The sequence below is a fragment of the Tachypleus tridentatus genome, chromosome 10 (genome assembly GCF_004210375.1).
Source record: "Tachypleus tridentatus isolate NWPU-2018 chromosome 10, ASM421037v1, whole genome shotgun sequence".
Taxonomy (NCBI): domain Eukaryota; kingdom Metazoa; phylum Arthropoda; class Merostomata; order Xiphosura; family Limulidae; genus Tachypleus; species Tachypleus tridentatus.
The window spans coordinates 147,467,979-147,903,279 of NC_134834.1; the positions used below are offsets into that span (position 1 = coordinate 147,467,979).

The window sequence follows — 435,301 nt, forward strand, 5'->3', positions numbered from 1 at the left end:
ACTTGTTACCTCAACAAGATAAGATCCAACCTAGAATATCACAAGTTGGTCACTTGTTACCTCAACAAGATAAGATCCAACCTAGAATATCACAAGTTAGTCACTTGTTACCTCAACAAGATAAGATCCAACCTAGAATATCACAAGTTAGTCACTTGTTACCTCAACAAGATAAGATCCAACCTAGAATATCACAAGTTAGTCACTTGTTACCTCAACAAGATAAGATCCAACCTAGAATATCACAAGTTAGTCACTTGTTACCTCAACAAGATAAGATCCAACCTAGAATATCACAAGTTAGTCACTTGTTACCTCAACAAGATAAGATCCAACCTAGAATATCACAAGTTAGTCACTTGTTACCTCAACAAGATAAGATCCAACCTAGAATATCACAAGTTAGTCACTTGTTACCTCAACAAGATAAGATCCAACCTAGAATATCACAAGTTAGTCACTTGTTACCTCAACAAGATAAGATCCAACCTAGAATATCACAAGTTAGTCACTTGTTACCTCAACAAGATAAGATCCAACCTAGAATATCACAAGTTAGTCACTTGTTACCTCAACAAGATAAGATCCAACCTAGAATATCACAAGTTAGTCACTTGTTACCTCAACAAGATAAGATCCAACCTAGAATATCACAAGTTAGTACAAGTTAGTCACTTGTTACCTCAACAAGATAAGATCCAACCTAGAATATCACAAGTTAGTCACTTGTTACCTCAACAAGATAAGATCCAACCTAGAATATCACAAGTTAGTCACTTGTTACCTCAACAAGATAAGATCCAACCTAGAATATCACAAGTTAGTCACTTGTTACCTCAACAAGATAAGATCCAACCTAGAATATCACAAGTTAGTCACTTGTTACCTCAACAAGATAAGATCCAACCTAGAATATCACAAGTTAGTCACTTGTTACCTCAACAAGATAAGATCCAACCTAGAATATCACAAGTTAGTCACTTGTTACCTCAACAAGATAAGATCCAACCTAGAATATCACAAGTTAGTCACTTGTTACCTCAACAAGATAAGATCCAACCTAGAATATCACAAGTTAGTCACTTGTTACCTCAACAAGATAAGATCCAACCTAGAATATCACAAGTTAGTCACTTGTTACCTCAACAAGATAAGATCCAACCTAGAATATCACAAGTTAGTCACTTGTTACCTCAACAAGATAAGATCCAACCTAGAATATCACAAGTTAGTCACTTGTTACCTCAACAAGATAAGATCCAACCTAGAATATCACAAGTTAGTCACTTGTTACCTCAACAAGATAAGATCCAACCTAGAATATCACAAGTTAGTCACTTGTTACCTCAACAAGATAAGATCCAACCTAGAATATCACAAGTTAGTCACTTGTTACCTCAACAAGATAAGATCCAACCTAGAATATCACAAGTTAGTCACTTGTTACCTCAACAAGATAAGATCCAACCTAGAATATCACAAGTTAGTCACTTGTTACCTCAACAAGATAAGATCCAACCTAGAATATCACAAGTTAGTCACTTGTTACCTCAACAAGATAAGATCCAACCTAGAATATCACAAGTTAGTCACTTGTTACCTCAACAAGATAAGATCCAACCTAGAATATCACAAGTTAGTCACTTGTTACCTCAACAAGATAAGATCCAACCTAGAATATCACAAGTTAGTCACTTGTTACCTCAACAAGATAAGATCCAACCTAGAATATCACAAGTTAGTCACTTGTTACCTCAACAAGATAAGATCCAACCTAGAATATCACAAGTTAGTCACTTGTTACCTCAACAAGATAAGATCCAACCTAGAATATCACAAGTTAGTCACTTGTTACCTCAACAAGATAAGATCCAACCTAGAATATCACAAGTTAGTCACTTGTTACCTCAACAAGATAAGATCCAACCTAGAATATCACAAGTTAGTCACTTGTTACCTCAACAAGATAAGATCCAACCTAGAATATCACAAGTTAGTCACTTGTTACCTCAACAAGATAAGATCCAACCTAGAATATCACAAGTTAGTCACTTGTTACCTCAACAAGATAAGATCCAACCTAGAATATCACAAGTTAGTCACTTGTTACCTCAACAAGATAAGATCCAACCTAGAATATCACAAGTTAGTCACTTGTTACCTCAACAAGATAAGATCCAACCTAGAATATCACAAGTTAGTCACTTGTTACCTCAACAAGATAAGATCCAACCTAGAATATCACAAGTTAGTCACTTGTTACCTCAACAAGATAAGATCCAACCTAGAATATCACAAGTTAGTCACTTGTTACCTCAACAAGATAAGATCCAACCTAGAATATCACAAGTTAGTCACTTGTTACCTCAACAAGATAAGATCCAACCTAGAATATCACAAGTTAGTCACTTGTTACCTCAACAAGATAAGATCCAACCTAGAATATCACAAGTTAGTCACTTGTTACCTCAACAAGATAAGATCCAACCTAGAATATCACAAGTTAGTCACTTGTTACCTCAACAAGATAAGATCCAACCTAGAATATCACAAGTTAGTCACTTGTTACCTCAACAAGATAAGATCCAACCTAGAATATCACAAGTTAGTCACTTGTTACCTCAACAAGATAAGATCCAACCTAGAATAACATAAGATCCAACCTAGAATATCACAAGTTAGTCACTTGTTACCTCAACAAGATAAGATCCAACCTAGAATATCACAAGTTAGTCACTTGTTACCTCAACAAGATAAGATCCAACCTAGAATATCACAAGTTAGTCACTTGTTACCTCAACAAGATAAGATCCAACCTAGAATATCACAAGTTAGTCACTTGTTACCTCAACAAGATAAGATCCAACCTAGAATATCACAAGTTAGTCACTTGTTACCTCAACAAGATAAGATCCAACCTAGAATATCACAAGTTAGTCACTTGTTACCTCAACAAGATAAGATCCAACCTAGAATATCACAAGTTAGTCACTTGTTACCTCAACAAGATAAGATCCAACCTAGAATATCACAAGTTAGTCACTTGTTACCACAACAAGATAAGATCCAACCTAGAATATCACAAGTTAGTCACTTGTTACCTCAACAAGATAAGATCCAACCTAGAATATCACAAGTTAGTCACTTGTTACCTCAACAAGATAAGATCCAACCTAGAATATCACAAGTTAGTCACTTGTTACCTCAACAAGATAAGATCCAACCTAGAATATCACAAGTTAGTCACTTGTTACCTCAACAAGATAAGATCCAACCTAGAATATCACAAGTTAGTCACTTGTTACCTCAACAAGATAAGATCCAACCTAGAATATCACAAGTTAGTCACTTGTTACCTCAACAAGATAAGATCCAACCTAGAATATCACAAGTTAGTCACTTGTTACCTCAACAAGATAAGATCCAACCTAGAATATCACAAGTTAGTCACTTGTTACCTCAACAAGATAAGATCCAACCTAGAATATCACAAGTTAGTCACTTGTTACCTCAACAAGATAAGATCCAACCTAGAATATCACAAGTTAGTCACTTGTTACCTCAACAAGATAAGATCCAACCTAGAATATCACAAGTTAGTCACTTGTTACCTCAACAAGATAAGATCCAACCTAGAATATCACAAGTTAGTCACTTGTTACCTCAACAAGATAAGATCCAACCTAGAATATCACAAGTTAGTCACTTGTTACCTCAACAAGATAAGATCCAACCTAGAATATCACAAGTTAGTCACTTGTTACCTCAACAAGATAAGATCCAACCTAGAATATCACAAGTTAGTCACTTGTTACCTCAACAAGATAAGATCCAACCTAGAATATCACAAGTTAGTCACTTGTTACCTCAACAAGATAAGATCCAACCTAGAATATCACAAGTTAGTCACTTGTTACCTCAACAAGATAAGATCCAACCTAGAATATCACAAGTTAGTCACTTGTTACCTCAACAAGATAAGATCCAACCTAGAATATCACAAGTTAGTCACTTGTTACCTCAACAAGATAAGATCCAACCTAGAATATCACAAGTTAGTCACTTGTTACCTCAACAAGATAAGATCCAACCTAGAATATCACAAGTTAGTCACTTGTTACCTCAACAAGATAAGATCCAACCTAGAATATCACAAGTTAGTCACTTGTTACCTCAACAAGATAAGATCCAACCTAGAATATCACAAGTTAGTCACTTGTTACCTCAACAAGATAAGATCCAACCTAGAATATCACAAGTTAGTCACTTGTTACCTCAACAAGATAAGATCCAACCTAGAATATCACAAGTTAGTCACTTGTTACCTCAACAAGATAAGATCCAACCTAGAATATCACAAGTTAGTCACTTGTTACCTCAACAAGATAAGATCCAACCTAGAATATCACAAGTTAGTCACTTGTTACCTCAACAAGATAAGATCCAACCTAGAATATCACAAGTTAGTCACTTGTTACCTCAACAAGATAAGATCCAACCTAGAATATCACAAGTTAGTCACTTGTTACCTCAACAAGATAAGATCCAACCTAGAATATCACAAGTTAGTCACTTGTTACCTCAACAAGATAAGATCCAACCTAGAATATCACAAGTTAGTCACTTGTTACCTCAACAAGATAAGATCCAACCTAGAATATCACAAGTTAGTCACTTGTTACCTCAACAAGATAAGATCCAACCTAGAATATCACAAGTTAGTCACTTGTTACCTCAACAAGATAAGATCCAACCTAGAATATCACAAGTTAGTCACTTGTTACCTCAACAAGATAAGATCCAACCTAGAATATCACAAGTTAGTCACTTGTTACCTCAACAAGATAAGATCCAACCTAGAATATCACAAGTTAGTCACTTGTTACCTCAACAAGATAAGATCCAACCTAGAATATCACAAGTTAGTCACTTGTTACCTCAACAAGATAAGATCCAACCTAGAATATCACAAGTTAGTCACTTGTTACCTCAACAAGATAAGATCCAACCTAGAATATCACAAGTTAGTCACTTGTTACCACAACAAGATAAGATCCAACCTAGAATATCACAAGTTAGTCACTTGTTACCACAACAAGATAAGATCCAACCTAGAATATCACAAGTTAGTCACTTGTTACCTCAACAAGATAAGATCCAACCTAGAATATCACAAGTTAGTCACTTGTTACCTCAACAAGATAAGATCCAACCTAGAATATCACAAGTTAGTCACTTGTTACCTCAACAAGATAAGATCCAACCTAGAATATCACAAGTTAGTCACTTGTTACCTCAACAAGATAAGATCCAACCTAGAATATCACAAGTTAGTCACTTGTTACCTCAACAAGATAAGATCCAACCTAGAATATCACAAGTTAGTCACTTGTTACCTCAACAAGATAAGATCCAACCTAGAATATCACAAGTTAGTCACTTGTTACCTCAACAAGATAAGATCCAACCTAGAATATCACAAGTTAGTCACTTGTTACCTCAACAAGATAAGATCCAACCTAGAATATCACAAGTTAGTCACTTGTTACCTCAACAAGATAAGATCCAACCTAGAATATCACAAGTTAGTCACTTGTTACCTCAACAAGATAAGATCCAACCTAGAATATCACAAGTTAGTCACTTGTTACCTCAACAAGATAAGATCCAACCTAGAATATCACAAGTTAGTCACTTGTTACCTCAACAAGATAAGATCCAACCTAGAATATCACAAGTTAGTCACTTGTTACCTCAACAAGATAAGATCCAACCTAGAATATCACAAGTTAGTCACTTGTTACCTCAACAAGATAAGATCCAACCTAGAATATCACAAGTTAGTCACTTGTTACCTCAACAAGATAAGATCCAACCTAGAATATCACAAGTTAGTCACTTGTTACCTCAACAAGATAAGATCCAACCTAGAATATCACAAGTTAGTCACTTGTTACCTCAACAAGATAAGATCCAACCTAGAATATCACAAGTTAGTCACTTGTTACCTCAACAAGATAAGATCCAACCTAGAATATCACAAGTTAGTCACTTGTTACCTCAACAAGATAAGATCCAACCTAGAATATCACAAGTTAGTCACTTGTTACCTCAACAAGATAAGATCCAACCTAGAATATCACAAGTTAGTCACTTGTTACCTCAACAAGATAAGATCCAACCTACAATATCACAAGTTAGTCACTTGTTACCTCAACAAGATAAGATCCAACCTAAAATATCACAAGTTAGTCACTTGTTACCTCAACAAGATAAGATCCAACCTAGAATATCACAAGTTAGTCACTTGTTACCTCAACAAGATAAGATCCAACCTAGAATATCACAAGTTAGTCACTTGTTACCACAACAAGATAAGATCCAACCTAGAATATCACAAGTTAGTCACTTGTTACCTCAACAAGATAAGATCCAACCTAGAATATCACAAGTTAGTCACTTGTTACCTCAACAAGATAAGATCCAACCTAGAATATCACAAGTTAGTCACTTGTTACCTCAACAAGATAAGATCCAACCTAGAATATCACAAGTTAGTCACTTGTTACCTCAACAAGATAAGATCATACCTAGAATATCACAAGTTAGTCACTTGTTACCTCAACAAGATAAGATCCAACCTAGAATATCACAAGTTAGTCACTTGTTACCTCAAAACATAAGATCCAACCTAGAATATCACAAGTTAGTCACTTGTTACCTCAACAAGATAAGATCCAACCTAGAATATCACAAGTTAGTCACTTGTTACCTCAACAAGATAAGATCCAACCTAGAATATCACAAGTTAGTCACTTGTTACCTCAACAAGATAAGATCCAACCTAGAATATCACAAGTTAGTCACTTGTTACCTCAACAAGATAAGATCCAACCTAGAATATCACAAGTTAGTCACTTGTTACCTCAACAAGATAAGATCCAACCTAGAATATCACAAGTTAGTCACTTGTTACCACAACAAGATAAGATCCAACCTAGAATATCACAAGTTAGTCACTTGTTACCTCAACAAGATAAGATCCAACCTAGAATATCACAAGTTAGTCACTTGTTACCTGAAGAAGATAAGATCCAACCTAGAATATCACAAGTTAGTCACTTGTTACCACAACAAGATAAGATCCAACCTAGAATATCACAAGTTAGTCACTTGTTACCTCAACAAGATAAGATCCAACCTAGAATATCACAAGTTAGTCACTTGTTACCTCAACAAGATAAGATCCAACCTAGAATATCACAAGTTAGTCACTTGTTACCACAACAAGATAAGATCCAACCTAGAATATCACAAGTTAGTCACTTGTTACCTCAACAAGATAAGATCCAACCTAGAATATCACAAGTTAGTCACTTGTTACCACAACAAGATAAGATCCAACCTAGAATATCACAAGTTAGTCACTTGTTACCTCAACAAGATAAGATCCAACCTAGAATATCACAAGTTAGTCACTTGTTACCTCAACAAGATAAGATCCAACCTAGAATATCACAAGTTAGTCACTTGTTACCACAACAAGATAAGATCCAACCTAGAATATCACAAGTTAGTCACTTGTTACCTCAACAAGATAAGATCCAACCTAGAATATCACAAGTTAGTCACTTGTTACCACAACAAGATAAGATCCAACCTAGAATATCACAAGTTAGTCACTTGTTACCTCAACAAGATAAGATCCAACCTAGAATATCACAAGTTAGTCACTTGTTACCACAACAAGATAAGATCCAACCTAGAATATCACAAGTTAGTCACTTGTTACCTCAACAAGATAAGATCCAACCTAGAATATCACAAGTTAGTCACTTGTTACCACAACAAGATAAGATCCAACCTAGAATATCACAAGTTAGTCACTTGTTACCTCAACAAGATAAGATCCAACCTAGAATATCACAAGTTAGTCACTTGTTACCACAACAAGATAAGATCCAACCTAGAATATCACAAGTTAGTCACTTGTTACCTCAACAAGATAAGATCCAACCTAGAATATCACAAGTTAGTCACTTGTTACCTCAACAAGATAAGATCAAACCTAGAATATCACAAGTTAGTCACTTGTTACCACAACAAGATAAGATCCAGCCTACAATATCACAAGTTAGTCACTTGTTACCTCAACAAGATAAGATCCTAGAATATCACAAGTTAGTCACTTGTTACCTCAACAAGATAAGATCCAACCTAGAATATCACAAGTTAGTCACTTGTTACCTCAACAAGATAAGATCCAACCTTATCAACCTTAAAACCAAATGATATATACGTTTAGATGCACAAACTTTTGCATAGAATAAAGAATTCTAGATTTTCTAATGCAACCTGAAGCTCGCTTACATTTTAATATCATTTCTTTGCTGACTACAAAAGTATTTTGATGTGACCATCAACATTTTCTAATTTCGTAATAAACAAATCCATCACAGACTGTGTTTTAATTATTTGTATGAAGGTGTGTGGTAGTAATCAGGTCAGAAACCCAAAGGATTCAGATATAATGTCCGATTTTCAATGACGGGACAAAGGAAAGACGCCCAACAAGCAAGGCCAGGTGGCTAAGACATTCGACTCATAATCCGAGGGTCGCGGGTTCGAATCCCCGTCACGCCAAACATGCTCGCCCTTTTCAGCCGTGGGGCATTATAATGTGAGAGTCAATCCCACTATTCGTTGGTAAAAAGAGTAGTCCAAGAGTTGGCGGTGGGTGGTGATGACTAGCTACCTTTCCCCTAGTCTTACACTGCAAAAGTAAAAGTGACGACTAGCACAAATAGCCCTCGTGTAGCTTTGCGCGAAATTAAAAAAGAAACAAACAAACAACTCTGAACCATTGTCCCACAAGTTCAGGGTAGGCTTATAACACTAAAAAAAATCAGATTTCGATACTCAAATAGCCCGTTGTGTAGCTTTGCATTTAAAACAATAAACATAAAAATTAAACCTTTGAGTTTATTAATATAATTCTATTCTATTGTTTCCCTATAAATAATTTACTTATCTTTTTGTATTTTAATTGTTTTTAGAATGATGAGTTAACATCATTAATTCCAGTTCGAGTATTGTCCACTCGTAATCCGAGTGTCGCGGGTTCGGATCCCCGTCATTTCAAACATGCTCGCCCTCTCAACCGTGGGAGCGTTATAATGTGACGGTACATCTCACTATTCGTTGGTAAAAGAGTGGCCCAAGAGTTGGTGGTGAGTGGTGGTAACTAGCTGCCTTCCCTCTAGTCTTACACTGTAAAATTAGTGAGAGCTAGCGCAGATAGTTCTCGTGTAGCTTTGCGCGAAATTCAAAACAAACAAACAAACAATCGAATGTTGTCACGTATTTCTCTTTGAACTTGTTCAGTCCTAACTAGTGAAAATATATATTAGACTGTATCAAGTTGGAACACAATAGGGGTGTTCGTTTCTTTTAGTGATGTGTTCTTGTACCTTTTCGTAATTCGCTTTATATGCTCTTTATCAATAGATACTGTTTTAAATACACAGCTTCGACATTAATAGCAAGAAATTAATACCTTGCAAATCATTTGTTTTAACAACAACAACGAAACAAACACCTGTCTACCTTTGAAAGTTAGCCCAACTAAATAGTTCGTGAGTAACTTTTGATTATTATGCTTGATATTACTGGTCTACTTCCGTTCTCAGCCACTCACGTAGTCAGTCGACAGATAACAGATGAAAATCATAATTTTTGTCTGTTTATGCCAGTCAGAATCATATTAAGCTTGGAGTTAGATTATGCTTAAGTGTAAATAGCGGGTTTAAAAACCTCTGGATAACCAGATATCACAATCTGATAGTTTTGTACTAAGAGTCATATCATGGGTAAACAGATTAAATGTAATCTTTCATTCTTTTTAAGTTTACAACAAAGGGAACTATGAGAGCTAAGCCTAACAAGTATTGATATAATTGGATAATAACACCAGTGGCACGGTTTTTCTACATCTGTCATTGTTTGAGACGTTAATTATCAGTACCATTAACTTCAGACACAACGACGGCAAAGAAATGCCAGCAAAGATGTTCTGACCTAGTGCATATCTGTACAATAGAACTAGATATTGCGTGTAACAGCTAATAAATCATTGAGTAGACAGGTATTCATCATAATTTAAATAACCGCACAGGTGAATGAATTATTCATGATTTCGCAATCTTTAGAAGAAACAAAAAAGTCTAGACGAAACAGTAGTGTGAAAGGAACACAAATGTGTGGTTTCTTTGTTTTAAAATGTTTTCTATTTTGACAAATTTATCTGGAAAAAAAAAGCAATACTGATTTCTAACACTACTGCAGAGATGCCAACCATTACGATTTGAGCGTAATCATTACGATTTTGGTGTATACATTACGACTATACGCTCATACAGACAAATATTACGACTTGTTGCAACTCCCAAATTATTATATATTATATAGGCCTATACAATAAAGTGATAAATTGTTCCCCCAGGGCTTGAAAGGGGTGAAAAGAAAATTTTTAGTTAGATACAAATAAATTTTGATAATAAATAAAAGTAGTCCAAATGGCTACTTGCGATAATCATGTTGGTGCTTGAAATAATAAAAAAATATTTGTATCTCCGACGTCTACCAATAGTTTGGGTGCGGTGCTTCTCCATACTGGGGGAATCCATAGTTACGTCATCAGTGCTTTTCAGCCAATCAGCGCTCGCGTAGATGGGTATTACTCGTTTTCTTAGCGGCATAGAAACACCAATGCAATCGTTCACAAGTGGAAAAAAAAAAAAAGAGGCCTCGTTCACCAGATTGTCTTGTTTCTGACAAATCTAAAAGGACTAAAACTGTGAATCAAAAATTTAGGAAAGAGTATAATGCAAAATATCCGGTCATTGCATCAAAAGTCAGTGAGAGTCGTGCGTTTTGTACAGTTTGTCACATCGATTTTTCTGTGGCGCTTGGCGGGATAAACGATTGTTCCAGACATACAAAATTAGCATCTCACCAACAAAAGGCTGAGGCGAAGACAAAAACGATGCAGATTACGACATTTATGAGTAAGAATTCAGAATATGAAACCATAAATGCAGAAGTGATGTTCACGCAATTCGTCATTGCCAATAATTTACCCCTAGCTGTAGCCGATCATGCAGGACATCTATTCAGAAAAAATGTTCACAGACTCTGATATAGCAAAAAAATATGGCTGTGCTAGAACCAAAACTACAGCCATTGTACAAATGTTTGATTGTGAAGATGACAAAATGATTTCAAGCATACTTACTAACAGTGTTTACAGTTTAGCCACAGATGGATCCACAGACATGGATGACTCAAAATTGTATTCAGTGGCTGTACGGGCTCTGTCTACAATCATTACGTTTAGTCATTTGAAATAGTTAGCATCTCTGCTATTGATTCTAGAACTCAAAAGTATAGAAATAAAGATAACTGACATACTGTTTCTAAATAACATCACGACCTCTGTGAATAACTTGTTTGTTTTGTTGAGTTTCGCGCAATGCTACATGAGACGAGTAAATAAAAATAACTGATGCTGTGTTTATAAATTAGTCACGACCTCGATGAATCGATAAAGATAACTGATGCTGTGTTTATAAATAAATCATGACCTTGATGAGTGAGTAAAAATAACATCCTGTGTTTATAAAAATATCACGATCTCAATTAATCAATAATGATAACTGATGTTCTGTTTATAAATAAATCACGACCTTGAGGAATGAATAAAGATAACTAATACTCTATTTATAAGTAAACCATGATCTCGATAAGTGAATAGAAGTAATTGATGTTCTGTTTATAAATAAATCATGACCTTGATGAACGAATAGAGAAAACTGATGCTCTGTTTATAAATAAATCATGTTCTCGATTAATCAATAGATAACTCAGGCTTTGTTTATAAATGAATCATGATTTCGATGAATCAATAAAGATAATTGATGGTCTGTTTATAAATAAACCATGGCCTTGATTAGTGAATAGAGATAACTAAATCATGATCTCGATGAATCAATAAAGGTAACTGATGCTCTGTTTATAAATAAATCATGACCTCGATGAGTCAATAAAAATAACTGATGGTCTGTTTATAAATAAACCATTACTTCGATTAGTGAATAGAGATAACTTATGTTGTTTATAAATAAATCATGACCTCGATTAGTGAATAAAGATGACTGATGCTGCGTTTATAAATAAATCGTGAATTCGGTGAATCAATAAAGGTAACTGATGCTCTGTTTATAAATAAACCATGGCTTTGATGAGTGAATAGAAATAACTGATATTCTGTTTATAAACATATCATGGCTTTGATGAGTGAATAGAAGTAACTGATATTCTGTTTATAAATAAATCATGTTCTCGATTAATCAATAGATAACTCAGGCTTTGTTTATAAATGAATCATGATTTCGATGAATCAATAAAGATAATTGATGGTCTGTTTATAAATAAACCATGGCCTTGATTAGTGAATAGAGATAACTAAATCATGATCTCGATGAATCAATAAAGGTAACTGATGCTCTGTTTATAAATAAATCATGACCTCGATGAATCAATAAAAATAACTGATGGTCTGTTTATAAATAAACCATTACTTCGATTAGTGAATAGAGATAACTTATGTTGTTTATAAATAAATCATGACCTCGATTAGTGAATAAAGATGACTGATGCTGCGTTTATAAATAAATCGTGAATTCGGTGAATCAATAAAGGTAACTGATGCTCTGTTTATAAATAAACCATGGCTTTGATGAGTGAATAGAAATAACTGATATTCTGTTTATAAACATATCATGGCTTTGATGAGTGAATAGAAGTAACTGATATTCTGTTTATAAATAAATCATGTTCTCGATTAATCAATAGATAACTCAGGCTTTGTTTATAAATGAATCATGATTTCGATGAATCAATAAAGATAATTGATGGTCTGTTTATAAATAAACCATGGCCTTGATTAGTGAATAGAGATAACTAAATCATGATCTCGATGAATCAATAAAGGTAACTGATGCTCTGTTTATAAATAAATCATGACCTCGATGAATCAATAAAAATAACTGATGGTCTGTTTATAAATAAACCATTACTTCGATTAGTGAATAGAGATAACTTATGTTGTTTATAAATAAATCATGACCTCGATTAGTGAATAAAGATGACTGATGCTGCGTTTATAAATAAATCGTGAATTCGGTGAATCAATAAAGGTAACTGATGCTCTGTTTATAAATAAACCATGGCTTTGATGAGTGAATAGAAATAACTGATATTCTGTTTATAAACATATCATGGCTTTGATGAGTGAATAGAAGTAACTGATATTCTGTTTATAAATAAATCATGACCTTCATAAGTGAATAAGGATAACTAATGCTGTGTTTATAAAAAATTATGACATTGATTAGGGAATGAATATAATTGAGGTTCTGTTTAGAAGTAAATAGAACATCACCACTTTGTGTGAAACAAAGGAGTAACTGGAACTGTGAGTAACTGGAAGTGGGAAAATAATTGCCTACTGTTAAAGTAATTTGAATAATTCATACAGCTCCCTCTGTATAAAGTTTCACAAGTATTCTACGCATCAAAACTTTTATTTTGATAAGAATATCCCAAATGATAAAAATTTACTTACTGTTTTAAGTTATTTTGGTATAGATTTTCTGTTTATAATATAGCAAAAGTCGTTGGCGATCAATAAAGTCAACGAGTTTTAGTAAGCGCTGCTTTATTAATAATTTATCTTTTGCCTGAGTTTTACTATTACTTTCTAAATTGTGGGTTTGAGGATACGATGTTATACTTAGTGAACAAAATCTGGTTTCAAAGCCTAAATACAATTTCCTTTGCTGTTTGTTTTTACTGGTTGGGAATGTCCAATGTTTGCGGGCTTACAGTGCTAAAAACCGAACTTCAATAGCCGTGAAGGGCAGAGCACAGATTGCCCAATGTGTAGCGTTGTGCTTAAATTCAAACAAGTAATGCTCTAAATATTTTTCAGAGTATATAAGCACTGCGCAGTCTTCACGCAGTTCGCAAGTATTATTATAAAACAACCCCCCTCATGATGCACAGAGACTCCAGTGACCAATTAAGCTGTGGTGGTTCGTGCGCATTCTGATTCCAATAGTTTGTGAGTAGAGTGGGGGTATAAATACAGTTTCCAAAATGATACCTCCCGGTGTCCTAGGGAGGGGTTGGTGTGCAGTAACACAAAATCCGATACCAGGTTCGGGTTTAGTGACTCTACAAACCTACTGTTTGATTCCCATCATATGTAGGTGGCCTTTTAGACTAGTTTTAGCCTCCTCTCTGGTACCCCCCATATATAAGGGTAGGAGTTTCTAATGAAACCACATACCTATGAAAGGAGTTCACGGGCAATCAAAGTAACATACGTGAATTAATACCGGATTTATCTTGTTAGCAAATGTCTTTCTGTCCATATCTAATTGATAGCTTTCGTCATACTTCAACCTTCTTTGATGGCACATGTCAGTAATTCTTAATTATAGAACTGCTAGCATCCGCCATTATAAACATGTACAACGATACGGATGTGAATAACAACCCCTACTTAAACTTCGTATCTGTTTCCACCGTCTGTTAATCACTAATCATAAGCTGACAAATGGTGTGTGTGTTTGTGTGTTTTTCTTATAGCAAAACTACAACGGGCTATCTGCTGAGTCAACCGAGGGGAATCGAACTCCTGATTTTTGCGTTGTAAATTCAAAGACTTACTGCTGTACCAGTGGGGAACAATGTCATCATCACCCGGTATTCCCAGGTGGTCACCCTCCTAAGTACTAATCACTGACAAATGGAACTTAATTTCTCTTTCAGGCCAGGAAAATTCTCTTAGAATTTCAATATTTCATCTGTTTTATTTATCTATTCTATTATTTATTGAATCTTGACAATGAAACGACCTTAATGGGCTATGAGGAATTTGTTCTCTTTTAATATCGGCAGCAGAACATAACATTCAAACATGTAGCACACGAATGACGTCACATCAAGAGGTAATCAAGCAGAGATGGAGTAGGAAGCAAATTAAAAGTGGAGGGGGCGAAGTTCATTTGACCCAGCGAAGCAAGTGAATGAGCCCCACAGGTATACCAATTAAAACCAAAACCAGAGCCGTACTAAGTTGTGTTCCCAAGCCGCTGATGACAGTACAGGAACAGAGGTTCCATTCGATATGCTTATATTTGTACTTTAATATCTATATTAAACTAACGTAACTGCCTTAACCCGTTACAACTGAAGTCCTGATATGTCAAAAAGACCTCTGATGGATCGAAGTTTTAATTTCGTAATTTGTCTGGCTTGATAGTTAAGGGCACTCGACTCGCAATCTATGTGTCACGGGTTCGAATCCCATCATCCATGGGGCGTAATAACGTGACGGTCAATTCTTCTATTCGTTGACAAAGGAAAAGTATGAGTTGGCCGTCGGCGTTCTTCATTAGATGCTTTTTAATCACTTCAAGATCATGGACGGCTAGCACAGATAACACTACAGTAGTTTTGTGTGAACTTTCTTTAAAAAACATTACAAAAATGATCCCACCACCCACTGGTAGGTCTGTATAACACTGATGAACACTGCATAAATAGCCCCTTGTGTGTCTTTCTGCTTCACAATAAACAAAATATTTGTTGCGAAAGCTTTCATCAGTTGTCTCTCATTAAGTAAAATATTCGAAGATAAACCCAACTACGTTTTAATGTAAATTACTACAACCAAAGTAATTAATATAAACTCAATCTTTCCAGTAGTCGTGTTCTAGGTTTGTTTGGTTTGCTTTTCGCGGATAATTGCATTTATATAAACCTCCCTTAATGCTACAGATAGTCTTAATAAGGTTATTTTCGTCTATAGATAAAGAAACTCTACCATTATGCTGACTCGCCGAAAAACGTCTGTGACCTTGATCTTTGATCCCAGAACTAGCCTGTTTATCCAACCAAACGCCAAGTTTTAAAAAGGCTAACTTATTCTTTATTTTAAAATACATAAAAAATAAAAACAACTATTTAATTTTTGTTTTTCACTGAAGAGCTAATCTAAGTATTGTAAAGGTCATTATTTGCGCCAGAGCCGGTGGCTCTAAAGGTCAAAATGTAACGTTCGTTGTTTTCATGTGTACTAGCAGTTAGCGTTTAATATATATATATTATACTTAAGCCATGTGCTCATAATTTACGTTTGGACAGCGAACAAAGATAGTGTTTTACACAAAGGACGAGTTCAGCAGCAACTAAGTAACTCATAACAGTCATACGATACGGTTTTCATTCTTTGTCTCTATTTTATTCTTTTTTCTTTTTTGTCTAATCTGCAAAATGTAAAAAAACAACGTTGATATCAACAGTGATTTTTGTCATGCTTTATTGCTAATTCTCAAATAAATGCAAAGTCATCATCTAACCAAACATCATCATTTCATAAAATGATAAACAGTCTCTTCTTATATCTATTCTTGGTAAATAAGCAGTACATATCCGGACTCCCAATGCTAAATTCCAGGGTTCGATTCCCCGCGGTGAATATAATGCATATTGCCAATGAAACAGAAATTTAGCAACTTTCTTATCAGACATATATGAATTCTTATTGTAAACTAATTATGAAAAGAAATAGTTTCAGTGGCTCAATTAAACATAACTTTATTAAATTAACGTTTATCGCAGTGCACTCTACTGGATCAATATATTCTAAATAGTGGTTAGCAGCATTTAATTAATCCAATATTTATTACCACATCTCGGATCGACTGAGCTAATACAATCACACGATTTCAGTTAAACCGAAACACCATTGTCACCAGATCTCAGTTTGTTCATATTTTCTACGAACTTTAATTCGGAATCATCATCAAATTCTTCTGACAAGATCTGTGAACAAGTAGTCAACCATACACTTTGAAGACTAAGACAAACTATATCATTTGATGAAAGAATTCAACCATACTCTTTGACAACTCAGATAAACAAAATCATTTGATGAAAGAATTAAATTATACTCTGTAACAGCTGACATAAACTATATCATTTAATGAAAGGATTAAACCATATCCTTGATGAAAGGATTAAACTATACTCTCTGACAGCTGAGAAAAACTATATCATTTGATGAAAGGATTAAACTATACTCTTTGAAAACTGAGACAAACAATATCATTTGATGAAAGAATAAAACCATACTCCGTAACAACTGAGACAAACTATATCATTTGAGAACAGAATTAAACCATACTCTTTGACAGCTGAGATAAACTATATCACTTGATGAAAGGATTAAACTGTACTCTCTGATAGCTAAGATAAACTATATTATTTGATGAAAGGATCAAACTATACTCTCTGACAGCTAAGATAAACTATATTATTTGATGAAAGGAACAAACTATACTCTCTGACAGCTGAGATAAACTATATCATTTGATGAAAGCATGAAACCATACTCCGTAACAACTGAGATAAACTATATCATTTAAGGACAGAACTAAACCATACTCTTTGACAACTGAGATTAACTATATCATTTGATGAAAGAATTTAACAATACTCTTTGACAACTGAGACAAACTATATCATTTGATGAAAGAACTAAACCATACTCTTTGACAACTGAGATTAACTATATCATTTGATGAAATAATTTAACCACACCCTCTGATGACAGAATTAAACCATACTCTTTGACAACTGAGATAAACTATATCAATTGATAAAATGATTAAACCATATCCTTTGAGGAAAGGATTAAACTATACTCTTTGACAGCTGAGATAAACTATAACACTTGATGAAAGGATTAAACCACACCCTTTGACAGCAGAGATATACTGTATCATTTGATGAAAGGATTAAAACATACTCAATGACAGCTGAGATAAACTATATCATTTGATGAAAGAATTAAACCACACCCTCTGATGACAGAATTAAACCGTACTCTTTGATAGCTGAGATAAACTATATCATTGGATGAAAAGATTAAACCATACTCTCTAACAGCTGAGATAAACTATATCATTTGATGAAAGAATTAAACCATACTCCTTGACAACTGAAATAAACTATATCATTTGATGAAAGGATTAAACTATACTCTTTGACAACTGAGACAAACTATATCATTTGATGAAAGGATTAAATCATACTCTCTGACAGTGGAGATAAGCTATATCATTTGATGAAAGGATTAAACCATACACTCTGACAGCTGAAATAAAGAAACTATATCATTTGATGAAAGAATTAAACCATACTCTTTGACAGCTGAGATAAACTATATCACCTGACGAAAGGATTAAACCATAGCTCTGACAACTGAGACAAACTATAACATTTGATGAAAGGATTAACCTATACTCTTTGACAACTGAGACAAACTAGATCACTTGACGACAGAATTAAACAATACTCCTTGACAACTGAGATAATCTATATCATGAGATGAAAGGAGTAAACCATACTCTCTAACAGTTGAGATAAACAATATCATTTGGTGAAAGGATTAAACCATACTCTCTGACAACTGAGATAAACTATATCAATTGATAAAATGATTAAACCATATCCTTTAATGAAAGGATTAAACTATACTCTTTGACAGCTGAGATAAACTATATCACTTGATGAAAGGATTAAACCATACTCTCTGACAGCTGAGATAAACTATATCATTTCATGAAAGGATTAAACCATACCCTTTGACAGCAAAGATAAACTGTATCATTTGATGAAAGGATTAAACCACACCCTTTGACAGCAGAGATATAGTGTATCATTTGATGAAAGGATTAAACCACACCCTCTGATGACAGAATTAAACCGTACTCTTTGATAGCTGAGATAAACTATATCATTCGATGAAAGGATTAAACCACACTCTCTAACAGCTGAGATAAACTATATCATTTGATGAAAGAATTAAACCATACTCCTTGACAACTGAAATAAACTATATCATTTGATGAAAGGATTAAACTATACTCTCTGACACCTGAGACAAACTATATCATTTTTAGAAAGAATTAAACCATACTCTTTGACAACTGAGATAAACTATATCATTTAATGAAAGGATTAAACCATACTCTTTGACAACTGAGACAAACTATATCATTTGATGAAGGAATTAAACTATACTCTCTTACAGCTGAGATAAACTATATCATTTGATAAAAGGATTAAACCATACTCTTTGACAGCTGAGATAAACTATATCACTTGACGAAAGGATTAAACCATAGCTCTGACAACTGAGACAAACTAGATCACTTGACGACAGAATTAAACAATACTCCTTGACAACTGAGATAATCTATATCATGAGATGAAAGGAGTAAACCATACTCTCTAACAGCTGAGATAAACAATATCATTTGGTGAAAGGATTAAACCATACTCTCTGACAACTGAGATAAACTATATCAATTGATAAAATGATTAAACCATATCCTTTGATGAAAGGATTAAACTATACTCTTGACAGCTGAGATAAACTATATCACTTGATTAAAGGATTAAACCATACTCTCTGACAGCTGAGATAAACTATATCATTTCATGAAAGGATTAAACCATACCCTTTGACAGCAAAGATAAACTGTATCATTTGATGAAAGGATTAAACCCACTTTTTGACAGCAGAGATATACTGTATCATTTGATGAAAGGATTAAAACATACTCAATGACAGCTGAGATAAACTATATCATTTGATGAAAGAATTAAACCACACCCCCTGATGACAGAATTAAACCGTACTCTTTGATAGCTGAGATAAACTATATCATTGGATGAAAGGATTAAACCATACTCTCTAACAGCTGAAATAAACTATATCATTTGATGAAAGGAGTAAACGATACTCCTTGACAACTGAAATAAACTATATCATTTGATGAAAGGATTAAACCATACTCTTTGACAACTGAGACAAACTATATCATTTGATGAAAGGATTAAACTATACTCTCTGACAGCTGAGACAAACTATATCATTTGATGAAGGAATTAAACTATACTCTCTTACAGCTGAGATAAACTATATCATTTGATAAAAGGATTAAACCATATCCTTTGATGAAAGGATTAAATCATACTCTCTGACAGCGGAGATAAGCTATATCATTTGATGAAAGAATTAAACCATACTCTTTGACAGCTGAGATAAACTATATCACTTGACGAAAGGATTAAACCATAGCTCTGACAACTGAGACAAACTATATCATTTGATGAAAGAATTAAACCACACTCTTTGACAGCAAAGATAAACTATATCATTTGATGAAAGAATTAAACCATACTCTTTGACAGCTGAGACAAACTATATCACTTGACGAAAGGATTAAACCATAGCTCTGACAACTGAGACAAACTAGATCACTTGACGACAGAATTAAACAATACTCCTTGACAACTGAGATAATCTATATCATGAGATGAAAGGAGTAAACCATACTCTCTAACAGCTGAGATAAACAATATCATTTGGTGAAAGGATTAAACCATACTCTCTGACAACTGAGATAAAATATATCAATTGATAAAATGATTAAACCATATCCTTTGATGAAAGGATTAAACTATACTCTTTAACAGCTGAGATAAACTATATCACTTGATGAAAGGATTAAACCATGCCCTTTGACAGCAAAGATAAACTGTATCATTTGATGAAAGGATTAAACCACACCCTTTGACAGCAGAGATATACTGTATCATTTGATGAAAGGATTAAAACATACTCAATGACAGCTGAGATAAACTATATCATTTGATGAAAGATTTAAACTACACCCTCTGATGACAGAATTAAACCGTACTCTATGATAGCTGAGATAAACTATATCATTGGATGAAAGGATTAAACGATACTCTCTAACAGCTGAGATAAACTATATCATTTGATGAAAGAATTAAACCATACTCCTTGACAACTGAGATAAACTATATCATTTGATGAAATGATTAAATCATACTCTCTGACAGCGGAGATAAGCTATATCATTTGATGAAAGGATTAAATCATACTCTTTGACAGCTGAGATAAACTATATCACTTGATGAAAGGATTAAACCATAGCTCTGACAACTGAGCCAAACTATAACATTTTATGAAAGGATTAACCTATACTCTTTGACAACTGAGACAAACTATATCACTTGACGACAGAATTAAACAATACTCCTTGACAACTGAGATAATCTATATCATGAGATGAAAGGAGTAAACCATACTCTCTAACAGCGGAGATAAACAATATCATTTGGTAAAAGGATTAAACCATACTCTCTGACAGCTGAGATAAACTATATCATTTAATGAAAGGATTAAACTATTCTCTTTGACAACTGAGACAAACTATATCATTTGATGACAGAATTAAACCATATTCTTTGATAGCTGAGATAAACTATATCATTAGATGAAAGGATTACACCATACTCTCTAACAGCTGAGATAAACAATATCATTTGGTGAAAGGATTAAACAATACTCCTTGACAACTGAGATAATCTATATCGTGAGATGAAAGGATTAAACTATACTCTCTGACACCTGAGACAAACTATATCATTTTTAGAAAGAATTAAACCATACTCTTTGACAACTGAGATAAACTATATCATTTAATGAAAGGATTAAACCATACTCTTTGACAACTGAGACAAACTATATCATTTGATGAAGGAATTAAACTATACTCTCTTACAGCTGAGATAAACTATATCATTTGATAAAAGGATTAAACCATATCCTTTGATGAAAGGATTAAACTATACACTTTGACGACTGAGATAAACTATATCATTTGATGAAAGAATTAAACCATACTCTTTGACAACTGAGATAAACTATATCATTTGATGAAAGGATTAAATCATACTCTCTGACAGCGAAGATAAGCTATATCACTTGATGAAGGATTAAACCATAGCTCTGACAACTGAGACAAACTATATCATTTGATGAAAGAATTAAACCATACTCTTTGACAACTGAGATAAACTATATCATTTGATGAAAGAATTAAACCATACTCTTTGACAGCTGAGATAAACTATATCACTTGACGAAAGGATTAAACCATAGCTCTGACAACTGAGACAAACTAGATCACTTGACGACAGAATTAAACAATACTCCTTGACAACTGAGATAATCTATATCATGAGATGAAAGGAGTAAACCATACTCTCTAACAGCTGAGATAAACAATATCATTTGGTGAAAGGATTAAACCATACTCTCTGACAACTGAGATAAACTATATCAATTGATAAAATGATTAAACCATATCCTTTGATGAAAGGATTAAACTATACTCTTGACAGCTGAGATAAACTATATCACTTGATTAAAGGATTAAACCATACTCTCTGACAGCTGAGATAAACTATATCATTTCATGAAAGGATTAAACCATACCCTTTGACAGCAAAGATAAACTGTATCATTTGATGAAAGGATTAAACCCACTTTTTGACAGCAGAGATATACTGTATCATTTGATGAAAGGATTAAAACATACTCAATGACAGCTGAGATAAACTATATCATTTGATGAAAGAATTAAACCACACCCCCTGATGACAGAATTAAACCGTACTCTTTGATAGCTGAGATAAACTATATCATTGGATGAAAGGATTAAACCATACTCTCTAACAGCTGAGATAAACTATATCATTTGATGAAAGGAGTAAACGATACTCCTTGACAACTGAAATAAACTATATCATTTGATGAAAGGATTAAACCATACTCTTTGACAACTGAGACAAACTATATCATTTGATGAAAGGATTAAACTATACTCTCTGACAGCTGAGACAAACTATATCATTTGATGAAGGAATTAAACTATACTCTCTTACAGCTGAGATAAACCATATCATTTGATAAAAGGATTAAACCATATCCTTTGATGAAAGGATTAAATCATACTCTCTGACAGCGGAGATAAGCTATATCATTTGATGAAAGAATTAAACCATACTCTTTGACAGCTGAGATAAACTATATCACTTGACGAAAGGATTAAACCATAGCTCTGACAACTGAGACAAACTATATCATTTGATGAAAGAATTAAACCACACTCTTTGACAGCAAAGATAAACTATATCATTTGATGAAAGAATTAAACCATACTCTTTGACAGCTGAGACAAACTATATCACTTGACGAAAGGATTAAACCATAGCTCTGACAACTGAGACAAACTAGATCACTTGACGACAGAATTAAACAATACTCCTTGACAACTGAGATAATCTATATCATGAGATGAAAGGAGTAAACCATACTCTCTAACAGCTGAGATAAACAATATCATTTGGTGAAAGGATTAAACCATACTCTCTGACAACTGAGATAAACTATATCAATTGATAAAATGATTAAACCATATCCTTTGATGAAAGGATTAAACTATACTCTTTGACAGCTGAGATAAACTATATCACTTGATGAAAGGATTAAACCATGCCCTTTGACAGCAAAGATAAACTGTATCATTTGATGAAAGGATTAAACCACACCCTTTGACAGCAGAGATATACTGTATCATTTGATGAAAGGATTAAAACATACTCAATGACAGCTGAGATAAACTATATCATTTGATGAAAGAATTAAACTACACCCTCTGATGACAGAATTAAACCGTACTCTTTGATAGCTGAGATAAACTATATCATTGGATGAAAGGATTAAACGATACTCTCTAACAGCTGAGATAAACTATATCATTTGATGAAAGAATTAAACCATACTCCTTGACAACTGAGATAAACTATATCATTTGATGAAATGATTAAATCATACTCTCTGACAGCGGAGATAAGCTATATCATTTGATGAAAGGATTAAATCATACTCTTTGACAGCTGAGATAAACTATATCACTTGATGAAAGGATTAAACCATAGCTCTGACAACTGAGCCAAACTATAACATTTTATGAAAGGATTAACCTATACTCTTTGACAACTGAGACAAACTATATCACTTGACGACAGAATTAAACAATACTCCTTGACAACTGAGATAATCTATATCATGAGATGAAAGGAGTAAACCATACTCTCTAACAGCGGAGATAAACAATATCATTTGGTAAAAGGATTAAACCATACTCTCTGACAGCTGAGATAAACTATATCATTTAATGAAAGGATTAAACTATTCTCTTTGACAACTGAGACAAACTATATCATTTGATGACAGAATTAAACCATATTCTTTGATAGCTGAGATAAACTATATCATTAGATGAAAGGATTACACCATACTCTCTAACAGCTGAGATAAACAATATCATTTGGTGAAAGGATTAAACAATACTCCTTGACAACTGAGATAATCTATATCGTGAGATGAAAGGAGTAAACCATACTCTCTAACAACTGAGATAAACAATATCATTTGGTGAAAGGATTAAACCATACTCTCTGACAGCTGAGATAAACTATATTATTTAATGAAAGGATTAAACTATTCTCTTTGACAACTGAGACAAACTATATCATTTGATGACAGAATTAAACCATATTCTCTGATAGCTGAGGTAAACTATATCATTTGATAAAAGAATTACACCATACTCCTTGACAACTAAAATAAACTATATCATTTCATGAAAGGATTAAACCATACTCTTTGACAACTGAGACAAACTATATCATTTGATGAAAGAATTAAACCATATCCTTTGATGAAAGGATTAAACTATACTCTTTGACAACTGAGACAAACTATATCATTTGATGAAAGAATTAAACCATACTCCTTGACAATTGAAATAAACTATATCATTTGATGAAAGAATTAAATCATACTCTTTGACAACTGAGACAAACTATATCATTTGATGAAAGAATTAAATCATACTCTTTGACAGCTGAAATAAACTATATCACTTGATGAAAGGATTAAAGCATAGCTCTGACAACTGAGACAAACTATAACATTTGATGAAAGGATTAACCTATACTCTTTGACAACTGAGACAAACTATATCACTAGACGACAGAATTAAACAATACTCCTTGACAACTGAGATAATCTATATCATGAGATGAAAGGATTAAACCATACTCTCTAACAGCTGAGATAAACTATATCATTTGGTGAAAGGATTAAGCCATACTCTCTGACAGCTGAGATAAACTACATCATTTAATGAAATGATTAAACTATTCTCTTTGACAACTGAGACAAACTGTATCATTTGATGACAGAATTAAACCATACTCTTTGATAGCTGAGATAAACTATATCATTTGATAAAAGAATTACACCATACTCCTTGACCACTAAAATAAACTATATCATTTGATGAAAGGATTAAACTATACTCTTTGACAGCTGAGATAAACTATATCGTTTGATGAAAGGATTAAACCATACCTTGTGACAGATGAGATAAACTATTTACTTTGATGAAAGGATTAAACCATACCTTGTGACAGATGAGATAAACTATTTACTTTGATGAAAGGATTAAACCATACCTTGTGACAGATGAGATAAACTATATCGTTTGATGAAAGGATTAAACCATACCTTGTGACAGATGAGATAAACTATTTACTTTGATGAAAGGATTAAACCATACCTTGTGACAGATGAGATAAACTATATCGTTTGATGAAAGGATTAAACCATACCTTGTGACAGATGAGATAAACTATATCGTTTGATGAAAGGATTAAACCATACCTTGTGACAGATGAGATAAACTATATCGTTTGATGAAAGGATTAAACCATACCTTGTGACAGATGAGATAAATTATTTACTTTGATGAAAGGGGTAAATTATACCCCCTTGGGCGAATAAGCTAAATCGAACCATTTAATGAAAGGGTTAATCAATAACCTTCCATAAGACCAACAAAGATTTATAAGCATGAAGGGATACCATGGCAACGTGACGTAGGCTCGACTGAATTTTCAGCACTAAATATTTGTATTTTGTGTTGATGGAAAAATCTGCCAAATCTAACTTCTGAAGTCTATAATTTTTAGCTAGTGACCGAAGAAAAGACAATTATTAGTGAACAGAATATATTCAATGGACTGTCATTCTTATAATGCACCCACAGTTTAAAGTGCAGGAAATATTTTATTGCAACGCATGGATTTAAACCTGATTCGTCATATCCGAAATTGACAGCTCCACAATAGAGCCAACCTGCACTCTAAAACAAATATTTTAATACAATTTCACAGCTTAAGAAGAGTAATAATAATTCAATAAAAATATTCCCTGTTTAATCTTCAGTTACTTTGCTCTCAACAGTTGTCTGGTAACTGTAAGATAAGAGTGTAACAAGAACACATGTATTAATTATGTACAAGTACACTCAGAGACTAGCGCCGTGGCTTCTAGTGTATTTTCACGTATTGTAGTGTATCTCAGTTAATTTTCTCAGCGAATGTGCTTTGACAACTTTTTTATGCAGTAAAGTGGACTGGTTGTGATCTAGCATCTAGTGTGCTGGAATGTGGATCGAAGTCCAGGGTTAGAGCCACAGTATGCCTTTCAGCTTGCTTCGAGCTTTCAGCTGTGAGAGCATTATAAATGTGATATGCGTTGAGTGTAATTACACTGTTTCCCTATCCCTGATCAAAAGTTCTAAATTGGGAATGACTGAGCTTCAAACTCATGTTCTCTCATAAGGTTCCATTCAGATTCAACCCATCACGTATGTAGTAAAATAAAAATAAAACTTAAAGTAGGAAGATACTTGTACTTGTTTGTTGCTTAAAGTGACCAATAATGGTCAACTGGAAGAAAACGGGCACGAAAATATGGTGGAAAGACCTACTAGTGTCAAATTCCTCAAACATAAAGTAGTATTAAAATTAATATTCAGATCACTTTTTTTTTTTGCGTTTGGTACCTGGTGTTAAATAAATACAAATTACATTAGCGAAACAAAGGCGACCCAGTAATGAATAATAATGGAAAAGTGGTTACTACGGGCTTGTTGGGGACGGCGAAACACTCGCTACTTGAGAAACGTGGTACGTCGGGACTCCAAAATTATAAGGGCTGGGATGTACGTGTTGACAGATGTACTAAACTTCTTTAGTATGTAAATAAACAAATCAAACAGGCAGTTACTCTTATGACATCTTTTACTAATTCCTAATTTAAATACATTAGTCAATATATATATTACTGCTCGGTAGGTCAGCACTACATCTGAAGGTTTATAACACTAAAATTCGGAGTTTTATATCCTGCATAGTGCACATAACGCAATGGGTAACCTTGCGACTGATTACAATAGCCCGAAAACCCATACGTTTCACATCAACTTTTTAACGTTTTGTTTCACATTTAAAGTTTTCAACCTAAATATTTCAAGGAAGCTAAACGATGGTAGTCTTCATTCTTGAGTATTTTTAAATAATTGCTTTTAAACTGTGACCACCTCATAAGCAGGTTTTGACAGATATCGCACACAACGTCCAATTTTACGTTCCTCTCAAAACATGTGCACTCAATTAATTATGCAGCCAACACATGGGAAAGATGACAGATATTAACAGGTGGCGAAATGAGAAAAATCCAACAAACATAAGTTATTACAATATATTGACTCCCTCCTCCCGCTCAGTGATACAACAGTATGTCTGGATACCTTTTTAAAAATTAATAAAGCGTTCGTGCTACACTGCTAAAATCTTGTTATTCTAAACACTGCAGGGAGAGAGCTGGAAATTTCCCACTCGCAGTACTTTGGAAGTTTCAGAAAGGGGTTGATTGTTGTAACGAACGAACAAAATCAGCAGCAAAACTCGATGACAAAGAAGAAAACAACGCAAATAACAATAATTCGAACAATTAAACTGAGGAGAATACGATCAAAATATGAATAGAACAAATATTTATTAATGCCTAAATATTTATAATCAAGTTCCTAATTAACAGAAGAAATACCATGAGTTAACCCCAACCTAACCAAAAGTACCTTGTCGTTCAGGTAAATGATATTTGTTCCTGCATTGGAATATTCCCATCTTAATTTTCCTCTTACTTTCAGATTGTTGCATTGACAGCAAGACACACGTGTAGTAAAATTTATAAAGTTAGTTAAATATTTATGTAATCCAATATGTTTTACTGTAGAATCTCGTAGGTGAAGTTTGCTCAACTAATCCTACCTAAATTTACCCACACGTTATTTGAGCATGGATGTCTTCTGTGATGGTTATGTGCATAAATCCCTGTTCTACCTGTGACAGCAGCAAGTTTAGAGATCTAATAGGCTAAAGTCTGGGGTTCGATTCCCCACGGTTGACACAGCAGATTGAACCAGGTAGCGTTACTCTAAAAGAAAAAAAAATAAATGTTATATTTTTCAGCAAATGTTACATTTGTGTATTTATCAAGCCCAATGGTTCTACTATTAAGTCTGAAGACATATAACGCTAAACATTGGGTTTCGATACCCTTAGTAAACACAGCAAAGATAGCCCACTGTTTAGCTATGCGCTTAACAACAAACAACCCTCGCATTAGAAACAAAAGTAAAATGCGAATACTTGATATGGTACCCTCTATAGAAGTATGGGAAAATTTCATCTTGAAGCTAAATGGACGTATTCCTCCATATGGTAAGAAGTTTTGTAATCAACGTTCATTTGTACTTTCATTGACGACACGATTTGAGAAATTTATTAGTAAACGGCTCTTTTAAAATACTTTATGCTTCTCCTGCCATCTAGTGTGCAATATTCTAACTATACGAATGTAACAATAAATCACATTTTAACTATTTTAATATGTGAACTATCTGTTTGTTACCTTAGCATATTGAATCTCGATTTTTAGAGATATAAACCTTTGAACTGAGACACTTGGAGGCTTGCATTTAGTCACCCTTGAATTTTTTTAAATGAAAGATGGTTGTACACATTGTTTGTTTGGTGAAACTTAAATGAGTAAAACAATATACTCGTATGTCAACAAAATAATTTTAATTTAGCAAATCAAGGTACTTCATTGACGTAAAGCTAACCTACTGTGGCAGTTTATGAAATGCTGTTTAGTTGGGTAATATCTATACGATTATTTTTTTCATAATTAGGTTTGAATAACAAAATTAGTTTATCTACATAAATTAATTGTGGCTTAATAATTGAAATTAATTCTTTATAATAAAAACTGAATTAGAAAATTAGATTCTATGTATAATAAAAATCAGTTAGTAAATCAGTTTTTATTTATAATAAAATTAAGTTGCGAATCTGAACATTTTTACTATAAAATGAGTTAGTAAGTTAGAAGTTTTCTTTATAATAAAATATACTGTTTTAAAATTAGGATTTAATTTTAGAATAAAACTTATGTTGTTCGTTCAGTGCAAAGTTACACAAGTTCTTCTCTCTTTTCACCACAGGGGAATCAAACCTTGGATGCTAATGCTTTAAATTAGAGCATTAATATGTAAGAATATTTTTATAACTTTACGTTAAGAAAGGAAACAAACAACTTAATTTCAAACTTAGTTAAAGAGAAAAGATGTTTCTTTACATAAAAACCGAGAAACTAATGTTAGTGAGAAACCTACTAAACTGAATGTAACTTTTACTTCAGAATGACCAGACACTATGAATTGGAACATTACAATCCTTCAAATCAGATCTTACCTCTTATAAAAGTTACTGTTTTATATATCTGTATTAAATTAAGTTTGTAAATCAAAATTTTTATTCACAATATAACTGGGTTAATAAATGTGGATTGAATAAACCAGATTTAGTATTTTCCTCCTTAGGTTAAAATTAAATATAACCTTATCATTAATGAGTTAATAAATATATAATAAATAAACCAGATTTAGTTAGTATTTTTTTCCTTAGGTTAAATTTATATATTACCTTACCACTAATGAGTTAATAAATATATAATAAATAAACCAGATTTAGTTAGTATTTTTTTCCTTAGTATATTATCTTACCATTAATGAGTTAATAAATATATAATAAATAAACCAGATTTAGTTAGTATTTTTTTCCTTAGGATATTACCTTACCATTAATGAGTTAATAAATATATAATAAATAAATCAGATTTAGTTAGTATTTTGTTTCTTAGGATATCACCTTACCATTAATGAGTTAATAAATATATAATAAATAAACCAGATTTAGTTAGTATTTTTCTCTCACGTTACAATTAAATATTAACTTATAAATGATGATAATGATTAATGACAATGAGTTAAAGAGTTAACAAATGCATATTAAATAAACCAGTTAATATTTTGTCAAGATAAAATTAAATATTTCTTTAGATTTAATAAATTAGTAAATTATTAACGAGTTCATAAATGTGGAATGAATAAGCTAGAATTCATTAATATTTTATCTTCGGTTAAAATTAAATATTTCTTTAAAATTTGCTGTAGTAAAAACACACACATTATCGTTTTAATGATTTAAAGTCAGACAGAAAGAAAAACATACAAATATCTATAAAGTAAGAAAAGATAAGTTTATTGAAAGTATACGAAAATTATGATATGAAAGAAACAAACAAAATAGTTAAGCTACCAAAAACATTTTAAGAGAACATTACTGATAAATTACTAACTTCTAAACTTAGAATAATAAAAAAGGAGCCTGAAACCATTGTTTGTTTAAGAAACAGATGTAAGTTAGCAACAGTATTAACAAGTTGTAAGAATTAATACAGTTTGAGTCAGATTTCAGAAACTGGCACAGTAAAATACTACTTTATTATTATTATTATTAGTCGTTTATTGATTCGTATCAGCAGAAATCTTAACTTGAAAGTAGCTATAGTTTCTCATCAGTCTTGTTTCCTTCTCGCCAGATCATGAAGGCTTTCTTTTTTTCCCCTTTCCTCACCAGTGTGCTTATCTAACTGCTTCAGTTTACTTTACAGTATCCACTGTACCTGAAGACGGTACTCAGAAACCTCTGTACAAGGATTGCTTAAATATTAATTACAATTAGTAGTCAGACACACCATATATACCAAGATTGTAAGGGTTACCTTAATATTAGTTACAATTAACCGTGAGATACACAGTAGCTATTAATTCACTGTGTTTTATATCTGTAGTCAGTACCCAGATTGTAAGGGTTACCTTAATATTAGTTACAATTAATGGTCAAAATATAATAGTTACCTATATCGTATTATTCTCTTTATCTTCAATTGTCCATTGTCCAAACTACATAGGTTACATTTAAAGCTACAGAGGTTGGGTATTATGGGATATAGGGGATCGTTGAGCAAATTCTTAATTATTTAATTACTTCTGTACTCTTGCATCAATGGCTTTAAAAACACACTTAGAACTAAAGATTAGATACAACGTTTTTTCCCTAGAAGTTTTATTTCTTCTTTTTCTCTATTTGGGATGAAATGATTGTTGTAAAAATAAACAAAGCAGAATACAACAATGCTGGAAGACGAACTACGCGTGACCTCTACTTATTGTTCATTACATATAAAGCTGTTATAAAATTAAAAGTTCATTGCAAGGTATAACCTAAAATAGACAGAAAAAGAAACACATCTTTTGGTCTATATTGTACATTTGTTGTTCTTCACTAAGCCTAAAAACCGTATACAAGACGATCTGAAGTATATTTTTGTTGTTCTCCTATAAGCCTAAACACCGTGTACAAAACGGTCTGCATTGTACTTTCGTTGTTCTTCATTGTGCCGTGTACAAGGCAGCTCGAACAGTTTGTATTTTTTAAAGACTTCTGTAGCTCGAAAAAGTGAAACTAGAAAAACCTATCAAAATGCAAAAATGTTAAAAATGAGAAAGGAATCAAGGATTATGGCTTGACTAATTTTCGTGATAGAAAGGCACAGATGCTTTACTTTGTTTACTTTTCCATGTAACACTCATAAATAAAACACATGCTATCTTAGTTTAATGGAACGTCAATATGTTTTTAATGTAAATCTATATTCGTCTTCAATACCATACAGTAAAACACTTGACGTGCCACTTCAATCTAAATGTTTACAAAACATTGTTAATAGATGGAGCCTCTATCCACTGTGGTTAAATTTCGGTCTCTCTTCACAGAAGCACTGAACTTCACGGCCAATTTCTTAAACGTTTATTCCCGCAGGTTACTTTTACTTTAAATGTAATAAAACTTTAACTAACACTAAAACAAACGAGAAAAATGGACTGTAAGGATTAAACAATCTTCAGAGTAAAAGATAATTTGTTTTTGATAAACAGTGAAATTTGATGAGGAAATTTGGCCTTTAGGTAAAGATAATATAAAACATTAAGGATTGACAGTGGAAGTAAGGAAAATGTCGGGATTTTCCACAGTTAAGATCATGATTTTCTTTGTAAAACATACTTGCTAGTCCTATCTTGGACCCAACCTTGTATCATAAAAACACGCGCAAAAGTTGAAGATCACGTGTACTGCTTTAAATTAATTCTCACGTCGCTGACACCACGATATCATGCACTGGGTCTAGAGGTCCATTTATCTTTTCCTAATCAGTTACACTGTCTGCGTTAATTACATACTTTACGTCGTCCACCGTGAAGAGGCTCTTCTCATATTTAACTGTGTTTTCTACTTTAATTAGTAATTGTTGAACCAGTCTTTGTCACGTGGTCCTAGACCGCCAACTTGTCATTATCCAATTTAAGGCTTAAAACTTGAGGCGACAGCATTATAATTATGTAAATTGCCAAATCAGGAGAATTATTACAGTATTAATTTTCTAAAAACTTAGTTTCGGTACAATTTTGTTGTCCACTAACTGGTCTGAAATATTTGATGAAAAAAATTGAAATATTCAGTGTGGGAAGGAATGAGAAAAATGCAGTGTCGCTCTTACTGATAAAGCGATTACAGAGTACTACAAAACAGAGCGGAATTTTGTGGCAATGAAACGAAAATTATGAACTGTCTGATTCACAAGACAAAAAAAAACATCTGTTAAAGATGATCACCCATAAAAAAACTAAAAAAAATTATCTCCAATGCTTCCCGGGTTTTCTTTAAGCTTATAAGACGCTCGTTTCTTTAAAACTTTAAAAACGTAACCAACACACAAAATATTTTGATCATCAAACCCTCCATCTCGTCTTCCTCGGTTTGCGATAACACAAATAATTCTCCTGTTTACTGCTGCCATCTATTAGCAAAGTCTATCATTACATAGTAATTGAAATTTAGGATTTTACACACTAACATTTGGAACCAGACTGAGTAGCACTTCAATTTTCTTCTGACGGTTGTAATAGTTACAAAAATTACAATACATGCCGGAAGAGGCCGATTATTTATAGTATTTGCTACTTTTTATAGAGCAGAATCGTTTCAATTCATTCATTAAATTATTATTATTAGACGACCCCTTTAATATACTGTGTACAGAGTATCCAAAGAGTCTGGAACCATAGGCACTTCAATTAATTTCAGAGCACGTGTTCCATGTGCTGTCCTTGTAATTGGAAACCAGTTTTGACAAAAAGTAGAATTAACTCGACCTTCTCATGTTTTCACAGCACCATAATCAGTCACTTATATGAAATTATGAAACAATGCAAATAACCTATTGTCCCAGACTTTTCGGACACCCTGTACATAAACGCACAAATAGTGTTAAACACTATCCGCTGAATTGAACAATCGGAAGATCGTAATTTTAAAAAATTCCTACACTGACGTATAGCTCTGAACTTACAGCTTCATCAAGTATAAAAACTACAAGGCTATATATATATAATAAAGGTTTTAGTATAGACAGGACACGATAGAGGATTGAATAAAGTTGACTGGTGAGAGGTGTGAGTTGTCGCACCTTTCCAGCGTGTTTATTTGTTTCTTCTTGTGTTTAAAACAAAACTACACTATCAGCTCTGCAACCACTACGGATACGGAACCTCAACTTTTAGAGTTATAAGCCCTCCAACCTACCAATGAACCATCTGGGAGAGAGACTTTGTGGCGAAAAAAACTGCTTTTCAGCCAAAGTGTAAAATGAAAGGAAATGAAGTTTAATTCCAGTACAAAAAGAGTAAAATACAAACTACAAAAAAATATTTTTATCCATTTAAAACTGTTCATGGATGATGAAGTGTTAATCTAACAACGTTAGTTTAAATTGTAAAATAGCAAAAGAGGAAAAAACGGGTCACGGCAAGTATGTTTTGGTATAAACACAACCTAGAATCTTTAGAACTCTTGACATAATTTAAACTGTTGACAATATATTAGCTTTAATTTCTAACAAGTGACCTTTACTGGTTTATTCTGAATCGAAGATCATTAGTTTGAGTAACGTAAGTTTATGAATACACAGGACATTGATGTAATACTTGGAAATAATCTTAGAAATAATAAATTACCCAGATCATAACTGATTCATACAATAGACGAAACTATAAAGTTGACATAAATTCTTAGACTGCCTGCAAAGCCACTCCAGATTAGTGTTGTCTGCAATTATACTGTGTTTGATAAAGTAAACTTTATATATTTACAATTGTACTGTGTTTGATAAAGTAAGCTTTATATATTTACAATTATATTGTGTTTCATAAAGTAAACTTTATATATACTCTTAAAAAAAGAAACGCAAAAGGCAAAATTTGAGACAAATTGTTAACAAGTTTATTCCGGGTAGTTCTGTATGACATGTGTGAAATTTTGCACATTCATGCTGAACATCCAAAGTCTGCAAAGGAAGCGATGAGATGACGAATCACATCCTGTGGAATGGCTCTCCACTCAGCCTGCAAAGCTGCTGCAAGCTGAGGTAGAGTCTGCGGTTGAGGTTGTCGCCGTCGCAGACGTCGGTCCAACTCGTCCCAAAGATGTTCAATGGGGTTTAAATCTGGTGATCTGGAGGGCCTGGGAAAAACGTTGATGTTGTGGTGTCTCAAGAAGCCAGTGGTGAGTCGGGCTGTGTGAGGACGGGCGTTCTCATGTTGAAAAACGTCGTTGATGTTCACCATGATGGGTTGCACATGGGGCCTAAGAATCTCGTCGACGTATCGTTGAGCCGTATGATTCCCTCGAATGTGCAAAAGTCTGTTCTGGCATTGTAGGCGGTGGCAGCCCACATCATGACGCTGCCACCACCAAATCTGTCAACTTCCTGCACACAGTTTGCTGCAAAACGTTCACCTCGGCGACGGTAAACACGGGTCCTTCCATCCTGCCTACGAAGCATAAAACGTGATTCATCGCTGAACCAAACATGCTTCCATTGTCGATGAGGCCATACCCGATGTGCCCGAGTCCACTGCAGCCGTGCTTGACGATGTTGCTGGGTCAGGATGACGCCTCTGACTGGACGTCGAGGTCGGATTCCTGCATCTCGTAGACGGTTGCGTACGGTCTGATCGGAAATCCTACGCAGCCCTGGTATGGTTGAGGCAGTAGACGTCGCAGTGATAGTCCTATCCCGAAGGTGACGTAACCGGATGTAGCAATCTTGTGCGGGCGTGGTCACACGAGGTCTGCCAGATCGTGAACGGTCACGAGTTGATCCATGTTGTTGTTGACGATTCCATAGCCTTGTGATGGTGCCTGGGTGAACATTCACAGCTCTGGCAACATCTGATCGAGATTCGCCTGCTTCCAAGCGACCAATGTCGTTGTTGCGTTGTGCTTCAGTCAGTCTTGGCGTAACTGTATTGCTTGTCGGTGGCTTAACACTGAGCTATGGAAACCGAGAACCGGTCACTTTTATAGGTATTTTGCACATGTTGCACTTGCAGAACATGCAGATCTCTCAAACAAATTTATTGGACACGCATGCGTTTTGGCGAAAAATCCGATGTTTTCCTCCGTTTTCAAAGTGCACAACTTTTATTGTCATTTTGGTCTGACAATCAGTGCCGTAACACGTGTAACATCACATACTCTGAGCTTGTAACGTTATTACATATATTTCTCTTTAAAATAACAAAAATATCCCTTTTGCGTTTCTTGTTTTGAAGAGTATATTTACAATTGTACTGTGTTTGATAGAGTAACCTTTATATATTTACAATTATATTGTGTTTCATAAAGTAAGCTTTACATATTTACAATTATACTGTGTTTGATAAATAAACTTTATATATTTACAATTAGACTGATGTTTGATGAAGTAAGCTTGATATACTTGCAGTTAGGCTGGTGTTTGATAAAGTAAACTTTATATACGTACAATTAAACTGGTGTTTGATAAAGTAAACTTTATATACCTACAATTAAACTGGTGTTTGATAAAGTAAACTTTATATACCTACAATTAAATTGGTGTTTTATAAAGTTCATGTACTTACAATTAGACTGATCTTTGTAACAGTAAATTTAATATACTTAAAATGACTATGGTGTTTCAAAAAGTAAACTTTAAATACTTACTATTACTCTGGATTTTGAAAGTGTAAAACTTTATATACTTACAATTTTACTGGTGTCTAATAAAGAGAACTTTAAATACTTAAAATCAGATTAGTGTCTTACAAACTAAACTTTATATTATACAATAAGACAGGTGTTTCATAAAGTAAAATATAAATATTTACAATTAGACTGGTCTCTCGAGAAGTAAACTTCATATACTTGCAATTAGACTGATGTTTCATATTATAAAAGTTATATACTTACAATTACACTGATTTTTGATACAGTAAACTTTATATACTTGGAATTAGACTCGTGTCTGATAAACAGAACTTTATATACTTACAGTTACACCAGTGTCTTATAAAGTGAACTTTATATACTTACAATAAGACTGGAATCTGATAAAGTAAATTTATATACTTACAATTAGACAGGTGTTTCATAAATAGAAGTTTATATACTTTGAATTAGACTGGAGTTCAATAAAGTGAACTTTACATACTTACAATTAGACTGGTGTTTCATAAAGTAAACATTGGATAGTTACTGTTACACTGATACCTGATAAACTAAATTTTATATACTGACAATAAGACTAGTGTTTCTTAAAGTAAACTATATACTTACAGTTGTACTGGTGTTTGATAAAGTAAAAGGTATATACTTATAGGTAGACTGGTGTCTGATAAAGTAAAGTTAATATACTTACACATAGGTTGGTGTTTGATAAAGTAAACATTCTATACTTACAGTTAGGCTGAGGTATCATAAAATAAAAATTAGAAACTTACAGTTACACCAATATTTGATAAACTAAAATTTGTATACTTACAATGAGATTGGTGTTCCATAAAGTGAATTTTGTACACTTACAATTACTCTGGTGTTTGATAAAGTGAACTTTGTATACTTTCAATTAGACTGGAGTTTCATAAAGTATTCTTTATATAGTTACAATAAAACTTATATTTGATAAAGTAAACTTTATATACTTACAATTAGACTGATGTTTGATTTAGTAAACTTTATATACTTAGAATTGGACTAGTGTTTGATAAAGTAAACATTACATACTTGCAATTAGGTGTTTCATGAAGTAAACTTTATATACTTGCAGTTAGGCTAGTGTTTCATGAAGTAAACTATATGTACCTACAACTAGACTGGTGTCTGATAAACTTGATATACTTACAATTATACGAGTGTTTGATAAACTAAACTTTATATAGTTACAATACAACTGGTGTTTGATAAAGTAAACTTTATATACTTGCAATTAGACTAGTGATGATAAAGTGAAAATATACTTACAATTACATGAATCTTTGATAAAGTAAACTTTATATATACCTTCAATTAGACTAATGTTTGATAAAGTGAACTTTTTATACTCAGAGTTAGACTGGTGTTTGTTAAAGTGAACTTTAGATACTTACAATTAGACTAATTTTGATAAAGTAAACTCTGTATACTTACAGATAGTTTGATGTTTCATAAAGTAAACATTAGAAACTTACATTTACACTAATATTTGATAAACTAAACTTTACATACTTACAGTAAGAGTGGTGTTACATAAAGTAAACTATAAATACTTTCAGTTATACTGGTGTTTGGTAACATAAACTTTGTGTATACTTACAATTAGACTAATGTTTGATAAAGTAAACTTTATATATTTACAATTACAATGGGGTTTTATAATGTAAACATTAGAAAGTTAAAGTTGCACTGATAATTGATAAATTAAACTTTATAAACTTTCAGTAAAACTGGTGTTATATAAAGTAAACTTTATATACTTACAGTTTTACTGGTGTTTGATATAGTGAACTTTATATACTTACAATTAGACTAATTTTGATAAAGTAAATTCTGTATACTTACAGTTAGTTTGATGTTTCATAAAGTAAGCATTAGAAACTTACAGTTACACTAATATTTGATAAACTAAACTTTACATACTTACAGAAAGAGTGGTGTTACATAAAGTAATCTTTAGACACTTACAGTCAGACTAGTGTTTGATAAAATGAACTTTATGTACTTACAGGAAAACTGCTTTTTGATAAAGTGAACTCTTATATACTAACAGGTAGACTGGTGTTTGATAAAGTAAAATTTCTATACTTACAATGAGATTGGTTTCTCGTAAAATGAACTTTATAAGTTACAATTAGACTGGTGTTTTATAAAGTAAACATTAGATACTTACAATTACACTGATATTTGATAAACTAAACTTTATATAGTTACAATAAAACTTGTGATTAATAAAGTAAACTTTATATACTTAAAATTAGACTAATGTTTGATAAAGTAAACTTTATATACTTGCAATTAGACTGGTGTTTGATAAAGGGAACTTTATATACTTACAAGTAGACTAATTTTGATAATGTAAACTCTATATACTTACAGTTAGGTCGGTGTTTCATAAAGTGAACATTAGAAACTTACAGTTACAGCTATATTTGATAATCTAAACCTTACATACTACAGTAAGAGTGGTGTTACATAAAGTAAACTATAAATACTTTCATTTATACTGGTGTTTGATAAAGTAAACTTTAGATAGTTACAATAAGACTGGTACGTGATAAAGTAAACTTTATATTCTTACACTTAGACTGGTGACTGATAAAGTGAAGGTAAACTTACAATTACATTGATCTTTGATAAAGTAAACTTTATATATAGTTTTAATTAGAGTAATGTTTGATAAGGTAAATTTTATATACTTATAGTTATACTGGTGTTTGATAAACTAAATTTTAAATACTTATAATTAGACTAGTGTTTGATAAAGTAAACTTTCTATACTTACGTTCAGACTGGTGTTTGATAAAGTAAACTTTATATACATATAGGTAGATTGACTTACGATATCATAAACTTGATATATTTACAATTAGGCTGATGTTTGATGAAGTAAAGTATATATTCTTGCAACTAGACTGGTGTTTAATAAATTTCATTCACTTACAGTTATGCAGGGGTTTGATAAAATAAACTTTATATACTTACAATTAGACTAATGTTTGATAAAGTAAACACTAGATAATTACTGTTACACTGATATTTGATAAACTAAACTTTATATCCTTGCAATTCAACTGATATTTGCTAAAGTATACTTTATATACTAATAGGTAGACTAGCATTTTATAAAGTAAAGTTTATATACTTTCACATAGGCTGGTATTTGATGAATTTCATATACTTACAGTTATACGGATGTTTAATAAAGTAAACTTTATATAATTATAGTTAGGCTGGTGGTAGATGAATTAAGCTTTATATAACTACAATTATACTGGTGTTCGATAAAGTGAACTTTATATAGTTACAATTAAACTGGTGTTTAATAATGTGAACTTTATATACTTAGAATTAGACTGGTGTCTGATACACAGAAATTTAAATACTTTCAATCAGATTGGTGTCTTATACAATTTACTTTCTTTTTTTTCAATTAGACTGATGTTTGAATAAGCAAACTTTATATACTTACAATTTCACTGATGTTTCAAAAGGTAAAGTTTATAATAAATCGTATTTTACATATTTTAAATAAAATGTCCGGAAAAATGTAGTTACTGTATCACAGCTGTCCAAACTACTGACTACAATTAGTGCATTATAGTAGTCTAGAGAAAAACATGTTCATGATTAGTGTGTTACAGTAACTCGAAAGAAACTTATCTTAGGTACTGTATTAAAGGATATGGGCATTATTTGTGTGATGTGACGTATTATGTAATATAATTAATGTTGACTCTATGTTGATTTGTTAAAGAAAACCTTTTATAAATGGTGTAAACAGCTAACAACAATGAATATTCTAGCTAGGACTTATATAAGGCTGCCTTTTCTCCAGATATTAATTGTGAGTTAAGATTGTTTATCTTGAATGATAATTTATATTTTGTTATCAATTAATTATGTTGATTCTCATTAGGAGACCCAGTATGTAAATTTCGATAATACAAACAATTTCCAAGGACATAAGTGTAGCCGGTCCCTATGAGGAGGGTCAAAATCCTATATACTAAGTTATTTGATTAAAATCATGACCTTTTATTTGTTTGGAATATTCGTAAAGCTAGACACGAAGTCTCATTACTAGCTGTTCCTAATTTTTAACTTACACACTAGGACAAAGGGAGTCTAGTCATCAGCACCCACCGCCAACATTTGGACTATTTTCACCAAAAAGCTAGAGGAATTTGACTGTCATTCGTATAACGCATTGAAAGCATTAAATGGGATGCAAGCTATGGGACTTCGGATGTTCAATCCGTCACGCTAACAAACAGACAAAGTTCAGCTTCATTTGAATATAAGCTCAAAACCAAACAATAATTTTAGAAATAGAGGTTCACTGAAAATAACGTAGTGCTTGTTTGTTTGATTTTTGAATTTCGCGCAAAGTTACTAGAGGGCTATCTGCGCTAGCAGTACCTAATTTAGCTGTGTAAGACTAGAGGGAAGGCAGCTAATCATCACCACCCACCGCCAACTCTTGTACTACTCTTTTACCAACAAATAGTGGGATTTGATCGTAACTTTATAACGTCCTCACGGCTGATAGGGCGAGCATGTTTTGTGGGACGGGAATTCGAACCCACGACCCTCGGATTATGATTCGAACGCCTTAATCCACCTGGCTGTGCCGGGCCTAACATAATGCAGACAGCTCATCATCATGTGCAAATTTTAATGTCATGGTGAAAAGTTTAGTGTCGTGTGAAAAATTTGTGTCATGCATAAAATTTGGTATCGTGGCAAAAAGTTTAGTGCCACGACGGAATATTTAGTGTCATTAAGGACCATAAATGAGGGATTCGAGACTAGGTGAGTCCAAAAACTCACCTCAGTCACAGTCATTTCACCAAACTTGTCAACCAATAACAAAATTTCTCGTTGTTACGTACTAACTAGGCATTACTTTACATGTTAAACACGTACACTTTATATCCAGACAGTTTTTACATACATTCCTTCAAAGTGTCTGTTAGCTTTTATCTTATTTAATATTAAATAACAAAAAGACAAGAAAATATTATTGTATAAGTGTTCCAAAAGAAAGGTCATAGTTGATGAATATCCCTTCTTTAATATAATAAGTCCGAGTGACGAAGAAAAATATAGTTTAACAGTCTTAACATTCGATTTGATTTGAAAAATTGATAAGTAAAGATATATAGATCTTAACAGTTTCAAGTGAAAGCTAAACCTCTGATTGATGAATTTGTATCTTTGACCCTTAAATCCTAACATGACAATCTGCGGCTGATAAAATCCGGTCCCAACAAGTCTGGGCAAGTGAAAGATCATTATTTATATTGTAAATCCACTTGTTTGGTTACCAACACAATACGTTCATTTCTTTGTAAACGCCGAAAAAAAGAAACCTTTTAAATATATTACCTAAAATGTACCTGCACAAAAAAATCCGGTTTATTTAAGATAATTATTTAAAACAACATGGAAACTACAAATGATACTCTTATCTCAACTTGTTTCTTGACAGAATGAATTTGAAAGTTAGAGTGAGTATCTAATTTCTAACTCTGACTCTTTAAACACTAACAAAAACTAAACAGAAAGAAACACTTACAAGTTTTAAAATTCCCCTACAAGACTACTCAAGGGCTGACTGCCCATATCTGTCGCTAATTTTTAAGCGATAAACTAGAGGTTAAGTAGTTAGTTAGCAGTACCCACCGTCAACGTGTCAGCTACCATTGACCGAATAGTGGAAAATGACCGTAACATTTACAACGCACTGACGGCATCAAAGCGCGGAGAGCGGTAACGGGTCACGAACCATAAATGTTCAGATTCAAAATTCGAACAGAAGAACATGTTTGCTCATCAACAATTGTATTTTATTTGATCTTGTTTTAAAACGTAGCATTCTTTACAACAAAATATAACGTTGTTTTTTGTTTAGATCGGAACTGATTTCTAAACAAAGTAAAACATAAACAAAGGTACAAAAAATTGACTAGTTTTACCTGCGGTGTCATAAAAACATGACACTAAGTTAACACAAATTTATATAAATCCAGAGAAAGCTGCGAACAAGTAAACAGAAACTCGAGTAAGACAGGGTAAACTGGTTGTTTAGTAATTGAAAGGTTTGGTAAGTTAGTGTTTCAGAAAAACAAAATAACAGAAATTGTTAAAAGCAAGACTATCCAACTAAAAATTCAAAGCAATATAATTAGTTTGATAACAGTTATAGTACTTAACTGATACATTAATACAATGTCATGGTAACGTTTGTTTATTAAAATTTCTAAAGAGGGAAAATGTTCGGTTTTCATTTCTTTCTTTTTTTCCAACATTTAACGTGTATCAAACTCTTAAAAAAAAGTTGAAAGATAGAGTTTTATATGTAATATATTAATCAAGCCAGACGTTAGTTTCTGAACTTCAAGCTTTCTATGTTTCCGAGTTTTACAAAGAAACCATTAAAGTTCCGTATTATACAAGAATCACAGTTTGTGCCCAGAGAAATGTTGGTTTAGGTTATGCACTGGTTACAAATGACCTTAAAATAAACGTAATTGTTTTAAATGGATGTAAAACATACTCTCGTTCAGGAAGGAACATTCCCCACTCTAATAAAACGGTTATGTCATTACTGTAATAAAACAGTAATATCATCACTCTAATAAAACGGTTATGTCATTACTGTAATAAAACAGTAATATCATCACTCTATTAAAACGGTTATGTCATTACTGTAATAAAACAGTAATATCATCACTCTAATAAAACGGTTATGTCGCCACTCTAATAAAAGGGTTATATCACCACCATAATGAAACGGTTCTGTCACCATTCTAATAAAACAGTTATTTCATCACTCTAATAAAACGGTTATATCAACACCCTAATAAAACGGTTAGTTCAAAGTCCCAATAAAACGGTTATATCACCACCCTCAGTAAAAATAAAGTGAAGAAAAGAACACAGTAGATTAGAAGATGTCATAATGACATTAGTTTACAATACATCTCTTCCTGTATGCTTTTTACTGAATGACATCACTCTGCCTCTTTCACTTCACGCTACGTATGTTGTTTACTGATAATATCTAACAACTATAGTACATAATTAATACACTGGTTAATACGAGGGTGGGAACTAAGTCGAGTTATTATTACAGCATCTACTCTTCTCTCACTATCTAAACATAAAAGAAGCACAAACCATCAGTACTGCTACCTATTGGTACAGTTCATGAAGTACCACTGTTTTAAAACTCCTTTTTTGTTGTATAACTACATATATAAGGTGAGAAGGGTGTTTTGTGGTTATAACTTTTATTATCTCTGGAGTTTTTATCTTCCAGGTGTTTGTGCTGCATGCCCATGTAAGAATCTTTCAAGGTGTACTACAAAGACTCTGGTTAACAGACTAAATAGGATGTAGGGTTTTAGTGAACTGTTTTAAAATTGAATTGGAAGAAAGCGGTGATATGATAAGGTTTATAAAATTTACTTAACACAAAGAAGACATAAGTAGAGTCTTCTAACAGGTGGTGCCTGTCAAGTTTAGTGTGCAGATCACACATTCCATGAAAGCAGGAATTTTAGGAACTGGAAAAAGAAAGAGAGGAGGTGTATTAGACTCACCGGTCAGTATCAGACACTGGAGTTGTAGCAGACAACCTAACTGCTTTATCTCATTGGCCATTGTAATTTGGTTGTTCCTGTAGAGAAAGAAGACATTGTTAGTCAGACTTCCACTTAGTACTAGTATTTATGGGAAACTTTTAATGCGATGAATTAATTTTGAACTACTGACTATTACGACAGCAGCCAGTGAGCAGCAACCCCACCATCAACCATCCACGCTAAAGGATCGACTATCACTCTTATAATGCAGCCACAGTTTAAAGTGCGGGGAAAATTTCGTGGGTATCACAATGATTCAAACCCCGATTCATCAAGTCCGAAATCCAAACCTCTGTTACGGAACCAAATCTACAAAAAAGGGCAAATTAGCGCTCCTTGTGTTCAGACAACTTATCACTCATAGTCAGTTACTTTGGATGACAAACTCCACCATGTTAAACATCCCCTACCCCCACGGATTCCATCAGTTTTCTTCCTCCCACATATTCCACTGTTATAAGATCAATGTCTTTTCCCACGGATTCTACAGTTATAAGGTCAATGTTCTTCTCCACGGATTTCACCATTACCAGCTTGTGGAAATATTTTTTAGATGAATATAATATTAACCATAGAAATCTATGGGCGAGAAAGTTTTTGTTTTTTGTTTCTAAAATAAAAGTATTATAAAGCTAAGACGCAGAGCAGGAGATCCTTAGTCATCACTAAGTTTGTAAGATAAAGATGTTAGAGTCATTTACCAACAGAAAATGTATCATAGTAATATTGAGACTAATAATGATAATATATCTGTCTGTCTGTCCGTCCATTTGTTTATGTGTTTGGCATTGCTGGTAACACGCCCTAATTTTAACTTCTTTCCCATCTCCCCGTTTGGAGAGTTAAACCTTCTGGTCACGTTTTTTGGGGTTTTCTTCACGTGTTTAGCCTCGCAGTCCCACCTGACAGGAAAGCCCCATTTCTTTGGTTATTATAAATCAGACAAGTTGAAATCAAAGAACGTTAATTTGTTGTGACAATCGTAATAGTATCAGAAGAGGGTATGAATATTTTCGTTAGGGTGGAACAGCCAGCGAAAATGATATATATGAACTTTGTTGATGTAGTTTGAACATGTTTTTCTCCTTGGCGATTTTTCCAATTCCCTCTGAATAATATTAATTAACGCCCAGATGAGACGGGGGGGGGATCTCGTTGTGCCTTCTGCCCTTCACCTCCTCCAATAATATTAATCACATTACCAAATACGAAAGATGCCTTGTTAATTCTTTATTACAAAGTTTCATACAGATAGACAGGGTAAACTATTAATATTAACGAAGTCGCTTACGTCAATCGAAATAAATCAAAATTCTCAATTAAGAAAAAAGAAACTGGGGGGATGGGGAGAAGAAATAAATGACGCTTATGTTCTGGTGAAGCAATATATCTTACTTATTTTTTGAAAAGTTTAGAGATATAATTATCATTTATCTTCGGATCAGTTCTGTAGAGTTCTTCACTACTCTATCATTACGTAAGACTAATAACAGATCTTCAATTAACCGACTTCCATGACGCTCCCCTGCGGCTTACAATACTGAAAACCGGGTTTCGATACCCGTAATAGGTAGACCACAGATAGTCCATTATGAAGATTTCTATCTTAACAGCAACAAGCCAAAAAATTTGGACGACGATCAACGTTTAGACCGAAATCAAAAACAGCGAGCAACCAATGTTGTATTAAAAACGGTCATACTTGACTGTGCGAAATATGCGCAGAACAAGAGTAACATCGATATTACATTAACACAATCAGACCCCAATATACCAAACATATGTAAAACTATTACTACTTTAACACCGATATTACATTAACACAATCAGACCCCAATATACCAAACATATGTAAAACTATTACTACTTTAACACCGATATTACATTAACACAATCAGACCCCAATATACCAAACATATGTAAAACTATTACTACTTTAACACCGATATTACATTAACACAATCAGACCCCAATATACCAAACATATGTAAAACTATTACTACTTTAACACCGATATTACATCAACCTATCAGATTGCAGTATTCTAAATTTAGGTAAAACAAAATCTACTTCAACATAATGACTATATTAATGCAATGATGAAATCAAGCCCAGTGTTTCAGACGTCAGACATATATTAACCCACAACATTCTTAACACAGGTAATGAATGTGAAGGGTAAATTGGATCTTGTATTCTAGGCTTTTATAACTCATCAACACACACAAAATATAATCAGTAAACTTACTTACGGTTTATATCTTGAACAATATTAAAAAGAAATTCTCAATATAAATAGTTATTCAAATCGTTAAAATAAACCTCATATTACAGACTTGTGTAAGAGGTAAACACAGATGATAATTCAAGGAAATTAACAAAATAATTTTATGAGATATGATATGACAAACTAGTGTATTATGTAAATAGAAAACTACACCTGTGACAACGTTAGAAAGTATTAACTATATAAAAATTAAAACAGTGAAAATCTGTAGCATAAACCGTCAACTTAGGTATAGAAAATCTAATTAAAAGTTAAATTAAAGAGTATTTTGGCAATAAATAATCCAATCAACTCCCCCCTAAAAAAAAACAAAAGAAAGAAAGAAACTGAGCCATAAACCATCCAATCTGCTAAACGAAACCAAATAAATAAATAATAATAATAAATGAACTGTACTATAAACCATGAAATGGCCTGGTGGCATTTTACCTGTGAAGGCATTATAATGTAACGACCCATCTCACTCTTCGTTGATAAGAATACCTTAAGAGTTGGGGGTGATTGGTGTTCATCAGGTGCCTATCACTGCTAAATTAGAGACAGCTAGTGCAGACAGGTTTCATGTAGCTTTGTGCGCAATTCCAAAAATGGATAATAAACTATCAAACCGTCTAGACAAATTAAGGGTGAACTACACAGTATGAGTACATTACATTGATACGATTTTGAAGCCTTGCCACACAGTTACAATCCATCTTGTTACGTCCACTCATGTTCCATATAATGATTGTACATTTTAACAGTTGTCCTACAGTTGAGTTTTCATTGCAAAATGTTCAGTAGGAAAGTTGTCGCGTTCAAATCATACTACCTCTCAATGCATGCTTTTCATACTCCATTAGTATACGCGGAAGGCAGTTTCCCATCGCTTGTTGCAACGGACTGATCGCACAGAAATCCATAGGTATTGCATTTGGTGCATTTAATATACTAGCAAAAATTAGCATGAATATGACTACTATTCTATAACAGTTTGAGGTATACGACGGTTGAACGGAAGGCATGACTAGAAGTATCATCTGAGTGAATCCTTACTCTGTTAGTTTCGTTTCCAAACATAGACATTCATTACATTGCGAATGTTGGCTGGGGTACGAAGAAGACTTTGATCACTGACCTTTCTGCTCTTGGATTCTAATCTGTTGCAAACGCTGCAATTTGCTTTCCACGGTTTAATTACGACTTGTTGCAGGTATTTTTCTGAATGGTCCTGGTGTCCCAAGTTCATCTGTATTCCTTTGTTTTCTGAGTCATTAAATTCAAATGTGAACACTTCTTTACGATCTGAATATCTCATAAAGGTTAGAGAAACTTTCTATGAGGAATTAGTTTTAGGTGCAACACAGCATACAAAACGTCAAAAAATATTAGGTTGAGGAATAATTCGTGAGCGTTTTTAAATAATTTCATTCAAGCATTACATGCAAGATTATACAACACTTCAATGCATGAACACATTACACCCAAAACATTTATTATGATACTTTATTTCATGTAATACCTAGGTATATAGTATGCATTGTTGTAAACGAAATTGCAAGAAATTAAATGCGAAAAGCAGATGGTGTCGAAAATGCTCGATTTTGTCCACTTGACATTCCATTTAATGAGCTGAAAATGAAAGCAAAAATTAAAGACATATGAAAATCAAACACACCATCTATTAGAGCAAAAAATTATCTACCAAATGACATGAAATATTTTGCGAAAGCGTTTCATTTATGAATATATTTTTTTAACTTGAAAAAACGCTCACGAATTATTCCTCAACCCAATATTAAAATGTAGTTCTGTTGGATTCAGATCCACAAAGACTTTATATCGGGCTGTGGTCGTGACGAACTCAGCCTCACATAGACACGATATCAACAAATCACCTTATTTAAGTTAAATTGTAACTTAATTTATCATGTTGGTACGATCAAGAAAAAGGAGTACTTGTAACGTCGTCTTTCTTTCTTTGTTAAAAAGCAAGTTTAAATAGAACGAACATCATTTGTGATATCGGTGTTCTTCCAAAGCACACGAAAAGCCAGAAGAAGGAAGATTTCAAAACAATATGTCATCTCTTTGAGTGAGATTGATGGAGACGTACTGTTGATTTTCTTTAGAGCAATGACAGGTTTCAAACTAGAATTCGTAAGAAAATAATTATTTGTCACAGTTCGTTTGTTTTGTTTATTGAATTTTCGCACAAAGGTACACGAGGGCTATCTGCGCGAGCTGTCCCTAATTTAGCAGTGTAAGACTATAGGGAAGGCAGCTATTCATCACCACCCACCACCAACTTTTGGGCTACTCTTTTACCAACGAATAGTGGGATTGACCGTCACATTATAAGGTCCCCATGGCTGAAAGGGTGAGCGTGTTTAGTGCGATAGGGATTCGAACCAGCGGCCATCAGATTACGAGTCGAACCCCTTAACCTACCTGGTCATGCCGAGCCTATCTGTCTCAGAGAATAAGACATTTTCTTGAAACTGAAATTAGTGTCAAGAAAACAAAACGCTTTATCTCCTTAGTGAGACAGCGTTACGTTCATGGATTTAAGACACGAAAATTCGGTTCCTCGTGGTGAACCAGAACGTAATTAGCTCATCACGTAGTTTTGTGCTAAGAAACAGCAACAAATTTGAAAAGTTCATAACCGCATTTTTTAAACTATCCTGGGCTGACCTTGTTGCACAGGTAATATTTGTAACAAGTTGAGTGAACGAAGAATTTTATGTCAGAAGAAAGGTTATTTCTGATAAATCATACCACACACCTGTACGAAGAGACAGCGTGTGGCCGCTTAAGGACAAGAAAACGAGACGTTTCCTTCGAGTACATAAAATTTATGTGTTTATGAATATCTCCAATAGGTTTTAAATACCTATCATAAATCGAAGAAAGTAACATAAATAAACTTAATCTTGGCAAGGTGCCAAATTCCTTTTTTTTTCTTTTCTCCTAATATTCCAGCTATGGTTAAAAGTCACTGCTACTTATTAGTATGCATAGAAGTATATTTTATATTAAGCTATATATAGATATATGCGAATAGTCAAATTCATTTATAACTTGGTCGTATAGGTGATCCTTTGCGTGATTCTTGGTTTAGTGTAATGGAAAGAAGCAAGAAGCGTAACCTGTACTTAAGGTTTCATGCTTTTAGGCTTAACTGTTTTGTCCAACACCTTGCACCGATTCTGAAGATTAATCTTAGATAACGAGTTTTTTTGTTTTTAAAAAGGTTAGGCTCTTACATTTTTTTTATAATGTGACGGTCAATCCCACTATTCGTTGGTAAAAGAGTAGCCCAAAAGTTGGCGGTGGGTGGAGATGACTAGCTGCCTTCCCTCTAGTCTTACACTGCTAAATTAGGGACGGATAGAACAAATAGCCCTGGAATAGATTCGTGCGAAATTCAAAAACAAACAAACAAACAAACAATTATCTGGAAAATGAAGTAAAACGAGTCACTTTACAACTTCCATGTTACTTTAGAAACTAAACACTTTACAGTATCCTGTTCTTATTCGGAAACTAAGTAAAAACATGTTACATTACTTATCACTAACTCCATTGAAAACTTAATGTGAACTAGTAACTTTATTTTTTCCACGTTTTATTAGAAACTGGACTAGCACGTAGAATTTTTATCAAGTCTTGACCTTGGTTTTAGTTTAATACCGAGACTAGCATGCTGTACTCTGATGTACTGTTTTCCACTAGATGTAAAGAGCTGAGTATATCTTATTAATTTTATCAGAACTACATCACTTAGGACGTAAAGATGTATTCGGATTGGAGAATTTCCAAGATTAAGATATTTCTTGTACTTGATGGTACTGGGACACAAAAAAACGTGGATCAAAACAGACACGCAAAGAACCGTCCATAAAGAGACCTGTAACAAGTCGTATCCCAGTTGTATCTTTTGACATGTGAAAATCCAACAACACAAAAATAATAGGCAAAATCAGACCACGTGCACCAGATAGCAATATGCAACGTAATAAAAAAGGACCTCATTCTGGAAGCGAGATCTAAAGGACATTGTTTTACTAAGATAAGTCTTTTAGGTATCTCTCTCATTCAATAGTCACATAGTTTAAGAATTTGGAAAACGAAATTAGTATTCATTCTATATCATTCGAAGACATAATGATCAAGCCGTCTATGGATTTGTGTGCGAGTGGACTGTTGAAATGAGCGCTTGGAAACAGTAATTTCTTACAATAGATTGACATGGAATGCCTGCAGGGAGAAACTGTGAGCCTTGGACATGTCAATCTTATGACAGAGCCCTTTGCAATGAAAACTACAATACAGAAATACTGTTAAGTTGACAGATATAGCATGCCAAAAAGGCCATATTCTGTCTTCACTGTGAAGAGTTGAACCCTGAATTTTAGTGTTGTAAGTCTGTAAACTTACCAAAGAGATACAAACAAAATGATATAAAACTTCTACCTTTATGGTGATAAAGTATTGATACAGAAATCCAGTAAGCCTAAATAAATTATAAAAATTAGGGAGGAACCGTGAGCTTTGGGCATGTCATGCTTATGACAGAACCTTGGCTATTTGGACTGTAACGACGTAGTGCAGTTCCAAAATTGTTTTCTGTATGTTTTATTCGATACAAGGTTAGATAATAATTTTAATTATTATCGTATTCAGAAGATATCTTGAAAATGCCATCAAGGACTCGTTTTTACCAAAAACCAACCAACCCAACATTATAGATAACGTAAAGCACATCTTACCTTAGGTTCAAATATAACAAAGACGTCATGGTAAAGACCAGACCATTTAGCTTGGCGATCTTGTTGTCTCGAAGATGAAGAACAATGAAAGATGTCAATAATTCAAGTCCTCTAAAGAAACAGTAGAAAGTTATAAGCTTTCATCTGATATGATTCTTAGCCAGTAGAGAAGCCTAAGAAGACTCTAAGCCATCAAGTGATTTGGTTCATATTTGTAAAGTATCAAGTTGTATTTATAAGTACCTATTTTTCCTTGCAGTCAGTTGGATTAAACCTTACTGGCTAAAAGATTATACGATATTTTTCAAATTAAGTCATAATAATTATACATAGAATTTCCATCGCTGACTCAGAATATTGATTTAAATTATCGTTATGCCTAAGACTACTAGCTAATCCTTATATGTTTAAGTCTTCCAGTGTATCTTGATTTATGACACTTGGTGTTTGTAATCGATGTATTGCAACGGATTATCTTCATTAATATATGTGTACTTCCCACAAAGTAATAACTAGGCCGAATCAATGGCAAATCCGAATTGTGGACAGATGGCGCTGAAGGCATGCGGCCAGTCTTAGATCTTCTGAAGTAGTCGAGTGGTGGAGCTCTATTCCTGGTACAGGGGTGTTGCAACTGAGAGATCTGCGCTTTTCTGTCATCTGAAATAGAAAAACTGGGTTAAAAAATACTCGAAAATCTTTTCGCATAGTTTTAATGGTAAACTTTCAAGACTGGGGCTCGAAAATATTATTCACATTGCATGCAATACAAACTAACAAATCACCTTGCTGTGGGATAAAATCATCATGACTTTTTTTTACAATTATTTGAGGTGTGTGGTGTGGAAGGTCATAGTCCTCCTTGGATTCACCAGTGGACTTAAAAGGGACAAAATTTTGTAAATACAATCACTTAAATTGTAAATACTTTTCTATCCTTCTCTGTCCATTCCATCTAACGGGTTTTGGTATTAAAGAGAGGCCCCTTGGGCACTGACCTTAGAAATAAAGGTTTAACGTTTACTTTTTTCCAGGAATCAAATCCCTTATTTGAGCGTTTTAGACCATCAAGTTTATCGCCGAGTAACGAGAGAAGAGTAAATTTTGTCCACTTCCCCTGGTGTCTAAGTGCTAAGAATGTCTTAAGGTGCCAACAGGTAGAGTGCCGATTTCCAAACTGTTCATGGGTTCAAGTGAATGAAACCCTTATCATCTATGGAAGGTTTTTTGTTGTTTATCTTTCCCATTAGTACAATCAGTTGTTTCTTTTTTGTTGTTGTTGTTTTGTTAGTAAAGCTTGGAGTACGTAATACACAACAATATGCAGAGTTTGATACGGATAAAAATTTTATTTATTTATTTATCATTATAAGACCTTGAGTTGGTGGGCCGAGTTTACGATGTCTCTACCAAGATTTCATATTTTAGATTACCAGGGTTATTATTACTGTGTATATACATCTAAGCTCTAAAGTGGTAATTTTAGGCATAACAGTGTTAAATGTGGTTGTTATTTGTTATTAAGTACAAAGCTACACAAAGACTATCGAAACCCAATTTCTAGCAGTGTTTTAGTCTGCTGCAGACATATCGCTGTGCCACTGGGAGTGGGGGCAAAGTGTAATCAGTGTAATTGTACAGGTTTGGTTTGTTTTGAATTTCGCGCACAGCTGCACGAGGGCTATCTGCACTAGCTGTCCCTAATTTTGCACTGTAAGACAAGAGGGAAGGCAGCTAGTCATCACCACCTACTACCAACTCTTGGGCTACTCTTTTACCAACGAATAGTGGGATTGACCGTCACATAAATACGCCCCCACGGCTGAAAGGGCAAGCATGTTTGGTGTGACGGGGATTCGAAGCGGTGACCCTCGGATTACGACCCGAGTGCCTTAACCACCTGGCTATGCTGGGCCTAAATGTACGATTGAAGATGATAACGGGTTAGGCTCATACCCCAAGTCTCATTGGAATCTGATTGGTCAATTAAACATTCGCTTTTTCACTTACAGTTTGTCCAGTTTTATACGTTCTAATTTTACCCATTCTTCAACTTACCATCAAAGTAACATCACTAATACACATCATGAGAGAGGTAAACAATGAATATAAGAATAATATAACGGTAAATGTTATTATTACTGTAATGAAACATTAGTTTTTAAGCCTAATGTACATTTTAACACTACATTATTTATCTTTACTTTCTCTTTTATTAACCTCCCTCCTAGGGATTGGAGAAGAATATTGAATAACAACATTTCAAACATATCATTTCAATCAGTACTGACGACGCGTTACCCTCAGTACATGTCCCCCGGTAGGACAGTAGCAAGTATTTTGACTGGTAGCGCTACAATCAGAGGTGGACATAATGGATAGTAACGCTCAATATAAAACTCTTGAGGCCGGCTGGGACGCAACAAACACAAGTGGTCATTACACTATTCTTCTGTTGTTTGCTAAATAATGAAGTGTTGCAACATAATTTTGTTTTCGAAATTTCAGACAACTATATTTTTAATCAGTATTATACTATTACTTGTAACTGTTATAATTTCTACTACCATTACAGATGTCTGCACTCCAAGTAAGCTAAATCGTCAAAAAAGTGTCAAACTTGATATAAACAGAACAATGAAACCAAAAAAGTTTTCACTGAGCATCTGTCTCATTGTAATGATAGTTTTTGTAACGCACGTCCAATTTCTGATTTATTTTGTAACTTTATTTATTGACAATACTGTCACATTTTATTCTGAAATTAGGTGTTAAACCCAGTGAGATTACATTGCTCTCGCATTTTCCACGAAATAATCTTAAAACAAACTTCCGAGAACTAAACAATGTGTCCCCCGGTGTGACAGCGGAGAACTAAACAGTGTGTCCCCTGGTGTGACAGCGGAGAACTAAACAGTGTGTCCCCCGGTGTGACAGCGGCAAGTTTTGGGATTTGCAACACTAAAATCAAGGTTTCGATTTCCCTCGGTGGACGGCAAATAATCCGAAGTGGCTTAGCTATAAGAAAGACAGACGAACCATAAACAATATCGTTAAATTTCCTGATTTTGATAATAAGCGACGCCTTTATAAACAATGCCGTTTCGATGACCATCGTGAGAAACTCTCTTCAGTCATTTGTAATTAACAGAAAAAAACTGGCTAACAATTAAACGTTTATTGTTGTTTGTGCGGAACGTGTTTTAATATTACCTCAATAGGTAATAATGTACGTTTAGCTAAGACAGAGAACGTTGGTCTCAGTTTCTTGAAAACTGTTAAAGCAATCACGCTTTCTGTGCCAATAAATTTACTCTAAAAAATTTAGAACGACCTAGTTAGGCTCAAAGCTGACATGTCCTTGATGACGAGAAACCGACTTGAAATAATAATGTATCTCAGAATTACACTTTTACTATTAACCTGAAAATGACCTAGGAAGGTTGAAACGTTATTCTCTGCTCTAATAGTTAAAACTGGAATGTTTTGAATGGAATTTTTTTTAGCGGAAGTTTTTTCTTCCTCACCTGATTTGTGTCAGGGTGTTGACAAGAGTAAAACATGTAGTGTCGTCAATCCCACACACAACTGGTGAGAAACTTTTAACTGGGCATGCATCAACCTATTTTTGTTTGTTTGTTTGTAGTTAAGCACAAAGCTATACATAGGGCTATCTATGCTATGCTAATCACGGGTATCGAAACCAGGTTTCTAGCATTGTAAGTCTGCAAACGTACCGCCGTACCACTGGAAGCCACAAAAACATGCTAGTCCAGTGATTGGTTTGTTTAGAATTTTGCAAAACGCCACACGAAGACTATCTGCGCCAGCCGCACCTAATTTAGCAGTGAAAGATTAGAGAAGGCAGCTATCCAACACTACCCACCGCCAACTCTTTTACGAACGTTTAAGCCATAATTCTCATTACATTAAGCTTACGTTCATTTACCTTAGCAACTAGCACAATAAATATATGAATTTATACATATATATATGTTTTGTACCTATGGGAAACTATATACTGAAAGTGCATAATTCTTGTGATTTATGAAATATTTTGGCAGCGCCCTCTGACGGAAAGCATATCCACTATATCTACATAATACAATGTTTTTATTTTTGTGGAACCCGCCATACTTTTTTCTACCTGAACATATGGTTTGATTCCTGCAGTGATCTCAATTACCTAATTGTGCAGCTTAGTGCTTAAACCAGATGAAGAGGCTTTTCGCCATGGTGACGAACTCTTAATTTTCCAAGAGGGTACTTAGCTGGTAACACATGGTCTTCTCAAACATATCAGTGATTGAATGACATCTTGTGATCTGCGTTATTGTCTGTCTGTTTTGTTTGTTTTGAATTTTGCGAAAAAAAAACTAGACGTCCCTAGTTTAGGAGGGAAACATACCTGTGGAATATCAGGTAATTAGGCTCAGTTTTGGCCACATGGTGTAAATGTCATATTCAGGCAATCGGGATCCGTTTGTATGTAAGTACTGTTTATTTGTTTACTTATCATCGAGTCTTCTTCCGTCAAAAAACCAGTAAAACAAAACTAATCTCAGTGTATATCACTTTTCAATATTCATTTTGACGGAATATATTCAATTTTTTTATTTCAATTGAACCACTCAAAAACCACAAAAACTTCATTTAGATAGCTTGTTTGTTTTTGAATTTCGCACAAAGCTACTCGAGGTCTATCTGTGCTAGCCGTCCCTAATTTAGCAGTGTAAGACTAGAGGGAAGGCAGCTAGTCATCACCACCCACCGCCAACTGTTAGGCTACTCTTTTACCAACTAATAGTGGGATTGACCGTCACATTATAACGCCCCCACGGCTGAAAGGGCGAGCATGTTTGGTGCGACCGGGATTCGAACCCGCGACCCTCAGATTACGAGTTGAACGCCTTAACCCATCTGGCCATGCCGGGCCTTATTTAGATAGCAAAAATGTTTTAATGTTTTGCTGAAGTAAAGCTTCAGAGGCAAAAAGAGTCAGGCGTGACCTAACGATTAGCTTGCCTGGACTGTGAATCAAGGGATCAGGGATTCGTTCTCTCTTAGCGAAATATACGCTCCGCACGTTGGTGCCACAGGCGCGATATAAGAGTAACAGTCAGATATCATTATTCGATCGGTAAAAGAATGGGTGCTGGATACTAGTTGTTTTCGTTACAGTGAATATAGCCCTGGTGTAGCTTTGCGTGGTTTTCCGGAACAAACAAACCACCAGCTACCTAGCACGGTGTATAACACATATGGTGGCAAATCCAGTAGGTTATGTGCCATATATCACAATGAGATTAAAAATAAGTCCTAACTATATTTTCTTTGCTATCCTTATACTGTTATCCAGTGCTAGATATATTTCCACAGATATATAAATATAGATATATAAATACAACCAAAAATTAAGAATAACATATATTTCTTGCATAATTCTTTTCGTGATCTACAGCAAGACCACTTTTGGCTGATGTCACTATAGTAAAAAATTGCAAAACCAAGTGTCCCTTAAGTGACGTCAATCTATCCTCTACTAACTGACTGACAGTTAACACACTAGTGTGTTGTGGTGCGAATGGTTAAAACAGGTAACCCCTCCAGGAGGTATTCGAGCCCTTTCCGTTAAAGTGGTAGCATTTAGACTACCTTTGGTGAGCGATATGCCGCTGTCGTAGCGATCTTTCGCCAAAATCAGAGCTGAACAGATCGGCTGCACAAGTAACATATACAAAGCTGGTCAGAACGTTATTTATATCAGCCGTATCGTATCAGTTGATACAAAAAGAAAAAAAAATAGCTATTTTTGTGCTAGGGCCCGGCATGGCCTGGTGGGTAAGGCACTTGACTCCTAATCCGGGGGTCGCGGGTTTCAATCCGTCACACCAAACATATCCTTTCAGCCGTGGGGTGTTTTTATGTTACGGTCAATCCCACTATTCGTTGGTAAAAGAACAGCCCAAGACTTAGCGGTGATGACTAACTGCCTTCCCTCTAGTCTTACATTGCTAAATTAAAGACAGCTAGCGCAAATAGCTCTCGTGTAGCTTTGCGCGAAATTCAAAATAAATAAATAAATTTTTTGCTACAAGCACTTTTCATCTGTACGTAAACTGTTTTTCATGCATTATTTATCTATACGAAAACTATTGTCATATGTTTCTTGAATGAAAAAAATATATTGTACCAGAAATATTGTTTATATAGATGTGAACTGTTCACATTGCTTATGTGTAAAAATGAAATAAACATTATTTATTATTTGAAAGCAAACGCAACAACATTCTTGATAAATTAAAATATAAGAAAAACCAAATACAACTTATATCTTTCACAGCATTGTACTCAGTAAACACAGTCAGTTCTTAATCGCATTTTAAGCTTTTCACTCATGTAACAATGGTTTATATAGGGAACCAATCTCACTGGTTTAATGAGAGCTCTTCTTAGATGTTTATCATGACGTTAACGTGGCTCTAATTCCTTCTTGATATCCGAAGTTCAAAACCCGACCTATTGAGCTATATCTAGATAATTAAAATTAATTAAGAACACAAAACACGTTAGTATACGATGTATTAATAATCCGACTATACGTTTTCACAATGTTTAGAAGCTATGAAAACCTTATATAGATTTACATCTGATAACTGTAGCAAAGATGGGAAAATTCTTCCACAGGATACAACCTTTCGGAAACTCATTTTCCGGAAAGCATACAATAAAACACAGTTTAATTTCTATGGGAATCGCAATTTTGAACATGTAAAAATTTTTCAGTGGAGAAAGTTGGCATTTTACTACAGGTGAAAAATTTGTTGTCGTACTTTTAAAATTCACTGAGTTCTGCGCTTTGTACTGCAGTTCATCACCTAGCAGTGGTTTTGTCAAGGTGAAAAGCTAAACGATCATCTAACAGTGACTTTGTCAAGGTAAAAATTCAAACTTTCATATAACAGTGCCTTTGTCAAGGTAAAAAGCTAAACGATCATCTTACAGTGACTTTATCAAAGTGAAAAACCAAACTTTCATGTAACAGTGACAAGGTGAAAAGCCAAACGATCATCTACATAACAGTGACTTTCTCATGGTGAACGTTTATCACCATGACTGGTGTTTGTCAAGGTGAAAAGTCAAACTTTTATCTAACAGTGGCTTTATCAAGGTAAAAAGCTCAACGATCATATAAAGATGACTTTGTCAAGATGAAAAGCAAAATGATCACCTAACAGTGACTTCGTCAAGGTGAAAAGTCAAACTTTCATCTAACAGTGACTGGTGCTTTGTCAAGGTGAAAAGTCAAACGATCATCTAACAGTGACTTCGTCAAGGTGAAAAGCCAAACTCTCAAACTCATCATTTCAACGATAAGGTGTTCAGTAACCAACATTTGGCTTCATATGTTTTTGACAAATAATTTTACACTGACTTAAAGGAAATATACCAGAATGAAAGCATTTTCAGTGAATGCGAATAAATAGGAAAACACTGTGAACGAATAAACTAAATACGTTTAAAATAAGACGCAACTCAATACATCACGCATATAATAAAATAACAGCCTTTTTAATTTACGTCGGTGCAGCAAGCTAGGTAAATCACGGTAAAAATTAATGAACTGTATGAAAAATACATACAGACTTGTAGCATGCTACGTGAAGTAAATAAAAAAAACTGATGAGTATTAATGAAACTATTGATTATTGTTAAGCGCAGAACTGTATATCGCTCAGATCGGACCCCCAATTGCAGCGTTATAAGCTCTCACGCTTACAGTTGAGTCTACTAGAGCGTTAACAAAAGGTTCAGTTTGAATTTATGGCAGAGCTACACGAAGGTTAACTGTGCTATCCGTCCGTAATTTAATATCAATAGACTAGAAAGAAAGCAGCTAGTCAACACCGTCCACCGCCAACTCTTGGTCTACACTTTTACCAACGAACAGTGGGATTGTCCGTAACATTATAAAGCTCCATCTGCTGAAAAGGCGAGCATGTTTGGTGAAGGGGAATAAAATTTGTAACCTGCAGATTACGAGTCGATCGAGTTATTCACCAGGATATTACAGGCACCGAACAAAAATAAATAGAATGGGGTCTTAATAAGTCCACGTTACCTTCACAGAGCCAAACCTGGTAACGATACAAGATTAGTAAATTTTATTACTGTCCGTTTACTACCATTATTCTGATGGATCAGCGGAAAGTTTCCGAACTTAAAACAATAAAATCAGGAGCCTAGTTTCTCGAGAACTACGGGGTGCAGATAGTTAATTACGTAAATTTACATGAAGAAATCAACAACCTATATTAAATATTTGTTGTTTTTTCGTTATGTTGACCAACTCGAAGGTAGAACTTTAGCTCCAGCAGTAAAACTTAAGTGTACCTATTGTGCAGCCAACTTACTACGTGTGTTTGAAAAAAAAATAAAAGTTTAATTCAACTTATACTAATGAATAGGACACAGTATACAAGATACAGTATCATTGTAAGTTTTACTAGTGAATAGAACACGGTATACAAGACAGAGTATCGCTGTAAGTTTTACTAGTAAATAGGACAACGAAGAGAAGATACAGTATCATCGTAATTCTTGATGACGAGAAACCCACTTGAAATAAATATATATCTCAGAACGGCTGACATAGATATTAACACTTTTACTGATAAGGAGAGAACAACGTTTCAACCTTCCTAGGTCATCTTCAGGTTAACAAAGAGAGAGTTTGCAAATGACCGTTGCCGGACACATCTTAGGGAATAGAATATAAACGGGTACGGGATTGTAGAGTGCGTTGCAGTTGGATGTTGGGTTATAAATTAGTATAGGTATAAAGGTGTCCTTAATATTGGTTTTTGTTGTTGTAAAAGTAGGACTTCTTTGATTTTGCGTTTGTTTATATTTGTTTCCCTACTTCGCCTCATAACTGTTCTCACAATTTCGTACTATAAATAACGTGTGAACCAATTCTGTTTTCGGCGTATTCAATCCGGACTGATAGTACTGTCGTGTCGATACCGATGATAGCAGATATAGGGTGGTTAATATAATATTATTACAATTTAAGTTTTTACAATTACTTGTTAAATTCGTTCAGGGATCACGGAATATAACATATGTATTATTCAGGCGACTACTGAACTGAGTTTATTTTACAAAAAAAAAAAACAACAAGAAACGTTATAATGGAAACCAAGTAAGCAAGCACTGGTAGGTTTAATCAACAGATTTGTTTACACAAGTAACGCGCCAGTTTCCTCTATTATTCTTCTGATTTGGTGAGTCAACAATTAGTTTACCAAGTTACAATAATACAATTCAGGGATCATTTACTACAACGGAAAGAGTGTACATTGTGTAACTTTGCGCTAAGAAAATACATTTTTGGTGTTATGCATTTTATGTATATATATATATATTTGTAAAGGAAATTTTCTCTAGAATGGGGCTTTAGAATGTCACGTTTCGTTTTCAATGACCTCCACCTTTATTTTTAGAGTTAAACCCAAGTATCCACGAACGAGACAGGTCGTTGCTTACCAAATAAAGTTCCCTCAGAGATGAGATAGTCAGTCCGGTTGTAGTTATGAGGCGATTCCCTCTCAGTTCGAGAGTATGTAGTTGACGTAGCTTCCCACAGTTCAAGTCCACCTTCTGTATATTATTATCTATACAAGAGACTTACCAATTAAATCACAGATCAGTGGCCCTGTTATACGTGAAATGTAAAGATAAAGAAAAAATACAAAATCGAGATAATTCAATGACTACACATAAGGCTTAGCAAATGTGCAGTGAATATACTGTAACACATGTCATATATTTGTATTAATAGATTTGGTTTGGTTTGTTTTGAATTTCGCTCAAAGCTACACGAGGGCTATCTGCGTTAGCTGTCCCTAATTTAGCAGTGTAAGGCTAGAAAGAAGGCAACTAGTCATCACCACCCACCGCCAACTCTTGGGCTATTCTTTTACCAACGAATGGTGGGATTCACAGTTACATTATAACGTCCCCCACGGCTGAAAGGGATAACGTATTTGGTGTGACGGGAATTTGAACCCGCGACCCTCAGATAACGACTCGAGTGCCTTAACTACCTGGCCATGCCGGGCTTGTATTAACAGAAAGTCGGTACTTAGAATGTACTACTTGTAATTTTATTTGTATTATAAGACATACGCAATAGTGACACGTAGTGAGACATTTATTCTGGATAATGTTTGTTTTAACCACTACACATCACTGCTGAGATAAACCGTTGCATATACGTTTAAGCTGCTACTTTTCGACCATTCCAGAAGTCCTGATAATTTAATGTTAACATCTTGAATTTCAAATACGTTGATCTTTTTTTATAGACGACGACGTAAAAATCTGGTCCAGTACAAGTGAATGTCATTTGTTTTGTTGTTTGTGAATTTCGCGCAAAGCTACACGAGGGCTATCTGCGCGAGCCGTCCATAATTTAGCAGGGTAAGACTAGAGGGAAGGCAGTGATCACCCACCATCAACTCTTGGGCTAATCTTTTTACCAACGAATAGTGGGATTGACCGTCACATAATAACTCCCCCACGGCTGAAAGGGCAAGCATGTTTGGTGTGATGGGAATTCGAACCTGCGACCCTCAGATTACGAATCGAACGCCTTAACCCACCTGGCCATGCCGAGCCTAAATACGAGAAAACAGTTGAATAACGTAAAGCAATACATTACGTTATGAACTTCAAGTATAAAGAATCTCATCACATTCATACCCATCCTACTCTTTTGGTAAAATATTTATGTTCTCAGTTTCAGCTACGACATTTTTTAATATTGAGAGGCCGAGCATGTGTGGTAGGACGGGGATTCGAACCCGCGACCTGCAGATTGGGAGTCTAGCACCCTAACTACCGAGCCATTGTACTTAGGGTGCTAGACTCTCAATAACAAAGCCAATCTGAGCTATCTAATGTGTCCACTAAGGGGAGTCGAACCTTATATTTTAGCGATGTAAACCTGAAGAGTTATCGTTGTCCTACCGGGGGACGTGGTATAAAAATAAACAAGGTTTTGGAATTTGAACTCGCACAAAATATTCGACGTAATATCATCAAACACGGAAGAGATATACACGAGGTACACTAACAAATACCTTGATCACTGCGTACAAGCGAGAGTTTTTGCTGGTTCCAATATAAACTGATACAGACTAACAATGTGGACCCGGCATGGCCACGTGGTTAAAGCACTCGACTCATAGCTGAGGTTGCGCGAAATTCACAAAAAACATATGTGAAAACTATTCGTTGGTAAAAGTTTAGCTAAGAGTTGGCTGTAAGTGGTGATGACTTCCTCTATTTTATCAAAATTAGTAGCTAGAGCAGATAGCCTTTGCGTAGCATAAATTATAAACAATGTAATTTCTAAACTGTATCATTTTATCACGTGCATCAGGCATATATTATAACTTAATTTCAGCTTCTTTCCATCGTGTAAAAATCACAGTCAGGTGGAACAAAATTTGTTAAGAATCTGTCCATATTAAATAATTTATATTTTCTGTCTTCGCGAGTTCAGTGACCCCTAGGGTGCATTACTATGATTTCCCATAAACATAGTTCCAAAGAAAATTGTTTCTGCCTTTTATTTAGGATTTTCTTCTTCGCGATTGCGACGACCCCTGGAGTGCCTCAACATGACTTCATAAATTTAATTGTAAAACAAAGTTGTTTCTGGCTTCCATTTATGTTTTTTTTTTTTATGTTTTCGCGGTTGTAGTGACCCTTGGAGCACACTGCTACGAGTTCATCTAAATATACTTTCAGCGACACCCACACAAATGATAATTAAGTTTACCGATTTTATCAGCGCTGGTAAAGTCCAGGTGTAATTACGATTAGCTCCCCGTCTCTCCCACTTCTTGTTCTTGATGATTAATGGAAACTGCTTTTTTTCTCGGCATTAATTTATTATGATTTCTAACTACGCACACCGCCCACATTCTCAGTTATTCCTTAAAACAGAAAACTAAAACAGTGAAGATATTCCATGGAATGACTGAAATGAAAACCCCGGGAACTCAAGTTACAAGGAAAAACTTGTTGAACTCACAACATTAGAGGAATAATAGTACATCTAATAATTTTTTCTTTGTTATACATCTCAGTTATAACTCTCATTTTTCTCGTTCACACGTATTTGACTTGAGAAGCATTAATATTTTGGTGTGCAGTGTGTAATTTAGAAACACGTCAATATAAGAGAAGTATTCTATTCACCATCATCCACACTCTGGTATCAACATTTCAACTTAAAAACTTTGAAACTCCACGAACACTTCAGTTGTTGAAGTTTCACGAGTCTTGTTTCAGTGTGAAAGAAGTTGGTTGTACAGAACCCCCTACCAGATAAATCACTCTGTTCCTATTTATTCAACCATTATTGGAATGAGATTCAACTGATATAAATGGCTACACGTAATGCTCGTTAACCACGTGTTCTGTGTGGGGTGACACAAAACTTCCTTCCAGAAAATGACTGATGGTGTTCTTTTATCTTCTTCTTTGTAAGTGAAGTGAAAGCAAGAAAAAAAAAAAAAAAAAGAGCGCATGCATGTAAAATCATAACTTTATACTTTAATCCTAGTTAAGAGGATGTATGTTGTTGTTTTTTAATAGGAAAAGTACTGATCAATTGTTTTACGAAAGTCAAATATCTCTGAGAACCGTACTTCGTTATTTGTAATGATTCAAAACAGGACTGAGAACTGAAATACATTGTCCTTTTCCAGGTAAAGTGTTACGAGCAGAAACAGACGTGAAAGTGTGCCTGATTTCACCAAGACCTTGTAACTTTCTCATAAACCACTAGGGTTTATAGGATTAAAACATGGTTTCTAAATTTAGCCTAATATTCTAGCCACGAGTCTGCAAGAATCCACTCTGTTGTGGATTATTGAGTTAGCCTTGGATTTAAAGCATAAGGAAACAGCAGAACCCTTCTTTCTTCTTTGTATTTTACAATAGACTTGCTGGAGGATGTCGAAGTAAAATGGATTTGGAAATATAATACACCATCTTAGCCTGAGATTTGGAGGGCTGCAACTCGTAGTTATGATGGGACCTTCTAAGGTGTATTAGGGTGAACAAAAAATATGTAAGTAACGGCACTAGGTTTGAAGGACTGCGTCTCGTAGTTGTGAGAAGATTTTCTATAGAATTATGAGATGAAGAAATGTGCAAGTTACGGCATTACGTTGGAAGATTGCATCTTCTCCACTGTACTAGTCTCAAATATTGTTATTTATTAAAAATGAAGAAAAATGCCAAGGGTCTTATTCCAAACCACTAGAGAACTCTCTATTTGATATTCTGTGGTGATGAACTTAAAAGATCCCCTTTCGATATTATAGAAATAAATCTAAAAGAAGAAAGGGGTTCTAACTGACATGTATTTTCGCTCATTACGGATGAGTGTTTTAAAACTGACACTTATGAATAGGAAGGAAGTTTGCTGAAGGGGGATCTAAGCCTATATAACAAAATTTAAAAAAGTACAAAAATGTGGGGGAAACATGGAAAAATAAAATACAAAACTGACCAAGGTTGTGTATCGAACGAGGTAGTTTTCGAGTGTCTAAACATTTTGTATAGAAATATAGGGTACACATTTTACAGAAAGTTACATTTATACATATATATATATATATATCTTTATATAAATGTAACATTGAAAAATTAAATACAGACACAGGGTTACTTGCAGAAGTTATCCCTCCAATGGCTTAGCGGTTAATGCTAAGATCGGATTTCCATATCTCGATGGGTAGAGCACTGATAGAACATTAGGGAGCTTCGTTTTTAACAAGAAACAAAATAATTGGAAAATATATCAATGGTCCCTTAATTGTCCAATGAATAGTCCTGCTTACCATCTGTCTTTAGTAGGTTTACAGTTCAAATCCAAAAGGCGCCAGGTGTACCTTTACTGCCGTGGAAAACTACTGTATTCTAATTTTCTGATGGCAGGTTATGACAAATTACCGGCGAAAACAAGTATAAATTCACTGAGTTAATAATTTAAAACGATGACACTGTACATGAGTTAAGAATTATGCACATCGCTTGTTATTATTTTTTATCTAGTTTAGTTCAGAATAAATTAAATTAGATTCATGTGAAAAAGCATCTCATATTTTATACTATAATAAAGTTAGGGTTTCGGCTTTAACGTTTATACTGCATTAATTGTGTGTTGTAAAATCGTGCTTGTTAAATTAATTAAATCCTGATTAATTGGCGCTAATTATTGTTACAAGATTAAATATATGTTGGAAAATACTTATGCGTTTAAGGTTGGATTATTTTTCGAACAACTCTTCTTGTTTATTTATTAATATATTTTACTGAAAATAGAGATATGGAACACAGATGGCTGTTCTTCAATTACGACACAACCATTTAACTGAACCAGCATGGATGGTGCTGCCCTCTTTTTTATAGCAAATCATGCTGCCGTGTGAAACTTTCAACCAAAACTTCAAAGTACTTTTCCTTCTGCCACTAGATGGCAGTTAACGAGAGTTTATTTTATTCCAGCTAATTTAATTTGCCTTTGAAATTATATAACAATTCAGGAATGCAGCGAAGTACAAAAAAACATTCCCTGATAAACGAGTAGTTCATGGTGGTTATCTTGAAACTAACAAAACAGAAAACTTGTACATGCTTAAATTACCTAATCAGTAATGGTTCAGAAGTACTTGGTGTGAACAGCAGCTGCAAAAGAAATATATTTATATAAATAAAGAAATAATAATATGAATGTTGCCTTCTTTGTTGAAATAAGTATTAAGATGGTTGTTGATATCACTGTGAGGTAAGTATTAAGATGGATATTCATTCCTTGTTCATGTATGTATTAACATGAATGTTGATATCATTAGTGCGATAAATATTAAAATGGATATTGATTCCTTGCTGATATAAGTATTAATATGGATAATCATATCATTGTTGATAGAAGCATTAAGATGGTTGCCGATATCATTGTTGATATAAGTATTAAGAAGTGTGTTGACATCATTGTTGATATAAGCATTACGATGGTTGCTGATATCACTGTTGATATAAGTATTAAGATGGATGTTGACATCATTGTTGATATAAGTATTAAGAAGTGTGTTGACATCATTGTTGATATAAGTATTAAGAAGTGTGTTGACATCATTGTTGATATAAGCATTACGATGGTTGCTGATATCACTGATGATATAAGTATTAAGATGGATGTTGACATCATTGTTGATATAAACATTAAGATGGATATTGACATCATTGTTGATATAAATATTAAGATGGTTGCTGATATCATTGTTGAAGTAACATGTCCTTTGTTTAATATATCTCTCAGAACCGCTAGAAATGTTTTAAAAATGGTTTTGTGCACTGTGAATGTATTGATATTCGTTTTTATAGTGCTAGAAAACTAAACGTTTATTAAAAAGCTATGAAAAACTAATTAAAAGGTTCACGATAAATTCGTAAGAACAACACAGGGTGAATTTGATTTGTCTCAGTGTTTTTCGTTCGTATTTGTTTTTAGAAATTGTGTTTAAACACACAAAAATGTTTTCCTAATTCTGAACTTGTAAACTAGAGGAAGAAGTTAAATGGACGCTCTCACCGTTATCTCTTCTGGTTTCGCTTGGGTGACTGAATAGGGGCACCTAACCGTTACTGTATAAAAGCGCACTGACGGCCCCAAAGTGCAGAGCGAGCATTTGCAAAAAGGGAATTCGAACTGGAACCCTCGAAATGTCCCGAGCATGCTAACCACCAGTCGAGTCCGATTTTGATTAAACAGTAAACACCCTAAGCAAGAAGTAAGTGTAAAAGAGCCAAAATGTGTACACGACATAATTTTAGAAAAACCGGGTTAACACAGTTAAAATTAAGTGTTGAAACTAGGCGTTAGAAACGAATCTGCAATGATTTATTAACGTTGTTCCACACGTATTTATCAATGTGCTACTTACATTGCATAATTATAGATAAGTTTATTTATATTCTAGGATAAGTACCAAAAGTATGTGTTATATTCATCCATATCATGCATAAGACTTTCTAGGCTTAGACGAGGGGTGGAACAACTGACATTTGGCTGTGACAAAACTAAGAATATATTACGAAATTTTAGATGAAGAAATGCAGTCATATTCTGGTTAATACATTATAGCTTTATGTTGTTTGAACCGCCTGTCAAGTGTTATCTAATTTTACATTTTCTCTCTTTTATTTAGATAGGGCGCGGTTCAATCGTTATTCCGAGGATTCACAGTTCATTATTCGTTGCTGAAAGAAAAAACAAACGCTCCGCACTTTGGGGGCCGTGGGCGCGTTATAAGGTTGATGGCCAATTTCCAATTTTTTGATCAAACAAGTGTAGTCCAAGAATTGACAGTGGGTTACGTCGAATACCTGTCTTTCCTCTAGTTTATCAGTTTTAACATTAAGAGACCTCCATTATAATACAACCATTAAGTGGCTTTGCGCGAAACGTTGAAACAAACACCTTTCTTTTGCCACAAGTACTTGTTATTTCTATGCCGAAACAAACATTCGGTGATGGGGCCGAAATCGCTTCTAGCGCCACGCATCGTCTTCCTTACGGACAACGGTTATGAGATTCCATAACAGTGTGTCCCTGAAACCGTCAGCAACTTGGGGATTATACATAAAACGGAAGATATACTGAGCTAGGTGCGTTTTTATGACAGAGAATGGAACTTCTTTGGAAGCAGAGGTTAGATTGGCACGTACGTAAGGAAAACTTCCCCTTCGCGAAGAGTCTTCGCCCCTAGAGCCCGTATCGCCTAAAGAACCGTCTATTAAACAGCGGGAGAGCATGTAATTTGGCTTAGGTAAATTTTTTTTTGTCCAAAACTCCGTCGTCTTCTTCTTGTTTTCTGACATTCATTGGTTTAATACTGTAAAATAAAGCTTTCTAGAATATTCTGGTTGCTTGATGCAGAGGTTGGTCATATTTTTGTGTTTCCAGCTTCAGCCTGTAAGGATTCCTGTAATCAGTTTATTCTGTTTCTAGGAAGGTGAGGTGTAATTAGACATTTAATGTGCGTAGTGATTATCAAATACACCAAGATAATGAGGAAGGAAAAGGAATGCGAAAGCGAATAAAACTCAGGAATATGAAATACACGTGTGGTATAGAAACAGATAGTAAATGCACCATGCACAGGGCCTTATGATGCGATTTAATTTTAAACGTGGTAATCTCAAGAAACATTAACACTTCCACCTACACTTTCAGTACACACATAGGTATATTACGACATCCTCAAGCAGCCAGGTGCTTAGAACTCTCGACTCGTAATCTGAAAACCGAGGGTTCGTATTCTCGTCACACCAAACATGCTCGCCCTTTCATATGTGGGGGTGTTACTATGTCATAGTCAATCCCACTTTTCGTTTGTAAAAGTGTAGCCCAAGAGTTGGCGGTGGGTGGTTGTAACTAGCTGTTTTCCCTCTCCTCTTACACTGCTAAATTAGGGACGGCTAGCGCAGATAGCCCTCGTGTAGCTTTTCGCGGAATTCAAACCAATCTTGCGAAGATGTACCAATATTTCCTTCGTCTATTAACTCTATTTATACGTGTACAATGTTCGTGACGTAAATTACATTAAAGTGATTTTGTATACTTAATCCATTTGTTAACGTAATCGGGTTAAACTGTTTCTTGTTGTGTTTTTACAGAGATTTCTCGATATGGTTTAAACTATATAGCTTACATTTCGAATATCTTCTATCGCGCTATTCTGTAAGAATATAATTATGCAAAACAGCTCACGAGAGAATACAACGCACGTTGATACAACCAGTTACGTACGATCTGCCGCTAAATGAAGTAACATAATTTTTAGAGAAAACAAATTAAAAACTCAGAACGGACGAAGCACATTAAAGTAGAAAATACAGTTAATAAATCTGGTTTGTTTTGAATTTCGCGCAGAATTAAACGAGGTTATCTCCACCAGCTGTCCATAATTTAGTAGCAACAGACTAGAGGGAAGGAAACTTGTTTGCACCACCCCAGCCGCCTTACTGGGCCCTTTTTGTTTTCTTTTTTTTACCAACGAATAGTCACATTATAAAGCTCTCATGGCTGTAAAGGCGAGCATGTATGAGGACGGGGATACAAACTTGCGACCCTCAAGTTGCAAATCGAGTGTTTTAACCACCAAGCCATACCAGGTCCCCAGTGTATAAAGAAATATAGTTACCAACTTCCTATAAATGATTTACTTCCAAACATTCCTAACTTTACTAACGATGTATTTGTATTAGAGAAGTAAATCATTGGTACTTAAACCTGAAAGGTACTAATAATAATCAGTGTCTTCACTACTGTGTAAAAATATATTGAATATAATAGGTGTTCGCAACAGTTGGTCAAACAATGCAAATAATCTTTATGGGTTTCATATGCACCCAACCGTAATTCCTACTGTGGATGTAAAGGGAGAAAAAAATGCTTTGTACTTTGTGTATATATTTTCATCAAAGTTTATGCAAGACTGAGATGAATGTTGGGTGGTGGTGCTGGGGGTATCAAACCATGAATTTTAACGTTTCATCCCACTGAAACGGAGATAATGTTTATCAAATTTCAAAAAACATGTTTACATTTTTCACTCAGCATCAGTAATGTTCACCTACACTGTAATCTATTAACGTTGGCTTTACAATTGTCACCGAACATGTTCGTCTTTTCAGCCGTAGTGGCGTTATAATGTTACAGTCAATCCAGGTATTCGTTGGCAAAAGACTGGTTTGGTTTGTTTTCAATTTCGCGCATAGGTACACGAGAGCTATCTGCACTAGCTGTCCCTAATTTTGCAGTGTAAGACAAGAGGGAAAGCAGCTAGTCATCACCACCTACTGCCAACTCTTGAGCTACTCTTTTCACCAGCGAAAAGTGAGATTGACCGTCACATTATAACGCCCCCACGGCTGAAAGGACGAGCATGTTTGGCAAAAGAGTAACCCAAGAGTTGTCATTAATTGGTGTTGACTAGCTGCCTTCCCTCTAATCTATTACTATCAAATTAGAAACGGCTAGCTCAGATAGCCCTCGTTTAGCTCTACACGAAATTCAAACTAAACCAAACCAACTGTATTTTGTCCTTTCAATAAGACCGGCATAGCCAGGTGGTTAAGGCGCTCGACTCGTAATTTAAAAGTCGCACCAAACATGCTCGCCCTTTCAGTCGTGAGGGCGTTATTATGTTACGATCAATCACACTATTCGTTGGTAAAAGAGTAGCCGAAGAGTTGGTGGTGGGTGATGATGACTAGCTGCCTTCCTGCTAGTCTTACACCGTTAAATTAGGAATGACTAGCGCAGATAACCTTCGTGTAGGTTTGCGCGAAATTCAAAAACAAACAAACCTTCCAATAAAATCCCGTTAGGGTTTTAACAGTCCTGTGACCTCAGCTGCCAAGCAACTGTCGGACGTAATTATAAATGATGTGGAGGTGATGAACATATTACGACTAGCTACAGTAACATCTGTCGATCGAAGGTAACGACTAATATAAATAAACTTGACACTTGATTTTTTCTGGAGAAAGAAATCCGTGCGTATAAAAAATTGTAAGAACAACTTAAAAAAAAACAACAACACTTGGCTCCCTTTAAAGGGGGAGCCAAAGCTGCTAAGCTTCAAAATCATATGTATTTATATTTAAGGACCGTTATACAAACACATTAATATATACAAATGTGAATATATCAAGCCTAGCTTATTTCATCGTTAGATGCAAATCCCCCAAATAACGATTCGAAGCCTGCAGCTTTGTGGTAATACAAAGTGGGCTATAACGGGGCTAATCTTATCATGAGATGGTCTATTATTTAGAAAATATGCATTTTCTGACGGATTTATATGCGGAATGGGTGGGGGATGACAGCCATTTATCACTGCCGATAACATTTGTACCAAGGACCAGGTGGTGTACAGTCCAAAGATGGAATATTTTTACACAAAGCTCTGAGGTCTAAAAAACTAGTTGAAAAGAAAAGAGGACTCCGTGACAGCCTGGGAGAAAGTGGAAGAATTTTCCTCAAAATAACCACGATTATCACACCCGCGGCGATATTACTGCAGCTGTTTTTTACCCTATTTTTTAGGAAGATTTCTCCTACCCTCCACTTCTTTATATTCTTTTTGAAAAAAAGGAGCTTTGAATTATCTGTCTTTAAATCCCTGAACTATTCCTATAGAAAACATAAAATACGAAACGACTATTTTACTTGAATATCGTAAAACCAAACATTGAAGGTCTTTCATAAAATATATGATTTTCAGTATTCGTTACTGAAATATAAAACGAAACTTTCCCTTTGTAGTTTGTTCTAAAAGTCTGAACCCCTGGTGAGAAGGCGGTAAGCTCGAGAGCTAATAATACAAAAATTAGGGATTTCATCCTGCGGTGGTTATAGCACAGATAGCTCGTTCCATAGCTTTGTGTTTAACAATAAAAATAACACCCTCTGCCATAGCGGCATATCTGCGGACTTATGCCACTAGAAACCGGGTTTCGATACCCGTGGTGTGGTAGACAGAAGACAGATAACTAGTTGTGTAGGTTTTGTGTTTAATAACAAACACAACTTTTTATAACGAGTTTTTTTATTTGACCAGAATTATTTGTATGAGGACGTTAAAATATGTATGTTATCTGAAGTGTATTCCATGGGTCCACAATGTCTTTATCTATGTCAAAGGTGTTATTCCTTTTCTGAATGCTGGACTTCTAATAAACAATAACACCTTCACGGTCCAACTGTTATCTCGACAGTTTTTAACAGGATATTATTCGTATGAAACTAATACTTCTATTTTTAAATGTCGGAATGTTCTAGTGATAGCGCCACCTCATGGCAAAACAGTTAATCTGATGATTTATGACATTTGAAATCATGTTTCGGTATTCACAGTGGGCAGAGCACAAATAACTCATTGTGCAGCTTTGTGCTTAAAAAGCAAAACAATAAACTATAAACTAGTGGTGATGTCTGCTGAGACATTAAAACATATTTTGCCACCAACAAACCCGTCTATGTTGGACGCTTTGGTATAAAATAAAAAAGACCCTTTTGAATAGCTGACTATTTTACCTAAGGATGAACTTTGATCCATGATAAACGATGGGAATATATGTTCTTTTTTTAAAAAAAAAAAAAGGCTCGAATTTCGAAACTTAAGTCTCAGTGTAAGAGTTTCCTAATAGTATACAACTTTTTCTTTGGACCTCAGATCTTTGTTACAAAAAAAATGATTTTAGTTTTCAAACAATGAGAAACACGTACAAATTCAGTTGTTAACTTCAGTCTAAAATACTTATTAACAATATTATTTACATTTGACAAACTTCTTTCACCAATATCAGATATGGTTTATTTCTAAAATCATTTATTAATTTTGAACATTCACATTGTAAAGACAGAGAAAAAAAAATGAAACGGTGTTGTTCTCTTGCTGTAACTGATGCGCAGTATCAGAAATAAGCATCCATGTGGTTTCCTTACGTTAGACGTGAAAACTCGTTATTATAAGACTTGAGATGTTAAGTATTGTATTATTGTACATTTCACACTGTCTTTCCTGCAAGTTGACTAAAGTAAAACACAGTACTTCCTCATACAAACGTAATGACACGCTACTCTCTATGACATCCACAGACGATCCAAAATTTAGTTCTCCTTTGCTGAACTTCTTTTCTTATGAATATGACGTTTACGACGTTCATTTTTCTGTTTCCCAGTGCTATTGTGAATTACTGTTAATTCACACCAGTTTGACATATAATTTGTCGGTGTCTAACTGTATCATCTAATTAAGATTCATTAATACATGTACATACATGTAAACGAAGAGGTTTTGACGAGCAGTTTCAAAATAAAAGTAATGCCTACAAGAATCGAGCTTTTAATATATACAACCATGACCTTTAACTCAACCTTGAAGCTCACACTCATATTCGACAAATAAAGACTGAGAAATATAAACACACATATCCTATAATAGTAAAAGATCATACTTTTAAGTAACACAGTAAACAGCGACATCTATTAAGAAGTCACGTACACATAGGGTTCATAAATACACAGTTGAGTTCTAATTATACACAGCAGCTTATGAAAGGGTTACTGACCTAAGGACGCATGCGTAATTAACGCGTCAGCTTATTAGCTGTGGATAAATGGACCGAAATTTCTTAGATACTATAGCAACGTGTTTTCATACCGTCATGCAATACAGAGAATCGGAAGGAAGATCGATAAACGAATAAAACTGAACAGAATAATTAAAAACTGGTGTCCTCAAAACTAAAGATACAGTTAAAAGTTGACTGAGCAATTTGCACAAACAGTTTTCTGTAAATGAACCTAACCGCTCTTAATTTGGAAATCAACCACAAAGTATTCGAAAAAAAAAATTTAGAACTAGTTATGGAAGAAGGTTCCCCGCTGGTACAGCGGCAAGTCTACGGATTTACAACGCTAAACTCAGGGGTGCAATTCCCCTCGGTGGACTCAGCAGATAGCCCGCTGTGACATTGCTATAAGAAAAAAAATTAATGGAAAGATGAAATTTAATTAAAAGAAGAATATAATAGCAACTGATTGATTTTTTTTTTTTTGGTGGTGGGGGAAGGTCTTCAAGGAAAAACCCAAACATACAAGTGTAGAAATAGATGGAATAAAATCAATTGAAATGCGAGCGGGGGGAGGTAATAAAACTAGCACATGGACACAAGTCAAAACGAATTGGTTACAAACTGTGCTGTTAATAAATGGTTTATACTTTTCGCAACTCATGCGGTCAATATAAAGATACTATGTTTCTTCTGAATTTCGCGCAAACCTACACAAGGGCTATCTGCGGTAGCAGTCCCTCATGTAACAGTGTAAGACCAGAGGGAAGGCAGCTAGTCATCAACACCCACCACAAACTCTTGGGCAACTCTTTCACCAACGAATAGTGGGATTGACCATCACATTGAAAACGCCCCCACGGCTGAAAGGGCGATCATGTTTGGTGTGGCATGGATTCGAACCCGCGACACTCGGATTACATTTTTCTGGAGGAAACTATGATGACATCCTACAGACTTTTACACCCTAGAGGATTGTACCTGAGTTATATATTACACAAATAAACATTTTAAAACAAAACAACCTTATAAACACGTTGACAACAACAACAAACATAAACATACACTAAATAATTAAAGAAACAGAGTTATTTATTCAGTATATAATAAAGTTTATTTAAACTAACCACCTGGCTATGCCGAACAGTGAAGATGCGAACAGAACGTGAGATTGTGTGTGTGTGTTTTCCTTATAGCAAAGCCACATTGGGCTATCTGCTGAGCCCACCGAAGGGAATCGAACCCCTGATTTCATCGTTGTAAATCCTTAGACTTACCGCTGTACTAGCGACGGGCGTGTGAGACTGTATGAATAAAACAAAAGTTGACATTTCTGAAATATAGAAAATTAACGCTTCCGAATTGAATATTTAGTAACGGGTACCAAACATCCATAACACAAATCTTGAATGGATTGAATATACAACAACTGGAACTTGTAAGAAGTTAAATAAATTCCTGTTTCAGTTTTAAAGCGTTTTTTGTTTGGAGATGACAAGTACCAAGATATTGAGTGGCAGATAGAAAAAAATATATAAAGAAAACTTGTATTCTTAGGTCTTTGATAAATTCCAAGATGGTCGGACTATTCTTATTAGATTGATAATCTTGGTTTTATGTAAATCCACTACGTTTGATTCTTGGACTCAGTATTTCGAGAGATGCAACATGATAACAAACACTGACGAACGCCTGCAATATTCATTCATGAGGCAACAAAAGTTTCAAATCATTTCTCCGCAAGTTCTGTAAGGGACGTTTTGGAGTTTTATAGTCCACAGATCTTACACGAACTGAATGTGTCATTAAGACGGTTTTAGTTTTTAATGTTTTTTTTATTCAACTTTTATTTAATTCTTTCAACACTTTTGTATAACATGAACATTTTTCTCCCAAAGACTAAGTTCAGCTGTCACCGAACATGCCGTCCTTTCATTCGTGGGGGCGTTATAGTATAATGGTCAATCCCACTATGCGGTGGTATAGCAGTTAGCGCTAGATAGTGTTGACTAACTGCCTTCTCTCTGGTCTATCACTGCTATATTAGAGACGGCTTAGGAGTCAAAGTTAAATTGGAATAATCATATAAATGACGAAACAAATAGAGCATGAAAACGCATAAATTATTTCAGTAGACTATCAGGACAAAACAAAAGTACGTCAGCAAAAGTAGAGTACATGTCGGACTAGTACTGGAATACGCATGTCCATTCTGGCAGAATACATCACAAACTGCAAATCATACAAAAGGAAATAGTAACTACGGCGTAAAGTGTATTAATAAAGCACAACAACAAATGTATTCACAATTATGCGAACAAAGAGTACGTATCTGACGGATTTCAACATAGAACTACCAAGTGCTTATATAAAGATCCGTATAAGAACAAATAACAAAGTGAAATATTTAGATATGTCATACCTGACGGAATGGTACCTAAGCATTAAAAAATACATTAAATATAATATATAAGTCACCTATAACTGGTACTTACAACATCCCACTAGAATCAATTGTTATCATGAATGTGTTAAAAGTTATTTATGTGGATACAACCCTGCTAAGTTTTAACTAGTGCGCGAGTGTTATCGAGTTTGTCGGACAATCGCACTAACCTAGCGTCAGTGAAGTGTTAGCAACGTACAAACGTGAACAGTGTATCTATCATACATACATGGACATGACCCTATGAAAGGGGTCAGATGAATAATTTCAAAAGAACGCAAACTCCGGCCCTCGCGTAAAAAATAATATTAACATTTATAGAAGGGAAGTAACGTGAACATAAATAAATAAATAACTATACAGAAGTGGTGAAGAGATAACAAAATGTACTTTACCCCTCCTCCTCCCCAAAGGTCGACACCGAAAACCAATGTGGACCTTCACTTGACCTGGTAGGTTAGGGCGCTACTCGCAATATGCGGGTTACGTGTTCGAATTATGACTTCTAATGTCCTCGTCTTTTCTCAATGGGAGCGATATAATGTGATGGTTAATAATAATTTTAGTTGGTAAAGAGCACATCAAAAACAGGCGGTGGCTGGTGTTGACTAGCTGTCTTCCCTCTAGTCTACCACTACAAAGTTAGAGACAGTAGAGCAGATAGTCCTCGTGTTACTTTGCGCGAAATTCGAATGAAACCAAAACCAAACTTTTTCAAGCAGATTTATTCCGCCCTCTAGTGGCACAGCAGTATGTCTGTGGATTCACACTGCTAGAAACCGGGTTTCGATATCCGTGGTGGGCAGAGCACAGATAGCCCATTGTGTAGCTTTGTGCTTAATTCAAAAACCAAACCAAACCAAACCAGATTTATTTCAGTCTAATGCTATTTTCCTTCTGCCTTTAAATACACAGGTGTTATCCGTCATAATTCAAGTGTTATTCGTCATAATTCTCAATCATTCATTATTCTATTCTTTCGAGAATCTGTTTTCGATATAATATATTTAAATTATTAAAACGAGATGACCTCAACATAGGGAGTGAGGTATGCATTTTTCATTTATTATTTTTTTTAAAATTAAGTTTCAGAAAACGTACCACTTTCCGTAATTCTTTCCACTAATGATGACTACTGTAAAACGTCCACTTACAAGGCAAGGTATCGTGTGATTAAAAACATGTTTCCTAAGCAACAAAACCTGGAAAGAACCGGTGAACGAACAAGCTAACCCGTGAACAAGCACATAGATGTCCAATTTTGCATTCGCATAAAATGCTGACACGAAACCAAAATTTCTTAGTTCATGGTTGCACAAGTCATTACTTGAATTTTAATATAAAATACAGCTACTTCGTGACATTTTTATTTCGTTCGATGGTCTCTTTCACCATCAATAACCATGAATCTGTATTTTACAGGAATGTAGAATGCTTTCCTGTTTAATATTATATATCGATAAATAATTACGCCTTTCCTAGAAACACCTGCACAAGGAGTGTTTCTAAGCCTAAATATTAGCCAGTTTTTCAACAGCTGATACGTTATGAAGTCCATATATACTACTGTAATGACACATTGTTTGTTTTTAATCACAAGCTGAAAATTTACGCTGCTAGGAGGTCATAGTTTATTTGCAAGTTAGTATTACGCTGTATCGAAATGGTAACGTATATTTGAACCACCTCCCTATATGGCTGTTTTATTTCTCTCTACATAAGTACACACAGTCATGCTAAATTATGTACACGAAAGTTAATTGGATACATATGGTGCAAGACAGTCATCACGTGACTTTAATACAAAGGAATTACGAGTTCAGTCTTGGATACAATCATACAATGCTTTAAAAATCTAATAATTCAGAAAGGCCGGCAACTTCACGGTGCATAAAAAATATCACATTAATGTCAAAAAACATTGTTTAATTGTAAAAAAAACGTAAAATAGTTTACTTGAAACAAAATGTTGTACATTTATCGTATGTTTCATATACCGAAAGTAAATAAGTGTCAAACCTGTGTTAAAAAGTTGAGTTTGCATTACTGAATACTTACTAATCGATATCACACTTGTTTATTATAAATAATAAATACTTAAACAACTTTACTTATGGTTTTAAACTGAAACGTCTCTTTCTACCTTATGTTGGTTGGTTTTGTTTGTTTTTGAATTTCGCGACATGGCCAAGCGTGTTAAGGCGTGCGACTCGTAATCTGAGGGTCGCGGTTTCGCATCCCCATCGCGCCAAACATGCTCGCCCTTTCAACCGTGGAGGCGTTATAATGTGACGGTCAAAGAGTAGCCCAAGAGTTGGCGGTGGGTGGTGATGACTAGCTGCCTTCCCTCTAGTCTTACACTGCTAAATTAGGGACGGCTAGCACAGATAGCCCTCGAGTAGCTTTGTGCGAAATTCAGAAACAAACACACTTACGTAACTTGTTAGTAACGCTGACCCAATGTAATTAATTTAACGTACTTGAATTAATGTATTTTAATAAAAGTTAATGCTAGGGAAGAACATAAGTCTAGTTTGTTTTTTCTTACGACATTTAAAATATAAGTTTTCGCCGACAGATTTTGAACTATAACCCACTTCTTATTCATGATAGTTCAAACTTAATCGACTGAATTTAAATATTTGTCAGGAATATGTATGTAATTGAAGAATTGATATATCTGTGACTCCAACTAACAAATATCGTGCACAGAATTCAGATGACCGAAAGTGTAAAATTAATTTAATAACTTCAGGATGTCTAATTAAAAACTGTCACACAAAACGACCTCGTCCTGTTATTTCGCAGATAAGAAACATTTTCAGAAACCGCTTGGAACTGTATTTATGGTAGGTTTTTGTTTGTTTGTTTTTAACCAAACCAGCGAAACTCCTAAGATATCTGGGTCCAAGAGAAAGGCAACACGTTGTAACAGCAAAGTTGGCCAAATGTAAAGACGAACATTCCAGTGTTATTTCAGATACGTTAGCTTAATGCGAGTTGAAGAGCTGGTTTTGTTTTAAAAGAAAAGCAATTACGTCATTATGAAACTGTAGGCCCAGCATGACCAAGTGGTTAAGGCACTGACTCGTAATCTGAGGTTCGCACCAAACATGCTCGCCCTTTGGACACGTTATAAAGTGACGGTAAATCTCACTGTTCGTTGGTAAAAGAGTTGCCCAAGAGTTGGCGGTTGGTGGTGACGACTAACTGCCTTCCCTCTAGTCTTATACTGCTAAATTAGGGACGGTTAGCGCAGATAGCCTTCGCGTAACTTTGCGCGAAATTAAAAAAACAATAAAACTCTGATATTCTGAAGAGAACCTAAGTTTCAATTAATGCCATTGGATGCAGTATTTATATAAAACCTTCAACATGTAAGTCACGCGACCTGGTTAATCTATGTTAAGGACAGTAAATTGACTTTAGTAATCTAATTTCCTTTTTATCGTTACAAAGAAACAGTCAGAAACCCATTCATCTACTGAAAACTGTGGAATAGGATAACAAATAGAACAAGAAAGGGGGTACGTTCCTCACCACCTTCTTTTTTGTTTTCTACCCTTGATTTGAACAAGAATTTTGAGCCCACAGCCGTCCTCCTAATCCAGAAACTTGGTACTATGCGGATGATGTATGTATGCACGTGAGTAATCACTGTACTTGGATCGACTAGGTCGGGTCATTTTGAGCAATTCGTATATATATATATATAAAGAAAGAGAGAGAAAAAATTGTGACTAGTTTTGTTAGCACATACATGTATACATATATACCACCCCCACTCCTACAGGTTATAAAAACTAAACAGCACATACAGAAACCTATTTTGTAAGGTGTGAAAAGAGAAAATTACAAATTCCATCACGCTTGGTTGTACTAACATACACTGATATTACATATTACGTGTCTTTCATGGCATAATGATAGACAATAAAGCCTATATATATGTGTACTGTCCTTTCTGAGTGACCTCTTTTTCTCTTAAATGAATTTTTTTACCAGATGGCTGATTTCTGTTCTTTGGACAGCTATAATGAATCAGTGGGCAGTAAGTACTAAGTAACAAAACAGCAACTGATTTATGATTAGCTGTGGAATAAACAGATAGAAAGGACGTTTTCTAAAGATGACAAGAACCATTTATCTTGTCTTCGTGTATCTTAGAAGAGCAAAGTGAAACGAGGAGTAACACCGTTCAACCAAGATGAAAAAAGAACAAAGCGCGTCAAGGATGTTAGATTAATCCAACTCCTAGAACTACGAGTGAGCTTTCAGTATTGCGTCTTACTCAATTAGGACGAATGTCAGATAAAATGAAATTAGTGTCGGTATGGAATTAGCAGCATGGTCGAGACCTGAATCATCACAAGTTAGTTAAAATAGATGTTTGGCTTTATTTTTGTACGTCAATTCAGAGTTATTTAACTAGAAATTATTGTTTAGTGACAACACTGTTAATAACACTATGTAACAAAAGTTTTACTTTTTCTTGTTCCTGGGCAGAAAGTGTTATTTTCCAATTGCTTATGCCTAAAGTAAATGGAAAAGACCTATTTTTTTCTCTTCAAACTTTGCTTTTGTGACCTGGGAGTGTATAACGAAAACATGATGGGAGACTATATTTGGGGGCTGATACGTGAAAGTGATTTACATTACAGCCGCAAATCTCGAAAAACCACTCACTTCTAAACATTTTTGTATAACTTTAGTACAAATACGTACAAATTTTGATTGATATGTTGTTCTACTCAGACCTCATGTGAATGAAATTGTGCAAATTTGCCCGTTTTTTACATAGAAAATTGGTTAATTTCTAAATTTCATTATCCAGATCATAAAAGAAAAGTTTGAAGGGAATAATGGCCATTTTCTGTACTTTTACAACATAAGAAATAACACATACTATCCAGGAACAAAATTTGTGTTACATAGTATAATGGTATTCTGGTGAGACTATAACACCGCCTCGTGTCTGTTAGTGGAATCAGTGTGTGTGTGTTTGTGTTAAGGCTATTGGTTTACCAATGAACCAGCAAGGCTTAACAGGGAAACTGGGGTAGCTAGAAAAAAAACAACAACATGCATTCACTCATTTCAACAATCTGGGCATGGGATTCCAAGAAATAGTGCGTGTACGTCTACAAATCATATATCCTCAACTGTTTATTTCTTCGATACATTTTTTTTCGTAGTTATAAAGAAGGAATCACACACATATAATCAGTTTCTATGTACAAGTTTATTTTGCATATCTGTGCAGCTGAGTGCTCATTCATTGACTACTGTTTGTATTGCTATCACTTTGTTTCGTTATTTTCTCAACACCAGTTTATCCATTTAATTCACCTTTGAACTCAAACGACTTGAAGTAAGGAGATGCAAGTGTCTTCTCGCTCAATTTTCATGTTGTTAGAATATCAATACACAATTTTAGGTTTAACTTCATTTGCCCTTGTACTGAGTCACATTATATCCCAGTTCCTGGGAGGGTGGGAAAAATCACATCTTACTACGCAGTGGTGATAGTTATAAATCTTGAAACACAAATAAAGATTTTATTGTAGACTTCTCTTTCCCATCCGTCCTCTTATGATAAATGGGAGCTTGAAGAGAAAAAAATAAGGTCACCTATTGGTTTATATTTCAACTAAATCCGTGTCTTTAATCAAACACGAGAACACCACCATACCTCCTCGAGCTATTACATTCTTATATCAAACCCATCTATGGTGTCCTTACAGCTAAGGGTAAAAATTCACAAATAATAAAATCATTGTTATATGTTGCTACGTTCGTAAGTTCAATGTAAGACTGGTGTTCGTTTTCCGTACTACATTTTCAAAGGAATAACAGTACAGACTTGGCGAGGCCCATTTTTACGCTATTTACGCTACTATAAATACAAAATAAGTGAATAAATAAAACTTTATGGTGGAATTTGAGAAGAGAACAAAAGCAAAAATATATCCATACTGTTATACAAAAGCTCATGAAAAACTGATTATTTGTTGACCTCCCCCAAAAAAACGACAACCAAACAACGCCTAACTTAGAGGTAATACCAACTAGGACAGAGATGGACCAAAATACGCCAAATTTCCTGATTTTTGTCATTTTACACAAAAATGTAAAATACGTAGTTCTGCTATATATGCATGGATGTTTGTGTATACATACAAAACTACGCTTTCTGTATTATCCCGATTAAAAACACAATTATCCACAGTCAGTCAGATTTTCGACGTGTTTTTTTTTTTTTTTTTAGGTATCTGTGTAGCGTCAACAATGCATTAAGGTTTACAATGCCACAAAGCACAAAGTAAATTTTGTGATCCTAAAACATCTTACACCCATGACGATTCTCCCACTCCAAGTTGTTCTCTGTGAAATGTTTTTAGTACTAGGTCTCCCTCTCCACCACCCATGATAACGCCTAGCTGTTAAAATTCGTTTTGTCTTGGTGTCGCGAAATAAAGAACAAAGTTTGTGATATTATAAAGTAACTTGATACGGTGTCTCTAGTCGTAACCAAATTTTATAAAATTATTCTATCTTGACAGCAATTTTATTCATCAGAATATATAAAGTTATCCCATCTTGGTGGCAGTAGTTTTATTTATCAGAATATATAAAGTTATCCCACCTTGGTAGCAGTAGTTTTATTTATCAGAATATATAAAATTATCCCATCTTGGTGGCAGCAGTTTTATATATCAGAATATATAAAATTATCCCATCTTGGTAGCAGTAGTTTTATTTATCAGAATATATAAAGTTATCCCACCTTGGTGGCGGTAGTTTTATTTATCAGAATATATAAAGTTATCCCATCTTGGTGGCAGTAGTTTTATTTATCAGAATATATAAAATTATCCCATCTTGGTAGCAGTAGTTTTATTTATCAGAATATAGAAGTAACTTTATTTAAACTTAGTTAATGTCCTATCGAAATGTCAGGAGCCGTGGAGTCACTGAGGTTATCTAATCATCGTAACATCATATGGGAAAATGTCGGTCTGTTTTCTTTTATTGTTAATTGATATTTTCAACCTGGACACCACTTTATGCAAGGCTCATATTCCCTTCTACCTGAGAACAGCCGACCAGAGGGAGGGCAACCAGTCAGTATGGTAAAAATGACTGTCACAGTTATAACGCTCCCACAGCTGAGAATATGGTGCATATTAAGGGACATATCGTTGCTCACATTTTGGAACTTACGATATGCAGCCATGATTTTTATATCTTACGCAGGTGTTTCCAAAAAAAGACCTTGAAAGTACAGAATAACATGACGCATGATTGCATGGAATCACCTGTCTAATGATATAGCTTTCTGTGAGTTAAGAATATTCGAACACATTTTCAGTTACATCCGGGCCACTTATTTTTATAAGTACTGTGTTTACATACAGTTATAAACACAGCGTATCAGAACTTACCAGACAGAATTAAGAAATGATGATAATCACTTCCTTAAAATAAAAATATATATATATTACATCTTCACCTATGTGAAAGCTATCTATTCAGATATGTATACATATTTCAAACTACCCTAGATTAAAGTTTGGTTTGTAAAATAACTCCTAGTAACAATACTCTTATTATTACTAAATATATAACCTCTACCTCATAGTCACTCCAACAACTCATATCAATATTTATGTTACGCACTGATCTAACCTTAAAAAACACACACATATGGCATCATAATTCACTTTTCTCTACGTCCTAAGTATGTGGCACCATCTAGTGGCCAGACGTTAAAGTGACAACTGTTTAATTTGTAGTTTTATTTATCAGAATATATAAAGTTATCCCATCTTGGTGGCAGTAGTTTTATTTATCAGAATATATAAAATTATCCCATCTTGGTAGCAGTAGTTTTATTTATCAGAATATAGAAGTAACTTTATTTAAACTTAGTTAATGTCCTATCGAAATGTCAGGAGCCGTGGAGTCACTGAGGTTATCTAATCATCGTAACATCATATGGGAAAATGTCGGTCTGTTTTCTTTTATTGTTAATTGATATTTTCAACCTGGACACCACTTTATGCAAGGCTCATATTCCCTTCTACCTGAGAACAGCCGACCAGAGGGAGGGCAACCAGTCAGTATGGTAAAAATGACTGTCACAGTTATAACGCTCCCACACTTACACAGTGTCGTAGTTTATATTAAATGTAAAATGTTTGATCCATTACGCCCTGTAACCTTCAGAGTTAAACTACCGACAAACAGTTGCTGTCGTATGTCATATTCATATGTAATCATACCGACATTAATTTACAGGTATTTTATTTCTTGCATGTCGGTGGTTATTCTGACATAACAAATACGAACACGTTAAGTATTGCCATATTAAACATAAAATACACAATTGTCACACTTCATATCTTCCAGTTGACTGAACGGATTTAAAAAAACAATCATGAGATTTCGAAACAAGAACTATGCATCAAAAAGCCTTTTAAACTCAAATACTGGTGTCTTGAAAGAAACCCAATAGTTCGTTGGTTCTTCATAGGAGCCTCAAACCACCTATTGACACAAATTTATAGGACTGGTGTGATTTATGATAAAGTGAAACTGGAAATGTCGATCCAGTCACGAAAAGGATGGGGGGTCTGGCTGACTTTCTGTTTCGCTCATAAACTATTAGTACTAGTCAGATGTATATCACTTCACAGGAAGAACTCTATGAATGGAGCCAGTGATTAAGGCCAGAAAAATCGTAAAATATATAGAAATGCTTGATTTTATTACCACGGGATGTTCAACAAATTCTACGTGGCCAATTACAGACTGGTGCGCTGTAGGTTCATCCTACCGTTTCGATGTCTCGTGCGATTAGGCTGAAAGCCACACTACAGAGGACTGATACAAATCACCACTGTAATAATCTTGAATTAAAACAAAGGATGGTTCGCCATATTTCTGCCATTTCTAACCGCAGACCCATTTTTTTCCCCCTCACTCTAGATACATATAACTTTGGATAATGCTATCCAACAGAAAGGGAAATAGGATCAAGCGATTCAGCCCTCCAGGCTTCGTGAAGACTAAAATAACGACAACCACTGCCTTAGTCTTACATCACAGTCCAACTAATAACAGCTTTCGTGGTTTCCAGAGTACAAAAAGAAAGCCTCTAATGACAGCGACTATGAATTCCAAACTTCGAGCATGACCTTGACTAGGCGCTAGGTTCATACATCTATAAACCTAGTGCCTCCGTTGCAACTCAGGAATTCCATTGCTGGTCACGATTGTGGTGTCACTGAAGAACCACTCGCGTAAATAGACTAGAAGAGTAGTCCACGTGTTAATGGGTGTTTATCAAGTTCTCGTGTGGGGGCACCGTTTTTTTAATCGTTTGATTCGTATATGATGCGTGGTTTAGGATAGGAAAAGAGCCAGAGAAAAAATACACAAAGTAGCAAAATTATTAACATAAAATGTGGTGTTGCTGCAGTCGTGAGTGTTATTGGTAATAATTTTTTGTAAAGAGAATTTTCAAGCGTGCTGTCAGAGAGCATTCAGTAAGTACATCGTGACAGTCACTCCACTGCAATATAATCGAGCCCCTAGCGTGGGTTTAACGGTATTCTGTGCGAAAAATGATTTTGGATGTTAAGAGCAAAATAACGCAATTGGTTATATATAATAGAATCGAACCCCGTTTATCTCTTTTTCTTCTTCCTTTTTTCTGCGTCATATGCCCAAAGAATTAGCGCTGTACCACATGGGTGTGTGTGTGTAAAAAAATGAATAATTTGCTTTCTACGTCTTTATTCTTTATTGTGAGAAACAGATTCCGCCGAAAAGCTCTTAAAGTAATTTTAAGACATACAAAAAAAAAAAAAAACTAGATAATTGTGGCTGACCTAAGTTAACAACGTTACCCACTTTTCCTGTAGTGTTCAATCTAATAGTTTAGTTTTTTGTTCCGAAAACCGATCTTAGTGATGTATCTCTCTCTCCACTGACCTGTCTTGTAAGTGAATTCTATTGTGCATTACTAAGGGTCAGCAACTACCACTGATAGCCAGATGTAATCAGGATGACACGAGGACCTGGCTGAGGACCACTAGATGCAGCACTGGCGGTTTTGGTGAACAAAACATTTCTGTCACCCATTCGCATCCAAGTCCACTTTATGTGATGTACTAAAGACAAAAGAAGGTGGATTAATAGGCTTTAGTTCTGGCCATTCAAAATAAAGTCCCCAGTGGCTAAAAGGTAGGTCTGCAAGCTTACAACGATAAAAATCGGGTTTTGATACTCGAGCAAGGCACAGATAGTGAGTGCATCGTGTAGTTTTGCAACTAAACCAAAACAAACCTGAACTCGGTCGTTTCCTACAGATTATGAGATAGAATGATAAATAAGATTACACATAAGACTTTAATTATACCCCCATTTAGGACTTCATATTATTGACTTATGACTGGGCTACTGTTCTTAAGTCACTAATTACAGTCGTGATTTTTATATATCAGTTCTGTTTGTGTACAGAACTAGATGTGGAAAGTAAAGAAAAGCCACTGTGATAAGTACTAAATCCTGTTGCTCGCTTGTTATTTCCTAACGATTGGAATAGGAATGATAGCCTTCTGGGGGTTGCTTTAGTTATGAATTTCTCAACATATCTTTAAAAGTAATTAGTGCAGTATGACACTGCTGGCTTGTTTTAATTGGTTGAGTCTTAGGTCACTGGAAATAGTTAACGGAAGGAATGACCCATTTCCATTTTATGATATTCTGAATAATTATGCATGAATATAATTTTGGTGTTGAAAAACCATATCTCTTTGAGCATGATAGTAACCCATGCTATAATATATGTCATGTCCAACAATAAGTGTTGAAAGAAATAGTATTTTCAAAATCTGTGATGGCTAGTCCACAGTTCTGAACTTAATCCAAAATTAATTGCTTTAAAATATTTGGACGTTGCTTAAAGAGCAGATTCCAAAACTTCACTATACTTGAACCTATTACACAAAAGAAATTACGGTCTATTCCATTAAGTTTACACCAATGGTCAGTGATAAGATTTAGTAAGATAATTCAATCCAGAGTTGGGCCCCTCTGGACATCAACATATGGTCTTTCATCTCCAAATGTGATGTCCTAATACTTTTGGAACAATGAAGAACTTCTGAAAATCAAATTTATCTCCCGCGACCAAGTTTGAATCTAGTGTCTATCGAGTACATTTCCAGCTAAATTAAAATGCTAACCAACTGGCAACTGTTAATAAAGCACTTTTGGAAAGAGCTAAAACTGCCATATATAGACTCTGTTTACAAATATTTGTATTTATAACATCACTACAAATGAATGAGTAACCCATAAAAGTTTGTTTTTGAATTTCGCGCAAAGCTACACGAGGGATATCTGTGCTAGCCGTCCCTAATTTAGCAGTGTAAGACTAGAGGGAAGGCAGATAGTCATCACTAACCACCGCCAACTTTTTGACCGACAAATAGTGGGATTGACCGTCAAATTATAATGCCTCCACGTCTGAAAGGGCGAGCATGTTTGGGGTGACGGGGTTTAGAACCCGCGACCTTCAGATTACGACTCGAGTGCTCTAACAACTTGGCCATACTGGGGCCAACCCATAAAAGACGGTTATTAAATTATTTAAGAAAATAATGTATGAGGTAGCTATGGGACAAATTGAACGAAAACAGAATTAAATGTTACTCAGTTACATCTGTCCCCCATCCCCCTAGTGGCACAGCGGTATGTCTTTAGACTTAAAACGTTAAAAATCGAGTTTCAATACCAATGGTGGGAAAAGCACAGATGGTCCACTAAGTAGCCTTGTCCTTATAAACATACACCCATTTAAATTAGCAAAATATAACAAAATAAGTTTCTCTCTGCAAAATGTTTCTGTATATAAAACTATAATATATTTCACTTACTTTACAGTATTGAAAACACCAAAGGGAAGTTTCGTTTATTTTTCAGTACTTAGTACGTGATTCATATTTTTATTTAAAAATGCTAAAAGAAAAGATTGTCATTTGATAGAAGAAACAGCTACAGACATTAGATCATTTACACCAACCGTAAGAGCATCAATCACAACAAATCGGTGCACATTACTAAAACGTATGAGACAAAGCTACTGATGTATAATTTAAAATAAACACATTTCTTCTAGACACTTATGAATGTTGGACCTTGTGCAGCATAAAAATTCATTGGGTACAAGTAGTGTTATACCGTCCACTATACCTTTCTATAACGCATCTTAGATTTATCACAAAATTCACGTATTTTTCTGGGTTCAATTTGAAAAAAAGGATTTTATTTGTTTAAAGTTAAGCACGAAGCTACTCAACAAGATGTCTGTTTTCTGCCCACCACAGGAATCGAAACCCGCTTTCTAGCGTAGTTAGTCCGCAGAAAGATACTGAACAGGGGGAGCTTCGAGAAAGGAATTTCCCTATTGGTCATCTACAAACACGACCTGTGATACGTCACCCTCCAGCTGTTGTCAGTGTATACTGTTTTCTCACCCAAGAGTTGTATATCTATTTCGATAATATTTTCAAATAAAGTGTATAGAACTTAAATTTTCGTACATTAATAGGAAGAATTAAAACATTCACAACAAATATCTCTTAAAGAAACAGTGCTCGCTTACAATTAGATAGACGGCAGCACTACCTATGGAGGGACAGCTCTGATTATTCGTCTATATAGTATTTTAAATATCTCTTCAATAGGTCATCAGAACTTTACAATACTGTACAGTGTTTACTGTTATAACAATATCTATGTAATGATTAAGTCACAAGTTCTGATAATGTCTATAAATATTGTAGTAAAATGTTTGAATTTCTGGTTCTTCTGTTTCTTTATTATTACATAATAATTAAAAAAATTAAAACAATGGTGTCAACCAATTTAACTGAGGTGACACAGTTTCAAACATAGTATTCACTTTTAAAATACTATTAATAAATAGTAGTAATTTTAAATCATAATTCTAGTGTAAACGATGTTATCATTACCCCTTAAAGTTAGCTTTCTTACAGAAATTAAGTGTTTCTTCATAAACTTTTAAGTACAAGGTGAAACAAGAATTAGCAGCCAACAACAGATAAACAAAAATATTACAGTTGGAACCTCACTGTACTCAGAACTTGGTTATAAATATAATCTTGCTATGTCTATTGAAACAATATATTAAGATAAATAAACAAAAATAAAGAAAACATTTTCATAAAAAAAGAAAGAAAGCTAGGGATGGCTAATATCAATTTTTCAAAAACATCGCTAACAAGATAGTAGAAATGGCATTTGTTGATGTTGTTTTGAAAGTACCATGATAAATGTAACTGTGGGTCACTTACATATTCCTCATGTGTAACTCCTAAGTTACACAGGAATCCCAAAAGAATGTTTATCTTTTTCTTAAGTAATTTTGTAATTTATATTTAATTTACTGTTTTAGAATGTTATGTAAGGTGTTCTTATGCAAACTTATGCCTACTGGTTTGTTTGTTTTTTTCTTTTCAAAGTGCATAAGAGAGCCTAAACTTTGGAATAAGCTCAAAATCTATATAGTAAAAGCAGTAAGCGAAACTATTGGTTTCTCATCCACTGACAGAAAATTATATTTTTGTGTATACATGTGTATTGATTTCTAAATCTAATTTCTGCGTATAGAATGTTAATAATTATTTCGAGAGATAACAAACTAAAGAGTTAACTGTTGTTATGGACGACTATTCTTCCGATTGTTAAAAAAGGACAGTGAAAAGCCTACTAGAGACATAACAAACTAAAGAGTTAACAGTTGTTATGGGCGACTATTCTTCCGATTGTTAAAAAAGAACAGTGAAGAGCCTACTAGAGATATAAACTAAAGAGTTAACAGTTGTTAATGGACGACTGTATTCTTCCGATTGTTTAAAAATGGCAGTGAAGAGCCCACTACAAACAGTAGAGTTTCATTTCTTCTGAAACCTGTGCAGCTTAATGAATATTACAGTAAGAAATAATTATTTTTATTTCATTATGATATTAATATATGTTACCATTTGAATATTTTGTCTGGATGGTATCACGTTTTGAACCTGAAAATTTAGGTCTGATGTAAAATCTCTGAAGGACACACATCATTTGTGAAACTTTGTCCAAAGGATTCTTTACTTGAGTTTGTTCTAACAATTAAAAAATTGGCTGTCAGACTTGATTCATCACTGTAGAGTAGTGGACTTCAGCTGGTGTAAAGTATAATTTCAAGCGTGTTCATTCATGTTGGATAATGAATCCAATATCAATCAGTCTTATTCTTACGATATATAAAGTTAATTTTAATAGCATTAGCTATCATTGACTTAACCGAAACGATGTGGCGTTCACACTTCTGAAATTTTCATTGTATAAAGTCCGTTAATTTACTAGAAACATTAGTGTTTTAAAACATAATTTACTCCGCTGCAAGGCAATAAAAACCCGAGTGCCGAGTATGCAGCACAAAGAAAACCGACATCAAGTTGTCTGTGTTTTTCGTATAGCAAAGCCACAAAGGGCTATATGCTCAGCCCACCGAGGGAATCGAACCCCTAATTTTAGCGTTGTAAATCCGGAGACATACCGCTGTACTAGCGGGGAGCTCGAGGTGTCTCTAACATTTAAACTCATATTAAGATGTGTTAGATAACATTCTCTCTGATCAACTTAGTTGTCCTGATGAGAGCTGATACAACAAGAAACTCCACTTCCAAACAAGACACAACAATGTTATTCCAACGTTATGGCATTCCAATGTTATGGAATATGAGAAAATATTTTTTACCTTGACAAAACAGGAATTTAGAGCCAAATTGAAACAAAAACCAATAGCTACTTTCCTTCCTGACCCCGTCCCACCAAACATGCCGTGGGAGCATTATAATGTTACGATAAATTCCATTATTCGTTGGTAAAAGAGAAGCCTAACAGTTGGCGATGGGTGGTGATGACAGCCAGTGCAGATAGCCCTCGTGTATCTTTGCGCGAAATTCAAAACAAACAAACATTCTTTCCTGAACTCTGGATTACGTCAATCATGTTTACTCTGCCAATGAAATTAGGATATCATGTCTTTCTAAACCATGGGTTTGTAATGAAAAGTTGTGGTTAATACTAGTTCGACCTCTAGAAATCTATCGTGATGTTATTTTGACTTTATTAATTTGTACAATTAAAGCTATGATCCATTGTTGTAATATAATAGGAATTCTGTTTGTTTGTAGTAAAGCACAAAGCTACGAAAAGGGTTATCTGTGTTCTGCAAACCACGGGTATCGAAACCCAGTTTCTGGCGTTGTAAGTCTGTAGATATACTGCTGTGCCACTGTGGGGGGGCAACAGAAATTCAGTCCATATATTTCAATGTACTTTACCTCCACCTACCCTCAGCGACTCTTTCATACAGTCTGCAGTTGGACCAGGCGCAGTCTAGTGGTTAGCCTGTTGGCCTGTAGATCTGGTTCACGTCTCGTTCCTCAGACAAAAATGCAATACGATCTTTGGAAGCATAGATGTTTCATTGGAGTGAAGGAGAAATCACACTGTTTGGTCACGCATAAGTAATCCAAGAGTTGGCGGTTGGTGCTGATGATTAGCTGCCCTTCCTCTTGTTTATCAATTCAAAATTATGGACAAACAGTGCGAAAATCCGGAAAAAAATAATCTTCCATTTTTATTAACCAGTTATTAAAGGTTACGTAAATTAACATTCTATTTGAAATTTACTCATAAAAACTACTGCTTTTGATGGATACAGGTAACGTGAAAACGCAGTGTCTCAGAACGATTCTCTTTAATAATAATTATATCGATTCAATAATCCAGAGATAAAGTTTGTGCTTAAGTAACATTGAGTAGCAGAATCTGATACTTTCTTTCATTAATCATAAATTGTATTTGACCTTTTAAAAAAGTCCAACATAACATTCAAGTAATTATGCAGCACAACAACAGAAACTGCCCACGGTAATTTTGGTTATCTAAGAAGAGATCCGTAAACCAATGATAAACAAATCAATCGCTATTGTTTCCACTTGACACCATCATTTTTACTTTAACGTTTTTTACGTCGTTCTCTCAACATGTGGGCTGTTCTTGACGGCGTTAAGTTTATCGTGAATATTTACACCCTTTGTGTTAATTGGAGAGAGTCTCAACTGACTGACAAGCCGGCTGTAAATGAAAAAAATTCCATCAATATCCGTTTTCTCTATAATATACCATTGTCTTCCAAAATTAAGCCTCGCCCACAAAACTTGGATAGACAAAAGAAAAAAAGAAATTACTAAAAGATTAATTTAAACTGCTCTAGTGAAAGAAACAGCGTTTTTAGCTGGATGCACGTTCTTTCATAGAAACAACAACTAAGAAACCACTGGCTTCCCACTAGTTTACACTTGGGCACGGCATGGTGAGATGGTTAGGGCACATGACTTGCAATCTAGGGGTCGCGGGTTCGAATCCCTGTCACACTAAATACGTTCGCTCTTTCAGCCCTTCCCACTAGTTTACACATGGGCTCGACATGGTGAAATGGTTAGGGCACATGAGTTGCAACCTAAGGGTCGCGGGCTCGAATCCCTGTCACACTAAATATGTTCGCTCTTTCAGACCTGGGACCATCATAATGCAACGGTCAACCCCACTCACTATTCATTGGTATAGTAGTAGCCCAGAAGTTGACGGTGGCTGGTGACTAGCTGCCTTCTCTCTAGTCTTACACTATTAAATTACAGACGGATAACGCAGATAGTCCTCGTGTAGCTTTGCGCGAAATTCGAAACAAATCAAGTTTACACAGCAATATATATGTGACATTTGACCTTCAAACATATCTTAAGAGTGCAGTTTTTTTTTTGAAAGAGCAAGATAAAACATCGGAGTGAAACTATGTCTAGTCTCCTAAGGCTGGGTGGAATAAAAGAAACTGTATATGTACAGGGTGTGGGTGGTAGAAGTATAACTTTACAGTTTGTGACCCTCTTTTAACGAGTGTTATGTAATTCGAATGTTCTGTATCGATCACGTTGGCAGTGACTATGATATATTACATACACACTTAACTACACGCCCTTCAATTCAGGTGAAAATGGCTCACCCAAGAACAGAGGATTTAAGATGAGATAGAAGTGATGACAGTGTGAAAGCAATGGCGGAATATTGTAAGTTCATAAAGTAAACAAAACTGTGATAAACGAACTGTCTAGATTATCATCTCTTCCTCTAAAAAAATATGCAAATAATTAACCATTTCACTACAGTTAAAGCAGTCTTAAGTTAGTGGGCCCGGCATGACCAGGTGGTTAAGGCACTCGACTCGTAATCTGAGAGTCGCGAGTTCGAATCCCCGTCACACCAAACAGCCGTGGGAGTGTTATAATGTGACGGCCAATCCCACTAGTCGTTAGAAAAATAGTAGTCCAAGAGTTGGCGGTGGGTAGTGTTACACTATTAAATTAGGGACGGCTAACACAGAGAGCCATCGTGTAGCTTTGCACGAAATCCAAAAACAAACAAACTTAAACGGGCATGCAAACTGTTTAAAACTCACATGTATAGAGGAAAAAAATGCTTTTTCTAACTCTCTTTGGAAAACTAACACAAGGGTTTTTACTATCTTAGTTTTTCAGAAACTAAGTGATATTTTAAGTATTGTCATTGTCTTCTGATTTTCTTATAAAAGTCAAATGAATGAAATCACCAATTATACGAAAATACTGTCTACACGATATTTCTTCTTTACGTGAAGGCAGTGGTCTGTTTGAGTGTCAACAGTGAGGTACAGGTCATCAAAAGAAGGGGCCTTCAAAAAACACGATTTCATCTTTCTCTGAATTTGGTTCTATCTTATCAGAACAAGGTGGTAGCTGTTCCAGGAGAATATGAGATTAATCTTAGTCCCTGCCCTAGAGGTCGCTCTGCTGCAGATCTTATAGTGATAACATTTTTTCAGTTTTGATTAAGTGCTTGTGGTAATCTGGTTTATATAAAAAAAAAAAAAGACGGGGTATTTCAGCATAAAAGCAGACGATCTCTATTTTCGTTGTTGCTGTTGTTGTTTCGCAGACTGCATTTTACGAGGTACCCAAAGTGTGTAAAATCGGAATCTTCTCAACTACATCACCCATCATTCCGTCAACAGAACATATCTTGATTTAGAAGCAATAAAACGTCACAAGACCCATGCTACTTATCTTAAGAACCTGGTTTACAATCTGTTGCTATAGGGAAAAATAAAACATTCGAAAGATAATAACGAAAGGAATGACAAAACCTCGTATTGCAAACAGAGACTTGGTCAAATATGTTGTTAATTATTACACATTTTCATATGCTTCTGAGAAGACTGATAGTAACCACACCCTTGAAATGTTGAAAATAGTTCTAGTCATAACCTTCAAAGAGTCGAAATTTTAACATTTTTGTGCCTTATTCAAAAAATCTTTGCTGGTAGGTTGTTAAGCAAAAAGCCACACAATGAGTTATCTGTGTTATCTAAACTTGGTTTTCAGTGTTACAAGCCTACAGACTTACTGCTGTGCCACTGCGGAGCTTCAAAAGATGGAGAGAAAAAGCAAAAACTGTTTCCTTGGGTAATTTTGTTTCCAAAAGGTTATATCTATATCATGATTCATTTATTTCTTTGGTAGTAAAACCATTGTCGATTGGATCTACAAGTATTTTTCAAACGACACTTTTCGTGTTAATTAATGTGTAATTGAGTTAGGGAATAAAACAGTCATTTTTAAGCCTACACAAACTGCGTTTTCATTATTATATTTGGACCCAAATCTTTTAGGAACACTAATTAATACCAACTTCGGATGAAGCTCATTACTTATAATTACCTTACGATTTTATTTATACATATTAGAATATATTGTTTCATAAATTGGATATCCTCGCTGTTAACGATATTTTTGGCCGCAATTCCAATAATGTCTCAGGAGGTTCGGCCAGATTAGGAGATATAGGTTAGACCGAAATACATATACTAGGTTAGCAATGTAAAACTAATTCTTTTAAATACAAGTATCACAATAAACATGGATTAAAATACAATACAATTAGAGATTTTCAACATTCTACTCAATACTGTTAATAAAAGTAACCATAAAGAAATAATAGAATATTAATGTCTAACTTGGGTTACCCAAACTTCAATTAATGTTAAAAATAGTCATTTTTGGGGTCAATTTCAATTGGATTTATGCTTTAAATATCAATTTTCAGAACCACTGAAATTATACTTAGGTTAAAATGGTGATTATCTTTCTGTGTAGTATAGTGAATACGTTTAATATAGCCTTTTTGGCTTGTTTATATTTCAAAGGACTATTACGAAATATAGATATACGAGATATTTAAATGATGATGTTTTTTTTAGTAATATAATGTTTATGTTTCAGTTCATCACTCTCAGTTCCATTGGAAGAGTATATTTTTTATTTTCAGGTCTGCCAAAATTACGCTTAGGTGAATATTTTGTTTGGCAATATTACGATTATGTTTAAGATGGGCATATCAGTTATACTCAAATCATCGTTGATTTTAAAACGACCAAAAGCTCGTACAATAGATCAAGATCAAGGGTGATTTAAAAAAAAGATAAAAAACTTGTACAACAGATCAAGGGTGATTTTAAAAAGATCAAAAGCTTGTACAACAAATCAAGGGTGATTTTAAAAAAAACCAAAAGCTTGTACAACAAATCAAGGGTGATTTTAAAGAGATCAAAAGTTTGTACAATAGATCATGGCTGATTTAAGAAAAGACCAAAATCTTGTACAATGGATCGTGGCTGATTTAAAAAAAAAGATCAAAAGGTTGTACAATAGATCATGGTTTATTTAAAAAAAAACAGAAGCTTGCACAATAGATCACTAACGATTTTAAAAAGACCAAAAGCTTGTAAAATAGATCATCGTTGATTTAAAAAACCCTTTACAAATGTATCATGATTGATTTTTCAAAAAATCAAAAGCTTGTACAATAGATAATTGTTGATTTTAAAAAGACAAAAGGTTTTTACAATAGATCATGGTTTATTTTAAAAAGACCAAAAGCTTGTACAACTGATCAACGGCGATTTGAAAAAAAGATCAAAAGCTTGTACAACAGATCAAGTGTGATTAGAAAAAAAGATCAAAAGCTTGTACAACAGATCAAGTGTGATTTGAAAAAAAGATCAAAAGCTTGTGCAACAGATCAAGTGTGATTTGAAAAAAAGATCAAAAGTTTGTACAATAGATTATGGCTGATTTTTAAAAGAAAATAATGTTTCTCTCCACAAAATCTTAACGTTCTTAAAATTTTGCTACGAGGGATAATAAAAGTACATTGTAGTTTATGAAGTTATACCATATTCACCTAAAGTCTGATAGACTTTAAACCCCCTTGAACAAACAAAATAAAAAAATATACAATTAAAATTAATTAAACGAGGGATAATAAAAGTACATTGTAGTTTATGTAGTTATACCATATTCACCTAAAGTATGATAGACTTTAAACCCCCTTGAACAAACAAAATAAAAAAAATATACAATTAAAATTAATTAAACGAGGGATAATAAAAGTACATTGTAGTTTATGTAGTTATGCCATATTCACCTAAAGTCTGATAGACTTTAAACCCCCTTGAACAAACAAAATAAAAAAATATACAATTAAAATTAATCGTCGTCGGTATATATAAAGATTACCACTAGTACAATAAAAATAATACTTCTCAAAATACTCAAGTACAGAGGTAAGTCTACGGATTTACAACGCTAAAATCAGGAGGTTCTATTCAATTCGGTGGACTCAGCAGATAGCCCGATGTGGCTTTGCTACATGAAAACACACACACACTAAATACTCAAAGAATTACTCAACGTAATACTTAGATGCCGATAAGTGAAAACAGACATGAACTGAAATTACTAATTTTATTAAGCTCTTATTATTTACTATTAGATTTTCTAACATCACGTAGAGTGCAAAAGAAACCTGTCTTTCTCTTGTACTTTTACCCAACTCCTTAAATCTCCGCTTCTCATTTGAAAACAATTATACAATATCAAGGTATATCATTCAAGTATGTGTCTGATACGTCTAACAAGAGGGATAGCATTCAAGAACGTCATGTAATTTAAAAGTTCCTTAGACAGGTGAAGTTGTTAGATACGAGTGTTCATGTGAATAATATACGTTAAGGCTACCACCACACCACCTAGAAGATTCCAGAGCGCCAGGGCAACAAAATGATGAAGAAAGATGAAGAAACGAAACAAATGAAGATGACTGAAACTTATGATTACGGTGCAAAACCGTGCCTGTTTGACCTTTCATATTTTCTCCCTTTTTTTCTTTTTTTTGTCTTCTATTTCCCAATCTTCAGTGCAGTTCTGCTAGGCGAGCCCTCCTGCATTCCACATATCCTTCTTCACTTGTGTAATTACAGAAACACAATATTAATGTTCATGCTCACTCTATAATTTTGTCATTTGGGACCATTTTGAACATGATAATCTGTTATTTTTTATGTATCTGCGGTTATGCGCTGGACGCTCAGGAACAACACTAGACTCTTTTATGAATACGAAAAATGTTACACCGAGTCTTTAAAAAAAAAGGTCTAAAAACCTGACAGCTGTGATTTATAAAATACATCCCCAAAACTGGTCTATAAAGATTATACCCTTATAATGCCAGTAATAATCATAAACTTGGGATCGTGAAACGGCTCTGACGGAAAATGGTAGAGGGAGAGCAGCTGCCGGGAAGACGTAAGAGCTCCAGCCAATAAAGACTGACCATTCCCTAAAAAGGAGAAACGAAAAGGGAACATTAACTGGCCAAAGTGAGTGAAACAAATGCAGTATTTAACCTCCTTTCATTTACCTGCCACGTTTTCTCTACTCAGCGACGGTGACGTCATAATCACAGGTATCCTCAGAACAGAATTATTATTGAGTGTGAATAAAGTACTATACTTTGAAGGTAGAAAACAGAGTAAATCCAAAACCAGCTGTTTACTCGATATTTATTCTTACTTTAATTTTCCAAATGACCACAATTTGCATAAATATTACTTCGATCTTTTTTTCTTTTCGTTTCTTACACAGCTATAACTATAACGAAGTTTGACTGATCCCTATCTTTACACCGATAACTACAAAAATATTAATTCGAGAAAAGAAATATTTTATCACAGTAATAAAAGAATACCTTCGTGACGTCACCTCCTACAAGTTAGTTTGGGTTTTGATTTTGTGGCCTGAGGTGACATCTTCTTAACCGAATTCCTAAGAAAACCTATACGTGATCCGAATCAATGCACAATATTCATATTCCACACTAGCTAAAAAGAGCAAGCTTCATAGTTGTCGATAGGTGGAGCTTCCACACTACTTAGTTGTCATTCCGTGGAGTCTTAATAGTGAAACGACTGCTGTTAATAATAACCATAGCGTTTGAAATGCCTGGTGAATACTTGTAAAACCCTAGTGTAGTCAAAGTGTAATATTCATGAAAATATTAAACCATATTTGAGCAACCTGTGGTACAAAGTGCTGTCTATATTACTATATAAAAGAACGAATTAAAATAAACGACTCTAATGTTTAACTGTTCACGAGTTTTTTCACTACTGAATAAAACAAAACCTGAACCAGTTTATTGTGAAACAAGGGATCTCTTGTCAGAGCTAATATCAGTAATTTGAATTTTGATGTATTAATGTTTAAAAATCAGTTCAGAAGGTGTGACTATACTTTTTGGTCTTGTTTTTTATAAGAGGGTTCGCTAGACACTGACACTCGGGACTCGTGCCCCGAATCTATTTGATAGTACCCCGAATTTCCAGTTAGTGTTTTAGAAAATCACGACAGCCACGCTTCTGTTTTTAATAGTTCAGTTTTAATATTGTAACGTTTGAGCAACACGCTGATGACGTGATATGTTTTTTTGCATTGCTTTTAATAACTTTATTCTGACGTCAAGACGTTACACTTTTATTTTTACAAGATCACATTTAAGGAAAAGTATTTCACGGTCCACTGACGCTAGTTTGGTTTTGGTAACGCCTATTATAATAAAACCAAAATTTTTGTTTTTTTCTGTGGACAACAGCATAACGACTGGACCGTCTGCTACTCTCCCAGTGGCATGGCGATATATCTGCGGTCTTACAACGCTAGAATCCGGGTTTCGATACGCGTGGTGGTCAGAGCACAGAAAACCCACTGTGCAGCTTTGTGCTTAAAAACGAACAAACAAAAGTGGACCTCTGAATATTTTGCATTACGGCTACTAACCTTAATAAACTTAATAATAAACCAGTTTTATGCCTCTAATGCATAGCCTCAGCAACTGGCATACTCTCATGTTCTAGGGAAGGAAATATTCTCAAGAATGTTAACAAGTTTTATTTAAGTTTTTATCCACCAAATTAGCGGCTTTATATCTAGTTAACAAGCGTGATTAATTCGCAATACCGACAACCGTATCCTGTTCAGAATTACACGTATACTAAAGAAATATATACGATAAAGTACCGAAGTTACTTTGTTAAACTGTAGTAATAGGAATATTGACAAGTTTATTCCTGTGTAATTGTGACTATTCTTTTATTGCTGACACATCATTTATAAGCAACGTGAAACTTAAATTATTGCCATAAAGTACACCGCGCTAATCGTACAACATTTAAATTGCCAAAAGCAAATATACCTCAGCACTTCGCGTGGTTTTCTTTCCCAAACATTTACCTAAATCATGGCGACGTCCAATTTTATTCGCGTGGAAACGCGATTTTGTTTCTTCGCGTGCATTTAACGTCGTTTCGTTTTTGCATGTCAGTGAGCCATTATTCAAAAACGTACGCACTATAATGGCTGAAAATTGCAAGTTATTGCATATAGGTTGATTAAAACAAAAACAGGATGGTAACACACACACCAGTCGTCACTGATTCATAAATTTATACCGGAAAAATGTAACTGCGTGCGCGTTTATAAAAGCATTTAACCTTCTGGTAACTGCAATTTTCAAACATTTCGTATATTCTTACAGTAAACAACCGTAAGAAGATAAGTATTTCGTGAATACATAATGACTGTAATTTCTAGCATCAACAGTTTCAGTCTTAATGTCCAACACCCCCATCTCGAGCGAACAACTTTCGTTACTGAATATGTAATGATACGGGTTAAGACAGGAGATAGCAGAATGAGATTAGGATGTACCTGAAAAGCATTTCTGAACTCTTTCTAACCGTATGCCTCAATATTCGTAAAACATTTGAAACCGTGAGTACGAAACGAAACGTTTGCGGTATGAATAATCAAAATTTGAATTTAAAAGAATGTTAGTGAAACAACCAAACCCTAACATGCTAAGTTTGGCGTCATTTAGACTGTGTTCTAACTTCACTTGTGTGCAGAAATATACCTGCTGTTTCAAAGAACTGGTTAACTCGAGGCAATTTTACGTCGAATAGGACGTTGAAAAGACGGCTGAAAGTATTTTGTTTCTCTTGAAACAGTTAACGGATGGCATTAAATAAATATCGATATACTAAAATATGTTCTTTTTATAAACATAACCAACCGTACATTTCTGCTTTATAATATTTAAAAATTATTATTAACTGTTTTATAAGATAATACAGAGAAAAGATAACATAACACTGTGGTAACGAAGTATCACGTTTAGAAACGGGCACTTAATAAAGTCCGTATGTTATCACCTTAGGTACAAATAAAACATTTTGTTACTTTTATAGTTTACTTACCTCTTCCTTATTCTTTTTCGCTCCTCATTGGTTCAGCGGTAAGGGCTCACACCGATAAAAATCGGGTTTCGTTACTAGTGGTGGGCACAGTACACATAGCCCATTACGTCGTTTTGTCCTTGATTTTGTTTGTTTGAAGTTAAACACAAAGCTACACAAAGGGCTATCTGTATTGTGCCCACCACTGCACCACTGAGGGGCTTTTGCCCTCGATAACAACCAGAATTAAAATACATCTCAACATTTTCACTTTACCATTCCCTTTGAAAATAGTCAAAACAGCCAGTAGTTCTGGAAGTCATACAAACTTAAGCTTAAAAGTAAAGAGGAATGCTATAACAAAATGTCAATATAACCAGAACCGCCGAGTCCTTTCTTCCAAAACCAGATCTCATTAGGCCAGCTGGGACACAACAGACGCAGTAATGACTGAAACAGTTTTTGTCACCAACAATTCACGGGTAAAAAAACTTTGAAGGGTAAATGTTATCACGTGAATATAAGTCATAATCTATTAGAGGACAGTTCATTATCACATTATTTATTTCTCATTCTAACTTTAAATGGCGACTAAAGTTTATTACCTCCCGTTAAATCCCGAGTTTAAGTTAAAGATACATGGATTTAGCTGTAAAAACTGCCAACAGTTCGACTATCTCATCGAAAAATATTTTGAACTAGCTGGAATACCTGTCCCCTGGAAGGATGATATGTAAATACAGTATTAATGAAGGTTACCTTAAGACATGAAAAGTAGTCTTCTATATATGTAATTGCTATAAAAACTGCTAAACAGAAAATGAGACACCACACACTTGCATGTATCTCCGCATGAATCCAACAAACCTTCTTGCCAAATGTAGTGAATATCCGACAAGAGAGGGCAAAGAGTGGGTAAAATAAGCAAAAACACCCATAATCACCCTGAGAAATAGTTTAATTACATGGATACAGAACGCACAGTACTATTATACGTATATAGATATAAAAGAGCGATCTAGCCCATAACAAACTGATACTACAGATGATAACAAAATGACACTAGGGATAATAACTGACAGATAATACAGACGATAACTAAGTGACACTACAGATGATAAATAACCAATACTAAGGATGATAACTGACACTGCAGATTATAACTGATACTACAGATGATAACCAACTGATACTAAAGATGATAACTAACAGGCACTAACGTCATGTACGTACATGCAGAAATTGGTCGCATAGCTCTGATGGACCTATAACTTGAGAATCGTACGTGAAGCGTTACTGACATGGCTGTGTCGGACGTGCTACTTTAGATTCATACGTGAGTAACTGCTCGCATGACTTTGATAGACCTATAACTTTAGATTCATTAACCACTAACATAATAATAATCTAACTTATTCAAGAAATAACAGTTGTTATTTGATTGTATTTTTCAACATTGTGTTACACCGGCTACATCCATGTAAGTGTTATCTCGTTGTATATCACAGAATGTAACAACTGTAAACCGTTTAGGTACACAGAAATGCGTAAGCGATCACCAAATCCGAAACGTTTCTACTTTCTTAGGTTATTAAACACATAAATAACTACCGTATGACTGTAACTTACAGTTTAGGTTCAGTTTTCTCAACAATGGGTATTCAACGCCCTCTGTCGACGATATTCTGTTGTTTGCCAAACTCATTATCTAGAAGATAGAATAAATAGTAAAATAAACTCTATAAAACGCAACAAATAATAAAGTTAAATGCATCAATAAACAACAATAACTAATTAAAGAGGATTTCCAATCAAACTCATGTCTTCTGTGTTTTAATTTAAAATTATATATATATTTTGTTCTCTTTAAAAAGTGACACGAACAGATTCTTACGGTGAAATGAAACATGTGTAGTCTATTGGTATTCAAGCGTACTGTTGATGTCTATATTTATTAAATGCTTGCTGTGTAACCACATGTGTACTTCACACGTATGATCGCAGTCCATCATTTGTTCCAGTTCGAATGTTGTCATCATTAATAGTAGACGCTTATCTCAGTCACTGTAAGTGAGAAAAACAGTGCACATACACACATAAAAACGACTGTTATAACCAGTATCGACTATTGAAAATCTATCTTACATTAGTTGCACAAAAGAAAGTTAAATGTCGTGGTAAATCCTCTTTGACACAAAGACATTGATTTGTGTTGTATAAAGGGCGTGTCGCTGATCTGATTTATCACTCCGCCCCAGAACTATAGACAAGTGTTAAGAACAGCTCCTTTGAAAAAGATAGTTTGCAGAGGGCAATATCTACAACACACGTGTGTTTAATATGCAAGGAACGACTCTTTATAATTTCCGTTCAGAGTAATAAAATATATTTTCATTACGTACATTATATGTAATTTAATAACACGTTTGGTGTTGTTTTTCTGATTTTTTTTCTCGTAATTAAATAAGAGCATAATTAAATTTCTTCTGTCTCTATCTATTACGATCGACCAAACAGCGGTTTTGTTTTTTAGAAAAAAACATTCTTTCTTATCATGTTGAAGGATATCATGTTATTAGATTAATGAAGATGGTTATTTTTAAACAGCGCCACCTTAGAATATTAAGTTAAGAAACAATGGGACTTAATTTATTGTTAATTGCATGGTTCAATATTCATGACCCTTTCTAACACCGTAATCTTAAAACATCGAGGGACAAAAAGGGCCATAGGAATTACTGTATTGATGATTGATAACTGCTACCATTTACGCCCAGCATGGCCAGGTGGTTAAGGTGCTCGAATCCTAATCCCAGAGTCAAGTGTTCAAATCCCCGTCACACGAAACATGCTCGCCCTTTCAGCCGTGGGGGCATTATAATGTGAGGGTCAATCATACTATTCGTTGGTAAAAGAGTAGCCCGAGAGTTGGCGGTGGTGATAACTAAATGACTTCCTTCTAGTCTTACACTGCTAAATTAGGGAAGGCTAGCGCAGATAGCCCTCGTGTAGCTTTGCGCGACATTCAAAACAAACCAAACGATAGCGTTCCTCAAAATAAAATATATATTTTTAATAATATTAGAAAAGGGAGAGAAAAAAAAAGGCCACCATCAAAGTAGACTTCCTACTGATAGGGAAAAGTTGTATCGACAAATGTACGAAAATAGTACATGAACATTGCCCTGAAAAGTGTCGGAACAAACTCAGAGTACTCTGAGTCTAAAGTAGTAGCTATACCTACTCATACTGCACGAGCATGAAAGTGAAGGAAGGAGGAAGAGGTCAGAGCGTACCTGACCTTCCAGGGTACATAAAATCACCAAATTCCGAGAGAAAGAGCGTTTCTCAAACTGCGAGTCTTGACCACAGCACTTGTAGAGGGGTCGCAAGGTTATAAAAATAATGCGATATTGCAACAGTATGTTCAGTAGTCTGCTATTACTTTGTGCTGGGGCAGGAGACGTCATTACAACTTAAGATATTTACAAAAGGGGGGCAGCAAATATGTTTAAAAATCTAAAAGCTCTGTCTTAGGATACTGAAGAATAACAAGATATTTTAATTTGAGAACTCTCCAGGTAATGGTTAATGTTTCCAAGCAATGTCACACACTTATTATTTTTGTTTTCTTGCACAGGCTCACCAAGGAACGTATATTCTATCCGAAATATTGTATTTATGTGCAATATCTGAAAACAACAATTTTATCAAATCTAACCAATCACGTAGTACACTTTATTTACAGTTTCTCTGACAGAGTAAAAAACTGTTGAGAGTGAAATATAATATGCAATACGTCTTTGGTGTTAACAGTTGTAAATGGACCAAGGCTATGGATATGAGGATCCAGGGTTCGAATTCTGTTACCACAATTAATTAAAAATTCGCGGTCTGCACTATCAGGCCGTGAGTGCATTATAAGAGTAACAGTCAAATCCTACTATTTTATTAGAGTAGTCCAAGAGCTGGTAGTGGATGGTGGGTGTTGACCAACTATTTCCTCTAGTCTATCATTTCTAACTTACAGATGGCTAGCAAAGTTAGTCTTCAACTGGCTTTGTTCAACATTCAACAAAGAGACAAAACTGTAAGCGCCATCTTTGGTTTTAGCTGTATTCTTTTCATCACGTTTTCTGATGCATATTGGTGTTAGCATGACAACCAGAATACAGAAAACACTTTTAAAATGTTAGCTTTAGCTTTAAAACCATCCATATTGATATGATTATAAATTAGAAATGTATAACGATGAGATAATTAAATTTTGCTTTCAGAACTGTTGGTTTATAATAAAACACTTGTATTAACTTTAAAATTAAATATTGGCCCAAACATGTTATTCAGTAGTTTTTATAAACTATTTACAGTTATGGAGACAAATATTTCAGTTAGTAAGTGTTATGTTTGGCATATAACTTCAAATGATCTCTGAAGAGATAAAACAGAATATGAATATACCAAGGTTCGGGCAACTCTGGATCGACCTGGCATGGCCTGGTGCTTAAGACACTCGATCTGCCATTTGTGACCGGCGGGTTCGAAACCCTTCACCGAAATGTTCGCTCTTTCAAACATAGGAAGATTGTATTAATGGTTGATCACTGCTTCCATTTAGGCCCCCGGCATGGCCAAGTGGTGAGACGCTCGAATCCTAACCTGAGAGTCAAGGGTTCGAATCTCCATACAGAAAACATGTTCACCCTTTCAGCCGCGGAGGCATTATAACGTGACGGTCATATCCCACTATTCGTTGGTAAAAACGTACCCCAAGAGTTGGCAGTGGGCGGTGGTAACTAGCTGCTTTCCATCTAGTCTATCACTTGAAAAGCAGGGACGGTGGATAGCCATAGAATAGTGGTGTAATGAGACAATTATGAACATTATCATATTGTAATTATAACAGTAGATATAAATAAATTCTGATCTTAAATTTACACTGAAAATGTGCCTAAATGGCACCGGATGTTCTTTCCCAAGTGGCTAGCTATCTTAAGCCTAAAAGAGATAACCAGAAGTAGCTCTAATGCTGTGAAACTTTCACAACTTTGATCTGTTGCCAGTAGATTATTTATAGTTTTAAAAAGTGTTTTTTATAATATTGAAAAGCTACAGAGTTCTGTCCATTGTTGAACACAGTATGAAACGTGAAAACAATATAATATGAAGTTCGTAAGGCACCGCCAAAGCTAAAAACAATAAACGTCTAAAAATTGAAAACTAGATGTTTTAAGCAATATTTTCAGTTTATACTTTACAGTTTTTATGTACAAATGTACGTCAGTCCTGATGTTCATATGTAAAGTAAAAATGAAATCACCAAAAGCGGTTCTCCTTCATAGCAACCACACACACACACACACACACACAAAAAGATTCTCTGACAAGAATGAAACAATAAATATTTTTAACAGTGTAAGCCATTAACTGCCTAACAGAATTAACTAACTAAACAACGATTATAAAAGCAATATTTTTAAAAGAGTTATACAGTGATGAGTGGAAATGCTGTCGTTAGTGAACTGGTAATATTGTACGTATTGTAGTAAATATTCTTAATATTGCTAGTGTTAGTGATACACGTGTAAGAAAAACTCATTTAATATTAGTAACCAATTACGAATGACAGCACTGTTCATAGAAAAGTCGTAACTGTTCTTAATAATATTCCTTACAGTAAAAGCTGTAACTTATAATAAAATAGTGTATACATATGAATTTCTACTAATGCTAGTAATAGAATGTAGACAAAATTCAGGCCGAAGGTAAATAACCATTTAACTTAAGATACTCTTAAATAGCTCCACGTTCTGTACGGTTTGTTAGGACTAACATGGCTCTCGGTTTGTAATAAGAAATTACAATCTGTATATCAAATGTAGATGAATTATTCTTGGTTTCGTGAACAATAGCTAGATTTTAAAAAGCCTCAGATATTTACGTCAAAAAGTCTGTTGGTGTATTTATAGCTAGTTCACAATTTGTATTTAGCTATTGTTTCTGTAAGTTATTAACCAAGCTTATAAACACATAAGAAAAGAAGGTTCTAGATATCACGTATTCTATAATATCAACTACAGTTTATGATTCCATAAATTAGATTTTTAGTTTGTCATTTCTATGGTAAAGTTGGTGTTCGAAGAAAAAAATTAGTGGTACTTTTTTTTCTACAAAGGGTAAAAAAAATAACGCCGACGGGCACATGAAAACACCTACATTCAGGACTACGTTCACTTCTATCTGTTCTTTCCCTTTTGGCGATATTCGCTTTATAGTATAAGATGAAGGAAACTGGGGAGGGGATTAAATCTTCAGTTGGTCTGGACTTGAATTGGGCTTTGTGAGTAATGAAAAATGACCCAGCATAAAAGAAAAAATTGTACTCTTTCATATCTTTCACTTCACAAACATAACGTTCTAAAGACGATATATTGATGTTGTTGAAAAGTGGTAGGAAAAGGGAGACATTTTATATGATTAAGAATATATATAACTTATAAAGCAATGAATAACGCCGCTTTCCTTGTTAGAAAAGTGAAATTTTGATAGAACTGAAACATCTCTCCGCCCTTCGTCTTTTATGAAAAACACATTTTTATCCATTAATCGTTTACAAAAGGATGGAGCCAACACAGCTGTCATTTTCCACGTCACGCATTTTAAACGTTAAAATTTCAAACGTATTAAACTTCATAGATAAGTATGTGAACAGTATTTCTGATTAAGTTCGTACTTTCGGGTATGAAATCGTTTAAGACAAACGAAGTATCTGAAAAAATTAGATTTAGTCAATAGCTTTCAGACAAACAAAATAAAATAACTTTATACATTTGGTTTAATCAATAGTTCATAGATAAACGTCAAGCGGCTCGTCATGGTCAGGTGGTTAAGGCGCTCGACTCGTAATCCTATGGTCATGGGTTCGAATCTCCATCGCACCGAACATGCTCGCCCTGTCAGCCGTGAGGACGTTATTATGTGACGGTCAATCCCACTATTCGTTGGTAAAAGAGTAGCCCAAGAGTTGGCAGTGGGTGGTGATGACTAGCTGCCTTCTCTCTAGTCTTACGCTGCAAAAATAGGAACAGCTAGCGCAGACAGCCTCTGTGCGAAATTCAAACCAAACCCTAAGTACGGTATTATGACATAAATGGTTTATGCAGTGTCGTGACTATACGAGTTATTTTTAATAATTTTTAGTGGCCATTCTTTTTTTATAAAGCAAATATCTGTTAGGAGGTTCATAATACTCAATAACAGAAATCCTTAATCCAGATCCACCGCTAGGTAAAATCCAGGTTTCGAGTTCCAGTGATGGGCAGAACGCAACAAAAGAACAACGTTAGCTGAGTTTTTATCTCAAACAGAAACTTCTTAACAACATGCATTAATACAGGGGTGGGCAACTCCATGGCTATTGTCCACATGTGGCCAGTGGATAGCACAATTCCGCCAGCTCGAGTTTTGAAATCAACTTTTTCCATCATTTATTTTTTTAACGCAAATTTGGTAATCAGCAACAGCACTGCCTCACGTCATTGCTAATGTCGCGCGCTTCATCACTGCCACAGACTCCGCCCATTTAGTAACGTCAGTTTAGTTTAGATGTTTGTTATCGAGTGTGCGTTGTTTTGCATGCGCTTGCAAACATATTTTTACTGTGCAACATTCAAGTTTAAATATATTTTGTTTTTCATCCCCTAATATGGATAAGTGGATACTTCGAAAACGAAAGAATCCAGATGATGAGCCCCTCAGTGGCTCAGCGGTAAGTCTGCAGACTTACAACGCTAAAAACCGGGTTTCGATACCTGTGGTGGGCAGAGCATAGATAGCCCATTGTGTAGCTTTGTGCGTAATTCAAAACAACAACAACAACCAAATTATGATGAACACTCAAAAAATAAAGACAATTTAACTGATTCTGGCATAACTGACGAAAAGAATGTCGCGTGACTAGAAAACCGTGAAACGAGTTGGGAGTTGAAATTTGCAGTGATTGAGGCAAATAATAAGCCAGTGTGTCTTTTGTGTAACAAAGTTTTTAGGAATAATAAAGTATACAACCTTAAGCAACACTTTAACAATTTTCAACGAATTTAATGTAGACTTTTCAGTTGATAGCAAATATCGCATGAATGAAATTAGCTGTCTGAAAGCACAACTTCATGAATAAAATGGAGGCCTAAAAAGATTTTTATCATCGATAGAACTAGCTACGTTGGCTAGCTATAAAGTAGCTTGGATTCTAGCTCAAAAAATAAATCATTTTCTGATGCTGAACAAGTAAAAGAAATATTAATTGTAGTTATTGAAACTCTGTTGGAGAATTATGATTCAAAAATAAAAGATGATTTTCTTCAAAAGGTAAATGGTTTTCAATTAAGTCGAAGAACAATTGTCCGCAGAATGCTAGTTAGCGAAAGACATAGAACATCAGTTGCTTGAACAACTAAAAGACTGTATTTTTCTTTTGCACAAGATGAGTCAACAGATGTTAGTGACATTGCACAGTTTTTTTTTTGGTTTCAATATGTAACTTCAGATCTTGAAGTGAGGGAAGAAATGATTGGCCTTTGAGGATTATGAGATCGAACATGTGGAAAAAAAAATCTTTGAAAAATTCTTGAAATGTCAAAAACATTCAATCTGGATTAAAAAAAAAAAACTGGTTTCTGTCACAACAGACAGTACTCCCACCATGACTGGAGCAAAATTAGGATATGTTTCTCTTTTGAAGCAGCATTTAATTGAAAATAATGTGAAGTCCGCGCTGCCATCTTTCCATTACATTTTGCATCAGGAATATTTATGTGCTCAGCTGTTTAAAATTGAAAAATCTGATGGACGTTGTTGTACAAATTGTGAATTATACTAGAAGTGGAAGTGCTCTCATCCATCAACAGTTTGTTGAGTCTTTGAAGAAAAGCAGTGACTGTGTTTTTGATGATCTTACTGATTTTGCAAATGTAAGGTAGTTAAGTAGAGGAAAAATCTTGGAATGATTCATTTCCTTATTTCCTCAAACGTGTTGAAAAAGGTAAAAGTGAAAATTTCTCTGAAATTGAACCTTTGTCATGACAGTGTCATTTGCACTCTCTGTGCGACATGAAGGCTCACTTGAATAATTTGAATACGAAACTTCAGGGAAGAGGTGAAACAATAAGCGAGCAATCACAGTCTATTCCTGAATTTCATTTAAAGCTAAACCTCCTTGCGGAACAATTACAAAAGAATGAGTTGACCTATTTTGCAAAGTTGAATAGATTTCTAGAAAATAACAAGGACTGATTCTCTGATGCTAAAAATGATCTCTATGTGAACTAGATCAAAAATTTGAATCACGTTTAAAAATTTGAAATTGATATTTGAATTTTTGCATAATCCATTTGAATTTGACTTAGGAAATTTCAGTAAGGAAATTACATCTTTTTTGTCTTTGAATAAGTGTGAATTTGAAGACGAGATGCCTACCCTGCAAAGTGTAGAACACATATAATGTAAACAAAAATGTTCTATCAGAGAGATGTGGCTCACTGTTCTGATAAATGAGAGTCTTTCAAATTTAAAGATAGCAATTTTAAAATTATTTTCCATGTTTGAATTCACATGGGTGTGTGCGTCAACATCTTCTGCGATAGATTTTCTCAAGTCTAGATAAAGATCTCGGCTTACTGACAAATTTAGAGGCAGAGTTAAGATGCTCATTAAGCATAGATATTAAGCCAAATTTCACAAAATTTGTTGATGAAAACTCCCATCAATTTTTACATTAAAGGTTGGCTGAAATGCAATTATTTTGATTAAACTAACATATTTCTTTTTTTTTTTTAGTGTGGCCAACTTTGCTTTCATTAGCCACAGTTGTGGCCACAATGAAAAATAAGTCGCTCACCCTTGCACCAACAAGTCATGTGTGTTATATGGATTTGTGTGCGCGTGTGTTTTCTTATAGCAAAGCCACATCTGGCTATCTGCTGAGTCCAACGAGGGGAATCGAACAACTAATTTTAGCATTGTAAATCCGTAAATATTTGGGATTTATTTGTAACCGAGTTAGAATTCCTGATAAGTACGTATTGGAAGCTAGGTAAACTCTGAAGTCAAGATCGAAACTTAAATCAGGTTTGCCTGTCTATTACACAACGATCCGTTCTTTGTTTTTGTTTTGTTTTTTTGTTTCTGAATTTCGCGCAAAGCTACACGACGGCTATCTGCGCTAGCCGTTCCTAATTTAGCAGTGTAAGACTAGAGGAAAGGCAGCTAATCATCACTACCCACCGCCAACTCTTGGGCTACTCTTTTACCAACGTATAGAGGGATTGAACGTCACATTATAACGCTCTCACACCTGAAATGGCAAGCATGTTGGTGCGACGGGAATTCGAATCCGCGATGATCCGTTACACATAATAATAATAATAAGGCATTTGTCGAATAGTACCCAAACGCCTCGGAAATAATTACAAAAGGTGTTTACAGAATAAATCCAGGAGTTCCAGTACCATAGTTTAGATCAAATGGTATAAACGTACTGATACTAAAGACCATGTATTTCAGTTTTTTTGAAAGGTTATGACTCCAGAAATAATCCTTTAGGAGATCATATGGAGTTGAGTAGAAAAACCATGTTTTTTTAATGATATTCGATTTCCACTGTACATGTAGAAATAATGGAACGGTGATTGAATATTTTATTGAGGAAATGGCTAATAACATGCGACAAAACATCTTACTATACTCCTTTCCTGCTCCCAAGTAGCACAGAGATATGTTTGCGGACTTACAACACTAGAAACTGGGTTTCGATAATCGTGGTGAGCAGAGGACAGACAGCCCATTGTGCAGCTTTGTACTTAAATACAAACAAACAATAAATATTCATTTCTGTTAAAGCTGTGATAGGTTTACCTACTAAACGCTCCCCTGCTAGTACAGCGGTAAGTCTACGGATTTACAACACTAAAATCAGGGGTTCAATTCCCCTCGGTGGGCTCGGCAGATAGCCCAATGTGGCTTTGCTAAAAGAAACACACACACACACACATACCTACTAAATTCTCCATTCTTAAAACATATGCCTCCCTTCTGAATGGCTCAGCGGTAAATCTGCATGTTTATGATGCTAAAATTCGGATTTCGATACCCGCACTGAACAGAGCGCAGCTAGTCCATTGTATAGTTTGAGCTCTAAACAATCAAAACAAACTAGAGAAACAAAAATATAGTGTTTTGGAACAACTAACCAGGATGAAAACGAATGATATGCTGGAAAATAGGTATTAATAATATAAACATTCATCACTCCCGTTGTTTATGCTAAAAACGAGACAATGGAATACAAATGGTTTGGATGAAATGCTCATTACACACGACTGTAATGACATAGTTTCAGTTATGACCAGAGAAAATACGTTATTATTATATGGTAAACTCCCTAAACCGACTAAGACGAGTGTAAACCCGCCTCACTGTACTAATGAATCGTTCAACAGTGAAGGCTTGGCATGCCCTCGTACACCCACGTGGTCCAAGGTATTGATGTAATGAAACACACTAACACCAGAGTTTTGTAAGACTGGACTAGGAGTGATATTTTAAGGAACATATTTAGATATCTAATCATGTCTGATAAACATCTCTCTTCACCCGGATATGTGTAATTTATAATGTAGGTGTGTACTGCACCTTTGCGTTTCTCTGCACTGAATTTCTCTATTCTCCCGTAATGCAAAGATAGAGAAAAACATCAACTAAAGTTAAATACTTATGAACATTATGCGAATTTTTCTTACTTCCCAAGCTAGCAACGTGGTTAGAATTATAGACGGTATGGAACCTTTTGTGTGAGGATTACTGTTTTTCCTATTTCACTTCTGTACTTTAAATCTCACTGTTTTATTATCCATTCTTACAATGTTTCAACTTTACAATAAAAAAAAAACGTGCTATTCTATGGTACACATATTGGCCCACTGACTTCTCAAAGACGCGATTTCTTTTGTCTTGTCTTTTGCCATTATGGTTCTCAGTCTAATTCAAGCTTTTGAACACGGCTTCCCTCGTGAGCTCGAGGCACGTGGAGAATACTAACAAATGCCGCCATACTTTGTAAAGATCTCGTGATAGTGGTCTAATTACCTAAGGGCAGTCCTATAAATTCCTCGTGGTCTTTAGTCTTTCGTAAAAGTCAGCATAGAGTTGTTATCCATTGAGTAACAAAGCAACAGAAATTACGGAAGGAGGGAAGAAAAACAACATTTATTTGAGATTATTATGTATTCCACATGAGTCTCGAGCATTTGTATTGGGGAGAAGGGGATATTTCTGATATACAGGTGGCTACTTTAAGAGCAATAACTTTGACGAGAAAGCACAGCGTGCCTTCGAAATATGCCTGTTTTTCTGTTTCAGATGTGGCTTTCACTACAGAAACATATAATCAATTCGCTTACTAGCACAATCTGTTTCTAACTTTAATACAGACGTATACAAAGCGACTGTCTGGATGAAACTTGTCGTAAAACTAAAACTCAGTGTTCTGTTAAACGATTTTCCTAAACCGAGAACTGTTTTGTTGTTGTTTTTTTACTTCTATAACAATTGCTTGTTACTCGTGACACAAGCCAAACAAATCAAATATAATCCTTCTCTAAAACCGGGAATAAAAACAAACAACTGATATTTTAGGTTACTAAACAATTAATCCTAAAGCATATATTGGGCCAAGTTGTAAAAATTATATGTGCATAGCGTTTGAGGTTTTGTCGATAAATCACAATAAAAACAAATCGTTAGTTTATGAATCTAATATAAAGATGAAATTCTAAAAATATCTTCAAACATGAAAAGTTAATTGGTTTTGAATTTTCAGCACTTCGATAAACGTATATGATAAAATATATTTTGTGATAGTTAAAGTTAAGCCTACAAAAACATAAACATGATGTGTTCTGATTTGTTAATTCATGAAAAATTTACATAAACGGTGAACACGGCATAGATGGACGGTTGAACAACTTTATGTTAAAACACACACTATTAAACACCTAAAACAAACACGAAGGGACAAAGTTCTAAGTTTAAACGACATTTGTGCTTGCACAGTTTTATATTACCAGATGCTGGGCCCGGCATGGCCATGTGGTTAAATAACTCGACTTAAGGTCGCGGGTTCGAATCCCTGTCACATCAAACATGCTTGCCCTTTCAGCCGTGGGAGCGTTATAATGTGACGGTCAATCCCATTATTCATTGGTAAAAGAGTAGCTAAGAGCTGGAGATGGGTGGTGATGACTAGCTATCTTCCCTCTAGTCTTACTCTGCTAAATTAGGGACGGCTAGCGCAGATAGCCCTCGTGTAGCTTTGCGCAAATTCAAACCAAATTAGATACTGGACATTAAATGCTAGTATTAACGATAATATATGCGCAGAGTACGTTAATGGGTGCGGATGGGTGAGCCGGGTACTAAACTGTGCGATTACACAATATATTGCCCTCATTTCTATGTGTGGGTGCGTTATAGATGTAAAAGTCAACCGCTTATGGTCGATGATTGGTAGTAAGGTACTGTTGATTGGGTTCCTTCACTTTAGCCAGTAATTTAAAATTGGGGACAGCGGAAAATAGACATTAGTTTTTTCTATAACAGTTTTTACGCATTATTAAAAACAAAGAAAAAAACTGATCATACCAAACTCTCAGACACTTTAATGGACAACAACGACCAAGCTATTTCTATTCTTAACCAATGTAGTATCAAAAAATGATAATTATTTTTTATTATTATTTGAGCTATGCAATTGCTATCTGAACTATCATGTATGTAACTTAATCTTATATCTTAGAGCAGTGGTTCCCAACCTTTTTTATGCCCCGCACCCCTAAAAATTTTTAATATATTCTCGCACCCCTCACAGTAATTATTTATTTAAGAATAAAGATGAAGGTGGCCGAAACAAATGTTATCTCGCACCTCTGGTTGGGAACCACTGTCTTAGAGGAAAGGCAGCTAGCCAACACCACCTATCGCCAGTTTTTGGATTACGCTAATAAACTGGTGATACAATTACTTCGTATCCCAGTCATGTCCAGAAGTAACTTCATCAATGTCAGGACACTAACGATAGCATTATGCTACAATAACTTCACAACTCAGTCAACTAATCAACAACACCTGTCGTATATTCTTGGGATACGCTTAATAAATTAGTGGTATTTGATTGTCGCTACTATAACGCACCCATAGTCCCAAAAAAGGTGGACCGTATTTTGGCATCAAAGAAAAACATAACGCGAGCCAGAATGACAGGAAACGAAGTTGTAAGTTGTATTTCTATAGCTTCTTAACAAATATAAAGTACAATTACAAGTATTATGACGTCACAAAAATGTATAAGGATAGGAACTATAAAGGATTATTTTGGAGAAGTTAAAGTTATTATGAAATATCCATTTATGTGCCATAATGTATCTCAGTGTATTTACGCTAATTTAAAATATATTAATTTTGTAAGATACAAATTTCTAGAATTTCAATTTCCTACGTTAAGAAGCCCACAGCATATAATATCCAGTCAATCCGCAATACGGCGTTTGCGCAAACTTTGAAGCCTTCACGTGAAAGTGTCTTGAAATAAATTATTATACAAATACACCTCATAATTAGAGAAATAGGTAATGAGTGCAGGGTAACATTTTCATGTTTTATTCATATTTAATACTCTCTGATGTGAATTTTTGTCATATTGTTTCTCTCATAAAAAGAAAACTATCATTCTAAGTAATAAATCTTTTTTCAGGATCATACATTCGAAAAAAAGAAGAAATATAAACCGAATAGCTTAGAGGTGAGCCACAAAATTTAAAGGATAATTTCAGAACATAAACCAACCTCCGTCAGAGGTGAACATGACAACCTGACTGGTTCAGAAGATAGACCAACCTCCGTTAGAGGTGAACACGACAACCTGACTGATTCAGACAATAGACCAACCTCCTTCACAGGTGAACACGACCACCTGACTGATTCAGAAGATAGACAAACAGACCAGCCTCCTTCACCGGTGGATATGACAACGTGACTGATTCAGAAGATAGACTAATCATTTTCAAAGGTGAGCTACCTTTTAGAAGATTATTGGGTTTTGTATAGAAACATGAGTATTTTTTTCATGATGTAGAAGTTTTTAAGCATCATAAAAATTCATTAAGAATATTGTTCAATTTACAAAACAAACAAGAATGAAAATATCTGGTTCGAGCAGCTATTTCTAAGTCATCACTCTTCTCTAAACAAGGCGTAGTTTTCAACAAAACACGTTGAAACCAACACTCGCATGTAAATATAATTTATTTTTCAACAAACAAATTTAAGACGATTACTTACATATAAGAAGCGTCTGCCAACAAAGCACTTTGGAACCATTATTCACCTGTAAGTAGGAGCTATTCTTTGATAAAACACTTTGAAATCATCACTTACCTGTAAGCAGTATTTACTTTTCAAAAAGGCACTTTGAATCTTGTTTTCATTAACCTTAAAGTCCAACAGATACTTTAAAGTTTCCAATGGTGTCACATCAACGATCTGGTTATTAGAAATATCGATGTATCGAATACGGAAGTAGTTCCGCAATATTGAGATCTTTGTAAATCCTCTACACCGTTCAAAAAATTGTTTGTTAATATAACTAAATACATATTCATAAATAATGAAGTAAAATATTTATGGAAAAAAATCAAACCAAAGAAAACAGAAATTACAAAAATTACGATTTTTAAAATGAAAGAAATGGAGCCTTCACAATGTTTCAAATCGTGTTTGAGCATGGAAAAATAACCTGTATTTACTCAAATGAACTTACTTATTGAAACCACAGAGAGCGGTGTTAGCTAATATCTCAAATATTTGGTCAGCTGGAAGCGAAAGAGTTAATGTAATTTCTACCACACAGAAATTCATCGAGAATTTTCTGTTCTTTACAGAAAAAAAAACAACACACACTGAGCTAACTCCTGTATCCATCGTGGTGAATCGAACCTCGAATTGTATCATTATTCCATCACGGGACCGGATCTACTGCTAAACGTTTTCATATTAGGACTCGTGGTTGAGGTCAACGTTGATCTAATGTGATATTTTTACTAGTATGCAGGGCTGAGTCGTTATATCAAAGAAAAAAAATTGAATATGCAAATCAAAAGTCATGTGACAACCATAACCGATATAACTTCATGAGCGAAAAAACATATGTCAGAATTATACTTTGGCACTGTTTGGCGCCAACAGAGTATAGGTTTATCAAAGTATGGTTTATAATCACACTCCCTATTCAACTACTGTATACCTCAAGCAGTTGAAGAATAAACAGGTATTCCCTCTATCCTATACAAAAACATTTCAGTGAAGTGGTCGGATGCAGCACCAATGGATTTTTGTGTGATCAGGCTGGCGCTGGGAAACCTCCATTTATGTATGCTAGATGGAATAAGAAAAGCTCAGGAGGAGGATTGGAGCGATTTGGACATGACAAGTCATTACGGTGACGGCTTTCGCAATGGAAACTATGCTTCAGCTGTCATAAGCTAAAACATGACTAATAACGGCGACAAAGGCTGCAAAAATGTAGGGGGACGCCAAAGCTGTCTCTCTATGGGAACAGACAAACCTTAATGAAAGAAATTTTAGGAAAGTGATATAATGGATATTGTATGCTAAGTTATATGCAGCTTTGTACTTTACAAATCAATGATAGTATTTTACCAGTTATACACTATTGCTTTTACACATATATTTGTCCTAAGATAATTTTCACTGAATTTTATTTTAATGAACCATATCAGGAACATAAGGTTCTTTAGACAAGGACACGGGATGGGCCAAAAGATCCTTAATAGTTGGCACTATACAGCTGGTACCAAAAAAAAAAAAACTATTACTAAAATAACTGAGACTAATTAATTTATTGTTTAAGAATAATAGAAATTACCCCTTTATATACCCCTTTATGTATTAATTATTATTAGCACACTTTAGTATTTCTACTTTTATTAAACATACAAAAACACAAGAAGAACAAAAACTATCCAACGAAGTTTATTTTGATTTCTGTTATCTGTGATAAATCTTACGACAACTTGGTCAGAGACAGTTACGAGTTTTTCTCAGTTTGTGTTTTTGATATTTAAGTCGCATATCTTTATGCTTGTTTGTATGATTTTCACTCTAAATCCTTCATTCTATAAATCCCCAGTTGAAAGTCGCTCACCCCTCCAGGGGCTTTCACTAAACCTTGTGTACTTAGTGTCTCCACGAAAAGAATAAATTAAGTAATTCAGTAAATCAAATACCCAGAAAACCGTTTTCAACTACCCCAAACATTAATTTCGTTCGTTTTGTAGCGAGGGTTTCATCACACTATGTTGACCAGTACGTTAAGTTCGCATACGTGTTATTTACCAAACTGAGCTGATCATTGTGATGCTCAGTACAACTTCCAAAGAAAATAAGCGAGCAGTTATTAACGTTTTACGTTCTAGTTTCTATTTTCAACAACAGGCTACAAATACGATCAACTTTCACTTGTTACGAGTTATAACACGAATCTACCACGCATGCGCAATAATTTTGAACCTTGTACAAGATTGGATTACGTATACCATTTGGAATATAAGATCTTTCTAAACAGCGCCCCCCTTCAGTGGCTGCGGTGGTTCCAAAGGCTAATAATGCTAAAAATCGGGTTTCGATAAACGTAGTAGGTATAGCATAGATAGCTCATTGTGAAGCTTCAGGCTTAACACCAACAAAATAAAATTTATGAATAATTAAGTCCCAATAAAAAAAAAACAAAAAACGTTACCATTTCCTTGGCTATATACAGATGTATTCACACCTACTCTGTCTTAAACTTTATTTTCAATCAAGAACACCTCCAAAAGTGACAAAAAGCAAACTTTTATTGCGCTTATAAATGTTTATCATTACTTCAAAAAACAAATGGTACTCCTAGCTGATACAGCTCTAAGGTTGTCGATTAACTTCAAAACTATTTTATGACGAGTGTTGTCTCGATAGATTATCTTTAACTTTACTGCATCCATTCCTTTTCGGAGTAAAGTTGTATAGTTTAGATTTATTTAATACTCTACTAGTTTGATAAGGAACATCGATAATGTACACAGAGCACATAGGACGGTATGAGCCATTTTTTAAATTTTCTTTTATAGTTTCCAGTAAAGAAATTTAATCGATTTCTTGGTACTAACCTTTGATCTATAGAAAACTGGCTGAATAATAATCAGTCACTAAAGTTAAGCAAGTCACGTGGTTTTGTCTTTGAACAGAGCGTACGAAGATCGATTTGTATGCAACATGGGGCTCACGTGTCAAAATATTGAGTTTCTCATCATTCATGTACAGATGATGAACACGATATACAAAATATGAAATTATAAAACGGTTTTTGGGTTCACTTCGTGTACTTTGAGAATTAAAATATTCTAGTCTTAATATAATGAAATTAAGTTGACTTAAAGTTTACTTTGTATGATGTTACAGCGACGAATGATTTTCATTAAACGACTTTCAATCAAATAGAAAAGGAGACTATTTGTTATAGGAATTATTTGATTAAGTCTTAATGCTATTTATTCCTAAAACGTTGTCTGACAAATTGCAGCAAGGTCATTTCGTCTACTGAACGGTCAACACCTAATTAAACTCTTACATTTAACCTCAAACACGTTACATTATAGCAACTAGTACTTTATTTTAAACGATGCTTATTCTATAACTGGAACAATTAAAACATACAGTACCATAAATGAATCTAACTTGTTAGCTTCTTAATGTATTTAATTCATTGTTTATAGATTGTGTTAAATTATAATATTAATGTAAGTTGTAATCATTCAAAGACCTTTCTTTTTACGCTTTTTCTTTGCTTGTAACTGGGCACAGAGCTACACAACAAGCTATTTCTGCTCTGCTCGCCACGGGTATGGGTACTAAAACTCGGTTTCTGGGATTGTGAGTGCGCTGACATACCGTTGTTGCCACTAGGGGAACCTATACAGATTGAGGAGTCTAATCAGCAATCGAAGAAACACACATACACAAATCAAAAACCTGTTTTTGTCATTGTTTGGGACATGCAATAAAGCATCGTTGTACCAAATCCTAAGTATATTGGTTGGCATACACCCGAACAGTTCACAAAAATCGAAGTTGTAATTTTTTTGCTGATAAAATTGAGAAGACAAAAATTCCAAACCTGTGTGTGTGTATATATATATATATATATATATATAGATCTGTTTGTAGCTGCAAACAATATCTTTGTACCAAATTCCATGTAAACTGGTAGAAAAATAGCTAAATAATTGACCAGACCCCCTAAAAGTATGGGTTTATTTAAATATAGACTCCCTAAAGTGACCAAAAATAGAAATATCCTACATTTTTGTACGTATAAGCACGGAACCTGTAAAAAGTATATTTGTACCACATTCCAAATAAATTGGCTGAAATACGACGGAGAAACTGTCAAAACAAATCTTAAGATTTTTTGTGGCATCTTGATTCCCTGTCACTAGTAAAAATGGACAAGTTCATTTTTTATGTCAAAGCGTGGGACCTATAGAAAGGTAGGTATATTTGTACGAATCCCGCGTAAAGTGGCCAAAATATTGCCGACTGAGTAACCCAAACTCCAAAAATTACGCGATTTTGTGAGATCTGGTTCTCCAAAAAACCTCAAAATGGACAAATTCAACAGTTTTCTAAATTAATGGGTTGCATGCATCTCGATTGCTATAAATATTAGCGCACAGAAACTCAAAATATACATTCTTGAGCTATTTGAACTTTCACCCCATAAGATCCTTTAAAAAGGTCTGAAAAATGTTTGGGTGCATTAAACCAAAATAAAACCTTAGCAACTTTCCAGTCAATCTGCAAATAAATGAAAGAATGGCGGTCGATTGAAACGTCTTTGGAAGAATAATAAATAAGTAAAGAAGAAAAAAACAATAAAAAACAGCATGTCTGTCTGTTTACAGAGGTCTGTTCTTGTTGGTTTTTTTTTTAATTTCGCGCAAAGCTACACGAGGGCTATCTGCTATAGTCGACCCTAATTTAGCAGTGTAAGACTAGAGGGAAGGCAGCTAGTCATCACCACCCACAGCCAACTCTTGAGCTACTCTTTTACCAACGAATGGTGGGATTGACCGTCATATTATAATGCTATCATGGCTCAAAGGGCGGGTATGTTTGGTGGGATGGGGATTCGAATCCGCGACCCACAAATTAGGAGTCGAATGCCTTAACCACCTGGCCATTCCAGGCTGTCTACAGAGACATAAAAAATACGACCAGCAAGTAAAGCGAAACGAAACATATTCTTTTGTTTAATTTAAAGTTCAGAAATTCTTGAGTTTTATAGCATGTTATATTTCTCAATGTTATCTCTCTAAACTTTAAATTTTAATAATCTGCCACAAGATTTAAATGTTTAGATTCAATAAAGAAAGTTTAAATGTGAGGTGGATTAACTATAGAAATACAAAACAACGTTTTACAAGGTAGGGAAAACCGTTTGATTATCAAATAACTTAAAACATTAGATATAAAGGAGTTTGAAGTTTCATTAAAGTTCTTTACCTTTTGTTTATTGAAGGAGCTGTGGTTAACTATTGAACCACAGAGCCAGCATGGCCAGGTGGTAAAGGCAGTAGGCTCCTACTCCAAGGGTCTCGGGTTCGAATCTCCGTCCCACCAAATATACTCGCCCTTTCAGCCGTAGGGACATTGTAACGTGACGGTCAATCACGCTATTCGTTGGTAAAAGTGTAGCCCAAGAGTTGGTGGTGGGTGTTGATGACTAGCTGTCTTACACTGCTGAATTAGGGACGGTTAGCTCAGATAGCCCTCGTGTAGCTTTGCGCGAAATTCAAAAACAAACAAAGAAAACATAATTGAGTTTCTAATTTCTTACTAATGAATTCAAACACAAACCTCTCTTGGAAGCTACGCTGCTTACAGTAACATCGAACGTCAAGCTTAAAAACAAAAATTTTGTCATGAGCAGGCATAGTGCAAGTCAAGGTAAAAAGTTGACTTAAGTCAAAGAAATGCACTAACTGGTAAATCCCTATTCATGAACTTGTCAAATTTAACAATTACAGGTTGATAATCTGATGTGAAATCCAGTGTAGCTTTGTTAGGAGGTCAGTGCATGGGTCAGATACTGGCTACTGTACGTTTGGGAATGCAAGAACTCCGTATAGATTTCCTCTTTTTCATTCTTTTTGGGTAAATCTCTTATTATGTTGCCAAAAGCACGTCTTCTTGTTGAAATACTTTGTTTTAACAATCAACATGTCAAGATGTACATAATTATATTGAAACTAAACTTTTGAATCTTCTGTAATCGATAATTTCTTCTGTCTTTACAAGGAAATGATAGCCAGTAGACAGACTATTGATACTTTAGCAGTTCAAACACTGAAGAGAAGTACTCTGAAACTGTGTGATCAATAATAAAGAAAAAAGGGAACAGCTAATCCATCTACTCAAACCTCCTGCTGACTATACTCCACATTATGGCAATGTACAACTCACAAACACCCAACAAAATCTGGGGGAGCCTTAAAATTAAGACATTTGGTATGGTCAATACAGAATGTGGCTTTACTTGGTTTATTCTGATATTAAGAGCACCTTGCAAAACAGGGCATCTGGACATGGTAAGAAGGGTGCCCTTAATGTTAAGGTTCTACTCACTGTTTTTTCTTTTGTTAACATTGTTTTAATACTGCACAAGACAGCAACATTCTTTTGGTTGTATTGTGCTTTTGTTTTCTTTGTTTTGTCGAATATTGTCCAAAACTACAAGAAGACTAGCCATTTCCAATACTGAATTAAAATATGAGAAGGGAGGCAGGTAGTCAACATCATCCACCTCCAAATCTAGAACATCTCAAACCAAAAAGTGAAATTTGACCATTATTGTTGCTAAGCGCCCACAGACTATAACTGTTTGTTGGCGGTAATGGGATATAAATAACAAACCACACAGTATGCTATACTAGCCACTTGGTACCATATTAACAATTTAATCCAAGATCATCGGACAATGACAAAAAAACATACCACAGTCATACAAATTTTTATTTCAATGACAGAGGTCATAAAGTGAGTCAATGCATAATATCGTCAGTAAAGGTTTTAATTAACCTGTTGAAGAACACACTTAGGAGAAGATTTTGGAATAGCTGTGTTAAGTAACGTTTATTCTGAAGTGAAATAAAATAAATAACCAAACAAAAGGAACTTGACTTCGATAGCGCAATATACGAAAAACTTCAAAAAAACTATATATTCTCAGGAAATTTAGATGTAAAAATACTCAAAAATATATTCAAGAATTATCGTTAACATTTCTTTTTAATCTTCAAAATACTTTGTGTAATACTTATACACATCTGACCACGAAAACATCAAATTGTTTTTGTCTGAAACAGCAAACGTTCAAGATGGACATTTTAGGCTTATGCTAATTAAATCTGAAGGTCATTCAGAAAGCCTCGTGCTAAGCTTACTGTTATAGTTAGCTAAACGGTTCACACACCTGTCAACGTTTGTATTTGTTGTCTAGAAAATATCATGTACAACTACATCCCAATAAATGTCACATATTGAGTTGCTAAGTTGCCTTTTAGTATACAAATAATGGATTCCTTAGGTCTAGAACCCTCATGGTCACCCTATGACACTTAGATGACCAATTAGCAAGTGTTCCAGAATAAGCTGTAACAGTGAAAAAAAATCTAACTTAGAATTCGTGTATGTGGCCAGAACAAGCCTAAACGATATAGATTTAGCTGAATAATAAATACAGCAGTTTCAGGTTTAAAAAAAGATTATTAGTAACCTGAGGATGTGGTAAACAATACACCTAGAATGTTCCCAAAAGTTGATTTTTTTATTGTCCTTAATACAGAACCATTTCTGATGCTATTCATCACGTTAAAACTCCTTAACACGAAACCGTTTCTGATGCTATTCATCACTTTAAAACTCCTTAACACGAAACCGTTTCTGATGCTATTCATCACTTTATAACTCCTTAACACGGAACCGATCACACAGCATGTAATAATTATTCATTGTAAAAACAGATGCAAATTAAAAACAAAATCTTTCTTGCATAAGACGTGTGTATAGAGAGCTATAGTTCACATGGTAAGATAGAATTGTGCCCTTTAAAATTAAGATGGATCATCGACTTATTAGATGGCCTGGCATGGCCAGGTGGTTAAGGTACTCGACTCGTAATCTGAGAGTCGCGGGTTCGAATCCCCATCACGTCAAATATGCTCGCCTTTTCAGCCGTGGGGGTGTTATAATGTGACGATCAATCCCACTATTCGCTGGTAAAAGAATAACCCAAGAGTTAGCGGTGGGTGGTGATAACTAGCTACTTTCCCTTTAGTCTTAGCGCAGATAGTCCTCGTGCAGCTTAGCGCGATATTGAAACCACAATTTAACTCCATTTGGTATCACTATCCTTGTACTATATCATTGTCAGAGTCTTGTCTTTAATCAAAACAAGATTAGAGTAAATAAAATAAATAAAATGGTGCACATTCATATACTTCTAAAGCACGTTTCTATTCTATAGCAAGTCGTATATTTTACACGTAACTTTAATTACAATTCCCAACTAAATTTTAGAAGATTGTGAAAAAATTATGTAAAAAAAGGCTACTTTATATGCTAGCAATGTTTCTTAATTTATTTACTAATTCGTGAAATGTAATTCTAAGTCTTCTGATCAACTAACTTTATAAATAAAATGATAAATACTAGGTAGGAATGCAGAAATTAAAATCAATAATTTCTGTTTTGCGCCAATGATAACATGAGAACCATGTTGCTAGCAAGTGTCTAAAGAGCATTATCTTATCATAGAAGGAATATTACTAGATGATACCTAAATAAACTCTGACATTGAACGTTATATACATACATATATTTACATATTTCTAAGGTCCAGTTTAAGAAAGACATAAGATCTTTCGTTTACTGTCTTGCTAAGCATAGAAATTCTTTTTGAAATTAATCCTACCATCAGGTATACCTCTCTTGCAAGGAAAAGAATGGTATGACAGATAATTAATTAGCAATCCATGTTTGTTATTTTAAACATTAATACTTTATAAATATTACAAGTTTAAAGACATAAACCCAAGTCTGCCTGCTTTTAAACAGCATTTAGTTCGCAACGAAGATTAATCTTATTTTATATTCAGATTCAAATTCAATTAATAATGATATTTTGATATCATTGACGAATAAACTTCTAAAACGGTCTCAGTGCAAAGATTATACAAGTTTAGAAGTGATTTTTGATATATGACGTCGCCTATATCCATATAAAGACGCACAAACCATCAATAAGTAATGAAATAAAAATGAAATACTATCGAATGTTTAAGAGAATTAATTAGTTTATTACAGGCATCTAAGTAATTTGTTGAAATTTCTAACCAATATTATAAACTTATTTTTCGATTTTTTGGAATAAATTGGGTTTCAAGCCTATGTTGAGATTGGAACTATCTCATTAAGCAATTTCACGAAAACTGTCCTGCAATGAGACTTGCTTATTAAACATTATATTTATCTGTGTCACTAAGTTATTAAAAGGTTTGTGCTTGCTTTCAAAAAAATGGTCATCGCTTTCTCACATGTCATTGAAATAGATATGAATCATTTTTAAATTAAAATGTATTTTAAATACAAAATGAACTGTTTGACGTAATATATAAATACATTAACTTATTTACATTTCATTTAGGTATTTAGACAATGGGTGAAGAAAAACAGACAAATACTAAGAAAGACTGGACAGCAGATACAATCACACAATTTTTGTATATTGTCGATCACACATGCAAAAAATGCTAAACTTATAAATTTTAATCAAACATATTATTGTACAACAATTGTTATGGTGTGAATACTTTTTTCCACCCTATTGAAGCATGAGTGTAATTGATTATACTTGCCATGAGACATCAGAATTAGGGCTATTTTTGTATGTTGTCAATCACACATGCAAAAAGAAACTGATCTTATAAACTACAATTAACGACATTATTTTACTTTAAATAAGTCTATTAAATTAATGAAATGTAAAGGAAGTATAATTAAACAAAATTTCTATGAAATAAATGTCTAACTTCTTAATGAGCTACTTTTATTAAATCAAATACGGTGCACACAGAAGTGTGTGTGTGTTTTTCATATAGCAAAGCCACAAAGGGCTATCTGCTCAGCCCACCGAGGGGAATCGAACCCCTGATTTTAGCGTTGTAAATCCGGAGACATACCGCTGGCACACAGAAGTGTTGTCAATGTTGAAATACGTGTCTTCATTAAACACTATAGCAGATTTCTGTGTAATATTATATATAATATAAATATTATATATTTATTTATTCATAAAAAACTACACGGCAATTATTCTAAGTTTAACATCTAATGGACAGCAAGTGTAGAAATATGTTTACTTGTCATGACATTCAGTACAGCTTTACATCAGCCTGAAGTGTTGTATAATAAAACTCGTCATATATTTCGTTACACTGTTCATTTGTTATGTGAGCACTTTGTGAGTAGTAGGTGTATATAAACTTCAGGGGATAAATTTTGCTTATCACTTGAATCGTCTGATTCTTGTAACCTGCTTTAATTATGTTTTCCATTGTTCTTTTTATTACGAGTATCTACATTTCAACTGACTGTAGACAATTTTAAATGTGAGACGTTGTGGGGTTGAGTACTCACATCTACTCTCGACTCTGAACGTATTTTCTTTCTTTCTCATGTGTAGTTTGTCAGAAGAGGGTACATCTGAAAAATAAATTATTCTACCATTTTGTTTACTTCCACTTCTGTGAATGCATTTGTTATTGAAGTACATTTTATCTTTCCCACAATGTAATTTATGCTCTAATTTTAACTTTCTTTTGCCAACGAACAGTGGGATTGGCCGCACATTTTAACACCCCCAACGCTGAAAGGGCGAACATGTTTGGTGCCACTCTTGGATTATGAGTCGAGTGCCTTAACTACCTAGCCATACCGGGCCTAGTTCTATACAAAAGTGATTTTATTTTTATTTCATATTTATATCAAAACTCAGGGATTAAGTGAGACTTGAAAAACAGACTAGGCATATTATGGATTAATAACTGAAGAACCTATTTGTTTTATTCGCATTTTCTAAATTTCCTCAAACCCTGAAGCTATTACAGAGATCTTTTCTCATAATTCACATAATAGTTCTAGTTTATAACTGCAGCACAAAAACATGGATATCGTAAAAACATATAATGTTAGTTACAAGTCTTCTTATTACTAGTTAGCCTAATTAAAATTCGCATTTCTATAATAGTAACTATGATATATCATCCATTTTATTTAGGGTAAATTACGTATGGTTAAATTCCAAAAAATTACGGTCAAAAACGCTCTTTTTTTGCGTAAGATTTATCCAAAGAACATTTAACACGTCCAAACTTATTAATTAGCAGTGATTTCCAAGAGACATATATATTTTAATGTGCTTGAGATCAGCAAAGACCAAAATCTTAAAGAACATATAATAGTCATTAGAAAAAATCTTGCGTCTAATACGTGCAGCATAACGCGTTTCGTAAATCTGTAATATATTAACCAGAAGGAAGTATCAAAAAGCCACAGAGAAAATATCTCACGCTCGTAACCTCTACATAATTCTCATCGTATTTTTTCCAGAGATTTGCTGTAATACAAGAACATACAAAGTAATTCAAGTGTGAGAAAGATAACCATTTAATATAAAATAATCGTAACCTAAAACCAAATTAATGATGTCATACACCCACACACAAAGAAGAAATAAAGACAGATCGGAAAGAGACATAAGAGCAAAGAATTAATTCTATAAAAATAAATTACGTGGTAATGAAGTTACAGAACAGAGTCCGATTTCAAATTTGTTAAACATGATATAATTACCATTAAATTTCCATAAACTCTACTCATTCAAACTAAATACTTAAGTGACCTTTATGATACAAGCCGGAATTGTCTAACTATGAAAATATAAAACTGATGTCAAACATATAAACATTTCTTATAAATGAAATATATACACGAGTGGGGAAAAAGTGTTACCCCTGAAAATGTTGTTCATTTGTTATACCTTTCATTAAGTAACAGAAAAGTGTAAAACTATATATTTTTTAGAATGCATTCGACGATATGTTTAAATATGATCTCCAACCCTAAGTTCAATACTAGCTTTACTAAATACCTCAACGTTTTATGAGTTTGGTTACATACTCTCATAAAGTGTTATGCACCTGCTGTAGTTCTTAGATATTATTATTACAATTAACCTACAAAAGTTTCTCTGTAAGTAAAAACGAAACTCAAAATAAGACAAACTTGTTTCACAACTTAATATTTAGCATTCCCTTAGATTTCAGTACTGCTTCACGTCAATGTCACATGCTTTCAAAGAATTTGTGTAGATATTCTTAAGTTATTGACTGCCATCATTCTTTGAGTACTTCAAAAAGTTCACCTTCCATGTCTGGCTTGCGATCTTTAGTTAATCGGTTTAACTCAGCCCATAAATTTTCAGTCGGATTGATATCAGTTTATTGACCTGACCATTCTATAACATCAACTCTCTTATTCCTAAAATATCTTTCTACGACTCCACAATTGGAGAAAAACTTGTTTGATCATTCTGTAGGCTAATTAGAATATCTAAGAATCTAAAACAGATGAAAAATATTTTTAGGGGTAAAATGCAACTAAGTTCATGAAAACTTCAGGTATTTACGAAAGCCAGTGTTAAAATTAAAATCTGAGATCATGTCGAGTGCTTTGTGAAAACATAGTTTTACATATTTTTTGTTATCTGCTACAAGGTATAATAAATTCACATTTATATTGACCAAAATTTTAATATTTCGAATTTATAATTCTATTCAAATATGTCTCCCCACTTTTAATACCTTTTTTAACGCAGTGCTCTGTATGTGTTTTTTTTATAGAAAAACCACATCGCGTTATCTGCTGAGGGTAATCGAACCGCTGATTTCAGTGTTGTAGATCCGAAGACTTACCGCTGTACTACCCAGGGTGCGGTGTTCTCTCTTATAATAAAACCTTTGTTACTCAAATTAGAGTGACGTAAGTCATGATGAAATGGAGGCATGTTAGTTATCATATAGCCAATGAAAGTCTTAAAATGTGAAGTTCCAGTGAACTATATAAAAGCTAATAAAGTCAAATGCTTCTGTTGTATTTTAATTACCATGATCCCATACATATTTCTCACCTCCATGAGTGTGGTGGTTACAAGTGAACATGTATATATATTAAGTTGAAAGATATACGCCTTAAATAAAAGAAACGTATTCAAAATTTCTACCAGACGACTTTTCACGTTACACACATCAAGCCTAAAATTTGTGATAATGATAACGTTAGCTGTAATTTTTCACGTTATTCTTAACTTGACCATTTCGGATTCTAAATTAAAAATGTGTGAAAACGAGGATTTTTAAAATACCTTTTTGTTTCTCACAAGCAATACCCAACCTCAAACTTTAGTCCTATTGGTTTCTAATGCTTCGCCAACTTCATTGCGAAAACCTGTTAGATACGCGAGATTAGTCTTAAACGCAACTGCTACGTTGTTGATATTCAAAATTAGGCCTCACACAAGTATTTAAGAACAAGATTCGTCCACTAGTCATAAAAAATTTCACATTGATTAAAATTTCAAACTTATTTGTGTCTCTTTTCATCAGTTACTAATACGTTTGACTTTTTCAATACTTTTTATAATACAGTACCAGTGCTTTGTTAAGCGGCACTAAAGCATTACAACAGTCTAAAAATAAAAAAACACGCAAAAAAGTTAAAATTCCCAAGTAAAAAAGATAAATAAAACAGAAAAAAATAATATACCCTCTCAACATTTGCACTTTCGTTATAGTGAATTTATTTTAATATTTGTAATTTACATTTATGCGTTACGACGGATCAACATTCTACTTCTAAGCTATATGATGCGTTATTAATACATTTCTGTAGATAATAATCTAGGCCGAATATCGTAATGACAACTCAGTCAGTAGAAAATAGTTGCCACTGGCTTTAATAGGCTTACTGCACAATTCTTAATTAATAAAATGGCCAAAATATATATATATTTTAATTCCAGTTCCCACCTTCTAAGAAAATACAATGATGAGAAGGAGAGAGTACTAACCTAGTGAGACAATGACAATAAACTATGCCAAGAGCCAGACATGAATATTAAGGTTAGGACAAGCCAAAACAACAAAGTTAGGCATAGCTAATCTTAACATCCTTGTTATATAATAGATAGTAGTCATTAAAAACGAAATAGTCTAAGTTTAATTAATAAAACAAAGTTTGCTTCAATAATTGTTTAACCGGAAGGTCAGTAAAATTGATAATGCTGCATTAAGGCCAACTAAAAATATTAGTAAAATCTCACCCTATATGATACCTTATTTGCTTCACTATTCCATGCAGAATTGAAGATCTGTAGCTTCAGTGAAAATAGTCTGTTGCGCGGAAATACCGAACTAAAGAATAGATTACACCCCTACGTCATATTATTTTTATTCACGAAAATCATGTTTAAGAGAAGAAAATAATTCACGAATAAATAACCGCCTCTCTTGCAAAAACGTACTTTCAACTTCATAGTAACTTTATATAACCGAGATCATTATTTCATGTTATTTATTTCTGCTCTCTTACACAATACCCTAAAATTTAATTATTTTTTATTGCTTTAGCCACTGAACATTACTTTTAACATTAGCGAACACATACCCAAATTTAAAATTAACACTTGATTTTTTTGGTTCAAGTGGGTTGATTATTATCGCATCTTGACCCTTACGTTGAAAAATTCCCGATTACTACATATCAATTACAATAGCGTGTAAACGTCCTCTCAGAGCTAGTAATTAGCTAATACACTATATTTAAAAAAAAATTGAAATCTCAACTTTTCTATACGCCATGCTTTAATATTGCAAAATTATAATATAGAAGCAAAAATACTTTAAATGAAAATCTAATGAGTAAGAAGATATAAAATGTTTCATTTGTACTCTTCCCATCAATTTTTTGTGTTATAAACCTCGAGACTTGTTAATAAGCGGTAGGAGATGGAGAATATGCAAAGGCTATTAAAAGTAGATGTTGTCGTTTATAATTAAGCACAAAGCAACACAAGAGGATGTCTGTGCTCAGTCCACCATGGGTGTCGACATCCGATTTTTAGTTGTGCCACTGGGGGTCTTTTCAAGTAGGAAAACGGACATTTCCAATGTTTAAAAGTGACATATTAGAGAAATTGTTAAAAAAAGACTTTTTATCACTATTTTACTGTGTAAAAGATACTACAAATGAAAAACAAATATTTCTAATTTGCTTTAAAATACATTTGTTATAATATTAAAATAAAAAGATAATAATAATCTAATTATACTTGTTGTAAGACGTTATTATTAGGCTCGTTAAACTTTTAAACTGTATAAGCCAAATCTATTGTTTATTTTCGCAGGGACTTTCAACAATCAGAAAATATTTACAATAGTAGCATTTAAACCACATTTTATTTGTCATATCAATTGCCGACGACGCGTTTCGCTCAATCCAGAGGTCTCCAGACCAACTTGCAGGGTCATATTTAGACTTTTTAGGCCCCATGTACTATAGTGATGTTGGAGACTTCTTTATTTTGAGCTTGAACCCCCCTCTCATGCAATTGTAGGGTTGTACACCCTTTAAATCCGGCACTTCCCGCTGGGGTACAAAAGACAGAACGGTGTTTGGAACACTAAGTATGTAAGCTGTTTGATACGAGAACAATTATTATGGTATGTATGCCTTTTACAAGCCGGCTTATATAAGGCGTAAACAAAATAATGTAATATACACCCTTGTACAAAATAATTGAAACAAATGGTCATTTTACAATATTTTCAGCATGGCGGCCGGTGTAGGCTCGCTGGACCCGCTGATTTCCTTTAATAGTCATTTTTTCACACAGACGGCGTTATTAGCTGTGTTTTCAGTACGGTTGATCTATTTTTGGGATATATGACAAAATTTTGAGAAATATTACGTCATTCGAAATTGTGTTAGAAGGGCAAGGAGACCAGTCAAAAAACAACTTCTTACCAACTCAATGAGGAAAAAACGGTATCAATGGGATCTGAAATACAAGAACTGGACGCAAGAACAATGGAGGAAGGTGTTATTCAGTGACAAGACTCATTTCGTCGTACAGGGTCAAAGAAGTCTGCATGTTCGCAGGTCTCCAGGTGAGAAACTTCGAGAATCTCACATCAATCAATTCTTAAAACATCCCTTGAAGAAGATGTTTTGGGGCTTTTTCAGCTACTATGACGTCGGAGGCTTACATATCGTAGAAGGTATGATGCGAGGACCACATTACATCAAAGTTTTGCAGAGAAGAGTCGTTCCAGAATTGAAAAAGAGATTTCCAGATGGATCTGGCATTTTTCAGCAAGATCTGGCTCCGTGCCACACATCGAAACTTCTGAAGAATTTTATGACTACAACGCGAATAAAGGTGCTGGACTGGCCTGGAAACTCTCCGGACTTAAATCTTATTGAAAATCTTTGGGCGATTTGTAAAGAAAGATTTCGGGGAAAAGACTGTACTATGAAAGACAAGCTAATTGAGGCCATAATTGAGGTGTGGTACCGCGATCCAAAAATTAGTAAAGATTGCAGTCAACTCGTGGACTCGATGCCAAAGCGGATTAATGATCTTCTGAAAAATAAAGGCGGTCATATCATGTATTAATTTCTGAGTAATTTTTGGATTCTCAGAAATAAAACGCAAAAAACTGAAAAAAATCGTAATTTTTCCGTCTTGTTTCAATTAATTTGCACAAGGGTGTATATAAAAGTTACTGTCTATCGCTTCATAACGCCACATTCCAACAATGTATTTTTGATATTAGGCTTAGCAACAAAAAGATAACCTGATATTGTTGATAGTTCATATAATGATAGTATAAAATGAAATGTCTAGACAGCTTAGTTTAACTATTATAGATGTTATAGAGTGTTTGTTTGTTGTTGTTTTTTAACTACTATGGGATGTTTTAGATTTTTTTTTAACTATTCTGGAACCGTATAGGTTACATCAGCCTAAAGGGGCGGAAAATACCTTAATTATAATAAGTCACATCAGATTTGTAGATTTGTGAAGTCACTGACCAAACAGCCATTAGAGTAAGACAGCTTCATGAAATAGATAAATCGATACAGTTCAACCCTTTCTGTTGGGACGTCCTTACTCGACATGGTTTAGTTTATGTGATGCCTTGATCTCCTGGTGCCTAGAATTATTTGCTACTATCCTTGATAACTGGTCTAATATATATAAATGTCATCTGTATCTCGGAACGGCTGGTATGGGTATTAATTAACACTTTTACTAATAAAGCAGAGAACAACGATTCAACCTTCCTAGGTCATCTTCAGATTAACCTTCAAGTTAATCATTGTTAACCTGAAGATTACCTAAGAAGGTCGAAACGTTGTTCTCTGCTTTATTAGTAAAAGTGTTAATACCCATACCAGCCGTTCTCAGATACATTTTATTTCAACTGGACTTCTCGTCATCAAGAATAAAAACCATCTGTAAATTTGTATGTGTGTATCTGTACGTAACACTCCTATTATGAGTCATTTTAAATATAATCTTCCACCATTCCATACTTATTTTGTTTTTGAGAGTGCACGAGAAAACTTTTTTATTTTCTCAATGCGTGATTGTTTTTTTTTCATGATGAAGAGAGGTAGGGTTTAGTGAATAGAGCTCTCTAAAGAAAACGATAGGAGGTTCTGTTTTTATTTACTTGGCTTGTTTTGAATTTTGCGCAAAGCTATACGAGAGCTATCTGCACTAGCCGTCCCTAATTTAGCAGTGTAAGACTAGAAAGAAAGCAGCTAGTCATCCTCACCCACAGCCATCTCTTGGGCAACTCTTTTACCAACAAATAGTGAGATTGACCGACATTTTATAACGCCCATCGGCTGAAAGGGCGAGCATGTTTGGAGTTATAGGGATTCAAACCCGCGACCTTCAGATTACGAGTCGAGTGCCTTAACCATCTGACCAGGCTGGGACCTTTTATTTATTTACTTAGAAATCTCCAATCCGTGATTTTTTTAGGGTTCGGAGAAAGCCAGTAATAATACTATTTAAAGTAAAATAAAACTGACACAATAATAACAGCGTGTGTATGTTTTATAAAGTTATAAAAATAACTCTACTTTTAAAACAATACTATTACTGGTACAGCGGTAAGTCTACGACGCTAAAATCATTGTTCGATTCCCCTCGGTAGACCCAATGTGGCTTTGCTATAAGAAAACCGCACACATTTTTAGGAAAAATTAATTTAAGCACTAACCAAATACTTAAACTAATTGTAACCAATTATTTTCAAGAGATAAAAAAACCTTAATATTTATATAAATGTAACAAGTAGAGCTACAAAAGTTTCGTTGCGCCAGTTTGAACAATAAGGATCCATTATTTGATACAAATACTGCTGTCTAACTTCTGACATTTCTAAACCTATGTTGTGGATGGATACACGTAAGCCTCTCAATAATTTATTAAATCGATACTTAAGATTAGATTAATAAAGTAAACAACACGTCGTGATGACGTTATTGGATTTTGCTTTATTTGTTTAAAAATTATGTAAACGCTTTTAATAAATTTATATACAACTCAAATGTGCATCTAGAAAGAAGTAAAAGAGTTTTGCAATGTTCGTTCTTTCATGCGTGGATCTATAGACAAAAAAAGAAAAGTGCCAACAGAAAGATTTGTTTTTGATAAGTCTTTCTTTTAATGAAATATTTTTGTGGTATTTAATTTCTAAATCTCAAACCTTACACAATGTGCAAATAATAAAATCCAAAGACATTTTATGTAAATAATTCGAGTTGGTTCGTTTCAGTCTTCTGCCCGGCATGGCCAGGTGGTTAAGGCTCTCGATTCATATTCTGACGGTTGCGGGTTCGAATCCCCATCATAGCGATCATGCTCGCCCTTTCAGCCGTGGGAGCGTTATAATTGGACGGGAAATCCTAGTATTCGTTGGTAAAAGTGTAGCCAACAAGTTGGCAGTAGGTAGTGATGACTTCTAATCTTACACTACAAAATTAGGCACGGCTAACGCAAATAGCCCTCGCGTAACTTTGCGCGCAATTCAAACGAAACAAACATTTCAGTTTTTTTCGATTATTTTAATTTATGTCTGAAAATTGCCAGATAATTTTAATTATATGTAAACTCCAATAGCTGGTTTCTAGTCCGTGTTTTTCGTATCTCTAATTATAAATGTAATTCTTTACATATATATTAGCGTGTTATCACTAGTCTTAAATCAGATAGGTTTCAAAGATGCAATAGGGTTATAAAATGTAATAATTCCACAGCGACCTGGCGATTCAGCGGTAAGTATAAGAACTTATAATGCTAAAAATAACATGTTTCGATATGTACGGTTGGAAAAGCACAGATAGCCAGTCCATCGTGTAAATACAATAACAATCGAGCAAGCAACAATTATATTTACATAAAGGTCACAAGGGATACATTTTGCTTATGATAAGACAACACTTAACATGCGTTACACTATAAATATTCCAAGGTATATAAACGATGTTTTAATGTAACTTTTGACAATAATATTCCCTTGAAGGTCTGTAGAGATTGAAATCAAATGTTTGTGTAATGAAAACCTTTCAAACTTTATATATATGGATGTTTATGTTTCTTGTATTCTGATAATCATAATAAACCAAACGCAGTACAATAATTAACACAAAATTTAGTTGAAAGTTTTGTGTTTGATAAGACCAGTCTTTCTTTGTGTTATATTTAGCTGAAACAATGTCCATGAAAACAATTAAAGTGAACTATTAACACAAAATAACACTGATAATAAATCTCATCAAGTGTTTAGTTCTGATAAACGTCTTTTATAGTCCCATTGCTAAAGAAATGGAAGCAATTTAAATGTCCAACTAAATCTCATACGCAATTTTTATCTTGTGGCTGTTATCGCAATGGCATAATTTATGCCACCTATTGTCAGCTAATACGTTTTACATACTATGACAAACAGTTGTACTAATATTATAAACACATATACATCGAAGTATACATATACCGTCACACCAAACGTGCTTGCCCTTTCAGCCGTGGGAACGCTATAATGTGACGATCAATCCCACTGTTCGTTGGTAAAAGAGTAGCCCAGTAGTTAACGGTGGGTGGTGATGACGAGCTGCTTTCCCTCTAGTGTTACACTGCTAAATTAGGGACGGCTAACGCAGATAGCCCTTGTGTAGCTTTGCGCAAAATTTAAAACAAAAAAGTATACATATATATTTTATAATACTGCAGACATATGACGCTGGCAAGAGCTTTTACTAACACTATTATTTGTTGTTAAGCATAAAGCTGCATAACTTAACATCTGATCTGTGCATGGATCTAACATTGAATTTTATAACTATAAGCCTTCAGGATTAACGTTGAGCCACCCACCAGACAGAGAGTGCAATAACAATATCTAAATGTAATTTACGAAGTTGCACTTACGAATAAACTATATACACAGCAAGATGTATACATAGGTACGTACATTTACAAATACTGAAATATACATATTTTTTATCTCACACTTCCTCCTTATAATTACATAGACACTGGCTTATTTATCTTAAGCAAATCTATATGTATGGAAACATCTTGAAATAGGCGCCATCTGCTGCCGAAAGTCGAAAGCACTGCTGATCGCAGTTTGTGATTGTGACTGTATAATGATGGGCAACACGAGAAGTGAAGCTGTGTTGAGGACTCTGACCGTCTAGGGTGAGTAATACATGCGCAATTTTTCTAACCCTATTTTCTGTAGTTGATTGTGTAATAAACCACTGAGTTTAGCCTACTTTGAAAAAGCTACCGCAGGTCAATACAACAATAAATTTAATATAATATCGTTTCATTATCTTTCTGTATAATTCTTCTTGCATTAAACTAAACTGTTTTACTCATATATATATATGTGTTTGATCAAGGACGGATTAAAATATCGGAGACTGTGGGAAGGGGAATCTATAAAAGGTTTTTTATGTGCTGTATAATTATGAATGAACAAATAGCATTTGAATGTTGATCATTCTAAATTAGACGAACAAAAACAGCACAGAAACGGCAGAAAGTATTTATTCACACACATCATACATTTCATTAAAATAACTTTATAGTTGATGCATATTTATAGATAATAACTTGAAACTAGTCTATCCGCGAAAAAAGGGTTAAAACGAAAATTATGAATTAGGAACAGCCATCACCGGTTAGAAAATTATTTTGATGGCTCTTTGGGGGCTACTTAGTTTGAGTGGGGGGAGTGTTCATTAATTCGGCTTTGTATTTGGAAGTATCGCTATCATTTTTATGTAACACCTATGTTTTATACCCATATCTTTCATAGAATAAAAAAAACTGAATGTAATTATATTCCTAGTTAACATAATGATATATTTTGCCAATAACAAGAGTGAATATCTTTAGATGACTGTTTTTTAAAGTTATTAGTAAATACAAAGCCTCGCTGGATCAAGTATCCTAGTAAAGCATTGCCCTTTTATCCAATTATATATATGTGAGTGTGAGTGTACATCGGTCATGTTCGTGTTTCGGGCACAGAAAATTACCAAAACCTCTAAATTCACCAGTTATTTCTCGAGCTTGAAATATTTTGAAGCTGTTGGGTTTTATTTATCAAGCCATTCCCAGGTTTCTCTTCTTATAGTTTGAGTTGTCAAATAATGATTTAAATGTAGCCCAACTTGGAAAAAACAAAACAAAAAACAATTACAATGACCAAAACAGCAGACAGAATTTTTCTTTCTTTGTCTGACACATTAAATAGAAGATGGTTTTGTCTCTGTCTTCCCAGCGATACAGATTATTTTATGTGATGACTAATCAACTGGAAGGAGAAAGTTAAAAGACACATATTCATTTAAAACCACATATATTTTATACTGATCTATGTTAAATTCACGAAGGCGTATTTGAAATTGAAAATTTGAAACCTTATATCTTCGATCCTTACTTTGTGAGTTAAATGCATTATCTTTAGAGTATGCTAGTCAGCTCACGAACGCTAAGCCTCATTATCTGTAATAAGTTTGTCTTTATGGTAGCAGTATTGTTAATATATGTATATGTATGTAGATTGGAGGACGTACATGTATATAAAATTCATCATATACTAAGTACCTAACACTTTTTTAGCATCCCGAAAACATAAATTATTTTTTTAGTGTTTACCTAGAAATGAGTCATGAATAACACCAAGTCACATGGGAGTGCTTATGTTTGTGAACGATTTCCATTAATGTTAATGAATAGTTGTATAGAAGCGGGTCAACTGGAAAACTCTAAGTTTACGTACAATTTAATATGCCAGAGAACAGAAAGTTGCTGAAATTTATAAATGCAGTTTTTAATAACCGTTTTGAATGTCGTATTGCATATACCAGCGCATGCGTAATGTATTTAACGCAAAACTGATTATATGGGGCAAGGCGTATTATTATCATGTACGAGTGGAAAATACAAAGTCGGGTAAGACTCTTGTAAATATAAGTTCAGTTGTTTTTGTTCTTGTGGGAAAAGAATAGCTAATAAGCTAAAATAATTCTTTTCCAGATCCGGACTCGAACCTGTTACATCAACCTTAGTAAAGTTTCAGTGATAGTTAAACATATCGAAGTGCATAAAAATATGGTTATATGATTTGTTTTTAGCTTTTGCACCCCATTTTAAAAATGCAACACGTTTTAAACGTAATTCAAGTGATATTTAAAACACAGAATAAAATATCGTGTTTATGTTTCGTTAGAGTACAGTTTAATATGTAAACCATAAATTACGAGAGGTGTGTGCACTTTACTTGGTTGATATATATATATTAGCTTCAGAGTGATTTTTTCCAAGCATTTATTTGTGAATCCCTTATGAGTGTTACCACTACAGCTGTGAGCCTTATGTTCAACCTTCAGGAATATCAAGCAGTTGGTCCAGGCATGGTCAGGTAGCTAAGGCACTGAAGTCGTAATCCGAGGGTCGTGGGTTCGAATCCCCGTTACACCAAACATGCTCGCCCTTTCAGCCGTGGGGGCGTTATAATGTACAGTCAATTCCACTATTCGTTAGTAAAAGAGTAGCCCAAGAATCGGCGATGGGTGGTGATGATTAGCTGCCTTCCTCCTGGTCTTACCCTGCTAAATTAGGGACGGCTAGCGCAGATAACCCTCGTGTCAATATTTCCCCAGTGTTCATTCATCTCAAGTACAAAAAATTATTTGTTTCTTTGAAACCACAGTTGCTTTTGTTTATTTGTTTACAGTTAAACACAAAATTACTCAATGGGCTATCTATGCTCTGCCGATCATGGGTATCGAAATCCTGTATTTAGCAGTGTGACTCTGTAGGCATACCACTGTGCCACTAGAGAGCACTACAAATGATATTTGTAATATATACTTTTTTTCTCAACCGAATATATATTTATCTAATAAACAGTAATGGCATAAACCTGACTTTAAAAGTTTCATGCTCACTAACCAAGGGCTTATCTGTGGGCTAACTAACTAAACTTCCAACATCACTCACCTGTCTTGATCACCACCACGAAAGTTCTGTTTGTTTTTGAATTTTGTGCAAAGCTACACAAGAGCCATCTGCGCTAGCCGTCCCTGATTTAGCAGTATATGATTCCAAGGAAGGCAGCTAGTCATCACCACCCACCGCCAACTCTTGGGCTACTCTTTTACCAACGAATAATGGGACTGACCGAATGAAAGAATGAGCATGTTTGGTGCGATGGAGATTCGAACCCGTAACCCTAAGATTACAAGTCGAGCACCCTAACCACCTGGCCATGCCTCCCAAAGTAGCAACACTCACTAATGTTTATAACGAAGTACAACATTACACAATGGGGCTTTCTGTACTCTTTACACCGCGGGTATCAGAACCTGATTTTTATCGTTATAAGCTCTTAGGCTTACCGCTGAGCCATTCAGTAATGAAAAACGTTTACGAATCAGATTAAACCAACACTCGTTCTCTTTGGGAAGTGAATGTGTGTGTGTGCATATGACTTCTGATTGCTAGGTCAAAATTAACAATTATCATGACGAGAACAAAAATATTTTCAAGTGTCCTTTTTTTTTCGAAAAAAACAAATGAAACCAAACATCACTGCTACCAGAATTGTAAAGAATCCTTGAAACATCAGAAAAGTTTCTGTTAATATACGTCCTCGTGGTAACCCGAAACTGTAAAGAAATGTTATATATTCAAAAAAGAAAAGAGACAAGAATTAGAAAAAGGGGTTACGAGCAGTCGCTCACATAACACCAACAGCTTCATTCAGGGCTTCCGGCCTACCATCTGGGTCAAGCTGCACAGAACTGATAAACAAGAGGACAAAGTGAAAATGCAAGTACTTGAGAGAATTCATAGAAGCCCCTTTGCGTTTATCAGACTGTTCGTATATACACAGCTGCGTGTAAGTTGAGCGTTTTCCAAACGCATTGAGCCTAACAGTGCTTGGTTTAGGTGCACTTGAATATTAAATATGAGGGTTCACATACGCTTAAAATAATAAAATCTCTGCGAATTTTTATAGAAGATGCTGTTCGATTCTTCTTCCCAACAATTAATAGTAAAAAAATTCTAAAGTATATATACATATTATTAATGGATCTCGTTAACGTGGTATTTAAAGTGTGTTTGTTTTTTTTTAATTTCACGCAAAACAACACGAGGGCTATCTGCAATAACCGTCCTTAATTTGGCAGTGTAAAACTAGAGGGAGGGCAACTAGTCATCACCTCCCACCGCCAACCCTTGGGCTACTCTTTTTACCAACGAATAGTGGAATTGACCGTTTTAATTCATGCTCACGCCACAAATGTTTAGTTAAACAACACTGACCAAACTAAGAACAAAACACAATCTAATGTTCTTCAAAAATTAACACATAATTATTTATTTATTATTATTCTGTTAATAAGACGTTTGAATTGATAATCATAATTCAAGCCGCAGAATAGTTGGATTGAAATGTTTCGTTGTATCAACTGTATCAAATGATTCAATTTCAGCATATTAAAAATAGCCTAAATTGTGCATTATATATTTATATCTCCGACCCTACAATATTTCCTACGTTTCTTTCTTTTCTTCCAATAATTATGGTTCCACACCACTTCTTTACCTCTGGTCCGACATACCTTGAGAGAATATGCTCAGACATTTTATCATTTGTTTTTATTTTAGCCTATTTTTCTGGTTTTATTGGGTGAGAGTTCAAACATTAACAAAACACGCAATTGGATCTGCTTGTACTATATATTCCACCAATTCAAATGAAATCTGGCTGGCATATGGGAATTTTGCAAAAACAACTGGCCTGGCATGGCCAGGTGGTTAAGGCGTTTGACTCGTAACCTGAGGATCGCGGGTTCAAATCCTCGTCGCACTGAACATATTCGCCCTGTCAGCCATGGGGGTGATATAAAGTGAAGGTCAAGCCCACTATTCGTTGGTAAATAGTACCCCAATAGTCGGCGGTGGATGGTGATGACTAGTTACCTGCCTTTTAGTCTTACACTGCTAAATTAGGGACGGCTAGCACAGATAGCCCTCGTGTAGCTTTGTGCGAAATTTAAAACAAACAAACTAAAACTACTAAAACTTAAGCAGACATGTGGAATTTTCATTTGATTGTACAAAGAATACAGGTAGAAAAAATATCAAAATTAAGCCTTTTAGACTTGTTGTTCATTCATATTTTGACCAATCTACACGAAATTTGTTCAGCGATATTTTACGACACAACCATAGCCCGAGACGGACTATTTTGAGATTTTACAAGTGTCAAAGAGGAATACATTTTGTAGCATTAGACTGTCATTTCTTTATATTTAGGTCAGCTTTTTTTGATTGAGACTTTGAACAACAATATTATGCGACGTTTCACAGATGGTAACAAATTGATTTTGAATTTCTGCCTCTTTACTGATTTTACAAAGGTCAAAATTTATAATTATTTTAGGCCCGTCATTGGACCGATCCAAATGAGTCTTTGTACAAATATACCTAGTAAAAGTCCTCACAAATCAAAATAGGTAGATTTCATATGGTATAAGGTAAAAAAAAAACAAACAAATTTACGTAATGCTTTTGATTCACATAATGCATAAAACAGCATGTACCTATCTATGTATAAAAGTGGGTCATATTTGCCTCAACAGCCCCAGCATGACCAGGTGGGCTAAGGCGTTCGACTCGTAATCTGAGGGTCGCGGGTTCGAATTCCCATTGCACCAAACATGCTTGCCCTTTCAGTCGTGGGAGCGTTATAATGTGACGGTCAATCCCACTATTCGTTGGTAAAAGAGTAGCCTAAGAGTTAGCGGTGGATGGTGATGACTAGCTGCCTTCCCTCTAGTCTTACACTGCTAAATTAGGGACGGCTACCTCAGATAGTACTCGTGAAGCTTTGCGCAAAATTCAAAACAAACATTTGTCTCAGCCACGCCTCTGGAGTTTTTGTCAATGTGAATAAGCCCATTCACTCACAAGTTGGCTGAGCTGTCATTTATTATTACATACTCACAATCACAGTCAATATATCTTCCTCACGAGGAAATCTCAAATGGACACTATGATGTTAAGGGTCAATGCGTCGGACCTGGAATGGCCAGGTGGTTAAGGCCATCGACTCGTAATCCGAGGGTTGCGTGTTCGAATCCCCGTCCCATCAAACATGCCTGTCCTTACAGCCGTGGGGTCGACGTTCAATCCCACTATTCGTTGGTAAAAGGGTAGTTCAAGAGTTGGTGGTGGGTGGTGATTACTAGATGCTTTCTCTCTAGTCTTTCATTGCCAAATTATGGACGGCTATCGCAGGCAACCCTCATGTAGATGGATCCTGAACTATATATGTTGTAGTTTATGCCCATTCCCCTGCCTTAAATACAATTCTCTCTTAAAATCAGATGGTCTTTTCAAATAAGGGTATCTTTAAATACAATGGATTATATGTACTCTACCCACCGCGAGTACCGAAACCATACTTTTGCTGTTTCAAGCCTTCAGTTTTATCTCTGAGTTTCTGGGCTCCTAAATAACGTTGTTGTTGTTGGCGGTGGTCTTTGTGAGAAAGATGTCATTTCTACTTAACATAGCGAACTATGCTTTTTGATTTGTCTAAGGAATTCTTGCTGTTGAAAAATCTGTAGAATTCACATTTGGCATTTTGGGAAGGGTAAGACTGACGCATCTTCTATAGCATCATTGTATTAAATACATCCAATTAAAACATCGTGGCAAAATGTAGATTAATTACCACACGGAGTCTGTTGCTTTGTCCACTTTTATCCTTGCTTCAAAACATAAAAAATATACAGTGTTTGGTGTGGTGTATTTTGTTTTATGTTTCGTGTGCTAAAATACTCCTAGAACTTAGTAGCAACAAACACAGGTTTATGAAACCGTACATCAAAAGCAGGGGGAATAATTTCTCTTAAATCAGAATATAAAGAATACTCTTACTTTACATGAATAAAAATCGGCTGACACAAACTCTCCTCCTGACACTTATGGGGTCCTGTCGCAGCACGTTTATTAGTGAGCAGTCAGATACCTCAGTGTGTTTTTAATTTCGAACCACCAACCAACCACAAGGAGTCAATCGACTGACAGTCACAACTTTTACTATTTGCTTTATGGTAAAATGAAATTTAATGTACAATATATAATATTTAATGTATAATATAGCACGTAAATTGGAAAATAAAAGAATTCTGGCTTGATTGATTTTCTGTGTCATTTAGAAAGTTGAAAATACAGATGTTACTCAAACCAAATTATAATCAGTGATGTCGAGAAAACCCACTTGTAGAGAAATATATATGTAAAAACGTTTTACATATATATTAAACCAAATTATATTTGTCACTATTACCAGAAGAACCTTAAAGACAGGGCCCGGCATGACCAGGTGGTTAGGGTGCTCGACTCCCAATTTGAGGGGTGCTGGTTCGAATCCCCGTTACACCAAAAATGTTTGCCCGTTCTGCCGTTGCGGTGTTATAATGTTCGGTCAATCCCACTATTCGTTGGTAAAAGAGTAGCTCAAGAGTTGACGGTGGGTGGTGATGACTATCTGCCTTCTCTCTAGACGTACGCTGCTAAATTAGGGACGGCTTGCGCATATAACCCTCGTGTAGCTTTGCGCGAAATTCAAGTCAAACCAAATCTTAAAGACATTATTGTACCAACCAGTGACAAACTCTTTAAGTCTATAATAGTAGTAAAAGTAACAATATTAAAATTATTTTATTTACACTGGGCACTTTAAGAATAAAAACATGAAGAATAAAAAAAATCACTGTTTCAAGTAAATAACAGATAAATTTAGAATAAGTATTAGGATAACTGAACAATTATGTCCATTACTTATTATTCCACTTATTATAAAGTTAATTTGTGAAACTGTAGAACATTTCCGCGTTTATTCAATAAAATACTACAAATTATATAAGATTACTCTTTAGCGTACCATGTACAAATAAAGGCCATTATGTGTGTACCTATTTATTCCACTTCTCATTCGGAAAACTAGCAAATCAACATAACATAACGCAGTGATACAGGATGGCACGAGGAAAGTCCTGAGGGGGTTAAAACCCCCATATAATTTCGTACCTAATTTTAGAAACCTAACTTAGCACATTGATAAAGCATGATCTGAAGAAAGTCGTGAGGGGGTTGTATCCCCACAGCTTTTTATATCGATAGAATTCTTGAAAACATTATGCCTTTCTTTTCAGTACTGGTACCTTTGTGGTTTTTGTTGTTGTTGTTGTTGCACTTTTAATGTTCAATATGATAAGAAAACAAGATCGAAGCACAATTTCTTATCCCTTGTTAAAAAGGAGTTTTTATTTCACCTATACAACTGACAGGTACGCCAGCTAGTACATGATAAATATAACTTTATACCTCAAGTTGTCTTTTGCTCCTACATATTCTGTTTCAGCTTATTTTTACCCATTTCTTTAATATATACTCTTGCAATAATAATAGATTTCTACGCTACAGCTCGTAAATTTGGAAACATATTCTTAAAATTTTAAGTTTTACATAAAATCTTAAGTTAGCCTAAAGGGAAACAGAAGGTATTACGACATATTAAAATGTCACATTTAAAAAAAATATATTTTTCATTAGTTTTGAAAATGAACTTCCTCTAGTTAAGTTATTTCTTGATATTTTACTGTGTTAAACATTATGATTACAAAATTCACATTTCTATACGGATTGAAATTATTTTGTCTTATTATTCAGACGTCCTAGTAGTTCGTAATAAAGTATGTTATATAGTGCAAGATATTTATCGTAAAATGTTATTCATTTTCCACTTATTCAAATGTTAAATACACATTTTGTATTACGTATGATATTGGCTAAAATACTGACATATCAGACCATCACGAGAATACTTGTTCTTTCAGTGTTTTGTTAGTGCAAAGCCACATCGGGCTATCTGCTGAGCCCACCGAGGGGAATCGAACCCCTGATTTTAGCGTTGTAAATCCGAAGACATACCGCTGTAGTAGCGGGGGGCTGTTCTTTCAGCCGTGAGAAGCATTATAACATGTAGTCAATCCTTTTGTTTCCTGGTAAAAGAGTAACCCAAAATTTGGCATGAATGGTGTTGACTGGCTACCTTCCCTGTAGTCTGCTCCAACCCCCCAGTGGCACAGCGGCATGTCTGCGGACTCATACGGCTAAAAACCGGGTTTCGATACTCATGGTGGGCAGAGCACAATTAGCCCACTTTGTGCTTTGTTCTTAATTCCAAACAAACCGTCTAGTCTGTCACTGCTCAATTACGAACGGCTAGCACAAATGGCCCTGGAGTAGCTTTGCGCGAAATTCAAAAACAAACAAACATACCAGATAATTAACCAATTAAGACCATGAAATATGCTAGTCATTCTGACGTCAACTTAGTTCTCCGCCAATTGAATTAAGCTAAATTTATGTGTTAATCATGCATATAAGATGTTGAAAGTTATATCTGTACACGTGTGCATACGTCATAGCCTCAGACTTGCGTTATTCAAATGTTATAATCTAATCTAGTCAAGAAACAATTTGAAAAAAGTCGTCAGTTTCGAAAACTTAATTCCAAATACTTTCGAACATTGCTTATTAAACCTTCCCACTACAACATAAATATTCACGCCACTAGAGGGATACATCATAACATGAAAGTAAAAATAGAGTTTTGAAGAATGAAAGTTAAATTGATGTCTGCCTCGGCTCCATGTGTATATATATATTAAAACAAAAAAACAAAATGCAAAATCAACCTTTTCATAAAGTTTTTCCGCCTGTCGTGGCCTTGCATTTAGAGTATCCGCTGCGGATATAAAGATCTGTTGTTCGCATCATGATGACATTGAAAACATGCTGTATTTACAGCTATAAATAAGTTATAAAAGTGACTGTCAATCCCCCTATTCTCTACAAACATGTATAAGTCCTTCTAACAGTGGGCACTACTGGCTGGCTGCTTTCCCGTTAGCCAGCGGTTCAAATTTATTGAAGTCTATATCTGATTCGTAGGGATCTCTGACTTGGACCTTTTAATCACGTGCGCCAAAGACACTTTTGATCCTAAACACATAGACAATATTTTATGTCTCTAAGAATTACATTACTTAACCAATGAAAAGAATAATGTATTTCTTGAATTTGTAGAAATGTATTTTAATCCCCTTTTATCTGTGAATCTTTACAAATGATTGTTTCAACCAGCAAAATTATCCTTAAATATTACCATACAATTTAAGCTTCACTTGTTTGTTTGTTGTTGTTGTTTAAATTTCGCGCAAAGCTACACGAGGGCAATCTGCGCTAGCTGTCCCTAATTTAGCAGTTTAATACTAGAGGGAAGGCAGTTAGTCATCACCACCACCGCCAATTCTCGGGCTACTCTTTTACCAATGAATAATGGGAGTAACCGTCACATTATAACACCCCTACGGCTGAAAGAATGAGCATGTTTGGTGCAATGGAGATTCAAACCCGCGACCCTCAGATTACTAATCGAAAGCCTTAACCTACCTGGCCAAATTTCACTTGTAAGGTATTTTCCGTTGCTACATTATTTTATTTGTGAAGAAATAACGAGAAAGAAAAGCTATTTTCTTAACTTCATGTATAAATTATTCATATTTATTGATATGTCTTCGATTCTCTAATGCGTATTAAAATGTCACTTTGAACATGTCAATCTTCCGACATAAATAATTGAAAAGATGTCTCTAGAAATATCACAGAATGGTCTTATACAAACAACAAGATGGAATCCTCAATAGCCTCGAGATTTGGACTTTTTAAAGACAAGATTAAGTTAAATTTATCTAACAGAACTTTGTTTCCTCTTTTATCAGCTGTATTTTTGACCAGGGATACCAAGCGTGGAGCGCACGTATACCCCATTCGATTTCATTGCTAATTGCCCCAACATGGCTAGGTGGTTAGAGCGTTCGCCTCGCAATCTGCGGATCGTGGATTCGAATTCCCGTCCCACCAAACATACTCACCCTTTGAGGTGTGAGGAGTTATAATGTCACTATTAAATGAGAAAAGAGTAGCCCAAGAGTTGGCGGTGGGTAGTGATGACTAGCTGCCTTTCCTCTAGTCTTTCGCTGCCAACTTAGGGACGGCTAGCACAGATAACCCTCATGTTGCTTTGCGCGAAATTCAAAAACAAAAACAAATATATTGCTAATCAGGGTAGCTACAAGCCTCAAAATGATAGTATCTTGGGGAGAATTGTAATAAATTAATCTATGAGACCTTGAGCGTGGCCAGATATGTCAGTCGAAAGGGTTTGACCTCCTGAGTGAAAACTCCAATTAGATCTCAAATCGGTCGAGAGATGACGGAACTACGATCTAAAAGGTCATATTTGAGAGAAAAAGAAAAAAGTCAGAGCTCTTCTATGAGCCGTTATGCCGCGGCTAAAAATAATTAATTCAAGACCTCTGATTTCAAGAATCAGAGAATGATATAATATTTCGACATATATCTCAAAATGACTGGTATGGGTAATAACACTTTTATTGATAAGCAGAGAATAACTTTTCGACCTTCCAGGTCATCTTCAGGGTTATATCCTTTGTTAACCTGAAGATGACCAAGGAAGGTCGAAACGTTGTTCTTCTCTTATCAATAAAAGTGTTATTACCCATACCAGTCATTTTGAGATATAATTGTATTTCAAATGGGTTTCTCGTCATGAAGAAGCTTTCGATATAGTTACCTATCTCTTCCAAAGAATGCTACCCTCAAATTATGTACCTTTGTTTGTGTACAAAGGTTCACAATGGACTATCTGTGCTGTGCCCATCACAAGAAACAAATCTTGAAGTTTAGTGTTAAAGCCTTCGTGCTTACCGCTGACCTACTGGGCTGGAACACGTGATCAGTAAAATATTTCATAGAATTACTCGAGAATATTATATATTTTTCGACTGGTTGGTGAAAAAAAATGACACGTGGCTCTATTTACGGGTTGTTTCTGCTGACTCATGTATGTATTTTTCAAGTAAAAATTTTAGATTTTTATTTATATTTATATAATTTACTCCAGCGGTGAGTCTTAAAGTTTATAACGCTAAAAAGAGTTTCCATATCTGCGATGAACAGAGCAAAGATTGCCCATTATGTATCTCTGCGCTAAAAAAAATCGAATCATTTACACCAGTTTTACCTTAATAAATGGCCCCAGTGGCACAACGATATGTCTGCGGACTCACATCCTTTGAATCCAGGTTTCGATACCCGTTGTGGGCAGAGCGCAGATAACCCATTGTACAGCTTTGTGCTTAATTCTAAACAAAAACAGTAATAGATATTGTACACGACATATTTAAACACGAGAAAATTTGTGAGAAACGTATGAAACTTCGCATCATCGTGTTTATTTTTTTCATCGGAAAAAATATTTCTGATTCGAAATGTTAACGATACCGAAAGTCTGAACATTAAAAGGTAAAACAGTGTGTACTGATATTAATACTACATCATTTATTACTATAACGTATTATTACATTACACGTTTCTTTCTGTGTTCGTTTGTGAGCGCAATGCGACGTAATAAAGTAACTGCAATGTGTCAATCACGGCCATTGGGCTCCGAATTTTAGCGTTATAAGCCTTCAAATTTGCCGTTAAATTCTGTTTGTTTTGTTTGTTTTTGAATTTCACGCTAGCCGTTTCTAATCTAGCAGGGTAAGACTAGAGGGAAGGCAGCTAGTCATCACCACCCATTGCCGACTCTGCGTCTACTCTTTTACCAACGAATAGTGGGACTGATTATCACAATATAACGCCCCCGCGGCTGAAAGGGCGAGCATGTTTGGTGTGATGGGGATTCGAATCCGCGACCCTCAGATTACGAGTCGAACGCCTTGACCCACCTGGCCATGCCGGGCCTCCGTTAAAGTTATCGAGAAGATGGACTTTTGCTACAGGGGTGATCTTAATATCTCAGAATTCTGAAAGGTGTCGTTTAAAAATTTAGATAATAAAATAGCAAATACAAGACCACCGTTTGCTAAGTACTTTACAATTTCAAAAGGAGCTGACTGTGCTGTCGAAAGTTAGGATAAAATTTCAAACGTATATGTACCAAAAACCTAAAAGTATAGTCCAATTATTTATATATATATTATATATAATTATCTTCAATATCATTAATTCTAGTAATCGTACTTTGAAACATGATACCAGCAAATTCCAACTTCAGTTTGATTAGCATGAACTTTTAAGACAACTTATACCCTAAAACACCATGGCACGTGGTCAATTTTATTGTATTTGTTTCTTTTAGATAAAGTACCTGTATAGCGAAGATACCGATCCCAGTCATCAATATTTTTTAATAAATTAAATTCAGTGTGACAACAACAGTCCCTAATCAATTTTCTCTTTCATTTATATTTCTTGTTTGCGAACGGTTATCTATGTCTTATAACAAGAAAGTTTATTTTTATAATTCAATCTTTTGATTGGACATGGCAGTGGATAAGAGAGTAAGTGAAACTAAACAACTGTGTATCTTACTTTTTTAGAAAGGCTCAGTATGGCCAGGTGGTTAGGGGGCTAGACGAGTAATCTGAGAGACTCTGGTTCGAAATCCCGTCACACCAATCATGCTTCCCCTTTCAACTGTGGGGCGTTATAATGTGTCAGTCAATCCCACTATTTGTTGGTAAAAGAGTAGCCCAAGAGCTGGCGGTGGGTGGTGATGACTAGCAGCCTTCCCTCCAGTCTAAATTAGGGACGGCTAGCGCAGATAGCCCTCGTGTAGCTTTGCGCGGAATTTGAACCAAACCTAACAAACAATAATATATATATATATATGCTATGCTTCCTATAATGTTGACCCGATGTGATCGTATGACCACCTTTATCTAACTGTTGTCGCAAAATCGCGCTCTACACTTTTGGGTCGTGGGTGCACTATAAAGTGGGCATTCAAATCCCTCCTTTCAATTAAAGAAGAGTATTCGAGAGCTGATGGTGGGTGCTGTTTTTATCTGCAGTTTATCGTTTGAAAATTAGAGTCAGCTATGAGTAGATGGCGCTTGTGTAAATTTGCGCAAAAATTTTGAAACAAATCTTATATAGTGTTCTTTCGTCTGCGTGATTTTTAAGTCTTGTTTATTGTTAATTATTTGAAACATATATACGTAATTCAAACGAACTGTACATACAATCAATAGATGAAGGTTCTAACCAGCTAAAACCTACATAATTTACAATATTACTTTGCCTTGAAACGAAACAAGCATTGTTATAAGAAAACAACATTACAAATAATAACTGATTTTTGTTTTGCGATACAGGTCAATTTCGTTGAGCACAAACCTACTTCTCGCTGAGTGAGCCAGACCAACAAGTAGCTTGTATGCCTGTAGCCAAGGTGTATGGATGGATATATGTTAGGCTCTGGAAAATGGTTTAGATTTGCGACACTGGTAAACACCTGAGGTTTATAATTAATTATCAGTGTTTAAGATGTACGTTTCTTACAAGGACGCTTATTTAACATATTTGTATAACACTATTGTAAACTATGTAGATTCAGTCTAGGATTGGCTGTAGTTTTGTAATTCGTTTGAATTACTTTATTAATATAATTCAGGTAAATAGTTGGATAAACTGAAGAAAGGATATATATATATATATATATTTTAATATATAGTTCTTAACTATCCAGCTAGAACACAAACAAAACCACTGTTAAGATGAATACTGGGTCAATAGGCTCTAGCTGAAATATGGCTGTTATTAACAAGCTCTGTCCAGTCTTCGAAACGAAGAGAGTGTAGTTTTATTTCCTTTTTTTTTCGTTACTCAGGTTGCCCCAAGGCAATTTCTTTCGCTTGAGGACTTTAAATCTGTAACCAGGGTGTGTCACCTCTGTTAGAAATAAGAACTATAAAAATTTAAAATATTGGTGCAGTATAATTAGATACTAGGAATTACAAGTTAATTATATGTAAAGTATAACAACGTGATATATGTAGCGAAAGTTCAAAGTTTCCAAATCTATATAGAAGATATGGAATTCTCACTTAGACGTTTTCATACCTTTAGTGTAAATTAAACTTTACACTAAAAACACGTCGTAATGGTAATGTTAACGATGCAATATTGAAATACGCTAGAAAATAGTGTGATATAACTCATTGAAGCATTGAAGCACATTTGGAGCATATTCTTTAAAATCATAAATGTTATTTCAAGAAAGTGTTATTATTGTTGAATCCCTATACACCACAGAAAGAAAAAAAAGGGAGACTTGATAAAATTATTAACTGCATTACTTCATTCCCCAAAATTATATTTAATGCTTATTTGCGCATTCTTTTTCGTGCACGTGCATAATTTAATTGCCCTCTATTGAAGAGAGAGAGAAAAAAAAAAGTCGTTAGCTCGTTCCCATGGCAATATTACGAATTAAGTGCAAGTTTGTAGAAGTCTTTTAAGCCTAATGATGTTTTTTTTCAGACGTTCTCATGAATGCTGATTGTGTGTTCAAATGTTAAGCCTATTATACTAACATTCATAAACTGTGGAGGTTGACATTCTATAAATCTGTTGTATAAAACTTCCCCTCTGTTTCCAGAGAGGCATGCATTATATATATATATACATAACTTCTATATTAACTCACTTTTCTTACCATATCTAGGGTAGACGTGCAAAGTAATGCAGCAGATAATGAAATAACAACAATAAAACACGAGTAAAAAGTAAGTATATTAATTGCTGAACGTCGTTGAAGTTTTTTAAAAAAAACAACTAATAACGCTGGTGACTTCTTGTTAGCGGAGGTCGTTTTCCCACGGTTGGTTCATGTATAATAGCCGATTTGCCTCGGCTGCATGACACCGTTTTACTACAGATGTTATTAAAGTTATAATACACAGCATCAGATGAAGGCTTCTCATAATGGTCTAGTTTTTATCGCTCATTGAAACGTCTGGTTTCCTGCTATTTGTTGGGTTATTTGTTAGCAGCGAAGGGTCAAACTCTAAAGATCGTTAGCTTTTGAAACTAGCACGAAGCAGACAGATCCTGGTTGTCGGTATTAGTCAGTTCATTTAATTAATTATTCCAAAGTGCCCATTTCCTCTTTTAGATCTCGCCCTAGTGATAAGGAACTGAGTTTCCCAAAGCAAGGAATTAAAGTTAGATGAAAGCTCATTGGACTGTATAATATGGTGACTTTTCCTTCTGTTATTTCCCTCTCTTTCTCCCATCATCTCGTCTTTTCATTAGCTATTGTCTCTCTTCCTTTTATCATTTGCTTTTCTGCCTCTCATCATAACTCTATTTTTATCGATCCATTTTTTTCTTTCTTTAGCAATTTTTCGTATTCTTTCTTCCTTTATCCATAATTTTCTTTCTTTCACTTATCATAATTTAATCTAGTTTTTTCACTATCACCGCTTCTGTTCTCACAGGTATTCTTTTCAGTGGCAAGTCTGCGGACTTATAACGCTAAAATCAAGATTCGATGTCCCTGACGAGCACATCACAGATAACCCATTGCGTAGCTTTGAAACGGTTTATTTTAATCATCCTAATTTCTTTCTCCACCTATCTCGTTTTCCCATTCCGTTGCTGCAAAAATGCACTCTGCACGTTAAGGTCTTAGGTGAACTTTAAGCACTATAAGAACTGAGGTCAAATCCCGCCAATACAATCAAAAGAGAAGTTTAAAAGTTGACTTTCAGAATTCTTCGCCTGCTGTCTTTTCATTATCGCTTCAACATCAAGGACGGTTACGATAACCATTGTATTGCTTTCCACGAAAATTCAAAGAAAACAGATAGACTCTACCTCAGTTTCTATCTTTTTTAAAATCACTTTTTATCCCTTAATAACCATTTCGTTTTCCTATTTTCTCACCTGTCTCTTGTTACCTGGACACGGCTTTCCTTTATCTGCCTTTATATTCCTTTTTTTTTTAACTTATATATATTCAATCTCTGATTTTCTTCTTTTACTTCATTACCTCTTTTGTCTTACGGTGCTGTTTCGTTCTGTAATGTTTTGCTGTTCCTCAGTTTAGGCTTAAATTACTGTCAAGAGTATGATATAAACAGTATGTCTGCAGTAAAAAATCTCTATCCTCGCCGATTGAAATGTATGCAGAATATAAGACACTTTGGTTTAAAAAAAAATTGAATAAACTGGTGAAACAAATTTTACCTTCTCTGAATCATGCATAAATTTAATAGACCATCACATTTGTTTCTATCCTGTGGTACAGGAAGAGTGAGTTTCCCGCAAATCTACACTTGGGCTATCTGCGTTAGCTGGCCCTAATTTTAACAGCGAAAGACTAGAGGGAAAGCAGCTAGTCATCATCACCCACTGCAAACTCTTGAACTACTTTTTTATTCACGAATAGTGGAATTAAACGTAACATTATAATGCCCCCAGGGCTGAAAGGCTGAGCATGTTTGGTGAGAGGGGCACTCGAACCCGCGACCCTCAGATTGGGAGTAGAGCACCCTAACCACCTGGTCATGCCCATATAGGAAAAAGATTCATTAGCTATCAGCCAGAAACTTTGGCTGGGAATGTGTGAAGTATTCTAACAAGAATAATATCGTTTGTGGCGGAATCGCGTTCTTTTCCAGCCAAATCTAAAAATAGTTTAAGAATATAAAATGAAATGTTCTATGTTCTAATCTGAACAATTTTTTTGAGATCGTTCTTGTGCTGTCGTTATGAAGGAGTTTCTATATGAATGTTGTAATATGATCTACCCGATAGTTGTATGTACGTAAAGAGTTGCACAGTTGAAACTTACCATTGTTATAACATCACACGTCTGGTTATGCGTATCGTGTTATATTTAAACCACCTGTTAAAATAGGACATTAAAATGTTAACTCCTAACGTATTTATTTTATTAACTCTCTTGCTTCAACGTATCTCGCTCTCTACACCGTAGATTAAGTATTTACTTCATTACGTAACCACTAGTAACATGTTAAGATTTCAGTTACGTGCACGTTACACGATACATAATGCGCATGCTCATACGATTCACATACTTTGTCATGTAAGGTTGTCTTTGACGTCTGAGCAAAATTAAGTTAATTTCTCATTCAACTTATGTTTCTGGTTTCATTTAAAATGGATATTGTTTACTCGTGCCTTGTTTAGAGAAAACTAATTACTTCACTGAAACCAAGGTTTGTTTTGTTGCTTCAAAAACCAATGGTGTTGAAATTACATCTTACTTATCTACAAATAATAACTGTTGTTTATATACAAGAACATATTCTAGTTGGTTATACGTTGTTTATATACCAGTAAGAACATACTCTACCTGGTTAGAGTTGTTTATATACAAGAACATATTCTAGTTGGTTATATGTTGTTTATATACCAGTAAGAACATACTCTACCTGGTTAGAGTTGTTTATATACCAGTAAGAACATACTCTACCTGGTTAGAGTTGTTTGTATACCAGTAAGAACATACTCCACCTGGTTATATGTTGTTTATATACCAGTAAGAACATACTCTACCTGGTTAGAGTTGTTTATATACCAGTAAGAACATACTCTACCTGGTTAGAGTTGTTTATATACCAGTAAGAACATACTCTACCTGGTTAGAGTTGTTTATATACAAGTAAGAACATGGTTTACCTGGTTATATGTTGTTTATATACAAGTAAGAACATGGTCTACCTAGTTATATGTTGTTTATATACAAGTAAGAACATGATCTATCTGGTTATATGTTGTTTATATACAAGAAAGAACATACTATACTTGATTATATGTTGTTTATATACCAGTAAGAATATCCTGTACCTGGTTAAATGTTGTTTATATACTAGTAAGAACACGTTCTACCTACTTGTATGTTGATTATATACCAGTAAGAAAGTCTTATATTTCGTTATATACCGAGTAAACTAGCCCCTCCAGTGGCACAGCGGTGTGTGTACGGACGTACCTGGCCAGAAACCGGTTTTCGATACCCGTGGTGGTCAGATCACAGATACTTCATTGTGTAGCTTTGTCCTTAATCACAAACAAACAATTATACACAATCATCTAAAAACCTTCTTCCAGAAAAGTGCAAGAATTCTTGCAAAACGATTATTTATAATTTACCTCAATTATGAATGTCAGACAAATAACATCAGTTGGGTATTCTGGCTGTTAGTTGTGCTTTCGGCCCTTAACCCACAAAAACTCGACCAGGCTAGCGAATTACATGAGCACCGAAGCATATTACCAAATGTAAAATTTCAAATAGCATGCCTAAAATATTTGGTCACTGCTGTTATTAGGTAATAGCATGTTTCGACCTGTTCTTATGTTTTCTTAGTTTGATGTTGCTTAGATACCAAGTCCAAGTCATATGTTGCTTAAGTAAAATTAACAAACCATTTTCCTAGTTTCTTGTCTTTAATATAGATTTAACGTTATTCTGAGAAACGTAAGCTATTGCTTTATTTACTTAGTCCGAGTTTTTGTTCCTTTTTTTGTCGGGAGGGTATACTGATTTTGAATAGCCTACCAATCTGTCTTATTCTGCTATTTTTATCGTTATCAGGATTTCGAGTGAGCTTACGCACACAAATATCTATATATCTTATCTTTACAGACGTAAAGTTCAAATGTGCTTAACTTGGATATACATAAAGAATAACGTGTGTTTTTTTCCAACATTACAAGTGGCTCACGCGAGCTTTCTATACCTCATTTATTGTTAAGTACTTTTAAAATTTCATTTTCCTAGCGAAGGTTCGTTATTTTTGTTAGGGCAAAACACCTCTTCTACCATGGCAACCTTCGACATTTGGTATTGTTTACTGAACTTTAATACGTGGTTGCCATAGTAACTGATCGTTTCGAATTGTTATTAGTCTAGTAGCGTATTGTTGTTGCATTTATGCATATCCATATTAGATTAATATAAGTAAACCTCTTGTCTTTATTATATTATTAAGGGCATGGAAACAAATATGTATCATATAAGAAAACAGTTTTAAAATAATATTTCTCTTCCTTCTGATATTCGATAGTTTCGAGAAATGTTTATATCGATCCTTATTTCCTATGATTTTTCACCGTTAATATGATATATTCTGTATTTGTTAGATGAGAGACTACAGTATAAGGGATATCTGGCACACGCGCAACTCAGGTGCATGCTCAGTGGCGTCTTACGTTCGAATTACTTGTTTAGGAGAGTAAAGGCGGTTATTTGTGGCTTAAGAATTGTGTCGTCTTGATCCTAGAGTCCACGAAAATTCATATCCAATTTGAAGTTTACTGGCAACACCAGTGACATCAGATAACTTCAAGTTGACTAGTGAAAGGATAGGGAGAAAGAAATAGTGGACCAACAGTACTTTTATTGGAAGAGTAAAAGCAACAAAGAGAGCGAAAACAAACTATGGTAATATGCAACAATTTTAAAAATTTCTATTTAGGTTAAGAGACAGTTATGCTAGCAGAACGTTGCATATTCTTTCAAAAGAACGTTAATAAACATTGTTTCTAATTTGCATATTGTAATCATTTGTGTATGCAGTTAACTCACCCCTATTATGTAATGAAGCACAGACTCTATTATGAGTTGCATGTTTTGTTATACTAAGGTTACCTTAGATAATTTAGCCTCAAAGTACTATTCTTATATTATCCGAGTAATTTGGAGGTATACTAAAAAAAGCAGTAATTGTAAATGTGTGTGTGTTTTAAGAGGGCTGTAAGATAAAGAAACCACACTAATTTTACCGCATAAAGACTGAAAGTGGTTTATTCAAACTGTTATTTGAAAGGTTCAAATAGAACATATAAAAAACATGTTATTTCAAATCGCAAGGACGAGTGGTTTTACAAAGTTTAGAAAGTTGTTTAGCTGCTTATATTTTTGTTTATTTCAGCCGTCTGTTTCTCTCCTTTTGACTAGCCATAAATCTTGCATGTTTCATCTGCAGCGGGATTCGAACTTCCGACATTGCCTTCGTATTTCTGTTTTCACTTGTGAAAAAATACTTTAACTTTTTCAACTAAATCCTATTTTCAATTATTCTCATTTCTTAACCACGTGAAATGTAAACAGCAACACCGGTAACCACCTACTAATCACTTAGAATAGAAAGAGCACTACAAGTAACCATCTCCTAATCATTTGGAGTAGAAATAGCACTACAGGTAACCATCTACTAACTACTTAGAATATAACTAGCACTACAAGTAACTATCTACTAACTACTTATAATAGAAATAGCACTATAAGTAACCATCTACTAACTACTTAGAATATAACTAGCACCACAAGTAACTATCTACTAACTACTTATAATAGAAATAGCACTATAAGTAACCATCTACTAACTACTATACTAGAAACAACACTACAAGGTACCACCCGTACCATAGTCGCAAGATGACGACCCCTGAGATGGAGATGCAAAACTACATATTAGAAAATCCGTAACTTCTGTGTATATGAATGCTTGAACCAACCGGAATAAACCTTTAGGCTATAGCAATAAACTTAGTGTTCCCTTAGCCTTTACCTTCCCTCTCCCCAACTAAGAATTATCATATATTAACAACGCACAAAATATCTTTTTCTACGCCATTCCAAGACCTACACAACGAAGTTGCCAGAACCTCATGATTCGGTCCTGGGAGATTTAAATTTTAGATGTAACACTGTTAGAGCAGGCGTCCAAACTTTAATGAGGGTATGCTTTGGGTAACCGCCACTTATAAGCAAGTTATTGGCCCATATATCAAGAAAAGTAGAAAGATATTGAAATAACCACATTATCAAACTCGATGCGTCGCCAGGCACCAACCTTCTTCAAGGTTACACTGGCGCATATGTATGTTGGCTCTTCTTGAAAATGCGCATTTGAAATGTGATATTTGTAAAGGGCGAATTTTGTTTGTTTGTTTTTACGAAGTGTCACTTTGTATGTTGTCTCAATATCACCACTGTGTACATTTCATCGGAATCAAATTATTGTAACTTATGGACTGTGAAGATAGTCCGTATAACGAACTGACTAGATGTATTCAGTACACTAGTAAACATAACCCTCTGATGGTTAAGTTGCATTGAATTTTCAATTGTACTCCCTCGCTGCTAACAGTGGCAGTGTTTTCGGCCGTAGTCCCAATAATATACTACGTGATTAGGCGTACTTAGGAAATTTCTAGTCTAATCTTAAATTCATACCCTGACCAACGATACAAAATAATATTCATAATCTACAAGCAAATATACAGATAAAGTACTTGTTAATTTTGTATTCGTATTTATGAGTTTGTGTGCATGTAATTAAGTATTCATTTAAATATGTAATGTATTTAAGTCGATAAAGTTAAAAATTATTTACGTATTCTCTTCAATCCAACGTTCGAGACTAGATTTTAGTACTGTGTAATTTACATTACATTTTAACGGGTCCCATATCCACCAGTTCTTGCCATATTGATATATGTGCCTGTTCTAATTCTCCACAACAGTTCTCACTATTTCTATATATAAAACACCTATGACTGTATTTGTAATGTACGTCAGTTCTTTTGCACATATATGTGCAACAGTTTCTATATATATGACTGTTATGAATTTATTTCAGAGTGCGCGAGCTATGAGTGTATCAATATATAAGCTAATTCCAGTTTCAGATAAATCTATAAACTCTCGGTAGAAAAAACGCATCAGTGCTACATCTAACGTTGTTTGAAGTTCGTAGAGGTAATGTGGTAGCACCTAAAATTTATCGCTTGAAAGAGTGTTTTCTTATATCAAAGCCACATCGGGCTATCTGCTGCGCCCATCGAAGGGAATCGACCCCCTGATTTTATCGTTGTGATTCCGTAGACTTATCGCTGTGCCAACGGAGGGGGGTACGCTTTATACAAGAGTACGGAATAACCTGTTTCGATGCAAAAATATTCGAACAATCATATGATAAGGACGTTTACGTACTTAATGACCAACTCTAGAAACTAGGAAAACGAGAAGGAGGCTAGCCGTAGTACAGTTTGAGAAGCCTTTTTTTTTTTTTTTTGGTACGTTAGGTCAGCGGCGAAAACCGCTCAAGACGACACAGTGGGGACATCCATGTGAAAAAGGCGATTCATACCACGTGCACACAATTCGTTTCCATGACATATCCCTTCAACTGTTATGTTAAATAGCTGAAGAATGAAACGGGTATTCGAGTTATTTCACACGAAGATATACCGTGTTTCTCCGATAATAAGACTTACCCATAAAATAAGACCTAGTGTGATTTTTGGGGATAGTTTTAATATAAGCCCTACCCTTAAAATAAGCCCTAGTTAAGAGTGGCAGGAAGAGGAAAGAAGTAAAAAAAATTAATTTATTAATTAGTTTAATAGTTTAATAATAGTTTATTTTAAATGGTTAGTTTAATAGTTTAATAATAGTTTATTTTAAATGGTTAGGTTAATAGTTTAATAATAGTTTATTTTAAATGGTTAGTTTAATAGTTTAATAATAGTTTATTTTAAATGGTTAGTTTAATAGTTTTACTTTGTAACTTCATTTTTTTAATATATCAAAATAAGACATCCCCCGAAAATAAGCCCTAGTGTCATATTTTGGAGTGAAAATTAATATAAGCCCTGTCTTATTTTCGGAGAAACACGGTACTGGTCAAGTCACTGGATGCAGCGTTTATGGAGTTATTTGCGATTCGGACTGTTGAAACGGGCGTTGGGAAACCGGCCTTCTCGTACAACGGATAGATTATGGAAAGTCTGCAGAGAGGATGGGTGTGCTTTGAACGTGAATTCCTAACGATCAAACCTTTGCAGCAGAAATTATGCTGTAAAAGTATTATAAAAATGCACAATCGTCAGATAATGTATGACACTGCAGTATGTAATGTATCGACATGACAAGGCCCCGAAATCATTTTAACATAACGTATCGAACCTCTGTGTACGGACTAACCATGCTCCATTTTCAAGCAAACCATCGAGAATATAGTTTACTAAAAATAAACTGAAAAACAAATTATAGATTTTCTCCGCATATGATAATTATGGTGATATTATGATATGAACTGTTTGTTTTAAAGCTCAAGGTGGTTCAAACTATAGATCTCTAGAAGATTTCCAAGCTGTCTTAATGTTTTATCGTCAGTTACTTGAGGTACTTCAAGATAATAGTAAAAAGAAAAAGAAAGAATAGCAAAGGCAACATACGAAACTATTACTACATGGGAATTACTCGGTCAAGTAACTTGTTTTACTTCAGACCAGTTTATATACTTATATTTTCCAATAAAGTAACTCCATTATTTCGCGCGTTCAGCATTTTAATGTTCAAGTTTATTACACGATCGCGCAAACCGTAAGGTCTCTGAAACGAAAGGAACCTGGGGTGTTGTCGAGAGATCTTTCTCTTCGAAGAAATGAAAATGTTTAGCTAACAGAATCCACCGCCCCAGTGGCACAGCGGCGTGTATACGGACGTACAAAACTAGAAACGGGGTTTTGATACTTTTGGTGGGCAGAACACAGATAGCCCACTGTTTAGCTTTGTGCTTAACTTCAAGAAAACAGACAAATGCAGAATCAAAGCAGTTCAGAAACACATTGCTCACGGATAAGTCTGGAAGTTCTTGTCTTCTACGCTTAACTTTCTCTTTCATACTTTACGTGTTTTTCCTCTATTTCATAAACATTTTTATTTTATTTAATGGCTATTTTCCCCCTGCATTTCATCATCACAAGGGTTTTGGGATTTCTGTGTTAGTTCTGTAACAGTTAAGTCAAGTCTCTAACATGATGATTTTAAAAAATGTCAGTTTGTATCTAGTAATTAAATTATACTTATCCGTTCTTTCGAGGTAACATAACTCATCTAATTTTATCTCTGTATCAATTCCACGTGCGTGGCGACAACAAACTTATTAATTTATTGGAACTTGGGCTCACGATAACCAAAGAGAATCAATTACATAACTCATGCCCCCCGCTAGTACAGCGGTAAGTCTACGGAGTTACAACGCTAAAATCAAGGGTTTCGATTTCCCTCGGTGGGCTCAGCAGATAGCCCGATGTGGCTTTGCTATAAACACACACACACATACATACCAAGCATTCTCAAGATGACTGGTATGGGTATTAGCACTTTAATTAAAATAAAGTACAGAATAACGTTTCAACCTTCTTAGGTTATCTTCAGACCGAAACGTTGTTCAGTACTTTATTTTAAGTAAAGTTCTAATACCCATACCAGCCGTCTTGAGATACATTTTTACTTCAAGTGGATTTCTCGTCATCACGAATTACGTACCAAGTGTTTATTTAGTAACTATAGCGTATAATGTATTAAAATACTTAGTGGGTAAATGTAATAGAAATACACATATATATATAACTAGAATAATATGTGTACAATACCCGCGTGGTCAGGTAATCTCTATATTACGAAACCATCATGTCTTGCATATAGATGAACTACGTGCTGGATGGTTCCGTCAAGCGTCTACCAATATGATGTGACGAATTATTCAAGCTAAGCTGTAGGCTGTGTGTCAATCAAGGAGGAACTATTCCGCTAGTTACGACCAGAAACTGACACGTGCAATAGACACGAATCGCGCGCTAGTACTGTGTTTATACGTGTGACACCGAGCTCTGAAAGTAGTTCTTATGAGCTACTGTTACAACAACCAAGTGCTAGCGTTTGTTTCTTCCAGTGTCATGAGCGATAATACAAACAGAGGAATGGTTGGGAGAGCCATGAAAAGAATTTTCCAAAGCAGAAAAAACAAACAAACGGCATTTTAAAAAATTAACTCCAGTGTTTTTAACAGCTGCGTGAAACATAAACAGGTGTTTCTAAACGTTTAATCCGGTTCCAACTGACGAAATGTATTAAATATGGATTAATTTAGGTAAACCGTGAAGAAACCGGAGAGGTTAATTAAATTGAAAAGTGACAGAAATAACCATCACCATTAATTACAACAAATAACGATACAATGATTTAAATGTTATCACTATTAGTGGGTTTAATCGCCAAATCACAAACTTAATTTTTTATACTGTTTATTAACGTTATAGTCCACTGGATTACACAGTATCGATTTTTATACACTTCTTGGAGCAACTAATATAAGTACCTGATCAAATAATCACACTTCTATGCAGGTTGGACAGTAGGCTAAACCAGTACTATCTAATACAATTAATACGTTTGAATCTCATACGTTATTGGAGAGCCCTTAACCTAGGTATTATTAGACTCAAACATTTGGCAGGTAAGTACTTTAGATAAATGTGTTGAGGAATTACGTCAGCCCGAGAGTTCGACTCTGTTCAATCTAGTGGCATAATTATGCCCCCGCAACCACCAAAATAGGGGAGAGATGGAGCCAAAAGAAGACCAGAACCAGTCAGAATCGTAACCACAATTATAGGTGTGAGAGTTATCTTCTATACACTTTGGAAAACAAATCTAAGACAAAGTGATGTCAAGAGATTACTTTAGCTAGGCAGGTGGTTAAGGCACTCAACTCGTCATCCGAGGGTCGCGGGTTTGAATCCCTGTTACACCAAACATGCTCGCCCTTTCAGCCGTGGGGTGTTATAATATGACGGTCAATCCCATTATTTGTTGGCAAAAGAGTAGCCCAAGAGTTGGTGGTGGGTGGTGATGACTAACTATCTTCCCTCTAACCTCACACTGCTACTTTAGGGACGGCTAGCGCAGAGAGCCCTCGTGTAGCTTTGCGTGAAATTCAAAACCAAACTAAACTGTCAACAGGAGAACTTGTCCGTAACTTTGTTCGGAATGGCCAGGTGGTTAAGACACTCGACTTGTAATCTGAGGGTCACCGTTCCCCGTCACACCAAATATGCTCGCCCTTTCAACCATGGTGGCGGTATAGTGTGACGGTCAATCCCACGATTCGTTGGTAAAAGAGTAGCCCAAGATATGACGAAGGGTAGTGATGACTAGCTGCCTTCCCTCTAGTCTTACACTGCTAAATGAGGGACGGCTAGCGCATATAATTCTTGTGTATCTTTGCGCGAAATTCAAAAACAAACAAACAAACACTTTAGCTAAGACGTGAATGTTTAATAAAGGCTATAAACTAAAAATCTTTTGAAACTATGCTTCAAATTGTCAACGTAATCTTCCGAAACTTTATGATATTGAGTGGTATTGTGTAAACAGATAGTGCCCTCGATGAACTGAACATGAAGTAACTGTCGACAGAACCCTTGGCAGAGTTAAAAAAGTGTCAAATTACCATTCGACACACTAATTCCGCTATTAATCGTGGTGAGTAAGGAAGTACATTGAACAAACAAAGCTACCTGAAGAATTACGGTGCAACGTCCTGTCAAAACATATGGTACGTTCCATTACCAGTAACATTTCTCGTTATGATTTAAATCATGTACTTAGATGGATGCGTGCGTCTCGATCTCCCATATAAAGATTAACCTGTGATTTTTTTTCTCCAAAGCAACATGTCTTTCTAGCGAGGTTAGACTTTAGAGTTAACGCTGTGCACCAACTATATTTGGGGAAACGCCAGTTAATTAGCACCGAAACAGTCAACTTAATTTCGTTCGTATGAGTCTAATTCTTATTCTGATAAGTTACCATGCAGATAGTCCTCGTGTAGCTTTACGCGAAATTCAAACCAAAACAAACCAAACTGGTAAATTACCAGTCTGTTAATGTGAAAGGATATATATTTTTTGTTATACAGATTAAAGCTGTACCACGCCTTTCATTCATCGACTAGTTTTACAGTGAAACCCATTCTATAAACGTAATCTACGTCCAGAACAAACAGTTGGTTTTTATTATGCAATTTCTTCGGACAGTGTTACGTAGTCAGTACGATCATAGGTGCAGTGATTCAATGTATGAAGTATGGAGTATGTAGCAAGTTAGAGCAGCAAGCTGTCCTTGTGCAGTTTATCTTACTAGCAATTACTTGTGGAATGAGATGAGAGATCGTAGTTTCAGATCCTGGTAAAGTGGGGAGGGGGAGGATACCATACCATTAAAGTTGGTTGTTTTGCGAAGACACCATTCGCAAAATATAACCCGTTGACATGCTTCCAACTCGTATATAATTACAGAGATCAAGTTTCTGATCTAAATACCGTGAGCGTTGAATTGGGTGAACACAATGGTGACCGCTTTATGAAAGGTATGGAGGATACTTCGATATATTTGTTGTAATTGTACCACAGTGAACAAGTGTTATCCCATGTTCTCGGAGCTAGTGTAGGTTTATACAACATGTAAGCTCACTAAGTATAAATGCATCTACGTGTACGATGTAGATTTGTCCGTCTGTCTTTCTCGTATCAAGTTGTTTTGAGGAACGCACTGAACCAAGTTCGCTGAGTGTTTATAGAAGAACCGAGACGGGTCCTCTTCTCACAAACGAACGATAATCGTCTCGACATGGGTCCTCTTGTCACAAACGAATTATAATCGTCTCAACGTTGACAGAAATTTTATCGTCTAAATGTTGCGAATATGGGTTCATCTGGGCGACGAGGTTGGTGACAAAATACGTCGAGCTTACGTCAAACTAAGGCGACGTTTTTAATATCACGCGCAGTTGTCTCGGGCTAACCATTCGTGGGTCAAGATTCAAAACAGTTGAACGGTCAGTCGATGCCTTCGTTTTTAGTGATACATTATAAGCTCGACATCACATGGCAATTGTTTTAGGGTAGTAAAAAAGTACTAACCTTTCAGACCCATGTTAAAAACTCTCCCGGATACTTAAAAGAAAAACTAGATGTAACACTTTTCGTAGCCAGAAAATTAATTGCTATGAACCCACAAATTGATCATTGCACTTAAGTAAAATACTAATAGCTGCAAGACAAGGGTCTACTGATACAATTTCCTTGATCTGATAAAGTTACGAGTATATTTCACAAGCACATACGATGACTTCTCTTTTCCTTACAGAGCAAGTTAAACAGAGCTACAAACAATTTTGGTGTGAATTACAGGACTTTAATTGACTTTTTTGTCACTTTCCCTTTTTCTAACAATCGTGAAATGCGTAGTTATATTGTTGTTATACGTGACTTGCTGTGTTGGATGTATTTTTATTTCTTGACGATAAGTGTTGTGTATAACAGAGGTAGGAATACACCAGAAGACCTCAATGACCTTTAATGCTCACCAAAATCTGTTTCTTAACCACATATATTTAGTTATTTCTTTACATGTATAAAGTATAATAATTTACTTATGATAGGTAATAAAACCGCAGTGAAATGTTTGGAACCTCACTTAGAACTACCGGAAATTCTGAAGTAATGACTAGCGTTTTATACGTTTGTTTTGGATTGTAATCCCTTCACAGAAGATTTCCCATAATTAGTATCAATGTACACATAAAAGCTCACACGTTCTCTATGCTGTATACAGTCTGTGTTTAGTCTGCACAAAGCTATTGTAATATGAGCATGAACCATCTTCCGGTCACAGGACCATTATTACAAATATCATTACATTGTGAGCTAATGCATGTTTATATTTGTTCAAGATGTTTAGTTTGCTTTCTAAGATAAACAATTCCAATGCCTAACAACTATAATAAATGAGGTATGTAGTTCATATTTAATTCCCCCGAATATAAAACTTCATGAATGTGTTCATTTATTCTCTAAAAAATTTCACGTAGAAAAATCCACCACTACATTGAAGGTAAATAGGGTCTATATGTATAATAACTATACAGGAAGTACATTTCATGGTTGCCGATATTAATACGTACTTTAGGTTTCGATTTGCATATTAGTGGACGATGCAGTAATTTCTAGCCTCCTTTGTTGTTAAAAGTTTGAAAAGAAGAAAGCAAAATGACGTCACGGTGAAGTCACAGAAAGTCGATACTCTCTGTGTTATTTTACTCTCTTTTTTTCGGTTGTCTCAGGAAGTGAGATTTAGGTGTTTAAACGTGATATTGGACAGTGTGTTGTGTCCCTCCAGAATTCAATTCACCCATCACCCCCTGACTTTTTCATCTACCCGTCGATTTCACTTGCAACTATATTTTTCTATTTCAGCTAGTCTACCAGCTTTTCTTTATTTTTCATTTTTATGGACAATATTATAAATATTTGTTAATAAATCAGGCAGAGTTGGTAATTGATTTAAGTATAACTGGACAAGCTGACACATCAAAATAATGATTTCATTCATAACACGAAGAATAAAAACCATGAAATTGTTTTTGGACTAAACACCAGATGTCATCTTCGGAATATTTTACGGTTGGCTATCTTTAAAAAAAAAATATAATAATCTCCTTAATCTAAAATGGTCAAATCCCCGTTTTTAAGAGCGACCAACGAAGTACTTGACTATGATGCAGCCACCTGGTGTGCAGACAGAGTTTTGGCTCATTAAATGTATTGGACGCGCTATTTTACAGTCAGCTCTTGCAGTTGGTTGGAGACCTTTAGTGACGTCTTGTGCCCCAGGTGGCGTGTCCTTCATCAGACCGGTTTTCAAATGATGATAACTTGTTTAATCTGTAGCATACTAAACATGAATTTTTATTATTGTACCTGTAGTATATTTTCTCCCCCAAACGTCGAAACATATTCTTGAATCTTCGGAACGAGTGTAAATACTCAATACAAGAATAAATTAAAAAGGAAGGGTATGACAATATGTTTAAGGAAGGTGAGAAAAGAAAAACCCAAAATATAATTGGGTATTCGGATCTTTGAGCTTACTTTCTTCTAGTCATAGAATGTAGGCCCGACATGGCCAGGTGGGTTAGGCGTTCGACTCGTAATCCGACGGTCGCGGGTTCGAATCCTAGTCACACCAAACATGCTCGCCCTTTCAGCCGTGGAGGCGTTATAATGTGACGGTCAATCCCACTATTTGTTGGTAAAAGAGTAGCCCAAGAGTTGTCGGAGGGTGATGATGACTAATTGCCTTCCCTCTAGTCTCACACTGCTAAATTAGGGACGGCTAGCGCAGATAGCCCTCGAGTAGCTTTGTGCGAAATTCCAAAACAAAACAAGCATAGAAAATAACCAGAGAAATCTTTGTTATTAGCACTTTAAGTATGAAAATGAAGTGCTGTTTGTTTGTTTGTCTTTTTCACCTGTAAGTAAACATACACATTATAAGGAAGTGATGTATATAAAATGTGTTACTTTAGATCAACTCAGATCCTGATAACGAAACTGAAAAATTTTAAATTTACAACGAAGGAGTTACTGAAAGTTTCTTAGAGGAGACCTACACAATGGGCTATCTCCACTTTGTCCACTGCGGGGAATCGAACCCTGATTTTACCGTGATAAAACTCCGAGATTAAAGATAAATTTTCTTGCGTTATTTATTTGTCTCTTCCATAGTTTCCACGTACATGAAAACACTTATGTTAGAATATGAGTTTTAAGATATATCGAAATAATGTGAATATAATTAGCTTACAGTTAGAAATGTTCCCCGATCAAATCTCATTAAAGTTCCCTTTTTTTCCTTTTTTTTTTGTTCATAAGGTGTTTTTATAATTATATTTATTAATTAATAACTCACAGTAATGAACTGAGTACCAACATAAAACGTACTTCAGAAGTAACGATACATGCCAGTGCTAACTTGATAGCTTGTACATTAAGTGGAATAAGTATACATACAGTACTAGCTTGTTTCCATGTCAACGTTGACGTATTAAGACACTTACTTTCTTTACATAATAGATATATTAAGACATTTGCCTTCCTTGCATAAAGATATATTAAGACACATGTTTTCTTTACATAGATGTGGTGTTAAGACACTTGTTTCCCTAATATAATAGACGTTTTAAAACACTTGCTTATTTCTCTTATACAGTAGAGATGTTAAGATAATTGCTTCCCTAACATAATAGAGGTGTTACGACGCTTGCTTCCCCTTGTACAGTAGAGGTCTTAAGATACTTGCTTCCCTAGCGTAATAGAGGTATTAAGACATTTGCTTACTTCCCTCATACAGTAGAGATGTTAAGACGCTTGCTCGCCTCCTTGCCATCACACAGATTTTAGAGAACTTCTGTGTCGTTAAGTAGTGTTCATAGAATACTTGTTAATCTGTGGTCGTACTTGCATGCATATTGCTACTATTTATTCTCGAGTGTTCATCTCACTGCAAAAAAAAAAAAGAGGGAGAGATTCGTTACTTGCTCAATTTTATTTATAGATAAAACTTCTGTGGTGTGGACATGTATTAATAATTAATACAACATATCTTAAATGATTTAAAAAACATGATTTCGCATACTGTTGGTATTAAAAGTGACACATCTTTTAAATAAATAAGTAGTGTGATTTACATATACAACCACCAGGTGGAATATGCATGCTTGAAATAAAGAGTAATAATTATTGTGTCATCCTCCTGGATGTAGGATAATTGCTTTTCAGGAATTGACCATCAATGCCACAGAAACCAAGTACTAAGTAAAAAATTTAAAACATTCAAGTTGTTTGTTTTCTTATAGCAAAACCACTTCGAACTATCTGCTGTGTTTATCGAGGAGAAATCGAACCGCTAATTTTAGGGTTGTAAATCCAAAGACTTACCGCTGTCTCAAAGTGGGGGACAATACTGAAGGAATAAATAGACATCCACTTAAGCACCAGTTACTCCAAAAGTAATAGTTAAACTGAAACTACAACTTATTAACCTCCAGGTGGCACTTGTTTATTTGTTTCTGTTCATACAAAGCCTTTCTTTTGACTTAATTTTAGAAAATCATGAACGGTAATACTAATTTGAAGAGGCTCAAATGGAGGTTAAATCATTAATTTTGTCATAAGAAAAAAATTACAGATGAACTTTAACCCAAGAGAGAAGATTTTCAGTATAGATTGTAGAACCAAGTTGTAATATACACGACTTTGTTACATGAAACATGTTTGCTTCAAGTGGGCTACACAGAGGTATAAAATTCCTGTACCAAGCTGTGAAAGTATTATAATATTTCTTAGCTTGAGACCAGGTTAAATTTCTTGCTTAATTCTCTAGGTTTTTGTTTATATTTATGTGACCTCGTGTTAAAGGTTTTGTCATGTTTTTGGATATTTCCGTAAGGCGTATTTATTTGCCAGGATGAAGCGATAACTGAAAGCTGATATCCAACTGAAACCTTTCGCCTCTCAGATAAACAAATGCACTTTAAAATGCCAACTTAAAGTTCAAGTTAAGAACAATTGGTATTCCGTTACAAATGGAATATTCGTTTCTTGTTCGTATGAAAAAAAAGAAAATAAAAATAAAAATTAGAGGACACCAAATTAACTGTCGTTTTCAAAGCAGTCAATTATATAGGTGGCGCTGCAGACACAAACTTCCGTTGTAAAACGTTGTTCTGTATTGAATGAAAATTGTATTGTTTTTCTTTTCGTTTATAACAAAAGCATTTGTTTTATTTAAACTAAAAGCTACACAATGGGTCACTTGCACTATGTCCACTGCAGGGATCGAAACATGGTTTATTGCGTTATAAATCCCCAAGTTTACCGCCACGCCACTACAAGACGTGACGTAAAAATGACAATGAACTGTAGACGTTGTTGTTTATTTTAAAGCAAAGTGTCCCCCAGTGGCATAGCGGTATGACTGCGGACTCACACCGCTAGAAACCAGGTTCCGATACCCGTGGTGCACAGAGAACAGGTAGCCCACTATATATAATTTTGTGCTTAATTCCAAACAATCAATCAACTAAAGCATAGCTACAATGAGCTTCCTGCTGTGTCCACCGCGGAGAATCGAAGCTTGGATTTTAACGTTGTAAGTTCATAAACTACCGTAGCCCCAGGTGGGCCAACGAGAAGACAAGAAATTCTTAAGGGTATTTCAGTTATATCAACCCAACAAAACCTAAATAATTACTATACTAGTAATTATAATGTTTTAATTTATTATGATCAAATGTAAATTACATGAAAATAAGATAACTGACCTTTGCCATGGTAGTGACATTTGTCTTATTTTCATTAAACCTCAACTAATTGGACTATGGTTATCACTAAGCCATTAATTTAATCGAATTTGTCAAAATTTTGAATTTTTTATTCACTTTTGACTGTACAAATTCAAGTTTACTTTTGCTAAAGTAACCAAAATTGTGTGAAATTTTACCTTTAAAAACAAAAACAAAATATAATCAATAAACCGATAAATAAATTAATATAACGAAAAAACAAAGGTAAATGGCTTTTTTTTAAAAAAAGTCTTTGATTTTTAAAAAATTCCGAAAAAACGTATTTATAACTTTTGTGTAAAAATAATGTTATTTGGGATTACGAAGTCCAATGGCTGGTACTAGGGTCCATAGCTGGTATTAATTTTGAAATACTTGAAGAAATTCAGATGCAAACTTGTAAATGCACAAACATTAAATTGCATCATATTTCTCTCTCACTGAACATCAACGTTTCGACCTTTATTCCAATATTATCTGAAGATAAGTAGATTTTTAAAAGTACCTTACATTAGACGAACTGAGAGGTAACTGTCAAAGTGTCCCCGAACAGAGATTAAATCATTAGTTTTTCTGTGTGAGTTAAATCTTTGAGAAAACGCAATTCTTGTGTCGATCATATTAAAATTCGACAGCGAAGATAAGACCAGTCGACCCGTAAAACGTTAGACGTTAGATAAGCACGTTTTCTTACATGTTACTAATTATCATTGCGGATCTTCCTAAATTAGTTGATATTAAATAAGCCTATATTTTCTTTCGCATAAAACAAAAAAAATCTCAATATCCAAACTGCAAGGCTGTGTTACTTTAACCCTTATCTATTGTCTAATTACATTTATACGTATTCAAAGTCTCGCTGGACTCTTGAGACCTAACCGTTTACATTACAAGCAGTTGTCTGAGATAACCAGACACTTACCCGTCACACACCATCTAGCGGCCACACCTCCAACTATTAAGCAGTGGTTTAAGTGGTTTAACAATTTCAATCATGATTTTCATGAGTTCTCTAAATGTTTTTTTTTTTAACTTTTGCATCTATCACTGCGATGACACAGTGATTCATACGCCACTATCCAGTTTCTTTACCTGTTTAACTGTTTTCAATTTCCTTTTCTCTCCCTTTGTTTTCAATTATTCTTTCACGTTTATTTGTTATTATTTTCCTGCGTTATTCACTTTCTCTCCTTACTTCCTTTTTAGCTTCAGTTTATTGATTAATTATTTGGAAGTAAGAACAAAGCTACACAATGGGCTATCTGTGTTCTGCCCACGACGGGTTCTAGCGGTGTGAGTCTGCAGACATTCTGCTGTGACACTGGGGGGGGGGACATTTTCTTTGATTTTTCTGTCTGTGAATGTTATTCTTTTATTTCCCTGTCTCTTCTCACTATCGTTTTTAGTTTTCTGTCTCTTTGACTTCGCGGCTATATGGCATGGCCAGGTGGTTAAGGCACTCGACTCGTAAACAGAAATTCACCGCTTCAAATCCTTGTCACACCAAACATGCTCGCCCTTTCAGCCGTGGGGTCGTTATAATGTGATGGTCAATCCAACTATTCATTGGTAAAAGAGTAGCCCAAGAGTTGGCGATGGGTGGTGGTGACAAGCTGCCTTCCCTCTAATCTTATACTGCTAAATTTAGGTAGAGCTACAGCAGATAGCCCTCGTGTGGCTTTGCGCAAAATTTTAAACAAACCAAACCAGTCTCTGGACGGTGGTTATCTTTCACCTTCTTTACTCTCGTTCACTGTCTTTCCTTCTTTGGTTTTGTTATAATCAGGTTCTAGACATTATATATATATTATTTTTCCCCCTTTCTGCTTCTGTTTTATATTTTTGTTATTCGTTAAGATTTTACTCTATTCTCTTTCTGTGTTTCATTTTTATGTTGTGTTTCTAGTTTCTCTAACTTCCAGTGTGTATATGTTGTTCTTTCCCATCCTTGTCTTTCTCTCTCCCTGTCATTTGTAGATTTCTGTTCCTTTGATTTCCAGTCTCTAAATATGATTTTTTTTCTCTCTCTGCTCTACTTTTGTGAACTTTCTATTTTAAGATTCCTTTTCAACTTTTATGTTCATTATATTTTACTACAGTTTGAGTCTATTCTCCAAACTTCTTTTCAGTAACCCTGTTTTTATTATTTTGTTAGACTCCTATCTCCGACTCCCCTAGTTGCTTGTTTAATTCTTTACTCCTGTCTCATCTTTCCGTTCGTTTGTCTCTCCAGATAAATTTAACGCCGGATTTTTTACCACTTTTTTCTTGTTGTTTTTTAACAGTTAATATTTTTCTCACTTCTTCCTGATTTTTATCTACTATGCAAAGTGAATCGAGCTTTGTAAAAACAACAATAAGAACAAAAGTTTTGTAGCGAGACACATAAACTGAAACTTACTTTGAAAGCAGTTGTATACGTTTTAAAACTAAGCAGAAAAACTCGGTTTTTACCGGCTGGTTTTGTTTTCGTTTCTTTAATCTTCTCTCGGCAGAGCCCCCCAGTGGCTCAGCGGCATGTCTGCGGACTTACATCGCTAAAAACCGGGTTTCGATACTCGTGGTGGGCAGAGCACAGATAGTCCATTGTGTAGGTTTGTACTTAGTTCAAAACAACAACAACTCTCGGCAGGATTTCAGTAATGAATTTGTTTACGCCTTGTTTTAGAAGACTGACACCTAGCTTTTATTTTTGGTACTACTATTTTCTGAAGAATGATTACACGTATACTTACGACGTATACTAGTCCTAAGTTCTAATAGAACTTAGAACTCTAACTACATGTGTATTTTGTGGAGCGACAAAAATGTGCTTTAACGTTTCATATTGTTTGTTACTTTGTATTGGAACGATGAGTACTTAATACATATATTACTGTATTCACGTATGTCCACAATCGTATAAAATGATGTTGTTTTTGTTTTTTTATTGAAGTGTACGGAGAAATAAGCTTAGTAATTTATAGAGGTCAGGGCAAGCAAATTTCAGACGTCAAATCTGATACACTGACACCAAACATTGTGGCAGTACCTAATAAAAATATCCAGTCTTTCTTCAGACATTGAAGTAATGTCGGTTTGTCTGTTAGAATATGCATTTATCTACACCACTTTTACAACTTAATGTTGAAAGACAAAAGTTTAGACTATCAACAAAACTAAAGACTATTACTAAGGTTTGTTTAACACAACATTTAGAGGTAAACGAGGAGACATTTTAATGGTTACATGTTCTGAGAATACGTGAGATAACTGCAATATGGCTCACTGAACTCATTAGCTTATTTTAAGATGTGAACCTACTTTAAAGAAATCTCATTAATTTATTGTGATATTACCCGAGTTACCCGTCCCAGAAGCTATGTAAATTCATGAGTAACGAAAGGTTATCATAACTAAAGTTGTTTCTCTCATATATAGTTGTAAGAAATGCCCATAAAAACTACGAAACACAAGATATGAAACCTCAAATTTGTATATATCTGCACACGAACCCAATGAGCCTTCGTACCAAATTTGGCGAAGATCCATTTACACCATGTAGTTACATGGACATACAACAGACAAAAGTATTGTATTTATATAAATAAGTAGTTACATGAACATACAGCAGACAGTATTATTATATTTATACAGATAATTAGTTACATGGACACACGACAGACAGTACTGTTATATTTATATAGATAAGTAGTTACACGGACATACAACAGACAGTACTGTTATATTTCTATAGATAAGTAAATAGATGGACATACAACAGACAGTAGTGTTATATTTCTATAGATAAGTAAAGAGATGGACATACAACAGACAGTACTGTTATATTTCTATAGATAACTAGTCACATGGACATACAACAGACAGTAGTGTTATATTTCTATAGATAAGTAAATAGATGGACATACAACAGACAGTAGTGTTATATTTCTATAGATAACTAGTCACATGGACACACGACAGACAGTACTGTTATATTTCTATAGATAACTAGTCACATGGACATACAACAGACAGTAGTGTTATATTTCTATAGATAACTAGTCACATGGACACACGACAGACAGTAGTGTTATATGTATACATAGATATTGTCAAAAAGCTCCTTTATCATTGTTGGATATTTTCATACAAAGAAACCTGAGTGAATAAATATAATTGAAGTGTATTTGCATACAATACGACATATTGGTTTCTTATTACAAATATTGCCCTTTTACAGAAATATTGTTCATTTATTGTGAGATACCATAATGAAAATGGAGTTTATTATGAAATATATTTAGAAATGTAGATATAAAGATGGCCTATTTTTCCAAAATGTAACTTTTTATCGCAGTATTTCACTATACAGTTTTATCAGGAGCTAACGGAATGTTACAAGTTTCTTAGTCCAGTTAGATATGGATTAGGGAAAGGAAATATTGCTTTTTTTTCTTCACCGAAACGTGAAATTTAGTTTAAACAAGATGACATAGAATCTCATAGTTTACTTTGTTACTTTCACGTATGTATATCAACATCAAACAATACGGAAATATTTTTAGCACGTCGTAAAATACTGACATATAAGGAAAAGAACCTACTTTATTGTAAAGTGTTGCCATGCTAGTTTCAACTTCTCACATACTACTGCGTCTTGAGCGAATATTTTTTCCCTTTGTAACAGACCACTTGCTAAGTATAACACCTGTTAAAAAGCATTTATTTGGACATAGTGTGAAAACTGTGAGTGCAAAGTTGGAAATTCAACTTTTGAGACAATGCGTAGGTGTGACATTTCTTCAAATGCGTGAGTTCAGCTTTTTTAGTGAGGTCAATGAAACTGTGATGCCTTACTACCCTGGGGGTACACCAGTTGACTGGATAGCTTAAGGTTTCAGCAGTTAACTGTGGTCACTAATCCTTACATTTCAATTTAGGAGCAAGGAAATGGTTACCTTAGATTTATCTGAGCCTCGAACATTGTCATCTGATGCGTATGACCAGACATTGCAAAAGCTAACATACGAAATCTGGGTATAACTGGGTTTTTGTTGTTGTCTTTTCTCCCCTTTTGAGGAGCTACTTTGAATTACGGACGAAAGCGCCTGTCAAAAGGAGTGGCAAGTTTCATTGTGAACGTACAAAGTATTAACTGAATAGCACCCTCGTTTCTCATTGTACGCAGTTGACACTCATTGACTGTAATATTTACACTTCTTATCATGTTGTCCCCCGCTGGGACAGCGGTAAGGTTAAGAACTTACGAATCTAAAATTCGAGACTCGAACCCCCGAGATAAACAGAACAGATAGTCCAATGTGGCTTTTCTCTAAAACAGGTTATATTAAATTATAATTTCAATCTATTCTGAATTGAACGTGTTACTACAAGGTGAACTTAAAATTTATGTTGTTAGAAAACCCTGATTACTTTCTCTTACTTTGTGCATAACAATAATTAATAATAATGTAAATATTTATTAATTAAGAACTTGACAATGTCTTACTGTTACAGTAAGATTTGTACTTATGTCGAGAAAATCAGTTAAGAAGATTTCATGTATTGTGTCACTTGTTGTACGAACTCCGTTTGTTTTGTGTCACAGTTTATCAGTTAGACGATATCAACGTATTTTATTGCTTATTGTACAAACTCAGTTTGTTTTGTGTCATCCTTGGTTATCAGTTAGAAGATCTCGACATATTTTATTGCTTGTTGCACAAATACCGTGTGTTTTGTGTCACAGTGAATCAGTTAGAAGGTTTCAATGTATTTCACTGCTTGTTGTGCACACTTAGTTTTGCTCTTCTTTTACGTGCGTGTGTGTGTGTGCAGGCCAACTGTGGGTTTTTTCCGTATTAAAAAAAAGAGAGATACACTACACGTGCGTTTCAATAAAAAAACTAGATAGTATGTAATCAAGAAATAGTTAAAAAACCTTTATATTATTGTATATATATATATATATATATATTCACTCCAAACAACACTGTTATATATTAAAGTTACTTGAAGTGAATGGTGGTAAGTGCCTATTATCTTTCGAATAAAGTAATTTAGTCGTAATTATTCGAATAGTGATATTATTTTTGAATTTCTGTCTTTTTAACCTGAAAGTTACCTCATACTGCTCGTAAGCTAAAGGATTAACTTAGAGAACCCTAAATTTCCAGCATAGCCATCTCTAATACAGAACTATTGAACAAAGAGAAAGCAGCACATTGTGCAACACCCGCCGCTATTAAAGATACTCTTTACTAAATAGCATTTTTGATATTTGCTGTGAGAAACTGAAATTGCGAGAAGTTTTCAGTAGCATACGGTGACTCGAACCTTGGACCTTTCGACCCGCACCCCGTCACGCTAACCACTAAACCACGCCCAGCCAGGTGTGATATTCAGTCTTTTTATTATTGTTATATGTGGGCTCGCTGTTTGTGTTGTTTGGTCTGAAAGGTGTGTTTTGTCTTCAAAACACATTTCCACTATACGTATTAAAATAGCTAGAACGGAAAAATCAATTATAATCCATAAAATACAGCATTTGGTACCAACGATTTGATGCTGTTTGTATATGAAATGAGGGAAACAACATCACACAAAATTTTTAACTGAACCGACAGGAGATGACGGGGTGACATCTAGTGTATTTGATATTAGTTCTCCTATGTTGGGACTCATCTTGAATATATCCTTATTTCCAGTAATTCAAGAGTGTTTTTACTTGATCGAGTTATATACACATATACATAAATCCTCAGTTGGTTCTTTATTAATGTTTAACCTTTATTTGGTTGACTCTCGCCAAAAAACTTGCATTTCATCCGGTTTGAAGGCGTCATCTGTTTAATAAAACGTTTTTTCACTTTCTCGGGAGATTTGCAGGAGGCAAAGGTCCCTGGGAACCACGGATTATCGGGCGGACAATTTATCATGAATTCTCATTACCATGCTTCTTTGTTGTTCTTCGCGCCATCTGGCTACTAAAATAAACAGCAGGATATTTCCAAATCGTTCATCTTTTCGGGAAGAGAAAAAAAATTGAACTAATAACAGATTGGTGTGTTTTTTTGTTTTGTTTTTTTCTCTCTCTCTGTGTTCTCTAATCCGAAATCTCCCATTCATGCTCTCGGATGAAAAGTTAAATTTCTGTCTGTGTCCGCCAACATATGAAACGAATAAACAAGCGACCACTACATCCACTTCAACATTTAACAATATTTTTTCTTTTCCTCTTTAGAGGAGAAGGAAAAGGGGAGGGAAGAATAGAAAAGGTGCGCAGCTGTTTCGTGTTTAAAGTAATTTAAATAAAGCAAACTGTTGTTGATTTCAACAGAACGTAAAATGTTCACATTTTTATTTGACTTGCACAATTTATAAAAAAAAATATCTCAAATAGTAAACTCGAGTTTGAAGCTTACACATCAAAAAAGACCACATCGTTTGACACACTAAGTTAACTTTAATACAAAGTACTGATTAACCGATGTATTTTACGAAGTCAATCAGTAATACATATATATATATATATATAATAACCGTCTTCGATTGTTTGTTTCTAGGCGAAATACTCACAGGAAGTATCATTTTGATCAAAAGCTTAGAAAAAACGACCTTTACACTTAAGATATATATATATAATATTTTTAACCAACTTTTTACCTTTTGCGGCTTCATCGGGCCTTACGCAACTCTTTGATATTCGAAAAAGTTATAAAACTAACCAATTTTTTATCGAAATGTTTAACCCCCCCAGTGTGCACCCCAAGTTTGGGGAAAATTACAGAAGCATCCTTTCGTTGACCTTTGATTAGTATTTATAATGATTTGTTTGCTATATTGCCAGGTTTATCTACCTATTTACCTGTCGGCCTAAATAGTTTATAACTACTATGTAATTATGAGAGTCTCCGAAATATTACTAAGTCTGAAATTTACAGATGCCCCCTTAGTGGGTGGTTTGACGAATGACGTGTTGTTTTACTCACTTTTAATGTTTATTTAATTTAAACTTTAAATACATTAATTTTCTTTTATAAGAAGGTCAAACACTTTATTTATAAACAATACATCCACTTGTGCATCAAATAAAACAGTTTTCGAATATGGTCTAAATCAGTGTACATATAGGACATTTAAAAAATGAAAACCCATTTCGATTTGTTCACAACTGAAAGACATCTTTTAACGAACCTGATTTATGTCATTCTTTAGAAGAAATAATCTTAACCACTGATGGCTAACTATGTCTTATGGTTTTCGTAACAATTGATTTAACAGTAAGAAGTTTCTAATTGTTAATAACTGAGCAATATTGTTGTAACAACAGATGTCTGAAAATACCAGCGAAACATTTTTAACAGAAATAATTTATGATTATTTATAAGGTTCAACGTTTCAAAATATAAGTAGTTAATTATCTTCATTGGACAAGCACTTAGAGCTAGTAGTACAAGGGTTATCGTTTTTACACGAGGCTATGCCTGAGTCTTATCATTTGATTGTTTGTTTGTTTTTGAATTTCACGCAAAACTACACGAGGGATATCTGCACTAGTCGTTCCTAATTTAGCAGTGTAAGACGAGAGGGAAGGCAGCTAGCCATTACGACCCACCGCCAACTCATGGGCTACTCTTTTACCAATGAATAGCGGAATTGACCGTAACATTGTTACGTCATTTAACTACTTATCTGTATAAATACGCCTGTTGTGTGTTCATGTAACAACTTATGTATATAAATACAATACTACTGTCTGTTGTATGTTCATGTAACTACTTTGCAGGGTGTAAGTAGATCATGAACAAAAGTGGTTTGGAGGTTCATTAGGTCCATGTGAGGCTACAAACAGATTTTCAGTTTTGCGATTTTTATGGGCGTTTCTTGTCACTACTTCGCGCCCTGTAGGTGGAGCGTCAATAACTGGTATGGAATATTTTGGGGTCATGGGGAGATACACACAAATATTTAGTTTTGAATTTTGCGCTTTGCGGTTTTTATGGTTTATTTTTGCATTTTTCACCTTTACTTCCCCCGTCCCACCGTCGATAGACCTTCATTAAATTTGGTATTAAGGTTTGTTGGGTCCATTCGGGAGATACGTTGCAAAGTTACAGTTTCACATTTTGTGTTTAGCAGTTTTTATGGGTGTTTTTATATATATATAATTACATATAAGGAAAGAAACTTTTCACGTCCTAAGATAATCATTCAGTAATTGTTAATTTCCGTAACTTCCGTCCAGGGGCGAGTACTCCAGCTAGCTATATGTATTTTATTATTAAGTGTATTTTCAGTGACTTTTTGAAACTGATTTTCGATGCAAAGTTTAACAAAGTGCGTTACCTACTTCCACACCTTAGGGAAACCGTATAAACTCAGCGCTTCCATCTTGTTGTATCCAACTAAATCCAAGCACCAGATTTTGGTATTCTTAAACTTATGTTTAGAGATGATTTGAAAGTAAAGTGTAAACTGAACTGATCTCTTTTGTTTTAAATGTTCAAATTTACTCTTGTTTTCAGTACTTTATACAGCCAGTAAAAATGAACCGCATTTTTCTTTCGCCATTTCATTGGCTGAGACTAAACAAACGTCATATTTTGAAAAGAAAACTACACTGGCCAGTCCAGATATTTTTCTGATTTTGTGTCCTATGATGGTATATTACATAACATATAATGAGATCTTTCGGTGACACACAACAGCTACTCTCGTTCACGGAGAGCTGCATGTCTTAAAATATTCCACACCAATATTAACTTACATCAAAAAAGTTGTTTTTCGCACATTAATCGTACGGTTCCCACGATCGTTTAAGTGGAAGAGGTCAAAGTGTGTGACATATTGAGGGGGGGAAGGAGTTCTTCTTTTGGTTAAAACTATCACATTTTTTTATTCTCTCACTCAACAGATTGTCTGGTCTTGGTTGTGGTTGATATTTAGTTTGTTTTTAACCTTTCTGTTTCTTTACCAGATCAGCCAAATGTATAAATTCCTATTCTATGTTCATAATGCATGTGTATATAATGGATATGCTTGTTGGCGTTGAAAGAACCACGTTCTGTTTGATTCCAATTTCAAAGAAAGACATACACTCGGTATTGTACCGTTGAATAGAAGAAAATGAAAAAAATATGCACATATAATGGTTTCGTTCATTGAATCTGATAGAGGTTACATTCAATATGCGTATGTATAGGTTACTATTTACGTCAGATCAAAAGTATCAGTTAGACCTATAACGTGATCAAATTTCGTTTTGTTAGGTCCGTTACTAAGATAGCACCATGCAGTACTGTTGCTTTGTCTTTAATTAAGTAGTAAAAAAAAAGAGAAGTTAAAAAGTATAGCTAATTATTAATTTTTATGTGCAAAACGCACGTCACTCTTCCTCCTAGCGGCAGAGTTGGATATATCAGTTTCAACGACAATGTGTTGATGTGCGCAAATCAAAAACGTGTGGTTGGCGGTGGCTAGAGATACAAGATATTAAAGAAATTCATTGTTTGTTTGTCGAATTTCGCACAAAGCTACTCGAGGGCTATCTGTGCTAGCCGCCCCTAATTTAGTAGTGAAAGAGTAGAGGGAAGGCAGCTAGTCATCACCACCCACCGCCAACTCTTGGGCTACTCTTTTACCAAAGAATAGTGGGATTGAGCGTCACATTATAACACCCCCACGGCTGAAAGGGCGAGCATGTTTGGATGCGAACCCGCGACCCTTAGATTAGGAGTCGCACACCTTAACACGCTTGGCCATGCCGGGCCCAAAGAAATTCATATGCATAACATAATTTATTTCAACAAATATACAACTAGAAATAAACGGTGGTGATCAAACATCTTAACGTAATAGCAAAATGTAATTATTTACTTCAGACAAATCATTGCCGAAACATTTGTTACTACGGTATATTTATAAGGTTTTTCTTCCTTACACAATAGCAAGAAAAAGGTAATGACAAATTCATAGTTCGAATTTGTATTAGGAAGGTTAACACTCGTTTGTATGGAAAAGTAGTAAGAGCATGATTCGATTGAAGGATGTGTCCCTGATGTTAAAATTATGACCTAGTGGGTATTTATTACTTGACCGTAACATTCATTATGATTCAGTAGAGAGACGGTGATGTCGCTTGTAAAAGATGAACATTTTTGGTCATTTAGTTACTTGATGAGTTAGCGAAGCCACGTCACTGACGCTTCTTCGTGTTTCTTTTTTTTTGGGGGGGGAGTAAAGTGAAACGAAGAACTTGTATATTTTTGAAGTTAGAAGTAAAAAGAATTATTTTGATAAGGAATTTCAATAGTCCCTTCTCCAGCTACAGACAGATACAGCATGTTTATTAGTATTACGGTTCTTTCTCTAACTGCCCCTCGCTAGTACAGTGGTAAGTCTACGGATTTAAACGCTGAAATCAGGGGTTCTATTCCCCTCGGTGGGCTCAGGAGATAGCCCATTGTGGCTTTGCTGTAAGAAACACACACACGCTTCTTTAACTGTCATGTTTATTAGTATTACGGTTCTATGTCTAACTGTCATGTTTATTAGTATTACAGTGTTCTGTCTAACTGTCATGTTTATTAGTATTACGGTTCTGTGTCTAACCGGCATGTTTATTTGTATTTCAGTGTTCTGTCTAACTGTCATGTTTATTAGTATTACGGTTCTGTGTCTAACCGGCATGTTTATTTGTATTTCAGTGTTCTGTCTAACTGTCATGTTTATTAGTATTACGGTTCTGTGTCTAACCGGCATGTTTATTTGTATTTCAGTGTTCTGTCTAACTGTCATGTTTATTAGTATTACGGTTCTGTGTCTAGTTGTCATGTTTATTATTATTACGGTTCTCTCTATAACTTCTTATGAAATACCTGCTGATTGGTATGATAAAGCGAACTGACATTGACCTGAGTATAAGCTTTAAAGTAATGAATATCGAAAATTGAGATAATCACTTGTCCATTGAGGAATCCAAACCTTCCCCTAACAAACTGAAATCCTTACGGTAGCGTCAACAATATCTCTCGTGACTCTCAAAAATCGAATTTGAAAAAACATATTGCAGTTTTATTGTAATATAAATATTGTTTGCGATTTTCGTTATAAATTATATTGAGACGAACACTTGTTACAATCTTACGGCACAAGTCGTCTTAAAAGGTAGGCAACAATACAGATAATATTGTTGAAACGCTAGGCCTATTTTAAATTATTTCTTAAGATGTTTGTTTTAGAGTAAAACCATATTGGGTTATCTGCTGTGTCTACCGTGGAGTACTCAACCCCAAATTTTAATGGTGTATAGACGTCTGTAGCCTTACTGCTGTCCTATCGGAGGATATTTGGTTGGATACCGTTTCTAACAGCTAATAACAGATTACAATCACTAACTATGAGCTCAGAAGTGGACAGAAGATTTAAAAATAGCTCCTAACATATAAATATTATAATTATTATTATAATATAATAATATATTATTTTTAATACACTATAATTTCTTATAACCCCAAACAAAAAGGATTTTCTATTTATGAAAGACAAAAAAGAAATTCGAGTACCTGTTATATTTTATTAAGATCTAAAGCTATTATTCCATTAACGGGCCTGGCATAACCAGGTGGGTTAAGGCGCTCAATTCGTAATCTCAGGGTCGTGGGTTCGAATCCCCGTCGCACCAAACATGCTCACTCTGTCAGCCGTTGGAGCGTTATTATGTGACGGTCAATCCCACTATTCGTTAGTAAAAGAGTAATCCAAGAGTTGGCGGTGGGTGGCGATGACTAACTGGCTTCCCCTTACCCTTACACTGCTAAATTAGGGACGGCTAGTGCAGATAGCCCTTGTGTAGCTTTGCGCGAAATTCAAAAACAAAACAAGCATAGAAAGTAACCAGAGAAGTCTTTGTTATGAACACTTTAAGTGTTAAAACAAAGTGCTATGTGTTTGTCTTTTTCATCTGTAAGTAAACGTTCAAAAATTCAAACAAACAGCATATTCCATTAACGACGAAGTAATTCATATTTCTATGGCCACAGACAGATAACAAAGAAATAGTATTAACCAAAACTAAGTACATGTAAAAGTTATGTTCTTTTTGTTAGAAGATTAAGGAAAACTCGTATATTATCGCTTTCCTAACGTTGCTAAACCTGACAGTCTTTCCTAACGACTTTTTATTTCTGTTTCAGACTTCTAGTTTAACTCCGTCATTTTGAAATATATGACGACTTATTACACCTCATATATATAGTAACAAATGATGTCAAAAACAATAACAGTCCAGTAAAGTAGATTTATTTATCAACTCTAGAAAGATAGTTTATAACGTTAAATACGTTTTATTAAATATTTCTTCATCGAACTTACACGTGCAAGTGAATTTTCAACTGCATAAATATTTTCACAGGTACATAATCTGTGATCAACTTGCTCTCTAGATAAATCCCTAATCCCTGCTAAATGCAACTGGTTTACTAGCTTGTCATTCAGATCTCGTGAAGGTATAGCTACGCACGTTCATTCTTCAAAATCTTATCAGAACAGTTGCTGATTCATCACCTATAATTTCTCAAAGCCTCGTTTTCTGCAGAAGATCACGTGCTTATTGGTATGAATATAAATGATGCATTTATGATTAGTTGTAAGAAACAAACTAATGCTGACGAACCTTGAAATTTTGCTTAGATACTGAGAAAAATCAAACTCTATTATCTTGTTATGGGGAAAAGCAAGTGTATCTGTGATGAAACCTCGCATGGCCTGCGCAAAAACCACTTGCATGAAAACATACGAGTGATTTGAGAATTAAGTACAATAGTCATTGGATGTCGCAACTAAAGACAGCATAAAACGTAGTGGAAAATGAGAATTTAGTAAAGTGGTTATTGGATGACGCAACTAAAAACAGCATAAAACATTTTGTAAAATGAGAATTTAATATAGTAGCCATTGAATGTGGGAACTAAAAGCAGCATAAAACATAGTGTAAAATGAGAATTTAGTATATTAGCCATTGGATGTGGGAACTAAAGGCAGCATAAAACATAGTGTAAAATGAGAATTTAGTATAGTAGTCATTGGATGTCGGAACTAAAAGCAGCATAAAACGTAGTGGAAAATGAGAATTTAGTATAGTAGTCATTGGATGTCGGAACTAAAGGGAAATTTAGTGTAGTAGTTATTGGATGACGCAACTAAAGGCAGCGTAAAAGGTAGTGGAAAGTCCGTTCGTAGCCGTTTACGTTTCATCCGACGAAAAGGAAACGTTACTTTTGAAACCCTGGAAGATTTACCGCGAACAACGAAAGAAACATAAACAACCATGTATGGTTAGGCAAACGTCATCTGCCTCTAACTATGGTTAACGAGATGTAATCTGGATTCAGTTTGAGTTAAAAGAAGTTACGTGAGCTACAGATATTTGCCGAGAATATTCGTATAACTTCATATAGAGAAAAAAAGTACAACGGTAAATATCGGGTTTTGATGCAGTGAATGGAACACAGACAGCCCATTATGTAGCTTTAGGTTTATTAACAAAGAAACAAAAGGAAAGATTAGGAAACAAAAACACCATTGTCACTCTGATAACATATACAGTGTACTTTGGAGCGCCTAACTTCTGTATTACATTATATTTGCGCAAAATATTGCAGAGTAAGATGTCCTATACTTCATTAATTATTTATTTGATTATATGATCAATTGAGTTGTCTTAAATTAACTTTAGAGTACTCTCTACAAGAATTGTAAGAGAAAATTATATCAGAAAAAAATATCCCCTTTATTTAAAAGATTCAACCCAAATTACGTCACAAACGCTAGTGTTTTTGTGATTTTTTTTTCTGGATTTATTTCTCGGATATTTCCACCCTTCTCAACGAAGCGGTCAGTTCTTGAGAAGTTATAGCCACAGATCAGTGGCTGCATAATAAGAATAACCTTCAAAACTGACTATTCGAACAGAGTAACCCAAGAGTGGTGACTGGTATACTGCTGACTAACAAGTTTTTTCTGACCCATCATTTAATAATTACATACCGCCATTTTCTACCCTCCCCCCCCAGTAGTATGAAAATAATACTCTTCTTATGTATTTACTTTTGTGAAAAAAAGAGTAAAAAACAGGTGAGCTTATATATATGTGTATAAAAGTGAAACAACATTGAACTTACGAGATCCATACAACTGTCATATGTATAAAGGTCTCTTTACTGATTTTATTTCACGGTTTTCAGTGAATAAATACATACTCAGGAAAATGTTTGGGTAGATGAGAGGGGTTTCCTTTCGTATTTCTCCTTACAAGCTAACGAGTATCTTAATATCCAAAACAGCAAAACTCTCTCATTACTCTTTGTTTTAGGTTGAACATTGGTTCAGTGTAAGTGTTTTATATACCTATATCTATTAGAATGTGTAAATGTAGGTATCTGTGAGAAGCCTTTGAAGTAAAGTCTTTTTCAGTATATTGGGAAAAACGAAGAAGCCATGCTATGTCTGAAACACCTCTGCACCGTTCACCTTAGTTTAGTTGCACTTACACTCAGCCATGAACAACAACAACATCTAGATCAGAATATTTACATTCAGACATGAAGAACAACAACAATATCTAGTTCAGAATATTTAAATTCTTTCATGAACAACAACAATAATATCTACTTAAGATTATTTACATTCAGTAATGTACAACAACAACACCTAGTTCAGAATATTTACATTCGGTCGTGAAGAACAACAACAATTTCTAGTTCAGAATATTTAAATTCTTTCATGAACAGCAACAATAATATCTACTTAAGATTATTTACATTCAGTAATGTACAACAACACCTAGTTCAGAATATTTACATTCAGTCGTGAAGAACAACAACAATTTCTAGTTCAGAATATTTAAATTCTTTCATGAACAGCAATAATAATATCTACTTAAGATTATTTACATTCAGTAATGTACAACAACAACACCTAGTTCAGAATATTTACATTCAGTCGTGAAGAACAACAACACTTTCTAGTTCAGAATATTTACATTCATTCATATACAAAAGAAACAATAACTAGTCTAAAATACTTAAATTCATTCATGAACAACAACAAAAATAATGTCTACTTCAGAATGTTTACTTTCAGTAATGAAGAACAACAACAATATCTAGATTAGAATATTTACATTGTTAAATGAAGAACAAGAACAATATCTAGTTTAGAATATTTGAATTCATTCATGAACACAGCAACAATAATGTCACTTAAGAATATTTACATTCGGGCATGAAGAACAACAAAAATATCTAAATCATAATATTTACATTCAGTCATAAAGAACGAGAACAATATATAGTTCATAATATTTACATTCCTTTATAAAGAACAAGAATATCTAGTTCAGAATATTTAAATCCATTCATGAAGAACATCAACATATCTATTTCAGAATATTAACATTCAGTCTTGTACAACAACAACAATACGTAGTTCAGAATATTTACGTTAATCATAAAGAACAACAACAATATCTAGTTAAGATATTTACATTCATTCATATACAACAATAACAACACCTAGTTCAAAATATTTACATTCATTTATGTACAACAACATCGATATCTAGTTCAAAATATTGACATTATTTCATGACAAACAACAAAAATTCATAGTTGAGAATATTTACTCCAATTCATGAAGAACAACAATAATATCTAGATTAGAATATTTACATTCAGTCACATACAAGAAACACAATATTTATTACAGAATACTTACATTCATTCATGAACAAAAACAGTATCAAGTTCTGAACATTTACATTCATTCATAAAGAACAACAATAAGTTCAGAATATCTAAATTCATTCATGTACATCAACAGCAACACCTAGTTGAGAATATTTATATTCATTCATGTACTTCAACAACATTACCTACTTAAAAATATTTACATTAAGTCATAAAGAACAACAACATCTAGTTCAGAATATTTCCATTTAGTCATGAAGAACAACGATAAATAGTTAACAATATTGACATTCATTCATGACAAGCAACAAAAATTCATAGTTGAGAATATTTACACTCATTCATGAAGAACATCAATAATATCTAGTTCAGAATATTTACATTCAATCATAAACAACAACAAAAATGATAACTTAAGAATATTCACATTTAGTCATTAAGAACAACAATATCTAGTTCTGATATTTACATTCAGATATGAAGAACAACAAGAATATCTAGTTCAGAATATTTACATCCATTCATGTACAACAAAAACAATGCCTAGTTCAGAGTATTCACATTCACTGATAAAGAAAAATAACAATATCTAGTTCAGAAAATTTACCTTCCTTTTAAAGAACAACAACAATATCTAGTTCAGAATATGTACATTCAATCATGTACAACAAAAACAATATCTAGTTCAGAATATTTAAATTCATACATAAACAACAACAATAATGTCTACATAAGAATATTTACATTCAATTATGAACAACAACAGTAATGTCTATATAAGAATATTTACATTTAGTCATGAAGAACAACAACAGTAATGTCTAATTAAGAATATTTACATTCAGTCATGAAGAACAACAATATCTAGTACAGAATATTTACATGCAGTCATGTACATCAATAACAACACCTAGTTAAGAATATTTACATTCAGTCATGTACCTCAACGAAAATACCTAGTTGAGAATATTTACATCAATCATTAACAACAGCAACAATGTCTATTTAAGAATATTTACATTCAGTCATGTGCAACAACAACAATATCAAGGTCAGAATATTTACAGTCATGAAGAGCAAGAACTATATCTAGTTCAGAATATTTACATTCAGTCCTGTACATCAACAAAAATACCTAGTTTAGAAAATTTACTTTGTGTTGAAGAACAACAACAATATATATTGTGTAGAGTATTTACATTCAGTCAATAACAACAACAAAGATAATGTCTACTTAAGAATATTTACATCCAGTCATGAAGAACAACAACAGTATCTAGTTTACAATATTTACATTCATTTTTCAAGAACAATAATATCTAGTTCACAGTATTTTAATTCAGTCATGAAGATCAACAACAATATCTATTTCAGAATATTTACATACAATCATGAACAATAACAGTAATATCTAATACAGAATATTTACATTCATTGTTGAAGGACAACCAAATCTAGTTCAGAATATTTACTTTCGTTCATGAAGAACAACAACAGTATCTAATTTAGAATACTTACATTCAGTTTTGAAGAACAACCACATCTACTTCAGAATGTTTACTTTCAGTAATGAAGAACAACAACAACAATATCTAGTTTAGAATATTTACATTCATTTATACACAATAGAAAACAATATCTAGTTCAGGATATTTACATTGTTTCATGTACTACAACAACATCTAGTTGAGAATATTTACATTTATTTATGTGCAACAAAAATAATGTCTAGTTAAGAATATTTAAATTCATTCACGTAAACAAAAACAATATCTAGCTCAGAATATTTACCTTAATTTTTGAAGAACAACAACAATATCTAGTACAGAATATTTACATTCAGTCACATACCTTAAAATACCTAAAATACAAAAATACCTAGTTGAGAAAATTTACTTTCAGTGTTGAAGAACAACAATATATATACTTAAGAATATTTAAATTCAGTCATTAACAACAACAATAAAGTCTACTTAAGAATATTTATATTCAGTCATGAAGAATAACAACAGTATCTAATTCATATTATTTACATTCACTTTTGAAGAACAATATCTAGTTCACAATATTTTTATTCAGTCATGAAGAACAACAACAATATCTACTTCTGAATATTTACGTACAATCATGGACAATAACAGTAATATCTAGTACAGAATATTTACATTCATTGTTGAAGAATAACAACAACTATATCTAGTTCAGAATATTTACTTTCATTCATGAAGAACAACAATAGTATCTAGTTCAGTATATTTACATTCAGTTTTGAAGAAAAACAACAACAATATCTACTTCAGAATATTTACATTCTGTGAAAGGCCTGGCATGGCCTAGCGCGTAAGGTGTGTGTCTCGTAATCCGAGGGCGGCGGGTTCGCGCTCGCGTCGCGCCAAACATGCTCGCCCTCCCAGCCGTGGGGGCGTTATAATGTGACGGTCAATCCCACTATTCGTTGGTAAAAGAGTAGCCCAAGAGTTGGCGGTGGGTGGTGATGACTAGCTGCCTTCCCTCTAGTCTTACACTGCTAAATTAGGGACGGCTAGCACAGATAGCCCTAGAGTAGCTTTGTGCGAAATTCCAAAACTAACTAACTACATTCTGTGGTGTACAACAACAAGAAGATATAGTTCAGAATATTTACATTCATTAATGTACAACAACAATATTTAGTTCAGGATATTTACATTGATTCATGTACTACAACAACATCTAGTTAAGAATATTTACATTTATTCATGTAGAACAAATATAATGTCTAGTTAAAAATATTTACATTCATTCACGTACAACAAAAACAATATCTAGTTGAGAATATTTGCCTTCATTAATGAAGAACAACAACAGTATCTAGTTCAGAATATTTACATTCACTTTTGAAAAACAACAACAACAACAAGATCTAGTTCAGAATATTTACAATTTGTCATTAAAAACAATAAAATATAGTTCAGAATATTTACATTCAGTAATGAAGAACAACAACGTCTACTTCAGAATATTTACACTCATCCATATTCAACAAAAACAATATCTAGTTCAGAATATTTACATTCATTAATGTACAACAACAACAATATTTAGTTCAAAATATTTACATTCATTCATGTCCACCCACAACATCTAGTTCAGAATATTTACACTCATTCATGTACAACAAAAACAATGTCTAGTTCAGAATATTTACATTTATGCATGTCCACCCACAACATCTAGTTAAGAATATTTACATTCATTCATAACGAACAACAACAATATCTAGTTGAGAATATTTACTTTTATGCATGAAGAACAACAACAGTATATAGTTCAGAATATTTAAATTCATTCGTTATGAACAACAACAACGACAATACCCAGTTCAGAATATTTACATTTATTCATGAAGAACAACAACAGTATATAGTTCAGAATATTTAAATTCATTCGTTATGAACAACAACAACGACAATACGTTATCCAGTGTATTTGTTTTAGTTGTAGGATGACCATGACAAATGGTGGTAGGTATTTTAAATCAGATGTATATTGGAAGCGTGGTGCTGTATTACAGGTGCAAGTGATACCAGTTGACCACTTATAAGTATTGTTTTAGTATTATAGATTTTCAAAAAGTTCGTAAGCAAACAAAGACAATACAATTAATTTGTAAGTCCTTAAATAACTCTTTATTGTTATAATTATATTCAACAGAGAGAACTCGTTATAACTAGTACCAGCTAACTCGATTACTTACTTAATAGACATAGCTAACTTTGACCAACCAACTCGACAATCAACTTAGTATAAATAACTAGTTAGATGTGGTTTCAACCAACTCGACAATCAACTTAGTATAAATAGCCAGTTAGATGTGCTTTCTACCAACTCGATAATCAACTTAGCATAAGTAGCTAGCTAAATGTGGTTTCAACCAACTCAACAGTCAACTTGGTATAAATAACTAGTTAGATGTAGTTTCAACCAACTCGACAATCAACTTAGTATATATAGTCAGTTAGACGTGTTTTCAACCAATTCGAGAGTTGTGAACTTAATATAAGTAGCCATTTACAAATGGTATCAACCAACATAACAGTTAACTTATTAGAAATATCCAATCAGAACTAGAGTTAACCCATCCAGAAATTACATTTCTGACAAAAAACACGTGCTATAGTGTAGTATTATCGTTAGCTAGGCAGCCTGTAGCAGTTAGCTTCGCATTGTGTTTGTCTTGTCCTTGAGTAAAAATGTAAGAAAGTGGCTTTAATATCAATGTGTTTTTGTAGAAGATTAAAAGTTTGTTATAGAAGGATTCACTATCAGAAAGTTCTAAAGGTCACCTAAATAACTTTAGAGATCCGTCCTGTTATCACCTAAACCCTGATATTTATTGGCAATTCTGTGAGAACAGTATGCGATGTGAAAAAGCACTTCGCACAACTCTGATCAGAGCGATAAACTTATCAAAATCGCGTTTTTAAAATGTTTGTGTAAGAACGATTAAAGTTCACAAAATCAAGGGTGTTCAGTAGGTCAAGGTTTCAAACGATTAACGATTCTCAAAACGTGGAAATATCAAAACCAACGGAAAGAAAAAAACGTGAACGCTTTTTAAAGCGAAAGAGTTTCGTTTGGAAGTCGTGAAGAAACTATACATAAATGTTTAATGATATTGGCAAGTTATGCGGCACGTTAGTCGTTTTGGGGGCTTATTTCAGCTCAACGTGATACAGCTGGTTAGGTGTGTGTGTTTTCTTGTAGCAAAGCCAAATCAGGCTATCTGCTGACTTCACCGAGGGAAATCGAACCCCTGATTTTAGCGTTGTAAATCCGTAGACTTACCGCTCTATCAGAGGGGTACCCTAAAGCTAAGAATTGAGCCCCGGATCTTGACGTTGTAATTTGGTGAGATAACCTCTGACCCATGCATATTACGGTTAACATATAAGCTCAAGGTTAGTTCTGTAGCTATCTATCTTTATATATATGTGTGTACATGTCTCTGTGTGTGTAACTTCATGTAATTGTGTACGCATTTGTAATAAAATGGGAGAATTTTGTGCATTAGAATAGCATTAAAATTCAACACAAAAGAAAACACTGTTGATTTGTTGAAAAAAGAAAATACGTTTCCCACCATTAATAAAATACTTGTTAATATTAAAATCACTTATACCATTGAGTCTAATGAGTTTGTAACTGGAATAGTTATTTCACTTCACGCACTACTGAAACTGAACGAAACAGTACTTCCTTTTGTGAGTTTATTTTAGCGTAATGTTATAAAATTAGCTATCAACTCTCTGTCCACCATGTGGAAACAAACTACGGGTATTGGCGTTGAAAGACTGTAAACTTACGCTGATTCGTCAGGGGACTATACATGCTTCTGTAGTATAGTTTGTTTGTTTTTTAAGTTGAGCACAATGGCCTATCTGTGCTATGACCACCATGGGTATCGAAAACCCATTTCCAGCGTTGTAAATCCGTAGACATACAGCTATGCCACTAGGGGCGCTGTGGTGTAGTTACCACTCAACTGAAACCAAATTAAGCTCTCTTTCTTGAAATGTTTATACCAAACCATTCAATCGCGTCTTTTGTTAAAATTCTGATGTAAATTCATATATAAATAATATAAACTGCTAAAAAACAACAGAAAAACTGCTTTTTAATAGAAATAACACAAATTAGGCTTAAAATACGTGTAACACAGTAATTAAAGTTTTATGGAGCACGAAACACTGATATTTTCTCTATACTTTTATTATCATGGTTATAAACTACTTATTTAGACAATTTATTAAACTATTAGCTACACATTGAAAGCAAAATGAGAAATTACTTCCATTTTTCTTTGCGAATAGGTGTTTACAGAAAAGGTGTGTCTATTAGGACTTGAAAGAATTTGTACTGTAATCTTTCAAAAATTCGATTTATTAAGTTGTACAAAATTAGTCTTCCGCCAACGCCATCTGTTTGCAAGATGGACAGCTTTAGCCCTGTCATTTGTAAGTCGTTTAATTTCAGTAAATTATGATTGTTTCTGCTGGAAACAGCTTACCAGTCTAACTTATCTGATTGGTCTTTTTAGTAGCTACGCAATCTTTATTGTTTCGCGTTCGCTTTGGCTTTTCCACGTGTCTTTTTTTCTACTGTCATCACTTTGCCTTCACTGTTTTGTTACGTCATTCATTCACCAGACATGTTTGTAATGTTGCCCTCAACAGAACCATGTGCTATTTTAAATTAAAATTTTAAAATAAAATCACTAATATGTTACCAAATTTGGTTTATCAAGTCTCTTCACTCTGAGGGCCCATCTTATAAGTACATCGCGAATCCAATCTTTCGCTTCTTACTAGAACTGGCGCAGATAGCCTCGTTGCTTTGCGCTATAAGAAGTTAAACCCACCCATTCACCCTTACTGGAACATCTTTGCTCTTCGTTACATCCCACTTCCTGTTACTAATAAAAATATACGGTGGTTAATTAATTTCCGGTTGAAAACCGACGTCTCCATGTTCAGACCACTCTTTAAATTTCAATCTCATTCCAAATAAACGAGTTTTGCTTTAGTTTACTCCACGTCATGATCCAGTTACAGACTGTATTCGTCTATTCTAAACTTGTTTTTACCGAACTTATGGACCAATGGTTTTCGAATTTTTTTGTGTGTGTTTTTTTTGCAAGTTGACACCCTTGCTGTATCACACTTGTAAGACAAGCTGAGCTAAATAGTTCATTGTGACTAAGGTACGTTCAAACAGCTGTGAAACAATAGCGTCAATACCTTCACCCCCTCCCTAAATCCCCTTCTTCAGTGGGATCATTTAATTGGAAAGAAAAAAATAATAATCTATCATAAGGGGGTAGTAAGCCCGCAGAATGAATTTCTTGATGAAACTGACAGGTTTGTCACATATTAGAAAGGAGTGTCTGGGACCATTGATTAATTATAACCATTTGAAAAATGGTTTTAATTATTTTTTTCTCTCGATGTATAAGTGGACGTTCTGTAATTCATGATTAATATGAATCAGCTGAAAATCTTACACTAATTTATGCTGTGAAATGTTAAGGTAATGCTGTCTTCTTTTTAACATACACATTATTAAATGTAACTGGAAGATAGACAGACAAATCTTTAGTTAGTCTTAACTTCATCTCAGAAATAAAGTCTTGTATAGCTTATTAGACATCGTATGTCAGCTACTAGTAATAGAGTACTAAAGTAGAGGATTCCAAGGACCTTTATATGTGAGTTAACTTAAAGACGTATTTTGTGTAAGAACTGGTTCCAGGCGTCACATTAACATGCGATACAAGATTAGAATTTGAAATGAATAATAAAAGGCAATTAGGAGTAAAACGGCCAAAAGAGGAATCATGTTGTAATAGAGCAATGAAGAGATGTGTATGTGTGTAGTCAGAGATCTATAGGAAAATACTTGTAATTTAGGTAGGGTTAGTGAAAGGAGATAAGGTGTCAGACGATAACTAGAGATACCAATATGGCAGGATAAACAGTTGAGGTAGGGTTAGTGAAAGAAGATAAGGTGTCAGGTGACAACTAGAGACACTAATATGACAGGATAAACAGTTGAGGTAGGGTTAGTGAAAGAAGATAAGGTGTCAGGTGACAACTAGAGATATTAATATGGCAGGATAAACAGTTGAGGTAGGGTTAGCGAGAGATGGCAAGAGAAAACCCGATAACTAGGAGTACCTATGTTATATAATTAATTGATATAACGTAGTAAGAGTTCAGTTGATAAGATTAACTGATAACTATAGGTAACTATGTGAGATAATAATCGGTTAACACAGATTAGTAAGTAACAGGTGATAAGAGGACAGCTGATAAATAAAAATACATACATAAGAACATAATCAGTTGTAATAGGATAACGAAAAGTGATAAATAATGATTTAAAGAACTCGAAGATAAAGTACCTGAAAAGAGAAGTTTCTCTCACTCGTTAAAGTACCTAAGAGAGCAGTTTTTAACTCTCTTTAAAGTACGTAGTAAGAGAAATTTCTAACACTCGTATTTTTCTGGTTGAATAAAAATCATGTCCCTTTTTAATTTTCCTTAGAATTTAATTTTCCTTCTGGCCCCCCGAAATGAGAACGTTAAGCCTGAATATGGTTATAAAGTGGCAGACAATTATTTTAAAAAACCCTTCTTACAACAAAATAACGCTTTTAAAATGTTAACTCATGTTATCTCTTTGATTTAGTACAATGAATTTTTTAGACAGTTGACACCTTTTGAGTGCGAATTTAACATGGTCTCATCACGAGGAAATAACTACACAGATAAGAGAGAAAAGAACTATTTCCGAAAAGTCTGGGAATAAAGCTGTCTTCAACAGAACGTAACGAGCCGTATAAAGACGAATTACTGTAGTTAGGTTTTGTTTTTTTATAATTCTCTCAACCCTTGAAAGAAACCATCGATATACGTTTACGTGTCTTCAAATCTCTGTTGAAGGTACTATTTTCTTAATTATTTAAGTTTATTAACAAACAGGTTTTCTTAAAGAAACTGCGAAACGACATACCGGAGAATATAGTTCCACGAATCTTGCATGTTTTTTGGTTGTTTTGTTTTTCCGCTTAAATTTGTAATAGAAATGAATCCAAGTATGTTTAAAAGCTAAAACGTATAAGCGAGTTAGAGAAATGTGCGTATATAAAACAGCGTTAAAGCCAGACTTCGAGTCGCTTCTTCTTGTAAAGAGAAGTCACTTGGACTTGTCGCTTTTTGAAGCGAAATTATTTTTGGCTTACTTTTGGCCTTTTAATGTGGGGTCCACGTGCTGTCATTTCCTCATATTTTCTTCATCTTGAAACTGTTCCATTCATTACAGCACGAAGTGTTTCACAGCCTGAACACATTACGCTTGTTTTTTCATAGACTAATGGAATTTTCCTGAAAATTCCTAGTACCATTATATCCATGGAGATCTTCACGTAACCTCCATAATGTGTAAAAATAAACCACAATCTACCACTGAGTTACTTCATGATATTTTATTAGGGAATTTTATAAATGACCCCTCGTTGAAATATCTAGCATTAAGAATATATATGTGAACGAAATGAACTGTTCAATGTGCATTCACAGCGTTAATTGAGTTCCGAGGCAATCCAAAGAGTCCTCTACTGGCACAACGAAACGACCTAAAAAAAAACGTGTTTTGGCACAACAGAAGGGCTACAAGCGTGTTCCTCAAAGAATTCACCTTTTTATAAAACTCCATGATATCAAGAAAGCTGCACCGTTTTGCTGGAATTATCGTTTGGTGTCGGGACCGTCTGAGCGTATTTAGCATTCTCCCAGTCAACATAACTGTCTGGAGATACGAGCGGAGAACTGAAGACAGTATTTATAGAGGAACCAGTATTTTAAGAAGTCTATTCCGTGCGGTTCGTTTTGGCATTTTGCTGCGAAGTTTGGCCACAGTTTCCTCTTTCTCTCGTGTTTCTTGCTCTTATCTTCATTTATTTTTAGAGTAAAATTTTCGATGGCCCAATAACGTCGACGTGCGCAAATGGACAGAGTCAGGGTGAGCGTCATCTCGAGTTTTAGAAGAAACGAGGGTTTAGGTACCGTGCTGTTGACGATGAATTAACAAGGAAAGGAAAAGTAACAACTTACATTTTATGGATTTGATTTTTTACTTAAAGAACAAGTAAGGTTACAATGAAATAGGTTCTAACTTTGGACTACCCAAGTCTTTTCGAGCTGTCTACTCCTTGGTGAATTTGTAAAATTATTACCGACTCCCAACTTAATACTTTTTTTTTAAGGCGCATAAAATAAAACATGTATTTAAATAAAATTTTATTTTTAAAATATGTATTTTTCAGTACTATGTAAGTTTATACACTATGGAAGATTGGGAAAAAACGAACGTCATTCACTCCTTGTTGCTATTACGTCAAGACTAACCCTGTAGATCATTTTTCGACCCCTTATTGCCCTTAGGTCTTTATTCAACCCTTGTACTGTCTCGTCGATAAAGTTGAGAAACCCTGTTCTAAATGAATGTTGAGTTTTCTAATGACACAGCAGGTAGTCGTTTGTATTGAAAGTAGAAAATAGAAGCCTAGCGAACAATTACATAAAGACATTGAATTTGTTATGCTTGTAAAGCCACATTGGACTAGCTGCTGTGTCTACCGCGAGGAATCGAATTCCGGATTTTAACATTGTAGTTCGTAAAACTACCACTCTCTTACAGGAGGATAGTGCGTTGAGAGGAAGCAGAGTTATAGCCAACAAACTGAACTTGATTACAAATGTACGACGTTTCAAAAAATTTGTGCCATGTACCTGATGACGTCGTACATTCGTAATAAAATTTACTTTACTGCCCATTGAAGCTCTTTTCAGAGTTCGTTTTTTCTAAAAAATAGGTTTTTTTGATCGTTTGTGTATATGTGAAGAGACTTGAAGTTTTAATTCGTTTAATCGCTGTCATTTTCAATCAGAAATATACTAGATTTATTTTACGCTCTGTTGACCATGAAGGATCGATACACAGATTTTAGAGTACCTTTACCACTGACTGCTCTGAGTGATGTCATTAGAAGACGGTCAGCGTGTGTGGTTCTTTTGAAAGCATTCAAATCTACCGCTTCTTTCCATGTGTCATGTTCGAACCTCAAATCTAAGTCTTACACACGCTATATTTCTACCGCCGTGTGGTTCTACTTAAACCTTTTATAAGATAGTTTGAGCCCTAGTTTTGTTTGCCTGTGTGACATGTTTTGTTTATGAACTTGTTATCTGAGTTTTACCATCATATCAGCAACGGTTAAGAAATGATTTTGAACTGCCTTTGTCATGTTGAAATAAACGTAACGGCTGTGTAATATGTATATAAATATTCACACACACACACACATACTGAGAGAGAATGTTATAAAGAAACTTAAAGCACTAAAACGAGGCATGTCGATATATTAAAGTCAATTGTTAAATAGTTCAATATCCAAATTATATTTCTGTCTACGGGTTTCTTCAAGATGTATCTAATGACGACAATTTTTAATATCTCACTCCACAAGTGAAATAAGTCCTACTAACATATAATGGTATTTAATCGTTGTTTCCCAAAACTCTTCCATCTCAGAGGATGCTGATGAGTTACGTATTATTTTTTTTTAGATATTAAAATCTACTTCTTACCTCGGCATCATTGTGCGCATGACGTCATTGTGACGTCAATCCATAACCACTGTTATTATTATAGAACGACATGTGTAATGTCAGGAAGAAACAACAAGGCTGGAGTAAAGTATTATATTCCAGTTACAAGAAGAAAAAAAAGGAAGGAAATTGTGTTAATGCTTTCGTATTAATCAAGTTCACAAAATAATTTCCGTTTTTATCCGCCATTTGTAATGCCACTTTTTTCTTTTGGTGAAAAAAAAAAACAATTTTGAGAGGATAAATGATTTACTCTGGATAACTGTTCTTATTTTCGAAAATTCAAATATACTTTATGTTCAGTTTAGTAACCCGTGACACCAGGGCTCCTGTAACTTCACAATGTTGTATTCTTGTGGAACGATAGTTGGGCTATTTGTATGTTGGGACTAACTTCTCTAGCGCAGTAGGCGGAGGAATATTTTGTGTGTTTATAGTGTAAGCACAAAGCTGCAAAGGACTATAAATGCTCTGCTCACCACTGGTATCGAAATCCGGTTTCTAGCGTTGTAAATCCGCAGACATTTCGCTGTTAAAGTGCGGGGGGGTCAGAAAAAAAGAAAAACGGAGGAAGTTATAAATTAATAATTCATTTTCAAAATATACTTAAGGTATAACTTTAATATTAAAAACAGTTTTCCGTGTTTAAAGTTTCAGCTAATTATTAACAGTAGTGTTACGTATAATTACCTTTTATCAATAAATGCAAAACAGCATTTATCATACACTACTAATTTTATATTTTATGTTTGACTATTTTTCTATTGATTCTGAACTCCTGTTCTTACGTACTTAGCCTAATTTCTCATTAAATGTTTCCAATCTTGAATGAAGGCATATCGCCTAGCGTGAGAGAAATGGTCAAATGGAAAATTGTATACGATTATTTCTGACGCAATGAAAACACGACGTTTGAAGTTCAGTATGTGCGTACAATGTTGATAGAATATTGTTGTTTAGATTATATATACTTGATAAGGTGTAGTCAATAGAATGTTGTTGGACAGATTACAAAAATAGCTTGTGTGTGTTAACTGGCCTTTATAATAACAAATTATTTTACTGATGTTCATACTCGTTTGTTTCAATAACACGTTTAAAGTGGTTCCACCGACTTTGTTCTTACAGTATATTGAAATAACCTGGATACTAGAAGACTGAGGGGCGGGACATCGAATGTTATTTTTAATTAAGCACAAAATATAGAATTTACATAGGACAAAATAATCCCTGATTTTGTCACGTGAGAGATAGCGAGGTGGTCTAGATTCATGTGCTCTGTTAAGTCACAGCTGCTACAACAGACCGTATTTAAATACGTAACAAATAGATGGGTTCGGTTGTGTGGTTGACAAAGAACGCAACAATATATGCGAGCGTGTTTTGTGACAACAGAGAAACAAGTAGGAATAACCCAATTGGTTTTCCATAGCGGGGGAGGGGGTTAAAAAGTCGCTTCTCCCCTCCTTTACCGTTCGTTCCAGCGCTTGATTAATAATTTTTCTCCTGGTCCATAGTTAAACCAAATCAAGATACATTAATTACGTTTGAACCAGTGACGTCAGTGCCAGAGATTATTTTCCTTTTTTTTTATTGTTGTTTTATGGGTTGTATGAACGTTTGACAGTGCACGAGCAAGACATGAATCCATTTACTCTACCACCCTTGCCACTGATCCAGTTTCTACGTTTGTGTTTTGTGTACCTGAAAACCCCATTAGCTATGTATACATAGTGTGTATACAGAAGAAAGAAAAGCTACACAGAAAGAAAAGCCGGTTGGCTAATTATAAGATAAATAGTCCATTAACTTTCTAAGGGCATGTTCAATGTTCTCTTAGCACATGACCCTCGACATATTTGAAGGTAAAGCATCCCCCTGGTATGGATAAATTCTGAAGATATCGTTGAATGGTTGGTAGGAAAGAACTTATACAGACAGCCCAAAAAATAAAAGTATATTTATGGGTAATCACTCCTTCCAAACTCTTAGGAACTGAGTTTCGATATCCGTGATGGGCAGAGCACATATAACCAATTGTGTAGCTTTGTGCTTGGTTCCAAATAATCAATAATTAAGTAATCATTTTGTGTATGAGAATTACGTTGTGAAACGATTTAAGAATAAAATTAAGTTTAAACCAAAATTTTTTACGTTTGCGAGAAAGGCACCTGTAATGATGTGTACCAGTTGTTTGTTAAAACTTAAATCTAGAAAGGGGCCACAGTTAATCAACCAATCATACACAAACTCTTCAGCTGATCGACCAATCATACACAGACTCTGTAGTTGACCGACCAATCATACACAGGCTCTCCAGTATATCAACTAATCACACACATGGAAATACAAATATCCGTTCATTGTGACATCAAACACACCCAACAGGCGTATTATTTCATTAAGAAATTTATAAATTTCATTAACGTTTATCAACATGCTTTTTACATTCAGTGAATAAAATATCGATTGAAATTTTGTTGTTTAGCATCATAATGACGATAAACTGACCTGGCTTTAAAAAAAAGTGTCAGGATAGACAGAATAGTGTCTATTGATCTATTCTTATCCACCTCTGTCCTTTATCTGTTCTTTGATGCTGTACAACCTATCATCGATATGCTCTAAGACTATTTTTTCATCTTGTTATTTTATTATCTTGAATTATATGTATTAACAAATATTTCGTCTTGTTCTTAACTTAAACAGGCAGGTGGCGCTAATTCCAAATTACAGTATCTCACGTGTTGGTTCTTTACTTCCTGTAAATAGTCCTGTAGGGTCATTTACGTGGTTACCTTATACTAAATATGATTTAGTGTTAACCGCACCGCTACAACAAAGTCAAATACTGCTCTTTATATGCCCCTAATCTCCATGAAATATTAATAACTCGTGCATTTGATGTGACATTTCTTCTTTGGGTAGTTAAACCAGGACATATCTTCGGTATGTAATGTCGCTTTTCAAGTTGAATGTTAAACGCCACAAAAGCTCACACTTACGACATCACTTTAATGTTGAGGCGGTTGTTCCAAGACATGGCTCGTGTGTGATGTCATATTTCATGTTGAAGCTGTTGTATCAAGACAAGGCTCATGTGTGACGTCACATTTCATGTTGAGGTGGCTGTAGAAAGACATGGCTTCTGGGTGTGTGACGTCACATTTCATGTTGACGTGGCCGTACAAAGACATGGTTCCTGTGTGTGACATCACGTTTCATGTTGAGGTGATTGTACCCATACATGGCTCCTGGGTGTGTGACGTTACATTTCATGTTGAGGTGGCTCTACAAAGGCATGGTTCTTGTGTGTGACGTCACATTTCATAGATCACAAAGTTAGGGATTCTACATTAGTGCTTACTTGATAATTGATCATACTTTGCTAGTTCGGGCTTTCTTCGCCATAATAAACAATTTTTTCTTGTTGATAATTCAATAATACCAAAACGTTTTTACTGACTGTTCAATGGGGATCACACATTCTTTATTTGCCATGGTTGACCCGACGATGAACTTTCAACTTTCATACTTATTGTGTACAACCTTTCCCAAACACCTTAAAGGTTAATATAAACGTATACCACAGTACTTCAGCGCTAGGACTGTTTAACTCTCATGTTTCAGGACTTGTTTAGAAAACCTTCCAAAACAACTGGAAGACTTGTATAAACGTATGGACGACAGGACTGTTTAACTCTTATGTTTCAGGGCTTGTTTAAAAAACCTTCGAAAACAAGTGAAAGACTTATATAAACGTGTGGACGACAGGACTGTTTAACTCTTATGTTTCAGGGCTTGTTTAAAAACCTTCTAAAACAAGTGGAAGACTTATATAAACGTACGGATGACAGAACTGTTTAACTTTAATGTTATAGTGCTTGTTTTGGTACATACTGAAAACTTCGTGTATTACATTTTAGTGTTTAAACAAAGTAAAAAATTAGTCAAAAACAAACAACACAAAATCACACTTAAAACGAGTTCATATTTTAGTTGTTTTTATTCTGCTAAAGATTTAACTGAAAGTTTGTTTCTTGGTTGTAACTTAATCTAAGTCGCTGGATATGCTTGGATTACATCGTAATACAATAGCTTTGAAAAGTATTATTGCCAGTGAATGTGTGTTTTCTATTTCCTATGGGAAAAGTACAAGGTTATATAGAAATGTCCTTGATTGACAGGCCACTACTGTCATACCACATCAACACTAGCTTCAAATGTTTCTATCATTTCCTCGTTACCAGCGATCTTGGTTACGAGGCCAGAAGTCTCAGAAATGACCAGCTTATAAGAGTAGGCTATTGGACTGCAATTGGTGTGGAATTTAGTTTAGTTGGTCAAAAAACTAAACTCCTGAAAATATCTCTAACGGAGAGGATAGCCAAGGGATGAATCAATGCATTCTGATAATTATAAGTACACGACATAATTATCTATGTTAACAAGTAGGTGAATCCCTAGTTCTGATCTGTGTAGGTACCATGTTTTAATCATAAGGGTATGATGAATATATCTGTGATTCTTTTCATTAAAAGATACGTTTTAAATTATACAAGTTCAAAACGCGGTGTTATGAACGTCGTGGTGTGAAAATATCATATTTCATAACCTCTGACACTAGAGGTTTAAGGTTACAAGCATGGTTTTCTCTCTTGTTTGATTGGTTCTGTCAGTCTCATTCTGGTGGCTTTTCGGTCGTATCGTACAATAAATTAAAAACACAGACGTGTGTACAACTTGTAACCTTAATGATAACATAAGTTAGAAGGTAATAAACAGATTGTAATTAACGATAGGGGGCTGACTTTTGACCAAGTTGTAGGTGTTAAGGTCAGATAAAATTGACAAGGTTTGAGTTGTAACGAAAATGTTTTTTCGTAAAGGATAAAATATTTTTTAAGTAGCTAACGTTTTCTTCAGCTGAAGCCTCTCTCAAGTTAGTTATTATGGTTCAGGTTTCCATTTCCATGTTGACGTGGAATTGTTCATGGGTATGTATTATTTAGTAAATCATTATTAATAACATTGGAACTTCAGGAATTTTCCAGGAAAATTAATGTTCTTTGAAAAGAAGATATAAGTGATATGAGTAGTTTTGAATGTAATATTCTTTATTTTTTGTGACAATGAAATTTCAACAATGTCCTTAAGAAAGATTCACGTTCATTCTGCCCTGTTAATTGAGAGTTAACGTTCCTCTTGGAATTATAAATAAATTTTAGATACTTAGAGCGTTAAATAGGTGTAAAGAAAAATAACTGTCAGAAAGTATTCATTGGAACAGTTTTGAAAGGTCGAAGAAATATTGCGGACAACTCCGATAAAATATTCAGGACATTTCTGATAAAATATTCCAGACAACTCTGATAAAAGATTGCCAATTATTCTAATAAAATATTCCAGATAACTCTGATAAAAGATTCCGGACAATTCTGGTAAAATATTGCACACGACTCTGGCAAAAGATTCCGGACATTTCTAATAAAATATTCCATACAAGTCTGATTAAAGATCCTGGATAATTCTGATAAACAATTCTAAACAACTCTGATAAAATATTCCTGACAACTCTGAAAAAAACATCCCAAACAATTTATATTAACATGTTTCTAACATTGAGGAGGTTATTCAAAAGGCGTCTCTATTAAGATTGTTTTATGTTGATCACACACGTATATATGTACTGTTCACAATGATCTGAGAGTTTTATGTTGATCACACATATATATGTAGTTTACAATGATCTGAGTGTTATATGTTGATCACACATATATATGTACTGTTCACAATGATCTGAATGCTTTATGTTGACCACACATGTATAATTGTACTGTTTGCAATGTTCTGAGAGATTTATGTTAATCACATATGTATATGTGTACTGTTTACAATGATCAGAATGTTTTATGTTAATCACACATGTATATATGTATTGTTTACAATGATCTGAGTATTTTAGTTGGTCCCACGTATATATGTACTGTTTACAATGATCTGAGTGTTTTATGTTAATCACATATTTATATATGTACAGTTTACAATAATCTTAATGTTCTTCCCCTTTCACTCTTTTACAAAGATGTGTTTGGTATCCCCCCCCTTCCCTCTTGGTTTAAATGATCTTGTTTGTTCTGGGTTCGTATTGGCAACTTGTGTCATCTGATATACGATCAGAGGCTGATTCGTGTTCTTGGTTGATATCGTGTTTTCTTATTACGATACTAGATTCTAATCGATGTTTCCAGTTTCTCTTATTTGTTGTGATCACGCTGTGTGAAACTCACTGCTTTGTTTAATGGATGGAATAGCTCTCCAGACTTCCTAATTACTTTCCACATCGAAAACGCTTCGGTCCAGACTGAGCATCCTTAGAACCCAAGATGTCGTCCCCTGGTTGGATTTCTGGGGGACGTTGTTAGAAATATTTGCTCAACAGCTCAAGTAAGTAGGAGGGTGCCCATCTCGCAGACAGGAGGAGCGGAACCATCGTCTTTGAGGTTTAATTTTTTTTATATGGTCCTCGGTTATTGTTCATTTTCACCTACACAAATTAATCAACGTGCTTACAGGGGCTCGTGGCACGTGTTCTATCAGATAATTATAGAGTTACCTCTCTAGAGATGCAGGAACAGATGTGTCTTGTTCATCACGAGAAGGCAGGCGGGTCAGCCATCGCACGGAAGAGGTACACTGGTCAAAACTATATCTATCTGGTTCCGAAGCTAAGCGCCCCCCTGCGGTATCTTCTGAAGTGATAATCCTCCTACTCGTTAAGTGATTGTATTCGTGACAACGTTATGAGATCTTCTCGTCTGATGGACCCAAGTGTGAGAAGAGCGCAGAATGAAAGCATCAGATACTTTGCCCTTATAACAATTACTCTTGTTACATTCTAATTTTCACGTTGTCAGTGACGCAAAGCAAATTTTGAACACTGTGGAGAAATATTACTGCTCCCACGCATTTCTTCAGCCTGTTAAAAAGACGATTCATTTAATCCAATGTGAAACATCAAGTGGACAACAAAACAAAACTAACTTCTTCACCAATAAGGGCTCTTAAATAATACTGTTGTTGTTTTTTTCTCACGGTATTTGAACGTGCATATAAATGCTACTTTATTCTCAGATTATAAACAGACTCCATAAGAATATATGAAGCTCCCTCTATCCTAATAAATTTGAACTTGTCGATAAACAGAACGGGAACGTTTATAGATATGGTAAAACTGATTGATATAAGCAACATTTGAATATAGGCTATTATTAGTAGATTTTTTTTCTAATGCTAATAAGGAGTGGTGTGATAAAATACGTTATCAGTCATATTATCATGCCACGTAACAAGCTTTATCCAATATAATGCCTTTTTCTCGGTAGCTTAAGTGTTTTACATTTTTACAATGGAGGAATCTTTCAGGTTCCTGTCAGTAGTGTATTGTTAATGGCATGTTTCTTGTAGCTATGAATTAGGCTTAAGTTATATTAGGAAATGTTAATCTGATATATGCTTACACAAATTCAGTCGCCCGGTTTCTGTAAATGTTTAGGGCAAAAAGCATTTTTTAGTAAGTAGACGAATTTTATATGCTGTTCCTACAAATATTTTATTCACAACTAATAGGTTAAAAGTATGTCGCCACTTTATCTGAAGGACTACCGAGTTCATTGTTTGTTTCACTCAATAGGTTTGTCATCTGTAAAGTCTATTATATGAATTAAGTCTGAATCAAGTGATATTCAGTGGGATATCAAAAGGTTGGATGTGTGATATGATACCGTTTACTATTAGGGTTAACAAACCTCCACCAACACTTTCAGTATTCTGAAAGTCTAACATCATACCACTTATTGTTTGGCCAGGTTTTAATTATTATTTCTTAATACTCTTTAGGATTCGGGAGGAATAATATTATATGATAATTATAGGTGAGAAGATAAAGCTCAAACTATTAATTGTTAGAGTCAACTCTGAAGTAGCTAATGTTAAACAGGGAGTAAATGGGTGGGAAGGAAAAGTTCAAACTAGTAATCGTTAGAGTCATATCTAAGTGTGTGTGTTTTCTTATGGCAAACCCACATCAGGCTATCTGCTGTGTCCACCGAGGGGAATCGAACCTCTAATTTAAGCGTCGAAAATCCAAATACTTATCACTGTCCCATCAGGGCCCCATATCTAAATAAGGAACAAAATTGAGTTTTCAATGAGAATGTTCGATCTCTTCTATTTATATAAAAATTTCGACAAAAGGAAAAAAAATAAAGACAATTTACATAACAAAAGATGTTTCCATCACTGAGTTTCTACACGTTTTATTTGTTAGGAATCTAGATGTGTCTTGTACGGCTTTACTAAAATTATGTTAAACGCTTTTCAGAGATCAGGCTGATAACATTTTTTCCGTCACAAAAACAGTAGTTGTGTTCATTTTTGGCATTTTCTTCTATCGCCCACGCACTTATAAATATGTTACGTACATTTGGGTAGAGGTTTTTATCCAATTAACAACGTATCTCTCCCTTTAACTAGTCAATCTCTTCCTCGTTTCTTTGGAAGAAAATTAATTCAATATCCAATTTAAATGTTGGTGAATTATTTGTTCACTTCTTGGAATCCGCCCCCATGACTCAGCGGTAAATGTTAGGCTTTATAATATTAAAAAAAAGCGGGTTTCGATACCCCTAGTTGGTAAAGTCCAGAAAGTTTCTTATGCATTTTTGAGCTTAGCAGCAAACACATATTGTAATTATTCTAACGTATGTTTAATGAAGTCAGAGTTTTTTTTTATTTTGCAAGTGAATATGCAAGCAACGACATTTTCTCCTTCTGTGTGTTGATAGCATTCACTTATCGAATTTCTCAAGTTGTTGTTGAAATAGAAAAATGGGTGAAACATTTACTGGTCTCTTAACTTTTAATTCTCAGAAAACAGGATGTTAGCAGCAACAACCGGTCACTAAAACGGAAATAGCGGAAGAGCTGAAAAAACCAACATAAAATAGCCTCGTATTGAGATGTAGTTATTGAAACTACACAAGACTTGAGGTGCACTATGACATACCTCTACTTTATGCTATATTACACAAGACTTGAGGTGCACTATGACATACCTCTACGTTATGCTATATTATCCAAGACTTGAGGTGTACTATAACATACCTCTACGCTATGCTATATTATCCAAGATTTAAGGTGCACTGTGATACACCTCCACGTTATGCTATATTACACAAGACTTGAGGTGCACTATGACATACCTCTACGTTATGCTATATTACACAAGACTTGAGGTGTACTGTAACATATCTCTACGTTATGCTATATTACACAAGACTTGAGGTGCACTGTGACATACCTTTACGTTAGGCTGTTTGATACAAGACTCGAGGTACATTGGTAATGGATAAGTAGATGGTCACAGAGAAAGACGAATATAGACAGATACATACACGGGAGTACTGACAGAGTAAGAGATAGATCGATGGGTGCATGTATTTCTTGTGTTTAGATCATTCGCGAAAACGTGCGTGAGGGTTATTTGCAAATACGTGTCTCTAATTTTGAATTTAGAGACTATAGGGAAGGCAGCTATCCAATAGCATCCACCGTCAACTCTGAGCTACTCTCAGACGACCAGATAGTGGCAGCTGACTGGTGCTCTTACAACACATCCAGAGTATCAAATTATGGAGAGTGGGTCTTTATACAACGTCGTGAAGCGAGCCATGAACGCTTGGATTCATAGCTCGGGCACGCTAATCATTCAGTCATGTTCAACTGTAATGAACAGGTGCACAGGTATACAATAGATAAACGAATATGTAACGAAACAGCGAAGAGACACGTTCATGAATGTCATTTGGACTTCGTAGTGTTCTCTCTTTGATATAGGCCCACTATTCGTTAGTAAAAGAGTAGCTCAAGAGTTGGCGGTGGGTGGTGATGATACTTGCCTTCCCTCTAGTCGTACACTGCTAAATTAGGGACGGCTAGTGCAAATAGCCCTCGAGTAGCTTTGCGCGAAGTTCAAAACAAACAAATTCTTTGAGATAAAATGTCATTAAATCTTTCCTTCCGCAAAGATTTTATGCAGAAAAATCGAAAATCATTTTCTGGAATATTTTTATCGTCTATTTAGTTGTAAGTGTCTAATTAGATTAAGATTGCGCAGTACATTTTAAATATTTTAAATGAAAGCGATATATAGCGAATACAAAAAGTTTTATATAATAGTGAAGGGAAACAAGCAGAAGTTGTATATATATATATGCAGTTACTTAAATCAAGATAATAATTCTTGATTTTTGTTTTTATCTAAGAGTTGGGAAGTATTTAACTATGACCCCCGAAATAACAGTTGTTTTTATTGTTATTCAATAATTCTCATTTAACATGTATAAATATTTTCACGTCTTTTTCCTGGCGCCCGGATAAAGTAAGTAAAAGATTGGTTTGTTTTGAATTTCGCGCAAAACTACACTAGGGCTATCTGCGCTATACGTCCCTAATTTAGCAGTGTAAGACTAGAGGGAAGGCAGCTAGTCATCACCACCCACTGGCAACTCTTGGGCTACTCTTTTACCAATGAATAGTGGGATTGACCGTAACATTATAATGCCCCCACGTCTGAAAGGACGAGCTTGTTTGGTGTAACAGGGATTCGAACTCGCGACCTTTGGATTACGAGTTGAGTACCTTAACCACTTGGCCATGCCGGGCTAAGTAAAAGATAAAATAAGTGTACCAAACTCAGCCATTTCACTCAGTTATTACAATAGATTTTGCTCAGATACTCACATGTATTTATTTAGAAGTTTTAATGCATCATAAAAATTATTTAGCGTGATTTGTCATGGTAACGTAATCTAATAGTTGGGGTTTAACAAAACTGGATATATTTGCTTTACTTCATTTACATTAATTAGAGCATTTCTCCTTCCGCGACAAAATATAGTCCAGTAAATTTTTATTCTTTTGCTTGAAGCTACCTTTCTATATTTTAACTTACGGAAAAAAAAAACGTATTGTTCATTTTTTAATATATATTATCATGATAGAGTTAATCAAATCAAAGCTCTAGTATCTAAACGACCACTAACAAAACCGGTTCTTACTGGCATTCCTCGTATGCTTGACAACTTACCTCGAGAAAAACTGTCGCTTTTTTAAAAATATTTACAAGTGATTTTTAATAAATGCTAATTGATATATTTTTTTATTGCTTCTTGGTAAATTCCAAAAAATTTAAGTCAGCTGGTAAACGTTTTCTTGCAGTCATGTCCTGCGTAACCAGCTGCCACGCGTCTTACCAAGAGAACCCATTCCTTCGTGTGACTGTGATTCAGATTTAGGCATTAGAACTGGCGCGGTTGGTGGGGTTATCAAGCGCTACTCTCTTGCGCCTCAGTCTAGCATGCGGAGTCTTAGTCGTAGGCTTATGTGTAGCAGTGGTCCGTTTCCTCGTTGCTAAGAGACAGGGGTGTAGACTTAGGTGCTAAAAAAGATAGACTGGACGTGAAGCTCTTCGAGATCGTGGGCGGAGACTTAAGCAGAACTCGGTAAGTTGTTCTTCGATCTTGCATAAGGCCGTAATAACGAATTAAGTAGGTCTTAGGAACAATCGAACGTAAACGTGTAACGTTTTGTTGAGTACAATACAGGAATAAATACGGAAACACTGGGCTATACTTAAAGTCAAATATGTTTGGCAAGCCTTAGTGAATCCAACAAACATTGAAATAAACTCAAATAAAATATGTCCCATACACTACAAAACAGCCGCATGGACAATCATAAGCTAGGTCCAATTAAAAACGTTTATAAACGTTATTAGGTCGTGCAGACGTTGAAATAAACTCGAGTAAAATATATTTTTCACACCATAAAACAATCATAAAGTAGGTCTAACTAAAAGTCTGTTTTACGAAGTAAATCGTGCAAACATCAAATTAAACACAACCAACGCACCAATACACGAAACCATAGCAACCTGGACAAATAATAAACGAGATATGAATACAAAAATATTTGCAAATGATACTACACTAATGTGTTTAATATTAGAAATGATACTACATATACTGAATAATACGGTTTAATATTAAAAATGATACTACACATATTGAGTAATATAGGTTAATATTAGAAATGATACTACATGTACTGAGTAATATGGTTTAATATTAGAAATGATGCTGTACTGAGTAACATGATTTAATATTAGAAATGATACTACATATATCGAGTAATATAGGTTAATATTAGAAATGATACTGTACTGAGTAATATGGTTTAATATAAGAAATGATACTGTAGTGAGTAATATGGTTTAATATTAGAAATGATACTACATATATTGAGTAATATAGGTTGATATTAGAAATGATACTGTACTGAGTAACATGATTTAATAATAGAAATGATGCTACATTTATTGATTAATATGGGTTAATATTAGAAATAATGTTGTATTGAATAATATGGTTTAATATTAGAAATGACACTACATATATTGAGTAATATGGGTTAATATTAGAAATGACACTACATATATTGAGTAATATGGGTTAATATTAGAAATGATACTGTACTGAGTAATATGGCTTAATATTAGAAATGATACTACATTTACTGAGTAATGTGGTTTAATATGTACTTTTCTGATATTTTCTCCCAATAACAAACGGTCATCTAATTTATGACATGTTACTAACAACTGATATTATAATTAAAAATCTCAGAACTATAATATTATATATACTTGATAGCAATGGCTTCTCACAGTAATAAAGTGTCACTAATCAGTCAGGGTGAATTCAGTCCCATTAAGCTACTGTAGTACCATTTGTAAATAGCATTGGTTCACGCACACCTACAATATCACTGGTATGTACAATACAAGTGTTGATTCATGTTTTTATATCCATCTACAATATTATTATCCAAGTGTTGATTCATGTCCAGCTACAATATTATACAGTACAAGTGTTGATTCATGTCCAACTACAGTGTTATTATACAATACAAGTGTTGTATTGTATGATTCTACATTATCATATGGGGCGATAATTTTTGACCAGATGCATTATTGTAGTATCACAGGTAAACGTTGGTTCATTCCCAACTATAATACTATAATATCACACGTAAGATTTGATTCATATCAGTAACATGTATAAGCCCTGATTCAAGTACCACTACGTTACTATAGTACCATGAAAAATAATTAATTCGTGTCTAACTACGACTTCAAAGTTTTTTGTGTAAATTTTAATTCGTGTTCTACCCTCTGTGATATGAAGTATTATCCTCAAGTATACAACTTTAACGGCAGTAATGCTCCAGTAGTTAACTATAGTAACTAAAAGTTATGTCAGATATTTCAACAATAGTTTGCTTTACTATTTAATATGCCAAAAGGATGCTGAAGAAAAACGTTTTCTGCTAATAATAACTGTACTCTATTAGTGTTATAGGTTACTATCTATTCTTACAGTAGAGCTACGGAATGCCTAAGCGTACGTGTTGTTTTATATAGAAACACAGAATGCGTGTGTGTATAGCCGCACAGTTGTTTCAGTAAATGCTCGTGTTTTTGTGAAACTGCTCTGTCAATTGTTTATTCTGTATGAACCTACCCGAAATTATATAGAACATTACTGTTAAAGATCTGTGTATTGGAATTCTAGAAATAGTAAGCGTTTTTATGAACTATGAATTGAAACAAATGTTCATAATACTGAAACATGCTTTAGTAAATCGCCTATATTAAATTTTATAATATTTGTATGAAGAGGTGGGGTTACAGCGCTTAATCAAAATAACAAATGAAAGATTGCGTTTATTGAAAACAACAACGCTTTTAGAACTCGGATAAAATTCCACAGTCTTAAAGAAAAGACGTATTATAAACACACTGTAAGGTATTACAACAGCAACTAATTAAATATTAAGGTAAGAGAAGGCTTAGGTGATAAGAAGTGACGATAAAATCGTGCTCTAATTTTGTGGTAGAATAGAATGTAAGATAACTTTCCCAGAGATAAACGTTGATGATGAATTACCTAGAACCCAGGAACAATGACGAAAAAAGTAACTTATACTCGTAATGCATGAAATATTTCTAATAGAGTATAAGATATAATTTTCGTGGGCGGTTTACTGACTTAAGTGAAAAAAAATCAAATATTTAATTGGATGGAGGCTTCAAAGATAGACAGTAGAGGTTGACATGATGTTAGCTGAGGTTGAGCACTAAGAAATGGAGGACATAGATTTCATTTAATTTTCCAAGACCGTATTTTAGCGACGGATTGTTAGAGCAAAAGATCGTATAATAAAGATCATATAATTAAGGGACAGGTAAATGATGCTCTGAGGAACCACGTGACCCCAGTAAAAATTTACTTTCGATTTACGGGCTGTTTACTAGCAAAAAAAGAAAAAAAAAGACTCCAAAACTGAGCTACGAGTTAATAAAAATCCTGTAGAATTAAATAATAATGTATTAATAATTTAAAGCAATTAATTCTTCTTAATGAAATATTGTGTTTGTTTTTAAATTATTTTAAACATACGACGTTTTAACTGGCTGAAAATGCAACGAAGAATAGCATACCAGGCAGCTAAATTTAAGACAATAGAAAGTAAAAATATCTCGAGTCAGCAAAGATTTACTGATATCGTTGCTTCGTTTAAGATATTACGAGGCTAAGATCTGAGGTTCGATTCTCCCCGTGTGTATGGACTTAAGCTAAAACAAAGAAAACATATAAGATTGCTCTGGTACTGTTAATTAACAGATCAGTACTAATGTGTTTTACGCAATACCGTTTAATTAACATATCCCTGCTAACGTGTTTTACGCAATACCGTTTAATTGACAGACCCTTGCTGATATATTTTATGCAATACCATGTAATTGACAGATCCGTGCTAATGTATTTTACGCAATACCGTTTAATTCACAGATCCGTGCTAATGTATTTAAAGTGATTTTTAACCCGTTCTCTAAAACCAAATAGCAGTTCGGATTTTGCATCGTCTATTTTGACAAATGCAGTTTATTGTTGAACATATTCGTATCAACAAACAGTGTAAGGTTGCTGTTGCAGCAACGGGACGTGAACCACGAACTCTCTAATTTACAGTCGGCCAGGACAACCAGAGTTCAGTCTGAGATGTATTATACGTTCTTTCAACTCTAAAATCAAACACGGTCGGATTGTGGGTCCGCGTGGATTTGTTTATTTGTATGTCCGTCTGTGATAAAAACATATGTTTATGTTTCGCATTACGTTCAATTCAAGTTTATTTTGGTAAACTATTTTGTGGCAGAAACCCCATATTTCGACTCTCATCCTTTGATATTATCGTTATTAATACCTTTATGCAGTGATCTTCTTCCGATTTCAAGGTGTCATATAGTTCTCTAAGAACGCTGCTAACTCTTCGTCTCCTGTTGTATTTCATCTACACCATATAATGTTTTAGTACTACGATCTAATTTTAAAATATAAGACGAGTACTATGTAAATAACTAATATAATACCACCAGTTCTTTGTTAAGCAGGTTTACACGTGTAGATTGAGTGTGTTGCACACGATGATTGTGGGATACATATTGAGACATTCTTACACACGATACAAATACTATACACGTACAGTAATTAATGTTTGTGTTTCACAAGATGTACATGTCTTGAACATTTTAAAGATTGTGGTTTATAAGATATACATGTCTTGAACATTTTAAAGATTGTGTTTCACAAGATGTATATGTCGTCTAGAACATTCTAAAGATTGTGTTTTACAAGATGTACGTGTCATGAACGTTACGAAAATTGTGTTCAACGGGACATATATTATTATGCGTTCTTAAAATCGTGAAACACAATGGGCTTCAGCACATTTAATAAACTTCCCTGAAAACAATATTTGCAATGAGAATTTTGTATGTGTAAACAAGTATTACAGAACAACACTGTTTGTACTTGAGATCAGTTTGTTATTGTATAAACAAACTGAAGTAAGATGTTTGAGGATGAAAATTACCTACGATCCCTAATAAACCATTAGGTGGTACCTCAACCAGAATGTCTAAAGTATTGTGGGGATATAAGGTAGCTGAAACGTTTGGGGATCCCTGGTGTAACACATAAAGTACACGACGTCTCAACAGTTTTATCGCATGTGGTATTTCGGGGATTCACGCTTTATACTTGAAGCTCTAGTTGAGCGAACAATCCAGCCACAATAACTGGTAGTAATAAAAAAGAATGTTTGTACAAACTGTGTGCGATCCTGAAGCGTGAAGCTAAACACATTACGTCAGTTAACGAGTAAACAAAATAGACCGATTTAAGCACCAAGCGCAAAGCAATGAAAATATCGTGTTCTGAAGAGATTTAGAACTGTCATCAGACACTTTAAAATCAAACGTATAAGTGGAAAGAGGAAAACGACTGGAGACCGTAATTTACTCCGATAAAAGAAAACAAAAAGCTAATAAAATCTGGAGCTTGATATTTCCAGCTACCAACCTAAGGAATCGTAAATATGTAACGTGTATAGAAGTGTTAGAAATATCCACAATTAAACCTGGTGTGCCCGTGAACAATATTTTAACAGTTTCTCTATGATATAAAGAGTACGGTACATTGGTGAGATGAGATTCATTATGGTAAGATGGAAGTAAAGTAAAAGTAAATTTTGTCGGAATATTTACATATATGTGAGTATAATTTATCTCCAATTTTATTTTAATTTATGTGTACAACCATGTGAGTATGGTATTTTACTCACTAACCTCAAAATCTCAGTGAATTCATGCTCATTTGTCGCTGTATTTAGGCTTCGTAAGGTGATTTCTGCATTAGAGATTATATTAAGCCTAATATAATGCATATATTTATTTACTGTTGTAGGTGGATATAGTACAATATTCATTACGTTAAAACACACAAAACATTTAATAAATATATCTCTGAAGAGAAACACTCGGATAGGACAAGATGTTTTCAATAATTGTCTTATTAAATGGTGAATCGTATTATGAATCTTTTGTGACGTAGAATCAAGTTTCTACACAATACAGCCGAGAAATGTTAGTAATTATTTGATTTCACTTATGAACTGATACAGCGTTTCATACTCTCTTTTTTATTTCTAATTACCATTTCCTGAACAATTGTGATAGAAAATCAATTTGTAATGTATTAGCTTTTAAAGCCAACCGAAATTCATTACAAAATATAAGCCTATTTTAGGGTTAAATTTTTTTCTATTTATTAATCGGCCATTTCAGTTTTTATGTTTGTTGATTCTTATGCATTAGTTGTTTATGTTTATTTCTAACATCTTATAAACTCATTTGTTTTTCAACGTTACGAAACTACATTTCTTCTATAATTTCTCGGACAATATATTCAGATTTCTTTTCATTTCTTCGTGTCTATATCTTTACCACCAGTTTTTCTTTTCATTGCCTATTTCATATTTCTCTCTTTTATCATAAATTCTGTTTTCCTGTTTTCTATCTTTGTTGCTTTCTTTAACGCCATCTCTTTGCAATTTTTTAAAGTTTTATTTGTCAATAACTCGACCTATTTTTGTTATATTCTGATCTAATTCTCTCTCAACAATTTTAGTCTGTCTCATTTTGTCATTAACCCCATCTATATATTTGCTACATTTCTGTATTATTTACTTTCAATAACTCCATCAATTTCTTTCCTATATTTTCTGTCACTACGTCCATCTCCTATTTTTCTTCGAACTTTATTTAGGTCAGTATCTCTATCCTTATTTATTTATTTTCATTGTTAGTTTATAGTTTTACTGTTTTATTTTCTCTATTTATTTCCAGCTTTATTTATGTTCTATTTTGTTAGTTTAGGTTCTTTATGCGGTCATCAGTGTAGACATATGTTTGAATCCACATGTACTCGTACTTTCCTTATTTTTTCGTCTTGCTTCTCATTTTATATATGTGGAACCAATTCACGTTTTTTTCGCTATTTTTCAGTCAGTGATTTCTTCACATTGTACTCCTTGTCTATGTATATTTGTCCTTGGTCATGTGGCATATATATAAACATATATGTGTGTGTGTGCATAAAGATACGTCGTGCAAGTTCCATTCATATTAGGGTCACCAAGTCACATTTCTTCATATCATTTATAGTAAGCACGTGATCATAAGGCGTGCCTTCGATGCTCGTGCAAGTAATAGACCTGCATGCAAACAACGAATCATTGTTGAGCATGACCCATACTACATGGCTCGTAAGGTTTTGACACGATTTAGTTCGTCTATCTTTGATTTGCTTGTCACTTCTGTATTGATTTACGGTAGGTAGTGTTATTCCGCTATTATTTTGAATAGCAAACAGACAGATGTACAGATCAGCCCATCGATGGATAGACAGACACACAAACGGATAGGTAGGTGTTAAGTCAGCCGTAGGTGCATTTGACTTCGATTCAGTGTCGTCTTCATTTTCTATTGTAAATAAAGAAGCGAAGTGCAAGAGAAAATTGGTTTCACTACTAGTTATTCAAGGATACGAGATAAGATGGATAACACACTCTAGTCAATATTTTTCTTAACATGTGCCCAACAGGATGCTATATTTATTTTTTTGGGAAAAGGATAAGATCCTCCTCCTCGTTTTGCGTCTCGAGTTTTCTCCGGAATATTCTTGAAATAATTCTGATTACATTGTTCGACAACAGCTCCTAGAGAAATGTCATTAAACTTGTACAAATAGCGTATAACTCGTTCCTTCACCAATTATTTGATGCTCACCTAATCAACTCAGACCGAGCTTGAGAGTTTAGCTGGAAATCTCGAATATCTTATATTGAAAATGTATGCAGGAAATGATTCAGGTGTTTCACTATGATTCAGCACTTTAGTGCTGTGATATGAAAGGTACGGTTTAAAATGGCGATATATTAAAAAATAGTCCTAAAGATTGTTGTAAAAACAATTTAACTGAAGATGTTTTTCTTCCCTAACATTCCTCTAAATTTGTTCATTGTACTTTGAAATCAAAAGTGTGTTAAAACGTATTTCAAATCTATCTTTAGTCTTCCACAAGCCATCGTCCAAAAGGCCTTTCTTCATTTCCAAAACTATTCAGATGACTGAACAATGAGGGGTAAAATATTCCATAAAACGCTATTAATTTATGTATTACAGTAGTTTAAAATGTATGATTTAAGCGCCAGAAGCCAATAAAAAATGGAACACCAATAGGCCAAAACATTTATTCGTGAATTTCACTGAAGAACAGATGACGTAAGGTGTAATATATTATTTGATTCGCTACTTCTGCTGCAGCAGACTAGTTTCGCCGATTTCACAGTCCATCAGGAAAAACGAAGAAAATATATATAAAGTAGACCTCTAGTGGGAAAATATATGCCACGTGTCATCCAAAAACCTAGAATATTTTGGATTATTGCTGAAAAGTAAAGGATAGTACATCAAGATCTAAAGATCTTTATAAAAACAAGTTAACATTAAATGTTATTATTTGTTCACATTCATTTTAACATGAGAGATGTAAAAACTATAATTTCAAATGTTTAAATGGTTTAAAATGATAAATAATATTACAGAGATTTATCAGTACAATAATATTAAAATTTCTTAGCACAACAATGTTGAAACAATCTTGTAGAATAATATTTAAATAGTTTACTACAATGACGTTAAAACTTCACTGACAAACTGGTACTACTTCTCGAGGCCTGGTGCACCCAACTAATATTTATAGATAGGAACGAGAGAACAATGTATTTATTTAGCAAAACTCAGTATTAATTTGATTTCTTGCTTCGCTGTAAATAGGCAATTTGTCTGATTGGTAGACAGTATTAATTTATGAAACGTATTTAATTTCTTGCCAGCATCTATTGTCTGATGTTCATGCTAGGATTATTTGTGAATCATGTTTGACGTAATTAGCCAGCCAGTAATGAAAGGTCAACTGATGCTACCACCAAGCCTTTCTGTCAGCTTACTACTATCATAGGTTTAACGGTAGAGCATTGTGACCCTATACATGGATCTCCCTTTCATCACTTCCCCAGTATTCTACACTATATTATCTCCCCCCTAAACTGTTACGGCCCCCACCTCTCCAACTAGTAATAGAACCGCTTCTCCGACTCCAAACCTTTCACTCCACTGTGTCTTCTTTTACGCTTTAAGGTGCAAATAACCTCGCACATCTGATCTTCATTGTGGCAGCCAGATGGCTCTGCAGTCTTGTTTACTGAGCGGCCATCTTATTGAGTTTGTTCTTTCTAGACAAAATTTGACAAAGCTCGAAGATAATGAAGTTTAATGGGCAGCAAAATGTTGGATAGCAATCGCAGATAAAAAAAAAGAAAGATCTGTCTTTATGTAATACACCACGTGCCTTTAAAAGCATGCCACATAACTATCTTTATGTAATCCAATCCACCTTGTGCCTTTAAAAACATACTACATCGCTATCTTTATGTAATCCACCACGTGCCTTTAAAAATATACTACATGACTATCTTTATGTAATCCACCACGTGCCTTTAAAAATATACTACATCACCATGTTTATGTAATCCACCACGTGCCTTTAAAAACATACTACACCACTATCTTTGTATAATATTCCACGTGTCTTCAATTCTATATCTTTTAATAATTCTGACATCAACAAAAGAATAATAGTTTGTCAATATGGTTTGATGTATTGAGACAATTGTTACAATTTTGTGGTTTACTAAGTAGGATGTTTATCCCTATACTTTAGTGTGGAGGGACAATGGTTACAATTTTATTTACTAAGTAGGATATTTACCCCTATAGTTATTGTAGGGGTAACTATTTGTTACTTGTTGGTGCAGAACGAAGAGTTGGTGTTGCAAAGGGTCTTCTTTTTATTTAGTTGTTCAATTTGGCGGTGTTGTTTTGGCTGTTTCTGCTGCACCATTTTTCTGAGGTAGGAAATCAATTCTGAAAGTTTAAGACAGCCTGCGAAACTGGCAAAGGTTGCGTCGTGTGAAAGCCTTGACTGACTGCCAAATACAGCGTATAGAAACAAGTTAGCTGTTTCTTTGCTCCCCGACGTGTATTAGTATACAATGTCGTCATCTTACACTCTGCGATTTATTACTAGAGTTGACGCTAATTTCGGCGTGTTTTAGCGTGGTGGTACATGATAGTGGTAAATAGAAGTGATAAAGAAAAGTGTGTTTTGTGTATTTTACTAACGACACCCCTTTATTCTTCGGCAGTCCATGTGTCCTTGTTAATTTCAATGAAGAAGGACATCAGTATTCATGTTAAGCCTTGCACGTGAAAGCGTTTTTGTATATGTTTCCAGGGTTTATGATTTACGTTGAAATTAATATATTTTATTATAGACATAAATTACTGATGGGCTGCCAGAAAAAAAGAAAAAAGATACATAGAAAAGCTTACTAAACGAGAGCGTAAATGTAGCTTGCATAACATATATCGGTGATACTCGAAATATTTACCCCTTTTGGTCAAATAACACGAGAAGCAACGCCTATACATTGATTTAAGGGCCTGCGTGTCATGTAAATACAGTTTATGTGCCTGTTGCATGAGGGAGAAGATTAAAAGATTGGCTTTCGGAATCAAAACAGTAAAAACACAAAACATTCAATCGTTAAGTATATTTGGTGTAAATGTAGTAATAGCAAAGGAACTTGATTAGAAAGGTGAAGGAAAGAATAAATATATAAAAAGCACCATTGTTGTTTCTACTATGTATGAAGGTATTGTTGTTTTTCACATTTCTGTATAAATCATTTGTTTGTAATATGAAACACAAAGCTGCACAATGGGCTATCTGTAGTCTGCCCACCACGAGTATTGAAACCAGGTTTCTAGCAGTGTGAGCCCGCAAACATATTGCTGTGCCACTGAAGTGGTCTTTGATTCACAATAAACAACAACGTCTACAGTTTATTGTCATGTCTTTATCACGCCTCGTAAAGGTGGTAATCTTGGGGATTTATAACGCAAAAAGTCGGGGTTCGACGTCTGTGGGCTCACACGATAAAGAAACAAGCAAAAACCAGAGAACTTCTTGTTATTATATTTTTTATGACAGTTTCGTTAACACAGTACAAAATATGGTTAAATCTTACCACCTTTTTTCTATTATTCTTCAAGTCCTGTTCCAGACTTCGTATCCCGATAGACATTATATTTTCTGTCTCAGTTATATTATCTTCTATAAACGTCACTTCCTTTCCTTAGGTAATATTGTCTTCTTCTATAGACGTCACTTCCTTTTCTCAAATAATAATATTCTCTTCTATAGACGTCACTTACTTTTCTTATGTAACGCAATCATCTTCTATAGACGTCACTTACTTTTTTCAGGTAATAATATCCTCTCGTATAGACGTCACTTACTTTTGTTATGTAATACTATCATCTTCTATAGGTGTCACTTACTTTTTTTAAGTAATATTGTTCTTTCTTTCGACGTCACTTCCTTTTACTAAGCGATATGTTTTCTGTCTTATCTTTACCAGGCACCACTTCTCTTATTTAAACAAAATACGTTATTTTATCCGTAATACTCTGCTACATGTTACATTCTATTTTTAGATATTCTTTCTATCCCTCTCACATCCTGTGACACGCCATTTCTCCTTTAGGTTCTGTTTGTTTGTTCGTTATTAAGCGTAAAGTTACACAATGCACTATCTGTACTAAGTCCACTACGGGTGTTGAAACTCAACTTTTAAGGTTATAAACTTTAGTCGTACTGCTGAGCCACTGCTTTAGATATCATTTCTATCATCCATCAAACATGTTCTAGAAATTTTTGTTAGCAAGTCCAGTGTTTCTCACCGTTTTAATGATAGTTTATTATCCCACAGTTTCACTAGCTCTACCAATTATTTTCCCTTCGATAGCCGTCATTCTGTTGTGTTTTGCCGGAGCGACAAGCTATCGCTACTAACAAAATGGTGACGCGTCTTATGTAACGTACAACTGATGTGTAACTTATAATTGTATATTTCTGATTTTAAGAACTCATGAGCGAAAGGAAAGTAATGAATTATAAATATCTCAATCACACTACATGTAGATTGTTTCTTTAGAATTACGCACAAAGCTACACAATGGGCTATCTCTACTGGGAGTTCACAGATATACCGCTGTGCCACTGGTGTAGCCTGTATTTGGAATGTTAAACGAGGGCTTTCGTTTAATATCAGATTATCATTATAAACATCGACTATTATGGTATGAACCAGATTACGCAAGATAATTATAATTGCTGTGAATTTTATCTAATTAATGTACAAACCAGATATTTAGTACAAGAATTAGTAACAGAACACTATTTACCTTAAGAGTTTTAAAAATAATTATCAACTTTCATTTCTGGAAATTTGAGTACCCAAGACACATAAATGGTTATTTAAATATTAAACTATATTTTATTTTTTAAAATACATTATAAACACATCAACGTCAAACCTTTTTTTTTTTCCTTCAATGCCTTGAAAGTTCTCATGAGGCAAGAGGTGTTAGAAATGCTGTGTTCAATTTTTTGGCCAAAACAATATTAAATATTTCACGCAGTAACCAAACTGTACAAAAGACAGTTTTGCAATGACGTCCCCGTCGCACCAAACATGCTCGTCCTTTCAGCCGTGGGGGCCTTATTATGTAACGGTCAATCCCACTATTCGTTGGTATAAGAGTAGCCCAAGAGTTGGCAGTGGGTGGTGATGACTAGCTGCCTTCCCTGTAGTCTTACGCTGTTAAATTAGGGACGGCTAGCGCAGATAGCTCTTGTGTAGCTTTGCGGGAAATTCAAAACCAACCAAACAAAAAAACAATGACGTAAGAGGATGGATTATACGTTTGTGACTTATTATTACGTCATGAGATCGAGTCTGGTCTGATAATTCTGATCAGGTAAACTTCTTTATCACATTCGTTTAAACCTTTACATTTTGGACAGGCGGATTTACAAATACAAAAATGTAGGGTAGGTACAAAACCATAGCTTTATCGTAGACAGATGTCTAGAAGGGTGGGTAAATGGACTGATGCATAAAAACGTAGGCAAGAGAGACAGATGGTAAGATAAACAAAAATATAGAAAAATGATACTTCAGTATTCCACCACCACACTGACTAGACATTTAAAGCTAATAAAATGTGCATTAAAATATCCGTTTTCGTTTCCTTTCTTCTTATTTAAAGAACTGAAACGGTAATAGTGGTTGTGAATTTAATGTTCAGTGTATATGCTATTCAAGCGTAGGGTCGAATTCTAGTTCTCTCTCTTTTTTTGACTAACAAAAGAATATAAAAAAAACGTTTTTTGAAATGGTGGGGAACGGCGGGGATTGTGTGCTTTTAATCACGATTTTAGGCTATGAATAAAAAATATTATGGGTATGTATATATGTATACAGAGAGGGCGTGGGAAGCGGGATTTTGTGGATAAAAATATCAACGAACGACATTTGTGTTTTGAAGAGAGCATTGTTAAAAACAGATCGGAGAGAAGAAGCAGTCCCACGTATTGCTAAGAAATAAATACATTTATAAATAGATGTGAAAGGGGGCTATGTTTTAAATGTTACTGGGGATACTGGGATAAGTCCCTGGAGCCAATAACAAAGATAAGTATGTTCGTTATCTCTGTTAGAATGTAATGGTTCTTCGTATTTCGAATAAAAGAAACAACTAAACATATTAGTATATTAATTTAAACAAACAGCTAATTACATAGGTAGTTTTATGCCATTATGAAGAGGTAGGCCAACTTGGTCTGTGTGAGAGCTTGAAGTAAGAAATATGTATCCATAAGTATATATTATTAATATTTCCCATGATCACCTCGCGTGTTTGCACAGAAAACACGTAATATTAAATACATAAAGAAAAAAAAAAGCGTTTCTAATAAATTGTTTTATTTGTTGCCGTTTCGAACAGCTGCCCTTTACCATAGAATATTCTTACCAACGTTGTATGTATATATTATGAGCAAGAGAAATATATTGTGTTATGAGCGTGTTTGTGTATGTATTTCTTTATTTAGGTCTATTACAGCCACCTGTGAATGTCTTTCGCTAAAAATTGCCAGATGTCAGCAAAAATGTCTTTTTTTTATATACTCTCTCTCAGTTTTACGATCGCGCACGTATGCCAATCTGAGCTTTCTGCGTGGCCACTAGGTTTCGGATCGGCGCGCATTTTGAAGCATAACCCTTTCTGAAATCTCCGGCCAGCTTCTAACTGAACTGATCTTTCAGCGAACACTCTCCAGTGTTGTTATATTTCTAACAAAATTTCTTTTTTTTTATGACCCGATTATATTGGGGCGACTTTGGATGTTACTTAGCATTATAACCAAGACGGTGGAGAGAGGAGAAAAAAAAACGAACAGCTCCGTGAATTTTTTAATCTTCCTTTGAAAGCAGCCAGATGTTCGCTTCAACCCCTCTTTCCTCCCCCTTCTTTAGATCATAGTTCTAAGCCTTCTCACGTTTTGGGTCACAGAAGAAGGCGGGTCCATCGGTTGCTTAGTTTAGGCCTAACTTTCTCATTGAATCCGCAGTGTAAGAGAGACGCCATTAGGCTATTTTTAATTTCACTGTTCCGAGTGTTTATGAGATTTTTATTCAAGTAACTTCTTTCGTATTAACCAAGATTATGAACGGTGAGTTCTATACTGGTGTGTTTGGCCTTGGTTTTTTTTTTGTACCGAGATCAGGAAAATGTATGCGGCATCACTGATTCTACGTTCAAACGGATACATCGCCTCCTGGTGGAGATGCTGTAGGGGTTAACAAGGAGGACTGTGTCTGCGCATACACATAAGAAGGGGTAAGTGAATTAAGGTTAAAGTTGCCCCCCCCCCTCCACTTACAACGAGGTAGTTAAAGGGTTGAAAAGAAACCTTTTCGTCCCTCGGCTTCTTCGTTCAGATTCCATAATTTTATTAGTATCTTATTCTGAGAACTTCAACCTCTCCACTTCAAATATAATATGATCTGTATCTTACACGCTATAATTATCACGTTTATATGCATACATATATATTATAAATATGTGTACGTAACATATTAGAGCAATTGACACTGTAGGAACACTGCACAAAACTATGCTGAATTCACTCCATTTTTAATCTTCTGAAATTGGATATTGGATTACATAATAACAGTAATTTAAGCATAATTATGTAATAATCAAACCACCTAACCTAATAAAAATGGCGAATAACAGCGTTAGTTATTATTAAGACAAGTGATGATATAGAAAAGTACATATTAAACTGAAAATAAACCAGTACGTTAGATTTACACAAATGTATGAGACAGATACAAAGATAAGTTGAAAACATACAAACAAACAGATGTTCGTGTGCTAGGATCTAACCTTTGGCTACATATACACGCAATGTCAGGAAACATTTTTGATATGCAAAAAAAAAAAAAAATCGACTATGGGCCTTGAATCGCCTGTTCTGGTTGAGATGCCTCTCTCTAGTGGCACAGCGGTATGTCTGCAAACTTACAAGGATAAAACCGGATTTCGATACCCGTGATGAGCAGAGCACATAATTTTTTAAAATTGTGTGCAAAGCTAAACACGTTTATCTGCGCTATCGATCGCTAATTTAGCAATTTAAGACTAGAGGGAAGACATCTACTCTTCACCACCCACCGTCAACTCTTGGGCTACTCTTTAACAACGAATAGTTCGACTGACCTTTACGTTATAACACCCCACGACTGAAAGGGCAAGCATGTTTGGTGTGACAGGGATTCAAACTCGCGACCCTCAGATTACGAGTTGAGTGCCCTAACCACCTGGCCATGACGGGCCAGAGCAGAGATAATCCGTTGTGTATCTGTGTGCTTAATACCAAACAAACCAATTTATACAAAGATTGAGATAAACTATTATACAAATTTAATAAATGTCACAGAAGTCGTCGTGGCCTTGTGGTACGAATTGCAGCAGTGTAATTCCTAAATTAAGCTTCACTTGTTAAGCCTAACGGGTTTCATAACCCATGTTGAAGTATCTCGTCTTCGTAGATATGATTCGACACTTTCGAAAGCGAGCTCAGTTACAAAGAATCCTTCTTTACTATATTGAAATTTGCGCATGCGTCAATTTGAAATGCATTTTCATGTCTAAAAACTGGATCAATTATTTCAAGCTCCACTAATAAAAAAACGTTTTATTAATTATCTCGTGGAGTCATCTGTATTAAATAATACCAGATGAACAATGGAAAAACGTGTTTTTTTCTAATTGTACACATGTATGTTTAACCTTACCAGCTAGGCCTACTAGAATATTTTAAATAAAAACTGAGATATTTCAACGGTATGATTTTTGGTTTAACACTTTAAATTTGTTTTACATAAACGAATAAATTTGACACTTTTGTTCGTTGTTTAGCTGCACAGTATATATATAGCTACACATATTGCCGCACTCATTTTTACGGATGAAAGGTATCAATTCTATATGCGTAATTAGTTTGTGAGCCATAAGGGTATTATTGCGTTTGCTTAAAAAAATCATCCAGTGAATACTAGTATGCACACCTGGAAGAACTCCAAACGTCCAATTGTGAGATATAGGAAAAGTTTGCACTTAGTCAAACACTTCCAAAACCAAATGCCGTGATGTTAAAATAATGAAACAACTCTGTCTTTGTTAAGACTTAGGCAATTTTTATATCCTCTACTTTTACCTTTCGCTTCTTTTGATTTTTATTGTATCTTTACAGTCTGCTTTAAAACTTAACGGTGCACTGCTGTTGACTGTTCAATATGGTCCGACAAGACGGCAATAATCATTAATTGTTTTTAAACTAAGATATAATATACTTTGATCAGTCATTTGCGGCTAAATGGACATTAGATGTGTTTAAATACTAGCGCCACCTGTAAGGTAAAAAATAAACTTACTCTTAATTATTTCCATGTTTCGTGTCTTTGATGCAATTTGCAAATGACTTTGGAAATAATTACGTAAAAGGCGAAGAAAGATTATATAAAGAGCAAATACAACGACAATTCCAACTCTTTATTGTATGAAAATTAATGAATTAGAGAACAGTCACGTGCTAATAGTTCACACAATGTTTGGTTGCCATCCAACCAATCTGAAAGAGACACACCAGTATATAGCTTATAAAGGTAACAGTCATACTATACCCAGTGGTAGTAGTATACAATGCAATCCTGACTCACAGAACATAGAGAAACCATTTGAAAAGCACATAGAAATCAAAGTTATGGTTAATAAAAGATAATCTATGCAAATAATAGCGGCAAGACTTCATGTTATTGTACAAGCTTCATTCATGGCTCTGAAAACGAAGTATCAATAAGACAACTTATCCAAAATGTTGTTAAAGGTGTTGTATGTTCTTAAAGACATAGGTTACAGACGGATCTTTCCAAGAACCCTGCTGTAAATACACACGTTAATGTTAACTAGAAAACAGCAAAATACTTATTATCATGAAGTAATCTCAATGAGCGTGTAACAGTTAAAACTGCTGAAAAGAGGAAATCAAGTGTTTGAAACAGGCAAGAGACCAAAAAGAGTGCAAGGAGCAAAGCTGGGGATGTGTATGTACCCTTTAAAGATTAATGATCCAAGTTGGAAATGTTTATCAACAGCTTGTTCGAAAGTGGAGAAGATAACCCTATAATAGTAAATATATAACACCCACCACAATGAAGCATAGTGGAGAATCAGTACAAGTTCGCGGCTGCATCTCAGCAGGCAGTAACGATGATCTACATAAAATTAATAGCACCCTGACTGCCGACAGGTACAGGTAGATTCTGATCCATTAGGCTATGACTAACGAAGTGCTATTCATTCTTCAGGCAAACAATGATTCCAAACATACAGTAATGTGGTGAAACGATATAATGATAGTAAAGAAATATTATTAACTGTGGCTTGGCTGAATATGAACAATCGTATAGTTATACTGTATGGAAACATGAAAAAAGATTTACTACCCTTTTTTAAAAAAAATGGAAGGACTTACGTACAAATCTCATTGTATTGTACAACTTATTCGATATTATTTTGAAAGCTAAGTGATTATTTTATTACTGTTAAAATAATTTCGCAATTTTTTATAATTCTCGTTTTTTGTGACTTCTTTATGTGTGTTTTCACTGTTTGTAAGGTAATTTGAAGATATAGAAAAAGGTTAAATTAATGAATCGACTTACGTCGCCACGATTCTTTGCATTTGCAATTTTTGAGTTGCATGGTAAAGATGTTACAATAGGGCCCGGCATGGCCAAACGTGTTAAGGCGTTTGACTCGTAATCAGAGGGTCACGGGTTCGAATCCCGGTCGCACCAAACATGCTCGCCCTCTTAGCCGTGGTGGCGTTATAATGTGACGGTCAATTCCACTATTTGTTGGTAAAAGAGTAGCCCAAGAGTCGGTGGTGATGAGTAGCTGTCTTCCCTCTAGTCTTACACTGCTAAATTAGGGACTTGTTAGCGCAGATAGCCCTCAAGTAATTTTGAGCGAAATTCACAAAACAAACAAACAAACAAACAAACTCTACAATGCTTGAATAATTTATTTAATGCAATTTAATTATTAAAACAATCGGGCAGATGTTTGTTGTTGCAATTGGTGTTGAACACGTTGGTATGTTTTGTTTGTTTTTACAGTCGAAGCATAAAATCCAACAAAAATCATTTCAACACCTGAAAGGCAAAAGCGAAAGATTGAATGAAACAACAATAGCATATTCAGAGCCGTTCTTCGCTTTTAGTTTGGGTTTTGTAACTTAATTTGACTTATTGTAAAGAGTATTGATAACATTTACAAAAGAACACACCAAAAAACCGCCATTTCAAAGCAGGGTTTCGCAGGGGGTCATTTATTACGTCTTGTCTGTACTTGTGCATGTGGGAAGGAGGGTTTTCTATACAGTAAAAACAGTATATGATACTCTGGGTGATATATAAAACTAATAGTAATTATCAAACTAACGTAAGCCCCCCGTTGGGACAGCGGCAAGATTCCGAGCTTACAGTTCTAAAATTTGGGATTAGATTCCCCACGATGATCACAGCGCGAATGTTCCATTGACTAGCTACACGCTAACGAAACACAAACAAAAACGGTAATGTAATCTCACGCAATTCTGGGAAAAATGAAGTGGTTATTTTGGTCGTTCTTTTGCTGCTATATATTAGGTTGAGGAATAATTCGTGAGCGTTTTTAAATAATTTCATTCAAGCATTACATGCAAGACTATACAATACTTCAATGCATGAACACATTACACCCAAAACATTTATTATGATACTTTATTTCATGTAATACCTAGGTATATAGTATGCATTGTTTTAAACGAAATTGCAAGAAATTAAATGCGAAAAGCAGATGGTGTCGAAAATGCTCGATTTTGTCCACTTGACATTCCATTTAATGAGCTGAAAATGAAAGCAAAAATTAAAGACATATGAAAATCAAACACACCATCTATTAGAGCAAAAAATTATCTACCAAATGACATGAAATATTTTGCGAAAGCGTTTCATTTATGAATATATTTTTTTAACTTGAAAAAACGCTCACGAATTATTCCTCAACCCAATATTATATTTAATATGTAAAAGAAAATATTAAAAAATTACCATAGTTTGACTTTATATGCTAACATCTAGTCCCATACTATTTGTTCACGATGTTGTGTGCAGAAAATGGAAAATGACAGTTATTCATTCTGTTCATATATATATAGAATATTAATACTGAAGAATTATGTAAAATAAACCAAAATCAAAAGAAAGAACTGTTTTAAAACAGTAAATTCAAGCCTCTGACAAACGGTAGTTTCTTATAAACAAAAACAAGCCGAAACAAAAATAAAAAATGGTTAAGACTGATAGACGGTGTATCCCCACCGCAATGTGGGTCCTACCTCCAAGCCATCTCTAAAACATAGGATATTTTCATATCTACTTTCATTTGCTTCTTCTATCTTTCTTACAAAAATAGATGGATTTCAAAATTAAATATTCCCCTCCAGAAAAAAGTCATTTGCTGCTATAACACCAAAATTACTACATCCGATCAATACATTCACCCGCGTATCAATGCTCGTGACCTTTGATCTTTTTCTCTTTTTTGTAATAACGTACTCTCCACTATTTGTTCATGATGTACAGTGCACGAGTGACGTGATAGCTGTTAACGTTAACAATGTCATATTATTCTACGTTCGAGTTTTTAGAAAAAAAATAGAGAATTATATGACCTTCCCACGTCTTTAGTTGACCTGTTGCCTTTCGTAACTCGGTTTTATTTATTTTACTCTTTTTTTTCTCGTCTTCGTCACTGCATCCTTTATTTTCTTAATAATATAAGCTTTGGCATGTAATCTGCAGTGAGTGGAGATCAAAGTTTTCCTTTCAGAACACATATGGCGGCTGTAGTTAAAACTTTTTTTTTGTTTCTGATCCGCCAGATACGTTGCAGGAATTTTTTTTCAAAGTATCTAATTTTTTGATGTTTTAATAAACGTCCCACCCGAGCAGAGCAGGTTTTATATCTCTGTGCATAAGTATAAGATATTTTGTATGAATTCGGATTTTCGTCTAATTAATTTCAATATTATTACAGTATATTAAACCGAGAATCAAGTTTTTCGTTTGTTTTTTATACTGAAGCAAAAAGAGCTCCAAGTAGCATTAATTGAGATAAGTATTCTTTAAAAGCACTACAAGTACATCCACGTGAATGTTTTTCAGCCATTATCCATAACAATAACAGTAAGCGGAACAACATCAGCTCGTCACTAAGGTTAAAAATAATATATTGTTAGGCTAACTTTCAATCCATACCACTGTAAACTACAAAATCCATTGTTGTTCTCCTGGAAATGCGCCAGATGAACCAACAGAACAACCAGCTCCTGGGTTAAATTAAGAACTATGTTTCGAACTTCAACCCTATTCTTTCATTAACCTTTCTTTGCATGTAACATATACACCTAGTTCCATTTTATACCCTACAAGTTCCTAGTAGTCACTAGTTTTAAGGTTTGATTATAAAGCTAAAAGCCGCTACAGTAATAAATACTCAATTAAACCAGAAAATATCGTGAATAATAATTATAGAATTATGTCCCCCGCTGGGACAGTGGTAAGTCTCCAAATTTAGAAATTAGGGATTCGATTCCCCCCTCGGTGAACACAGCAAATAGCCCAATGTGGCTTTGTTATAAGAAAAACACCCACCCTATAGAATTACAACCACAGTACATCGTTAACAATAAAAATTATTTAAATCATATCACGTTAATCGATAGATTCCAATTTCGTTTTCCAAGCTACGAGTTCGATTTGCCACTAGTCTCACAATTTCATTCCCTTCTCCATTTTGACACCTCTCTGTAATGACGTAAATGTATAGATGTATAAATAATTATGATGTGACGTAGGAAGTGCTTGCTTGTAGTCGCCCTTGAACTGATGGCTTATCATAACAGCTTGTATCAACCGTTCTACATGCTACGTCAGTGATTAGTGCATTCTTTGAAGCACCAACTGAACATTCATCCATATTGGGAGGTCTGGTGACCGTGTCTAAAACACCAACATCAATACAGAGGGAATTTCACGGAAAACCAACTTACTGCTAATAACGTTTAGTAGAAAAAATGGAGTCAACACTTCCTGTTAGTTCGGATATACTGTTGAATACTTCATAAAGAATCCACTTGAGATGTAAACACAACCAAAACACTCTCGCTACCTCATTTTTTATTACAAATATATCAATATTTTCTGTCAAGTCCAAAATTAAATAAAATATTAGCTTGAAGATGAACAAAAAGAATTATTATTATGACATACCAGTTTCTCACAAAAATCACCATACATTTTATAAAGAGAGCTACTGTTACATTAACACAATTATTAATAGAAAACTGCTATTCAACTGACACCATTTACCATGTTTACTAAGAATTGATCTACTACTGTATTTACATTTACCATGCTTCATAAGAATGGAACTGCCACTGTATTCACATCATTTACCATGTTTCCTAAGAATGGATCTACCACTGTATTTACATCATTTACCATGTTTCATAAGAATGGAACTACCACTGTATTTACACCATTTACCATGCTTCCTAAGAATGGATCTACCACTGTATTTACATCACTTACCATGTTTCATAAGAATGGAACTACCACTGTATTTACACCATTTACCGTGTTTCCTAAGAATGGATCTACCACTGTATTTACATTTACCATGCTTCCTAAGAATGGAACTACCACTGCATTCACATCATTTACCATGTTTCATAAGAATGGAACACCACTGTATTTACAACACTTACCATGTTTCATAAGAATGGGTCTACCATTATATTTATATTTACCATGCTTCCTAAGAATGGAACTACCACTGTATTCACATCATTTACCATGTTTCCTAAGAATGGAACTACTACTGTATTAACATCATTTATCATGTTTCCTAAGAATGGAACTACCACTGTATTTACACTGTTTACCATGTTTCCTAAATATGGAACTACCACTGTATTTACATCATTTATCATGTTTCCTAAGAATGGAACTACCACTGTTTTCACATCATTTACCATGTTTCCTAAGAATGGATCTACCACTGTATTTACATCATTTACCATGTTTCATAAGAATGGAACTACCACTGTATTTACATCATTTACCATGTTTTCTAAGAATGGAACTACAACTGTATTTACATCATTTACCTTGTTTCCTAAGAATGGAACTACCACTGTATTTACACTGTTTACCATGTTTCCTAAGAATGGAACTACAACAGTATTTACATTTACCGTACTTCCCAAGAATGGAACTACTACTGTATTTATACTGTTTACCATGTCTTCTAAGAATAGAACTGCCAGTGTATTTATAACATTTACCATGTTTCCTAAGAATTGAACTACCACTGTATTTACACTGTTTGTCATGTTTCCTAAGAATGGAACTACCACTGTATTTACACTGTTTACCATGTTTTCTAAGAAGAGAACTACCAGTGTATTTACGCAATTTGCCATGTTTCCTAAGAATGGATCTACCACTGTATTTACATTTACCGTGCTTCCTAAGAATGGAACTACCACTGTATTTACACTGTTTACTATGTTTTCTAAGAATAGAACTACCAATGTATTTGCATCACTTACCACGTTTGATAAGAATGGAACACCACTGTATTTACCTCATTTACCATGGTTCATAAGAATGAAACACCACTGTATTCACATTTACCATGTTTCATAAGAATGGAACTACCACTGTATTTACACCATTTACCGTGTTTCCTAAGAATGGATCTACCACTGTATTTACATTTACCATGCTTCCTAAGAATGGAACTACCACTGCATTCACATCATTTACCATGTTTCATAAGAATGGAACACCACTGTATTTACAACACTTACCATGTTTCATAAGAATGGGTCTACCATTATATTTATATTTACCATGCTTCCTAAGAATGGAACTACCACTGTATTCACATCATTTACCATGTTTCCTAAGAATGGAACTACTACTGTATTAACATCATTTATCATGTTTCCTAAGAATGGAACTACCACTGTATTTACATCATTTATCATGTTTCCTAAGAATGGAACTACCACTGTTTTCACATCATTTACCATGTTTCCTAAGAATGGATCTACCACTGTATTTACATCATTTACCATGTTTCATGAGAATGGAACTACCACTGTATTTACATCATTTACCATGTTTTCTAAGAATGGAACTACAACTGTATTTACATCATTTACCTTGTTTCCTAAGAATGGAACTACCACTGTATTTACACTGTTTACCAAGTTTCCTAAGAATGGAACTACAACAGTATTTACATTTACCGTACTTCCCAAGAATGGAACTACTACTGTATTTATACTGTTTACCATGTCTTCTAAGAATAGAACTGCCAGTGTATTTATAACATTTACCATGTTTCCTAAGAATTGAACTACCACTGTATTTACACTGTTTGTCATGTTTCCTAAGAATGGAACTACCACTGTATTTACACTGTTTACCATGTTTTCTAAGAAGAGAACTACCAGTGTATTTACGCAATTTGCCATGTTTCCTAAGAATGGATCTACCACTGTATTTACATTTACCGTGCTTCCTAAGAATGGAACTACCACTGTATTTACACTGTTTACTATGTTTTCTAAGAATAGAACTGCCAGTATATTTACAACATTTACCATGTTTCATAAAAATGGAACACCACTGTATTTACATCATTTACCATGTTTCCTAAGAACTACCAATGTATTTGCATCACTTACCACGTTTGATAAGAATGGAACACCACTGTATTTACCTCATTTACCATGGTTCATAAGAATGAAACACCACTGTATTCACATTTACCATGTTTCATAAGAATGGAACACCACTGTATTTACATTTATCATGTTTCCTAAGAATGGAACTACCACTGTATTTACATTTACCATGTTTCATAAGAATGGAACACCCACTGTATTTACAACATTTACTATGTTTCATAAGAATTAGCACCCACTGTATTTACAACATTTACCATGTTTCATAAGAATGGAACACCACTGTAAATACACTGTTTGTTTCAATAAATAGAATGTTCTATATACAAATGTTTAACGATAGTCAGACTGTAATTAAAAGAAGAGAAAATTACATTTTTTCAGAACCTGTTTGACTTTCGATAATGGGAAGTTGCAATAATGTCTATCCTGTATTTAACTACTTTCTTTAATGGTTAGATAAACACTTTTTGAGAAAACTTTTGTTTCGTTAATCAAATCGTTCATAGGTGATCATGCAGTTCGATAAAAAATCCATTTTTTGAGATGCAAGTTCTCTGGTGATGAAGCTAATGCAGTAAATGTTGTGTTCTCGCTGGTAAAACGTAAATGTTAGGTGCTATTTTGAGAGAAAATCGTTAAAATATTTACGTATGTGGTATATCAAGGTAAGAATTTTCTAACATTGAATAGAATTTAAATTTAAAATAGTTAAACATTCATCATAAAACACTGAAAACCTTGATTTGGATGTATTCATTCTTCTCTTGGTTGTGTGGTGAGTGCAGCTGCTAATTAAAGTGAAGTAAAGGAAGCTGAGACAGAAAATAAATGTGTGAGAACCTGTTTAATTTGTGTGCGCGCGCGTATATTTTAGTCATCACATTTTTTGGTATTTTTTAGCAAGCACAAATGTAGCTGCAGTAAAAAATATTTCAAGTACGTGGGTAGACGTATCGTTCGTATAAAAAAATAATTTTTTTCTTAATTACGTTTTTTTTAACCTTGACAAAAAATAGAGCGTGACGCTGGCTTCTTAAAGCTAGTAACTCTGATTTGCAAATAGACAAACTGAAAGTTTTGTAATGTACAAATATCGCATATTATCCGCTAAAGTCAAATATTTTCTGATGTTTAAATGTTGCATGTTTTGCATTGAAACCGAATAATTAGTCATTGTTTGATATGTTACATATTTTGTAATTTTTAATGATGTATATTTTGTGTTAAAACCTAATATTCTGTCATGTTTAAATGTTGCATAGTTTATGTTGAAACTTAATACTTTGTAATGTTTAAATGTTGCATGTTTTGTGTTGAAACCTAATATTTTGTAATGTTTATATGTTGCATGTTTTCGGTTAATTGCAAATCCGTACTTTTGAGTTATTAAGATTGTATAGCTTTTGTTTCTTGTAAGTAAAATATTTTGAAGACAAATAAAATCCTCAGTTTCGACCCTCTAAAGGTAAAACTTTATTGGTAAAATGTTAGGTGAAACAGGCACCTGTAACACTCTGACTATAATCAGAGGTAAATTGCTTTAAGTTATTTTGTGTTAAAACCTAATATTCTGTCATGTTTAAATGTTGCATAGTTTATGTTGAAACTTAATACTTTGTAATGTTTAAATGTTGCATGTTTTGTGTTGAAACCTAATATTTTGTAATGTTTATATGTTGCATGTTTTCGGTTAATTGCAAATCCGTACTTTTGAGTTATTAAGATTGTATAGCTTTTTGTTTCTTGTAAGTAAAATATTTTGAAGACAAATAAAATCCTCAGTTTCGACCCTCTAAAAGGTAAAACTTTATTGGTAAAATGTTAGGTGAAACAGGCACCTGTAACACTCTGACTATAATCAGAGGTAAATTGCTTTAAGTTATTTTGTGTTAAAACCTAATATTCTGTCAAGTTTAAATGTTGCATAGTTTATGTTGAAACTTAATACTTTGTAATGTTTAAATGTTGCATGTTTTGTGTTGAAACCTAATATTTTGTAATGTTTATATGTTGCATGTTTTCGGTTAATTGCAAATCCGTACTTTTGAGTTATTAAGATTGTATAGCTTTTTGTTTCTTGTAAGTAAAATATTTTGAAGACAAATAAAATCCTCAGTTTCGACCCTCTAAAAGGTAAAACTTTATTGGTAAAATGTTAGGTGAAACAGACACCTGTAACACTCTGACTATAATCAGAGGTAAATTGCTTTAAGTTATTGCAAGGCTATTACTCGGAGATGTGTACGCTAACTGATTGAGTGTGATATGTTTTACTTTTGGTGATGAAGAGACCATGGAACCCTTTAGTTTTTATATTAAAGTTGCAACCATCATAAGTTAGGTTTTGGATATCATAAGTCGAAATGGCTGATTGACCGGTTTGTCACTTTTGTTTTTCAAACACTATCCATTTCTAAGAGAAACGTCAGACAATAAATTTGTAAATTCATTTTTGAAAATTAATTAGATTCTGTGTTCAGTGATAGCGATACAGTTGAACGAGTTAGGAATATTTTTAAATTTATTTCTTGTGTTGAACGACTGGTCTGAATATTTAATAATAAGACCCTTCGTTTTTCTTTTCGCCGGTTCAACAGTAAGAAAAAGAACTAAATTAAAAAAAAATATAGGTGAAAGGAATCTTTGTATGTAATCCCCCAAGTGTCACATATAACACTTTCTCTTTGTTATAAAAACGTCTTCTCAAATCCCTGAGTGACAGATTACAGCCGCTAGGTGTCACCTCTTCATAAACATTAGTGACATTCGCGACCTTATTTCAGACCTCCAGACGAAGAGCAAATCTCTGTATGGTAACTCACATGCGCTTGGCCGACCATCCTAGCCAAGTCACTAAACTGTTATATTTGTGGGAAAGTAAGTGCTAAATCGACCTATGATTTAACTACATGAAAAAGGTTAATAGTTGGAGGTGTGTGGAGAATGAAAATGGAAGGCAAGCCTAACAATATCTTCTCCCGTAATGGGTCCCAAAACTGTTGACTGAAATGTTTACTTGAGTTCTATTTACCACCTGACGATAGGAAAACGAGTATCCACACTGAACTTAAATAATATTCAGATTCTATTGTTTTATGAAACATTTGGCTACGGAAGTCCTGTAGTGGTACAGCGGTATGTCTGAGAACTCACACTGCTAGAAACCGGGCCTCGATACCGTGGTGGGCAGAGCACAGATAGCCCATTGTGTAACTTTGTATTTAATTCAAAACGATCAGTCAGTCAAGCTACATAAGGTGATATATGCTAGCGGGCTGTGTTGCCGTGGAGGGCAGATCAGAGGTAGCCCATTGTATAACTTTTTGCTTAACGTCAAAAACCAACAACGTACTGTGTTTTTGTGAGTTTCATACACTTATTGAACGTCTTTCTTTTTTTAACATTACTAACGTTTTGACAAAGATATAAAGTACTGATAAAAAAACATGTTATTGTATTTCCTTGTGAACGTTTTTGTTTGCTCATAATCAGTATTTCCACGTATCTTCGAAACCGCTGCGATGTTAAACGTATAACACTGCAGCACAGTAATGACGGCTTATAAAACTAAGGTAATGGGAAGATCGAACTCAGAATTTCAGAGATTTTGTAGGTTTGTTTGATCAAATTTCTAGAGAAGACTGTTTTCTAGAACTATAACAGTGCATGCGCAGCAGTGACGTAACCGTAAAATATTATCTCCCTGTAATTGTAATTACAATTCTGGCTGATGCACCCTTTTAGTTCCCTCCTCCCGCAATCGAGGGGACTGCTGTGGCACATTTCAGCCACTGCCTGTATGTTACAATTACATAGCATAGGATACGTCCGCGGAACCTTGCTCGCATTGTTAAAAGACATTGCGAGACCGAACCGACCATCACAGCTTTCACGATCATTCGCCCGAACTCCACATCTGAACTAATAATGTGGTAAAACACTCCAGTGAGTCTGCCTGCCAATTCCTATAAAAGAAACTAACTATGTGATATCACAAATTAAAACTTAGAATATTCCATGTTATATTAAGTCATATTCCGACCGCATTTTATCACAGCCAATAAACACTCTATTAGATGATGTTTACACCTGGGAAGTTTGTTTATTTGTAGAACTTTCGTGATAAACTACTTAAGGGCAAGCTGACGCCTCCGATTATAAAATGATAATTTAAAAGCAAGGCAGATAGTCAACAGCACCCACTGTCTTTAGATAGCAGGAATTAATAAGGCACCTACGACTTCGAAGTGTGAAGTGCATTTATGTGGCTATGGCCACCAGATCATGCCTAGTCCCAACATCATTTAGTTCACAGAAGTCCAGTAGACAGTGGCTACTTCCTTTTAACAGAATATATGTAAGTATTATACTTCCTATGGCTATAAATGGAATCTATGAGTGTTATAGACATTTGTCTGCTTAAGTTATGGAAACCAAACGTGTGCTCATAAGGGCATTTTAACGTTTCATGTTATATATTGAAACATGGCCGTTTTAACGTTTTATGTAATGTAATGAAAGATGGAAATGTTACTGTTTTATATATTGTATTAAAACATACAAGTGTAGGTTCGTTAGACTAGAACTATATTAGGCGTCTTGCGAGACAATAATAAACTGAAAATATTCAAAGATAGATAATAAATAAATGAAGGGTGAACCTGTAAAAATTCGTCACCTTAAGATATTATACATAGTGAATTTTGGCCACAATATGAAACGTTAGAGCTACAATAAACAAACTACAGGTGTTAGTATAGACTATGTAAAGTTTCAATGTATAGATAGGCCCGGCATGGCCAAGTGGTTAAGGCACTCGACTCGTAATCTGAGGGTCGCGGCTTCGAATCCCCCCTCACCTAAAACAGATTCGCCTTTTCAGCTGTGAGGGTGTTATAATGTGACGGTTAATCCAACTATTCGTTAGTAAAAGAGTAGCCCAAGAGTTGGCGGTGGGTAGTTATGAGTAGCTGCCTTTCCTCTTGTCTTGCACTGCTATATTAGGGATGGCTAGCGCAGATAGGTCTCGTGCAGCTTTGCGCGAAATTCCAATCAAACGTCTTATAATTTTAGCGCATATTCTTATCTGTATGGGAGTTGCATAATGAACCTGATCGTTTCTACTTACGTATGACACGCTCTAGTGCTTTGGATAATTTCTATTCACAAATACAAGATATACATATATAATCATTTGTTTGTTTTTTACAGTAGCGACCCCTATACTCGCTTAAATGTGAACAACGTATTTATAATCATCATTAACTTGGTGTTACCGGTTGCACTGAAAGGATCTAGATGAGAAAGCATTTTCTTCTGAAGGTTCAAGAGGTGATGTGTGTAATTTTTCCAGTATTGTCTTTCAATAATTACGAAAAGCATGTGGGTTGTTTTAAAATTAAGATAAAATGAAAATACGATGTGCAGCGACAAAGAAAACTCACGGTAGCCAGCGACTAATGAATACAAAATTGTACAGTTTAATGAGAAAATGTTATCATTTATCTCCACAATCTAGGTCATCAAAAACTTAGCGTTTCAACCTCGGGTTTCCTAGGTTTGGTAATTATCCAAAGCAGTTAATGTCAGGGGTTTAAAGGTGGGGAATGTAGGGGAAAAGGCAGAATCGTGACCGACGGTGTATTACATTTTTGTCGTGATTTGGTTTAACGAAGTCCTTTCTGAGCACGTAAAGCGTATCGTTAATTTCTGAGATACGGACAATGAGCACCAACCCACTCTAGCGGACATTAGGTGAACCTTAATTTTTGAGTTATGATAATAAAGTGAAGGGTCTCCTTTGTTTGATGCTCTAGATTTCAAGTACGTAGAGACCAAATGAGAAGCATGTGACGTTTACAAATAATAAAAATAAAATAAATTATTCACTTATGGGGTGGTAACAGAATGAGCATGCGCACATCATATTATTTATTTTTTTAGTCTGTTTCTTTTATCTCTGTCTTTCAGTCTGCTCTGCTATTCAGTTTCGTTTATCATCTATCTTTATCTTGTATTCATACGTTTATTTGTTAAGATAATCAACGTTGTATTCTGAAGATATTTGTTGAATGGGTTGATAGGATCTTATGTTGTTTGTTTGTTTCTTAAGGGTTTATGTTATTGTTGCTGTTTTGGTTGTTTGTTTTTTTAATTTCGCGCAAAGTTGCACGAGGGATATCTGCGCTAACCGTTCCTAATATAGCAGTGTAAGACTAGAGGGAAGGCAACTAGTCATCACTACCAACCCTTGGGCTGCTCTTTTTACCAACGTATAGTGGGATTGACCGACACACTATAACGCCTCCACGGCTGAAAAGGCCAGTCTGTTTGGGTGACGAGGATTCGATCCTGCGACCCTCAGGTTGCTAATATAGGCCATGCAGGACCTACACTGTTTTTATTAATATTTTTAAGGGATTCAGTTTTCGAGTTTTCAGAGTTGAAAGCGAACTATAATAGCACTATGGAAATGGTTATCAAACTTTTTTTTACCATTCTCGTGTAGTATGGTTAATGGAGAACTTAACTTTAAGTCGCAGAAAATATGCGTTAATTTCCATTAAAAAATTATAAAATTATTTTTTTCACAGAGGATGAGTAGCCAATATCATTTCAGAAGTGCAACGCAAACTGAAATTTGATTTTTTTTTTATTATTATGTGGCTTATCTTTTTCCCAACAAGGGATGAGAGATTGGCGATAACTTATTCGCTGTATACATTGACCAATCGGAATATTTATATTATCAACTGATATTCATGCAATGTTACTTTAGAACAAGGTCGCAGAATATCCATTCAGGATTATAAAATACCATCTTCCAGTACTGAAAACAAACCGTTACATGACATTGAAAGATACTAAAATATTGGATGCACCAATATACCAAGCAAAAGTTTTTTTTTTTTTCCCCACCAAAGGTTTTTTGGCAGAGTTCATTTGAAGCTCTAATCTTGGCAAATGCTTTTACGCTAAATTATCCATTATATTCAAAAAGGGAACAAATGCATATCTACGAGACGAGACATTGAAATTCTTCTGTTCACAAAGTAAAAAGGAATATTATTGGTTGAGAAGTTTTATGTCCTGATTCTCTCTTTTCTTGTTAGTTGGCATCAAATCTGCAAACGAAAATCTCACACTGAATAGAAACTGAAGCAGCCAAAACACAAAGCAAGGTGCTCTCGCGTGGAGTAATAAATTTCATCTATTTTCAGAACGAACTATTTTCTTCGGTGGTAGCCACATGGGGGGGGGGGGTAAATAATGGGTGTTTGTTTATAAAGAATAAATAACACAATGGTACTTATTGCAGGCTACAGAAGAAAACGCTCACACACGATCTTTGTTACTCGCCACTTGTAAAACACTACATCAAGAGATCAATTTCAGAGGAAATTAATATAATATGTACAAGGTTTTTGAAATCGTGAAAATAACCATTATCACTGACGGCGCGTTATTTTTATGTCCCACGGCCTAACAAACTGTATAAAATCATTTCACTGGAGATCCATTTCCTAAGTTAAAAATATAAGTTGCATCAGGGTCGCTGTATATAGCAAAACAAAAATACCGCAAACAATGTTCCAACGAACGGAGTTTCAGACAAAGACCCATCTGCTTATATTTGTTCTATTTTTAACCGTTTGTTTTCAAAAGTGAATGTGTAAGTTTTGAGTTTTTTGAAAAGCAAAATACTTGTAGTTCAATTAATATCCAAGATTTTTTATCTTCACATTACCTAAACAAGATAAGATATACTTCATTGTTAGCTCTTTCCCTTCACTGTGTACTGTATTATTGGCTGTTTCTTTCTCGTTGTAAAGAGTATTATTAGCTCTTTCTCTTCCACTCTAGACAGTATTGTTAGCTTTTCCTTTCTACTGTAGAAAATATTGTTATCTCTTTCTCTTCAAATCTAGACAGTATTGTTAGTTTTTTCCCTTCAAGTATAGACAGTATTGTTAACTCTTTCTCTTCAAGTGTAGACAGTATTGTTAAATTTTTCTCTTCAAGTGTAGAAGGCATTATTAGTTCTTTCTTTTCAAGTGTAGACAGTATTGTTAGCTCTTTCTTTTCCAGTTTATAAAGTATTGTTAGCTCTTTCTTTTCCAATCTATACAGTATTGTTAGCTCTTTCTCTTCCAATCTATACAGTATTGTTAGCTCTTTTTCTTCAAGTGTAGACAATATTGTTAGCTCTTTCTTTTACAGTCTATAAAGTATTGTTAGCTCTTTCTCTTCAAGTGTAGAAAGTATTGTTAGTTCTTTCTTTTCAAGTGTAGAAGTATTGCTAGCACTTTCTCTTCCACTTTATAAAGTATTGTTAGTTCTTTCTCTTTAAGTGTAGAGAGTATTTTTAGTTCTTTCTCTTCAAGTGTAGACAGTATTGTTAGCTCTTTTTCTTCAAGTGTAGATTGTTAGCTCTCTCTTTTCCAGTCTATAAAGTATTGTTAGCTCTTTCTCTTCAAGTTAGAAAGTATTGTTAGTTCTTTCTTTTCCCGTCTATAAAGTATTGTTAGCTCTTTCTCTTCAAGTGTAGAAAGTTTTGTTAGTTCTTTCTTTTCAAGTGTAGACAGTATTGTCAGTTCTTTCTCTTCAAGTGTAGCACTATTGTTAGCTCCTTCTCTTCAAGTGTAGACAGTATTGTTAGCTCCTTCTCTTCAAGTGTAGACAGTATTGCTAGCTCTTTCTCTTCAAGTGTAGACAGTATTGCTAGCTCTTTCTCTTCAAGTGTAGAAAGTATTGTTAGTTCTTTCTTTTCCCGTCTATAAAGTATTGTTAGTTCTTTCTTTTCCCGTCTATAAAGTATTGTTAGCTCTTTCTCTTCAAGTGTAGAAAGTTTTGTTAGTTCTTTCTCTTCAAGTGTAGAAAGTTTTGTTAGTTCTTTCTTTTCAAGTGTAGACAGTATTGTCAGTTCTTTCTCTTCAAGTGTAGCACTATTGTTAGCTCCTTCTCTTCAAGTGTAGACAGTATTGTTAGCTCCTTCTCTTCAAGTGTAGACAGTATTGTTAGCTCCTTCTCTTCAAATGTAGAGAGTATTGCTAGCTCTTTCTCTTCCACTTTATAAAGCATTGTTAGCTCTTTCTATTCCACTTTATAAAGTATTATTAGCTCTTTTTCTACAAGTGTAGACAGCTATTTCTCTTCCAATATAGAAAGTATTGTGAATTTTTCTCTTCAAGTGTAGACAGTACTATTAGTTCTTTCTCTTCGAGTGTAGACAATATTTTTAGTTCTTTCTGTTCAAGTGTAGACAGTGCTGCTATTTCTTTCTCTTCCAATTTATAAAGTATTGTTAGCTCTCTCTCTTCAAGTGTAGAAAGTATTGTTAGCTCCTCTTTCAGTGTATTTCCTGATCGGTTATCCTATAAAAGAAAATTAATCTTTGTTGTCTTTCCTTTCATGAAACAGTTTTACTTATTAATCATTATTTTAATTCATTAACATCTCTAATAATCTATTCTGAGTTTGTTATTCGATCTCTGGAACCTTATTAGAGGGAATAAAACAATATTTTCGTAAAAGTAAAAACTGTACTCACAGACATTGACTGATAAGTTTTGATTTTGGATATCAAATAGTGGTTATGGTAACTTGTAAGATTCGTTGTCAAGGAAATTGGTAGTGGTTAACGATGATGGCGAGTTATGAACATTGCAACTGTCAAATTTTACTAAAAAAGATTATCTTATGATGAAAGCAGTGGCAATGGGTCAGTTCCTGTCTAAATTAACTATTCCCACAAGTGAATTACTAGTGCTGCTATATTTAATGTTGTCGTCACGGATAATTTATACTTATATTCATTAGTAAATACAGTTTTATCACCGCAAGTAGCACTTTATACTTCAGTATAACTATTAGGTTTTTTTGAGGGGTGGAGGGTTGTTTATTACATTAAATAGGGGTACATGATAACCAGTAAATATTCCTGTCTAAAGTTTGTAGATAAAGTGAGCCCAGTTATCATACGCTTTTTTTTTTGTACCCATTGGATGGACGTTCAGGTGTTAGATATGTCACGTGCTTCGATTGTTTACGTATTAAAGATGTGTACGTATTGGTTGACCGTTCACGTGTTAGTTGTGCCACGTGCTTTAAATGTTAAATATATGAGCTTTGGTTAAATATTTATATGTTAAGCTTGCCATATATTCTATATTCCATACATTGGTAATATGTTAAACGTCACGTACGCCTATTGGTTGAGCACGTATATAATATATGTCATTGACATATTAATCAAATATTTACGTGTTGAACGTCTCATGAGCCTATTGGTTGAATATTTAATATTCCTCGCACTTACTCTTTGAACCAACACGATATTAATGTTATTTAAGTAAAAATTACCAGAAAAAAAACTACTAAGGGCTTGAAGTAATAGAGAGAGAATAGCCCTTGATCTTAGCGTTCCATCTTTTATTTTCTATTTTTTACTTCTTACACATCTCTAAAAATCAATTTACTTATTAATTTTCCCACTAACCCTTTACTTTCTCTTATTTTCGTCATCTCTTTGCTTCTAGAGCAAAGACACAATAGGCTCTCTTCTGCGTCCACCGCGAGGAATCGAACCTTGGATTTTACAGACTGTAAATTTACCGGGAAACTTCTCCTATAAGTTAATTATATCAGAAAGAAAAACGTTAAAAATAGCTGTAATTATGCACTTTTTGTATGCTGTTAAAGAAGAAAGGAAGGTTCGTTTGCTGATTGGTTGGTTTGGCGTTTCATGGCGCAAAGTGACTAGGCTATCTGCGCCAAGAAAAGGAGTGGATAAAAATTTCCCACGAATTACTTGACACCTACATAATTAACATATATTAGAAGCAAGAATAAAGAAATGGCTCTCAATTTCTCTGTGTGCTTCAAAATGACTTTATGGTAAATTTCATCTTTACAGTTCTGTGATTATGAGTTTTATCGTCGGATGGTCAGTATACTCTCGGACAGTCCAGTGTGGCACTAGTCTCAGCTAAATTATATGTATGTCGTTCATAATACGCGAGTTCCTGTTGATAGCTCCCACCCAGTCATTCCTAGAAGTAATACAAGCAAGTTAAACGACAACTGTAATTGTTAGTTACGAATGCCGTCCGCCAGAAATATTTTTTCTATCTCAAAATTTGATTCTCAGAGCCGACTTCTCGTTCTCTTCACATGTAGTAACAACCGTAACAAAACACGCCTGTTTTGTACCAAGACAAAAATGTATATACGTATATAATTAACTTGAATAACTGAAGGCAGTCTTCCCCCTTTTTATAGCCCCCTCAATATTTTTTTTCGGAATAATAAGAATTATGCAGTACCTAGTTATATAGTAGTTAGTTACGTAATTTTATATAAAATTATGAATTGGAGTATTTTGCACAACTGTTATACAAACTTAATTAACTGATCAACTGGTAGTTAGAAGAAATGTTCAGCATATGCGTTAGAATCTTAAATATTCTTTAATATGCCATGATTTGAATACCAAGACGGGAAAAAGATAACTGTAACCTTCGTCTTTTTTAACTCAGATCAAATTCGTGGCGAAGGTCCCGTGTAAAATAACTGTATATCACAAAGAAACGAAACGTTACGGCTCAAAATTATGTTTGTTTTTTTAGCATGCGTATGGAAGATTGATAATTTTGTGAATCTCACTCAAGATTTTGTTTTTATTTGCTTTTTTCGATACAGATATAAAGTACAGAGAATCACCATGGAGATGGAAGCAATGATAAGTATCTGATGTTCCCGTCGATCCAACATCAATAAAACACAGGTAATAAATTATTTTAACACGTAACTGTAAGTACTCTTGTCTGTGTTTGTGGCGACGTATTTTTTACGGACCCATTTGTACTTGTACTCAAACACGAAGTGTATTTTATATACGGGGCGTACAAAATTAGCGCTCCATGCATAATAACATACCGAGTACTAATAAACATCGGGTGGGAGCTTTTTTGTTGCATCATAACTCCCCTTCCCCTCCATCTTTGGTTCTCTACTCCATTATGCATAAACACAACAGATCAGATATCACACGCACAGAAATCTTTGCTAGTCGAAATCTCAGAATCTTAGTTCGAGCCTAAGACACAAAATACAACTGATCTGAGAGCAGTGACAGTTCTGTTTATAACGAGACCTTACCTTTCGTTACCAAGATATTTGGGCCTGGCATGGCCAGGTGGTTAGGGCGCGCGACTCTCCATCTGAGGGTTGTAGGTTTGAATCTTCGTCCCACCAAACATGCTCGCCCTTGCAGCCGTGGGAGCATTATAATGTGACGGTCAATCCCACTTTTCGTTAGTAAAAGAGTAGCCCAAGAGTTGGCGATGTGTGGTGATGACTGTCTAGCTACCTTTTCTCTAGTGTTTCACTCTTAAATTATGGACAGTTAGCGCAGATAGCCCTCGTGTAGCTTTGCACGAAACAACCCCAAATTTTACGATTTATACTATATCTGTTTACACTTATCTTAGCATTAGCGGCAGGATGCAATGAACTAAGTCTGTGTATACTTCGCTGAGACAGTTATCTACTTGTTTTTTATCGTACATAAATATTAGTTCTTGAAGAAACCACATCAGCAGTGAATGAGAGATGAACGTCGACTGAATGATAATAATAATAAAATATGCTCCGTCCGTTCATCCGGTTACTCTCCGCCCCAGAACTCATTTCGCATCGGCTGGCCGTGGACGAGAGTTTAATCCTATGTCTCTGTTGTTTCCGGCTCTTTCTCCTTCGTTATCGTCTTCAAAGGTAACACCCACCACCACATGTAATATACTTGATAGCGTATGTAATATTAGCAATATCCTTATCTGCACGTGACTTTGCTGTATGAGCTATTTCCTATTAATGTTCTAGTTAAATAATAATGGTTGATACAACACACAGATATATACGCGAAATCCAAAAACAACCGCATGAAAACAAAATACCCGAAATTTTGCTTTCGTTCAACCAGTTGGTGATATAAACACAGCAAATATGAAATATGATAAAACGGAATCTATATTTAGCTTAGCTTCTAATTTATCCCTTTTACTTTGTTCAATGTAATAACAGTGTTTTTTTCTCTCAAGGAATTTGGGAAGGATATGTATGTATGTGCGCGAGTATATATATATATATATATTTAGAGAATATTAATACTAATAGTTAAGTAAATTAACACACACCAGAAAATGAAATGGCAAACTTAGTGTTTTATGTGGACAAGCAACGAATAATTCATTATATGAACGAAGAAAAAGGCTATACAGCAAATGTGTGTTTTTCAATGTGTATAAGACGGCCCCAGAAATGGAAAACTTGGTGTCGTATGTTCACTAACAACGAATAATTCATTAAGTTAATGAAGAAAAAGAAGTCTATACAATACATTTCGTTTTTTTTCTTTCAATAGTTGTAAGACGGCCCCAGAAATGGCAGTTGGTCAAGTTTTGTATATTTCAGTTTTATTATGTTGGTGCCCACTGGATACTCTACATATGAATACCTCATCAATGGTAATTAAACATAACAACTTTCTCCGGTTTTTCTGTGGTTCAATATACATACATACGCTAGTCACATGATCTCAACTGACACTAGAAAGAAAGGCTATTTGGCCTCAATGGTCATTTCACTGAACTGCATACCGGCATACCAGGTAGTTGTGTATCGTTACACAATAAATAAAGTCCTGATACATAGAATAATAGTTTACTAGGTGTGTTTGTCTGGTTGATGAAAGCACCCTAAATCTGGACTGATATTTTAAAACTTGGTTTAATCAGTCCAGATTTGACGGTCTTTCTTTAATCGATCTTGATTAAACGTAATCATTAAATATATATATCCACCCTACGTTTCACATTTGTACTGATAAATTGAATTTTGCTATTTATATCAAAGTAATCGAGAGAATTACAAGTACGTTTACTTGATTGAAATCTTAAACGTTGGTTTGACTTTTTTTCTCTCGCCCGCGAGCTCTCCAAAGCGGCCTCTGTTGGGAAGTTGAAGAAACGTCTTTTTGCACAGAGCTCGACAAACATTTCTGGACTCTTTCCACGGATGGTTAGTACAGGAGCCCATTGAAATAAAGTCTTAATATCTCGTACTTCCTGTGTAAATAGCAACGTAAGGCCAGAACTCCATGCCCCAGGCCAAATGGTGGAAGTATGCAAATAAAATGCCTGGAGGGGTCTAGGATAACTCATTGTTCTTTATTAGACTGTTGACTCGATCTTTGATTAAGCCTTGGTATTAACCAACTGCGAGAGGACCCTTCGCCCTGGGACTTACTGAGGTCTCACGCTCTTCAGAAAAGAAAGAAAATAACATAAACAAACCAAGTAACGTTTATGCTCTTTGCAATTTTCATAAACCGTCTTTGAAGAAACCCCGTACGCCACCTGTCAGACGTCAGATTCAACAGCTTTTTAATGCTTTAGAATGAATTCCAAAGTCGTCTCTCCGGACGTTATTAGAAGATAAACCAGTCCATGTGACACGTACAGTCGTTTCTGTAGTGATATGAATACGTGACGGAATGAAATGTTTCTTTTGTTTCACACGTTTATATTCTCTGCGTATGGTGATGTTCGACAAGGTTAATGATATAAAAGATTACAGGTTACTTTGTGTGCGTTTCTTTTTTTTTTTTCGTCTTTACGAAAAAAAAACTATTGTACCTAACTTTATTCTCCACAAGTTCAATTTCTGTATTGACAAAAGGAGTAATATATGATTTGTTTTTAAATTTCGCACAAAGCTACACGAGGGCTATGCTGCGCTAGCCGTCCCTAATTTTGCAGTGTAAGACTAGAGAGAAGGCAGCTAGTCATCACCACCCACCGCAAACTCTTGGGCTACTCTTCTACCAACGAATAGTGGGATTGACCATAACATTATAACGCTCCCACGGCTGAAGTGGCGAATATGTTTGGTGTGACGGGGATTCGAACCCGCGACTCTCGGATTATGAGTTCAGTGCCTTAACCACTTGGCCATAGTGCTATATGAAATCCACTAGACTTATCCCTGTCCCAGCGAGGGACACAGGAAAGAAAGTCACAACACAAACATATGTTTACAAACACTTCTATACAAAATCTTATCCCATTTCCTGCGTCTTTATTTAACAGAAAGGTAAATTGCTGAATTATGTTTTATCTAAGGTTACTATGTTAATCACTTTCAACAGATTGTTTTTGGTTTATTACTGAAATGAAATGTGACATTTTTTTCTCTGTGACTTTGTCCTTTCACCATGAATAGCAGATACCATAAACAAACAATATCTGTAACAACAGATCGTTCCAACAGTAACATTTGGTTAATCTAGTTATAAAACGATATATTTCTGTAGTAACACAGTAAATATTATGATTGAGGCTCAACAAACATTTTAAAACACGCTCAAATTAACGTTGGTTATAACTTTCAACAAATGTCTTGTTTCGAATAAGGGCTGATTCTTTCTCTCTCTCTCTTTCTTCTTCAAAACATAAAACATTCGAGATTCGACACACACTAAAGATTACGAACCCCATTTTGTGGAAAATGTCGCCTGTATTAATTTCGTTTCTACTCACTAGTTTCATTAAGAAAAGTTTTTTTTTTTATCTCGTTTGGAACTTTCATAAGACAACACATTAAATAGTAAGACTTGTTCAGCATAATTTACTTTTGTACTTGTTTGGCTATTTTAATTGCTTTGTAAAATCCAAAACGAAAACATAAAATTCGCATTAAGACTTTTAAGACCGGACGCATCCTTAATGGGTTTCAAGTGCTCAACGTAAGCATAGTAAATTTTAGTTCCTAGTCACTAATTAATATTAGTGGTCTAAAATAAAAATAATAATTGTACTTATTGCTAAAATCCCTTAGTTACACACATACCTGATCATTATCGGTTACTTTTTCTTATTTGCTTGAGAATTGTTCGGTTTGTTTTGAATTTCGCACAAAGCTACTCGAGGGCTATCTGCGCTAGCCGTCCCTAATTTAGCAATGTAAGACTAGATGGAAGGCAGCTATTTATCGCCACCTTTCGCCAACTCTTAGGCTACTCTTTTATCAGTGAATAGTGGGATGGACCCTCACATATAACGCCTCTATGGCTGAAAAGACAAACATATTTGGCGTGACGGAGATTCGAAGTCGTGACCCTAATATTGCGATGCAAGTGCTCTAACCAACAGGCCAGCCCACAGAATTGTATTTTTTGATTGCTTTAAAAACTCTCAATGATTTTTAGTTGATATTTCTTTTATTTGCTTGACAAAAGTAATAGAGAATTATAATTACTATTTGTTATTAATTGCTTGAGAAAGGTCCTTTGCTCTAGGAGCTTCTGTCCAAGATAAGACTGAAATGCCTCTGTTGACGAACTTAACAACTGCGAGAGTAAGGCTAAGGAAACTGGTTGTTCCTACAATATTCTCTAACCACTAGTAATAGTACAGAACATAATATTATGTATATTGTTTTGTTCTTCATTTGTAGAAAATATTTAAACGTAATATGCAAATAAACTTAGACTGGTTTATTTTGAGCATAAGTAGCTTAAGACGATAAAATTCCCTTCAATAGACAATCATTCCGATGAAATAAATCAAAGATATCTCAGGTAGCTCCGGTTATAATAAATAGATAGAGAGAGAGGAGGGAGGGATAAAATATAAACTTATTTTTTGTAGAAATAATCACCATATGTTTTATTCAGAATTACCCCGTGATACATTATATAGTATTTTTCGCTACTATAACTCCATTGTTCCCCTTTTTTTCGCCCAAGACCAAGAGTAGATGACCTTGGCATAATTATGTCTTGAGTTTAACATGTTCTTGGGGTTAAATTGCAATTTATAATCTTACCTGGCATTCGTGAAATAATGTTTGTTTGTTTTTATTCAATTTTACTTGTTTGTTGTATGTTCCATATCCGGCTTATTGTATTTTTCGAGCCGGAATTAAGATGGCATCACCTTGGTATCCGACGTAGTTTTCATTACAAATTATTATGAGTACACGAGCAAAGAAACAAAGAAATAGACATTGTGCGAGGTACACTGAGTCTTGCTTATACTAGAAGTAATAAAAGAACATATATTGACCACCTAATGAACCATGGACATTCACTTGCTCTAGACCCATTTTTGAGAAAATATGGGAGGGGCATATTTTTTATGTTGGGTTTAGATCATCTTATTATTAAGACTTCGTTGTTGTTTTCTAACTGTTGAGTCGTTTTCATTGTAGTGATTTTAAAAGCTTAAAGGGAAATCCGTCTGTAATATAACTCTACTGCATGTGAAATTATTATGTCTTCTTGATTATACGTGTTGGCTAAAGAACTTTATTACGTTATAATAACCATAACATGAAATGGCTTTGTTTTGTTTGTTTGTTTGTTTTGGAATTTCGCACAAAGCTACTCGAGGGCTATCTGTGCTAGCCGTCCCTAATTTAGCAGTGTAAGACTAGAGGTCAGGCAGCTAGTCATCACCACCCACCGCCAACTCTTGGGCTACTCTTTTACCAACGAATAGTGGGATTGACCGTCACATTATAACGCCCCCACGGCTGGGAGGGCGAGCATGTTTGGCGCGACTCGGGCGCGAACCTGCGACCCTCAGATTACGAAGCGCACGCCTTAACGCGCTAGGCCATGCCAGGCCATGAAATGGCAAATGTGGAACTGTTTACTGTCGCACGGTCCATGTTAGACTTCGCTTCAGTTTGTGACGTACTCAGTTCTCCGAGTACGACGGTTAATTGCTGCGAGAAAGCACAGTAACCCAATTACTAAAATTAAAATAAAGCACATTGAAAACTATTTATTTGTACCATTGACCACCAGAATAAAACAAAGATATGCTCATACAGAGACAGGGTAGAAATGTGCCTGTTTATTTGAAGTTAAGCCTAAAGCTACACAATGGGCTATCTGTGCTCTGCCCATAACGGGTATCGAAACCATGTTTCTAGCGTTGTAAGTCTCAAGAACTATTATTGTGCCACTGAAGAACCATCTGTCTTCCCCCCCCCCAAAAAAAAAACCAACAAAAAAACAACAAACAAACAACAATACCTGTGAACATAAGAAACGACAAGGCGACTCGAATAGGTCCCGGTACTGGTATCGCCTTAAAAATAAATTACAGTAATGAGTACCGGAAGAAATTCAACCCTGTATAATAGCGGATCAATTCTATAGGTGTATTTCAAACGATTTTATAAAATATTTATTTTTTGTTGTTTGTTTCTCCTTGTCTTCACTCCTTTACTGAATAATTTTGATGCTGCCCCCTTTTACGAAAGAAAGTGTTGTCAAGGTTTCAGGTCAATAACGTAGTCCGTAAAGACATGTTCAAGCAATAGGGGGACTGCCTCTCATACATACAACACTGTTTTTATCAAAAAAATATATCTCCATGATGTGTCCTGTCCCTAACTCGTGTATCCTTTTATTTACTGTTACCAATTTTCTTGAATTATTCTACAAATCTGTCAGAGGTGTTTGTTTTAATTTCGCGCAAAGCTACACGAGGGCTATCTGCGATAGCCATTCATAATTTAGCAGTGTTAGACCAGAGGTAAGGCAGTTAGTCATTACCACCCACTGCCAACTTTTGGGCTACTCTTTTACCAACGAATAGTGGGATTAATCGTAACATTATAACACCCCCAACGGCTGAAAGGGCGAGCATGTTTGATGTGACGGGGATTCGAACTCGTGACCCTCGGATTACGAGTCGAGTACCTTAACCAACTGGCCATGCCGGGCTGAAAGAGGTGACGAACCCCTTTTTACCGCTGTTGTTGTACAAATTACTATTAACCCGGTTTCTTAGGAGCTATGTGACTGTAAACTAACTGGGTATGACACAATAGAATTCCTCGAAAAATCGCCGAATCTACAAGATCGTACGAAATCGTTTTCAATAAGTTTTAAATGTTTAGTTGAATTAAGAAGCGAATCTTAATTCGCGGTGGGTTCGCAGTGGGTGGTGATGACTAGCTGCCTTCCCTCTAGTCTTACACTGCTAAATTAGGGACGGCTAGCACAGATAGCCCTCGAGTAGCTTTGTGCAAAATTCAAAAACAAACATAGAATGTTTACTGTTATTTATTTTACAGCACTTTTTAAACAAGTGTCTAACGTTCTTTGAAAGTTTAATAAAATAATATCAAACCAAATATTTTTCTTTTTATTGGAATAATTCAAACTATTATTGGACATGGATAAGTCCATGATGGCTTCCGATTTCTCCCAGATGTTAATAATGAAACCACATCTACTTCTTCCTGTAGAACAACAATGATTTCATCAAACCTTCATAGATATAAGTCGGATATATTATATTCATTTAGCGCCACAGTCGGTTCTTTCAGTAACCAACCATTTAGCTGCCTGTTTGTTATCATATCAGCTTTCCAATCCACTACTTACATTCCCACACTCCACTTATCATTTTACGGCTGGTTGAAAACAGGAAAAAGATAGATTCGCCTTGACGACCACGTGAAGAGAAAAAAATAAAAGATAAACAATCATTTTTAACCTTTGTAAACAGAATATTTCATCGAAAGTCTCGAAGAAAGGATAAAAATAAAACTCTCTCTTCCTGCTTTATCTTTATAATATCGTATTTTCATCGAAAATAACAACAAACTGAATAAAAGTCTTTGTCTATTCTTTCGTGGAATACTTAATTTATACATGTGCAAAATATATTTGTTTATATATATATATATATATTCTTCACTAAAAACGAATGACGGAAATAAATAATTAGCTTATTTTATTATTCCACAAAATAGAATAAACTCCGATGGTTGACTGCTTAATTCACTGCTATCACATGAGAAATATAAAACGTTATCATAATAGATGTTGCCTTGCTCTTTCTATACATTCTGTCTTTTATATGGGGCGATTCGAAGGACATCTGAAGATAACAGGTTCATAATGTAAGACACTATGCAAAGTTCACTCATCCGACTGAACCGCTTCGACTGTTGTACTACGCTTCGCTACTTTTCAAAATCTCAAAGGGATGCTGGCAAAGCGGTAGCTTATTAAATTTTTACATGAAGGGAAAACGGTCTAACTTCAACACATGAAAGGATAATGTTCTACACATGTGTTTAGAACCGTCTCTTGATTTTGAAGAATGTTAAAATCAGGCTTAAAAAACAACGACATATCTTTTAAACCAGAGTAATTACAGAATATTACAGTTTTATTGTTCGTTCTACTTTTCCTGTTTTATCTATATATTTTAACGTCTAATTCAATACCATACTGATCTTTCAATAGATCAATTATATGAATTCAACAGCTTTTTATGTTTGCTCTTTGAAAGTTATACTGTTATAAAAAATACACCGTGCATCGGGTCCATATACCACCTGTTCCTTACGGGTTTCTAGTAGAGTGTTTGTTTGTTTGTTTTAGATTTCTTACAAAACTCGTCGAGAGTTATCTGAGCAGGTCTTCTCTGATTTAGCAGTCATAGACTAGAGGGAAGGCAGCTAGTCAACACCACCCACCAGCAAGTCTTGGGCTACTCTTTTAGGAAAGAATAGTGAAATTTACCGTCACGTTATAATGCTTCCATGACTGAAAGGGTGAGCATGTTCGGTGACGGGATTAGAACCCGCGACCTGCAGATTGTGAGTCTAGCGTCCTAATCATAATACGTCATCCATTGTCCTTGATTACACGTTTCAAATACAACTTAATAAATTATCTTCAGTTTCAAAAAGTTCTTCTCTTTTTTATTAAATCTTGATAAACGAAATTAAGTAAGACAACATGTATAAAGTTACCCCCATACGTTTAGAAATAAGAACATTGTTACCTGTGGTTTCGGATAATTTAACTTTTTGGCCCTCTGATATTTTTATTTTTTGCAAACCTTTTCCTCCGGTGGGTCAGTGGTAAATTTACGGACTTACCACTAAATCCAGGGCTCTATTCCCCGCGGTACACAGAGCGCAGAGACCTTATTTTTTTGGTTTGTGCTAAAAGTCTGGTATGGTTAAGGCACTCGACTCACAACTTGCGGGTCGGCGATTCGAATCCCACCCCCGAACATACTCGCTCTTTCTTCCAGGTGAGCGTTATAATGAAACAATAAAATCTACCATTCATTAATAAAGAGTTAACGGTGGATGGTATTGACTAACTGCCTTCCCTCTAATCTATCACCTTCTGAGTTAGTGGTGATGTTCTACAAAGTTCTAAAAACCAAAAAAAAAAACATCATTTCTAATACCAATATGTATTCAGCCGGTTTCATCACATACGGCCTTTAGCAAAGATAATCCAAAATATTGAAGAAAAGGCTTAAACACAACATTCTATACTGACTTAATTAATTACTAATTGTTATTAGCCTGGTTTTATGTAATGTTTTTTTTTCTTACCCAACGTTTCTCTGAAAGCTCAATAGAATTATACACCCCACACACACACACAAATCCGAATTGCTAATTTTTTATCCAAAGCTACAAAATGTGCTGGCTATCTGCACCTTGTCCAATGCGGAGAATGGAACCCCAGAATCTAGCATTGAAAGTGTAAACATAAAGTTAACAAAGGACCCATAAGCAACACAAAAATATTTAGCACAATTTCAAAAACGTATAGTAGAGGTTGTAAGTGTTTGATATGTTTTGAGTTAACGAAAAGCTTAATTAAGTCAAGTATAATGCAACATTGTTGAAATTTTACACACCCCACCTCATCTTTCCATTTTGACGGCAACAAGACCACAAGAGCAAGTGTGGTAATGTTATCTGATATGTAAGTTGTGTTTTTGTTTCGTTTTTTTTTATCATTAAGTCAGGTTAATGTTTGAACAGAATATTGTCGCTACTTTCAGGTCGTAGGTCATATTAGTTAGGGGCGTATTTGTCAGTAGGCAGAAGTCATGTTTTGAGATACATTTAAGAGCGTAACCGGTCCGAAGTTGTTTGTCATAAATCATGTCACCAAACAAGAAGTTTCAGGCACGTGACTTACACCCATACAGTAACTGCTAGTGTACATGTGCATAAGGACAAATATTTGTTGCGTGTTACGTTGGTAAACACTAACTTGTTTAAAAAAAAACAAGCTACATTTAGTTGAAAACTTGGATTTGTACACATACATACATAGGTACATACAAGTGTTAGTTAACTGTTTTTTCCTCCACTGTAAAATAAGTCAACTAGTCGTCTTGCTGTCAGTTCATCCATGCAAGCCAAGAATTATTGATACCCAGTATACTTTGCGTGACCTTAAATTGCATGACCTCGAGTACAGAAAACTGCGAACTCTAATGAAGGACAGAGAGCGAGAGATTTTTTTTTTTCAACATAGCCAATTATTTCAACTAAGCGTGGAGAAACTTTACCGAATATTACTTCTAATATGTATAGGTATATATATATATATATATACACACTTTTGGTTCCTCTTAGGTCATTTCACATAGAATTGTCTGCTGTACCATAAAGAGCGATTTTAATCAGTACACAGCGATGTCAGATCATCGTGACAAAGGCGCTCACCATGCCAGGGATTGGTAATAATATTCTGCCTTAACTTGTAAGAACAAAAGCCAAATAAGCGTGAAATATATACAATTTGGTACACACAGGAAGTTATGCCTTGTGGCGACACCTGAGAAAAGATTTAATCCTTAGACGATTTTCTTTTAAAGAGAGGCGCCAAAATGTGCCTTAGAAACCATTGAAAATATTCAAGCTTTTTAAACGAATTCAATGTGATAAAAATTAACAAAAATTCCTTTAAGTTCACGAGGCTGCCAAGCAACTCACAAACAAAATACAAACCTCTTTATATAGTTTTATTGTAGCCGCTTGTTATGTTCTTTTTCTACGCCCTATTTAGTTGCCTTTTATCCCAAAATTAGGGCGGAGTGTGAGTGTATTATATAATTAATGTCCTGGTTGTTTTCTGCTTGAAGGGGAGGGGGAGGAGGCAGCATCTTTTGCTATTAAAGTAACTGATAGCGGAATTAAAATGAAATTTGTAGAACATAAATAACTTTTCAAAGAAACTGATTGCAAAATTTGTCACAAACAGAGTCGGACATTAACCCTTGAAATATGGCCATTGTGCCTAATTCACGAGAAGTGGGAGTGGTAAGGTGGGGTATAAGAGGAAAATAGACTTGGTGGATGAAGGTTGGTCGCCTTATTGAAAAGTCTTAATAGAAAAGCATTTAAAAGTCGTTAAAGGTGTGATAAATGTAGACTAAAATCACGCCCACACGAATCGGTAGAACAATGGAAATATTATAAAAGTACGTTCAAGAAACATTCCAAAATTGTTCATTTCCTTTTGTTGTGTCACTATAATATAAACTTCTTTGCTCATTAAAAATTGAACACACCAGTTTGAAAAAATACACTACCTAAATTATCTTTTGAGACCTGTTATATTCGTTTATCAGTGCAGAGAAGATTTTGTGCGGGGATGGTGGGGTATATGGAAGAGATGATTTTGTATTAGAACTGAGATTAAGAAATAATAGCAACTTGACCATAAGGTGTTAGTTAAGTCTAAAGAGAGCATATGAATGATTAACTTTCGAATTAACATTCGCTACACAATGATGTGTCATAATAGAAAAAAAATGATATTGGAACACTAGTTTATGCATTTATACTTTATTTTTAATCAGCGAAAATATTCGATTTGTTTTTATTTACTGACATGATAAAACAAAAGGTAGTATAGCTTAGAAACCATGACAACGAATAGGAGGTTCTATCACTATTAGATTCTATACTATAAATTATAGAGAAAATGTTTAATACGTACTCCTTTTAAAAATCTAGGAAACAAATTAACTGTTTCTCTTGCTTAGGCCTAACAAAAATGATTTTTTGTTGGAGATTTTTACTAAAAAAATTAACTGTCTTGTTGATTAAGCCTAACAAATTAACCCAAAAAATGTCTATTTCTTTTTGGAGTTTCTTACTAAACAAATTAACCGTCTTATTGATTAGGCTTAACAAGTTAACCCCAAAAAGGTCTATATCATTTTGTTGAAGGTTCTTACTAAATAAATTAACTGTCTTGTTGATTAGACCTAGAAAGTTAACCTAATAAAGGTCTATATCTTTTTGTAGGAGGCTCTTACCAAACAAACTGTTTTATTGATTAGTCCTAACAAGTTAGTCCAAGAAAGGTCTATATCTTTTTCCTGGAAGCTCTTACCAAATAAATTAACTGTCTTATTGACTTATTGATGGGGACTAACAAGTTACCCCCCAAAAAAAAAATTATATCTTTTGCAGAGAGCATCCTAAGACTTTTTTCAACTGCACAATTATACTTCAACTTAATCAGTTTTAATACATGAAGCCTTATTATTCCTAATATACAAAAAATGAAGAATATTTTAGTAAATACATTTATTTATTAACTCTAAAATGGAATTTAATAATCTTAAATATGTTTATATATGTATATATTTATCCACTTGAACTTACTTATGTAGGTGAATTTTTAGCTGCACAGACATTTTTATAGTTACACAATCTGGGATTCACTGCACACTGAGAAAACCCCCGTCTTTCGGTTTGAGGAGTTTTTTGTTTTTTTTTTAAATTTTATGCAAAGCTACACCAGGGCTATCTGCACTAGCCGTCCCTAATTTAGCAGTGTAAAACTAGAGGGAAGGCGGCTAGACATCACCACCCACCGCCAACTCTTGGGTTACTCTTTTACCAACGAATAATGGGATTGGCCGTCACAATATAACGCCCCCACGGCTAAAAAAGGCGCGCATCTTTGGCGCGACGGTGATGCGAACCCGCGACCCTCGGATTACATATATTAGATATCACGCGTGAATCAGAAGTATCAAAGCAGCTGAAAGCGATTACGAATGGCAGGCCAAATCAGTTTAATTCTTAACTGGGACTACTATTTTAAAAGTAATATCATTCATCAGGGTAAACACATCTGAATATTGCCTGATCACAACTGACTTTATATAGAGGATATTGATCCCTTTTTCGGTGAGTACTGACACTCAACCATACCAGGTTTTATTCTCAGATCTGACTCAGTATACCAAATCACATCTAGCCCTTAAATCGCCAATAACTCATGCAAAACTTTTGAAATCATTATTGATTAACACCCCACCCCCACACCCCACTTTTTATTTTTTTATCTGGGACTTGAGCTTGCTGCTATATGGTTTTTGTCACAAACGCTGACGTCAGCTGAAACTTTCTTTCGAGTCATAATGAAACAACGGAAGTGAGTGACAGAAACATTAAAATTCCTAGCTTGGTCAATTATGGATTTGTTTACTAGACCGCTATGTCGTTAGTATTTCTACTGGCAAAACACCAGTACTCGTTTCTTCTCTCGAATATAAGCATTGACGTCACAAGCTCATTTTTAGGGTCCTGAGCTATGCAATACATCTGAATAACACATATAAAAATTGTCTCAACTTGAGACATATGAAAACCAATGTTATGTCAGTAAATTTTGTCCGATTTTTCCTGCTCTTAGTTATGAACATTGATGGGGGGGAGAACATTTGTTTTTTTGTTTGTTTTTGGAATTTCGCACAAAGCTACTCGAGGGCTATCTGTGCTAGCCGTCCCTAATTTAGCATTGTAACACTAGAGGGAAGGCAGCTAGTCATCACCACCCACCGCCAACTCTTGGGCTACTCTTTTACCAACGAATAGTGGGATTGACCGTAACATTATACGCCCCTACGGCTGGGAGGGCGAGCATGTTTAGCGCGACGCGGGCGCGAACCCGCGACCCTCGGATTACGAGTCGCACGCCTTACGCGCTTGGCCATGCCAGGCCAGGAGGGAGAACAAGAGATTAATACGATACACGAAACTGATTATTCAAGTTTTTGCAGTTAAATTGAGAATAACAGACTTGTGTTGGTTGAGTTAATACAGATTATAGAATATCTGGTTAGATAGAACTAATCGAGCCAAAATTTTCTAATCATTTCTGTTCCATATGAATTTTATAGAATTTGCCTAATCTATAAGATATGTGAAGTTTATTTTTGGACAGCAGATATTCATTAAGCCTTTAACCAATCACAAACTATAGACTAAAAACAGTTCATGAAATCTTAGTGACCAGTAGCAATTCCTAAAACCTGAAACAGTGTGTAAGATAAATAACCAATAACAGTTCATAGCTTATAGAACAAAATTAATGTACTTAATCTATATAAATATAATAGTACTATCTGTTGTATGTCCATGTAACTAATTATCTATTTGAAATATAATACTACTGTCTGTTCTGTGTTCATTTAACTAGTTATCTTTATAAATATAACAGTACTGTCTGTTGTACGTCCATGTAACTACTTCGGAGGATGTGGATGGGTGTATCTTCCACCCAAATTGGAATGGAAGCTCATTCGTTCCATGCGAATTTTCAGACTTGCATTTTGCATTTTGTGGTTTTAAATGGACATGTTTGCGTTTTTTACAATTAAGTATATGGGAAGCACCTTTCCATGTCCTAAAATAACCTTTCATTAAACAGGAATTCATATACCTTCTATCCATAGGGTGCTACCCCATCTAGTTATTAATAATGTTTACAGCTCAACAATGACTGTTACAGTATTTTTATCAGTCAGAAATCAGCCATTGGTCAAAATAGTTTTATACATATATAGTGTAAATTCATACAAAATAAGTTATTGTAATCTCTCACGTATCCACGAAGCATCAGACCCTAACTAACTTATATTCGCTTCACGAAAGTACTACGTTCTAATGACTTGATGTAATTGGTTAGCTGTAATTATATTGTAATTCTGTTGTATTATGATCAAATGTAAAGAACAGTGTACAACAATATGTCAACCGCATTGTACCTCTTCAAATCCAGTGCCGACGAGGCTTTTCTCTCGATACCATGGCTCATTCAGCCTGCTGAGATACAACAAATACAATGCTAACTGAGACGCTTTAAAAGAGATTCGATAACTTTGAATGAAATGACACATCAGTCACATGTAACATGTTTGATTGTTTTATAGCGAAACCACATTGAGCTATCTGCTGTGTCCACTGCGTGGAATTGTGCTCTGGATTTTAGTGTTGCATTTCAGTCTGTATAATGCAAGTTAATCAAGACAGATTGAAAGGCTTCCATCTGTGGAATCCATCTTGGTTTTCTGTTCAGAATAGGCTCGGCATGGCTAGGTGGTTAAGGAGCTCGACTCGCAATCTGACTTTCGCGGGTTCGAATCCCCGTCACACCAAACATGCACGCCCTTTCAGCCGTGGGGACGTTATAAATGTTACGGTCGATCCCACCATTCGTTGGTAAAAGTGTAGCCCAAGAGTTGACGGTGGGTAGTGATAACTAACTGCCTTCCCTCTAGTCTTACATTGCTATATTAGGGACGGCTAGCGCAGATAGCCCTCATGTAGCTTTGAACAAAATTTAAAAAATAAATGAACTGTCCAAAATCATCGAATCTTTAGGGCAAGAAGAACAAAAAAAGTAGAAATGACTTTCCGTGGGAACCGTCCAACCCATTTTATCACACTGGCTGCTTTGGAGGGATGATATTTAACTTATTATCCTAGGATTCAAATTTGTGCATTTTAAAAGTCCATAAATGAGGACGTCCTCGTTAGGGATAAAAAAATATATATATCTATAATTACGTTTTCCAGGACTATTCAGTGTTCTGGCTTCAGAGACCAACCAATTGTCGTAGAGTCAGGTCAGTTTAGAAATGGTATTTTCTCTCACGTGGGAGGGGAATTACGATTTTCTCAGGAGGTGACAGTTACATCCGCTGTTGTCAAATAAGGATATCCTCGTTGACATCTCTATAGGCAATTCCTGACAAAGAGCGATTTAACTGAAGAACTATACCGAAACGTATTAATAAAACACTGAGATTTACTCCAGAGAAATCAAAGTATAAACGGCTTCTGCTACTTTGCAGTATAGGAGGCGCTTAAATTTACTTCTGTTGAAAGTCTAGTTGGTTTGGTTTGTTTTGAAATTCGAGCAAAGCTACACGAGGGCTATGAACGCTATCCGTCCATAAGTTAGCAGTGTAAGACTAGAGGGAAGGCAGTTAGTCATCAACACCCACCGCCAACTCTTGGGCTACTCTTTTATCAACGAATAGTGGAATTGACCGTCACTTTATAACGTCCCACAGATGAAAGGGCGAACATATTTAGAGTGACGGAGATTCGAACCCGCGACCCTTAGATTACGAGTCGAATGCCTTAACCACCTGGCCATTTCGGGCCGTTGAAAGTCTCCTAAAAAACTGTTGTCTACTTGTTAACTGCAGGATCTAAGGTTTTAAGGTTCTTGCAGAAAAACTAAAGGATTTTTTTTTCTCGAACTAACATTCTAATATTCACACACACAAACAGCAAACGATTAATGCAATGCGATAATGAGAAATTGAAAGTAAGAAGTTTAATCGATTTTTTTTCAAATGATGCATATGATTAAAAATAAGTCAAAAATATTGAAATTAAGTTGTCGTTCTCAATTAGTCTTAAACTAGATAGGGGGCTGTCTATTTATACTCAATCCATCACATGGAATTGAATCCTGGATTTTAGTGTTTATCTCCGTAAACCTAATTGCCTGAATCATCAGTTTACATGTTTCGTGTAACTTCGTATTTTTAGACAATAGAGATAAAAATGTTTGAACGTGGCGCCGTTTTATTACGTCGAAAAACCACTCTTGTATTTATATAGTCGACGTGTTTAAAATCTATTATTCTGATAGTTCCACCTTTCCTCCAAGTGTCTCAGCGGTAAGATCGTGGACTTAAACCGTTAGAAATGGTGATTCGATATCCTTGGTATGCAGAGCATTGTGTAGCTTTGTGCTTAACAACAGACAAACAAGTATTCTGAAACATTAATTTTCGTTTCCACATTTGACATCTTTTAATTGATGGATGAAAATAACCGTTTGTTAGTCGAAATAATACAAACAAATAGCTTTCACACGTGCACTATTTTCACCTAACTTTCTGTTCAACATGTCACGTGAGCTGTAAAGATAGTGACCTGTAGCAATATATTGATTTCTTCCAATATAATAACCTGTTGCAGTATAACGATATTTGTATGTAATAACTTATAGTGATATACTGATATTTAATGGTATAATATCATGTCGTAATACAAGGAGTAAGGTGAAGATATTGTAAGTGTGAAATAATTTAACATTGTAACTTAATTAACTTCCTACCAATTAGTTGTCTGAGAAGGTCAGTTTTGTAAGTGCTATATATTTCGGCCTATAAAGCGAATCTGATAAGTGAAACATATATGTATAATGCATTGGCTATAGTACCATTTTGGTAGTGAAAAATGTATTACTCGGGTTATAGGACCGATTTTATAAATAAACTAAAATTTATATGTATAATTGATTCTCGGGTTATAGCATGAGTTTGGGAAGTAAAATATAAATTTTCCGATTATAACACCGCTTTGGTAAATGAAACTTGTATGGAAAATTCCTGGGTTGTAGAACCAAAATGGTAGGTAAAATATGTATACGTACGTACATATCTCGAGTTATAGTACCAAATTGATAAGTAAAATATATATGTATAATTCTCGGGTTATAGTACCAGATTGATAAGTAAAAGATATAGTATCAGCACTATCGTCTACGTTGTTCTCGAGAAGAAACTCAATTAACAGTCTCTACCATGGCTTCCAAAACTCCTCCCATGAGTCCTAAACTTATAATACAAGTTTTAATATATTCGCTGTTTTTTGTCTTTTTTTTTTCTCGCGCTCTCTCTCTTTCCCTCTTCTAACATGAATATTTTTCTCAACTAACTAGTCTGGCCTGACGACCCCTTCGGTGTGGTGGTTCAGATTGGCATCAGCCCGCCTATTTCTCCCAACCAAATCCCCCCCTTTTCTGATACACAGACACTCTCCTGGCTCGTCGCTATAGTAAAACTGGTTTGGCCAATCGAGTTTTACAGGAGAATAGAATCGTCAATAAAGCCTGTCCCGAGGTTCCTTACAATTCGATTATTGCCTGCAGATGGCGCCAATGAATTCAAAAAGGGAGGTCAAAGTGCAACGGACGCCGCCTCACGACAGTGACCTGCTACTCTAACTCAACAAGTTTCGCCCTGTGTTTCTCAATAGATTGGCGTGATAAATGATTCTAACTAGATCATACCAACAATGAAAAATACCTTAGATCTGCACTGTTGTTCACTGACTTTCCATTGTTAATCAGTCACTGGAAAGAGGTTACCAGACAGAACGGTTAATTTTCCTTCACCTTTCGGTATACAATATTTAGTTCCCACCACCCCTCTCCGCAGGGTAATAATTCCTTCCATTCTGTCGGGGAACCCAATTAATGTGTACGAATGACGTTACACAAAATCTTATATTTACCACATCTACGTTGCTACCTCCAAATTATAAATTTACGAGTGGCAAAGAGTTAAGCATGTGATCACACATGCTTTATGAGATAGCAGTGAAATCATTTTTAAATGTTTAACATCATATCATCGTGTAAAAAAAAATGTGATTTTATTAGAATATTCAGAAAACTTACACACGTAAACAAAGTTTAAAACGTTATACGCCTAGGTGTTAAACAAATTCAAAATCCAAAACGTGTCTCACACGTTTGTTTATTGTCAAAACGTGGTTTCTGGAGGATTAATGTAACAAAGGTTTCCCGCTATTAAAACACCTCTGCTTGGGGTATTTGTTGTTAGAACGCTTACAGCATTGGTGGCAATGTAACCTGCTTTAACTGATATACAGTAAATACAGATATGACTTTCTCTAAGGTATATACTTCGTTCGTAGTTGGTATGTAATGATCAATGATCCGAAACAATGCTTAGTTTTTGTTCTTGTTTTTAATTCCATGGAATGTGTTTGTTTGTTTGTTTCTGAATTTCGCACAAAGCTACTCGAGGGCTATCTGTGCTAGCCGTCCCTAATTTAGCAGTGTAAGACTAGAGGGAAGGCAGCTAGTCATCACCACCCACCGCCAACTCTTGGGCTACTCTTTTACCAACAAATAGTGGGATTGACCGTTACATTATAACGCCCCCACGGCTGGGAGGGTGAGCATGTTTGGTGTGACGGGGATTCGAACGCGCGACCCTCAGATTACGAGTCGCACGCCTTAACACGCTTGGCCATGCCGGGCCTCCATGGAACTTACGAGAAGAAAATAAAGAATCCAGATAAATAAACACAACGAGAACCAGCAGGTTCTTGGCATAATCTGCCAGTTAATTCGTTTAAAACAACAACAACAACGACTTTTTTCTGTAACCGACTGCCATTTTCATTTAATCTTACAAGTTTAGCGTGAATGAAGATTTGTTGTTTTACACAGTCTGGTTAGATCTGAACAGAACAGTGTTCTGTTCAAGTGATTTTTGTTGTGGTATAAAAATACCTGTTGATTGACAAGAGAATTGTTTGTTTTTGATTTCGCATAAAGCTACACGAGGGCTATCTGTGCTAGCTGTCCCTAATTTTGTAATGCAAGACTAGAGAAAAGGCAGCTAGTCATCACCATCCTCCGCTAAATCTTGGGTTACTCTTTTACCAACGAATAGTGGGATTGACCGTAACACTCTAATGTCCCCGTGGGTAAAAGAGCAAGCATATTTGGTGCGACGGGAATTCGAACCGGCGACCTTCAGATTGCGAGTCGAACGTCACTTAACCACTCAAAGTTATGCTATCAAAATTTCTTTAATTGCGTCTTAAGCGAGATATTTAACAGTAGCAGAAAACGATCCGCGCTTCATGTGACTTTAGTTGTGTTATTGAAAAGAAAAAAAAACCAACAAACATTTGGTGACTGTCATTATAAATAGTTTCTCGTCTAAAATATTTGTTTTGTGCTTAAAAGCAAACCTGATTAGTTTGAACATAAAATACTGTCCGAGTGACGTTTACAAACAATCTGTTATCCAATTAAATACAGTTGAACCGTAAGAAGGTCAAGACATTGTTTAGGTATCCTGTCCGAGTGACGTTTACAAACAATCTGTTATCCAATTAAATATAGTTGAACTATAAGAAGGTGAAGACATTGTTTAAGTATCCTGTCCGAGTGACGTTTACAAACAATATGCTATCCAATTAAATATAGTTGAACTGTAAGAAGGTCAAGACATTGTTTAAGTATCCTGTCCGAGTGACGTTTACAAACAATCTGCTATACAATTAAATACAGTTGAACTGTAAGAAGGTCAAGACATTGTTTAAGTATCCTGTCCGAGTGACGTTTACAAACAATCTGCTATCCAATTAAATACAGTTGAACTGTAAGAAGGTCAAGACATTGTTTAAGTATCCTGTCCGAGTGACGTTTACAAACAATCTGCTATCCAATTAAATACAGTTGAACTGTAAGAAGGTCAAGACATTGTTTAAGTATCCTGTCCGAGTGACGTTTACAAACAATCTGCTATCCAATTAAATACAGTTGAATTGTAAGAAGGTCAAGACATTGTTTAAGTATCCTGTCCGAGTGACGTTTATAAACAATCTGCTATCCAATTAAATACAGTTGAATTGTAAGAAGGTCAAGACATTGTTTAATGTCCTGTCTGAGTGACGTTTATAAACAATCTGCTATCCAATTAAATACAGTTGAATTGTAAGAAGGTCAAGACATTGTTTAAGTATCCTGTCCGAGTGACGTTTACAAACAATCTGCTATCCAATTAAATACAGTTGAATTGTAAGAAGGTCAAGACATTGTTTAATGTCCTGTCTGAGTAACGTTTGTTGTTTCTTATGACCAGTTTAGTTTCGTATATTATTTTCTGCTGCACTGTAATAAGACTAGTTAGATGCTATTGGTCTCTCGTTATTATTCTTGTATACATATATATAATTTTTCTATGTAAACCAGTTAAGCGTGTGACTTGAACCTTTCGGCAACACCTAACTATCGCATAGTTAACGTTTTAATGTTAAGGTGTTGACATTATAAACAAACTGATGTGGAAACATACAGGTTGCACAATACGATCTAAGCAACGAACCCAATCTGTTTTTAAGATAAACCCTCCCACAATGAACAAGCACATGTTTGGATATTGTATTATAAAAGATTACCCCCTAATAAACAGAACTAGATTGAAAGTGTCTTGGAAGTTTTATCATTCTGAATAATATTTCTTATTAAGTTAAAAAATATAAAACTGTCACAATATCTTACATATAGCAACTTTGCATTTCCTATCACGTTACGTTATTAACAAATAGAGTTTCTATTAACGACAATTCGATTAGTTTGGGAAATAATAATAATCCACGACAGCTAGACATGTCATGTTGTGCTAATAAACAAACTACTGCGCACAGTTTGTGGGAATTTCAGTCAACGTGAGAATCCATAAGTAGATAAACGTTCTGATAATCTCATTTAATGTGAATTATGATAGTTTTCTTTTTCTTTGACTTTATGGTGGAGTTCATTTTGTTATATAGATCCTCATTAAATTGGTTTTAAGGCAGAGTTTATTATTACACTGATATCTTTATAATAATTTTAAGGCAGAGTTTATTCTTGTTACATTCACATTGATAAGATAAGAGGCAGAATCTATCCTCATTACACCCATATTTATGATATAATGTTCTAGTTTTAAGGCAGAGGTTATCCTTACGAGATTCATAATAGAGTGTATTTGCATTCTATCTTAGCCCTCAATCTGTACTGGCTTGCATATTATAAATTGCAAAATTAGAATTAACACAGATAGTTTAATGTGTATGTATGTATATATAGGTGTGTGTGTGTGTATATGTATATATATACAATTGTATGTTTGCACATTTTTCACTTGTTCATTTCTTTTGTCCATATGACATGAATGTCTGATTCTATTTGCTTTTAGGGCTAGTAACTATTGTTGAAGAAAACGGTTAGCGTGATGAATGTGAATTTTTCGTGAAAAATAAAAAGAGAATTTTCACGTAACTGAAGGATCTAGAACTTAACACACTTTTCTAAGCCAACTCCCACAAAAAACATAAAACTTTATTGGGGTGGAAGGGCTGTGTAACAATAGGACAGCATTTCTTTCCATACACTCATATGTACATTTTTTTTGTAAGTTACACTAAAAGCTGCCATTACTAGTAAATATGGTCCATGTTTTTGCCTTACTTTCAGGTTTTAACTCGCTCTTACGTGTAAGTATGGTGCACTTTCTTACCTTACTTTCAGGCTATAACCTGCCGTTACGTGTAAGTATAGTACACGTTCTTGCCTTATCCTGGACACGCGCAAATGAAGAATGAGAAAGACTGATTAGATTTTGTCTCCACCCGCGCTACTTGGAGATAGCTAGACATGCCCTTTATCACGCACAAAGAACAATTATGTAAAGAAGGGAGTGAGGGAAACTTACATGTGCTTGTTATTATATCTTTTACATTCTGCTGCTTGCAACGGGCCAGACTTGTGAACCTGACCCTCCCCTAGTCTTCACCTTGGCCTTTAAGTGCAGTAGCCGTTAGCAACCTAAGACCCCAAGTTGCTCCACAATTATCTGCTTTACTGCACATTAACGTCGCTACAGTTCATCTCCTTCCCGCTAGAGTGGTTTAATGAACCCCGAAACTCGAACTCTTAGATCGTTTTCTTTCTCTTTCTAATAACAATATTATTTCATCTTGAACTTTTTGTACTAACTGTTCTCACGCGTATCATAGTTCCATCTCCATTCGGTTTTAGTTTCAGTGTTTGTTACAACTTAGGCTTATTTGATCTGTCGTGGTTTTTGTGGTCATCTACACATTTTGTTTGCTATTCGGCTCATTATTAAATAATCCTTGCATGTTATGATTACGTTTACTTCACACATTAAGCCGTGAAAATACACAAGTTAAGATCTCGTTTAGACGCATGCGTCTATGTTCTGTGCTGTCTTTGGGATAACCAAGCATTAAGACCGTGTTTCCAACAGCACAATTTATTCTGCTAAAAGATGTCGCTCCTTTACAAAAACTTTTTTTAAAGGATGTTTTGTAGGGTTTTTCTACAATTGAAAATTCACTTTATTATAAAAAATTAAGGCTGTTTTATTTCTATATAGCTGAAAACTCTGGTTATTGAAATATTAAGAAAACAACTGAGAAAACGTAGTGTCAAGAAAAAACACAAAACAACACGTCTATCCATACATACAAATGACTCTAACTGTACAAGGGTCCGGCATGGCCAGGTGGTTAGGGCGCTCGACTCGTAATCTGAGGATTACGGCTTCGAATCCCTATCACGCTAAACATGCTCGCCCTTTCAGACGTGATAGCATTATAATGTGACGGTCAGTCCCTCTATTCGTTGGTAAAAGAGTAGCCCAAGAGTTGGCGGTGGGTGGTGATGACTAGCTGCATTCCCTCTTGTCTTACACTGCTAAATTATGGACGGCAGGTTTCCCTTGTGCAGTTTTGCGCGTAATTCAAGAAAACAAAGGAACAATAAATTGTGCTTGACAAAATTTTAAAATTTCGAGTTTAGATAAAAGATTAAGGACTCCGCGTGGAAAGACTGTAACGTGTATAAGGTATTGTTATCTATTCTTATTTTTGTTATCGGTTCTCAGCCCTCGGGACGCATGAGGGCGTTAATGCCTTGTTGTCGTTAGCTTTAGTCGTGGGAGTTAAAGCAACTCGAAGTGTTTATACTCAGCTTAACTCCAAGATATGGTTTATAAGAAGAGCCACATCACAATGGCAACAGCTTTCCAAACAATGACTTTTCCACCTTGCCGTTGCAGTATATCATAACTTTTGTTAAGACGAAGTGGAATTTTGCGACATCCAAACCGTGATTACGCTCGATATAACAATGGCACGCGCCCTGTCCAGCCTATAGGAATAGCGTAGTTACTACTCGGCACCCTTGCTTCCTGTTTCTTTTTATCGCCTCCTGTTTCTGTTTCATATCTCCATTCTTTGCTCGAGCAGGAGAGGGGGGTGGTCTCTAAGCAGTTCGGCCTAACGCCCCTCGTTCTCACGACCTTACTGCTGTGTTGTGCATTCATTGGGCCTTTTTACGGTGCATCTCATAAAATTTGAAAATTGACATGTACTTGAGAAGCCTTACAGCTAGTTGTTTCTATAGCTCGAACTCTTCAGGGATTGCATTCGCCATTTTCTTGATTCGTCATCCAACCACTAGGGCGACAAACCCTTCCATCTGCTTTGTTTCTTTATTTCTGCGAACTTGCTACATCAAATAGCTAGTAATCCAACTAAAAAAAAAGCCAAAAGGCAAAAAAAAATAAAACATCACTTGAAGGGCACATGCAATAGGTCTCAAACATCCGATTATAAACCACGCGATGTTGCATAATTACATATTTTTCGTAGTTTTACAATTCCCTCCATTTTTAGAGTTCTAAAAAACTATTTTGACTGCTGGTCTTTCCAAATACAATATCTTGCACTAAACAAATTTGTACATATCCCACAATAACTACATTTCGGTTATGTAATGTTATCTTTATTGCAATTGTCAACGTAGTAAAAATACAAGCGAGGCTTACAATAAATTACTTAAAAAATTCAATAGTCGATCATTGTGTATACTTTAATTCTTGACTGCTGCTTGGAAGTCGGGAATCAAACGTTGAAAATAACATCGCCAGATTTATAGTTTACGGTAAAAATAATACCACCAAATTTATAGTTTACGGTAAAAATAATACCGCCATATTTATAGTTTACGGTAAAAATAATACCGCCATATTTATAGTTTACGGTAAAAATAACATCGCCAGATTTATAGTTTACGGTAAAAATAACACCTTCAGATTTATAATTTACGGTGAAAATAGTACTGTCCGATGTACAGTTTACGGTAAAAATAACACCGCCAGATTTATAGTTTACGGTGAAAATAACACCGCCAGAGTTCGAAACGATAAATAACTTAGAATGGACGTGTGTACTGTGTAATAGTGTTATAACTATACAAGACTCTTTAGAAAAAAGAAATGTTCAACTATAGTCAGTGTTATGAATACAGAAAACTTCAGAAAAAAACCCCCAAAAAACATTCAATATGTGAAAGATATTTTTTTTAATTCCAACAATTTGTTTGTTTATAATTTTTGTCCCCAGAATAGAATGTGTGCTTGTAAATAGTTAAAAATAAACTGTCTGAAATATTTACGTTTCGTTGGTTGGTTCTTCTTGTAAATTAATTTTTTATAAACAATACGAGTCCGGCATGGCCAGGTAGGTTAAGACGTTCGACTCATAATCTGAGGGTCGCGGGTTCGAATCCCCGACGCACCAAACATGCTCTCCCTTTTAGCCGTGGGGGCGTGATAATCTCTCGGTGAATCCCACTATTCATTGGTAAAAGAGTAGCCCAAGAATTGGCGGTGGGTGGTGATGACTAGCTGCCGTTCTTCTAGTTTTACACTAGCAAATTAGGGACGGATAGCGAAGATAGCCCTCGAATAGCTTTGCGCGAAATTTAACAAAATAAAATAACAACAATTCGTAATGTAACTTGTCTTACGTGAGTGTACTTGTATTTACAGAGGAGGTCAAATTCTCTCTGCTTGAAGCATTTACTGCAATGATGTGTAGTTGGCAACTGGTCCAGTGTTATTAAAACAAACAATAAAAATATATGTTCGGTAACGCTAATAATAAAGTTTTCCATCTGCGCATGTAGTAATTTTACTTATCAGGTTTCCATGTGAAAGCCCCCTACCAGGGTGTATGACGTCAAAGTAGATATCTTGATAGATCAAATACTTGCCAACCCTTCTACTGTGTATGTTGTATTTAAATTTCTGGAATAATATGGTGCAGGCAGTGCGGGTATTTATAATTAATGCTATTCGATTTATTTTAGCATGGGGTGTGGGGCTGGATTGGTTCATTGTCCTGTCCCTCACATTTCTGGGTGTTACAGTACTGATTTAATTGTTAATATCCACAGAAGATGATAAATATTGAGGTTTTTCAATCAAGTGTATTGAATAATAGAAAAATAGTTTTATCTATGTTAATGTGTATTAATATTATATGTGTATGTATAGCATGTATATATATAGAGAACACGTGATAGCTCTAATACTTCATGTATCATACGGGTAGCAAAATGTATACATATTTTAATTAGAAGCTCAGCTGGTATTGTCATAACTGATGGTAGTACTTTAGGCCTAAAATCCATGACGTATACATTGTAGTTTTGAAGATATGTCAACAGCTGGTTAGTGTACGTTATTACTGTCTTTTCGTGCGGGTTATGCCGAGCCTTCGATATCCTATTGGTGCCGCAGAGCCACTTAGAAACACGTACTTATTCTCATGGACAGAAATAAGTTTACTGCCCTCTACCGATCGATGATATAACTAATGATCGAAAATTCACCAATAATGTTATGCTTTTTCTTTTTCTTTTTTTTAAGTAGTGTGTGTGAACGAGAAAATGCTAAAAGTTCATTCGTTTTCTAACAACTTCCCAGTTGTACATCAGTGCTGCCCTCTTCTTTCATTCCCTTCTCCAAGCTCTCATGCAGAACCAATAACTAAGAGACCAGTTATGAGGAGGTCCTTCTCAATTATACACAATATTACGAAGCGCTGATAGTCCTAGTGTTGTTACGCTGAATTCATACAGTATTAGCTGACTTTGTTAATACCCCCACCCCTCACACACACACACATTGCTACTGATTATTAAGGGGAGGAGGAAATATTGGGTGTAGTGTTTGGCCTCATCGTAATCACTACCTGCTTCACACTTGTCCTTCCAGTACAACTGAAGTTCCGTAACGAAATCTAATATGGGAGAAGAAGTGTCTGTTTTGTTACATTAATGTATTTTATTTTACCGCAACAATGAAAACTACCAGTCCGTTGCACGATCTGTACGGAAAATGAACCTTGTGTCCGTTCCGGTCGATAGCTTCAGATTATTAAGTTTTTAGACGGTTCTTTTACCGTATAATGCTCGACTTATTGAGAAATAACAAAGTCAAAGAATCGAGAAAACGAGAGGCCACCACTAGTCGGTGTCCCGTCTTATCTTCTCATGAGAACATCATTACCGGCCCATCTGACTGTACCAACTTCCAATGATCTATTTAACATTTATTTGTCTTTAGTTAGAATTAGGAATATACGTTCAAGGAAGCAACTCGGAAGTCCAGAAGTAACTTGTAACGAGAACGGGTGAGGATTACTTTTACGTAAAAAATAAATTATATCAACTTAGGGAAAGACTTTAGGTAACGTTTCAGGGCTAGTTATACAATGTAACAACTAAATATTTTTCGTCTTAAGTATTGACAGTTTAGAACTAAAGCTTGAGTAACGTTTTAGTTTTCCTTACTGTGTAACAACTAAATATTTTTAGTTTGGCAATTTAGAATAATAACTTCCTATAATAGCACATTGTGTACTTGGAGCAAAACTAAAAATTCAACTTGTTAATCCGTAAAGCTAACTAGTCATACCTTTATTGATGTTTTACTTTTAAAAAAGGTTAGAGTAAATTGTTTCATCAGATGGGTGAACTTGCTTTTCGGCCGTAATCCCAATAATATCTCACGAGGCTCGGTTAGGCTGGAATATTTTTAGTAACATTTTTGGTGATTGAAAACTTATTATAACATGCATGTTTTTAACCAATTCACCAGCGACATGTCTGCAGACTTACAACGCTTGAAACCAAGTTTCGATACCCGTAGTGAGCAGAGCAGGGATACCCCAAAGTGAAGCTTTATCCACAGTTTCAAACAAACAACCCATAGACAGTCTTTTCACCAAACGTTTCAGGACTGCTCTTATAACTGATTAAACAACTAAATATTTATCCTAAAAATTATTCTGGCATTTTGAAATAGTGTATTATAAACGAAACTGTAGTTATTTTTTCATAAAATTACTAACGTTTCATATTAGTTTATTATTATTATACGAATTCTAACACTACAATAATAATTTAGGACTTATTACATCCGAGTGTTAAGTTTATCAAATTTAAATTGGTCTCCGTCATAGTACAGTAAAGCTTGAAATGTATTTATTCTTTGTTTATTGTTGGTTTTTTTTCACGATAAAAACGTTTATTTCGAGAGAATTTAAATTAGGCTCATAAACCAGTTTTTGTTTTGCTTACTTTTCAGCATGTCAATAAATTATTTTACTCAGCGCTAAGTTTGTGGGCTTATCCGAGGTTCAAATCCGAGGTTCGATTCTCCGCGAGGAACCAACAGATCACCAAATGTAGTTTTATTCTAAAGCATGTTTGTTTGTTTTGAATTTGCGCGACACAAGGGCTGTCTACGCTAGGCGACCCTCATTTAACAGTGCAAGACTAGAAGGAAGGTAGCTATTACCACCAACCGCCGACTGTTCGGCTACTCTTTTACCAATAATAGTGTAATTGACCATCACTTTACAACAACCCCACGACTGAAAGGACGAGCATGTGTGACGGGGATTTGAACCCGTGACCCTCGGATTACGAGTCAAGTGCTTTAACCACCTGGCCATGCCGGGCCCAGTAACTTAAGACTGCTTTAACTGTAGTGAAATGGTTAATTATTTGCATATTTTTTTAGAGCAGGAGATGATAATCTAGACAGTTCGTTTATCACAGTTTTGTGCGAAGTGACTGGTCGTTTTATTGTGGTTCTTGTTATCAATTAAGCACAAAGCTACACAATGGTCTTTATGTGTTCTGTCCACCGCGGATATCGAAACACGGTTTTTAGCGTTGTATGTCCGCAGACATTCCGTTGGGCTACTGGGGTCCAATGATCGTTTCAGCTTGGGAAGAATATATTATCGAATAAAGCCCTTAGTTACCTCAGAAAAAAATACACTGCTCGTCAAATAAAGTTATGTCAATGTGTAAGTTTATCAGAATGTCACGAACTGTAAAAAGTAAGATATCATGAATTGTACTTCCTTAAAATAAACTGTACTCATTGGTATTAGAAAAGAGACTGAGATGTAAAGAAAATTAATAATGAATGTCAAAGCTCGTGCAAGTTTAAATTGACGCTTATTCACGTGAAACATCTGATAAAAATGTAGGCATGATTTAACGACAATAGCCATAAGAATGATAAAACATATCCATCAGGAAACGCCAATTAATGAGTCTGCTATGAACTAATGCGATTGAACTATTAAGACTAAATTGTAAAACGGTAGGTATGAAAAAGGAAAACAATAACAGAGGATCCGCTAGGAGTGGTTTGTTTTGAATTTCGCGCAAAACTATACGAGGGCAATCTGCGCTAGCCATCCCTAATTTAACAGTGTAAGACTAGAGGGAAGGCAACTAGTCATCACTACTCACCACCAACTCTTGGGCTACTCTTTTACCAACGAATAGTGGGATTGACCGTCACATTATAACGCTCCCACGGCTAAAATGGTGAGCATGTTTGGTGTGTTGGGGATTCGAACCCATGACTCTCAAATTACAAATCGAGTGCCTTATTCACCTGGCCACGCCGGGCCACGCCATTCATGTTTCATCCAATTATAATTTAGCTATTATCTCTTGAACGTAAAACTGGTGAAACAGAGATGTCTGGACGAACATTTTGTTTTCCACGCTTTAATAAATCAGGAAAAAACAAACTAATATTGGGCTTTAGGAGTGCCTACTTTTTAATGCTCTGAATTCTGCAAATAGTTGAATATTTTATTTAAGGCAAATTCTGGGACTTAGTAAGGTTTTGTTTTGGTTACTTAGATAAACGCTACTGAACTGAGTTTTTTTACTGTGGTTTGTACTTAAATTGTTAAAAGAGTAGCCCAAGAGTTTGCTGTGAGTGGTGATGACTAACTGCTAAATTAGGGACAACTAGCGCAGATAACTCTCGTGTCTCGTGAAATTAAAAACAACAACAACAAACAGGTATTAAACAGAAACGTTAAGTAAGTCTCACCTACGGAAGACGTTCGCAACAATATTTCTAGTCCGTAACTGCCTAGCCAGCCCCTTTCTTACCCGAAATGACAGCACACATCGGTCTGTTTATCTTCATATTTAAAAGCTACTCTGCAGAAAGGTGAGAAATATCAACATTGATATCCTCTACATGTAAATCGAGGAATTCTTAAAAATATTCCATTTTCCCTCATCATTGTAGCTAATATTAGTCGAATAATAATTACCATATGACTATTATCCAACGAAACAAGGTTTCATTGTTTAGAGAGGTAAGCTTATTTTAATTTGTCAAGTGGAAATTTTAACGACGCTCCACAGGAAGCCGAGTACGAATTTTCTTTCCTACATAAAGGGTGGAATCTTAATTGGTTAAAGTAAATTAAGATACCTGAGCTAATAAGCAAAACAACGAGTAAGTGTATTTTCAATGGATACATTCTTTGGTTTGGTTTGAATTCCGCGCAAAGCTACACGAGGTCTATCTGCGCTATCCGTTTTTAATTTAGGAGTGTAAGAATAGAGAGAAGGCAGCTAGTCATCACCATCCACCGCCAACTCTTGGGCTACTCTTTTACTAACGAATAGTGGGATTCACCATCGCATTATCGCATTATAAGAGGGCGAGCATGTTTGGTGTGACAGTGTGACAGGGATTCGAACTCGCAACCCTCAGATTACGAGTCGAGTGCCTTAACCACCTGGCCATGTCGGTCCGATACATACTTTCTACAATTATCTAAGCATGGGTTTAAAGTGTTTTACATCGGACAACGTTCTGGGTTTAAAGTGTTTTACATCGGACAACGTTCTCGTGTCCCTCCACTAACAAAGAACATCTGTAGAACTCCATACCTTCGACAAAATCATGTTGTAGTAATCTCTGTTTAAATTTTCAAGGTAAAAATTCATTTCATAGACTTTTCCAATGTAAAAATCATATTTAATCTGATTTTCTTTATCAAACTCTTAAACTTAATCATGTCCTCCCCTGGATCAGCGGTAAGATTAAGGGCTTAGAACGTTAAAACTAGGGTTGGGTCTATTTCCTTCGATAGACACAGTGGATTGTTCAACGTAGCTATAACGCTAAAACTAGTGGGTTCTTTTCCCTTTGTAAGACACAATTGGTTGCTTGATGTAGCTTTGCGCTACAAACAAATGTATTTACTTAAAAGAAGAAATACGGATGATACGAGGTATTCATTGTACAGCTTCATGTCTGGTTTCATACAAATCATAATTCTAGTTTTATTCCCAACCGTTTTAATTCAGAAATCCTATTAACAATATTTCTTCAGCTTGATTCTTTCATCAAAGAATGGCGTCCTGTAATAACGAAGTTCTAACATCATCTCACTTCCAAACTTATTTTAACTTCTTCCGTAAATAGACAAATACTGATAACAGCTTTTACTGCAATAACCTAAATAGTTTCAAATCACTTTACTGAGCTACATACGTTAACTTTACAAAGCCGTAAGCCTCAATTATACATTAGTATGTCACTCCGTATAGGCTGTGATGATTGGCAGCCTATGCGGTCACCTACGCCTAATTATTAATAATTAGCACTTTTTATATTGTTATTCTTTACCTGTTATTGTTATATTTTCATTTATGACTAGATACTAACTATTCAGCAGATTTCGTTCTAAGGAAATAAATAAAATAATAATTTGTTTTCTTGATAGACTTGGTGACCGTATGTGCTTATTACCATGACAACAGTTGCCGTGCGATCGCCACAACCTGACTGTAAGTAAGATTCTAACAAACTTTTATATCCAGCATTATAAATATTTCTGTTATACTTGTATAAACCAAATACTTCTATTTTCTTTCTAAAATCATATAGCACAAACGAAAAGAAAAAAAAAATCAGGGTGAAACGAAAATGTTCACGTTTAATTATTACTTGTATTTTGTTACTGTTATTAACATATGAATTAAATAAAAAAAATTCGTTGGTTGAGAAAGATGAAAAGAAAGTTCCAGTATTATTGGTTTCTTGTGATATAAAATGGATATATCACTTTCTAATAACCAAACATACCGTACATGATTTTGAGAAAATACGAGAACTGCTTCAAACTTTGTATTAAACATGACTATAAGCCTACATCTAATGAATATCACTTTGTCCTAATTAAAATAGACTAGCTAGCAGCATTTAGTTCTTAGGCCATATTTAATTCTGTAAGATTGTGTTACCTCACAATGTGAGTGGGACTTTGAATCTGATTCTGACTTTTTCCTGATTCTGTCTCCCCACTGATCCTAACCCCCTTTAAAGTATCCCAAACTAGAACTCAAATACAAAACCATTAATTTCATTTTATAGTCTCATAGACCACAAATCTACAACATTGATTTCGTTTATTTACTCTTATGAACTATGTTTGTTTTAAAGCTAAGCGCAAATCTGCACAGTAAGCTATCTGTGCTCTGCCCACCACGGGTATTCAAACTCGGTTTCTAGCGTTGTATGTCTGCTGACATACCACTGTTGTGAGGATTGTGTAATCTGGGAGTATAAAAAAACGTTTCTTAGCAGCTGTTAAAAACTAAAGATGAAAAATGTGTTGGCCAAATAGCTTGAAATGTTTGTTTGTTTTTTGAATTTCGCGCAAAGCTACACGAGGACTATCTGCGTTAGCCATCCCTAATTTAGTAGTGTAAAACTAGAGGGAAGGCAGCTAGTCACTATCACCCACCGCCAACTCATGGACTACTCTTTTACCAACGAATAGTGGGATTGACCGTTACATTATAATGCCCCCACGGCTGAAAGGGCGAGCATGTTTGGTGCAAAGGGATTCGAACCCGCGACCCTCGGATTACGAGTCGAACGCCTTAACCCACCTAGCCATGCCGGGCGGGTCTACTTGAAAAGTTAAAAAAAATGTTTATAGCAGGTGTATGAAAACAGGTGTAATTGTTCAGTGATTTAAAGTTTGAATAATATTTTCTTGGCATTTGTTAGGAGGTTAACGAAGTGGATGTGATGGCGGGGTCATTCTAAGGGTTAAGTGTATTTTTTTACCTTTTTTTAAGCATTTTATAAGGTATTACTTTTAACCCTAATCAGTATTACTGTGTGATTGATTCCCTTCTCTAATTTAGGCATCAGTTGGAAGTAGAGTAATATGCGCTTCCTGACATCATTTATTCCAAAACTTCGTTTGAAATACTTTTCATGCTTCTGTGTTTATATGTAAAACCCTTATATACACCCCGGTCGCACCAAAACATGCTCGCCCTTTCAGCCGTTGGGGCGTTATAATGTTATTGTCATTCTCACTATTCGTTGGTGAAAGAGTAGCCCAAGAGTTGGCAGTGGGTGGTAATGACTAGCTACCTTTCCTCTTACACTGCTAAGTTAGGGACGGCTAGCGCAGATAGCCCTCGTGTAGCTTTGCGCGAAATAAAAAAACAACAACAATCCTTATGTACACAATAATCATATTATAATTCTATCAGATAACTAGCTATCACGAGGTGAGGAAGCTAAACATCACATGACAACCGCTTTTTAATTAGAGACTCGGCTGCCACCTGGTGTTCAGAACTTTAAGGGTTATTACAATGATTATATCTTTTCATCCACAACTTCTTAGAATTTTTATAAAAAATATTACAATATTTATTTTTACAAACGGTATCATTGATGTGAAATTCTTCCTTGTAGATATAGTGATATTAGAGATAAAATGTAATTAAAATACGATCCCTGTACAATACTCCAAACAAACCAGTCTTCCCCTTTACAACGTTTTCTCCGCCATTTTATGATTTTTTTCTAAGTTGCCTTTGTTTGGAGACAACACGAAGGTGCTCCGGAAAGTTTAAACTTGTCATTAGCAATTATGAAAGATTTTTGCGAGGTTGTTATGAGAGGCTAATCATATACTTCCATACACGCTTCCTCATATGTACCCTAAAATAAAAGGGCTACAGCCAAGTGACCTTCTTCGTTACTATTTAATGAGCTCATGGGACCTAGAAGTTTTATAAACTTAATGGAAATGGTATTTATAAACATGGCTGTGTATAATGCATTAAGGATGAGGAAAGTTTGTTTTTGAATTTCGCGTGAAGTCACACTACGGCTAACCGTCCATAATTTAGCAGTGTAAGTAGGACTAGAGGGAAGGCAGTTAGTCATCACCATCCATCGCCAACTCTTAGGCTACTCTTTTTACCAACAAATAATAGGATTGATCGTACTTTATAACACCCCCCACGGCTGAAAGGGAGAGCATGTTTGGTGTGATGGAGAGTCGAACCTGCGACCCTCAGATTACGAGACGAGAGCCTTAACCATACCTGGCCAAGATGAGGAAACAAAGTACATAATGTTTATAAACATGGCTGAGTGCGGTGCGTTTAGGATTTTTAAAATATCAAATGAATCTTTTAGATGTCGTAATGTCGTGGAAAGTACACTGAGGTCCAACACCAAACGTAGGTTTTAAATGTAATGTAGTGACTATTATACTGAGGTCCAAATCAAACGTAGGTTTTAGACGTAATGTAGTGGCTATTATACTGAGGTCCAACATCAAACGTAGGTTTCAGACGTAACGTAGTGACTATTATACTGAGGTCCAACATCAAACGTAGGTTTTAAACGTAATGTAGTGACTATTATACTGAGGTCCAACATCAAACGCAGGTTTTAGACGTAATGTAGTGGCTATTATACTGAGGTCCAACATCAAACGTAGGTTGTAAATGTAATGTAGTGGATATTATACTGAGGTCCAACATCAAATGTAGGTTTTAGACGAAATGTAGTGGCTGTTATACTGAGGTCCAACATCAAACGTAGGTTTTAGACGTAATGTAGTGGCTATTATACTGAGGTCCAACATCAAACGAAGGTTTTAGACGTAATGTAGTAGCTATTATACTGAGGTCCAACATCAAACATAGGTTTTTAGACGTTTTGATTCCATGGATATTACATTGAAGTTTAGCTGAAAATTTATTAATTATTAATTAATTTTCTATTGTAAAAATATTAAAACAATCTCTTCTTTGGTGCTAGGGTAATCATTTGCTTTTGCAAGAAGTGAACAAAAGTTTTTAAAGTGTGAAATGTGGCAGATTTTCTTAGGTTTACTTCACTGAAATATACGCTTATGTCTAAATCGAGATTTCTTGCTACAGAATTTCAAGAAGCAACTGATGGTATGGTTAACCCTTACACAATGCCATGCGTCGCGTCAAGATGTAGTACAATGGATCATTTCAGCAAGAAGACGTTTGTTCCGGAAAGACAACAAACAGTTTGTTTGTTTGTTTTTGAAATTCTCGCAAAGTTACACGAGGGTTACCTGCGCAAGCCGTCCCTAATTTAGAGAGGCGGCAGCTAGTCATCATCACTCACCGCCAACTCTTGGGCTACTCTTTTGCCAACGAATAGTGTGAATGACCGTAACATTATAACATACCTACGGCTGAAAGGACGAGCATGTTTGGTGTGACAGGGATTCGAACCCGCGACTCTTAGATTATGAGTCAAGCGCACTAACCACCTGGCCATAGTTGGCCCACTACAAACAGAAAACCTAGAAGTTTCCAAATTCCAAAAGATTGAACAACCTGGATGCGCAGAAGAGAACTTTAGTTTCACGAGTCAAAATATGAGGTTTGATGCTGCAAAATTAAGAAAAAGTTATCAACAATCTTTAAGCGTGGAACTGTTTTACCACAATTAGAGATGATTATCTCTGCCATTCTGATGGACCTCTGAATTATTTGCAATATAACCAAATACCAACTTGTCATTCCGTTCCTTTTGGAAGCTTTTGCGCGAAATTCAAAAGAAACCAAACCAAATAAACCAGTCAAATAGTTCAATTTTTCACGAAATGAATGTTTCTTCCCTCTCCTCATTGGCTTAGCTGTCACTCTGAAGAATTATATCATTATAATCCAGGTTTCGATACCCGTGTGTGTACAGTACAGACAAGTCCATTGTGTTGTTTTGTGCTCAAATAGCAAATAAAACGTTTAAAAAATGTGAATATACTAACGGCCTTTTAATTAAGGATGATGCGTCTGTAACTTATCGAATCAGTTATAGGTGTCGCTTTTTAAAAACTTTCTCTCGTTTGTTTGAAGTTATACATAATAGGATATCTGTACTTTCCCCACCACGGATATCGGAACCCGGTTTCGTTTCTAACCTTGAAAGTCTACAGTCATACCGCTATGCTACTGGAGGGCTTTGAAGAAATGTCTTTTTTTTCGTTCTTCAATGTTTCAAATAGGACTAGCAAAATTCCTTTCGATATTAAAATCTGGCACAGCTGCATTTGACGACGAACACAATTGCACCTGATGATAAAAAGATCGACGTCTTTATAGGCAACCTTAGTGTGTTTGATTAAGTAAAATGATTACCCAGTGTTTATCAAAGGGTTCCACGTACATTCACACAATAGAAACGTTATCAGATATTCAACATCCAAGTGGAAACTTTGGAAACCGAATGGGATTTTATTTTTTATTTTAACATGTGTACAAACACCTATGAAACTGCTTACACATTCATTCACAAGTCACATGCTAAGTACTGTTCCATCTCTTGTTTCTGGACACAGTGTCACGTTCATTTGTACACCAGTTTGGTAACAATTAAAAGGGTATATGTTATTCAAAGACACCAGTCCTGCATAAATGCTGTTTCTGTTAGCCAGCAATTCGAAAAGGTATATATCGAAAAAATATATGTGAATGGGGAGAGGGGCTAAAGAGGGGGAGGAGAGTGGATAATAAACTGTAGTGGTGTCTTTGTTTGCAAAGAGTACAGTCATAACCATGACTCTCGTATCTTTCAGTTTTGCATGTTGTGCCCTGCGGGCGAATCAAGATGTGTTTGGCTCATATGTGGAAACTTTGGCCCGGATCTTCCTGGACCCTGTAATTTTACCTTTCTATACCAACACTAATCCTGTTCTGTGGTTTTGGTTTTAAATAAAAAGAAAGAAAGAAACACGTTTTTAAAAATAGCCATAAAAACATTTATTAAAGTTATTTTAAAAAAATGTTTTACACTTGATGAGGTCCGCATCGAATGCGCCCGGAGGGAAGCGAGACCGCGTGCCTCTGAAATGTCCCACTCAGCTGCTATTAGATTGATTCTGTTATACACGCGTTCACTGGTGATTCGAGTCGGCTACATTTCTGTTCTTGTTCTCAGTTGATAGCGATTGAATGCGGACAGACGAGGCCTAACGTTGTGGCGGGTTGCGCATGGGGACTCAGTGGCGGTAGAGTGTATTAGAAGCGTTGCGATCAGATCGCGTGGCCAGTGCCAGGAACTGTGATAATCTTAACAACGACATCACAGGATTTTGTCAGTACCACGTGGCCATGCGTTGGCATGTCTTACAGAAACCTTTTGTGTAAACACAAACTGATTGGTAAGTACGACGAGTTATCGAGATGGTGTTTCACCTTTTCTTAAATTTCGCCGTAAAAGTACAGAAACGGAGGTTAAAGAATGCATGTTTTGAGTGTTTTACCCTCAATAGATACTGGTGTAATCAATAACTAACAGCTTTCAGGAGGTAAACCTGTTCAGAAGACATTGTTAGGGAACAGATGTCCAAGCGTTTAGCCCACTATTTGGATTGGTCAGTAATTTTATTTATTGACCTAAAGATAAGTGTTGATACTTGAAAGAATAAACCAACAGAGGGTATTACTTTTCTCTCGCGCAAGGCTAAAAATATTTTGGGTACTAGTTGTTATGAAAAATGTTAAATGTATATAAATTAAACCAGTTGCTGTGTTTAACAGTATAATAACACCAAGTGCTAATACAGTGTGCATATTATGTGCTGTGTCAACAGCTTCACATTGAGAGGGTTGAAAGCGGGTAATATGAATGTTGCGAGTATTCATACACATACTCGTTTCTACCTAAAACTATCGAAACTGGTATGAAAATAAGTATCTCCCCAATAATCACTTGAATGACGTGAACTGCGTCAAAGTATAATATTTAACAAAATATAGTAACTTTGGAGATTTTAGAAAACACAAAAGTTGCAAGATTGCTTATAAACATGAAACGATAGCGAAACATTTATTTTCAGCAGAAGTTTTCGTTTCAAGAATAAGACTAAAACAAAAGGCACTAAATAAATATTTTGTCAAAATGCCTTTTTTATAGTTTGAATGCAGTTTTCTAGGTGGCGTTTCAGCTTTAACACTGAAAAAATGCAGTATAGAGATATAAACGTGGCCAACAATTCTCGAATTCGGTGAAAGAACATACAAAGAAATCCGCTCTGAACTGTTTTGCATATTTTTAGGCTGAACATATTTTACAAAAAAGGAATTAAGGATATAACATATTTCCAAACTTTCTTTTTTAACATTTAGCAATGTTTTTTTTTTATGTAACTAAGAGTCCAACCGTCGCATTCTGGACCATGAAGTCGAGAATCCACATTTTAAGCCCCATTGCATTAAAAAAATGCTCTCCGCACTTCAGGACTGTAGATACTTTGTATGAATAACAGCCAAATATTACTATTCGATTAGAGTAGTTCAGGAGTTGACAGTGAGAGCTGTGGGCTAGCTGCCTCGTCTCTAGTCTATCACCTTAATGTAAGAGACAGCTATCGCAGTTAAATAAACTTTTGTGTAGCTATGGGCGAATATCCAACAATAACTAAACAAATACTTAACTAAATATCGAGAAACTTCATCCATGAATGATTCTTTCAGTTCGTATACGGATGATTTTAGTTTCTATACGAACTCCAAAATAGTGTTCAACTAGAATGTGTAGTGTATTTAAAAATATTACTGTGAAAGTCGATCCTTTCTGTTTGAGAACGATGAAGAAGCGTTTCCAATACATTTAAATCTGGCTGTTAATATATATCTTGGATGCACGTGTTTGGACCACATTATTAAAAGCTATATTTAAAAACAGTTTGTTGTTCCTTTTTAATTCGCACAAAGCTACTCGAGACCTATCTGCGCTAGCCGTCCCTAATTTAGCACTGTAAGACTTATCCCAGTTATCCCCACCCACCGCCAACTCTTGGGCTCGCCCTTTCAGCCGTGAAGGCGTTATAATGTGACGGTCAATCCCACTATTCGTTGGTAAAAGAGTAGCCCAAGAGTTGGCGGTGGGTGGTGATGACTAGCTGCCTTCACTCTAGTCTTACACTGCTAAATTAGGGACGGCTAGCACAGATAGCCCTCGAGTAGCTTTGTGCGAAATTCAAAAACATACAAAAACAGAGATTCGAACCCGCGCCCCTCAGATTAGAAGTCGAGTGCCTTAACCACCTGACCAAACAGTAAGTTACGTCTTTGGTATTAGTCTTAGTTGTTTACCCTAAAAAAGACCAAATCATATTAGTGATGACCGATAAAAATCGCCAATCTAACTGACCTTTCTAGTTTCTGGAAGCGCTTTTCAAAAGGTCCACTGGCGAGTCAGCAGCAAGTCTATGGATTTAAAGTGCTACGAAAATTCGGGGTTCGAGTTCCGCGATGGACATAGCTTTGCTCTAAAAATAAAAATAAAACTAACTAAAACCTTTTCAAAACATTTTCTTTAATTGCAAAAGAACATATTTCTGGAGTCTACATCTAAAGCTTTGTAAACAATTTCCAGCTATCTATAAACTTAGACAAACTGGTCATTTTTGCATAATCTTTATTATTAAGTCGATGTTTATAGTCATGTCAATTTAACGTACAAAATGTAGGTTTATATAACATTATTGATTGCATGATTTAAATAACATTATTGATTACAAGATTTGACTTTGTTTAAAATTGACGCTACTACGTGGCTGGTTTCGATAACGTCCATGTTTATTTTTCTTCAAAGAACGAAGCGCCGAACTCATTAACTAAACCAATTACTTTTCCTGTTACAAAGCAGTTGCATTACAGATCTTTCATCTAATAGTTTTCCTGTCGACAAGCAGTTTTTGGTGCAGTATGGAACGCATGTAAGTTGCGAAAAGATTCCCTCAAGTTACATACATTTGTTTATTGTTAACTATAAAACTACACAATGCGTTATTTGCGCTCTGCACTTTGCAAGTATGGAAAGAATATTTTGGTGTTATAATCTCTCAGAATTACTACTTAGTCACCTGAGGGGAAAGCGGTTTCATTTCCATAAGGCTTTTGTGAAATGTGGAAAACGAATGCTACTTCTGTCGTGTTCACTTCTTTTCTTCGACACTAGAAAAACATTTTCTAAAAAAATATTAATTAATTATAATGATCACTTCTCTAATTACAAAGTTACTTTGCATTTTTAAACATTTCGTTTCTGCTTGAACTTTACTTTGTAACCCCTAGCAATGCAATTCGTTGTTTCAAGAATGATTAACAGAGAAGTAGGAAGAACGTTGCGGCCCCCCAGTGGAACAGTGGTATGTCTGCGGACTTACACATTAAAAACCGGGTTTCGATACCCGTCGTGGGCAAAGCACAGGTAGCCCACTGTGTAGCTTTGTCCTTAATTCAAAACCAACAAACAAGAACGTTGCGTCAGTTACTATAAAAACATTGTTTGGAAATATATAACATACGTAACTCTCTCATGAAATTGAAGTTAAGTTTAGTCTCCGTTGGAGAGTGAAAGGATTAGCCTTATTAAAATACTTCTATAAAAAAAAAAGGAAATTAGCGTTTTGTTTAATCTAAATTTTCCATAAAATGTTACTTTAAGGTGGTACGTGTCAACGCTAATTAGTTACGTGTTGCCACTTGACAAGTGATGTCATACTTTTGTCCCAGAACGAGATAGTTCAACTGTTTTAATAAGGCTTTTTTTTTGCTTAAAAATAAGTTAAATTGAAAAATCTACAAGTGATATGATCAAAAATGTCTCTTGATTTTTCATAATGTGTTTTTCTTATTCACGTTTCTTACGGTAATCCGTGATTTTCTGGTTTCCTCGTCGTTCTCTCAGTTCTAGGCTTTGTCATAAATTATTATAAATTCTCGTTTCTTCATTAAAACGAAGATCCCTCTAGAGATTTAAACCAATAAACTTGGTGCAGTTTTGTAGAACAATATCGAATGACTATGTGGTCCCTGCAAAAATTCAGAAAACGAATTGTCCGAAACTTTTAAATCAGAATAAGGCTTAAAACGATATTCTGAGAATGGGTTAGAATGGTTTTATATTAAGCAATGCAGAAGTTCAAAGAATGACAAGTCACCATACTAAATTAAAACTGGCATTTAAGGATTTTTGCCTTTAAAATCATAGATATTCATATTCACGAGAACTCCACAATGCTTTGTTTGTTTTGTTTTTGAATTTCGCACAAAGCTGCTCGAGGGCAGCTAGTCATCACCACCCACCGCCAACTCTTGGGCTACTCTTTTACCAACGAATAGTGGGATTGACCGTCACCTTGTAACGCCCCCACGGCTGAACGGGCGAGCATGTTTGGCGCGACGGGGATGCGAACACGCGACCCTCACTCCACAATGCACGTAGGATGTTATACTAGCATTAGCCAACCAGTTCAGTTCGACCACGTTATACAAAAAGGTCAAGCAAGTAACTCAACGTTTAAAACCAAGATGACAACAATCTAACAGTTTACGATTTAGATTCCACATGACCTTTAGTTTATAGTTTGAGCTAAGTCCAAAGCAGGCTTCATGCTAATTTCCATTGACTATGATCCTTGGATGATTTAACTTTGGTCTGTGTTTGTTTGCTGTTGTTGTTTTTTTTCCAAAAACGGAAAAATATTAAATAAATTCCGCTTCCGAAAAAAAGTAATAAATAATAAATATTAATTATTTGAATGTCACAACATTTACTGACCCCAGGAGGTCTGTTTTGAAACTAAAACTGACCTGTGCAAAGAAATCTCTGATCTCGACCATATAGTGACTTTATAAATGTTTTCCATATTTGAATTAGAAACTTAAAAAAAAAAGTTAGAAAATGGGGCACAACAATTTTTCTTCGAGCTGAACTTGTCCGTTCAATATTCTTCGTAGAGGTCGCTATTGGGAAAAGGTATACAGATAAAGGGGTTGAAGTGTAAAGGGGAGGTTAATTTAATGAGAAGAGGGTTGAGAAATGAATGATTGGCAGAGGTGGGTAAAGTTGTCCTTATACAATGTGTAGCCAAAGAAATTTTGATACAATCCAAGATAACATTGGTATTTGACATGACAACATTGGTGGTGGGGGGGGGGTATAGTAACATGAATTGAAAACCATCTAAATCAACATACCTATTGGCTTTAATAGAGGATGCTAAGCATTTTGATTTTGCTTTAACAAGGTGTCATAAACGAAGACCATTTGGAGAATAATTTATACAAAACAGGATAAGCCTAAAACTATACTGACAAGCTGGCTTTGCACGTTAATGTGCTGAGTATTTCCGTACTTCGGGCTTACCAAATGTTGTTGTTTTATAGGTTTTAATTTCCATTTTAATGGGTCATTTTTGTCAGTGTTATGACCACGCCATCTTCTGATAGAACTGAACCACAAAATAAATTTTTAAAAAAAGCACACACACATCAAAACCCTAACAGCTGTCATCTGAGACTGAAATTTTGTTATGATTGATAATAAAGGTGTTGAATTATATTCAAACGAAAAGAAAGAAACGTTTAATTGTCCAGAGAAATATTAAAAACTTGTTGTTGGACATCAGGAGATGTTTGTTTGAAAATCATGAATATGAAATATTAATTCTATGTTATGATACCTCCCTTATGTTTATTTTAATAAGAACGTGGATTGACTCTAACGGAGTGTGGAGCTCTGTGTTTAGAATTTGTGCTATACCACAAAATGTTGCCCTACTTTAAGCTGTGGTTGTATTAGAAGAGTAACAGTCAATCCCTTACTGTGGATGGTATGGTGCTGCTTTATCTCTGGGTAGTGGTGAAAACTGGGGACGGTGACAGATAAATAAATTAGCCTTTTACCAACGAATTATGGAATTGACCATGACATTATAACGCTCTCACGACTGAGAAAGCGGATATGTTCAATGACTGCGATTCCAACCCGCGACCCTCGGATTGTGAGTCGAGCGCCTTAGCCACCAGTCCATAGCGGATCCCAGACGTAATTAGCTAACTCTGAAACTATGGAAGCCAATGTCGCTATATACTGCGGATGGTGTTTTCCACTGACAAATAGACGACTCAAATCGATGTGGTTAGTGTCTGAATGTGCGCGAAAGCGACTTATATGAATACAGTAAGCTGGAAAGCGAACCGTTCTTGTAGAACCTCTCGTGCAGAAATCAGAAAAAAAAAACCGAAATCGTAAATAAATAGATGTTACCTTCATTAAACGTACACGATCTTATCTCTGGAAATCGCAACATTTCTACATAAAGAACTAAAATAAGCCTTATCAGCCGTTCACCCGTTCACTTTTATGGAAATTAATCTGCCAAAAACAGGTTGTTATTTGTATCATTTGACACTGTCTCCCCAACTCCAAGGGTGTAGTAGTTCAGTTCATGCATATTTCTGGTTAGGCCTTGCCTGTTAAGGTAAAGACTGGATATTTAAACGTATGATTTAATTGTATATTCTGCTCTGTGCTTTAAGGCTATTAACCTGTTAATCATTTCATGTTATCTACTTTATGTTTCCTTATGACGCTTCTATCTGTTTGGTATGTTTATATTATAGTTATCTACTTGGCTATCTTTCTCTTAAAAACTAACAGAAACTGCTATAGAACAAACTACGATAGAATCGAATAAGACAGGCTCTAAAATAGCACCGTTGTAACTTTGTGATTGGCAATTTTATGGTAAATATAAATACAGTTTGAAGACACGAGTTAACCCGCATATAAAACATGTTTAATAATGACAAGTAGAAAGCTTACAAAAGGTTTTTCAGCCATTCTCTGATGGTTCGAAATTAATATAAACAAGTGAAAACTAAGAGCGAAAAAAAAAGATTCGAAACACCAGTTCGAATCCTCTTTGGTCTTAGTTTTACGTTATCATGTTAAAAAGTAGATCAAAAACAGATAAAGTAAGCTTGCAAGAAACGAGCAATATATAACTGTTTATAAGTTGTTAAGAGATCTTTGTTTTTATTTAAACACTAGCATACAACCCTTCAAAACGGGGAAAGTAACCCCACTCCACGCTGTATTCTAACCTCACATATCAGAACTAACTGAAATAAATAAATTTTACGAAATCAAGACCAATAAAGAGGCAAAAAAGTGAAGTCTAGCCAGTCAGACGTCGGTAAATTTCTTTGTGATCCAATAAAAATTAAGATAATTCATTAAATTAATTTGTGGCGTATTCGTAGGATAATTAATGGTAAAAATCAGTTAGATTAACAACCTCTTTTATGCAGAAAAGCTAGCGCGTTTCGCTAACACTACGCTCCAAATATGGCTTCTATGTTATGTAACAAGAGTACAAGCTAATATTGTTATACTGGAATTATAAAAGAAAACTGGAAAAAAAAATTATTGATTTCATAACTTAAGAGTTTCCGTTGAAAAAAGAGTGTTGTGTTTTTTATTTAAAACGTTCATGATATACGGAAAGTAATATAATTCAGAAACGATTAAGTTTAAGATAGAATCAATATTTTTACTTTAATGATAAATTTTATGCGTTTGGCTCTAGACTAAGTGATCCTACACTTTACTTCAAGCTTATTATATCAACATTCGCTACACTTATAAGGTTTCACAGAACCATCTCTCACATTTTCCCCATCACTAAAATCATACTGAACAGACAATAATCGAACTACTCTATCTGGATAATTGCATTTTAGCTTTTATGATGCCTTCTGTCTCAAGAAATCAAGCGTGAAACATACGGGCTTTTATAAATATTGGATGTGTCCCTTTACAAAGTCACATAACTTTTGAATGAATAATGATGAGGGTACGTTGCGAAACACATGACATTATGCATACTTTCTTGGTTTTATGGACGCTGTAACTTGAAGCGCGAAGAACAGGTGGCGCTAGTTATATGCTCAACGAAAATGGCTCAGCTCGAAAACAGATTATTTACGCTGTAAACATAGGTTATCGATGCAGGCATTGTATATTATTTAACCCTCTATCCAAGGTACCTTCCATTATAAAATTAATACACAAAAAGCGCCACCTGTCTTTGACGCTGCAACGTGCAATATCAACTCGACTGGAAAGCTTGCACGTCCTCATATAGTTTATCACAGAGCTTTATGTTTTTCGTTCGAATACACGCACATCTGTGAATTACATGGATAACGAACGATGTTGTGACAGCAATGAAGATGGTATTGCATTAACACTTCGTGTTCGTAATCACGTTCAGCTGTGAATTACATATTTCAACTTATTACTTACATGATACATAACTTATCCCATCAAACATCGCAATGTAAGCGTTTAGTATTATATCACTATATTTTGTGATGTATGTGCTACATGTTATGATATGACATATGCGTTACTGCCTGTGTCATGACACAGGCGTCACAACATATACAACGCAGGTGATACATGCACGCTATAATATATGTGTTTCGCACGTAACGTAACGTGCGCATCACATGCTTCGAAGGGATATCTCACATAACATAATGTGTACAAACGTTACTTTAAGGACGTTTTACAATCACCACCCAGGACCATTAATCGTTGTTATACTTTAAAATGTGTATATAGAGAAAAAAATTGTTCCAGTCGTATTGAATGAATAACAAAAACATGTCGATTTCGGTAAAGATGTCATTTCTTTATTTATTTACAAAATATGTTAAATGTCTTTTTATATCTTTTAGACGCTCATTTCTTAACTTTACAATTATGTCTTTACGAAATCACTAACTGACAAAGGATGTGCCTGTTTCATATTTGTTTGGTTTCTATTTAAGTTATGAACGATATTCTTCACACATTTGATTTAAAACCTGAAATTTGTCATAGTGTCATAGCCCCAAAGGGGAGGGAGGAATTAGGGCCTTAATTTGTTTTCTTTTATAAATGCGAAAACACATACATGTATGAATATTTATGTCAGGATTAAAACACTCTATTACTTATGTGTTAGGCCCGGTATGGTAAGGTGGTTAAAGCACTCGACTCATAATCTGAGGGTTGAGGGTTCGAATCCCTGTAACACCAAATATGCTCGCCATTTCAGCAGTCAATCAAACTATTTTTGATAAAAGAGTAGCCCAAGAGTTGGCGGTGGGTGGTGATTACTAACTGCCGTCCCTCTAATCTTACACTGCTAAATTATGGACGGCTAGCGCAGATAGCCTTCGTGCAGTTGTGCGTGAAATAAAAAAAAAACAAACTTATGTATTAAATAATGTTTAAAGGAAAAAAAACGTGGTTGATCTAGATAGCCACGTGGTTGAACTTGAAACAGGACACTTCTCCTCGATAAAACAACAAAATTGTAACAAGTTGTCATTTATGTCATTTGTCCTAGTAGTCTTACATTATGTCTCTGTCGTATACGTAATTGTCGTTGTTTGTTTTCCTTCTTATTGTAGAACACCTTCTGACTTCGGCAGCTAGATGACAGGTCCTAGTAGCCATCTTGGGAGAGATGACTTCAACAGCGAAACCACAGAATAGAAACCGTACCTTCGATTTTACCACAGTGTACGATATACGACAAGGAACAGAGGGATCACGGAAAACAGTAACTGACGACGAAGACGACGACGAAAGAATGGTGATAAGTGAGGATCGTATATCCACTGGGTCCCCCGAGGTCGGGAGTCCCCTAAACTCTGTTCATATGATAGGCCCATTTAATGGAGACGATACGAGAGAATCAGACTCCAAAAGCGTGAACAGTGATATCATGCAAGACCAGAGTGAGGAGGGAAAAGAGAACATTGACTCCAATCATTGTGATGACGATAATTCGGAAGTGCCATCTACCGTAGGGTCCCAAGATGTAGAAACACCCGAAGAGAGCGAGGTGGAAGATTTCGGAACTGGTTCCCGGTTTGAGTCTTCGATGTCATCTTCCCGACGTAACAAGAGAAAGAACTTCCAGCCGCGAAACATCGTGTATCACTACGCTGATAGTGATGTCGATAACGAATTCTTTATTGATTACAGCTTCAACAATAGTGAGGAGATCCCAGAATCTCGTGACGTAATGAATTCATCGGAACACCAAGAGCATTCGGGCGATGACCTACGAAGAAGAAATTCTAGTCCATGTCGGATCCAAACATCAGTAGTGGGCATTCAGGGACCTAGGACAACCATTCCAAAGAAGCTTCTGGAAGGAGACAAAGACCAGCCACTAGACCTCACTAGCGATAGTGTTGCCCCAACTAATAACAAAAGAAATATTGTGAATAAAAGCGACTTCTCTCCAGTTGACCTGACTACACGTAGAGGTCATAACTGGGTTTGTTTCTCCCAAAGCGTGGATGCTGTAGATTTGACAAGAAATACTTGTCTGGAGAGCGAACCCTCGCCTAACCGCGCCACTGTCAAAGGTCACGCATCTGTATCAGTGCTAGAAAATAATGCACCCTTCTCCAGCGATGGCGGTTGTGCACCACGTGCTGGGCCCGCCCTTAGCGGCAGGGAGGCTGTGCCCCCAGCAGTAGATGCCTCGTTGATGCGGGATTATGCAGAATCTACAATGAAAGAACTCCTGGGTATCTACGGTCTGAATGACATGGGGGACTCCATCACCAAGCACGTGCCACTACAAAACTTTTCCTCAGGTAGGGTTGTTATTTGTCATAACTGAAATCTCTGGTACTTCAACATCTGAAGGTTCGTCGTAAAGAAATTTGTCGCGAATGTTACTTTACATTTTGGTTGTTTTCATTACCCATATGGAGAACTTAACGTTTCACCCAACGGCTGCTTGAAAATGTAAGAAATAAAATAAGACAGCACTCTAACAGATAAATAGAACATAATAGCTTAATGCTTTATAGGACAGACACAATAAAACAATGCCAAGCTTTATCAATTTAGGAAATAGCACAGTTACTTATGGGGTTATATAGCAGTTACAACATAACAGCACAATACCATATACAGTAGGAAGAATATAACAGCATAAAGTTTTATATGATAGGCAGAGCGTAAAAAGAGCATAACAACATAATACCTCATAAAACAGGGAGAATACAATAGCACAATGCATTTTAAGACAAGGAGACCACAATAGCGTAATAACTTATATGGTAGGCACACCATAACAGAACAATGTCTTCTAATTCAGACAGAACATAACAGAACAATGTCTTCTAAGTCAGACAGAACATAACAGAACAATGCCTTCTAAGTCAGACAGAAGATAACAGTATAATGTCTTTTAAATCAGACAGAACATAACAGAACAATGTCTTCTAAATCAGACAGAACATAACAGAACAATACCTTCTATGTCAGACAGAACAGGACAGTACAATGTCTTCTAAGTCAGACAGAACATAACAGAACAATGCCTTCTAAGTCAGACAGAAGATAACAGTATAATGTCTTTTAAATCAGACAGAACATAACAGAACAATGTCTACTAAGTCAGACAGAACATAACAGAACAACGTCTTCTAAATCAGACAGAACATAACAGAACAATACCTTCTATGTCAGACAGAACAGGACAGTACAATGTCTTCTAAGTCAGACAGAACATAACAGAACAATGCCTTTCAAGTTAGGCAGAATACACAACCAAACTAGCATGTAAATTGGTCAGAACACAGTACTATTAAGCCTCGTGATTTAGACATAACAGTACAGTAAGGTTAGATTATGGTAGATAGAGTATCGCAACGCTTTATGCTGTATAAAAAACTTAATTGTATAGTTTATTGTAAGGTAGACAAAACAGAATAGCACAATGTCATATAAAGTAGGCAGAACGTAGTAGCACAGAGTCTTTCTTATATGGCTGGCATAACACTTCGGATACTATTAAGTGCCTGCGTTGTCAGGCACTGATTATATAATTTTACACTAGAAGGAAAAATGAATCTTTATTGTTTGTGTTCTAAGTTTAAAGCTCGGAGTGGGTTAAGGAACAGTTTTGAAACCTTCTCTGATTTGTGAATCCTAAACTTTGTGTTGAAAGAAGCGAAAAGTTTAGTGTTATGATCTTCAAAGGATTGGTATTGAAGAGTTTGTATTTTGTAATTTTAGCGATTGTATTAAATTAACATTGTACTGATTGGTCAATAACACTTTAATTTTGATAGACAGATAGACTGATTGATTGACTGAATTACAGATTGATGAAAAGAGATATTAGAATTGAAATTTGAAAGCAAATAATAATAACAAGCTATGTACTCAGACCCTCAAAATGAACATGGCCGTCAGTATACCTAGTTAAACACACCTTTCTTTATACATTACAATGTGTTGTTTCTTCGGTTGAGTAATCTCGTTGTTAACGAAATTATATTTTGATATATTTTTATAAGGCTTTAAAAACACCTGAAGGTCATTATTACCTGCGAAATTTGATGAAAGTTTGGAATCGAATAACTTAGCAGATCTTTTATCTTTTTTCCCGCTGTGGGCTCAGTAAATGCATCTCACAAATTTTCTGTAATGCATACCCCCCCCCCCCAGTCATAACCATAGCTAGTTCTTCTGCCCACTAAAAATAAATAAATACATAAAAAGTGAATGAAACTGACCAATAATTTTCTTTGGGACCTCAAAAGTCATGACCGTTAATTGTATTTTCCCCCTTCAACTATGTTTTCAGTTCCTTACATCTGTTGGTAGTATTACGTCGTGTTTATATGTTTATTAATTATGCTACTATTTCTTTATTTTATGTACGTGGAAAATATCATAAAAGGTTGAAATTATTTATTGAAAAATCTTCAGGGAAGAAATTAATTATTAACAACTAAAATGTGGGAAGAGTTGCTATCACGGAAGAGCTCCCGATGGGGTTATTGTTAGGAACTTACATCGTTGAAATCCGGTGTTCGATTAGACACACCAGAGAGTAAAATTTGACTTCGCTCTAAAATAGCTAAACCAAACTGTCTCGGAAGACAGTTTCGTTAAAAATAGAAACTAATTGTGAAATGAAATTAACATTTGTCTTATCAAAAGAAACGTTTAGCGAACAAAATAACAGCCAGCCTTGTCGAACGTCCAACATTTCGTATTTTTCCCAGATACCTTTAATTACGGAGCCATTAACAACTAACTATTGTACTTCGTGTAAAATCAGAATTTTTTTAAGTAATAAAAATGATTTTTTTGCACTACGAAAATAACTGAGTAATTTATGATTAAATTCACTTTTTCATATTAATTAGTAAACTTAATTTATCTTGCAAAGATGGAATTATGATGCTGACCAATGTCCTAATTTTGATGTTTACACTACCACATCCACCTGTCACCATCAAGGTGGGTTATTTAAATTGCCGAATTGTTTTTTTTTACTGCTTAATTAGACACTCATTTTTTTGCTTTACAGCTTTTTAGTAGAACGCTATTAACGAAGCTTTAAACCGAAACGTCGGGTGTCTAATTAAATAAAAACAACCGTTTAATGTTATATGGTCGTTTATTTCTAGTATTATTATGTCTATTATACACCAGTATGCATTATAGACTTAAATAGATATATGTGTAATAATTAAACTATATATTACACTAATATGAATATGACAGAATTTTCTAGCATGGCCAGGCGGTTATGGCACCCGACTCGTAATCTGAGGGTCGCGGGTTCAAATCCCGATCACACCAAACATGCTCGCTCTTTCAGCCGAATACCTTAGTATTCGATGTTTTAGTAGCCCAAGAGTTGGCGGTGGGTGGTGATGACTAGCTGCCTTTCCTCTGGTCTTACATTGATAAATTAGGAACAGCTAACGCAGATAGCACTCCTATAGCTTTACTCGAAATTCATAAAATAAACGAACAAACAAATGACAGAAGCGTAAAATGTCTTTTACGCACAGTTGGTTTCATTTCATCCTGGTTTCCAAGTCAACCTCTGACACATCTCATAACTGTTGTAATCCCCCACTCTTTTGAAAACTAAGAAACAAATACACTTATTATTCGCTGTCTTTCGTTAAACATTTATAATTTCATCTTAATAATATACGATTCCCCGTCTTGTCACGAAACAAGTCCTTAATAGGAAGTTGTTATTGTTTTTTTGTTTTCCCCCCTAACGCACGTACCAACCCTACGCCGGTGGTAAACAGTAACAATGAGGATAGAGAACACGATCTGTACCTATTTTGAAGGTTTCAAAGATTACGGACATGTTCATTGTATATTTGGTGTAAACCTCCTGGTCTGGAAACGACAAAGCTAACAGAGAGTTCTATTCATTTAACAATAGTCACAGATCAGTTACGTTTTGTTCCGTTGATTATGTTTTGTTTTGTTTTTTGCGATAGTTATTTACTTCGTGGAAATTAGAGGTTAGATTCCGGTTCACATTAGTTTTCTGAAACTTTTCCAGTTTTTTGTTGTTTTTTTTTCGATTACCGACCCGCACCTAGATTAATGGCTTGTGTAAGAATAAGTCGTGGATCGTATATTTTTCAAAATGTCATGGTAATTACAGTTTTACAAATCAATTTGTAAAGAAAGTTTTCTGCTAGATGTGGTTTGGTTTGTTTTGAATTTCGCGCAAAGCTACACGAGGGCTATCTGTGCTAGCCGTTCCCAATTTAGCTGTGTAAGACTAGAATGAAGGCAGCTAGTCATCACCAACCACCGCCAACTTTTGGGCTACTTTTTTACGAAGAGTGGGATTGACCGTAACAATATAACGCCCTCACGGATGAAAGAGCAAGCATGTTTGAAGTGACGGGGATTCGAACCCTCGACCCTCGGATTACGAGTCGAGTGCCTTAACCACCTGGCCATGCCGGGCCCTGCTTGATGTGAATGTCTTACATGATTTGATGTGTGAAGACTCTCTCTAGTAACTAAATAAACTTTTCTCTCTTTCGAATTCCACATAAGCCTACACGAAGGTTACCTGTGCTAGCCGTCCCTAACTTAGCCGTGAAAGACTAAAGAGAACATAGCCAGTCATCACCACCCACCGCCAACTCTTTTAGTGGGATTGACCGTCATATTATAACGCCCAAACGGCTGAAAGGGCGAGCATATTTGGTGGGATGGAGATTCGAACCCGTGACTTTCAGATTACGAACCGAATGCCTTATCCATCCGGCCATGTCGGACCACTGCTGAAATATTATCAAAAATCTTTATTGTTTGTGTATAAATAGTTAGGCCATGAGATCCCGGAGGAATACAGTTTAGGTCAGGGTGTTAAGAAATTTCTCTCACGTACTTTTCACGTATTCTAGATTAGGTTATCATATTTTATTCGTGCATATTGTTTCTTTGTGTATTTGTTTCGAATTTTCGCGCAAATTAAACAAGGGCTACATGCTTTAGCTGTTCCATTTTAGAATAGATACGTAACTAACCAACAGTACCCATCACCAACTCTTGGTCTATATAAAGGAAATAGTGAGGTTTGGTGGTCACTCTTATATCGAACCCAGATTCTCAGGTATGTGGAGCGCCGTATTGTTGTTATTATTATTTTCTCTTGGAACGAGAGCAATCCCACTATTCCTTGGTAAAAGAGGAGCTCAAGTCTTACACTGCTAAAATAGGGACGGCTAGCGTAGATAGCCCTCGTGTAGCGAGCGAGCTTTGCGCGAAATTAGAAAAGATTGAAACAAACAAATAACAGATGCACACACCAACTACGTTAATAAAATCAATGAAATGGCCGGCTTCGTCTTCAGGTAAAAGTACTAACTAACAATGTACAATCATACCCACATGTTTCTGCTGTGGCACATTCACCTGCAGTGTGTGTGTGTGTGCATCAGTAACATACTGTAAATGTCATGAGCATGCGCGGAAGAAATAGTATACGTCACAAACATGTGCAGAATATATAGTTTAAAATAAAACCTAGGGATGTGATTTAAAAAAAACACAACGACCTCCAAACTTGTTCATGCTTGCTTGTTTTGTTTTCTATTTAAATTGCTTCACGAATTTTAACCAATTCACAAAATTTAGGTCCAGTAATAATTTTAGACACCTCATGTGTGACTGAATGTTCAATATTATGATTGCTCGTTTTTCTTCAATTCAGCTGCTTATAAAATCTTCGACGTTCTTTAACCGTGACACCTAAGAATCGTTTAGTTTAGCCTAAATCAGCAACGTTATCACGTAGAATTTTGTAAAACTTTTGTTTTGTCTTTTCATTTGAAATGTCCTGCTCGTGAACGTGTGATGATTGTAACACTTAGATATCAGCATCCATGCAACTGTGCCTTCATAGAACTTTTTACTTAAGCGAAACGAGGATAATTTATTTATTTTAATATATTCGTGCTTTTATCAACGTTGGAATGTTTCTTTTCGTTTTGTTTCTAATTTGAATGTTACGCACGCTCATTTCCAAATCGCGCTAAGGTTTTCTTTAGGTACGCACTCTCAGTTGGCTCTGTGCCTTCTGTGGTACGTATATATAACACCTCGTCTGAGTTTCTGTTCAGTCTCTTAGTAGCTATCCCTAATTTATCAGTGATAGATTAGAGGGAAGGCATTTGGTCAATACAACATACCGTCAATTGAGAGGCTACTCTTTACCAACAAATGATGAAATTGATCGTCACGTAATAATACCCTCTCCACTGAAACAAGTTCGATAACAGGGAGTCGAACCTCTGGCATGCAGATTGCGAGTCGAGCGCTCTCTAGCCACCGGGCCATAACATTTCCACTAGCCCTTAGTACCATACTATACTATTATATATCTTTACTGGTACGTTATTTTCTTGATTTGTTCGAGAAGAACAGATCCTGTGAATAATATGCTATATAATTAAGTAAACTAAATGATATGATAGTTTTAAATCTAAAGACAGAGAATTGTACATCAGTCATCTGGAAGAAAAGCCTTCGCTCCTGAAAACAAAATAAAGACATTTCGAAGATGTTAGGGGTTAAGATTTTTTTTTATGTGTATCTCAGACATGTGAAGAGATAAATGGTTATTAAATTTAACAAAGATGAGATTCATTAATTTTTCTATTGATCGTTACGAGAGGTCAATCATGTTGTCGGTGGTGGCCATGAAATTATGAAAAACTACAATTAGATTAAATAATAATTATTATAAAAGTGTTCACGAAAGTTTTAATGAAGAAGAAAACTGTGGTTACGTGCGGAGCCTCACAGCAGTCTATCTACGCTGTAGGGCTCAAACTCTGAATTTCAGCTTTGTTAAGTCATCGCGGTTATTTCTGAGCTACCAAGAGCCAGTGGCCCAGCATGACCAGGTGGTTAAGGCACTCGACTCGTAATCCGACTCGGATTAAATTAGAGACGGCTAGCGCAGATAGCCCTCGTTTAGCTTTGCACGAAATTCAAACCAAATGTCCCACAATAATAATTTTAATATCTTAAAATGTGTTTGTTCAATTATGCGCAAAGCTACTCTACGACCATCTGCGCTAGCTGTCCTTATCTGAGAAGAGATAGACTAGAGAGGGTCAATCCACCCACCGCCAACCTCTTGGCTACTGTCTACCTACAAAAGAAAATGGATTGACAGTCACGTTATAAAACCCCATGATTGAAAGAGCGAGCATATTCGGTGACGGGATTCGAACCAGCAGATTGCGAGTCATGCGCCCTAGCTAACAGGCCATATCAAGATACCGTTACTTGAAAACTATTTTTTAAAAGAAGTAAATGCTATTCAGTTTTAAACAGGTGAGGGGGGTCTTGTTCAATTTGACTTGTACAATTGTTTAAAGTCACGATGTGTCTGTGACAGAAGACACAAAGTGTCTGTTCTATAGTTGTTTATCATCCAGTATCTGGAAATTTCCTAATTTTATTTTACACGTTCTGGAGAGACGGATACCCGTGGTGACCGTCGATGAATTATATCGCTGTATCCTGATGCGGCGATAAGCTTATTGGACGGGATGGTTCCACGTGCTTGTTTCTGGTCCTCATGTTCCGTAGGGGGCCTTTCTTGATGTGAAAAGGGTCGTGTAACTGAAGGGTCTTTCAGGAACGTATTAAGATGCAAGGCTGCATGATCTCCTTGCGGTTAGGGGTAGTCAAATATATAAATATACAGAAAAAAGGAGTCTTGTGGTTTTATAGCTGTTCCTCTCAGACTTTTTACTGAGCCAAATACCTGATGAATAGTCTAACTTCAAATGGTTAAACCTGTTTGGTTTCATTTAAGCTTTTTGTCCTCAGAATCGTAATCATTAATTTTGGAAACTCAAGGCGTGGTGACCCACTAACAGCAAAAGACGAACAACCCACGTGGGAGGTATTATCGAGAGGAGAGATATTCAAACCGAGTGTAACTGACGAGTTACTATGTGCACACTCTGTCTTTGTTGTCGGATTTATTTGTTGTTGTTGTTTTATTGTTGATTTTTCATGTTCAAAAGTAAATTATGTTTTAGGTTTTGTTTTCTCAAAAAAGTTAATGGAATACAAACGTTATAGATAGATGGATAAATAAGATATTTGATAAGTTTAATAGAGAAAAACTTATTTTATCAGCCTTTTCTTGTATCTTACACAAACGAAAATGAAATCTTTGTCCTGAGATATAATAAATCTTCGTCATTTGAGGGATTATCTCTCAGGATATCTAGGCCTTGCATGAAGAAAAATAATACAGGCAACAGAAAGTTCATCAAAAATCAACCGAACTTTCTCTTGATAATCCCGTAATTGATGTTCACACGCTACCTGGAGGCTTGGATGCAAGCCTGAAAGGTTTTCTTTTAAATGAAAATCGGGTTTCGATACCCGCGTTTGGACAGAGGACAGACGGCCCATCGTGTAACTTTGTACTTAAAAATAAGCAACATTCGTTTGCTCCAGAATTATTTTTCTCTTGTTGGAATTGATGTTGACAAAACGATCAATGTTTTCTTTTGAATTTAAAATCGCTTCTCAGAAATAAAGATATAGTACCTAAAACAACTGGAAAACAGTGTTGCTATGTATCCTAGTTATAAAAAGGTAAACGAGACATTTCTTAACTTAATATTGTCGAAGTTAAGTGATACTGTCTTGTTTGTTTGTTTGTTGAACTTTGCACAGACCTACGTGAAAGCTATCTGCGCTAGCCGTCCCTAATTTAGCAGTGTAAGACTAGAGGGAAGGCAGCTAGTCAACACCACCCACAACCAACACTTGGGCTACTCTTTCACCAACGAACAGTAGGATTGAACGTCACGTTATAACGCCCCCACGGCTGAAAGGGCAAGCATGTTTGGTGTGACGGGAATTTGAACCCGTGACCCTCGGATTGCGAATCGAGTATCTTAACCAGCTGGCCATGCCGGGCCCATAACGGTGTGAAGATTGAGTTAAAAAAAAAAAAAGATCCGTTTTAATCAATATTTGGTTATGTGATTTTTTTCTAAACAATCAACTGTTTCCCCAAAATAGGTCAATAGGGAAACAATCTATATTTGTTTAACTATTTCGGTGAGAATGTAGCATTCGAATTAGGTCATTTTTCCCTCTTTCATTGAGGTAAAATTACGAAACAGTTTTTATTATTTTTTTAAAATAACGCCACCTGCTTTCGGTAAAATTTTAAATAAAATATTTTTATTCAAATCTCACGTGTAGTAGGTGCTTGTGTATGCTATCGCTCTTTTATTTTTTAGGACAAAACATAAAAGTACTAGTACTATGTTCATAACCTATGATTAGAAAACTCGAATATTGACTAACAAAAGAACACGCGCTCACAAAAAAATAGTCTTCCAAGCCGTATATAGTGTGATATTTCTGGAGATCTTGCTGCGTGATCTGTTATAAATATTAGGTCACAAGGTTTTTACAGCTAGTCCTCTGTACTCTTTTAATAAATAACCAGCCCATTTTTCAACCTAGATTAACGACTTATAGAAATTAAACAAGTTGAGGATAACAAAAAGTGATGTTGATCGTCTAGTTTTTAATTTTACGAAGGAATGGTACCCTATTATCCTCTTCAGAAAATTTCTTTTAATTCGTTTAAGTTCATTTCTCTGTGAAAATTTAAAATTTAGCTAGTTTTCATAAAGCCGCTGCTAAATAGCTAGTTAGTTTTGGAAAAAAAAAAGTATTTTTCTTTGTTGTTGTTTCTTATTTAGCATAAAGTTACACACCACGGATATCGAAATACTGTTTCTGTTTTTTTGTTTTTTTAATTTCGCGCGAAGCTACACGAGGGCTATCTGCGCTAGCCGTCCTTAATTTAGCAGTGTAGGACTAGAGGGAAGACAGCTAGTCATCACACCCACCGCCAACTCTTGGGCTACTCTTTTACCAACTAATAGTGGGATCGTAACCCTCGGATTACGAGTCGAACGCTTAACCCACCTGGCCATGTCGGGCCAATACTATTTTTATCAGTACAAATCCGCAGACAGACATACCACTAGGGGGCACTTTTCCTTCTCTATACTTAAAAGTACACCGTTACATCTTAGTAAACAGGAAGCTACTTAAAACTAGTTGAAAACTTAAGTTTCAACTTCTACTCATCAACAGCGTAATTCCTAGGCTACACTTATCTAACAGTGAGATTTGATAATCACTCCTATAACGCACCAACGACCCAAAGTGCGGGACGCGAACTTGAACCTTCCTGTATCGATCAGATTTCATGAGTTTGTTATATATGATAACAGCTAGTATTTGATCTATTTCTACTGGTATATAAAGCATGCGGGGGTTTTATTTGGAAAGGACTAAAACAAATTAAAATATATTTTAAAAAAGTCAAATAGTTATCCATGGGAATTTCCTCTATTTTGATTATAGAAGTTAATGATCAAAATATATAATTTGAAACAAATCCAATAGACTAAGGAACTCTTACTGTGTTCTTGGCTTCTGTAAGTTACAGCCCCGGTAATTACAACAGTGTCGTAAGGAGTGAAGCGTTCATTATATTTGGTTGGTCACTCGTAATGAAGTTACCCTCATAGATTGTACTTAATGTTCTAAGTAAAAACAACAACAAAACAGTATTGGTCTATCTTTCTCTCTATATATATATACACTCTGGTAACCCGGGAAGGCCAGGTGAATAAAGCACTTGACTCGTAATCTGAGAGTTGCGGGTTCGAATCCCCCTCACACTAAACATGCTCGCCCTCTCAGCCGTGGGGGCGTTATAATGTTAAGGTAAATCAATGGTAAAAGAGTAGCCCAAGAGTTGGCAGTGGGTGGTGATGACTAGCTGCCTTCCCTCTTGTCTTACATTGCTAAATTAAGGAGCTTTGTGTATCTTTGTGCGAAATTCAAATCAAACAAAATCCACCTAAGATTCTAATATTTCTCACTTTGGGTGAGATAATTGTACTTACGTACGGATAAAGTCACACGTGTAATAAGTACCATATTTTATGAAGTGTACGATCCACAATGGCAGATAAAAAGTGTGTTCGTGTTCATTGTCCAAGCGGGAAGGAAGCGTAACGTGGCCCTGTTTTTACTCGTATTACACCATACATCTTAGTCGTGAAAGCAGCAATAGTTACCACCACTAAGCTCTCAGATTTTACCCTACGTGTGACCGCTGTAGTTTCTTGAATTATATAAAAGATCCCGTTTATTGTAGGTTTTTATCAATGTTGCTGAAATGCTACATACTGACAGGATTTGATACCAGGACAACTTGTATACTTGTACCATTCTAGCGTAAAATACTACTGCCCGGATGCAGAAATTCATAAAATCGTGACTTCATATGACCTGAAGCCTTGAATGGCACAGAAGCCTACTTGTAATAAGCTATCTTGTGGTACTGAGACCTGCCCTTTGTGAGGACTTTAGAGGTACTGAGAGCTACCATTAATGATGACTTTAGTGGCACTGAGATCTGCCCTGAGACTTCCTAAAATTAAGATGTTAATGTCACTGAAATCTACTTTAATTAAGAGCTCAGTGGCAAAGAAACCTGACTTTTATGAAGACTTATGGCGTTGAGACCTTCTCTTTGTGAGTGGCACTGAAATCTGTTATAATGGTGACGTTTGCGTCATTGAGAATTTCTTTTAAACGATAATTTTAGTGACACAACTACCATGAATTCTCAAGTAATTTTTCTCTTCGTTTTTGACTTCTTAGAATAAAGATAAATTGGTAAAATAGGGTTGCAACTTTTCATCATTCTCAATATTTCACGGCCCAGCATGGCCAGGTGGTTAAGGCATTCGTAATCTGAAGTTCACGGGTTCAAATCCCCGTAACACCAAACATGCTCAGCCGTGAGGGTGTTATAATATGACGGTCAATCCCACTATTCGTTGGTAAAAGAGTAGCCCAAAAGTTGGCGGTGGGTAGTGGAGACAAGCTGCCTTCCTTCTAGTTTTACACTGCTAAATTAGGGACGGGTATCGCAGATAGCCCTCGAGTAGCTTTGTGCGAAAATTCAAAACAAACAAACAATCATTGAAGTTAATCTCTGTGTGTGTAACGGTAACAAGTGGTAAAGAACTACTATATGATTGCATAAAAATATGTTTAACCCATATCAAGTATTGCATTTTAACGTGTGTTATACGTGATATCTGTATTTCAGTATATCTTTATTGTTATCTTTTATTCATAATATAATACAGGCAAATTCGTGATACAAAAAATAAAATAAACATGGCTTTAAAACTAGATTGGTCACAATAAAAATAGGTGTGTAACCCGAGAACTTCTGCCATATGTTTATATCTTCATCATATATCTGAATATGCTTAAATATAAACAGTAGAAAACAATGTGCCTCAGTTTATTAAAGTGTAACATTATTGGTAGATATTAAAATGATTTGTTTGTTTGTTTTTGGATTTCGCACAAAGCTACTCGAGGGTTATCTGTGCTAGCCGTCCCTAATTTAGCAGTGTAAGACATCTTGTTATCACCACCTACCGCCAACTCTTGGGCTACTCTTTTACTAATGAATAGTGGGATTGACCGTCACACGGCTGAAAGGGCGAGCATGTTTGGCGCGACGGAGTATTCGAACCCACGACCCTCGGATTACGAATCGCATGCCTTAACACGCTTGACCATGCCGGGCCATATTAAAATGAGCTATACGCGTTAAGCTAGCTTTAACATTTAACTTACAGTTTGCTTGTATGCAATTTATAATGTAAAAATTCCACGATTCTAGTGGATCATCGTTAGATTTATCAAATAAAGAAAGAAACCAAAGCAAATTTGTATGTAAATGTCGTCGGGATTTTAGAGAAAGTGTTGTTCGCAAATACAACAACATATTTAGGCCTAAGTAAGTAAAGAATCAGTATCAGTCCAGTGAAAAGGGTTATTAATATAAATTCATAATTCATCGTTCTGTAGATTTTCCAACAATAAACTTAATTCTTATCCAAATCCTGTTGACATTGTCATTACGTTTACCAAGAAACGAAATGAAGCCGACAGTGAATCTTCCGAACGCTCTCCGAAGTTTTTTATTTCATGTAACATAAATACACACATTAGGTAATAAATGCTATAATCCATAGAAACGCAGAGTCTTAAGGAAAGTGTTTAGTACTTTTATCACAAGTAAAAGTTTCCCCAGAATAAGTTTTAGGACTAATTTTACTTTCATCTAATGCACATGAAATCACTCAATAATGTCTCTGTTGCCGTATTGGTTTGAATTTTGCGCAAAGCTACACGAGGGCTATCTGCGTTAGCCGTCCCTAATTTAGCAGTGTAAGACTAGAGGGAAGGCAGCTAGTCATCACCACCAATCGCCAACTCTTGGGTTACTTTTTTACCAACGAATAGCGGGATTGACCGTAACATTACAACGCCCCCACGGCTGAAAGGGCGAACATGTTTGGTGTGACGGGGATTCGAACCCGCGACCCTCAGATTACGAGTCGAGTGCCTTAACCACCTGGCCATCACGGGCCTCATGTTGTTTGTAAAGACATAAACTAATTATCTAGACAGTCCTTACAATCATCAGAAGCTGCCCATTCAGTTTTTTTTATATATATATTTTTTGTTATTGTCTATTTATTTTACTTCGTGCATTCTCGAACAATGGCCTTATAAAGCCTGCTCATATTTTAATTGGTTCGTATAATTATAGTTGTAAGTGTTCTGGAGTAATCACATCTTACAATGCCTTATTTACACATTTCTTCCCCTTCCTACCGCCCCTCCAACCAATTTTCCGTAAATAGTTTGTGAAAACTAACAGTAGGTGGCAGTTTTGACAATAGAAGGGAGTCCTCTGATAAAACGTTCTTCTTCTTTTTTCTTTTTTTTTGTCTGCTTTTTGCGTGCGTCGTTCATTATTTTCATAAAGCTATTACAACATAAAACCTCAGTGCTCTGAAGAACCCCACACAGAACACATGTCAAATAATAATCAAAGAGGTATGCTTGTGAACATTAAAAGTCGGTTTTTCCCACACGTCCTGCTAACCTTATATAAATATAGACATATCTGTTCCCTTCAGTGTACGAGGAAGGCACTCACCAAACATGAAGCACTTTTATTACATGTTTGAAATCTAGTCCCGATTGTCTTTCGTGTGACTTAATCACTGCGTGCGCCCTCTGGTGACACTCTTTAAAAGTAACTATTGAAAAGTTCACGAAAGGTATTTAAATACTATATAATTATCCACGCTACTGTTGCAAGTTTCTAATCGTTCCACAAGGGTTAGGCAAGGTATCTTTTATGGAAATAATTACCACCTTTCACAAACTCACATACCTCGGGCTTTATTTTCGTATGTGCCGCTTTCTCTCAGTTCGTCTGTCTCTCCGTGTCACTTAGTTTCTGGAGGCCGTTCAAGCACGACTTATGGGTCTCGATCAAGAAGGGTGTGAAATTGTTTTCACTACAAAGAGGACCTCGACCACGTGGGCTTGCAAGCAGGAAACGTATACGCCACCTAACAAGCGTGACAACAATGTCGTCTCTTCGTAATGATATTGTTATCTTAATTAATCAACGCAAGAGGGCGTTGGGAGTAAATGTGCATAGCTAATATCACTTTTGTAAACAACCATAACAGCAGGACAAGTAGCTACACAGGTGTGCAACACTTTCACAAATACTACTTCGTGAGATTCGTGTTTTAGTATACCAGTTCGTTATTTTGGTTGGGAATAGACAGATATAGTTCTGCACGATCAATAGCATTTTATTCAAAGAACACTTTGGAACCATAAATATATAATTTTTATTTAAATTCGTACATCACTCACAATGTGGACTATCCGTGAGTGGCTTGGTTTTGGTTTTGAATTTCACGCAAAGCCACACGAGGGCTATCTGCACTAGCCGTCCCTCATTTAGCAGTGTAAGACTAGAGGGAAAGCAGCTAGTCATCACCACCCACCGCCAAGTCTTCGGCTACTCTTTTACCAACGAATAGTGGGATTGACCGTAACCTTATAACGCCCCCACGGCTGAAAGGGCGAGCACGTTTGGTGTGACAGGGATTTGAACCCGCGACCCTGTCCGTAAGTGAAAGAAGTTTGGAAGTGTGTTTCCGTGCGAACAAAAAAAAATTAAACCAAAAATTTCACTACGAAAAAAATTTTTGTGGCTGATCTGTTGTGGAGTATATGTAATTGTGTCTAGTTATCAACGTGTTAACTACACGTGTAGAAAATCGCTGTTTGGAGATAAAATGTATCAATCGTGATGCACGAGCATTAGCTTAACGATGGGATTAATCTGGGAAACATGGAGAAGAGGGGGGTATATTTTAGAGGTCTCCCCATTTGACAATTATTTATTGGCCCTGATAAAATCAGCTTATTGAAACAAAGTCTGTATAATATTAGTTATTTCTTGTGGGTTTGTTTTTTTTTAAATGGTCGAGCACGAGCAGCTGCAAACAGTAACATAAAAATCATGATAAATATGATACTGAATAGTCTCTTGTGATTGGTCAATCTGAAGAGATTAAAAGAAACTTTGAAAACCTGGCATCTGGTACCGCTCTTTGGTACGAACATGGATGTCTCAAACAAGGGTCATGCGATTTTTTATAAATTAAAAATCCGACACCAAGTTTAAAAAAGGTTAAATACTAATAGCAACCTTAAAATGTGTCTGTTTGTTTTGAAGTTAAGAACAAAGCTACACATGGGCTACTCACCACCAGTATCGAAACCCGGTTTCTAACACTGTAAATCCGCAGACATAATGCTGTGTTACTGGGGGAAGGGGGATAACCTTAAAGATCGCTCGCGATCACGTTTCACTAACTTCTAGTAAGGCTCAACTAAATACTCTTTTCAATACTCTTGGGGGACACAACACAGCTATCCTCTTGTGTGACTTCGCGTTTAATAACAAACGAACCAAATGAGGTTGAAAATTAATAAAAATAACATAAGTAAAGTAACAGGATGAATATTGTTATAAAAATAAATGTTACTCATTATATATATAATTAAATGGAATAATTAGCACTTTAAACCAATTTATTTTAGGTTTCCGTTTTTCTATCACTAGAGGCCGTCTCAAATGTGAGAATAGAATCTCTAATCCTGTCATTTAAATGTAAACGGGGACAATTATGTTTTATAAAAATGCTTTTTTTTATATGTTGTTTCCAAACAGCTTAACTTCGTGACAAACGTCCCTCGCTAGTACAGCGGTATGTCTACGGATTTACAACGTTAAAATAAGGGTTTCGTTTCCCCTCGGTGGACTCAGCAGATAGCACGATGTGGCTTTGCTATAAGAAACACACACACACACACTAGAGACAAACACCATAAATTCTGCGATATGCTTTAAAATAAGCCTTTTAATGTGGGAAAGTAACTTGATAAAAGAAAAATACGTTGTTGCTTTTTCCTGAAGAGGGCCCTGGCGACACCTATGTCAGAAAACCAGGTCAGAGACGCACTCATATTTCAAACATTGCCATCCTCAATATAAACTCGCTAACTGGCCTGGATGTATTACATTTAATAGTTAACAGTACCTGTGGACTTGTTTGTTTGTTTGTTTGTTTTCAATCTTCGCGCAAAGGTACACGAGGGCTATCTGCACTAGCCGTTTCTAATTTAGCAGCGTAAGACTAGAGGGAAGACAGCTAGTCATCACCACCTACCGCCAACTCTTGGGCTACTTTTTTACCAAGTAATAGTAGGATTGATCATAACATTATAACGCCTCCACGATTGAAAGGGCGAGCATTTTTGGTGTGAAGAGTTTCGAACCCATAACTTTTATAATGCGAGTCGATCGCCCTAACCACCTGGTCACCTGTTGACTTAATGGCAATTCTTAGCGAACTAGTGGGATTAAAAGTCATATTTACAGTCCAGTTATCCAGCGGCATGTTGCGACTCAAATCTTGGACCTTCCATCCACAGTTCGTCATGCTAACTACGAGGCCACACCCGTTCACCTTCAGCTTGAATCAATTTACAATTTTTTTTTAAGTATACAAATACTTCTACCCAGTTTGTTGTGTTTTTTTCTTAGATGGATTGCAAAAGTTATGATATAAAATAAGTTATTGACTATTTGTGAAGCTTCGTCGGAATGTTATGAACATGAGTTTCAAAAACAAAACACGATTTTGAGTTGAAATATTAGTTTATTATTCTGCCTACAGGAGACCCACTAAACCAACAGACATTTATTTTAATTTGTACGAAGTATAAAAGTTGAGGTTTAAAAAAAGAAGAAAGAAGTTTATCCATAATCGAAGAATTAGAAGGGAGGTCAAAGGTCAGTTCTTTCTGAAGATTCAAAAGAATCGACGGGAAAACTCAAGGTCATACAACCGTACATAATATTAGGTTGAAGTGATGGACTGAAGGTTATTTTTCTCTTAATTTTGTACAGTTCTCATGATGTGTATCGTGAAAGGAGGTCTGCCTTCTGGCCATCCAGTGCAAGTTTGTATTGAAACATAGAAAGAAGGTATTTTGGACTGTTTTGAAAACCAACTGGATTGGAATCCGGTTTTTTTTTTGTTTTTTTTTCAAAGTGTTCACCTGCAGGTAGAAATAACCTGTAGATTGTCTATAGAAGTCTATACACCCTAAGCAAAAAATATACATTAAGTTATAACTATAACCTGTTCTCTGGAGCCCACTTGCGTGTTTAATTGATGAGAAATTATAATACGTAATAAAATCATTTTTAATCTCCAAAGATTTGGTGAAAGCTCTGGTAAAAAGAAATTCACAAAATCAAATTATTTTTGTTTGTTTGTTACAAAATGTGCAGAAATCTACATGAGGACTATCTGCGCTATCCGTCCCAAATTTATCAGTGCAAGACCAGAGGGAAGGCAGCTAGTCATCACCATCCATCGTCAACTCTTGGGTTACTCTTTTACCAACGAATGGTGGGATTGACCGTCCCATTATAATGCTCCCACAGCTGAAAAAGCGAGCATTTTTGGTGTGACGGGAATTTAAACCCGCGAACCCCAAATTACGAGTCGAGCACCTTAACCACCTGGCCATGTCGGGCCCCGCTATGATAATCTATGTAGTTATGTTTTCATTCCTGTGTGTTGGACAAAAATATTTCTTGAAGAGAACTTAATGGATTTCGACAAAAGGTAGCTATACCTTAACAGTATGACCCAACTTAGTAGTGCTTAGTGTTTATGAAGGCCAAAGCCAAAGGCCGAGATCACAACAAGGTCACAAATATTAAAAAAAATCCTAAATTTTTTACTTTATAACTCAGTTAAAAATTATTAGATTTTGATGGACCAATGTGGAATATTATTCCTTATTTTAGTGCTCAAAATGATCCGTCTCCGGTGGTAATGACGAACATGCAGACACATTTTCGTATTTTTTAATAGCCGATTTTGATGGTGGGTGTACCCGCTCAGCTGAATTCCCTCTAGTGAACTATTTCGCCCAGCTCCTTTAATGGAATGTTGTAACAGGATTTTTTTTTTTTTAATTTCACACAAAGTTACATGAATCGTTAGTCGTCCCTATTTAGCAGTGGAAGACTAGAGGGAAGGCAGCTATTCATCACCATCCATCGCCAACTCTTGGGTTATTCGTTTACCAGCGAATAGTGAGTGGGATTGACCATCACATTGTCGGCCCAACGACTGAAAGAGCGCGCATATTTGGTGCGACTGGGATTCGAACCCGCGACCCTCACATTACGAATCGAGCGCCATAACCTCCATGGCCAGGTAGGGCCTATTGTAACAGGAGAAAACATGAGAACATGATGCAATACGCTTGATGAATTTCAAGACGACGCAATGTTTGTTTACCGGTTTTGTTGAATTGCGAAAAGTTACGCGTGGGCTATCGACGATAGCAGTTCCTTATTTTGAAATACAGATTGAAAGTGGGATTGCCCTTAACAGTATAATGTCCCCACAGCTGAAAAACCGAGCGTGTCCGGTGACGAAATTCAAACCCACGACCCACAGCTTGAAACTTGAGCGCCCTCACCCGCAGGCCTAGCCAAGCCCGTTTGACACTACATCTGTGACAAACTGCTTTGAAACATCGTTGTTGTTATATTGTTCGATTTTTGTAGTGTTTTATGAACTGTGAAAAGGTCTGCTGATAGTTGATGTCTCATGATATGAAATACATCATTCAGTATTCATTCAAGACAAGCTTGACAAGATATTATAATTATGATAAAGACAGAACTAGCAACCATCATCATTGTAAGCGTGATGTCCAATTATATGACGATTAATGTAAGGTGTTGCTAAATGACATCATAATTAAAGTACGATCTGGTTAACTAACATCATATTAAAGTACGGTCTGGTTAGCCAACATCATAATTAAAGTACGATCTGGTTAACTAACATCATATTAAAGTACGGTCTGGTTAGCCAACATCATAATTAAAGTACGGTCTGGTTAGCCAACATCATAATTAAAGTACGATCTGGTTAACTAACATCATATTAAAGTACGGTCTGGTTAGCCAACATCATAATTAAAGTACGGTCTGGTTAACCAGTACGGTCTGGCTAACTGACATCTTAATTAATGTAAGTTCTGGTTAACCAGTTTCATAATTAAAGTAAGGTCTGGTTAACTAACATCTTAATTAATGTAAGTTCTGGTTAACCAGTTTCATAATTAAAGTAAGGTCTGGTTAACCAACTTCATAATTAAAGTACGGTCTGGTTAACTGACATCTTAATTAATGTAAGTTCTGGTTAACCAGTTTCATAATTAAAGTAAGGTCTGGTTAACTAACATCATAATTAAAGTACGGTCTGGTTAACCAACTTTTTATATTACAGTAAGGTATGGTCAGTCAACTAAGAACTACATGAACAATCACACCAAGTCTCAAATCAAGCAGGAATTAAAGACCAAAGTTTATTAATTAAGTGTACAAAATTGTAGAATCCAATTACAGATCTTTCTTGACATACCTGTACTCTTAAACTAGCAAAACATTAACTGCTATTGAAACATTGGCTGGCTTTGAAAGAACAATAATATTTCTGTTAAAACTAGCCTGTTTTCTCTGTATGCAGGTCACATCTTATATATTTTGCGGTGAACTGTCATCAACTTTAAAACTCATATTTGTTGAAAATTATCTTGATTTCTTCAAAAATATTCCTCCCTGGAGGAATGTACTCTGAGAAAACTAGCTGTGCTACTTTCAATATAATTGGATATATGTTACTACAGTTCTGTGGAAAACCAACGATAAACGCCTTAACTAAACACTAATTTTCCAGCCTAGCACGATTTGCTGCGGGTAATACAAGACCTGAGAATTTATGATAATATAATAACAGTATTGTTGTAAATGCACTGGCTATTTCAGAGTTGGAATTTTTCCTCTTCCCCTTCCCCCCACCAGTCACTAGACCGATGATTTCTATTTATTTATTATTGTTACTTCAATTTATTTTTTACTTTTCCATAAAACGGTTGTTTGATGTGGTTTCCTTCCACTTGACTATATAATGGCGCCCTCTGTCTTCAATGTTCTTCAGTAATTTTCTCCGTAATGACACAAACTAGCCAACGCGCATTTTCCGTAATAGCCTAAGTTTACCTCTCCTTCTGCCCCTTGAACTTCCCGAAATACCCTCGTCCGCAGACGCAAATAAGCGCGAAGAAGTCACGTTTTAAAATGTTCAAAGAGCTGTTTTTAATTTTCAGAGACTTTTAAAATGCCGCAATTTTCTGACGTTCATGAAACATCCGTTCGCGACATCCAAAGACTTACTTTTGTCTGTTTGTCCTCTTTGTACTGAATAAAATATTTCTTCAGCATAAGCACGAACACGTATGTATTTATCTGTGTGTTTCTTTGTTTTTAATTTCGCGCAAAGCTTCCCTCGGGTCTTACACTGCAAAATTAGGGATGGCTAGCGCAGATAACCCTCGTGTAGCTTTGCGCGAAATTAAAAACAAACAAACACACAGATAAGTACAGCCGTGGGCGAGCATGTTTGGTGCGACGGGGATTCGAAACCGTGGCCCTAGGATTATGAGGCGAATGCCTTAACCTCCTGGTTATGCCGAGCCGTGTGCGTTGTGATTTATTATAATAATCTAATTCACTGAACGCATGAAGTTTCTATATAATAACTTACACAGCTCCCAAATGACACAGAGGTATGTCTGTGGACTCGCACCGCTAGTAACCGGGATTCGATACCTATGGTGGCCAGAGCACAGATATCCCGTTGTGTAGCTTTGTGCTTAATTTCAATCAACATATAATATAATTACAGCGGAAAAAGTTAACGGAATAATAATATTTTTGCATCATTTTTAACAAAGACTTTATCATTAATATTTCACAATACCTAAAACTGATCGTAGCCGGTGAATTGATGTTCCTCCAGATACACCCCAAATGTAAAATAAAAGAAACTAGCAAGCTATTTAGGTTTTGAATTAATTCCACTTGATACATAAAATTATATATACAGATATTTCCCCCATCGCTAAGTGGATCCTACCTCGTAGATACATTTCCTACCATGATACCTTCTGTCATCCTTATCGTTTAATCTAGCGATATTTCTCTATTTACTGTTATAAGAAGCTTATTGAATTAGATTATTTGGAAGTAAAGGTGAGTTTTTTTTATACAGTTATTTTTGTTATTACAAAAAGAAACACTTTAAAGAAAAGCAACTGTGAAAAGCGAGTTGTGTACTCGTCAAGCCCTTCGCATTTTGATGGAAAGATGAACACCCAGAATATGGTTACATCTCTCATGAAAGGCTGTATAAAATATTAATTCATTGCGAAACGGCCCGGCATGGCCAGGTGGGTTAAGCCATTCGACTCGTAATCTGAGGGTCGAGGGTTCAAATCTCCGTCGCACCAAACATGCTCGCCCTTTTAGCCGTGGGAGCGTTATAACGTGACGGTCAATCCCACTATTCGTTGATAAAAGAGTAGCCTAAGAGTTGGCGGTGGGTGGTGATGACTAGGTGCCTTCCCTCTAGTCTTACACTGCAAAATTAGTGACGGCTAGCGCAGATAGCCCTTGTGTAGCTTTGCACGAAATTCAAAACAAACCAAACCCACCACGGATATCGAAACACGGTTTCTAACGTAATGAGTCCGCAGAAATACTGCTGTGCCACTGGGGGGCGCACGTTTAATGAAGCTGTAATATTTTTTTTCGTTGCCAGAAAAATTTTTTGTTCAAAGAAAGAAAAAATTCCTGGACTTACAAACCTATGTCCCCTGGTGGAACAGCGGTAAACCTAAGAATTTACAAGACATGAAAGATAGCCTGATATTGCTTTGATATTTATAAAGAAAGAATTGAAAACAGACAAATCTGCATTACTTACTTACTAGAGAACAGGCACATACATAATAGTAAGAAATAACACTACTTGTTTTTCCGGCGGTATTAAACTTATATGAAAGCGACTGACCGCGTGCGAAACTCTGTTCAATACAGAATCATTTGAAAATTTAAATTATTTTTCAAAATGTTTTAACAGCTCGATTAAAATATCTGTTGGAAACTGTTTTACCAGTTAGGTATTTATATCTCTGTCTGGCCAATAAACTGCCAGCTATATCACGCAACGTCATACGAACAGACTCTCACGTTTTACCTTGGGCTAGATTTAAAGTTCGGCTTTCCGTACGAAATCTGGACGATCATGTTATAGACGAATCTGATTGTCACGTAAGCTCCGAATTTATCGTCTTCCTCCATTTCTTGACAGTTTCAAAAGAAGCGGTTGAAAAAACCTTACCGAACGAACTTGGTTCGCAGGTACAAATAGAAAAAAAAATGCATGTGTTTTAGTGTTTTTTTTCTGCTCGCTAATACATTTTTTTCATAACGAACTGTATATAACTGATTATTGTAAACACTACGGATATATAGCTTTTTAAGCATCACAAATGGATATAATATTTCCTCACGACAGCTTTTTTTCCTCATTTTCAAACATTTTTAAATTCTTCGTCTGTTTACTCTTCGTTGCAGTGCCTCAAGTGGCTAGTTGTAAACGTCATAATGCGACAGCTTATCAAAACGTTGGTCTTTGTTTGGCCGAGTGAGCAATTTTAATATGTGTTGTTTAAGGTGTTTAGTGTTTAAGACGTACCACACAACTACGTTTCGGCTGCATGTATTTATTTGAAGTTTAGACAACTGTTTTCTTAAGCTCAGGTTAACCACGAGAGGGTGATAAACTAACCGGATAACGAATGGTTATATGATATACTAGGATGTCGCATCATGTTAAAATGCTTAGTTACTGTGTTGCTGCAGTTTGTAATTAAACACAAATCTACACAAAGGTCTATCTGTGGTCTGCCCATCACAGGTATCGAAACCCAGCTTTTAGCGTTGTAAATCCGTAGACATACTTCTGTGCCACTGGGGGGGGGGCTTATTGTGAGGTATATGACCTTATACTGAAGTTTTTATTAAATAAGAATATCGCTACTATGAACAGTTTGAGACTGTATCTTTCATACATACTTCTGTGCCACTGGGGGGGCTTAATTATTGTAAGGTATATGACCTTATACTGAAGTTTTTATTAAATAAGAATATCGTTGCTATGACCACTTTGAGACTGTATCTTTCACCAACTTTACATATGACCAGTTTGAGACTGTATCTTTCACCAACTTTACATATGACCAGCTTTTTTCTTTGTTTTTTTTCTACCCTCATTTAACATAAAATGGGTTTAATTTTGTTAATATAAAATATTAGTCAATGACAAGTTCTAAATTTAAGTTCCACTCTGTTGACATTACTGGTTTCCAAATCTTAACCTAATATTTAGCTTCGTAAGTCCAGGTTGTTGTTTCTTTTCTCAAAATAACGTTTTCACTACCAGAAGAAGTACAGAAAGATTATGGAGGCAAAATAAAACCTGTTATGAGTCCACCTGCTTTTTAGAGGTTTAATTTGTTTGCTTGAAGTTAAGCACAAAGCTATGCGATGGATCATTTGTATAGAAACCCAGAATCTAGCGTTGTAAGTTCGCAGACAGCATTGTGCCAAATCGTACGGATTTGCAAAATAAAATATGTATTTTAATTTGGAATACTTTGGACACATTTAATTTTTTTTTCCTGTGAAATATAGTCAAATAATATAATTGTCTTGAAAAACCCAGTTGATTATGTGCACATATTATTAAATGTAACAAAACAAATTTGGATTGAGCTGGTTGTTTATAACTCAGGTAGCTAAACTACGAACGTTTTAGACATTTGAGTATTCCTGGAACTGTAATACAAATAGATAAACAGATAAAAAGACAGACAATTTTACAGACTTAAGATTCATGTTCACGTACATACGTTTTTTTTTCGTTCTCCAATGAGCAACAAAAGAAAATTATAAAATATCTTTTCTGAAACTGTATTATATTCAATCTTGTAGGCTGTTATCGTCAAAATTTCCTCTTCTCCCTTCATTTTTCAACGAAATATTTACTTGACCCTTTAATCCAGAGGGCGTGTTACAAGTTTTAAATACCAGGAACTGAGTTACAATAATCGTTAAAGAATCTTTGGAATTTGTCTTTTAAAAACTGGTATAAAACCAAATGGAAAAATAATGCATCTGTTCCACCATCTGTATTTAAGTAGCTAAGGCATCAAACCTATTTTCTGAAATTTACAAACCTGCCCTCTGGTGTTAGGTTTTGGAGTTTCGTGGCGAGATTTAAAAGTGTGTAACTTTAAATAACATAGCTGCACAGATGGGTATACACGAAACTGTGATGGTACTAAGTGTACATAAAAATGATTTTCAGTGAAAGAAACATCAAGGTCCAAGTTTTATGTGGAAAAACAATCAAACAAAAAGCACCAAATATATAAACTATAAACACGATGTTTTCATGTTTTCTTCATTGTACCAAGCTGTATTTAAAGTAATACATTCTTTACGTCACGTTAGGCCGCATATGTTAAACTGAAACTTAAAAGGGGTTAACAAAAAGGATACAACTAATAGAAAACCAACAACAATAAATCAATCAGAAGATACAAAATAAACTAAAAACAATAGCTAACTCTCAATAGCCGTGCCCTTAATTTGATCTTAACTCGATCAAGAGATGAAGCTGTGGATTAAAAATTTGTACTTAAAAAAAATAATTCAGGGCCGTTCTATCAGCCATTATGCCGCAGCTAAAAACACGAAGCTAAGAATAATGCTAATAAAATTAAACTATAATACAATTTTAAATTCATAAAATTTTAGTGCCACGTATGTGAGATAATTAGATAAGATAAATTGACAGAATATCTTTTGATTCTTTTGCAAAAAGATAAATGTATAATAAAAAATTAATAAAAACTTTACGACAGATATTTACAGGTATGAAAACAAAGCTCATTTTGAGCACCCATTCCATTAAAATTATTTGGTGCCTAAAGACACAGAGTTAGAAATATTTGCTAGTGTAAAGAGACAACGTTAGTGACCCTGTTCGGGTTGTGAGTTTCTATGGAAGCTGACCGTATTTTTAGGCCTAAAACCCTGCAGTTTGGTAGCTTTATACTTCAATTTCTACCCCTTCTCGATGACTAAGGACTCGAGTTTATAGATGAAAGGGCTTCTATACATATTTATTATATTGTAATGAGCACACTAAAGAATTTAAAGTGTCACAGAAACTTGGCAGATGTCGACCATCTGGCCATAGTACGGGAATAACATGAATCATCGAGTTTCATCTGTGGTAACTCTCAGAAAACTGCTTGTGTGTGTGGTCCTCAACGTCTACATAGATTACAATAGGTTGATTAAAAATGCATCAATTGTTTAACAAAAGCCACAAAGATAGAACAAAAATAATTTTTGTACTATTTTTACGTGTGCACCTTTTCTCAAGTTGATTATTTGAGTTTGTTTGTTATTTTTATAAATGTGCAAAGAAAAAGAAAGTTATATGGTTAGAAATTTTGTTAGGGAAATAGTTCCCACGAGTATATATATTTATATTAATTCTTTCAATCCTGTTCTTACATTTTAGGTAAAATTTTAGAGCACATGCCTATGTCATCCTTACCGTTCCCTTACCTTTCAATGATACATCATGCACCAAGTGCTGCCATCTTCAGTCAGCATTTACCAATGATCTCAGAGGCGCCTTCTAGTGTTGATCACTCGTTGCGTACAACACCCACGTCTGTAGCGCCACCTAGTGTTAACCATCTCTCTTATATGCCACATCCAAATGACGAAGGTCTTCTGGAATCTTTGCGGTCAAAAGTAGCCGACAGTATGTCGAAAATGGCGTCCGGAGCCCCACACGACATAATGAACAGTAAGGTAAGAAGATTACCAATTTGAAGTATGTCTCATTTTCTTAATTTTTTTCAAAAACAAAGAAATATTTCATTATTACTCACACCATGATTATTCATACTTGTGAAGTACAAGTAATATAATATTGTAACCTCATCAACAGTAGATTGTTTGCTTGTTATTTTTTAATTTCGCGCAAAGCTGCACGAGGGCTATCTGCGTTAGCTATCCCTAATTTAACAGTGTAAAACTACGGGGTTTATTTGTTTTTGAATTTCGTGCAAAGCTGCACGAGGGCTATCCATGCTAGCTAGCCGTTCCTAATTTAACAGTGTAAGACTAGAGGGAAGTCATGAGATAAATGAAAAGGCACCAATATTTTCCATTTAAATGACACCCGTTGGGTGTTGTTCAGCTCTCTGAACCGACTAATAGGATTGGCTTAACCCTTTTTTATGCAAGAGTGTGGAACCTATTGAAAGATATCAACCTTAAACTTTCTTATCCACAGTTCGATATATTAAGCCACGCTTCCCACAGTCTTTCCTCCAAAATACAAAATTTTTTATATACATAAAATTGTATATTATGGTTCATTTAACATTGAGGTTGCAGCATTCTGTAACATTTCACTTTAAATTAACTCACAGCCATTTTTTGCCGCGGCATACCGGCTCACAGAATGTCTCTGAGGTTTATTGTTTTTGTTTTTCAAGTACAAACTCTTAACTCATAACTCCATCTCGTGACCGATTTGAGACCTATTTATTGCCGCAGATATTGAAGATTCCCTCATGTTTTTATACTAATTTCCTTTTAATTCTATATATTACTTCTTACAATTTTGTAAGTACAATACTCCGTTCTGTTATCCACTAACCAGGGGCGTAACTATGCCCCCGCGTTTCCCGAAATTGCGGGAAGTAGGCCGAACGAAAGAAGGGCCCGACTCGTAACTACAATTATATCACTATTGCGTGTTTTGTAGTTATAAGTTTTATAAATACACCCTTTATACTCAGTAAAACCACACAAAATCATTGTCACACACAAAATAAGTATTCGGCGGCTTCGTATATCACATCGCTTATGTCGTATTTATCATGTGCACTTTAAATTTCTCACGACAGGTTCAAGTATTATGTTACTGAACTCTCTTCAGCGCTTAAATCATTCTGCTAAAGAATTGATTCATTTAAATAGTTTGTTTGTTTGTTTGTTTTAATCTCATTTTAGGACATGGCAACTATTCTAACTCTTGCTGCGCTGGGATCCAAAGTTGCAACCGGACAAGCGCCTCCAGAGGGCGTCTTTCCTGCTCAATCTCCAAGTCCTATCGTGTCGCCCGTGACTACAGCGCCCTCTTCTACGCTTGTGGTTCCAGCCAGCACAGACTCAAGTAAGTGAAACAGTATACTCTTTTGAAAAGCTTAGGTCACATTTGTCCATGGATGTGCTAATTATAAGAAATATCATTTTTAGAACGTACACGTTTAGTGTTTCGTTCATATGATAGATGTGGCTCAACAAATTACATGTGTGATTAAAATCCTTTTCTATCTTAGGACTTTGTTATAGTATCCCAAACTTAAATCTTCCATTCTTTGACAACTCACTTTGTGTAAGAATTCTTTTTCTCAGTGATAAAATAAAAACAAAAAAGAAGGAAAATTAAAGCGATTTCTATCATCTGGCAGATGTTGAAAATATAATCAATACATTGACTGTCTTCGATTTTGTTTTCCCCAAGACTAATTTCTTTTTACTCCTATTGTTATCAGCTCGTAAATCTTTTATTTTTGTATTTATTGTGTTTTACTGCTTAAAGGACGACGTTGACGACTTGAGTTGCTTGCTGAAATAGTCTTAAATATGAAAAAAAAAGTAAACATATGAAACTTTAATGGTTAAGATTAAGAAAAAAGTAAAAACCCTCCAATAACATGTTGATTATTCAAGGTAATAAATATTATAGCATTTGTATGATATTTTATTTAAAAGCATTTTATCTGATAGAGCTGTTATCGAGTTACAGATAGCGCTCTTGAATAAATAATCAGATGACTTTCTTTCGAGAGTTTTTAAGCTTCTTCTGTTCAAAAAATGGCCATTATAGACTTTCATCGAATCTTTTATCTCTTTAAATCGGGTTCAGTTTTTAACTCAAACCACTGATAAAAATCTTCAGAAAGAAAGAAAACTTATATGTATAACAAAAAAAAAACCCTCAAGAGTAGCTGGCTAGCACTCGGTTTAAAAGAAAAATAGATGAATAACGTAAGCCTTGCTGCCATTAGGCCCAAGGAAAATTTGACGCTGATTTAAAAATCTTTCATTATAATCTTGTTTTTGACTACATCATTGTTTTTTCTGTTTAATCCCCTAAACAAGCCATCTTGTGGTTGACTTCAAGGTTACTGTTGACATGTTTTTTAATTGCTTATTTTATAAACTAGTTACATTCTATGATTCTTTCTGCTTCTTTAATGTATGATTCAAATGCATATAAATACATACATATATTATATATAATATTATGAGCTAAACTGAGATAGAATCTTTAAGTGTTAAGAAGGCTGTACTGAATTTATTATTTCTTTTTATAAAATATTATAGACATCTCTTACCAAATAATATATATACAGCAATAAAAATATTTTTTTAAGGATTAAAAAATCTTTCACCAAACGACCACTTTCAAATCTTTATATTGAATCACCGAGGGGTAACTGCATTTATAATTCTATACTAAATGTATTGTTAATTCTATATTAAAGGTATTGTTTTCTCGAAACTTAAAAGAGGGATGTTTTACTGAACTTTTTTTTTTTCTGAATACGTTTCTTTGAAGAAACTAAGATGACATCATACAGGCTTTTACACCCTAGGATATACTAAGTTTCATATTTATATTTAATATATTTGAATAATTTAGAAAAATAACATATTGGTAACAATGCTACATATTCTTAAAATTGTATATGAATATAATAGGTTCACCGTGGTAAGTAAAAAACAACGCAAACAGCAACCTATAATTTCCTTTATAAACTACTTACAAATGAGACTGACTATTGGCTTCAGCCATCTTTCATCACGTTTCTTGGATACAGGGGTTATTTGTTGTTCTACTAATATCCATTCGTATATTACTTTCAAGACTTTTCCCGTCACGACTATTGTCGTGTTTTATTTCTCATAAATACTCTGATACTTCGAAACGTGTTTGTAAATTTCAACTGTGTTGCTTTATTTTATTTTTTATTAGTTTTTCCTACTAGTTTTAATTCTATATTTAGTTTATAATTTATAATATTAACAGCAATAAGGTCCTTGGTCACAATACGTAAAACTGAATTAACGTCCAACAGGGGGCCAATCGTGCAGAGAATTTGAAAAATATAAATAAAAACTATGGCCTATGCCGGACCTTTAGCTTATTGAAAAAAATACTGAAACAATATTCATTATGTATAATTTGTTGAACATCTAGATTTAAAAAAAAAAAAGCAGGTATATTTATTATTCAGTAATCCAGGCATAGGTGCTTATTGTGCTGTGTATCTATCCATTTTCTCAACAATAATAATATTATAACATCTTATCACGTCTGCCAAAATAAAATCCATTACGCAACAATACACAAATGTACTTATAGTCGGTGGGCTGTGTGTATATATGTACTTCTTTTTTTTAATTCAGAGTGGAAAATGCACTTTCACTTGGCATTCTTCGCCTCTCTTCATTTCTTTATTTTTTTCATCGTCTAATGAATCATATACGTTCCAATTTCGTTTTCTTCGAGACAACTTCCCATTAGGAATGAAAAGGCCGGTTACTGTGGGCGGGACGTACCACAGAAGTAAATCGTATCTTACACTTAAAAGTTCTGACAGAGATAGATAGCAAATCGAGTTTCTTGCCAAATGAAGACTCGTTTTAAGAGAAGATAAAAATTGTCATTTTACCTGCCCCAACAAAAATCATTCCATACCACTGGCCGCTCTGTAATTCATCATTTCATTTTTTTTTCTTATTATACCAAAACTACTGTCAATGATACACGTATGCTTCTTTTTAGGCATCTCTTTTGCCCCCACCCCATCATTTCATTGGATAACCCCGTCCTCGTTCCTTCACTTGTTCAATTGATCTGTTCCCCCCTCTCCTCCCCCAGAAGATAACATTTAATTGTGTGGGGAAACATAAAAGGAAATTGGGGACCAACGTAGCGTGTAATTGTGGCTTTAACTTTTCTAAAAGGCAAGTTGCAGCTACAAGGCTATACTCTAGTGTCGGAATGATTTTTTCTTAATTATTGTCTTTAAAACATTAACGTTCTTGTTTTACTTTTGTTGTTTTTTAATTCGAAAATAAATCTTTAGAACACTGGCTTTCCACGTTTCATTCCAGTTTCGAAGACAGATCTTGAAAATAACGATCTATAAGTTTTAATCGTGGTTTGAAAACAAACAGAAAAAATAGTTCTTATGTGTTTCTCCATCGTTCATAATTAAACATACAACAAGAAGATGGCATTAGCTTGTTATATATTTGTTAGCCCTTACAATTAACGAGAGAATATGTCGTCTTTACAACAAAGCAATATACAACAGTTTTTTTTTGTTTTTTACTCGTTAGGACTAAATTGGAACTATTGGTGAATGAAATATTAAATTTTATGAAATATACTTTCAAAATAAATCAACGTTTATCTTCATCCAATTAAATTTCATTGTTTTGAAATAAATTCCCTGCTGCGTCGAATGCAGACATTTTAATAGATGTTCCCTTCGAAATAAAATAGTTTCTATCAAACCGGCCAATATTTGACAGTTATAGTCTCCAATGTGTCCAGTCAACAACGGGCACACACAAACAATGAGTAAAAACGGAATTGCGACCTCAAACGTACACGCTTATTCGCAGTACTTTGTGAATATTTAACGTACATTTTCCCAATTGGCTATAAAATAACGCGTTTATTGATTCGTTTATTTTCTTATCTCGATTGTTAACATTAGAAGTCGTAAACATAGTTCTGTAGTCTTCTTTCATTTATAGTTAAAACTTTGAAGGTTTTTTTTTTGTCGTCAGAATATCATGTACAACGTATTAACTTGTTTTATGAAGATTATGACACTGCCTTTGATGTGCATATACGTAACCAGGAGAGACTTTTGTTATCTGTGAATAATTTATATGTTTGTTTGAATTTTGTGCAAAAACATTTGAACTATGTTTGAAATGATAGACTAAAGGGACGGCAGCTAATCAATACCACCTACCGCAAAACCTTGAGCTACTCTGATCGAATAGTGGGATTGATCGTACAGTTATAACTACCTCATTGCTGAAAAAGGGGAGAATGCTCGGTGATGGGTTTCGAGTCATCTACCTGCAAACTGAGAATCGAGCGCCCCTAATCACCACACCATGTCGTCTGTAAAAACAGTAAGAAAATTCTGTTTATTTTTAAAGTGCAACACTATAGTGGCGTATCTGTGCTGTACTCCCCATACACAATGACTTATTTGTGCTGTTCCCACCACGGGTATATAAACTCTGTTTTCAATATTATAAGCCTATAAAACTTGCAACTGAGCCACAAAGAAGGTAATAAGTTTGTTAATTTGTTCTCAAGCGTAAAACTACACAATGAACTATCTGTGCTGTGCCTCCTCCCATGGGTTCTGAAACCCGAAGGTTTTGTTTGTTTTTTTAATTTCGCGTAAAGCTACACGAGGACTATTTGCACTAGCCGTCCCTAAACTAGCAGTGTAAGACTAGAGGGAAGGCAGCTAGTCATCAACACCCACCGCCAATTCTTGGGATACTCTTTTACCAACGAATAGTGGTACTGACCGTAACATTATTGCGCTCCCACGGCTGAAAAAGCGAGCATGTTTGGTGTGAAGGGGATTCGAACTTGCGACCCTCGGATTACGAGTCGAGCGCCTTAACCACATACCCATGCCGGGCTTCCCGAAGGTTATTAAAAATAAATCGCAACGCATTAAAGGTTTTATATATTTCTAACCTTTCCAAAGTTTGTTAGCAGTAAAACATGTTGATTTATAACCTTGTATAAAAGGTTAGGAATAATGATCAACGGTATCAGTCGAGAACGTTTTAAATGTGAGGAGTAGAAGGGGTGGAAAGATAGTAACAGATTAGGAATAATGATCAACGGTATCAGTCGAGAACGTTTTAAATGTGAGGAGTAGAAGGGGTGGAAAGATAGTAACAGATTAGGAATAATGATCAACGGTATCAGTCGAGAACGTTTTAAATGTGAGGAGTAGAAGGGGTGGAAAGATAGTAACAGATTAGGAATAATGATCAACGGTATCAGTCAAAAACGTTTTAAATGTGAGGAGTAGAAGGGGTGGAAAGATAGTAACAGATTGTGCTGGTTTTCTATAACGCTTAATTAAACATCAAAAACCATAATAATTAACTGGCAGTGAGTTCCAAATTGATCTGTTTCATGGGTTTCTACATTATCTACAGCAATGGTCGTGGCTGCAGATGGTTTCACAAGTTTCATACGTCACTGTGGTGCAAGAAATGCCGCTTCAGTTTGTTGCCCAGGAAAGAGCATATTGTTATTTATTAGATGACATTAAAACAACAATGTTTTTTTTTTTCTCTCTTTCTTATATCATCTTAATCATCTACGAAAGAAATTGTTGTAAAGCTTGAATAAATGCACACGCCACGATAGCGCCATCTGGAAGCCGTTCGGAGACTTTTATATAGACTGTTAAGATCAACGGAGTCCAAGTCCAACAATGAAACAATTGATTATTTGTTTGTTTGCTGGGAAGCGCAAAGCTGTACAATTGGGTGCTTGGGATGTGCCTATGACGGGTATCAAAACTCGATATTTTTACATTCTTAGCTCCCGTACTTGCCGTTGAGGGGCTGACTCTGAAAATCTGAAGAAATAATTCACACAGTTTTACTGCAGTTAGCAAACTTAGAATCAAACATGTGTGTGTTTAAAAATAAACTCTTACTGTTTGTTTAGCTTATAATACAGTTAAAATAAAAAGAAAATTCTGGTTTTTTCGTCTTTGAATTTCGCGCAAAGCTACTCGAGGGCTATCTGCGCTAGCCATCCCTAGTTTAGCAGTGTAAGACTAGAGGGAAGGCAGCTAGTCATCACCACCCACCGCCAACTGTTGGGCTACTTTTTTACCAACGAATAGTGGGATTGACAGTCACATTATAACACCCCCACGGCTGGGAGGGCGAGCATGTTTTGGCGCGACTCGGGCGCGAACCCGCGACCCTCAGATTACGAAGCGCACGCCTTAACGCGCTAGGCCATGCCAGGCCCCATAATTATTGAAGGTTCGTCAAGACTGCTTTTTGACATAATTGTTTGCATTTCACTAGCGCCATCTAGACTTAAAACACCTAGAGTTTATAAAACATATGTCTAGTACTTTGTTTCTGTTTTTAGTTGGATCGTTCATTGCTGATACAGCGGTAAGTCTACGGACTTACAACGCTAAAATCAGGTATTCGATTCCCCTCGATGGACTCAACTTCTTTGTTCACCATAATATATTTGTTGTTGCTCTTTCATTAATATTTCATATAAATTTCAATTCCATCTAATTTACAAGTTCAACGTTATTTTAATCTACAACACGTGTTCTAAATCAGACTTATCTACTTAGATAAATACATCTCGCAGCTGTAACCTTATTGTCGATAAAGGTTCAGAATAAATGTTTTTACATTACTTGATGTTTGATTTGTAAATCATTAAACTAGGATGAAAGAGATCTGTCTGTGTTGGTATAACGTTTTCACATAAATATACTGGAATATGTTTATAAAGCACTACAATCATATTTATTAATATATCGTTTTTGCTTAAATTCATTTTTATTTTCTTATTACCTTAGTGCTAGGAAGCAGGAAAAACACAGATCCTGTAAGACTCAATAACGGAAAAACTGGACCCATGGATTACACTCGGTACGTAAAAAGGTGAGTGAACTTATGAAAGGATATTCTCTTTGGGAGAAATTATTCCATTATATATGCTAAACTATGGAACTAAATTAAAGAGCAGATGTTATTAATAAAATTAGATATTGAAAAAATTGAAATTTAGCTTCTTCGTTTCTCTATCGAAAGTATAAACGTTTCTCTTTTCAATTCTATCTTAACAAACCCGATATATGTACATATTATTTTACATTATGCCTAACAGACATGTATTCCACATACTTTTAGCATAATATAACATTTTTTCTAAAAGCCTGTGTTTTTGTTAATTAACTTTTATTGATTATATAAAACGTATCATAAGTTCCAAGATAGAAACTACACCAAAAATATTAACATATGTGTAAGAACCTAGTAATTCCTCTGTGTGTGTGTGTTTTCCTTTCATATATATAAATATATTCTAATATTTTGTTTCGTCACACAGATTTGCAAATGCCTCGGAATGCGGAATTAATTACTGTAAGGACTTACATTATCGAGAACATTTCCATTGTCTGGATTGCAATTCCAGGGTACGTTTTCTGGAGCTGCTTTGCATTTATTATTAGTTTAGTTTATATTCCTTATAAACCATGTCATTTGAATTTCATGTACGATAGCAAAAAAACGGCAACGTTAGAGTTAGATTGCATGACGTCAGCCTTTCATGGACGGTTAAATTATAATATTCGGAGGGGTGGTAGTCAGATGTCTTAACGTGAGTTAACACGTAGATATTTTTATTGTATTATAGTCATTTTATTTTATAATCATAGTAAATCATATATAGCTAAAACAACATTTCAGTTTCATGTACAATTGTATTAAATGGCTAGATTTAGAATGCATGACGTCAGGACGTTAGGAGGGGTGATAGTCAGATGTCTTAATGTGTATTCACGTTTTTATTTTTATTGTGTGTTGTACTTTACTTTATCGAATCCTATACATGTTTAATCTGACGTTTTAACTCTAATGTTACCAGTAGAGTCCCTATACAGGTTTAAAACTATTTATAAACTACGTGATTGTAGGTCCACGATTTCATTGATTACAAGGCCCATAACTGCGAATAAAATGAGTGATTTGATCCCAAATTTTGGTTTGTTCTTTGCTATGGAGTTGAAACGACAAAAATATAAAATTGTCCAATATGATGCAGCACGTGCCACCGATAGTGAATGATAAGAAAACATTTCGGGAATATGAGGGTTTATATCACACATTATCACACAATGTTTTTATATTCTCAGCTAAACCTTAAATGCTACCTTTCTTTTCATTTGTTTTTTTTTTTCTAAAGAAACTAAACTTATATATTCAGTCAGTTATGAGTGGGAGTTTAAATGTGACGATATCAAAACTAATGTATTAATTAACCCTAACTAATGTTAAGGCTAGGTTGAACTACATGATTAAACAAGGTGTTATGAAAAATCTTCATAATTAAGGATTGGTTATTTTCATTAATTTTACTTTTTCTAAGTCCCTAAGGCAATTTTAATTAATATTTTTTTATAATTAAAACAATATTTATTTAACAACCAAAAATATTATATCTCATTGAATATATATGCATTATATGGCGACATTTTAGGCTTAATGTTTGTTCTTTACCTCCTGAAATTATTACCCTTAAGCCATCTAGAAGATGCTTGATTGACGACAGTGTCAACACTCACAATTCTATAATAGAGAAAATCAGTTCCACGATAAATGAGCTACTTAACAAGCACTTATTGAAAAAAAAAAAAAAAAGCTTTCTTTGTCTAAACCCTAATACGGTTGTTATAACAATGGTGAATTTTTTTTCGTCTACCATTCCCACGGCCTATTCAAAAACAACTAATAGCATAAGATTAGTTTTCAAATTTTATTATCGTTTTTAGGATTTCCGTTACGGTGATCATGGGAACCATCAATTCGTCAAATAGTTCGTGAGAAATAACTTGAGCACAGAACTGCTGTGCTCAGTAGCACTGTTTCATAGGCATAATCTATAATATTTGTTCTTTGAGAACGAGATTAAAGCACGAGATTCTCACCATTAAGAGACTCTGAAATTACTGTTCTTTACTCAGGTTTTCGTGAAGAAAGAGGAAATGATACGACACTTCAAGTGGCACAAAAAGCGAGACGAGTCTCTTCAACACGGCTTCATGAGGTACAGCCCGATGGATGACTGTTCGGACAGCTTTACGAACTGTTCCCATAACCGGAAGCAGACCCATTACCACTGCCTCAAGGTGAGATATACTCAGAGATAACTCTTTTAATATACCGGTCACCAAACTGTTTCACTTTTCATTTACTGCGAATTTCTCTCTGCAACGCCCCAAAACAGGATTCTGTTGCCGATCTGGGGCTGTGAGGTAAACAATGGATTGAAACTCTTTGTGATAGCTAGTGACAACAACAAGTTCATCAAATAAATAAGGAAAGCAGACTATGTGTTACAACAATAGTAACTGATCTACATCACTTTATAACAATAGTAACTGATGCAGCAGTTTACAACAATGGTAACTAGTGCAATAGTTTACAACAATGGTAACTGGTGCAACAATTTACAGCTATAGTAAGTGATAAAACACTTTACAAAAATAGTGTGTATGTGTATGTTTCTTATAGCAAAGCCACATCGCGCTATCTGCTTTGTTTACCGAGGGGAATTAAACCCATGATTTTAGTGTTGTAAATCCGTAGACTTACCGCTGTCCCACCGGGAGACTATAATAATAGAAACTGGTGCAACGCTTTACAATAGTAGTAACTAGTTCAACACTGTACAACAATAATAACTAGTACAACACTTTACAACAATGGTAAACAGTATAACTCTTTTAAACACAATTTTGGGAAGGCTGCCCAGACCGTGAAATAGCCCACCGAAAAATGGTCATTATTATTATAGAATGTTGTGACTGGTAAATCACAAGAAGCTTACGTCACTCTCCCTCTAGAAGATTATACAGATTATATAATAAGGTTAAAGCAGCTATTCTCAAAGCTTACGAGCTAGTACTGGAGTCTTACCAACAAATGTTTTGGGATTATCGCAAGCAAGATAGTTAAACATATATGGATTTCGCCCAGGAAAAAATATTATTATTAATTTAATTTTGAATTTCGCACAAAGCTACTCGAGGGCTATCTGGGCTAGCCGTTCCTAATTTAGTAGTGTAAGACTAGAGGAAAGTCAGCTAGTCATCACCACCCACCGCCAACTCTTGGGCTACTCTTTTACCAACGAATAGTGGGATTGATCGTCACATTATAACGCCCCCACGGCTGAAAGGGCGATCATGTTTGGCGCGACCGGGATGCGAACCTGCCCAGGAAAAAATAAAAATTATTTTAATCGATGGTGTAATTCTCTGCATACTGACAACAATTTTGACAAACTAAAACGATTATGTCTAATTCAGGAACTTAAACGTTATACAAATGACGACCTCAAAACTTACTTGGATGAAAAGAAAGTTGAAACACTAAAAGAGGAAGAAGTTTCTCATTCCGATGATTACACATTAATTAAAACCATTTTTCATATAAAAGAAATCCCTGCTGTCTCAGCAAAAACATGAACTTGTTTGATCCACTAAAGTTTAAGATTCTTCTGAAATAATCAGTCCCTCTAGTTCGAAATCTTCATACAATCAGGATAAAACTTTATTAAAATCATCAAGGCCTGTCTGCTAGTCGACAATACCCACCGAAGCTCTTTACCAATGAAAAATAGGATTGATCATATTATTATAACTCCTCTACAGTTCAAAGTGCGAGCGTGTTCGGCGAAGGGATTCGAACTTGCGACCTGCAGATTGCGATTTCAACGCCATGACCCGACACGGCCAGATGGTTAAGGCACTCGACTCGTAATCTGAGGGTCGTAGGTTCAAATCCCCGTCACACCAAACATGCTCGCTCTTTCAGCTTTGGGTGTGCATGTGTGTGTCTTCTTATAGCAAAGCCACATCGGGCTATCCGCTGAGCCCACCAAGGGGAATCGAACCCCTGATTTTAGGGTTGTAACTCTGTAGACTTACCGCTGTACTAGCGGGGGACATCAGCCTTTGAGACGTTAATAATGTTACAGTCAATCCCACTACTCGTTGGTAAAGGAGTAGCTCAAGAGTTGGCGGTGGGTGCCTTCCCTCTAAATTAGGAACGGCTAGCGAAGCTAGCCCTCGTGTAGTTTTATACGAACTTCAAAACAAATAAATTAAATCTGTTTGCCCCCTAGTGGCACAGCGGTATGTCTGCAGACTCACTCAGCTAAAAACAGGGTCTCTACAGCCTGTTGTGTAGCTTTGTGCTTAATTCCAAACAATCAATGAATCAACTGTACAGACGTTTGATTTGAGTATTTTTAATTCTTCCGAGAAGCAAATAAAATATTGCAACAATTATGGAATCTGGAACTTACGTATGGTTGGACTGGACAACTTCGTTCATTAAGTAGTGTAATTTCTTTCTACAAATATTCTCAAACAGACAGCTAAATAGTAACTGTTAAAAGTTTATAAACCACCCAGTCGCTCTGCAGCACCATGGCACGCACCTTCTCATAACTCGAGTTAAAAATAAAATATGTAACTGGCAATTACCTAAATTGCTGTATAATATAAAGAGATATTGGTTTAATGACCTTCAAAATATAATTACTTTTATATCTGTAAAGGCCATTTGGGCGTTGCTCTAACGAATATCGCCAAGTCTTGTCCGTTTTCCTTTCAGCCTTCTTTTTTCGATTTGATTCACGTTATAGAGGGCGCACATGTTTACAATTTATCATAATTCTGTATCGTCGTTGGATGCTTGAAAGATCGGTACACGTTTTACCTGAAAGCGTTAGAGCCATTTTAACGTCCGAGGATAAATTATAATGAATGAATATGTGTTCTTAAACAATGAGTAAAATGCTGAAGATGAAATACTCAAGGCGTTTATCGTTCGTAATTTTGATGGATATATTTGAATGACTTGCTTGCAATCAAAATGACATGATAAAAAGAGACTTGCCGTCTTCGTTTTTTCTTTTACAAATGTATTACGTATTTAAATGTACGCTCAAAGGGATACTATATGTTAAAATAAATGTAATAGTTGACGTGAAAAGACATAATTTCCTTTATTTCTTTAATTTAAGTGTTTGAAAGTGATTTAAGTAAGAAATTTTGTATTAACGCTGTGTCTTCACGGTCACTCCACTATTCGAGTCATAACAACTTCTTGAAATTTTAATTATTTTCTAAAGGCTCGTAACCTGACCTGGAGAATGACAATCTGTTTGCTAAAAATATCTAAATCACAGCCTTATATTTATATTTCAAATAATAATTTAAAAGCAGTATAACGTTTAGTTGGAGAAAATAAAATCGTATTGTGGTCTATTATGTAATTCTTAAGTTTCTCACCTCGTTATAATTCTTGTTCTGTATTTTCTAGTAATTTCATCATTTTTACTAAACATTTGTAAATTCAGGTAACCTTGGAAATTATTCTACACCCAATCATAATCTTAGCTAGTCTATTATGTGCCCACCTTTAATCTTAACCAAACCGTCCTCTATCCAATCCTAGGCCTAGCTAGTCCATTTTGTGCCAGTCTTTAATCTTAACCAAACCATCCTCTGTCCAATCTTAAGTCTAGCTAGTCCATTCTGTGTCCCTCTTTAATAATCTTAACTAAACCATCCTCTGTCCAGTCTTAAGGCTAGCTAGTCCACTCTCCAATTGCCAATTTGACCACACAATTATTCTTCCGTATTAAATCTTAAACATTTTATCCTATAGCCATATTTAATTTTAGGTATCATTCTCTGCCCATCTTTAATTTTAACCGCCTAATTTTCCACACATACTATTGATAACCTCATTTTCCATTTATCTCTAATCCGAGCCACTTTATTTTCCATATCTCTAGTCTTAATTAGCTAATTTTTATCCGTCTTTAATCTTGACCATTAATTCTAGCTAACTCGTTCTCAACTATTTGTTATCCTAGCCAATTAATTTTCACCAATATTTAATTTCAACTATTAATCTTAACCAGCTCATTATGTACTATTTCTAACTTTAATTTCCATCTATTCTTAACCTTAACCATTAATCTTGGTAGATAAATTTGCACTTATATCTAAGTTTAACCTCTTTCCTAGTACGTTAACCATGATCAATTAAGTGAATCTCAGATTAATTATTTTTTTATTCACACATCTCTAAGCTAAAACAGTTTCTTCAAACTAGTTTTTTCGATCCTAACAAGTTCATACAGTTTATTTTCTAATCCTTATATCTACCCTTCCAACTAGGAGGGATGTGATAAAGTCTACATTAGTACTTCGGACGTCCAGATGCATGCGAACTATCATCGGAAAGATTCGGCTATTATTCGGGAGGGATTCCAGAGATTTCGGGCGACCGAGGACTGTGGCACACAACAGTGTTCCTTCTATGGCCAACGAACAACGCATTTCCATTGTCGCCGGACAGGGTGCAATTATACTTTCAAAAATAAAGCAGACATGGGTTGGTATACATATATATATATATATATATCGTATTTTGCTCTATTTGTATCAAACAAATAAAATAAACACGGATAAGTAAGCATTAATGCCAGAATAAGATATTTCGTAGAAATAAAATGTATTTCATCGTCAAGCTTACTTTAGATATCATTATTTGAATACAAATTTGAAATTAGAGTGAGTTAAATGTATGAAAAACTTTACCGCCAGGGGCGCTACGAAACCTGTAAATAACCTTTTCTTCCACACAAATACATGAATTTATTAAGATAAAATGCTTCAGTTATAATTTTTTGATATTAATGTATCATCTTACTAGTTACGTAAACGTATTAGAGACACATTCAGTGTGGTATTTTCCATATATTTTTTACAATGTGTACGTCGTTTATACCCATATAACTACATATTCTGAAGATGTCAATGAAGTTCACTTGTTACTAGTGTAGAGTTCCAAGGGTCAACTAAGTCTAGCAGTTATTAGTTGAGTGTTTTTATGGCCAATTCTGTCCAGTTGTCACTAATGGAGTATTTCATGGATCATCTGAGTCCAGCTATTACTACTGGAGTGTTTCAATGGTCAATTGAGTCCAGATGTTACCAGTGGAATGTTTCAAGGATCAGTTGAGTCCAGTTGTACTAGTAGAATGTTTCAATGGCCAGTTTATTCCAGCTATTAGTAGTTGAGTGTTTCCAGGATCATTTGAGTCTGTATGTTACTAGTCATGTTTCAATGGTCAGATGAGTCCAGATGGTACAAGTGGAGTATGTCAAGAGTCGATACTTAAGCTTTGCCTTTTTTCTTATTTATATTAATGATGTTGATAGAAGGCAACTAGTAAATTAATGAAGTTTACTGAGGACATGAAAAAACTTTTGGTATTTCTAACTATATTGAGGATTTTAAGGCATTACAGACGACTTGGATGGACTGGTTAATTGGATAAATATTTGACAAATTATCTTAAATTATAACAAATCCTAGGTAATGCATTTCGACCATAAGTCGTGTTCAAAGGTATGACTGAAGAAAAATATCTTGGTATAGTGATGGATAAGTTATTTAAGGAGAGGCGTCGCTACGTACTTAAAATATTCGGTGCTCGGGTCATTAGATACGGGCATTTTCAGCGTTTCAGTGCGATATTGCTCATGGTTTTTCTGTTCTTATTTTTAAGACACCAACTGGAGATTCGGGACACGGGTCCTGTGTGCCATCGCCTAGTGATGTCTCTGTAATTAAGCTATCAAAGCAATGCTCTGTTGCTGGTATTAAAGCTAATATAAATTTATTATTTACAAATCAAAGGAAGTTACAAATCAAAAGAGGCATTTAACAGTATGTACATATCACTAGTTAGGCCTCACGTGAAATACTGTCTCTTAATCTAAGAAAAGACTCATTAGTATATATAAGTCACTCACTTGAAATACTGTCTCTTTATTTAAGAAAGGATATGGGTTTATTGGACGTTGGAAAGGGTTCAGAACAAGACTACTAGGATAATTTAGGATTAGAAGGGTTACCTCACATAGATAGATTAAGTCTCTTACTTTCTATTGAGAAAAGAAGGGTAAAATGTGATCTTATTGGACTTTACAAGATTATCTGGGAGGTCAATAAGATAAAGACAAGATATTCTGTAATTTGAAGACACTATGACGTGACGCAAAAGTTAAGATTTGGAAAAGACAAGCTACACTCTGGTTAAAACATTTTATTCTTCTAACGGGATTATCAGTTTGGAAGTTTACTGCTTGTTACTGATAAGTTTCACGTCTTGACTCGTACAACAGATGAAAATAAGTTTTGAACAAATACACACGAGTCAGTGATGTCGAGAAAACCCACTTGCAGAACCTCACGATGACCGAAGAAGGTCGAAACGTTGTTCGCTCCTCTACGTAAAAAAATTTCTCAACCCAAACGAGCCGTTTTTACATATATAAATGCACACGAGATAAAACTAGCGTAGTTAAAACACGTGGTAATTAGCTTACCACTTCTTATAAACCACTCAACCAAAAATTCAACTTCTCGTGTCTAAAAATTCCGATTGTCTTTGTTGGATAAGTTGTGCATTTGGTTAAGAATGTACATTCAGGTATTTGCACTTGGCGCACTAACAAAATCACACGAAAAAACGTTAATAATGAATTAACATACATTTGTAATATATTCTGTTAAAAAATAATTTTTACAAACGAACAAGAGGATTGCTGTATTAAGAAATCATTGCAAACCACGTAATAATTATTTCAACAGCATTTTCAAGTGACTTTCTTTAGCGTAATTCTCAAATATTTCTTCGCTATTCTAACCAGTGAACCTACACCATCACGTCATGAATGTATTTATAGCACTGGACGTTATCTTTTCTGTAGTCTCCAACTTTTTACCATGAGTTATATTTGCAATTTACAGCAAAGCTACGAAAGCTATTTGCCACCGTCTCTGCTTTGAATTACTGACCATATGAAAGGCAGCCAATCAGATGCATCCTACCACTCTCAGGCTTATAATTATAACGTACCCATACCTTAAAGTAAGGGGAATACCTTTGTATCCCTTGTATCACACGGATTCCTGGCTCGAATCTCCGTTACCAAACATGCTCTTCCTTCCAGCCGTGGGGGCGTTATAATTTACAGTAAATCCCACTATTCGTTCGTAAAAAAGTAGCCCAAGAGTTGGCGGTGAGTGGTGACGATTAGCTACCTCTTCTATAGTCTATCGCTTCTTAATTAGGGGCGACTCGATAGCCCTCGAGTAGCTCCGCACGAAATCCAGAAACAAACCATAGATAGCTTCAGAGCTTTACAGGAGTGGGGGTTGGAGATAGCCTGTGGTCTCGGATACTTACTTACTCTGACCAGTAATTTTTTTTTGTAAAATTTAGCGCAAAGATATACGAGGGCTATCTGTGCTACAAGTCATACTTAATTTAGCAGTGCTAGTTATCACCACCCACCGCCAACTTTTGGGCTACTCTTTTTACCAACAAATAGTGGGATTGACCGTCACATTATAACGTCCCCACGGCTGAAAGAGGGAGCATGTTTGGTTCGACGGGGATTCGAACCCGCGACCCTCAGATTACGAGTCGCGTGCCTTAATCACCTGGTTATGCCGGGCCGACAAGTAAATAAGACTACTGATTAAAAATACATATATAAAAAAAGGCTTCACGTATTTTGTTAAATTTATACGTTTATGCTATTTATTTTTTCCCTTTATTAACGCAGAGAAACACAAATCGTACCACATTAAGGATGAACAACTAAACAAAGATGGCTTCAAGAAGTTTATGAAGCAAGAACATTGTTCGTTCGAGAACTGTCGTTTTTCTCGGGTGTGCAACCATATCCACTGTATCCGTCCAGGTAAGTTAAAAGCGTCTTCATAGTTTCTTCACTAAGCCGTACCTTAAAGCTTCCAATAATTAATTGGATCAATCTCAAAGATTTGAAATAATCGGGGAATTGAAAACAAAAAGAGTGTTGAAAACAAAGTAAGGGACAATTGCTCCATCCCCTTGTTATCGCGCACTCAAACCATGCTATTTAACTATGCTGTTATTTCTTACTAAGCAAAAAGCTACATAAAATGGTTGTCTTTGCTATACCCACCACTGGTATCGAAACCCGATTTTTAACAGTATTAGTCCGCAGACATGATGCAATGCCATGGGGGGGAGGTATTTAATAACTATGCCAGTTATCAGTTTTAACATAATCACATTCATGATGTTAGAAGAACACGTAGGTTTAAAAAACTTTGATACAAATGATATAAAAATCCTACAGCTCGAGCGCTTTCGAAAGGTGGACCAATCTTCTTCAGGGGCAAATTGAATCACAGTCATTGTTATTTTATCTGGTGACAATTGTCTTATCCTTTATACTTAGCGATACGTTAGACCAAATATTTTATAAAGACAAGAGCCGTATTTTACTACCCGCCATCAAGTAGCAACGGCCTTCTTTGACGACTATTTTCTGTGGTGTCGTACCTTGTAGTCTGAGGTTTTCGTTATACCTCGTTGGGAGATTACAAGCTAAAGTGCTATTAAATGGCAGAATTTTAAGAGAGCGTGAAATAACACTTTGTCGAAAGCGCGGCACTTGTATGTACTCATATAGACAGTTTGGAATTTTGCCTGGAAAGTAAAAGCGAGGGGGGAGATTTAGATTAGATTAACTTGTTGAACCGTGTACTAAAAGCAGTTTCTAGGATATAAACTTAAGTTTTTTGTTGTTGTTTTTTACTTTTCTTGCCTTTGTTTGTTATCATGTGAAAACAATAGTTTTGTTTAGAAATGAAACTTCAATCCCATAGAAAAGTGAAAGAAAACCACAGAAAATTTTCTACAACTGACAAGAAATCTGCTTTTTAGCTATTTGTGTAACCAACTAGATCTGAGATTTCATCTCCAACCATTCCAGAATAGTCGTTGTCATGAAAACAAAATATAACTTTAAAAAAAAAAGATAGAGGGCGCCATCTGATGATTCGTTTCGTTAACTTAAATTCTGAAATTTAACTGAATTTCGTTAAAATTTCGTTAACTGAAATTGCATTAAAACATTTTTTAAATACACGATAAACAATTTTTGAACCTAATTTCCATACACTTGAGAGTGGAGTATTGAAACATAAAATTAGCAAATACAAATAATTTTGAGCAGTAAAAACTAAGCCTAGCGACTAATAAATGCAAATTTTTAATACTCTCAGAGCCTATTTGGAAATACTGTAATTTCGTATCGAATGCACCATTGGGTAGGTGTTTAATGGACTGCGTTTGGTATTAATTATGTTTCTCTGTGAGTTGATGAGTTTATTACCTTTCGCCACTGTTTTCAACCCTGTTTGTAAGTGTGTGTGTGTTTGTCGGGAAGTTTTCTCGATGACGACAGAATGTATTTCGATGAAAGTTTATATACACTTAAAATGTGACCCAAGCTGGGAATGATTAAATTCTTCAGAGTCAAGGCCACGAAACAAATCCGTACCTGTTAACACGGAGGCCAATCTTTCACACTATTTTTGCTCTATAATTCAGTCACAATTTATCGATTTTTAATAAAACTTGGTGGAAATACGTAGAATATTATTATGGAAATATGTAGAATGTTATTTCTCTTTCTCCTGCCAAAACATTGTTCTTCTCCGTTGATCACAACGAACATACAGACACATTTTCGTATATTTTGAAAGCCGAATGTGATGAGCTCTCTGTAATGGTTTGTTCGGAATTTCGCGCAAAGCTACTCGAGGGCTATCTGCGCCAGCCATCCCCAATTTAGCAGTGTAAGACGAGAGGGAAGGCAGCTAGTCTTCACCACCCACCGCCAACTCTTGAGCTACTCTTTTACCAACGAATAGTAGGATTGACCGTCACATTATAACGCACCCACGGCTGAAAGGGCGAGCATGTTTGGTGAGACCGGGATTTGAAACCGCCACCCTCGGATTACGAGTCGAACGCCTTAAATTACTTGGTCATGCCGGTTCCTGTGTAATGGAGTGCCTCTAGTTTAATATGAAAAACAAAATAAAAAGACAAAATCTATTTCCTTTAGCACAACTCACATTTTCGGTATTGCTATGTTTATAAGTCTTTGTAACATAATATATAATTTTATGAATATAATGTTGCTGTTTTCGTTAAGTGGGAGTTCATCTGTTTATTCTTTAATTAATTAGGATGTACGTATGTTCTACACTCAAGTGGACAGCTGTATTCGCATAAACGAAAGCATGAGAGGCGAGAAAATGAAATGGCTTACCGAAAATATAAACTGGCTCAGAGCATGATGAAGACCTTGTCTGAAACAGGAGCAGTGCCACCTGGTGGTGTTCCAGAACAGGTAAATTACCCTCGTCGAAATATAATTAAACAAAAGTAAGCAAAGTTTCCATCGAGTGTTATTTCGTCAGTAGCTATTTCAATATTCACAAGTTTATTTGGTATAGAAAGTAGAATTCCTTTGCATGTAACATTTTTATTACATTGGAGGAAGCGTTTCATCTGTTGAGCGAAAATTTCATTAAACCTGGCAGCACATATTAACTGTCTCTGTAACACTGACTCCTTTTCTTGATTTTGTTACTTAACTATATAGATATTTATCTGGGAAAGAATATAATTATTATTTTCATTCACAATGTATCCTTTATGTATCTAGAATACTGTTGTTCCTCCTCTGGTATTTTAACACTTTTTTTTTTTTAGCACTAGAAGCTTGATGGAACAAAAGACCAGTATATGTATTTAGAAGAAATATATATAATTCCCGCAACTATTTTTTTTTATAAATTACTTAGTAGGTCACCTCACCGTTTACACTTCTACTATATTGACAAACTCCTGTATTAAATCATTCTTCTCTGGAATATTTTATCAATGTCCAGTTTGTTTTGGAATTTCACACAAAGCTACTCGAGGGCTATCTGTGCTAGCCGTCCCTAATTTAGTAGTGTAAGACTAGAGGGAAGGCAGCTAGTCATCACCACCCACCGCCAACTCTTGGGCTACTCTTTTACCAACGAATAGTGGGATTGACCGTCACATTATAACGCCCCCACGGCTGGGAGGGCGAGCATGTTTGGCGCGACCGGGGATGCGAACCCGCGACCCTCAGATTACGAGTCGCACGCCTTAATGCGCTAGGCCATGCCGGGCCCTATCGATGTCCAGATACATCAATATTAAATACTTAACATAAGAAGGTGACAAATGGATATTACACGTTGTTGTGGATAGTGTATACGACCACCTGAGTATAATTCCTAATTAATAATTGAAATTTAAAACATACCAATTATTTAATAATTAGACTTATGTAATAGTATGTTGATAACATTAACCGCAATTATCATTAATTTCCGTTATTAATAAAGAATAATGAGACAGTATAATTTCGTGTGTATTTGTAGTATATAACCTTGCAAGGAGATGGTTCTTTGAGTTCGAGTTCTAGTATGAACTCAATGCCTGTAATTCAGTGTTCCGCCGCATCGATCGTTCAACAAGGAGACCTCAGTAACACCACAACCAATGGAGCGGAAAATATTGGAACTTCTGGTGATGATGGATTTTTGTCCCATTACGACAACGCCTGTAGTGACCATCACGTTTCGTCTCAACCGACAATAGTTGACAGCCTTCCCCAGTCATTTGCCAAATTTGCAACAATGCTTACTGGTGTGAACCTAGCGACACCTATCGGAGCAGATTTGAACGCTGGATCGTCTCATCTTGCTTCTGATAGCAATAATAGTCATATCGCACGAGAAGCTGTAGACTTAAGTAGCGGCGTGACCAAATCAACCAATCCTGATGATGCATGGAAAAAATACGTCACAAGGTATGGTGTGTGCATACATATATCAAGTGAAAATTATTATTGTTTCCATATCTTAAAATTAGAAACGTTTGAAAATAAAACTCTTAAGTTACTTTTAAGCCAGATTATCATTATTATATTTTTCTTTTAAGTTTTTATCGTACTATCAGAGCTACTTTAGCATATTAATACTTTGCAGATGTAATACAATATGTTTAATTTATTTGAAAAGAAATGTTGTGATAGTTAGTGTTAATTAAGCCTATTGAATAAAATTTAGGCTTAAAACAACTTACAGAACGAATTCAGTTAGTGTTAATTAATTCTATTCTAATAAAATTTAGGCCTAATACAACTAGAAAGAATGCAAAGAAATGCTACAGACATTAAAGAGAGGTGCATTAGATGTTTACTGATTTACTTGGTAGGTGAAATGTGTTTGCTCATTCAGTGCAATTTGCGATGCAGAAGTAATAGTAAGAACACGTGATAGTAAAGTCTGATATACCACATTTTCTTTGACACGTGAGATTACCGTGTGGTTAATCCACGCGGATGGACATTTTATTATTTATAGAAAGTGCGCCACTGTGTAATGAGGCGTTTAAGAACAGTTATTAAAAGTTTAGTGAGAGTTATTTGTGTTATTTCTCATGAATATTAAATAAGATTATCTTGGATGTAAATTAAACATTTGCTTATTAAGGTATACAGGAAATGAACCTTGCAAGTCCGAGTGCGAGCAAACAGACAAAGACCACTTTCACTGTACAACCGACAACTGTGACATGACATTTAGAGCCAAAGACATTAATGGTGTGAAAGAGCATGCGCAGTAAGTTTTTTTTTTTGTCTTAACTATTTGTATCTTTTATAAACAATCTTATTTTCACGGTATCTAATTCTTTATGAAATCTCTGTAGTTTACAAAGTCACAATTTAGTTTTAGTCATTAAAATATTTAATAATTATAGTATACGAGGGCTGTTCAAAAAATACGCGTACTGTTTGAATTGCGCGGCTCCAGTTAGTTCCAGGGGAATCCGCTTGGTGTCGCTAGGTTCGCACAGACCAGCTGATTACGACGCCATTTCCTGATTGCAGATATCTTCATTTGTGTATTAGCTACGCGGTTTTAAGTGAAGTGCGATTTTTTCGTTTGGCGGATTTCAGAATGAATGACCTGAAGGAGCAACGACTTGCTGTGAAATTTTGTGTTAAACTTGGAAAATCTGCGACTAAAACTTTTGCTATGCTTAACACGACTTACGGTGATGTTGCTATGAAGCGTACGGCATGTTTCAAATAACATGAACGTTTTAAGGATGGTCGACAGTCCATTGAAGATGATGAGCGTCCTGGACGTCCTTCCACGTCAACTGACGACCCACACTTCGACAAAATCAACACCCTGGTGCGGGCAAATCGACGTCTGACTGTCAGGGAGCTTGCTGAAGAGTGTGGGATATCAGTTGGATCTTGTTACGAGATTTTGACCGAAAAATTGAAGATGCACCGCGTTGCTGCGAAATTCAGCCCTCAGAACTCGTGAGTTTTTGGCCAAACACTCGATCACTGTTCTTCCCCACCCCCCTACTCACCTGACCTTGCTCCTTACGATTTTTTCTTGTTCCCCAAACTCAAAAGACCCTTGAAAGGAAGAAGATTTGAGACGATTCCCGAGATTAAGGCAAATGCGACGAAGGAGCTGGAGGACATTACAAAAGAAGCGTACCAGGACTGTTTCAACAAGTGGAAACACCGTTGGGATAAGTGTGTGCGTTGGGGAGGAGAGGACTTTGAAGGTGTCCCAGACCTGTAACTTCTAAATAAAGTACATTTTGTTTTATGACGTCAGTCCGCGTATTTTTTTAACAGCCCTCGTAGTTTGTCTCCAACATTTAAAATAAACCTTGAAGAAAAAGGTACGTAATTAGTAATTATGGAATTTTGTTCACTTTCTATTGGTAGATGGCAGCAGCATACTGTGTTTGTGTGCGTGCACGCGTTTGCGTTCCTGAGTGCAGGCATGTATATCATGGTGCCAGTCTGAGTTTCTCACTCTTACGGGTTTGTTTATCGTTCAGCACAAAACTACACAATGCGGGTATCGAAAGCTGAATGTTAGAAATTTAAGCCCATGTACTTAACCATTGAGCCGCCAGGCACGATTCTAACACTTATTAGTTTTTCTCTCTTTTTTTTTTCACCCAGATTTCTGAGGCATATACAATATTACTGTTTCTCCTGTATTAAGATTGCACTAAAACTTTTTTCACTACAGTTAGTGAAAACAACTGCTGTAAAGTACTGATATTTTTATTCTGCTGTGAGTTTTCTACTCACGTGTTATAATAAAAGCTGTGAAGAAACAAAACTAAGTCAACTTAACAATGTACTCGAGAGAGCACACCTGCCGCTGCTTACCTGAACCCTTATTGGCTGAACAAATATTTTAAATATACAACCCTCCAGTTATCCAGTGCTCGGGGCGGTGCAAACTGTCTCAAAGTAGCGAATGAAAATGCAAGGAAGAACATCGAGACATTTCTCATAATACTTCAAAAAATGGTATTATTCTCGGCTCTGAGGCAGACTCTTAACTACAGGATTGCCGATACACTGAGTTTTTAAGTATATTATTATCTTTTACCTTAAAAGCATATACACAAACATACATAGATAATATCTGGAGGAAGGCGTAGCACGAATTGACCCCAGGGGTAGAGCAGTGGACTTCGGAACCAGCAATACCACGACATGTGCTCCTAATTTATGTGTTATGTGAGCCACAGTTAATCCCTTAGCGTTGGGTGCTACTGGCTTGTTACCATCTTTAGGCTCAGTACTTAAAAATATTTCCATAAATATCGGGAAAGAGTAACCACAATCTGTGTCCATCATTAATTGATACTGCCACCTACAACATTCTCGCTGTTTAACCTCTTGACTGCCAAGTATCTACGGCAGCTCCTATGCCGTTTTTTTTTTTCAGCAAAATTGAGTCATTTTTTAAAAAAAAGGAAATAAGCAATAAATACTATTTTTTCTGTAAGCCAAACTTATAGTAGTACACAAAATGAAGAAATATGTACAAAACATGAAACAATAATGCACAAAATGTCATTTTTGGGTATTGAAATGCATGACACATTTAATAATTCACTTTCGTGTGAAATGTTTTGAAGCAGGGCTCAACACAAAGAGCCACTTTGCAATCAGTACATTCATATCTGCTTTCCTTCCTCGTGGATTTGTCAGAGCACACTTTACACTTTCTAGTGGGGTACTTTTTCTTTTCTGTTTGGGGAATAAGTGTTGGGAAGTGACGTTCTGTGAGACAAAGGGGGTTTTTCAAGGAATGCCGGCCTCCGGTGGATTTTGGGCGCTAGATGTGGTAATCTTCAATCAGGGTACGGATGACACCGAGTCTAAACTCCAGGAGAGACAAGTTGTTTCCCAGTGATTTGTAAACTACCAAAGCATTGTACACTGCTCTATTCATCATGTGAAAAAGTACTTTTTTGTACCACTTGACAGCCTTGCGCATACTCGGATAAGCATGCAACACACTGTCACCTAAATCAATTCCTCCCATATAACGATTGTAATCAATGCAAAGGATTCAGCATTCCAATCATTGTCATTAGGGCACTTTTTCTTGAAACTGTTCTTACCACGACTTTACGTTTACTCCCTGGTGTTATCGCCCGTTTACCAGTGCTGGTTGATGGCCAGTTATCATCATCTTCACTAACATCTGAGCCTTGTATTTCCGTATTTTTCAAAGAATCTTCAAAATCCGAATCTTCTGAATCGCCACTGCTATCTTCAAATTCCGAACCAAGTTCAAAATACAACTCTAATGCTTCATCATTTTGTAACTTTTTCGTGACGCCATTTTGGATCGAAAGTGAAACAATTTGTAAGTAGGTCAAATGCATGTATGGTGCTGACATCTAGCGTTGAAGTTATGTATTATTGAGAACGAATTAACTTGTCCGTGGCACTGTGTTACCGATCGGATTGGACGAGTTATCTCGTCTACGGCACTGAACAGGTTAAGGGTTAGAGAAGGTTGTGGTTTTAGAGTTAAAACATAGAAGCTCTATATACGTGCGATACGAACCATGTGTGGCTGTTCTCTGTGCAGTTATGAAGACAATTAAAACACTAAATGTTTTCTCTCCTTTAGAAACCATGAAATCCAGGACAAGATAACAGACTGCCATTACACAACTGTTGAAGCTGGATCAGTTACCCAGTGTTCTGCTGACTGTCTGTTCCACGGAATGGAAGAACACTACCACTGCAATTGGGTAATTTAATTGTGGTATCATTACTAATTCGTTTATACACATAATACCCTTAACGTATCGACAATAAATGAAAATAACTAATATTGTTAAAATTTTTGGTTTAATATACAGTTTTTTCTGGTTTTTCCTGTTGGACAAAGATTTATAATTTCTTGTTTTTTATCTCTCAGTTTTCCTCTTTTCTTTTTTTCTGGCAGGGAGGATGTCAAGCTGTTATTAGCAGTTTGGATAAGCCTTTTAAGCGATTAGATCACTACAAAATTCACGAATATACCAATAAACAGAATCAAACTCGGGATCATGCTCCTATGGCCTTCACCACTTCAGTTGATGGAATCTTCAAGCGAAAACGTGGACGACCTCCGAAGAATAGGGTTATAGAGGTAATTAGATAGAATGAAATACAGATAGAAATAGAACTCTTATAATAGAATAAAATAAAAATAAAATCGTCATTCTAAGGATCGAATGAAGTAGAAATAAAAATAAGAGTCATACAAGTGGAAATAAAACTAGGAGTCGTACTATAAAATAAAGTGAATATAAAATGTTAGTCTTAAAGTAGAGTATAAATAAGAATAATGCTCTTTGAAAAGCATATGTTAGTTTAATGTTATATTAAAACAGTTACAACCCATGTCATCGTGTCCAGTCATGCTCTATCTGATAGCCATATGTTTTGACAATAATCCTGCAATGTAGTATCTGTTGTGAAAGGTATCGTTGTAAGACTGGCATGTCTGAAGCACAGCACACTTCCTCCCTGCACACTTTTTATAAGCCGTATAATGTATAAAAAGGTAGTTTCTTAGCACACATTCCTACAGCTCGATCTCGAAGAACTCTAGACTCTGTGTCTTCGACTTAACCAGTATGGAAGCAACTTGTGTTCACGTGACTTATGTTGCTTTTCCAGAAGTAGATCCTTCTTAATTATGTTGCTTGCTGTTATTTGGAACAAATGGACAGCTTTTTCCACTGACGTTCGTGTTCTTTGATTCTCATTTATATCAAGATGTCACATTTTGCTGGGGTATGACTTGTTTCATGTTTGTTTGTTTTTTTACCACGGTTGGATGGTCTTTGCATCCTAAGATGATCAATATTCATTTGTTTTTCATTATTATTAAGTACAAGGCGTATGCCCGTCTTAAAAATGTTAAATCTCCAATCTGAACACATCTTTATGATACGTGTGAATGTCCATTTTACTTTGGAAGGGCTGTTACATACTCTTCCCAAAAGCAGTCATTTTTAGTAGCGCTAAACAATGTAAATAGCACAAAATAATAGTAACATTAAGCGACCCTATGATATAGTACTGGCACGTGTTGTTCCACCATGACTTTATATTGTTGTAGTTATCATGTCTCTTACTGATTTACCTATTCAAAATTGTTTTAATATAATGTATTCAACCTTCTGCAACGTGGAAAGAAGAGCGATACTCTTATAATAGAATAAAGTAAATATAAATGTTGTGCGTTTACAATAAAACTAATTTTTTATTTGAATTTCGCGCAAAGCTACACCAGGGCTGTCTGGGATAGCCATCCCTAATTTAGAGGGACGGCAGTTATTCATCACCACCCATCGTCAAATCTTGAGCTACCAACGAATTGTGGGATTGACCCTCACGTTATAACGCCCCCACGGCTGAAAGGGCGAGCATGTTTGGTGTGACAGAGATTCGAACCCACGACCCTTCTATTACAAGTCGAGCGCCCTAACCTAAAAATTTAACATCAGGTGTTCATAATAACTTGTAGCAAGTCAAGCGTAGCTATCTCGACGGTTGCATGATAATATTACATTTCTTTTAAACTTTAACAAATGATTATAACCACACTAATTAAATTTTTATCAGGTACTCGATAATTCCGAAGTTTGTGTGCCATAAAACACACATCTCAAACACATAGTTTTATAGATTTAGTTAACAGTTCGTAACTTCAAGTTTCTGCTGCCTTCTGTTTACGTTGTTATTGTTTTTATCTATCAATTCTGTTTTTTGTATTTGTTATATAGGGGTTTTATTTGTCAGCAGTCATTTGTGTAGCCAGTATGTTATACATTTTGGAAATGTAAATATATTACGTAGCAAGATGTTACTGGGTTCTTGATATAAGAAAACATTATTTCTTAACCAACGGTATGAGATGTCTCAGAATCACATAAAGCGAGAGTTAAATGTGCACTTTAGATAAGCTGCTCATATCCAGATGTTGTTTTCATCCAGTAGATGCGATAATCTGTTTATCTTATTAAACTGCGAATGCTTATTCGACCGATGTTTTTGTCTTTAAACTTGAAGTTATCTAATAACACTTGCCTATTTTTTCTTTGCAGTTTCCTATTCCTTCTACTCCGCCTTACCTCCCTCAAGCAATATACACTAGTTTTAAGCTCCCAAAGCCAACCGCCCTTCCTCACCAGACCTTTATGACTACAGTTGCAACACCTTTTGGGGCGTCTCCCTTAAATTTTGCTGTTGCCCCTCATCCAGCCCTTTTAACGAAAGGAGCAAATGCTGTCTCTCTCCTTGCTCCTACAGTTTCTTCTGGAATTCCATACTCTTCTCCATTAGAGAGGGATAGTCTCGGATATGGAGTACAGCCACCTTCTGGAGTTTCTCTGGACCCCGAACACCAATCTTTGTCTTCAGTCCATGAACTTAATCAATCCATGCCTTCTTCGGCGCCGGTAAACCTAGAGGTGAGAAAAACTTCAAGTAACCTCTTCCACTGAAGCCACCATTTATCAGTGATTCAAAGAGTGTCCGATAAGTTTAATCTTGTTTTGGTAAAATTCGGTAATGTTAGGTCCAAGACATCAGTCGAAAACTTTGGTTTTCATCTTACCGAGTAGTTCTGAATAACATAGGATTGCAAAGACTTATGGACTAAAATTATATCTCAAAGTTATGGACTGCTCCGTTTTCCTTAAACATTTTGTGGTTCGTGTATTCTTTTATAATATAGTTTTATCAGATAGTTGTTGTTTTTCTTTTAAATCAGTACACAACTGATACTAATCAAATGTATATGTACTTAAAGGGGAAGGAACTGTAAGAAGTAGAGAGACATATGTGTGTATAGAAACGGATAATCTAATAGCTGAAAGTACTATTTTTAATAATATCTCATAAATGACCGCTAGAGGGCTGGCACAAGCAGAGCGATTCTGATTTTATCTTTTTGTTTAAAGTAGTTTAATAATGATATCGAGACGCACAAACAGATGAAAAATGAACGTTATTTGGCGCATTGGTTTCTGAATGTCAGCAATGTCATTAACTACCCGTAATTCCAGGATCAATTTTATGCCTTGTGACGTGTTTGAAACGGGTATCTGGAATATACGTAGGTAACAGTTCTGATAGTGTGTCTCTTCCATGAACGGTGGTTTGAACTTATGTTCAAAAATTTTAGTTGACGTTAATAACCAAAGGATTTATTAAGTCATTCCTAAGTGATCCTGTATTAAAGAGAAGTTTGCCCTCTACACGCACAAGTATTAATAGTTACTTTTGTATTTAATTATCATGAAGCCACAGCCCAAAGGAAGGATTTTTAACTTCACATTATGATTCATTTACAGGACGGGTTTTACGTGTTTCCAAAAAACACGCCATGTTCTGATCAACTGTGTCCTTACCTTGGAGAACACCACTACCACTGCACTCAGCTTCGATGCTACTACGTCACAGATAGAAGCGACATCCTCCTCCTTCATTCCAAAGACTTTCATGACAACATTGACATAATGGAAGGTTTCGTATTCTTCGATCGAAACGTCGACTGTCGCTTGCCCAACTGTCACAGCAACAAGGTCAATCGCCATTTCCACTGCATTCGTTCGGGATGTAATTACTCGTTCGTGCGTTACAGCACCATGTGTATTCATGACCAAAAGCATCGGGACCAAGATGATGATGGCTCAGTATCCGGTCAACCCAGAAAGAGATCATCCATCAGCGATGAAGAGAGATCTGTGAGTCCCAAAGTGACATCTACAGTCATGGCCGTGACTACCGAAGCTACCAGTAGTTCTTCAGCGACAGGAAACTCTTTGTCTAAAGCAACGGTGGTGAAGGCAACGGGCACTTATTATCCATTATCTGCATTTACCAAAACTACAGCATCAAACCAGAAGAGTACAGCCGGAATGCCAGTGTTTCCTGAAGATGACTCCGGACCACATTCGGAGGACCTCACTTCTGGAGCAGATCTTAAAAACGAGCACCCATTAACACAGCTTCTGCAGCAACCAAGTCCCAACTTGAAAAATACTTTCCAGGAAACCGAGAAACATATCCAGTACGGAACCTCACATAGCTGTGGGCGTCCTTTCTGTAAGCTAAAGAAGAAGGAACACTTCCACTGCAATGTCTGTAACCAGGTAGATAGACTTCTTACAATTCCAATGATGCTATAATCGCTATCAAAACAAGAGGTCGTATGACCACATGGTTTATTATGGATAACAAACTTCAGAACCTGTGTTCCTTCCCTTCCCCCAAGGCACTATTAACACAGTATAAATGTCGGCATGGGATTTTTATGGTGGTGGATAAATAGCATTTGACTGTTCTTTTATGATGGCTCTTACGGTACTGCCCTATAGCCTTGTCAAAGGGATTGGCACGGACTCTGTAGTTTGAGTGTTTTAGCCCTTGCCATATAAACACATCAGATCAGTAATACTCTCCTAAAAAAATGTGCTACCAATCTCATGAAAATTTTGGCTTGTAAACTTAATTAATTAATTTTAGACTATGTGTTGAGTCCTCCAGTAGCACAGCGGTAGGTTTGCGGACTTACACCACTAAAAACTAGATTATAATACCCGTAGTAGGCAGAGCACAGAAAGCCCATTGTGTAGCTTTGTGCTTAATTCCAAACACAAATCTATGGCTTGAAAAATTATTTGTGATTCAAACAATATCGCACATAATTAAGTGTTTATGGAATCTAGAAAAAAAAAAAAAAAGGGATCACTGTGCTTGTGGCGCCATCTAATGAAAAGTTAATAGGTAAGACTGTTGATAATCACAAATAAAATAAGTTTTATTTTAATGGTCTTCAAGAAAAGTATAGGGACTTTTTATGTTAAAGATTCTGTTTAGAAACTATATTTTCGTAAAGTATAATAGCTAGTCTGAACTAACCAACTGATTTCAGTTTAGAATAACTGAAATAAATATGCGAAATCTGTTTCTCTAAGTTACCTTATCATTAGAACTTCTCAAATAGTGGGGTGTAATACGTTATTAATTAGATTACTGTTTAAGAAATATACTGGTCTGTATACCTACTTACGTATCACAGACTCCCTGGATTAAATAGACCCTTATTTCAGTTAAAACAAGAACTATCACAGAGATTATATACCCTCGTTTCGCCTCCTTTGACAAGATTGTGTGCATTTATACTGGAGATGTTAAATTTCACCTTCTAAAACTCGGAAAATCCTTTTCAGATCCAAAATGCTCAACGATCCAAATAACTTCTTGTAGTCTGATGACTCTCATCCTTAATGTGCCAATAAAATTTGGTATAAATACGATCACGCTTTAGAGAATTATTAGCCCCAAACCCCAAAAATACCCTATTCCTTATTATTAAAATATGCTTTAAAGTAATAATACATTGTCTGGATCCAGATTTTGTTACATACTGATTTCCCATCTTGTATAGAATGTTCATACACATCGATCTATTAGTTTTCGAGATACGCTTGCGGAAATACAGACACACATAGACCCATTGTAATCTCACCCCTTTGGAAGGGCGAGGGTTATAAGAGAATAATTTCATGTCATTAACTGATGTGTAAGAAAATTAAAAAATGACGGTTTTGTTTCTGTCGAATAAAACGAATGTATTTGGATTTTTTAAATTAAAATTTCGTGTGATTGTAAACATCTAGACACTATTTATCTTGTGAATTAACTCAGCATTATTAAATACAAAGGAGGCTTAAGTCATGTTAACAAAGCTTTCCATACACACTTTGAAATGTAAAGTTTTGGTAATTTTTCTTATCTAATCCTTTGTATATATTTGTCTCCTTTTCTTATCAGGCCTTTTCTAGCTTCTCTAGGCTGAAGCCACACGTAACGAAGCACGGGGGTGTTCTTCGGCCGGAATCGGTCTTAGCTTCCGGAATGCAAAGTCCAGCTGCTTCTCCTTCCCAGGGTTCACCTACCTCCATTCAACAGTGTGAAGGAGAGGTCATCAGTGAGAACGAGGACCCGGATCCTACCGAAGATTTAATAAACCGAAACAGTCCTCATCCTGAGCTAGATAAAACTTCAAATGAAGGGAGTCGACATTCACCTCAAATATCTGACGTAGACTCCAAAGTTTCTGTACCTCAATTATTCCCATGGCAACAGTTCTCTCTAGCTACATTTTCTGGTCATCAGCTTATAACCCCTCAAGGAATGGCTACGCCAATTTTTACAATGCACGGAGGCACGAACTTTAGTCACCAGATGGCGCTGGCTTCTCAAGCTAGTATCGCTTCGTCCAGCGAAGGGTTTTACGGTTCTCCACAAGTGGACTACAGTGCTGTGAGAAAGGAAGAACTATCCTCGACGCCAGATCACAAGCGCCCTCTCGCGAAATCTCCGAGTTTTTCTGATTCGAAGAAGGCGAGGATACAGACCTTGCGTATATTAAAAGACGAGCCAGTTCCCGAAGGATATATCCGTTATCGTTTCAACGAGGATTGTGCGTACCCTCACTGCGGATACAGAGAGCATCAGACTCACTTTCACTGCATTCGAAAAGACTGCGGCTACAGCTTTTGCGACAAGACCCGATTTGTCCAGCACACAGCTCGCCACGAGCGGCTAGACACTTTAATGGGGGGTGATTTTGAACAATTTCGAGCGAACATTAACTGTGGTCGGCCGAACTGCATTTATATGAATACAGTTGGTACAATGACGAATAAGGCCTCACATTTTCACTGCAGGAAATGCGACTTTGTTTGCACTGACACCAACAAAGTCGTCGCTCACCGTAGACAACACATGAAGATGGACAGCATTAATGCTGCAGGGTTCGATAAGTACACCCCATCCCAAGATTGTAATACAGAGGGATGTAACCACAATCGAAAACAGACCCACTACCACTGCCTGAAGTGCCAGTACGCTGTGTTAGGCCTATCACAAATGTCAGCACATAAGTATCGCCATATGGACTAAATCGTTACACACTTTATACTTATGTAATTATAAGTTTAGAATGAACCAGCTATCAAGAGCCCACGTTCGTTCAGTAATGACATAAGTCGTAGCAGTCTCAATAGAGTGCCCCTGGTGGTGATTCCAGGACTTGTATCCCCACTTTCAAGTGCCAAGCAAGACTTGCCTACCGAGAGCGCCTGGTAACGGAACCAGCATCTCCCCTATCGTCCGTAAAGGGGCCTTTAGTTATATTTTTGTAGAAATCGTTATAGTGAGATACGTCTGTGAATGTATATGTTTGTATGTGACCTTGCTGCCTGCCCTTTAGGGTTCTTACTTTCAACAGGGTTTATAGGTCAATACATGTACAAAACCTACCAACCTGTGCTCAAAGCACACAGCGAATTGTTATTTTTTTCTTTAGAATGGTATATTTTAGCAGTGATTATTATAACTTATGTAGTGTCCTTTTCTCTTATATATACACACACATATATATATAGGTTGTTTTATCAACAACTCTGACCAAGTCATTTTATAGCGATGTTTGCCTCCCAGAGAAAGAGCTCTTTAGGTAATAGCGGGTTTTTTATTTTAATTTGAGGCACATCTTGAAAGAATCAGAAGTGGTTTTGTTTTTTTATGTGTCTCAAATTCAAGAAAGACTCACAAAATGAGAGACTGTGGTGAGAGAGAAAAATAAAAGCAGTCGCAACAATTGGATTATGAGGTTTGAAAATGTCACAGACATGAGCTCAAGAAGTTAATTTAGAATCATAGAAGTGAGTATAGCTCCCTCTGGTGGCTCGTTTTATTTATCCACGTCTATTTAGATACCTAGCCATTCCACGAGGTTATTGTGTTTTTTTTTGTATTTTTGTCCATTTTAAGTAGCAGACGGAAAGAGTCGAAACATTACAAAGTTTTTGTGAATAATTATTGAATAGAATGTTTTCTACTAATGTAGAAAAAAGGTGTTTTCGTTGGGTTTTTTTCATTGAAAAGCTCATTTTTTTTCGGGTCCCCTCTGTGTAACGTACTAAAACTTAAAATCACTCGCAAACATAGTTTGTTTTTTCGTTCGCGCGTAAGTGGCACTGCGATTGTTTTCGCAACATCGCATCGTTTTAATTCAAAACATGTCAGTACTTTAAATAAGAGTTGTGCAAAAAACATAATGTGATAAATCACCAGTGAGTCAAGTTGAACTTTGAATGGAAAAAAAATAAGTTAAAGAAACGTAAATGCAAAAAAAATCAGTATTTGACAGATATATCTCGAAACAATTGAGTGCTTTTTATCTTAGGGTTTTGTAACTTTCTTCACTAGAAAGGGGGTTACAGTATCCCATTTTTTGCCTTATTCATTCCATTTCATACATATCCCAGAGAAGGCCTTCAACTAGTTATTACCAAATATACCAGTGCCTTTCATATTTCTATATTTTAAATTTAGATTCCATAAATTAAAAAACTGTAGAGTTTTATATAGGTATAAGAACGAAACTAGAAACAACGTAGAAGGATTCTTATCTTAGTATGTAATATTTGGTATCTTAACGACCTCTCTGCATGTAACAACGGTAATTTTCAAGTCAGAAACTCAAAATGATGTCTTTTAATATTTTAGTTTCAACATATTATCAAAAATGACGGTAAAAGTCGTATATGGACCTTTGCCCTCAAATTTCACGTCATCTAACTTATTAACCTAAATCAGGCAAGGTTCAAAATTAATTAAAAGGTCAAAGGTCAAACTTCACATCATCCAACTTATTAGATAAAATTAGATAAAAGTCCAATGGTCAAACGTCACATTATGCAGCTTAATAATCTAATCTAGGTAAGAGTCAAAATTAGTTAAAAGGTCAAACGTTACATCATTCAGCTTATTAACCTAAACTAAGTACAGTTCAAAATTAGTTAAAATCTCATGATCAAAGTAGTAGTAGTGCTTCTAATGCTTTTTACTTATCTATTTAGATTTTTCTTCGTTTGTTGTTGTTGCTAATCGCTTACACGAAAACTTGCTTAAAAACAGATTTATTTGTGAAATTAAAGAAAGCAAAAAGTGGCATATATTTTCGAGGAAGTTTATAATTACGTCTCTCTTTATTTTATTTATTCATTGTTTAGATATGACCTGGAACCTCGTGCCAAAAATAGAAATCCAGTTTATCTCTAAAAATTGCTGGTATTTTTATGCGCTTTTAATATATAGAGAAAAATACTATAATAATCTTTTAATATTTACTTTCCTTATACAGAAGCCTGTCGTATGAAAAATGTAAATACATTTTTTATATATACAGCAAAAAAATGCCTACTTTACAACTAACAGTTTTAACAAAAATTAACACTTGCTAACAATGTATGCTGCGTTTATTCAGGTTTATTACTCGTCGATGGCTTAAGCGTATTGCTTCATACAATAATTCGTAACATTAGAATGTAATTTACCAATCACGAAAAACCTTAAGATGCAATGTAGCGGTTGTTTTTATTATTTTACCGTTGTTCTTTGTGTAATACGTAAATAAAATTTTCCAACTGAAAGAAAATAGTTAACCAGTGCTAATTCACATTCAACACTGTCTTAATAGTCATGGACTTGTGTTTATTACTCAAGCATATTACGCCATCAACAGACATGTCAAAATTCAACTTCATTTACTGCAATTTTAGGCTGTTTACAAAAAGACGTGTTAGATTTTCCTTTCATGAAAGGGCCCGGCATGGCCAAGCGTGTTAAGGCGTGCACCTCGTAATCTGAGGGTCGCGGGTTCGCATACCCTTCGCGCCAAACATGCACGCCCTTTCAGCCGTGGGGGCGTTATAATGTAACGGTCAATCCCACTATTCGTTGGTGAAAGAGTAGCCCAAGAGTTGGCGGTGGGTGGTGATGACTAGCTGCCTTCCCTCTAGTCTTACACTTCTAAATTAGGGACGGCTAGCACAGATAGCCCTCGAGTAGCTATGTGCGAAATTCAAAACAAACAAACAAAACAAACTTTCGTGAAAAGATTCTCATAGTTATAAGCCGCAAGGATACCATATTTAATCAATATCAATAACGAGTACAAGAAGGCTTAAAGTAATGTCGATAACGAGTGCAAGTAGGCTTAAGTACCAATGGGAATACGTGATAATTTGTTATACAATATCGTGTTTTCATTGCATTTTTTTGTTGAAGTCACACACACACACCCCTCTTTTCATGTGTCTAAAGGTACAAGTACTCAGACTGTGTGTCCGAGAGTTTATAGTTTATTTCCTGTGTAATTTGAAGCCATGGGTTCGCTATAAGACTTACGATCAAATTATATTATTCAGCCAAAAAAGAACAGCCAAATAATCAACACAGAACTGTTGACAAACAAACAATAGTTTGTGAAATAGTCCTTGTACGATTTCCTTGTAGCTTTGGGCAAAGATCCTTTTGAAAAGATAACTTTTTGTAACATATTTCTATCTATGTGGCAACCTAAAACAACATCAGTTCAGCGAATACTAATCCACGTTCACAGCTGAGCTTAGAACTTTAAAATATGGAGTTCGATAGCTAAAAACCAAACTAATTAACTAATCCACATAACTTAAAAAATAGATTATAAAATATCTGTTTCACTGCTTGAAAGTATGTTTTTGCCGTATTTTAAGAATTTCACGCTTAATAAACGGACGATGGTTGCGACATTAATTGTAGATTTGTTTTAAAATTTTATTTGATTGGTTAAAATGTGCAACAGCGAGCAAGTTGTGTGCATATAAAACTAGAGATAAAATTGTAGATTTTTTTCCACCGAAGATGCAAAAATTGTGCACAAAAGTTAATTTTTTTCCATGATATTTTGCTAAACGTATTCCGTATTTAGGGATACTAACAGCACCTCAAAATCGACATTAATTTTGTTTTATCGATGCGATTAGTAGTGGCGTCTGTTATTCTATCAAGAAGAAATTTCGACATTTCTTCTCACATACGTATATCTCATTCCAGCCTACATATGTAAACTTGATTGATTTATTTTGTAACTTTCTAAATGTGTAGGTGCTATTTCGATTAGTGTCGTTTCAATGTGGCTCGTAAATTATAGTTATTTTCTGTAGTCACTGAGTTCATGGATATTTCACGAACATAAGTTCTATGTATCCCCCCACCCCACCTCTCTTCTTGTGAGGCTTTGTATCTGGTTTCCAGGCAGTATGTAAAAATAATTTAATAGTATAAGATAGGTCTATTAGGAAATTGCTTCATATTATCTGAGCAGTTTCTTCAATCTCTTTAGACTTTCCTGTATTTAGCTAGTAAGAAACGGCTACTAAATAAAGCAAGGACACCTCTGTACAGTTGTGTGTTTAATGAATGATTCCCCTTAATAGTTGTATAGTAGTGTTATATATTATATACTTATTCAGCGTAACGAAAGTTGGCATGGCGACATTATGATTGTTTGCATTTTTGGATGATATTCATACAGCTACAAGCTTAGACACCTTTCATTGTATTTACATTACGGTTTGGTTCTTTAAAAGGGCCTTTTTGTTTTTCTTCTTCATTTGTTTTTATTATCATTAGTTCTTTACAGTAAGTCAGCGATTACAATAGAATGTTCTAATGTTTTTTTCGTACGTTTCTAGCATACGCTACTTCAAGTGTACAAATGAATTTCCAAATATTGTTAGGATCCTGGGCCAATCCCAATGCAAGTGCCTTACAATATTCTTTGAAACAGAATAAATAGATAAATTAAAACTAAGTGCATTAAGGATAACCGTTCACTGACATGTGTGCTACGGGATTAAGGAGATGAAATGAGACTCTGGGGCAAAACTTGAAAAATGAGGGCGTCGTTTGAGGCTTCAGCCCTGTAAAGGTGGTAATATTCGTGATTCTTTACATACATTTTTCTTTAAAACCAATTTTAGTTTTTAGATAATAATATACTTTTAAAGGTTGTGTGTGTGTGTGTGTTTAGTGTAGAATTCTGAACTGGATAGGGGCTGTAGTCCAATGAAGTGATAATTAATCAGCCCATCTGTGCCATAACACATAAAATGACTAAATGTATATCAAGTAGTTAACTCTCCAATTAAACTCTGGTGCCTTGGGAATTTTTAGATAGCTTAAACTTAACCTTCTGGCCAGTATTTCTATAAATAGCATTGAAGATGACCATTTTAAAAAAATAAATAAAAATTGAAAAGTTCGATTTGTTAATAGTAGCATTCCACGAAAGTTAAATATGTACAGTTAGTACAATTACTTGTAATGAAGAGGCTGTAGTGTGTGTGAGTGTGTATGTGTGTGTGTTGAAAGCATTAGGAAAGAACACAGAAATCAACTTTACTTTCTGTGTTTTATCTGCTACAGTGTAGTCTTAACTTAACTATTTCCCATCTATTACAGTGTGATGTTACTATGTCTTTACAGGTAGAGTCTATGCAAAAAAAATAAAAGTGACATTAGACGTTTGAGTGTGTGCTGTCATTATTTTGATTTGCCGGTTTTCTACACATTCCTTCTTACGTAACATTATCCGTCATAATGTGATTTTATTATTACAGATTACGATAATTAGTAATTTCAGAGTAATTAATGAGGTGAGAATGTGAGCAAAACGACTGTGGAAACGTGCAAGTGGTGTGGCAGCAAAGCTCAGTTAGAAAATAGCAGATTGACTAACGAGAAGCTGCCTGAGCCACAGCAAGGTATAATCTAGTATCTCGGCAAAGTACGGTATAATCGACAACACAAAAGAAAAAAAGTGATGGAAATTATACAGGAAAATGATGAAGTGGCGTAAATACACCCCCGCAAAATGTATCCCAAAGGTTATGAAAACCTTAGAAGAGTTGCCAACAATTTAAACTGTCTGAACAAAAGTTTTTGTGTTTTTTTTAAACTTTGCGCAAAGCTACACGAGAGCTATCTGCGCTAACCGTCCATAATTTAGCAGTATAAGACTAGAAGGAAGGCAGCTAGTCATCACCACCCAGTGCTAACTCTTGGGCTACTTTTACCAACGAATAGTGGGATTGACCGTCACATTAAAACGTCCCCACGGCTGACAGGGATTCAACCCTCGGATTACGAGTCGAACGCCTTAACTAAACGTTGAACTAAAGAACAGTTGCAGTATTCTGTTGTAGTTAAAAATGTTTAGAGAAACTACAAAGAAGACTGAGTTCATACAATGACTGTCTTACAGGGTAGTTAGGCCCGGCTTGGCCAAGCGTGTTAAGGCGTTCGACTCGTAATCCGAGAGTTGCGGGTTCGAATCCCGGTCTCACCAAACACGCTCGCCCTTTCAGCCGTTGATGCGTTATAATCTTACGGTCAATCCCACTATTCGTTGGTAAAAGAGTAGCCCAAGAGTTGGCGGTGGGTGTGATGACTAGCTGCCTTCCCTCTAGTCTTACACTGCTAATTTAGGGATGGTTAGCGCATATAGCACTCGTGTAGCTTTGCGCGAAATTAAAAAAAACAAAAAACAGAAACAGTATTTCGATACCCGTGGTGTGTAACTTTGTGCTAAATAAGAAACAACAACAAATAAAAATACTTTTTTTTTCTTACAAAACTAACTAGCTATTCAGCAGCGGCTTTATAAAATGTAGCTGAATTTGAAACTTTCACAGAGAAATGAACTTAAACGAATTAAAAGAAAATTTCTGAAGAGGATAATAGGGTACCATTCCTTCGTAAAATTAAACACTAGACGATCAACATCGCTTCTTGTTATCCTCAATTTGTTTAATTTCTATAAGTCGTTAATCTACGTTGAAAAATGGGCTGGTTATTTATTGAAAGAGTACAGAGGACTAGCTGTGAAAACCTTGTGACCTAATATTTATAACAGATCACGCAGCAAGATCTCCAGAATTATCACACTATATACGGCTTGGAAGACTATTTTTTTGTGAGCGCGTGTCCGTTTGTTAATACTCGAGTTTTCTAATTATAGGTTATGAACATAGTACTAGTACTTTTATGTTTTGTCCTAATAAAATAAAAGAGCAATAGCATACATAAGCACCTACCACACGTGAGATTTGAATAAAAATATTTTATTTAAAATTTTACCGATGGCGTTATTAAAAAAAAAAAAAAGCTGGTTCGTATTTTTACCTCAATGAAAGAGGGTAAAATGACCTAATTCGAATGCTACATTCTTACCGAAATAGTTAAACAAATATAGATTGTTTCCCTATTGACCTATATTGGGGAAACAGTTGATTGTTTAGAAAAAATTCACATAACCAAATATTGATTAAAACGGATCTTTTTTCCTTTTTTTTAACTCAATCTTCACACCGTTATGGGCCCGGCATGGCCAGATGGGTTAAGGCGTTCAACTCGTAATCTGAGGGTCACGGGTTCAAATCCCCGTCACACCAAACATGCTCGGCCTTTCAGCCGTGGGGGCGTTATAACGTGACGTTCAATCCCACTATTCGTTGGTGAAAGAGCAGCCCAAGTGTTGGTTGTGGGTAGTGATGACTAGCTGCCTTCCCTCTAGCCTTACACTGCTAAATTAGGGGCGGCTAGCACAGATAGCCCTCTAGTAGCTTTATGCGAAATGAAAAAACAAACAAAACTCTTCTTGGCTTTTCTCGTTATGCGTATTGTTGTCACTAGAGGACTAGCATTTTTGTTGCATGTTGTAAATACATGCAAGTAGAGAAAGTAAGTACCTGAAAGTTTAGAAGAAAAAAAAAGAGATAGAAATAGACTGGGTGATAATGACTTTAGCCATAAAGAGTGTATAGCAGTTACCCTTAAAAGTGTAATATCTGCAGACTGTATTGTAATAAAAATCTAGAGAATAATAATTCAACTCGTCAGTTAGGTTGTAAAGTAACTGACCAAAATGTGTGAAGTTTCGATGTACGAGTGAATTATATAAAGCCTTAGATACAACTATGATAACCCACAGGGTAACATATTCAATTTATCACTGATTTTATTATGATAACAGAATGGGGAAGGATAACTTGTCTTATCCGACTGTATTCTATAATAACTCAACAGTCTGTGTGGACTTGGGACATATAATAACCAACAGTATGACAAATCTTCGTACATATGCTAAGACTTTCTTTAACATATTATTTTAAAGCAAGTGGTTTGTGTGCTGTCTGTTTATTTTGAAAGATATCGGCTACTAGTGACAGACACCAACTTTGAAGAATTATCGAACAAACAAAACTTGACAATCAGGTTATAGCTATAAGTGATTCTCTAGTTGATTAGATAGTATATGGGGTAAATAGGGAGAAAAGAATTAGATTACGTTATCCAGGGGCAGTAGTGGAGTGGAGGAAATAACTTATAGAGCAAATGATTGTCTACAAACTGTCCGTAGGGATGCAGTCTTGTTAGTGCATATAGAGATTAATAATGTAGGAAAGAATGGATCAGAGGAGCTAACTTATTAGCACAAGGGATCAAGATAGTGTCTTAAAGAAGCCATAATAACTTAATCTCTCAGGGATACTGCCAAACTATGAGTGTGAAGATGAAATTTATAAGTAGGTCACTAGGGTTGAATATTAAGCTTGGGTTAATATGAAAGGAAAATGGGTTGGGTGTTTGGATCTGTCTGATCAGTTCAATGGGAAAAGGAAATTTTATTCCAAAGGAGGGTTTACATTTAAAGTTTGTGATCTGGCTTGTTTGCAAGCAGTATTAACTCAACTGTGAGAACAGATTTAAACTAGGACGAGACAGAGATAAGAGCTAGTATAATGAAGAAACATATGATTTAGAGAAAAGTATAGTGTAGCTTATATTTTTAAGTTGAGGAGTGGGTTTACATGTAAAAATGTTAGTTAGATCCTGTTTAAGTGAGTATATTCAAGTTAATAGTATTGAGATTTAATAAATTTGGGTTTTAATTGGAATTTGTTACAGAGCACTTAAAGAAACTCTACAGCTGTTAATAATGTCATAATTGTGGAGGATTTTAAATTTGGTTTGATGTTTTATTACATATGGAGATAAATAAGAATGATATTTTGGTTCCAAATTCCAATAAATCAAAATTTAAGTAGATGATAGAAGAATTCACTGTTATGAACTGGGCAACTAAATTAAGTGGACATCAGTAATGTAGACAATTTCCATGAGATGTGAGAAGAAGCAAACACAGGGGGTCACAAATGTTTTTAACTTATCCAGGTGGTTATAGCATATGTCAAAGGCCTGCAGAATTGTGAAAACACAAAAACAATGGCATGGTAGCTAGTAATTCACACTCTAGAGCTTACACTAGCCTGTATTATCTTTATTTATATGACCTTACTGGGAGCCTTTAGTGACTGCTGAATTCAATAGCCTCACTATTGCTTCTGCTGCAGAATAAAGGAAACAAATCATTTATGTAAAGTCATTATCAAGGCATTGAATGGTTTGTTTAAAGTTAAGCACAAACCTCATTATGGGCTATCTATGCTCTGCTCACAATAGGTATTGAAGCCCAGTTTTTAATGTTGAAAGTCTGCAGACATACTACTGTGCCACTGAGAGGATGGGAGAACCAAGTTTAAAATGACAGGAAATATCTTGGGTAGAATGATGGGTTGCCCAGGCTAGTCCTAAATTCAGGTTTTGTTTTCAAAAGATGATTTTCATCATTTTGCAATATACCATTGTTGGAGATATCAACCAAATGTAGAAAACTTTTAAAAATAAATTTTGAAGTATTAAAGATGAGCATATTTATTCCTTACAGAAAAAAATGGTGGTTGTAAGCTAAAACCAGGTTGGCTTACAGAAAATATAATGCATAAAATAGCATTGTCAAAATTTACTGCTACGATGTAAGATTAAAGGTGATCAAGAGAACTGGTTGCATTGGAAATAAACATATATTAAAAAAGGTTGGATGAAAATGTAAAATTTAATAGTACCATTTCTTTATATATATTACAGGTATGCAAGATGTCGGAAACAGTGTAGGAACTCGGGACAATACAGGAAGGCTTATATCTAATGATTATAGGATGGCTTGGTTATTAAACTTTATATTTTTCTTTAGTATTTAAACATGAATATTTAAGAGATATTTCTCATCCTGAAAGAATTGATAGGTTAAAACAACTGAATAAGGTGATTGAATTAATTCTCAGCTTAAGAAAAAATTGTGAGTTTATAGGATTATAGAACTCCTAGGCAAGATAGTATTTTCTCAGTGGTTTAAAAAGAGATTAAGGATTGGATATGTGAGCCACTTGTCACTGTTCTATTGTAAGACATTGTATAGTGTGTAGATACCAGAAGGATTGATGTTGGCCAATGTTACTCTTCTTTTCATTAATTTTAAGAAAGAATTACAAGCTGAATAGTGACAAATATCAGTAAACTATATTCATATACCACTTTAATGATGGTTCATAAAGCTCATGACATTATGAATTCTTGCATAATTGGTGGTACTGATTTAAGACACCAGTAATTTGGGGTTACTGATTTAATGTAAGTCTATTAAGAAATTTTCATGATTAGCAAAATTCTCCTTTACTTTAATTAGTAACTCCTTATACCCTGATGGGTTTGTGTATATAAGTGTTTTTCGTTCCTTGAAAAATATCCATCAATACTTAAAAGTGGAATTTTGCTATACTGTTTGCTATGTACACAATATGCAAATTAAAATCACACAGAAAAAGTTCTATATACTACAGAATATTTTATACACAATTTTGAAATAACAAATCAATGTACTACATATACTACAGAATATTTTATAAACAATTTTGAAATAACATGAATCAATGTACTACATATACTACAGAATATTTTATAAACAATTTTGAAATAACATAAATCAATGTACTACATATACTAGATAATATTTTATAAACAATTTTGAAATAACAAGTAACAAGGAGCCTCATCATTTTTCTAAACATATCAATTTTTAATTAACCAGCTCAGAATTAATGCAGCCATCTTGTTTGATTTCATTTCAACTTATCAACTGTTCAAGATGTGGAATACTGTTTAAACTTCCATTAGTAAAAAGTAAAGAATAAGCAAAATTTAATAACTCAGCCATCTCACAATTTTCAGATACTAGCCTTCCTTTACCATCCCTCAAGGGTTCTCCCCTCATTCTGACATTCTGTTTACCTTTAATGTATTAAAAGAAATCTTAACTATTAATTTTTATATTTTCTTATACATCTTTTTGATGTCCTAAAATCCTGTTGCACTAACTTTCTTTATATTCTATGATCTTCCAAGTTTCCTGTCATACCAGTCAATTCAAATTTTTTATATTCATGATGTTTTTCTTTAATTTTAACTCATTTGAGCTAACCTGTTTTTTTACTTGCAAGTACCCTTTTCTTTTTATAAGAAATGTTTACCTTGAATATTTAAAACTTATCTTTAAAATTTTTCCACATAACTCATGTAACTCAGTTGCTTAATTCACAACAAATAATTCTTGTTGCATGCCTTCAAATTTTGATTTGTTTTGAAATTTGTAACTAAAATAGCATTATTCCTTATCTCCATATGCAACAAAAAATTAAAACTAATAAGAGAAATAATCACTTGTATTCAGATATTCCCCAGTTTCTACCCTTTCAATTATTTCTATAGTTGAAGTCAACAATAAATCTAAAATAACATTGTTTCTGGTCAGTTCCTTGACTAATTGGTGAAGAAAGTTATTCTGAACAGTTTCCAAAAACCTTCCCTACAAATCTTTAAAGAGATAATCATTTTTGGCATTCTGAGGGATGTAAATACAAAGTTATTATATTGTAAAAGAAAATACATGTGTGATACAACATACCTTCTTGTTTTTATTAACTACAGCAATTTCATTATTCTTATTTTCTGTGGTCTGAAGTGGCTTTTTGAGTCTGATGATTTCACTCTCAGATTGATGAAGGGATTTCAGGATGTTGGATTGCTCTTTGACCAAACTAGCCATTTCAATTTCAAGTGAATTGCACCTTCTACAATCCTATACAGTAAATAAAATACACTGTCAATTCACTAAGAAAATGACAGTTTGATAAATGTACTTTCATTCTTGTTTTTAAAAATATCAGTAAGTGCAACATTTTATACGTAAATGTAATAATTTTGTTTCCTAATACATTTTAAAGAATGAAAACAAAAATTATGCATATACATATACAGTTGTGAAAAGTTAGGACACCCTATGAAAGCCTGTGTATTTTTAAACATTTTTAAATGTATAGATATTTAATCTCAATTTTAACAATACTGAGATATTATAGGAATATAACTAAACAATTAAAACTGAAGAAAAGACTTTTCAAGATCTTCTGTAAATCTCATGCTACAAAAATGCATATTCGAACTAAGGAAAAAAGTTAGGGCACTCTACTCCCTAATAGCTAGTGTTACCCCTTTGGCTGAAATAACTGCAGTGAGATGCTTCTTGTAGCTATCTACCAGTCTCTGACATCGGTCTCAAGGAAGTTTGCCCCACACCTCAATGCAGAATTATGTCAGCCATGAGATGTTTGAGGGTTTTCTTGCATGTACAGCCCATTTCAAGTCACCCCACAGCATCTCAATTGGATTAAGATCTAGGCTTTGACTCAGCCATTCCAGGACTCTCCATTTCTTAGTTTTCAGCCAGTCCTTGGTGGATTCACTGGTATGTTTTGGATTATTGTCATGTTGCAGGGTCCAGTTCCTTTTCAGCTTTAATTTTCTTAGAGATGGTCTCACATGATCCTCAAGCACTCTCTGATACACAGTAGAATTCATATGTGAGCCGTCCAGGTCCTGGTGCAGCAAAGCAGCCCCAAACTATGACACTTCAACCTCCATGCTTCACAGTTGGTATGAGATTCTTTTCCTGGAATGCTGTATTTTGTTTACACCAAACATGTCTTCTGTTCTGGTGTCCAAATAATTCAATTTTGGACTCATCTGTCCAAAGAACATTAATCCAGAAGTCCTGGTCTTTGTCTGCATTCTCTCTGGCAAACTTCAGTCTGGCCTTAATGTTTCTCTTAGAGAGTAAAGGTTTCCTCTTTGCACACCTCTCATGAAAGTTACACTTGTGCAGTCTCTTTCTGATTGTAGAGGCATGCACTTTCACATCCACAGTAGCCAGAGTCTGCTGTAGGTCCCGTGATGACATGTTAGGGTGTTTGGGGACCTCTTTTAGCATCTTGCTGTCTGCTCTCCGGGTGAACTTGCTTGGACGCCCAGACCTGGGCATGTTGGCAGTTGTTTTGAAAGCCCTCCACTTGTTGACTATTTTCTGGACAGTAGAATGGCTGTTTTCAAACTCTTTTGAGTTCTTTTTAAATCCCTTATCAGACTCATAAGCTGCTACAATTTTCTTTCTGAAGGCCTCAGACAGCTCTTTTTGCTCTCACCATGGTGCTCACTCTCACGTCAACAGTCAGGAGCACACCAAACTAAATGTCTGCGGTTTAAATAGGGCAAGCCTTATTCCCAATGCTGAGTAACGATCTTCTAATCATGTGCACCTAGTGTGATTCACCTGTGTGTGAGTTGAGCCATTTAATGTGGGGGTGTTCTAACTTTTTCCTCAGTTCGAATATGCATTTTTGTAGCATGACATTTACAGAAGATATTAAAAAGTCTTTTCTTCAGTTTTAATTGTTTAGTTATATTCCTATAATCTTGCAGTATTGTCAAAATTGAGATTAAATATCTATATATCCAAAAATGTTACAGAAATACACAGGCTTTCATAGGATGTCCTAACGTTTTCACATAACTGTATATATATTTGGTATATAAGCATACCATGCATTTCTATTTTCTTTTATTAATAGAGGCATTGTTAAAAAAATTTATTTGTGCAGATGTGTATAGATTCCATGAAAGACACAGGTGAAAAAGTTTCTTTAACTATTTTTGTTCTAGTAACCTATTCTTCTGTGTTGCTAGCCTAGAGTAGTACAGTTTCTCTTCCTCTGGCAAATAAAGCTGCAAGGTTACCTATATTATGTGAAATTAAGCAAGTATCTTTTATAGGAGAAGTCAACTGATCTCTTTTGATTATGCTCTCCTGATGCTTCATTGGGAATGACAATCAAATGGATAGTATTAATTGCTTTGGGTAAGTATGACATTAAAGAATTAATTAAGTAACATGAGATTCATGAAGTAACATCATCTCAACAGAATTAGTCTTGCATGTGATCTCATCTGAATAAGTAAAATGATTTCAAATTTAACTCTCATTGTGACAAGTAAAATACATATTCACTAAGTTTATTTGAATAAAGACTGTTTATTTCATGTGCACTCAATTAACTAGAGAATATAGAATTATTTTACAGTAAATATCTCAGTGAATCTCCAGTAATTCTGTGTATCTATCTTGTCACTCTTAATAAACATTTCTGCAAGTGGGATATTTTCACAATTGATTTTGAGAGGACTAACTAATCAGTACAGAAGAAATTAAAACTCATGTTATTTGCAATGAGATATTAACAGAATGTAATATAATATTTACAGAATGTAAGTAGCTGTAAACATTGAAAGCTTTTTACCGAAGATGTATACAAGCACTATATATTTTAAATGTGATTAACAAAACAGCTGCAATCCAATGTTAATTAAATATATTTAGAGAAAAACTTCATTACTGTTTCTGTTGGTTTCGTTTCATTCAAAGAGGTGACTTAAAGAGTGCTATTGAAGTCTGGAGCAAGAGATCTACCAAGGAGAAAAGAAAAATCTAAGATATCTTCCTGTCCTTTAAAAACACTGACAAATTAATGAGTATAATCCTTGTTAGCATGAAGAGACATGTTAATAACAACCAAAGAATAAAGAAAAAATAACAAGTTTCATGGTTGATGCCAATTAACAGAACTAATGTAAGAAATATATATATTTATTGTGGTTACATATTAAGAAAAAGGATGACACTTTGATTACAAATATGAAATAATAATATTTACAGAATGTAAGTAGCTGTAAACATTGAAAGCTTATTACCGAAGATGTATACAAGCACTATATATTTTAAATGTGATTAACAAAACAGCTGCAATCCAATTCAGACATATTTATGCTAATTTGCATTAAAATGAACTCAGGGTGGTAATTAATGGTTTTTTTATACCAGCAGTTTTGTCTAGTCATAGTTACAGTAAGAGAAACGTTAGTTATCATTTTTTTTAATTCTGCATCATAATTAGGTAATGGGATTTTGGCACTTGCATTTGATTTACCACAAATATTGCATACACACTGCAGTAGAAATTTAATTTTAAGATATTGATATTATTGCTTCTGAAGAGAAGTAATAAAAAGTAAACACTTTCAGTTTGACAAGATCATAACTTTTGCAATCCATGTGAAATAAGTAACAGGGTTTCAAGAAGTTATTTAAATATCTTGCACTATAATAAAAAAAAAACACATCTATATATTGAGTGGGACTTATCTAAAATTTAATAAAGAAAAAGTAAGATACTAAGCACAAGTAATATTTTAATATTATTACTGCTTACAATTATTAGACTTGAGTCATGTTTTTGAAAATTACAATTACCATAATAAAAATAACAGAACCTCTTGATATCATACAGCCATAATATTCAGATAATTTACTAGGCCTAGTCCTAGCACAAAAGGGAAATGAAATCAAACAAGATGACTGCATTAATTCTGAGCTGGTTAATTAAAAATTGATATGTTTAGAAAAATGATGAGGCTCCTTGGCCAGATAATATTTCCCCAAAGATATTAAAGATTGGATATGTGAGCCAATTTCTTCTATTTTTGTTAGTTCTTGAATAGTGAGCAGGTTCCAAAGGATTAGAAGTTGGCTAACATAAACTCCTCTTTTCAGGGAAGGTGATAAAAATTATTCCAGAAATTGTATACTAATCAGTCTTACATCAGTTTTGGAAAAGATTTTGGAAAGTCTGCTAAAAGATGCTTTACAAAGTCATTTAACAAAGTTTAGAATTTTATTGGATAGTCTACATGATTTCATAAAAGCAAAATCTTGCCTTACATATCTTTTGACATGCTGAAAAGGTTGCTGTTTATGTGGATAAGGGGAGGGTGTAAATTTTTGTGTGTCTGGATTTTCATAAAGCATTTGACAAGGTGCCACATAAAAGGCTTGTATAAAAGTAACCTCTATAGATGTTGGGGGATAAGTTAGCAAATTAGATAGAATAGTGGTTGGATGGGAGAAAGCAGAGGGCTGTTACAAATGCATTAGTGTCACAAATAGAGGTATTTCAGAGCTCAGTCATAGGATCTTTGCTCTTTTTTTATTTATATCAACAAGATATATGAAAGAATAGTCAATAAAGTACCTAAATTTAAGGTGTTTGGATGTTATCTATTTGTTGCATGGTGGTTGTATGACATCGCAACCCTGACTGTGAAATTGTGATGACATCATAGTCAAATTTTGTGCCTGCTGGGAATGTCACCCTATTTCTACTTGAGCTTCTTGCCCATCATGTGTAACAGATTTATTGTTATATGTTTATTTTAATACATATGTGTGTTTCAGTTTGATGCATGTGATATATATTGTTGGATATCTATTGTGCAAGTCCTGACTGTTCTCTAAATTTGTAGAAGATTCTTGAGAGTAAGAATCAACAATATTTGTATTATGAAAATACTGTTGTATTTTAATTTTGTGAAATTCTCTATTATGTAGTGTGATTCATATAAAAACAACTAACTGAGAGACAGTAATAGAATATTATTAGTCAGCTACAGTCAGCGTGCTATAAGCCTCAGAAGCTATAATTGTGATTAACACCTATTAATTGGAAAAGTATAGAATTGGATCAGGAACATTCATAGATTTCAAACATAACAAACTATTCAACTTCAGTGAATTAACTTCAAACATTAGTATTTCTAAAAGGACATTAAATATCTTCCTGAGTAAAAGTCAGAGGGATAAGGCCAACCTAGCTAGCTAGCTTAAGCAAGTTGTAACAGTACCAATTCAGAATTAATTTGCTCATTATTTTCCTGAATCACTGATAAAATATTCAGTTCTAGACTAAGTACAAGACTCAGTAGTGTCTGTAAGTTTGTAAAACTGTTGTATGTAAGCCATAATTTGTAATAACTATAAGTAATAACCATAATTATAAATTGTATTGTTTTATTCAATTTTTTGTATTTTAAAATATATTTGTGTTAAGAAAGAAAATTGTGTATCAATCTTGTTAGCAAATATCATAAATGTGATATGTATTAACACTTAACTTCAATTTAGATCTAAGTGACATTTTTTGTGTATCACTGATCATGTATCTGTGCTTTCTAACTGAAGAACTGTAAATTGTTTATGTAGGAGCATATTAGTTAATTTACAATTGTTACAGTGTCACTGTAACATAATGTAAGAAAACTTCAAAATATTTATGTAATATAATTTGATAAATTAGTTTTTTTCTGAATAAACCTTTACTTGTTTTTTGTTATGTAACTTGAATCTTTTATTGTTAAAAACTGTTTTAGTCCATTATGTCCTACATCTTTTCTTCAAGTATCTTAGAAAACTAATATTTTTGCTTCTATAATTTCTGTTGATATTATAAGAACTTTTCCCTGGGCTTTCTACCTAGCAAATATATATGCAAAATGTGCATGAAAATTAGAAAATGTCACCTGAATATATCTGAATAAAGATATATTCTACACTAGTTGGGAAAGGGTGAAATGTTTACTTATTCTAGCTATTACATTTATTAAAGTACAGGTATGTAAAATTTTGTATATGCAATGTAAAGGCTCAACCAGACGTTTTACTGAAATTTTTATTCCTGTAGTTACCCAATCATTCTTAATATATATATTTTCTTTTCCCTTTTATTAAGATATAATGTAAAGCACTGTTAGTATATTTTATTTTTACTGAACTTTCTTAATTAAGAAAAATGGGTTATTGTACAATATGCTGATACATTTATACTTACATGTATTCTTTTATAAAGTCACTACAAAATGAATTTGAACTTTTTTCTAATGGCAAATGCAGTTTTTATTTCATAACTGTCCAAGCTCACTTTTATGTACTTATCTTCACCCTAAATAGTAACATGGATTATATTAATATCCACTTTAAAATACTAATACTACACGTAATTATAATATGATATTGCAACTATCAAGTAAAAGCTTTATTCATGTGGTTAATGCATGACAGAGTAAGTTCAATACAGTAAGTTCGTACCCTTTTTTTTTTATTCACGTGTATGTACAGTGAAATATAAAACGAACAGAATTTGTCAACAAATGTATCATTCAATGAAAATCTAAGGGGAGAAAATAATAAACTTAAAAGAAAAAATCGTTAGTAAAACAGAAAAAAGAAATTTAGATATTTAATAAACCTTTGTAGTAACATTACAACATTAATAAATAACTTATTTTTAATTAATATGCATGTTACAGCAGTAGTTGTGTAGTGTGAAGATGCAACATATCTAACTCTTCCATAATGTGTTTGTGTGTATATATATTTTACTTTAGAAATATTTAAAATTCTTCCAAGTACTGATTTTGGAAAATTTCATATATTAACTGGTAAAGAAACTTGCCAACTCTTTCATAAGATTGTTGAATTCTAAACTTCTTGCCCTTGTGTTTGGGGGGATACCTAGCAGCTGTCATGTGCAGCAAAGAAATTTCAATACCCTAGTTCCCTTTTCCCATTGTTCATCTGCAACTAAAAGAAGTATTGTGAATGTAATTTGGTCCCTTTAAAGGAAATTGAGCTCTCATCCTAATGGAGTCGAAATGTGCTGTTATAGTTTTGTTTTAATACATAAAACACTTTAGACTAATGATTCTGTATGCTTCATCGTCTTAGGTATACTTGTGATTCACTTTTCCATTTTACTTGTGTTTAAGTGAGTGAAGAATTTTTATTTTATTTTGACTCAATACCATATTTTGTCTTTTATTCCAATTGTCAAAAATTACTGTACGTTAGATTATCGAACCCCTCATTTTGTATAGATTAGGTGTGTGCATATATAATGGTGAATTAGCACAGTTACAATTAAAATTTTTAACCTTTTTTTTTTGGTACATTTGAAAATATTATCAACAAAATAACTGTGTATAACAACCACCTGGCATTTGTTTTTATATTATTTTTTATATCTTTTACATAAACTGTATTACTAGGTTTGTTTTAACAAGTATTTAGTTCCTAAACATTAAATATTTCAGGCTTATAAAATAATGCTTTAAAAGTAGTATGAAAATGATTTTTAACTAACTTGCAACTTCCAAGTACTGAATGTGTTTTTAAATATGAAAACGTTATGTTTGCCAAAGTTAGAAGAAAACAAAGAAATCAGAACTTCAATTATTAAAGAATAAATGTTTAGGAAATATTTTTTCTACAGAAGAATATGTGTTTAAATGATATTTCACTTCCTTCATTTCAACAGGTTTGCAAGGCTAATTACAAATACCTATGTGCTGAGAATTACAGGCAGTCATTGGTCTTCCAGAAGAAGTATTTGTTAAAACTAATAAATGGATATCACACTACAGATGTTATGACTATAACCATGCTTGCTAAAATTACTGATGAAATCATTGATTACCACCAGACTAGTTTGTCTCTCTTGTCGTTATTTCGGTCTGTGACATATGCTATTATAGCACTTCATCGTATGCTATATCTGGTGAACCAATGGAAAAAAGCTGTACATAGCTATTCATGTAACTCTATTCAACCAGCGACAGAGAATGTGCAACAGAAAGCACCACCATATTCTGTCACTGAACAAAATGGTAACTTGTATTATTTGTATGTCCTTGTTCCATATATCTTTTTAGATTTGTGTTTTAAGAAATAAAAGGAACAGTATACATACATTTATATTGTGTTATCTCTAATCACTGAGGAATGTATTTCTGTACACTAGCCAAAACCCTGATTGTAACATCTAATTGTTTGTTTGTAACATATTACTATTTCACTTAGACAATTTATTATAAATTTCAGTTAATTCTAAGCCCTCTAAATGCTTTAAATTTTGCTCTAACACACATAACGTAATGGCAACATTATATGCAAATAACATATTTACACAAAACAAGTATTTTAAAAAAAAGTGTTTTAGTTTACATTTTTTTCAGATGTGCCACAAAATGTAGAGACAGGCATGGTATAGTGGCTAGTGTATCATTCTTTGAATCTGTTGATTTACAGTTCATATCCTGCTCCACACTTTTGAGCTGTGAGTGTTCCTTCCCTTTCAGTTGGGAATTGAAGATAGGTGTTCATAATTCCAGTTTAATGTTAAATATCATGATGGCTGTCATCAGTGTTATAATTGACAATATAAATATTTTTACAAGTGTAGTGGCTAATTATGTATACAATCCAACTGAACTCCCTCTATAGAATAATTCTTTATAAATTTAATTTTAGGTACTTGAAATAACTCTCTCATAGATTGAGTTTATGTACATACATATTTGGTAATTATGGCTACTTGCTTCTTAAGTGTTTTTAACATAAAGCTTTTTTAGACAGACATAAAGAAATTCTTAAATTGTGACTGGCATTGGATTTGTAGTTAAGTGCAAATATCATTGACAATATTTTACAGGGTATCACAAAAGCTTATTCTCCTTTTTTTTAATTTATTAGCTTCAACTGGAATCTACCAATTTTCTCCTCTTCAAATTTGTCAGATATGTCTCAAACTAATACTTCTGTAGAAATATTATATATTTATACCATTCAAGAATTCAGTTGATTTTTTATTTCTGTGTGCAGAGGTTGCCATTCCCGAAAACCATAATCTTCACAAAAAAACAGAAACAGGAGAACCTGTCCAGATAGACAAAAGCTAGCCATGAGGTCATCTTTCACAATCTCAAGTTGAAAAAATCTAGGACTTGACACAAATATCAATTGAAAGTATGAATATGGTATGTTATACACATGTCAAAATCTAGTACTGTACACTATGTCAAATAAGAGAGGATTTGGATGCACAGTATAAGTAAAATAGTACACAAAGTTAATTAACAGTTGTGACATCAGACTATACGATGTTACAAATACAACATGCTATAGGAAAAGTAGATATGGAAATAATTTTTATAAAATGCAGTTGAAGTAAGAAATGTAATCCAATTATTATTATTTATGAAAAAGATAACATTGAGGCCTGTTTAATCTAAGCAGTCATAGAATTTAGAAGATTTGTTAACAGCAGTACTCTAAAGATAAGTTTTCTTCAAGTAGGTGGGCAATTTAAAAGGTTACTGAACTCTACTCTGTTTTCCAAACTGCAGAGTATGACTCCTAAAGGAGTTATAAAGCATGTACACAGGGGTTAAATAAAGTACTAAGAGCTTTTCATTTTTAATAAGTAACAGAAGTCTATATAAATCACATTTAGAATAAAATTGCATTCATTGTTCTAATCTTTTTTTTTAACCATACAATGCCAGCATTAAATTTGCAATCATTAAGTCATGTGGCCTTGTGCTGGCATTCTGAAGTAATATTTTAGTATTAATAACATTAATGGGAGTCAAAAGTATGAAAACTAAAAAAAAAAGAAAAAGAATACCTTGACATACTACTTCCAGTGGTCAAGAATTTTATTTTTAACAGTTAGTTGTTTATTGATAGGAACATTTACACCTTGAAATATCAAGAATAATGCATTACAATTATTAAATACATTTTTTTTAGAAAATCTCAAATATTTGATTATACTGCCATTAATTTTTAAAAGCACTGAAATGGGAGGAATTGTAAAGAGTGTGTTATTACATTATTATTTACTTGTATGTTACAGAATACGTGTATTCTTTATACAGGGACATCAATTGCGTCTAGAGCTGTTGAACTTCAAATTCATCAAAAATTCAGAGAATGATTGCAGTACATTGATTTATGTTATTTCAAAATTGTTTATAAAATATGGTCTAGTATATGTAGTACATTGATTTGTTATTTCAAAATTGTGCATAAAATATTCTGTAGTATATAGAACTTTTTCTGTGTGATTTTAATTTGCATATTGTGTACATAGCAAACAGTATAGCAAAATTCCACTTTTAAGTATTGATGGATATTTTTCAAGGAACGAAAAACACTTATATACACAAACCCATCAGGGTATAAGGAGTTACTGATTAAAGTAAAGGAGAATTTTGCTAATCATGAAAATTTCTTAATAGACTTACATTAAATCAGTAACCCCAAATTACTGGTGTCTTAAATCAGTACCACCAATTATCCAAGAATTCATAATGTCTATACAATAGAACTATATTACTATACAATGTCTTACAATAGAACAGTGGCAAGTGGCTCACATATCCAATCCTTAATCTCTTTTTTAAACCACTGAGAAAATACTATCTTGCCTAGGAGTTCTATAATCCTATAAACTCACAATTTTTTCTTAAGCTGAGAATTAATTCAATCACCTTATTCAGTTTTGTTTTGACCTATCAATTCTTTCAGGATGAGAAATATCTCTTAAATATTCGTGTTTAAATACTAAAGAAAAATATAAAGTTTAATAACCAAGCCATCCTATAATCATTAGATATAAGCCTTCCTGTATTGTCCCGAGTTCCTACACTGTTTCCGACATCTTGCATACCTGTAATATATATAAAGAAATGGTACTATTAAATTTTACATTTTCATCCAACCTTTTTTAATATATGTTTATTTCCGATGCAACCAGTTCTCTTGATCATCTTTAATCTTACATCGTAGCAGTAAATTTTGACAATGCTATTTTATGCATTATATTTTCTGTAAGCCAACCTGGTTTTAGCTTACAACCACCATTTTTTTCTGTAAAGAATAAATATGTCCACTGCTACCGGAATGTAACCCCGGATTTCAGCGTTTCAATTCCATAAATTTACCTTGACCTTCGAGAGACTTCTTCAACAGTAAGTTATTATTTTAAAAATGAGTTTGTATTATATACAAGTATATATACATTATTTTGTTTTGTTAAAGTATTCAGCCAACATCTCCATAGACAAAACAGTCTCCACTTAAATGTTTGATGACAAGTCTTTACTTGTCCTACCAATGAAAATCCACAGAATTTAAATGAACGCTATCACTAGTAGAGACCAGTCCAGTCCTTTGTTGATTTTTATTTTTATCAGAACCACATTCAACGAATATTTGTTTGTTTTTCCACAAATCCAAACTTGTTATTTGTAAAGGTTAAGTTGAACATATCTCCTATATATTTAGTAACACTGAATTAGTTCAAGGTATTCCTATTTCTTCTTATTCTATTCGAATAACAGTGGTCGATATACATTTCAGGATATACATAATAACTGATAAATGTATGTGCAAAGACAGTATTGGCTGGTATGGGTATTAAAACTTTGATTAAAATAAAGTACAGAGTAACAAACTTTTTTTGTTAACCTGAAGATGACCTAAGAAGGTCGAAACGTTGTTCTGTACTTTATTTTTAATTGAATTTTTAATATCCATACCAGCTGTCTTGAGAATAGATGTTTACTTCAAGTGGGTTTCTCGTCATCACAAACGTATTATTCCACTGAACATATATTTTTAATCAGTCAGGCTACCATTCATCTGTCTCTTAATCTACCTGTCTCTCCAACGTCCAGCTGTTTGAGTTTATCAATCTATCTTTCTGGCTATCTATCCACCTTTCTGTTTCTCTATCAATATATCCATTTTTTATCTGTCTTTGTGTCCTTCTGCCCACTGTCTATTTGTCTTTCTCTCCATCTAGCTATCTTTAACCAGTCTATCTATTTATCTATCAGTCTATCCAACTTTCCGTCTGCCTTTCTATTCACCTGGCCTGGCATGGCCGAGCGCGTAAGGCGTCCGACTCGTAATCCGAGGGTCGCGGGTTCGCGCCCGCGTCGCGCTAAACATGCTCACCCTCCCAGCCGTGGGGGTGTATAATGTGACGGTCAATCCCACTATTCGTTGGTAAAAGAGTAGCCCAAGAGTTGGCGGTGGGTGGTGATGACTAGCTGCCTTCCCTCTAGTCTTACACTGCTAAATTAGGGACGGCTAGCACAGATAGCCCTCGAGTAGCTTTGTGCGAAATTCCAAAACAAACAAACAAACAAAAACAAAATTCTATTCACCTATCTAAAGAAGTCATAATAGAATATTTATTTGAAGATATTGAAAATCTAGGTATTTCGCCAGATAATGTCAGCCTCACGATCATTCATGAAACTGATTAAAACAGCTATGGCCATTCAGAATCATCTGTCTGCTTTAACTCCAAAATAAACTTATTATGAGCTACAGTTACGAGCTGTGGAGTTATAAGACAGTGTTGTGTTAAGAGTTTGGAAAGATGGTCGGTCATGTTCGTACGTTCCTGCGTCAACATAATACCGGAGTTTAAACATGTTAAAAGTTTCAGGTGACAAGTGTACATTTGAACTTAAACATGGCTGTAATACCGAATAAAATCTTAAGCTAATTGAATTATTTTTTACATATGGTTATTATTACGTAACTAATTTAAATAATGAAGACATGATACAAGGTTGTTCTCGTTCTTATCGTTATTTGGGTATTTGTGTTTGTATACCAGGGAGGGTCAGGCTTCGTTGACCTCTTTCTCCTTTCTTTGCATTGGTATTAACAACTGTCAAGCGTATTTATAAATGTTACATGAGGGCCAGAGTGACCCGCACTTACTTAGACCCCTATCAGGGCAATGTCCATGCACTATCTAAATATACACTTCTTGTAGTTGTTTTTGTTTTGTTTGTTTTATAAATTTCACCCAATATATATCTCTTAATGTTCCTTTAAGGTTTACATAAATAACTGCTGACTGTCAACCAATAGCAACAAATAAGTCATATGGAATAGATGGGATAGCGTTTAAGTGGTCAGCAAAAATTTGGTTTAAGGTTGGTAGTTCCGTGTTCGAAGTTTTTAATAAATCTTTGGACATCGTTGAATGTTAAGAAGTTCAAAAAAACAGTGTTAAAATCAATACAGAAAAATGAAGAATTAGTTTTGTTACGAAAATGGAGGCCAGCATAATTTATTTGTACGGATTATAAAGTATTTGTAAAGTCATAACAAACAGAATCATGTTATTTGTGATGTAATAAATCTCCCAAATCAAAACAACGAATGTTTAGTTATTATACAGTGAGATTTTGAAAAATAATTCTATAACATGAGTCATACTTATTTATTTAAGAAAACCACTGAAAACACACACTAATTTTGGATGGAAAATTATAAGAGGAGTTTACGCAATGTCCACAAATATCACACTTCACGTAGTTCACGAGTTTGTTAAACTTCATTCATTACCTTCGAGGCCCGGCATGGCCGGGTGGGTTAAGGCGTTCGACTCGTAATCTGAGGGTCGCGAGTTCGAATCCCCGGCGCACCAAACATGCTCGCCCTTTCAGCCGTGGGGGCGTTATAATGTTTCAGTCAATCCTTCCCTCTAGCCTTACACTGCTAAATTAGGGACGGCTAGCGCAGATAGCCCTCGAATATCTTTGCGCGAAATTCAAAACAAATAAACAAACAGTTACCTTCGAGAAGAGTGTACGACACCGACATCCAAGAAGAAGGTTTTTATTTGTTTCTTTCAGAGAAAAGCAAAATTAGGATATGTGCTGTGTCCATCGCGGAGAATCGAGTCTCGGATTTGTAAATCCGTGAACCTGGCAGTGTCCAGAATTGGATATAAAACATTTTCTTTATGATTTAAAGAGATTTAGTTTCAATTTATTTTTCATTATCAAAGACATTTAACCTTCTTAAGGTGACTATATAATATATATTAGAGATTAATGAAGTAAAAAAATATATTCAGTATATCAAAGGCCAATGAAGTAAAATATTTTGGTTAATGGTCTGGTTTTGGAAGAAAAAAACTAAATACGGTGTGTGTTATGTTATAGCAAAGTCATATTGGAATATCTGTGGTGACTGTGATTACAATAATATTTAAACACATTGTTATTCCTCTTGGATTAACCAATAGCAGTAAAGTATAACCAACAACGGACAAGGTTATATATCTATTATAGAATGACCAGTGACGAAACAGGACACTAAAACCTTACAGGCCAGATTTATAAAAAGAAAAGTAAATAACGTTTCGAAAGACTGATGCTTTAAATTAACATAAAACATTGCACAAAAGTTAACATAAAGCACAAGGAAAACAATATCCACAAGTTACTATAAAACATAAGGAAAACAATATACATGATGTACTATCTTCCCAATTGTGGTTACAGCGAATAAATGTGAGTTAATTGAATAGTGACAGTAATAAGATATATTGTTTTGTTTGTTTCGAGTTTTGCGCAAGAGGGCTGTCTCCTTAATCTAGCAGTGTGAGACTAGAGGGAAGGCAGCTATTTATCATCACCTACTGGCAAACCTTGAGCTACTCTTTTACCAACATATAGTGGGATTGACCGTCACACTATGATGCCTCATGGCTGAAAGAGCAAGCATGCTTGGTGTGATGGGGATTCGAACTCGCGATTTTGAGATTAGGAGTTGAGCGCCCTAACCACCTGGCCATACCAGGCCAAGACAAAGGATATATGTATTTAGTTGTGTTGCTTTCTTTGTTTCTTGTTGAGCACAAACCTACAGAATGGGTTTTCTGCTGTCAGCCCACCGTGCTTAATTCTTATTGATGCACGATCCTCAGCATTATAAGCACTCGGACATGCCGCTGAGTGTGTGTGTGTGTGTGTGGAGGTGTAGGGGAAGAGGACGGGAGTCAATAATGGTCATCTATAATAGGCTGATGTCAAATATGTTTCTTTCTATTGCTGTACCTTATGTTTCTTGTGTGTCGAAGTTGTAAGAAACTGGCTTGGTGTTTTTTAAAGAACGTTTTAACGAAGTATTTATTCATTTATCTCAACAATTTCCACTAAACCCGATTAACATAATATGATTTTATAATATTCTCCACTTTGCGAAAACGAAATTTTTCCCACCTATAACACAAAAAATTCAGTTTTAAGAAGAACTCCTTCTTTTGTCGCAGAGTTACCACAGCAATCACTCATATTTCTTCAAACAAGATACATCTGTTTATTTGGAACAACTGCAATTGGTGGATAAACATACTTCTCATTTTCAACCATGTAAGATTCGAAATTCTATTGGTCATAAGGAAATTGGATGAGTACTGCCGAACTTCTTGTTTACGGATTAATCCATTGAAATTGGTTAGATCACTTATTACACTATTAACGTTGGAGATGTTTATAAGAAGTAATATCAGATTTCAAGGCAGGTTCTCTCATCGACATCAGATTACGTAGGAAGAGGATACGGATAGAACACAGGCTCTTATGAAACACTTAGTTCCCTGATGTTTCGCACAAGAGATTAAGATACGAGATTGTTAGATGAAAAAAACGTTCACGTTGGAACTTAATAATCAAACGTTATATTTCCAGAAACAGAAGTTTGTGTCTCCTTAGTTGTATCAGTGAAAAGGAAAAAAACAGATTAAAACATCATTTATGATAACTCTGGGCAAGGACAATTTGAGGAATGGTAGCTAATAGTTTATGTGGTTGATGGACTCAAGGCTGATAATGTCAGTTACTAAAGCATACACAAAATTAGTTGAACGCGGTATTCCACTTGTGTTTAAGGTGCCGTTAAGTTAGAATATTCCAATTCCAAATGTTCCACAAATTATAAGTGAGTAAATATACATATTCCAAATGATTTAATTGATTTCAATGCTAATTACAAATGCCTTTTTCGTTTTCACTTTCGTATATATTTTATAAATCATTAAAGTTTTTTCAACAATGTTCTTCTTATATTCTCGCTGTTGATTTGATTAATGTTTTATGTTGTCATTCCTGATATGATTATTTTGAGTTTCATAGTTTTTCCTGGGTTGTTCGCGTGTTCTCACTGCTGCTGTGATTATTTTGAGCTACATAGTTTGGTTTGGTTTGTTTTGAATTTCGAGCAAAGCTACACGAGGAATATCTGTGCTCGCCGTCCATAATTTAGCAGTGTAAGACTAGAGGGAAGGCAGCTAGTCATCAGCTAGCCCAAGCTACTCTTGGGCTTCTCTTTTACCCACAAGTAGTGGGATTGATCACACATTATAACGCCCCCACGGTTGAAAGGGTGAGTATGTTTGGTGTGACGGGGATTCGAACACACGACCCTCAGATTACGATTCGAGTGTCTTAATCACCTGGCCATGCCGGGCCTGAGTTATATAGTTCTTTCCCGGATTGTTCTTATATTTTCGCTGCTGCTATGGTTAAGTTACACTTTTTGTTTTCAGATAGCTCATACGTTGTGGCCCGGTATGACCAGGTAGTTAGGGCGCTCGAATTGCAATCCGAGGATCGCGGGTTCCAGTCCTGTCACACCTAACATGCTCGCCCTTTCAACCGTGGGGGCGTTGTAATGTAACGGTCAATTCCACTATTCGTTGGTAAAATATTAGCCTTAAGAGTTGGCGATGGGTGGTGATGACTAGCTGCCTTCCCTCTAGTCTCACACTGTTAAATTAGGGACGGGTAGCACAGATAGCCCTCGTGTAGCTTTGCGCTAAATTCAAACAAATCTTACTTTTCATTATTATTATTATCAGAATAAGAAATTGCACCTAAGCATGATAATATTTTTAAAGAGAAAATCAACATTTCTTTGGAATTTAAGCGATACATAGATTTCTATTGCATTTGTTTGTTTTAAAGCAAAGCCACAATGAGCTGCTATTTGCTTTGTCCATTGCGGTGAATCGACACCCGGGTTTTAGTGTTCTAAGTCCGTAGACTTGTCGCTGTCCTGCCACTATAAAATACAAGAAAAAATGGCGGAGCCAGGTTCGGAAAAATAAAGACTGATACATAACACAGGCCTGCAATGTTTTTATTTTCTTGAAATTTTTACAGATTCGACAGCACTTCCTATACGCTGAATTCGAAAATTTTATCCATTTTTCTCCATCACGTACAAATTTTTCACAAAACGTTATATGTATTTTTACAAAAGTGAATCACTTTACTGAAATCTTATCACATTTTGTTAGGATTAAAATATTGACAACCACTGGCTATAGATTTCTCGAGACCAATAGCGACTTGAGAATCTTATCGATCGTTCCAGAACTCACGAGAAACACACCACTAGTATTCAAACGGTCAAAGGCCACGTGACGTGCCATTTCTGGATAGTATTCATTTATGCGTGCATTTTGACATTATTGTTTTTTCTTTTCAGTATTACGTATTTGTTGCTACAGCAACAAGAGGTTGTTAAATGATCGAAACACATCCTGTTGTACTTGTGGTAAATTTGTTGTAACGAAACAAAGGCAAAACATTACATATTTCGTTAAAAAAGGGTATTGCATGTATTTTGGAATAAAACTTGGGAACCAAAACAAATCTTGGGCTCCGCACAAAGTTTGTGCAAATTTTTGTCGAAGAGTTGAGACAACGCACTAAATGTTACGGAAAGAAAAACCATAACACGTGGTTTTAAGACTAAAAGACGTAATTTCACAAAAAAATCAGGATGAATAAACTCATGAAGACTAGAGGGAAGGCAGCTAGTCGTCGCTACCCACCACTAACTCTTGGAGTGTTCTTTAACCAATGACTAATAGAATTGACCGTAACATTATAATGCTCCCACGGCTGAAAGGGCGAGCATGTTTGGTGTGACAGGGATTCGAACCCGCGACCCTCAGATGGCGATTAAAGCGTCTTAATCATTTGGTTTGAGAATTTAAACATTCGATGTAAATATCAAACCTATATAATTCTATTTCACCTACAATAAAACTAGTATTTATAGGTAAGGATATATGTATATTAGATCAATATTGGAGACATTAATAAGTAGTATTGTTAATTTGATTGCTTACAATTAAACACGTAGCTACAGAATGTGCTACCAGCACTGGAAACATGAATAATAAATATTAATGAGTTAATCGTTTACAATTAAGCACAAAGATGAACAATGGGCTACCTGCGCTTTGACCGCCACAGGTATCGAAACCCGGTTTATAGAAGTGCGAGTCTGTAGATATCCCGCTGTGCCAGCAGGGGGCAATATTGATCAAACTGGAAATCTATTTAAAGTATATGCACTGTATTATCATATTACATAACGAATGTTTAAAATATGAAATAAAATCTTATGAATATATAATAATTATTTTTTTAAATATTAAAAAAATCCAGATTTAATAATCTATACATGTATGTAATAGCCAGATTTCTGTATGTCATGCTAAGTACATATATCAAAATACTTCTTTTAAGGATTGGATTACAGGGATTTTTAAATTTTTTTACAGTTCCTAAACTTTCTTATTGATTCACCAGTCTTTGTGTTTGCTGACCGGCCAGTTTTAGAAAACTTAAGAACAAATATATTTTTTATGTGTGAGGGAACTGCACGGGAAAAAGGGAACCCTTTTCCGTCGCCTGATTGAAAGAACTGTTTCGAAGCTTAAAACATTAAATGGACAATCTCATATACAGAGAGTAACATGCGTGAGTATATACTTCTTCTTGTTCCATTTATAATACTTTTTATGCTGATATTATACAAATACGTGATTTTATCGTATGATGTCGAATAAATTGAATATCTCCACTTTGACACTTCTTATACAATAACAAATGTCAAAAAAGGGCTGATTTTGGTAATCGTTTTTTTTGCGCTCAGTAAATGACAAGGACCAGTGGCATCTATCTGAAAATATCTCCAAGCTACTTAGAGAAACTGAGCTCTGTATTGTACTGGATGCACCATTTTATTGAAAACAAGAATAATTTGCAAAGAATGCTTAAAAACACACATAGTACAGTTTTCCTTATTAAAACAACACCTTAGTTAATCATATTTAATATATGCTATGATCCAAGACGTTGGATTGAACACACTTTTTATTTATTCATTACTATTTTTAGGAAATTCACCAGGGGTATCTGCTAGTCTAAATTAATTGTTCTTTATTAACATGATATTCAAAATAAACGTTTCCCAGAATTATGTGAATATTTATGTCCCCTATTTATAAAAAATGTTACCAATTTAACCATTTAACTGTGTTACAGAGAACAGGTGGTGTGAATTCCAAATAGCCAAGGGAATATTTAATTAAGAGTTACATTTAAATAAGTTGAGACATATACGCAACCAAAACGAATAAATGAACACACAAAAACAACCATCTGTCGTTCCATCCTTAACTTATGTACAAGGTATCGAACTCATAAAAGGAGTACACACCAAGATCCAACGTCATAAACAAATACCAACCGTTTATTCTTATGAAAATGGAAGTGACAAGTAGAGACTCCTATAATAGTAAAAACAGCTTGGTAGCACTATTCGTTTCGTTTTCTTTTCTCCGGTTTACATTCCATTTATTAAAAGGATTATTTGATCCTTAACTGTAACTTATCATTAGCCTTAGAAATAATCTCAAATTAATTCACGTTTCTTGGTTCGTCACATTAACTTAATGCATGATGAGTTACATCATGCTAGCACAGATAGCCCTCGAGTAGCTTTGTGCGAAATTCCCAAACAAACAAACAAACAAACTTGTTTGTGTGTTGTTATTTCGTGAATATTCAGAGTATCAGTAAATAGTTTACATCGAATGAGCAGACGGTTCTGCCCCAACAGATTTCAGCGTGATTTGATGATCCAAGTTTCGTATGTGAATAACTCTCTAGTGTAAATATTTGTACACGTAATGGAATACTTGCGTGAGACCAAACAAATCTAAAACCTTGCTAAAGTGATAACATTAATATTATTTTTACCTTATTTATCAATCATCTCGATTATAACTTCTTCTTACTGCAAAGTTTCCACGTTCACAGGTTGCTTTCAAAATTTTCTTGTTGCAAGTTTTAACTTTCTCCCTCATTATGGCGTCGTTGGCCAACAATGAAATAGTGTTAATGTTACGTTATCTATTTTTATGAAAAGGCCTGGCATGGCCAGGTGGTTAAGGCGTTCATCAACTCCTAATCTGAGGGACGCGGGTTCGAATCCCCGTCCCACCAAACATGCTCGCCCATTCAGCCGTGGGGACGTTATAATATGAGGGTCAATCCCACTATATCAGTAACCTAAGAGTTGGTGGTGCACTGGAAAATTAGGAACGGCTAGCGCAGATAGCCCTCGTGTAGCTTTGCGCGAAATTCAAAACAAACCAATATTTATTACATATTTATTTGTGCAAATACTAATTTTTTTGGCGCCCAAGTCAGCGCGAAATTCAAAAACAAACAAACGTCCTTGTTTATTTTGTGAACTTTATACATTCGTGATAAACCGACTTCGTCTTTTATAAATTTATATTATTTACATACAAGTGGTAAATTTAAAATAAACTTTGGTTTTATTTTACTGTGATAATGATAACATATATATTATAATATTTTTGATGTGTATCATAAGTCTTAAATTTCAGAAATAAGCCTTCCTCCCCTCAGCAGATTAAACGATACTGAGGATAGAACAAAATCATGCATAATAATTTTTTTTTTCATTTTCTGATCACTCGAATGAGCTCTTTCCCATTAAATCTGTAGTCTAATGTCATTCAAGATGTTCAAGGTATTCTCATTTATGTGAACTAGTTATTACGATATGGACTTATGGTTGCATGAGTTACGAACGTTAAGACTAAAGATTTTATCGTGTTTGGTCAGCTACATCACTATAAACAGATTGACGTGTATGGCCAGTTGTGTCGCTGTGAACAGGTTGACGTGTTTGGCCAACCATGTCGCTGTAAATAAGTTGACGTGTTTGGCCAACGATATAAACAGGTTGATGTCTATTATCAGCTATGTCACTGTAAACATTAAGCTACAGTTTTAATGTTGAACATTTCTCTTCAATAATTTTTGAGTTAGTAAACATGCAACGTTTAACGTTTTCGTGTAACTGGTTGACTTAGTGGTTAGGGGCAATCGACTCGCTACTTGAGAGACATCGGTTCGAATCCCATCTCCGAATATGTTCGCCCCTTTAGCTTATGTGGTGTTATAATGTGACAATCACATGTTTAACAGTAATTCAAAAGATGGCGGTTTATGATGTAGATCAATTGCCTTCCTTCTAATCTATCACGTTGGGACAGATAGCGTAAATAGCTTTGAGCGAATTTTGAAAAATTCAAATCGTATATTCCTGGTAATTGCAATATAAAGGGTTTGGAACGACGAAATATCTCTTCTTTCTATATTCCTTGATATCACTCGTTAATGTTAAAGTAAATGATTCATAAGGAGAACCATGTTACCAAAAACAACACAGAAGTTTCAGAGTTATAGTCTTAAAGGTGGGTTGATAAGTGTCATCATTAGATTCACCCTTGTTATAAACGTTAGACAGGTTGATAAGGATCAGTATTGGATTCACCTTTGTTATGAACGTTAAAGACAGGTTGATAAGTGTCATTATTGTATTCACACTCGTTCTAAACGTTAAGGACAGGTTAATAAGTGTCATTATTGAATTCACCCTTGCTCTAAACGTTAAAAGACAGGTTGATAAGTACATCTAAGGTTTAAAACAAATATGAACCGAGTAATAATAGATTGTTCGACTACTAAACTCCCTCGTCTCATTTTATCATAAGATTCTGGTCGAATCAAACTTCCGCATTTCATATTGTCACAAGATCTGATCGAATCAAACTCTCGCATCTTATCAGTGATGTCAAGAAACCCACGTGTTGAGAAATTTATATGCAAAAACGGCTCGTTTGGGTTGAAAAAATATTTTACATAGAAGAGCGAACAACGTTTCGACCTTCTTCGGTCATCGTCAGGTTCACAAACATTTGTGAAGAAGGTCGAAACGTTGTTCGCTCTTCTATGTAAAATATTTTCTCAACCCAAACGAGCCGTTTTTGCATATAAATTTCTCGCATCTTATATTGTCAGAAGATTCTAGTCGAATGAAAATTCCACGTCTCCAGTGTCTCATATTGTCCTGAGGTTCTAGTCTGATTCTTTACGATCACTAAGCGATGCCATCTGGCAAGATTAATAAAAATTATTTGCGATATTTTTCTTTCTTTTTTTTCGTTGGGTTATTTTATTTTTAAAAATTGTTTTTGGATTAGATTTTCAAGTCTTTCATTAAATACAAAAAATAGCACGCAGCTAGCGCCTTTTCTGGCTAGTTCCCTAATTTAAACTATAAAACTGCTATTCACTGTTATTCTGAATTAAATGTCCAAATTAAACTAGATATCGTTTTAAACAGTTGATGTCAGTACAAAAATCACTTTGCTGGACTTTGGAAATATCTTAAGTCCATGGCTGCGATTGAGTAAAACCTACATGGAACATTGGATGTGGTTTTTATCACTGTTATTAGGCTTAGTGAAATAAGCCCAATATGGTTTTTATCACTGTTATTTGGCCCAATGAAATAAGTCTAATGAGATATTTAATCACTATTATAAGCCCGAATTGTTTTATTGCTTCTCTAGCTTCAGAGTTTTATTCCATAACATTAAATGCATAGTATAAAACAGCATTTTGGACTGACTTATCTACCATATCGTCAAATGCCTTCTATAAACGTAGTTTTTTTTATATTCTTCTGTTATCTAATAAAAGATATAACAAATAAACAATGTTTTCGTCCACCCTCTGTATCTATGATGGCTTTTAGTACTAAAAATAGTTTTGATGCCGGTGGTTTTGTGGAGCTTTTCACTTCAAAACAAAGAAACCTAACGAGGGTTGCAATAGATCGAAACTTCTCAGCTGATTAACAGATTACTCAACAGGATCCTGCACAATGACTCAGCTACAATCTCTGAATTAACCATTTTGCATCTGTGGACATTCATCATGAGTGAATACGGTTCATGTTTGTGAGCTCACAAGTATCTATTAGTTAAGTGTTGAAAACTCAAACCACTAGCTGAATCAGTTTGATATTTGGGTGAATAAATATCCATTAAGAGTGAGAGAAATATTTAATATCTCTTGGTGACAACCAACAGGAAGAGATGATATTATCTGGATAATTCCTAAGGAAGAAAGGCTACCTTGATAACCTTCCATTGAGTTTAATAAATGAGAGAACTTCTCCCTGAATTACTAGGAAAGGAGTATATATGAACCCGTATGATTTGTTTTAAGTTGGTAAATGCAAAAATAATTAATTTCAAGTAATGTTTTAATTAACGATCCTTAATGAAGTAAGGAATATGAAAGATTACAATTTGGAGACGGTTGGTGACACCAGATGTGCGTTTGTTTGTTTTCTTTCGTGATGGTTCCATTGATACTTTGAAGACAGACAACAGCTTAACTAGTGATTTTTGGAGAAAAAGTGACAACCTGAGAACCTCCAAGAAAGACTCGCGGTTATATCTTTTTACATAATTCTTAACAAAGACGAAATAATTAGTGAGTTTGACAAAGGTTTGTTTATTTTTGAATTTCATGTAAAGCTACACGAGGGCTATCTGCGCTAGCCGTCCCTAACTTAACAGTGTAAGACTAGAGGGAAGGAAGCTAGTCATCACCACCCACCGTCAACTCTTGGGATACTCTTTTACCACCGAATAGTGGAATTGATCGTAACATAATAACGCCCCCACAGCAGAAAGGACAAGCATGTTTGGTGTTATGGGTATTCGAACCCGCAACCCTTAGATTACGAGTAGAGCACTTCAACCACCCGGCCATGCTGGGCGTATAAACAGAAGTAAATCTCATGATTTCGTACAAATATTAAGTTAATAGATTTTTCATAGGAGTTTCTTGTACATGGTAGTGATTAAAACTTGCTTGTGATACGAATTAAGCCAAACTTACAGGTGTAGGAGATATAGTACTAATGCAATACTTAGCTGTTGAAGGACGAAATAGTTAAATAAATGTGAGGGGGACGGAGGTAGGAAGGTGTGATACTACTAAAGACATTCAAATTTGAAAAACACGTTGTCTCAAGAGGAAGGTATGATACCAGTAAAGACATTTGAATTTGAAAAAAACGTTGTCTCAAGAGGAAGGTATGATACCAGTAAAGAGATTCTCAAATTTGAAAACATTTGAACGTTGTCTCAAGAGGAAGGTGTGATACTAGTAAAGAGATTCAAATTTGAAAACACGTTGTCTCAAGAGGAAGGTGTGATACTAGTAAAGAGATTCGAATTGATACTAGAAAACATTCACGTTGTCTCAAGAGGAAGGTGTGATACTAGTAAAGACATTCGAATTCGAAAAACACGTTGTCTCAAGAGGAAGGTGTGATACTAGTAAAGACATTCAAATTTGAAAAACACGTTGTCTCAAGAGGAAGGTGTGATACTAGTAAAGACATTCAAATTTGAAAAACACGTTGTCTCAAGAGGAAGGTGCGATACCAGTAAAGAGATTCGAATTCGAAAAACACGTTGTCTCAAGAGGAAGGTGTGATACTAGTAAAGACATTCGAATTTGAAAAACGTTGTCTCAAGAGGAAGGTGTGATACTAGTAAAGACATTCAAATTTGAAAAACACGTTGTCTCAAGAGGAAGGTGTGATACTAGTAAAGACATTCAAATTTGAAAAACGTGTCTCAATAAACTATCAAAAAAGATTTTAGTGTATTGGATGGAAATAGAAGTAAAGCATTGAATGGGTTTAAAATTAATAAGAAACGATTGTGAAATGAGTTAAACGTGTTAATCGGACTTTATAATACAGTGGAACACCACCAGGGAAACATTTAACACCTAAATATTAGATCTATATTACCAGTACCTTGAAGTCCCCGATTCATTTCCAAGAAATTTTATGAATTGGTTTATTGGCTTTGGACGCTAACATCTACGTTCAGTAGGTCCTGTGGAAACAGCCAGGATGCATGGATTACGTTCAAGTTTGTTCATTGACTCTTCAGCAATGAAACGTTTAATGATCATACATTATATTCATTAGACTTGGAATCCTTGATAATGGAGAAACCAGTTTCACTGTTCTCATAAAGAGTTTCCACAAATGGGGGCGAAGCACCAATATGCCTTACGTGACAAAGTAGGTGATATGAATTTGGATTGTGATTATTCGGCGGTAATCAGACATTAACGAATACCCAGTAAAAGTCCCAGAAACATTCAAAGCCATATATATATATATGTATTTCTATAATACATATAATATAATAATAATATAATACACAGTTGGTAACATATCCATGTTGTTTTTGGTAGACGAAGATTGCTGTTATCGTTAAAGATCCTACGAAATATGATGGCTATTAAGTACGTCACATCAGCTGATGTTTCGCAGTATTGTTTAACATTAAAAGTTCTGATGTAGTTCGTATCCCATAAGCTTTTTATCACGTTTTTCTAGGACTATTTGTGTACCAAATTAATTGTGGGTTTCAGAAGTAGAATTGAACGAATGGGCCTCTACGTAAAGGCTGAGGAACAAAAATACAAAATAAATAAGTGCACATTATTACTTGTGATACTTTTCTGATTCTGTACCCCATCCCTCAAAAAAGATCAGAAACAGCACCGCTAGTGAAGTTTTAATACATTTGGATAAGGAGGATTGTGGGTTAGGGGCATAGGAAGACAGAGCCGTGGCAAGTCTTCGTGGAAAAACAAAATACTACATACATTTTAAATTATTACAGACTGTTTGGTATACAGAATGGGCTGGAATGGGCTTAAGATAGGATCATGATTTATCTTCGATACCTTCTGATGACAGCTGACTTTGAAACAAAACATTCTGTCTGAAGTGCAGCCATTGTAAATTATCTTTAATATTTTATTTTCTATGTTTAAGGAGTATTTACATTGGCCGTTCGCAATTGGTATTCCAAAACGTAAAGCACTGAACTTTTTTACGAAACAAAACAGCTCTGGAGAAACAACGAACTAGCTGAGAATGGAACAGTAATAATTTCCATATATAAACCTCTTGACGTCAGAACGTTCTCGAAACCTTATCTATACGCAGATGTTTGAGATTAAGGGTTACAAAACTCTGTTGATTACGCACAACGAAGTTAACTTATTTATCTAGCATTAAACCAGACATCTTTAGTTTACTCTCTTTTCTTGGGTTTGTTGATATAAAGTTTCTTTTTACACACAAGTTTCGTGGTTGTCTCTGATTAACGTTTATATATACACTGTAAACTTCTATCCGCACAACGAACGTTTACAGAAAGACATACGATACTGAGAGGAAGTACAGGTTAAATTAATAAAGTTAAAAAAGTGTTTTTTGTCAAAGCTGTGGAATTATTTACTAACTCTCTACCTCGTAAATAATTTCTTAGTTAAATATGAACAAAATGTTCTTTGCCTCCAATGGGAATTATTTTTAAGAGATTAAACTTTAATTAAAAATTTATAGACTTACGTTTGAGTGCAAAATCGTGAATTATTTCCCACCATTTAGCTACCAAAGAATTAATTTCCAACCTGAGTCAGAATTGATGCGGTCATTTTTATTCTAAAGGTTACACAGACTGTATAAACATTTTTTTATTATTGTCTTTTTGCGACACTCAAATGTTTTGTTTTGCTCGTGTTTTGCGACACTCAAACTTCTTGTCTTGCTCGCCTTTTGCGACACTTAAATTACTTAATCTTTTGTGACACCAGTGACTCACGTGAAAATCCTATATACGAGTACAACAAATAATAACTACCAAACTAACACTTGACCATAATAACAGATTATACAGTTAAAACTTGATGTTAAAGAAAGAGTACAAGATAGGCAAGCTATGTTAATTACTTAAGCACATAGCGTTACTCGTTCTTAGGTTGATCAGAACCAAAAATATGGATTAACTTAATTCCCAAATCACTACTGAAGAAAAAAAAAAGTCTTCTTAAAGTTGTCGTGAATTTATTTGCCTTCATGTTTGAAACAGGAACCTTCATCTTACAAACAGGACCAGGTGTGGCTTAGTGATTCGTATGAACGGAATGAAAACCTGAAGATTTAAGATTCACATCCCGTTGCTGCAAAGACATAAGCAGTAATTTAAGGCTGCTGATGCGTTATAAGAGGGACAGTCAAATCCCACTCTTTGATCATATAACAATAGTACAAGTTTATACCCTCTTTTTTCAATCAGTGTAAAAGTAGGAACGGTTACATGTAGTTATGCACAAAATTGTGAAACAAACAAATGAAAGACAAAAACATCCAACTTGTACGATTCTGGAGCTGGAGGAGGGGGTAGTTTGCTTCTAGATTTTAACTCATCCCGCCTCTTCTCCTATCAGGAAAAATCCAGAACTTTCCAGCTTGAAAGAATCGTTTTATAATTACTTCTAAACAGTTGTTAAATCGAACCCTTTGTTTATCTAACTGACGTAACAATAAGCTTTTGTACGTAAAATTCCGCTACATTAATATTAACTTTAATAAATATTAACACAATTTTCATATGTCACTAATTCAAAACTTATAACGATATTTTTGGTCGTAATTCAAATATTACTTCACGACATTCGTGCAGCTTGAGAAATGTGCATTTCTCCTAAGTTCGTATATTAATCACTTTTACTATCTCTTCACTAATATTAACTTTGATTAATATCAATACATTTTTCTTGTGTCCCTAATTCCCTATTTATAACAATATTGTTAGCCATAATCCCAGTAATATCTCGCCAGGTTCAGTCAGCTTAGGAAATTCATGTTAGTTTTAAATTCATATACTAAGCTAAGAACATAAACTAATATTTATAAATAAAGTACAAAGGTAAAAAAAATATAAATTAATAAAATATGTTAAACAGTTTATCAAACTGTTAACAAAAGTAACAATAGAGCAATAGATATACCTTACTTAGGGAACACATAAACAGTAATTGTAGGGTTCAACTATTATTGTAGACGTAATTTTTTTTAAAGAATAAAACCTCAGTCTGAGTGCCTGAATGTTTTCCAACCTACCTTAAAGGTGAATTTTACAGAAAAATTTGCAGTCAAAAAGAACTACTCATACTGATTAATTTTGCAGGTTCACATTTTTTATAAAAAATATGTGCTTATAAATGAAACATAAAACTTGGTGCAGAAAGAACCCTTTCCGAGCGGCAATCCGAACGTTTTAGTTTTTACGTTTACCGCTAGGAAAAGTACTGTGACGTAATAGTTGCCAAACAAACCGCCAACGATCAGTCCTTACCTCTACACGAGGAAAGACGGTGGGGACGATCTTGTCTACTGCCGATGGTTTTTTTCAGTCCCAACCTGCATGGCTTGAAACCCACGGAATCCAAAACAGTGGGATCCAACACAAAACATGAGCATTCAAAGTGATCTTGACAAAGCTTTGCATGGTGTGAAGGAGTCCAGTTCTTCCTATTGACTATCTGCACCCACTGTCGCCACCTTGCCGGTTTTTTCTCCTTGCACGGAAACGAAAAGAAGTTTTTGCCCGATGCCGAACCGTTTTTACAACCATAAGCAACGCAGTAAACTATGTTATGGTAAAACAAACATAAAGTAGCAATATCAAAACAAAAAATAGTGTCACAAAGTATGTAATCCGAAAAAAGCACCGATAGATTTACATAAAACACCAGCACTGAAAGGAACACAATTGTCGGCGCGCAACGAAGCGTGTTTGGTAACTATTACGTCTTAGTTGTAAAACGTCACGGAAACAGCCGAACGACCGAGAGGAACTTGAGATTGAGGGCCCGCATATTTTGTTTCATTTTTTACTCAACAACTAAAGTGTTTAAAAATATGGCAACCACACAAGAATCATACCTAACCACATTACAGTTTCTAAGGCAATTATTAAATTTGTTGAATATTCACCTTTAATAATGTCTTGTGAAAGATGAAAACTCATTATAAACTTCAGCAGTATGATTTTACAGAAGCGTGGCATCTGGAGTAGGTGTGTGTGTTTGCTTATAGCAAAGGCACATCGGGCTATCTGCTGAGTCCACCGAGGGGAATCGAACCCCTGATTTTAGCGGTTTAAATCCGTAGAATTACCGCTGTACGAGCGGGAGACAGCATTTAAAGTACGTTATTACGACACGTTACAGTTTAGACTGTGTTTAATCAAGTATTAAGAACCTGTTAAAAAAATATTTATTATGATTCAAACTGCCCCCCAGTGGCTCAGCGGTATGTCTGCGGACTTAAAACGCTAAAACCGGATTTCGATACTTGTGGTGGGCATAGCACAGATAGCCCATTGTGTAGCTTTGTGCTTTATTGAAAAACAAACAACAACAACATGATTCATAGTAATAAAACATAGAATAGCCGAGTTTTCTAGGAAACAGGGAAACAGAAAGAATAACAGACCTGTATTAAGGAGAACACAATTTACCTCCTCTACCCTCAAAATAAAAAAAAAAGTTAAATTAATAATCCACAATATAAAGACAAAATATGTTGAGACTGTTTTCACTTTAATATTCTTTACATGTTATGACGTCACACTAAGATATAGTGCTTTGCTTTTTAGCAAAATAGTTTTTTTTTTCTAGCAAACACTGGTGGATAAATTTCTTCGGCTGTGTTTAGGACACGATGATAATTAATTCTAGGAAAATCATGTGTGTATATACATATATATATACAAGTGCGAATAACGTGCAGAGATATACTATAAAAATTCTCAGTAAGATTTTTAATGTACGAAAATTCCAATCCGAATGAATATAAATCTATGTTAGAACTGTTCATATTGAAGGTTTCAGTTTCGTTTGTCGTGATTAGAAAGGCTCTTCTTAGGCCAAGTATCAATAAGACAAGTAGTTGTAGGCTAAAGATTTTATTGCGTTTTTAACAGTACGTATAAATCATTATGACACGGAATTTCGAAACAAATATATTATCACCATATCTGAAAAAACTATATATTGTCTCATTATATCATTTTTATTCAATATTAAGCTGGTTTCTTTAATATTCTCTCGAACCTGAGAGGAAATTGGGTTGTTCGATTATCTTAATGGAATATTTATTTTTTAAGGGGCTGTTCTGTTCATTTAGCAGCTTGGAAAATGTAAATGAAATATTTATTTAAGTGTTCGGATTGAAAAGTTTCACTGCTACATGTTAGTTTGAAAATATCATATTACGGCATGAAGTAAAATAAAATTAACTGAATAAAGGTTGTTCGTAAGGTAAGCTTTAGACGATTAATTAAAAATTGTCTTTTTCAGGAGAGAAAGTTTATAGTTCATTCTAGTAAGAGAGAGAGAGCTTTAAAGCTAGAAGGATCAGAAATCAAAAGTTGTGCTTTTCGTCTTTTTGTTGTTGTTTCGAATCTTCAGCGTTCATTGTGGAATGTGCCTGGAGGCTTATAACACAAAATACTGCATTTCGATACTTGTTGTAGGCACAGCACATATAGACCACTATGAACCTTTGCGTTTAACAGCAAACATCTGAAACTTCCATACAAATGATCGACGTTGGTTGGTTGGTTTGGTGTTTTATGGCGCAAATCAACTAGACTATGTGTGCTAAACATCCGGTAAAAAGTTAAGATTAAAGTAAAATTATTAAGATTTATAAAAAGAAGTTAATGTAAAACAAAACAAAGTTTAATTTTTGAATTAAAAACATAAACAGCATTAAATCAAATTTTTATATCTGGTCTATAGCGGTAAGAGAAGAACTACATTAATACAGGTTGTAAAGGACTTTCTGTAGCATAATTGTAATTATCATAACTCACCAGGAAGACTAACAGGTAAGTTCAAAAACCACCGTCAGTCACCTGAAGTTGGCCTTTCCAGTCTTGGTTTCGAGTTATTTGACGTTATGGTCATTTTCTAATTTCAAATCCAACTAGATGGACTTTGATTCTTAAAAGGAAATCACATTAAAAAATCTAATTTATAAATTAAAAACTTAAATGGCATTAAAAAGATCAATGGCCTTAAAAAACTAAAAACATTTGTAAGGTGGACAGTGTCACCATCGCCAGTAACACTGTCTAATGTTATAGATAAACGTTAGGACAAAACATGTTTAAAATGGCGCCGTCGTTGAGAGCCGTATTGTGACCTAAGTATCACACAGACGACACATTGGTGCATCAGTCCCAGATAAAAGAAAATAATTAAACACTGTGACCAATGCGTAGTCTAGTTAGGACAACTTCCTCTTTCCAATCCTTTGGGAAGCAAGACGGCCAAATTGCAATAGAGGGATTTATTTGGAAAAGCTTGTTGTCGCGTTGCTCACTCCAAGTTGACTGCCAGCTGGCACGGAGCCGAGCCTTGAATACAGGACCATAGTCCATGTATGAAACAGGCACAGTGGTGATAGTGCCAGAGCAAATAGATTTACCTGCGGTGTCGGCGATCCCGTTCCCGCGAATACAAACGTGGCCTGGTATCCAGAAAAACTGGTAAAAAGGAGATGTTAATGAGAAATTGGCCAGTCGGTTTTGAATATCAGCGAGAACAGGGTGTGAACTAATGCGAAGCGATTCCAGGGCCAGATAATTAAGCAAGTCAGGAAAAATAGTGCAATTTGAGTGCTGCTTAGCTTCTATGAGATCCAGGGCAATAGAAATGGCATACAGTTCAGCAGTTAACACAGAAACTATAGAAATAATTTTGTGTACAACCACTGAACCACAACAAACCATGGCAGAGCCCACATAACCACCAGATTTCGAATCATCCGTATAAATAAGAATGGAAGGATGGTTCAAGAAATGTTCAGCAAATAACAGACAATATTTTCAATCGAGAGTATCTGCTTTTCTCAGATGTCTTAAAGAAAGGTCACATTTGGAGATTGTAATAAGCCATGGTGGGATGGGCTGACCAGTGGATACAGCAATGCTATTCAAGGACAGACCCAATTCATCCAACTGTGCCTGGATACGAAGGCCAAAAGGAACAATGGCAAATCGTCTGTTCTGAAAAAGCATGGCCCACCAAGGAAGGAAAACACAACCCCAGGTGGGATGCTGTGGTAAAGATAAAAGTTTCGAAGCATACAGTAAAGGTAGTTGCAAATGGCAGAGGTGTTAAGGAGGTTCATGAGACTCTGTGTATAAGTTCTGAACTGGGGAAGTGCAGAAAGCCCCGGTGCAGAACCGAAGTCCCTGATGATGAATGGGGTCCAGCATCTTCTAGGCTGAGGTCGTGGTAGAACCACAGACCAGTGACCCATAGTTCAGTTTTGATCAAGTAGAGCACGATGTATCTTTAGTATTGAACATCGATCTTTTTTCAAGTGGTGAAAGAGAGGACACAGAGGATGTTCAGTGCTCTTGTACTTTTGACTCGTAACTGCCTGATGCGTGGTATTATAGCCAGCTTATGGTCAAAGATAAGACCCAAGAACTTTGTCTCAGGGACTCCAGGTAGCACAACTTCACCGATACAGAGTTAAGGATCAGGGTAGATACCCCGTTGGCAGCATACGGTTTTATAGAGAGAGAAATTAAAATTGTTTGCTGTAGTCCACTTCAGGAAACGATTGAGGGCAGTCTGTAGCTACCGCTCAATATACCTCATGTTTGACGACTGACATGAGATATGAAAGTCATCGACATAGAGCCCCTTTGCAACAGTAAGAGGAAGTGATGGCATTAATTTTTATACTGAAAAGTGTGACACTCAAAACACAGTCCTGAGGGACTCCAAATTCCTGTAGAAAAAAATGGGAAAGTGTCGAACCCACACGAACTTGGAATAGCCTGTTCATTAAAAATGTTTAATAAAATTGGGAAAATGACCACGTAGCCCATATAAATGGAGGTTTCGCAAAATGCTATACCTCCATGAAGTATCATAAGCCTTCTCAAGGTTAAAAATATTGATACAAGATGTTGTCGTTTGAGAAAGGCTTTTCTGATTGACGTTTCAAGTCGAATAAGATGGCCCATGGTGGAACACTGTCATCAAAACCAACACTGAGTGGGTGAGAGGAGATTTGTTTAATTCAAGAAGCCAAACAAGACGAGCATTAGTCATCCTCTTTAAGGTCTTACAGAGACAGCTCGTTAAAGAAATTGGACACTAGTTTGAAGGAATCTTGGGATCCTTCCCAGGCTTAAAGAAAGGTAGGATAATAGCCTGACGCCAGGCATCAGGAAAAACATTCTTCTGCCAAATCCAGTTAAAAACAATCAGAAGAATAGCAAGAGGAGCAGGAGATAGATGGTGCAGCATGTCATAGTATACATCATCAGGTCCAACCAATTTACTGCCAGACCGATAAAAGGCCAGTTTGAGTTCCACCGGTGTAAAGGGGTGATTATAGTCACAGAGAAATCAGCTCGAAAGGAAAGAGATGATGACTATAATACAGTTAGTTACTGCTGCCATGCAGTCGTCTATTGATGGCTTACAGACAGTGGCAGGATCGTGTTCTGCAAAAGCAGTGAAAGAGAGGCAGTTGGCTTGATCCAGCTTCCACCAGGGCACATGGATCTGATGGCATTGACCACGGCCAGTCTCTTTCAAAATGATAGGAAAATTATCATTGCCTCGTGAGTTACTGTCAATCCTTTAAGAAAAGTGGGAGAGTAGTGAAGGGAAACAAATTGAGAAATCAGTAGCAGTAAAGGACTGACTAGATGCATGAAAATAAGTATAAGAACCAGTACTGAAAAGAGAAAGGTTGTGATCTAAGAGCATATGCTCTACAGAGCGATCCATTCCATCAATATCAGTACCTGTCCAGAGGAGATTATGTCCATTAAAGTCTCCCAGGATTAGAAAGGGAGATGGCAACTGTTCAAACAGAACATCAAGGTCTGATTAATAATGGGTCTCTTCAGGAGACAAATAGAGAGAACAAACAGTGATGGTACGATCAAACGAAACACGGATGGCTATAGCCTCCAAGGGTGTGTCGAGTGGCAAAGACAGGGTGGGCATATGTTGATCAACCAACAGTGCCACCCCTCCATGCACTCGTCCATCACAGAACTTGTCTATCCAAAGAAAACTGCCATAAGGTGACTTTATCGGCAGGTTTCAGAAACGTTTCCTGTAAGGAAAGATATACAGGGTGGTAAGAAGCCATAAGTTCTTTGATGCCACCCAGATTAGAACGTAAACCTTGACAGTTCCATTATATCAAGGTGGTCGTTTTTATTTATGTGCAGGCGAATTGGGTGTAGAGCCCATTTGTTTTCGACCACGTCTTTTTTCTTTATTTTATTTATTCGAGGAAGGTATGTCGACCTCCATGGATTCTGCCCTGAGTCGATTGGACAGGTCTTTGTTGTTGAAAATGGATTCCAGCGACTGAGAACGTGAACCAATAATCGTTTTGCATCTTCGGGCAGGAGAAGAAGATGCACCCAAGGAAATGCCTGTACCCGGAACCAAAGGAAGTGAATCTTGGGATTTGCTTGAATAAATGTTAGGGACAGAGATGGGTGTTGACGTTGATTCAACGACGTTTTTAACTATGGAGGTCAAAACACTTTTGTTATATTTTTAACTATTATTTTGGAGGCAAGGGAGATCCTTCTGCATCCCTCTGTAGTAGTGGAATGAAGTACAACAGCATACATCCGAGATGAAGTGGTGGACAACAACTTTCGAGCCTCAGGGTGAGTAATGTTTTGAATCGTCTTCAAACGCTGCACCTCTTTTTTCCAACCATTTAGGGCAAGAACAAAAGTATGATAAGTGAGAGCCACTGTAATTGATGCAATGAGGGTCCGTTTCACACTCATAGGCACCGTGGTCCTTGCCACCACAACAAGTACACTTCAAGGAACCACGACATGATGTCTTCGAGTGACTGAACCGGACACTGGAGGGTTTGGAAAGTATGGCCATACCTTTCAGTTAAGATAACCTGTCTTGATGGTGGCAGGTGGACGCGGTGATGAAAATGTTAAAATGAGAACACTGATCGGCATCATAATTCCATCTTTGCGAGTGGCGATACGCCTCACTCCAGAAACTCCTTGGGTGGAGAAACTAGCGAGAATCTCCGACTCTGGGATGTTCTTCAAATCCCTTTCAACAATAACTCCTCGTGATGAATTCAAAGTAGCATGGGGAGTAACCTCAATAGATATATTTCCAATCGCATTTGAATGTAAGAGGAGTTCACTGTGTTTAGATGTGGATGTTTCCACCAATATGTCACCAGAGAAAAGTTTCTGACTGACTGTCAGCAAGGCCCTCTAGACCCTTTTTAATAGAAAAAGGAGACATTTGTCTTAGATGTTTGTCTGAAAGAAAATGTTATATAAGAAAATGAGGTACAGGTGTTACAGAGATTGAAGATTGCTGCTCAGAATCTTCAAGACGTGGTCGTTTACCTATGGACTGTTTTTTTTACTATTTTATATAAGTTTTTATGTAGAGGATCCATAATAAAAAAGAATGTTTCGGTGCCCATTGACCCCACCCACCATGAAGCCGTAGGGAGGGTGGTCGCACTACAATGCCAAACAAGGACACTGTAGCAATGCCAGGGTTTTGTGAGCACTATACACAAATACCAGCATCACATACAATGTCTACAACACCTGTTAAGAACATCCAACCCTGGTACTTGGTTGCCTTAGCCAAAGTGGATCAGCCAATTGATACTAGGGGACCACCCCAAGGCCGCCCGTCTACAGGAATTCAAGGCGAAAGTGGTGTGTTAGGGTTGAACCCCTCAACCACCAAAATCCTATCCTCCCCTTCCCGAGTCACCATGCACGGCAAACACGTGCGTGGATGTTTAGATCCCAGAGGAGATAAATTGAAAGAACAGTACTTTACCTGAGAGTTCCTCTCACCAGGTACAGGAATCCTTACTGAAGGGAATGATCGACGTAACATATACTTTACTAATGAAATACATGCTCTTGTGTTGACATTTCCTAAGAAGACATCACACAACATATGCCTATCACAGTCAAATGTTCTCCCCCCACTTCCCATGGAACTTCTGCATTGTTTGTTGTTAGCGCAAAGCTACACGAGGGCTAGCTGCGCTAGTTGTCCCTAATTAATATAACCATCTCATTATGACGTCCCCACTACTGAAAGGGCGAGCATGTTTGGTGTTACGGGGATTCGAACCCGCGACTGTGTCCACTACAGATATCGAAACCCTGTTTTTAGTGTTATAAGCCTTCAGATTTACTGCTGAGCTAATGGTGGGAGACGAACGACAGAGAAACATTTGACTAATTTTGCTTGAAGTGACGTAACAGCCTTTTATTTTAATTTATAAGCTGTACGTAAAATTAGAACTTTGTTAATAATACGGTTGGATGTTTTCAAATACGAAGTATTTTTTTCTAAAACCATTATGGCAACTAAAGCATTACAAGTCGTAACATTATAAATAAAATACAAAATCTAAAAATACTGCAAATAATTTTAGAAAATCATGTGAATAATTAAAATGCTAAAATAATCCTAGCTAGTTAAATTACGAAAATATAGACGTCTCTACTGATGGACTTTAACAACATGAGAGGAAAGTTAACTTTACTAATCGATATTAATATATATTTAAAAAAAAGCTCTTCAGTGTTTTTATGGGTAATTCTGTAGGCTTATGACGCTGATAATCTTTGATGGCCAGAGAACAGAAAGTTCATTATGTATCTTTGGGCTGAACAACAACTAAATCGAAACGGAATTTGAAATAAAATACGAAATTTTCCCATTTAAATTTCACCACTTTCAGATTGGTTTGATTTTTGGAATTTCGCACAAAGCTACTCGAGGGCTATCTGTGCTAGCCGTCCCTAATTTAGCAGTGTAAGACTAGAGAGAAGGCAGCTAGTCATCACCACCCACCGCCAACTCTTGGGCTACTCTTGTACCAACGAATAGTGGGATTGACCGTTACATTATAACGCCCCCACGGCTGGGAGGGCGAGCATGTTTTGGCACGACGCGGGCGCGAACTCGCGACCCTCGGATTACGAGTCGCACGCCTTACGCGCTAGGCCATGCCAGGCCCCATTTTCAGATAACTAATAAAATTATCATTTCTAAAGCACCATGAATCAAAATTACCAAATCTTCTCCATGTTTTTAAACAGTTCTACTGTCCTTAAATTCATTACAATGTATCATAAATACCTCCAGTTTCTCTGTAACGATTTTTTTATCTGACCAAATTGTTTAAAAGTAACGATAACTAAACAGATGTGTAGTTTGGCTAAAATATAATCAGATTACTTCAGCAACATCAGAAGTGCTTTGGTTTTGGCGCAATACTAGGTGAGTCCAGATGGCGGGGTACTAAAATTATTTTAATTTTTTTAATATAACCATGCTTACTTATCTGCCTGTTCTTTGTGTTAATCTATCTATTTATAAAGAGAAATATAAGAAAAGTCCAGTGGAATATGTAATAAAATAACAAGTCCTTATCAATAAATAAATAATTTTAAGGTTTCGAAAGCAAGTAATAAACTGGTTTCAGTTAGATATCTCTTCTTGTCCTATTTACTGGCCCGGTATAGCTCGGTGGGTTAAAGCGTGTTCGACTCCTAATCTCAGGGTCGCAGGTTCGAAACCCTGTCACACCAAACATACTCGCCCTTTCAGCCGTTGGGGCGTTATAATGTCACAGTCAATTTCACTATTCGTTGGTAAAAGAGCAGCCCAAGAGTTGGTGGTGGGTGGTGATGACTAGCTGCCTTTCCTCTAGTCTTACACTGTTAAATTAGGGGCGGCTAGATCAAATAGCCCTCGAGTAGCTTTGCGCGAAATTCAAAATAAACCAAACCAATCTAAACAAAAAAAAAAAAAAACGGATTTACAGGTACTTAGAAATTGGCCACACGTTTTTACTTGTAAACTAACAAAATGTATGTGAACAGTCATTCAAAACGAGTGGCATAAATCTACATTAGTTATTTAATGATTGCATATATGTATATATTCGCTTCTTATCTATAGTTTGAACTTTAAACAATGCTTGGACAATAAATCATCTTCTTCTTAGACTAAAAATGACATCTGAAAGCCACATGATACCAGTGTAATAGCAAATGTTGTGCATAGTCAGACTGTCACAATCAGAAGACAGGATATCAATCAGATTAATTATTAAAGATTAAAGACATTTCGTCGTTAAATTCTACTTTAATGGGTAGCGACAGGAACAAGAAGTGGTTGTGGGTATTATTTATTATTTTAACTTTTTGTGCAGAGTCCCCTGGGAAGAGGGGCATCAAAATATTTCTCATTCCCCCTCAAGTTTGATCTTTAAAAGAACCGCCACATCTAGTTTAAACTGGTTCCCAGGAATACTCCGCTAAAACGCTAATTTCACTTTTTCGAAAATCCACACGAATTAAAAACCCACTCCGCAGCCGCTTACTTCCAATGTATACTTTTTCAGGAATAAGATACTGAAATAATACGGTAAAGACATTCCTAATCAAAGTTGTGTGGGGGAATTTGAATGTTTTTGTTTCACAATCTCAAGCAAAGCTACACATGAGGTTATCGACACGTATCCATTCCAGTTTTGAGCTGATATAATAAGAGGAAAGCAGCTAGTCAACAGCAGACATAACCGGCAACACTTTGGTTACTCTTGTGCGATCGAAAAGTAAAATTTTACTGCCACTCCTATCACACACGGCCCAGAGATTAGAGTTTTTTTAGCGTATCACGAACCACGAATCCTCGGGCTCACAGTGCGGGCATGGCAACTACTGAAGAAATGCTTTGGCGAAAAGTCGTGAAAAGGTTTAGATTTACTAAGATGCAAATTACAGACTAAAGCAATGAAAAAAGTGATTTCCTATTTTATCTGATAACAATTGAATATATCTACGTGTTACTAACTGCGAATATAGTTTAATTAATTTTCACTTTTACTTAGTAATTTTATACTGGTTTTCATACGGCATTTAACATATTGATTTTCAATGCTCTAATTTTTTTTTTGCATGCTGTTTTTTGTTTGTTTTTGAATTTCGCACAGAGTTGCACGAGGGCTATTTGCGCTAGCCGTCCCTAATTTAGCAGTGAAAGACTAGAGGGAAAGTAGTTAGTCATAACCACCAACTCTTGGGTAACTCTCTTACCAATGAACAGTGGGATTGACCATAACATTATAACGCCCCTACGGCTAAAGAGCTGAGCATATTTGGTTTAGCGGGAATTCGAACCCTCGACCCTCTGATTACAACTAAACAACCTTAAAAAATGCTGAACAACATGTTTATGGACCTGTCAATGATTGGACACGTATATTACTTTAGTGAAACAGCACCTATTAATTTAAACGTCATTTCAGGTCCAATGACTGTGTTTACAACAGCTATGGAGTATTGACTTCATTATATTAAAAGAAATTTTAATGTGAACATTGGAAAGTTACGTAACAAGCACAGCCTGTATAAAGTAGTTGTTTAACATTCTAACATTATCTGACATTTAGATAGTGTGATGCCACCAAAATCCGATCACTCTTGAGAAAGATGTGTAACTTTCCAAAGCAAAATATTCTTACACTCAGACCATAAAGATACGTTCAGATCAGGGATTTAAGTTATTTAAGGTGCTAGTTCTTATACTTAACTCTGGAAAACAACGGAATATGGATCAATTTGGGACACCAGGAACATTGAGAAAGAGACCTGCAACAAGTTGTAGATAAAAATAAAGTGATAAATCTACAAACACAAAATTCAATGGAAAAACCATGATTGTACTCAAATAAGAGGTATCTCTGCCTCTGAAAGTAATATAGGTCATGTGTAAAACATACTTTCTGCGTGAAATAAACGTTCAACCTCAAACAGTTCGAGAGTGAAATAAGTATTCGTGCTATTCCATATGTAGAAATACTGGTCAAGTTGCTGGACATAACACCCAGTGATTTCTGTGAGATCGAGTTGTTGAAGTGCGTCATACGAAGTTATTGTCCTTTCACATTAGATGGAGCAGGAAAAGCATTCAGGGAGGAGTAATGTGTTTTCCATAAGGCATCCATAAGATGGAGCCTTTTGCAACATATAGTAAATTTATACAGTTATCAGATAGATCATGACTACACGTAGTGACATGGTCTGTAATGATGTGGTGAGGCTCCAAAATAGTTTCAGTATAACGTACATAACTTCTGTACAGTAAGCATGTTTTCTTTAATAATTGTTATGTGAAACAATCAAACGTTGTTTTTTTCTTTTAGTTTGGAAAGGTAAAAATATCTTGTACATCTCTTTTTTTTTTAAATCGTGCATACAAGCGTTGGTCCTTGCGTTAACATACATCACGTAGATAACTGACTCTAGACTGCTTTGACATTATTAATATGCTAGCCACACATTGCGAGGGGTAATTTCATCTTTGTATTTCGAGATTTTCCCAGGGAATGTGCCACTTGAGAATTTCTTTAGCCTTGTAATAATGAGCTGTATAATCACATCATTTGTTAGAGGTTTAGAAAGACCTGAAACAATAATTAACCGCATCAAGTTTTAGATATAACAGGACGTACAAAGTTGATTCAGATCAGAGTAGTAATTGTCTTTCATTCTGTTACCTTATAATTAAGGGTTAAAGGGCATGTAATCATATTTGAATATTTACTTTGAAAAATTTTGAATTAATACTATATGAATGCATTCTCAATAAATTTGGTATCAAATTCAAGAACATAATTCGGCTTTTAGTATTATACATGAGTTAATTTTTATTTAAAAGTAATTATTCTAAAAAAGTTCTGAGTACCGATTTTTGTATGACACATGGTATGCTGAATGCAGCGTTGATTCCAATTAAATATTTGTGACATTAAAATAAAATGTTAATGGATAATTACAAATCAGTTTATCAATAAGCCTATTTTACAATCTGTGAGATGTGCAGTGAGACCTTGTATAGTTGTAGTAGTTTGAGTTGTTAAACGCGTTCTTTATCAACAAGCCTATTTTACAGTTTGTGAGATGTACAGTAAGACCTTGTATAGTTGTAGTAGTTTGAGTTGTTAAACACGTTCTTTATCAACAAGCCTATTTTACAGTTTCTGAGATGTACAGTAAGACCTTGTATAGTTGTAGTGGTAGGATTTGGCCATCCACTAAAAAGCAAAAGGTGAAAAGTTCACTGTGTCAGAAAAAGGCAATGATCTGGGGAGTTTAGCATAATATCAATCAAACCAGAAATTTAAGTTCAAAGGTGAACCTACTAAATTAAGTAGAACAAGTAGACAAAAATTGCAAAAAAAACACAGGTTACAAGAATAATTCTTTGATTAGCAACATAAACTACCATACCACAATTGAGTTTTCTGTGTGAGCAATCATACAATGATGTTGAAGAAAGAGAACTCAAAATAAATACATTGAATAGCTCAACTTTCTGACACATTCACGTGAGAGGTTACTACTTAAAAGATTTCATGAACCAGAACAATGTTGATTCTGGGTGGAACAAGACAAGGCAAGAAAACATCCAAAGAACAAAGAGAGGGCTGCATCTATTGAAATTGAAGGAGCACAGGACCAACAATGAAATGTTCAAAGTCCTGCTCTCAGCAGAAATTTGCCTAGAGAGATGAAAGTAATAAAAAAGTAAAAGATCCTGTGTGAGAGTAAGTTAGTGCAGGAAGTTATCCAGATGCAGCAATATCACCACAACAATACCCCAAGGAGATGTTCACAAAGGGAAAAATGACTCTTTGAATAAAAACCACAAGTCTGTAGGGTCCATTGTTGGAGACACATTAGTGTTTACCCCAAACGAATGAGAGATTCTAAGAAACCTAGGGTACCTAGAAACAAGAAAAGGCCTCTTGTATAGTAAGAGGATGAGAAGTGTAAAATCAGGTAGCCAGATATACCACTGCTCAAAAAAGATAAGCTGAACTCAGTTGAGATAAGAGGAGAAACGACTCAAATTACCAACCACACTGAGTATCTATGTGAAAGAAATGAAGGTGGATGAGGTAAAACATCCAAGAATTCATTAACAGAAGGAAAAATTCTGAATAAGGAATACCAATCCCAGGACTATGAATATGGTAAGCAAAGGCCCACACAATGCCAAAATATATAAAAGATGCTGTTACAAGATCAAAGGAAAGAGTAAGGATCAAGACAATGTGAGAAGAAAGGAGAAAGAACAGAAAACAAATGTTGGACATGCCAAGAAGGATGCTTAGGAAGTCATACTGGAAAGAGAAAAATAATTTGACCCCATGAGTCCCAAGAGCAAGGAACTCGAAGTATGGAGTAGTAGAGCAGAAAAAAATTGAAGAGGCCATAAAAAGAAAAGAATGAATGTCTATAAATGCACTAAGAAGTGTCTCAGATACAGATGTAGAAGGTTCAATCCCCAGGCTGGCCAGATGTATAACAATAACAGGGAATAGAGAAAAAGTACAGATGAAAGCATAAAAATCAAAACAACAGAGTCATAAATTTGAGGGAGATGAGGCGTTTGAGTATGAGAATGGATCCTATATGCTAAAGCAAGCAGCATAAAACTAACAACAAGCAAGAATAAAAGATAAACCCAAGGTTAATGGATCAGAAAGTGAGAACACAAAAAAAAACAAGAAATGCTGGCATAAAGAGATGGAAAGAAACAGACTTGAGAATGAAATCCAAATGGAAAGTAATACCCAAAGCAAATGAGGTGAAGGTTGTAGTGTAATAGATCATTCCTGACTGAGAAGAAAGAAATAAAGGTTGTTAAGTGTTAAAGTTGTTGCAGTCACTGGTCAATGTTTTGTGGTTACCACATGCTTAATGAGCCTCTTTATTCTTACTTATTTGACTGTATTTCTTTGATAGTAATACTATACTGATCTTATTAGATTTAATCTAATATATGTACAATTCAAACCAAGACTGCTTAAAATAACTGCAAATATCAGGTTTTTAAATTTACTGGTATTTTCACTCACTTTAAACTACTGCAGATTATGGTACAAGGTAAGGTAGCTAAACATTCTATATTTTAATTAACAAGTCCATTTAGTCTTTAAGTGTTCTTCCGAATTATGAAGACTATTTTGGTATTTTATCTGTAACTGTTCTTTAACTGATTTGCTTATAGTATTTATTCTATATTCTTTTTCTGTACATTTATCTTTGACTGACTCCTTCAAACTTTTATATTTTTATAAAAGTTGTTCATGAAACTTTTATATTTCTTGTTTCAACTGCTCATCACATTTTTGTTTGACATTTTGCTTTTCACCACTTATGATGCTCTTACATTCCTCTTGAAATTTTAATAATTCAAAACTATTTATATCATTCAATGACTGCTTTTCATATTCACGAGACTCTGAAACAGCATGCTCTGACTTTTCTTCACAAAAGATTATTTACTATATTTTCAAGAACTTTTTCACTGATCATTTTCAGTTTATCTGTTTCTTCAATATGTGCTTTTTCCAATATTTCCTTCTTGTGTTTAAACTCTCTATTAAAGTTTTCTTTCATTGCTTCAATTTCTTCAGCATGAAGTTTCTGAAGTTCAGATTTTTCTACTTCCAAGTGTCTCCTCATATCTTCTGCCAATCTCTGAAACAGTTCTTGGTGAGCCATCTGTACAGCAGATACATCATTCTGGAACTTACTGTTTAAGCTTTCCTTTAATTGATTTACTTATCTTGGTGACTGATATTCAGTGTATGAAAGACAAACTTGAGCTTCTTTTCAAAGTCTTGCTGCAAACACTTGATATTTTGTTTATTTTTCTTTTGAAAAAGATTTCTTACAGAACTAAAGCCATTTTTATGAGTTTTTGTTAAAGAAATATGTTTTTGGTAATTGCCATTTAACTGTTTACTCAGGCTTTCTAGATTTTTAATTTGTTCCTTTTTTAAAGCCTGAAGTTCATTGTAATGTAATTTTTAAAGTTTGTTTCTCATCAGCATGCAACTGTTCCAATACTTCAATTTTCTGCTGATATGAATTTTCTATCTTTTTTCTATCTTCACCTTTTTCTGTTTCAAATTGCTATTTTAAATCTTTTTCCATTTCACAAATTTTAGTCTTGCATCTCTGTTCTATATCACGTTTTTCTTCAAATTCCAGTTCTTTCATTTTCTGCATAAATTCTTTGCTGATATTTTGGCACTCTCCATCCATTTTGTTTTTCTAAATGTTTTCTGCATTTTTTAACTGCTGTTCATTAATTATTTCATTTTGAGCAGTTTGTTTCACTAATACAGCATTTATGAAGTCAGATGTTACTATTTTACTTTCTTCTACATGCTGCCTGAAGGATGATGCAATTTCCTAGATAGTATCAATGATACATAATAGTAAACAATATCACATGAAAAGACAGTAGTAAAGAATACAGTTTTTAATATAAACATCTGCACATAGCTTGATTCATGGTATTGCCTGAATTAAAAAATTACCTGCTAAAATTATTTTTTGTATTTACTTCATGCAGAATTTATTTTTTCACATTGGCATGCTAAACCTTTTAACAAAACATGACAGCTCATTCAAATAAGTTATAAAAAATATAGAATGTAAACTTGAATTATTTACCAAATTTTAATGGGGATACCATTTAAATTTCTTAAACACACTCTTCTAAGTGCCTTTAAATCATTTCACTGGGACATCATCCACATAAAAATAAAAGGAGTTAATGAGATTGCACAGAAAATACTGATACATTTTACAACCTGGAATTTGTTCTAATCCCTCTATTATCACAAAATAGATAAAACAATGAAACTAAAACCGTTTCAGTATGATCCAATCCAGAAGTTTAATCAATTTAGTTTTAAACTCATTATAAGATGGGATATTTGTATCAGCATCTTTACTTCTGGAGTTTTTCTATTTACTAAATGTTTTCTACTGATTTAAATGTGAAAATTTCCTCTTTAGTTTCCAATTGCTCTTACCACTTCTTAAAAAATGGATCAACACTGATTGAAAAGCAAAATTATTTAATCTTGACTTCAGTAACAAAACCAACTTTCCTAGTTCTTAAGTTTTGCTATTCTGATATTTTAAAAATCAAACCTCTTCATACTTGTTAAAATGTGAAGCTACTGGGGTTATAAAGTTTGTCTCAGATGCGTATACAGTACAAAAAAACATTAATCAACTGAGAGATTCTTGTCATACCTTGCTCTAAGGATTATCAAATAACTGATGGGTAAGACAGCAGTTCTGTATTTGGTTTTAACTGTTTTCTGCAAATTTTTTTATTTTACCAGAATGAATATAAATATAGTATTTCAGTCTAAAAACAACTTCTTATTAACAGTCAGTTTGGTTGTTCAAGATTACCGTAGAGCTTAAAATGAGATTTAGGTTTATTTAATGAGAGAAACATTTACAAACTTTACTATTTGAAAGCCATATTCAGTCAGAATTTCCTTACAAATGGAGAGCATTGTAAACAATTAGAAATTGCTGACCACAATTTTTGTTCTATATCCAATAAGCTGTAAGACTTTTTACAACAGATCAAGCAATTAACATATGTGACTCATAACTTAGACAATTTTTTCTAAATATACAGATACATTTGTAGGAGTACACTCTTTATCAAAGTTTCCTCAAATAGGATGTTTACTATACAGGGTGTCCAAAAAATAAATTAATATTTTTTCTTGACAAATATAGTGTTACTGGAAATTTGTACCTACACATGCTACAAGAGTTCTTTATTCCACAACTCCAAAAAACATCTGGTTTGTTACAAAGAGATACCTTCCAACAGGATGGAACACCACTTCACTCTGCTTGAATTATTAAAGTTTTTAAATCAAACTTTTTCAGAGTGTTGGGTTGGTAGGAGAGAACCTATCAAATAGCCCTTTTGGACACCCAAGTTAACCCCTTTAAATTTTCATCTTTGAAGTTTTTTGAAAACAAAAGTCTACCATAACAAATCAAACGACCTTGAAGAACTGAAACATCAGATATTTGAAGTTATCTTATCCATCCCTACTGTTGTGTTGGAAAATGTTTTCTCAGAATTTGAATGCAGAAGTAGATTAATTATAGAGAATGATGGAAGACTTGTAGAAGTCCATTAATAATTAAAACTAAAATTTACAAGCCTACTTCTTATCTTTATACTCAATTATTGTTGTTATCTCAAATAACAATAAAGTCACTCAACCCTTTTTTTTGGTATATTCATCTTCAGATACCATGTATGTGTATTTCTTAAGGGTATTTTTTTGTTTATGTCAAAAATGTCAAAAACTGCTTATTGCTATCTAAAGAGTAACTACAATTGCTGTAAATTTTATCTCTAAACAATATTCTGTATGTAATGGCAGTTTACTTTAGTCTCCATAAAATATACGTTCTTTTTATGTTAGCTATGTACATTTGCCTAACTATTGTTTGTAGCTTTAGTTTGAAAGAAACTTCAGCCAGTTCCTTTGTCTGGATTTGTTTTCTATTATTTCAGCAAGAAAGGAACTTTGTCTATGAACCAGTTCCTGGAATACAATGTCAGTTTAGTTTTAACAGTTATCACAATAATTATATAGAGGATGTAGAACCACCAAGGACTTAGGATGGAACACCACTTCACTTTTAGAATTACGACATAGTAGACCTCCATCCATGAATAATATAGAAAACCAACAATGATCAAAGAAAAAGGTTATGCCCCCCACCAGAAAGCTTCATGTAAATTATTAACCAGAATTACCAAATTACACATTCATGCAAATACTGAAGAAGCAGAAACAATGCTTCAGCTGGCCAATATGGTGCAACCAAGAGAACATGATAGAGAGTAGAATGAATCATTGTCAGAACCCAGGGCAATAGCCAACTTGAGGGAAAGACATACAGCTGTAATCCTTTTCAGTCCTGAATGAATGTATCTACTGCCAATGTTTTCAATGAGTAGCAAATGCATTGATTGTTGGAGACCTGAAATGAGAGCAAATCTACTCAAAATACCTCATGATGTACCATCTGTTTTGTTAGAAGTTGGTTGGGTTGAGATAATTGATCTGCAATTAAACTTGCCACTCTGGGAACATGACAAGTTGAAAAGCCAGTAGAGAAGATCCAAGGTATGAAAACAATAGTTTCAAGAATGTGTGCCTCCTAGACAAGAAATCTAAAATACCACATCACAAAATTGTCAGAATGTACCATTACAATTTTTCCCTTCAAAAAAGAGAAAGACTTTGAAACAGTGCCCAGTGTACTGCAAGAAGTTCAATAATGTTTATATGGAGGGCAGACACATCTTCTGTCCAAATACCCTGGAAGTTCTGACCTTGAAGATAAGCTGCCCTATTACTGAAGAGAATGCATCTATGAACGGATGGCTCTTAGGGCGAGGTGGTGGAATGGATGCTCCAATGTTCTTGTGATCCAACCACCATTTGTAATCAATGATGTTGCTCTTGGGTAATGAGATGGGATGATCCAAAGGATCAGAATGCATGACCCACTGGCAGTGCAATAACTACTGAAGTGATCTCATATGTGTCTATCTTAAAGGAATTATAGACTTGAGGGATACCCACATTCCCAAAAGTGAGAGAACCATCTCTGCAGTAAGAGAAGGAAACATAAGTAAAAGATTGATGGCTCTTTCCATGGCTTGAAGGCTCACAGGAGTTGGTTGTGTATGACTTAAGTAACCATTAAAAAACACATCCAACTGCATGAGATATTGTGTCAGTGACCAAATAGATTTCTATAGTTTAATAAAGAAGCCTGCTTCTGTGGCTTCTGAAAGGAGAATCTGAGAGTGTTGTTAAGCTAATTGAATGGATGAAGCCAAAAGGAGCCAGATGTGAATATAATGAAGTGTGCACAGCCCCAAGTAATGCAGGTGATGGGAAAATGCTCAAACAACTCTGCAAAAGACATAAGGTGCTGATGCAAGACCAAAAGGTAGAGCCCTAAACTGCAGCATCTGACCTTTGTGCATGAACCTGAGAAACCTCTGAGAAACTTCTATTGGTAACATCGAACTTGGTCATCCAGAACCCTGGCACAGAATCACCAGAGGTTGAGAAAAGATTCCACTGCAAAATGAGGATAATCTAAAAATTGGTTGAATAGAGACAGATCAATGATTGAATGCCAATCTCTGACCTTCATGGGTACAATAAATAAATGGGAATAAAATCCCAGAAAAACAGGATCAAATCTCTCCACTGACCTTTGGATTAACAACTCTCTTATGGCTTAGGAACAAAACTCCACTTGTTGTGGATCTATTGGACATAAATAGGTAACAGATTGAGCCCACAAAATTAAGAGTACCCATGGATCCATGGTGAAAGAACTCCAGACGTCCAGAAAGTAATTTAATCATGCTCACACTACTCCCTCACCCACAGGGTAGTCACTAAAACCACTGTAATTGGTTCACCCAAATTAAAGATCCTTGAGAATATGAACAGATCCTAATATGGGAACAAACAGTTCTGGGAACCAAAGAAGGAGGTCAGAAAACCCTACAGGCTGATATTCCCAAATTAGCACCAGAAAGGCAGGAAGCCAATAACAATAAATAAGAATGTGAACAGGCTGTATAAATTTGGGCTTCTAATATCTCTGGAATTCCAGCAAATAACATGGGATGCAGAAAAGGAGTTTTCTGTAGTTCCCTGAAGACAGAAGATGGTAAATGAATATTTTCTAACATGTTTGTACCAAATAAATTTCAACAACAAACTAACCAGGAAACCAAAGAAAGAACTGAAGAAGACAACCTGACTAATGTAGATGTCAGCAAAATCCACAACTTGCCCTCAAATTGCTGAGGGGAATGTTGATATGCTTCAGACAAAAGTTGGAATGAGGATAAATACCTTAGGACAGTATGATAGTAAGATAAACAGGAAGAAAATGTGATCTGTTTAAAGTGATCTCAGGATTCAATCTAAACCCTTGCAGGTCCAAAAGGGGTCCATCCATTGAGAATTTAAACAGATATTCTGCTGGAGGTGATAAGCCAAAGTATACTGATCCAATAGATGTGGGGGTCAAGGCACAGCTATTCCATTGCATAACAGAGCAGCAAATCTCCCAGTATAAACAGCAATATCAGGAGAAGGGGGAAAACCAAGACATCACTTGCTGTCCTTTCTGCTAATAAGGAAGGAGTAGAGTCAAATACAATAGGAGAAACCCCAAAAACCTCACAAACTCAAGTAACCGACTGAAGGAAAGATGCTGGAGTCAACTGATCAAAATGATCCCCTGTTAAGGCTGACTTAGTAAAAGAATAAATCAGAAGAAGCAAGTCTAAATTCTTGCCATTTGTTCCCTGGTCACTTGCAAAAGCTACCTCAGAACTATTCAGAGAAACACCTTAGTCCACATTTATGTCTTCATCTCACAAAGGATCATATCACATACAGCTTCAACTGAGTGTTGATAAACACCAGATAGCAAAGGGTGAAGAAAAGAGATCTGGCTGATTTTTGTAGTAGAAACATTAAATTGAAAATTCATACCCACTGGTAATATTTTTTAAATTAATTTATAAACATAAGTAAATAATAATAATCATAGAGTGTCAACAATGTTCAAAATCACAACATATGGAGTGAATAATCACAACACTCCTGTTGATAGAAACCTGTGATGAATCTTTTGTCAAGAAAAAGTGATTACATTATCTGAATAAGGTACTTATATATAGTATCTGGAGAATTTGCATAGAGCATTCAAATTTGAGTGGGATATAAAAGACTGCAGCAAGTATTTTCAATGCTTAGATGGGAAAAGAGTGGAAACCCTGGAGATTGAGAAATAGCTACAGTTACGACAGAAAGTGTTTATACCCCTGCATCGTGAGTAGTTTTTTCCTCATGACTTAAAAAGTATCATGATTAGGATAATGAAAGTGTAGTATATAATAAATATTATACTAACACACATCTACATAAATTTTTATGTAAATTGAACGGCTAATAAACTGTTTATAAACAAATAACCAAACATAGGAGAGGCAGAAAGTGTTTGTGCGTTTACTTTAATGGTCAGTTGTGTAGCCTTTCAGGTGAATTACTTGACGTAATCTCTCCTCATAGCTCTCCATGATTGTTTGACAGTACTTGACTGGTATTTTCTTCCATTCTTCTTCACAGAAGGCCTCCAACTTTTGCAAGTTTTTCAGATGACGCTGATGAACCCTGGTCTTCAACTCATGCCAAACGTTTTTAATTGGGTTAAGATCGGGTGACTGTGATGGCCACTCCAGAATGTACTAAACCCTAAAATAATAACAAAACACTCAAAGCCATCCCTTATTATTCAGATATGTAATGTGTCTTCCTTTTAACTTCCTTACATTAACTACATATACTACATCTGAAGGCAATCCTTTTGAGAGGTCAACTACCCTGTTAGAAAAATAAAGTTGTCTTAGTTAAAGACAACTGTTACATTTATAACTTCCCTTAACAGTCTTAAACACCTCAATCAGTATTTGACATAGTATTTTTTTTTTTTAATTTATAATTTGTTCTGTGTGTGTGTGTTTATATATATATATAGCCAGGTAGGTAATTTGATGTTGTTTAAGTTATTTTTCTCCTTACCATTGTATTGAGCTCACACCTATTCTGTCCATGGTGTAATGGGCCTCTGGATGAATCTGATGCTGCCTGTAAAGTGAAAAATATTGAGTTTAAACAGTCTGGTAGGTAGTTTAAGCCCAATAAAATGATGATAGTTATTTTTGTAGAATTTTAACCAAGTTTAAGTTTACAAGATCAACTGCTAACCTCCCTCGTTCCAGACGCCTCACCAAAATTCCAGAGAGAACCAAGAGGAAGATTCTCAGAGAAGTTAGTAGGAACCCTCGTTTAACACATAATGACATACAGAAACTGGTAAGGGAAACTGGGGTTGAAGTAAGCACCTCTACAGTTTCGAACATGTTACGCTCTTCTGTGTTCAAAGCATGCCGTCCTCTTAGGACTCCATATTTAAAGCCTGTTCATTTAGAAGCATGATTGAGGTATGCAATAAAGCATGTAGATAAACCCTTTACGTATTGGAAGAGTATTCTTTGGTCAGACGAGACTAAAATCCAGCTTTTCGACCACAATTATATTCGCTATCATTTCCGTAAGAAGGGGGAACGAAATCTTCCAAAGAACACCGTCCTTATAGTTAAACACGGAGGTGTCTCAATCATGCTATGAGGTTCCTTCAGCTCTTTTGATGTAAGCAGTCTTAACTGCATCAACGGAATAATGAAAAAAAGAAAAGTACATTGATATATTAGGCACTTATATTAAGAATGATGCTCGGAACTTGCAGCTTGGGCGTCGTTGGATTTTCCAGCACGACAGTGACCCTGAGCACACATTGAAATATGTGCAAGTATAAACCCTATAATGAACACTTCAGAAACTTTTAACAAAGAAATGCAATAAAGAAAAACCCTTCCATAATGATTATACAAAATAAATTTTAACAGAGCAGAAAATACAAATTTCAATCTCAATACAAAAATGATTTAAATAATATGCATTTAATGTATAGTTACAATGAAAAATAATGTTTAAGAATGATACATAAAACTGCAAACAATGAAATGCAAAATAACCCTTCAATAACAACTCAGGACATAAGAGGAAGCTATTCTTTAAATGAAATAAAGGTAGATAAATTAATGACTTCTTTTGCTCTATGACAAATCAAGTACAAATCAGCATTAGATCAAAAATTAAGCATTTATACATTAAATAAAATTACTTCTAAAAACATTTAAAAGTATATATAAAATAGCACTTAATAATACATACTAAACAAATTAATCTTTTGAAGAAATTCAGTACTAACATAATGATTATAATAATAAAAAAAAATTAGAGACATATGTACTGAAATTGGTACATTTACATTATAAAACCAAATAAATCAAACCAACTAGCCAATCACTGCAAATTATGTATAATTTAATCAATTACTCATTCTTAAATATCAAAAACAATATATCAGAAGAGAAAAAGCAAATAATAAAAAGAGAAAATACCACAATGCTTATATATCACTCAATTAAATATATATATATATATATATATATATATACATACAGGGAGTGAACAAAAGAAGTTGCCCCTTTTAAAATGTTGTTAATTTATCTTTTAATAAATAATAGGAAAAAATGTGTAAAAACTATGTTTTTAGAATGCTCAAGATAAGATTTGTGCAAATATGATATCAAATCCTAATTTTTACATGGCTTTTGTAAATACCTGAACTTTGAACTTTTTATGATTTTTGTTACATTTTATTATAAGAAGTGATGTGCACCTGCTACAGTTTCTTAGATATTCTTATTCCTAGTAGCCTACATTTGTTAAAATTAGGATTTAAGATCGTATTTGAACAGATCTCATCAAGTGTGTTTTAAAAACATATGTTTTAGATATTTTTCTGTTATCTAATAAAAGATATAACAAATTAAAAAGGCAACTTTTTTTTTTCCACCTCCTGCACATGGGCAAATTTTATACTAACCTAAACAGCAGAAATGAGGTCACTTTCATCACTCATACTTCATATCCAACATCACACCCTCTATAGTGGCAGTGGATCACCACTTGGCTGCTGTGGTGTCTCTTATTATTTCTCTATCTCAGTCTTAAGCCAGCTATGTCAGCAGCTGGTGGTGTCACTGCAGTATATCTTTGCAGTTATACATGGTCCAAGCTTTTTGTGGATATTTCTTGACATGTATACTTTAAAAAATTGAACTTGCATCACTGTCAGGACTATGGCAATGAATGTTGGTGGTTTCATTTACAAGCCAGCCATCATCTGCAACTGATGCAATCCTCAGAACCTCTTGGTCACTGGCCTCATATTTAACACTGCCAGTAGTCCAGTGATCCCTTTGTTTATCCCTTTGTTGTTATTGATGACACCACTGACAATAAGATCTTCACAGTTAGTTGGCTTCTAGCAACAATGGTTCCAAAGATGTGGTATTTGTTAATTGTGGTGCTGAGTTCTGGAAGATGCATTTCTCTGCCACCCAACATTCAGCTGTCCTTTAGGACAACCTCAACTCTCACAGGACTTCTCTGGCTTAGCGATATAGTGGTATTTTGCACAGACCAATGCACGAACACTACTTGTGGCTCATTGTTTACAGACACATTATGATAAGACACTTAAGAAGAGGGTTCTTCATACTGAAGTGCCTACCATTCATCTTTCTTGATAACAATGCTTTGGAAGCTGACTGCCATGTCTGCACCACTGGTACAAAGGTGGTGCTTAGCTAATCATTAGTAGATTCTGCCACTCTGTCCAATGAGGTGCAAGGTATGCTTGGTCCCCAGACTTCAGAATCAGTTAGGTTCCAAATGTCCAATGAATGACATGGCAATGCATCTTTTAGCATAGATTTTACTAGGTGGAATGTCAGGTTGGATCCACATGTCTTTGGGTCAATATGAAAATCTAGTTCCTTGCAAAAAGAAAGTGCTGGATGTCTACTGTTATTTGCCAAACTTCTCGCTTCCATAATAGTTTTATAATACTACAAAGCTTCAGCACACTAAGGAACTGAACTTCACTGACTAGTTTCAGAACATGACAGCCAAAATAATCAAAAATTTGATCTTAACCAGTAAAAGAACAGATTAAAAATACAAAATTGGGTGAATACCTATTGATCAGATGGTCAGTCTAGTGTGTAGGTTCAAAAGTTATAACTATTACACTTCTCTCAAAAATCTATCTTTAGGGTAGAATAATCAACAGACTACTATTGTCAAGTGATACTGGTATGTAGGTTCATATGTACTCATAATCGAATCATCCACGGAACATACATGCCCAGTGTCTGTGAACTTTCTCAGTTCACTGGCTTCACTGTGACTTTGTTGACCAATACCTTATCAGTTATGCTGTCCTTTGTTGTCATTCCTTTGATAATGGCAAACATGTTTAGCCTTCAGCCAAAATCCAAACTCTCCAATACCATCTACACATAAACAGTACTGAGTTCCAATAAAAAAAAATGAAATCAAGATTACAAAACTAGTTCCTATGCATAATCTGGCTCAGGTCAGGTGAAGCCAGCCAACCTATACTTCTGACCATTAGAATCCACTAATGTTCATACTGTCATTCCTTATGGATCGTTTTCCACACGCCCCGCTAGTACAATGGTAAGTCTATGGATTTACATCAGCAGATAACTCAATGTGGCTTTGCTATAAGAAAATAAACACACATTGTTTATACACATGTGAAGACTTTAAAGCCTTTTATGCTGATAAAACTAAATGCCAACTTAAAATACCAGTATTTGAATATATCTCTGTACCTATAAAAATTGGAAAAAAAGTTATAAACCTTTCCAACTCTGCTATCTACCATCAATAAAAACCGGGCATCCAATTTTTCTCTCCAACTTTAAAATGCTCTCAACAGCTAAACAGGATATTGAACGTGTAATAAAAGAGACATTTTACATAACTCTCCTTATATTTCTATATAATACACAGTCTTTATTTAATTTAAAGTTATTTTAATATGAATTGTTTCATTTGCACAACATGCTTTTCATTTGCACAACATGCTTTTCATTTTGCACAACATGCTTTTCATTTCCTTTTATTCCTCTTTTTAATACTCAAATGCTTTACCTATTAGTCATTACAGACTATATCACATTTCTTGTGTAACTATCATTATGTTCATGTTTTTTCTTTAAGTTACATTTTTCCAAAAAATGAAATGACTGCTTTATTCCATGTAAAAAAGCTATACAAATCTGAAGGTACAAAAACAATTATTTACACAAATTACTATTTTATTATGCAAAAGCTAACATAAACAAAATCCAAAAACACTTATTATGTGATTTGAATATTATAATACCATATATATTTCATTTAAATTTTCAAATGGATGAAAATATTTCTGACAGCAATGTCTGAATCAGGAAGGTATCAAGTTTCATTTGTTATAACTATATATGAACAGTAACATTATATCAGCAATGTATTTTGAAAGTATCTACAATTTTGTCAAAGAAACAAATGGACTTATCTCAATTGGAAAGTAACTTAAATATAGATTTATTAGTATGTGTAAGTAGTAGAAATTTCATCATTCTTTACTGATATCAGATATTCAAACCACATAATGTTTTCTTTTCATAGAATTTATAGTATTTTAGAAGGCACTTAATCCTACAATCCAATATATTTTCTCACATTATAATAAACCAATTGCAAAATATATAAAAAGAAATTGTGATTATAAAGAGTTTTTTGCAGTAATTATGTCATATCTCAAAACCAATATGGCACAAGAAGGTTAAATTGCACAGGGGTATTAAGGATATTATGTGGATATAAAGGCCAAAGTTGTCATATGATGCCATTAAGAGCACCACATAATGTCTGATCAATAATAACAACTGTTCAAAATGTGCTATCCTAGCATCCAGAATGCATTGCATTAATGTAACAATGAACATCATATTAAGTTCATAAATCTTATTTGGTATGCTGGCCACTTCCCAGAATATTGTATCTTTGAGTCCGCATGATATATGTATAATTTCAGACAGTCCCACAAACAGAAGTTAACTAATGTCAGGCCCATTGAATGAGTTGGCAACTCACAAGAAGAGAAATGTGAAATTATTCTGCCTTCAACAAGTTCCTGCAAGATATGTTCCAACTAGTTACCAACAGGTGAAGAATCATCATTCCGCATGAAAACAATAATTTCCATCACATTCTGTCAATGAAACTAACATTAGTTATGTTCATTGCACAGTACCCTGCAGCATGAAATATACACATTTGCATTTCACATGCTGACGGGTATCAGAAATGTCATGATCTAGTAATAAAATCAGCTGTAAAAACCACACCACTCTGTCATCTTAATTTGATGAAGGTGTTTAGGAAATGTTATATATGAATTAGTTTACAACCAGATAATACAGTTGGACAATTTCAAAATGAGTGAAATGTGTTACATCAGTCAATACTACATTGGCAGGAAAATGTTCAATAACTCCCAGTCTTTTATATAATTAACAATGGTTAAATTCATTTTCTATAAATCTTCAAACATAATGCAGCATGTCAGGAAACATTTCAAAGTTGACTGAAGAGCTCATTGAACAGTTGAAGTTGCCAAATCCTGACACAGGGTAACAAAACATCCATTGCTGCATCCATATGTACTTGAGCTGACTTTTTCAGACCTCAGCAACAGCGTCAGCTAACTAGGTGTTGATGAGCTCTATATGGTTTATAACAAATCCAACCTATCTCCTTGTATTTCTTTTGTAATTACACAACAAAAACACTGGAATAAAGCCCTCTGCAGATGTTATGCACTCTGCTATTTCCTCAGTACTGCTTTAATGTTGTAGCCTATAGTGTAATTACACTTTACTAGCTCACCTGTCTGCAAACTCGTCAATTTCATGTTGGTTAAATGAACTACACTGCAATCAAAAGAGCCATTTATACCAATCAGAAATAAATCAAAGTGGCCTTTCTTTCACATGCTACTCATTACAACCCTGTACAATTTCAACTTCCTATACCATGCTGTTTGTGAGAAATAATGTGCTGAGCTGTGGCACTTTCTTTGTCATCACCTTGTACTCCAATGAATGACTTTTACATACACACTTAGTTTGGATCACTCATAAAAACTTATGGCATTTTATGTATCTAGCTGCTGCTGTTTGCTTCATTAAAACAAAAATAAAAGGAAATCTTAGTTCAAACAAACATGTCACTAAACTGCATCATGATTAAAATATATTTTAACTGATTTCCAGTAAAAGCTAGATGAACGTATGAATTTATATTGTACAAAGCAGTGGTTCTCAACCTTTTCTGACTTGCGGCACACTAGCACAATCTGAAAATTTTCGTGGCACACCTGGAAAGCCTTAACGATTTTTTTTAGGTACACGTTATACGACAAGAGTTAAAAGCCTTAGAACGAAAGCCACGACCAAAGCAAGCGATAATAATGTCATTGTGCATCACGTTTAAATACACGTAAAACAGAAGTGTGAACGTAAAAAGCCTTAGAACGAAAATCACGGCAAATTTAACACTTTAAATATTTACATACGTTTTCAATGTGACGCTTGTGCCTGCTTCCGAGAGCAAATCAAATTGAAGCGAGGTTCCAACGTGTTTTGTTTGTTTTTTTTTAATTTCCCACAAAGCTACTCGAGGGCTATCTGCGCTATTCGTCCCTAATTTAGCAGTGTTAAGACTAGAGGGAAAGCAGCTAGTCATCACCACCTACAGCCAACTCTTGAGCTACTCTTTTACCAACGAATAGTGGGATTGACCGACATTATAACGTCCCCACGGCTGAAAAGGCAAGCACGTTTGGTGCAAAGGTGATGCGAACCCACGACCCTCAGATTACGAGTCGCATGCCTTAACTCACCTGGGCGTGCCAGGCCCTATAGTGGCGGAATGTATGTTGTTTGCTTGATTTAGATTATATTTTGTAGACCGTATTACTCATCATTAATTTAGGTGTTTGAATAACATTATTTCGTAGACGAACAGGTTATTTTAAATGTTTCACTTGTAAAGTTCTTTCACGAAACGCGAATTTCAGTGAAGCTAGAAAAAATTGATGAAAAGGTCTAATTGATTCTTAGATTTACTACTCTTACAACATACCAGTTTCTATCATTACCGTTTCAGCACTAAACGTTTAGTCATACTTCACAATCGGTTAATCCTATTTTATTTTATTTGCCCACACCCTCTCACATACAATAATAATAAAAGGTGTGATTTTAATTGATAGAAGTTAAGTACAAAGCTACACAATGGGCTATCTGCGCACTGCCCACCACGGGTTTCTAGCGTTGTAAGTCCGCAGACATTCTGCTGTGCCACCAGGAGGGCTTAAATGTGCGTGCTAGCTAATTCCGTAATTTCCGAAATACCCGTTGATTTCAATACACCCCTTCTGAACGTCGGTATTTGCACATTAGAAAAAACAACAACTTTTTTTTCTTGTCTAAAAATAATTTTCCACGCATTTTTCTTAAGATAATTTGGACATTTCGTATTTGGTCAAAGAATTATTGATGTTGATTAAATAACATTAAAATATTATAGGTGTTTTGGTCGTGTTGTGCACCACTTGGAGGGTAAGATACAATTTCTTCTTCTAGAACTCTTCTTCCATAACACTATGCAATCTGCATTATTTTTGTTTATAAAATATGCAAACATCCCACGCTGATTTTCAGTAAATCAAATAAATTGATAATTAATTAATCAAAATATGTGTTACTATCACGATAAGGATTATTTTTGTTTGCTTGTTGATAAGCGCAAAGCTGCACAATTGGCAATCTGTTTTGTGCTCACCACAGGCGTCGAGGTCGCAACCCGTGTTTTCACGTTATAAATCCACTGACTCACTATGCTCTCCGCCGGGTGGCTTTTTTCATATTAAAGGCACACAGTTTTTTTTTTAATCCCAAACCTTGTTTATTAAAATGTATCATACACGCAACATAACTGGATTGTTTATATAAATATTTATTTACTTATCAGTTATATGTCGCAACAGCACTACGTACATATTTCCAGAGATGAAATATTTATGAAGTCTTTAAGTCATTTTAAATTCATCATTTTGTAACCTAGATTATTTGAGTGTGTGAATAATGTTGTTCTCCTTGGCCAAATTTATGATTTTGACCAACTATTTAATGTTATAGGTTTCTTTTATTTTCTTTAGGTTACTAGATGGTGAATAAAGAAGAACTCAAAAAGCCCATAAATACTGGAAACAATATTTGTTAGTACCTTAAACATTGTCATCTCCAAAATCTGGGCCCGGCATGGCCAGGTGGTTAAGGTACTCGACTCTTAATCTGAGGAGTCGCGGGTTCGAATCCCGGTTATAATGTACGGTCAATCCCACTATTCGTTGGTAAAATAGTAGCCCAAGAGTTGGCGGTGATGACTAGTAAATTTCTCGTCTTACACTGCTAAATTAGGGACAGCTAGTGCAGATAACTCTCGAGTATCTTTGCGCGACATTCAAAACAAACACAGAAAAAGCCGAGATATTTAAAAAACACCTAGAAAACACGTTCAAAACACATCATGAACCAGACATGAACAGATACTTTTATAATACAGTCACAAACTTTATTGACCAAAACAGAAGCATTTTTACACCTAAATTTCCAGTCAACAATATTACACACCAAGAAAAAACAAAAGACTGGAGCACTCATCAACTGGTAAAACATATCACTGTTACAGAAGTAGTAACTGCTATTAAAAACACAAAAAACAAAGCTCCTGGAGAAGATGGTATTCAAGCTATCCTCCTAAAACAAGGCACTCAGAGATTATATGAACACCTAACAGCGCTATTTAATCTCTCACTATCAGCTGGATATATCCCCGTTTCTTGGAAGGAAGCAATAGTATTAATGTTCCAGAAAGAAGGAAAGTCAGCGAATAAACCAAACAACTACCGCCCGATTAGCTTAACCAGTTGTATTGGCAAAGTATTAGAGAGGATAATTAGTAATCGTCTGTCAGTTTACTTAGAAGAAAATTCAAAATTACCAGAAATTCAAAACGGATTTCGAAAAACCGCCAAACTACAGACCACCTGATTCGACTTACAGAATCAATTACCGACAGCTTCAACAAAAGAATGCACTGTAGCTTGCTTTCTCGACATTGAGAAAGCATTTGACACAGTGTGGCATAACGGCTTAAGACATAGATTGCTTGAAATGGCATTACCCCAGGAAACTATTCGCTGGCTGTCCAACTTCCTGGATAACAGAATGTGTAAAGTAAATGTAAATGGGGCCCACTCAGGGTCCTTTTCACCCGAAGCAGGAGTCCCGCAGGAGGGGTTGTTAGCCCTATATTATTTATCATGTACGTGAGTAATATGCCTCTGTCGGACCTAAATTTAGGTTATGCATCACAGTTCGCTGACGATGTAGCAGTCTGGAAAAGTGCCCCCACTCCGTCAATAGCAGCAACGAACCTACAACCAGTCCTAAATAACATCGAAGAATACTGCCAGAAATACAGAATCAAAATTAATATTCCAAAAACCCAAGTCATAGTATTCAGCAGACTGAATAAGCTGAAAAAAGATCCACCAAAACTCTATATGAATGGATCACTTTTACTGACTGCTACTTCTGCTAAATTTCTAGGTCTAACCTATGACTCAAAATTAACGTGGCTACCACATATTAAAAATGTACTGACACGAATCTGGAAAAGAGCAAACTATGCAAGAAGTCTTTCAGGTAAAATCCAAGGAACATCACCAGACAACATACTTAAAATCTACAAAACGTACATTAGACCAACAATAGAATATGCATCACCTGCCTGGATTAACATAGCACCCACACATGTACAGAAACTTCAACGTATACAAAATTCTGTACTAACTTCAGCATACAAAGTACCACGTAGCACCTCAACCACATTCATGCACAAGTATGCAAACATAGATACAATAGCTGAAAGACTCTTGCATAATTCTCTAAAATATTTCAATAAGAATTGGCACAAAATGACTTAATGTGTGATCTCGACAGATATCACGTACATGATGTAAATGGTACTAAATACCTCTCCCTTTTAACATATATTTAAGAAATGTAACACAAGCTGGCCACTATGCACTAGACACTTAGTCCTTGTTTCTTTTTTATTTTATAATTATTATTTTCTTTTTTTAATCATTATTATTATTTTTATTTTCTTCTCTTTTGAATTATTATTCAAGTATTGAATAATAATAATTATTATTACTTTCTTTTCTGTGTGAGTGTTTGTGTTACTACAAGTAGTAGTAGCATTCTCTCAATCGAGAAAAAGGAGAAAAAATACAAAAAAAAATATATATATATATATATATGAAAATACAAAAAAAAAAAAATTAAATGGAAAAAAAAAACAAAAAAAAACTCCTTGTTCGTCCATGCATGGACTGAGCCCTGAAATGGACCTGAGTATGATGTTATACTTTTACTCTGGCCCAAAGCTTTAAAAAAAAACCAAAAAAAAAAAAAAAACCCTAAAGACAGACGCTATAATCGTTCGGGAGGGAGGAAGAGGTCAAATGTACCTGACCCTCCTGGGTATTTAACAACATCAATACCCAAATACCCACACAGTCAAACTTGGGTGTCGATGATGTTTTTGCGACTACAACTCTGAAGAAGAAAAAGAAATGTTTTGAAAGTCACGTGAATGACATACATATCAACGTTCATATTATAACTGAAAATGAAACAATGAGGGTTTTAGATTAAATAAATAGAAAAACAATAAACGGAGAACAATACCTTATTGGAAACCTGCATACCTCAAGAAGTAAATAAAAATAGTGTGTATTCCACTGTGATATGAACGAATTAAAAAAATGAAAAATGTGAAAAGGTCATTAGAACATCCAGAAATAGCTTAAAATCATTAAAAATCACCAAAAAAGACAAACATTTTACAATTCTCCACTTTTATATTGACTCTGAATCTTAAATTTAGCCTCTACTTGAGGGTAGTAGTAATACAGAAGGCGTTTCTCCTTTACCCGGATGTCAAAAAAATAACCATCTTTTCCATGCCTCCCTGCTAGTACAGCGATACGTCTACGGATTTGCAACGCTAAAATCAGGGGTTCGATTTCTCTCAGTGGGCTCAGTAGATAGCCCGATGTGGCTTTGCAATAATAAAACACACACAACACACATATTTTTTCCCTACACTGCATTTCAAGGTACAAAATCACTTCAGTTTGTCAAATATTTAATACAAATATTGAGAATAGTGTACAAAATTGTCAAAAAGATTAATATAACGAAAAAGAAAAACCATAAAAAATAATAAGTATTATAAAAATATTCATGAATCATTAAAGTTTTTAACCTTCAAAAATGAAAATAACAGTCATTGCTACAAAATGCTAACGTGTGTTAACATAAAATTCCAAGTTCAATGAAATGAGTTTTCTGATTATTTCAACAGTTATTCATTCTCTTATAAACATCAGTAACATCTTTCATTCCATATACTATCCCTGACGCACCAAACATGCTCGCGCTTTCAGCCGTGGGGACGTTATAACGTAATGATCAATCCCACTATTCGTTGGTAAAAGAGTAGCCCAAGAGTTGGCGGTTGGTGGTGATGACAAGCTACCTTCCCTCTAGTCTTACACTGTTAAATTAGGGACGGCTAGTGCAGATAACCCTCGAGAAGCTTCGCACGATATTCAAACCAAACCAAACTGTAAGGCGGTAAGACTGACTCAGTAGTTAGTGGCTACTTTTAAAGGATTTTTTTGTTTCTTTACTTTTTGGTATTGCTGTCCATGTATCTTAATTTATTTTGCAGAATATTTATCACTTGTTCTAGACATTTTCATTGAAGTAGGTTAATAAGTGAACATTAGTTTTATTTTTATAATTCAATAGTAATATATATTGTTAATATCACATCAGTTTTGTCAAATTATCTAATTGTGAATTACATTTGGAACTAGTGAATCTGAAATGGCTGGTTCCTTCAGAATGGTACAAGTTCCGTAAAAACTGATGTAAATGAATATTTAAAGAACTCATGCTTTCCAGTTTTACCCATTTCATTGTATGTGCATACAGTCGGCTCCACCACATACTGGAGTCGGGTAATTTTATTAGAAGGATATCATACAGATTTCAGGCTATAAAGAGTACCACGCGTACAACATAGCTGCGAAGCTCAGCTCCACTAAAAGTTTGAAGAAAAGTAGGCTCCTATGTAATGTTTTGATAATTAAAAAACTGTTTGTTTTAACTCCGTTATCAGTAACATACAGACATATCTGCCATTTGAATGAGCAGTTGATCTCCTTGAGACCTTGAATATTAATTTAAACTTTTTGTGTTCTCTTTATTTTTACCGAAATTGATTATATTTCTGCAATAAAATGTCACAAATTGTGGTTATACAAGAACAGGCCTGGCACGCTTGGCGCGTGTTAAGGATTTTATCAGGGTATAATCCTGTTTTTCTTAGTCCTCTGTTTGTTGGATTTCAAGACAACAAACAAGCAAATAAAAATTTACAGAATATACATATATTGTTTTTTGTTGTAGTTGCAGTTTAGGAAGGCAATGGGCCTGTCCCTGTTATTGAAAAGGTTGAGAAATTGGCATAATTAAAAATAACAATTAAAAATGTGAACTAAGAACATAACCACCAGCCATGTTAATATTTAATGCAAGAACATGTAATACTGAAATTACGATGTTTCTTTGGTTTAGGGGTTAGTGATACATACCAGTTAGCTCTGCTCGCCCTGTCAACCATGAGGTCGTTATAATGTGACAGTAAATCCCACTATTCATTGGTAAAAGAGTAAGCCAAGAGTTGGTGGTGGGTGGTAATGACTAGCTACCTTCCCTCTTGCACTGTTAAATTAGGGATAGCTAGCGCAGATAGCCCTCGTGTAGCTTTGCGCGAAGTTAAAAAAAAAAACAGCTACTAGATATATTTATTTTTAATTCATTGTATAAAATTAGATACCATATGAAGTAATATTTTGACCATAGTTGAACTTAAAAACTCAAAAAAGAAGACAGAAAGAAAATTAATTTAAACCCTGTAATAGGAAATATTTAAAAAAGTAAGAAAACAAGTGTTTTCAATAGAGTATAATTTACTCTAGTTTGAGTAAATAACATTTACAGTATATACAGCCTTGATGTCTTTTTCTTTTTTTAATAATCCCTACTTGCAGGTTTTTAAAATTCCAAATTTTTGTTTATCTTATTTTATAAAACAGTTGAGCAAATGTTTATCTATGTATCAATATAACACCTTTTGTGAAAGCAGTTCTAACTGATTTTATGCGTAAAATCAGTCCATGTTAAATAAAGTCTTGTTTCTGTTTGTTGAGAGTTAAAGGTTTTCCCTTCCATGTTTTTATTGTTGTTATTTAATCACAGCTATGTATGTTATCCAAGTTAAAACCTACATCAGTACACATATTGTTACTGCAACAAATCAGGCCATCATTTGTAAGTTTATTATTCTTCAAATTAATATAGCGTTTACTTTTACGATGGCAATGGTGTATAGCAGGTGTGGTTGAAAACTTAAAATGTTATTATACTGGGATTTAAATTATTAGTTTTCCTGTGATGTAATATTATACATTATTATTATAAGAATTGTTTTATACCTCATTCTTCTTCTTTTGGATGCTTTGAGTTCTTATTGTTTGGGCAAATTTTAGAAAATTTTTTAGATATTTAACCTTATCTATATGTTACATGAGGTTAAAAATTCATTGATTACATTCCCTACCAACTTCTGAGAAACGAGTAACTTAGATTATTGTTTAAGGTTAATTAACATTTACTATAAACCTTTTTGCTTGCACTCATCAGAACTTTTACAGTGAAGCCATCCATCAGGCATGTTTAGAAAGAGTGTTGAACTTTGAACTCCTGTACCAAGATGCATTAAATAAAGTTTGATCTCTGCTGCGGGTGTCAAGCTGAATTAGAATGATAATACATTACTGAAACTTAACATTCTGCTCTTGAAACAGTAAAGAAAGTTATATATTTAGTTTAAAAAGTAAAAAAAATAATTAAGATCTAAAAAATGGGTAATTCTCAATAGTACTTTAGTGATATTTATAATTATTAGTTAGTTATTTACCAATAATAAGGCTTACACATCACACAATTTTCAATTTATTAACATACAAAAGAATCACATTAACTACTTTTCCTTTATGGTGAAGAAAAAATTGGATAGACATAACTTTTAACATTAGTTAAAACATAGTAGTCATAGTTTCACCCATAAAATTGAGAAACATAATCAAATATGTTGATTATAAACAAAAACAAACAAACACGGTAATAGTATATTTATTAAGAGATTGTGACACCTGTGACTATATTTGGTGGAAAAAAAAATCTTAAAACCATTTATATCGAAACTATATTTCAGGGCTAGCCAACTACATGTTTTACTGCTTAAGTACATAAGTATCAATCAAACCAGCATGCACAAAAAAGCACTTGCAGAAGCTAGGAGAATAAAATAATCTTAAATTCAGTTAAAAATACAACTTCTTGTACTTCCAACACACAAAGGGTACAAAATACAGTTTGCTTTCACTTCTGTTGCTTCAACAGTTCAAATCACAAATTTCATCTCTATTGAATAAGATCGTACGAGAAGTCGTCATAGTTCGATTCTTCAGTTGACACATGTAGACATATATTTAACATTTCATCAAATGTGCTGTGAAAACGTTGGGTGCGTGTCATCAACATTTAGCTTTACTTGTGTGTTATTGCCACGTTTGTACTTGTAAGTTAAATTAAACAATCATATCAATTTGCACGTGGGAAAAGACACACCAAGGCAAAGACATTGACAAGTTCTTTGTTACACAGGTTCTCATGGAAAGAGCTTTAGTAATTTCTACAAAACTAGGTATTAAATCTAAATCCAATTAAGGAAACACTAGTAGCTAAAAATAAACAGTAGGTTATAGCATCATTTGGAATTTGCTACCAGTGGTAGTTTTGAATACTTTTCATCTTTAAGTGTACCAGTTGTTGTATTTTTTGTTGTATTAACAGTCAGTTCCTATTTGTGTTCTTTAATGTAGAACTAGTCTCAAGATAGAATCATTTTTGCAATTAAATTTGCAGTGTTTTCCTTACGTAACCAAAATTTCTTTCTTTGTAAAGAATTTGAAATCCCTTACAAAGGCTTTTACTAAATTATTCTAGAAAAAGAAAAACAACAACTTCAAATTCATATATTAGAATTAAAACATGAAAAATATCTAATTCCATGTACCTTGTATACATTGTGTTAAAACACCACATTTCAAATCATTAGATTTGATCACAGAATACTCAATTTCTCTTTGCACCTGTCAGCAACATATATGACATCTGTAAGTCATGTCAATCTTGTGAGAGTAAATTTCAAACATTTTGGAAGAACTTATGGAAACTGTTAGAAATCACAACTTAATACTATACCAGTATAGCAGTTACCATAAATTTAACAACATTTCTCATCAAAACTTTATTGCACTTTTCTTTGCATCCATCAAAAGATCACAGTTTCTTTTCAACAATTTTGAAAGTTAACTTTGATACTGTTTACTTTCATTGTATGATCACCTCATTACATAATTCATAAGGGAATTTATTTATAAAAATATTTCCATTATGTACTAGCACATTGAATGTAATTTTATGGTATAAGTGTATCATTTTATTGTTTAGAATGTTTTACATTCATTAAAGATTTGTAATTCATTTACCATCTGTTAAATTTCCCATAGATAAAACAAAAAACAAAGAGATGATAATAAAATATGTACATTCATATACATCTGTTTATTTTAAAATTTGGTAATAGTAGAGTTTATAAACCCCTACATCTTTAAAAAGTAACATTAAAACTGACAAATAGTATCATGGTATGTTTTGTTATGTACAAGTTAAGAAATATTTCCACTAAATTTAGATTATAACTTCTCTTAGAAAATTCAAATACTTCATTAATGTATTGAAATATGGTTTGTTTTTATTTGAACTGAATCTTTGAAACCTTTTCTGTGATTCATAGGTACCTGTTGGTATAATAGCACACTGTTTAGTTTAAAATAAACATGAACCCATGTAATATTTTATCACAAGAAGAACTTGCACAGCGACTTCTATTGCCATAAATTATATAGAGCATTACCAACTAGAAATTCAATTACCAGCATGTACTTAGATCACTACCAATTTGAAAATTCCAATTACTGGCATGTGCTTATGTCATTACCAATTTGAAAATTCCAATTACAAGGACGTTTGGATCATTACCAATTTTAAACATCAATTTTCATGATCTATAGAACAACAACAGACTTGCTGGTTCATCTAAGCCATTCTATTCACTAAATTAAACTATAAGGATAAGAAAATATTACTTGAAGCTAACATTTATCATTCAAATATTTCAATCATTATTTTATATTTGAAGACAACCTAGTAAAAAGGGTAACTACCCTATTAGGAAAATAACTGTTTCCAGAAGAAGATGACTTTTATCTTGCCAAAGTTTATGTTAGTGACCCTCTAGTCTCATCATTCTCTTCAATAAGTACAAAAAAGTTTATGCATCAGTACAGTCAATTTCTTTAGCAATGTTAAAAACCTCCATCAAATCCCCTCTAACTCTTCTGTTTTTGATAAAAAAACAACAACAAAAGACAAAACAGTTTAATAAATCTTAACTTGTTCTCATATGACTAACTTCTCATCTAAATCTAAATCTGCCATTTATTCACCCACATCACCAAATGATGTAAATACTTTTGTAAAGTAACAGAAACTTTCTTACAGCCATCATGATTTTAATATCATTAAGAAATTTAAGTAACGTATTGACCATTCCTTCATCTGTATCACTGATGTAAATCAAAAAGAGCAATTACCCTAACACTGAGCCTTGAGATATCTCACATGTGACATTAATGCCAAATGGAAGTAAGGCCAAACAAAATAACCATATTAATTCTGAACTTGTTAAAAAAAAATGGAATGTTTAAAGAATAATAAAGCACCAGGGTTGCATAATATTTACCCACTGATTTTCAGAAAGCTTAAGGATTGGTTATGTGAGTCTTTTGTTATAATTTTTTCTTAGTTTATGAATAGTGGGTGGATGCAAGAAGGCAAAGTTGATTAAAGTTTCTCTTCTTCATAAATGGGGTGCTAAAAATTATTCCAGTAATTATATTAGTTGTACATCAGGTGTGGGAAAAGCTTCTTTGAAAAGGTTCCTGCTTATGTTGATGAGAATATGGGTATGGTATGTCTGAAAACATTTGAGAAGGTGTTATACAAACTCTTGTTTAAAAAAAACGGTTTTCTGTGGGTGTGGGGATTGGCTATCTCATTGGATAGAAGACTGGTTGGATGGAGAGTAGAAGGTTGTTATAAATGGAGTTCAGCCAAATTGAATTAATGTTACATGAAGGGTAGCTCATGTCTCAGTGTTAGAACCTTTGCTTCTTCTGATTTACATCAATGCCATCAGTTAAGGAATGGTGAATAGATTTGATGATGAGATCAAAATTTTGGGTGTTGCGGACATTGTGGAGGATGTTATTTCCTTGCAAAATTATTTGAATTACTTGGTGAATTGGGTGAATAAATGGCAGATGAATTCTAATTACAATATATGCAAGATGATGCATGTAGGACATCACAATTTGAATTACAACTATAATTTTGATAGGAATAACCTAAAAAAAAAAGATCTTCGATCAGCCTCTTAAGCTATCCAAGCAATGTGCTATTGATGATTTTAAGTTGTATCTACAGAAATACTGAATATAAGTTTTAAAAATAATAGTGTCATTGGTTAGGCCATAATTGGAATCTTGAGCTCCTTACCTTAGAAAGCCACTGAATTGTTGGAAATGAGAGGTTAAGATTCTTGAATTTCTTTTCTCATCAAAACAGGAGAGTTAATGAGATCTGATTGAGGTGTTTAAGATTGTTAAGGAAATTGATTGTGTTGATGTGTCTTCCTCATACTTAAAGGTGATGATGGTAAGACTGTGTGACACAAACATAAAGTTTGATAGGAAAGAAGCCATTCTTAGGTAAGACATTTTTATTTTTCTAATAGGGTAGTTCACCACTGGAATATGCTACCTTTGAATGTTGTGGATGCAGTTTAATTTTAAGGTGTTTAAGAGAAGGTTGATAAATATTTGAATGGTAAGGGCTGCCTTTATGATACTATTTAAGGGTTCAGTAGATAGAATAGTCCAGATGGACCAAAAGGTTCCTTGCTGTCTTTGTGTTAAGTAACTGACATTTTCCAAATAAAGCTATTCCACCCCTTCTCTTTAGTACTCTGGGCCTATTAATTATCCTAGAACCCTATATTTTAAAGAAATTTATCCTAAATTATTTTTATATTTAACCAAGTTTCTTTATATTACAATCTTCCATTGTGATTGGTGCTCTTAAGTCATCCATTTTAATTTTCTTATATTTCCAGCATTAAAATAATAACAATTTCACTTATTATTAAAGATACTTCTTCACTACACTTTTCTCTCTATCTCGGTTTATCTTTGTTCTCACCATTGTTCAGGGTGTTCGAAAAGTCACTGTGCAATTTTGTAATCATATTTTATTCAGTCTATTTCAAGCCAGCAACTGATAGCGGTGTTTAGAAACAAAATAAGAAGGACCCAGGTCTGTATTGATCCCAATGGGGGTCACTTTCAACATTGTTTATAATTGTCATTCATATTTACCTCCTGTATTCTATATTGAAACATGTCTGTTAATAAATATACAAGTGCACAGTGACTTTCCAAACACCCTGTATAATTATAGTTTACAGCTGCTGTTGTAACTGAATTAATGACCCTTGGAAATAAGCCAGTTCCTACCATATTTAACTATAAATCAAGTGTTCCAAAAAGCTACCTTTTCCCCTAAAACTGATCTCACAACTTCAACCAGTTAAACTGCATCCCACCCCGTAAAACAAAATACTTCATAATGTCATACTACTTTGCCCCATCCCATTCACAATATATAAACGTTCTTTATTTCACTTCTTTCAGAATGAGTGATAATTATTGGAAAAAAAGGTTTAAATGAGTAACAAGCAGTATGTTGTAAATTGTAAAATCTTCTGTGGAAGGAGAGAAATGTTTTATGAGAAAATGTTCAATACTTGTCCCTCTAAAATTGGCATGTCATCCTGCTCATGGCCCGGCATAGCCAGGTGGGTTAAGATATTCAACTTGTAATCTGAGGGTTCTGGGTTTGAATCCCAGTCGCACCAAACAAGCTTGCCCTTTCATCTGTTATAATGTGACAGTCAATCCCACTATTTGCTGGTGAAAGAGTATCCCAAGAGTTGGTGGTGGGTGGTGATGACTAGCTGCCTTCCCTCTAGTCTTACCCTGCTAAATTAGAGTTGGTTAGCACAGAGATCCCTCGTGTAGCTTTGTGCAATATTTAAAAACAAAACACATCCTGCTCAGGTTATCACTTCAGTGTTGCTAATCACATA

At 34.9% G+C, this 435,301-nt stretch overlaps 3 protein-coding genes and 3 long non-coding RNA genes across 23 annotated transcripts; 3 read left to right on the plus strand and 3 right to left on the minus strand.

The window, feature by feature from the left end:
* Positions 1-49,839: 49,839 nt before the first annotated feature.
* LOC143230570 (uncharacterized) lies at positions 49,840-105,646 on the minus strand. Of its 5 annotated transcripts, none has more exons than XM_076464344.1 (3): positions 105,158-105,646; positions 102,326-102,404; positions 49,840-51,863 (listed from the first exon to the last, which is right to left on the minus strand). In XM_076464344.1, exons 1-3 carry the CDS (start codon positions 105,272-105,274, stop codon positions 51,592-51,594), a joined length of 468 nt encoding a protein of 155 aa, XP_076320459.1. In that variant the 5' UTR covers positions 105,275-105,646; the 3' UTR covers positions 49,840-51,591. The 5 variants fall into 5 exon arrangements, with proteins under 5 accessions (XP_076320459.1, XP_076320460.1, XP_076320462.1 ...); XM_076464345.1 differs by lacking the exon at positions 105,158-105,646 and adding an exon at positions 102,591-103,053; XM_076464347.1 differs by lacking the exon at positions 49,840-51,863 and adding an exon at positions 81,018-81,488.
* On the plus strand, positions 101,827-129,067 carry LOC143230571 (uncharacterized). Its single transcript, XR_013016514.1, has 3 exons — positions 101,827-102,032; positions 115,500-115,814; positions 128,821-129,067. It is a non-coding gene; the product is annotated as an uncharacterized LOC143230571 (long non-coding RNA).
* A 7,601-nt stretch (positions 129,068-136,668) lies between these two features.
* On the plus strand, positions 136,669-358,698 carry LOC143230572 (zinc finger protein castor homolog 1-like). Of its 14 annotated transcripts, none has more exons than XM_076464350.1 (19): positions 136,669-136,757; positions 245,687-245,771; positions 277,703-277,766; positions 292,545-293,747; positions 319,533-319,831; positions 321,044-321,206; positions 327,730-327,814; positions 328,263-328,350; positions 329,899-330,063; positions 334,135-334,351; positions 337,600-337,737; positions 340,064-340,227; positions 341,297-341,727; positions 342,413-342,541; positions 345,902-346,025; positions 346,223-346,408; positions 348,375-348,740; positions 349,626-350,426; positions 352,111-358,698. In XM_076464350.1, the coding sequence occupies exons 4-19, from the start codon at positions 292,601-292,603 to the stop codon at positions 353,242-353,244; spliced, it is 5,637 nt and encodes a 1,878-aa protein (XP_076320465.1). In that variant the 5' UTR covers positions 136,669-136,757; positions 245,687-245,771; positions 277,703-277,766; positions 292,545-292,600; the 3' UTR covers positions 353,245-358,698. The 14 variants fall into 14 exon arrangements, with proteins under 14 accessions (XP_076320465.1, XP_076320473.1, XP_076320479.1 ...); XM_076464352.1 differs by lacking the exon at positions 136,669-136,757 and adding an exon at positions 156,711-157,011; XM_076464359.1 differs by lacking the exon at positions 136,669-136,757 and adding an exon at positions 209,870-210,115 and having other exon boundaries at positions 334,138-334,351.
* A 6,289-nt stretch (positions 358,699-364,987) lies between these two features.
* LOC143228238 (uncharacterized) lies at positions 364,988-375,944 on the minus strand. Its single transcript, XR_013015280.1, has 3 exons — positions 375,782-375,944; positions 367,857-367,926; positions 364,988-365,209 (listed from the first exon to the last, which is right to left on the minus strand). It is a non-coding gene; the product is annotated as an uncharacterized LOC143228238 (long non-coding RNA).
* LOC143228237 (pericentrin-like) lies at positions 372,571-374,156 on the plus strand. The gene is made up of 2 exons (XM_076459528.1): positions 372,571-373,014; positions 374,009-374,156. The coding sequence occupies exons 1-2, from the start codon at positions 372,627-372,629 to the stop codon at positions 374,083-374,085; spliced, it is 465 nt and encodes a 154-aa protein (XP_076315643.1). The 5' UTR covers positions 372,571-372,626; the 3' UTR covers positions 374,086-374,156.
* Positions 375,945-410,456: 34,512 nt separating the features above from the next.
* Positions 410,457-419,359, minus strand: LOC143230574 (uncharacterized). The gene is made up of 3 exons (XR_013016515.1): positions 417,663-419,359; positions 415,730-415,795; positions 410,457-415,402 (listed from the first exon to the last, which is right to left on the minus strand). It is a non-coding gene; the product is annotated as an uncharacterized LOC143230574 (long non-coding RNA).
* Positions 419,360-435,301: the final 15,942 nt, after the last annotated feature.

What these genes read in the sequence shown, in the direction of transcription:
- LOC143230570 (XM_076464344.1), bottom strand. Translation starts at nt 105,274, where the DNA reads ATGTTTGAAAGAGCGAACATTTCGGTGAAGGGTTTCGAACCCGCCGGT. An exon ending in CCAGAGTTGCCCGAACCTTG is followed by an intron (nt 102,405 to 105,157) that starts GTATATTCATAT and finishes TCTATCTTCTAG; the next exon opens with ATAATGAGTTTGGCAAACAA. An exon ending in GAGAAAACTGAACCTAAACT is followed by an intron (nt 51,864 to 102,325) that starts GTAAGTTACAGT and finishes TTTCTATTTCAG; the next exon opens with ATGACAGAAAAGCGCAGATC.
- LOC143228237 (XM_076459528.1), top strand. Translation starts at nt 372,627, where the DNA reads ATGTGTTTAAATGATATTTCACTTCCTTCATTTCAACAGGTTTGCAAG. An exon ending in TTCTGTCACTGAACAAAATG is followed by an intron (nt 373,015 to 374,008) that starts GTAACTTGTATT and finishes TTCTGTGTGCAG; the next exon opens with AGGTTGCCATTCCCGAAAAC.
- LOC143230572 (XM_076464350.1), top strand. Translation starts at nt 292,601, where the DNA reads ATGACTTCAACAGCGAAACCACAGAATAGAAACCGTACCTTCGATTTT. An exon ending in TACACTCGGTACGTAAAAAG is followed by an intron (nt 327,815 to 328,262) that starts GTGAGTGAACTT and finishes TTCGTCACACAG; the next exon opens with ATTTGCAAATGCCTCGGAAT. An exon ending in TGGAAAAAATACGTCACAAG is followed by an intron (nt 341,728 to 342,412) that starts GTATGGTGTGTG and finishes TTGCTTATTAAG; the next exon opens with GTATACAGGAAATGAACCTT.